Raw genomic sequence first — 502,525 nt, 5'->3', positions numbered from 1 at the left:
CACCTAAATATGAATCCTAAAAACAGTCATTTAGGGTTTTAGGGTTTTTTTCAATAATCATTTAGGGTTTTAAAAAAACTTTAAAAAAAAAACCTTTTTCTTTCTTTTTTAAATAGTTAATGCACAAAGTTACTTTAGTTTCAGGTGTACAGCATAGTGATTTGACAAGTTTATGCATTTTGCTGTGCTCACCACAAATTAGCAACCATTTAGGTTTGTTTTTTTTTTAAAAAAAAGCTCTTGCCCACCTCCCCCCAGCCCCTAGTAACCTCTCATCCACTTTCTGTCTCTGTAAATTTGCTTGTTTTAGGAACTTGATGTAAGTACTTCAATAATTGGAAGTACTTCTGTGTCTTGCTTATTTCTTTTAGCATAATGTTTTCAAGGTCCATCCATGTTGTAGCATGTATCAGACTGAATAATATTCTGTTGTATTGCTATACTACATTTTGTTTATCCATTCATCCGCTGATGGACATTCGGGATGTTTCCACTTTTTGGCTATTATGGAGAATGTGTAGACACTTAATTTTACCCTTTTTTTTTTTAACTTTATAAGAATGGAATTAGGCAACATTTTTTTTTCTTTTTTTTTTTTAAGATTTTGTTTATTTAGGGCAGCCCCTGTGGTCCAGCGGTTTGGCGCCACCTTCAGCCCGCGGTGTGATCCTAGAGTCCCGGGATCACACCGCGGGCTGAAGGCAGACACTCAACCGCTGAGCCACCCAGGCGTCCCTATGTCTGGCTTTTAAAGCATGCATTCATGTTATTCCATATACCATAGTTCATTCATTTTCATATAGAATTCCATCTTAGAAATATACCACAAGTATCCATTCTATCGTTATTGGATATTTGGCTTGCTTCCAATTTTAGACGATTTCAAATACTCTAAAAAATTTTTTTTAAATGCATGTATTCTGTTGTGTATACAGTACAGCTAGGAGTTGAATGCCTGGGTCATAGAGTCTCTTCAGCCTAACAAAATAAAGCCAAAGTGGTTGTACTAATTTTTACTTCTATCACTGGGGTTTGAGTGTTTTTGTTACATATCCTTACCAACTCTTCCAGTTGTCTGTTTAGCTATTCTGGTGAATTTGTATTGAGTTTAATTTGCATTTCCAGGGACATCTGGGTGGCTCAGTGGTTGAGCGTCTGCCTTCAGCCAAGGATGACTAAGGATGTGATCCCTGGGTCCTGGGATAGAGTCCGCATCCGGCTCCCTGCCTCTGCCTCTGTGTCTGCCTCTTTCTCTTCATCTCTCATGAATAAATAAAAGATTAAAATTTGCATTTCCATGTCTATAGATTAAGTTGAACACCTTTTTATATGTTGATTGGCCATTTGGGTATCTTCTGTGAGATGTCTCCTTGAATCTTTTGCATATTTTTCTACTAGACTTCTCCTTACTGATTTTTAGTTCTCTATTCCAGATAAGAACTCTTTGGTAGGGATGCCTGGGTGGCTCAGCGGTTGAGCATCTGCCTTCAGCCCAGGGCGTGATCCTGGAGACCCAGGATCGAATCCCACATCAGGCTCCCTGCATGGAGCCTGCTTCTCCCTCTGCCTATGTCTCTGTCTGCCTCTTTCTGTGTCTCTCATAAATAAATAAATAAAATCTTAAAAAAAAAAAAACAACAGAACTCTTTGGCAGATAATATATTAGAAATATATATATCTTACCCACTTTTTGGCTTGCCTGTTCATGCTCTTAACAGTATCTTTGATGAAAAGATGTTTTTTAGTTGAATGTCATTGTAATTATGTTTAGTGCTTTTTCTATTTTTTTAAAATTTTTATTTATTTATGATAGTCACACAGAGAGAGGGAGAGAGAGGCAGAGACACAGGCAGAGGGAGAAGCAGGCTCCATGCACCGGGAGCCCGACGTGGGATTCGATCCCGGGACTCCAGGATCGCGCCCTGGGCCAAAGGCAGGCGCCAAACCGCTGCACCACCCAGGGATCCCTTTTTCTATTTTTTTAAAGTAGGCTCCACACTGAGTCCTAGCTCAACTCAGGACTCGAACTCACGACTCTGAGATCAAGATCTGAGCTCTGAGATCAAGATCCAGAGTCAGATGCTTAACTGACTTAGCCACCCGAGCACCCCTCTATTTTTTTTAAAAATCTTCTCTCACCTTCATCCTATCTCACTTAAGACTAGTATTCACCTGATTACTCAGCCATTAGAAACGACAAATACAAAAAAAAAAGAAAAAAGAAAAAAGAAACGACAAATACCCACCATTTGCTTCGACGTGGATGGAACTGGAGGGTATTATGCTGAGTGAAATGAGTCAATCGGAGAAGGACAAACATTATATGGTCTTATTTATTTGGGGAATATAAAAAATAGTGAAAGGGAATAAAGGGGAAAGAAAAAATAAGTGGGAAATATTAGAAAGGGAGACGGAACATGGAAGACTCCTAACTCTGGGAAAAGAACTAGGGGTGGTGGAAGGGGAGGGGGGTGGGGGGTGGGGGTGACTGGGTGACAGGCACTGAGGGGGGCACTTGACGGGATGAACACTGGGTGTTATTCTATATGTTGACAAATTGAACACCAATAAAAAATAAATTTATTATTAAAAAAAAACTAGTATTCACCTGGAGTTGATTTTTATTTATACTAGGAGATAAGGATCATGATTCACATATCATTCCATTTAGAGATTCACTTTCCTAACACCATTTGTTGAGGAACTGTTTTTTCCCCCCTGCTCTACAGAGCCATATCTGTGATAAATCAAGTGTCATATTTGCAGGGGTTAATTCTGGACCCTCTGTTATATTACTTGTTCATCCTTGCACAATATTACACAGCCTGTAGCTTTGCTTTTTTTATTTTTAGGTAGGCTCCACACTGGAGCCTAACATGGTGGGGGGCTTGAACTCATGACCCTGAGATCAAGAGTCAGATGCTTAACCAACTCAGCCATCCCAGAGCCTCCACAGTCTGTAGCTTTTTTTTTTTTTTTTTTAAGACTATGTATTTACTTGAGACAGAGCACGCACAAGCAGGGCTTGATCCCAGGACACTGAGATCATGCATGACCTGGGCTGAAATCAGACACTTAACCCACTGAGCCACCCAGGCGCCCCCCAGTGTGTAGCTTTACAACAAATTTTGTTATCTAAGGCAAGTCCTCCCACTGAGTTCTTTTTCAAGAGTGTCCTGGCTATTGTGTAAATGATCAGTATTAAATGTTAGGAATAGCCTGTACAGGGGATCCCTGGGTGGCTCAGTGGTTTAGTGCCTGCCTTCAGCTTGTGGAGTGTGATCCTGGAGTCCCGGGATCGAGTCCTGTGTCGGGTTCCCCGCAGGGAGCCTGCTTCTCCCTCTGCCTCTCTCTCTCTGTGTCTCTCATGAATAAATAAATAAATAAATAATTTAAAAAAAGGAATAGCCTGTACAAATTATTTTATATAAATATTAAAAATAGAAAGCCCAGGGCACCTGGGTGTCTCAGTGGTTGAGCATCTGCCTTTGGCTCAGGTCATGATCCTGGAGTCATGGGATCGAGTTCTACATTAGGCTTCCCATAGGAAGCCTGCTTTTCCCTCTGCCTATGTCTGCCTCTCTGTGTCTCTCATGAATAAATAAATAAAATAAAATAATGATAAAAAAATAAAAATAGCGTAGGTTGTTGTCATCTTTTTCTGAATAGTTATTCCAGTGACTTTTTAATTTAGTAGCTGGTCATGCTGTCCAATAGAATAGCCACCAGTCACTGTGGTTATTGAGTACTTGACATGTGGCTGGTCTGAATTGCAATGTCTTGTAAGTGTAAAGAACACCAGATTTCAAAGACTCTGTATGAAAAAAGAGAATGCAAGGTATCTCAGATATCTTGTTAATAATTTTTGTGTTGGGGCAACTGGGTAGCTCAGTGGTTGAGCGTCTGCCTTTGGCTCAGGGCGTGATCCCAGAGTCCCGGGATCGAGTCCTACATCGGGCTTCCTGCATGGAGCCTGTTTCTCCCTCTGCCTATGTTTCTGCCTCTCTCTCTCTCTCTCTCTCTCTGTGTTTCTCATGAATAAATAAAGTTTTTTAAAAAATAATTTTTGTGTTGATTACATGTTGATATGATATTTTGGGTATATTGTGTTAAATGAAGTAGATTATTAAAATTCTTTTCACCTGTCTCATTTGACTTTTTTTTAAAAAAATTCCAGTGTATTTAACATACGGTGTTACATTAGTTTCAGGTGTACAATATAGTGATTCAACAACTCTATACATTACTCACTGCTTATCATGATAAGTATACTATTTTATCCATCCCCATACATCTTCCCTCTGGTAACCATCAGTTTGTCCTCTATAGTTAGTTAAGAGTCTGGTTTTTGGGGGTGCGCCTGGGTGGCTTAGTTTGTTAAGTGTCTCATTTGATTTCAGCTCAGGTCATGATGTCAGGGTCATGAGATTGAGCCCTGTGTTGGGCTTTGTGCTGAGCGCGGAGCCTGCTTAAGATTCTCGCTCTCTGGGTGACAGAACATGAGAGACTCCTAACTCTGGGAAACGAACAAGGGGTAGTGGAAGGGGAGGTGGGCGGAAGGATGGGGTGACTGGGTGACGGGCACTGAGGGGGGCATTTGACGGGATGAGCACTGGGTGTTATGCTATATGTTGGCAAATCGAACTCCAATTAAAAAATATACAAAAAAATAGAAATAGGGCAGCTCCGGTGGATTAGCGGTTTAGGGCCACCTTCGGCCCAGGGCCTGATCCTGGAGACCTGGGATCGAGTCCCATGTCGGGCTCCCTGCATGGAGCCTGCTTCTCCCTCTGCCTGTGTCTCTGCCCCTCTCTCTCTCTCTGTGTGTGTCATGAATAAATAAATAAAATATTTTAAATAAATAAATAAAATAAAAGGTGCTTAATATTAAAAAAAGATTCTCTCTCCTCCTGCCCCTACCCCCCCAAAATAATATTTTTTGAAAAAAGAGTCTGTTTTTTGGTTTGTTTCTTTTTTCTTTGTTTTGTTTCTTAAACTTTACATATGAGTGAAATTACATGGTGTTTGTCTTTCTCTGACTGATTTATTTCTTTAGCATTATACTCTATAGACCTATCCTTCTTGTTTTAAATGGCAAGATTTCATTCTGTTTTTATGTCAGGGTAAATAGTCCTCTGTGTGTGTGTGTATGTGTGTACATACACGTACATCTTTATTCATTCATCTGCTGATGGACACTTGGGCTACTTCCATAATGTGGTTGTTATAAATAATGCTGCAATACACATAGTAGTGGATATATCTTTTTGAATTAGTGTTTTTTCTTATTCTGTGGGTTTGTTTGACTTGTTTTAGTATGACTACAAAAAATTTGGAATTATGAATGTGGGTTATATTTGTGACTCACATGATACTGTATTTGTATTGGACAGTGTGGTAGGCTGAAGAATAGCCCTCAGAGATATCCAAGTCCTAATCTCTGAAACCTGTGTTACCTTTACATGGCAGAAGGGACTTTGCAGATGTGATTAAGGGTATGGACTTTGTTTTCTCTGTGTGTTTAAAGATTTTATTTATTCATAGAGACAGAGAGAGAGGCAGAGATACAGGCAGAGGGAGAAGCAGGCTTCCTGCAGGGAGCCTGATGTGGGACTCGAGGATCATGCCCTGAGCCAAAGGCAGCCGCTCAACCACTGAGCCACCTGGGCGTCCCAAGGGTATGGACTTTGAGACAAGATTATATTGGATTATCTGAATAGACACTAAATGTAAATCACAAAGGTCCTCATAAGAAGAAGGCAGGGCAGGGTGAGATATGTCAACCAAAGGGCAAATGTATTTGACTATAGAAGCTGAGATTGGAGCAATGTGAGCAGCTACCAGAAACTGGAAGAAACAAACAAAAGATTCTTCCCGGGAGCCTCCAGAAGGAACCAGGCCTGCTGACACCTCGGTTTTAGTTCTGTAAGATTTTGGCTTCCAGGCTTCCAGATTTCTGGCCTCAAACTATAACAAAATAAATTTCTATTGCTTTAAGCCACTAAAATTTTTAAAAAGATTTAATTTATTTATTTGAGAGAGAGAGAGAGAGAGTGCAAGTGGCAGAATGAGCAGAGGGAGAGAAACCTAAGCAGACTCCTTGCTGAGTGGAGCCCAATGCATCAGTCCTAGGCCCCTGAAATCGTGAATTGAGCCAAAATCATGAGTTGGACACTTAACTGAGTGAGCCACCCAGGCACCCCTTTTAGCCACTAAGTTTACAGTAATTTGTTACAGCAGCCATAGCAAGTGAATACAGATAGCATTGGTCTAAATTTTAAAAAACGTATATTTTAGGGCAGCCTGAATGGCTCAGCAGTTTAGTGCTGCACTCAGCCGAGGTTGTGATCCTGGTGACTGAGGATTGAGTCCCACATCAGGCTCCTGCATGAAGCCTGCTTCTACCTCTGCCTCTGTCTCTGCCTCTCTCTCTCTCTGTCTCTCATGAATAAATAAATAAAATCTTTTTTATTTTTATTTATTTATTCATGAGAGACACACAGAGAGAGAGGCAGAGACACAGGCAGAGGGAGAAGCAGGCTCCATGCAGGAGCTTGATGTGGGACTCGATCCCGGGTCCTCGGGATCATGCCCCGGGCTGAAGGCAGGCACCAAACCGCTGAGCCACCCAGGGATCCCAATAAAATCTTTTTTTAAAAAAGTATATTTTAAATTTATTTTAGAGCGATAGAGAGCATAATGGGGAGGGGTAAAGGAAGAGGGAAAGAGATTCTTAAGCAGACTCTGCACTAACCATCAAACCTGACCTGGGGCTCAATCTCACAACCTTGAGATCACGACTTGAGCTGAAACCAAGAGTCTAATGGTTAACCAACTGTGCCACCCAGGAACATCTCTAAATTTTAATTTAAATTGTAATTATATACACACCATCTACTCAAAAATTTCCAGGCTTTCATAGCACATTTCCAAAGGTATTAGGAAAAACTAATCTACCACTGTCAAAGATGTCAAGGATAACACATCATTCTGAGAGAGAGATCTGAGACCAGAATGTAGTTGTGTTTAGAGACAATTCTAGGGGCAACTGGGTGGTTCAGTCGGTTAAGCATCTGATTCTTGATTTCAGCTCAGGTTATGTTCTTAGGGTTATAAATCCAGCCCCAAATTGCACTCCACGCTGGGCATAGATTTTGCTTATGATTCTCTCTCTGCCCCTCCCCCTGTGCTTGCTCTCTCTCTCTGTCTCTCTCTCAAAAAAAGAGAGAGATAGTTCTACTGAAAAACAACATAGGTGTATATCCAGAAAAGAATACCAGAACTCTTACATCTCAATAAAAATGAAACAGTCCGGGATCCCTGGGTGGCGCAGAGGTTTAGCGCCTGCCTTGGCCCAGGGCGCGTTCCTGGAGACTCGGGATCGAATCCCACATCGGGCTCCCGGTGCTTGGAGCCTGCTTCTCCCTCTCCCTGTGTCTCTGCCTCTCTCTCTCTCACTGTGTGCCTATCATAAATAAATGAAAATTAAAAAAAAAAAAAGAAACAGTCCAATCAAGAAAATGGGCAAGAGGTTTAAATAGACACTTCACCTAAAAAGATATAAAAATTGCTAATAGGCATACGATGAGATACTCAATATCCTTAATGATAGGGACATACAAATCAAAACCACATGCAAACCTTGTCACACCCATCAAAGTGACTATAATCACAAAAACAGACAATAACAAATGTTGTCAAGGTGTGAAGAAATGGAAAGCCTTGGACATTGCTGGCAGGAATGAAAAATGATGGTTACTTTGGAAAACTGGCAGTTTTTTAAAAGGTTAACATGCATTTAGCATAGGACCTAGCAATTCTACTCTGGTATCTACCCAAGAGAAATAAAAACATATCCACATAAGGCCTTCCACACAAATGTTCTTAGCAACCGTATTCATAATAACCAAAATGGGAACCAAATTGAAAACATTGTAAATGCCCATTAACTGGAGAACAGATAGACAAATGTGGTATGTCCATACAATGAACTACAATTAAAAGGATAAAATACAGATACATGCCATGGTATGAATGAGCATCAAAGCCATTCTGCTCAATGAAAGAAGTCAAGAGACCGTATGTCATGATTCTGTGTATATAAAGTACACAGAAAAGGCAAAAGTCTCCCTTAATTCAATATGCCCCTAATTTATTTGTTTGTTTATTTATTTATGTATTTTATTCACGAGAGACACACAGAGGCAGAGACATAGGTAGAGAGAGAGAGGCAGGCTCCATGAAAGGAGCCTGATGTGGAACTCGATCTTGGGACTCTAGGATCACGCCCTGGGCCGAAGGCAGGCGCTTATCCACTGAGCCACACAAGCTTCCCAATATGCCCCTAATTTATATACAGAACAAATCAATAGCCTCATAAAAAACGAAGTTTACATTTATCTAGATTGGTAAGAAAATCATGAGTTAGAATTTCCTCCTTCTTGAAAACTTTGTTTTTAGCTACTAAAAGACCCTAAAATTTCCATTTCTGGGGCTACTAAAATGTACGTTGACAAAGCAGTTTATAAACTATGTTGAAGGACCATCAAAAACTGATGCAAAATGCCCCAGATTTGGCTTCCTGTCTCCTGTGTACCACTTCCTGTGTACCTCATTTTCAGTGTCTCTGTTCCCTAGTGGGTCTTCCTTCCCTCCTCCTTCCTTTCCTCTGACGTGGTCTTCACACACCATTCTTGGTTTTGTTTTGTTTTTTTCTTATTTAACTGTCTCTTTTACTTTTACTTCTTTTTTATTTTAAGACGTTTTATTTAATCCGAAGACTTATCTTTTCCTCTTTTTTTTTTTTTTTTTTTTTAAGATTTTACTTATTTACTCATGAGAGACACAGAGAGAAGCAGAGACACAGGCAGAGGGAGAAGCAGGCTCCATGCAGGGAGCCCAATGCGGCATCTATCCCAGGGGCCCCAGGATCACAACCTGAGCCAAAGGCAGACACGCAACCACTGAGCCACCCAGGCGTCTCCTTTCCTGTCTTTTTTGACTTCACTTCAACTTTTTCAAAGCAACCTTGCTCTCCCCCTCAGTGGAACATGCTTTCAATGGAATTGGCTTGTGAAGAACTACAAGGGAACTCATGCTTGGGCGTCCTGGGTTGGTTGTGAGAGGGGAAGGTACATCTTAGCTATAGAGTCTTTGGGATTTTCTAGGCACACAATCTCTGTAAATATCAACAGTTTTGTTTCTTCAAATTCCTTTGCCTTTCTTTCTTTCTTTCTTTCTTTCTTTCTTTCTTTCTTTCTTTCTTCTTTCTTTCTTTCTTTCTTTCTTTCTTTCTTTCTTTCTTTCTTCTTTCTTCAAATTCCTTTGCCTTTCTTTCTTTCTTTCTTTCTTTCTTTCTTTCTTTCTTTCTTTCTTTCTTTCTTTCTTTCTTTCTTTCTTTCTTTTTCTTTCTTTCTTTTTTTTTTTTTCTTTTTAGTAGGCTCCATGCCCAATGTGGGACTTGACTCAGGACTCTGAGATCAAGAATCACATGTTCTGCTGACTGAGCCATCCAGGTATCCCAATAATTTTGCCTTTTATTCCTTTTTCTTTTTGGCTACCCTGGACAGACTTCCAAGTAATGGGAGGCAGGAAGTAGAGATAGAGGGCATCCTGACCTTGTCTTGTTCCTGAGTATAGTAGGCAGCCTCCAAATGGACCTCAATGTAAACACCTCCTACTGGTATTCACACCCTAGCATAGTCCCCTTTCATATTGTTTGTGTGACCAATGGAGCATAATAGATGGAAGGGTACATCATTCCTGAGACTAGGACATAAAAGACATGGGGGGAATTTGCCTCTCTCACCCGGAAACTAGAGATTCTGTGGGAAGCCAGCTATGATCTTGTGAGGAGAGGTCAGGTCCACGTGGTGAGAAACTGAGGACTCTAGCCAACAAGTAAAGAACTGTGGCCTCCTGCTAACAGTCATGTGAGTGGCCTTGAAGGGATCCTCCGACCCCAGTCAAGTCTTCAGATGACTATAGCCCCAGTTCACTTTGGAACTGTGACCTCATGAGAGACCCCGAGCCAGAGCCACTCAGTTAAGCCACTTCCAAATTCCTAATGCACAGAATCCATAAGATAATATATATGTGTTGTTTTAATCCACTAAGTGTTGAGGTAATTAATCACACAGCAATAAATCACTGATCTCAAAGGAAAAGCTTTCAACATTTCACCATTAACATGATGTTTGCTACTGGTACCTTGTAGTATCCTTCATCATATTAACAAAGTCTCCTTCTAGCTCTAGTTCATAAGAGTTTTGTTTTGGTTTGTTTTAAGTAATCTCTACCCCCAACATGGGGCTTGGACTCACAACCCCGAGATACAGTCACGTGCTCTACCAATTGAGTCAGCCAGGTGCCCTCACTAAGAGTTTTGTATCATAAATATATGTCCGTTTTTTTATTAAATATTTTTCTTGCAACTATGGAGATGACCTATGATTTTTCTTGTTTGGTTTGTTGATATGGTGAATTCATTAACTGATTTTTAAAAAAATTAAACTGAGCTTGCATCAATAAAATAATAATAAACACAACCTGGGCATGACATTCTTTTTTACATATTCCTAAATTCAACTTCCTGGTATATTCTTTAGAATTTTTGCGTCACTGTTCATGAATGAATTGTCCCTGTAATTTTCCTTCCTCACAGTGTCTTGATCAGGTTTTGATATCAAGATTACATATTTTGTGGGTTTTATAAGGTAGCTGGTCGGGTGCAACCACAGAGGAGACAGAAAAGAGTAGAGGAGAAGAAAACCCAAAAACGCACAGGTCGTAGAGACAGGAGACACAAATCCATTTCTGCTAATGAAAAAAAAAAGAGAGAGAGAGAGAGAGAGAGAGAGAGAGAAAGAAAGAAAGAAAGAAAGAAAGAAAGAAAGAAAGAAAAAAGAAAGAAAGAAAGAAAGAAAGAAAGAAGAAAGAAAATTTAAAAAAGAAAGAAAAAGAAAAGGAAAGAAAAGAAACGAAACGAAAAGAAAAGGCTTTTACAGAGCGACATTGGAAAGACAGCAGGGTGGCCAGGAAGTAGAAGACAGTGGAATGTGGGAAGATTTAGGCCAGAGCCTTCATAGGGGTGTCTGGGGGAGAATGTGTAATAGGGCTGGTCCCTAGCTGCCTGGCACCTGGCCCTGGGATGATGAAGGCAGAGGAGTATTGCTTCCCAGGATGCAAGGGCCAGACAGAGGAGGGATGGCTCTGGATGATGCTCCCAACAGGGCACTTTGCCATCTCTTAAGAATGATCTCTTCCAAGCCAGGAAAGGTTCTTCTAGGCTATCAAAACATAGTAATATATAGAAAGTTTTAGGGACACCTGGGTGGCTCAGTGGTTGAGCATCTGCCTTTGGCTCAGGGCATGATTCCAGGGTCCTGGGATTGAGTCCCGCACTGGGCCTCCTGCACAGAGCCTGCTTCTCCCTCTGCCCATGTCTCTGCCTCTTTCTGTGTCTCTCATGAAAAAATAAATAAAATCTTTTTTAAAAATAAAGTTTTAGGGATCCCTGGGTGGCGCTGCGGTTTGGCGCCTGCCTTTGGCCCAGGGCACGATCCTGGAGACCCGGGATCGAATCCCACATCGGGCTCCCGGTGCATGGAGCCTGCTTCTCTCTCTGCCTGTGTGTCTGCCTCTCTCTCTCTCTCTGTCTGTGACTTAAATAAATAAATAATAAATAAAATATTAAAAAAAATTTTTTTTTTAAAAATAAAGTTTTAGGTTATTTACATTGATGTTTATCTAGTTGTATCCATCGGACAAGGTGAGCTTAAGGTCCTCCTACTCCTCCATCTTCCCTTTCTTCAAAAATTTTAAAAATATATATTTATACCACATTATACAAGGCTCAAAATGAGTTGGCTAAAGTAATTGCTTCTCTTCTCCAAAAGGATTTGTACAATATTGACTTATATCTTCCATAAATATTTGATAGGAGTTGCCAATGAAGTCATGTGGGCCTGGAACCCGCTTTGTAGGAAAATTTTATTTTATATTTATGATAGGCACACAGTGAGTGAGAGAGAGGCAGAGAGAGAAGCAGGCTCCATGCACCGGGAGCCCGACGTGGGATTCGATCCCGGGCCTCCAGGATTGCGCCCTGGGCCAAAGGCAGGCGCTAAACCACTGCGCCACCCAGGGATCCCCTGTAGGAAAATTTTAATTGGTGTTTCAATTCTTTTGAGTTATTGGTCTATTCAGAATTCCTGTTTCTTTTTGGGTATTTTATAAACTGTCCTTTCCTCCTTGGGAATTTATCCATTCTGTAAAAATTTTCCAATGCTTTAGCATAAAGTTCATAATATCCTGTTGGTTTTTTCTGAAGGTCTACCCAGACTATATAGTTATACCCTGTTTTTCATTCCTGCCTCCCATCTCTCTCTCTCTCTCTCCCTCTCTGTCCCCTATTTTATTTCACCAAAGTGTTATGTTTTATTAGTCTTCTCAAAGTGCCAGCTTGTTTTATTTTTATCCTATTGTGTGTATGTGTGCTTTCAATTATCTTTATTATTTCCTTATTTCTAATTTCAAGTTTAACTTGCTATTCTTTTTCTACTTTTTGATGCACGTTTAGTTTATTAATTTTTTAATTTTCTTCTTTCTGATTTAACTACATAAGGCTGTAAATTTCCATCAAGAGAATAGCTTGTATCCCACAACTTTTGATATGTAGTGTTTTTAAATTTATTTCAGACTCTGTACTTTCATTATAATTTCTTCCTTGATTCATGAATTATTTTAAAAATTTTTTCTTTTTTGATTCATGAACCATTTAGAAATCTATTGGGGGCGCCTGGGTGGCTCAGTTTGTTAACCATCTACCTTCAGGTCATGATCCTGGGGTCCTAGGTAGATATCTAGCTGGAGTTGGGCTCCTTGGGCTCCCTGCTCAGTGGGTAGTCTGCTTAACCCTCTCCCTATGCCCCACCCCTGCTTTTGCACCCTCGCATACTCTCTCTCTTTCAAATATATAAATACAATCTTTAAAAAGAAAAGAAGTAATAGGGACATCTGTGTGGCTCAGCAGTTGAGCACCTGCCTTTGGCCCAGGGGTGGAGTCCTGGAGTCCCGAGATCTAGTCCCACATCGGGCTCCTTGCATGGAGTCTGCTTCTCTCTCTGCCTGTGTCTCTGCTGCTCTCTGTGTGTGTCTCTCATGAATAAATAAATAAAATGTTTAAATAAATAAATATATATATTATATAGTTTTATTTCCAAACATCTAGGGTTTTCTAGCTATCCTTTTGTTTTTTATTTCTAGCATAATTGCATTGCAACTGAAGAATGTCTCTGAATGATTTTATCATTTAGGTTTGTTGAAACTAGTTTTATGGCTTAGTATATGGTTGATTATCATAAATAATAAACTCTACCCCCAACATGGAACTCAAAATGACCCTGAGATCAAGGGTTGCATGCCCTACTGAGCCAGCCAGGTACCCTTTCTTTTCTTTCTTTCTTTCTTTCTTTTCTTTCTTTCTTTCTTTCTTTCTTTCTTTCTTTCTTTCTTTCTTTCTTTCTTTTTCTTTCTTTCTTTCTTTCTTTTCTTTCTTTCTTTCTTTCTTTCTTTCTTTCTTTCTTTCTTTCTTTCTTTTGTATATTCTTTTTATAGGAGTTCAATTTGCCAACATATAGCATAACACCCAGTGCTCATCCCGTCAAGTGCCCCCCTCAGTGCCCGTCACCCAGTCACCCCCACCCCCTGCCCCACCTCCCTTTCCACCACCCCTTGTTCGTTTCCCAGAGTCAGAAGTCTCTCATGTTCTGTCACCCTCACTGATATTTAATAATATGGAATGCTTCATAAATTTGCGTGTCATCCTTGAGCAGGGGCCATGCCAGTCTTCTCTCTATCGTTCCAATTTTAGTATGTGTGCTGCCGAAGCGAGCACTCTTCACTTTCTTGATGGTATCCTTTGAACCACAAAAGCTTTCAATTTTCATATAGTCTAATTAATGTATTTTTCTTTAGTTGTTTATGCTTTTGGTTTCCTAGCTAGAAAACCATTGCCTAAAGGCAGACCCGGTGGCTCAGCGGTTTAGCGCCACTTTCAGTCCAGGGCGTGATCCTGGAGACCCGGGATCGAGTCCCACGTCGGGCTCCCTGCATGGAGCCTGTTTCTCCCTCTGCCTGTGTCTCTGCCTCTCTCTGTGTGTCTCTCATGAATAAATAAATTAAAAAAAAAAAAAAAAAAAACACTGCCTAACTTAAGGTCACAAAGATTTACTCCAATGTTTACTTTCTTCTAAGATTTTTCTATTTTAAGTGCTTACACTTAGGTCTTTGTCCCAATTTGAGTTAATATTTGTATATTATATGAGGTGGGGTCCACTTTCATTTACTTGTATGTGGATATACAATTGTCCTAGAACTGTTTGTTGAAAAAACTATTTTTCCCCTTTGAATTTTTGGCACTGGCGTTGAAAATCAATTGACCATAAATGTGAGGATTTATTCTGGCCTCTGAATTCTATTCCATTGACCTGTATATCTACCCTTATGCCCACACCACACTGTCTTGATTACTGTTGCTCTGTAGTAAGTTCTGAAATAGAGAAGTAGGAGTCCTTTGAATGTTATTGCTTTTAAAGGTAATTTGTCCATTTACTTTGAGTGTTTTTACTATTTTCTTCTTGCAGAAAATTGGTTTTCTGCAATTTTACGGACATATAAGTTTCTTTTTTATTTATCCTTCTTAGTATTTGTTAGATTCTTAAATGTATTATTTCTTGTGTTTCATCAGCTCTGGAAATCTTTGAACCATTTTTCCTTCAAATATTGCCTATGCCCAGTCTTTCCTTTCCTCAAGGACTCTTTCTAGACCTTTTCATTGTGACATCCATGTTTCTTACCCACTCCTCTGCATTTTCTTTCTTTTTACTCCATTATGCATTGTTCTGGTTATTTTCTTCTGACCTATTTTCCCTTCTACTATATCTAATCTGCTGGCAAAACTGTCTCTGTTCTTTTTTTTTTTTTTTTAAGATTTTTTAATTTATTTATTCATGTGAAACACACTGAGAGAGAGGCAGAGACACAGGCAGAGGGAGCCTGATGTGGGACTCGATTCCAGGACTCCAGGATCATGCCCTGGGCTGAAGGCAGGCGCTAAACCGCTGAGCCACCCAGGGATCCCCATCTCAGTTCTTAATTTTGGTTATTGTGTTTTAATTTCCAAATTTACATTTTCCCTGTTTAACATTTGCAATATCGTTTTTTAAAAATTTCTATTTCCTGGGATCCCTGGGTGGTGCAGTGGTTTAACGCCTGTCTTTGGCCCAGGGCGTGATCCTGGAGACCCGGGATCGAATCCCACGTCGGGCTCCCGGTGCATGGAGCCTGCTTCTCCCTCTGCCTATGTCTCTGCCTCTCTCTGTGTGTGTGTGACTATCATAAATAAATAAAAATTAAAAAAAAAAAAAAGAAATGTGAACTTTAAAAAAATAAATAAATAAATAAAAATAAAAATTTCTATTTCCAAGCCAAATTTTCCATTCTTGGCTTTTACTCCTTGAACATAACAAGCATAATTGTTTTGTGATCTATACTGATCATTTCAGTATCTGGAGGCCCTGTGAGTCTGTTTCTATTACATATTGTATCTACTGTTCTTATTCATGCTGTCCGATATCCTTGGGTTATCTTTGTGTACTGGACATTGTTTTAGAAAGTTATTTATAGAAATACCCTGGCGTTCAAGATAATATTGTCTTCCTCTAAAGAGAAGTTATCCTTTCCCAGTTCCTGAGGGCACTGCAAGTCAGAACCACTTGACTTTGAAATTTCCACCCTAGCCCCTGGAGGCTGCCAGAACTGCAGCTCAGCCTTTTCCAGAACAAAGCCCTAAGGCATGAGGAGGCTTCACTTGTCCACTTTCCCATCCTCTTCAGTAGCTCAGCATCTCAATTCAGCAATTCCTCAAATCGTGTTACCTCTTTGATTCTTTTAAGATGACTTTTGAAAGTTTTATTGGTATGAAGTTTTATTTATTCAGATTACCTAGGTGTCCATATACAGAATTGATAGACCCTTTGATTCTCATTTGAGGGATCCAGTAGGCAGCAATATATTCAGGAAAGGTAGGGTCCTCACTATGCTATGGGATCAGTCCTGATTGGTCTAAGTCAATCATGGTAACCCCTTCTCCTTATGCCTCGGGTGGGCATATGATCCACTTTCGGGAGAAAAAAAACACAAGAGAGAAACTCCTGGGAATTTCTGGATGAATTTTGTGCCCGTTTGAAAGAGAGCTGCTTGGAAACCAGAGCCTTTTTTCTTTTTTGTGCTTTGAAATGATGTTATGCAAGAAAGTCACACTTGAATCTATGGCAACCCTCTTATGACTGAGGGAAAAACCAAGAAAATTGTAGGAATATCAACTCATGGCTCTTGATAATCTTGTTGAGCCACCTAAAAGCCCTGAAACTCTTTGCTTCCAGGCTTCTTAAGGAAATAATAAACATCCTTATGGTTTCACTGTTGGTCAGATTTTCTGTTGTGTGCAGCCCAAAGCATTCCAAACTGACATATCATCCTTTGGGACTCTGCTGGAAATGCTGCTTCCTTCAGGGAGGCCTTCCTGAAACCTCCATATCAACATATTTGACAATATCTCTCCTTTCCCTTTAGTGTCTCTCATCAGATTTGTAATTATTTGCGGAATGATAGTCTTTCTCTCTGGGCTGTAAACTCCATGAGAACGGAAACCGTGGTAGGGTCCTCAAGCACAGCCCAGTGCCAGGCATGGTAGCCTCTAAATAAATAATTATCCAAATAAATAAACAAAATAAAGGGTCAAGAGCCCAAGTAGAGGGAAAAACTGGATAAAAGTCCTGGAGGATGTGAATTAAAATTTGTGCAATTGTGCTTCTAACACATGAAAACTTTTAAAGCTCAAAGAATCATTACAGAAGGGTTGGAGTGGCCATTGGGAGAATGGGTGTGAGTTTATCTGGTACAAGTAAAAGCTGTCAAGCAGTGTTAAAGACCCAGCTGGGATTAGACCCCATAAATGTGCATTGGCATAAATCAGCAGAATTATGAGATTTTCTCCAACAGTGTTCAACTGGCTAGATGTGTGGGAGATGTTGGGTAATTGAATTGATCCAAAGATGGGGACTCTCAGGCTGCTTTCTGTTCTGTTCACTAGTGAAGTATATAAAAGTAGCTATGGAATTTTATTTCTATTCTCTCAATAAAGTAAATCTCTTAGAATTCAAAGTCTTTTGACTTTTTGTTCTAGACTGGAGACTATCCCCGGCTGAAACATTCACCTAGAAGTCTTCCTCCATCACCCACTTGCCATGGGAAGGCTCGTGTGGGCATCTGTGAATTTCCTAAGGGGTGTGGGTGTATGTACACCTGCATGTTTTTCTGGGGAGGGTGTCCAGAAAGGCAAGAACCACTGACTTGGGGTTGGCTCCCAGCCACAGACCACTGTGTGGATCAGGGCTTGATGGACAAGTGGTCTTGGCTCTGCTTATTGACAAGAGGTGACGTGGCACAGTTCCTCACCTCAGAGGGCTGATACTAAGATTAAATGAGTTAATACATGCAAGTGCTTAGTACTATGCCTCACACTTAGCAAGAGCTGGTTTTTACAATAGCTAATTGTTAGTGATGCATCGGGACACACATCGTGGACAAAGATCTTGAATCAAGGAGCAGCGTCCGAGGGTGCGTGGTTGTTGCTGATCTTGTGCAAAGCAAACAACGTAAGCATTCTCTCCCCCTGGCAAGTTCCTTAACTGCCCTGTACTTCAATTATCTCACCTGTAATATGGAGACGATAATAGTAACTACCTCAAAGGACTGTTGTAGGGGTTCTATGCAGGCTCAGAGCAGTGACTCCAACTCAGTAAATGATGGTTTTAATTTTTTTTAAGATTTTTTTATTTATCCATGATAGACATAGAGAGAAAGAGAGAGAGAGAGACAGAGACACAGGAGGAGGGAGAAGCAGGCTCCATGCTGGGAGCCGGACGCGAGACTCAATCCCGGGACTCCAGGATCACGCCCTGGACCAAAGGCAGGTGCCAAACCACTGCCCAGCTACATACAGTCTCCTCATTTGGGGGAGAGAGGCCCTTTCCAGGTGATTCCCACAGCCTTCCCTCATGCCTCATGCTAAAACCTTCACGACTCACATAGCACCTTCACGTGTACCATGCATGTCTGCCCCCCAGCAGCTCGCCACAAAACAAGTGAGTGACTAACCTAAGGCCACTCCACCTGCCCCCTGCCTTATCATCTTCCCTCCCAAGAGTCTCCCCCCATCTCTCCCCAGGTCCCATCTATAGCAGTCCACTCCCGAAACCCCACACTGACCACAAAGCCTTCCCAGCTCAGAATACCCATGCCAGACCAATCCTGGGACGGGTGGACAGCTCAGTTCTTGGCCCGGCCTCCTCCTCTTCCTGCACCTCACAACCTTCCTTGAACAGCAAGGACCTTCACCAGAGAGCTGCTGAATGCAGGAAATCGAGCACGCAGGGATTCTACTACCCCAACATGTTCATACACTTGAAGGAAGGAAGGAGGAGTCACCGAAGGACTGATCTGCACTGTAAATTAAGAGACCTTGGCCAGACCAGATGGAAAACAGAACTCCAACCCACGCCCTGCAGAGACCTGCCCATGGAGCTGACTCTTTGTCAACAATACATCACTCAGGCAATCTGAAGGTCACATGTGTAAGACCACCTCTAGTAACAATTCGGAAAGCTAAACACTGACTTTCTGGAACAGTCTGCTCAAGATGGCCGGGACTGACAACTTCCACAAGTTTTGTGCCCACTGCAACTTCGTACCAACCAGAGAAAGTTAAATCCGCACTCCAACCAGTCCTACAGGATGCCCAGCTTCTAGTCACCTGCCTTACAGCTTCCCACACCAACAGCCTCCAGAGGAGGCGCATCCACACCCTTCCCTTTCTTTTTTCCTGCTGGAGGCAAAGCCTTCCCATTCCTCTGCCTGCCCTTGAGCCTCTTTTAAAACATCAGTGACCTCATGGCTGACTGACTCCCTTGCTGCAGCAAGCGTTGAATAAATAGCCTTTGCCTTTCTCCTTCGCTTGGTCTTCATTTAGTTCTACAAGGCCCAGGAATGGCAGCAGAGTGGGCAGCGAGGCTCCAAGCATCCTGTCAGTACCCTGGTTCCGCTGGGGATGGAGCTCTGAGCCCTCAGACGGTGGAGCTGCTGGCTGGTCCACTGGAAACGCTGATCAGACCTTTGGACTCAGCGGAGCCCGAGCTGGAGAAGCCAAATTGACTCAGATTAAATCCCCCAGGCATAAAATCACAAAGAGTTTTTGTTAGATGCTGATTGGGAAGGAGGAGCCCCAGAGGTCTGGGGAAAGGGTAGGACATCTGGGAATAGAGAAATGAGGGAGAGGCAGGAACTGTGCCTAGAACATTAGCCAGGGATTGCCTGGAGCTGCTTTGGTGGGATGGAAAAGTGAGTCCAGATTCTTATCTGACCTCCACCAAGATTCTTTCATTCAGTCCACAGACATTTATTAAGCGCCTAGGATGTGCCAGGCCCCCTTCTGGGTGCTAGAGATGGGGCAGACAAGGCTGCCGACTTCCCAGCGCTCACACCCTAGCGGGGGAGACTGTAACGCCAAAGAAGTTAAGATGTCAGAAGTGGTAAGTGCCCTGAGGACAATGGAAGGGGCTGGGGTGCCTTAGAAGGGGGTGCCAGGAGTGGGGCATGGCATTAGGAGGGGTGGCGGGGGAGGGCCTCTCAGAGGAAGGACAATGGGCCGATGCCAGAAGGAACCAGTGATGCAACTTGTAGGGCGAATAGTTTTCCAGGCAGAGGAGCAGCTGAAGCAAAGACCCTAAGGTGAGACCTGGGTTTGTTCAATGAGGATAGAAGTAAGGTCACTATGGCCAGAGCTGCCTGTGCAGAGAGTGATCCTTGGAGGATGACACCAGGAGGGAAGTTCAGGGATACTTGTTCAGGGCCTTCCAAGCCATTCTAAAGAGTTGAGATTCTGTTTTGTCCTCAATCTAATAGGAAGTTACTGAAAGACGGCACTGGCTGGCTGGCTGGCTTGCTGAAGCTACTTTGTGAAGGCCTTTGAAGCTCTCCTTTGTCGAAATCTTGACAAGATCCGGGCAGGTAGAGGATGTGTGTATGTGGGGAGACAGTGTTAAGGAGAGAAAATATGAATCAGACCCACTTGCTACAAGTAAAACCAGAATCCCTTGCTGAGTAGGACAAAAGGGGCCACAGAGTACATAAAAACCCCTGAAATCATACACTAATTTTGTGTGTGTACCCTATTTTAGGGAGGAACCCAGAGTTTTTCCAGACTCTAATAGGAATCTCTGCCACCAAACCAAACCAAAGCAAGCAAACAAACAAACAAACAAAAACCTCACAAAACCAGAAAAGGAGAATATTGACCTATATGCTTGTATATGCATGTGCCATCTCATGCACACGTTGGCCTGAGCAGGGGGAAGGATGGCAGGGCCGGACGGGACTTTTCACTGTGTACCATGTGCTTTACCTATTTTTAAAAGCCCACTTCAGGGATGCCTGGGTGGCTCAGCAGTTGAGCATCTGTCTTTGGCTCAGAGTGTGATCCCAGGGTTTTGGGATCGAGTCCCACATTGGGCTCTCTGCAGGGAGCCTGCCTCTCCCTCTGCCTATGCCTCTGCCTCTCTCTCGTCTTTCATGAACAAATAAATTAAATCTTAAAAAAAATTTTTTTAAAGCCCACTTCAGCATAAAGGACCTAAGGTGGAGAGGAATGGATGGGGTGGAGAAGAAGATGCCAGAGACTTGGTGTGGCCAGGGAAGGGCAGAGACACATATCTGCTGATCCTGACTTGACTGCCCGACCCCTAGCCTGTGCGCACATGCCTCACTGTAAAGCGAGTCCCAGAGAGGGCCACACCTCACCCTGCAGAGGGCTTGGCTGCCCAGCGAGCACCAGTTGCGCTGTTCTGGGAGAGTCACAAGAACAGATCCTCTGGAGATGCCCTTTGTTCAGGTCACTGAAGCCACTGTCCTCCTCTGCCCATGCCCCAGGATCTTCTGATCCCCACACCTTCATAGAGAGAAGCCCGGGCCTCCTGAGCATGCACTGAGCCCCTCAGGAGCTCTTGGCTCAGATCTGAACACATGTCCATTCCCAACGTCTTGGTTGGTCATTTTGCTTTGAGTAAAAGTTCCCCTGGCTCTGGCTGGTATCATGCCCAGTCCTTGCCAGACAGATGGAAGCTGAGATGGGGCTGTTTACTCAATTCTCTCCAACATCTCAGCTTGGATGTGCTTTGCCTCCCCACAAATAGGGCTGGCCCTGCCTTCAGGACCCACCTGTTCTCAGCAATCAGCCAGTGGGTGGGGACCAGCCTCCCTCGGGCATTCAGGTCCCTGGTAATCCAGGGCCACAAGGCAGGGAGCAGAGTCAGCTGCTGAGGACAGGTCCCTGGCAGGACACGGAGCAGGCGAGGGCCTCCTGGGCCACACTTGGGGATGGTACCAGGGTGGCTTTGTGCAGCTCAGTTAAATCACAGAGCTGCTCTCTCCTTCTGTGGAACAATTCAGACCTTTCAATACCTTCCTCCTGAGGCCTCTGGACTGGACAGGGGTACGGGCACAGTCATTTACACTTGCACGGCCTAACCAAATTTTACTGCCTCTTCTTCTAACTCTAGAATAAGTACATAATAACATCAACCAATATTTGTGGGGAGTTACTGCGGCCGGGCACTATACAGTTAAAGACTTTATGTGTATCACCTCCTTAAAAATCCCACAGAACCCTGAAGCGGTGGCATGGCCAAGTCCCCTGCACACACAGCTGATCAGTCAGGGAGCTGGGACGTGGGCCCAGGCAGTCTGGGAACACCGAGCGGGAACACGGTGCCTAAAGCCCCTGCTCCCAAGTGAAAACAAAATGATCTGTGGGAGGGCCCCACAGTCTCACACCAAATGGGATCCCATCCACAGCCCAGTCACCAGAGAACAAAGGCGCGGGTTCTTGACTGTTCCACCCGGAGCTCAGCGCAGTGTGGGGCACCTGCCCGCCTGGACCAAGGGTCCCGGCTCTCCCCCTGCCCTGCACGTCAGGACCTTGTGGCCCAGGGCAGCTCACGGCCTCCTGGGCCGAGTGTCCGGTAGAAGAAGAGGACAGCCTGTTATTCTCTGGCCCCCCCAGCTTGGAAAGGCTGCTCCTCACTTTGGCTAACAGCGTCCCTCATCCCCTCCGGCGGGTGCTCCCAGCTGGAGATTCGGGGCCAGGCTCTGAGCCTTCTCCCGGCCCCCAGCGCGGGGAAGGTGCGGGAAGGTGCGGGGAAGGCCCGGCCAGGCCAGGAGGCGGGAGGCCAGGGCTCTGCTGGGCGCCGCGCTTGGCGTCTCCTGCCTCAGGTTCCGCATCTGACACACATGGCAGGATGTCCGCGTGCACCGCCACTTGCTGAGGTTTGGGGGAAGATCCGATGAGATGATGAACCTGGAAACCCTGTGGAGACTGTGAGGCACAGGACGAGTTGGAGGACTTGGGGGTGCGGCGTGGCCCCCCTCCCCTGAGGGAGGCGGCAGGCGGGGCAGGGGAGGCCGCGGGTTTCCTCCTGGGCTCGCTGCTCCAGGCTTCGGAGGAGACGCCTCAGGGCGCTGCCCCCAAACCGGCTGCTGGGGTGGGTGTGATGGTGCACCCGCTGCGTCCCCGTCCCCGTCGCCGTCCCCGTCCCCGTCCCCGGGTGGGCCTGGACCGCGAGCTCCAGGTGACCGAGGCCGAGGCCCCTGCAGGTACGGGGCGCTGTGGACGGGACCGGCGGGCGGCCGAGGCCGCACCAAGGAGGGAGCGCTCGGCGGGAAGAGCAGCCATCCCCGGAGGAGAGCCCGGGAAATGCCCCGGGGCAGTGGCGCGGCCGTGACTGGGGTGGCCGCAGGAGCAGAGGGACCTCCTGCCCCAGCTCGCTGGCACCTCCCGGCTCTGGCCCACCGGCCCCTACGTGGTCTCCCCTCTTGTCCTGGGACACCTGCCGGCCTGCTGCCCCTCTGTGTCCCCCCAGTCCTTCAACTGCCCTTGGAGTTGCTCCCCCACCCCCGCAGGGTAAACGTTCCCCGCGGGGCTTGTGTCCCCATTTCTTCTGGCCTAATGTCTCTGTGGCCGCTTGTAAGCATTGTGCTGAAGCTCCGTCGTCCCTCGCATACACCACAGGCAAGAGGTGGCTCTCGGGGCCTCAGCGGGCTGCAGGGGCAGCCAGGAGGTCTGAGGCAGAGCCCCTGCCCCCACGTGAAGCTACTTATTGAAGAGTGAGGGCATGAAGCGCAGCTGCCTGCCGGGCATCCGTGAAGCCACCTGCGGCAGGGACCACCAGGGCCGAATGCAGCTGGAGGCTGGAGAGGTCATGTCCCACCAGCATGTGCTCCCTGGGAGAGGTGGCATTTGAGCTGACCCTGAAGAGTCGGGTGTGAGGAATGAGGAGAGGAGGCACGCCTGGAGGCTCTGAGCACAGCGTGACGACGCATCTGCATTGATCGCTGCCACCGTCATCCATGTAGGAGGTCAGGTGGTGGCCACAGAAAGGACGAGGGCACGTAACTGTGTGAAGGACAGGAAGTCTTTGGGGCTAAGAGCGCTGGATTTCACGTCTGTGACCTCACCTGAGACCTAACTCTGGGTTTGCCAGGAACTGCCACAATCTCTCCACCTGTAAAACAGAGGACTGGGCAAAATGCTTCTGAAGTTCCATGCTACTCTAGAGCAAGGAGAGAAAGGACTACAGATAGATGAATCTGGGAATTTTTTTTTTTTTTTTTTTTTTTTTTTTTATGATAGGCACACAGCGAGAGAGAGAGAGGCAGAGACACAGGCAGAGGGAGAAGCAGGCTCCATGCACCGGGAGCCCGACGTGGGATTCGATCCCGGGTCTCCAGGATCGCGCCCCGGGCCAAAGGGAGGCGCCAAACTGCTGCGCCACCCAGGGATCCCTGATTCTGGGATTTTGAAGAACAGTCCAGACAACAGGAGGTGAGAAGAGTTAAGAAGTCAGGAGGAGAGGAAGCAGATTTGAGAAGACTTCAGTTGTTTTGCGTGTGTGTTTTTTAATTTTTATTTATTTGAGATTGAGAGAGAGTGAGAGCACGAGGGGCAGAGGGAGAAGCAGGGAGTTCTGATACAGAACTGCCCTGCTTTTTATGACCCGGCCCATCTTCCCAGAGCATCTGTGCCCTCAGCTACTGCTGACCCCAGGCCAGCCCACTGAACCTCACCCTCTGGTCCGGGAACCCCCAGGGAACCAGGAGCCTGCCAAGCCGGGAAGGCTCGAGCCCAGGACCATGACCTGAGCCGGAGGCAGATGCTTAACCAACTGAGCCACCCAGGCACCCAAAGAAGACTGCAGTTGTAAGTAAACTGAGTGGACCTCCCCATGATGCTTCCTTCCACTGGGTTCCAGGTCACCATCACCAAAGGCTGACCTGGTCTGTCCTGCTGGCGCATCCACTGCATCCCTCCTCCAGGACTGTGACCATGGCTACAGCAAGGTCAGAGTAAGAAACAGGAACTGGCCTTTGCTGCACATTTGTCAGCTTCTCCCTCAGTGAATAAACCTCTCTCATCACCAACACACAGTTTGCTGGAAGAGGAGCCAGTGCTATGAGGGTGGGATCCCCTAAATCGACAGTTAAGTTTCCATCATCCCAGGGGACTGGAAGCCTGAAAAAGAAATTATTGAGAAATACACTGAAATGTGGTTCCTTCACACCTGGGTTCCTGCATCCATGTTAGTGCCTGGTTCACAGGCAAGCCCCCCAAAGAGTGGGTTAGACAAAGGGTGTCACACTTGGCTTCACACACAACCCCTATGGAGCTCAGGAACAAGATCGCAGAGGCTGGGGACCCGGCTCCAGTCATTTAATAATCTGTGCATGCTGGCAGGCTGTTGTCGGGTGCATTTAAGTGAGAGGCTCCCTAGCTTGGAGAGAACCGCCGTGGCCAGGGCTTTGGGCCAGGGAGGGGCATGGACGGAGATGGTCCTGGGAGACGAGGATTTGGCTCAGAGACTGAGCTGGGGCTCGGGGTGAGGTGGGTAGATGCTGCGAGTGCAGAGGGGAGAGGGGGCAGAGGGCCTTCCAGGCGAGGAGACACACAGGCCCTGGCTGAGGGGCTCAGTCTGTTTGGGGTGGGTGAAGCCGGAGGGGCAGGCTGGGGCCACAGGGCAAGGCTCTGGATGCCAAGCTCAGAGCCAGAAGAGATCCCGAAGCTGCCAAGGGCAGGAAAGGCTGTGAGCAGAGGAGGGAGACCCTCTCCAGCACCGTGCAGATGGGCCCTTGAAAAGGTGCCTGAATGAGCCACGGCCTGTGGTCAGAGGGCAAGCCTGCACTATCTCCTGCCTCGACTTGCCTTTCCTTCACGTCACGCCCCGACTCTTCTATTTCTGACTTCAAGTACTTGGTATGTATTAAATTCTTGCCTCTCCTTTGGCAGCCCTGCCTGCTTCTCTGGCCACAGTTTTGAGTTTGTACCCTTGTTCTTACCCTTTTATGTCTGCTTTCTTCGGCCTTCAGCACAATCTGTCAAGATTAATTTGACACCAAACTGGCTTTCTCTAGAAAGGCAGGGAAACCTCTAGGCATGAGAATAAGATCCATGTGGGGAGAATTACCATGGCCCCTTCCCTAAGGCAGTTAGTGTCCTCTGTGTTCAGGGACAGACAACCCATGGACCTTGAGGTGCAGGCAGCAGAAATAGTTGTTTAGATTCTGGCCCATAGAATCTGGCGCTTGGTGGGCCCTTCCCTGCTCTGCTCTGTAACTGTGAATTCCTCAAACCATGAATGGGACCCCCATCACTTCCAGAACCTGTTCTCTCTGTCTACCCTTGCTCTGCTGGGAAAATTCTTAATTTGCTTCTGGAATTAGGTGAGGGATTGGGAATTGGGTCCAATTTTATCCCATGGACCTTTACTCTCTCGTAGGAGACTCTCTGGGCTGGGAAGATGGGTTTCTGTCACCTTCCTTACTTGTGACAATGCACTATTTCCTGCTCTTCACTCACATCTGTAGTTAATCTTGAAATTGGTCACAGTACCATGTGTGGCCAGGACACTGAGTGCACTTCCAGAGACTCAAGAAGGAAATAATGGGTTGCTCTGTTTTCTCAGAATGCTTGGAGTCCTGAAGCCTTGTCCCCACCACCACTAGGCAGCACCTGCCCTGCTTTTTATGACCCGGCCCATCTTCCCAGAGCATCTGTGCCCTCAGCTACTGCTGACCCCAGGCCAGCCCACTGCACCTCACCCTCTGGTCCGGGAACCCCCAAGGAACCAGGAGCCTGCCAAGCCGGGAAGCTATCACAGAACTCAGTCCTGGTGGCGTAGCCGCTGCCAGATGTCTTAGCAAGGAAGACATCTCCTGCCCAGACAGCAGCCTAACTTTCTCCCTCAACTCCGGGTGCAGAGGCTGGGCCACGATCTCAACCTGCTGTGAAAACCTGAGAATGTGTACATGTGCGCTCTGTCGCTGGCAATCCTTGCTGAGTCCCACTGGGCTCTGAGGGTCCCCTGGGCAGAGAACTCCGGGCATCATGACGGGCCAGCTTGTACATCTTCACACAGTGCAGAGTCTCGATCTCTGTGGCACACCAGCTAAAAACCAATTTGAACAGCACCGTTAACCATAACACTGACTCACTTCTCTATGGGACTCTAAGCTTTCACATGCGTGCTATCATCTTTGTTTTTTTTTTTTTAAAGATTTTATTTGTTTATTTATTTACTTCAGAGAAAGATCACAAGCAAGAGGAGAGGCAGAGGGAGAGAAAGGGAGAAGTAGACTCCCTGCTGAGCAGGGAGCTCACCCCCAGGCTCCTGGGATCATGACCTGAGCCAAAGGAGATGCTTAACTGACTGAGCCACCCAAGCGTCCCTTGACTTTGGTTTTTATGATAAGCTATGAAGTAGATAAGCTGGGTACTGTTGTCAGTCCATTTTTAGAGATGACCAAGCTGAGTATGCCTGAGGCCACACCAGTCCCCAAATGACAGAACTGGAACTGGAGTCTGGAGCAGTGCCAGTTCTCCTGCACTTCATCCTTCGGGCCCCAGTGCAGTGTCACCAGCTCATAGCAGAGCGGCAGCACAGACCAGCGTGGGCTCCCTAGGCCCTGGTAGCTGCAATGTCCTGTGGATACTTTGAATGTTCTCTAAGATCCTAAAGACAGGGTTGAGTGGAAGCTTCTGTCAGAGGGACAGGCCCTGGCCAATCAGTCCCTATCCCTGGTCATAGGTACCATTTTATTAAATCTGTAAACTGGTCGTATTGAGACTATATCAGAGGGATGCTGTCTGAGAAATCTTCCAACCTAGCAGACAATGAATATCTGTAAACATCTTGGAAGCCTGTTCCAGAAGCTCTAGCTGATGGCCACGTCTCCTAAACACATATGAAAGAAGATATGCACATGAGCCCAAACCACTTCACACAGTTATAAAATACAGATGATGCTATAAACCTAATGACGGCCAAGGTTATGTCCAATCAATTCATTCAATTCCATTAACATTTACTGAGCACATCTTGTCTGCGGAATGCTGACGAACAGATAGACATGTGGCTCAGGGAAGTACTGAGGCAGGCTGTCACCAAGGACCCCAGGACCTGCCTGAGAGGCACTATATAGACTGAAGCATGGAAATCAAATTGAGAATTTGATTTGAATTCTGACCTTGGGAGTTTTCTGACCAAATTTAATGTCTCCAGAGCAGTGACTAGGAAACCAGAGCGTCCCATCCGTGTCTTGGTCCTCATTTACCAAACTACTCACATTCTGTTTCTGCATCATTTTATTACCCTAGAGCCAGCGGAGCCGTGCTAGGACAAGACTGCACCAAAAAGTACTGGAATGTGGCCAGAGCTGAGACAGTACTCCCTATCTCTCATTCGTGGGCTCATCCCACAAGCTTTTAATAAATGCCTACTATGTGCAAGGTGAGGTGGGAGATAACAAGGTAAACATGGTGCCCACACTGCAGGTTCCGTTCTCATAACTTGTGGGAAGTGAGCTAATGGGCCAAAGGCAAAGCCTGATGGTCAGAAGAATGGCATCAGTGAAAGAAAACAGCGTGAACCAATGTGACAGGACATTAGAAATCAACAGTTGGAGACCAGCCTGGTGTGTAGCGATTGGGAAAAGAGTGGCTCTTCTGGAACAAAGGAGTTGAGCAAACTGTGATTCTGAGAGGCAGAAAAGCCAACACCAGACTTTCTGAAAATGGTTGCTATGACCACAAACCAAAAGACAGTTTCGTGTGAGCTCCTGGGTCCCACCTGTAGGCATCAGCATTATCTGGAATAGGGACAATGTCTCACAGGAAACATTAGTTAAAAGTGCTACTTAATTTAACACAACACTCCCTTAATCTACTACCAGGGGGAAAAAAACGGTTAAGCCAACTCAGCCGAGTTTCTCAAAAATCTCACTTGCATACAACATATACAGATAGTAGCTCCTACCTGTGAGATTTGGGGGCAAAGTACTGCATTTCTGTGTCTTTGTTTCCAAATCTGTTAAGATGAGCACTGCGCACAGAGTACGCACTCTATACATGTGCGCTATCTCACTGTGTTAAACCACTGTGTTAAGGTCAAAGTCAGACGAATACTCAGCCTGTCCCCCTCTTTTTCTTTTATCTGTCTTATCTCTAGAGGTGCTTTAGGGTAAACATCTAATTATCCCATAATCTTTGAAAAATACCTCTTTTCATCATCGAGGCAGTGTCCACAGATTTAATATGGTACTTCCCAAGTTGCTGAGGCATAGGAAATTCTTTCCTTTGTATTTTCAGACCACCAAGTCATGGGAGGTGACAGCTATAGTAAATCTTGTGAGCTCTTCTTAGCGGAAAGGACTATTTCTGACCTTCAGTTCATGAAAGTTGCAAATGTCAGAGGCAGACCTTACCCTTCTCCCAGGCTCCCTCCCCCTCTTCTGTGTTCAGGGGCACCCTTCTGTTCTGCAGCTTGCCTCCTCCTAGATAAATGACTGTTAATGGGATGTCGTTCCCAGGGCACTGAAAGGTCCCGGCCCTAAAATATCTTGCTCTGGCCCTGTGGGCTGGTCATTTCATCACCTGCATTGTACTCTGAGGTCTCAGCAAAGGGGCTTCCTCTCCAAAACCAGATCTATAAATATGCCTCTGGGTTAGGGCTGTTTGTGGGCAACAGTCCCTAGATAAACTAGACATGTAGGCAGGGCAGATTAACCCATGATCTTCCCAAGATCTTTAGGAACACAGAACCATCACTGAGGATGTTTTAAGGAAGGGCACAAACTCGAGGTTTGTAGACAAATCTGATCAATAGTCATGTTTTGTGGAATGTATTTACTGTCCTAAGAATTTTTTTAAATGGCTTTTCAATATTTTCAAAACAGGGTATAACTTCTGAAAAACAAAAACAAAATATAGAAGCTCTAGCAACATTGTCCTGCATCCCCACAAAAATCACAGGAGTCTCTTGTGTCCCCAGCCTGCTCACCTATCTGCCCACAGGCCTCTGAGCTTGGGTGGAAAAGTTGGGAGACCAGGCCTGGACACCTAGGACTCATTTGTCTGTTCTGTAACATTCCAATCCAAATATGTATTTTAGGGCAGCCCCGGTGGTGCAGCGGTTTAGCGCCGCCTGCAGCCCAGGGCGTGATCCTGGAGACCCTGGATCGAGTCTCACGTCGGGCTCCCTGTATGATGCCTGCTTCTCCCTCTGCCTGTGTCTCTGCCTCTCCCCCCACCCCCCGCCTCTCCTCTCTGTGTATTCTCATGAATAAATAAATAAAAATCTTAAAAAAAAAAAAAAAGAATTGTTAGGAGGGGGGCGCCTAGGTGGCTCACTGGTTGAGTTATCTGCCTTCGGCTCAGGTCGTGATTCTGCGGTCCTGGGATCGAGTTCCACATCGGGATCCCTGATCAACAGGGAGCCTGCTTCTCCCTCTCCCTCTGCTCCTCCCCCTGTTTGTGTGCTTTCTCTGTCATGTTCTCTCTGAAATGAATTTATAAAATCTTTAAAAACAAAAGAATCATCAGGTAGGAGCGTCTGAAACCCTGTGATTTTGTGGAGTTGTAGGACAATGTTGCTAGAGTTGCTGCTGCTACTGCTGTTTCTTTACTTCTTTAAGAGAGAGTGTGAGTAAGAGAGAGAGAGAGCATGGGCGGGGGTGGAGCAGAGGGAGAGGGAGAGGCAGACTTCCTGCTGATCAGGGAGCCTGATGTGGGGTTCCACACCGGGACTCTAGGATCACAACCCCAGCCCAAGGCAGGCCCTCAAATGACTGAGCTCCCCAGGCTCTCCTAGAGCTTCTATTTTTATGTTTTTATTTTTCAAGAGAAGCTATTAACTATCTGGTTTTAAAATATTGACAAGTCAATAAAAAAAAAAAGACCACAAAGCTTGAAAATACTGTGCACTTGGGTAGCTCAGTCAGTCAATTAAGCCTCGGACTCTTGTTTTGGCTCAGGTCATGATCTCAGGATTGTGAGTTTGAGCCTGGAGTCCAGCTCTGCATTCAGCAAGGACTCTGCTTGAGTTTCTCTCTTCCTCTCCCTCTGGCCCTCCTGCTCTTGCTGTCTGTCTCTCAAATAAATAAATAAATCTTTAAAAAAAGAAAAAGAAAATAGTCAACCCAACAATCTGTCACTATGGTTCATGAGTAGATGGCAAATAAAAATCTTAAATAGTAGTAACCATTTATTATCTACTCTATGTCAGCCATGTTGTATAAATTATTTATTTATTAACGTAACTAAACATAGAGCTTCTGGGTGAAAACTCAAACAATACATAAGCGGACAGGGTAAAAAGCTAAAGCCTATTTTTTTTTTTTTTTTTTTTTTTTTTTTGCTCCCCAGTGTGACCACCCTGAGTCTGGGGTGCATTCCTCCAGATCTGGGTGGGCAGCCCTATCTCCCAGCCCATCAGACACGTCAGATTAGTTCCATTTTACAGACAAGGAAACTGCAGCACAGAAAGGTTGAAGTCTTCACCCAGGGTCACACAGCTGGCGCCTCCTGGAGCTAAGATGCACATCCAGATCCTCTGACTCCTAAGTCAGCGCATTTCTTCTGCTACACGCCCTATGTGTGTAACATTTTTTTTTTAAAGATTTTATTTATATATTCATGAGAGAGACACACACACAGAGAGAGACACAGAGAGAGAGGCAGAGACACAGGCAGAGGGAGAAGCGGGCTCCATGCAGGGAGCCCGACGCGGGACTGGATTCTGGGACCTGGGGTCACGCCCTGGGCGAAGGCAGACAGACGCCCAACCGCAGAGCCAGCGTCCCCGTGTGTAACGTTTTATGGATGGAGAAATCGAGGCTCGTCGAGGTCCCCGAGCCGTCACACCGCGCGGCCACAGCCCCACCCGGGGCAGGCCGGGCTGATCCGCCCGCACGAGGCTGCGCGGAGCGGCGGGGGGAAGCCTCCGCTCAGAGCCAGCGAGCAGGCCGGGCCCCCGCCCCGCGCCCCGCGCCCCCGCCCCCGCCCCCGCCCCAGCCCGGCCAGCGCTCGCGCCAGGGACCCGCGGGGCCCGCACGCCGGGTGGTCGCGGCCCGCGGCGGGGGCTGGGGGCCGCGGAGGGGCGCGGGGCGGGCGGGCGCCAGCAGGCAGGGGCGGGGCGGGGCGGGCGGGGGGCGGAGCCGCGGCCGGAGGCCGTGGTGTCCCGAGCGCGGCTCAGGGGCCGGAGTGGCCGTCGCGGAGCAAGGCTGCCTCCAGACAGCGCTCGGGCACAGAAGGGTTAAGGCCGCCGGGGCCGCGCGGAGCAGGTACAGACCCCCCTCCCCGAGACCCCGGCCGCCCGCCCTCCGGCCCGGTCAGAGCCCCCGCCGCGCCGCCCCCGCGTCCCGCGGTCGCCACCCCAGCCGCTGCTCCGGCCCCAGCTCTGTAGTCTCCGGAGATCTTCCAGTTCCGGGGGTCGAATTCCTGGGGAGGGGATTCCGATCCTGCGGAACTCTGGCCCCATCACCCGGTCGGAGAATCAGCCAAAATTCCTACTAAGTCGCGGGAGTGAAGTTGGAAAACATACCCAGGACCTCCCCGCACGCGCTGGCGCCTCCTGCCCTCCTCCTCCGGGAGGGTGCTCCTTCGAGGATGTGTGCCTCTGCCACCCCTTAAGTCTCGGGGTTGGGGCCAGGGACGCTGGGACCGGTGCCGGGGGTTGCCCTTGATCCAGCTCAGCCCGAAGACTAGAAAAGGAAAGACACCTGTTTGGATGGTCCTCCGGACCAGGGAATGGAGGGCACAGTGAGGACCAGGAAGTTCTGACCCAGGAGAGGGGCTCTCCTGGAACACGCTGTCCCACCCCTCCCCTGCAGCAGCAACCCGTTTCCCAGAAGTGGGTCCCTCTGGGGGTGAAGGGGTTAGCCCTGCCTGGGTCTCTCCTTGATCCTCACTGGCCAGTGTGGAGCTGTGGCCAGGAGGAGCCCAGGTTTGTCCAGACCAGTGTCTAGCCTGGTGCCGGGGTGACCACTTCTGACCTCTCCCTTCCTCACCCTGGGCAGTGAGACACCCCACATGAGGAACATGAAAAGGGGTGAGAAGCACAAATGTATGTCTGTCTCTGCAGTGGAGGGGGTGTCGGCCCCCTGCCCAGCTGTACAGGGGGTGGGGTAGGACTTTTCCAGAGAGGGAGCCAGGCCTGGCCAGGGCTCCAGGAGTTCACGTCACCCCCACCCCCCACCCCTCACTTCTCCAGGGAACTGCCAAAGCCAAACCCAGCTCAGGACGGGATTATGTGTACTGGGTAGACCCGCAGAGAGAGACAGCAAGATACAGAGCCGGGGTAGCAGAGAGAAGCAGAGACTGTCCAGAGGGAGTGGAGAGGGTAGCCAGCAGCAGACAGGGACAGATGGTGACCATCACCCCCATCTCTCCTCTTCAACCACAGGAACAGAGGCAGGCCAGAGCTAAAGGTTTGGGTGGACCGTTGGCTCTTCTCAGAGCCTCTACACCCCCATCAGGGTGGAGCAGCCATCAGCAACCCCTTCTCAACCTAAAGCCGCTGAGGTGACCCTGTGCACCCAGGCCCAACCTCTGCAAACCCTCCCACAGACTTCCAAGTCTTGGGGTCTCAGAGAGGAGACTGGGGCTGAGAGTGTCCTTACCGCCAAGTACATTCCTGCCCTTCCGTCTCATTCTCCTGCCCCCGAGCTGGCCCACCTCGGCATCAGCTCCTTGGATTCCTCTCCTGGGTGCCTTTCAGATCCAACAGAAACATTTTTTTTTTTTTCCTGGAAAGCAGAACCAAGAGCAGGTTGAGGAGTGAGGGTGGGAAGGGCTCAGAGTGAGCAGCAAGGGGCTGGAGAGCTTTGAGACCAGGGGTGGGTTCCATGCTCTACTTTGCTGATGATGAAAGGTAGGATGGACTTCCTTACTCCTCAGAATGATAGGCCTGTGGCTGGGGAGCAAGGGCAGCTCTAGCTGCATCTTTCCTTCCTGGGTACCCCCAGCCTGTCATCGTTGGGCCTGACATAAGCTCTCATTGCCAGTGCAGAGGGATGGGGAAAATCACCTGCTTCTCCAGAGATTAAATCATCAGCCCACTTAGTTTATCTCTTGGCTACAAAGTGTTTGAGTCCGGCAGAGATGCCTGAGTGTTCCAGAAGGAGCTTTGTTAAAAATGGGAGAAAGAGCTGGGTGGCAGGTAGGGAAAGGAACTCCCATGGGGCTTCTGGTCCACTCCTTGGAGTGGGTGTCCCACATGTTGTCACCCATGCCTCCCTCGGCCATCGGGGTCCTCTGGGAGGGAGGAGGGCAAACCAGATCAGAATCATCTTCAGGAAGAGCGTGTGCTGTGTGGCCCAAGCTGTCCTGTAAACAATCCCTAGTGGGGAGGAGGGAGGAGCTGAGGAGTTCCTGCAGGCTGACAGGAGGGGACTGAGCCACTGAGCCACGGTCTGGAGGCTGAGGTCAGCCCCCCACCTTCCAGCCTCAGCGGCCCAGGAAGGGCAGCATTCCTTCCTGCTCTCACCCTTAAGGTCAGAGGGGGTGGACCACTCCCCCCACACCCCTCCATCCTCTCTCAGAGATGCCCTTCTGAGTAGCCCTCCGTGCCAACCCCCTGGCTTTCTGGCGCCTGGAGAAGTGACCACATGGCTCCTGTCCCCACAGAGCGTGCCCTCTCAGCGCCCAGATGCGGGAGTAGTGTGTTTACTCCCGGTCCTCTGTCCCCTGCCCCGGGCATCCAGGGAGGAGCGATGGAGAAGTGGGCGGGCAGGTAAGTGTGGGGCTGCCAGCCGGAGGGCCACTCTGTCCCTGGAAGTGAGGGGACGGCCACTGCTGGGCAGGGCGGGGGCAAGTGATGGGCAACTTCTGCTTTCTGAGAAGCTGGCGCCGGGATGCTGGCTGCCCGCTGCGGGGCGGGGTGGGGGGTGTCACAACACCTCCTCTGGCTGGTTGGCAGGCCCCGGTTATGTCTGATGCTGCTTCTGTCCCTCCCGGAGCTCTGCCTGGAGCAGGAGGTAAGCCAGGGGCCAGAGGGTGTGATCCTTTCTTCCTCCCTGGCTCCCACCCCACTTCTCCAGGCCACGCAGCCGCCCTGCACGGCTTCAGATGAGCCGGGGCGCCTCTCACGTTCGCCCTCCCAGCCTCTCTTTCACCCTCCTGGCCACATCTCACCCCTGCTACTGAAAGTGACCTCAGTCCAGTAACGACTGCCCGACCTTCGGGTACTGGACCAGCCGTCCAAACAGTTCCCTCGAAAATCCTTCTCATTTTGTCTGGTCTTCTTGTCTACATAGATATCGTCTGGACGCTCTCTTCAGACACCCTCGGAGGAGGGTCAGGGGCCTGAGGGTGTCTGGGGTCCTTGGGACCCGTGGACCTCTTGCTCCCAGCCCTGTGGAGTCGGGGTGCAGCGCAGGAGCCGAACTTGTCAGCTCCCTACAGCTCAACTGCACCAGGGCCTACCCTTCCCACCCCGGCCCCCAAGACATCCTGAGGCTCTGCTCCCCAGGGGTCAGAGCCCCAGACCCCAGCCTTCCCGAGAAACCCTCCCCCTGTACAAGCCACAGCCTCGGGGAGCTGGTGGCCCACGCCGAGGCCCTGCTGCCCAATCAGGGAGAGCTGAGGCCGCCGAGATTCCAGGCGCTCGGAGGTGAGGGGCGGGGCCTCGGGGGGCGGAGCTCGGGAATGAAGGGCCTGGAGCCAAGGATGTGCGGCTGTGGCTTCCGGAGGCCCCTCTTTGGTGCTAGGAAGCCAGCCAGGGAGACAGGGTCAGAGGTGGCCAGAGCTGTGACCCCACATCTGCTATACCTTCTCAGGTCCCGGGTTCGAGACCCCATCAAGCCAGGAATGTTTGGTTATGGGAGAGTGCCCTTTGCTTTGCCGCTGCATCGGAATGGCCTGCACCCTCGGAGGCTGCCCCGATCTGAGCTCTCCCAGACCTCAGATCTTCCATCCCTGACTCCAAGAACAGAACCATCCTCTACAAACCACACAACTCAGACTCAGCTCCTTCCTAAGGAACTGTCTACCCGCCCCCCATCCTCCCTTGCAGAACCCCCAAACCCTGAAACTGCTCAGACAGAGGTGCCCTCCAGAACCAGGCCTGCCCCCACGCGGCCCCACTCCAGAGCCCAGGGCTCTGGCACAGAGCCCCCCTCATCCATTTCCTCCCTGGGAGAAAGTAGCTCCTTCCACGTGTCCCCTCAGCCAAGAATACCAAATGCCCAGGGTTGGGCCAGTCTCCGGGGGGCCGAGAGACACCCTAATCCCTTCCTTTCTGTCCCTCGGGGCAGAGGCCACCAGAGCCAGGAGCACTGGAGACCCGGGGGGAATCTTCACAGGCCCGTCATGGAGTCTGCTCCCCATTACCCAGATGGCTGGTTGCCTCTGCTGAGTGATGGTCCCCACTCCAGTTCCCTCTGGAGTCTTTTTGCTCCCAGTAGCCCTGTCCCAAGATGTTCTGGGGAGAGTGAGCAGCTGAGAGCCTGCAGCCAAGCGGTGAGTTCTTCCTCAGACCATCCCCTCCCCAGACTTGTAATTCTGCTTCCCTGACCCTGAGTCTGGGTCCTCAACTTGTCAGATCTGGACCTGAGGCAGAAGGGCCTTGGCATCTGACCTCCTCAGGGTAGGGGCCTTGAGCTCTTCCACAGACCTGACCTGCCCTTCCATATCCCCAAACCCAGCCCTGACCCACACCCCCATTTTCCTCCCCAGCTTTGACTCCTCTGTATCCCCCCACCTCAGCCCTGTCCCCCTGAGCAGCCAGACCCCCGGGCCCTGCAGTGTGCAGCCTTTGACTCCCAGGAGTTCATGGGCCAGCTGTACCAGTGGGAGCCCTTCACAGAAGGTGAGGTTTCCAGCCCCCCACCCCCTGCCCCGGGAAGCTGAACTGGCTTAAGGTTGGGGTAGATGGAAAGAGGGAGACACCAGCCCCTCTATTTCTCTTCTGTAGGCCTTTGTATTTCCCTTATGGGTAATGTTTTCTTTCTCATTTCTCAGGGTTGAGGTGAAGAGACAGCAGGGCCCGGAAAGGGGAATGGGTTTCAGACAGGGCTGATTGGTAGCTCGGTAGAGGGATCAGGCTGCCGAAGGGAGTGTCAAGAGGAGCCCTTTGTCTGGCTTCCTCTGGGAAGAAGTCCGTTGTCCCAGGAGGTGGGGTGGACATGACAGGAGAGGAGCATGCTCAGGGAGACCCTGCCTGGTGGTGACAGCAGGTGGGGGTACCCTGTGGGCCCTAGCCAGTGTTAGACCACTTGCTCCCAAGTTACCATCCACTTAATTTTAGGCCTGTGTTAACCTGATGCCAAGAAACCCCTTCATAAGCTCACATAATCATAGGTTTCAAGAATCTCTCCTCTCTCACAATTCTCAATCCCTTTGCTGATCTAAGTGACGTCAACTGACCTGAGTCAACTTTTGTGTGACCCTCGAAGCAACCTTTCAGAATATAGAATTGTCATATTCCCTTCATCCATAGAGACGTGGGCTACCTCCAGATGTCCTCTAGCTAATATGGGACCTTTGTCAGCTAACCTCCCACCAGGGCCCCCAGCTAACTACTCTCCCACCCTGTTTCTTAGTTCAGGGCTCCCAACGCTGTGAACTGAACTGCCGTCCACGTGGCTTCCGCTTCTATGTCCGTCACACGGAGAAGGTCCAAGATGGGACCCTGTGTCAGCCTGGAGCCCTAGACATCTGTGTGGCTGGACGTTGTCTGGTGAGAGAGGATGGAGTATGTATGTGTATGTGTGTATGGACACACATGCACATACACACGCACACATGCACGCACACAGTCTCCTTTGTCATCATCACAGAAACAAACCACTAGGCTGAGATTGCAAAAAGGAAGTTCTCAGGCAGCCCAGGTGGCTCAGCGGTTTAGTGTTGCCTTCAGCCTAGGGTGTGATCCTGGAGACCCGGGATCGAATCCCACGTCAGGCTCCCTGCATTGGAGCCTGCTTCTCCCTCTGCCTGTGTCTGTGTCTGTGTCTCTCTCTCTCTCTCTCTCCCTCTGTGTGTGTCTTACATGAATAAATAAATAAAATCTTTATAAAAAAAAGGGAAGTTCTCACCTGCCCAGGTGGAGGTGAGAGCAGAGCCAGTAAGTGGGTGGAAGGAAGGCCCCCCCCCCCCCCCGCCCCCGGCTCATTCATGCTTCCTCGTTGGGGTTGGTGGGCTGGTGGGCTGGCATAGAAACACCTTCCCACTTGGAGCATACAGATTAAGATGCAGGGAGAGCAGGTGTGTGTGTGTCAGGGGGTGGGTCTCAAGAGGGCCAGGCGGGATTGTGGTGGTACCTGGTTCAGGCAGTGCCTCTTCACTCTCCCTCAGAGCCCTGGTTGTGATGGGATCCTCGGCTCCGGCAGGCGTCCAGATGGCTGTGGGGTCTGTGGAGGTGATGATTCCACCTGCCGCCTAATCTCAGGGAACCTCACTGACCGGGGGGGCCCTCTGGGCTATCAGAAGATCCTGTTGATTCCTGCCGGCGCCTCCCAGCTCCGGATTGCCCAGCTCCAGCCCAGCTCCAACTACCTTGGTGAGCTCTCCAGATCCGAGTGTTGGGTGCCTATGCCATTCCTGGTCTCTTGGTTCAGCCCTCCACACCCCTTGGAGCCCAGCAAGTGGGCCAAGAGAATAGTCAGGGGCTCCTTCCCATGTGGCAGTGGTGTGGAAGCCAAGAGAGTGTGGGGTGCCCGGGGCTCGGCGTGGCTGACCTCTGTCCTGATCTCTGATCGGCAGCCCTTCGAGGCCCTGGGGGCCAGTCCATCATCAACGGAAACTGGGCTGTGGATCCCCCTGGGTCCTACACGGCCAGTGGGACTGTCTTCCTGTACAACCGTCCTTCTCGAGAGGAGGGCAAGGGGGAGAGTCTGTCAGCCCAAGGCCCCACGACCCAGCCTGTGGATGTCTACGTGAGCTTGGGGCCTGGGGAAGCTGGACAGCTGGCAGGGAGGGAGGGAGGGCCTTCCCTCTGGGGCACAGCTGTGGGTCACGAGATGGGGGAGAAGGCTAGCGGTGTGCCCTGGCCGCCCCCACCCCGGACAACTCCTCCCAACTCTCTCTCCAGGTGATCTTTCAGGAGGAAAACCCAGGCATTTTTTACCAGTACATCGTCTCTTTGCCTCCTGCAAACCCTGAGAGCACCACCCCAGAGCCCCCCAGCCCCCAGCTGCAGCCAGGTGAGGCTCTGCTCCCCTCACCTAGGGGGCGGGGAGGGACTGGAAGGGGAGCTGTGAGGCAGTGGGCTGTATCTGATCTGCCTGCGTGACTGACCACCCTACACAGAGATCCTGAGGGTGGAGCCCCCACCCATGTCAGTGCCCCGGCCGGCCCGGACCCCAGGCACCCTCCAGCGCCAGGTGCGGATCCCCCAGGTGCGCCCTCCTCCGCTGCCCAGGACACCCCTGGGGTCTCAGACTGGGTACTGGAAGCGAATGGGACACTCAGAGTGCTCGGCCTCTTGTGGAAAAGGTGAGACTTGGGATCCCTGGGTGGCGCAGCGGTTTGGCGCCTGCCTTTGGCCCAGGGCGCGATCCTGGAGACCCGGGATCGAATCCCACGTCGGGCTCCCGGTGCATGGAGTCTGCTTCTCCCTCTGCCTATGTCTCTGCCTCTCTCTCTCTCTCTGTGTGACTATCATAAATAAATGAAAAAAAAAAATTAAAAAAAAAAAAAAAAAGAAAAGGTGAAACTTGATGCACTAGGCCTGTATTCCTGGCACCTTTAGACTAAGACCCTGACAGGGCACTCCTGACCCCACACCCTGGATTGAGGATCCATACCTTGACTCTGTGTGAAGATGAATTCCAGTGTCTGGAGCTGCACGGACGCTGGGCTCTGGGCCATCCTGCCTCCCCTGGCTTCCCTGTCATCTCTTCAGGTGTTTGGCGCCCCATTTTCCTCTGCATTTCTCGTGAGTCAGGGGAGGAACTGGACGAACACAGCTGTGCCATGGGTGCCAGGCCCCCGACCCCCCTGGAGCCCTGCCATGGTCCCCCATGCCCGCCCTAGTGAGTATGACCCACAGGGAGGGCTGGGGTCCTAGGAGCACAACAGTTGTCCCCGGCAGACGCATTCACACCGCCTTAGCGTATTGCCCTGGACTCTGCACCCAACACACTAGGCCTCCTGGCTGCAGAGACCCAGTGTTTGATTGGAAAGGCTCACGCTCCCTGGACAGGAGGAGAACCCTGGCAGCCCGAGCCCCACAAGGGAAATTGGGCTCCAAGTGATGAAGACACCCGCCCTGCCCTGCAGGGTTTCCCTCCCCCAGGACTGTCATCCCTTGCCCCACCCATGGCAGCCCTGCACACCTGTGTTTTCTTTATCCATGTCTCTGCTTCTTTCTTGCCCTGTTACCCCACAGCTGGGAGGCTGGTGAGTGGACGTCCTGTAGCCGCTCCTGTGGCCCCGGCACCCAGCATCGCCAGCTGCGCTGCCGGCAAGAATTTGGTGGGGGTGGCTCCTCTGTGCCTCTAGAGCGCTGTGCACATCTCCCTCGGCCCAATGTCACCCAGACCTGTCAACTGCACCTCTGTGGCCACTGGGAAGTTCGCTCCCCCTGGAGCCAGGTGAGTGGGGCCCGGCAAGGGAGCTGCCAGGGTGGGAAGGACCCTAGGTGGACGGGTGCCAGTGAGCTAGAGCAGTGGTTTTCCTGATCCTTTTTAACTGGCAGAAGCTTTTTAATGACAAGACCTGAGCGTGTGAAACCCCAGCATATAAGTCAGATGAGACCCTGAACCGGGGATTGGGGGCCCAGAGCCACCTGTCGAGTCTGCCCCTCAGCCCATACAGCCCTATAGGTGCTGAGTTAGGGAAGAAGGCAGGTCCTGGTTGCAAGGCCCTGGAGCCCGAGGCTGGAGGCCCAGAGGCCCGGAGGCTGGGCTCTCACGAGCTCTCCTCCCCAGTGCTCAGTGCGGTGCGGGCGGGGCCAGAGGAGCCGGCAAGTTCGCTGCGTGGGAAACAACGGCCATGAAGTGAGCGAGACGGAGTGTGCGTCAGGCCCTCCGCGGCCCCCCAGCAGAGAGGCCTGTGACATGGGGCCCTGTACCACAGCTTGGTTCCACAGCGACTGGAGCTCCAAGGTGGGCCCCACAGCCCTTACCCGAGTCATGCATCCCTGGTGCCCACACCCAGGACCTTTCCAACACATTTTGGTCCACATTTACTGAACAAGCCCTGGTATGTGCTAGATGTTGCTGATGCTGGGATTCCGAGTTAAGTGAGAAGAACTCACGTTAGGGTCCCGGACTCCCATTACAGGTTCTTCTTACCTGGGTGGTACCCGGGGCACTCCCCAACTCAGGGGATCCAGGACGGGCCCCCCTCAACCCCTTTTCCTCCTCCCCTACCCATCACCTTCTCAACAGTGCTCAGCCAATTGTGGGACTGGAATCCAGCGACGGTCTGTGGTCTGCCTTGGGAGTGGGGAGACCCAGGGGCTGGGCCAGGAGGAAGCAGGGGCAGGGCCCAGCAAGCAGAGCTGTGCACCGGGAAGCCGTCCCCCAGACATGCGTGCCTGTAGCTTGGGACCCTGTGAGATGACGTGGTGCTGGTACACGGGGCCCTGGGCCGAGGTGAGCCAAGAGCTTGGAAGGGGGCTGGCAGGAGTGATCCCTGTTCTCCCTTCCCCTTGCACACCCTGCCCTTCCTCTGTATCAGTGCTCCTCAGAATGCGGTTCTGGCACGCAGCGTAGAGACATCATTTGTGTGTCCAAACTGGGAACTGAGTTCAACGTGACTTCCCCCAGCAACTGTTCCCACCTGCCCAGGCCCCCTGCCCTGCAGCCCTGTCAGGGGCAGGACTGCCAGGACCGATGGTTTTCTACTCCTTGGAGTCCGGTGAGTGCCTGACTCCCCTGTCTTGTTGAGCTTCTAAGGAAAGTTTGGAGGCTCCACTCCTGGTATCCCCATTGTGTCCCAGCATGAGGCCAGCTGCAGCTGGTTTATTATTGCCCCACTTCCTGTATACATGGAGGACAAGTGGGCCCTGTCAATGTGGGATTGCATAATGTTCCTGGTGAACCCCCCCCCCCAACTACTTTCAGAGAAGGAGGTGGCCTGAGGTTCAGGAGGAACCTGGGTCACAGCAGAGGTCTGATTTGATAGCGGGGTCTCCGCAGTGTTCTCGCTCCTGCCAGGGCGGTATTCAGACCAGGGAGGTCCAGTGCCTGACCGCCAACCAGACTGTCAGCATCCGATGCCCTCCTCACCTTCGGCCCTCCAGGAAACGACCTTGTAACAGCCAACCGTGCAACCAGCGCCCCGGTAAAGAGCCTTTTCCCCCCTAATCCCCAGTACAGTAGAGTTAACTGAAGTATGGGGGAGAGGAAGGAGAAAGCAGCAGCGAGAGTGGACAGTGCACCTCCAGAGGGAAGGGTCTGGGTGACACGCCCCCTGGCCTCCTCTGTCCCCAGATGATCAATGCAAGGACAGCTCTCCACATTGCCCCCTGGTGGTACAGGCCCGTCTCTGCGTCTATCCCTACTACACAGCCACCTGTTGCCGCTCTTGCGCCCAGGTCCTGGAGCGTTCTCCCTCAGAGCCTGCCTGAGATGGGTCCGAGAGACCCTCTCCTCATGGTTTCCTCATGCTACCCTCAGTCACCTGCCCATCAACCCATGCCATACCCTCTGGCTCTCATCAGGGATGTCCCCGAGTGTGGCTGAAGGTGGTAAGATGACTATCAGGATGTGTGGCTGGGTCTGTGTGTGGTGTGATGGTTATGTGTGCACATATGCCTCAAATGTGTATCGAGGGCCTGCATGGATCCATGTGCTCATACACATATATTACTTCTCAAAGAAAGAAGTTAAACATTAAGACTGAAGAGGAGTGGGGAGGAGACAATGCCTGTTTCCCTGAGACTTTTCTAGGCTAAGAGGAAAGCAAGTTTGCAGCTTCTTAGTAATCCAAACTGCCCAGCAACTGGCCTCCCCATCAACCTCAACTCTGTGCCCTAAACTTATGTTCAGACCTCACATCTTCTAAACTGTCCATCTGACCCTCTGGCCCCTTCTCCCCGTTCTTAGGCTATCCCTACCTCTCACAATCAGCTTGGGATGGGGGTCAGCCATTGCCAATCCTGCCTTACCCCAGGAAGAGACCACCTACCCAGAGCAGGGAACAGCTGGGCAGAGGATGGGGAAAAAAAAGGAAAATTAGAACAAGATACCCTAGCCCCTGTTCCAGCTCCCCACTTCCTAAAATGGTTCCCACCTCAGAACTAATTTATTTTTTATTAAAGATTATGACAAATGAGACACAGGCTCTTTATTGTCCTGATAGGTACCCAGTCGCCTGAGCACCTAAACAAGCAGTGTGAGGCCAGAATGAGGGGTGAGAGGGGGACGAGCACCTAGAGCTAGGGCGGAGAGAGTCTGGGCCAGACTGTGGGGGAGCCCCTGTCCGGGGAAGAGGACCCTGGCCGCCCGGAGGCCCTGCAGGTTGCTCATCGGCCACTAGAGGTCACCACTTCTCCCACTTTAAGTATGGAGTTGGGAGCTTGGTTCCGAGGCTTAGGAAAAACTGCACGGCCCATGGTGGCTTTCTCCACAGGCTGGGTCTTTCTATAAAGCCAGTTAGAATCTAGTAGCCCTGCTTTCAATCTAGTGAATAGCAGTTGGCTTTTCGGGGTCTTTTCTCCTGTCTATTTGGCCCTCCCTGTCTGCCTCCCTCCCCCACGCTTTCTGCTCTGACCCATTTCCCCATTGGGTTCTTGGTTTATTGCTTTCGCTAGGGTGGGGGAGAAAGGAAGTGATTCCGCCCCACCCCCTTCCCTCCGCGGAAACGGCTGGAAGGGGAGGAGCCTAGCCTGGCTCTAGGGGACTTAGGGACTTAGGGCGGAGTCGAGGGCGGAGCCAAGGCAGTACTGGATGTTCTGCCAAAGACGCATTCTTCAGAGATGTATCATCCTAGTCTCCCTTCCTTCCCTCTTGTCATCTCTCAAGGTAAATAGGTTACTGGAGGTGGTATGAGAGCGGGCAGCCTTTTTCATGACAAATCCTTTCCCTGACCCCTGCCGTTCTGACGTCTGAGTGCCAGGTCTCTGCTTCTAGAAGCCAGACATCTTGGGGGTTGCTGTGTGTAGGAGAGGAAGGGGTGACAGTGCAACAGAATCAGACTGATCCCCATTGGAGGCATCTCTCCCCTAACTCTGCACCTCCACAAGTCTGACCGTGTAAGACCATTAATAAAGGCCTGTGGAAACCGTTGAAGTCAGTGACTACCATTTCCTGAACTCACCAAGACCCTGTGAAGACCAGAGTTGTCTGAGAATAGAGGATTTCTACTCTAGCAGCTCCCTGGTGTGATGCTGTTGCCTTGGGACTTAGACTTTCTCTGGGTTGGTAGTGGCTGAGAAGGAAGACTTTGGGCAACATTTTGGGAGGAGAGTCGGTGAGGAAGGAGGCCAAGGGAGTGGAGGGGGAGGAAAACGAAACTGACTAGCAGAGGGGAAGGAGTGAGGAAAAGGGGTGCAAGGCAAGCCCAGTCGGTGTCAGACCTGGTCCTCTCTCTGGGGAACCTGTAAGGGGGTCAGAGATGCAGGGGCCAGGGAAGTGGAACCTGAGCCAGCCCAGTACATACAGAGGGCTGAAGGCGGAGTCCTAAGACTGAGGGAGGGGTGGCAGTGAATAGCTGGGCCCTCCCAGCGATTCCTGGAAACTGCTGCCTGGGCGGTGGCCCCAGCTCAGCTGACTTCTCCGAAGTTCCCCTCCCTCTTAGGGCCTCTCAGGGCTGTTGCTGGGCAGGTTTGGAGTTTGGCCTGAGCCTGAGAACCAATCACAGGTGGAGAATGCAGCCACAGCCCCTCTTAAGGTTCTCCCAGCTTCAGTACCTCCTGGCTCTTTGTGGCTGCCTCTGAGCTCCCTCACAGCTGCCAGCCTCTGACTTCTCAGGATATGGGCTTTCATTTGGGGGATTGCCCCCTTTCCCCTTTCATTTTAAAGCTAGGATTCAGTGCAGCCCCCAAGGATTCTTTCCTGTGGTCACTGAAGTCAATATGGGGTCAACGTGGATGCTTTCAGGAAGGGGAATTTGACCCCTGAGCAACCCCTTCCCCTGGTCCGTTAGAGGGGAATCGTGTGGCCAGACACCTCTCTGTTGACCTCTGAAACCCTTTAGAGGGACTCGAGAGAGAGAGGAAGCTGCAAGCCAAGGCCAGAGAGGGGCCCTGAGGTTTGGTGCACTAGGGGGAATTTAGGGAAGGACAGAGGAACTGGACCCCTGAGAATTGAGGTGGGGGTGGGGTGGTTATAGGAACAATCTTGATACGCACAAGAGAGCTCAAGCGTGCAGAAGCCATCCAGTGTCTTGCTGAGTGCTTCTTTACTGAGTGTTTGATGGGGGAAGGGGATTGTGGTTCCATATCATTGTACTTGGGGGTGCACTTGTGAGGTCTCAGTTTAGCTGGGTCAGAATTCCTCTCCCCTACCTCCCTTCCAGCTAACCCCCTCCCCGGGGTAATTACCCACCCCACTAAGCTACAGCCTTCAGACTAAATTTATCTCCTAGACTTCCCCCACCCACTGGGCCTCCCTGAAAGCAGGTGCTCAGGGCTGCAGGGGTGGGTCTGTGGAGATCCATCCTCTTCACTCAACCAGCTTCAACCTTCCTGCTAACTAGGAGTGAGGCAGAGCACAGGCCACCTTGCTGACCTAGGGCATGAATGTTCGGACATGAGGCTCCCTCTCTCAGGAGCCCTTGAGAGCAGAAATATGGTCGGAGGGTCTAGACAGTGGGAAGAGGGCAGGGGGATAGAGTGAGAACAACATGCAAGGAGCAGCTCCCCTCCAGGTTCTTTCCAACCAGATACTTTCATTTCTCACTCTTCCCCTCTGCCTAGTTTTACAAATTGAGACTTCATTTTCTTTTTATTGATTATTTAGAGACTTAACTTCAACATGCCCCAGTTCAGAGAGAACTGAATCAGGGAGACCTCCCCTCTCCTTGAACCACACAGAATCAGGCAAAACTAGAGATTGTAGTTTGGGTGTGGAGGTTCCCATGTTCCTACCCTCTCTTACCAACACCCCTCAAGTCCACCAACTCTGGTGCTGGGAGGCACCTGGGTGGGTGGGTGGGAAAGTTAGAGCAGAGGGGGTTTATTTGTCACAGGTTGGTGATGAAGAGGTGTTAGCTTTAAAGGGAGGGGGGCAGGGGCATCTTCCACAGGAAGTAGAAAGTCTGAGGAAAGTACCTAAGTCTGAGTCTATCAAGAGCAATAAACAGTTTGGTTAACCTCAAACTAGACAGCACAAGTTCTGAATCTGACTTTGGGTCCTTGACCTGGAAGACTGGGGAAACTAGAGGGTGTTTTGGGCCTGAAGTCTGAAGGTAGAATTTGAGGGAGGAATGTGCAAGACTAGGCCAAAATGAGGTTATGCATGAGCCATGGCAGTCAGATCCCAGGGAAGCAACCAGGCATATCAGCTGAAAGGGATGTGCAGAAGGTACCTCTGAGCATTTTCTCAGGTAGCACTAGAGAACTGTTGAGTGGTCTGGGAAAGAAAACCTCAGTAGTTAGAGGAGGGATCGGCTCAACTTCAGAAATATCCTAGGTTGGGGTTGGGATGTGCAATGCTAAGAGTATACTCTTCTTTGCCTTGCCTGAATCTCTTTGAGACACAGCTCTACAGGGGCACCTGGCTGGCTCAGTCTGGCTCATGTTTAGGGTTATGGGTTGGAGCCCCACATTGGGTATAGAGCTTACTTAAAAAAAAAAAAAAAATGACAGCTCTATAGAACTTTTTTTTTAAATTTTTTATTTATTTATGATAGTCACAGAGAGAGAGAGAGAGAGAGAGGCAGAGACATAGGCAGAGGGGAGAAGCAGGCTCCATGCACCGAGAGCCCGACGTGGGACTCGATCCCGGGTCTCCAGGATCGCGCCCTGGGCCAAAGGCAGGTGCCAAACCACTGCGCCACCCAGGGATCCCGCTCTATAGAACTTTGAATGAGGTGGAAAAGAAACCAGGAAAGATGGTAGGATTGCTCCTTAGAAGGAGCAGACCATGTCCCTGGAATCCCTAGGCTAGAAGGCATGGTGGCAAAGGCTCCATCATTGATGGCAGGGACAGAGTTGATCTGCCCTTGGCAGCACAGTACCCCTCCTTTCATCTTTCCCTCCTAACTCTACTACTGATTCCTGGTTGCTTGCTTCTTTTTATCACATAATGAGAATCTTTTTTGGCTCTAGTAAAGTGAGCAACCTTTTTCTCTAAAGGACCAAAGTGTCAATATTTTGGGTTTGCAAGCCGTAGAATCTGTTGTGACCAATCAACTGCTGTTGTAGCACAAAAGCAGCCAGAGACAACATGTACACAAATACGCATGGCTGTGTTCAAATCAAACTTATGACACTGATATTTTAATTTCACATAATCGTAACATGTCACAAAATATTTTTCCAACCATTTAAAAATGCAAAAATCATGGGATCCCTGGGTGGCGCAGCGGTTTGGCGCCTGCCTTTGGCCCAGGGCGCGATCCTGGAGACCCGGGATCGAGTCCCACGTCGGGCTCCCGGTGCAAGGAGCCTGCTTCTCCCTCGGCCTGTGTCTCTGCCTCTCTCTCTCTCTGTGTGTGACTATCATAAATAAATAAAAATTAAAAAAAAAATGCAAAAATCACACTTAGCTTGCTGGCCATATAGGCAGTAGGGCAGATTTGGCAGGCAGGTAGTTTACTGACCCCTGGGACCTTTTCCATCTGGCTGAACTTGCGCTCTGCCCAGCCATGGAGAATCCTGTTTGTGTCACCTCTGGCCTTCAAAATATAGCTGTAAAACCTTTTTAAGGTCCCATCTACTGATGTCTGCTTCCCAGTGGCTTCTAAGGAACTCAGTAACTTGGAAATGGCTAAGAATAAAGCCTTAAGGGATATTTCCTGAAATTCCTTGTTTTGTTTAGTGCTTTAGGGTAAAGCATTCATATATATTCTCTAAGTCATCACGATAATAAAATAGGGAAGAGGGCAGCTCTGGTGGCTCAGCGGTTTAGTGCCGTCTTCAGCCCAGGCCTGATCCTGGAGACTCGGGATCGAGTCCCACGTCGGGCTCCCTGTGTGGAGCCTGCTTCTCCCTCTGCCTGTGTCTCTGCCTCTCTGTGTCTCTCATGAATGAATAAATAAAATCTCAATAAAAAAAATAGGGAAGACAATTAAATCCATTTTATAAGGGAGAAAAAAAGGCCTGGGACCTAGGGTAGTCTTTTCACTCTTTAAATTCTACCTAATTCCTTTGTTCTGTTACTCAATTCATCCCTGACAAGGCACCCTTTATCAAAATACTCAGTAATTTGGGCCACTGTGATCCAGAACTTGGGTGGCTTTAAGTGTTTTTCTTGTTTTCAAATGCCTTTCATGACTTGCAAGCATTTTATGAAAAACCCTGTCTAAATTTTATTTTTCAACCCAGTTTCAGGGAATTAAAATAGTTTCAAATGTATTCAGCATTTTAGGTCCAAGGAAATAATATACATGGTCTGTGTTTAAGGTACACTGTCATGGGACCACACTTATGTATTACTACTTGAGTCAGTTTTTCCCCTAAGACAAACTTTATCACTCAAAGTTCTGTACTTAAAAGCAATGCAACTGCATTGCTTTTTAAAATAACCTATATCTGGGATGCCTGGGTAGCTCAGCGGTTGAGTGTCTGCCTTTGGCTCATGGCCTGATCCCTGGGTCCAGAATCTAGTCCCACATCAGGCTCCCTGCAGGGAGCCTGCTTTTCCCTCTGCCTGTGTCTCATGAATAAATAAATAAACGATTTAAAATAAAATAAAATAACCTATATCTAGGGTGCCTGGTTGGCTCTAATCAGTAGATTATTTGATTCCTGATTTTGGGATTGTAAATTTGAGCACCACGTTGGTATAGAGATTACTTAAAAATAATACCTTAAAAAAATAACCTATATCTGGGATTGCTTACCAAATACTTATTCTGTATTTGAAGTTGTTCTATCATTCAGTAGCACTGATACATCCTTCATGACTCATCATGGGGAAGGAAGATACAGAGACCTCTCTTCGGTTTCGGACCTGACCCCAACTACCAAACTTGGGGGAGGGGGAGGGGAAGCAGAGGGTGAGAAACCTTCCTTCCCATGATTACCAAGTTTCTCCAGAGCTGTTGTTCCTTAAAGCTGAAAACATGCCACCTCATTTCAAAACACACACACACACACACACACACACACACACACACACACAAAACCTCATTTCATTTCAACACAAAAGTTATTTCCCTCTTTGTTTCTCTGCTTTGCCTGATGAGGGATTTCTGAGAAATGAAATGTCACCTCCCACAACCTCAGTCTGCAGTTTTGTTTTTTGTTTTTCAAAATGAAGAGAGGGTTAGAGGAAAGGAGTATACTGCCATAAGCATAGTGCTAATTCAGAGCTTTACCACATAAGAGAAATGCCCTTCCCAAAGCCCTTCAGCCTGGGTGGGCCCACCTGGCCTTAGATCAGGGCTTTCAGGGTCTAAGGAAATAAACAAAGCATCCTCTCAGGAAATTTCCCTAAGCAGTGAAACCTACCAGCTGCTCTTTATAGCAGCCCAGCTGTCCTCCTCCCCACCATTCTCACCAAGGATAGGAAAGAGGTAGGATTTGCTCCAGGCAACCTTAGGGGTGGAAGTGGGAGCTGAGGATTTGCGGGGGGGTGGGGTGGGGGGGTGATGCACGAAAAATCTGGGCATAGACACTCAGGAATAAAATGTACACGAAGGCAAGGTTTCCCAGATAAAACCCCTACCTCCCCCTGAATTCTGGATACCCAAGAATCAGATAAGCCGAGTAGGGGAGACTGAAATGGGTAGCAAAAATTTCAAAATCAGCTCCTCCTACTAGAGAAGAAAATTAACTTTTTTTTAGGGGCACAGAACCGAAGGTGTTTCTTAATCAAAGTAAAGTGGAAAAGTTGTCAAATCCAGGATGAAACCCAACAGTTACACATTCTTTTCCTCATCTGCTTTCTTGGCTGGCTTTCCCAGCACACCTTGTCCCAGGCTGACTTGAATAAACACACACATGTGACCACATGAGGGCGGGAAGAAAACCAAGTGAGGGTGGTGAAATTCTGAATGGAATGCAGCCCCAGCTAGTTAGGGGGCCCAGGCTGAGACCTCTGGCACTGGCTGTGGATTGATACAGACAGAGAAGCCAAAACAATGAGCTCATGGGCAAGAATGCAGCCCGTGGGGGAAGTCTGGGCAGTCAGAGCAAACTGGTTTTTTAACCAGGATGGGAATAGCTGTAATCAAGTCTCCCACGGGAACAGGATTAGGGAAAATGGAGCCACCATTCAGTATCTTGGGGTCCAGTTAAATAACTTTAGGAGGCTGTAAGTCTGTGCTCCAGAGCACAAGAACTCTTGGGTCTGTATTCAAGAAGTTGGTTCCTTTTCCCTGGTTATGTGAACCTGAGTAGGTAGACCAGTAGATAGCTGATGAGATGTGTGAATGGTCTGCCTATTCTAGGTGAGGCTCTTAAACCCTTAGTCAAAGTGACTGGATCCGGGCAACCCAGATGGCTCTGCGGTCTAGCACTGCCTTCAGCCCAGGGTGTGATCCTGGAGACCCAGGATCGAGTCCCACATCAAGCTCCCTGCATGGAGCCTGCTTCTCCCTCTTCCTGTGTCTCTGCTTCTTTCTCTCATAAATAAATAAATAAAATCTTAAAAAAAAAAAAAAAGTGACTGGATCCAAAGCAGGTCCAGCTCCTACACCAAGATTCAGCGATGATTTATGATCCCAGAGATTGTGGTGTGGGTATTCGGGGCTGCCACTTTAATGTGATAGAGGAAACGGTCAATAGAGTCTGTCTTCTTTACTTCCTAAATAAACACGATCCACCCAGTTGTTTGTCATTTCAGACTTTCAAGACCAAAGACACATCTTTTTTCTTTCTCCCTCCACCAGTGTTTTTTACTATTTTTATGAGGCCCCAAATGGAAGAAACTGAAGAGATAGTACATTCAGTGTGGCTATGTATGGTGAAGGGGAAGGGAAGCCGGGAGGGAAGAAATGAAAAGAAAAAATACCTACATTTCTCCACCCTCACCCTATACTCCCGGAGGTTCCTTCCCAACTCCATTAATTTGTGCATGTTTGTTTTCTACTCATTTAGGTTCAACCTAAAATGTTTGAGGCCTTGACCACATCTGCTTCCAGAAGTGGTCACCCTGCTTTGTCCCACTCCTTATCTCTGGATATCGTTTATCATAGCATTTATGCAACATATTCTAATTATTTTTGTCCATGGTTATCACTACTAGATATTTTATAAGCTTTGACATCTTGCCACAACTGCTTTCTCATTCTATGGTTTTGTGATTCGTTCAACTCTTCAGCATGTATTGCCTGAGAACAAGAACGTTCTCTCATCTAATTCCACTATAATACACTCAAATTTAATGCTGATACAGTACCATTTAGCATATTGTCCATATTAAAATTTCCCCAATCGTGCACATGTCCCTTATAGCTCTTTTCATCTAGGATCCAAGGATCATTCTACAATTAGTTGTCATTTTTCTTTCCACTGTTTCCAATTTTTAAAAAAGTAGTCTCCATGCCCAATGTGAGGCTTGAACTCACAACCCTGATATTGAGTTGCATGCTCTACTGACTGAGCTAGCCAGGCACCCCAATTCCCTAGTCTTTTTTAACCAAGTTTCTTGAGGGGAAGAGTTATTCTCTTTAGAATTCCAGTGTCCAACACTGCATGGTAAATAGCAGGCAGTCCACAGCGATGTAATGAATAAATGAAGAGACTCAACAAACATCTGGCTGCCTTAGAGCTCATTAAATGTCACAGATCATCGCAGAGTTGAAAAGTTCTTAATAAACTAAGGTAATCCCTGAACAGGAAATAAGAACAGGCAAAGAATGCAGAAATCAGAGGGAGAAACGAGCCATGGAACTCGGATACCTGGAAGAGGTAAAATCTGTAGTGTTCTTGGCCCTGACAGATTTCCCACCAGTCAGGAACTATTATTCTATGCAGGTTAAGAAAGGAACAGCAAAAGGAAACCAAGTATAGTCGGAATAAAAGCCTGCCATATGCATTTTTTTTTTGTTTTGTTTTGTTTTTACCTTACAAGAATTATTAGTAAAGAACTCTGAATTCCCAGGGCACCTGGCTGGCTCAGTCGGAAGAACATGTGATTCTTGATCTCAGGGTTTAAAGTTTGAGCTTCACATAGGATGTTGAGATTACTATAATCTTTAAAGAAAAATTTACTTAAGTAATCTCTATACTCAACATGGGGCTCAAACTCATGACCCAGAGATCAAAGAACTACACTCTATGACTGAACCAGCCAGTTGCTCCTCCTTTTTAAAAACTAGGCTCTCTATGCGTGCTCAAGGTGGGGTTTAAACTCAAGACCCTGAGATCGAGAGTTGCATGTTTTCAACTGAACCAGGCGGGCGCCCCAAAAATAAAGTCTTAAAAAACAAAAACACAAAAACCCTACTGAATTCCCAGGTCTGTTCCATCTGCCTCCTGGCAGATTCCCAACCCTCATCTTTCCACATGCTTCACATAACTAAGATAACACTGTAACAACTCTGAACTAAAACAGGTCCAGTTCAAATTTCGAAAACCAGGAGCCTTTGAACAGTGTGGGAGGATCCAAGAAAGTTCTGTAATCACTAACAAGTGGGGCCAAAAAGAACTCAGGATAAATCAAGACAGCAGATAGTTTTGAACTCCAGTAATTAACGGCCCATGCTCTGAGCATTTGGCTGGAGCCATGCTACACACTAGTTGTACTAGTTATTTCACTTAAATTTTTGTAAAATTCAGCTGTCACAACTGCTATAAAATTTTCTGAAACAGTATGAAGCAAGAGTTGGCTCTAAAGTCACAAAACAGGAACTGAAAGACAAAAAGTCTGGTTGTGTCAAATTAAGGGAAGTGTTGATTACTTTGACTCCCTCAGTGACTCATGTTAACTAGTTACCATTTGAGCCAAGTTTTTAAGGTGTTAAACTAAGGAAAGGACAACAGAAACAGCTCCACATCACAACCTGTCAATGGGAGCAAGCAATGGCACTGCCCTGTACTCAACTAGGGCCAGCTTGGGTCCTACCCTACCCTACCTGCTTTGGAGTGCACTAGTATGTAACAGCTTTGTAATGATAGAAAGTTGCAGTCTTCTACTAGTTAAGCTCTAGAAAAAGAGGGCCTCCAAGCAGAAATGCACTTTTAAATGTATAAAAGCACAGAATTCCGTTTGTACAATTAGCATTTGGTGCTCAGGGCTTGAAACCAATATGCAAACTTCGTATTTGCACATTTCCATGGTGATTCAGCTCCCTTTCAAGGAAGCTGAAAATAAAGATAGGATAGGATTTCTAAAATTGATGGGTTTATTCTCATTTTGTTTCTGGAAGAAGGGGTAAGAAAGGAAACATTTAGTACCAAGAACCTTTACCAAAACTCTTTAACTGTGGATGTTAATTCTTCTAGCTCCTTCACCTAAGGCTGAGTTGGGGAGACAGAATAGCTGCAGTAATGAAACAGCACATGATAACTAAAAGAAAAGTCAGGATACGGATTATGACTATGTTAAATTGTACAGGAACTACTCCGAAATACAGCAATACATTTCAAAACCCAACAGCTCTAATTTGAATAAAGAAGGGGTTATTTGGAAGGGAACCATCCCTTGGTCTAAAGTAAATCGGCTTTACAGGGCTTTTACTTGTTAATTCACCTATATTTATTTGCTCAGCTGACTTCCCTAAAACGCTTGTCTAAGTGGGGGAAGGAAGACAGTCATTGATTAGAAAACACCCGTACCACACCTTGTATTTGAATAAAAGATTTATTATTTTCTTCTCAGGAAAAAACAGGAAGTTAGGGAAACATACTACATTTTACAGCCCACATTAATTTGTAGTTGGTCCTAACTCTTCCTGGCACAGCTGTCAACAGCATTAGCTGTCTAACCAGAACCAAGGTGTTTACCCCAAATAGAGTGTACATGGACACTAGAGGATTGCATGTTTTTCCCTGAGAGAAGCATAAGACAAGTTGCTGAGAGCCAGTTTCCAAGCAGCCCCTCCCTTTCCACTTTGGAGGACTTGCCTGAACTATGCAACTAGTCAGCACTTAGAACACGTGCCTCCTCTCCCTAGAAAACCACCCACCCTTCCCTAAAGCACTTGGGCTCCCTAAGCCCTGACAGCCCCGAACCAAAGTTTCAACTAAGACCCTCCTCTATAATTCAGCAGTCACACCTAGTAAATTGGGAATTGGGTTCCTTAAAACTCCAATTTACATCTATGCACTTATTTCCACAACTGGATATGGGGAAACAGACCTCTTAGTCACCTTTTCCAGATCTTAAGATTAATTAAAAACTACATAAAGTGCTTTTAGGTCCTTAGAGATAGACATAAATAAGTGGTTCATGATCAAGAACGATAAATACATAGGTAAAAATAGTTCTAGCTAGATGACCTTATGGCTCAAAGATAGGCAGGCAGGGCAGTCCTTCCCTATTACATTCTTAGTCATTTTATTCATGCCTATTTTCATCTAGAGTCCACAGATTAAAGGTCGTGTTCTGCAGATGAAGCTTTCAAATGACCCTAGGTTTACTATAGAAGCTGCCTTCAGTTTACCAGTAGCTTTTACATAACTCTTTGATGTTGAACAGAGCCCATCTTTCTGTAATTCTAAATGAGCATTTTCTAATGCAAATAAGTGGAGACAAAGTCACATAATTTGTTGTCCCACCTTTGAAAATTCCTAAAGGGACTTTTACAATATTCCCCCCAAATACAGGATAAAACAACAACTGAAAAGGTACCAATCCAAGGAAAAGGGACTCTTGCCACCACATGACTGTTATGGTCCTGGCACACACTATACTACCACTTCCCAAGAATAAAATTCATTAAGGATGAAAGTCTCTGGACAACTGGGCGGGGTGTGGTGGGGTGCGGTTTACTTAGGGTTCATAGTGCCAAAAACTAGAAGGTCTAGTAAGCGTTCAGGAATGGTGGGATAAGGATGTAGGAAATGATATAACTATCTGTAGATGGAGAACAAGCAGCAAATATTTCAAGGAAGGACAGAAAATAAAGTTAAGTCTAATAAAATATCAAGTCTGAAATCCAAAGAGATGCCAATACAAAAATCTGAAACAAAGTGTGGGAATCATTAACAAATGAAATAAGTATTTGTTTTATTGATATACTAGGCTTAGACCTGTGTTTAACAAGCAAGCCTAATAATAGCACCATGGTTAGACTATAAGCCTGCTTTTCCAAGCCATCATTTTACAATTTATTAAGCAAACAAGGGATCAAATGTCTCTCATCCACTGATGTGATCTTTTTATATACATACTGTTAGTAAGTCCCATTTGGAACAGCTGAAAATCTTCTAGCAAAAGTTTTGAAGATGAGCTCATAAACTCAATTTAAATTTCACCAGTTAAATTAGGTCAAATGGAAGGAACTCAAATGAGTAGCTGCCCAATCAGAGCCCATTATTTTTTTAAGTTATCAACCCACACACGCCCCCTGCCCCCAAACTTCAAACTTCACCTTGACTCAATTATTGTAAACCCACATGTAATGAAGTTAAAGGATGAATTTCCATTCATCAACTTCTCAATCCCAGGTTTAAAACAAAACAAAACACCCAAAACCACTAAAGAATACTTACCAATCAGATAGGAAAATTAAAAAGTCTGCATAGTTATGAATTGGAATTGTTCCACTACAACCAAGTTGCATACAATTACATCAATTGGTTCTGTATACAATCTAGAACTGACCAGGACAAAATTTAGAAAAGCTGTAAGAAATAGATTCCTAACTACAGAAGTTGTAAATTTCAAACGGGCATGAAAAAAAACTAATATATTTTGAGACTCTTCATCCCTTTACATTTCAAAGAAATAGACTTTCTGTAAAAATATACACAATTTTTACAGACAAATACATTTACAATTTGTTTTTGCCTTAAAAATTGAGGCTATTCCCACATTTGCAATTGTAATTATTGACCCTAAGTCAAGTATTGTTGGCCATTACTAGGCTAATAAACTAAACCACTCAAACCAAGCCAAAGTAGAACAGGTAAAAACGTCCTGAGCACTTGGACTTTCAAGAAGTATACTTGGGAAAGCTAATTACAGAGAAAAAGCTTTCCTTCACACTGTTGTACAGTACTGCGGCTTCTAGTCATAGTTCTATCACCTGTAGCTTAAATCCATTTCATACAGATCAATGCCATTGTTAGTGCTTCTCTTTTAACACTATATGGGAAGTTAATGAATTCAGTGGACATATTTAATGGACTCTATGACTAGCCTGGCTACTGGCCACTCTCCTGTTCTAGACAAGAAAATTAAGTCTCTTCAACCCTACCAACTTTACTAAATCTAAAAGTCCTCCTCCATGGCCTCCCCAAGTTTGCCTGTTGCTGAAACTGAGCTCTGCTTCTTTTAGACAGTGACTCTTCAAGGGGGACTACTTCTCCCATGTATTTATTCCTGTTAGCCATAATCCTCTTGCCACTTGCTTTTCTACGTTGCTAGAGTAGAACTCTCCGAGGTTACAGCCTGGACAGCTCAAAGTCCAACTTCATAAATACATTTGATTTCACAGCAGTCATATGTGGTTTTGGTGCCTGGGGTTGTTTAAAAGTTAATTATTGCACTTAAAAGGCTATCTTATTAGATATGCCAAACCAGCTCCTACTCCAGCAACACCTGCAAAAGCCAGCAGCACATTTCTGATGCCACCTTCTAGGTCCTCTACATGGAAGAACTCCACAAACCCATCCTAGAAAACAAAAAAGAAAAGCACATTTTCAAGTATGGGTTTCCAATGACTTAAAAACACTATCCATAAAGAAAAGATGAATTAAAACAACTAAGTTTCTTCCCAAACATAATGAACCAATTATTTACCCCAGGCTACAAAAGACATTCAATTAAGGGGGGGAGGGGTGGCACATCTCTCAGAAATGTAACTTACTAACATCCTCAAGTGATTCTTATTTTTTCATAATTTGAATCCAATGAAGCATCCAGCTGAATTACAATACCAAAAGCAAAAGACTCAACAACCAGTAAAACTGGGATTTTTTGATGCAACAATTCAAGACTATCATACCACACTATCTCTGTGAACCCACTACTTATATCAACTTTAGGCAAACAGGTCCTAAGTTAGTGCCTGAAACCCGAGTTGTGAATCATAGAAAGAGTTAAATAACCCCAGACTTTCCCTATATAATCCTTCATTCCATTTCCACTCGAAGACCCCCTTTCGACCTTAAAACAAACTTACCCAGCCTCTTTGTTTGACTAGCCAGTCTCGTTTCGTCCTTACGAGAACATCTGTGATGCTTTCTGCTAATGGTTCGATGCAGCTTTCTTGGTTTATACTCTTCAAGTGTTTGGCCACAAAGGCACCAAAGGAAATAAGAGTCACAATCCTGCCCCAGTTTGTTACTCCGTCACTGAAAACATGGACAATCACTCGAGACAACGATTTGACATCGTCTTCGTTTTTGATGTCCAGTTTCCGAAGCATGCCTGAGAGGAAGAAAAGCACGCAGGTTCTCACGACCTCCTTTGTCTAAACCAGGACATGACTTGTCTGCCCACCCACGGCGGGGGAAATCGCTCTCTGGGGTCTATACAACTCAGGACGACCCCGGTTGAAAACTGACATCCCACCCTTTCCGGGCTTTCAACAGAGCTGCCATTTCCAAAAGAATTAAGATGGGCGGAAACAATGACTAATGGCCAGAAAATTCTGGTTTCAGAAATAGATTGCGAAGTCGTTTCAACACGGACTTGTTTTCGGTTACCACCCACCTCTGCTGGGTGAGTCCGGGGCAGGTGAAGCAAGGCAGCGCAGCCGCCGCCACTCACCGCTTACCTTGGAAGGCTGTCTCGTGGTTGCGCTGTACCCCGTCCCCGACTCGCCGGAGGGTCTCTAACGCCTTCCGGCTGGCCGCCCGAGACCCGCCCAGTGGTTTCGCGTCCTTGGCGCCTGTGGCCTGTTCCCGAAGGTACCGAGAGATAATCTCCAGGGACTGCCGGTACAACTCATCTTCCTCCTCCTCCGCCGGGGGTGGCGTCGAGGGTAGCGAGCCGTCCATGCCGGGGCCACTGCTGGCCTCCCCCACCAACTCCAGCAGAGGCAGGACCGCCGGCCGCTTCCCCAAAGGTTCCGGCTCGTACCCGTCTAGCTCCTCTTCGGGCGACATGATGGCGTCGGCGGCCGGGCCTTCCATCTCTTCAGGCGGCGACGCGCGGCAGGGGGGCGCGAGCAGCAGCAGCCTCGGGGGGGTCGCGCTGACGTTGGGGCCCTCAGCGCCAATGGGTGAGGGCCGCGCGACCCTCCGGGCGTCCGGCGCCAGAGTGGTCGGGGGACTTGCGCCGGCGCTTCCGCCAATCACCGCACCGGCTTCCCCTCCCCCTCCCTCCCGTCTGGTCGTGGCCTCCTTCCCCGAAGCCAAAAGCCGCCCTCCCGAAGAGGAGGCGCCGCCGCTGCCGGCCCCCAGCCCGGCCCCCCCACAGTAGAGGTTGAGTCCGATTACTGCGTTTCTCTTGAGGCCGAACATCGCAAGCTCCTGCCGCCGCCGCCGCCGCCGCCTCCTGAGTGAGAAAAATGGGGATGGCCCCGACTCCTCAGTTGAAGGAAGCGGAAGTAAGGACTGTGAGAGGAGCTTCTATATCATGGTTTTAGGGCCAGTCCTACCCGGTGGCGTCAGCAAGTCTTTAAAAAAAAACAAAAAACAAAACCGTAGTCCCATAAAAGGGGAGAGGGGCGGAAGCTTCCGGAGGGTTGCGCACGGCACCTCACCGGCCGGTAGAGGTAGAGGCGGGGCTTCAGGGCGGGGCGGGGCCTTCCGGCGCTCGAGGGGAGCGCGGTCGGTTACGTAAGGGCGGCTCGGGCGCTTGGGCTGGTGGGCTTCCGCTCGTCGTCTATGCCGGAGCGCGCGTGCTCCTGGCTGTCTCGCTGCCTCCCAGATCCCTGGTTTGCGAGCCTCTGCTGTTGCTTTTGTGGCAGAGGCCTTTTTTTTCCGGTACCAAAGTCAACCCAATGAATTACTCAGAGATAGAAGAAAGGGGATGGGGAAGTAACAGCCTAGACGATAAGGGTACTTAAGAGGGCACGGTTGGAGACCTGCAGTTATTTTGCACAACCTATGTTCTCAGTCCAACAATGTTTGGAAATGAGGACTTTGCAAGAGCTGCCCTATGGGTCATTTATGTGTAAATTGTTTAAACAAATTGTTCTGCCCCTGGTAAATGTTATTCCCGCCTCCGGACTGGCTTTCTCTCATCCCCCTTCTCTACTTCACAGTCTGGATACTTAATGCAAGCCTTAGCCTGTTAGCATCTCTTCTAACCTTCTATTTTTGTATTGAGTATGAGGCACTCTTGACGCTAGGGGTAAAACCTCTTGAGGACAGGGATCCTGCTATGTGAGTTAACATTAATGGAAGCAGCCTCTTTTTGTTAAAAAGATCTGTCAAAATAGCTAAAATTCAAGAGCCAGGTGTTTGAGGGACATAAGCTGGAAAAGTGAGCAAGGTTCTTGTTCCCCAAAATATTACAGTTTAATAAGGAGATAAGGCTCCCATATACATAATTTTATGTATTTGGGCAAGACCTAGAACGATGGGCATTTATAATATGTGGCAGAGAGGATGGAGAAAATATCCTGTGATTGTAATGAGTAAGAAATGGTCTCTCTAAACCAGTGCAGCCACCCTGGAGAATAGTATGGAGGTGCCTTAAAAACTAAAAATAGAACTACCCTATAATCTGGCAATTCTAGGTATTTACCCAAAGGATATAAAAATACAGATTCAAAGGGGCATATGCACTCTGATGTTTATAGCTGCATATAACCAAACTATGGAGAGAGCCCATATGCCCATCAACTGATGAATGGATAAAGAAGATGTGGTATGTGTATGTATATACAATGGAATATTACTTAGCCATCAAAAATGAAATCTTGCCATTTGTAATGACTTGGATGGAGCTGCAATGTATTATTGCTAAGCAAAATAAGCCAGAGAAAGACAAATACCATATGATTTTACTCATGTGGAATTTAAGAAAGAAAACAGATAAAAGGAGAGAGGGAAACAAACCATGGAGCCTTTTTTTTTTTTTTTTTTTTTTTTTTTACCATGGAGCCTCTTAATGATAGAGAACAAATTGAGGATTGATGGAGGGAAGTGGGTGGGGGATGGGCTAGATGGGAGATGGGTATTAAAGATGCACTTGTGGGATCCCTGGGTGGCTCAGTGGTTTGGAGCCTGCCTTTGGCCCAGGGAGTGATCCTGGGGTCCTGGGATCGAGTCCCACATCGGGCTCCCTGGGTGGAGCCTGCTTCTCCCTCTGCCTCTCTCTCTCTCTGTGTCTCTCATGAATAAATAAATAAAATCTTAAAAAAAAAAAAAAAGATGCACTTGTGATGAGCACTGGGTGTTGTATGCAAGTGATGAATCACTGAATTCTCTGATACCAATATTGCACTGTATATTAATTAAATTTTTATTATTTATATATTTTATTTATTCATGAGAGAGAGAGGCAAAGACATAGGTAGAGGGAGAAGCAATCTCCCCACAAGGAGCCCCATGTCGATCATGCCCTGAGCTGAAGGCAGACGCTCAACCACTGAGCCACCCAGGTGTCCCTAACTAAAATTTTAAATAAAAAAAAAAATTTTTAAATAATGGTCTTTCTAATTTAAGAAACTTCTAATCTTGCACAGCACTAACCATTTGATTTTTTTTTAATTTTTATTTATGATAGTCACAGAGAGACAGGCAGAGACACAGGCAGAAGCAGGCTCCATGCACCGGGAGCCCGACGTGGGATTGGATCCCGGGTCTCCAGGATCGCGCCCTGGGTCAAAGGCAGGAGCCAAACCACTGCGCCACCCAGGGATCCCAGCACTAACCATTTGAGATGGAATATATGCTCTATAGGGGGCGTCAACAATTTTTTTAAATAAAGATTTTATTTATTCATGAGAGACACAGGCAGAGACATAGGCAGAGGGAGAAACAGGCTCCCTGTGGGGAGCCCGGTGCGGGACTTGATCCCAGGATCCCAGGATCACGCCCTGAGGTGAAGGGCCTACGCCAGCCCCTTGAGCCACCCAGGTGCCCCAACAATTTATTTTTGGAATTGAGAGGCTGGAAAAATCACTGGGCTAGGAGAGCTAGAGGACCTTATGGAAGAAGTAGCTTTTTTAGTGAGCTTTCTAGAATGCAATTTTTTTTTTCTTGAACGCAATTTTATCAGACAAGAGGAGAGAGATTGAAGAAACAGCAAGTACAAACACTTTTTAAGAGGCTGAAAAAGGAAATGCATTGCCAGAAATCTCATGTGCTCAGCATCCCTATTGCATTTCTTTGGTCAATTCACTCTCTTATGGTCCAAGATGACTATTGCATGACTTCTCTCGTCCCTAAACCTCCAGTGTTCCCTCCTGTCTTCCTCATTCTCAGCTGTTTAACTTACTTTACTGAGAAAATGGAAGCAATCAGAAGAGAAAAACTTCATTTCTCTCCACCAAATCTAGTATGACTCCTTATATTCCCATTCTTTTTGTGTGGTTAAACTAAATGAACCTTCCCTGCTACCTCAGATCAGCCTCTTGTGCATTGGATCTCACTTCTTTGCCTCGAGTATTTACAGTTATCCCTTTACATTTTTGTTTTTGTCTTTTAAGATTTTATTTATTTTTAGAGACAGTGCATGTGTGTGAGCAGGGAGAGGGGCAGAGGGAGAAGGAGAGAGAATCTGAAGCAGAGTTCACGCTGAGTACACAGTCCAACGCAGGGCTTGATTTCACTACCTTGAGATCATGACCTGAGCCAAAACCAAGACTGGACGCCTAACAGACTGAGCCATCCAGTTGGCGCCCCATCCCTTTATATTCTTGCATCAGTTTCTCTCTGTTGAATCATTCCCACCAGCATATAAACCTGATGTTCTCTCTCACATCCTCAAGAAGACTTCCCTAGAACCTAAATTCTTTGATTCTCTCCTTTATAGCAAACATCTTTAATCTCCTTACCAGCTTTCTCTCTTGAACCTATCCCAATCAAGCCTTCATTCTCACTATTCCACTGAAATAATTCTTGTCATGTCATCAATGATTTCCACATGGCCAAATTCTTGGGGTCAATTTGCAATCCTCATTTTATTTGACATCTCACATTATTTGATGTGGTTGATCATTCCCTTCTTGGAACTATTTATGTGCTTTTTAGGACACCACACTCTCCTGGTTTTCCTTTTTCCACCCTGGCTACTCTTCAGTTTTACTTGTCTCTTCCACTGGCTGTCCACTTGATGGGGACACTTACTGTGTTTCCCTTTGTAACCGTAGCGGTGCCTAGACATTCCATTGTTGAATGGATGAATCTGAATGTTTACTAATTTGGGATATATAAGGCTAGAAAAGTGGGACAGGGTGATATTATTGAGGGCTTTGAAAGCCAAAGTTTTGAACTTTGAACAAAGAAAAGTTTATCTTTTCTAGGCAGCTGGAATCCACTGAGCACTAGAGTACTGTGATATATGTTCTGATTTAGGTTCAATATTCTAATTGTGGGTTTTAGAATGGATTGAGGGAGAGGATTGGAAGCAGAAAAATTAGGAGGTACTACAATATGATAGGCAAGAATTACAGTGATCTGTGCTTAGGTGATGGTAGACTAATGGAAAGGATGACACATAGAGACACTGGAGGCAGAGTCTAATAGTGCTTAGTGACTAAGAGAATGACAGAACAGTGTGTGACATTATCATAATGTAGGCATCTATATTACACAATATGAACAGGTAGACCACATTCCAGACTCCTGTGGACTGCCCTCATGAACCACTAAACTCACCAGTAAGGGGAAGGGTCTGTTCAGTTTAGAGGCAAGGAGTCAGCATATCTTTAGGATATCTTGGAGGTCCTGTCCTCAGGGAATCTGAATTCACTTAGGACTTCTGATCCCGAGTATTGTTCAGTCAGAGTAACCTCTGAATTTGTGTACACACCCTATCAAGAATGGTTCCTGTTCTTTTTCTTTTTTTATTTAAGATTTATTTATTTATTCATGAGAGACATAGGCAGAGGGAGAAGCAGGCTCCCTGCAGGGAGTCTGATGTGGGACTGGATCCCAGGACCCCAGGATCATGACCTGAGCCAAAGGCACATGCTCAACTACTGAGCCACCCAGGCACCCCAAGAATGGTTCTTGTTCTTAGGATAACTATTTTGGCCACAGTCCTGACCCTCAAAAGAAAGGCATTGTTGACATCCTGACTGTGCCAATCTTTTTTTTTTAGGCATGTATTAAATCCTTTGAAACTTCCCCAATCTGTGAGCACATTTCCTCCTCAAAATGTGCCTTTGTTTCAGGGAATTCATTTACATCATTTCTTTTAAAATAGAAAAAAAAAAAAAAAAACAACTAGGTCTCAGCTTTGGAACTAAGATGTATTCTTTTGTTGTTGTTTGAGAGAGGGGGTATGAGTTGGGGATGAGGAGCAGAGGGAAAGAGAGAGATCTTAATAAATAAAATCTTTTTAAAAATGGGATACGTAGGTGACTCAGTCGAGTTTGGACTCTTTCAGCTAGGTCATGATCTCAGGATTATGGGGTGAAGCCCCACATGGGGCTCTGTGCTTGGCTCAGATTCTAGTACTCTCTTTCCTCTTCTTCTGCCCCTCCCCTCCCCCTGCTCTCTTTAAATTAAAAAAGATAAAAAAATTAAATCTTTAAAGATTTATTTATTTGAGGGAGATTTACTTATTAGGGGGGAGAGGGGCAGAGAGAGAGAGAAAGATCTTCAGCACTCTGCTGAGCATAGGGTTCCATGCGAGTCTGGAACCCACAACCCTGAGATCGTGACTGAGCTGAAATCAAGAGTCCAGTGCTCAACCGAGCCACTCAGGTGCCCTGGAACTAAGATGTTTTCCTTTTTTTTTTTAATATTTTATTTGTGTGTGTATTCATTCATTCATTCATTCATTCATTCATTCATTCATAAGAGACAACAGAGAGAGTGAGAGAGAGGCAGAGACACAGGCAGAGGGAGAAGCAGTTTCCATGCAGGGAGCCTGACATGGGACTCCATCCCGGGTCTCCAGGATCACGCCCTGGGCGGAAGGCAGCGCTAAACCGCTGAGCCACCCAGGCTGCTCTAAGATGTTTTCCAATAGCTTTGTTCTCCACTCTTTTGGGGCCTGAAATTTGGTGTACTTAATATTTCATGTTGCCTTTCCCCTTCTGTAATGAAAAAACTTGCTCCTTGCTCCTTATTGCCTCTCTTAATTATTCATCCCTTTTATTCCTCATCCTGGGAAAACAGTATTTTTTTTTTAAGACTTTATTTATTTGAGAGGGAAAGAGTAAGAGAGCACAAGCTGATGGGGAGGACGAGAGGGAGAAGCAGGCTCCCCACTGAACATGGAGCCCATTGAGGGGCTCCATCCCAGGATCTTGGGATCATGACTTGAGCTGAAGGCAGAGGGTTAACCAAGAGAACCCCCCAGGCATTACCTTGGGTTTCTGTTGTTGTTGTTGTCGTTGTTGCTGTTGTTTGGTTTGGTTTTTGTTTCATTTCATTAAAAAAAAATTTTTTTAGGTCCTGTATATAACTTGAATTTTGGGAGGCTCTCTACTCTGCTAATAGAAATTTCCAGAATTAGTGGAACACCTGTCTTCTTCCACTAAAGTAAAGCTGATCTTTTGCTTTTAAGCTCTATGTCCTCTTTATGCCATATTCTTTCCTTTTTTACACATTTCAAATTTTATTTACTTCAATAAATTAACAATGCCAAAACTGATTTCGTGAAGATATGAAAATTGAGATTTATATTATTAGGGAAAGAACTGCTAAGGAAGGACTGCTAAAATTAGGTACAAGAGCAGTTAATGTCCTATAGGGGAATAAATTATAACTTTGGGATTATCTTTTTTTTTAATTATTTATTTTCAGAGAGAGCATAAGCAGGAGGGGCAGAGAGAGAAGGAAAAATAATCTCAAGCAGACTCTGAGCTGAGCATGGAGCCTACTGCAGGGTTCAATCCCAGGACCCCGAGATCATGACCTGAGTCGAAACAGAGCTGGACACTCAACCAACTGCACCACCCAGATGCCCCTAGGGTTATCTTCTTTAGTAGACTAGAAAAAAAATCTTTGCACTGGGCAGCCCGGGTGGTTCAGTGGTTTAGCGCTGCCTAAAGGCCCAGGGCATGATCCTGGAGACCCAGGATCGAGTCCCATGTTGGGCTTCCAGCATAGAGCTTCTCCCTCTGCCTGTGTCTCTGCCTCTCTATGTGTGTCTCATGAGTAAATAAATAAAATCTTTAATAAAAAAACATGATTGCAATAATTACCCTCTAACTTTTGAAGGTTGTAAAATTTTTGGGTGCTAATCAAAATTATATTCTGCTAGATAAGTTGGTGACCCTCATGCGGATTTACTTAAAAATGCTCTAGCACGATATTAAAAGGTAACGTAGTCATTTTTTGTCCTTATTTCTAAGCTGTGCATAATTTTTCCTAAACAGTCACCCCATGACCATATTCTGTAATAGTTACTCTTGCTTATACACTAAAATGGTTTATCTCCTGTTTTTGTATCAAAATCATTAATTGAACTTCATGCATAGTTGACCATTTTCTACACTTCTTACTTCATATCATACTCTTTCGCACAGTGCCTCCAGCATCAGTATTTTCCTACCCTTCCATCACAACACTAATTGTTATCTTTGCCTACAGAATCATAATTTCAGACCCTAGTTCTCACAGGTGAAACTAGCATACAACTAGGGTTCTGTAGCCTCTCAGAAGATGTGACAAACATTGCTAGTTGTCTTATCCAGTGTCCATTCTTCTCCCTTTCTGACGAACCCAAAGTTGACATGGTGGTTCCATTTTGATTAGGAACTTTTCTTTCTTCTAATATGTTCTGGTATCCTCATAAGTGCTTTTTTTTTTACTTCATGGTCCAAGACTGCTAGCTTCATTTATGTTACCTGCATTCCAACCAGCAGGAAGGAGAAAAGAGAAGACAAAGGGTATCTAGCTTCCTTTAATGGCACTTCCCATAAGTTGCATACTATTTTTGCTATTATCATGTTAGCCAGAAATTAGTCATGGGAGGCTATGAAGTATAGTATTTGTTCTGAGTGTCTGTGTGCCCCGCTAAAAATTGGGGATTCTGTTATTACAGAAGAAAGGAAGCACAGTTAGCAGATTCTACTATTATGTGCAAAACTATGTGGAGAAAATTATAAAACTCTACTGAAATACATTTTAAAAACCCAAATAGAAAAAAATAAAAAATAAAAATAAAAACCCAAAGAGACATAAACCATGTTCACATGTAGATGGACTCATAACTGTGAAAATCAGTTCTCCTTCAAACTGATATACATATTGAATGCAGTTCCAAATAAGGAGTAGGGTAAGTTGATTCTGAAACTTATACAGAAGACCAAAGGACCAAGATTTGCCAAGACACTCTTGAAAGAAAAAAAAAAAAGAACAACAATAAGGGGAGTAGCCATGCTGGACATCATGACTTATAAGTCTATAGAGAAAAAAAGATGGGACACCTGGGTGGCTCCATGGTTGAACACCTGCCTTCAGCTCAGGGCATGATCATGGAGACCTGGGATCGAGTCCCTGCATGGAGCCTGCTTCTCCCTCTGCCTGTGTCTCTGCCTCTCTCTCTCTGTGTCTCTCATGAATAAATATTTTTAAAAAGAAAAAAAAAAGACAGTGGTATTAGCAGGGAAAGACCAGCAGATTAATATGACAGAATAGAGAGCCCACAGGTAGACTTATATGTATTATGGGAACTTGATGACAGAAGCAACATTGCAGGTCAGTAGGGAAAAGAAGGATTGCTCAATATATGGAGCTAGGATACTGGATATTTATATGGAAAACAATAAAGCTGGATCTCTGACTCATACCATATATTATATAAACAAATATTCAGGTGGATTGAAACTGAAAACATTATATATAGGAGAATATTTTATGAACTCTGTAGGAAAAGAGTTATTAAGCAATATAAAAAGCAGTAACTATAGAAGAAAAAATTCACAAATACAATGATATTAAAATAAAAACATATTTAGTGCCAAAAGACTTATGAGCAAAATATACAAGCACCCAGAGGAGGGTGCCATGGGGGGGAAGTGATTTTGAGGTAGGTTTTGAACTGTGTGTGAGTGTTCACTGGGAGTACATGGGGCAAAACCTTGTAAGCAGAGAAGAACCTAGGCAAAGGCACAGAGCCAAAACAGTGTGGTGTATTTAAAGAATTACCATAGTGAAATATAGAGTAGAGTGGGGCTGCATGACAACACAGCCTTACAAATCATACCAACCCAGCTCTGCCAATTACCATTTCAGTGACCTTGGGCAATTATTTGGTTTCTTTTTTGTTTATTTTATTTTTTTCAAGATTTATTTACTTTAGGGACGCCTAAGTGGCTCAGCAGTTTAGCATCTGCCTTTAGCTCAGGTTGTGATCCTGGAGTCCTGGGATTGAGTCCCACATTGGGCTCCCTGCATGGAGCCTGCTTCTCCCTCTGCCTACGTCTCTGACTCTCTGTGTCTCTCATGAATAAATAAATAAAATCTTTTTTTTTTTTTTTTAAATAAATAAAATCTTAAAAAAAAAAAAAAGATTTACTTTAGAGAGAGCACACGCACATGCACGAGTGAGGGGAGGGGCAGAGAGAGTTGGAGAGAATTTCAAGCAGTCTCCCTGCTAAGCACAGAACTCAGTGTGGAACTTGATCCTACGACCCTGAGATAATGACCTGAGCCAAAACCAAGAGTCAGACACTCAACCCAACTGAGCCAACCAGGCACCCCTAGTTTGTTTGTTTCCTTTTTTTTTTTTTTTTAAACAAATTGAAGTATAGTTGATTAGTTTCTGGTGTGCAACATAGTGATTTAACAATCATACATTACAAAATAATCACCATGGGATCCCTGGGTGGCGCAGCGGTTTGGCGCCTGCCTTTGGCCCAGGGCGCGATCCTGGAGACCCGGGATCGAATCCCACGTCGGGCTCCCGGTGCATGGAGCCTGCTTCTCCCTCTGCCTGTGTCTCTGCCTCTCTCTCTCTCTGTGTGACTATCATAAAAAAAAAAAAAAAAAAAAAATCACCATGATAAATGTAGTTACTATCACCACACAAAGTTATTATAGTACTATATTCTTTATGCTGTACTTTAAAAAAAAAAAGATTTTATTTATTTATTCACAAGAGACACACACACACACACACACACACACACACAGAGAGAGAGAGAGAGAGAGAGAGAAGCAGGCTCCATGCAGGGAGCCCGATGTGGGACTTGATCCCGGGTCTCCAGAATCAGGCCCTGGGCTGAAGGCGGTGCTAAACTGCTGAGCCACCCGGGCTGCCGTATGCTGTACTTTTTAACTCTGTGACTTATTTATTTCATAATTGGAAGTTTGCACTTCTTAATCCTCTTCATCTGTTTTGCCCATCTCCTACTCCCCTCCTCTCTGGCAACCTCCAATTTGTTCTTTATGAGTCTGTTTCTGTGTTTCATTTGTTTTTTAGATTCTACATAAAAGTGAAATCATGTGGTATTTCTTTTTCTTGGTCTGATTTTTTTCACTTAATACCTTCTAGGCCTATCCCTGTTGTCACAAATAACAAGGTTCATCTTTTTTTTATGGCTGAGTGATATTCCATTATGTACATAATACCACAATTTCTTTATTCATTCATCCATTGATGGACACTTAGGTTGTTTCCATATCTTAGCTATTGTAAATAATGCTGCAATGAACACAGGGGTACATATATCTTTTGAATTAGTGTTTTTGTTTTCTTCAGTAAGTACTCAGAAGTGACAGTACTGGGTTGTATGGCATTTCTACTTTTAATTTTTTTAAAGTTTTAATTTATTTATTTGAGAGAGTGAGTGACAGAGAGAGAGAGAGAGAGAGAGAGAGCAGAAGCAGGGGGAGAGGGAGAAGCAGACTCCCCACTGAGCAGGGAGCCTGATGCGGGGCTTAATCTCAGGACCCTGGGATCAGGACTGGAGCCGAAGGCAGATGCTTAACTGACTGAGGCACCTTTCTACTTTTAAATTTTTGAAGAACTTCTACAGAGTTTTTCATAGTGGTTGCACCATTTTACATTCCCTCCAACAGTGTACAAACGTTCCATTTTCTCCATACCCTCACCGACACTTATTTCATGTCTTTTTGTTAGTTTTAGAATTTATTATTTCCTGTCTTTGATATTAGTCCTTCTAACAGTTGTGAGGTGATATCTTATTGTATTTTTAACTTCCATTTCTCTTATGATTAATGACATTGAGCATCTTTTCATGTGCCCGTTGACCATCTGTATGTCTTCTTTGAAAGAATGCCTATTTAGGTCCTTTGCCCATTTTTAAATTGGATTATGTGGGGTTTTTTTTAGTATTGAGTTGAATGAGTTCTTTATAAATTTTGGTATTAACTCCTTATCAGATAGTTGCAAGTATCTTCTCCTGTTCAGTAGGTTGCATTCTCATTTTGTTGATGATTTCCTTCATTGTGCAAATGTTTTTTACTTTTCTAGCTGTTCATTTTTGCTTTTGTTTCTCTTGTCTGGGGAAAGATATCCAGAAAAATACTGCTAAGGCCAATGTCCCAAGAACTTACTATGTTTCTTTAGAGTTTGATGGTTTTAGGTCTTACATTTAGGTCTTTAGCCCATTAGAGTTTATTTTGTGTATGGTGTAAGAAAGCAGTCCAGTTTCATTCTGTTGCATGTAGCTGTCTGGTTTTCCCAACATCATTTATTGAAAAGAGTGCCTTTTCCCCATTGTATATTCATGCTTCCTTTGCTATAAATTTATTGACCATATTAATCACGTGCAGGTTTATTTCTGCGTTCCTTATTCTGTTCTTTTGATATCTGTGTCTATTTTTGTATCAGTTACCATACTGTTTTACTATATTTTGTAGTATAGTTTGAAGTCTGGGATTATGATACCTCCAGTTTTGTTCTTATCCAAGATTGCTTTGGCTATTTGGGGTCTTTTGTGGTTCCACACAAATTCTGGTATTTTTTGTTCTAGTTCTGTGAAAAATGCTGTTCTTATCTTTAAAAAAAATTAAAGCAATCTTTATAACCATTATAGGGCTTGAACTCATAAACCTGAGATCAATAGTCTTTTATGCTCCACTGACTGCCCCTAAAATGCTGTTGGTATTTTGTTAAGGATTGCGTGCAACTGCAGATTGCCTTGAGTAGTATGGACGTTTTAACAATATTAATTCTTCCTATTTATGAACATGGAATTCTTTCCATTTGTTTGTGTCGTCTTCAGTTTATTTCATCGGTATCTTATAGTTTTCAGAGTACAGGTCTTTTGCCTCTGAGGTTAAATTTATTCCTAGGTATTTTATTCTTTTTGATGCAATTGTACATGGAATTGTTTCCTTAATTTCTTTCTGCTAGTTTTTTTTTTTTTTAAGATTTTATTTATTTATATATTCATGAGAGACACAGAGAGGCAGAGACATAGGCAGAGGGTGAAGCAGGCTCCCTATGGGGAGCCTGATGCGGGACACAATCCCTGAGCCAAAGGCAGATGCTCAACTGCTGAGCCACCCAGGCGCCCCTCTGCTAGTTCATTAGTGTTTAGAAACACAACAAATTTCAGTATATTAACTTTGTATGCTGCAACTTAACTGGATTCATGTATTAGTTATAATGGATTTTTGTTAAGTCTTTAAGGTCTTCTCTATACAGTATCACATCATCTGCAAATAGTCATAATCTCTTTTCTTCCTTATCAGTTTGGATGCCTTTTCTTGTCTGATTGCTGCAGCTAGTACTTCCAGTACTATGTTGAATAAAAGTGGTGAGAGTGAACATCCTTGTCTTATTCCTGAACTTAGAGGAAAAGCTTTCAGCCTTTTACCATTGTGATGTTAGCTGTGGGTTTATCATATGTGAAGTTTATTATGTTGAGGTTTGTTTCCTCTAAACCATTTTGTTGAGAGTTTTTATTATGAATGGATGTTGAATTTTGTCAAATACTTTTTTCTGCATCTATATTGATGATCATGTGATTTTTATCCTTTGTTAATGTGGTGTATCATGTTGATTGATTTGTAGATATTGAACCATCCTTGAGTCCTTAGAATAAATCCCACTTGATTGTGAGGAAGTATCCCTTTAATTAATTTTTGAATTCAGTATGTTAATATTTTGTTGAAGATTTTTGCATCTCTGTTCATCAGGGATATTGGCCTGTAGTTTTCTTTTTTGTAGTGTCTTTGGTCTGGTATTAGAATAATGCAGGCCTCACAGAGTGAATTTGGAAACATTCCTTCCTCTTTTATTTTTTGGAATAGTATGAGGAGGGTAGGTATTAACTCTTTTTTATATTTTTGGTAGAATACACCTGTGAAGCCATCTGGTCTTGGACTTTTGTTTCTTGGGAATTTTTTGTATTATACATTCAATTTCTTTACTAGTAATTGGTCTGTTCAGATTTTCTATTTCTTGTTGAGTCCGTATTCAAAGGTGTATATTTCTAGGAATTTAGTTGTTTCTTTTAGGTTGTCTAATTTGTTGGTGTATAATTGTTCATATTAGTCACTTACAGTAGTCTGTGGTATCACTTATAACTTCTCTTTTATTTGAATCCTCTTTCTTTTTTCTTAATGAGTCTGACTAAAGGCTTACCAATTTTGTTTATCTTTTCAAAGAATTAGCTTAGTTTCATTGATCTTTTCTATTGTTTTCAAGTCTCTATGTTATTTATTTCTACTCTAATCTTTATTATTTCCTTCCTTCCTGGGAATTGGTACTTTCTCAAAAATGAACAAAGTGAGCCAGTCACTTTAAGGAAAACAAACAGTATTTGCTGCCAATGATAAAATTTGAGATTTCAGCAAAACCTTTAATTTTGGAAAACTTATATCTACTATAGTGAGCTTGACAGCTTCCCAGTACTTAAGGATTTGCTGATGGGATTGATTATGATTTTAATGAATGAGTTTTTTAAATTTTTTACTTACTTTTTTTTTTTTTTTTTTAGTAATTTATACACCTAGCAAGAGGCTTGAATTCATGACCCTGGGATCAAGAGTTGCAAGCTCCTCTGACTGAACCGGCCTGATGCCCCCTTAATGAACTTTTTAAAAAATTGGATAATGAAATGTGTCAACATTTGAAATATCTGCATGACTGAGTGAACCACTATTTTCCAAATTACTAAAATGCATGCTGTTTTAAAGTAATGCTTGGGTAAAAGATTCATTCAAATTGCAAGATAGACCAATGGGTTTTACCTAACAATACAGAAAGTTCACTGATATGGTTTCATTTTTTAAAAATATTTTATTTATTCATGAGAGACAGAGAGAAAGAGAGGCAGAGACACAGGTAGAGGGAGGAGCAGGCTCCACGCAGGGAGCCTGATGCAGGACTCGATCCCGGGACTTCAGGACCATGCCCTAGGCTGAAGGCAGGCACTAAACCGCTGAGCCACCCAGGGATCCCCACTGACATGGTTTCAAATACAACATTACAATTCACTTTGGAGAAACTACCACTATGTTTTGGTGTATTATCAAAGAAGAATATCCAAAATTATTTGGAAAGGGTATTAAAATTCCTCTTCCTTCTTCCAGTTACTTATCTGTATGAGGACATATTTCCTCCAAAGACTTCAGTCAAAATGTATCAGGGGTGCCTGGATGACTCAGTCAGTTAAGCATCTGCCTTTGGCTCAGGTCATGATCCCAGGATCCTGGGATCGAGCTCCACATCAGGCTCTCTGCTCTCCTCCTTGTGCTTGCACATGCTCTTTCTCTCCATCAAATCAAATCAAATCAAATCAAATCAAATCAATTTAAATCAAATTTGATTTAAATCAAATCTTTAAAAAATATCAAAACATTAAATGCATAGATAAGAAAATGATGTTTTTAATTAAATTAGATATTAAGAGATTTGCAAAAAATATAAAAAGATACTTTTCTTGAAAATATGTCATTTATATTAACCTAAAATTGGTTTATTATTATATTAGGTTTATTACTGTTTTTTTTTCTTTTTTTTTTAATTTTTATTTATTTATGATAGTCACACAGAGAGAGAGAGAGAAAGAGGCAGAGACACAGGCAGAGGGAGAAGCAGGCTCCATGCACCGGGAGCCCGATGTGGGATTCGATCCTGGGTCTCCAGGATCGCGCCCTGGGCCAAAGGCAGGCGCTAAACTGCTGCACCACCCAGGGATCCCTATTACTGTTGTTTTAAAGTGAGTTACTATTTTAGAGGCACCTGGCTGGCTCAGCCAGTACAGCATGCAACTCCTGATCTTGGGGTTGTAAGTTTGAGCACCACGCTGGGTATAGAGATTACTTAAAAATAAACAAATCTTTAAAAAAAATGAATTATTATTTATATTTATATTTATATTTATTTTTAAAGTTTTCCATTCTTAGTAATTTTTTTTTAATTTTTATTTATTTATGATAGTCACAGAGAGAGAGAGAGAGGCAGAGACACAGGCAGAGGGAGAAGCAGGCTCCATGCACCGGGAGCCTGACGTGGGATTCGATCCCGGGTCTCCAGGATCGCGCCCTGGGCCAAAGGCAGGCGCTAAACCACTGCGCCACCCAGGGATCCCCATTCTTAGTAATTTTTAAAAAATATTTTTATTTATTTATTCATGAGAGACATAAAGAGAGAGGCAGAGACACAGGCAGAGGGAGAAGCAGGCTCCATGCAGGGAGCCCGATGCAGGACTCGATCCTGGGTCTCCAGGATCCCACCCTGGGCTGAAGGTGGTGCTAAACTGTTAAGCCACCGGGGCTGCCTGAATTACTATTTTTATATGTTAAATTTCTAGATCTTAATTTTACCTTTTAAAATCTGTCATTTTTATAGTGTTTTATCCTTTAGTCATACTTATATTTCCTTTAAATATATTAAACATACCTATTTATATGCTGTATTACAATTCCAATATCCAAAGTCTCTGTTGCCTTGTGTTTTAGGATTTTTATTTGAGAATTCATAGTCAAAGAAACTTTGGGGAATTTTTGAAGTCTGGATTGAAGGTGCCTTTCTTCAGAGAGGATTTGTGTTTCTTTTCTTTCTTTTTTTCTAAAAAAGGTTTTAGTTATTGATTCATGACAGAGAGAGAGAGAGAGAGAGAGAGAGGCAGACACAGGCAGAGGGAGAAGCAAGCTCCACACAAAGAGCCCAATGTGGACTTGATCCTGGGACCCCGAGATCATGCCCTGAGCTGAAGGCAGACGCTCAACCGCTGAGCCACCCAGGCATTCCTCTTTTTTCTTTTCTTTTTTTTTTTTTTAAAGTAGCTCCATGCTGGATGTGGAGCCCAATGTGGGGCTTGAACTCACAACCTTGAGATCAAGCCTGAGCTGAGATTAAGAGTTGGACACTTACCTGACTGAGCTATCCAGGTCCCTGTGTTTGTTTCTTTCAAATGCCTGGGAATAGTATCCAACTTGTAAATTACTTTAAAATAAAATCTGAGCTTTAAGGATTTCTGTTAATTTGGGTAATGTGAATTTAGGCTATAAACCCCTGGGAGGACTAACTTGTGATTTCTAAGGGGAGATCTTTTCCCCTTTATTCTGAGCTATGACTGAGATCAGGACATTTCTTTTCCATCTCTCTTCTCAGGGTGGGTATTTTCTGTTTTACCTTTTCACTGAGAGTGAAGTCTGCAGAAGTCCTAGCCTCATTCAGGGGCCAATCCAACTGTTCTTTTTGTACAAGCCCTAGGCTTTGTCTGCTGTCCTTGAAAAATGATTAAGATGGAAGCTCTGTCTCTGGGGGTTAGCAGATGTCTGTAGAACAGCCACCAATTTCAGCCTTATGTTTTTGAATTAATGCTTTTACTTTTTATATTTGAGCTAGTGTTTTTAGGTGTTTTGTTATGGAATAGTTCTCAGGGTATCTGGTCTGTTATACTGCTAGAATGGAAGTCTGATTCTTTGTTGCATGTTGGTTCCCCCACACCCTCCTGCCTCCCCCACTACAAATTCCATGAGAGCAGAGGCTAGGTCCGTCTTGCCATAGCTATTTTCTTTTTAAAGATTTTATTTATTTACTCATGAGAGAGAGAGAGAGAGACAGAGAGAGAGAGAGAGAGAGAGAGGCAGAGACAGGGAGAAGCAGGCTCCATGCAGGGAGCCCGATGCGGGACTCGATCCCAGGTCTCCAGAATCATTTCCCGGGCCAAAGGTGGCGCTAAACCACTGGGTCACTGGGGCTGCCCCTTCATTGCTATTTTCTGTATGAAAGTGGAAAGAAAGTTAGGAGTTCCCTGAAAGGCAAGAGAGGAAAAAAATTCAGGTAAGGACAGAAAATAGGCCATTGTACTTAGCAATTAGGTCATTTTGAGAATAGATTTTGTAAATTTTTTAAAAAAGATTTTGTTTATTTGACAGAGAAAGTGAGAGGTGCATTCACAAGCAGGGGGAGTGGCAGGCAGAGGCAGAGGGAGAAGCAGGCTCCCACTGAACAAGGATCCTACGTGGGGCTTGATCCCAGGACTCTAGGATCATGACCTGAGCCAAAAGCAGACACCTAACTGACTGAGCCATCCAGGTGTCCCAGATTTTGTAAATTAATGAGGGCAAAAGCTGAATTTCACTGAGTTAAAGAGTAAATAGTAGTTAAACATTTATTTTTCAAGAAATTTTGGAGTGATGAGAAAGCAGAGGGTGGTTGGGTTGAAGAAAGAATTTTTTTTTAGAATGAGAGATTCAAACATTTGTAGGTTAGGGAGAATGATCTGGTATGAGAGAAATTATAAAGGAGAGAAGGGGGGCACCTGGGTAGCTTAGTCAGTTAAGCATCTGACTAGTGATTTTGGCTCAGATCATGATCTCAGCGCTGTGAAATTGAGCCTATGCTGAGCCCTGATGGGGCTCTGCACTCATTGGGGAGTCTGCTTGGGATTTCCTCCCTTTTCCTCGTCCCTCCCTGTCTCAAGTAAATTTATTTGAGAGCTCACACATGCATGAGCACAAGCATGAGGAAAGAAGAGGGAGAAGCAAATTTCCCACTAAGCAGGAACCTGATGCATAGGATCATGACCTGAGCTGGGGGCAGATGCTTAACTGACTGAGCCACCCAGGAGCCCCTAAATAAATAAATCTTTAAAAAGAGAGAGAAGAGAGAAGGGACAATTGATAGGCACAGTATTCCAGAAGATACAGATAGGAGGGCAAAATTAATGCCTCTATAAGGAGTTTCTCTACTTAACTAGGCAAGAAGATATAGATGAGGTGCCCCATTCCTTTTGAGGTGTAATACAAGGTAGTCTATAAAAGCCAGAGGCTAGGACTAGAGTGGGGTACTTGAGAACAGCTGTGGAAGATTCACAAGGAACCTAGCTTCCCATGCAGACTGCCAAGTTAAGGCTGGAAATCGCACATGAATACTAATTCTGACTCTCATAAATGCTATCCCAAAAAGTAGCAGGCAAACCACAAGTACAGAAAACCCACTTCTATCCCCAATACCTAGAACAACTCTTGGCACATCAATAGGCAGTTAATAAATTTATTGAATAAACAAACACAAAGATTAGATTAATTAGAACTGGGGTGTGGTGAGGTAGTTGGGACCAAAGAACAAAAGACAAAAGTAATTGAGGGTGTGTTAAAAGTGTTTTGAAATATATCATTGTCCATGGAGCCTAAGATGGACAGGGTAAGAAGTGAAAGCCACAAAGGATCTGACAGACCAGAACTGTAGTTAGTATAAACTAAGTGCTACAAAATTGAAGAATGAATGAAATTTTCTAAGATATTTTTAAAGGTTATATTTATTTGAGAGAGAGAGTGAGAGCACAGAGTAGAGAAGCAGAGGGAGAAGGAGAGGGAGAAGCAGACTCCCCACTGAGCAGGGAGCCTGACACAGGGCTTAATCCCAGGACCCTGGGATCATGACTCACACCAAAGGCATATGCTTAACTGACCACCCAGGAGCCCCCATTTTCTAAGTTTTTAGAAAATCTATAGGTTCTGAAATGGAATTAGTAGATCCTTAGAGAAGCCTGACCCAGATGACTGAAGTCTAGGAAAGGGGTTGTAAACCAAGTTTACTTGTTACTTTTGGCCTGGGACATAGAACTCAGACTAACATCTCTTATGTAAAGTCTGACAATGGGACCTGCAGGTGCAAGTTCCAACTGAACCAGGCTCCTGATTGTTATAGGGTGAGAAGGCAATGTGAGCACCATCTAGAATCCCATTAACTAATAATAGATTAATACCAAATTAGAGGTCTCTAGTACATTCCACCGGGCTCCCCCCCCGCCCCACCGGGCTCTTGACCTGGGGGCTATCCTTTTCAATATTTGTACAAATGGTTTAGTTAATATTGATGACAATTGCACCTGGCTCAGTTGGTAGAACATCAACTCCTGATACGATGTTCAACCCATCGAACTCATGGGGCTGAGTTTGAGCCCCATGTTGGGTGTGGAGATTACTTTAAAAATTAATTAATTTTAGAAATTTTAGAAAAAAGAACATTGATGACATCATATTTGTAGATAGCAAGAATATGGGAGGGATAATGAATACAATGTTGGAGAACAGAATCAGAATGCAAAGGGATCTTGGCAGGCTAGACCAAATCTAACAAAATTTAGTTTAAATAGGTTAAATGTAAAGTGTAGCACAAAGCTTGTGTGTGTGTGCGTGTGCACACATGCATGAATATGACATAGAAGATAGATATGGCATAATATGGGGACGCCTGGGTGGCTCAGTGGTTGAGCATCTGCCTTTGGCTCAGGTTGTGATCCTGGGGTCCTGGGATCGAGTTCTGCATCAGGCTCCTCATGGGGAGCCTGCTTCTCCCTCTGCCTGTATCTCTGCCTCTCTCTGTGTCTCTCATGAATAAATAAAATCTTAAAAAAAAAGATATGGCATAATATGTTTTGAAAATTACCTAGGAAACTGAATAGAAATATGGGCAAAGTAGAAGGCACCTGGGTGGCCACATCAATTAAGCTTCTGACTCTTGGTTTCGGCTCAGATGGTTATCTCAGGGTCATGGGATTGAGCCCCATGTTGGGTTTATGCTCAGTGCAGTCTACTTAAGACTCTCTCCCTCTCCCTTTGCCCACTCCCCCACCATGTGCTCACACTCTCTATTAAAATCTTAAAAAAAAAAAAAGAAAAAAAGAAAAGAAATATGGGCAAAGTAGGCAATTCAAGTAGAGGACATACAAATGGCATATACATACATAGACACTTATACCTATATATACATATATATGTGTGTATGTGTGTGCTATTATATGAGATAACTTTTATTCACCTTTCTTTTTGGCAAAAATTTAAGACTGCTAATACCAAGTGTTAGCAAAAGTATGGGAAAGTGTCCAAAGTATCCTCACAAGGTTAGTTGGTGGGAATATAAATCATTTTAGGGCTATTTTTAAGTATATATTAAAAATTTAAAAGTACATATTCTGTAACCTAGCAATTGAATCTTTTAATATTCCCCCAGAGAGACTCAGTTGGTTAAGCATCTGATTCTTGATCTCAGCTCAGGTCTCAATTGCATGGTTGTAAGGCCTGTGTTGGGCTCCATGCTGGGTGTGGAGCCTCTTTAAAAAAAAAAAATCAAGATACTTCTCTATAGCACTAAGAGTCATAAAGAATTCTCAATGAAACAATGAAACATTGTAATAACCAAAAAAAAAAAAAAAAAGGAAACAATCTTGTGTCCAACAACAGAATGTCTAAACTGATACATCCATACAATAGGATACTATATAGCAGTTATAAAAGGGAGATAGCTTTATAACCTACTGATGTGAAAAGTTCTCTGTAACATATTAAAACATAACCAGAAGAGAACTATGTATCTCTGGAGGGAAAGGACCAGGATTTGGGATACTGGTCAAAGAAAACTTTGAATTTGTATGTAGTGTTGTTTTTGTTTTTGTTTTTTTAATATTTTATTTATTTATTCTTTTTTTAAAATTTTGATTTATTTATGATAGTCACACAGGGAGAGAGAGAGAGAGGCAGAGACACAGGCAGAGGGAGAAGCAGGCTCCATGCACCAGGAGCCCGACGTGGGATTCGATCCCAGGTCTCCAGGATCGCGCCCTGGGCCAAAGGCAGGCGCCAAACCGCTGCACCACCCAGGAATCCCTGTTTATTTATTCATGAGAGACAGAGAGAGAGAGAGAGAGAGAGAGAGAGAGAGAGAGAGAGAGAGAGAGGCAGAGACACAGGCAGAGGGAGAAGCAGGCTCCATGCAGGGAGTCTGATGTGGGATTCGATCCCGGGGCTCCAGGATCATGCCCTGGGCTGAAGGCAGGCACTAAACCACTAAGCCACCCAGGGATCCCCGTCTGTAGTGTTTTTTTTTTTTTTTTTTTTTAATTTTTATTTATTTATGATAGTCACAGAGAGAGAGAGAGAGAGGCAGAGACACAGGCAGAGGGAGAAGCAGGCTCCATGCACCGGGAGCCCTACGTGGGATTCGATCCCGGGTCTCCAGGATCGCGCCCTGGGCCAAAGGCAGGCGCTAAACCGCTGCGCCACCCAGGGATCCCCTGTAGTGTTTTTGAATGAAGATTTTGATCCCTATTATTTACATGTTTTATAAAGTAAATGCATTCATGTTATTCATGAAGTCAAAACAAATTAAAATAACCCTACCTCACCCCATAATTATACCTGTAGGTTTTATGTAGTATCAGTTTTAATGAGTCAACGGTGTGGGGCGCCTGGTTGGCTCAGTTGGTTAGGTATCTGCCTTTGGCTCAGGTGGTGGTCTTGGGGTCCTGAAATCAAGCTCAGTATTGGTCTCCCTACTCAGAGGGGTCTGCTTGTCCCTCTGCCCCTCCCCCTGCTTGTGCTTTCTCTTTCTCTCTCTCAAATAAATAAATATAATCTTTTAAAAAAATGATTCAACAGTGTGATAGGGCAGGCAGTGAATCTAAGGATGCCTAAAGGCTCTTTTACAGTCCAAGTCCACAACCAAGCAAGTGATGGTTTAGTTCTCCTTGCCTCAGTCAGGCCACATCTGGACCAAACTTAGACAGGCACATTGACATATTTGAGCTATTCCAGAAAGCAGCAAGGGTCATGCCAGACATCAAGGAGAAATAACTGAGGGGAGAATGTTTAGACTAGTGAAATGAAATGTAGAGAGATGCAGAATATTTCATACTTGAATAAACTTAAAGGTATTTATTTATTTATTTATTTATTTATTTATTTATTTGAGAGGGAAGGAAAGAGCACCTGCATGCACATGCACACGAGTTGGGGGAGGAGCAGAGTGAGAGAATCTTTCAGCAGAGTCCCTGCTGAGCATGGAACCCACAGGGGCTTGATCTCCCGACCCATGAGATTATGACATGAGTTGAAACCAAGAGTCAGACGCTCAACCAACTGAGCCACCCAGGCACCTCTGTATTTGAATAGTTTTATGAGGGCAAAGATAGTAGTAATGAGGGTGAAGATAGTAGTAAATTTTAAGACACTGGAGTGTCTTTCAAGAAAAGACCGAATGATCAGTTGTCAGGGATACTGTGGAAGAAATTAATTCAGGAGGAATTTGTTGGAACTAGATGATAGTCAAGATTTCAACTATCAGGGCAGCCTGAGTGGCTCAGCAGTTTAGTGCAGCCTTCAGCCCGGGGCCTGATCCTGGAGACCCGGAATCGAGTCCCATGTAGGGCTCCCTGCATGGAGCCTGGTCCTCCCTTTTCCCATGTCTCTGTGTGTCTCTCATGAATAAATAAATAAAATCTTAGGAAAAAGAAAAAAAATTCAACTATAAGAGTCTATTTTAAATTCCCTTGGCCTTAGCCAGATTTGCCAAACCCCAAATCCCTAAAACTGTTTTCTTTTTAGTTGTCTTATTATAGATGTTAACTTTTCTTTCTTTTTTAAAAGATTCTATTTATTTATTCATGAGAGACACACACAGAGAGAGGCAGAGATACAGGTGAGGGAGAAGCAGGCTCCACGCAGGGAGCCCCATGTGGGACTTGATCCCAGGTCTCCAGGATCAGGCCCTGGGTTGAAGGTGGTGCCAAACCGCTGAGCCATCCGGGCTGCCCTTGTTTTGTCTTTTTAAGTAGGCTGCAATCCCAGCATGGAGACCAATATGGAGCTTGAACTCACAACTCTGAGATCAAGACCTGAGCTCAGATCAATAGTTAGGCGCTTAACTGACTGAGCCACTCAGGTGCCCCTTTAAGATTTTTTTTTTTTTTAAGATTTTATTTACTTATTCATGAGACACACACAGAGAGAGAGAGAGAGAGAGAGAGAATGAGAGAGAGGCAGAGGGAGAAGCAGGCTCCATGCAGGGAGCCCAATGCGGGACTCAATCCCCAGGACTCCAGGATCATGCCCTGGGCCAAACCCAGGCACTAAACTGCTGAGCGACCCAGGGAACTGCCCCCCCCTCCCTTTAAGATTCTATTTTTAAGTAATCTCTACACCAAATGTGATGCTTGAACTCACACGCTCTACTAACTGAGCTAATCAGGCATCCCAGGGGATGTTAACTTTTCAGAGGTACTTTGGCACACTACAAACTGGCAATAATTGTCTCAATTCCATGAGTGCCAATTAAATGTCTCAAAAAATACAAAGATGATTATAATTGTAATGCTTAACAAGTACTAACTGAAGGAATGTGATGAAAATTAAAAGTTTAATTTTGTCTCCCCCTGTCTCTGCAAAATTTATTTCAATGGGAGTAGTTTTCCTCTGACATGGATAAAGATTCCAGCATCCTTCCTACCCTTTCATCACCTTTAGGTAACAGCCTTGCAATCACTTTAAGCAAAAGACACTCTTGATTCAGAAATATATTAAGGAACATATCAGTCTTCATTATATATGAGACTATCTCCGCCCCACCGCTAGGGTCAAGGTGGCCTGCCTTTATGGAAGAGGGGTGGTTGGCTTCTCTCCTTTTGCTACATATCCTTCTTTACTTCCTGGATGCTGACACTGACACCTCCAGGAGTGGAGCAAAAGAGAGATGGTGAAATGTTTTCTATACCTGGCTGATGTTGAAGGCTGATGGTCTCATGCGCATTTGTATGGATCCATCAGAGGCTTCCCTGCTGGGCCTTTCCTTTTTTTTTTTTTTTAATTTTTATTTATTTATGATAGTCACAGAGAGAGAGAGAGGCAGAGACACAGGCAGAGGGAGAAGCAGGCTCCACGCACCGGGAGCCCGACGTGGGATTCGATCCCGGGTCTCCAGGATCGCGCCCTGGGCCAAAGGCAGGCGCTAAACCGCTGCGCCACCCAGGGATCCTTTTTTTTTTTTTTTTTTTTAATTTTTATTTATTTATGATAGTCACAGAGAGAGAGAGAGGCAGAGACACAGGCAGAGGGAGACCTGCTGGGCCTTTCCAATGGCAATGTCAGCTTTCCTGAAAGATGATGCACTGCATATCTATGGCCACCACATCCTCTCTCATCATTTTGTTTTCCAGAGGGTCTATTCTATGCAGAAACCTTTGTGAAGAATCCCATTATGCTTCCACAAAGTTCTCGAGTAGATTTAAACTGGCTCCATACCTGGTCCCCAAGATTAATGTGTATTTGATCTTTTGTCAGAAGGGAGTGCAGTTACTTCCAAGATGTAGCTATTTACTTGGTTATCTCAGGCATTGTTTTTAGCCAATCTTTGCTTTGAAATTCCTCTACCATGAGTCATACACAGTCCAATGCCCATCCTCTACCCAGAGACAAATATCAAATGCTTCAGTGGTCCCTCAAGGCCTCTCTTTCTAAGCTTGAGAAGATAGAAGTGGTCCTGACTGCTTCTCCTTGGGATCTGGTGCAGCTCACAACAGGACAGTAGCTATCTTCAAATAAATCTCTTTTGAAAACCCTGTGTATCCACTTTTTATAGGAATAGAATTTTATATCTATTATATCTTGGTACCTCAGCTGAAGCATCCAACTTAAAATCTTTATTTATTATTTATTTTTATTTTTATTATTTTTTAAACATTTTATTTATTTATTCATGAGAGACACAGAGAGAGAGAGGCAGAGACACAGGCAGAGGGAGAAGCAGGCTCCATGCAGGGAGCCTGATGTGGGACTTGATCCCGGGTCTCTGGGATCATGCCCTGGGCTGAAGGCAGCTGCTAAATGGCTGAGCCACCCGGGCTGCCCTAAAAAGCTGCCCTGTCAAGTCTTAAAAAAAAAAAAAAAAGACTTGAGAGACTGAGAGAGCAAGAGTGCAAGGGAGCATGAGTGGGGGGAGGGGCAAAAGGCAAGAACTTCAAGTACATCCCTCCACTGAGCATCCCAACATGGGGCTTGATCTCACAACCCAAGAGGATCATGACCTGAGCTGAAAGCAAGAGTTGGTTGTTTAACTGACTTAGCCACTCAGGCATCCCCCAATTTAAAATCCTACTAAGAGGCACTTGGCTGGCTCAGGTGGTAGAGCATGTGACACTTTCTAAAAAATTATTTATTTATTTATTTATTTATTTATTTATTTATTTATTTCCTTCCTTATTTACTTACACAGGGGAGAGGCAGTGGGAGAGGGAGAGAGAGACTCCCCAGCAGACTCCATGCTGAGTGAGGAGCATGATGCAGGGCTCGATCCCACAACCCTGAGATCATGATCTGAGCCAAAATTAAGAGTCGGATGCTTAACTGACTGAGGCACCCAGGTGCCCTGAGCATGTGACTCTTGATCTCAGGGTCATGAGTTCAAGCTCCACATTGGGCATGGAGCTTACTTAAAAAAAGAAAGAAAAAAGATAAGCACTTTAACTGTGTAAAAAAATATAGGGACCCCTGGCTAGCTCAGCTGGTGGAGTATGCAACACTTGATCTTACAGTTGTGATTTTGAGCCCCATATTGGATGTGGAGATTACTTAAAAATAAATTCTTATTTTTATTTTTTAAAGATTTTATTTGTTAGAGAGAGAGAGAGAGAATAAACAGAGGGAGAAGCAGTCTTCCTGGAAGAGCAGGGAGCCTGATGCAGGACTCAATCCCAGGTTGACCTGAGCCAAAGGCAGACACTAAACAGAGTAAAGCCACCCAGGTGTCCCAAAAATAAAATCTTAAAAAAAAAAATGTTATTAAATATAAAACATATTCTGCCTTATCAATCCTGCTTTACAGTCTTACCTGTTTCCTCCCTGCAGTCTGTGATTCAGTCATACTTCACAGGCCAGCTCACAGAATAGTCAGCAAGTTGTTCTGAGATGGTGTGGGCACGCTCCCATTTAGCAATTAAAAAAAAAAAAAAAAAAAAAAGAGGCTGACCCATGGCCTAGGGCTATAAAACAATTCCACTGCCCATGAGATGGAAAGTTCAGGACTCCCTCTGGCTCTAAGCCTAGTTCTCCCTGAGCGTTGAACACAGGGCATTGTGGTTTGATAGAGCAGCTATGGACTTTGGAGTCTGTCAATTACCAAGTACCTTGGATAAATTACCTTTTCTGAGCTTCTTAAAAGTTTTGTAAAATATAAAATAGTTTTTTAATTCAAAATTTGATTTTTAAATAAAAAATTTGATAATTAAATAAAAATTTTAAATAAAATTTTAAAATATTCTCCTTAGAAAAAACAAAACATGACAGATGATACTAAATTTCCTTTGATAACTACCCTACCTTCAATCCCACTCTTTAACCCCCCTCCCCAACCATCTCCCCAAGGTAACAATTCTCAGTTTAGTATTCATCTTTCTAGGCCTTTTTGAAACAAATCTTTTTGTTTATGTGTTTTGTTTTTGTTTTTGTTTTCTTAAAAGAGAGGAGGGTGAGAGTTCTGGAGGGAGAGAGGGGGAGGGAGAATCTTAAGCAGGCTCTACACCCAGTGTGAGCCCAACTGGGGCAGGGCTCGATCTCACAACCCTGAGATCATGACCTGAGCCATAAATCAAGAGTTGATTCTTAATTGAGTCACCCAGGTGCCCCTCAATCCAATTGATTTTACCTGTAAAAACAGGATAGTAATATTTATTCTGTGAGACAGAACAGTGGCAAAAATGCAAGTGCATAATGTTTTCTTCTATCTGTTTCCTCACTGTGTTGGAAGATGCTGAGACCTCCTGCAGGAACATAACTCTGCACTAAATTCAAGCTGAGGAAGAGAAATCTTACTTATTTACTGGGATGAAACTACCTGCCCCTCTACCTGGTATTAGAAAATATCAATTTTTGTTTTTTTCCCTACAAAATTCGACAGCATGCACAGAATCTACAGTAGGAACATGCCTCAGCTTGTTATACTGACAGAGCCAGCCTCCTCTTGGACCTGGGTCTACTGCAGGAGGGTAGCCCGAGCCAAAGCTCCAGAGAGCATTTTGCTTCCTTTTTGTTCTTCCATCTTAGCCAGGCAAAGATAAGTTAATGTCTCATATCTTCTCTTCTCGGTGGCTTTCATTTCAAATTGCAGAAAGGAAGAGATCATATGCCCAGATTTTTCCTCCAAAACAGCTTTTTTTTTTTTTTTTAAGATTTTATTTATTTATTCATGAGAGACCCAGAGAGTGAGAGGCAGAGACACAGGCAGAGGGAGAAGCCGGCTCCATGCAGGGAGCCTGATGTGGGACTCGTTCCTGGGATCACAGGATCAAGATCTGAGGGGAAGGCAGATGCTCAACTGCGGAGCATCTCGGGTGTCCCCCAAAATAGCTTTTGAACTGAATACAACAAAGACAAAAAACAAAGGAACCCTCCTCTTCCCACAATTCTGCTCTTCTACCACTCCACAGGACAAGGGGTATTCCCACAGTAGCTTTTTCCTACTATCAGGGAGGAAGCACAAGCTAAGATTTCCAAAGGTACTAGTGGCAGATTCCCAGGTACCCCAGAGTAGGATTTTATTTTAGCATAAGAACAAATTACATTTATTGACCATCTACTTTGCCAGTCACGATACAAGTTTCTTTTATCTAATTAATTCTAACAAAGCCATATACGTTTTGTATTGTAATTACCTTCTTATTACAGATGAAGGGACTGATGCTCAGAAAGGTTAATTACTGTTTTTCTTTGGGGGGGAGTGGGAGAAGAGGCAGAGGGAGAGAATCTTAAGCAGGCCCCATGCTCAGCGCAGAGCCTGATATGAGGCTTGATCATGACTCTGACATCACGCATGACCTGAGCTGAAATCAAGAGTCGGACATTTAACTGAGCCACCCAGGCACCCCCTAATACTTCTGTTCTTAAGTTGACTTCCTGATGCAAAGGAAATATTTAAGAACAACACTTTTCAACAGGAAGTGGTATCTGGAAGCAGGAATGAGAAGCATGGAGATTTGTGAAGAACAGAAGAGGTAGAATAGCAAATTAAGAAAAATGCATGTCCCGTCAAGAACTGCCATTTACCCCTACTGCTCGGCCTTGGGCCATGCTCTAGGGATGTGTGTAAACAAATCTCTATAGCAACCATCTGGTTTTTGTCTGTCTACGACAACACAGGCTTGCAGTGTCTAAATATGGGCACTGTGAGGATGAGTGTGGCTGGGGAGGCAAAGCTGGCCGCTGAGTCAAGAGAAAATTGTGCAGAAAAGGCAGATTCCTTTGGTATGCCCTCATCTACCTCTCCCAGCCCAATCCCAAGGTAGGAAAGGGCTTAAGGCCCTGATCTCTTCTTGATTCACAGCAGTCACAATTAAGAGCTAATCCCTGCATCTTATTTTAACCAAGTATGTAAATTCCTATGCAGTCAGGGGGATCCCCTTGGTGCAAGAAGGGGAGGGCAGAAACTTCTGCTTCCCATTTCACCCCAGGTGCCACTTTCGGGGCTGGTGAGGGTAGAAGTTGGAGGGTCCCATCTGTTGAAGGCATGGTAGCCCCAGAGGGAAAGGTGAGGAAGAGAAGCCAGGGACAGGGGTATAGGAGTAGGGATACTGCACTGCTAAGAGGATTAAATGGGACCACTACTGAGTTATATGAGTCCCTTCCTTAAGTCAGCACAGGGGTTCTCTTTTTTTTTTTTTTTTTTTTAATTTTATTTATTTATTCATGAGAGACAGAGAGGCAGGGACACAGGCAGAGGGAGAAGCAGGCTCCACGCGGGGACCTCGACGCGGGACTCAATCCTGGGTCTCCAGGATCATACCCTGGGCCAAAGGCGGCACTAAACGGCTGAGCCACCGGGGCTGCCCCCCCTTTTTAAAGATTTTATAGGGGTTCTCAACCAGAGGACCCTAGGGGACATGTGGCAATGTCTGGGGACTTTTTTGTTGCTCTGACTGAGCATCTAGTGGTTAGAGGACAGAGCTACTGTTAATATCCTAAAATACACAGGACAACCTCCACAACAAAGATATATCTGGTCCAAAATGTTCATAGTCCCAAGGTAGAGAAACCCTGAGTTAGAAGATGCTGGTTCTACATGAGCCCTCTCCTTGGTTCACTGCAGGACACCATCATATATTACTTGAAGGGGATACCATAGACGCCAGCTTGTTTGTTTGGGCCCTGAGTTCCTCTCAGACTTCCAACCTAAGTATTTAGTTTGCTTACTTCTAATAAAAGTAAATGAAAGCCAGAGTCCCAAATTTGCTGTGAAATCAGCTTCTAGGTAAGAGGGCCTCACGTGTAGCAAAAGCCACCTGATAGAGGCTGTGCAACTGGGCAAAAGGCACAATCTTTTGGCCTCAGTTTTAACATTTGTGAAATGAGTACCCTGAACACAATGACCTCTAATGTCTCTTTAGTTCTAAAACTTTGTATTTTTGAATATTTCTCATACATAGTTGTACCAGTTTTGGTCACTGGAAAAGGAAATGACTCAAATGCAAGGAGGGAAGTCTGAGGCTGACTCAGACTTTCCTAATAATAAAAGGCATTTCAGACAAGGACCTTAATGTTGAGCCAGGACTCCTGATCACTGAATGATGCCAGGACTTCCCTGTGTATATATGAGTAGATGGTCTTCTCATGGGGTGATTTCAGTAAGTTGCCTCTGCCAACTGCCCATGCCCCACCTCTGCCCCCTGCCAACAGGTCTGCTAACATAAGAGTTTTCTTTCTAGTTGGAAATATAAGTATTCTAGCATAAATAACAGTTTGATGTTACTAATTGGATTTGAGGCTGTAAGGTCGGTAGCTGGCACTAGATCAAGAATAGTGGTCGTTCATGGGTATGTAGTCCTAAGCAGTTAATATGACTACTTTGAGAAAAGTTCATATACTGTGTAAATTCTATTCAGTTTGAGCTTTCTCAACTAAATATTATAATAAAGATTTAATAACTAAGAGCTTGTATTTTCTATTAATCTCGAGTATCTACCTATAATAAGTCAAAACAAGGCTCAAAAAAGGTCCATGTAAATACACTAAGTGCCTCTGTCACCAAATTTCCATATATATCAAAACTTTTTTCTTACCTGAAGGGGCCACTTTACACACTGTGGTTATCAGTATTGAGTGCTCTCTTCCTGTCATTAGGAGATGTTTTGAAGATGTCTTGAAGAAAAGCTATCCTTGGTTGATAAGAGTATTTGGCTCTTACTTGGTCTTAGTCATGCAGCTCATGTAAAAGTTTTCCAAGAGAGGCCCAGCTTTGTCTGGGGAGTAACCTTCCAAAGTTGTTTTCTTGTTAGAGGTTTCATCTCTCTGCTTATCCACTATTGCTGCTGTTCAGAGACTGTTGAAACAGTCAACAGTCAACTCTTTGTAATTTTTTTCTGAATTTTCACAATGAACAATTCATTCCTTTAGCAAGTATTTAAGGAACACATACTTTGTGTGCCATTCTTGGTGGCAGGGAATATACCAGTAAGTTCTGGTAGTTCAATAAATATTTGCAAAATGAGTCAAGGACACTTTGCCAGTTGTTTGTGTTAGTCTAGCCTAATTTTCCTCTTTGTAATCAGTTTCAAACTACTGCTGTCTTCTCTTTTTGCCTTCGGATGCCTTCTTAAAGGTGGAATGCTTAACCTACCACTCAGGCAGGCTTAAGGAGACTGGGCTCCATCGGTCAGTACAAATACCAAACAACTTTTAAACCAAAGTTGGGAACTTTAAGGTTAATTCATTGCACAAGTGGTTCCCATTTCTCTATAATCTTTGGATTCTGCCTCAAATGCAGAACTCTCCCACTCACTTATACCTTCCTTCCTGGTCTGCTCATTTCCCTGATGCCTCACACAAAAACTTTTTAGAGAATTTCCCTCAACCCATTCATTCAAATTACACCTAAGTTTCCCCTAAGACACTGCTTTGTTTACAAGAGGGTTTTTTTTTCCCCTCTCCAATACCAGAAAGTGGGGAAACAGATACTTCTAGATCCCTAAAGTCATTTTCAGGGCATTATTCAGTCATTATTCTTCTAAGATATTTATATAATGAAGCAAAAAAATTAACTTTCTTCCAAGATATTTATATGCCATTCCTCCTGTTTTTGGAGTTTATTCCATCAGGCTACACTCTCCTTTATGTTCTTTGCTAGTCCTGGTCACTTCAATAACAGTTATGGTAGAGGCTTCATTTTCTCCCCAATCCTGCATAATTCTGGATTCATTCCAACAACTTGATTTCCTGATCCAAAATCCCACATCTGTAATTCGTTATTGTTGTTTTCTAAGCTAAATGCTTTAATCTTCATATATATATATATATATATATATATATATAAAATACAGTTGGGTTTAACAAGAGATAACAACAAAACCACAGATACATGAGCCACCTACCTTTGCAGCTGAATGTGGGAACTCCTTGTTCTTTAATACTCTAATGACCTTTACTTTTACTCAACTTCAGACATCCATTCCTACTACCCATGTTGTTACATAGAAGAGTTCCAGCTCTAAAATCATCAACTCTTTTTTTTTAAGACTTTATTCATTTATTCATGAGAGACACAGAGAGAGAGGGAGAGGCAGGCTCCATGCAGGGAGCCCGACGTGGGACTCAATCCCGGGTCTCCAGGATCAGGCCCTGGGCTGAAGGAGGCACTAAACCACTGAGCCACGTGGGCTGCCCCTAAAATCTTCAACTCTTAATGTCATTCTGACTACCAGGGCCGGAACTTCAGCTTAATCACTTTGACTTCTAAATCATTAGCTTTTTGACCTTATCAAGACTTCTCTTGACCAGAGTTGATCATACCTTCCTTAGCCTACCTTCTTACCCAGTCTGAATCAGGTGGATTTCTTGAACTCTCTCCCCAGCACCTTCCATTCCCTTTTTCCCTTGTGAGTCCATTCCATTTGTCTATAAATCATGATCCAGGATCTAAACAATAATGCATCTTCTCTGCTTTTGTACCTAGGCAGCTGTGTGTTGCTAGAGAAAGCAGCAGAAATGCATAGATTGGTATCTGCTGTGGTTCCAATGTGTTAGGCCCTCAACACTGTTCCCTAAATCTTTTACTTAGTATTTATTGTCAGCTCTCTCCCATTCACCTCCCTTTCATCCTCTCTTCTTCTAAACTGTGGCCATTCTTCTTAAGCCCCCTAACTCCCACCTCCCTCTCAACTAGCAACTTTACATCTCTACAAAGAACAATGAAGCTGTCAGATACGGACTCCCATCAATCACCACACCCAGTCACAAACAGCTGTGAGTTTATCCATTGTTATATCTTCACCTTGAGTCTCAAGCAGGATGCAGTATACATCTTCCTGCTTGTGACTGATTTCCTACTTAGCTGGCTTCCCACTAGACTAACCTCAGCACCTCTCCTAGCATAGTAGTCAGCAGATAATAAGTGCTTAATAAATGTTTGTTGAAGTGTTTAATTGACCACACCCACCTGAACTTATTTACATTCCTTCCTTACTCTTCAGAACCCTTTTTAGTTATTCTCTACTGAGCTTCAACTTTTACTTGTTCCTTTCACTCAGTCTATAAATATGCCTAAATCATTCCCATCCTAAAACAACAGAATCTTCCCATATTACTCAGTGTGATAGGCAAGATTCTACCTCTACCAATCCATTGACTCTGGTATCAAAATGGTTACTAACTGCCAAATCAAATGGACATCCTTTAGAACGATTTAAAAAAATTTTGAGGGGTAATTTTTATTAGTGTTTTTATTTTTATTTTTTTTAAATTTATTTATGATAGTCACAGAGAGAGAGAGAGAGAGAGAGAGAGGCAGAGACACAGGCAGAGGGAGAAGCAGGCTCCCTGCAGGGAGCCCGATGTGGGACTCGATCCCGGGTCTCCAGGATCGCGCCCTGGGCCAAAGGCAGGCGCTAAACCGCTGGGCCACCCAGGGATCCCTATTAGTGTTTTTAAAATGAAAATGACCTCTATCAAATATATGCTCATTTCTAAAGTCTCAAAAAGTACAGAAAGTGGACATACAGGTATACTCTAAATTATATTCTTGACAAACAGAGTTACCTACTATTGTAGCACATTTCTTTCTTGACATTTTTGGGCACTTTTTATTATAGAGGTGAAAGTTTAATTTTTTGCTTCATCAACCTCCAATAGCATTTTACATTATTCTTCCGATAAACTCTCACTGGGCACCACATCTTCCTGATTCTTCTCTTGTGTTGGGCCCTTTTCTTTATTCCCTTCACATGTTAGCTTTCATCAGGGTCAACCCTCCAGTCTTTCTGTTCTATATGCTTGCACTTCCATCATTTTACTAAGTATATCTTGAAATCCCAGAATCTACATTTCCTATTTCGATTTCTCCAACCTCTAGATTCATAAATCCAGTAATTTTCAGGTCATCTACTCTTGGATGTCCTAGAGACACCCCATATCATCCCTTCTGCAATACTGAAGAGATAAACTTGCCCTTCCAGTGGTCGTTTCTCTCTAGGTTATGGCATCATCCTTTACATTGTAATCCAGGCCAGAGACCTGGGAATTTTTTATTAGAGTCCTGTCTCTTCCCAAGTTGCATATCCCTCATCAAGTTCTATTGATTGTACTTCCCGTGTATCTCTTGAATTTGTCCACTCTTCCTAATCCTTACTGTCCTTATCTTCTGTAGTTCCTAATCATACTTAATTTAGAGTACTGTAGCAACACAATAGTCGGTCTTACTCATAACTAGCCCATGGTAACCGTTAACTAAGTGGAGTGTAGTACACAGTCCCCACTTAAGTGTTTCACTGCTACTTCAAATTTATTTTGCCACATATTGAATCATCTTTCTCTTCACAACAACCATTCCTTCTTAATGTTTCCATCCTGTTTGTTTTTTTTAAAGGTCTTATTTATTTATTCATGAGAGACAGAGAGAGACAGAGAGAGAGGCAGAGACACAGGCAGAGGGAGAAGCAGGCTCCATGCACCAGGAGCCTGACGTGGGACTCGATCCCAGGTCTCCAGGATCGCGCCCTGGGCCAAAGGCAGGCGCCAAACCGCTGCGCCACCCAGGGATCCTGGTACCACATCATTTCTATTTTACAAATAAGCAAAGAGAGTTTAGGAAACTTGTCCTGAGTTACCAAAATATATAAAAGTCAGAATTTAAAACCAGACAGCTTGATATTAGAACCAGTCCATCCCTAAATCCTTCACCTTTAATTTAAATCCCTTCTCCACACAATTTGGCAGTAGCCTCCAAAACACAAATCTGACCAGGTTTTCTCTTTGCCACCCTCTCTGCCTGCCTGGCATATCCCAGGCACCCAGGTCTGCCTACCTGCCATCTCCTCTGTAATCTGGCTCCCATCTGCCTTCTTGGCCTGGTACCAGCCATGCTCTAGGGCTCAATGCTGCTGCTCCAGAAGCACCACCCATTTCACACTCATATTTCTCTAAGTGTTGGTCTATCTACCAGAATGTTCCTTGTCACCCTATCCTTCTGGAGAAATCCTGTTCCTCCCTAGAACTCATTCCATGAAAGTATTCATGGTCACTCTTTCCCCATTCCTTTGCAGATACTGGAGTGACTCCTACCTCCACTCTCAGAAACTATGTGACTTGGGCAATTACTGTTTTAGTTTCCTCACTTGTATAATGGCAGCAGTAAGACTGTCTACTCAGAGAATTGCTGTGAGGTTCCAATGAGAGGATGGAAGTTAAGTACTTAGCACAGGACTAAGTACTCAAGACATTTAGCAATTATTTACTCACCCCTATTTCTCTATGTAGCTGGGCCTCTACTACCCAAGTTTAACACTACAGTATGGTTTCTTCACATGGAAAAAGAAATCATCCACATATCACTTATATTTTAGCACAGTGCCTGGCATATTTTGCCTGTCTTATTAAGTAATTGAACTGGAATATTTATTCTTTTTTTTTTTTATTCATTCTTTTTTTAAAAGATTTATTTTTAGAGAGAGAGGGCAGGGGCAGAGAGAGGGAGAGAACGTCTTAAGCTAGTCCATGCTGAGCATGGAGCCCAACGTGGGGCTCGATCTCACAATATGAGCCGAAGCCAAGAGTTGTAGGCTTAACTGACTGTGCCACCCAGGTGTCTCCCTCAAACTGGACTATTTAATTACTACCCATCTTTCAAGGCCAAGTTCAGTTTCCATTTCTACCACTAATATTTACCTAATGAATTGGATTTTCTCTTCTCAGAAATTCTTTTATTTAGTTTTTAAAACTTTTTAAAAAGATTTTATTTATTCAAGAGACACACACACAGAGGGAGAAGCAGAGACATAGGCAGAGGGAGAAGCAGGCTCCATGCAGGGAGCCTGATGCGGGACTAGATCCTGAGACTCTGGGATCATGCCCAGAGCTGAAGGAAGATGCTCAACCACTGAGCCACCCAGGCGTCCATTTATTTATTTATTTATTTATTTATTTATTTATTTATTTATTTATTTAATCTATTTTAGAGATTCTTTTCTTCTATTAAAGATTTACTTACTTGAGAGAGAAACCCAAGCTGACTCTGCTTGTTGAGCACGGAGCCTGACATGGGGCTCAATCTCATGACTCTGAGATCACAACCTGGGCTGAAACTAACAATTGGTTGCTAAACTAACTACACCACCCAGGCGCCCTTCAGAATTCTTTTACCACAGCTTGACTGATGATATGCGGTCTTGCATATGTAGAAATGTCGGCTCAATGAGGCAGACATCATCTCTTACATTGTCAATCTGCCCAACAATAGCTAATGTAAAGTGAGTGTTCAACAGCTACTTGTGAATGAACATATTCTTGCCCCAGCAAGAGAAGCCTCACCTTATCACTCATAAGTCCTCCATCTCTAAGAAAATTCAGCGAAGAATTCATCTCCTGGATCTCCTTCCCCTGACTTTGGGAATTCAGCTTATAACTATGTGAATATGCACTTATTTCTATGCCTGTTATGGTTTAGGCTTCCCTTTCCTTGTTCACCTCCCTCAAAGCCCGGTAGAGGGCACTACACCTGCGATGGCTGCTTGTGGGGGTATGGCTTGCTCGCTGCAGATATTCTCAGTGGCAACTCTCCGAGTTACTTTTCTTTTGCCAGCGTTTTCCATGCTCAGGCCACACCGGCTTAAAATAAATGCTGCTGGATAATAATAATGGTGACTTCATCCCTGCCACCCTGTATATCAGATGGCTGAGAGGCTTGTTAGCATAATCGTCACTCAACCATGTTGGAGGAGTGGAGGAACGCTTGTCTCTACTCTTTGGAATATGGGCAGGAATAGCTATTTGAAGCACTGCAGAGCAGTCTGTTCTGGTTGCCTGGCCCTACAGTGTGGGAGTGAGGGAGAATGCACGGTAAGGTTTTACACTAAAATAGAGATTGCCACAATCCTTTCTTGGCACCCCAGGATTCCTAAGACTACAGTTTAAAACGAAGGACCAGGGAAGCCAGGAATAATGGAAAAGTCATATAAAAGGCTAGCTACGGGGTGCCTGGGTGGCTCAGTCAGTTGAGTGTCCAACTCTTGATCTCAGCTCAGGTCTTAATCTCAGGGTCCTGAGTTCAAGCCTAGCATTGGGCTCCACGCTGGGCATGGAGTCTACTTAAAAAAAAGAAAAAGATACTATCTCAAGCTCTTTAGTGAGCTAACTCTGCCACCTTATAAGTAATTTATTTTCTATACTTCAACTTCTTTACCTGTATTAAAAATGAAACTGCACCAATTATCCCACTTCAGCTTCACTGATCTCACTCCTCAGCTGTAGCCACCTGGCAATCATACACTAGGGATGGAATTCTCAAAAACAAGTCACGGCATTAGTTGAAGGAGAATAGGGATGAGAAGACACACTAACTCCACTGCAGTAAACATTCTACTCATTTGTGTGTGTATAGCTTCTAGCTTTGAGTTTATAACTTCTGAAGTATGTGAATTTTTGCATATATTTTCTCCCACTAAGACAATAAACCCCACAAAGATAGGGAATGTCTTTAATGTATCTCCAAACCACAGCTCACTCCGTGTCTAGCATGCTGTCCAGAAAGGCCAATGGTGGGGTACCTGGGTGGCTCATAGATTGGGCGTCTGCCTTTGGTTCAAGTCATGATCCTGGGGTCCTGGGATCGAATCCTGCATCGGGCTCCCTGTAGGGAGCTTGCTTCTCCCTCTGCCTGTTTCTCAGCCTCTGTGTCTCTCATGACTAAATAAAATATTGAAAAAAAGAAAAAAATTAAAGGCCAATGGTTGAGAGGCATCACAATTCCCTGGCTAAAGCAGGAGAAAGCAAGTAACATCCTGAGTAGCTGAAAACTTGGAAAGAACAACATTCCTAGCCCAGTTTAGAAGTGCCCTTCCCTTCAGAACTTCCCCTAAGATGGAGAGTTCTCTGGAATATCTATGTCTACTGGACCTTGTTTATCTTCCTTGATGCAGACTCATTTGAGAAGCCAATTATATTTGGGAAAATATACTCTCTTCCCCAAAGCTGGGCAAATAGGCAAGTAGATTCAATCTACCACGTGTGAAGGTTGGTGTGTGGCAGCGAGAGACAGGAGTGAGTTTGTTTCTCCTTTGGGTGATGGTCTTTTCTATAATACATTCACAAGCAGTTTTAAACTTCTTGCACTGGCAGGATTCTAGCGAGGCTCGGGACATGGTGAGGAAAGAAGTCACTCTGCCTCCTGCTGGCCACGAGCAGAAAGGCTTGAGTTCTTTTTGGCTTATTACTAGAGGTCACATTTCTCTTTCACAAAACAAGAACTTGTGAAGGAATGGAAGACCAAAAGGGAAAAGAGGGGCTTCTCTTTTTTGCTTAGCCTGAACTGAGCTCTAGGTGTTCATAAACTATTTAGATCAAATTCTTCATTTTGTGAGCCAAAACCTGAGGTTGATACATCTTCTCCATTAGCTATAGAAACAAAACAATAGATAGGAGTCAGGAAAAGCCCTGATCTTTGTGCTGACATCTCTGTTCCCTCTCCCTGATTGATGGAAGCAGGGAGTCCAGTCACATCCCACATTAAGAGCCCCTGTTCCTTAGAACTCAGGGTCCCACACCAGCTTCTCCCCTGAATGGTGTCTTCAGTTTCATTTTCTTCCCTTTCCCCAAACCCCAATAAAACACACCAACTGCTTCAGAATATTTCTGGGTTGTGTTTTTTCGTGGGTCGTCTTCTTTTTTTTTTTATTTCAAATACTGAAAAAGTCCCTTGGGCTCTGTGGGGCTCCCCACGCTCATGGCCCCCTTTCCCCCACACTTACTGCCCTTCTCCCCACAGCAAATCTATTTCAAAGACAGCACTTTCTTCAATGAACAATTAACATTAATTGTGTTCTCAACTTGGCTCTGCAGAACCAGAAGAGCTGTTTGCATCTGTCATATTTAGATGGACAGTTTCTTTTATCTGATACCAGATCCCCAGCCACAAGCAAACAAGGTGTTTTTCTACAGAGCTGAATTAGAACTCCTCATCTGGAGTCTACTGCACTCCTCCCCCGCACACCCATCCTACACAGGCCAAATGGTTAGGAAGGATAGTCAGGAATGCCTTTATCAACTCCGAGCCCTATTTCGTACCCCCACAAATTTACCACCCCACCCTCTCAAAACACCACACCCATGCCAACCCCCACACCCCCTCCCACCCCCGCCAGGATTTCACTGAGATTTCTCCCAACAGTTATTTGGAAAAAAGATAAAACAAAAAAATGTTCAGGGTCTTGGTGCTCAGCCCAAGGGGCTCCATGCGCTGGGACACCGACGGGCAGGGGCTTCTGCCTCTCCAGCCCGCGCCCGAGCCACCTCCTGACCCCTGGCTGCAAAAACAGGGAGGGGGAGGAGCCAGCACAGGACCCAGGAGGGCAGCGTCTCAGGATCTGGCGGAGCCCCGGGCAACATCATTCAACTTGGCCACTGCGGACGAACACAGAAGAAGAAAAAGAAAACACTGTCAAGTAATAAGGGAAAAAACCCCGAAGTTCCATCCCAGTCCCAAGCCCATGACTCTTCCATACTTAACAATCATTAGGCTACCTGGCACAAGCCTAAGTCCAATCCACAGAGTTGGAGAGAGGAGAGAGAGAGGAAGAGAGGGGAGGGAAGAAGGGAGAGTAAAGGGAGAGACAGGGAGAGGAGGTGAAGGAGGAAAAAGGGAGAACGAGAGAGAGGGGGAAAGGTCAGGAGAGAGGGAGAGAGAATTTCAGGTTTTCTACTAACCACAAAACAAAGTGTTCTCCATCTTTCTGGAGATAACCATGAAAACAATACAGAAATTCTTTAGATAAGATCAAAGTAACTGGAGGCTTGCAGGGGCTTAAATGGCCTGGCTTAGCACAGGCTTGATTTCACAGGCATAGCCAAAGCCACTTGCAGCAGCAGAGACTGTTGGGCACACGGTGATGAGGTGGTGCAGCATGGGAGCCAGGGCCTGATAACACATGTTGTTCTGAGTGGATTTAATAATCTAATAATTTAAAAAGGGAGACTTGGATTTGGTTTTGGAAATGACCCTTCTTTGCCATGGAAGTATTTCATGCTCTGGAAACAGGTGGCAAATACAGAACGTGGCTTGTTTTTTTTTTAGCCTTGAAGATGACCAGGTAGAGAGTCAGCGAAACCAACAGTTTTCTGATTTCCCTATTTTTTCTATTTCTTCCTAAAATTCAGACTTGTGACCTCAGTCTTGAGTATTCAAATGACCAATAGAGAAAGCAGCTCAGACAGAAAAGAAAAAAGTACAAAATTTGAGAAGATCGGAGATGAAGAAAACGTACAAAATTATATATATATTTATATATATAATAACATGACATATCTATGTACAACATGGCTGGGACAGTTGAAGAAACTATACAAGGATGTTCAGCATTTTCCCCTTCCCACACGGACTTTAGACTAAGGAAGACAGCATGAGGAATGGAGCAAGAAACACAAAAATTATATACAGTTACAAGTGACAGTCAAGGAATCTGGGGGCAGGGAATCCAGGGATCCTGCTCTCTCCATTCCTTCCTCACCAACTCTCTCCTATCCAATCTGTTACTTTCAGTAACAGCCTGAAAGTGAATGGCCAGTCAGGAAAGAAGCATACACATCTACCATCCACCCCGCATGTGCATCAGCAAGTTCATGGTCATTCTCATCAGGTCAAATGTTTTGGCATATCAGAATTATGAGGTGAGAGGGCATGAGAGTATTACAGAATCTTGTCCTCTTTAACAGTTCTCACTCTGACCCTCTCTGTCCTAACTAGCAGTAGGACTCAGGCCAAGTTAAAGAGGCTGAGGGTGCTGGCCACCTGCACCCCTCTCCTCCACCTGCTCACAAATCTGCGTTGCTGCTTCTCATCTCACAGGGGCTGAGTTACTGAGCCCTAGGAAGGCAGAGATTTCTTTTTTTTCTTTTTTCTTTTTTTTTTAGCAGAGATTTCTTAATGTTCCTTTTCTCTCTCCCTGACCTGACTACCTTCCTCCACCAGCTTCTTCCAAGGTGAATTATCTACTAAGAACCTGCTGCTCTAGCCCTGCCCTAGTACCAAGGCAGAGGCTGGCTTCAGCTTGTCCCTTTTCTTCTGGTCTCCCTAACAATACACCTGACATCTGATTAATCTCAAATGTGGGACTCCACCACATATGCGTGACTGAACATGTGTTCTCAGGCCCGCAGCTTGGCGGCTAGAGCAGCTTTTTAGCAGCAACGGTCTGGACTGGAGGGCCAGGAGAGTGGGTGGGGGCAGAAGCAAGAAGCTTCTACAGAAGCTAGCTTCTTAGAACTTTTTCCTTGACCCTTAAGACCATGATATTTATGAGGCCCTCTTGCCTACATCTATAACCCTCAAATCTCAACTTCCTGTCTTCCCATGTCTTCTTCAAATGGTTCCCCTCTTGGGCTCACCCCTAGGCCTTCCTCACTTAGTTTTACAAAGAATAGCAGAGACTTTTTTCAGCTCGCAGTTATACGATTTTTAAATTTGAATTAATCTTATCTATATTCAACTCTTTTACAGATGAGAAAATAGAAATCCATAGAGGTTAAATGACTTGACCAAGGTAACACATCAGTTTTGCTGAGACGGAGTGCAACTAGAACCCAGATATCTTAACTCCAAACGCAATGCTCTTTCCACTACCCCATGATACTTGTAAAAGCAGCATGCTGGAAGAGAGAGAGAAGGTGCCCATTTCATGTAAATGATGTTCTCCAAACTTTACATTACTTAAGAGCCAGGGCAAACTGTCAGAGATGCTCACTGAGTAAGGGAGGTTAAGTGGGCATTACAGTTTTAGGCAAGCAAATCAGTTTTCCTTTTTGAGGATTTTCTAAACCTGCTATAATGGAAACACGAAGCAATAGCAGCCTAAGGAAAAACATTTAGAAGCACAGAAAACAGATCTCATTCCATCTACCTTTCCCAACTATGTCAAGTTAGCCTCTGGATGTAAAACTACCATACTATTCCCAAGGCTTAGCCTAACCAATTTTGGGATATTCTCTTCCAAAAGGAAAAATCACATCTCCCTGGTTTCTCATACAAAAGAAAAAAGAGCATTTGCAGCATTATCCAGTCCTATTCTCTTACTTCTGGGCCTCTACCTGGGCTACAGTGTGGGTATGGAAATCTCAATTTAATCAAAGAAATGAACTTGAACCCCTTTTCAACCCACATCATCTTCTCAGCAGCCCCCAGCAGAATCACAGTCATTTCTGGCTAGCAAGCTGAGAAGATCTAACTAGATGCTCATTCCATCCCTGCCTATGACATATAAAAGTCCTGTGGGTGAGGAAGGGGACAGAAGGGGGGCCCAGGTTACCCCGCAAGCTTGCTGGTGACGAGCGAGGACTTTCTCTGGGGCAGATCCTGTGGGGTGGGGATGTGGTCACCAGTCACCAGGTTCTTGTCTGGTCCTGCACTTGGCAGCTGCTTATTCTTCATCTTGGCTTTGGCCATGTTGTAGTCTCCTGAGTCAAAGTACTTTTGCTAAGAGACAAGAGGGATGTTTAAGTGAGTGAGGAACTCTGGTCTACCTAAAAGCAAGGAGACTCACATCCATTATAAAACCCTCAACAGTGCTTAGATCTTTCCAGTCTTCCTTGATTAACTTCATACACACATAGTTTAGCATTAATGACATGTACTTAGGTCTTCTCCCAAATGTGTTCTGACTTTTTCAGGTATATAAGCAGTTTCCTAGCTAAGGTTTAGATTTTAGAAGTTAAGAGATAGCCCCTACACCCTTTATACACCCATTAGTACATTATGGTTCAACCAAATTACTGACTGTTCATAAAGCCTTACTGAGGACCAATCAGTCAGTCTCCAGTGGGCTTGGTGCTGGGGAAACAAATGAGTAAGATACACAGAAGCATCAATCTGGGGCTATCCTAGCAAACAGCAGGAGAGCAACCTCAAGTCAAAACCTTAAAATTAAAAATGATTCCCTCAGACCATGAATAGAAACTGGGCTTTTTCCTGAGGATCATGTCCTCTTCCTCTGACTCCCACTGCTCCCACACATGTTCCATGGCTGTGACAGCCTGCCCACGCCTGCCTTGCCTACAGCAAGGTAAACTGCAAATCAGCATCACATCATCATCTGTGACTAAGACTCAGTAACTAGGATTTTCCACAGGAATCTGTTTTACTGTTCATTTCATCCACACCGGGGAATACACACCAGTTTAATGACATATATATATAATGCCTCAGTTAGCTTTAGGTACAAATGGGGACAGAGAAACCTGATCAGGAGCTAGATGGCTATGAAGGCAGACCTTCTGTAAGAAATCTATTCACTTCAAGTTGAAGAAATCTATAGAACAGATGGTGTGATCTTTTTTGAAATCATGCACCCCCAAAATTTAGCTCTAATCTTAAAAAATGCAAGTCTAAAACTCCCACCATCTAAACACAGAAATCCCTGGGGGAGTCAGCATTTCAGTTCCTAATGTCCTTCTTTCTCTCAATCCCCCAAAGCCCCCATATCCAAATGTCTCAACATTAAGCCTTAATATCCTGTAGGATACCGTATCAGGGATTTATAATCATTTGCCTTGCTTTTTACAAGTTTCTAATTCCTCTCTACAAACTGCCCAATAACAAAACCTCCAGATAAGTATTCAGGAGCAGCTCTACAGATCTCATTCCTAAAGCCCCCTTTGACTTCAAAGTAAGAAGATAAGAAATTTTGTCCCATACCCCTTTCTGGAGTCTCTTCATGAGGAAGTCGGAGCCTCCAGGCTTTTGTCCTAGGCTTGGATATTTGGCCTTTAGCTTTGCCTCCTCGGCTCTCTCAGGGAGAATACCTTCTTTCTCCTGTGTGTCCTGGAGGAAACAAATGGGCCAATTTAAATTAAAAACTGAGAAGGAACTGCTTCTAATATCTAAGAACTTTCATACTATCAACTTTTCCTGGAGATCCATGCCCTTGTGAACATACTGTCTATATTCTGCTCCTAAATAAAGCCAGACCTTTGTTCAAATCCTAACGCTCAAGATGACTGTATTGTGAGGAAAAACAGAACAAGCTGCTTCTCACACTACGCCCAAAGAACCACTTCAGTGACCTGGGAGATTGGGTTAAAGATAATACCTAAACAAAATACTTCAATCAAGGGCAAACCATAGGTCGTTCAGCACAGAAGGTAGGAAAGACAGAGAAAAGTGCTAACCAGGGCTTCTGGTTACCCAAGATGTGTAGGAAAGTTCCCTGGCTGTCCCTAACACACAGTACAAGTCAAACAGAAAATAAAAGGGGATAATTCTGAGATGCTCCCTCTTATCCAGAGTCTACAGTAGTCATCTGATAAGTATTTCTATGGAAGAGGCTAAAGCTATGTGGCTTTCTCCAAAAATCTCCACATTAGTAATGGAACAACATTGCTTTAACATTTCCATAAACATTAGGTAGGAAAGTGACAGATAAACAGAAATGAAAAGGACATTATTTTTAACCTCAGGAAAATTAAGATACAGGAGGCTTAACAGTATTTACCCACAGTTTTTGCCAAAAAGTCAACACCTTCTCTAGTGGGGCAAGTGATGGAAGTTTGGGGAACATGCCAAGAACCTGCAATTGGTTTGTTAGTAACCATTGTTACTATCTTCTTGCTTTTTGTGGGCCCCAATGCTCTTTGTTGACTTTTTAAAAGGACCTAACGCCAATCTGTGGCTCTTTTCAATGTATTTATATTCCCTTCCCTTGACAATCCAGCATGATTGTAACCAGGTGCCTTTTATGAACCCCCGAGCCCAGTACTAAATGTTGTAAGTCAAATACAAGCCCCAAGAAGAGGTTTACTTGGGGTGTTTTCATCACAGAATTGTTGAACTAAGTCCCATTGCCTTGGAAGTCGGGGTGGTGGTGGAAATAGGGTGATGTCTTTCTTGTCACGACTCTTTTGGTGTCTTTTCTAGATTTAGCCTCCATTATCCTGTATGGAACTCCAGTCCTCTTCAAGCCTATTCGTTCCTGACACACCGTGGGCAACCGACCATCCCCAACCGTCAAAATAGGTCTCTTGAGAAAGTTGCCGCCTTCAACTAGCCATGATAAAGACTTCTTACGCCCAGTGCTGGTCTTTTAAACGTCTTTCCCTACATCTTTCTGATGTAGGCCCCAGCCGGGTGGTTGGGTAGTTTACCTCCATTAACCAATAACACACATCGTTTTCCAGGTACCACCAGCCCCCGTTCATTCAACCCCGTCTTTCCAAACACCCGCCCCGCGCCCCGGCTTGGCCAATGATAGCGCGACCTCCATGAGGAGAGCGGTAGGCCGAATGGCCAATCAGAGAGAGTATGGCACTGACGGACAATGGGCCCAACTAATCAGCGCCAGAGCTGCAAGCGGTGTTGCGGCTCACCCGGCGTGATGCAAGCAGTGGCCAACCCCCGCAGAGCTTGAGACCATGGCGACCAATCCGCACTGGTGGGAGATCGTCTCCCGCCCCACCACAGTCGCCCCCGGCTCGCCCGCCCGCACCCCCTCCATTTCACCTGCTTCTCCTCGCCGGTCTCCTCCGCAGGGTTCTCCTCTTCTTGTTTCTGGGACATGGCGGGACCAGGGCTGTGGAGTGTGAGGGGCCCGGGAAATCGATCGGAGAAGGGAAGGGGGAGGGGAAACGGGGACAACCTGCTCTGCTTCTTCGGCTCCTGTCACTAGGGTTGCTCAGTCAAAATGGCGGCCCTTGCCTGTGACGTTGTGGCCGCCCCTTCTATGGGAGCCAATGGGAATGGGGTAGCTGGGGCAATGACGTAACGATCTGCCAATCGCCGCTGGGTAAAGGTGGGGTCTTTGGAGACGACAGGCAAGCTGGAACACCAATCTGGAAAGAGAGTGAGACCCAAGAACCAATTGGAAGCCCGTGTGTGGGGGGGTGAATCTTAGGGGGCGGTGCTGCTGGCTTTGGCATTTTTGCTGGTTTGGTGGGACCAGGCTTACTTCAGCTCTAGCACCAGGTGCCTGGGAGGCTCTGCTGAACTTCAAAACTGGAGAGCGAAAGGATGGAGACGATTTAGTTTGGCGCAGTATTAGCAGAAAATAATCAATCTCTAGGGATCCCTGGGTGGCTCAGCGGTTTAGCGCCTGCCTTTGGCCCAGAGCGCGATCCTGGAGTCTGGGGATCGAGTCCCTCCCGGCATGGAGCCTGCTTCTCTCTCTGCCTGTGTCTCTGCCACTCTCTCTCTATGTCTGTCATAAATAAACAAATAAATCTTTAAAAAAAGAAAGAAAATTCTCAATCTCCAGAAAATAATTTGGAGGTCAGAGTGCACCTTACGTTGGTAGTCAGTACTGTTGCGATGTACGTACTTGGCGAATGGAGCGGAAAGACTGAGGCCCCAAACCAAGGTGTCTTGCACAGATGGCTTTACGTTCCATGATTTAACTGCTCTGCACAGTTTTATAATACGTGTTCAGAGTCAGTCCATAGTAAGATCCTTGAAACGGAAAGCACGGTTCTAGGTATATGGTAAGCCTTGAGTAGATAGCACTAGTTAAGGTATCCCGAGTCACAGCTCAACATTTCTTGAGTGTTTGTGTGTAGATGGTAATGAATTTATTTTTTAGGGGTACATATAGAGTAAGACAGTCTCTGGCTTTAGAAGGCTTAGTTTAGAGGGCATGTGGGGAGGGTTTCGCAGTGTGCCAGGTGTAACCTAAATCCCCGAGATTATATAGACATGTCTTCCTGGAGTGTTAGTCCCCATTTTTATATTAAAAACAAACATAAGGGCAGCCCCAGTGGCGCAGCGGTTTAGCGCCGCCTTCAGCCCGGGTGTGATCCTGGAGACCCGGGATAGAGTCCCACGTCGGGCTCCCTGTGTGGAGCCCGCTTCTCCCTCTGCCTGTGTCTCTGCCTCTCTCTCTCTCTCTCTCTCTCTCTCTCTCTGTCTCTCTATCTCTATCTCTCTGTGTCTCTATGGATAAATAAATAAAATCTTAAAAAAATAAATAAATAAAAGCAAACAAAAAATAAAAATAAAAACAAACATTAGTTTAATACTAATAACGTTGCAAAATTCATATTAAAATTAAATTTTCCAGGCAGCTTCTTGTGACAGCCTTAGGGCTCTCTGATAATTTTTCTGTATAATTAGATGTACTTCTGAAAAAGTCTGAGAAGAACTTGTAATACACAGATTATTATATAAGGCAAAATCTAGTAAGCATTGAAATAAAAGTGTTAATAAAGTGCTGTGGAGGTGCAAAGGAAGACTAATTCAGTTTAGATTGAAAAAACAAACACGAGGGAGGTGATATTTGAAATATATTTTGTTTTAAGAGAATGAGTGGGGGGAGCAGAGAGAATATTAAAGCGGCTCCACTCCAGAGAGGGGCTTTAACCCGTGTCCCCCCGATCATGACCCAATCTGAAATCAAGAGCCAGACCCTTAACTGACTGAGCCACCCAATCATCCCTGAAATAAGTTTTAAAGAACTTAGCAGTTGGCTGCATAAAGATGAAGGAAGGAAGGGTATTCTAGGTGATGGGCTCAAAATGAAGGCCAGAAAGACAGAATTGAATGCAGATATGTAAGGCTTTGAATGCCAGGATAAGAAACTTGTGAATAATTTAGTAATTCATGAAAGACATTTAAGACTTTAAGGATAGGTAGTGGCAGTGAATAAGTAAATCTTAAAAAAAAAAGAAAAGAAAAAGATGGAACAAAAGCAATTGCATGTGGTTAAAGAATGTGGAGGTGGTGGGACGCCTGGGTGGTTCAGCAGTTGAATGTCTGCCTTTGGCTCAGGGCCTGATCTGGGATTCTCAGGATCAGGTACCCCATTGGGCTCCCTGCATGGAGCCTGCTTCTCCTCTCTCTGCCTCTGTCTCTGCCTCTCTTTCTGGGTCTCTCATGAATAAATAAATAAATAAATTTTTTTAAATAAAATCTTAAAAAAAAAAGTATGGAGGTGGTAACAATATTTAACAGTAAAGCAAAGAAGGGAATTAGGGCAATGAATTGAAGAGGAAGCAGCAGAGGATTTTTTTTTTTTTTTAAACAGGAAGGGTTCAAGCATATTTTCAGAAAGGACAAAGGGCTAATTGAGAGACACTAAAAATTTAATTATCCATTTTAAGGAGGAGATAATAAAAGAATTAAAGTCTCAGAGGAGATCATTAGATCAAGAGGGAGAGAGGCAGGCAGGTTGGAGGGGAAATATACAGAGAGAGTTTGAAGGAGCTAAACATTTAGGGAAGTCACATTGAATGGCCTTTTTGTTTCTTTTCTTTTTAAGATTGTATTTATTTTATTATTTATTTATTTATTTATTTATTTTTTAAATTTATGATAGTCACAGAGAGAGAGAGAGGGGCAGAGACACAGGCAGAGGGAGAAGCAGGCTCCATGTACCGGGAGCCCGACGTGGGATTCGATCCCGTGTCTCCAGGATCGCACCCTAGGCCAAAGGCAGGCGCTAAACCGCTGCGCCACCCAGGGATCCAAGATTGTATTTATTTATTCATGAGAGACACACAGAGAGAGGCAGAGATATAGGAAACCTGATGAGGGACTCGATCCCAGGACCTAGGGATCACACCCTGAGCCAAAGGCAAATAAATGCTCAACCACTGAGCCACCCAGGTGCCCTATTGGCTTTGCTTGTCTAAGGCCAATCTTTTGAAAATAAAAAAGGGTGGGATAGAGAATCTAGGAAAAAGAGGGGTAGAAATAGCACTATAGGAAATAACAATGATTCAAGGAATAGATCAGTAGGAAAGATCTGAGATTAGATAGGTATGAATTTGTAATAGTCCTAATCACCATGGCTTTGGTCAATAACTCTCGACTGCCTTGGAATGGAGAAAACAGACATCCTGTTAACAAGGGCAAACGACTAGAAAAGAAGGAATGGTGGAAGGACAATGAGGAAGTCTAGATTGGTTTGTTGAAAATTCTGGCCATGGCATCTAGGCTCTTTAGGAAAGACAGAATAGAAAGAAGATGAAGAATTGGTCATGACACAGATGAAACTCAGATTTAGTGGGAATGACAGAGAAAGGCAGAAAAGTAGGAGGTTGCAGTGAGAGGGGAGTTTTAAGGTCTATCTAGGAAGGTGGAGAAATTATAGGTTATGATGAGCTCCTATAGTTAAAATTGATGGCAGATATGGCATGGCTATAAAGTCACTGACTTTGATGTATTCAAGTAAATGTGGAATCACAAATGAAGTCTCAGAGCATAATGATAGGGAAGGAGGTTAGGATAGGGTAACTGTGACCCCTATTTTGGGAATGAGCTATAGGTCTCCAATATATGTATTTAAATATGTAAGGCACCACATTGTAATACCTACAATATTAGGTAAATGTGTACAACACTTACCAAATGACTTGCATTTGTAACTGTTTAAAAGATCATTCTGGCTGAACTGGTCAAGGAATGTTTCAGACCAGATAGAACCTAAACTGGGACAATAAAGATGATTAGGAAGGTTGGAGATTGGCAGGGGAGGGAGGAAAGGAAGACAATTTAGAGGACTACCTTATGTTATTAAAATTTAGAGGGTCACTGAAGAAAAGGGAGAGAGAAACTATAGCAAGAGTTACAACTTCCTAGAGGAAGAGATATCCTACTGATTCAATCTGTATTTTTGAAGAGCTCCCTAAAGACTGTCTACAGATAAGGTTGATCTGGGAACCTGTGTAAAAGCAGCAAAACATGAAGTTGTTTAGGTTGCTGAGGTCCTGAGGAGACTAGTAAATCATGCTAAAGTGTTGGGGTTTCATGAAGACAAAGGGGAACCTGATTTCAAGCAGAAAAGTTATCGTTAGACTTGAGATTTGAAAAGATTTAACTGAGGTAGCTGCATGGAGCGTAGACTTGAGGGAAAGGGGAGGCCAGCTGGACCTCAGACTGTGGTAGCCCAGACAAGACTTGAAGAGGCCTTATCAAAGACACAGGCCATGTGAATAGAGAGGAGCTGAAAAGACAAATGATGTAGGGAATAAAGATGAGGACAGAACCAAGGATGAATCCTAGGTTCCTGAGTAAAGTACCATTTACAGGAAAGCAAATCCAAAGAGAAGAGCAAATTGGAGGAAATAAAGAGAAACGGGGACCTGAACTTCCTACCTTTCAGGTTTTTTTTTCTTGCCTATGTCTGAATTTTTCAGGTCAGTACCTAAATCTGTTCAGAGTATGAGATGGGATATCTGGGAATAACACTGTAAAATTTGTCAGTGCTTTAGCTACATTTTACAGAAGAATGGACATTAAAAAAAAAAGTGAGACTGCAGAAATATCTGCATTTAAGACCTAGGCTATTAGCACCCTCTGATGGGCCAAATTGAGAACATCAGGAAGTTAAACAAGCTCTATCCTTTCCTTGCCTCCTTTACAAACTTACTCTTAGGGCAGCCCCAGTGGCTCAGCAGTTTAGCACCGCCTTCAGACCCAGGATCCAGTCCAGAGTCCCACGTTGGGCTCCCTGCATGGAGCCTGCTTCTCCCACTGCCTGTGTCTCTGCCTCTCTCTGTGTGTCTCTCATGAATAAATAAATAAAATCTTAAAAAAAAAAAAAAAAAAAAGAATGGGCCTGAAGCGTAGCCTAGGGAAAAGTAGCTAAGTGAGCAGAATAATAGTGTTAGAGATAATTTTCAAAAAAGGAAAATGATGGAATAAGGTGTTAAAGGAGAATCTGAAGAGAGACACATACATAGACAATTAAGAATGCTGAACTGAACTTACTAGCTAATAGAGGTAAAATTAGTATCTACAGCACATACAATGTTTAGGATGAGCATTTTCACAGGGTGGTAAGCAATTGTATCTCACAGGAAGAAATTCAGTTGTCTATGAATAAGAATCATTTGCATTGCCATCAGTTTTCTCAACTTAGAAATTGTAAAATAGTTCAAAGACACCAGAAGATTCTGAAGATTCCTCTAGACAATACCCAACAATGTCTTTGCTCATTTCAAAGTCTTTTATAATTTTTCCCATGAGAACAGAAAAGCCTCTCTTTTCATAAATACCTCACCTTGGCCTTCCATTGCCAAGTTCCATTGAACTTGCATTAAAGTGCAAATATATTGCCTGGAAGATACCAAATCAGCTATTATCAGTTGCCATTTTACACTTGGGTTAAGTAATCAGATAAAATTCAACTAACAGCTACAGTGTGAAATACTGGCCCAGGGAAGGCCTAGAGAAAATAACAGAAAAGGAAGAAAATGTACCTAGTGTTAGCTACTGATAGTGGCTTATTCTTTTTTGTAGTTTTTGTATTTAAAAGGGTATTCAGCCAAAAGGGGATAATTACAACCCAAATGAATGGATCACTAATGAAATTTAATGTGCTACCTAAGACTTGTGAGGGAGAGTTGAAGCAGAGGGCTTTCAACCTTTCAACCCTGTTAATGGAGGTGGGGTGGAGAAAGAGGCAAGCTTAAGAAGAGTATCGCAGTTGGGGTTCTTGGACAGCCAATCAGGTAGCAGATTCTCTTTCTTCAAACCTCAGTTTTCCCTCCCTTCTCATCTTCATTCCCCCTTCTCCTTTCCCTCCTCCCTTCTCTTCCTTTTTCATTTTAGATTGTCTGGACCTCTCCTTTCCAACTTCTTTTCCTCCACTAGGCTTTTTCCATTTATCTGAAAAACCTTTAAGATAAAAACAGTCAGTGTTGTTGGAAGTTACCCTCTGAGGTTAATAACTGAGAGGGAGTACAAGGAGGGTTTCTGTTTCTTGCCTTTTTTTTTTTTTAAGATTTTATTTATTTGTTTTTAAAAGATTTTATTTATTTATTTATTCTTGATAGACACAGAGAGAGGCAGAGACATAGGCAGAGGGAGAAGTAGGCTCCCTGCAGGAAGCCCGATGTGGGACTCCATCCCAGAACTCTTAGGATCACACCCTGAGCCAAAGGCAGATGCTCAACCACTGAGAGACCCAGGTGTCCCCAGGTTTCTGTTCCTTAATCTTGGTGCTGGTTACATGGGTGTGTTCAGTTTGTGAAAACTGAGCTGTACACTTACTACACGTGTACTTTCCTGTAAGTATATTTCAATAAAAGACTTTAAGCTAAAACAAAACAAACAAACAAATCCTCATTTAAGGTTTCACCTGTTTTAGGGAAGTGAGTGGATAGTAAAAGGGGGTATAGAGGAGTGTAGGAAATGATCTTCATATTTTTGCTCACAATCACCAGCCACTGTTCCCAAGGTCTCATTTGGCTTATTGACAAGGGGCAGTAGCAGTGGGAATGGAAAGGCACAGAACCATATCAGTTACCTTAAACATACAAACAAAAAGACGGAATAAATTATACACAGAACAAACTGGGAGAGGTTTGGGGGATGGGCAGAATAGATAAAAGAATTAAGAGGTACAAGCTTCCAGTTACAAAAAAGTCTCAGGGCAGAAAAGTACAGCATAGGGAATATAGTCAATATATTGTAATAACATTGTATGGTGACACATGGTGACCACATTTATGGTAGTGAGCACTGTGTAATGTATAGAATTGTTGAATCATTATGTTGTTCACCTGAAACTAATATACATTTATGTCAACTACACTTCAATTAAAAAGCCATGTTTTGTTTTGTTTTTTAAGATATTGTTTAGTGAGGGGGAGAGGAAGAGCGATCATGCACCAGGGGAGGGGCAGAGGGATAGAGTGAGGGAGAATAGCAGAACTCTGTGCTGAGCCTGGAGCCAGACTTGGGGCTCAACTTCAGGACCCCGAAACTATGACCTGAGCTGAAACCAAGAGTTGGATGCTCAACTGACTGAGCCACCCAGGCCCTCCCCAAATCATCTATTTTTAAAACATGTCTTGTATTGCTTTAAGCACTTTAAAAATAAGTATTGCTCAGTCTTCTATTTCTCTTATTTATTTGAGAGCACGAGCACCACTGGCAGAAAGAGCAAAGGGAGAAGCAGGGAGACCCTGTTGGGCTCCCTGCTCAGTGGGGAGCCTGCTTCTCCCTCTCCTCCCGGCTCATGCTGTCGCTCTCTCTCTCTCTCAAATAAATAAAATCTCAAAAACAAAACAAAAGAATACTTTTTAAGACAAAAACTGAGGAATTTTATGTGCAGCAGATATGCTTTGTTAGAAATAGTAAAAGAAGTTAGAAGCAAAATGATATGTCAGAAACTCAGTTTTATATAAAGAAAAGATCAGTGAAGGAATAAATGAAGATAAACAAAAATGGATAATTTGCTAATTTTAAAAAACTTTGTTTACAACTTGAATATATTCCCTTAGAATGGTATCTTTTAGAAATCTAAAGATATGTGAAAAACACACACATTTACACACAAATTCCAGCACATGACAAATTATTTTCTACATGCTGTTCCCCTGCCTTGAAACAGCCTCCGTTCTTCCTCGTCAACCTGAAGATTCTTCAAGACTGAGATTAAGTGGAGGCAGGAGAAAGCAGTGGTTAAAAGCATGTGTCACTTAAGCTCTGCATTGTGTCCTTAGGTAAGCCTTAATTACCTGAATTTTCTTTAAAATACCTTTATAGGATTTAGTGTTGTGAGAAATAAATAACATATAAAGCAGTATAGTACCTCACAAATGCTCAGTACAGGCACCTGGGTGGCTCAGTCAGTTGAGCATCTGCCTTTGGCTCAGGTTGTGATCCTAGAGTCCTGGGATGGAGTCTTGCTTCCAGCTCCCTGCTTAGCGGGGAGTCGGCTTCTCTCCCTCTACCCCTCTGCCCTGTTCATGCTCTCTCTTATGCTCATTCTCAATTTCTCCCTAATAAATCTTAAAAAGAAAAAAACAAACAAACAAATGCTCAGTTCACAAAAGCTGCTATAAATTAGCGTAACTCCTCTTCAACTGTCCTAATGGTCGCAGGAAGGTTACTTCCTTGTGTTTCCAAATATTAAGTTTACATTTCTATTAGAGCACTTATCAAAAAGTGTATTAGCCCTTTTAAATGTGAGCTCTTGGGAGTGAAATTGTGTTCTATATGACTTATTGTCAACACCTAGTAAGTGCCAGTTTTTGGCACTTGTAAGTACCAAATTTGAAAGTACTCAATATTTTTGGGATGAATGGATTACAAGCAATAAAACATCAAGCAGGGATGGGCAGCTCAGGTGGCTCAGTGGTTTAGGGCCACCTTCAGCTCAGGATGTGATCCTAGAGTCCTGGGATCGCGTCCCACCTCAGGCTCCCTGCATGGAGCCTGCTTCTCCCTCTGCTTGTGTCTGCCTCTCTTTCTCTGTATCTCATGAAAAAATAAAATCTAAAAAAACAACAACCAAACAAACATTAAACAGTGTTCTCAAAATTTAACATGCAAGCTTTTGGAGACTGTGTTTAAAATGCAGCTTCCTGAGCCCCTAGCCTACCAGAGACAGATTTACTAGGATCCTGCATTTTAGCAAGGTAACCTCCACCCCCAGGTGATTTTGGTGCAGTACTCTTTGCACCACATTTTGAAAAACACTATATAAAGGATGACTTAAAGCAAATAATGCTTTGCTTGAAATAAAATTGACAAGGAAATACAAATAATCCTAAGTAAATATATTTCTTATTGTCCTTTATGCTATAGACATTATAAAGAAGGGAAGAATAATAAGCCAATTACCGGCATAATTATCTTTCTGCAGATGCCACTTTTAGGCAATAGGTTTGAGCAATGGAAACTTGGGCAAGGCAGAGGGGGCCACTGTGACAGCCCCCCCCCCCCCATACAGACAGGCCATCAGGGGACACACCTCCAAATATCCACAGGCTTTAATTAACCAATGGCCTATTTACAACCAGGTATAGTTACCAAAAAAGAGAAGATTCCATTCAGCTCCATACTTCCTTACCTTCTTCCTTAAATATAGCTCCCAGAGTCTCTGTTTTGTTGTCCTGCCCACCATTCCCTTAAGGTGTATTGAGTAAACTTCGCTTTTGTTCTGCTTCAGGTGTTCACTCAATCGGGTTGCCTCACATTTGGGGGCCTGCACTTAATTGGGAGACACATTATACTTTTCACATGTTAAATCTGTTACCATTAGGTATGTTACCTGTGTTTTGAACTTAAAGACTTTCAACTCTTAGATAAGTTTAGGTGTCACTTGCAAGTAGATCTTAATAGGACAGAACATACTCCTTTTCTTCATGATAATCTTATAATTGGGTAAATTATTTTGATTGAGAATGAGAGACAATTCAGACTGCAATATTAGCTGCTTTTCAGGTTATTTTGATGTCCCCTTGCCCCCCAGCCTATATATGTTAGGATTCTATTTGTGTATTCCTAGTTTTCTACACAGGATGAAACAGGCTGATCTCCTGATGTAAAGGGGTAGTGTTACTGGCCTTGTGTGGAAAATTCTTATTTCCAGTTAAAATAATTGAAGTTGTAAAACCAGAGAACCAATAATTGATATTTATTATACAGAAATGTGAAGGCCATTATGCATATGCATTAAAGGAGAGGGTGTTTTGCAGTGAATACTATACAAACCGAGGACATCCACATTGAGAAACAATATAAAAATAAACACCGACCAAGAGTTGCAAGAAAGAACTCAACTTCTACCCCCTACTCCAATCAAACATACTTTCCACAGGAAAACCTGGTTTCAATTCATGCTGAATTGTTCAAATGGAAAGGAAAACTAAGTCAGGTAGAGACAACACGTGGACTGGTTTTTGTACTTTCAGAGAGTCAGAGTGAAACTCCACTCAGGCTCACATTTCGAATTCACTTCATACTAAAATTTATCTCTAGTCACGTAAGCAATACCTGGAGTGAAACTTAATTGAGTTCATTGAGTTGGGAAATTTTATGGGGCTAGACAGGTTTGGGGGTGGAGATGAAAGTTATAATCATTCATTTAATTACTGAAGATCTGTTATCAGGTCTGGGTTGTCTGTATTAGCCCTTTGACAGTCTGTTTTTCTGTAATGGTCAAGAAGCATGATCCATTAAAAAATGCTAGCATCATAAATGCTTGACCTTAGCACAATTTGGTGCCTGTCTTCTTTATATTCCCAAACACCAGACTTTATATTAGCATACTTTTGACACCAAATTGTCCTTCTAAATAGGTTTAGTCTTAATCTTCTCTTTGCACTCACTACTGAATTGAAAGAAATTGAAACTTTTTAGAGATTTGGGTAGATAGATGGCTGTGTTGAAAGATTAATGACTAGGAGAGTATCTGTGGCTTAAATATAGACAAAAATATTTCTAGAACCCTTAAATATAGACAGAATCTATAAATTTATGAAGGAAGTCAAAAATAGGGAACAAGAAGATCTGGACTCAGGATGCTATTCAGCAACTGAAATTTCTAACTCCCTCAATTCAATCAGAGAGGAGACATATAATCTGGAGGAATGAGGAGTCATGTGCTAATGGGTAGAAATTCTCATGCTACCTCCCTCTCTTATAAATTATAATGCTGACTGCATGAAGGATGTGGTTGAGAGATACATATTTCTCATTCAGATTTTTGTCCTAATGAATGAGGGAGTAGGATAATGCTAAGAGAGAGTATAGAATATATTTCTGATTTTAGAGCTGTGAGAGCCAGGTAATCAAATTTGCAATATTCTCATTAGGTTAGAAAAGGAAAAATGAAAAAATCATTAGTGGGACATACAGTTCCAGAGGCCATCTGCTCCAAAAATGAGTTTTGTTTCCACTGCCCCTTATTGAGAGACAGTTATTTCAATAACTGCATTACTTAGTAGAGTGTGAGAGACAAAGACTGTGAAAACATGTATTTAAGATAGAAAACAGGGGCCCCTGGCTGGCTCAATTGGGAGAGTACATGACTCTTAATTTCAGGGTCAGGAGTTCAAGTCCCACATTGGGTGTGGAGCCTACTTAAAACAAAAAAAGATACAAATTTTAAAAAATTTAATAAATGGTTTGCTCTATATCTCACTCACATTTTGTGACTGGAGAACTCCAAATCCCACTTAGATATTCCTGCTTATTCAAAAGCACACTGGATGGAAGTAAACCAAGAAATGAGAGAAAATTATTATGGTGTGTGTGTGGGTTCAAATAGTTTATTCACCTCTGTAGTGGAAAAACAAGGAGAAATAAAATCTGCTTACAATGGCCAAAATTTATGGAGAAGCCCTAAAGTTGCTTTCCCCAAATCACAAATCTGATTCAAGAGAAGGAAAAAAATGATGAAAAACATCTCATCACACAAAACTCAGTGTGGTGTCTCTGATAGTCATCAGCCAGCAGAGGAAAAAGGAGAAACCCACCCACTGGTTTTAGGATTTATTGAAGGCTGCCAGCACAGCCCAGATCATCTCTGTGGCACTGTGCTTTGTCCCCTCCACTTCAGGGTCCAGTTCTACTAGGTCCTTGGCTCGATTCATTGCCACATCATACTTGTCATCCGCCAGAGAGGAGAAGACATTCTCTAGTACATCAGAGGAGTGGGCTAGCACCAGGAGTGCTAGTGTTCGCTTGTCCATACGTTGAGGGTCATTTACCCACCGCTCTAGGACACTATCTTGAAGTTTTTTCACTAGTCGCTGTTTCTCTGTTGTATTGGTCACTGGATGAGTAGTCATGTCAAATAGGAGGAAATTCTGCTTCTCAGTGGTTAGAATACCCTTCTCTACTAGATTCTTTGCAATTCGCTCTCTTACATTTCTCAGCTGGTACTGTAATTTGAAGGGGTTCCAAGTCTCACCTTTGGGAAAAAAAAAACAGAAGACTTGAACAACACTATAAGCCAACTAGACCTAATAAGACATCTACAGAACATTCCACCCTCAAGTGCAAATGGGACATTCTCCAGGACAGACCACATTCTAGGCCATAAAAATCAGCCTTAATAAACTTAAAGGGGGGACTTTTGGGTGGCTCACTGGTTGTGTGTCTGCCTTCAGCTCAGGTCATGATCCCTGGTCCAGGGATTGAGTTCCACATCGGGCTCCCTGAGGGGAGCCTGCTTCTCCCTCTGCCTATGTCTCTGCCTCTCTCTCTGTGTCTCTCATGAATAAATAAATAAAATCTTAAAAAAAAAAAAAACTTAAAGGGACTGGAAACACACAAAATATGCTATCCAACCACAATAGAATTAAATTAGAAATTAACAGAAGGAAATTTGGGAAATCCAAAATATGTGGAAATTAAATAAAGAACCAATGAATCAAAGAAGAAATCACAGGGAAATTTTAAAAATATTTTGAGTTGAATGAAAATGAAAACACAACAGACCAAGACTTATGTGCTACAACTTAAAGCAGTGTCAAGAGAAAAATTTATGATCCCAAACGTTGTATTAGAAAAGGAGATGTCAAATCAATAACCTACCTTTCTATCTTAAGAAAATAGAAAAAGAAGAGCACGCTAAACATGAAGGAAGCAAAAGAAAATAATAAAGATTAGAGAGAAGATAAATAGAAACAATGAAAACAATAGAGGAAATCAATAAAATCAAAGTTGGTTCATTGAAAAGATCAACAAATTGACAAACTTAAACTGACCAAGAAAGAAAGAAGACTTAATTTACTAAAATTGGGAATGAAAGAGGAAACATCACCACTGACCTTACAGAAATAAAAAGGGCAGTATGACGACACTATAAATAACAGTATGCCAACAAATTAGATAACCTAGAAGAAATGCACAAATTCCTTGAAACACACAAATTACCTAAACTGACTCAAGAAGAAAGAGAAAATCTGAATAAATCTATAACAGCAAATAGATTGAATAAGTAATTTAAAACTCCTCACAAAAAAAGCATGGTTTAGAGGGGTTACTAGTAATAGTACCAAATGTTTAAAGAATGCTACTAATCCTTCACAAACTCTTTTAAAAAAACAGAAGAGGAGGGAGCACTTCCTTAGTTCATACAGTTAAGTATCAATCTGATACCAAAACCAGACAGACATCAGAAGAAGACTATAGACCAACATCCCTTATGAATATAAGTACAAAAATATTCAACAAAATACTACCCAAAAAAATCCAGCAACATATAATAAAGAGTATGTAACAAAATTAAGTAGGACTTATACCAGAAATGCAAGGTTGTTTTAATATCCAAAAATCTAGGGACTCCTGGATGGCTCAGTGGTTGAGCATCTGCCTTTGGCTCAGGGTGTGATCCCACGTTTCTGGGATGGAATCCTACACTGGGCTCCCCATGGGGAGCCTGCTTCTCCCTCTGCCTGTGTCTCTGCCTCTCTGTGTGTCTCTCATGAATAAAAACTCTTTTAAAAAATCCCAAAGTCTAATTATGTAACACATCATATCAATAGAATGAAAAGCAAAAACCAAATGATCATCTCAATCAACACAGAAAAAGTATCTGACAAAATCCAACATATTTACATGATAAAAACACTCAACAAACTAGGGATAGGTAGCAACTTCCTCAATCTGATAGAAGGTATTTACAAAAACCCCACAGGTAGCTTCATATTTAATGGTGAAAGAGTCAGCGATGTCCTACTAGGATCAGGAACAAGACAAAGATGCCATTTTCATCACTTCTATTTAGCACTGTACTGGAAGTTCTAGCCAGGGCAATTAGGCAAGGAAAAGAAATGAAAGCGGGGCAGCCCTGGTGGCGCAGCAGTTTAGCGCCACCTGCAGCCTGGGGTGTGATCCTGGGGACCCTGGGTCGAGTCCCACATCGGGCTCCCTGCATGGAGCCTGCTTCTCCCTCTGCCTGTTCCTCTGCCTCTCTCTCTCTGTGTGTCTCTATGAATAAATAAATAAATAAAATCTTAAAAGAAAAGAAAAGAAATGAAAGCATTCAGATCACACAGGAAGAAGTTAATCTATTTTTATTTCCAGATGACATGATCTCGTATACAGAAAAATCTAAGGAATCCACTTAAACTATTGCAACAAATAAATTCAGCAAAGTTGCAGGATATAAGATTAATATACAAAAATCATAGGAGTTTCTATACATTGGCAATAATCTGAAAAAATTTTTAAGTGACATTTATAATATCAAAGAGAGCAAAATACTTAGGAATATTTTTAACAAAAGTAGCATAAGACTTGTACACTGAAAGTTACAAAATATTGTTGAAAGAAATAAAGAATATCTATTTTTTTAAAAGATTTTATTTATTTATTAATGAGAGACACACAGGGAGAGAGAGAGAGAGAGGCAGAGACACAGGCAGAGGGAGAAGCAAGCTCCACGCAGGGAGCCCAATGTGGGACTCGATCCTGGGACTCCAGGATCATGTCCCACGGCCAAAGGCAGGCGCTAAACCACTGATCCACCCAAGGATCCCCAAGAATATCTAAATAAATGGAAAGATATTCCTTTTTTTTTTTTTAATATTTATTTATTCATGGGAGACACACAGAGAGAGAAGCAGGCTCCCAGCAGGGAGCCCAATGTGGGACTTGATCATGGACCCCAGGATCACACACAGAGCTGAAGGCAGATGCTTAACCGCTGAGCCACCCAGGCATCCCAAATGGAAGATATTCCATGTTCATGGATTGGAAAACTTCATATTATTAAGATAGCAATATTCCCCAAATTGATCTACGGATTCAGTACAATTCCTATTAAAATCCTACCTTGCTTTATTACAGAAATTGACAAGCTAATTCTATAATTCATATGGAAATGCAAACGACCAAGCATGGTCAAAAAAATCTTGAAAAAGAATAAAGTTGGAGGACTCACATTTCATGATTTCAAAACTACTACAAAACAACAATAATCAAAAAAACAAAACAAGCAAACAAAGCCTACAATAATCAAGAGAGTGTGGTATTGCATAAGGACAAACATATAGATCAAAAGAAGAGTCCAGAAATAAATTCATACATATATGGTGAAGTGATTTTTGACAATGGTACCAAGATAAATCATGGAGGACAGAACAGTGCTAGGACAACTGTATTTATATATTCATGCAAAAGACTGAAGTTGGAGCTCTACCCATACGATCTACAATTAACTCAAAATGGACAATAGACCTAAGTGAAATAGACAAGCTATAAATCTCTTAGAAGAAAATGCAGGAATAAATCTTCATGATGTTGGGTTAAGCAATCATTGCTTAGATATTACACAAGCAATAAAAGAAAAAGATTAATTGAAAAGTATTAAAATGGAAAACTTTATGCTTTTTTTTTTTTTTAAAGATTTTATTTGAGTGGTCAAGAGTGAGAGAGAGAGAGCAAGCATGAGCAGGGGGAGGAGCAGAGGGAGAGAAAGAAGCAGGCTCTCCTCTGAGGAGGAAGCCTGATGCTGGGCTTGATCTGGGAACTCTGGGATCATGACCTGAGCCTAAGGCAGACATGTAACCAACTGAGCCACTCGGTTGGTACCCTCAAACTGTATGCTTTAAAGAACACCATCAAGAAGTGAAAAGACAGGGCAGCCTGGGTGGCTCAGCAGTTTAGCACTGCCTTCAGTTCAGGGCCTGATCCTGGAGACCTGGGATCAAGTCCCATGTGGGGCTCCTTGCATGGAGTCTGCTTCTCCCTCTGCCTGTGTCTCTGCCTCTCTCTCTGTGTCTCTCATGAATAAATAAATAAAATCTTAAAAAAAAAAAAAAAAGAAGTGAAAAGACAGAATGGCAGGAAAATTTTGCAAATTCTGTATATGATAAAAGAGATTATATCTAGAATATATTTGAAAAGTACAACTCATAGTAAAAACGGTAAACCCAATTAAAAAATAGGTTAAGTATATGAATAGACATTTTTCCAAAGAAGATATACAAAGAGCCATAAATACATAAAGATGGTCAACATCATTATATATTAGAAAAATCCAAATAAAAATCACAACGATATACCACTACATACTCATTAGGATAGATAAAAGAGAATAACAAGTATTGATAAGAATGTGGAAGAATGAAACTCATACACTGGTGTGGAAATATAAAATGGTGTAGCCAACTTTGAAAAACTGGCCCCATCCCTGTCCTTAAGATGTTTAAAATCTAGTATGGATTAATAGTGGGGAGACAAAAATAATATATATATTTTAATATTTTATTTATTTATTCATGAGAGATACAGAGAGAGAGAGAGAGAGGCAGAGGCAGAGGGAGAAGCAGGCTCCATGCAGGGAGCCAGACGTGGGACCTGATCCCGGGACTCCAGGATCATGCCCTGGGCTGAAGGCAGACACCCAACCACTGAGCCACCCAGGCATCCCCAAAAATAATATTTGAAGCAGGCCCTAATGACAAACTCGAACTGGACATAGATGATAAGGTTCTTTAAAATGTTAATCATTGAGATATGACATCAGGGATGATGATAGAGTGGGAAGTGCCAGACATTCATCTCTTCACCTAGACAACAATTATACTAGAACCTAGAATCTTTTTTTTTTTTTTTAAATTAGGCCATGTACCCAGGGTGGTGCCCAACACAGGGCTTGCACTCATGACCCTGAAATCAGGACCTGAGCTGAGATCAAGAGTTGCACACCTAACTGAGTGACCCACCCAGAGCCTGTAGAATATATCTTTTTAATAACTATTTGGAACTCTGGAATCTATTTGAATGCTTGTAGGTTCCAGGCCAAGGCTTGACTGGCAAAGTGTGGTTCATACTAGCCTATTTTAGCCTTCAGCACAATAGTGGATATTTAGCCCCTAAAATCCCCTTTAAAAAAAAAAAAAGATTATTTATTTATTTATTAATGAGAGACAGAGAGAGAGAGAGAGAGAGAGAGAGAGGCAGAGACACAGGCAGAGGGAGAAGCAGGCTCCATGCAGGGAGCCCAATGCAGGACTCAATCCCGGGTCTCCGGGGTCACACCCTGGACTGAAGGCTAGCCCCTAAAATCCTAAACACAAAGACATATAATGTAAGAAATGAGGGACAAAATACTATAGATCATACAGCAAAGAAACAACAAAATGGCAGAAGTGTCTCCTTATGAGTAATTATTTTAATCTATCTATCTATTTAAAAAATATTCTATTATTTATTTGAGAGAGAGAGAGAACACAAGCAGGGGAAGCAGTAGAGGAGGAAGAAGTAGACTCCTTGTTCAGTAGAGAACCTGATTCAAGGCTTGATCCTGGGACTCTGGGATCACGACCTGAGCTGAAGGCAGATGCTTAACTGACTGAGCCACTCAGACATACCATGAGTAATTACTTTGAATGTAAATAGATTAAGCAACTCAGTCACAAGACAAAGGTTGACAGGATGGGTTAAAAAACATCATCTAACTATATGCTATCTACAAGAGACTCACTTTAGTCACATTAAAGACCAATAATCCTTATGAATATAGATGCAAAAATCTTTAATAAAATATTAGCAAAGTGAATCCAACAGCCTATTGAAAGGACTATTCACCATGGACAAGTAAAATTTATCCCAGGAAAGTAACATAAAAAAAAATCAAATGGACAAAGGATCTGAATAGACTTTCCAAAGAAGATATAAAGATGGTCAACAGATGCATGAAAAAATGCTCAACATCATTAATCAGCAAAGAAGTGCAAATCAAATCACAATGAAATGACAATTCACATCTGTTAGTGGCTGTTATAAAAAGACAAGAAAAAAACAAGTGTTTTTTTTTTAAATATTTTATTTATTTATTCATGATAGACAGAGAGAGAGAGAGAGAGAGAGAGAGGCAGAGACACAGGCGGAGGGAGAAGCAGGCTCCATGCAGGGAGCCCGACGTGGGACTCGATCCCGGGACTCCAGGATCGTGCCCTGGGCCAAAGGCAGGTGCTAAACCGCTGAGCCACCCAGGAATCCCCGAAAAAACGAGTGTTAAAGAGGATGTGGGAAAAAAAGAGAACATTTGTGCACTGTTAGTGAGAATGTAAATTGGTGCAGTCACTTCAGAAAACAGTATGGAAGTTCCTCAAAAGTTAAAAATAGAAGTATCATGTGATCCAGCAATTCCACTTCTGGATATTTATTCAAAGAAAATGAAAATACTAACTGGAAAAGATATATGCACTGTGATATTCACTGAAGCATGACATTACAATAGCCAAAACATAGAAGTAATTTAAGTGTTCATCAATGGATGAATGGATAAAGAAAGTGTATATATATATATATATATATATATATATATACACACACAGTGAAATATTATTTAGCCATAAAAAAGACATCTTGTCATTTACAACAACGTGGTTGAAACCTGAGGGCATTATACTAAGTGAAATAAGTGAGACAGAGAAAGACAAATATTTTATGATCTCACTTATATGTATAATCTAAAAAACAAAAACCTGAAAGGGGTGCCTGGCTGACTCAATCAGTGGAGCATATGACTCTTGATCTCAGGGTTTGAGTCCCACATTGAGTATACAGATCACTTACAAATAAAATCTTAAACAACAACCACCCCATAACAACAACAAAAAAGCTCATAGATACAGAGAACAGATATCATTGGTGGTTGCCAGAGGCAAGAGATGGGCGGTGGGGGGGTGGTGGTGGAAAAAAAAAAGGGTGAATATAGTCAAAAGGTACACACTTCCAGTTATAAAATAAGTAAGTCCTAGGAATGTAATTTTTTTTTTTTTTTTAAATTTATGATAGTCACAGAGAGAGAGAGAGGCAGAGACACAGGCAGAGGGAGAAGCAGGCTCCATGCACCGGGAGCCCGATGTGGGATTCGATCCCAGGTCTCCAGGATCGCGCCCTGGGCCAAAGGCAGGCACCAAACCGCTGCGCCACCCAGGGATCCCTGGAGCCTGTCTTTGGCCCAGGGCACAATCCTGGGGTCCCGGGTTCGAGTCCCGCATCGGGCTCCCTGCATGGAGCCTGCTTCTCCCTCTGCCTGTGTCTCTGCCTCTCTCTCTCTCTCTCTCATGAGTAAATAAATAAAATCTTAAAAAAAAAAACCTAACTAGTGATAGTCTAAACTGAAAGCCTTACTGAGGGATCCCTGGGTGGCGCAGCGGTTTGGCGCCTGCCTTTGGCCCAGGGCGTGATCCTGGAGATGCGGGATCGAATCCCACGTCGGGCTACCGGTGCATGGAGCCTGCTTCTCCCTCTGCCTGTGTCTCTGCCTCTCTCTCTCTCACTGTGTGCCTATCATAAATAAATAAAAATTAAAAAAAAAAAATGAAAGCCTTACTGATAACTTCAACAGTCAATTAACACATATTTTGTATGTTACATGTATTATATACTGTATTCTTATAATAAGCTAAAAAAATTAAATTTTAAGAAAATCATAAGGAAAATACATTTACATTGTTTTGTTTTGTATTGAAAAAAATCTATGTATATATGGGCCTGCATGGTTCAAAACCATGTTGTTCAAGGGTTAACTGTATAGAAAATCCCAAAGAATGCACAAAAATGCTACTAGAGCTAATAAACTAATTCAGCTAAAGTGCAGGGTACAAGGAAAACACACAAATATCAGCTGTTTCTACACACAAGTAATGAACAAAGGAAATTAAGAAAGTAGTTCCATTTATAATAGTGTCTAAACGAATTAAAAACTTAGGAATAAGTCTAACCAGAGGTGAAAGATATATATGCTGAAAACTACACAACATTGCTGAAAAACATTAAAGATGACAAAAATAATGTAAAGACATCCTATATTTAATGGGCAAAGGACTTGACACCGTCAAGTTATCAATACCACTCAAAGAGATCTACAGGTTCAACACAATCCCTAACAAAATTCCAGGAGTCTTTCCCACTGAAATGGAAAAGCTGATCCTCAAATTCACATGCAACTTCATGAGACCCAGGATAGCCAAAACAATCTTGAAAAAGAATAAAGTGGGCAGCCTGGGGGGCTCAGCGGTTTAGCGCTACCTTCAGCCCAGGGCCTGATCCTGGAGACCTGGGATCGAGTCCCATGTCGGGCTCCCTGCATGGGGCCTTCATCTCCCTCTGCCTGTGTCTCTCATGAATAAATAAATAAAATATTAAAAAAAAAAAAGAAAAAGAATAAAGTTGTGACACTTATACTTTCCAATATCAGAAATTATTACAAAGCTATAGTAAGTAAAACAGTATGGTATTGGCATAGGTCAAGCATAGATCAATGCAATAGAACAGATAGACCAGAAGTAAATCCTCACATCTATGATCAACTGATTTTCTTTTCTTTTTTTTTTTTTTTAAGATTTTATTTTTTTATTAATGAGACACACACACACACACACACACACACACACACACAGAGGCAGAGACACAGGCAGAGGGAGAAGCAGGCTTCACGCAGGAAGCCCAATGTGGGACTCGATCCCGGGACTCCAGGATCACGCCCTGTGGCCAAAGGCAGGCGCTAAACCGCTGAGCCACCCAGGGATCCCCGATCAACTTATTTTCAACAAGGCTGCTAAGATTATTCAATGGGGAAAGGTCGATCTTTTCATGGATATAAGACCAAAAGTGCAAGCAACAAAAGAAAAAATAGATAAATTCGATTTCATCCAAATTAAGAACTTTTGGTATCAAGGATTACCATCAAAAAGGTTGAGAAGACAACCTACAGAATGGGAGAAAATACTATAAATGATGGATCTGATTAATATTATATAATATTAATATATATTATATATTATATATGATAATAGGGATTTATATTCATAAAATACAAAATATTCCTAAAATTCAGCAACAATAACAACAGAACCCAATTTAAAAAATGGGCAAAGGACTTGAATAGACATTTTTCCAAAGAAGATATACATGGGATCCCTGGGTGTCGCAGCGGTTTGGCGCCTGCCTTTGGCCCAGGGCGCGATCCTGGAGACCCGGGATCGAGTCCCACATCAGGCTCCCAGTTCATGGAGCCTGCCTCTCCCTCTGCCTATGTCTCTGCCTCTCTCCCTTTCTCTCTCTGTGACTATCATAAATAAATAAAAAATTAAAAAAAAAAAAGGAAGATATACAAATGGCCAATACACCCATGAAAAGATGCATATCACTGGTATGGTAGGAAAATGCAAATCAAATTGAGATATTCCTTCATGTCTACTAAGGGAACTATAATTAAAAACCAAACCAAACCAACAAACAAAAAAATAGAACAAGTTTTGATGACAATGTGGAGAAACTGGAGCCCTTATGCATGGCTGGTGAGAATGTAAAAGGGTGCATCCTTTGTAGAAAATAATTTTGTGGTTTCTCAAAACGTAGAACTATTACATGACCCAGCAATTCTACTCTTATGTATATATCTAAAAGAGTAGAAAGCAGTGACTTGAATAGATATTTGTATATTAATGTTCATAGCAGCATTATCCACAATACCTAAAAGGTGGAAACAACCCAAGTGTCCATCAACAAATGAATTAAAACAAAGGTGGTGTATCTGAACAATGGATTATTCAGTGGCCATAAAAAGGAATGAGATTTTGATATATGCTACAACATGAACAGACCTTGAAAACATTATGCTTAGTGAAATAAGACAAATATAAAAGGATAAATATTGTATGATTCCACTTATATGAGTTACCTAGTGCAGGCAAATTCATAAAGACAACACATAGAAAAGAGGTTGTAGAGAATGGGGAGTGGGGAGTTAAGAAGGATGTTTGGGATGATGAGAAAGCTTTGGGTACAGAGAGAAGTGATTAGTTACATAACACCTTGAATACATTTAATGTCACTGAATTATACATTTATGAATGGTTAAAACAATAAAGATTATGTTATATGCATTTTACCACAATAAAAAAAGTTAACTATATGTCCCCCCAAATTAAAATATATCCATAGGGCAGCCGGGGTGGCTCAGAAGTTCAGCGCCACCTTCGGCCCAGGGAGTGATCCTGGAGACCCAGGATGGAGACCCACGTCGGGCTCCCTGAGTGGAGCCTGCTTCTCCCTCTGACTGTGTCTCTGCCTCTCTCTCTGTGTGTCTCTCATGAATAAATAAATAAAATCTTAAAAAAGAAAAAAGAAATCCATAAAAAACATGTCTGTGAATGTCCATAGTAGCATCATTCATAATAGCGAAAAAGTGGAAATAATCCAAATGTCTATCAACTGATGAATCAATATATAAATGTGGTATATCTATACAATGAAATATTAGTTAGTGATAAAAAGGAGTCAAGTAAAACTTGGGAAATTCTAATAAGATTGGTGGATTTTATCAATGTCAATATCCTATAGATCATAATATACCATAGTTTTGTAAAAGGTTATCACTGGGGAATTCTGAGCAGAGTATATAAAGGATCTCTCAGTATTACCCCTTACAACTGCATGTAAGTCTCCAAGTATCTCAGTACAAATTTCAATTAAAAAATTTGTCCCAGAAGGTGACATTGGCTGTGACCTCAAAGTGACCAGTGGAAGATTCTCCTAAAATTTTATGCCATAGGTCTACTTACTTATATTAAAGTTTTTGAGGGACGCCTGGGTGGCTCAGCGGTTGAGCATCTGCCTTTGGCCCAGGGCCTGATCCTGGGATCAGGGATCAAGTCCCACATCGGGCTTTCTGCATGGAGCCTGCTTCTCCCTCTGCTTATATCTCTTTCTCTCTCTCTCTTTCATGAATAAATAATAAAAATCTTAAAAAAAAAAATAAAGTTTTTGGACTTGCCCTTAAAAAAAAAGAGAATAAACAAACTATTGGTACATGCTAAAACATGGATGAACCTTAAACATGTTGTATCTTAGCCAGTCACAAAAAATTGTACATTTCCCTTATATGAAATATCTAGAATAAGCCAATCCACAGAGACAGAATGTAGAGTAGTGGCTGCCACAGCTGGGCAGGAGGCTTGGGAAAAACTGCTAATGAGTATGGGGTTTATTTTGGGGTGAAGAAAATGTTCTCAATTCAGTTTGTGAGGATGGTTGCACAATTGTGTGAATATACTAAAATCCATTTAATTGTGTACTTTCCATGGGTATGTGGTGTGTGAATTATGTATCAAAGAGATGTTTAAAAAATTTCTTGTGAGGATGCCTTGGGTGGCTCAGCAGTTGAGCATCTACCTTTGGCTTGGGTCATGATCCCGTGGTCCTGAGATCGAGTCCCACATTAGGCTCTGTGCATGGAGCCTGCTTCTCCCTCTGCCTATGTCTCTGCCTCTCTCTCTGTCTCTCATGAATAAATAAAATCTTTAAAAAAAATTTCTCATGAAAAATATCATTAGGGAGCTTATGCGTTGGAGTAGCAGAAATAAGATGAAGCTCTGGAAAACTTTGTGTATTGATTAACCATGCCTTTTCTGTCCCTCTTCAATATACTTAAACAGTGAAACATATACTTCTTACCCAGTAGCTTGAACTCTTCTACTCCTTTTCTTGAACTAGTAGGATAAAGATTACAAAGTGTGGGATTTTTTAACCATTTTACCTGTGAGTAGTTCTATCCATGTCTGGACGGTTTCTGTGGGTTCAGTTGCTTTGATGTGTTTGAGAGTTTCATCCAGTAAAACATCCCCTGTTGGGCTATCTGACTTTAGCAGTACCTTTAAGAGAAGAATCAAGGGGCCCTGGTTCATCCATTTAATTCAAATTAAGATCTTTCAGTATACCATATATACATTATTGGTTAAGTGTTGTAGGAAATGCAAAGCAACATACTACACTGTCCCTGTCCTCAAGAAGTTTAAAATCTAGATGGGGTAATTGTAGGGAGACAAAAATAACATTTGAAGTGGACCCTAGTGACAAACTGGATATAAATGGTCATGGAGAAAATATTCAATAATAACTTTGGGTCGGGAAACCAACTTGTGGAATGATTAATAAAAATAGCAAAGTCAGGAAAGGAAGCCAGTTTTGGGGAAAAGTTGATAAATTTGGTTTTAACTGATAAGGGATAGCCACATTGAAATGCCTAGTTAATAGTTAAGTATGTTCCTGGGGTTAGAAGAAGAAGACAGGCCTAGGATTTGATAGGTTAATATCATGGAAGTGATAGATGAAGCTATAAGGTAAATATCTCCAAAAGGATGGGAATTTATGCAAAAGGATACAAACTGAGACTTAGATGTTAAGGAATGGAGAAGGACAAGAGAGAGCACATAGCCAGAGAAGCAAGAAAATGTAATATAACAAAGGCCAAGAATGAAGAAAATTTCAAGTAGGAGGAGGTGGTCAAAAATGCCAAATGCCACATATAGGTTAAAAGAGAAAAATAAGGGCAGCCCTGGTGGCTCAGCGGTTCAGCGCCGCCTTCAGCCCAGGGTGTGATCCTGGAAACCCAGGATCGAGTCCCGCGTTGGGCTCCCTGCGTGGAGCTTACTTCTTCCTCTGCCTGTGTCTCTGCCTCTCTCTCTCTCTCTGTGCCTCTCATGAATAAATAAATAAAATCTTTTACAAAAAGAGAGAGAGAGAAATAAATTGAAGACAAAAGAGAAGGTGGTGATAGGGCACCTGGCTGGCTCAGTTGGCAGAGTATGTGACTTTTTTTTAAAAGATTTTATTTATGGGGCACCTGTGTGGCTCAGTGCTTGAGCCTTTGGTTCAGGCTGTGATCCCAGGGTCCTAGGATCAAGTCCCTCAAGGAGCCTGCTTCTCCTTCTGCCTATGTCTCTGCCTCTCTCTCTGTGTCTCTCATCAATTAAAAAAAAATTATTTATTTGATAGATAGCCCATATGCATGAGCTAGCACAAACAGGGAAATGGCAGAGAGATAGGGAGAAGCAGGCTCCCCACTGAGCAGGAAGCCTGATGTAGGGCTTGATCCCAGGACCCCAGGGTTATGACCTGAGCCAAGGGCAGACGCTAAACCAACTGAGCCACCCAGGTGCCCCAGAGAATGTGACTCTTGGTCTAAGGGTTGTGAGTTCAAGTACCACATTGGACATAGGGCCTGCTGGTGATACCTAAAAAAAATATAGTTTGGGTAGAGTTCTGAGTATGACAGTAAAGTTATAAGTGGAAAAAAATACATAGTAAAAAAAATGGAGACAGAGGTTATAGCTCGTATGGTGGAATGGACTTACTTTAAATGGAAGGAGAAATTTTTTTTTTTTAATTTTTATTTATTTATGATAGTCACACAGAGAGAGCAAGAGAGGCAGAGACACAGGCAGAGGGAGAAACAGGCTCCATGCACCGGGAGCCCGATGTGGAATTCGATCCCGGGTCTCCAGGATCGCGCCCTGGGCCAAAGGCAGGCGCTAAACCGCTGCGCCACCCAGGGATCCCGGAAGGAGAAATTTCTAATGGTTATCTGAGCATGACTAGTGTTAAAGACTGCACCTGACCTGTGTGTGGTTTGCCCCCTCCTATATAACATTCTATTTCATAATGTTTCAGTTACAGACATGGAGTAATAATCAACAGTATCCTAATAATGACTTTTCTGCTTAAAAAAGACAAAACCATAAACTTCTTACAACTCTTTAGATGATGGATACTTGAATTTCTCCCTCCCTCCGTTAAATCTGTTAGACAATAGGATGGCTGAGTGAGTGATAATCATCTTGTCTCACTATTCAGATCTTCCCATTCCTCCAGGGGCGCCTCGGTGGCTTAGTTGGTTAAGCATGCATATAGCTCAGGGTTATGAATTCAAGCCCCTCAGAAAAAAAAAACAAAACTTCCTACTCCTCCAAAATGGACCATTGGTATCTACCCTTTCATAAGTTAGGAGGATGTCCACAGAGGTGCTGTACCTTTCTGTCCAGTAGTCGCTTCTTACGCATGGTAGGGGGTTCCAGACAGATTCGACCCCGCATGGCCAATTCTATCAGGATGCCCCCTCGCAGGCCAGATGATATACAGTCATTCCAGAAAGATGTGTAACCCTAGAAAAGGAAAAAGAGAAAGAATGTTCTGAAAGGGTTATGGACTTGTAACAAGCACCTTAAGGACAGTTCACTTTGTTGCAATTCATGTCACATTACATGACCACAAAACAGAATAAGAGAACAGAATCTGGGATGCCTGGGAGGCTCAGTGGTTGAGCATCTGCCTTTGGCCCAGGGCGTGGTCCTTGGGCTCTGGGGTCCCGGAATCAAGTCCCACATCAAGCTCCCTGCATGGAGCCTCCTTCTCCCTCTGTCTGTGTCTCTGCCTCTCCCTCTCTCTCTCATGAATAAATAAATCTAAAAAAAAAAAAAAAAAAAAGAGAGAGAAAGAGAGAATAGAATCTTTCTCTTAATTGAAACCTCCCCAAATAAAGGTTCTCTGTCTAACTTCAAGCTCTCTGTGAATTCCCATAGTTCAGCTGTTAGTTGATAACTACTACGTCAAATTTTAATTTTTGAAAAGAATTTTGGCCTCTTGGAAATGTTTCCATTGACACCCTAAACTTCAGAGTAGAATATAATTAAGTAGAAAAATGTATAAACCATTTGAGCCTTTTACTCTCTCAAGACATGTTTTATTTGCAAGCTAATTTGATGGGTGGTGTGGTAGAAACCCAGCTCTGCCACTGACTAGTTAAGTGCCTTGGGTACGTTATTCAACCAGCTTCAAGTGCGATGTCCTCATCTGTAAAACAGGGACATTAACATCTATCTTTTTAAGTTTGCTGTGAGGAATAAATTAGATGTTATACATAAAAAAGCAGAAAGTAGAGTGGCTGGTATACAGTAGGCACTTAAATACTACTTTCTCTTCCTTAGGAGCTATAATAGAGGTACAAAGAGGAGGACTGTCTTAAGGAACCATTTTAAGGAGGACTGTCTTATGGAGGACTGTCTTAAGGAACCATTTTAAGGAACAAAAAATCTAACTGGAAATATCATGCAAATGTGAGGAATACAAATTTTAAACAAAGCCTCAATTGAAAAAGCAGCAGCAGACAGGCAAAAATGACGACTGGGAATTTGATTTAGATGCTAGTTTTTCAAACCATGTATCATTTTTGGGCTACTCAGAAGGTTTTATGGGACTTGAAGTGGGATTTCAAGAATAGGTTGAATTTAGCAGAGAAGGGAGGGTTTTCCAGATGAAGATGAAGGAAATCATCCAAACTCTACTATTTTTCAAAAGGGCATTCTAAGCAAAAGTATAAAGGAAAGAGACATTACATATGTTTAGAGATCTAACTCAAGGACATGAGATCAGGGATCCCTGGGTGGCGCAGCGGTTTGGCGCCTGCCTTTGGCCCAGGGCGCGATCCTGGAGACCCGGGATCGAATCCCACATCGGGCTCCCAGTGCATGGAGCCTGCTTCTCCCTCTGCCTGTGTCTCTGCGCCTCTCTCTCTCTGCGACTATCATAAATAAATAAAATTAAAAAAAAAAAAAAAAAAGGACATGAGATCAAATTGGTTGGGGCTGGGCTGTGGGAAGTCTTGATGCTCTTAACTTTTACTGAAAGGCAATATTCAGTCCTAAAGGTTCTGAGCAAGGAGTTATGATTAACACAAGAAGATCCATCAGAGTTATTAGAACTGTTCAACACTCTAGCCATCTTTGGGTAGCACTCCCTCTCAAGGGAGAGAAGCTGGGTGAGATGTTAGCAGGGAGGTTCTAGCATGGCTTTAAAGTCATTAAAGATCATTAAAGATCACCTTTAATGATCACTATTTAAAATTTTTTATTTTATTTACTTGTTTACTTACTGAATTTTAAACTTAAAACAACAACAACAAAACAACTCCATGCCCAATGTGGAGCTTGAACTCATGATCCCAAGATCAAGAGCCTCATGCTCTACCAACTGTGCCAGTCAGGTGCTCCATAAGTTACTATTAATAGCAGTAATGTCTAATGTTTATTGAATACTTATTATGTAGATTTGTGTTTAGTTTTTTTGCATGCACTATCTGATCACATCTTCACAACAATTTGATAAGGGGGGTACTACTGTGTATATATAATAATAATAATATTATTATATTATATTATATATAATTATATATAATATATATTATATTATATATTATATAATAATAATAATAACATTATTATTATTATTAAAGATTTATTTACTTGAGAGAGATAGAGAGCACCAGAAGAGGGTCAGAGGAAGCAGGAGACTCTGCTGGGCATGGAGCCAAATGCAGGGCTCTGGGATCATAACCAGAGACAAAGGCAGACCAGGCGCCCCTACTATCCACATTTTATTTTATTTTATTTTATTTTTTTTAAAGATTTTATTTATTTATTCATGATAGACACACAGAGAGAGAGGCAGAGACACAGGCAGAGGGAGAAGCAGGCTCCATGCACCGGGAGCCCGACGTGGGACTCGATCCCGGGTCTCCAGGATCGCGCCCTGGGTCAAAGGCAGGCGCTAAACCGCTGCGCCACCCAGGGATCCCCTATCCACATTTTAAAGATGAGGAAACTAAGGCTTATGGAGGTTCAGTGACACGACAGAGGTTATAAAGCTAAATAGTGGTAAAGACTTAATAATATTTTTTTATTTTATTTATTTTTTATTTATTTATTTTTATTTTTTATTGGTGTTCAATTTACTAACATACAGAATAACCCCCAGTGCCCGTCACCCATTCACTCCCACCCCCCGCCCTCCTCCCCTTCTACCACCCCTAGTTCGTTTCCCAGAGTTAGCAGTCTTTACGTTCTGTCTCCCTTTCTGATATTTCCCACACATTTCTTCTCCCTTCCCTTATATTCCCTTTCACTATTATTTATATTCCCCAAATGAATGAGAACATATAATGTTTGTCCTTCTCCGACTGACTTACTTCACTCAGCATAATACCCTCCAGTTCCATCCATGTTGAAGCAAATGGTGGGTATTTGTCATTTCTAATAGCTGAGTAATATTCCATTGTATACATAAACCACATCTTCTTTATCCATTAGTCTTTCGTTGGACACCGAGGCTCCTTCCACAGTTTGGCTATCGTGGCCATTGCTGCTATAAACATCGGGGTGCAGGTGTCCCGGCGTTTCACTGCATCTGTATCTTTGGGGTAAATCCCCAATAGTGCAATTGCTGGGTCGTAGGGCAGGTCTATTTTTAACTCTTTGAGGAACCTCCACACAGTTTTCCAGAGTGGCTGCACCAGTTCACATTCCCACCCACAGTGTAAGAGGGTTCCCTTTTCTCCGCATCCCCTCCAACATTTGTTGTTTCCTGCCTTGTTAATTTGCCCCATTCTCACCGGTGTGAGGTGGTATCTCATTGTGGTTTTGATTTGTATTTCCCTGATGGCAAGTGATGCAGAGCATTTTCTCATATGCATGTTGGCCATGTCTATGTCTTCCTCTGTGAGATTTCTCTTCATGTCTTTTGCCCATTTCATGATTGGATTGTTTGTTTCTTTGGTGTTGAGTTTAATAAGTTCTTTATAGATCTTGGAAACTAGCCCTTTATCTGATACGTCATTTGCAAATATCTTCTCCCATTCTGTAGGTTGTCGTTTAGTTTTGTTGACTGTTTTTTTTTTTTCTTTTTCTGTGCAGAAGCTTTTTATCTTGATGAAGTCCCAATAGTTCATTTTTGCTTTTGTTTCTTTTGCCTTCCTGGATGTATCTTGCAAGAAGTTACTGTGGCCGAGTTCAAAAAGGGTGTTGCCTGTGTTCTTCTCTAGGATTTTGATGGAATCTTGTCTCACATTTAGATCTTTCATCCATTTTGAGTTTATCTTTGTGTCTGGTGAAAGAGAGTGGTCTAGTTTCATTCTTAATAATATTTTTTAATTCCACTTTCCTTCTTTATTGATTTAGAAGTTATGTACTTTCTTTTCTTTTTTTTTTTTTAAATAAAGATTTTATTTATTTATTCATGAGACACAGAGAGAGGCAGAGACACAGATGAGGGAGAAGCAGGTTCCCTGTGGAGAGCCCAATGCGGGACTCGATCCCAGGAACCCAGGATCAGGACCTGAGCTGAAGGCTGACACTCAACCACTGAGCCACCCAGGCGTCCCTGTTCTCTCTTTTCTTTAGGAAAGTTATCCTCAAAATTTTAACATGCATGACAATTAAAAATTAATACAAAATCTAATTATTTAAAAAAGAATATTTAGGGATCCCTGGGTGGCGCAGCGGTTTAGCGCCTGCCTTTGGCCCAGGGCGCGATCCTGGAGACCCAGGATCGAATCCCACGTCGGGCTCCCAGTGCATGGAGCCTGCTTCTCCCTCTGCCTGTGTCTCTGCCTCTCTCTCTCTCTCTCTCTCTGTGACTATCATAAATAAATAAAAAATTAAAAAAAATTTTTAAAAAGAATATTTAACCACTCTTCTAGCTGACCAATATTTTATCTTTTTTTTTTTAACTCACATGTTAGACATTATTATTAGCATTATCATTATTTTACATAGGTAGTACTTGTTTAGATTTACTCAGATGCTTACCGATGTCTTTGCTCGCTATTCTTTCTTGCATCTTAGACCTCCTTTCTGGTACTATTTTCCTTTTTTCTAAAGTAGAATTTCCTTAAGTGAAAGTCTGTTGGAGGCAAACTATTTTATCTGAAATGTCTTTATTTCACCATTGTTTTTCAACTATAGTTTCTCTGGATGTAACATTCTAGGTTGATAGTTTTCTCGTATCACATTGAAGATATTAAGCCCTCTTCTCCTAGCTTCCACTGTTGCAGTGAGAAATGTATCATTCTTACTGATTGTGGTTTCTTGTAGGTGAATTGTCTTTTAATCTTCGGTCCTTTCACATCTGTCTCTTAGAGTTTTGCAGACTGTGTGTGAATTTATTCATCCTGTTTGGCATATGCTTCCTGTACTTATAGGTTCATTTCTTATTTTCAAAAATTCTCACTTCTTCTCTTTAGGAATTTTAGCTCTCCTCCATTTTATTTTTTCCTTCTGGGACGTCAATCTTACTTATTCTAACCTCCATGTCTTTTAACCTCTCTTTTGTATCTTCCATTTCTTTTGTCTCTAAATTGCTTTTTGAAGAGTTATTATTCATATCTGGCTTCCAATTTACTCTCTCCATCTGTATCTAATATGCTAAACTCTCCATGAGATTTTGATATCTTTTTTTTTTTTTGAGATTTTGATTTCAACTTTGATTTTTTTTTTCATTTCAAAAAGTTCTATGTAGTTATTTTTCACATTTGCTTGGTCATTTGTGATTTCTTTTCGCTGTTCATTTTGTGATTCTTTTTTTTTTAATGTCATATTTTATGTTGTCTGATCATTTTATTTTTTTAAAGATTTTGTTTATTTATTCATGAGAGACACAGAGAGAGAGGCAGAGACACAGACAGAGAGAGAAGCAGGCTCCCTGCGGGGAGCCTGATGTCGGACTCAATCCCAGGACCCCAGGATCACGACCTGGGCCAAAGGCAAATGCTCAATCACTGAGCCACCCAGGTGCCCCTGTCTGATCATTTTAATATCTGAGGTCTATGAATGACCTATTTGTGATTTCTGCTGAATCTTTCTCTGGATATTTGATTCTTTGTATGTTGGATATTTGATTAAGAAGTGGCCCATATTCAATTTTTTTGGGAATATGTGAGATCCTGAAGGCCTGAATTAAAGATGTCTTTTTTCAGAAAGGAGATCTGTATTTGCTTCTGCTGAGAGTCAGGCATGAGGGGATTGGGGGACTCCACACAACTGGGACCACATTCATTTTTAAAAAGATTTTATTTTTAAGTAATCTCTACACCCAAGGTGGGGCTCAAACTCACAACCCCAAGATCAAGAGTATCATGTTTCACTGACTGAGCCAGCTATGCATTCCCAACTGGAACCACATTTAAACCTAGCTTCCCCATTTTATCTTGACTCTGAGGTTTATTTGTGACTACCCAATTCCGGGATCTCAGGACTGATTTGGTAATTTGTCCCAGGGCAATCTGGTTTTCATGTTTGTTTATTGCTCACCTCTAGGATTTTAAGTTTGGTGTTTGTTTGGGGACCCTGAAGATTTCTTACTTTCCAAAGGCCCAATAGTACTTTAGAAATTAAGTTTATTCAAGATATAATATCTGCCCATGATCCTGCTAGAGACAGAGGTCTTCCAATACCAGCTTTCCCATTATAGCCAGGATGATCTTTATGCTCAAATCTAATGATATAATTCTCTTCCTCTCTACTTAAAAATCTTTCAAATGCTCCTCCCAGTCAAGTCCAAATTCCTTAGTGTAACACTCAAGCCAAGAGGCTGCTCACTGGTCTCACCTTGGCCTCTTTTCCCTAGAACACCATGCTCCAGGTTTCCAGAACTATTTTTTTGCAATCTCTAAACCCAACATAAGGCTCAGACTCACAACCCTAAGATCAAGGGCCGCATACTTCTTGGACTGAGGCAGATGAGCACCCTGAGAACTATGTTAAGTACTCTTAATATATCATTTTTGCTTACAGGCCTTTGTACACACTGTTCTGTCTAAAAGAACCAGTATCCTTCTTTCCCGAATTCCTCCTTGTTCTTAAGGATCCCTATACATGGGGATGACATCTTCCATATACCTTCTCTAACAACGTCTTTCCTTCTATTCCACTCTCTAGTTTAGGTTCCTCACCTGGGTGTGCCTATATATACTGTCCCCTTATCATTTATTTTTATCACGCTGTAATCAACTGTCCTCAGTTATAGTTAGACTATAAATTTCTTAAGGAGGGAATTTCTAATACATAGTATTTCTCAATAATGTTCCTTGACAGCATAAATTTATGACTGAAAGTAAGTAACATTAGCCTGGCAAAAGCTCAGTTTGAACCACGAATATCCTTAGACCTATCCATATTTCCTAAGGGCCTGACCTTAGATTCAAAGCTGGGATTAGTTCTATGTATGACCCACCTCATGGCTACTTCAAGAGAGTTGTATTTATAATTCCTCTTTAAGGAGGGAAAGGTCTTTTAAAAGATTAATCCCTTAAAAAAAAGATTTTATTTATTTATTCATGAGAGACCCAGAGAAAGAGGCAGAGACACAGGCAGAGGGAGAAGCAGGATCCATGTGGGGAGCCTGATGGGGGACTGGATCCTAGGACCTCAGGATCACGACCTGAGCCAAAGGCAAACACTCAACCACTGAGCCAGCCAGGTGCCCCAATCCTTGGTTTTACACAACTTAGCTGCCTAATTAAGGTTAAACTATAAATTTCTTCAGAATATATAATTTATTAGGCATAACTTGGTGATTTTATAAATCTCAACAGGTGTACAAACTCACCAGCCAATATTAAAGCAATTAGAGGAAACTAATTTGGTTGTTTTTTCATTTCTTCCTGATCATGTAACTTCTGTTACAGTAACAGTGATGTCAGATTGTCAATAGAACTGTAAATGAGAAGCACTGTAAATAAAGAAACAATGGATGGCAGGATGTAGAAACTATGTTTTTAAAATATCATTCCCATCATAGTATCTAATGTAAAACTCCCCAAATGAGTCTTTTAAAACTTTCTTTTTATTGAGTCATGCATCGTAATAGAAAAGAGTTTTAAAATATACATGAAGGGGTACCTGGGTGCCTCAGGGGTTGAACGCCTGCCTTTGGTTCAGGTCATCATCCCAGGGTCCTGGGATCGAGTCCCACATCGGGCTCCCCACAGGGAGCCTGCTTCTCCCTCTGCCTGTGTCTCTGCCTCTCTCTCTCTCCTCACTGGGTATTCTCATGAATAAATAAATAAAATCTTAAAAAAATAAATAAAAATACACAAGGAGCTTTAAAAAATAATTATAATTCTGATATCCATATTCCTTTAAATAAATATATCTAGCTGTATTTGTGAATTCTCAAACCATCTATAATAAAGATTCTCTGTTAAAGGGCCAATGCTTTAGTATGCAGGATGATCTAGCATATGCAAACTAAAGTTCACCATTTAGTCATTAAATTTAGTTAGTAATATAAGGCTATACATGTGAGGGAAACGAGAAGAGAAAAATTTTAGGATCTACTAAAATAAATGGAATTGCACATGGCCTCATGACCAAAAGAGATTCCTGAAGGTATGGCAGAATGAGATCTTTGAATAGTGAACTTTGTTTTGTCTTTATTTTTTATGTATTTATTATTTTTTAAATTTTATTTATTCATGACAGACAGAGAGAGGGGGGCGGGGCGCAGAGACACAGGCACAGGGAGAGGCAGAGAAGCAGGCTCCATGCTGGGACTTGATCCCAGGCCTCCAGGATCACACCCTGAGCTGAAGGTGGCGCCAAACCGCTGGGCCATTGGGGCTGCTCTTTATTTTATTTTTTTTTTTAACTTTTTAATTCTTTTTTTTTTTTTTTAAGATTTTATTTATTTATTCATGAGAGACACACACAGAGAGAGGCAGAGACACAGGCAGAGGGAGAAGCAGGCTCCATGCACCGGGAGCCCGATGTGGGACTCGATCCCGGGTCTCCAGGATCAGGCCCTGGGCCAAAGGCAGGTGCTAAACCACTGAGCCACCTAGGCTGCCCCAGTTTTGTCTTAATTAGAAATGTAATAAATAATTATTAGAAAAAAAAGAAAAGAAGGGAAAAAGATAATATAGAAATGTATAACTTACAAAGTGAAAGTTTATCTGGAGGGGTAACAGTCTAGTGTGTATTTTCTAGATTTTATATACACATTATATCTTTATTATATTTTTTACAGAAACAAGATCATATTGAGTGACAACTTTTCACTTGCCCATTATTTTGGCTATCTTCCCACATGAGTAAATACAGGTCTACCTCATTCATTATAATGGCTACACAGTATTGCACTTTAGATGTACTATAATTTATCTTTTCAAGACTTTGCTGGTGACATTTGCTTAAAATTTTTTGTCATTTCAAAAAAATGCTATGAAGAAATGTTCATTAGGTGTGTTTTTGTTGAATAAATTCCTAGAAAAATTTTGGGTTGAAGATTATACACACACAAAAACAACAACAACAACAACAAAAAAAACCAAACCAAACAAAACAAAAAAAAAAACAACAAAAAAAGATTATACACATTTACATTTTTAAAAAAAGATTGAGAGAAAGAGTGTACATACATGTGATGTGGGGAAGCGACAGAAGCAGAGGGAGAGAAAGTCCTAAGCAGATACCCTGCTGAATGAAGACCCTGACCGGGGGTTCCCTGAAATCACAACCTGAGCTGAAACCAAGGGTTGGATGCTTAACCTACTGTGCTTTCCAGGTGCCCCACATATTTACAATTTTTATAATGTCATTTTGTTGTTAGGGCAATGAGATTTCAATAAATTCAAATAGTCAACATTTTATGCTGAATTTCCTTCTAGTCATGTATTCTTTATGCAAACTTCCTTAAAGACATGCCTTAAAACAACTCTGAAGGTTATTGATTTTAAATCGCCTGCTCGGGGTAAAAAGAAAACAGAAAACAAAGAAACTTAAAACATCATTAAAAACTATGTTTACAAGGAATTTTTATTTTATTTATTTATTTTTATTTTATTTATTTATTTTTTTTTTACAAGGAATTTTTAAAAATAATGTTAGAAAATTCTTATGATGGGGGGGCACCTAGCTGGCTCAGTTGAAGCATGTGACTCTTAATCTCAGAAGTTTTAAATTTGAACCCCATGTTGGGTGTAGAGATTATTTAAAAATAAAATGATAAAAAGAAAAAAAAGAAAATTATGATGAAGTTTAATGAAAAACAGCCAAATACGTAATTGTGTATTGAAGATTATCACAATTATGTAAAATACTTTACTTTTAAAAATGGGGCTGCTTAAAAAAATGGTATTCTAGTTTTTCCAAGTTACCTACATGGAGAAATTATCATTTTATTAGGAAAAATCTCAGAAAAAAAAAAAAAAAAAGAATCTTTCCCTCTCTCCAAATCTGAAGATTCAACTTAAAACTGTTTCAGTTTCCATAAGAGAAGGAATCTTAGTATGTCTTCTTAAACCCTTTTCTAATATGCCCAATGTCTGAATAGTGATCTCTAGGGGATGCCGAGAATTACCAGAAAAAAAAATTATCAGAAAATTATACAAGCAAGACTAATTTTTTACCTCTAAAAAATTACTTTAAAAATAGTTTACTGTTTTTCTTTAAAGTCCTCTATTGAAATAATAGCTTTCAAGATTTGAACTAAATTCCTCTTTTATTTTTATTTTATTTTGTAAAATCTTTTTTTTTTTTTTTAATTTTTTATTTATTTGTGATAGTCACACAGAGAGAGAGAGGCAGAGACATAGGCAGAGGGAGAAGCAGGCTCCATGCACCGGGAGCCCGATGTGGGATTCGATCTTGGGTCTCCAGGATCGAGCCCTGGGCCAAAGGCAGGAGCTAAACCGCTGCGCCACCCAGGGTTCCCGTAAAATCTTTTTTTTTTTTTGTTTTAAGATTTTATTTATTTATTCATGAGAGACACAGAGAGAGGGAGAGAGAGAGAGAGGCAGAGCCACAGGCAGAGGGAGAAGCAGGCTCCATGCAGGGAGCCCGACGTGGGACTAGATCCCGGGTCTCCAAGATCATGCCCTGGACTGAAGGTGGCGCTAAACCGCTGAGCCACCCAGGCTGCCCTCAAATAACTTAAAATAGATTTAGAAACCCTTAAAGGCAATTATAGTATCAAATATCAGAAAAGCAAAACTAAGTAAATGCAGATTTATTTTGTTTTCAAACAGCTTTCTCCTTGATTAAATAGTATAGATATATTTTAGAATATTTGTAAAGAAAAAATCATAAGAAAATTAAAATGACTCATAAATTTCATCATATTTTGGGTATATATAAAACCAGATATTTCTTTATACATACAATACATATTTTTTCTCTCCTAACCACTAATTTTCCCATATGCTTCTTCTCCAACTTTAATTTTGGGGCTTTCCTTCAGAGAACAGCTTTGTGTGAATTATGAAACAACAGAATGTATATAAGTTTTCATAAAACACTGGGGAATAGAGGTAGAACAAACTGTGAGAGTGGTAATTTCACCATCTTTCATAACAGGAAGTTAATAAGATATTGTGTAAAATGGAATCATGTAGTTAAGAAAATATCATTTTTTTTCTTTTTAACATTTTTGGCTTAATGTTCCCAACATACACAAAGTAGAAAGATTATGAACCTCTATATATCCATCATTTGGCTTCCACAGCTACCAGGATAATCTTCTCTCTTCTATAACTCTCCCCACTCACCAGACTATTTCAGTGTAAATCCAAGTTATTGTAACATACCATCTATAAAATATTACCATACTCTCCCCAACGTACAAAGGTTTAAAAGAAGTGTTAATACTAATATCACACTTAAAAGTTCATAAGAATTCCTTCACTTTATCAAATATTCAATAGGCTTTCAAATTCTATCGATTGTTTAATATATAAATATGTATATATATATATATATATACGTATGTATTTTAATATTTATCTATTTATTTTGAGAGAGAGAGAGAGAGAGAGAGAATGCACTCCGGGGGTGGGGGTAAGGTTAGATGAGGAGGGAGAGAGAAACTCCGTGCAGAGCCTGAAGCAGGGCTGGATCTCATGACCCTGAGATCATGACCTGAGCTGAAATCAAGAGTCAGACACTCAAATGACTAAGCCACCCAGACATCCCGCTTTCCACTTATTTTATAGAGATAATACTGACTTCATAGTGCTATTATTAGAATGAAATAACATATATAAAATATTTAACTCAGAGTCTGAGAAGTATAAATACTCCATAAATAAAGAAAAATAAGAGAAATACTGTATGATCTCACATATATGTGGAATTAAAAACAAACCAGGGGTTGCCAGGGGTAGTGAGTGAGGTGGTGAGTGGGGGTCAAGAAGTGCAAACTTCTAGTTATAAAATAAATAAGTCTTGGAGATATAATGCTCAGCATGATGGCTATAGTTGATAATACTGTATCATAATTTGAAAGTTACTGAGAGTTCTCATCACAAGAAAAAAAAATTTGTAACTGTGTGGTAATGTAAGATGTTAACTAGACTTACCATGGTGATCATTTGTGTACAAGTATTAAATCATTATGTTGTGTACCTGAAACTAATGTTATATGTCAATTATATTTCAATTAAAAAAAGCCATATAGATGGGCATCCCTGGGTGGCTCACCAATTTAGTGCCTGCCTTCAGCCTAGGGCCTGATCCTGGAGTCCAGGGATCGAGTCCCATATCGGGCTCCCTGCATGGAGCCTGCTTCTACCTCTGCCTGTGTCTCTGCCCTCCCCTCCCCCCGTGTCTCTCATGAATAAATAAATAAAATCTTAAAAAAAAAAAAAAAAAAGAAAAGCCACATAGGAACACCTGGGTGGCTCAGCGGCTGGGCTCTTGCCTTCAGCTCAGGGTATGATCCTGGGTCCTGGGATGGAGTCCCGCATTGGATTCCCTGCGAAGAGCTTGCTTCCCCCTCTACCTATGTCTCTGCCTCTCTCTTTGTGTCTCTCATGAGTGAATACAATCTTAAAAAAAAAAAAAAAAAGTCATATAAATTTATAATTTAAAAATTTGGAAGTAAATGAATAAAGATAGAGGAATACAGGAGAAAGTGTAGGAGGGATATTAACTTTTATTTTTTTATAGCAAGAAGTCAGTGGATATTGTCCAAAATTGAAACATTTAGTTAGAAAAATGACCCTAACCTCTTAATAATCTTTCTTAAGCTTAGAAAGCAGTGTGTTAGGAGATATCTCTTATAATAAAGAAATGTCTGAAGTTAATAATTCCTTTAGTTTCACTTCATTTTCTTATGTTAAATTTAAGTAAAATTATATTATGTTTTACTTTTATTTTTTTATTTTTTTTAAAGATTTTACTTATTTATTCATAAGAGACACAGAGAGAGAGGCAGAAACATAGGCAGACAGAGAAGCAGGCTCCATAGAGTCAGCCTGATGTGGGACTCGATCCTGGAACTCCAGGATCACTCCCTGAGCTGAAGGCAGATGCTTAACTGCTGAGCCACCCAGGCGTCCCTATGTTTTACTTTTAAATAGCACAACCTAGGGGCACCTAGGTGGCTCAGTTGGTTAAGGTCCAACTCTTGATTTCAGTTCAGGTCATGATCTCAGGGTCCTGGGATCAAGCCCCAAGTCAGCTCTGCACTCAACATTGCAATCTGCTTGAGATTCTCTCTCTCTCTTTCTCTACCTGCCCCCCTGCTCTGTCTCTCTAAAAATAATACAAAATTTTAAATAACACAACTACAAAGATTTGTTCCATTTTGTTAAAAAGGTGGTAAGTGTAATGTTACTTGAATTTTATACAAAAGGGTAATTGAGGTTAAACTGAATAGTGCTTTTCTTCATCAATAAAATATTGTCCCACTACAGTTGAAAAAAGAGCTTAGGGGATCCCTGGATGGCACAGCAGTTTGGCGCCTGCCTTTGGCCCAGGGCGCAATCCTGGAGACCCGGGATCGAATCCCACATCGGGCTCCCTGCATGGAGCCCACTTCTCCCTCTGCCTGTGTCTCAGCCTCTCTCTCTCTCTCTGTGACTATCATGAATAAATAAATAAAATCTTAAAAAAAAAAAAAAAAAGAGCTTAATGAGTGGACCTTGTTTGGCTCCTGATTCAAACAAACTATTGTTTTAATTTAAATTCTACATTTCCTGGGGCACCTGGGTGGCTCAGTCGGTTGGATGTCTGTCTGCTTTCAGCTCAGGTCATGATCTCAGGGTCCTGGGATAGAGCCCTGCACTGGAGCTCCCTGCTCAGGTGGAGTCTGCTTCTCCTTTTCTCTCTCCCTCTGCCTCTTCCCCTAGCTCATGCTTGCGTGAGCGTGCTCTCTCTCTCTCTCTCTCAAATAAATAAATAAATAAATAAAATCTTAAAAAAAATTAAAACAAACTATAGGGATGGTAACAAAAGACAAATGTGTAGATTCTGGGAAGATGACAGAGCAGAAAGCACCAGAAATCTTTCTTTGTCTGATGTGACCAATTTTTGCGGGGGTAATTATGCATCTCTGTGCATATGCACAGAAAACAGTCTATAAGCATATACAAAGTATTTTAATAGCAATTATCTTTCAGTGGTGACATTACTGGTGATTTTTATTTCCCTCTTTAAACTTTATATAAAGAATTGAGGCATAATTTATATAGAGTGAAATGCACAGATGTTGTTTGTTTTGACAAATACATATATTCACATATCTCATTCTCCTATCACTAAGTTCTCTCATGTAGACATTTTTCTTAAGTTCTTAGTATAAACATATTTTGCTTTTAAAAAAAGATTATTTACTTATTTGGGGGGGAGGGAATAGACAGTGGGAACAGGAGAAGCAGGCTTACTGATGAGCAGAGAGCCCAATGTGGGGCTTGATCCTAAGACCCCAGGCTGAAGGCAGATGCTTATCTGACTGAGCCACCGAGCTGCCTCCATATTTTGCTTTTAAAATAATAAAAATAAAACCATTTTTAAAAATCTTAGACTTTTTTTAAAATAAAATCACTAATATCAAAAAAGGGTAAGTAAGCACAATCTACCAATGAACACATGGAGACCTGAAAACCGTTGATTCAGTACTTGTTTTGTGTGTCATTCCCACCTTAAACCTGGACAACTGTGAATAGATGAAGATAAACATAGAAAATAAAGAGTATTAAAAAAAAAAAATTAAGAAAGTAAAGAGTAACCTCCAAGGAATTTCCTCCTCTTCCATGTTTTTTTTTTTTCCTCTTTCATGTTCTTATAGCACTTTTTATACCTTTCTTAAAGCACTTACATATTGTATCTAGTAGTATGGTCTCTGTATACACATCTTTTCTCCCATATCAGATTCAAATGCTTCTTGAGGAAAGATAAACACATCTTTTTTTTTTTTTTTAAGATTTTATTTATTTATTCATGAGAGACACAGAGAGAGTGGCAGAGACATAGGCAGAAGGAAAAGCAGGCTCCCTGCAGGGAGCCCGATGCGGGACTCGATCCTGGGACCCTGGGGACCATGACCCAAGCCAGAGGCAGACACTCAACTATGAGCCACCCGGGCGCCCAAGATGAACACATCTTAATTACTTCTCTTATTCCTTATTTTACTCAGTGCCTTGGACAGAGCAAATGCTCAATAAATGTTGGCTGACTTGAACTGAAGGAAAAAATCACTTCATTATAATTTTAATGACACTTCCTGAGGGTGAACTGCACTCCAGGTGCATATAAGTAAATAACTATACCAAATTATCTCCCAAACCTTTCTATTTCCTCTCAAACCTTTCAAAATCATTGTTATGCAGTGAACTATGTCTCCTCCAAATCCATGTGTTGAAACCTTAACCCCCAATACCTCAGAATGTGACTGTATCTGGAGATGCTGCCATGATAGAGGTGATTAAGTTTAATAAAGCTGTTAAGGTAGGCCCAAATCCAATCTGACTGGTGTCCTTAGAGGAGAAGGAAATTTGGACACATGGACACTAGGGATGCATGCACAAAAGAAAAACCATGTAAGGACACAGTGAAAAGATGAGTAGAGAGGCCTCAGGAGAAACCAAATCTTGGACTTCAAGCATCCGGAATTGTGGAGAAAAAAATTTCTAGGGACTTCTGGCTGGCTCAGTGGCTCAGTGCCTTTGGCTTAGGGTGTGATCCTGGGGTTCCGGGATTGAGTCCTGCATCGGGCTTCCTGCATGGAGCCTGCTTCTCCCTCTGCCTATATGTCTCTGCCTCTCTCTCTTTCTGTGTCTCTCATGAATAAATAAATAAAATCTTTTAAATTTTTTTCTATTAAGTTACTCAGTCTGTGGTATTTGTTATGGCAGCCCTAACAAACTTAATACAATGTACTCCTGCTGAAAAACCTAGAAGAAACTTGTTGTAAACTTTAAAATTAAAGAAAAAAATACTACCTACTCATTTATATCTTTCTAGTGTAATAGTCTCTCCCTTCTATAAGGAAGATTTATGACATGGGTTGTAATCTATGGCTGGCACTGTGAACTGATAAGAAAAATATAATGCCTGTTTAATTATACACTGAACTTTCTGAAGATATGGTTATAACAAATCAATCAAATATTATTTACTACTTCTTTAAACATTTTTCATTTTGCAAAATGGGTTCTTTAAAATTCTTACTTGGATTTATTCTTATGACCAGACTATTTTGTTTGATGGAAGAAAAAAAGAAAAAAAATGTATAAGACTATCATATTTCTTCCTTAAATTGTGAGGTAATGGGATGAAATATAAAACAAAACCGTATTGTTCAGATTTGCTAAGTGGTACTTTCCCTTATTCTGCCATTATTGATGTCAACTGAGTATTGTTATAGGATCCCATGTTTAAGAGTGAGCTTTGCTAACAAAATAAACAAAAAACACAAAAACAGAATGAGCTTTGCTAGAGTATTAAACATTGAAATACGAAAGCCATGGATAACACTTGAAAAAATAACTTGTGCCAAATATTACTGCAGAATGTAATAATCTTTTATCTCACTAGGAGGTATAAGTTAAGCTCCATATGAAGCTATCCTAGGAGATGAAATTCTTGGGTTTCCCCTAAGCATTAACAATCCTGAATAATTAATTCCCTTTGTTTAGCAAGAAATATGGAAAAATATGTCATACATGCTTTCCAAGCATGTCCTTTTTATTTATGTTGTTCAATATGATGTTCAAGATTCATCGATGTTGCATAAATTAATTCAGTTCTTGCAATATAGAATTTCAGTTATGGGCAGCCTGGGTGGCTCAGGGGCTGAGCATCTGCCTTTGGCCCAGGGCGTGACCCTGGAGACCCGGGATCCAGTCCCACGTCGGGCTCCCTGCATGGAGCCTGCTTCTCCCTCTGCCTGTGTCTCTGCCTCTCTCTCTCTCTCTCTCTCTCTGTCTAATGAATAAATAAATAAAATCTTTAAAAAAAAAAAAAAGAATTTCAGTTATTTCACTATACTGAAATTCATTCATTCTACTGGTTAACAGACACTCCATTATATACAGTGCTGCTAAGAATATTCCTGTACTTATTAGTTCTTTCAGACAGTACCACCAGTCATACATATAGAAAAATGATAAATCAGACTGGATAAAACTTAAAAGTTATAAAATATGTTAATTCTTAACTTTTTCAAGCTACTAATGATCCTCCATCAGTTTTAATTCACTCATTATAATTTATTAACAACGGGAGATGGAAATACAAGCTTTTTTAAAGCTGGTAAAAAAATTTTTAGTGAACCAATCGATAAGCTTTAAAAAAAAATTATAAGAAGTCCGTATACAACTTGTCAATGAATGGCTATCAGTGGAGAAAATTATTCCTCTTCAAAAGTTGCTGAGTTCTAAAACATTTTATCAAAATCAAAAAATTAAGAGTCCCATTTGGGTCACTACCTGGTCTTTTAGTTTCCTCATTGCACAAAATGAACAATAAATCGCTCGTCAGTAGTTATTGCCATTGTGAAGAGGGCAAGTGTATCAGAAGGGCTTGTTTGTCAGGTTTTGTGATTTTATTAACATAGGCTGTTTTTAAAAAAAAAGAATGTTTGTTTTGTTTATTATATATATATATATATATATATCCCCAAATTTACTAAAGGTACAAAAGGAAATAAACTGGGAGACCAAAGTAGGACAGTAGCCACATCGGGCTCCCTGCATGGAGCCTGCTTCTTCTTCTACCTAATGTCTCTGCCTCTCTCTGTGTGTCTCTCATGAATAAATAAGTCTTTTTAAAAAATTAAAAATAAAAAATAAACTGGGAATGAATTCTGGGAGGTGAAACACATCTTTATTGAGAGCCTGCCTCTCTCCCTGTCCCCACAACCCCTAATTGCACACTATTCTCTTCCAAAATATCTGGCAGAGATATTAAGACAAAACCATTTACCTATATTTGCACCTTTGGCTGTAGCCACTGAACCTATAAATTTGATGTGAGCCATTCCATGTCTTTTCTGTACTCCTTCATTTTTTTGTGTTTGTATAGCTTAGTTTTCAAAACATTTTACACTTTCTCTTGCTTGATCCTACACAAGGCAAATATTGTCTTCTCTTTATGAAAGCAAAGTTAGATGGTTAATTGGCCAAAAAATGGTGGAATTTATGTTCAAACTGACCCTAAGGATGGTTTTAAAAAGGATCCCTGGGTGGCTCAGCAGTTTAGCGTCTGCCTTCAGCCCAGGGCATGATCCTGGAGTCCCGGGATTGAGTCCCACTTCGGGCTCCCTGCATGGAGCCTGCTTCTCCCTCTGCCTATGTCTCTGCCGCTCTCTCTGTGTCTCTCATGAATAAATAAATAAAATATTAAAAAAATAATTTCTATATATTATTTTCTACTCTATTATTTTCTATTTGTATTATTTTCTACTTTTTTTTTTAAAGATTTATTTGAGAGAGAGAGAGAGAGAGAGAGTGCACACACGCAAAAACAGGAGGAAAGGGAGAGAATCTCAAGCAGATTTCCTGCTGAGCACAAAGCCTGACATGGGGCCTAGGATCATGACCTGAGCCAAAGTCAGACACTTAACAAACTGAGCCATGCAGATGCCCCATGTGTTTTAAAATGGATGTAATTTTTAAAATTATAGTATTGGGTTCTAAACAAAGAATCTTATGGAAATCTTCAGCAAAAGTTAACTGGGACTTCGGGATGCAGTTTAACACTTAGAATTTGTTTCTGATTTGTCACAAACCTCAAGCCATGTGAAAACAAGAAATTATATACACATTAAAATATACTTACAAATATACATATTAAAACATACAAAGAACACAGAACAAATATCATTAAGTCCTTAATTTGGACACAAAAATGAAATGGGCTTTGCCGTTTTCATTAAGCTGATCCCCTTACTTTAAAGAGTCTATAACTGTATAGAAGAAACTGATTATGAGAGGAGATGGGTAGGAGGATGGGTGAAAATATGTCAAAGGGATTAAGAATACACTTATCTTTGTGATGCCTTGGTGGCTCAGTGGCTGAGCATCTGTCTTTGGCTCAGGGCGTAATCCTGGAGTCCTGGGATCGAGTCCTGCATCAGTCTCCCTACAGGGAGCCTGCTTTTCCCTCTGCCTATGTCTCTGCCTTTCTCTCTGTGTCTCTTATATATAAACAGGTAAGTAAAATCTTAAAAAAAAAAAAAAAGTACTCATGCTCCTGAACACTGAGTAATGGGTAGAACTGTTGAATCACTATTGTACACCTGAAACTAATATAATATTGTATGTTAACTATACTGGAATTAAAATAAAAATAAATATAGGAAAGAGTCTAAAAGTCTCTGCCTCGCACTCAAAATCTGTCATACTCTAGTCTGAATCTAATTTGCCAATTATTATTATTATTATTTTTTTATGATAGGCACAGAGAGAGAGAGAGAGAGAGAGAGAGGCAGAGACACAGGCAGAGGGAGAAGCAGGCTCCATGCACCGGGAGCCCGACGTGGGATCCTGGGTCTCCAGGATCGCGCCCTGGGCCAAAGGCAGGCACTAAACCGCTGCGCCACCCAGGGATCCCCTAATTTGCCAATTTTTGACTTTCATTGTTCTCCAAGAATACTACCTACTTCAGTCATAAGTGGTTACTTAAATTATCTCCCAAACTCATCAAGCTCATGATACTTTCAGGTTCCCTCAGCCAGAAATGTGTTTCCTTCACTCCATTTATGTTAATCTTACCCCTTCTTAAAGGTCAAGTTTATTTTTTATTTTTATAATATATCTTTTAAAGATTTTATTTATTTATCAGAGACACAGAGAGAGAGAGAGAGAGAGGAAGAGACACAGGCAAAGGGAGAAGCAGGCTCCATGCAGGGAGCCCGATGTGGGACTCGATCCTGGGTCTCCAGGATCACACCCCGGGGCTGAAGGTGGCGCTAAACCGCTAAACCAGGGCTGCCCAGGTCCAGTTTATTTTATTTCCTTCTGATCTTCCCCAGATTATTCCAACCCATGATGATCTCTCTCTTCCTTCCAACTCTCTTGGCTCTTACTGTTCCAACATGGAAAAACCTGCTGGATTTTTTCTGTTTTTTACCTCTTTAAAAATCTTTTGAACTGTGAAATATAATGTATACACAGAAGAGTGCATGAAAAAAGTGAAAAAAGCTCAATGATTTATCTCTAAGTGAATATACATGAAACTTCCCCAAGTACAGAAATAGAAAACTGTTAGTACCCAGAAAGCTCCCTCATGTTCTTTTCTAATCATTAATACCCTCCTCTTCTCTCATCTTCCTTACAAAAAGGTAACCACTATGCTAACAACTATGGTAATCCCTTTCGTGCTTTTCTTTATAGTTTTAATTACCTAAATATGCAACCCCAAACACTATAGTTAGTTTTTTAAAATTTTATTTACATATAATCATACAGTATGTCTTTTGTGTCTGGCTTCCTTTACTGAACATTACATGAGAATCATACATGTTTTATAACAATGCTCATTTTCATTCTGTATAGAAAAGATCTTTATATTCATTTAGATAACTGGGCAATTCATTTTTATCCCCTCCACAGTTGAACCTTTGGGTTACTTAACTTTTATTTTATTTTTATTTTTTTTAAGATAGATAGATAGATTTATTTATTCATTCATTCATTCATTCATTCGAGACACAGAGAAAGAGAGACAGAGAGAGAGAGAGGCAGAGACACACAGGCAGAGGGAGAAGCAGTCTCCATGCAGGGAGCCCAATGTGGAACTTGATCCAGGGTCTCCAGGATCACACCCTTGGCTGAATGCGAGGCGGTGCTAAACCGCTGAGCCAGCCAGGCTGCCCGGTTACTTAACTTTTAAAAAGTATGTATGCCTTGTCTCCCCAGCTGGAATGTAAGTTTTGTGAGGGCAAGGACTGTTTTTATACTATTTTATATTTACCTTAATATTTGCATAATGCTAAGCCCTACAATCACACTAAATAATGCCTAAATAAATCTATGAGTAGATTAGAAGGTGAAGAGGAAATAGTGCTGGAAGTCAATTAGTATTTATTTATTTATTTAAAATCTTTTTTTTCTTTTTTTTTTTAAGATTTTATTTATTTATTCATAGAGATGCAGAGAGAGAAAGAGAGGCAGAGACACAGGCAGAGGGAGAAGCAGGCTCCATGCAGAGAGCCTGATGTGGGACTTGATCCTGGAAACTCCAGGATCATACCCTGAGCTGAAGGCAGACCCTCAACTGCTGAGCCACCCAGGCATCCCGAGCTCCTTTAGTTTTTACTCCATTTCCTTGTATCTATATTAACCATGAACTATTATAAATTTAAAAACACACAGAGAAATCCAAAGTTAGATTCTCTACAAAACAGAAGCAAAAAATTCTAGTTATCTAGGGTCAGCAGGAAATTAATCATTTTCCTATTCAAAAGTAAAACAAACCAAATAGCTTTTTAGTTCTAATATGCTCTTCCATAGCCAGTGAATGTTTCCTAGGCACTGTGTAAACGTCTCAAAATGGTACTTATAGGACCTAATCTTCAGACGTACTCTGATATTCTCTTGGAGAGTCAGGTTTGCACTTTCATTTGTTTGATTTTCATTAAACTAGAGCTTCATCAACTTTCTCAGCAAACAGGAAAGTTAACTTGTGGGCAAGATTTTCTGATATATCTGTGTCTTGGCCAAATACGTAAGTGCATGTCTCAAATATTGGTTTTAACAATACACAGGCTATAAGAAGTCCTGTAAGTTTTGTTCAAATCAGTAATTTGATGTGACAAAAAACAGAGAAGGGAAAAATGGTAAAGAAAGTAAAATGCAAAGGCTAAGAAACAAAGGTAATCCCAAATTGAGGAATCAATGCAGAAAAGAACAGATGTTACTAGATATATGTAGCCAAATCATTCCTAGCTAAGGATAATTATCAAAGCCAAATTTAGTTTTTTTAAATGCAAAGTAACATTTTAATTTGTTAAGTTTTCAAAACTAAGGTCAATAATAAATGTACCTTTATTATTATCATATGTACTAAAAGACTTTCTTGGAAAAGAAGTAGATTGTATAAAATATTACAGTTATATTTCTTCATAACCTCTTCATGAGGGAAGAAAGTGAAACACAATAAAAAGTTAAATTGCAAATGAAGGATAATGTACTACTAGTAGAAAAGCCAGCCAACAAATATGTGGTTATACTGTAAGACTTGCTATCTCAAGACTAATTCTCTTATAATTAGTATAGAATTAGTATAATTCTTTCCATTAATAATGGAAAACTTAAGGGAAATCTGCAATTAATTTAAAAACATTTTTTCTAAAATTAAAATATTCCTTTATCAGTTATTTAATTTCTAAAGATCCACAGAATACGATTTAAAAAAAAAGTGATTTCTACGGTCTTTCAAGTTGAAATCTATCCACTGTTTATTTTTGTAAGACAGCTAATCATTTATGTTTCTTGTCTTGTCATTTAAAAGATTTTCCTCTTCACAGCTCAAGACAATTTCCACGTGTGGGTCCTCTTTGTTAGTTCAATAGGAGGCTATTTCACCATCAATCTCACTTGGGAAACTACAAGTATAAAAATTTTACACCTGTTATACTCTCTCTTGTATCTTCTAAAATTTTGAAGTATGTTGTAATTAAATTACACTTCAAGTAATTATACTTCTGGATTTTACACCCTCCAAGTATCAGCCACCCTTCCAAACTCTCCATTCCCCCAGATGGCTATAGCACAATCCTAAGGCCAACTTAGCATTAATGAAAATATCCTGTCAGATTACTTCCTAAAAACATTCCAATAGTCAAGAGTCTTTGGGAGAGCCTAGGAAACCCAACTGTGTTACCTCTTTATCTTTTAGTCCCAGGAGCAATACTTCTTCCATAAGGGTGAGGCGAATATCTTTAGAGTCACCAGAGTCTTCATTATCTGGACCCCTGTCTTCATTAGTGTCTTCTTCACATTCCACCTTCTTTTCAGAGCTCTTGCCTACTTCAGTACGACGGGCTCGGTGAGTTAAAGTGGTCATTCTCACCTGTTTCTGGAGGGGTGATAAAAAAAAAATCTGTATTTATGCTTATGTAAACAAAAACATACATATTCATAGAGACATACTAAAATGTATACAAATATGAAATATATATAAATTTAAATAGAGAAAGTAGTAATGACTAGAAAAATTAGGCAGGTAAAACAATGTTTTCCAAAGTACAAGAGCTTTAAGGTGCAGAAAGCATTGACAGAAAATCAAATCAGTAATTTTATTTTATTTATTTTATTTTTTAAGATTTTATTTATTTATTTCTGAGAATACACAGAGAGGAGAGAGAGAAGCAGAGACACAGGCAGAGGAAGAAGCAGGCACCATGCAAGGAGCCTGATGTGGGACTCGATCCTGGGTCTCCAGGATCAGGCCCTAGGCCAAAGGCAGTGCTAAACTGCTTGAGCCACCTGGGCTGCCCCAAATCAGTAATTTTAAAGACTAGTAGAAATGATTTTTTTTTTTTTTAAGATTTTATTTATTCATGAGAGACACACACAGAGAGAGGCAGAGACACAGGCAGGGGGAAAAGCAGGCTCCTTGCAGGGAGCTCAGACATGGGACTAGATCCCAGGTCTCCAGGATCAGGCCCTGGGCTGAAGGTGGTGCTAAACCGCTAAACCACCCGGGCTGCCCCCCCCCCCTTTTTTTTTTTTTAAGAAATGATCATCTTTTAAGGCTGCTGATTTTGTGTGCATAATCTATAATTCAGGGGTATAAATGCATCAGTTGTAACTCCTATTTCACAAAATGGACCCTTCCCAAGTAAAAAAATATGGGATAGCAAAAAATGGTGAGCATCCCCAAATGCATATAATTTATATGTAACCTCTATAAATATTCAATGGCACATCATAAAACATACACAGAGAAAGTAAAATATAAGAAAAACTAAATATATATATTCTCATATTTTCTTCCCATAGCATAAGAACTCATCTCATGCACTCCCTTTGGAAATCATAACTACAAAATAACTCTCAGAAGATCATGTGTAGTAACTCCATATAGCTAGAAAACTTTCATTTCTATCCCTAGCTAGCCATTTTGCAAATACACAAACAGCTGCCAACAAAAAATATCAGCAGAATGTTGAAAGATTAATGAGATTCTTTCTCAATTTCAAAAAAAAATCAAAGCACATGCCCTTTTATACCACATACTACAATGTTTTAAAAAATCTAGTCAAGAGAAACTGCACTGAATCATGTATGATAAAGTTTAAAGTTAGATACTTTAAATAAATCTAAATGTCAGTTTTTAAAATGGTATACAATATTTTTAATCAGTAATTATTTTTTAAAAGAGTATCTTTTTCAAGATCAAAAGAACGCATTCAAGAGTCTCTGTGACTGGATCCTATTCTAGCGATATTTCTCATTACATTACTCTCAATTATGTACTGTTAACCATTTCTCAACATATCCCATGCTGCCATTTCTGCTCCTTTGTACATGTCAGTGTTCTCTCCCCTTTCCCTTCCTTTTTATTCTACCCATCCTTCAAAGGCCTATTGAGGATCCACAAAAAGCCCTAAATGAATCTCCTTCTCCATTACCCATATGTCCCATGGCCAGAATTGGTCTCTCTCTCAGCTGTACTTTCACAGAACTTTATTAATACTTACATCCTTTAAAGTATTTATTATAGTCTTTCTTTTGGTATGGCTGTCTCTCAACTGTAAACTTCTTGAAGGTAGGGATACTGTCTTCTTGGGTTTTTATAGTCTCCATAGCAACTAGCACAATGTCTTTAACGTTGTAACTGCTCAATAAATATATACTGATTAAAACGAATACTCAGAAATGCATGTGAACATTTTAAAATAGAAATACAAATGAGGTGACTTACAAAAAAGATTCTCTGTACAAGGCTGTATTTCAAATATTGGTGGGAGGCGGGAAAAAAGAGTGAAGGAGAAAAACAAAACAAAACAAAACAAAACAAAACCATGAAACAAATGCTTAAGGGCACTATCTGGCACTGCGAACAGGGTTTACTTCCTAACCCAATCCAAGAAACTTTAATAAGTCTTCAGAAAAAAAGGGGGGGGGGCGCGGAATTTTGAGGAAAAAATACCCCTGGACATTTACTAGTTAAAAATCTTATTTGAAAAAAAAAAAAAAGACCAAAAAGTAACTAAATGAGAGCCTCCCTCTCCCCACGAAAAAAAAAAAATCTGTAGGCTTTTTTTGTACATTAGGAAATGTGTACCTTCCGTGGCTTACCTGACGTTACTCCTGGGTTACGGCCGGACACAGGTAGCGGCTTGCGCTCTATTTTAGGGGGGGACACCTGGTTCCCCCACGTCCCTCCCCCCTCCCCCCCCCTCGGCCTAGTAGGTAACAAACTTCTCAGCCACGCAGAGAGCACAAACTTCCTGATCCTTCGATGCAGAGAAGGAAGAACACATCAGCGATCTCAGGATCGCTAGGCAACCTACCTTGGTGTTTCTTCACTGGGCCAATCAGAAACCACCAAGGTTGAGATCAGCCAATCGGAACTTACAAGGGGAGGCTCTCCCCAGGCTATTGTGTTGCGATCCCGACAAACACCACCAAAAGGAGGCAGGTTTGGGTCAACCTGACAGCTGGTCAATCCAATGAAGTAACCTTGGTAGGAGAGCGGAAAGGGAGCTGTGCTCCACAACCCCATTAAACCAGCCAATCAAAGCGTTCACTGAGCTAGCTCAAGCTGCAGATCTACAAAGGATTTGTTGGTCAATCTCTGTAGCAGGTGTGTTAACTGTAGATGTATTCTAGGACAATCTGGTGAGATGTGCTACGATCCAAAGAAGCTAAGAATAAATAAACATTTTAAAATCGGTTGTTTTCGACAATTAGCTTGTCCTTAACTTTCTGTTCCAGATAAACCTGTTCTGAGTCCTTTTGTGGACGTTTATTTGGCTTACATTAAACAGGATAGGTATATTCCTACATCGCATACACACCAACCTTCTTTATTAGCGTTTGTTAATGGCAAACCTATGGATAATCAATGTTTTATAATATGGCTGCTGAAACTGCTAGAAGCAAACAGACCAAGTTTTAATTCTTCCTCTTTTAAGGCAAAGGAAATGTTCAAAGTTGAAACCAGGTCCCAGGTTTCTCACTAAAAGCACAATATCTTTCACACTTACCGCTCAAAGGTTCTGGGAAGTGTGCTCAACTCTTGCAAAGTATCATCTACCAAAAGATCTCAAAATTAGTACCTAAACATTTTCTGTTAATTAAAAATTCGAAGCCATGAGAGTCTAGATGTTGAACAATATTTTATTTATGTTGCAAAATGCCAGACCTTAAAAATCAGTCATTTTGTCTTGAAGTAAAAAAAAGTTACAAAAGATAAATAACCAGTTTTTAATGGTATGTTATATATTACCATGTTAATACACTCTATCAAAGTACTGAAGAACATTGTTTTAATGACCCAGGGACAGTTAAGTGTTACACTTTTAACATAAGTAAAAAGTAAATTCCTATCAAAATTTAATGATAAAATAAACATTATTTGTTTTTAAATTGGCTCTAGAGGGCCTTAGAAGTTTATATTTAAAGGAAGTATCCACCAAAATGGAAGATAGATCAATAGTGAGTAGATAATGAGAAAAATCAATTATTATGACATTTACTTTTGGTTTTATTCAAAAGGTCTCTTACATTGTCTCAGATAAGATTAAGAATCACAATATAAAACTCAGCTAAAAATTCATTTTAGTGTACTAACTGCTTAAGACTACATATAAATCTTCACAGGTAGGTCAAATACACGTTAAAATAGTAATACCGTGTCCTTTAGTTTAAATGTTGAGAACTTCAAAAACATACAGAAGAAAAAAATAATTTTTATATATGTTCCTTTGGTTCACTAAACTTTCTTCTTTTGGGCACTGACTCTTGACTAGAAGAATCAAAGTGATAAAGGACCTGTCAAAAGAAAACAACTATTAAGGATACTTTCCAATTTACATGTCTTTACTTTTAGATTATTTTCATGTCTCCGAGGTATGTTTTTGTTCATTTATTCCTTCCTTTTCCTTTTAAAATTATATGCAGTGTAACTATTTCCTACTAAGATAGGCTACAAGAGTTCTTTAAAAAGTAGGGTAAATTTTATTACAGATATAATTTGATGGCTGCTGAAAGTTTTATACTTGTAAAGTATACAAGGTCTTCATTGTTGTTGGAGAAGTCACAAACATAGATCTAACATTATGTCCTAAAATAGTAAAATATTTTGGAGGAGTAAGAGGGGAAAAAAAGATTTAAAAATGAGCTACAGGGATCCCTGGGTGGCTCAGTGGTTGAGTGTCTGCCTTTGGCTCAAGGCATGATCCCAGAGTCCTGGGACTGAGTTCCACATTGGGATCTCTGCATGGAGCCTGCTTCTCCTCCCTCTTCCTATGTCTCTGCCTCTCCGTCTCATGAATAAATAAATTCTTAAAAAAAAAATGAGCTGCATATAGAGAAACACTCTACCGTTGCACCATGTTAAAATTTAAATTGTTTTCTTCTTATATCCCTGGTACTTAGCAGTGCCTGATAGATATTAGCATTCAATGCACACTTTTAAATGTATGGGAGGACAAATTAAGAAAATTCCTAAAAGTATTCCCTGAGTTACTCAACTTTGATTTTTCTGAAAAAACTCACTAACGATACAAATGAAATATTTTTTTTAAAAGATTTTATTTATTTATCCATGAGAGACCCAGAGAGAGAGAGGCAGAGACACAGACAGAGGGAGAAGCAGGCTCCAGGCAGGGAGCCCGATGTGGGACTCGATCCTGGATCTCCAGGATCACACCCTGGGCTGAAGACAGATGCTTACCGCTAAGCCATCCGGGTATCCCAAAAATGAAATGATTTTGAAAAAAAATCAAAGCTTAATACATTGGGAAAAGTTAGACACTATATTAATGAAGTACCAGGTTATTTCATTCTCTTAAGATACGTGAATTGAAAATACTATTAAGTATATTTTTGAGATTACCCCTTCAACGTTTGATTTTTTTTTTAACGTTTGATTTTTTTAAAAGCAATCTTAGATATTCAGTTGTCTAAATTTTAGTCTAATAATACCAAAAAATTCTAGTTGAAAAATATAAATATTTATCTCAGAAATGACAAATACATGATCTCATTTGGTAAAATAAGGTCCCAAATACTAAACAACTGTTAAAAAATTTAGGTCAGGAAAATTTTTCTTTCTCCTAAGGTACTGAGAGGAGATGCTATATTTTAAGGGAACAAGTTGATTTGGTAACTTATTTTTATTTCACTTTTGTTCTCTAGGAAGCTCAGATCAAATCTGTGGCCCAATTTTAGCTCTACATATAAAATGGCCTAAATATTCTTTTCTAAAAAGATTTTATTTATTTATTCATGAGAGACAGAGAGAGAGAGAGAGAGAGAGAGAGGCAGAGACACAGGCAGAGGGAGAAGCAGGTTCCATGCAGGAAGCTTGACGCGGGACTCGACCCCCGGTCCCCAGGATCACGCCCTGGGCCAAAGGCAGCTCTAAACCACTGAGCCACCCGGGCTGCCCATGCCTAAATATTCTTATACTCATTTTCTCATTCTATTCATATTTTTCCAGACATACTGATTTTTATTTATTTTATAAATTCCTCCAGCTACTTCAAATCATTCATGAAAGCAGTAAATATTTACATGGAAAAAATTAATAAACATAGCATATCTTTATTTTAAAATCACCTTATTTTTTAGAATCAATTATATACAAATAAGATTTGGATAATAGTACTCTGAAGTAATATACAGGGATTCTATCTTATTTGTCATTTATAATTTAATTTAGAGGCACCTGGGTGGCTTTGTTGGTTAAGCATCTGACTCTTGATTTCCACTCAGATCATGATCTCAGGGTTATGAAATCAAGTCAGGCTCTGACTGGGTGTGGAGCATGCTTAAGATCGTCTCTCTCTCCCTTTGCTTCTGTCCCTCTTCCCCACTCTCCCTCTCTAAGAAAAATAAATTAAAAATAAACAGAAATAAAATTTAATCTACAATAATGATAGTCTGATATTTGTCATTTTATTCAACCTATATATTATCATAAGACTTACTGTTTTCCCAGATTCGAGTTGATTTCTCTTCCGATTTTCTTTAGAAGATTTTACTGGTTGATTTCCATTAGCCTCCACAAAGATGGAATAATTACTAATTGGTTATTTCTCAAAGAACAATAGCCACTTGATTTTTTAACTATAGGCAACTACATGCAGGTTTTTAAAAAAGCTTCTCTGAGATATAATTCAGATGCCATACAACTCATTTCTTTAAAACTGTACAATTCAATAATTTTAAGTATATTCACAGAGTTGTGCAACCATCATTGTAGTCAATTTTAGACACTTTTATCATTCCAAAAGAAACCTGTGGTTGATTTGTTCCTTCTTCCTTCTCTTCTTTTTAAAATTATACCTTGTATAACTTTCCTACTAAGATAGGATACCTGGGTTCTTTAAATATAGAATATAGATATCACTTCCCTATTCTCCCCTTCTTCTACTTAGCTCTAAGACCTTTTCTCTATAGAAATACCTATTCTGAACTTTCAATGAGTAGAATCATATCATATGTGGACTTTTGTGATTGGTTTCTTTCATTTAGCATATTTTCAAGGTTCATCCAGATTGAAGCATACATTGGTACTTCATTTCTTTTTATAGCTGAATAATATTCCATTGTATGGATATATCACATTTTGTTTCTCCATTTGTCTGTTAATGGATATTTAGGTTTTTCTACCTTTTGGCTATTGTAAATAATGCTATCTATGCAGTTTTTATTTTATTTTTTATTTTTATTTTTTTATAGCATTTTCTTTTTTTTTAAGATTTTATTTATTCATGATAGTCACACAGAGAGAGAGAGAGGCAGAGACACAGACAGAGGGAGAAGCAAGCTCCATGCAGGAAGTCCGACGTGGGACTTGATCCCAGGTCTCCAGGATCGCGCCCTGGGCCAAAGGCAGGCACTAAACCGCTGCGCCACCCAGGGATCCCTTTTATTTTTATTTTTTTAAAGATTTTCTTTCTTTTTTTTTTAAGATTTTATTTATTTATTCATGAGAGACACAGAGAGATAGAGAGGCAGAGACACAGGCAGAGGGAGAAGCAGGCTCCATGCCAGGAGCCCGACGTGGGACTCGATCCCCAGACTCCAGCATCATGCCCTGGGCCAAAGGCAGGTGCTAAACCGCTGAGCCACCCAGGGATCCCCCCATGCAGTTTTTAAAGTGATGATTGGATGATGACAAACTATTAGCTTTCGTATTACTATTCTCTAAAAGGAGATACTCATTTTCTGATGTTGAAAATGTACTTTTCAATGATAACTTTCTTAGTGTACATATACTATTAAATATTTTCATTTCTTGCCCTTTCCTAACAAGAATTCAGTCATGAGTCTCAAAATCAGTAGTATTTTGGCAAAGAGTTCATATCCAAAAACACGGGCAACTTCAGAAATGAATTTATGTACCCAAAGTATCTTAATGTCGTATTACAAGAAAATCTTGCCTAGTAATTTTTTCAAATTCTTGCTTTTCGAATAAATGAATAAAATCTTTTTTAAAAAAAGGAGGATCCCTGGGTAGCTCAACGGTTTGGCGCCTGCCTTTGGCCCAGGGCACGATCCTAGAGTCCCAGGATTGAGTCCCTGCGTCGGGCTCCCTGCATGGAGCCTGCTTCTCCCTCTGCCTGTGTCTCTGCCTCTCTTTCTATGTCTATCATGAATAAACAAATAAAATCTTAAAAAAAAATTCTTGTTTTTCTCCCTATATCCTAGTAAAGGATACCCATCCTAAGTAGAAGCTGCCTAGACGACCATTTTGCTGCTAGTTGTACTAATTTTTGAAATTCTTTTATCTCGCTTTCATCAGCATACTTGTTTGAATACTGCCTTCTGACAGTTCTAACTTCCAACTGAGAATGTGGAAAAAGGGATGCCTGGCTGGCTCATTTGGAAGAGCATGTGATTCTTGATCTTGGGGTCACGCGTTTGAGCCCCACACTGGGGACAGAGATTACTAAAAATAATAAAAATTTAAAAAAAGAATGTGGAAAAAGGGGCGCCTAAAATTAGCGCTATAATCAACTGTGTGCTGGTAAATGTTTAACAACTAGTTCTCTAGGAGTAACAAATGCTGAATTGAGGCATTTGCTGATTTCCATGCTGTGAATATTCTCATCATGTCCAAATTCAAGCTACCAACATGATGTCACTGAATGAGGAGTTGGGAAGAAATGCCACTGTTAGAGTATGCTATTTGTTTCCTAAATTTAGATGTAATATTTTACAGAATGGTTTTTCTTTACCTCTGAACCTTTGAGTAACTTAAAGGTCTAAAATAAAATACAAATTTCCGTTTAGAAAAAGTAGAAAACTAAAACAAAGCAGTGGGTCTTTTGCTTAAAAACATGAGATTTATTTTATGCAAAATATATACAAAACACTCATTTTTAATGTCTTACTAACAAGACAAACTATTTACAGGATAGAACATGAGATTATTTTGGAATTCTAGGAAATCTCCTTGGGAGTCTGGATGATAGTGTCATTTCTCAAAGTTGTTCCTGAATTCTCTTTTATGTACCTTCAAAAAAACTAACCATTCTTTTCTTCGTTCCATGTAGCCTGTTCAAACTCTTATCATAGCCCTGTATCACTGCTTGTTGACCTCCAATTACTAAACTTTTAGCTAAGAGCAGCAATAATGTGTTACTCATGTTATATCTCCAGCACCTAGTAAAGTATCTGACACATAACAGGTGCTTACTAAATATTGGTCCAATAAAGGAAGGATTAAGAACCGAAATAAACTCATATGTGGGAAAAAATTATAAGGTTAGAATGGAAAAAAAATCTAAAGATACACTTACCATTTTATTCTGAAAGATTTTTCCACTTCTTGTTTTGCTTTCAGATACATCAAGTTCAGATGTTTTACTGACTAACTGTTCAACCTAGAAAATAATAATACAAAATCATATAACATAATCAAAACTTTCCATAACATAATAATGAGGCTCCAAAATTCAATAACATAAAATCTAGAATCTTGTTATATTAATGAAAACCATTAATTGTGAATAGTTCTTACTGTCACAAAAAGTGCAAAGCTAAAGGTAGTGAAACTGACACTGTATGCAATTGATAATTCACTGAACTGAAAAATTCCCAAATGATCACCAGGCACTAGACCACTCTTTCAGAAAATCAGAACTTTTTTTTTTAAAGATTTTATTTATTCATGAGAGACAGAGACAGACAAAGACATAGGCAGAGGGGGAGCCTGATGTGGGACTCTATCCCAGGACCCCAGGATCATTCCTTGAGCCAAAGACAGATGCTCAACCACCCAGGTGACCCCAGAAGATAAGAACTTTAGCTTATTCCCACTGGAGAAATGGGATGTACAGAGGAAGGTGGACAATAATCAGTCCCATTATTTTCAAGTTCTTTTTATTTAAATGTTTCATCAAGATTTTACTATCTATGGGAAAAAAATTAATCATGTCTGCTCCAGGCAACAAAAACATATTATATTCTCCATTTGTTTTTTTTGGTTTTTTTTTTTGGTTTTTTTTAAGATTTTATTTATTTATTCATGATAGTCACAGAGAGAGAGAGGCAGAGACACAGGCAGAGGGAGAAGCAGGCTCCATGCACCGGGAGCCCAACGTGGGATTCGATCCCGGGTCTCCAGGATGGCGCCCTGGGCCAAAGGCAGGCGCCAAACCGCTGCACCACCCAGGGATCCCTATATTCTCCATTTGTAAATACAAAAGGTGATGGTTTAATTGCTGAAGATCCTATCTAACTCTGAAATTCTGAAATTTTATGAACAGTATTTATATTACTAAACAAACCCACAATGATATCGACTCAAAACTTTTCAACATATACTTCTCAAATTTTGTTAAAAAGCATTCTTAAGACCTAATATTTTTCTAAAAGACCTTGACTAAATAAGAAAAGCTGAAAAATAACTAAATAAGAATAGTTTTTTCAGAAAAAAAGTTAAAAGTGAGATCAATTATCAAATTTATACCTGAGAATGAGAAATTGAAAGATCTAGACTTTCTTTAGACCTCATAATTTCATCTTCCTCACAAACTAAACTTGGTTCTGTTTAAAGAAAAAAAAAAGAGTTAAAATGGTATAGAACTGAACTGGAAGTGAATTAATCTACATTTTCATTAACTTCTTACCTCCAAGTTCAGAAGATCCAAGGTTTCTTTTCTGCTCTTCCATTTTAGTTTCAACGTCAAAATCATCCTGTAATGATTACAGGATTACAATCCATGTAATCAACATAATTACATGAGGGAAAAAAAATGGACACATTTCAGAAAGAAATTAAAACAACTGGGTAGAATTATTTATGAACAAATGTGTTTTATGTGAAGGTTAAACATAACGCTACAACTAACTTACACTTTGCTAGAAATAAAGTCCTATAATTACTATGACAAGGTATCACATTTATCCAAAGTATAAACTACTACTTTACTTTGCAGGGATGCTTTAAGGACAAATATACAATTTTCTCAAAAATATATAATGGTTCTAAGAACCCTTAGTTCTTACTTTTTGAGGGCACTGAACTAGACATGTTCACACAACTAATGCTTCTATTATCTCTGAATTTTTTTTAAATTTAAAAAAATTTTTTTTTTTTTTATTTATGATAGTCACAGAGAGAGAGAGAGAGAGAGAGAGAGAGGCAGAGACACAGGCAGAGGGAGAAGCAGGCTCCATGCACTGGAAGCCCGACGTGGGATTCGATCCCGGGTCTCCAGGATCGCGCCCTGGGCCAAAGGCAGGCGCCAAACCGCTGGGCCAACCAGGGATCCCTCTGAATTTTTATAAAGATGTTAGCAAACACTCTGAATAAAAAGTGCCCCAACCCTCTTCAGGGAGTTAGTGAAGAGTAAGTTCAGTCACGACATGGCAGAAATAGAAACGAGTTTAACGTCTACTTTATAATTATTTTTCTCTTTGTGACATATGTCAAAGTGCTTTAAATATTTTAAAGAATGCTACATAAATCCCAGTCATACTTGTTTACAATCAATCACTGGGATTTAGGTTTTGAGAATACTATTTCTTTGACTAAATTGGTTGAAAACTGAATTTTCTATTTGTAAGGATGTGGCAGAACCTACATCAGAAGTCAGTCTCTGAAAAAAAAAAAAAAAAAAGAAGTCAGTCTCTATACATAAATACTGAGGTTGTAATTTAGAATAAAATAACAAGACAACAACAAAGATTAGATTAAAAATAATCATGTTAATGTGAAAGATTTCCTGGGAGTGAGGCAATAAAACAAGTCTTTTTTATATTTCTATTCGTCTATCCATTCAACCAATACTGAAAATGCACATGGTACACCTAAGTGTTAGGCACAGGAGGATTACAAAGATGCAAGACACTTTTCCTGCCTTCCAGGAGCTTCCAGGCTGCTTTGCAGGCCCCAGGAAGTTTAAGTAAAGGTTTAAATGAGCACCTAGTAGGCATATGGTAGAAAGGATTCCAACATTAGTTGGGGGATTGGAATAGTTCAATGGTTTTCAAATTATGCTCCAGACCAAAGGATTTATCCTCAGAGTCCACTATGAGGGTAGTTGAGGTGGTGAGTGGCCGGGCCTCCAGGACCATTCCCTACTTCACCTAAAATAGTTGTGTTTTTAAATTTCTGAGAATAATGTTTGCACCAACGTAAAAAGTCTTAAAATGGGGGGATCCCTGGGTGGCTCAGCAGTTTAGCGTCTGCCTTTGGCCCAGGGCGCGATCCTGGAGTCCTGGGATCGAGTCCCACGTCAGGCTCCCGGCATGGGCCTGCTTCTCCCTCCTCCTGTGTCTCTGCCTCTCTCTGTCTCTATGTCTATCATAAATAAATAAATCTTTAAAAAAAAAAGTCTTAAAATGAAAAGCCTATACTTTAAGGTCCCTACCAACCTTGAGTTTATGATTATAATACAGTATTTATGTAAATATTAATGAGAACTATTAGTCCTTAGAATTGGGTAAACATTTGTTATTTATACTTTATAACTGTTAAAATGTACTGACACTTATATAATGCTCCTGTTCATCTGCTACATCATCTTTGTCCATGAGAATTTTTTGAAGTGGTGTTTTTAATTGTTTTGGTGATAATATAGCTGAATCAATATTTTCCATTCGTTCTTTCTCAGTAGTCACTTTTACTTTGAAGGTGTGAAAAGGTGTTGGGACTTCTCCCACATTTAAGTACATAGGCTCCCCTTCAAATATCACTCCTTCACAATCACCATCCTTAAAACCTGGAGGCTGGTAATCTGGGGGTGTAACTGGAAAAAATAAGTATAAAACTGTACATAAACACTGAGGAATGAAATTGAAGAGAACATAGTAATATAATAATAATAATATATACAGATTGAAGACATTTCAAATAGTATAGAAAGGCAACCTTTGGGCAGCCCGTGTGGCTCAGTGGCTTAGCGCCGTCTTCAGCCCAGGGCCTGATCCTGGAGACCTGGGATTGAGTCCCACATGGGCTCCCTGCATGGAGCCTGCTTCTCCCTCTGCCTGTGTCTCTGCCTCTCTCTCTTGTGTCTCTCATGAATAAATAAATAAAATCTTAAAAAAAAAAAAAAGGGGGATCCCTGGGTGGCGCAGCGGTTTGGCGCCTGCCTTTGGCTCAGGGCGTAATCCTGGAGACCCGGGATCGAATCCCACATCGGGCTCCGGGTGCATAGAGCCTGCTTCTCCCTCTGCCTGTGTCTCTGCCTCTCTCTCTCTCTGTCTGACTATCATGAAAAAATAAACAAAATTAAAAAAAGAAAAAAAAAGGCAACCTTTTTTTCCTTCACTTGACTGGCTATAGGACCTTGAATAAATTATATATCATCCTTGATTTGGTTTTCTCATCTGTGAGAAATAATAGTACTTATAATAATATCTACTCCATTGGGTCATTGTGGGTATTAGACAAATTAAAGTTGCAAAATACTCAGACCAGAACTGGAACATTGTAAGTATTCAATAAATGTTAGTTGTTATTGATTTATGTTCTTCTAGAAGATATTACACATGTAAATATATATATTTCATATTACAAAACACAAATAAGATGATACTGTTTTATACCTAGCTGATTTAAAAAAAAAAGATTTTACGTATTTATTTTATTTATTTGAGAGAGCGAACATGTGCCTGCATGCATGCTGGGAGCAGGGAGCAGAGGGAGAGGGACAAGCAGGTTGGTGCTGAGTGTGGAGCCCAAAGTGGGGCTCCATCTCAGGACCCTGAGATCATGACTCTTGAGCCAAAATCAAGAGTTGAAGGCTTAACCAACTGAGCCACCCAGATGCCCTACCTACTTGGTTGTTTTTAACATTTTTTAAAATTTATTTTTAATATTCCTTGGATAAATTATCAGTACATCCTTTTTAACAGCTTGCATAGTTTCCTTATAAACCTATAACCTTCCGTGTTTGTGTTAAGTATACTCCCAAGATACTTTTTTAGCTATAAAATTTCTGGATTAACGAGAACGTGCATTTAAAATTTTACTGATAAACTGTTCTCTAAAAATGTTGCGCTTATATACATTCCCTCAAGATTTATAAAAGTGCCTGCTTTACCCCACACCCTTGCCAATAATTGGTTTGCAAGTTTTACTGCTCTGGTAAGTGAAAAGTAGCATCTCAACTGTTTCATTTCTTTCTTTCTTTCTTTCTTTTTTTTTTTTTAAAGTTTCTTTTTGGGATCCCTGGGTGGCGCAGCGGTTTGGCACCTGCCTTTGGCCCAGGGTGCGATCCCGGAGACCTGGGATCGAATCCCACATCGGGCTCCCGGTGCATGGAGCCTGCTTCTCCCTCTGCCTGTGTCTCTGCCTCTCTCTCTCTCTCTCTCTCTCTCTGTGACTATCATAAATAAATAAAAATAAAAAAATAAAGTTTCTTTTTTAAGATTTTATTTATTTATTTATTCATGAGACACAGGCAGAGGGAGAAGCAGGCCCCATGCAGGGAGCCTGACGGGGGACTCGATCCTGGGTCTCCAGGATCAGGCCCTGGGCTGAAGGCGGCGCTAAACCGCTGAGCCACCCGGGCTGCCCTGTTTCATTTCTTTAATTATGAGTGAGGTTGTACCTCACATGGATATGTTCACATCACTGGAAAAGTTTGTGTATGTCTGAAAGTCTATTTTTTCAAGTCTTTCTCAAATACTGACATTAAGTGAAAATTTTATATCAAAAAATACAACTGAGGTGCTTAAAATCATTTGGGATGGTAACCAATTGTTTCAATAATAAAACATATAGGTATAGATGTATTACAAAAAGTACCTTCATCATAGTAAAAAAGTTTCATGGTCAAACAAACATCATTAGGTAAAGGTCCCAGATTTTGCATTAGAATATAAATCTTGCGAATGAGGAGAATACTTGCTTTCTTGGTGTCAGCAGACGACATACTAGATTCACTGCTTTGGTTTTTACTAGAAGAGAATCACACATTAATTTCTTTTATGACACTCACGGCTTCTAATAACATAAATACCCATTTTACTATTTGAGATTTTTATTCCTATTATATCATTAAGTTTTTAAGTTGAAAGTTACCATAAAATGAGTTTTAATGTCACTATTATTAAAATTTAATATCACTAATAATATTATACTAATAATTTTATTTAAATTAATATGCATTTTATATAAGATCTTTAAAGGAAATGAGTGATGGACTTTAATTACATTTCTAATCACTCAAGCATACAATAGCTTTCCTATTCTTTGGCTCTGTTTCACAATTAAAATAATATATAACTAGCCATGTAATCTGGGTTTGCAAGCATAAGATAAAGGAATGGTGATGTTTAAAAAGTTTCAGAATTAATCCACAAGTTTAGGAATATAGTTTTAATATGAATAAGTGGTAATCTGTAGTGCAAAAAGAAAATGATAAAACAATACCTTATGAAGTCCATGACTGGTCCATTACTAGCGTACTTGAATTTAAACTGGTAACATTCTGAAATTGTCTTTAATAGAAAGCATTACAGTTACGTATCTGATATACAGTACCTGCAGCCAAGTAGCTAAAAACACCTTTTGTATGCCTCCTAATGTTGATTTAATAATTTTTTCTGCCATATTAATCCTTATTGGTCCATTGAATCCTTCAAGTCCCAATTGTAAATTGCCATGGTTTGAGTTTTGGGGCTTCAGTTTTGGAAATATATTTATCCTCCCACTGACTGCAATGTGTATCATATATACCAGAGGGAAGGAACTGCTTAGTAAGCAGTTAAGAGGGGCAGCATTATCTCTTACTTTAGCAGAATGGCTTAAGCACAGGGCTTAAATCCTTGCTATATGTAACCAGATGCAAGTTATTTAAGCCTGCTAGATTTTAGTTTCCCCAGCTAATAAAAGGGGCTGAAAATAGTACCTATCTTTTTTTTTCTTTAATTTTATTATTTATTCATGAGAATACACAGAGAGGAGACAGAGAGAGAGGCAGAGGGAGAGGCAGGCTCCATGCAGGGAGCCCAACGTGGGACTTGATCCAGGGTCTCCAGGGTCACACCCTGGGATGAAGGCTCAGGGCTAAACCGCTGAGCCACCTGGGCCACCTGAAAATAGTACCTATCTTATTGGTGGTTGTGAATATTTAACAAATAGGATAATTTATACAGAGCCCTTAATAAAGTGCCTGGAACACCAAACAATCAAAAAATATTAGTGAATCAACAAGGTTGCTCTTTGAAAAACAAATGTTCAACTATATAAAACATCTGAAACTAAATGAATATTTTCTAAACAATTACTTAGCTTCTGAACAATCAACTAATTCACAGCCTTTGCCCATGATATTTTGTCACCATGGACATATATATATATATATATATTTGTAAGATTTTATTTATTCATGAAAGACACAGAGAGAGAGAGAGAAGCAGAGACATAGACAGAGGGAGAAGCAGGCTCCATGCAAGGAGCCCGATGTGGGGCTCGATCCAGAGACTGATCTGAGTGCTAGATCCCAGGGCTTAATCCCGGGGCTCCAGGATCACCACCTGAGCCAAAGGCTTAACTGCTGAGCCACCTAGGCGTCCCATCCATGGACATATTTTAAGTGTTAACTGCAAGCATGAGTATCAAAGAGAAGACATATTGCCAGCCCTCTTGAAGCTTTTTTTATTGCTTTCTTTACATTTCAGTGCTCACACAGGAATGGGGATCAGCTCTCTTTAAAAAAAAATCTGCTTCTCCATGACTGAATGAAAAACTGTAAGTATAGTTATAATGGTTAAGTAGTAGAATAGTTAAGCACTAAGATCATGGACTAGCCTTCTTAGGTCCAAATTCTGGTTCTGCCACTGTGAACTTCGGCAAGAAACCTTCTATCTAGTTTCCTTATCTATAAAGTGGAGATGATAATGGTAGTTACCTTATGAAGGTTATGATAAATAAATGAGATAATGCACATAAAGCCTCAAAAAAGAGAGTCTAATAATAGTAGGTGCTCAAAAGGTTTTCCCCTTTTGTTTCTTGTTATTTTATTTCCCCTGTCACTTCTTGAATTCCTTCTTTAATTGTCAGCTAAACAGGCAGATGTGACTGGATTGGGATGAATATTCAAAGAATAAGTATTTTATTTTTGTCAAACTCAACCGGCTTCATAATTCTGTAAGAATATTATATAGAAGCAGAAGTGAGGAGATTTAGGTTATTTCTAATGGGTTTTGGTCCAGGATCAGTCACACAATCTCTCTGGTAGTAAATATATTAATCTGTTTAAAGGTAACAATACAAGCCTTGTCTTACCTCAGGAAAGTCTTTATGAGGTTCAAATGTGAAAATACATGTGAAAGTGAATACAATTAAAAGCATAAGATAAAGGAAAAAAGCATAAGATATTATTATAATTTTATGTTATTTTTAGTTATTAGAGATATTATGTTTCCTTACTAATTTAAGCACACCTACCTGAGGGTCTTCTGGATTGGTGTACACCTATTTAAAAATAATTTATAATTGAGTTATATAAGGCTAAGTATTCAAGGAGAACTAAATTGGATGTTTAAACTATTAAATAGATTCAGCAAAACAAAATACAAATGACCCCCCAAAATATTTTGTTACTTTTTTTCCACTGAATAATCTGTTTGAATAAAGTCACATAATCTAATTGCTGGTTTTAGTGTTATTTAAATAAGCAAGGTCAAATTTGACAGTCTTTTAAAAAGAACATACAATTTAAGAGCAAAGGTGGAAATTCTGATACTGGTTGAAATGTATTCTGATTTCTTACTGATAATGTGGAGACGTTTTTAACTTTTTAACTTCATGTGCATTCACTTCAGGCTAAACAATTTTATCAGAGTGAAATACAATGTTTCTGTTTTGCTTAAAAAAAAAAAAAAAAAGAACATACAATTTAAAAATACTTACAGCTAGAACAACCATCCTTAGCTGAAATATAACAAAGAACAAAAATCTTACTTTTACTCTATAAAATATTTTTTCATGATGGATTATAAGAATTCTTTGTCTTATTTCAACATTTATTCCTAATAAGAAATAATCTTGCAGGAAATATGTATATAAAGCATTACTTTGGAGATCCTTCTTTAATCTCCCAAATATCTATTTCTAGTTGACTTAACTACAGTTTGATATTCATGTCATTGGCTTAAGCAAATATAGGTATTTCTGCTAGTTACAAGGAAAATATATACTGTGAAATATCACATTAAACCTTACCAAAGTAAGAACTGATTTTGAAAAGAGTAAAGTGGAGATCAGGACTCTGCTCATTTAATAAAGGGAAGAGGCTTTGGAGACCATAGGAACAGACAATCAGAAAATTATCCGCTCAAGTAATCTGCCAAAAATCTAAGAGTCATCCTTGATTTGGATCTTTTCCTTACACTCTACAACCAACCCATCAACAAGTCCAATCAGTTCTACTGCCAAATATACCCTGAATCTTTTCATTTCTTTCCTTCTCTGCCATCCTTGTCTAAGCCTCAGTGATTTTTCACCAGTACTGTATTAATAGATTAAACACCATTCTCCTTGATTCCAATCTTATTCTCCTTCCACAGTATATTGTCTTAAAAGCTACAGTGATTTTTAAAAGCCAGAGTGATTTTTAATTTAAAATATAAATCAAATGATGTTATATTTCTACTTAAAACCTTCAAATGGCTTTTATTTGCACTTAAAATAGAATTCCAACTCCCTACCTTTTATTTGCACTTAAAATAGAATTCCGACTCCCTACCGTATTCAGAGTCCTGAATGCCCTGTTTATCTCCCCAGGCTCCTCTAGGCCACTCACCCTCCCCCACTGCTCACTGCATTCCATTCACATTTACACTGGCGTTCTTCTTGTTCCTTTAACTATAAACTTGAACTTTCTGTATTTGCTGTTCTGCTAGGAATATTCTCTCCCAAAGTCAATACCTGGCTGGTTTCTTCTCAATCAAGTCTCAGCTTAAATGTCACCTACTCAGAGAAGCTCTTCTGTCTATCCTATCTAAAGTTACCCCACCTCTCCATCTGCGACACACTTTCTCTCAATATTTTATTGGCATTTAACACAATTGGAAATTATCCGATTTACTTGTTTTATTGACCGCTTTCCCTCTATAGAAGAGACTCCTCTGTTTTGTCGACCACTGTTAGTTCGCCCAGCTCCTACCTAGAATATATAGGTCTAGTATATAGCAGGCACTCAGTATTTAACGAGTCTTAAATATTTGATGCCCTTAATAAAGGAGGTTAGTGACCAAGGATAAAATTTTATCTTTTTTACAATTTTGTTTAGAGCTTGACTTCCTTATATACGCTGATATAAACATAAGTAAATAAAAAGGCTTATAATCTTCAATAAACCCTTACTAATTGAAATTTCACTTATTCAGAATTTGTAACAATTTAACCCAGGCCACATGGAAGTTTATTTTTGAACTCTCACAAATAAATAATTTATTAAATTATTAGTCTAAACAAAATTGTAGAAGGCATTTGAAACTAATAAATGAACTATTTTTAAAGACTTTTAAAAAAATAAATAAGTAAATAAAGACTTTTTATTGGGCAGCCCCGGTGGCGCAGCGGTTTAGCGCCGCCTGAAGCCCAGGGTGTGATCCTGGAGATCCGGGATTGAGTTCCACATCAGGCTTCCTGCATGGAGCCTGCCTCTCTCTCGCTCTCTCTGAATAAATAAATAAATAAACCTTTACCAAAATAAATAAATAAAGACTTTTTATTAATTCACTAAGTTTTTGTAAGTTAATATGTGTTACTAAGACAAGTGTTAACAAAACTGGCTTGGCAAAATTTGTTAAGTATTAATTCTATTGGCTTTAAATGAGTTGAATATTAGTCTTTAAAATGTCCAAATGTTCAAACTTTTGAGTAATTTGAACTGGCCTATGCCCAAGTTAGATTAATGTTTTACTTTGTGAATTGCTGTTACATTTGTAGAGTACAAACTGTAGAAAAAAAGATAAGGAGATGTTGACTTACATATTTTTTTTGTAAAGCATCATAGCATCCTAGCATCCTAAAAAATAATGAAGGATTCATTTTTAGACTGAATGCATTTCCAGGAGAGAATTATTTTAAATAGTCTCTGTATTATCTCAATACCAAATAATATAGAATTATCTATTAAAATTCCTTGTTTTAAAGATTTTTTTTAAGTAATCTCTACACCCAATGTGGGGCTCAAACTTATAACTCTGAGATCAAGAGTCACATGTGTTACTGATTGAGCAAGCCAGGATCCCCAAAGCTCCCTTCTTATCAATCAGCTTAAAATAATAAAACAAAACAAATAATAGCAGAAATATAAAATGTTGATGGAGGATAGCTGGGGATAGAAGGTAAAATATCTGACAGCTACTCATGGGGAACATTATTAGGAAAATGAATTCTGTTCATATAGAACATAAAGGAAATTACTAATGCAAAAATCAAAAAAAAAAAAAATCCAAAGACCTGCAAAAATAGTATCTAGTGTTAAAGGGGCAATTACTAAAATTGGGTTATGCAATGAAAGGTATCCAAGGTACAAAAAAAATGTGATTTAAGAAAAAGATAATTTTATATCACTAGGTATTCTTTTACTTACCATTTCACTAACTGTGTAGATCCTGGACAGTTTTTATCTTCTCTCAGAATTTTGACACAAAGATCTAAACACCAAAATGATATCAATATAGAGTTGCTTAAGATAAGTAGACAACTAAAAATTTAAGTGAAGATTATTTTCTTCAGCTCTGTATTAGAGATATATTATTAAATGGCAATGAACTTCCAGATGATAAGTATTACTATAATTTATTTATTTATTTATTTATTAAAGATTTTATTTATTCCTGAGAGAGACAGAGAGAGAGAGGCAGAGACACAGGCAAAGGGAAAAACAGACTCCGTGTTTTGGATCCTGATGTGGGACTCGATCCCAGGACCCCAGGATCACACCCTGGGCCAAAGGCAGGCACCAAACCACTGAGCCACCCAGAGATCCCATATTACTATAATTTAAAAGAAGAAAGATTTTATAAAAACAAATAATCTTTTAATTCTTATTATAAAATGGCATCATAATGATTAAAACACATGTTGATGGGTACAAATTTTAATTTTGAAAAGTTACAGAATACTTAAAGTTAGATATAATGCTTTTACACCATCATCATCCATGAGTCTCAGAATATTGCATGAGCCCTTATTCCAATTAAACACTTGTAAGAGGCCAAAAAGAGAACTCGCTATCAGAGATAGAAACCTGCAAGAAAGCAACAATAATACAATGGAAAGGACTGAGATTTCTGTCTCAGATTCCTTATCTGAAAAATAGGGATAATATCTAACTCACAAGCCTGTGACATGAATTAACAAGATATAATACATAACATAGTGCTTAACATATTGCCCAGCATATAGTTAGTGCACAAAATTAGGTACATACTACATGCTGGGTAATGAATTATTACTGTAGTATAAATAGGCTGTATTATTTTTACTTCCTTAAAATAGCACAAGAACATATACTACCACTATATAAAGCTATAAACAACAGAATGCTGGGATGCCTGGGAGGCTCAGTGGTTGAGCATTTGCCTTTGGCTCAGGGCATGATCCCAGAGTCCCGGGATCGAGTCCAACATCGGGCTCTCTGCATGGAGCCTGCTTCTCCCTCTGCCTATGTCTCTGCCTCTCTCTCTGTGTCTCTCATGAATAAACAAAGAAAATCTTAAAAAACAAAAAACAAACAAAAAAAAACACACCAGAATGTTTTTACCTAGTTTGTCATTTTAAGAGTAATGTCAGGCGAAAAAAATAAAGAAAAATAAATAAAAATAAAAAAAAAAAGAGTAATGTCAGGCAAAATATACTTGAGAAGTTGAGGGAAAATTTTATGATCAAATGCTTCCAAAGGTATTAAATATACTTTATTTATATATTTATTATTTTTAAAAAATATTATTTATTTATTTATTCATGAGAGATACAGAGAGAGGCAGAGACACAGACAGAGGGAGAAGCACTCCTCACGGGGAGCCCGATGTGGGATTTGACCCCCGGACTGGGATCACACCCTGAGCCAAAGGCAGATGCCCAACCACTGAGCCACCCAGGCATCCCTTAAATATACTTTAAAAAAAGGTTTATTTATCTCTGTAAGAGACAGAGAACACTGTGGGGAGGAGCACTGGGAGAGGGAGAGAGAGACTCAAGCCAACTCTGATCATGGAGCCCCCACTCTGAGCTCAGTCTCATGACCCTGAGATCAGACATGAACTGAAACCAAGGTGCCCCTTGATTACACTTTAAAAAACCTTTTAGTCCACACAAAAATTTGTACATGAATGCGGCATTATTTATAACAGCCAAAGAAAATATGGGGCACCTGGGTGGCTCAGTGGGTTCAGCTATCCAACTCTTGATTTTGGATCAGATCATGATCTCAGGGTTGTGAGACAGCCCTACTGAACTCCACGCTCAGCACAGAGTCTGCCTAAGATTCTCTCCCTCTCCCTCTGCCCCTACCCCCTACTCATGGGTGCTTTCTCTCAAATAAAAAAAAAAATTAAGAAAAACATATGTAACAGGGGGCACCTGGGTGGCTCAATGATTGAGCATTTGCCTTTGGCTCAGGTTGTGATCCCAGGGTCCTGGGATCGAGTCACACATTGGGCTCCCCGCAGGGTGCCTGCTTCTCCCTCTGCCTATGTTTCTGCCTCTGTGTCTCTCATGAATGAATAAATAAAATCTTAAAAAAAAAAGAAAAAAATACGTAATAGCCAAAAAGTAGAAACAACTGAAACAAATCAACTGACGGATAGATTAAAGTGGTAATCTATATAAAGGAATGTTATTCAGCAATAAAAGAGAATGAAGTACTAACTCATGTTACCATATGGATAAATCTGAAAAACATTTTAAATGAGAGAAGCTGGTCACAAAGGACCACATATTGCATGATTTCACTTACATAAAACGTCCAGAATAGGCAAATCCACAAAGACAGAGAACAGATTGGTGGATGCCTAGGACTGGGGAGGTGGGGAAATGGAGAGTGACTTAGTGGGTGTGGAGTTTGCTTATGGTGATGAAATGTTCTAAAATTGACTGTGGGAATAGCTGTACACCAATTTGAACACACTAAAAATCATTCAACTGTGCACTTTAAATGTATGAATTGTCAAGTGTATTATATCTCAATAGTTATTATTTTAAAAAATCTCCAAGAAAAAAAATCAGTTTTAAAGTTAGCCCAAATAAAAATATGTTTAAAGATGGGCAGCCTGGATGATTCAGTGGTTTAGTGATGGATGCCTTCAGCCCAGGGTGTGATCCTGGAGACCCGGGATCCAGTCCCACGCCAGGCTCCTTGCAGGGAGCCTGCTTCTCCCTCTGCCTCTCATGTCTTCCATGAATAAATAAATAAAATCTTTAAAAAAGAATGCTTAAAGAAAGTGTTTTTTTAAATTAATTATTTATTTACTTTTATTTCTATTTTTTCATTTTTTTTAATTAAAAAAAATTTTTTTTGGTTTTTAAATAGGCTTCAACCTAGCACAGAACCCACATGGAGCTTGAATTCACAACCCTGACATTGAGACCTGAGCTGAAATCAATAGTCAGACATTTAACCAACTGAGCCACCCAGGCACCTCTAAAGAAAGTTTTTTTTTTTCCTCTAAAGAAAGTTTTAAAATAAACAGTAAATTTAAAAAATCGATGGGCCAGCGGTTGAGTGTCTGCCTTTGGCCCATCACATGATCCTGGGATCCGGGATCAAATCCCATGTCGGGCTCCTTGCAGGGAGCCTGCTTCTCCCTTGGTCTGTGTCTCTGCCTCTCTCTCTCTCTGTGTCTTTCATGATTAAATATATAAAATATTTTTAAAAAATCAAAAGAAACAAAACATAAACATTGTGTTACCATCTAGATATCTTGTTCCATAAGCACATTCTGGAAATATTCCTCTCAAATATGTGATGCAGGATACTGAAACTGCTAGGAGCCTCTTCACCAACACCAAAGACTGCTGCTCTGTTGATATCTTATTGGGAAACACCAAAGCACTCTAAATTCAAGGAAAATTAAAATGTTATTATTTAGATTTGTTAAAAATAACACTTTCTTGAACTTCAAATAGATCTAATTTTGCATAAGCATGATACTTTCCCAAAGAATTCCTAACCATAAAAAAAAAAAAAGAAAAATTCCTAACCATCGTGGTTAGTAATCCCCAGAAAGTCAGGGTAATTCCAGGGTTGCAGCCTAAAGGTAAAATGCAAAAAGTACTTAAGAATTGTGTTAGGGGATCCCTGGGTTGCTCAGCGGTTTAGCGCCTGCTTTTGGCCCAGGGCATGATCCTGGATTCCCAGGATCGAATCCCACATCAGGCTCCCTGCATGGAGCCTGCTTCTCCCTCTGTTGTGTCTCTGCCTCTCTCTCTCTCTGGGTCTCTCATGAGTGAATGTGTAAAATCTTAAAAGAAAAAAAAATTGTGTTAAAAATCCTCCTGCAGGTTGACTATCTGTGAGTGCATAATACATGATAGCTAACACTGCTTTTCTCATTAGTTACTGACTAGGTTTGACCCAGGTATCTATATCTATGCAAAAATGAGGATTTTATATTTGTGAGGCATGGACATTCATTTCCTAGGAATGGACTGCTGTAAATGATAATCTCATCAAAGCACCAGAAAAGCATTCATTAACACCTAATGTAAATTGAATATGAACCAGTTATTTAATGTGAATCATTAAATATTTAATACAATTCTCCCCTGACTCTATAAGTAGTTTAGTAAATATCTTCCTTTCTTAAAATACGGAGTTTCCTGATCTCATTAAATCCTCAAACAGCTGACTCTAGCTTTAGAACATAAAAAGTTGAGACTTCAGAAACAATAAAATTACATATTAAAAATATGGGGTGGCTCAGTGGTTGAACATCTGCCTTCAGCTCAGGGCATGATCCCAGAGTTCCGGATGGAGTCCCACATCAGGCTCCCTTCATGGAGCCTGCTTCTCCTCCCTCTGCCTATGTCTCTCCCTCTCTTTCTCTCTCTCTGTGCCTCTCATTAATAAATAAAATCTTGGGATCCCTGGGTGGCGCAGCGGTTTGGCGCCTGCCTTTGGCCCAGGGCGCGATCCCGGATATCCGGGATCGAATCCCATGTCGGGTTCCCGGTGCATGGAGCCTGCTTCTCCCTCTGCCTGTGTCTCTGCCTCCTCTCTCTCTCTCTGTGACTATCATAAATAAATAAAAATTTGAAAAAAAAAAAATAAATAAAATCTTTTTAAAAAACCCAACATATTAAAAGAATAAGAAATCATACCATGGAAGTTCTCTGCAATTGTGCAGTGGCCATCTTCCGATAAAGTCTTTTCTTTAATTCAACCTTGTGACACAAATATGAGCTTTAACTTCAGATCTTATTTTCAACCCTAATATTCTAGTTTACTACATGTAAGATCAAAAGAACTTCACATAAATAAATAAAAATAAATTTTATGTGAGTAATTTCATATTAATTAATAAATTACAGTATTCAAGCACTGACTACATTGCTACAGTTAGGTAGCTATTAGGTAATGAAAACTGCCCATGCCAAATTCTTAAAAATGATCTTAAAATTTTTGTTATAAATTTGCTGTTTCAAAATGACTGAACGAGGTAACGCTCCTGCACTGAACTTTAGCAGGCTCCAGATACAATAACACATTATCCTGCTCTGTGGGACCACCAAAAACGGGAACAGAAAATATCCCAGATTTTGGCCGATTCTGATGTCCCAATTATAACTGATCTTTTCACGTAAGTTTCCTTTTTTTTTTTTTTTTTTTTTCTTGGTGCCCAGTTTCACTTTTCTTAAATCAGAAAATTCAACTGGAAGACGGCACATTTGAAGCGATCCTGACAGAGCCTGGACTAGACGCCAGAGAGAACTTCGTCTGAAGAGCCTCCCGTGAAAAATAAGAAATAAAAATAACATTTCTCCCTGTACGTTCCACCCTTAAAACCTTTAGAAACTTAAAAGTAGTCTAGAGTTGATAGAAAAAGAGATTAAAAAGCAAAAAACAAAAAGAAATATGAGAGAAAACAAAGAAACGTATACATTACGTAACGTCTGAGGGCCAGCGAGAGCGACCTGAAAACCTGCCCCTCCCAGCATGCGCTCCGCGTAGCTTGACGCGCAGGCGCCTTCCCTCAACGGTCACCGCCGAGGCGCGACACCAGTCCTGTGACCTCCAGTTGCTTTCCCGCCTAAGCCGCGCGAGGCGCTCTGGGAATCCCACGGCTGAGGAGTGGTTCTCAGCCGGAGAGATGCCAGATTGCCGGCAGGCTGAGGTTAAGATGCTGCATATGCCAAGCCTTCTCGAAATACTGAATTTTCCCACACTGACTGAAGTATCCTCAACCACCCTTTAATAAATCCCGTTAAGGGGATCCCTGGGTGGCTCGGCGGTTTGGCGCCCGCCTTCGGCCCAGGATGCGATCCTGGAGTCCCGGGATCGAGTCCTGTGCTGGGCTTCTGGCGTGGAGCCTGCTTCTCCTTCTGCCTGTGTCTCTGCCTCTCTCTATGTGTATCATGAATGAATAAATAGAATCTTTAAAAAAATAAATAAATCTCGTTAATTTCTGATTGTTTTCTGACTTTCGATTTTGTTATTGGATCTGCCACACATGCATTGCTTCCCCACCTTAGTCGGCTGTGTCCAGGAAAGCAGGTGCTCTGGTGGTTTCCTTAGATATTTCTGCTCTGCTGACCGTGGGGACATTGGATGGCTTCCAAAGTAGTTAATGTTTTATTTAGAAACAATCATAAAACCAGAGCTGGTAGATAGTTGGAGACGATCGAAGAGTACAAGCTGTTTACAAATTATTATATATGCAAATAAATTGTTAGCAGTGTAAACATGGCATAATTATTCATTAACTTTGATATGTCTGCATCACCAGTTAGAAAACAGCCACCTCAGTGTAAAAAGATTTGCCCAGAGTCAATCAGGAGAGGAATGAAGTCTAGAACCTTGTTTCAATGAAAAATTGTGAAAATCCCCTGGTCTAGTGATTATTTTGCTTTGTGGTTCTCTCATGCTTAGAGTTTACAAAAGGTTTTCAAAAAATCACTATCTCATTCTTCTGTTACCCCTACTTTGCTTCTTCTAAGACTGTTGTGAGGAAGACACTAGTATTTCTCCTATTTCAGAGATGTGAAAACAGATTGAGGTAAACTTGGTTTCCTAAGACCACAACCAATTTCAGCCTCAGCAGAGGGGAAACCATGATGACACCACTTAATAATGACGCGTTAGATTTATGTTGTGCTTCATATTAAATTTACTTTTGAGTTATTGATGACTATAGAAAAAAACAAAAAATATGAAGAAGTAAATAGCTCATCTTGAATCACAGAATCAGAATAATGCTCTAGGGGATGAATAATTTCTCCTCTACTCTCTTAGGGTCTCTGCATGGTCCTATGAATTTAACTGACAGAAAACAGATTAACAGGATTAACAGGAGAAAACATACAAGTTTTGGGGCACCTGGGTTAAGCATTTCCCCTTGGCTCAGGTCATGATCCTGGGGTCCTGGAATGGAGCCCCACGTCAGGCTCCCTCTTCAGCAGGGAACCTACTTCTCTCTCCTGCCTGCATCTCCCCCTGCTTATACACACACACTCTCTCTCTGTCAAATAAATAAAGTCTTAAAATGAAAAAGAAAAGAGGGATCCCTGGGTGGCGCAGCGGTTTAGCGCCTGCCTTTGGTCCAGGGCGCGATCCTGGAGACCCGGGATCGAATCCCATGTCGGGCTCCCGGTGCATGGAGCCTACTTCTCCCTCTGCCTATGTCTCTGCCTCTCTCTCTCTTGCTCTCTCTGTGACTATCATAAATAAAAAGTAAAAAAAAAAGAAAATTAAAAAAAAAAAGAAAAGAAAGCATATGAGTTTTAATTATATCTTCTTTACATGAACCTGGCAATCTTCACAAGAAAAGTTAAGACCCAAAGAAGCAGAATTGAATGCTTATATACTGAGTTGGACAAAGAATACTGAATTGTGAAAACGTGAGTAGGCAAAGGGGTTTGGGCTGGGGCAGTTGAATGAATGAAGTGACTAGAAAGATAGGGGTTAGGTTAACAAGGTTGGTTTGTACAGATTTACCTTGGCCTCGACCTCATGCCCTTGGTGACAAGAATTTCTCTTTCCTTCTGATATAGGAGGATATCTTTCACATGGGAATTTTATCTCTTACTTTTAAGAAAAAGAAGGAGAATCAGAATGTCCTTCCTGCAGTTGCTATTTTTCAAGTGCTTCTGACTCAAAATAGTATGCTAGAGTAGCATATTTTTGGGTGCTATATTCTGAATTCCTTCAATACAATCAGTAACTACTTATTTGACCAACTATATCACTGACTATACTTTGAGGATAAGAGTAGAGAAATGGGTGGTGTTGACGCAAGACATCTAAAACATCAATTCTCATAATAATAAGTAGATAACTATCAAAAAGAGCAATACAGATATATTAGAAACCTGGAGGTAAATACTAAAAGAAACAGCTAAAAGGATTATCATTGATTTAAAAATATTACTGATTTAAAAAATAACTGATTAAGAGAATGGGATGTTAGGCTTTTACAGATATTATAAAACAACTTTCAGTTATGCATAGTATTAATCACATTTCTATTTTGAATGTGCCACTGAATTGTTTGGTAACAGCTACTAGGTACTTACTGTAGAAAACATAACATTTTTGCTGTACAAAAATTGATAAATTCTTGGTTATTTTTCACAAGTACTGCCCAAATATACATATCTATATCTATATCTATATCTATATCTATATCTATGTCTATCTATATACCATGGATCAATTTTTGTGCAATTTATCATTTGCTATTTGAAATTGTTGGGGAAGAAAATTTTTTCCTGAATCCTTTTCGATTTTGTACTTGGGGGCCTGCAATTTAAACAGACAGGTTAGCAAGAGGGAAAAACAAATTTGTGCATGTACATGTGCACAGGAGTTCACAGAGAAGTGTGACCCAAGAATGTGGTTAGATTTTGGAGTTTAGATGCCATCTTAATAGGGGGTGGGGAGGAGCAGAGGGTAACTTATGGGAGAACATATGACTTACAGGAGAAATGAATGGCCCTTAGGAGAATAGGAGGAATATATGATATGATAGTTTTATGACAATGTCTCTTTTGGTGATTTCTTATCCAGGTGCTGACTTGTGCTGATTCCTTGTCTTTGGTAATGAGTTAATCTTCCCCCATTGTGAAACTCCTTGGAAGGGGATTCAGGACAGTTGAATTTTTTTGGGAAGCTTTGCTTTTAGGTAAATAAAGGGAATGGGCAGCCTGGGTGGCTCAGGGGTTTAGCGTCACCTTCAGCCCAGGGTGTGATCCTGGAGACCCAGGATTCAGTCCCACATCAGGCTCCCTACATTGAGCCTGCTTCTCCCTCTGCCTGTGTCTCTGCCTCTCTCTCTCTCTCTCTCTCTGTGTGTCTCTCATGAATAAATAAATAAAATCTTAAATAAAGAAAAGAAAGAAAAGAAAAGAAAGGGAATGGAGAATTAATGGGTCGTCCTACAGCCATTAGTTTTCAAATTTCTTCAGCTCAAAATAATCTTTATACCACTGGGGCATAGTCTGGACCCCTTAAAAATTAATGATAAAAAAGTAACATAAATGTATGTTTAAGTTTCCTGTATATGCATAGTAAATTCTTGAGAGATATATAAGAAACTCATAACAGTGGTTACTTCTGAGGAGACGGTATCTGGGTCTTTAAGGAAAAGGAATGGGATAGACATTTTTCACTGTTTTCTATAGTCAATCTTCATTATTCACATTCTTCATAAAACTGAATTTGCCCAGTTACTAAAATTAAATTGTAAACTCCATATTAAAAAGCAATTCATAGAAACCACAGCAAAGTAAATCCATGGAATGGAGCTCTTCTACTGGACTACATGACATCCCCCAATATTATGCGGACATACTAGTGTACTGTGCATTAAGCCAGCACATATTCATGCAGAAAGAAAATGACAGCAGGTAACTATTAGAGCAGCCATTTATGTGAGCCCAAGTTGCAGTTCTGACAGACCAATTATGAAAAGTGACATATTTACAGGATGCCAATCTGTCAAATAAATGGAGACTAATTTTTTTTTAGAAAGCAATTCAATATGGTTCTTTTGAATTCATTTGCAGACATGTGCAAAGTGAGCAAAATTTTTGAGTCTTTCTACATACACATTCCCGAGGTTGAACAAGATGATGTGCTGCCTTCTTGTTTCATCTTTCATTGTAAACAAGTGTTCTTTTGGTGGTCTATTTAGTATCATGTTTTTGCATTGTTGTGCCTTTTTCTTGTGTGTGTGTGATTTTGCTGTTTTAAATGGATAGTACTCGGCAGCCCCGGTGGCGCAGCGGTTTAGCGCCGCCTGCAGCTCGGGGTTTGATCCTGGGGACACTGGATTGAGTCCCACATCAGGCTCCCTTTATGGAGCTTGCTTCTGCCTGTGCCTCTGCCTCTCTCTCTCTGTCTCTATGAATAAATAAATAAAACCATTTTAAGAAAATGGATAGTGCTGAAGTGCTATCTAGTGCTACTAAACATAAGAAAATTGTGGTGTTCCTTCTAGGGAAAATCACGGTATTATTTGCACATAATTACTGCAAATAATGAGAACTGGCTACTATATATACTGACAGGGTTCAGAACATACTATCCCAAAATACGGCATCTTGGCATGTTGAATATTTTAAGTTGAAGGAATTGGAGAAATAGCAGGTACAGGAAGGATTCTCTTATCTGTCCTGTTTCCCCTGAACTGGTTCATAGATACAGCAGGTGACAGGGCTCTGACCTCTTTCTTTTCCTCTGAAGCATGTCATAAGACCCTCATGTGAGAGGTGCTCTCCCTGTACCTAAAGGAAAGGAGCATCCTTATCTCCAAAGACAAAGAGATGCCAAGAGAAATCCAAATGAACAGGCCTTTGTAAGATTCCCATGGTTTGGTACCTTTAATTTATACATGGATTTTTGTTCTAACATATTTTTCCGAGATTTTCCATTTTTCACCAAATGTAGTATAAAAACAGTCACGTTTATTTCTTCTGGTCTCCATTTCCTTATGAAGGCTCCCTGTCATAGAAAACTTATGTTAAATAAATCTGAATGTTTTTCTATTTTTTTTTTAAAGAACAATCTATACTTTACTTATTCATGAGAGACACAGAGAGAGAGAGAGAGAGAGAAAGAGAGAGGGAGAGAAAGAGAGAGAGAGAGGCAGAGACATAGGTAGAGGGAGAAGCAGGCTCCATGCAAGGAGCCCGATGTGGGACTCAATCCAGGATCACACCCTGGGTCAAAGGCAGGTGCTAAACCACTGAGCCACCCAGGGATCCCCTTTTTTTCTATTGTTAATCTACCTTTTGTGGCTCCAGCTACAGGTTCTAGGAGGGTAGTAGGAAAAAGATTTTTTTTCCCTCCCCTATAATACTTTTTGATTTTTGAGCCATATGAATGTATTAGCTATACTAAAAAAATAAAATAAAATAATAAATAAATAAATAAATAAATAATCCCAGGAACTGATAGCTACCTGAATATTATAAAATTTTAACTTACTGTTTTATTAAAGCAATCTCATTCATTAATTATCTTTATCTCAAAAAAATTATCTTTATCTCAGTGAAGTAGAAAGGAAAAAGAACAAAATCCAGGTGAAAGTATAGATGTAAGATGTAGGAAAGAGAGAGGGAAGAAGGAAAGGAAATTTTTGAATAATATGTTCCTTTAAATTGTATTTTTTTTTTAAAGATTTTGTTTATTTATTCATGAGAGACAGAGAGAGAGAGAGACAAAGACATAGGCAGAGGGAGAAGCAGGCTCCCTGCAAGGAGCCCAATGTGGGACTCGATCCTGGATCCCAGGATCACTCTCTGAAACCAAAGGCAAACGCTCAACTGCTGAGCCCCACCCAGTCATCCCCCTCTTTAAATTTAATAGAAGTTTTAAAATAGTTTCTACAAGTGTTAGATTTCCGCTACTGTGAAAGAATTATTAGGACATAGTTTTACTTCTAAGTCTTATAATATGCTGGTCATTCATTTGCATCCATCCATTGCTTGTATTTTTTCTTTCAATAGTGACAAACTACTATAAGCAGGCAGTGTGTTATGTTCTAAGTACAAAGTGATAAGTAAACAAGTGATGATTTCTGCCCTCATTGAGCCTATCATCTAACAAAGGAGAGAGATGTTATACAAATAAGTATATAAATATATATAATTATAATTTGATATAAGGTTATGAAAGAAAAGCACTGGATTCAATGAGAGTCAAAGGTGAAGAAACAATTTACATGAGAAGATGGGTTATGGAAGGCCTCTCTAAGGAAATTACTTTTTTTTTTTTTTTAAGATTTTATTTATTATTTATGAGAGACACAGAGACACAGACAGAAGGAGAAGCAGGTTCCATGCCGGGGGCCAAAGCGGGACTTGATCCCAGGTCTCCAGGATCACACCCTAGACTGAAGGTGGCGCTAAACCGCTGAGCCACCCAGGCTGCCCAGGAAATGACATTTGAGTTACAGCCACAAGGATGAGTAGAAGTTATTGGAAGAGTGTGGTGGGAAAATATCCCGGGGAAAGAGAATAACATTTGTAAAGGCCTTAATAGAAGAAGTGCTTCAAAAAATGAAGGAAGGCCAGTATGGATTAGTGCATAGCAGATGACAAAAACTGACTCCAAATGAGATAGGTTGGGCCTCAACCTACATATTCTAGGATATGTAGAATTTAATAGCCAATGTTATGGAATTTGTGTTTTATTTCAGGTGTAATGGGAGCTGTTGAATGCTTTCAATTGAGAAATATATCAAGTTAATATTTGTAAATGATCACTTTGGCTGTTGGTTGGAGAATGAATTGATGGTTGGGGAGGGGGCAGGCATCAGCAAAGACACATTGATTCATCTTGAGTCATTTTTTTTCTTTTCTTTAAAGACTTATTTATTTATTTGAGAGAGAGAGAAAGAGAATGAGAGAGATCACAAGCAGTTGGCAGGGGCAGAGGGAGAGAAGCAGCCTCCCTGCTGAACTGGGAGCCTGACTCAGGACTCCATCATGGAATCATGATGAGAGCTGAAGGCAGACACTTAACCAACTGAGCCACCCAGTCGCCCTTTCTTTACCTTTATTATTATTTTTTAATATTTTACTCATTTATTCACGAAAGAGAGAGAGAGGCAGAGACACAGGCAGAAGGAGCAGCAGGCACCATGTAGGGAGCCCCATGCAGGACTCGATCCCAGGACCCCAGGATCATGCCCTGGGCAGGAGGCAGATGCTCAACCACTGAGCCACCCAGGCCATCCCCTTTCTTTACCTTTATTATCCAGTTAAAAGATTTGTCAACTTTTACTCTATAATGACTCACAGATTTGCTCCTTGTTTGTTTTTCTTTTTCTTTTTTCACAGCTGCTAAAGTTGTCCAGGTTTTTCTTTTTTTTTTTTTTGTCCGTGGTTTTATAGTTTTATATCATCTCACATACTTACTATCATATTTTCTAGCTGGTATCCTTTTTATTTTATCCAAATCATCCTCATATATTGTTCCAGAATGTTTGTTCTTTTATTTTTTGTTTTAAACTTTAAATCCATCCATCCATCCCTGGGTGGCGCAGCGGTTTAGCGCCTGCCTTTGGCCCAGGGCGCGATCCTGGAGTCCTGGGATCGAATCCCACGTCGGGCTCCTGGTGCATGGAGCTTCTCCCTCTGCCTGTGTCTCTGCCTCTCTCTTTCTCTATCATGAATAAATAAATAAAATCTTAAAAAAAATAAACTTTAAATTTTTTTAAAAAGCTGTTTATTTCTATAAGTTTGAAATTACTTATTTCCCTTTATGTTGCATATAGAATATATGTATATATAGAATAAAGATCTTCGTTAAATATTTCCTTACTCTTTTTTTAGTTGAAGGGTTCTTTACCAGGGATCCAGTGTCCATGGATAGAATTCAGAGAATTTCTTTTCTTTTTTTAAAGATTTTATTTATTTATTCATAGGGACATAGCTAGAGAGAGAGGCAGAGACACAGGCAGAGGGAGAAGCAGGCACCATGCAGAGAGCCCGACGTGGGACTCCATCCCAGGACTCCAGGATCATGCCCTGGGCTGCAGGCGGCGCTAAACCGCTGCGTCACCCGGGCTGCCCAATTCAGAGAATTTCTGTGGAAAAAATTACATCTTTATTTTCACTAGCCTCTAAATGAAAGTTACCATTTTCTTCAATTTGAAATATAGTCCATAAACAATAATATTAGCAATATTTGTAATTTTATCACCAAAAGAAAAGTCAGATATTTATATATATAACATCATAATTTCTGCAGACATCTTTCAAGTAATATTTACACTTGTCACTACTTCAAATTTAAGGTAGTGATTAATTCTTTTTTTTATTATTATTATTTTTTAGTTATTAATTCTTGTTAAAAGAAATGTATGTATTAGTGGCACAAATATATATTTTAATATTTTAATGACTGTATTTCAATAAAATTGGTTTCCTTTGTATTCCTATATATTTTATTTTATGTATTTAAAAACATTATTTTGAGAAGGTGTTTATAGGCCTCACCAGACTTATGAAAGTTAAGACCTACCCAAGTTTTTGTTCCATTTACAGTACTTGAAAAATTGTGTGCAAAATAAAAACTAAAGAATAATCAGTTAAATATTTTTTAATAAACACTTTCATTTTCCTTCTTATTTTTTTTGAAGTAAGCTCTATGCCCAATATGAAACTTGAACTCACAACCCTGAGACCAAAAATCTCATGCTCTATGGACTAAGTCAGTTCTTGACTAAGTTTCTTTTTAAAGATTGTATTTATTTATTCATGAGAGACACACACAGAGAGAGGCAGAGACACAGGCAGAGGGAGAAGCAGGCTCCATGCAGGGAGCCCAACGCAGGACTCCATTCTGGGAGTCCAGGATCAGGCCCTGGGCCAATGGCAGGCTCTAGACCACTGAGCCACCCAGGGATCCACTAAATATTTTTTAATTACAGTGTTTTTCTACACTTTTTAAAAAAAGATTTTATTTATTTATTTGAGAGAGAGCAAGAGAGCACAATTGCGGGGCGCGGAGGGGAGGTAAAGGGAGAGGGAGAAGCAGACTCCCTACTGAGCAAGGAGCTGGATGTGGGGCTTGATCTCAGGACCCCGGGATCATGACCTGAGCCGAAGGCAGACACTTAACCAACTGAGCCATGAGGCTCAGTTTCTCTACACTTTAGATGGTAGTTTTATATTATGTTCCTGTTTTTACAGTTAGCAATTCTTGCTCTTTAAAATGTTCTTTATGGGGGATCCCTGGGTGGCTCAGCGGTTTGGCACCTGCCTTTGGCCCGGGGTGCGATCCTGGAGTCCCGGGATCGAGTCCGGCGTTGGGCTCCCGGCATGGAGCTTGCTTCTCCCTCCTCCTGTGTCTCTGCCTCTCTCTCTCTCTATGTCTATCATAAATAAATAAATAAATCTTTTTTTAAAGATTTATTTACTTATCATAAATAAATAAATAAATCTTTTTTTTTTTTTTAAGATTTATTTACTTATTTATTTGTAATAGACATAGAGAGAGAGAGGCAGAGACACAGGAGGAGGGAGAAGCAGGCTCCATGCCCGGACTCCAGGATCGTGCCGCCGGCCAAAGGCAGGCGTCAAACCGCTGAGCCACCCAGGGATCCCCAATAAATAAATCTTTAAAAAAATGTTCTTTATGGGGGCCCCTGGGTGGCTCTGTTGGTTGAGCATCTAACTATTGGTTTCAGTTCAGGTCATGATCTGGGGATAGTGAGATTGAACCCCGCATGGAGCTCTGGGCTCAGTGGGGAGTCTACGTGAGGTTCTTTCCCTCTTCCTTTCCCTTCCCTTCTGCCTCTCCTCTAGCTCATGCACACACCCTCTCCATCTCTCTCTCAAATAAATAAATAAGTACATAAATATCTTTAAAAAATTATTTATGGAGAAGGAACCAAATATAGTGAAATTAGTTTAAGTTCATTTAAGATAAACTATATCATCTCACACATTTTTCATGTCATAGGCATGAACTTAATAAATTTTATTTATTTACTTTTTAGAAGTAGAAAGGCTGGACGGAGAGGAAAAGAGAGAATCTTACTTAAGCAGGCTCCAACCCAGCAAAGAGCCCATCTTGGGGTTCCATCTCACAACCCTGAGATTATGACCTGAACTGAAATCAAGAGTCAGTTATTTAACTGACTGAGTCACCCAGGTGCCCCCAAATATAAAGTTCTTACTGCATCTTCAGAATCTGTCTACTATTCTAGAGCAGTTGGAAGGAAGCTCAATCTGAGTTAGATTAAAAATATCAGTAATGGACTTTTTTTTTTTTTTTTTTAAGTAGGCTCTGCACCCAGCGTGAAGCCCAGTGCAGGGCCTCAACTCCCCAACCCTGAGATCAAGACCCGAGCTGAGGTCAAGAGTAGGACACTTAATTGACCGAGCCATCCAGGTGCTCCAGTAATGGACTATTTTAAATAAGATGCAGTTTGGTTATTTTGTTCAGGTTGGCTTAATTATTTGCCCCCAAAAGATTCTGGCCAAATTCCTGTGACTAGGTAAAAATAATTTGAATTAGTATTTTATGATCATTAAAATTATTCTTCTAAAGTTCTTGAAAACAGATTGTGTCTTAAGTATTTGTCTACCTTAAAAAAATTACTGAATCCTTTAATGTGCAACAATATAATCTGAGCCCTTAGGATATTAATAATCTAGTAGTGTCTTCATGAAAGTTGCCAGAGCCCTTCACCAGCATACTACAATTTACATCCTCATGATAGATTAAAATAGTTACCTAAGGATAAGAAAAGAATGGTATGTGGGTAATGATACAAAGTTGAAAAGAGATATTTATTGAGCGTTTATATGCCATCATATTACAAAAGGGAAAGGACATAAGGGAACTTAAAATGACAAAGCATGTAAAACAAGATGGTGACAAAACAAACATGACAGATTTCTTAGGTTGACCAATTCTCATACAGTTATATCTATAGCGCATTATTAACTTATGTAGCAAATATTTTCCAATATCTTCAAAGTTAAAAAAATAGAGAACCAAACTATATATTCTGTTAGTAGAGCAAATATACAATGGTCACGACACATTTATTTTTACTATTATAGCAGGTAAAATTAAATTAAGAGAAAGTGTTTCAATTTTTTGGACTTGTTATAAAATGAAGAGGTCTAGATTTCTGGGTAAGAGGGATAACTAGCAATCCCACAGTGATTTCCACTGTTTCTTGCCATCCGAATATATCCTTGGTCACCAAAGTTGAGGCCCCAGCTTTAGAAAAAGAAATAACACAAAATTACAAATGAATATAATCAAATCACATTATCAACTTTTTATCTCCTAGATTGTTTTTCTCCTAAAGTGATTATATATGAAAAGCTAAGCTACAAAACAAAATTAGAACAAAATAGTATAACAATTTCCCCAGGGCTTTTAGGCAATTTTCAAAGGATAGTTTGGAAGGCTTTAGTGCTATATTGATGAATAGACTTAATACCTAAGGAAAACAATATAAATTCCAACCCAAACCTTTAATCGTCCTACTTTGTAAATACACTTTCTGCAGGGAAAGGGTGTTATTGTTCTTTCCAAGGCCCCACCTCTAAATGTTTTTGCATAACAGGACCATAGGTTATTATTTTCTATCAAACTTAGATCCCCCCCTTTTTTTAAGATTTTAATTTATTTATTCATGAGAGACACAGATAGAGAGAGAGAGAGAGAGGCAGAGGGAGAAGCAGGCTCCATGCAGGGAGCCGGACGCAGGACTCGATCCCTGGTCTCCAGGCTCACGCCCTGGGCCGAAGGTGGCACTAAACTGCTGAGCTACCCAGGCTGCCCAAGGCTGTATTTTTTTAAAAAGGGGATGGACTCTACTTGAGTCCAATCAAATGTACTCAAACTTGGATAATAGCAAACATAGCCACCTCTACTTACTGAGTATTTAGTGTGCTAAACCACTGAGCCACCCGGGCTGCCCTTGTCTTTTAATACTCATTCAAATAACCTAGCTAAAAAGGCCTTTCCTGACTTCCCAGGTTAGGCCAAGTACTCTTCTGTGCTTCTACACTCTTAATGTTTATCACATTCTATTGCAATGTTCAGTACATGCAACTATCTGTTTTTCTGACTCTATAAGACTATGGGTAACTCAAAGGATGATAAAAAGGCTGTATTTTTCATTGCCAAATCTGCTTGGCACTCTGTCACTTGGTAAATACTCAGTATATGTTTGTTGAATCAAGGTATGAATAAAGATGCAAAAATGAATAAGAGACTATTCTACCTTTAAGAAGTTTATATTCTAGTGATGGAGCATATTTTACAGAAATAGCTAGAATTTATAAGGCATTTCTAAAGCTTAGAATTTAGAGAAACAATTCTGAGTAAATTAATGGAATATGGAGGAGATAGCATGTGAGATAGGTTTTAAGAATGAATAGAATTTTTAGTGAGGTTTTTTCATTCTAAAAGTAATGATACTTGTTAAAGATTTTTGAAAATACATAAAGGTAGAAAAAGATAATCATTATTAACATCTGGCATGAGTAAATATAATCTGAGTAAATATAATTCCTAATACATGGGCTTGATTGTGTAATAGTTTAATATTGTCCCTACTGTTAGACATTCTTGGTTGCTTACTGGTTTTCACTATCAAAGAAGAATGAATGAATACTACAATTTACATAAGTTGGGTATGAAGTTTCCCCATGTTTAGGATTATTTTCCTCATATAGATTCCAAGAAATGAGAAAAAATTGGACAAAGAATGTGAATAGTTAAAACGTTCTTGATTCATATTGCTTTCAAGAAGGATTGTAACAATTTATTCTTCCACTAGAATGCATGACAGTGCCCACTTCACCATTAACAATTGGGATTTTGGTAGGCAGCAATGGGCTTTAAGGGCATTTCAGGAAGATGAAACAGCACAAGTAAAGAAGTAGTAATAGCTAAATGCCTATAAGCTTAGGGAATGATGAGTAAGTAGTTCACTGTGGCCAGAGTGTAAATATGGAGGCATGAGAACATAGGGAAAGAAAAGTCTAGAGAGCTATGCTGGAAACTAGATGATGGAGAATCTTGAATGCCTGGCTGGGCATTTGGACTTCATTATGATGATAATGGTAAACTATTTAAAATTTTTGAAAATAGGTTTACATGATCTATATTTTAAAAATTTACTTCCATAGCTGGGTGACAGTGAAATCTGAATTGGAACAGGAATAGAAAGAAGTATAAAATATGGTTCAAAGGCCAAATGAATAAGGCTTGTGGATTGAGGGAGAAAAAAAAAGAGTCTAAGATGATACCAAGGCTTTGATAACATGAAGATGGTGATGAATTACTCAAAACAGGGAGTGATTTTTCCCTTGGGATTGTTCTAAAATACTTTTGAGGGGTGGAGGATGGAATGGGAGTTTACATGGAAGGAGAGAGGGAATTTGAATTAGACTTGTTGAGAGAGAGAGAGTGTGTGCGTGCATGTGCGTGTGTGTGTGTGTGTGTTGTGAGTCATAGGGTAGGCAGGTGGGAATTTTGGATTTTTTTTAAGATTTATTTATTTGAGAGAGAGATAGCATGCACACATAGTGGGGAGGGGCAAAGGGAGAGAATCTTCAAGCAGACTCCCACTGGGCATGGAGTTGGGGGTGCAGAGCTTGATCTTATGACCCATGAGACCACAACCTGAGCTGAAACCAAGAGTCAGTTGTTTAACTGACTGAGCCAACCCAGATGCTCTGGAAATTTGGATTTTTCGCTAAAGCTGTCAAGTTGGAAGTTGGACATGGAAGGTTGTTGCTTAGTAGAGAGGTTAGTTTTAGAGATTGTGAATTTGGTATCATTCACATAGTGGCAGTAGTTGAAACTCAAGTTGCAGATGAGTTTGTTTTAGTACAGCTGGAGCTGGAGCATAAGGGACAGGTGGAAGAAAATAAGAAATGAGGCTAAAACTAATATAGCAAAATGAGTCAGGATAGTGTTATGTCATAGATGCCAAAGAAATAAATACAGCAGAGAGTTTATAAAGAAGAGAAATTTTTCACATTTCTGTGCTATTACATATCCTTTTTGGGTGATTGGGCAATTTATTTTCCTCCTAACACGTGAGCAATTCCACTCATCTGAAAACTTAATGCAAGTAACTAGTGCCTTCTCTGTGAAACTTTTAGGCATTTAGGCATCTCTTCATCCACAGCCCCGTAGCCATTGAGAGACGTCTATCATTATATCATGATGGGTTGTATTTTATTGTTAAAATATATCTAATTCCCCACTGGACTGTCATGTGAGCTTCTTTGGAACAGGATGATTTCTCATTAATTTTTGTATCTCCAGGGCTTGGATAATGCCATCACATTGTAGATGCCTAGTAAATTCTCATCAACTGAATAAGTGCTGAAAATAGGTTTTGAATTTAAACATTAAAAGATATAAATGGTCTTCAAGAAGAGCGGTTTCAGTAGAGATGGGAAGTCAACAAGAAAACATATACAGGGAGCCCTGGTGGCTCAGTGGTTTAGTGCTGCCTTCAGCCCAGGGCCTGATCCTGGAGACCCAGGATCGAGTCCCACGTCAGGCTCCCTGCATGGAGCCTGCTTCTCCCTCTGCCTGTGTCTCTGCCTCTCTCTCCTTCTGTGTCTCTCATGAATAAATAAATAAAATCTTAAAAAAAAGAAAACATATACAAACAATATACTGTAGGAACCAGACAAGAGAAAAGATGTAAGTGAAAAAATAATGCTTCATATAAAAATGTTATCACTGGTCCAGGCCCAAGCTTATCAGTGCTGTGAATAGATTACAAGTGAACCAGGATGTTGTATCCCTCAACTACTTCCCAATAGGCCATACAAATACTACCATCTTTTTTGTGTGCCATATATTGTGCTAAGGATACAAAGACAATACAAATCTTTACCCAAAAGGGGCATACAGAATATTAGAGGGATAGATAGGTAAATATACATTTTAAATATAATGTATAAAATACTCCAGTATGCATAAGACATTTGGGGAGCATAGGAAAAAGACATTTTACTAGCCCAAGGATTTAAAGGGAAATTTCTGGTATGGAGAATGCCTTAGCTGGTTTTAAAGGAAAAGGAGGAATAAACCAAGTGAGGAAAAAGAATACTCCAGGCAAAGAGAACAGTATAACCAAGATATGAAGATATTAAAGGTAAAATGATATATATGGGAACTCTGTGTAGAGTTCAATTTAACTGGAAAGAAAAGTGTGAAATAAGTGCCAGCAATTGAGCCCGGCAGGGCAGGCAGGGACCACAACATAGATGACTTGTCTTCTCTACTAGGGAACATTAATTTTATATCAAATGGTACTCTGTAGAACAGGTATAAGCCCAGTTTGTCATATTTGAAACAAACCAGTTTGGAAGCAGTACAAAAGATGGGCTTAAGAGTAAAGGAGACCAGTTTGAAGGCTATAGGAATAGTTTGGGCAAGAGACATCTGTACCAAAGCAATAATGGAAGAAATGGAGAGGGGACAGAAGCAAGGACAGATACATGGAAAACTAGTTTGACTTGTTGCTTGATTAGATCTGGAGGGGCCTACAACAAATCCATAGTATCTAATTGAGTGACTTTGTTGTGTGTTATTGCCATTTAGTGATATAGGAAGTTCTGGGGAGGACAATAGGGTAGAGAGGGTTCTGAATTCTTTGGACATATTGAATTTGGAGAAACTAAGATGCATAGAAATGGATATGTCCAGATAAATAAGTCCAAATTTCAGGGCAGAGGATAGAGCTAGAGCTGAGATTTGAAAGCTATCAGCATATAGGTTATAGCTAAAATCCTAAGAATGGAGTGATAGTACCCAGGAAAAATGTAGGCTAAGAAGAATAATGAGCAGGGTGCCTGGGTAGCTCAGTTGGTTGTTTCTGCTTTCAGCTCATGTCATGATCCCAGGGTCCTGGGGTAGAGCCCTGCATTGGGCTGCCTGCTCAGCAGGGAGTCTGCTTTTCCCTCTCCCTCTGCCTCCCCACTCCCGCTCCCACGGGAGTTCTAAATGCTTAGAACTTTAAAATATTTTTGATAATATGATGCCTGCAAGATGATCTGCAGTTTTTTTTTTTAAGATTTTTTTATTTATTTACTCATGAGAGACACAGAGGCAGAGACACACCCAGTTCACGCCCATTTGTGCTCTCTGCTCTCTCTGAAATAAATAAATAAAATCTTAAGTAGAAGAAGAAGAAGGAAGAGGAGGAAGAAGAGGAGGGGATAAGGGGGAGGGGAGGAGGAGGAGTGTCCTGGGGAAAGGATGGAGCCCTGGAGGAAAGACCAATATTTAGGGGCTGAGCAAAGGAATAGATATTTATAAAGGAGACTGAGAAAGAATTATCAAATATTCTAGAAGATAAATCATGAAAACAAACTACTGAAGCCAGAATAGGAAGTGAAGAAATAGGGGCACTGAGTAATAAATTTAGAATGTCACTTTATAAGAAGCTATAAATGTTTATCATTGTCATTATCATGATCCTCATCATCATAATCTTAGGAATGTATTTTTTGAAGCTCCTTTGAATTCCTTATTTTAATTAAATATACATTAAAGTGCAAATATATTACCTGTTTTTCACAAGCCAGTAGTCTTTCCCATTAAGGTTACCATAGCCAACCACTAATACTCCATGATTCACATTCTGAGTACAGGATGGTTCATAGTAGACACCTGAGAATAAAATACAGGTGAAGAAAAAGAGTGAATGGTATGTGGCAATGAAGGACATTTGAAAATGCTATTGCTTTTAGTAGACTATTTTATATACATGGTAAGTTAAATTATAATTTTAGAAACATATACTCTCATTAAACTAGAGTTCATAATTCTTTGCCATCAATGCTGTATTTGTCAGTTTTCTTGCCAAGTTTGGTATCAGTTCAATCACAGCTCCCTTGGAAATCTTTGATAAACAGCTACTTTTATCTAATTTTTTAAGGATCTTATTTATTTATTTATTTATTTATTTATTTATTTATTTATTTAAGAGAGAGCGAGAGCTCTCAAGTGACCATGAGCAGTACGAGGGGCAGAGGGAGAGAGAGAATCTCAAGCAGACTCTGTGCTGAGCACGTACATCCTGACACAGGGCTAAGTCTCACTATTCTCAGATCATGACCTGAGCTGAAATCAAGAGTTGGACATTTAACCAATTGAGACACTCAGGAACCCCCTTTTTCTAATTATTTTTAACTTAGATCTCTATATAACAGAGTCAATATAATTGACTCTTCAATTACTGTATTTCTTTGTATATATTCCTAACTTGTTTATTCTCTATATTTTTATGCTTTCCTAGATGAAATGATCTTTAGGGTGAGATTTTTTTTTTAATCAGTATAGCCATTTATTTATTTATTTATTTATTTATTTATTTAAAGATTTTATTTATTCATTCATGAGAAACAGAGAGAGAGAGAGGCAGAGTCACAAGCAGAGGGAGAAGCAGGCTCCATGCAGGGAGCCCGATGCAGGACTTGATCCTGGGACTCCAGGATCAAGCCCTGGGCCCGAAGGCAGGCGCTAAACCACTGAGCCACCCAGGGATCCCCCATTTACTTTGTTTAACACAATGCTCTAACACTGGTGGGTGTTCTCCTTGTATACTGCAATACTATACCTACAGTGCACAGTGGCTACAGGAGTTAGGAGCCCAGGGTCTGGAGTCAAAGTAACATGGTTTCTAATCCTAGCTAGCTGATCACTTCCAGACTATATGACTTTAGGCAAATTAACTGTCTAAGACTTGTTCATCTGTAAATAAGGGTTATTATGAGGATTAAATAAGACAATGCAGAGAAAGAATTTATCATAGTACTTGGCATGTAGTAGTAGTAAGTTTTGATGAGTATTACTTTACTAATTAAAACCGGGTATTAAAATATATATGTGAAATGGAGGATTTTGTTTAACCTGAACACTCAGAGTTGAGGTGATGGGGAATGATAATATTCTTTCTTGTGATGCAGGGGCAGCATATAACAAAAGGATAATATATCAGAGTTTTTACCACTTCTGTACAGGAAGAAAGAATAGTGGCTCGCATCTATAGCCACAGACACAGGTCCTTTATTGGCCACAGCTTCTTTTAAGGCATCTTCACTGCCAAAGGGAAGTTCAGTATACTTTGAACATGTGGCAGCTCGCTTTTTTGAGTCATATCTGCACTTTCCATTCTGCAAAAAAAGGTATAAATCAGATAAAGAAGTATATTTCAACTTCCTTTATAAATCACCAACATCCTAAGTCTGGATTTCAAATATGTTTTCTTTCCTAATTTAGTTTTTCAAATGTCTAAGTTTCCTTCCTCCTTTTAAAGAAAGAAAAATAAAATCTTCCAAAACAGTTCAATGTTTCACCAGTAATAGAGGAAATACGTAACTATTATATTGTTTTAAATTGTGAACATCTTCATGCATGCATCATAAAGTCCCTCAGACTCTCAAGTGGATTATGGGTGTATACTATGTAAAGATCATAAACTCTATACTAGAACTTTAAAATCTTTTTAAAAAGATTTTATTTATTTATTCGTGAAAACCAGGCTCCCTGTGGGGAGCCTGATGTGGGATGAGATCCCAGGACCCCGGGATCACACCCTGAGCCAAAGGCAGACATTCAACCACTAAGCCACCCAGGTGCTCTTAGAACTTTAAAATATTTTTGATAATATAATGCCTGCAAGATGATCTGCAGTTTTTTTTTAAAGAATTTTTTTATTTATTTACTCATGAGAGACACAGAGGCAGAGACACAGAAGCAGGCTCCATGCAGGGAGCCCATCGTGGGACTCGATCCCTGGACTCCAGGTTCACGCCCTGGGCCAAAGGCAGGTGCTAAACTGCTGAGCCACCCAGGGATCCCCTGATGATCTGCTGTTTAAATGAAGGTTTATAAAGACCATGTAATCTGAAAAACATTTAGAGAGTATATTTTCATAGGAAAAGAGAGGTTATAGGGGTAGCCTGGGTGGCTCAGCGATTTAGCGCCACCTTCGGCCCAGGGTGTGATCCTGGGGACCCGGGATCGAGTTCTGTGTCAGGCTCCCTGCATGGAGCCTGCTTCTCCCTCTGCCTCTCTCTGTCTCTTTCTGTGTCTCTCATGAATAAATAAGTAAAATCTTAAAAAAAAAAAAAAAAAGGAAAAGAGGTTATAAATTCACTTTTGTTGTGCATCCTTTTAAATGCTTAATAAGAAAAAGAACTTGAAAGAAATAAACCAAAACAATGGTGGTTAAGGTAGGTTTTGGAGTGGTATTTTTTATCTTTTCTAAATTTTCTGTAATATGGATATATTAATTTAATAAAATATGTCATGAGCTTGTGAAGAGGAAGAAGACAGCATTATGTAGTTAGTGTTTTGGTAGAAGATTGATGTTGTCAATGATCTGAGAATAAGGTTGAGCATGGGAGGCCGTAGGAAAAACAAGTTAAAATGCCAGGTAGACAGAGAATTCTGAGGTTTATTGAAAATCCATTTCTTTAAGCATGAATTCTACTTGCTTAAAACCATTCTGTCTCTGATAAATTAAGACTATTGAATAAGGAAGAAAACTCTCAAAAATATAAGAATTCCTGATCAGGATTTTCATACACTGCTTCTCAAGCAATTGGCTTGGTTGTGAGTTTAGTTCAGCTAGTAAGGGATAGCATAAAGTCATAGATTAGCACAAAAAGTTTGTGACATACCATGGCTTTGTAGGGATAGGAAGCTTCTGAATCAATGCCGTTGTTATCAATAATATACTGGAAAGCAGTTGTCATGAAACCGCCATTGCAGCCTTTATTCCCATATTTTTCAGTTGAGCAATCTACCAAGTTCTGTGCACTCAGAGACACCAGCTTTCCTGTTTTTAGCTTCAGTTGTGCTTCCAGGGCCCCCACAGCGCTGAAAGCCCAACAAGCACCACAAGAACCCTAAAATAGAGACAAAGTCACAAAGGCAATCATAAAAAGTCAGTAAGGAAGACTTCTATAACACAAACTGGGCACCTCCCAACACATGTCAGCTCCTCCCCCATTACAATTTCTTCATTTCTTAGACATGGACATGAAGACTAAATACTTGATTGTTCTCTTCTCAGAACAAGGTCCAATATTGATAGAGATTTGCAAATGGCTGAGCTCAAAGCATAATTGCCGTGGTCAAATATATTAAGAAACAGTACTTACTAAAAAAAAAAAAAAAAAAAAAAAAAAAAAAAAGAAACAGTACTTACTGAGCATGTGCTAGATCCCAGCTATCTTTACCTATAAATGAGGTAGACTGTCATCTACAGTACAGTGATTTTGAGAGGAGCTAGGATGATTCTCTTGACCTAAAATACCCTTTCTCTTGTCAAATAAGGCCTGAAAATATAAGGTTAAATCTTTTCAAACATTTTTAGCTTCATAATTTTTTGATCAAAGATCTTTTACAGGGAAGCATAAACAAACAGAAAAACACAAAGCTGCTTTAGTTAAAAAAGGTCCAGAGCCCTATCATAATTGTTCTAATTCAGATCTTCCTTCATTCCACCTTGTTCTCTACCCAAAGGAAGCAAATTTAATTTGATTTTTTAAAAGATTTTATTTATTTATTTATTCATGAGAGACACAGAGAGGGGCAAAAACATAGGCAGAGGGAAAAGCAGGTTCCCTGCTGAGCAGGAAGCCTGATGCGGGACTCCATCCCAGGATCACGACCTGAGTTGAAGGCAGACGCCCAACCACTGAGCCACCCACGTGCCCCTGATTTTGTTTTCGGTTTAAGCAAAATCACCCATTAAAATGCAAGCATGCAGAGAAAGGAGCTCGTTAAGTTATTTATTTATTTATTTATTTATTTATTTATTTATTTATTTATGAGAGACATAGAGAGAGACACAGGCAGAGGGAGAAGCAGGCTCCATGCAGGGAGCCCAAGGTGGGACTCGATCCCAGGTCCCCAGGATCATGTGCTGGGCTGAAGGAGGTGCTAAACCGCCGAGCCACTCAGGCTGTCCCTTGTTAAATTATTTATAGTTAACACCTAAACATGCATTGGATCTTCCCAAACTTTCTTTTTTTTCCCCCAAACTTCCATTTTATTTTACTTTATCTTTTAAAGTAGGCTCTATGCCCAACATGGGGCTTGAATGCATGATTCTGATGTTGAGAGTTGCATGCTCCTACTGACTAAGCCAGCCAGGTGTCCCCAAGCTTTTATTTTATTTTATTTTATTTATTCATGAGAGACAGAGAGAGAGGCAGAAACACAGGCAGAGGGAGAAGCAGTCTCCATGCAGGGAACTTGACATGGGACTCGATCCCTGGTCTCCAGGATCACGCCCTAGGCTGAAGGCAGCGCTAAACCGCTGAGCCACTTGGGCTGCTCCCAAGTTTTTATTTTAGAGAAGCTCTAATAAGAAACCCAAAACTAATTACAAGAAAAATATCTAGGTAGAAAAGAATAAGATACTGGCAGTCCATTTACTTCTTAAATTTTACTTTCTTGGAGAGAAAATGAGTGAAAATATCAGTGAGGGTGACAAAACATGAGAGACACCTAACTCTGGGAAATGAACAAGGGGTAGTGGAAGGGGAAGTGGGCGGGGGGTTGGGGTGACTGGGTGATGGGTATTGAGGGTGGCACTTGGCCGGATGAGCACTGGGTGTTATGCTGTATGTTGGCAAATTGAACTCTAATAAAAAATTTTTACTTTCTTCATTGGTCACCAGCCAGGGGATACTGCTTAGAACACTTAGATTCCTCTCCCTTATCCTGACCTCTGAGGTGATGCATGTGTTTTGCCCTTAGTTATCTCTAACTAATTGAGGATTTTTGCTGCTTTTTTTTTTAATTTTTTTTATTTATTTATGATAGTCACACACAAAGAGAGAGAGAGAGAGAGAGAGAGGCAGAAACACAGGCAGAGGGAGAAGCAGGCTCCATGCACCGGGATCCCGACGTGGGATTTGATCCCGGGTCTCCAGGATCGCGCCCTGGGCCAAAGGCAGGCGCCAAACCGCTGCGCCACCCAGGGATCCCTTTTTTTTTTTAAGTAGGCTCTATACCCAGTGTAGAGCCCTACCTGGGTCTTGAACTCATGACTCTGAGATCAAGAGCTGAGCTGAGCTCAAGAGTCAGATGCTTAACCAACTAAGCCACCCAAGCACCCCTTAAAGCAAACTAACGGATATACAAAAACAGGAACAAATTTTTAAAAACTGTACTGTATTTCTTATTGTAACAATGCAAGCGTAGTCATGAGTTTACTTGACTGGTACAATTTATAGGCTACTCTCAGCTCTAGGTTTCTCCTCTCTTTCAACACTGAAATGGAGGAAGAAACCTCCTGATCGATACGCTCTCACACACAATACTGTTTCTCAAGCAATTGGCTTGGTGAAAGGTCCAGTGCAGTTGATGGATAGTATGAGCACTAAAAGTCTGCCTTAAAGAACTCTATTTGCTCAGTTCATAGTTTTATCTAATGTGGCTGTAACCATTGGTGTTCTATCAATTTAGATTTATATAAGTTTGGTAACTTACCCTAAAGGATTGTGAGTAATCTTTAGGCAATGTTTTCTAGAATTAATAAAAAACAAAAGAAATAGTAGCCTGTGAGTTTCAAATATTCCCCTAAAAAACATGTTAAGGAAAGTGGCCACAGTAGGACAAAACAAGGATTAAACGGTGGAAAATACATTAAAGTATGATATGTGGTCATTGTCCTCAGGAATTTGCAATTTATTTATTTTTCTTTAAAGATTTATTTATTTATTTATTTATTTATTTATTTATTTATTTATGAGAGAGAGAGAGAGAGAGGCAGAAGCAGGCTCCATGCCAGGGCAGGATCGTGCCCTGGGCCAAAGGCAGGCGCCAAACTGCTGAGGCACCGAGGGATCCCCAGGAATTTACAATTTAAAATTTAGTTGGGACAGGACGCCTCGGTGGCGCAGTGGTTGAGTGTCTGCCTTTGGCTCAGGGCGTGATCCCGAGGTACAGGGAACAAGTCCCCTATCGGGCTTCCTGCATGGAGCCTGCTTCTCCCTCTGCCTGTGCCTTTGCCTCTCTGTATCTCTCGTGAATAAATTTTTTTTAAAAATCTTAAATAAATAAATAAATAAAATTTAGTTGGGAAGACAAGAATAAGAAAAATCATTAGAAATAACATAAGGGGGTGTGGGGTGGGGGGGCAGCGCAGGTGGCTCAGCGGTTTAGCGCCGCCTTCAGCCCAGGGTGTGGTCCTGGAGTCCCGGGATCGAGTCCCATGTCGGGCTCCCTGCATGGAGCCTGCTTCTCCCTCTTCCTGTGTCTCTGCCTCTCTCTCTCTCTGTATGTCTCTCATGAATAAATAAATAAAATTAAAAAAAGAATAAAGAAAGAACATAAGGGAGATTCCACTGCCAAATTATGTAGCTAGACTAAGTATTGACAGAAAAGAAACTCTTCCTGGGGTACAGAAGCCTGGGATGACAATACTCACCTGGTATTTCACTTCAGTAACACAGCCCTTCTCTCTCCAGTCCACAGAATCAGGCAATTTCTGATTAGAGTTTGACCTATAAGTGACATTTCTCTGCCATTGGCTGGGAACTCTCAGGGAACCCATCAAAGATATCACTTCTTCACCAGTCTACAAGGTAAATATATTCACTTATGACCTTCTTTTCAATATTCTTTTTCTTTTTTTAAGATTTTATTTATTTATTTGAGAGAGAGAGAAAGAGAGAGACAGAGCATGGGCAGGAGAGAGGGGCACAAGGAGAGGGAGAAACAGACTTCCCTCTGAGCAGGGAGCCCAACGCCATCCCAGGACCCTGGGATCATGACCTGAGCGGAAGGCAGACACTTAACCAACTGAGCCACCCAGACACCCCTCTTTTCAGTATTCTAATAACTGTAACTTTTAATATATTTAACAACTGAGAAAATTAGTGGTAGTTGTGACCAACATGGGTACTGCTGTCTGATAGGGGAATTATCTGGATTTCTTTCACACTTTGTCTTAGCACCCAGTCAGGCATTGGGAAGAAGAAAATAGTAAAAACTAGAAGTTACAGGAAGGCAGATTTTTGGTTTAAAGCAAGGCCGAATTTTATAAAAGGGCTGTTTAAAAAGTGGACTGAACTGGTTTTCCTTTTGAGAAAGAATTACAAAAGAGATGCCTGCATTTAAATAGAAATTTAATCTACCTGGGGTGTTCTCTTCCAAGAGGCACTGTGATTCTTAATTTTGGTCTCAACAGTAAAGTTTTGTAGGGTAGAAAAAAATCTAAAAACTAATGGAGAGTATTTGTGATGTTAAATACCCACACTCCCTCATTAAGAAAGCAGGTGGAACCATACTGAATTATCACTTTAGAGGTACCTAAGTATGGTAACTTACTCTAAAAGATTGTGAGTAATATTTAGGCAATGCATTCTAGAATTAATAAAAAACAAAAAGCAATAGTAGCCGGTGAGTTTCAAATATTCCTCTAAAAAATTTATTAAGGAAGGTGGTCACAGTAGGACTAAACAAGAAATCTGCAAATTCTTCTGTCCTTAAATTCTACTGTTTTCTAACTTCGTACACACACACACACACACACACACACACACACACACACACACACACATTACTTTGCTGTTTACCTTCAGATTGCCTTTGGGGAAATGGAAATCATTCTTACCCATAGATGAAAGTAGGATTATTTGTAATTTACTTACCATGTCTCCCAGATGGTTCATGCCTAGATCATATGAATGCATTCCCATTGAGTGTTCCAGATTGTGAAGCATCACAAATTTTAGATTTTTTTCCCAGATGAGACGCCGTGCTACTTCCTCATTCTAAAATGTAAGGAAGAAGAACATAGTCACAGGCATATATGTTAAAGATATTGGAGGTTCAGTTCCAGACTACTGTGGTAAAGCAAATATCAGAATAAAGTTAATCAAATGAAGATTTTGGTTTCCCTGTGCATAGAAAAGTCATGTTTATACTATACTGTAGTTTATTAAGTGTGCAGTAGCATTATATTATATGAACTTTGAGATAAATTATAAAGGTAGGATACTAATCAAAAGTAATTTTCATTCATTCCAAGGGACTGGAGTCATTAAAAAGAGAGATAGTATTCATTTAACCAGATAATGGTGCTAACTGAACATCTAACTCTAGTTAACTTTGAAATTAGAGGCCTGTTTCTAAAGGGGACTGGATGAGGGTAAAATTCATCACTACTAAGAAAATGGGAAGCCTGGGTGGCTCAGCGGTTGAGCATCTGCCTTCAGCTCAGGGCGTGATCCCAGGATCCAGGATGGAATCCCTCATTGGGCTCCTGTGGGGAGCCTGCTTCTTCCTCTGCCAGTGTCTCTGCCTCTCTGTGTCTCTCAGGAATAAATAAATAAAATCTTTAAAATAAATAAATAAATAAAATCTTTATTTTTAAAAAAGTACATTTCTTTAAAAGATTTTTTTAAAAGATCCCAGATCCCGGATCCAGGTACCCTTCAGCCCTGAGCTGAAGGCAGATGTTCAACCACGGAGCTACCCAGGGGTCCCTAGAGATTTTATTTTTAAGCAATCTCTATACCCAATGTGAGGCTCAACCCTACAATCCCAAGATTTAGAATTACTTGCTCCACTGACTGAATCAGCCAGCTGGGCCTCAGAAGTAAATTTTTTAAGTAGGCACTATGCCCAACATGGGGCTTGAATTCAATGACCCTGACATTAATAGTTGTGATTAAGAGTCTACTGACTGAGCCTGCCAGGCATCCCCAAGCTTAGAAATATGATATAGTTATAGGACTTAGTTATTTGAAGCACGAGGGTTAAGATCTTAAAAACCAGTAAGTATGCATTGAGAGGCACCTAGGTGGCTCAGTGGTTGAGCGTCTGCCTTCTGCTCAGGGTCCTGGGATTGAGTTCTGCATCAGGCTCTCCACAAGGGAGCCTGCTTCTTCCTCTGCCTATGTCTCTGCCTCTCTCCTTCTGCCTATGTCTCTTCTCTCTCTCTCACAGAGAGAGAAATTTACTCTCATGAATAAATAAATAAAATCTTTAAAACAACAACAACCAATGAGTATGCATTGAAGTAAAAACAAAAGTACAAAGTGGGAATTGAAAGTAAAAAACATCTGGTAATGCTTCTATATGCCCAGGACTGAAATAAGGTCTTTTTGTCCTTGAATATGTACTTTATCCCCCTTGGCCTGGAATGTTCATTCGAGTTACGATTTTGTTTGCTCCCTGACTTCTATGAATTCTCAGCTCACACATCCAGAATTCAACCTTCAATGAGGGTGCTTCCTTAAGCATTCCATCATATATAGCGAATAATCTCTCTGAACCTCTCACAGCCGTTTCCCAGAGCCCGCCAGCTCTAGGTCTCACTAGACCCCCAATGTCTTGCTTTATTTTTCTCTACTGCTCTTATCACCACCTAACATACTATATATCTGCTTATTTATTTACTTAGTTTCTGTCTTGCCTGCTGAGATATGAGTTCCACAAAAACAGGAACTTTGTTTTTTTCTTGCTATATTCTCTGGTACCAAGAATAGAATCTGGCAAGAAATGAGTGTGTAAGCATTTATGGAAAACATTGCTCATAAGAATCTAAGTTTCAGGAGGAGAAAGCATAGAATACTTGAGTAAAAGCAAATTGCTCACTAACCTCTTCCTTGTATTGTTTGCTGTAGGTTTTCTTCCAGAGATTCCAGTGATGATCCAGAGTGGGATCTTTATGTACTTGTGCCACTGCATAGGAGCACAACGGAAGCAGCCCAACTAGCCATTTCCTTATGTTAAAGGAAAGGTAACATAAGAGGAATAGTTGTTAGCTGCACATATTATGCCCATATTTTTTCATTAAAATAAATAGCAACATAAAGTCTGTCAGAAGGACAATAGAAATCAGAATTATAGAGGAAACTTTCTGTGATTTATTGTCACAGGGAGTAACGGTAGATTTATGACTCTAATACCACTTCCAATACTTTGTAGCGCTTTAAAAAGTAATTTTCAGAAATTTCTTAATATCTAGTATATCAAACTTTCATCCAAGGTAGGGGGAATTGGGTAGGGGAGGGAGGCAGGGATTTTACAGGATTTGCCAACAAATCTAATCAAGGGAAATTGTCACACACACCCCTATCCATAAGAGGAAGGCAAACTGAAAAATCAGTTTATCTAAATAAGTTTTGAATACAGGGGCTCTTCTTAACTGGTCTATTTATATATCCACAACATTTAGAGGTAGTTGAAAGACAACTCCTATGTATCGTTTTCAAATCCTAGAATCATTTAATTTTTAAGTCATTTTTCCAATAACGAAAATACCCACTTCAAAGGAAGCACTTAAGTAAATTTTTGAAAACACCACTTCTATATTTAATACAAAAAGACTTTAACAGTAATTCAGTGACTACCTCCCTCAAACTGGATTCTATTTTCTGTTTTATTTTAAATTCAAAAGAGCTGGAATTTTAGCCATGTCATTCTTCAAATTATATTCCAAAGAAAGTTATGTTTCAGGCACAGGTTTAGATGTGTAAGCAGACATTAACTTTTCAAAAATAGATTCTTTTTAGTCAAAAAAAGAAGAGGCAAATTGAATGGCACAATATTTTAGTTTACTTCCTGAAACCAAAGATTTAAAGCCTGGCAAGCACAGCAAGCTAAAGACACAAACAGAGGGTTTAAAGATCAAACAGTAGAAAAAGAACAAACAGTACATACATGAAAGAACCTGCAGGTGCTCCCATACTAATAATGCCTGGTGGTGAATCCTCTCCAAAGATTTTAAGGCAGCAAAGAGACTTCAGTTAAATTGACTTTAAAAAGAAATCAGGCTTGTCACATGAGACATCCACAATGAGGAAGTGAACTTTCATTTCAGTTTCATTTAAAATTTAACTACATCAGCTATCTCTGGCCCTCACCCTTATGGTTTTGGAGACAAAGTGGGTACAGTAAGCCGTCAAAAAGAGCCCCCAGTGGAGCAGATCAGTAGAACAAACTCAGCAAAATAGGAGCAGTGCCAATTTACCCTTTAATCCCTCATCATTTTGATAATTCACTTTACCTCAAAACACCAATTTTCAGATGGAAACATTTATTTATGAGGAGATTAGGATTAAGCTCCTGAATCATCTAGCTTCCTCCAGAATTTCCTATGAAAACCTGTGACCATCCATCACTACTACTCTCTCATGCTCACTCAGCTATTCCTTGGTTCATCAATTCAAAATGTCTTTTTTTTTTTTTTTAAAGATTTTATTTATTCATGAGAAACACAGAAAGAGAGGCAGAGACATAGGCAGTGGGAAAAGCAGGCTCTCTGCAGGGAGCCTGATGCGGGACTCCTCCAGGGATCACACCCTGAGCTGAAGGCAGACACTCAACTGCTGAGCCACCCAGGCGTCCCCAAAATGTCTTTAGGGATAGTAATATGTATTAGGTTATTTATAGAAAGAAAAATATACCTAGGTACATCTAAGTGTTAGAATGGTTAGCTAAGTAGAGGCAGGGGTAAGATGAACTAGCATTTTATTTTTTTATTTTATTTTTATTTTTTTTAAAGATTTTTTATTTATTCATGATATACACAGAGAGAGAGAGAGAGGGAGAGAGAGGCAGAGGGAGAAGCAGGCTCCATGCAGGAAGCCCGACGTGGGACTCGATCCCAGGTCTCCAGGATCACACCTTGGGCCAAAGGCAGGCGCCAAACTGCTGAGCCACCCAGGGATCCCCTGAACTAGCATTTAAAAAATAATTTGCATATTCTTAATTACTAATGAGGTTGAACATCTTTTCACACATCATGGACCATTCGAGTTTTCTGTGAAATGCCTCATATGTTTTGTTCATTTTCCTATTGTATTGTTGCTTTTACTTAGTGTTTTGTAGTTTTATATATATATATATTCTGGCTACTAATCTTCAACAGTTTTATATCCTAAAAATATCTTCTCTCAGTCTTTCATAGATATCTAGCTTATATTGACTTTTTCTATATGAAATTTTACAATATTGATGTAGAAAAATTTATTCACTTTTACCTTTGATATATGTTTTTTTGGTCTTATTTAAGAAAATTTTTTTCATTCCAATGTAAAAAAGATACACTCATTTAATCCTCATAGTTTTAGAATATTATATTTTTCTTTTTTATGGTCGTTGCTTTTAGGTTTTTATTTCATTTGGAATTTAGTTTTTGTTTATGATATGAAGTAGGGAGCTTATTTATTTGTTTTCCCATTGTGATGGGAAACCTCTATCATATACCAAATTCCCATATATACAAAGGTGAGTTTCTGAGCTCACCAATTTGCTTTCTTTCTATTGCTCTTTCAATAACACACACTTTTAATTAAAAAGGTTTTTTTTTTTTTTAAGATTTTATTTATTCATGTGAGATACAGAGAGAGAGAAGAAGAGACACAGGCAGAGGGAGAAGCAGGCTCCATGCAGGGAGCCCGATGTGGGACTCGATCCCAGGACTCCAGGGTCAGGCCCTGGGCCAAAGGCAGGCGCTCAACCGCTGAGCCACCCAGGGATCCCCAATTAAAAAGGTTTGTAAATCTTTTGAAGTCTAGTAGGACAAGTTACCCCTGTAACTCTTATGTTTGTTTTCCTTTTTCAAAGTTGTCTTAGCATTTTGTGCATCGTAGCTTTTCCATGTGAAAATTTTAAATCAGTTTATCAAGTTTTCTGAAAAATTTTATCAGACTTTTTATTTGAATGGCTGAATTTGTATTTATATTGAATTGCAATATATATAGTTGCATTGCTGTATATGGAATTACATACATATAAATATATACATTTGGGGAGACTCAATGTCATATTGAGTCTTCTGTTAGTAGACATTTTCAGGTTTGTAGTCATTTAGCTTTAACATTTTTTTTACATATTTTAAACATATATGAAAGTAGAGATAATAGTGAAATGAGCCCCCATAAAACTATTATCTTGCTTCAAGTTATCCATACATGACCAATGTTGTTTTATTTACACTCGAATTACCCAGATTATTTTGAAGTAAATCCTAGAAATCAAATTATTCCCTGTATAAATATTCCACTGTGTATCTCTAAAAGATATTCTTAAATATAACTATAATACCATTATCACATCTGAAATAAATTAATCATAATTTCTTAATGCCATCAAACATGTTGTTGGAATTCACATTCTCCTTAATATATTTTTAATTCATTTTTTATGATGCCCAACCACTCAACTGCTGAGCCACCCAGGAGTTGGGATCTGGTTTCTTTTAATAGAAAGGATGTTTAAATACATAATCTAGGCACCAGGAATGTTACTGAATCAGATTGACCACTGTTTCTAAGCCTTTCAAAAGACAGAGCTAGGGAGTTTCATTGTATGTAATTTAAAAATATATTATAGGGGATCCCTGGGTGGCTCAGCGGTTTGGCGCCTGCCTTTGGCCCAGGGTGCGATCCTGGAGTCTGGGGATCGAGTCCTGCTTTGGAGTCCCACATCGGGCTCCCTGCAGGGAGCCTGCTTCTCTCTCTGCCTCTCTCTCTGTGTCTCTCATGAATAAATAAATAAAATCTTTTAAAAAATAAAAAATAAAAATACATTATATATCATACAATTATTATGTATATTATATATAATTATTATATAGATTAAATAAATCTCAAGATCACACTGATACTTCAAATTCAAATTCAAGGGTATGGAGTTTTTAACCTAACTTCACCAATCTTTCATCTGTACCTTTTTCAAACATGATGAAAATTTCAGTTCTCTAAAATATCAACATACTCATTTAATTTATCCCATAGTATTACATAACAATACCAAGCCACCACCAATAAGATTATTACTGAGAATTCAAAGATTTTAGAGGAGGGCAAATTTTGCCCCCGTTAGGACATATTCTGCTAAGAATGTAAATCAATCATTTTGTTTTAAGTCACCTGAAATAGTTCCCTGTATGGTTACACCACCACTGAAATAACCAGTAAAGTTCATTTGTTTCATTTTGCTTCTGATTTTTTTTTTTTTTTTTGAGAGAGAGAGAGAAAGGGAGAGAGTGCACATGCATGGGGGAGTGAGGAAAGGGACAGTGGGAGAGGGGGAGAGAGAATTTTAAACAGGCTCTGTGCCCAGTGCAGAACTCTATGTGGGGATCCATCTCATGACCCTGAGATCAAGACTGAGCTAAAATTAAGAGCCACCCAGGCACCCCTCATTTTACTTCTGATTTTTATAGGCTCTTTTCAAATTTATGTAATTTTGTTTTATAATTATATACAATATATAAATGGACCCAAACCCAGATCAGCAAAATGAGGTATATTCAAAGAAGTCTCACTTGCATTTCTGTTTTCTCTGTACTATTCCCTCCCTCCCTTGATAATAGGTAACCATTTAAACAATTTACAGTTTGTCTTTCCATTAAAAAAAAAGGAAATATGCAAATGTATTATTATCCCTCCTTTCTTATGTGAAAGATAATATGTTATACGTATTTTTCTCCACCTTTTTTTTCAACTTAACATTGTGCTGGAAGACTTTCAATACTTAGAAATAGGAAAAGAAATGATCAGGTGTCCTTTCAGTGGAGTCTGGGCATTGTATATTAGACCCTGAGGCAGGAGGCAGGAATATCTGATTCTGGGACCCCTGGGTGGTTCAGCAGTTGTTCTTTGGCTCAGGGAATGATCCTGGAGTCCCAGGATAGAGTCCCGTATCGGGCTCCCTGCATGGGACCTGCTTCTCCTTCTGCCTATGTCTTTGTCTATCTCTCTGTGTCTCTCATGAATAAATAAATAAAATCTTTAAAGTCTCCGAGGGCTTATAGTAGATGTTTTCTATGTTTTTTCAGCTTTTCCTATTTGTCTTCATTGGGAAGATTGGACTGAATTCCCTAGTTCACCATACTCAAAGGGCAAATCTCTGATTCACTATTTTATCACTCCTCCACCATCCAATAGAAATATAAGGCAAGCCACACTGTACTTTTAAATTTTCTGGTAGCCTTTTTAAAAAAATTTTTAGTAGCCTTTTTTAAAATAAAAAAATTCAAAAAAATAAAATAATACTGCCTTTCCATGGAGTCTTCTCTTTTTTTTCATCTTTTTCTTCTCTTTATTCTCATATTTTTTCAATATACTTTTATGACACTTACAAATTATACCACCCAGTTTGAACTTATTTTGTATTTTTATTACATAAGATAGTTTTATCTCCCCAGCTAACTGAAGAACACAGAATCCTATTTTACTCATCTTTGTTCTGTGGCTTAACAGATGTCAAGACATAATTAATAAATATTTGTTGGATTAATTTTTGTAATTACAATCTTCTGTATGTTTTATCTTCACTTTTGATTCATAACCCCTTGGCAGTGGTTTCTGAGGTTTTTCTTTCTTTCTTTCTTTTTTTTTCCTGAGGCTTTTAGCCTTAGGTTTCTCTGCTGCTTCTGTTCTCCTGGTATAGAAAAGTTGATTAAAAAATATAGTATTTAGGGACACCTGGGTGGCTCAGCAGTTGAGCATCTGCCTTCGACTCAGGGCATGATCCCAGGGTCTAGGATCAAGTCCCGTGTTGGGCTCCCCTGCATGGAGCCTACTTCTCTCTCTGCCTGTCTCTCTGCCTCTCTCTCTATGTCTCTCATGAACAAATAAATAAAATCTTAATATATATATATATATATATAGTATTTAGATACATTGAGGAAACATGTTATTACATAGTCTATCCCATGTATACTTAGTACATTTTATAAACATAAAATCATCCTGCAACATTCTACAGCTATAAATTAGGTTTTTGTATGGCAGTTTCCTTTGAAATGGGGCACCCTCGCTGCTGCAAATTTCCTTAACTACAGATTCTCTGCGACTTACAATTTTTCAACTTTATGATGGTGCAAAAGTGATATGAGTTCAGTAGAAACCTTACTTTGAATTTTACATTTTTATATTTTGATCTTTTCTTGGGCTAGTGATATATGCTATGATATGCCCTGGTGATGCTGGCCAGCAGCAGGGAGATGCAGCTCTGTGTTGGTCACACAGTCACGAGGGTAAGCAACGAATGTACTTATAACTATTCTCTACCCATACAACCATTCCATTTCTTGCTTTGAGTACAGTATTCATTAAATAGTCAACACTTTATTACATTAGATATTAGATTAGGTTACATTATTAAACACTTTATTATAAAATAGGCTTTGTGTTAGATGTTAGCCAGTAGGCTGATATGAGTGTTCTGAGCATGTTTAAAGTAGGCAAGGCTAAGCTATGGTGTTCAGTAGATTAGGCATATTAAATGCATTTTCAACTCCAACTCCAATATTTTCAAATTATGATGGATTTATGCAGATGTGACCCCATCATAAGTTGAGGAGGATCTGTAGAGAGATTAAAAACAAGCTGTAGTACATTTCTAAATATTATCTAGAAGTCATCTCCCTTCTATCACAGATGAAGAAATATCTCCTGAATGATCTGGGAAAGGGAAATGAAAGCAGAATAAGGAAGTTTAGGGTTTCTCCAGGTTTTAAAGTCACCATCTTTTAGCCTCACATATTCTCAAAGTTAGCTGCTTCGGGTTTCTCTGAGGAACTATCTTACTTAAAGAGAAGGGCTCTGAATTTTAGGTGATACGGATCTTAGTTTTATTCTCTGTTAACTTACCCAAGTGACTAACTTTGCCCTGGGAATTTAATAACATACATTATTTCCTTTTTTTTTTTTAAGATTTTATTTATTTATTCATGAGAGACACACAGAGAGAGAGAGAGACAGAGACACAGGCAGAGGGAGAAGCAGGCTCCCTACAGGGACCCTGACATGGGACTTGATCCCGGGTCTCCAGGATCACGCCCTGGGCTGAAGCCCAGCACTAAACCACAGAGCCACCCAGGCGTCCCAGACATTATTTCCATAGTTAAAATAGCTCACTTGGATCCCTGGGTGGCTCAGCGGTTTAGCACCTGCCTTTGGCCCAGGGCACGATCCTGGAGTCCCAGGATGGAGTCCCACATCAGGCTCCTGGCATGGAGCCTGCTTCTCCCTCTGCCTGTGTCTCTGCCTCTCTCTCTCTCTCTCTCTCTCTCTCTTTCTTTCTCTCTGTCTATCATGAATAAATAATCTTAAAAAAAATAAAAAATAAAATAAAATAAAATAGCTCACTTATTACTGACTCTTCTGCCCAAGAAATACACAAAGATGAGATGAAGAAAACCTTAATAGAGTATAGGAGACTAGAAAATCAATTACCTTTATGTTAAAATTGTTCAGGCTACACTTTGAGGAATGAAAACAGGGCTTCTACTCTTCTCCATTCGACAGACACCTGCATCTTCTGGGGCAGTGCCAGCTGCATCCATCCTGGAGACACAATGATGAAGTTCAGAGTAAGTGGATTTGGCTGTATTTGGCACCTGGTCATGGGGGCTGCTTTTGACTCTGGCAGAGTCGATATTGTTGCCATTAATGAACCCTTCATTGACCTCAACTACATGGTCTACATGTCCTGTTAAGACTCTACTCATAGCTAATTCAATAGCACAGTTAAGGCTGAGAATGGGAAACTCGTCATCAGTGGAAAGTCCATCTCCATCTTCCAGAAGCAAGACCCACCACCAACAAATGGGGTGATGCTGGTGCTGAGTATGTTGTAGCACCCACTGGGGTCTTCACCACCAAGGAGAAGGCTGGGGTTCACTTGGAGGGTGAGGCCAAGAGTGTCATCATCTCTGCCCCTCCTGCTAACGCCCCCATGTTTGTGATGGGTGTGAACCATGAGAGAATTATGACAACTCTCTCAAGATTGTCAGCAATGCCTCCTGCACTACCAACTGCTTGGTCTCAGTGGTCAAGGTCATCCATGACAATTGTAGAGGGACTCATGACAATTCATGCCATCACTGCTACCCAGAAAGCTGTGGATGCCCCCCTCTGGGAAGCTGTACCCTGATGGCCGAGGGGCTGCCCAAACATCATCCCTGCTTCTACTGGTGCTGCCAAAGCTATAGGCAAGGTCATCTCTGAGCTGAATGAGAAGTACACTATCATTGCCTTCCATGTTCCCACCCATGAAATGTCAGTCATGGATTTGACCTGCCTCCTGGAGAAAAGCTACCAGGGACTCCTGGGCGACTCAACGGTTGAGAGTCTGCCTTTGGCCTACGTCGTGATCTCAGGGTCCTGGGATCAAGTCCCATATTGGGCTCCCTGCAGGGAGCCTGTTTCTCCTTCTGCCTATGTCTCTGCCTCTCTCTGAGCATCTTATGAATAAATAAATAAAATCTTAAAAGCAAGCAAGCAAGCAAACTACCAAATACAATGACATCAAGAAGGTGATGAAGGAGCCATCAGAGGGCCCCCTCGAGGGCATTGTGGGCTACTACAATGAGGACCATGTTGTCTCCTGTGACTTTAACAGTGACATCCTCTCTTCCTCCTTTGATGCTGGGGCTGGCATTGCTTTCAATGACCACTTTGTCAAGCTCATTTCCTGGCATGGCAATGAATTTGGCTATAGCAACTGAATGTTTGACCTTATGGTCCATATGGCCTCCAAGGAGTAAGAGCTCCTGGACCACCTGCCCCAGTGAGAGCGAGAGAGAGAGGCCCTCAGCAGCCAAGGGAGGTCTTGACCCAATTCATCCCTCAATACACTGAGAATCTCCTGACCTCTACACAATTTCCATCCCAGACCCCCTGAGGAGCCCTACATTGTCATGTGCCATGGTCAGTAAAGTATGCTGTACCTAACCACTAAAAAAAAAAAAAAAAAGAAGAAGAAGAAAGAAAGAAAGAAAGAAAGAAAGAAAGAAAGAAAGAAAGAAAGAAAGGAAGAAAAGAAACAGAATTAGTGAATCATTGGGAAAAAAATAAAAATGTACTAAATTAAAAATATACACGAATTCTAACGCTTTCTGTACAGATTATCTGCTTGGTGCATTTTTCACTGGAAATATTTGATCCCAGTGGACATCTTCCATTATCCTGTGTGCTTCTTTGCTTCTTTCTGTCACCTGGTAATGTTTGCTCTAAGGAGGAAGGTCAATTTTACCAAGAGATAAAAAAAAATAATAATCTCTATGCCCAACGTAGGGCTCAAACCCACAACCCCTACATCAAGGGTCACTTGCTCCCTGATTAAGCCAGCCAGGTGCCCCGATTTTACCAAGAGATCAAAACAAGACAAAACTAAGGAGGGCTTGGGGTACAAAGAGAAGATCCTTCCTCCGAATGTATAATGGCTGTGACAGACACACTTAGTGTGTTAACAATCAATTGCAAAGTAAGTCACAATAAATTTGCTAGTAGTAAAAAAGTACCACAATTTGCAAGTGATATATTCAAGAATTAGAGCAGATTCAGGTTATCTCTGTAATAACATCACTTTGATATATGTGCATTTCAAAATGCCTTCTGGGAGAGGAAAGAGGAGAGTTTATAGATAGCTACCAGAGACTGATATTATTTTGTCATGAAAATGTCGTAAATGTGAACAGCATCTGTCTTCTCTGTAATGGTGAAGAAAAGTAGAAAATGCCTGAGCCAAAGGATGTCTGACAGTGTAAATTATTTATTTTTGTCAATTAGCTCCCATTTCCCCTTCTCATGGCTATAGAAGGGGATTTCAAGATGGGGACCATCCCCCAAAACACACACATTCCTGGACTTTAGAAGTAGTTTCACCCCTAGTTCCAGGGATAGGCATATGTCAATATTAGCCTTTGAAGCATGGCTTTGCATCTCTTTGGCAACAGTGACTGAAAAAAATTTTTTTTTGGCTGTGGTAACTAGTAGAAGGAATTGAACCTTTTATGGAAACTATACCGCCAAAGAAACCCCAAGCCTAACAGTCTGTTGCTTTTCAAGGCTCCCTGCTTGTACTACAGCTAAAGTTAAGTAGTCTCCAGAAAGGGCATTTTCCCTGTGCCCCCCTCTGTCATAGCTATGGAGAATGAGGACAGGCAAGATCATCTAGCAGGAAGAACAAGATGTTATGGTGGACAATAAGAAAGATCTTATATAAAATAGACCTGGAAGTTCCTGGTTGGCTGGCCAAGAAACTCACTCCACCACCAGGGAGAATCTTCCATATTCCTGCATAGCAAGATATATAATATACGCTGTAGAACAATGATAGCTGTGTGCTATTTTCCATCCATTCTTGCCTTTCTAGAGTTAGACTTTTCATTGTAGTTACCCTGTTTCTTCTTCTTCATCATTTTTTAGATATATTAGATAAGTTGTAGGTTGCCAGGCCTCAAGGGGCCATTTCCGAATTCATGAAGAAAACTGGGATCCCTGGGTGGCGCAGCGGTTTGGCGCCTGCCTTTGGCCCAGGGCACGATCCTGGAGACCCGGGATCGAATCCCACGTCGGGCTCTCGGTGCATGGAGCCTGCTTCTCCCTCTGCCTGTGTCTCTGCCTCTCTCTCTCTCCTCTCTGTGTATTCTCATGAATAAATAAATAAAATCTTAAAAAAAAAAAAAAAAAAAGAAAACTATATACAACAGCCAAAAATCCTGGTCTTATAGCTGAGCACAATAACCAGATAAAGCCCTGGATTTTTTTCACTGGGGAGGGAGCATTGGTAAGTAATCTTTTATATAGGCATGAACATTTAAAAGAAAATATTTTATTTATTTAAGTAACCTATACTCCCAATGTGGGAATCAAACCTATGACCCTGAGATCAAGAGTTGCATGCTTTTCTGACTGAGCCAGCTAGGCATTCCTATATATGAACATTTTTTTTAGCAACAACCATTTGCCCCTTATTTCTTTTCAGCAGAATTCTAATTTTGTTTAAGGAAATGCTCTTTATAGAGCCATGGCTGAAATGAAGTCAGAGAGGTAGCCTAGGATCACATCATACTTGTAGCCATTTAAGAATTTTGTATTATATTCCAAATTCACTAAAATATAAGCTCTGTGAGGTCATGGATTTTTGTCACTGTTGAATTCCCAGAACAGTGCCTAGCTTGTTAAATGAAAGTGTAATGGGAAGGCTTTGCAAGGGGAATGATGTGATCTGTTGTACAGAGAATAGACTATAGTGTGGGCTATAGTAGACCAATGCTGAATGGGAGTGTGGAGTTAATGGGGCTACCGCAGAAGCACAGGGAAGAAATGATGGGGACTTAAACTGGGAGGTCATGGTAGAGGTAAAGAAATGGCCATATTCACATATTTTGAAGACGGAGTTTCAGAATTTGCTAATATAGACCATAGGAGAAGTAGGAAGACAGGACTAACAACAAAACAGTGATTGAGCAATGTTCAAAATTACATGGCTGGATAATAAAGCTTTCAATAGTTACTAGAACATCTTTTTAAAAAAATTGTGATAAAATACACATAAAATCTACCTTTTTATTATTATTATTATTCATGAGAGACACAGAGAGAGAGAGAGAGGCAGAGACACAGGCAGTGAGAGCAGGCTCCATGCAGGGAGCCCGACATGGGACTCGATCCTGGGTCTCCAGGATCACACCCTGGGCTGAAGGCAGGCGCTAAACCACTGAGCCACCCAGGGATCCCTAAAATCTACCATTTTAATGATTTTTAAATATACAATTTAGTAGCATTAAGTACATTCACAGTGTTGTGTTACCATCATCACCGTCCATTTCTAGAACTAGAAAAGATAATTTTTTAGAGTTCTAGATTTACAGCAAAATTAAGCTGAAAATCAGTAATTCCAAAATATTCTTCTTAAAAAAGATTTTATTCATTTATTTGATAGAGAGACAGAGAGCACAAGCAGGAGGAGGGGCAGCAGAAGAGGGACAAGCAGACTCCCTGCTGAGTGAGGAGCTGACATGGGGCTTGATCCCAAGACCCCAAGATCATGACTTGAGACGATGTCAGACGCTTAACTGACTGAGCCACCCAGGGCCCCCAATAAATTCTTTGTCCCATAAATCCATGACCTCCCCTCCTTAGAACCCTTTCATCATTCCAAACAGAAATGTTGCATCCATTAAACAATAGCTACCTATTCTATCTCTTTCCTGGCCTCTCCAAATAGCTATAGCTTCTACTTTCTGTCTCTAAATTTGACTATTTTAAATGTTTCACATAAGTGGAATCATTAGTACTTTCTTTTTTACTTATCATATTTTCAGTATTCTTCCATGCCATAGTCTGTATCATTGTATCATGTACTACATACATGTTGTAGTGTGTAATATTTAATTCCTTTTTAAGGCTGATTAATATCCCATTGTACATATATACCTCATTTTCTTTTTTTTTTTAAGATTTTATTTATTTATTTATTCATGAGAGAGAGAGAGAGAGAGAGAGAGGAAACAGGCAGAGGGAGAAGCAGGCTCTGTGCAGGGAGCCTGACGTGGGACTCGATCCCAGGTCTCCAGGATCACACCCCGGGCTGAAGGCGGCGCTAAACCGCCGGGCCACTGGGGCTGCCCTATACCTCATTTTCTTTATCCATTCCTCTGTTGGAGACTTGAGTTGTTTCTGCTTTTTGGCTATTGTGAATAATGCTGTGAGGAACACTTGTGTACAAATATCTGTTTGAGTCCCTGATTTCATTTCTTTTGGTTATATATCTGGAATAGAATTGCTAGATCATATGGTAAATCTATGTTTAACTGAAGAATCATCAAACTGTTTACACAGCAGTTGCACCATTTTACATTTCCATCAGCAATGTTTCAAAGTTTCAATTCCTCCACATGCTTACCACACATTATTTTCTGTACTGTAATAGCCATCATGCATGTGAAGTGGCATCTCATGGTTTTGATTTGCACTTCCCTAATGACTAGTGATAGCATATTTTCATGTGTTTATTGATCATCTCTATATCTTCTTTGGAGAAATGTCTATTTAAGTCCTTTGCCCACTTATACATTGGGCTGTTTTGTTGTTGTTGAGCTGTAGTTGTTCTTTATATATTCTGGATATTCATATTTTATTAGATATTGATTTGCAGATATTTTCTCCCTTTCTGTGAGTTATCTTTCATCCTCTTTTTTTTTAAGATTTTATTTATTTATTCATGAGTGGCACAGAGACAGAGAGAGAGAGAGAGAGAGAGAGAGGCAGAGACACAGGCAGAGGGAGAAGCAAGCTCCATGCAGGGAGCCCGACGTGGGACTCGATCCCGGGTCTCCAGGATCAGGCCCTGGGCTGAAGGCAGGTGCCAAACCGCTGACCCACCCGGGCTGCCCATCTTTCATCCTCTTGAGAGTTTGATGTACTTCTTAATGTTGATGCAATCCATTTTTTTCTTTTGTTGCTTGTATTTGTGGTGTCATGTCTAAAAAGCCAAGACTTGTCCCTATATTTATTCCTAAGAGTTTAACAGTTTTAGCTCTTACATTTAGACTTTTAAACCACTTTGAATTAATTCTGTGTGTGGTGTGAGGTAGCATTCCAACTTTATTTGTTTCATGTGGTTATTCACTTGTCCCTGCACCATTTGTTGAAAAATCTATTCTTTCATCATCGAATTATCTTGGCACCCTATGGAAACTCAACTGAACATAAATTAGTTTATTTCTATATTATTAATTCTATTCCACTGATCTGTAACAGCCTCATGGCAGTAATACACTGTCTTGATTACTGTTGGTTTGTAGTAAGTTTTGAAATTGGGAAGCGTGAATCCTCCAACTTTTTTCTTTTTCAAAATTGTTTTAATTATTCTTTGTCCCTTGGATATCCATATGATGATTTTAGGGTCAGCTTGCTAATTTCCGAAAAGAAGCCAGCTGGAATTTTGATAGGGAATGTTTTGAATCTATAGATCAATTTAGGGAATACTGCTGTCTTAATGGTATTATCTTCCAATCCATGAACATGGGATGTCTTTCCATTTATTTAGGTCTTCTGAAATCTTTTCACCAGTGTTTTGTAGTTTTCAGAATATAGGTTTTGCACTTAGATTTGTTCCTAAGTATTTTATTCCTTTTGATGCCATTGTAAATGACATACTTTCTTGATTTCAATTTGTTTGTTCATTGCTACTGCATAGAAATAAAATTAAGTTCTGTATATTGATCTTGTACCTTGAAATTTTACTGAGCTCATTTATTAGTTTTAATAGTTTTTTTAGTTAATTCCTTAGACTTTTCTACTTTTACTAATTGTCAAGCCTTTAGGCTTAGGTTTCATGCAAAGTGAAGAACTAGGTTCTTGAAGTCCTTGGACAAACTTAGCTTACAAGTATTATGAAGCCTATCAATGACTCATAAAGGCTTTTCAAGAGCAGAAAAGCATGAACATTCAGCCAAAAGGATATGTACTGTAAAAGAATACAACTGCCAGGATCTCTGGAATATCTGTGCACTAAACATTTAATGGGTTGTAACTTGTAAGTTTTCATTTCCTTGTCACAACATCTATGAAGGATAGTAAGAAACAGGGTATACTGCAGTGGTTAAGAGTACTAGGACCCTAGATTCAGAAAGAGCAAGCAATCACCCAAATCTAGAGTATGAGACATTCTACTGGGGAAAAGGTCTGGCTTCTCCATGAAATCAATTATAAGAAAAAAAAAAAAAAGTGTGTTTGGGGGAGTGCTGGTAGGGATGCGACTGTTAAAGAATACAGTACACTTGGGATCCCTGGGTGGCACAGCAGTTTGGTGCCTGCCTTTGGCCCAGGGCGTGATCCTGGAGACCCAGGATCGAGTCCCACATCGGGCTCCCGGTGCATGGAGCCTGCTTCTCCCTCTGCCTGTGTCTCTGCCTCTCTCTCTCTCTCTCTCTCTCTGTGACTATCATAAATTAAAAAAAAAAAAAAAAGAAGAATACAGTACACTTAATAACAATCAAGTGCAATGTGTAAAACTGTCTAGATACTGATTTGAATAAACTAACAGTAAAAAGACACCCTTTAAACAACTGGAAAAATTTAAAGATGGACTGAAGAACAGATGACAGTAAGAAATAATTGTTAATTTTGTTGGACATGCTAATGACATGATGATTATATTTTTAAAAATCCTCAGAGATATATAATGACTATGAGTAAAATACCTGGAGTTTGCTTTTAAAAAATGGAAGAGTAAAAATAAATAAATAAATAAATAAATAAATAAATAAATAAATAAATAAATAAATAAAGAGTGACGGATGACAGAAGATTGGAAAATATTGATAATTGTTCAGGATGGATAATTGGTACTTGAGGCTTCGCTCTGCTACTCTTTCTTTTTGTAGATGTTTAAAATGTTCCATAACAAAGTTTTTTTTTTTTTCCAAAAAAGATTTTAGTGACAGAGAGAGAGAGAGAGTGAGCATGAGAAGGGGGAGAGGCAGAGGGAGAAGCAGACACCTGGTGGAGCAGGGAGTCCAATGGGGGGCTTGATCCCAGGACTCTGGTATTCATGACCTGAGCCAAAGACAGACACTTAACCGACTGAGCCACCCAGGCACCCCTCCATAATATAGAGTTAAAAATAATAATAAAATGTATAAGAGAAGACAGAAAAACAAAAGATCTGGGTTTGAGTCCTGGCTAGCCATTTACTAGCTAGCTTTCTTGCACAAGCTATTTGACATCTGTAAAATGCTAATAAAAAGGGTACTATGTGTGGGACGCCTGGGTGGCTCAGCAGTTTGGCGCCTGCTTTCAGCCCAGGGTGTGAGACTGGGGTTCCAGGATTGAGTCCTGCATCGGGCTTCCTGCATGGAGCCTGCTTCACCCTCTGCCTGTGGCTCTGCCTCTCTCTGTGTGTCTCTCATGAACAAATAAATAAAATCTTAAAAAACGGGGGGGAGGGGCACTATGTGTAAAGCATTTAACATGCATGAGCTGCCTAGTAAAGTTTAATAAATGTTAGTTAATATTGTTATTGTGAAATAAAAAATATGACAGATTTGTCTTTTTTTTTAAAGATTTTATTTATTCATGAGAGACACAAAGAGAGGCAGAGACATAAGCAGAGGGAAAAGCAGGATCCATGCAGGGAGCCTGATATGGGACTCAAATCCAGGACCCCAGGATCATGACCTGAGCCAAAAGCAGATGCTCAACTACTGAGCCACCCAGTGCCCCACGACAGATTTAATTGTATGATCACTTTCAAACTTTTTTGTGTTAAAATATCAATCATTAATTGCAGTCTTTTTTTAAACTGAGAATACTGGGAATATAAATTTTGATTTATTGTGGTTTAGTTAATCTTGGAATTTCACACATCTATAAAAATAATAACACTTCTAGGTCAGGATCTATCAACTCTAGCATCATTTTAGAAGTTTTTTCTAACGCAAACATACAAGTAAGAAATTAGAGGTAAAAATCAGAAAGAGATAAAATTTACCTTTGAGGATGATATACTTGTAGACTCAAAAAAATCCAACAAGAGAATCAACTGAAAAACGTGTAAACAAAAAGAATTTAGGGTTCCTGAGTACAAAAACTAACATAACAGAAATCAAGAGTTTTCAGGTATATATCTAATTAGAAATTATGTTGGAAAAGACTCCATTTAAACTGCAAAAATTTTTTTTAAAAACCTGCAAAAATAATAATAGTAAAAGGTAAACACCTCAGGTTGCAAAAAAGATTAGCAAGAAATCAGCAATATCTTTAAGGGCACAAAAGAGTACTTGAAAAAATATAAAGGTATCTCTTATTCTTAGATAGGAAGATTCACCAGTATAAAGAGTTCGGTTTTCCCTAATTCAGATATAAATTTAATGTGATCTAAATAAAAATACTAGCAGGATTTTTGACAAATTGACAAGCTGATTCTAAAGAGCACATGGAAAAAGTAAAAAGCAAGAATATTCAGGAATAATTCTAGAAAAGGCAGGTGATAAGGGGAAGACGAACTCATCAGATGTGAAAATATAGTATAAATGTATGATACTGGTCAAGTGTAGATATACATATTAATGTACCAGACTAGAAAATCTAGATATTAATTCAAATACATACAGGAACAGAGTAAATTTGTTGTCCATATATCTATACAAAAGGAAATTTTAAAGGATGTTCTTTAGGCAGAAGGAAAAAAATACCAGATCAAATTAATAGAACTGTGTAGGGTAGCCCCGGTGGCGCAGCGGTTTAGCGCCGCCTGTAACCCAGGGCGTGATCCTGGAGACCCTGGATCGAGTCCCATCCCTCTGCCTGTGTCTCTGCCTCTCTCTCTCTCTGCATCTCTATGAATAAATAAATAAATAATCTATATTAAAAAAAAAATAGAACTGTGTAGATTTGCCCAGTGGGGAATCAGACAGCTCTCAGGGTCATCTTTGGCACTTTCAGAGCTCAACAAAAACTATTTGCAGATTGCTGAAATTTCTCTCATGCCTACACATTTGAATATGCTATTCTTTGAGTCTGGAACGCCTTTCCCCACCTTCCCATCTGCCAAACTCAAAAAAGTTCAGGAGTTATTCTCCTGTGCAAGTATTCTTTCTTTGGGAAGAAGCAGAGTATGTACAGTTCTCCTAAATGTTCATTTTTCTCCAGTTTCTTACATCTCCATTTTGTTCTCCATCTGTTATTTGTTCTTTACAACACTGCCTGCCAGAGGAATGTTGCTAAAATAAGATCTGACCATGTCTGTCTCCTCAAAAAATATTTGATGCCTACTAAATGCCTATGAATCAATAAAATAAATTACAAACTTGAGACATCGAAGACATTCAGGGCCTTCCAGGATTTAACTCTAATCCACTTTGCTCACCTCAGTATAGATGCCTTTGCACCCTACTCTTGGGTTACACCAGCCCTCACCATTCCCTCAGCATTCTAGGCATCTCTGTTCACCCAAATTATTCTGCCTGATATGCCCTCCCTCCCTCTACCATATCCCCACACCCATCTTTTCTGCCCATTCAGATCTTTCCAAGCTCTGTTTTCAATGAAGCCTCACCTAAAACCCCATTAAGAATTAATGATTTAGGGCAGCCCCAGTAGCGCAGTGGTTTAGCGCCGCCTGCAGCCCAGGGTGTGATCCTGGAGACCCAGGATCGAGTCCCATGTCAGGCTTCCTGCAAGGAGCCTGCTTCTCCCTCTGCCTGTCTCTGCCTCTCTCTTGCTCTCTCTGAATAAATAAATAAATAAACCTTTAAAAAAGAAAAAAGAATTAATGATTTATTCCTGAGTTTGCATAATTAGTCTTTATTTCATTATAGGTGGTATATTAGTTGTTTATATGTCTTCACTAGTCTGTAACATTCTGGAAGTCAGAGCTATATTTTATTAATCTGTTTTACCCTCCTACCCTTAAATACACTGCTTATCACAGGATATTTTTTGTGTAGAATGAAATAAAATAGTACCTGATGCCTGATAAATATTGAATAAATGTGAACTCTTTCTAGTGGTGATAATAGGTTCTCAATAAACATTTTGTGAAAAATGGCAAAACTGGTTGCGCTTATTATTAGCCAGCCACGTTCTTTTAAAGTTAATACTGCTTGGAAGCCATTATAAAGAGTTTTAGTTTCCTTTCCTGATGACAGCAAATGTTTAGGTTGTAGAACCTCAGAAAGGGCCTTAAGATAATTTTCAAGACCCAGGTTTATGTGTCACTTAATCTGGCTCCCCTACAGATAGAATTAAATATTGAAGTCTCCTTATATCCATAGAATCCCTGAAATTTAGAAAACTCTTAGTACATGGTAAGCACTTTATAAATGTTGGTTGAAGAAATGAACAAATAAATGAATTAGGATAAACTGTTTATGTGAGTCTCTCCAAGCACTTAGGAAAACATCATATATAAGAAATGTATTTTTTTTTGTTTTTTGTTTTGCTTTAAAGTTTTATTTATTTAAGCAATCTCTACACCCAACGTGAGGCTCGAACTCACAACCCTAATCAAGAGTTGCAAACTCCTCCAACTAAGCCAGGCAGGCACCCCAAATATATGTTTTTTTTTTTCATCTTTCTGTCTCTAGCACCTAGCACAGTATCTGACACAAAATGAATGTTTACTAAATAGGTATTTATTAAATTAGAGACAAGAGATACTTAGTTTACTGTAAAAATGCAAAGAAGAAAACACATTTCTTGTATCACATGAACTTGTACCAAAGATTTATGAATAGATTTATTAATTGGGGTGGAAAAAATAGAAATTTCTATTTTCAGGATATAGAAGTGAACTTGGAGAGGTCAGGTCACCTTAGTCCTGTAGGTGGTTAAAGCTAACTAGTCACTGAGAATGAGAATCTGTCTGAAGATCTCTAGCCTCTGACTCTCCGCATAGCATCAGCCTCAGGACAACAGTCTGGTCAGGCTGTGGGCATATCTCTTAGCCTAAGAATGCATCCTGTTAGGGAAATTCCTACTGTGGGCACAGTGAAAAATAAAGGCCTTGGGTGGAGAGAAGGCAAATAGTAGGGGTGTTACTTGAAGCACAAACAGGGAAACTGAGTGGACAATCTCTATATTGCTACAACTGCTTCAGAAAAGGCACACTGACTCTCTCCCAAAGTACATCAGTATGCTGCTCCATCATGGAAGGAATGGAAAAGCAGGATGAGGTTGGCTGGCTGAAGTCACATCTTGGGGAAGCTGGCCAGGTTGGCAATGCCGCAAGCGTTGTTCTTATTCCGAGCCATGAGGATATAGCCTTTGTTTCCCCAGTTTTCTCCCCAGCTGTAGGACCAATGAAGGAAAATACTTAGTACCCTAAGTTTATTTATTCATTAAAACACTTACTGACTATTGTGCTAGGTACTGATGGTATAAAAAATGAATAAAACAGTTTTTACCTTTAAAGCATTTAAAGTAAAGGAAAGGAGAGAAGGCATAATGCTAGAGGCCTCAAGGACAGGGGAGACTGCGGTGATCAAGGAATCAAAAAAGGCTTAATGCAAGAGGCAGCATTTGAAGTGAGCCCAAAGACTAGATAGACCCATGCAAATGGGATGCCAGCAGAGGAGTATGAAATACTAAAGGCAGGAAAGCATGAGACATGTGTGAAGATTAGGTGACTGAAAAATAGCGTGTTTGACAGGGTACAGTAGGACATATGCCTGGAAAGGTATATTGAGATCAGGTTGAATTATCTTTACTGCCAGCCTAAAGAGTTCAATTCTGTGGTCCATTCTAGTGGAAGAGAGACTGAAAGTTTCAGATTGGGAATGTAATATGGTCCAACTTGTGTTTAAGGAAGAATAATCTTGAAATCATGAATCTAGAGCATAAGAAAGAAGTAAGAGAGGCTGAAACTGGTGATCTTGGTCTTACTGGGTAAACCCAAAAGGAGAGATGAAGCTACGAGAATGAATGAGACTGCTGAGGAAAGAAGTGGAGAGAATGGAAGACAATGGGGTGTGGGAGAGGAGATTGGTCTATGTATCTTCCTAAATAGTTTCCATGAGTTTTCTGTCCTTTTCCCTCAAACAGCAAATTCTCCAGTTACCCAATACATTTTGCTTAACACCATTACCCCACTCCTATTCCCATCTCTAGGGGTGTCCAGTGATCCTGACCCTGCTTAAGTGTGTCCCTTATTCCTCCCAGCTCTCCTAGATCATGTTCCACCTCTGGCACCTGACCAGGGAAGGACAGAGTAAGTACTTGGGGCTGGGAGTCGACAAAGGGAGAACATAGGACAGAAACTGTGGGAGGAGTACCTTTTTAGAAAGGTGTTTGGGTTCAGCCTTAGTTGGGACTGTGATCTACACATTCTATCCTGCCAGTCCTCTAGACAGCAGCACAACTTGCTTATAGCACTGTTCTGGCCTGTGAACTCCTCAGAGTCTAAGACTCCTGTCCACTGAAGGCATCAAGGACAGAGAGTTTAGTTAGTGCTGTTGCCAGGCTGGTATTGGCCGATGAGGAAAGGAAAAGTATAATTCTCATTAAGTTTACCCTCCAAAGTCACAAAAGGGGAGCCAAAGAACACTGTAGGTTTTATTTACTCCCAGTAATAGGGAAGGAAACACTAATTGTTGTTGTTGTCTTATCTACTTCCCAAAAAGTGTTTCTCTTCACAGACATCAAAATCTTTGGCCAATTTTTATATATGTTATCCTAAGTATATCTGGACGGGCAAAAAGTTGCACAACTGGATATAAATCTTTACATTGGTTCCCTACTGCTTACAAACAGACTGATGATGGAAAGCTTCCTAAGATATTGATCACATTATAGAAAAAAGAAATAAAAAACTATGTAATTCCAAACTTCCTGCTGGTTTCTTGGTGCTATTGTATGTTCTGGTTAGTTAGGTCTTTCTTAAGGGGCTGTGAGATCACCAAAGGCAAACATTCTGTTCTTTGCTATACAACTAAGTACCTTGCATGTGGGGCAGCTGCCCAACACATACTCTGAGTACTACTGTCTGGCCATGATATGTTAGAACTAATAGCCTCTGATTGGGAAGGGAGAACTAAAAAGTTTGAGACGACTTTCTCTTGAAGAGAGAGAAAGAAATATTGGGAAGTTGGAGTTGAAGTTGAGTGCTAATAGGGGGATTGAGTGCCAAACTTAGTATCCCCATCATTACCTGTTTTTAATTATCCAGTGCTTGTTTCCTTTCTGGATGCCATATCCCACTGCCAAAACTGCATGGTTCAGATTATCGCTATTACAGTTTTCATCGTAGTACACACCTAGGAAACAAACTCTCAAGGTGAAGCTTTCTGCAGTCCACGTGCCACCCTATAGAAACCTGCCCTGTCAGGAGGATCGGTGACAGAGATGCACTGCACTGTGGCAGCTGTTGTTCCCTTTCCCTTGGGCAGACTCAGTCTGAATGTGGAAACCCAAGTACGGCAAATGCTCAGTAGCCTTCGAGAAGCTGCAAAGCTCACATCATAAGAAATAGTTGATTGTGTTCTTTAGGAACAGCTCCTTACCTTTGCTGTAAAACTGGAAAGAGGTCAGGCTTGCATCAATGGCCACAGAGATGGGTCCCACTCGGGCCACTGCCCTCTTCAGGGCTTTCTCATTCCCCTCAGGGATCTCTCTGTACCCTCTGCACTTAGCTGCCTTGCCTGTTGGGTTGTACATACAGCTTTCATCCTGGAAAAAAGGAGGCTAAAACAGGATGAGGACAAAACAGCAGGCCAGGAACTAGTGAGTGAGAAACTCCACCAATACTTTGAGAGATGTTGGTGAACAGACAGACCTAGAGTCTTTAGAGAGGGTCTGTTCTCTCCTTACCATTTTAGACAATTATATATATATATTTTAAAGATTGCATTTATTTACTCACGAGAGACACAGAGAGAGAGAGAGAGTCAGAAGAAGCAGGCTCCATGCAGGGAACCTGATGCGGAACTCGATCCCGGGTCTCCAGGATCAGGCCCTGGGCTGAAGGCGGCACTAAACCGCTGAGCCACCCAGGCTGCCCCCATTTTAGACAATTATAAAAAAAGAAAATGAAAATTGGATACCTTGCACATATGCAAAAATAAGCTCTGGGTGGTTTTAAAACATAAATGTGAAAGGAAACATTGTAAAACTTGAGACAGAGAACATTTTTTATTCCCTTGGGGTAGAGAGAGATTTCTGGAACAAGGTGTTGTTTAAAAGCACAGATTATCTTCTGGTCATGTAGTAGGTGTAGGCCGTAGAGGGCTGGGTAGGGAGGAGGCTTGAGGTCTGGCTAGAGGGAAGACCTGGGCCCTATAGCCATATGACAGGGGATATGAGTTTTGGTTTGTGCTCTTGAAAGCACATAACATGACATTAAAACATATTAATAAAGAACTTAGCAATTTAGCATGTGAATTTCCAACATTATGGAGGTCTAGTTAACAATAATAGAATTCATTGGCAAGCCACAGTTATGAAGTCTAATGGCAAACCACATCAAGGTGGTGTAGTATTCTTTTTGGCAATTCATTTTCCTACAGACTACCCCTTCAAAACCCTAAAGTTGAATCTATCAGAACATATTACCTAACTATTAACAGTAATGGCAGCATTTGACTGGATTTTTTTTAAAGGCACAAATTACAAAGGAAAACAATAATTTTACTAGTCTGAAATTATGAACTTTCCTGAGTTGAAAGATATAAAAAGAATAAAAAGACATATGTTCACCTAATACATACAGTATTAGTATCCAGATATCTTTTTAAAATTCCTAAAATAGGGGATCCCTGGGTGGCTCAGTGGTTTGGCGCCTGCCCTTGGCCCAGGGCGCAATCCTGGAGTCCTGGGATCAAGTCCCACGTTGGGCTCCCGGCGTGGAGCCTGCTTCTCCCTCCTCCTGTGTCTCTGCCTCTTTCTCTCTCTCTTTGTGTCTATCATAAATAAAAATAAATAAATAAATCTTAAAAAAAATTCCTAAAAATAGTGAGAAGGAGAAAAACAACCTAATTAAAAATGTGCAAAAGATATAAACAGTCAATTCAGTCAATTCACTGAAGAAGAAATGCAGATGGCTAGATAAACATACCGATGAAGATGGGAATTCTTAAATACTTCAGGTGGGAATATAACTATCTCCAAACACTTTGGTAAACAATTTGTCATTATTTAAAAGTTGAAGATGCATGTACCATAAGGCTCTTCTGTTCCAAGGTATTATAGTCTACTAAAGAAAATTTTGCACATTTGCATAGAAGACGTGCTGGAAATGTTTATGACAGATGAACAGATACAGTAGATAAATCTTGGCACTGCTACATGATGAGTGGTATGAATTTGAGCATGCTATTTTATCTCCTTCAGTGTCAATTTCCTCACCTATAAGATAAAGATAAGCTTACCTTATCTTCTGTTATGAAGATTAAATGAGAAAATGAACTAAATACATGGCTTAGTACATAATAGCCATCATTCTTTTTTTTTTTTTTTTAAGATTTTATCTATTTGAGAGAGAGAATGAGTGAGAGAAAGAGGATGAGCAGGGGTAGGAGCAGAGGGACAAGCAGACCTCCCACTGAGCATGGAGCCTGACACAGGGCTCAATCCCAGGACCCCAAGATCATGACGTGAGCCAAAGTCAGATGGCTAACTGACTGGGCCACCCAGGTGCCCTGTAGCCATGATTCTTATTACTCAAACTTGCTATCCCTGCTTCAAAGGTTCCTGTTGCAAAGGCCCAATGCCATATTACCAAGCCCATGTATATAAAGGATCTTCTTCTTTTAGTTAAGAAAGTTCTCCTTCCTATTACTAAAGGAGGAAGTAGATTAATCTCTAAAGTTAAAACAAGTATGAAGCAACTTATTTTTTCTCTCATTTTGTGTATGTCTGCATGTTAGCTTACACAATTTGCATAAACATTCCCCAGACTCATGCTGAAATCATGCAAAATAAAGGCACATGATTCAGTAAATTAAAGTGGCTGGTTTGGGATCTGCAATGAGAGCGGAGGAGCTGAGTGGGAGGTTGCAGAGGCCTACTAAGATGTCTGTGGGGTCACCTGTACTCTGTTTTCTCCAGGGAAAGAGACAGATAGGGTTATGGTGGCCTAAGCCCCCCAAATCTCCCGGGCTGTGGGAATCTTCTTGGCCTCCTATGGTAAATTATCCTATCAAGAAGGCAGGATAAGGGGAATAGAAAACAACATTTTTGGAATTGTTTCCAGTACAAAATATCATGTTGGGGGAAGAGGAGCCATTTCTGAGCTGTATAACTGCACAGGGCAGTCTCACCTGTCCCACATATGGGTAGGCATCTTCAGAGTCAATGCCCCGGTTCTTCTGCACATACTGGAAGGCATTGGTCATGTAGCCTCCTCCACAGCCATCATTCTCAGAGACACAGTCCACCAGGTTCTGGGGACTCAGATTTAAGAGTTTGCCAGTTTTCTTCTTGAGTTGGCCCTCCAGGGCACCCACAGAGCTAAAAGCCCAACAGGAACCACACTGACCCTAATAGGCATAACAGAACAACTGTTAATCACTGCTGTTCACACTTTTTGTTCCTTTCCTCTAAACTGCCCGATGAAACACCCTTGTCCCCTTTTCTGTGAAATCTTCCTATTTCCCTTCATTTGCTAGGTTATATTGTTCTATTGTTATTGTTTGCATGGATAACTGTGCCATTATTATTACCATTATTATTATTATTAGTTATTATTACCATTATTACCATTAGCTGCTGTGAAGCAGAGTACTCACATTGCAACCTACAAGATATGTGACCTTGGGTAAGTTATTAAACCTCTCTGTGCCTTATCTGTAAATGTGGATAATAATGTACTCAATTATGGATTATGAAGATTTAAAAAGTTAATTCATGTAAAGGATTTATAAGTTTCTGACACATAACAATTTCTCAAAAAGTGCTATTACTGTTTGTTCAGCTAGATTATACATTTTTCTTTCTTTTCTGTTCCATTTTTTAGGACTGAGGTTTCTTGAGGACACAGATTATGTCTTAGTCATCCTGAATCTCCATTGCCTAGCACTATACTTGGTAGGTTTTTATTTTTATTTATTTTTATTTTTTTTAATTTTTATTTATTTATGATAGTCAGAGAGAGAGAGAGAGAGAGAGAGGGGCAGAGACACAGGCAGAGGGAGAAGCAGGCTCCATGCACCGGGAGCCTGATGTGGGATTCGATCCCGGGTCTCCAGGATCGCGCCCTGGGCCAAAGGCAGGTGCCAAACTGCTGCGCCACCCAGGGATCCCACTTGGTAGGTTTTTAAAAAGATGTGTTTGTTGAATGAATATTAAATCAGTTATTGATCTGGTTGATATAATCAGCTTTGTTACGGTGGAGGTAAAAGTGGCATTCTCCTGCTGGTACGAATGTTAAGATTGTAAAAAAATTTTGGAAATGGTTCTCTGTGTGGTTCCAATTTTAGGATTTATTTTGCATAAATATTTGCACATGTACATGAAAACATACAAACAAGGGTGCTTACAGCAATACTTGAAAAAAGAAAAAAACAAACAATATAAATGTACAAAAATAACAGAATAAGCTATATTCTCTTAGCATTGGGAGAGAGCCTTTAATTTCTTGCCCTATCTTTCTAGTTCCCTCCTACCTTAAGAACAAAGAAGTGGAAAGAGGTCATGCCAAGAGAAAGGAAAATACCTGGTTCTTGACAGGAGTAACATATCCTTTCTTTCGATAATCAACGGAGTCTGGGGCTCTGCTTTCCCAGTCTGGGATATAGAGAGTATCATTACTGCGGGAGTGAGAGGGGGGTACTTTGAGTCCAGTCATCTTCTGAACCACCTCTTCACTGGTCTGGGACAAAAAACAAAAAGGCAAGGCATAAGCAGAGAACTAAGGCAAACAGGGCAAGTAGGCCAGGAGCTGAGGTTCAACTCACCATGTCACCCAAGTGGTTCATGGCCAGTTCATATGTATGGACACCAAGAGAGGCTTCAAGATTATGGATAGAAATATGCTTCAAGTTTTTTTCCCAAATTAAACGCCGAGAGAGTTCATCCACCTAAACAGAGAATAGTCAGTACTGGTGGACTGTGTCCTGTGTACAAAGTTACATAAGTAACACTGTGGAGATTTTTAGAAAAAAAGATGAAACAATCATGCAGGGTTTATAGTCTAGTTGGAGAACTGGCCACAGTATTATTGAGAGCATACAGAAAGAAATACACAAATACAAAAATAGAATGCCAAGCTCTGGAGAGACGTATAGAAAATTGCTCATGGATGAATAACATTAATCTGAGAAGTCTTCCCCAAAGAGAAGTATGACAGTTATAAAGAAAAGGCTTGAACTTGAGGGAGGGTGAGTCAAAGAGTAGGAATGAAACTGCATGTTGAGTTAGAGAACCGGGGCAGGTTTGCTTGGCTGGACTGATTAAGGTATCGGGATTGAAGAAGGGAGTCTGGAAGCTAAAGGCTGGAGGTCTCAAGTTCCCCGACCATGCTCCCCACCCAGTCCCCAGGCACCTTGCTATTATACTGCTTCCTGTAGGTCTTCTTCCAAAGGTCCCATTGGGTGTCCAGTATCTCCTCAGGATATAGAGCAAAGCTTGCCATGGGCAGCAGCAGTAGAACCTCAAGCCCCCACATCCTGGGGAAGGAGATAATTAGGGGAGAGTCTCCTGTTTGCCAAAGGGTTCATAGACTGGCTTGGGATGAGGAAATAGCTGAAGTCTTATTCCCAAACAGGTGGTTCTTAACTTTTGGGAGTCATAGACTCCTTTGAGAAGCTAGTAAAATTTTGTAATCCATTACAGTTCCACTCACCTGAAAAATGCATGCACACACAATAGTTCTGGGGATTTCATGAACCCAAAGCACCCCTTCCTTGGGACCACAAGGCAAATTAAAACAAGGATTTATAAGGAAGGAATACAAAGAATTGAGCATGATTTGCATATAAAACAATGATAGGAAGGATCTGGGTTTGGATTGGGTGCTGATACATCTGGTTCTACGTATTTTGACCTAGGGAGATTCAACACACACAAATACACCCCACACTTGCACAGAAAACCAGAAATGGGGTAGAAAATGGACAATCAGAATGGAATCAGCACCTGTCTCCTGTGCAGACTTGGAAGTTGGAGGGGGGTAGGAGAATACAGGAGAGATCTCCAGCTAAGTTTTGTTCCCTGACCATTTCTTTAAGGTATTATTTACCCCCTTGCCCCAAATTCTGATACTTTCCCAGATCTCGCCAGAAGAGGATGGAGAAAAGTTGACAGTATTTCTTACTTTCTAATGTTTATGGTCTCCTTAGTATTATGCATCTCTTCCTCCCTTCTCTTCCTGCTCCCTCAGGCAGGAAACTGCCCCTAATCTCAACCAGATGATGTTGGCAGCAAAGTTTTTCTTTCTTTTCCTGACAACAAAAAACCTCTGTGACTGCCTCACAGGATGAAAAGCTTCAGAACCAAAGCTTGTTAGAAGAATGCAAGACAAAAACAGCAGTCTTCTATGATCATTAAATTCACGGCTTTTCAGTTTACTCTAGCTTCACTCATTTAAGGTGGCTTGCTTAATTCCATGTTCTCCATTTTAAGAACAATTTATAGTCTGAAGCAAGTCATACAGCTTGCATCATTTTTAAATTTACAGTCCTATTTTTGTGTAATCTTTGCAGACTGGCAAAACATTCAATAAGACATTTCATATCTGGAATGTTAAGGGCTTTGAGACAGAATAGAAAAGCACCTCTGGGCACCAGTCCTTCTCCCTGCTAGTAAATTAACCCTTTTGGTACCTTTGGCCAAAACAGAAAACCCTACCGGGGGAGGCCACTCTTTAAGGGAACCAAGGGATTCCCTGTATCTCTACTATATCTCTAGCTTTCACTAACAACTATGTATACAAACATATAAATCGTAGAAGGAATCCTAAAGATTTCCAGGCAAATTTTATTTGGCCAGGAAATGACCTGTTTTTACCCACACAACCTACAAATCTTAACTAGATGCCCAAGTCACGACATCCCTTATATCCCTAAAATGGAGAAAGGAAGAAATGAGAAGCTAAAAGATCTAGCAAGTAGAAAATGTTACCTGCTGACAGGATCTGTGCTCTGGGTTCCGTTTGCTGGGGAGTGTGGATAATGTGGGCGGATGACTAGGGGTACTGGATTTATTCCATCAGGATTGCGGAAGTCAGTTTCAGCTGTGGGCTGGAAATTTTGAATAGGAAAGGGAGGCGGGGAAAGAAATGCTGAGAGAAGCGGGGTTGGAGAGGGAAAGCAGCAGTGGATTTGCAATGCTTCTGTGTGTGTGTGTGTGTGTGTGTGTGTGTGGAGTGTGTGTGCCAGGATGGAGAGTTGCTAGGTATTTAGTTTCACATGACTGTCTTTGAGGGCAGTAAAAAAAAAAAAAAAAAAAAGACTTCAATACACATTGTTGTATTGGAGCTTACCTTCACTTTGATGGTTAACAGGACACAGTCCTGGTCTCCCCCATCCTTCTTTATTATATAGTATTTATTATATTGGGGATTACATCTTCTCCTGTCCTTTTCCTGTTATCAGCCATCTCTCCCAACTTTGAAACCTTAGTTTTCAAGTTTGTGTCTGACCCTCACAGCAAGGATGAGGGAATAAATACAAGACTAGAAAAGAGTATGTAGGAAGCCATGGGCTCTAAAATCACTAGTAGTTTATAAGCTTGTTGGCTAAAAGTTATCAATAGCTCTCCCAGCTTAATACAGTTTTGCTGAGGAAGGATATGCCCAAATGTCCAGATGAAACTTGTTCTAAAAGTAACCAAAAACAGCATTCCTAATTAATGACTTCACTTGAATCAATGCCATAAGCACTGACATGTGACTTCTTTGTTGCTCTAATTCTCAGATGGTGGGATGCCTGAACATTATCTGTTTCAATTATTAAAATCCCTGATCCAAGACCAGTCATGTGAGCTTCTCCAAATGATTCCGACAACATCTAGGCATGTGACAGATCATAAGAGTCTAGTTCAGTCCCTAAACCACATCCCCAAACTCCCATTTTCTTCCACAAATAGAGATGGGGGAAGAGGAAAAGACCGTCCTTATACACAGCGGCAGATTCAATTTCTAGCTGGACTGCACACATAAGACCTTCAAGAATATAGGTTTATGCCTGCCTGTAAATTTTAAGATTTCTTAATGAACCACATGGTCCTAGAAGGAAACCAAGTCCAGACCCAAACGGTTTAAATTTCCTCATTCATATATCCTTTTCATCCAGGAGAGCAGGGGATACTAGGGCAAGGAATCTGATGTGCTTTATCGGTCTCAAATCTCATTTCTGTCTGCTCTGGAGGACTTGGGCAATTCCCCAACCCCCGTCTCATGGTCAGATGTCCCTGCTGATTTTACTCAGAATGAGTCAGGATCAGGAGGACAACCAAGGAGTGCTGAGTGATCAGAGCCCTATGATTTCTGAATCCTGAAATTATAGACACACTGTGCCTTATGTTTGCATATCTGGTGTTCAAACTATGGACTATGGATTCAACTAGTTGTGGGTATTTGTTGTTTATGAGCTGGAAAGGAATAATAAAGCCGCAATCAAGACCACACAACACAACAAAGTTTACAAAAGGAAAAAATATTTTGTTTTAAAATCTTTGCTACATGTCATTATTTTTGCCACTGTAAAGCTCAGCATAGATGCCAGCAGTACAGAAACGGCCAACAAGAAAAAAACAAAACAATCAAAAATAAAACCCTGAAGGAAAAGCAGAAACAAAACCCCCAGAGCATCTTTTCCCTCCCTTCTCCTTCCCCAAAAGCCCTATAACTGTACAATATTATAGTCCTGATCACATTTAAAAACAGTCAATTATTAAAAAACAAGGATTCCATTGGAAACTCAACTTTTTGGTTTCTTAAATTGTGATATAAATATATATGTATATGGTATGTGTGCACATAGAATAAAAAAATAGTCTCCTTTTCAACTCCACTACCTGGCACCAGACTGGAGACAAAAGGGAGAGAAACCCAGTAATGATGCTCTCTCAGCCTCTCCTAAGGCCATCTGTGCTCCTCAGTCTCCAATGGCTATGTTTAATATGTCTTCTCCTTATTTCAGTCTTTCACTTAAGATACTGGCCTGAGCCAATCAAAAAGAAAGGGGGGGGGGGGCTGATAGACATGACTGTTACCTGAGGAAGGTAAAGAGTGAGAGTAGTAACCGGTATCTGCATTTATATGGCTATAGTTAACTCAGTGACCCTGTAAGGAATGGAGTCTAGGCTCCATCTATCACGTGGATTTATTCTCTTGCATCATAAAGAAAAATCCAATCTTATGATTGGAAGGAGCAAAAGGTGAGAACTATAGGTCCAGAAAAGACCTAAATCTCAATTTCTAACCAGACTGAATTGAGAATGGGATTAAAGAGGCTACTTTGCAAGAAGGTTTGGTATTTGGTTTGAACTCCAGCAGTGAAGATTTCACTGGGACTGCTAATCCAAGAAGTTGAGTTTCCATGCAGAAATAACCTCTACAGAACACACATCATATGTGATTCTGACAGAAAAATGCAGCAAGTATGGCCAAGTATGGGGTTTTTGAAAGGGGTTTATCTTCCCACCCTAAACATCTGTAATATTTGCAGATCTTCCATATAAGGTGAGAGCACCAAAAGTGGGACTGACCCAGCTTTATCACTAAATATGTTTGATAAGAAACCAACCACATCAACAGAAGACTATATATATCTGCTTACAGTTGCATACTGGCTGGGCATAGATGTAAGTGCAGCAAAGACATTTATTTAAATACTCTTTGGCTGCAATACTAAGTGGAAAATACATAGAAGATTTAACTCCTTAGGACTCTTTGAAGAATATACAGAAAAACAAAGATAAAATCTGGGACAAATTTTGCATAACTCCCTAATAGGGAGAAAGAAACAAACACAGAAACACACGTGTGGATATATATGTGTGTGTGCGCATGCGCACGCGCACACACACAAACACACACACACACACACACACACACTCTCTTTCTCCCTCTCCCTCTCTCAACTTCCTCGCTCACCAGGCAGCAGAAAGAGCTTATTATGCTTACTTCCTAAAGCCCTATACATACCTACCATGTTTCGTGGTCCTCAAATATGAGGACATTTCTCTTCTCCCCCACCTTATTCAGAATTTCTTTCCAAAAACAAGCCACAGTATTGAAGGCAAATAGTGGGTGTCATGTTCTCTAACCTGCCTCTTGACCCTAGCACAAATCATTTCTGCACAAATCAGAAAGACATAAGGAAAGGCATTCTTAACTTTACCCAGCCTCAGTTTTTCAAAGGATCCCTAAAGCCTTCAGGATTCACCCCATTTCTTCTATAAATGTTATCTCAGAGGCAGAAGGGCAAGAAAAGGCCAAAAGGAAGGGGGGTACACATTAGGGGTGAGGGAAGGGAAGGGAGAGGGACTTTTATTCTCTTTACAGAAAGATTTGCTTTTTAAAAACAAACGGTGATTTTTCTCCCCCACCCCTTATCCTCACCCCAAAAGTTCTATTCTGAAAAGGAGGGAAACATAGTTAGGTCAGGAAATTCTTCATTGTTGTAGCTGTTGCTCTGGTCTCCCAGCATGGACAGCATCTCCTAATAAGAGAAACAGAGCAAGTCTAGTCACACACCTTAATCCCTCACATTTAGCGAGCTTCTTCCTAGAATTCCCCTAAAGCATCACTCCTGACCCCACACAGTTTCTGTGGGGCTGAGCTCCCTAAGCCTTCCCTACTCCCAGAAACTCCCTGACTCCTTTAGATGACAACTTTGGTTCCTAGTCCCTTCTCTGGTTTCCTCCTACAGTTCCACATTTTTCCTCTTTTCTAGTCTTTTATATTTTTCAAAAAGAGAAAAATCTGCTTGCCACATTTCATATACTCCCCACGAACACATATGGAATTATCTCTTACCGTATTTGTTTTCTACCAAATCTGTTTTGCTTTCTTTCAACCTGTGTTTTAAACAAGCTCTTCTTTTGTCCTAAGATTATTCTATATGCTTTTTCAGTCCCCTCAGGACTTAGGTAAATGGGCTCTTATAGCTATAATCAGTATGTTTATACCCAAGCTACTGTACAGTGGGGATGTGGCCTCCTTGAATGGGCTAAAAGGATTCCCTTTAACATCTTCTCACGGTGCTTCACATCACTAAAGATGGTCTGGTTAAAGGCTGTTCCAGTTAATGACATTTATCCCTGTATGTGCCCACTCCGTCTTATCCCACATACTCCCAACACCTCAGGCCACATGCATATTTCCTTCTCTATCTCTGTCCTCTGACCCTTTCTCTACCAGTTTCTGATTTCTGAAGTCTGATTTTCAACCTCTCACCTGGAAGACCTCAGGCTGGCCAGGTTGCTGTGCTGATGGCTGTTGAACATGTTGCTCATTAGAACTCGACCGATGATGAGGCTGCTGGCCCTGCCACTGTGGCCAGACACCTACACCCTCTGCTGTCCGTGTCTGGAATTGTCCTGTAGTCTGTCCAGTCTCGGAAGCTAGAAATACAGTAAGGAACAACAACCAACTTTAAGCTAGTAACTCCACTGGAGAGGAGAAACTAGCACGTAGATACTTTCAGGGCAACCCAGGTGGCTCAGCGGTTTAGCGCCACCTTCAGCCCAGGGCCTGATCCTGGAGATCCGGTATCGAGTCCCATTTCAGGCTCCCTGCATGGAGCCTGCTTCTCTCTCTGCCTGTGTCTCTGCCTTTCTCTCTATCTCTCTCTCTCTGCGTCTCTCATGAATAAAGAAATAATATCTTTTTTTTTTTAAAAAAAAAAGATACTTTCTGCTCTTCTCTGTTAATCAATGCCTCCTCAATTCCAAAACCTGGCCCAAATTAATTTCTCTTCTTTGCATAGCCTTTCCAAAGAGTCCTTTGATCATTTAGACGAAATTTGCTTATCATTTAATATATAATACCTTATGCACTTTTTAAATACGCCTTTTTCTTTTTCTTTTTTTTCTTTCTTTTTTTTTAATACGCCTTTTTCATGTGGGTAAATTTTAAATCCCAGGGCAGCCCGAGTGGCTCAGCAGTTTAGCGCCGCTGATCCTGGAGACCTGGGATCGAGTCCCACATCGGGCTCCCTACATGGAGCCTGCTTCTCCCTCTGCCTGTGTCTCTGCCTCTCTCTTTCTCTCTGTGTCTCTCATGAATAAATAAATAAAATCTTTTTAAAAATTAATTAATTAATTGATTTTAAATTCCAAATGGACTGTCACTTTGCATTTCTCCACAATTAGGTCAGTGTACCCAGGACCCAAGCAAACTGTTTTAACTACTAAATCCTTTCTGTTTAGTGGTGTCACTTTCCTGTTACCCTCCTTTCTAATCTGAAACTCACCAAAGTTGGATCCACGACTGGTGAGATTAGGATAGGCAGCAGCACCAGGTGATGCAGTAGAAGCACCAGGAAGGGACATGGGGCTGAAGGAGGACGGAGTCTGAAAGCTGCCCACACCAAATTGGGAAGAACGAGTCTTGGCTGTAGCCTGAGCAGCCACCTGCTGAAAGAGAAAGGGACAGAGAACAACAAGTGGAACATTAACATTATTGGACATGCCATTCCTATGAGTCAACCATCTGTCAATCACTGGATTCTTCTGAGCCAAGCTCATCATTTATTTCTTACTATTTCTTCTAATTAATGCCAATCTCCTTCGACACTACCTTTAGGCAGGTATAACAAAGTGTAAAAGCAAAGAACTATGAGATTAATAAACTATATACATCTAGAGTCGTAAGAAATTTTTCCAGTTTTTATTTTCCTTTTATGCTTTTGAGATATATTGCATATAACAATTTTGGAGTGTGCTTTTTGGTTTGGGCTTCTTTATTTAAAATAATGGGACGCCTGGGTGGCTCAGTGGTTGAGCGTCTGCCTTTGGCTCAGGGAGCAATCCTGGAGTCCAGGGATCGAGTCCCACATCGGGCTCCCTGCGTGGAGCCTGCTTCTTCTTCTGGCTGTGTCTCTGCCTCTTTCTGTCTCTCAGGAATAAATAAAATCTTTTAAAAATAAACAAATAAAATATTACTGTGCAATATAAGCATATATTAATATATGAAAAAATATTAGCTTTAAACAGTACAAAATAGAAACTCAGAATTGACTCCAAAACAAATCAGTAAATCAAATCTGTTTAATGTGTTATAGGTGAGTAATTCTGAATAAATGCGACTACGTGAGAACCATACTCTGAGATTTGGGGATTATTTGTTTTTAATTATCTAGCTACTCCCAATAAAGAGAAAAACTGGAAGGTAGGGGGTGGGGGTTGAGAAGATATCTAGATAGATGACAATAGAAAAAAGCCCAACCAACCAAACAAAAACTAGTATACGGGGGACAGACAGAAGAGAAGCTTTAGATCCCTGGGTGGCGCAGCGGTTTGGCGCCTGCCTTTGGCCCAGGGCGCGATCCTGGAGACCCGGGATCGAATCCCACATCAGGCTCCCAGTGCATGGAGCCTGCTTCTCCCTCTGCCTATGTCTCTGCCTCTCTTTCTCTCTCTGTGACTATCATAAATAAATTTAAAAAAAAAATTAAAAAAAAAAAAAAAAAAAAGAAGAGAAGCTTTACCTGGGCAGAGAATCCTGGGCGGGTGCTAGGGGTCCAAGTGGGGGCTGCTCCCTGGGGGGCGTTGGAGTGGCGGGAAATCTGGGCCAACATCTGCCCTGCAGAAGCTGATGGCTGGACGATGGTTACAGGAGGGGCCAGACCACTATTTCTAGAGTGAACAAATAGTGCAGTACAAGATTAAAAGGATGGGTTTACCACAAAATCTAGGAATCACAGAACAATCTAGTGCTATTCCTAGGTCCCCCTGACTTCCCTGGGGTTAAGGAAAACTTGGTTAACAGAATTTGGAAAAAAATGAGAAAAACTGACAGTCACAGACCAATCAGGACACACAGAGATGGAACCTATAACATAGCAACAGGACAGATGCAAAGAAATAGGAGGAAGGAAAGCAGCTTGCCTCATCTTAAGTCTTACAAGTTCTACTGCTTTGTCTGAAATAATCAGAGAAAGCTAGGGAAGAATAAAACTTGGATTTAGCAACTGAATGCCTCAGTTGCCCTGTAAAGCAGCACATACATAAGGGGCTCACCTGAAATTCTCTGCCGGCCGGGGGGTAGGAGGGAATGTGTTGCCCTGTGAGAATAGCTGTTGGGTGGCAGGGACAGTGCTGGAGGAGATGCCTTTACTCTGATCTGTGGACCAAAAGGAGTGGGGGGAGGGCCAGTCAAGGGGCTGTAGTACATTAGTTCAGCAAGTTCCTATTTTCTCATGAGGTATTATGATTAAGTGGAAGGATGTTGGGCAACAGCAGGCACATCAATAAGTGATCTAAATGAAAATTTAAAAGGAGAATACGGAAGAAACATACCTGCATTAATGTTGGGGTAGATTTCTGAAAATCTTGGATCTCTATCCTGGGCAAACAGACCATCTGTCTTCTCGAGGGGCTTGCTGTGTTCTGGCCCTGTGGTTGTCACAGGCTGAACAGAAACCTGTATGTTACAATGATAAAAATACCATGAAAAGATTTAACACGACAATTCAACAACCATAACATTCACATAAAGATATACATACACTCTAAATGGCCCTGGGGGACATTTCTTAAGGAAATGCTCATAGTCCTCTTAAAAGATGACACACTTACCTGGGAATGATTGAAGCCAGCCAGTCCATCTCTTGCTGATACCACATCCAACTCTGTTTGCTGTTGCTGTTGCCTATATGTTAAAGACCAGTGAGGAGAGAAAGATTTTTTTAATGTGGGGGAAGGGCTTAAAATAAACAAATGGGATTGCAGATGCCTACTCCCCATGGTGAGTCACTGATGAATGGATGATTCTTCTATTGTTTCTCACCTGGATGCCAACTGCCCTGAGCTCATCTCCAGGGGTAAATTAGCTGTGGGACCTAGCTGTGGTCTCTGGATTGTGTTGGACAGTGTAGGCCTTGGTTCCTGGCTGGAGTTCCTGGGAAAATGAAGAGCAGACAGAACAGACGGGGAAAAAAGGATCTAGCACTATTTGTACAGAAAGCTGCATAGATTCACCTGTAGGTGAGGCAATAACTAATAAATTCTCCTTTGAAATCTAATCCTTTAAGTAACCTATGACTTAAAATTCAGCAAATATTTCATACCATGGACAATGAGGTACAAACAAAAACTATGTCCTGTGGTGTAAGAGTTTATCCAGTATAGGGTCTAACTCCTAGGGACTCAATACCTAGTTGGTATATATGTGTGTATCCATATCCTGGGGTTTTAAAAAGCATAAGTAAAAAAAAACTAACAGTACACACACAAACATTAACAAAGACTCTCTGCATAGTAAGAATTTGTTCCCTTCTCTTTATAGTTTTCCATATTTTTTTTTTTTTTTTTAAGATTTTGTCCATTTATTCATGAGAGACACAGAGAGAGAGGCAGAGACACAGGCAGAGAGAGAAGCAGGCTAGGATCCTCACAGGGAGCCGGATGTGCACTCGGATCCCAGGACACCGGGATCACGCCCCAAGTCAAAGGCAGATGCTCAACTGCTGAGCCACCCAGGCCTCCCTATAGTTTTCTACTTTCCAAATTTTCTGTAAAAAATATTTATTTAAAAAATTTTAAGAATTAAATTGTGGTGGAAAAATGGTACATAAAAATGTGAACATTATTTACAAAAACAAGTTCTAAAAGTACTTAAAATTTCAAAATTTAAACAAAATGGAAATACAAAACAATGGTTTTTCTGTAATATAAAGATGCAAAAACACTACACTGCCAATGACCATATACCTGAGTCCTAAATAAGTACAATTTCTAACTCAATTCACTCTGCTACACTAATTAGAAAAGAAACTTTAAAAGCCCTAAAAGTAGAAGGACACAGACTCAATGTTGTTACCAGGTTACTACTTATACTTGATAATCATTTCTAAGCAGATCTTCAAGAGATAGGCTCAGGGCTAATTCTATATATATAGATTAAATGGGAAAAAAATAATCTGACAATTGACTTCTACTGGAATGGGTATAATAAAAGCGACAGTAAAAATGTGAAGGAATTCGAACACTAATTACATTGCTGATGGTAGTGTAAAGGATGAAGCTTTGGGAAGAGTTTTGCAGTTCCTCAAAAGATTAAACACAGAGTTGCCATGTAACCCAGCAATTCCACTCCTAGGTATATACCCAAGAAAATAAAAACATATCCACATAAACACTGGTATATCAATGTCCATAGCTGTGTTCTAAATAGTCAAAAAGTAGAAATAACCCAATGTCCATCAATTAATGAATGGATAAACTAAATGTATCCCTGGACAAAGGAATATTATTTGGCAATAAAAAAAAGTACAAATAAATGCTACAACAGAGATAACCCTTAAAATATTATACTAAGCAAAAGAGGTTGGTTACAAGGACTCATATATTGTTATGATTCCATTCATATAAAATATCTAGAATAGACAAATTTAGAGAAACAGAAAATAGATTAGTTGTCACACAGGGCTTGGGGAGTGGGGAGGATGACTATTAATGAATACAGAATTTCTTTTGGGGGCAATGAGCATGTACTGAAATTAGATTGTGGTAATAGTTGTACAACCCTGTGACACACTAAAAAAATTATATACTTTAAATGGGTGCACTACCATGCAACCTATCACAAAATCAATAAAACTAGTTTTTACAAAGCTGAGAAGGAAAAGCCCAAACAGAAAGGAATCAAGGAACAGAACAGATATAGTTATGCTCAAAAGCAAAGAAAACTACAGTCCATAGGCCAAATTCAGTCCACTGCCTGTTTTTGTAAATAGAAGTTTGTTGGAACATAGCTATCTTTATTCATTTCATTTGTCTAGGACTCTTTTCATGTTATAATAGCAGAGTTGAGTAATTTCAATAGAGACCATATGCCCCCACAAAGCTAATATAATTACTACCTTGGCCTTTTACAGAAAGAGTTTGCAGATACCTGCTCTAGGGGAAAATTCTACCAGGATAAAGCAATGAACTGGTATATAAAACGATATCCTTTCTAGAAAGAGTTTAAGCATAAAATTGAAATACGAACCCTTCACATCTCAGAACTTACTATCTAAAGTACTGTTTGTTAAAAATCTTATTGTGTAGTAAACTGCCAAGATGAGGAACTTCAAACTAATGGTGTTTACCACTACAAAGGGCAGAAGAGTAGCAGACAGCTTGATGGCTAAGCAGACTTGGCCCCATGAGAAATCCCAACACTGGAAAAAGCCTTTATGGTACATACTTCACATTGGTGTTGGTACAGATGATATACTCAATTTCATCTGAATAAGGGTTCTGGAAAGTAAAGGAGCTGGTTCTCATCCAGAGCCATTCTCGGTTCTTAGACCGAAACCGGAACATGACAGACAGCACCTGGCCTTTTAACTTCACCACCTGAAAAAGTTTTCAAGTTATCAGTGAAACCCACAAAAAATTTTCTTTAGAATTTTTTTTCAATTCCCCATTTCTACCACCCTAAGATTCATGTGTTACAGTCCTTGAAGTACCAGTCTCTTTCAACGTTACTGACAAAACAACAGGGGGAGTGAAAGCTAAGTGCTAAATAACAAGAAGGTATATTTATAATTCTTCCTAGAGTCTCAAATAGCTATTTGATCACATACAGGAGTAACAATTTTTTCCAGAATAAAGACTGTTTCCCCACTTCGCTTGGGAAGTTCCTTAAAGATACGTTGATCTAGCTTTACAAGTCTAAAGTAGAAATTTGTACTTTGATATTGAAATAGCTTACATGTTGCTCCTCAATCCTAGGTCTTCCCCTAAGCCTGAGAATTTGTTTTCACAGCACCCATGTAGGTTTCTATAAATAAAACTAAGTTGGCTTTAGTCTTGTTTTGCTTTTGTTTTTTAAAAGAAAATCATCTTAGATTTTAGTGTCTAGTTTTATGAAATAGAAAATTATCTTGACCTTTCCTCCCTAACAAAAAAATAGTATGAGCAGCTATTATTTATTTTGTAGTTACTATATGTCAAGCACTGGACTATGTGCTTTTATTTTTTTTTCAGAACATCAACACTTAACATGATAAAGAAGTGAGATGTGAACATTTGAATTTTTTTTTAAAGATTTTATTTATTTCTTCATGAGAGGCACACAGAGAGAGGCAGAGACACAGGCAGAGGATGAAGCAGGCTCCATGCAGGAAGCCTGATGTGGGACTCCATCCTGGGACTCCAGGATCACACCCCAAGCCAAAGGCAGATGCTCAACTGCTGAGCCACCCAGGCCTCCCTGAATATTTGAATTTAAACAATAGTAATCATTCTTTAATTTTTGCATGTGCTCACTGTGTAATATATACAGAATTAATATAATTACATTGGTACACAACTATGTACTGGATTTGAAAACCTGCTTACTGAGGTATATATCTATTCTAATGAAGCATAAGTCCAGTGCTCCAAAATACCTACACTTTTTAAGAAAAAGCGGTAACACTTGTGTTTAAGCTGCTAATGGTGGAAATAACTGCTGACATTAAAGCTGACTGAGAAATAATTACAGCAGAAAATGGGACACACTTCACTTTGCAATAATAAAATGGCACATTTTATATATACATATACACACATACCTTTCACAAATCAAGTGTGAAATACAACACTGCAGTAACCATAACAGACAGAAAACAAGCTTTGTTGGATATAACTAAATTTATTACTGAGAAAGAAATATAAATCCAACTAGACTTAAGAAATATCAAAATCAGGAAATCAGCACCTAAAGGCTGGAGACCACACATTAAAAAGCACCCTTATCTAAGTACCCTAAAATCACAGTAGCAACTAATGTCAGAATAATAACCTTGAGATTATGTAGAGTGTTATAGGAGTCATTAAAGCTATTTTGGAATAAACATTTTCTGGAAGTGATAAAATGATGCTCTGTGACCCAAAGTTGTCAGAATTAGGACTTTCAAGGATTTAAAATATACTGTATAATCTCTTCTCACACTGCTGAAGGTCCATGTCATGTCCTTAGTTTTGAATGGATTCAAGAGAAGTCAGAATAGTTTTTCAGAAAAAAAAAAAAAAAAAAAAAATAGAATAGTTTTTCAGAATGGTTTTCCTGAATCCACACATATACAAAATGTGGTTCTTCTGTGAGGTACAGCTGAGCACATGGAATGGTAATGCTGAGGGTTCAGGTGACAGGCATTTTACTGCCATCATCTGATTTTCTCTAGAAGCTGGGCTATATGCTCTAAACATATTGTCTTATTTAATCTTCCTAACAACACTCTGAATTTAAGTACTGCTATTATATCTATTGAATATGTTAGAACACTACTGAGGCTCAAAGAGGGAAATTAGCCTAATATAAAAAATTGCTTCCTAAAGTCAAACCTGTACTGAAATTAAATTCACCAGATATTTTCTGAATCTAGTGCCTGAAAATAACAGTTTATCCTTGGCCTTTTGGCTAAGATCAAGTGTAGTCTCTGTTCATATCAGTTTAATATCTGATATGTCCTCTATCCAAGGACAATATAGTAAATGGATTTTTGGAGCAGGGAGATGGAATATAAGTTTGTTCTGTAAACTCCATGCATCAACCTTGTATTATAATACCTCCAGGAATAGTGCTCCCACCTCAGGGGGAATACTTAGATGTCTAAGGTCAACTTGTGCTACAGGGGGAATATATCATGTGGGACTGTATGCACTGGAATGTTTCTGCCTCCAACTAAGTGAGTGGGTGGCTTGTGTCCAGCCTCCTGGAGGGGGAAGTGTGTATTATATGCACCATGATCTTCTTACACTGTATGAGGAGCATAAATAGAAATATGATTATGCCAATGGTGGAAATGGTGTTTTTTCTTTTTTTCCTTTCTTTTCATTTCTGTCTTCAGTGATTTTGTCTCCTAAGATTTGCTTCCCTGTACTTAAGTTGACTATTTTTTTAGTGTCTTAAAGATTTATTTATTTATTTATCTATCTATCTATCCATCCATCCATCCATCCCTGGGTGGCGCAGCGGTTTAGCGCCTGCCTTTGGTCCAGGGCGCAATCCTGGAGACCTGGGATCGAGTCCCGCATCGGGCTCCCGGTGCATGGAGCCTGCTTCTCCCTCTGCCTGTGTCTCTGCCTCTCTCTCTCTCTCTTTCTGTGACTATCATAAATAAATAAAAATTTAAAAATAAATAAATTAAAAATTAAAAAAAAGAGTCAGCTTACAATTAGGGGTTAATTCTTGCTTTTGGCTTCCTGAGCAATGCCATGGAGGATCACAAGAACAAGCACCTTATGTAAATGGCAAAAAGGAAGCCAAGAAGAAAGTGGTTGATCCATTTTCTAAGAAAAACAGAGGTATGATGTGAAGGCATGAGCTATGTTCAATATAAGAAATATTGGGAAAAGAAAAGAAATATTGGAAAAACACTAGTCATAAGAACCTAACTAAGGAACTGAAATCATATCTGATGGCTTCATGGTCATATTTTTGAAGTGAGCCTTGCCATCTGCAGAATGATAAAGTTGCATTTAGAAAATTCAAGCTAATTACTGAGGTTGTTCAGGGCAAAAACTGCCTGAATTTCCATGGCACGGATCTTATCAATGACAAAATGTATTCCATGGTCAAAAAATGGCAGATGATTTAAAGCTCGTGTTGATGTTAAGACTACCAATGGTTATTTGTTTTTTCTATTTTATGTTGGTTTTAACAGAATTTTTAAAAAATACTTATTTATTTGAGAGACAGCATTTGCATATCATGTGGGGGAAGGGACAAGGTAAAGGGGGGAAGAGAGGAAGAGGGGGAAAGGGGAAGAGAAGGAGGGAGGGAGGGAGGGAAAATATCTCAAACAGACACCTGCTGAGCAAGGAACCCGACCTGGGGCTCAATCTCACAATCCTGAGATCATGACCTGAGCCAAAATCAAGAACTGGACACTTGACTAAGCCACCCAGGTGCCCCTATTTTGTGTTGGTTTTACTAAAAAATGCAACAATCAGATTCAGAAGACCTCTTATGCTTAGTACCAACAGGTCTGCCAAATTTGGAAAAACATGATGGAAATTATGACCTGAGAGGTGCAGACAAATGACTTAAAAATAGTCAATAAATCAATTTCAGACAGCATCAGAAAAGACATAGAAAAGGCTTGCCAATCTATTTGTCCACTATACAATGTCTGTTACAAAAGTAAAAATGCTCAAGAAGCCCAAGTTTGAATTGGAAAAACTCATGGACCTTCACAATGAAGGTATTAGTTCTGGAAAAGCACTGGTGATAAGACTGGTGCTAAAGTTGAACAAGCTGATTGATATGAGCCACCAGTTCAAGAATCTGTTTAAAATTTAGATACATAAAAAAAAATAAAATAAAATAAAATAAAATAAAATTTAGACACTTAATGGTGACAAATTGAAAAGTCTTATTTGTGAAGAGTTAACTCATTTATCTATAAAAGAACCATGAAATGAATATTTCTACCACAATCCACAGTTCAGTGAGGCCCAGAATATTTTAAGTACTTTAAGGAGTGAGTCTCTTAGAGGGGCACCTGGGTGGCTCAGCGGTTGAGCATCTGCCTTTGGCTCAGGTTGTGATCCCAGGATCCTAGGATGGAGTCCCACATCAGGATCCCCACGGAGAGCCTGCTCCTCTCTGCTATGTCCCTGCCTCTCTCTGTGTCTCTCATGAATAAATAAAATATTTTTAAAAGTTAAAAAAAAAAGTTTCTTAGATACAGTTAGCTAAATACAAGACAGTGAGTAGCCAAAGCCAAAGTACCTTGGACATAATCCATAGTCTCAAAATACTGGTCCTTTTCCATTCCTTAAAAATATAAGTTACGCACTAAAGAACATAAGATTATGATGCCTGTCATAGTACTCAAGCAGTGGTTAATAAATGTTTGAGGGATTAATATGATAACAGATATTAGATAAAAATATTATTCAAATCCAAACCAGGGAAAAAAGTTACCTGTTGGAAGCTATCTCTTAGAAGCTGCTGGTCTTCAGGATGACAGAATTCTACAATATTCTTTCCTAAGAGTTCCTAAAAGTGAAAAAGAAGAGTAAGATGGGCACTTTTATGATCATCTAAAATTCCTGGCCTATCAGCAAAGGACTTGGGATTTATTTATTTTATTTTTTTTAGGACTTGGATTTTATTTCTCCTGTCTTTAGCCTAGGATTATAATAAGTGTGGAGGGAAAAAAAAAAAAGACAAAGAATATGGAATCTGCCTGGCAAATGGCCTCTAAAACATTTTTCTTTTTCAGAACATTATATATTTATTTTAGCTGCATTTTAAAGATTTGAAGTCTAATGTACACATACAATTCACTCATTCTAAATCTACAATTGATGGCTTCTAACATATTTATATATAGTTGTGTAACCACCATTATCACCACAATCCAGTTTGAGAACACATCCACTGCTCCCAGTTTCCTTGTGCTTGTTTATAGTCAACACCTGCTCCCAACCTCCTAGCCAACTAGTAACCTGCTTTCTGCTTTAGTGTTGCCTTTCTAGAAACTTAATACAAATGGAATCATATAATATGTGGTCTTTTGTCTCTGACTTCTTACATGTAACTTAAGATTTCTGGAGCTCATCTATGTTGTTGTACATATCAATAGTGTATTTCTTTTTATTACTCAGTAGTATTCTCTAATGTGGATATATCAGAGCTGTGTATTCATTCACTAGTTAATGGACATTTTGAGTTTTTCCACTTTGGTGTTACTGTGAAAAATACAACTATCAACATTTGTATATAAATCTTTTTTTTTTGTATATAAATCTTTATATGAACATAGGTTTCATTTCTCTTGAGTAAATACTTAGAAGTGGAATTGCTAGCTTGTAGTAGGGTTAAGTATATGTTTCACTTTTTACAAACTATTTTTCCATTTTTCCAAAATGTTTTTCCAAAGTGGCTATATCATTTTACAGGTCTGCCAACAATGTATAATGGTTGCAATTTCTCCCCGTTCTTGCAATACTTTTTGATTATAGTGGACATATAGTGGTAGCTCACTATGCCCATTCTAGTGGACATACAGTGGTATCTCATTGTGGTTTTGATTTGTACTTTCCTACTGACTAATGATGAAGAGCGTCTTTTTTTTTTTTTTTTTTTTAAGATTTTAAGTAATCTCTATGTCCAACATTGGCTGGAACCTACAACCCCAAGATCAAGGGTCACAAGCTTCCACAACTGAGCCAGCCAGGTGCCCCATGATGAGAATCTTTTATATGCCATTCATGTTTCTTCTTTGGTGAAATGTCTATTCAAATCTTGTATCCTTTTTTACTGGCTGTTTACCTTAGTGAGTTTTAGGAGTTTTTTTATATGTTCTGGATACAAATCCTTTTTCAGATATATGATTTGCAATACTTTTTCCCAGTTTATGGATGGCCTTTTCACTTTTTTTTTTTTTTCACTTTTTTTTTTTTCCTTTTCACTTTCTTAATGGTGTCCTTTTAAGAGGACAAATTTTAATTCTGATGATCTCTAACTTATGGGTTTTTTTCTTTTGTGAAGCATGCTTTTAGTGTCATATAAGAAATCTTGGATTCAAAATCACAAAGATAATCTCCTGTGTTCTTCTAGAAGTTTTATGACTTTAGCTCTTAAACATTTAGGTTTTTGTCTATGGGGTAAGAGTCCACATCCTTTTCTGTGAAGGGGAATATCCAATTTTTCCATCACCACTTATTGGGAAGAATCTTTTCCCCATTGAACTGTCCTGACATCTTGATTGAAAATCAGCTGATCGTAAATGTGAAAAAAGACTATTCTGGCCTACTGATCTGTTTATCTATCTTTATACTGATATCATACTACCTTGATGACAACAGCTTCTTAAGTGGTGTTGAATCAGTGTAAATCTTCCAACTTTATGCTTTTTCAAGATCTTTTAACCAACTTCTTCAGAGCCACAGCCAGAAGTCCCTCTTGGGCATACAATTTTGAAAGTCTATATAATGATTTATTTCTCAAGTCTGGTATAGCTACTTGGTCTGCTGAATGAAAAATCTCAATAAAATAAAAATAACTGGTGCCAAACTTGCATATGTTGCGGGTTACTTTGTTCCTAACCTAAGTGATTACATAAATTACCTAATGATGGTCATACCATTATAACTAATTAAAATCAACACTTTTGCATCATTATCTGTATTAATATCAGTAACAAAAAATACACACATCTTCATGCCTGCTTATCCCACATGAGAACAACCATATTTTTCTAGATTGGATGAATAACATTGGTAGAAAGCTGAGAATAAATTTAGCTACAGATAGAATAGGATCATCACTTTTTCATATCTGGGCCTGATAAGCTTTGACTATTCTGGAATACATGACTGAATAACATGAACAAAGCCAAGGGAAAACAGGTTTAAGTATCAGTGGTGTAATAGGTCCAGCTCTTCACCTGTGGTTGGTAGCCAACAGTAGCCACACAGCGGTGATCCACAAAAGTGAAGATTCCCTCAATGTTGTGCCGAGAAATAAACTCTGTTGGCTGACAAACATTACTCATGTCTGTACAGTTGGGAGAACTAGTTACCTGAAAGTAAAGAGATAAAAACAAGATAAAATGAAATCATTTTTAACAGATGTATTTCTCATCTCCTCATGGTCATATACAAAGACATGAGGCTCCCAATTTTAGGAATTTCTGAGCTTTCACATCATATTCAGAGAGAAAAAAATGGCAATCACAATCAGAGACGGCATGAGACCTAGTTCCACCTCCACATATGTACTCTTTACCAACTTTGTGAAAAAAGATAAAAATTCATTCAACCCAAAACTCACCCACTTTCATTTAGCTAGGCTGTGTTCATTATTCAGATTGGAAAACTAGTCTCCATTAACCAAGAAACTTACCTAGTTTTATGACAAGAATAAAAATAATTGCACTTTTCCAGTCATGTAATGATAAAATTAAAAGATCTCTCTTCTCCTGTTAGTTAGGAATAAAAAATTCAGCACTGTAAAGCTCACAGTATGAAAGATGAGGGGAAAAGATATCCTTCCTTCTCTCAACCTTTTCAGCTTCTGCTAATCAACAGAAGCAAACTATGAATCCCATGTTCTTCCAAATATCTGAAGTTTTACAGAATTCTTCATTTGTATTCAGAGTAAAAGAAAAATAACATAAGTCCTGAAGGAGATTTCTTCTTATTGGAAAGGGATGATATAAGATTTCCAGGGCAGATGATGGAGTAGGAGGAGCCTAAGCTCACCTTGTCCCATAGAAACAACCAGATAACAGCCATATCAGTGTGAATAACCCAGAAAAGGACCCAAAGACTGGAAGAATGGTCTCTACACAGCCAATTGTAGAGAAGAGGCCATACTGAAGAGAGGAGGAAGATTAGAGACGCAGTCAGGAGCTAAATGGATCCACTAAACAGACCCATTGGACTATCTGCGGGAGGGAAGGGCTCTGTGGGCACTGAGAGGGGAAAAAAACAAACTCTGGCACCATGAAGCCCCCACAGGGAAGACAAATCCCAGTAACATTTGGCTCTGAAAACCAGAGGAGTCAAATTTCAAGAATTCTTACAAACAGCAGGGCTTAAAACCTGGAACACTAAAAATCAGCAGGCTCATGGGAAAGCTGAGAGGGCAAGAGGAAACTAAGTCCGTACAAGCCCATGGAGATAAAGCATAGAAGTAGCATTTTGAAAAACACCTGGGGTATATGGGAGAGAGATTTGTTTACTAATTTCAGAGTATGTGCTGGAGGGGCAGGGATCACTGGGAAACATCTCTAGGACTAAAGGAGCTGGCTGGTGCCATTTCCTTCCCCTGGACCCCCAGCACAAACACATGGACACCTGCAGGAGCCAGTGTGATACCAACACTTGCTACTTCACTTGCTAACAGCAAGCCCCACCCATGCATACACCAGTGGGCACAACCCCTCCAGCCAGACTCAACTCCAGGTCTTCTCCCATAGGAGACTCTTGCAAACCTTGCTAATACTGTGCACCCCCACTCCTGCATTCTCCTGCAGTTCACTGCTATTTACATCTGGCAAATGCCTGGTCTGATTCAATTTAAGCCCATGGTAGCCCAAGACTGGCCCACTAACAAAAAAAGGACCAAACTCTGCCCACAGCAGACAAAGAGTCATTGCAGATGACTTGACTAAAGGCAAAAGCTGCTCAGCCATAACAGCAGGGCACATGCAACATGCATAGGAGATGCCACCAGATTCTGGTGAACAGGGAACATTGTACTGCAGGCCACTACTGTCAAGAGCAGATGTAGCTGAATTTCCTAACACATAGAAACAGGGAGAGAGTTAGACAAAATGATGACACAGAGAAATACATTCCAAATGAAACAATAGGACAAATCACAGCAAGAGACCTAAACAAAAGAGAGATAAGTAATATGCCTGATAGAGAATTTAAAGTACACTGAACTTAAAAAAAGAATGGAGGACCTCAGTGAGACCCTTAACAAAGAGACAAGAAAACATTTAAAAAAAAAAAAAAAAAGCAGAGATGAAGAACCCAACTGAAACTAAAACTAAAAATACACTAGATGGAGGGATCCCTGGGTGGCGCAGCGGTTTAGCGCCTGCCTTTGGCCCAGGGCGTGATCCTGGAGACCCGGGATCGAATCCCATGTCGGGCTCCTGGTGCATGGAGCCTGCTTCTCCCTCTGCCTGTGTCTCTGCCTCTCTCTCTCTCTGTGTGACTATAATAAATAAATAAATAAATAAATAAATAAATAAATAAATACATACATACACTAGATGGAATAAATAGTAAACTAGAGAAAGCAGAAGAACAAATTAGCAGGAGGACAGAATAATGCGAAACAATCAAGCTTGCTTGAGAGCGAGGGAGAGAGACGAAAAAATAATAAAAATGAAAACAGATGTAGGGAACTTAGTGACACTAGCAAGCTTAAGAACATTCACATTATAGGGATCCCAAAAGAAGAAAAGAGAGAGGGAAAAGGGGGCAAAAAATTTATTTGAATAAATACTAGCTTCCTCCAAATCTGGGGAAGGAAATAGAAATCCAGATCTGGAAGGCACAAAGTGCCTCCAACAAAATCAAGCTAGGGGAGTCCACACCAAGACATACAGTAATTAAATTGGTAAAATGCAGAGATAAAAAGAGAATTTTAAAAGCAGCAAGGAAAAAGAAACAGTTACATACAAGGGAAAACCATAAAGTAATCAGGAGATTTTTCAGAAAAAACTAGAGGGAGTAACATATATTCAAAGTGCTGAAAACAAAGAAACAAACCAACAAACCTGTGGCCAAGAGTGCTCTCTCCAGCAAGACTATCATTCACAACAAAAGGACAGATAGTTTCCCAGACAAGCAAGAGTTAAAGAAATTCACGACCACAAAATCAATCCTACAAAAAATGTTAAAGGGGATTCTTTGAGATCATAAATAGGGGCAAGAAAAGCTGGAAACACAAAACCAGTATAATTAATTATGTTTATAAAAATCAGTTAAGGGAATCACAAAATAAAAACATGTAAAGTATGACACCAATATACCTAAAACGTGAAGGGAAGAGGAATAAAGAATGGATTCAAACATAAGTGACCATCAACTTAATGTAAACTTCTATACGCATAAGATGTTATTCACAAACCTAATGGTAACCATGAAATAAACCAGTAAAAGGTATGCAAAAAATAAGAAAGAATCCAAGCATGTCATTAAAGCCAACAAACATTAGAGGAGAGAGCAAGAGAAGGAACAAAGAACTACAAAACCATAAAGCCACTAACAAAATGGTGATACTTATCAACACTTTCAATGAAAATGGACTAAATACTTCAATCAAAAGATACAGGATAACAGAATGGATAAAAAACCAGACCCATCTATATGTTGCCTACTAGAGACTCCTTTCAGACTTAAAGACATATGCAGATTGAAAGTCAAGAGTTGGGGCAGTCCGGTGGCGCAGCGGTTTAGCGCCGCCTGCAGCCCAGGGTGTGATCCTGGAGACCCCGGATCGAGTCCCACGTCAGGCTCTCTGCGTGGAGCCTGCTTCTCCCTCTGCTTGTATCTCTGCCTCTCTCTCTCTCTCTGTGTCTCTATGAATAAATAAATAAAATCTTAAAAAAAAAAAAAAGAAAGTCAAGAGTTGGAAAACCATTTATCATGCAAATGGAAGTATAAAGAAAGCCAGGGTAGCAATATTCATATCACACAAAATAGACTTTAAAACAAAGACTATAACAAAAGACAAAGAAGAATACTATATAATCATAAAAGGAATGATCCAAAAAGAAGATATAACAACTATAAATATTTATGCACTCAACATGGCAATACCCAAATACATAAAGCAGCTAATAATAAATATGAAGGAAGTAATTGACAGTAAAACAATAATAGTAGGGGACTTTAACATCCTACTTACACCAATGGATAGATTATCCAAACAGAAAATCAACAAGGAAACAGTGGCTTTGAATGACACATTGGACCAGATGGATCTAACGAATATACTCAGAACATTCCACCCTAAAAACATCAGAATACACATTGTTTTTAAATCCTCGAAAAAAATAAATAAATAAAACAAATAAATAAATAAATAAATCCTCGAAAATAGAATAGGAAATAATTTCTTTGACAGTGGCCACAGCAACATTTTTCTATATATGACTCCAAAGGCAAGGGAAACAAAAGCAAAAACAAACTGTTGGGATTACATCAAAATAAAAAGTTTCTGCACAGCAAAGGAAACAATCAACAAAACTAAAAGACAACCTACAGAATGGGAGAAGATATCTGCAAGTAACATATCTAATAAAGAGTTAGTATCCAAAATATATAAAGAATTATACAACCCAACTAAAAAATGGGCAGAAGACATGAATAAATATTTCTCCAAAGAAGACATTATACAACCCAACACAAATGCTCCCTCTGCCTGTGTCTCTGCCTCTCTGTGTGTCTCTATGAATAAATAAATAAATAAAATCTTTTTTAAAAAAATAAAAAAAAAAAGATTCTCTTTTTCCATCTTCCTTTGCCCCTTCCCCTCACCTCTCTCCCTCTCTTAAAAAGAAAAAAAAATTGTGAAATCACTTATACACTTCATAAAATTGATGTTAATAAATTAATGTAATGCTATATATTAACCATACTGGAAATAAAATTAAAAAAATAAATGTATGGGACACTTGGGTGGCTCAGTGGTTGAGTGTCTGCCTTCAGCTTAGGGCATGATCCTGGAGTCTTGGGATCGAGTTCTACATCAGGCTCCCTGCATGGAGCCACTTCTCCCTCTGCGTATGTCTCTGCCTCTCTCTCATTCATAAATAAATAAATAAATAAATAAATAAATAAATCCTCATAAATAAATAAATAAATAAATAAAACCTTTTTAAAAATGTACAAAGAAAGCAAAAGAAAGAATGGAAAAAGGAAAATAGATGATGCAAATATGGAAAATTCATACTTGCCTGCAGTCTGCCAATGGCCACTAGGCAAAATTTGCTCCCCTGGCCAGCCTCTGGATCATCATCTGGGAGGGAGACACCTTCAAGAAGGTGAAGTTAAAAGGTTTAACAGGGACCTCAAACTCAATCACCTTCAATTCAGATAAAAATGATTTAAAACAGATGTATGTATGAAGTGACTAGATATAAAACAATAGAGTACTGAATGATAAGAATAAACAATTGCACAAAATTTACCATATTGCAGATACTGTTTTAAAAGTTTTTTAGGGACGCCTGGGTGGCTCAGCGGTTGGGTGCCTGCCTTCGGCCCAGGGTGTGATCCTGGAGACCCAGGATCGAGTCCCACATCAGGCTCCCTGCGTGGAGCCTGCTTCTCCCTCTGCCTGTGTTTCTGCCTCTCTCTGTGTATCTCTCATGAATAAATAAATAAAAATTAAAAAAAAATAAAAAATAAAATTATTTATTTAGAAAAGTATTTTTATATGTATTAATTCATATATTTTACTCATATGAATTGTAACAAACTGCAGAGTACAAGTCCCACTCAAAGTATTCTAAAAAACTATGCTGGCCAAACCAAATATATATGAAGACAGTCATTTATTCTATGACTATATCATAGGCAGAGAACAAATGTCTTGCCCAACTTGTGGTTTTAAAATATGCAAACAATCAAAAATGAAATTAAACAAACACCAATAGTTACTTATTTATGTCCTTTGGAAAAAAGGATAGCAAAGTTTCAATGTTACATGTGGAAAGGGAAAAAGACTGCATTTTCTCCCTAGTCTTTGCACATATATTGTCTTTTTATCAAGAAAAATATTATTTCTGTGAGAGCAATACAGAAGTATAAAAGACCATGTATACTACAAATGTATGGTTTTTACAGTATATAAGCTAAAAAGCTCAAATGTCACTACACTTAAAATTGGTTTTTCTTAATTACATTTAACTACCATTTACTGAATGCTTACTATATGTCAGACACTGGGCTAGGTGCTTTTATTACACTAAATCTAATCCTCAAAATAATTCCACATGGGATATATTATCTCCCAATTATAGATGAGAAAATTGAGGGGTTCTTTTTATAAAGGTCAAGCGTCTTACCCTAAGTTATACCATCAGTAAGTGAAAATGCCATAATCAAACCATTTTTCCAAATGCAAAGTTTAATCTCTTCCCGAAGGTGGTAACCTTTCCTCCCCCTTTTATCTTAGTTTCACTTTCCCTACAATCCCACTTCCCAATTATACCCATCCAGCAGGGAAGTAATAAAGTGGTAGGATCTGGAAATTCTGACAAACCAGTTTAAAAGGCTGATCCCCATACCCCAAACACCCTTCTCACAGTTTGTTTGACTTCAAGTTCTAATAAAGCTAAAGTGCTCATATCTTGATTTAAAGCCTTTAAAAAGAGTATCCCACTTATAAGTTACTACAATCAAGTCATTTCCCTCTTCTCCCTCAAAGTCTTGCTCTTGCTTTAGGAAGCTTTCCCAAATTAACTGCTTTCAACGCCAACTGTTTCTTTGCAAACAAGTATGAGAAAATAGGTATTCATTATATACTATTATGAATCTGAACATTTAAAAATTCCATTCTGTGACAGAGCCAACACTGAATCATTTTCAAGTCTGAGTAATCCATCTCCCCAGCTGCATATAAAAAAGGGGCAGGAGTCTGCTTTTTTTTTTCCTATTTTCTTATCATGGTTTATACCAAAGTACATTTTGCATACATGATACATGGTACATGATAAATGTTAGCTAACTTTCTCGGACTCTGTGACAAACCTGCTGCACCACAAGAGAAATCCAACTTTCCTACCTGCTGGGGGCCAGGCCTTGATGTAGCCTGTACAATGGACCACCACAAAGTGAGGTTCCCCATCCTTCACAGAGCCAAGTCCATTCCTAGAAGAAGTACATGTGTGAGGAGAAAACCCTACTCAATAGCATTTAAAAGGCAACGCTGGCTTAGTACCTTTAAGCTTAGGCTCTTGCATGTTTAGAAAACTGATCACTTTTTGACCTTTCTCCCCAAAAGTGAACACCATATTTCTGACCTTGCCAAAGTAAAGCAACAAAAAGATACTGCAGCAGGAACTAGTAGGGCAACTTATTTAAATAAGATGAGCAAAGCTGTAGAAGTTCAGAAAATATTGCCAGAAAATAAATAACTGGGAAGTGAAGCATGAATGTGAGGGCTGCTAAAGGAAGTACTACAGTAAGATAGTTGAAAAAAATGATGATCTCTACCAGTATGTAGCCATCTCTTTGGTTTTTCATTGTTTCGGATCTCACCTGCATCTGTTTCTCACAAAGCTCAATCTATTCATGGAGACTGGGTCCACGGAGCTATTGCCACATCTGTTTCAAAGAACGGAGATATTAAAAGCAATTAAACTGTGCCATTTAATAACTTTCCATCCATTAACAGCCAGGAAAAAAGGCTCTGGATACAACTAGACACAGAAGGAGAAAGAAGTCAGGCTTGATATTTCTAAAACTTATAACTGCCGAGAATCTGAAGTTCAAAATGTTCCATATATTCTTCAATTGCAGAAATTCTCTACATTGGGGTCAGTATACATTTTGTGTAAAGGACCAAATGGTAAATATTTCAGCTTTTGTGGATCGTACAATTTACTGCAACTAGGCCATCAGAGCATAAAAACAGCTATAGACAATATATAAACAAACGCACATGGTTATGTTCCTATAAGACTTTATTCACAGAGTTGTGGTTTGCACATTCCTGTTCTATACCACAACCCAATCTATTTGCTATGTTTCCTTATTATTTATCTTGCTCTTACCTATGTCTCTACACAGATCATGTTCACATATTGAGACATTCTCTCCCACCCTCTACTTTCCTCCTTTCATTTCTTTAAAATAATAGATTAAACTTACACAGAGTTTAATGCACTAGTCTAAGCATCTTTACACATATTATCTCACCCTTATAACAACTTTATGAGGTTGATATAATTCCCAATATTAGGAGAAATCATAACACAAAGTTGTTATGTAATCTGCTCAAGGTTTCAAAAGATAATGAGTGGCAAATCTAGCAGTCTAGGTTCAGAAGTTAGTCTAAACCACTAAGTCACATAATATTAAATTCTAAAACTCTCAGGAAACCTTTCTTAATATCCTACTCATCATTTCTAATAAGCATCCTCTCAGTACAATGTAGGTAATTTCCACTGTATAACCTGAACTTACTTTGTGACTTTAAGAGGTATCTTTTCAGGACGCCTGGGTGGCTCAGCAGTTGAGCATCTGCCTTTGGCTCAGAGCGTGATCCTGTGGTCTCCAGGATCAAGTCCCGCATCAGGTTCCCTGCAGGTAGCCTGCATCTCTCTCTGCCTATGTCTCTGCCTCTCTCTCCCTGTGTCTCTCATGAATAAGTAAATAATCTTAAAAAAAAAAAAGCTTTATTTAAAAAAACAAAAACCCTCTGCTCCTAATTTTTCTTATATCAATCCTCAACCTGACACTTACCTCATACGGCAAATAAATGATCTCCTTGAGCCCATACACATCCTCATGGAAGACTGCTGACCTTCCTTTTTCACTGTTCCAGTCTTCAGATCAAGGATACGCCCTGAAAAATGATGTGAAGAGCAGTCTGGAGTGTGTTCTTATATATGGTGAAAAGGAAGGGAGAGAGACACTAGAGGCAAAGACAAATAGTATCCTATTCTGTCCTCCAATCTCCATGCTTATAAAAGAACACACCAAGTAGGGGTTGGATTTTTTTCCAAGTCTAAAATATCTCAATTCCCATCAATGAATCTTATTCTTAAGTTCAAAGGCAGCACTGAAGATAACTCTGTGCAAGGAAAGAAGATGGAAGTGGAAAGTAGTGTTGGCAAGAAAGAGGCTAGGCTATATTCTTGGGTCCCACTTTCATGCACGTGCATGTACACATATGTGCACACATGCACACTGAGGGAATGTCACTGTTTAAAAACTAATAATTTGGGCAGCCCGGGTGGCTCAGCGGTTTAGTGCCTGCCTTCAGCCCAGAGCATGATCCTGGAGACCCGGGATCAAGTCCCACGTCAGGCTCCCTGCTTGAAGACTGCTTCTCCCTCTGCCTGTGTCTCTGCCTCTCTCTCTGTGTCTCTCATGAATAAAATCTTAAAAAAAAAAAAAAAAACTAGAAAAATGAAATTCATAAAAACCTAAAAGAAGGAAAAACTAAAACACAATTAAATTATAACAGACTTTCTTGTATTTAATTATCAGGTTTTTAAAATTTGATTGAGAGGGACAGAATGTGCATAAACATGTGTGTGTGAGAGGAGGGGGAGGGACAGAGGAGAGAGAGAATCTCAAGCAGACTCTGGCTCACCATAGAGCCAGACATGGGGCTCAATCCTACAACCCTGAGATCACAACGGGAATGGAAACCAAGAGTTGGGATGCTCAACTAACTAAGTCACCCAGGTGCCCCTTAATTACCAGTTTTGATCTGCTTTCACTTTAAATTTTTTTCTAGAGTTGCTTAAAGAGCAGATGTGTTTCCTTTTTTTTTTTTTTTTTAAGATTTTTATTTATTTATTCATAGGGACACAGCTAGAGAGAGAGGCAGAGACACAGGCAGAGGGAGAAGCAGGCACCATGCAGAGAGCCCGACGTGGGACTCAAGCCCAGGTCTCCAGGATCATGCCCTGGGCTGCAGGCGGCGCTAAACCGCTGCGCCACCGGGGCTGCCCGCAGATGTGTTTCCTATAGTGAGACACTTGCAAAAGGACTAAAGAGCATTAAAATAGGGGGAAGAAAGAAAACAAAAATAGAAATAAGACAAAAAAATAGTACAGATACAAACAATAAAAACAACTTATACACTGATAACCACTCTCCTCTAAAATAAAAATCTATTATCACAGAATCCAGTATAAAGCAAAGATATGCACAAACAGGCAGAAAAAATAGCAGGTACTCATATAAATGAGACAGAAACATGGATAACTTAATTCTTTTAAAATGGGAAAAAAAGTTCATTGTAGATTTGGTTTTTACTGTTTTATTTACACTAATAAACTTTTACATGTGTACGGTCACTAAAGAAACATTTTCTGGGATCCTGGGGTGGCTTAGCATTTTAGTGCCTGCCTTCAGCCCAGGGCGTGATCCCAGGGTTCCAGGATCGAGTCTCACATCGGGCTCCCTACATGGATGGAGTCTGCTTCTCCCTCTGCCTGTGTCTTTGCCTCTCTCTCTCTCTCTCTCTCTCTGTGTGTGTCTCTCTCATGAATAAATAAAATCTTTAAAAGGAAAAAGAAATATTTTCTAAGGATAAGCTACAAATTATCTGCATGTGGATAGAAAAAAATTATATTCATTATAGGAGAAAATTCTAGAAGGCGTGTCAGAGTCAATGAACAAACTGAAGAGCTAAAACACCTCTTCTGTTTCAGAAAAAAATAAAGGGCTTCCCATCCATTTTCCATCCATATAATTCATACCTGTCAGGGCATTTTCTGAGGTGGAAAGCTGCTCACGAAGTTTGTCCACGTCATCTGGATGCACCTGATCATAGAGCGTGCTACCAAACCATTCAGACTGTGGCTGGTTCAAAACAGGGGTCACTGAGTCAGAGACATAAACTACCCGGCCTGTCTCACATGAGACAATAAACAGAAAGCCATCTGCTGCCTCCAAGATCAAATGTTTGAGTTCCTGTCCAAGGAAGAGAAATAAAAGTTAAAACTGAACTTTTCAACGTCAAGTATTATTCATGAAAAGAAGACACTTCAGGCCTTATGCATCTCTCTCTCTCTCCATAAGCGTTTCTGGCTCCTGCCTGATCCACAGCCCCAGCTTTGTACTCTAAGTGTCATTGCCTTCATGACAGCTTTTTCTAATAGATATTTCTTCAATCTATGTCACTATCCACCTCCTCCTCTTTATCTCACTCAAGATGGGGAATAAAAAGGCTTACCATTAACAATAATTTAGTCCTTGATCTCACCCTCTCTGGTCTCTTTTTAGGATCTTGCTCTACAAATACTCTCATTTTCACTCTTTCCCCTCAGATCTATAAACATGATCAAGTTTTCTCAATTCTAAACAAACCTTTTCTCAATTTTGCCCAGCTCATCTCTTTTTCAGTGCCACGTTTTATTTAATGTTATCTTCAATGGCTCTATTCTCTTACCTTTCACTTATTTCTCAATCCCACTATAATTATCACTCTGAAGAATTATTGTTGTTTGCAGCAGATCACCAATGTCCTCCTAACTGCCAATTCAAGCCCCCTTTTCTGGGTCTTTATGATGTTAATCTCTCTCCAGAATCTGGTGATATCCATTCCATCCTTCTGTTTTTCTCTAGCTTCTAAGACACCATCTTCCAACTTTTACTCCCTTTCTAAATGTCCTTTCTCTGCTTTAGGCACTCTTTCTTCCCTTAGTTCAAGTACTAAGTATAGATATTTCCAAGGTTCTATCTCAGGTTCTCTTCTCTCTTTATACCATACTCTATCCCTGAGAGATTATATCCACTCCTCCCTGCTATGAAATGATCCCCAAGTCTACATCTCTAGACTGGTCTAAACTTTTTTTTTAGCTTTAAGCAGACCTAAATTCCAACTAACTTTTAAATATTTCCAATTAGATACTCTACCAGCAACTCAATTTCAACATTTCAAAACTAGTCATATTTCCCCCTCCAAAAATCCTCTGTGCTCTTCTAGCATTTCCTTTCTTAATTAACAGTACCACCTTCCTATCAGGCTAGAAGACTCAAAATCTAATTACTCTCTCTCATGCTCCAGTGATATTAGTTTTATCAATTCTATTTCCAATACTACATCACCATCCTAGTCATCTTACACCAAGACTAAAGAAATGGTCTTCCTGCTTTCATTCTCTTGAATCCAGCCTTAAAATGCTACTACACAGACTAATATATGTTTTTTAGAGGGGTGGAGGAGAACAGGAGGCACAGAGAGAGAGAGAGCATTTGCTGAAGTTATTCCCAGTATTTATGACACTAATCCCTTACCTCTCCATGTTTATCCATCTACAGGACTTTAATACTGTGCCTCTATGATACAACTAACTGTGTGTTTATATTGTGATTTATTTATTTACAGATCTATTGCCACTAATGACTATCTCTAATCTCTTTATTCTTTTCATAGCACAAAGTACCTGATTAGCCCACAAAAGGTGCATAACTGGAGTCTGTTCAATCAGTATCTCTACATAGATTGTTAGAATAAACTGATTAACCATTTCAATGTACATGTATATAAAATCCATGCTATGTGTGCTTTCATATAGATACCCCTGTTTAGAAAAAAAAATTTTTTTAAGATTTTATTTATTTATTCATGAGAGAGACACACAGAGAGAGAGAGGCAGAGACACAGGCAGAGAAAGAAGCAGGCTCCATGCAGGGAGCCCAACGTGGGACGCAATCCCAGGACTCCAGGATCACGCCCTGGGCCAAAGGTAGGCACCAAATCACTGAGCCACCCAGGGATCCCCTGGAAAATTATTATTACTTTCTTCCAAACCACATTCCTTCCTTCTAAGCCTCTGAATGAAAGGGTGACATTATAGGCCAATTTTTTCTTCCTTATATTTCCTATCTTCCAAATTTTTCTGCAATAGCCATGTGTTATTTTTAATAATCAAAACAGAACATGGCTTTCTTACTCTTAGAAGTCTTTGCTGATGACCATCCCTACTCAGACCTGATCATTCTATTCACTTTAGCCATCCTCCACTATATATTTATCTAGTCCCATATAAATTATTAATGTGTTTTAAAAAGGTTATTTCTCAGGGTGCCTGGATGGCTCAGTCAGTTGAGTGTCTGACACTTGATTTCAGTTCCGGTCACGATTTCATGGGTCAGGGGATCCAGCCCTACATCAAGCTCCACGCTCAGTGTACAGTCTGCTTGAGATTCTCTCCTTCTCCCTCTGGCCCTTGCCCAGGTCACATACACACTCTCTCTCTCTTAAATAAACAAACAAAAAATAAATAAAATCTTTAAAAAGAGGTTTTTCTTCCTTAAACACATTTTCCTCCCATTTTTCACTTATGTGTGTATCTAGCCATTCAAATATTCATATTCAGACTGATTTCCAAAAACTCACATATTCACATTCAGACTGACATCCCAAGCAGCTAGAAATGTTTTTGCCTTACCTATTTTTCTCATTACATGTAACAGAGCAAATCTCTAAGGAATGATGACTGCCTTGTTAGACTCCTTGTATCACTAAAACTGAAAGCTGCTTCAGGAATAAGAAATAGATTTCTTCCATCTTCTATAACCCTACAGCCAACGAAGAGAACTGGTTCCATGGACATGGTCATCTCTTCTTCCTACAATTCCACTCGTTTCATCATATAAGCTACATCCACGAGTGAAGTTTAAAATAGCTATAAGCTTGCAGTGCCCTAGGTTAAGTGTCTGCTCTGCCTTCAGCTCAGGTCATGATCCCAGGGTCCTGGAATCGAGCATCAGGGTCCCTGCTCAGCAGAGTGTCTGCTTCTCACTCTCCCTCTGCCCTCCCCCCACCTGCTAGTGCATGTTCTCACTCTCAAATAAAATCTTTAAAAAAAAATACCTATAGGCTTACCAAATAGTTTGCACAAGTCTTCTGTACTTCTCATTGTTCCAATGCTAATGAATATTATTATTATTATTTTTTTTTTTTTTTTTTGCTTGCTAATGAATATTATAGCCAGGAATTGAAACTACTTTCTCATGGTGGAAATTTTTCCTTAACAGGGTAGCCCAGGTGGCTCAGCAGGCAGCCTGGGTGGCTCAGCAGTTTAGTGCTGCCTTCAGCCCAGGGCATGATCCTGGAGACCCAGGAAGGAGTCCTGCGCCAGGCTCCCTGCATGGAGCCTGCTTCTCCCTCTGCCTGTATCTCTGCCTCTTTCTCTCTCTCTCTGTCTCTCTCTCATGAATAAATAAAATCTTTATAAATAAATAAATAAATAAATAAATAAATAAATAAATAAATAAATAAAATTTTCCCTAACAGCTGAATTCTTGTACTTTAAGTAATATACAGACTCAGCTCTTCTCTGACTTCCAATATAAGACATTAGTTAGAATTATGGTCATCTATCCCCAAAAGATCAAAACTTTCAACAGATTCTATCTCAGAGTTGTACATCTCAGACACCTGATCAGTGAGGAACGAAGGCTTGTAGGTGCCATCAGTGGATGTATTCCCAGTTCCTCGCAAAGACTTCATGTGAGAGACTGCCATGCGTAAGATGGTTAACTTGTCTGGTTTTCGAGCCAGGGCACTACAGGTGGGCACCATGTCTGACAGTTCTGTGATGTAGGCTGTCATCTTGTTCCGTCGTCGTCGTTCAATTTCACTATGATTTTCCCTGCATGGAGAGAGGAGGTGGTCACATCTGGCCGTTTGGGAGCAGGTAAAGTGATATAAATATGGAGTGAGCTGCTGAAGAAATAGTTTTTAGATTGAGGAGTGCTTAAGTCTCAGAAGGTAGAGTCAAGTTTGCCAATCTTCTCATGCAGAACAAGCATGGAATAGAAACTAACAAGGCAGACAGAGAATAAACAGTTACTAGCAATTCTATCTCCTGGAAACTTTCACTTCCTATATAGATTATCATTCCCCCAGAACAAAACAAAAAATGTTTTAAGAAATGATAATCTTAAAAGATGTTGATTTTATTCACTTTAGTTCCTCAGAGACAAACAATCTCAGCTTGGCTGACTCCATGGTTACTAATTCAACTTTTTAAAGGCTAAAACTAAAATGGCCAGTTTTTTCTAAAACAAGTATATTGCACAACAGCTGATAAAAGAATTGATAGCATAGATTCCTTTAGTCTCTAAAATGTTGCCTGTTCTCAGCTTCTCTCTTACTCTTAACTCTAGCAGGCAGAATGGAAGATTTTGAAATTTCATTTGTCTCATTAATGCACCAAGTCCTACCTTCTTTATCTGGATGTGGTGCCAGTGCATTGAGCTCAAAAGATTCTAAGACATCATCTATTAGAGATCCCTTTGGGTCACTAGTTGGAACCAAATGAATTGGAGGATAAAAGTGGAGTGAGGAGGAAAAGGCCTGAAAACAGACAATTTGGATCTCAACAGCATAAGTAGACCACTTCTCCAACACTGATTTCCTCAAAATCAAAACAGAATTTTATCATTGTTAAAAATAATAACCCAGTAGTTTTCAAGTAGGATTTCTGAAAAGCCCCATAGTTTCTCAGTGTCTTCAACCAGGATGCCTCAAAGAGAAAAAAACAATGTGCTGCTTTACTGCTTTGTCTTGAGCAGCTTTTGCTTTATCTTTTTTATTTACTTCCCTTACTATTTAAGGATCCTATCTGAATAAAAGTTCTTTGTCAAAACAAAAAGAAAAATGAAAACTGACCTAATATAAATCTTTTTAAGAGAAGAGCAAACTATAAGGTTAAGCAATAAGTGATTTTCCCAAAGGAAGAACTCATTCCCAATTAATGCAATGGTCTTCCCACCATATCATGCCAAATCAGCTTTTCGAAGAATTAAAGAGTTAGCAGGAAAGGACAACAAAATGGGCTTGTGGACCTGCTGAAAAAGGAAATGAGATGAGGGGGGAAAAGTAGTAAAACCAGGCATTGGTATCAATATCTCCTACTGAGTGGTCTCAAATCATAGAAGCCAGAAAACAGAAAAATCTGGGCATACCATTACAATATTACCATATCGTAATATTTCTACGTTATTGACAAAAGTCTCCAAAGAGAACTTTACAGCCTCCTTCCCAAATGGCAAAAAGGTCTCACTATATAGGTCCTATTTGTTAATTTGCCTGAGAAACAGAATATTCAACTTTCAAACTTAAAGCACCCATCTTCTTAGTATCTGATGGATTTCTGACACTGAAGTCCAAAAGGCTAATCTTTTCAAAAGCCACATCAAGGCTGCTAAAACTTTTCCAAGAAACCACAAAAGATTCAATCACCAAAGCAAGACGATACTACTATGACACAGTAATCTAGCCTGTGAGTCTAGAAAGGTGTGCTTTCTAGAGAGGTGTGGAATAAATGCTAAGGCCTAAATATTGAGAACTAATTGCAAACACAGAGATATTTATTAGCCTTCTGATAAAAGAGTATTTTCCTGTGAAAGCACCAACAGGCATCACTGCCCTGCTTCTAAAGCCTTTTATTTTGTAAAACAGTGCTGAGATAAAGAGGAAAAGAGAAAACTATAAAACTAATAGCAATTTCTTAAATTCCTTAGTAAAGTTCCCTCAACTCACCCACTTTCTGATGGGGGAGGCCAAAGTTCCTGTTACACACAAACTTCTAAAAAATCTTGTCCTCTCTTGCCACAGATAAGGAAAGACACAAAGAGAAAGGGGAAGAAAAGAGCAGAGTAAGAAAAAGGAAAAAGCAGCATCATCTGCTTCATCATGCTGAAAGATACTGTTTTCCTACCTGGCAAGTCTCTCTTTATCCGCAGAGCTCTGCTCATCATCCGACCTAAAAACAGAATTAATGAACTAAGCTAAAATTAAAATAAAAAGAAAGAAAAAAAAAAAGAAGATAGATGGATGGATAAATGGAAAGAAGGAGAGGGGAAAGGGAAGGAAAAAGGAAATAGAACAAAATAGATGCAGAGAAGGGAAAATTAAAATATACACAGGAACCTTGCCTATAATTCTATAAAGCCATTTACTAGGATAAAGAAAAAGTAATTTACAGGACAAAGGTGGACATAAAAGCAAGGCCAATATTCATTATAAATTAACATAGTCTGAACACAGAAAACACTTTGCCATCAATCTCTGTAGAGACCAACAAAATAGAGTTTGAACAAGAACCAAACAAGGGAATACCATTTTCACACACTTCTTCCAAAATAAAGTTATATTCACATATGCTATTTTTTTTTAAAGATTTATTTATTTACGGAGATCCCTGGGTGGCTCAGCGGTTTGGCGCCTGCCTTTGGTCCAGGGCGTGGTCCTGGAGTCCGGGATCAAGTCCCACATTGGGCTCCCTGCATGGAGCCTGCTTCTCCCTCTGCCTGTGTCTCTGCCTCTCTCTCTCTCTCTGTGTCTCTCATGAATAAATAAATAAAATCTTTAAAAAAAAAAAAAAAAAGATTTATTTATTTACGGGCAGCCCAGGTGGCTCAGTGGTTTAGCGCCACCTTCAGCCCAGGGCCTGATCCTGGAGACCCAGGATCAAGTCCCATGTCAGGTTCCCAGCATGGAGCCTGCTTCTCGCTCTGCCTGTGTCTCTGCCTCTGTGTGTGTGTGTGTGTCTCTTATGAATAAATAAATAAAATCTTAAAAAAAAAAGATTTATTTATCTACTTGAGAGAGGGGAAGGGCAGAAGGAAAGAGACAATCCTCAAGCAGACTCATCACTAAGCACAGAGCCTGATGCGGGGCTTGATCCCAGGACTCTGATATCACTACCTAAGTCAAAATCAAGAGTTGGCTGCTTCAAACTATGGAAGGAGCCACGATGTCCTTCAACAGATGAATGGATAAAGAAGATGTGGTATATATATACAATGGGTTATTACTCAGCCATCAGAAATGACAAATAACCATCATTTGCTTTGACGAGGATGGAACTAGAGGTTATTATGCTAAGTGAAATATGTTAATCAGAGGACAATCATCACATGGTTTCATTTATATGTGGAATATAAGAAATAGTGAAATGGATTATAAGGGAAATGAGGGCAACTGAGTGGGGAAAAATTAGAGGAAGACAAACGATGAGACTCCTAACTCTGGGAAACAAAGGGTTGTGGAAGGGGAGGTGGGTGGAGGATGGGGTAACTGGGTGACGGGCACTAAGGAGGGCATTTGATGGGATGAGCAGTGGGTGTTATACTGTATGTTTGGAAGTTGAATTTAAATTAAAAAAAATTTTTTTTAAAGCTGGCTGCTTAACAACTGAGCCACCCAGGCACCCCCACATATGCTATTCTACAATTTAAAAAAAAAAAATCAAAGAGTAAATCATAATAAGAATGTCGAACAAATGATCACAAATACAAATCTCTCTGTAACATGCAGACACACAGACATGCACTCACAGATAACCAAACAGGTTTCACTGGAGAAATTACATAAATAAAACTTAAGAATTAGGTTTTTGGCATATCCCCTATCACTGATTTGATAAAGTAGTAAATTTCTGTTTATTCACTCTCCCATAAATTAGTAGTAAAGCCCTGACACTGGTGGATCCCTATGCCAACTGCCCCTCCCCTAGAGGAGGCTCAAAGGATTCCCATTAAGTTTTTCAGGAAAACAGAAAACTATAAGGGTTGGTGGCAACTGAAGAAACATCAAGGTATTGGTAGACCAGTGTATCAGTAATCAGCTCCATTAAAAACAACATATATATATAAAGAAACCTCAAATAAAATGTCTAAGTATGATATATTAACACTATTTCATTATTAAAAGTGACACGTACAGGGGCACCTGAATGGCACAGCTGATTAAGTGCCCAACTCTTGGTTTTGGCTCAGGTCATGATTGCAGAATGGTGAGATGTAGCCCCCCCACAACAGGCTATGTGCTTGCTGTGGAGCCTGCTTGGGATTCTCTCTCCCTCCCTCTCTCTCTCTCTGTCCTTCCTTCCCATGCTCACTCACTCACTTGCCTGTTCTCGCTCTCATTCTAAAATAAAAAAAAAAATCTAAAAAAAAAAAAAAAACAAGTGACATGTACAATGATTTTATCAATACCTGGGAAAGTTTCTACTAAATGTTCCACAGGAAAAAAGAGACTCAAAATAATACAGTAACAATAAGAACAAAAATATGAAAACTTATGTATACTGATGAGAAACGCAAGAGAACGGTCTTACATTCAGTAGTTTAAACATGTTCAGTGGTTATTATGGTTCCTTAACAAACTACAAATCCTTTATTTCAAAGAATTGAGAAAATACATATATTTTCAGCTTTGAAGACCCTCTACTAAATTCCCAGGAGAATATGTGAGGTAAACTGGCAAATCATCTCTTACAGGAATAAGTTATTAAAAAGAAAGTTAAATATCTAAAATTCTTATTATTACTGCTCCTACAAGTAGAAATCCATAATCCCTTATCTACTCTTATCTCTGAATGAAATATGTAAATGTTTTAATATTTACATTAAGGAGGACAAATGAAGACTAAAATAATTCAGGTCATGTCTTCATAGCTTTTTGGAATTTAAATCAAGAGACTGGGAACCTTTATGACCAGTACTATTTGATGGCTTGACTTTCATTCTTTTTTTTAAGTTTATTTAGTTAAGCAATCTTTAAACCCAATGTGGGGCTTGAATTCAGGACCCTAAGATCAGGAGCTGCATACTCTAATATCTGAGCCAGCCAGGTGCCCATAATGCTTGACTTTCTAACACAGTTTGAAAAACTATTCCCCAAATATCTATAATTAACTTCTCATTTTAGAGATGGTTTATATCCTCAAGTATTTATAAGTACCTATTTCATTAAATAAATTCTGTGAAAATCTCTTAAATCACTCCTTTCCTTTTTTTTTTTTTTTTAAATGTTGGTTTATTTATTATTTATGATAGTCACAGAGAGAGGCAGAGACACAGGCAGAGGGAGAAGCAGGCTCCATGCACCGGGAGCCCGACGCGGGATTCGATCCTGGATCTCCAGGATCGCGCCCTGAGCCAAAGGCAGGCGCCAAACCGCTGCGCCACCCAGGGATCCCAAATCACTCCTTTCCTATTGCCATTGCCTCGACTCTAGCCCAAGCACTCATGATTTTATAGCTATATTAATTATTTCAACAGCCTCCCATCTACCTCCCTGACTACAGTGCTTCTCTTTAATCAATCTTCTACACAGCTACTAGAGAAAAATCCCACATACATTTTATTTATTAAAATCTCTTTTTCAAAGCCCATGATGGCATCTTATTGCTTCAGATATAAGCTACTGTGACTGGTATTTTTTTTTAATAAATTTTTATTTATTTATGATAGTCACACAGAGAGAGAGAGGCAGAGACACAGGCAGAGGGAGAAGCAGGCTCCATGCCGGGAGCCCGACATGGGATTCGATCCCGGGTCTCCAGGATCACGCCCTGGGCCAAAGGCAGGCGCCAAACCGCTGCGCCACCCAGGGATCCCTGTGACTGGTATTTCTTAGCCCTCCAACAGTGGTTCTCAAAGTATGGTCCCCAGATTAGCAACATTTGCAATAAATATAAGTACTCAGTTAAGCTCTGGATTTTTTATTATTCATTTTTCTGAGGTGGCTGCAAACTCAATTTTTAAAAAACAAACTAATTCACTGTTAAAATATAAAATTTAGAATCAACTTTCTAAAAACATATATTTGCTTTTTATTAAACATAACTCAATAGTTGAGAAGGATTTATATTTAATAAAAAAGCAAAGTATTTTTCATAATCTTAACAAAATTTAAATTTATTCCAATCAAAATTCAACTCCACAAAAATTGTTTCTGTTGCCATTTTTAAAAGAAAACTATTATCTGTACAGATTTTGTGAACCCATTTAATAATAAATGCAACCAAGAAATTCCTAACGTGTTCCTGTGGACACCTGCAAGTTCACCGTATAACTACCTATTATATACATAAAAACATTGTGTAAATTGTACCATCAGTTTGAAGCCATGTTACCTGACCATAAACAATAACTGTCATACGAAATTTTGCCAGCTTTCAGAATAAGAAGACTAGCCAGAGAAATTGACTACTAATGAGATCAAATTAAAAATCTATACACTTGAATTGCCTGGTCCCACAACATGGCCCAAGATGCTCTACTACATTACCTGGCAAATCGCTCCTTATCATTAGACATCTGATCATCATCACACCTGAAGAAGAAAGATAAGATTAGCCCAAAGCATTATACTTGTTATGTCTACTTCATCTGAAATAAAAACTAGAAAGGAGTAAAAGTATTCAATAGGGAAAAAAAAGCCAATGGAAAAGCATCACAAAGCAATAGAGATATTGCTATTATTTGTCTTCTGATGTTCTCCTTTAACCTTACTTATCAGATACTGCAAAACAAGATGATAATCTCCTAAAGGGCACAGCTAACTGCCCTGTCAGCACCACTCTGAGATTAGGGATAGTTTTGTTTTAATTATGGCAACAACAACAAAAAAAAAACATGGCACATAATATTTACCATCTTAACCATTTTTTTTTTTTTTTAAATTTATGATAGTCACACACACACAGAGAGAGAGAGGCAGAGGGAGAAGCAGGCTCCATGCACCAGGAGCCTGACGTGGGATTCGATCCTGGGTGTCCAGGATCGCGCCCTGGGCCAAAGGCAGACGCCAAACTGCTGCGCCACCCAGGGATCCCCATCTTAACCATTTTTAAGGATACAATTCAGTAGTGCTATACTTAACATTGTTGTGCAACTGATCTATAGAACTTTCTAATCTTGCAAAACTGAGACTCATTATATACACTAAACATCCTCTTCCCACCTGCTCCCAATCCAATTCCCAGCTCAAGTAACCATCTCTATACTTTGTCTCTAATTTTGACTACTTTAGATAGATAGATAGATAGATCTCATATAAGTGAGATCATACAGTCTTTTTGTGACTGGCCTATTTTACTTAGTCAAATGTCTTCAACATTCATCCATGTTGTAGCATATGCCAGGATTTCCTTCCTTTTTAAGGCTGAACAATATTCCATTGGACATATATGTCACATTTTCTTTATGTAGTCATCTGTCAATGGATATTAGGTTGCTTCCACCTCTTGGATATTGTGAAAATGGGGCAGTGCACTTGTGTGTGCAAATATCTAAGACCCTGCTTTCAATTATTTTGGATATTTATGACCAGGAGTGCAGCTGCTGAATCTACAATAATTCTATTTTTAGTTTTTTGAAGAATCTCCATACTGTTTTCCACAGTGGTTAAATTACAATTTACATTCCGGCCAATAGTGCAAAAGGGTTCCCTCTTTTCACATCCTTATCCAACTTATTTTCTGTTTCTTTGATGGTACCCATCATCATGGATGTCACATGGTATCTCACTGTAATTTCAATTTGCATTTCTCTAATGATTAGCGATGCTGAACATCTTTTCATATATTTGTTGGCCTTCTGCATATCTGCTCTTGAAAAATGTGTATTCAAGTCATTTGCCCATTTTTTTTTAAAGATTTTATTTATTTATTCACGAGAGACACAGAGAGAGGGGCAGAGACACAGCCAGAAGAAGAAGCAGGCTCCATGCAGAGAGCTCAATGTGGGACTCAATCCAGGGACTCTGGGATCACGCTCTGAGCCAAAGGCAGATGCTCAACCACTAAGCCACCCAGGCATCCCATTTGCCCATTTTTAATCAGGTTGTTTTGTTATGCTGAATTGCTGTAATTCTTCATATATTGTAGATATTAACCTCTTATCAGATACATGACTTACAAGTATTTTCTTCCATTACATGGGTTATCTTTTCACTGCTTTCTTTGGTGCACAGAAGTTTTTAAGAGACAGTTTTAGATTATTACTTAAACAATGTTCTTTATCTCTCTGATCAAGGAAATAATCCCTTCATCCCAACAACTTCTACTTGGGATCATATCTGCTAAATACAGAAAATACAGGATTTGTTGAGGAAGGAAAACCTAACTTAAAAAACACTATTCTCTGGCAGCCCAGGTGGCTCAGCGGTTTAGCGCCGTCTTCAGCCCAGGGTATGATCCTGGAGACCCGGGATTAAGTCCCACATCAGGCTCTCTGCATGGAGCCCGCTTCTCCTTCTGCCTGTGTCTCTGCCTCTCTCTCTCTGTCTCTCATGAATAAATAAATAAAATCTTAAAAAGAAAAAAAAGGGGATCCCTGGGTAGCTCAGCGGTTTAGCGCCTGCCTTTGGCCCGGGGTGCAATCCTGGAGTCCCGGGATCAGGTCCCGCGTTGGGCTCCCGGCATGGAGCCTGCTTCTCCCTCCTCCTGTGTCTCTGCCTCTTTCTCTCTCTGTCTATCATAAATAAATAAATAAATAAATAAATAAATAAATAAATAAATAAATAAATCTTTAAAAAAAAAGAAACACTATTCTCTGCATGATCTAAATTTTCCTCTTCTCACTGCCACAGGATAGAGCAAAGATCTACCAACTTTTGGAAGGAAGTGTTTTTGTATGGAGATAGGTTAAGTCTCATAAAATTTTCAGTTAAACCCGTTATTAAATTAATGGCAAAAGTTATACTGTTCCTTCACAGATGTAAATCCTCAACTAATCCAACCCTAATAGGACTCCAACAGTTAAGCATCTGCCTTTAGCTCAGGTCTAATCCTGGAGTCCCAGGATCGAGTCCCATATCAGGCTCCCTGCATGGAGCCTACTTTTCCCTCTGCCTATGTCTCTGCCTCTCTCTGTGTGTCTCTCATGAATAAATAAATAAAATCTTAAAAAAAAAAAAATCCAACCCCAAGAATATTCAGTGTTTGAGAATAACAGGAGAGCAGAAGAAAAATGGGCAAACATGAAGAAGTAACTGAATTCCACTTCAAATACAAAGAGTCTATTTCCAGGACACAAAATATGCTTTAAATCAGATGCTACTAACTCCTAGTGGAAACACGTAACCGGAACTGAAAAGAGAGCCTTATAATTTACATATTAACTTTGAATCTCAAGAATGAGTCTTCTAGATCCTTACTACTCAAAGTATAGTCAGTGGCTGGAAGCAGCAGCATCACCTAGGAATAAATCAGAGCATAGAACCTTGGGCCCTACCTCAGGCCTACTGAATTACATTTAATTTTTTTTTTAAGTAATCTCTAGGCCAAACATGGGGCTTGCATTCACAACCCCACACTCAAGAGTTGCATGCTCTACCAACTAAGCCAGCCCAGACCTACTGAATTAGAATCTTCACCTTCACAAGAAACCCCAGGTGATTCTGTATATGCACTAAAGTTTGAGAAGCAGTATTGTGGATACTAGTAACTCTGACATTGTACCTGGAGTTTCAAAGGCTTGATATTATTAAAAATGATTTTATAGGTGTCTGGAAAATATAACAAAATGACATTTTAACAAATCAATGAAAAGAGATAATAAATTACAACTTTCAAAAGTAGCATCCACACTGGGTGTTATATACAGTATGTTGGCAAGTTGAATTTAAATAAAATAAAAACAAAAAATTAAAATATAAAAATTAAAACAGCACAACAAAAAACAAAGAGTAGCATCCACCAAGGAAATTTAATGCTGACTTATACAATGCAAGTAAGACTTTCATTGTCCAGAGTGGAAAATTCCAATTGTTTAAAATAAATAAAGAAATTTAGTGATACCTCTCCCAGACATAATGACCCACTATGTAAAATGAATTGTGACAGTCTTTTTTTATGGTTGGGGAAAGGACAACTGAACCTTTCTGGATCTGCATATAGTTTGTGACTACTAGATTTTGTGGAAATCGAGACAATGACTCAGGACCTGAGCTAACTGAGAAATATAAATAAGACAAGTGGTTATCTCTATGACACTCAAATGCATAATACAGTTCTACCAATAGCATCTATCAGTTATAATCAGGAATTCTCCTTTGGAACAATTCCCAGAACTGTTTGAAAAAGTTGATCCTTCCCCCAAAATTGAAATATCCTCCCCTCTTCACACTTATTACTACTCAATAAGTCTCAAAAGTCCTCTTAGAGAATTATTTTCTCCAATGTTTTGCAACTATTCCTTTCTGGTAGCCAAGTTACAGTTGTTTTCAAGAATATCTGGTAGGATTCAGCAAATAGTTAGCAGCAAGAAATATAAGCCTAAATAAAAATTACTAAAATGGGGACACCTGGATGGCTCAACAGTTGAGCGTCTGCCTTCAGCTCAGGGCATGATCCCGGGGTCTGGGCTCCTTGTGTGAGCCTGCTTCTCCATCTGCACGTGTCTCTACCTTTCTCTCTGAATAAATAAAATCTTTTTAAAAAATTACTAAAATGAAAAAAATAGATGTCTCTGACAGAACTTAAGCATTATAAAACAAAACAATGGCAAGCAATTTACAGCATGCATATCCTCTATGCAAAAACAAAAACTGAGGATTATGAATGTATGTCCACACATATACATTTAAATATATTTATATATATACTGAATATTTCTGGAAGGATACTCAATAAACTGGAAACTGTAGTTGTCTAAGGGGAAAGGGTCTGAAATGAAATGAAGACATACTTGCACTACATGTAACTTTGTAATATTTAAAAATTTATAAAATATATTACCAGTTAAGATTTAGTTGTTAGGACAAATGAAATCTGGACACTCGTATAATAAAATAATGGCTTTTTTTTTTAATAGGGCTCCTTTATCGATTAAATATTTGTTATTCAACAAAGTAGACCCACCTAGGTAATATTTTCAACTTTGGAAAGAAAAAAAGGTAGGCTACAGTCAAGGTTATCTTCCTTTCTTTGACTCTTACTGCTTGTGCTCGCTTCGGCAGCACATATACTAAAATTGACTCTTACTGCTTTCCTTTTTTTTTTTTAATATTTTATTTATTTATTCATAGAGACAGAGAGAGAGAGAGAGAGAGAGAGGCAGAGACACAGGCAGAGGGAGAAGCAGGCATCATACAGAGAGCCTGACGTGGAACTCGATCCCAGGTCTCCATGATCACGCCCTGAGCAGCAGGCGGCGCTAAACCACTGCGGCACCGGGGCTGCCCTGCTTTCCTTATTTAAAAACAAAATCTTGGGATCCCTGGGTGGCGCAGCGGTTTAGCACCTGCCTTTGGCCCAGGGCGCGATCCTGGAGACCCAGGATCAAATCCCACATCGGGCTCCCGGTGCATGGAGCCTGCTTCTCCCTCTGCCTATGTCTCTGCCTCTATCTCTCTCTCTCTCTCTGTGTGACTATCATAAATAAAAATAAAAATTAAAAAAAAAAACAAATAATTGGTCTTCAGCAAGAATAAGTATTTCCCTTCTCTGAAAGAAGTCCTCCAACAATATACTGAAAAGTCCATCTTCAGTGCTCCAGAAGATTCATTATTTAAGGATACAAATTCTAATTCCTGCTCTGAAAGAATCAATGGGCATCAGAAAATATTAAAGGTACATTAATGCCCACCCCCCTCAATGAATTACACCTTGGCCTCCTAACACACTGACTCAGGACTTGAACATAAGATTTGCTTTCGCCAAAGGAACACCAGCAAATGTCAATACAAAGCAGAGGCTTGATAAGCACTTAGACTGAGACTTGCCCTTCACACTGTAGCCATTGGCATGTAAAGAAACTCAGTCTGACATTCTTAAAGATAAAAGACCACAAAGAAAACAGAATAACCATCCAGCCAATCCACAGCATTGTGAGAAATAATATATCATCGTTGTTTTTAAACCACACAGCAATAGAAAACTAAAACAGGGTCTTGGAAATTCTCTGCCCTCTCTTCACTGAGCTCCTTCCTCTGGATCCATTTAAAAAATGCTTGAAAATGTTATAAGGTATAACACAATAGGAAACTTTAGTTTTAGGATAAAGAACTTGCCTTAGGCCTAAGGACAAAAATATTACAAGTCAGAAAATAAAAGATCATGAACTAATCTTTAATATCAGAAATCTAAGAAAATTTTTAAAAATCTTACCTCAAAAATTTACTGTTCCCTTCTCCATCATCATCAAAATCCAACCTGGGTAAAACCAACAATAAATATTATAAGCCCACTGACAATACAGAAAATTAAGAAATTAACATTTCTCAACCCACAAGCTATCTGAACATCCACCCAAATGGAAGAAGGAAAAGAGGAATTAGACACAGAAATCAAAGCTATGTGATTTCCTCCTTGTACCCAACTAGGCAATCAAAAGAGTACCTACCTGCTGCTGCCTTATATTTTCCTAAATTGGCAGTCTCCGCTTTTGCCAAAGTTTTACACTAGAGTACAACCTCTATCAAAGGAACAGGAATCCACTCAAAAGTGAAAATAAAAAATTAATATGAATAACTCAGGTCTGGGACACCTGAATGGCTCAGCGGTTAAGTGTCTGCCTTCAGTCCAGGGCATGATGCTGGAGACCAGAGAGCAAGTCCTGCATCGGGCTCCCTGCATGGAGCCTGCTTCTCCCTCTGCCTGTGTCTCTGCCTCTTTCTCTCTGTGTCGCTCATGAATAAATAAATAAAATCTTAAAAAAACAATAATAATTCAGGTCCATCTTTCATTTCTATAGTCTAAGCTATGTTACTGGCTTTCTGAAACATTCCAAAACAGTGATGTTATATACAGAAGCAATTTAAGATCTCAGAAGGTTATTAATTAATGCTTTTTTTTCCATCCCACATCTAAGAAACATGTAATACATACTAGAGAGAGGAAAACAAGAGACTTGCCGTCAAGGGACCTTCTACCTAGACAAATACAAATATAAAACAAGAATAGAAAAGTGCCATGTGAGAAGCACAAGCAATATGCTATAAGACATTTAGTAAAAGCAACAGTGATGGGCAGCCCCAGTGGCTCAGCGATTTAGTGCTGCCTTCGGCCCAGGGTGTGATCCTGGAGACCCGGGATCGAGTCCCATGTCGGGCTCCCTGCATGGGGCCTGCTTCTCCCTCTGCCTCTCTCTCTGTGTCTGTCATGAATAAATAAAAAATCTTAAAAAAAAAAAAAAAAGCAACAGTGACTTTCATTTCAGGGATTAGGGAAGATTATAAGTAATAAGGTAGGCCTCAGAACAGCAGAAAAAGAAAACACAGTATTCTAAAACCTGTGGGATGCAGGTTATTATTATTAATCTCTATATTCTCTACTACCACCCTAACCCCACATTATGAGTCTCTAGATGACATATACAGTGTCAATCCTGAAAGTGTTCCTTCCTCTTCCTCCCTGTAGCCCCCTAATTACCTGTCAAAATCTACCCAATAACTCCATTTCTAAAAATCTACCTTAAGGAAATAACTCAAAAGAGATAAAAAAAAATTATGTACAAAGATGTTCACAGAACATTACATATACTAGCAAAAACTTCAAAATAACTTAAATTTCCCAAAAAGGAACTGAGTACATCCCTTTGTGTAACTTAAAAATCATATTTCTATAAAATAACAGTAATGAAAAAAGGTTACATACAATTAGGTGAAAAGACAAGGCTATATAAAACTATCTAATTATAGATTCCAACTACTAAAAGATCTACATATAAAGAATGAAGAAACTATACTAAAAAACTGATTGGAAATGACAGGGTAGTAGGATAATTTCTATTCTTTCTATTTTCCAATCTTTATTTAAAAGAATGTATATTGGGGATCCCTGGGTGGCGCAGCGGTTTGGCGCCTGCCTTTGGCCCAGGGCGTGATCCTGGAGACCTGGGATCGAATCCCACGTCGGGCTCCCGGTGCATGGAGCCTGCTTCTCCTTCTGCCTGTGCCTCTGCCTCTCTCTCTCTCTGTGTGACTATCATAAATAAATAAATAAAATTCTTTAAAAAAAAAAAAATGTATATTTCTTCTTTAATTGATTACCAATAATAGACATTCATTTCAGAAAATCTGAAAATAAAAACAAGTTTCCCATAATCTCATCATCTAGAAATCTGAGGAGTATCCTTTCAGTTTTTTCTAGGCACATGTTACATATTTCCTTCTGACAGAGTAGTATGTTACATAAACTGTAATGTCCCAACATACTGTGAATATTTTTCTCTACTGATACATGTTACCTCCAATAACTGTACAGTATTCCATTTCAAATATACTAAAATTTACTCAACTAATCCCCTAATTTTGATATTTATAGTGCTTCTAATTGTTTGCTATTATACATAACCATAACATTGTGTTTAAGAGAGTGAACTCTAAAACTAACCTCCCAAGGTTCATATCAAATATCTTCCACTTACTTAGATCCTTGAGTAAGTTGTTATTCAATGAGTTAATGTAAAACTCCTGGAGACATAGTAAGTCTTAATATGCTACTCATGTTACCACCTAACTCCAAGGATGACTTGCATTACTATTAGCAGGTGAAACTTAAAGACTAGCTATATTAGATTTAAAAAAAAAATTTTTTTTTTTTTGACGAGAAAGCAAGTGTGCATGTGCAAGTAGGGGGAAGGGACAGAGGGAGAGACAGCATCTTAAGCAGGCTCCAGGCCCAGCACAGAGCCCAATGCAGGGCTCCATCTCATAATCTGGAGATCACAACCCAAGATGAAACCAAGTCGGACACTCAACCAACTGAGCCATCCAGGTGCCCCTTAGCTAAACAACTTTTAAGGAAGTAAAAAGAGAAATTTAACACCAAAAAATACTATCCATTCTCCCAAGCCTCTTTTATTATTTTTTTTTCTTTTTTAAGATTCATTTATTTACTTGGGGCACAGTTGCTTAGGCATCCAACTCTTAGTTTCAGCTCAAGCCATGATCTTCATGGGTCCTGGGATAGAGCCCTGAATTAGGCTCTGAGATCACGGGGAAAAGATTAAAAAAATAAAAAAATAAAAATAAAGATTCTCTCCCTCTGTCCCTCCCCACACATGCATCCACTAACCCCCCTACCCCACTCCACCCCCCACAAATAAATAAATAAATCTTTTAAGAAAAGTTAGTCCTTAACTTACAAAGGAAAACCCATAAGACTAATGGAAATTTCTCAACAGAAACTTGGTAAGCCAGAAGAGAGTGGCATGAAATATTCAAAGTATAGAATGGGAAAATCTGCAGCCAAAAATACTCTATCCATCAAGGCCATCATTCAGAAGAGGAGAGATAAAGGCTTTCCCAAACAAAAACTAAGGGAGTTTGTGACCACTAAACCAGGCCTGCAAGAAATATTAAAGTGACTCTGAGTGCAAACAAGAAACCAAAGACAAGAAAAGATCAGAAAAAATCTCCAGAAACAACAGAACAAGTAATAAAATGGTTATAAATACCTATCTATCCATGATTACTTTGAATGAAAATGGCTCAAACACTCCAATCAAAAGATAAAGGGTGTGAGAATGGATAAAAAAAAACAAGATCTATATGCTGCCTACAAGAAACTCATTTTAGACCTAAAGATACCTACAGATTGAAAAGTGAGATGATGGAGAACATCATGCAAATAGATGTCAAAAGAAAGTTGGAATAGCAATACAAAGTAGACTTCTACATTCTTGTATTGTTTTAGTCCTGCTTCGGTATCTGAGTGGTACTGGCCTCATGAAATAAATAACTGATGGAATGGTCTCATGGAATAACTGTGAATGTGATCCGTTTCATTATCTGCAAGATTCTGATAAAAACTCATTATTATTATTTTTAAATTTTTGGTGGGGTTCACCAATGAAGCCTTCTGCCTGGAGTGTTTCTGTGCTGGGAGATTTTATTTTATTTTATTTTTGCATTTTAAAAATTGTATTTAAATTCAATTAATGTGGTTAAGCATCGCCAATTTTATTTATTTTTTTAATATTTTATTGGTTTATTCATGAGACACAGAGAGAGAAGGCAGAAACATAGGCAGAAGGAGAAGCAGGCTCCTCATAGGAAGCCCAATGTGGTACTTGATCCCGGAATTCCAGGATCACACCCTGAGCCAAAGGCAGAAGCTCAACCGCTGAGCCACCTAGGCGTCCCCAATTTTGTTTATGTTTTTAGAAAAACTTAATCATTACTTTCAATGTTATGTCATTGTTTATTCTGATCTCTAATTTATTTCTTTTTTTTTATCTTTTTTTTTTTAATTTTTATTTATTTATGATAGTCACAGAGAGAGAGAGAGAGAGGCAGAGACATAGGCAGAGGAAGAAGCAGGCTCCATGCACCGGGAGCCCAATGTGGGATTCGATCCCGGGTCTCCAGGATCGCGCCCTGGGCCAAAGGCAGGCGCCAAACCGCTGTGCCACTTAGGGATCCCTATCTTATTTATTTCTGATTTTTGTTATTCCTTCATTAAATTTTAGTTGTTCCTTCATTTTCTAGCCCTCTGTGGAATAATGTCACCTTATTTGAGTTTCTTAATATAAGCAATTACAGCATAAGTTTCACTCTAACATCTGTTTTCACTGCATCCCACAGGTTTTGGAGTACTGTGTTTTCTTTTTCTGCTGTTCTGAGGCATATTTTGATTTGCTGTTTGATTTCTTATTTGACCCACTGCTTGTGCAATGTGTTAATTTTTACATACTAAATATTTTAATTTACATTGCACATTTTCCAGCTTTATTGTTGATCTTTAGTTTTGTACCACTGTATTTGGAAAATACACTTGGTATGATTTTAGTCTTCTTACATTTGCAGTATTTGGTATACCTCTTTTTATGTGACTTCACCAGAGGATTCTTCTGTGTTTACTCAAAGGAAATGTGTATTCTATTTTACTTGGAGGGAAGGTTTTACATATATCTTTTAGAACCATGTATTCTGAAATCAATGCTTCATATACGAAACACTCTTATTGAAAAAAAGAGGGTACTCATTAAAAGTAAAGTACATCAGAGGGAAGGTGGGGAGGATGGGTGAACTAGGTGAAAGGGCACACTTGTCTAGATGAACACCTGAGTAATGATGTATAGAACTGCTGAATCAATATACTGTATACCTGAAACTAATAAAATACTGTGCATTAACTACATAGTAATTAAAGGAATAATCTTAATTAAAAAATATTTTTTTAAAAAACTTGCATATAAGAAACTTAGATAAAACATTAATTCTGAAAAAAAAAAAAAAAAAAAAAAAAAACATTAATTCTGTAAAAAGGAAAAAATTCCAGGGACTAAAGAGCAGTATCTGACAGCAGTGCAGTTAGTAACCAGTTGAAATGAGAGGGTTAGGCATAGCAAAGAGGATTCGGTTCGGCCACTAACTGAATGAGGCTGGTTTATAAGAGAGGCATATATGACACATGATACCCAAACTTACCCTGGACGCCGCTTAATAGCCCTGTGGACAATGGCTCCTCCACCTTGAATCCCAGCTGCAGGGTTTCCTGCGGCAATGGCTGGACCCAATGACGGTACATCTGATGTCATTTCTATGACAGAAAAATGGAAATATACATTTAATAAAGATAGTCCATCACCTGGGTAGCTCAGTAGTTAAGCATCTGCCTTTGGCTCAGGTTGTGATCCCAGGGTCCTGGAATCAAGTTCCACATCAGGTGGGGTACTTGCTTCTCCATCTGCCTATGTCTCTGCCTCTCTCAGGGTGCTTGCTTCTCCCTCTGCCTATGTCTCTGCCTCTCTGTCTCTCATGAATGAATAAATAAGATATTAAAAAAAATAGTCCTTCTTATCATCATCATCATTAAGTTAGCTAGTCAAGGTATGGATGAAATCCCAGTAGTTTGCTAGAAAACCCATATGCAGATTGCTCTTCTGGAATTCTTATACAAGTGAAAACATACATTCCCTATATTCAGTTCCCTCCAACTTCACAGAGTTAGGAAGAGGGAGTACTGTATTCTATTTGCAACTTCACTTTTAAAAGCTTATGATAGACACATATGCTAATCTAAAACAACACACACACACAATTGATTTATACATTTTATTCACCCAACAAACATATATAAATTAGATCCTTGGGATGCCTGGGTGGCTCAGCAGTTGAGCCTCTGCCTTAGGCTCAGGGCATGATCCCAGGGTCCAGGGGTCCCACATCAGGTCCCCCGCAGAGAGCCTGCTCCTCCCTCTGCCTGTGTGTCTACCTCTATGTGTCTCTCATAAATAACTAAATAAATTCTTAAAAAAAATTTAGATCCTTTTATTTATCTAGCATAAATAGAAAAGAACTCAAAATAACTGGAATTCTAACTCTACCTAGCAATAACAAAATAGCACTCTTCTTTCCTTCTCTAAAGTAGTGTCACTGAAAGCCAGCTAAAACAGGTTTAAGGTCCTATATCCCATAATACAAAAATATCCAAGCTTCAATTTTAAAAAAGAAAATCACTCATCATACCAAGAACCAAGAAGATCTCAAACTGAATAAAAATAATGATATGACATAAATGTTAAGATTATTGGACAAAGGTTTTAAAAATAGTCACTATAAAAATGCTTCAACAAAAAAAATGCTTCAACAATTTTTTTTTAAGATTTTATTTATTTATTCGTGAGAGACACACAGAGAGAGAGGCAGAGACACAGGCAGAGGGAGAAGCAGGCTCCATGCAGAGAACCCGACGTGGGACTCAATCCCGGGACCCCAGGATCACACCCTGGGTGGAAGGCAGGTGCTAAACCGCTGAGCCACCCAGGCGTCCCTACTTCAACAATTATTAGCACAGTTCAAACAAACTGAAAAGCAAAAAGAAAAAAAAAAAGTTTCTACAAAGAAACAATATAAAGAAGAATCAAATAGAAATTTTAGAACTGAAAAATAAATAAAAAGTTAAGTGGATTGATTCAACAGCAGGATGGAGAGAACAAAGAGAAGAATCAGTGAAATGGAAGGCAGAACACAAGAAATTACCCATTAAAATCCTGGGAGAAAGAAGAGAAAGAGAGAAAGAAGGGAAAGCTGAAAAATAATGTCTGAAAATGTCACAAATTTGGCAAGAGATGTAACCTGATTCAGGAAACTGAGTAAACCCCAAAAAAGATAAACCTAAAGAAATCCATTCCAACACATGTCACAATTAAACTTCTAAAAACTGGGATGCCTGGGTGACTCAGTGGTTGAGTTTCTGCCTTTGACTGGGAGGGTGATCCTGGGGTCCCAGAATCAAGCCCTACATGGGGCTCCCTGCAGGGAGTCTGCTTCTCCCTCTGCCTATGTCTCTGCCTCTCTGTGTCTCTCTCATGAATATATAAATGAAATCTTAAAAAAAAAAAAAAGAATACAGTTTGCAAAAATATGGGTAAAATTCAGAGCCTTTTCTTTTCCTCTGGAGTTTCCTAAATTATGTTTGGTGGTTGAAGCAAAAATACAACACTATCTGCATGGTTCTGGATGTTTATAGAGGAAATATTTAAAACAATTAAATTAACAAATGCAGATACCAAAAGGAGGTAAAATGTTAACACTTAAAGTGGTAAAATGACACCATTCATAGATTGTGATGTTATGATCTTTAATGCAATGCCCACTCCAGCAATTACCAGAAAAGCTATACACAAGAAGATATACCAGCAAACATTACAGATAAATCAAAATGCAATTCTTTTTAAGATTTTACTGTTATTTTGTTTAAACTTTATATATGGGCAGCCCCGGTAGCTTAGCAGTTTAGCACCACCTTTGGCCCGGGGCGTGATCCTAGAGGCCCAGGATCGAGTCCCACATCAGGCTCCCTGCGTGGGGCCTCCTTTTCCCTCTGCCTGTGTCTCTGCCTCTCTCTGTCTATAATAAATAAATAAATAAATATAGATAGATAGATAGATAGATAGATTAGATTAATATTTAAAAGCAGCCAACAGGCAAGACAGGAAGAGACAGTTCACCAAAGATATACAAATGGTAAAATAAGCATATAAAATGATAGTCAACATCATTAGCTAGTGAGGGAAATGCAAATTGAAGCCACACTGAAATGTACTACATACCTATCAGAATGGCTAACATAAAAACAAACAAAACAAAAACCAAAACCAATACCAAATGCTGGGAAGGATACAGAAAAAGTAGATCACTTATACATTGCTGGTAGATGTAATACAGAGCAGCCACTTCAGAAAATAGCTTGGAAGTTTTTTTTAAAAAAACTTGGGATGCAGGGATCCCTGGGTGGCTCAGTGGTTCAGCACCTGCCTTCAGCTCAGGGCATGATCCTGGCATCCCAGAATCGAGTCCCACATTGGGCTCCCTGCATGGAGCCTGCTTCTTCCTCTGCCTGTGTCTCAGCCTCTCTCTCTCTCTCTGTATCTCTCATGAATAAATAAATAAAATCTTAAAAAAAAAATTGGGATGATCGGATGGGTCAGTTAAGCACCTTACTTCAGCCCAGGTCATCCTGGGATCAAGACCCACGTCCTATTCTGTACTTAGAGGGGAGTCTGCTTCTCCCTCTCTGCTCTTCCCTCTCCCACTCATGCTCTCTAATAAATAAAATCTTTAAAATACCACAACTAAACATGTCACTAACATACAATCTAGCACTGCATTGATGGGTGTTTATCCCAAAAAATGAAGACATGTCAACACACAACCCTGTACACAAATTTTTACAGCACTTTTTCATTCATAATAGGCAAAAGCTGAAAAAAGAAAATCCAAATGTCCTTCAATAGGTGAACTGTGATATATACCCATTATCACTGAATATTACTCAGCAACAAAAGGAATAAAGTATTATTGCTAGATACAACAACTGGATGAATCTCCAGAGAATCACAAGGTGAAAAAAGCCAACTGCAAAAGGTTGTGTACTATATGATTCCATTTATAGAAACATTCTTGAGATGACAAAATTATAGAGATAGAGAACAGATTAGGAGCTGCCCTGACAGTGGGGGGAGGGTACAAGGAAAGCTGATATAGCTGTAAAGAGGCACCAGGAGGGGCTCTTTTGATGATAGAAATCGGTATCTTGACTGTAATAATGTAAATATTATGGTCATGATATTGTGTACTATAGTTTTGCAAGACACCAGCAGAGAGTGGGTTAAGGGAAGGGATCTCTGTATTACTTCTCATAATTGCAAATGAACCTAAAATTATCTCAAGGTAATAAGTTTAAAGTTTTAAAACATTTTTAAAGTCATATACTTCATCTTCCTTTTGAACTTTAAAATCTGTAAAGTTCTAATAACAATTCTTGAAATTAATTTAATGACATTAAATTTTAATGTTAAATTTGAAAGAGTAGCAATATGGCATTGCATTTCCTCATCCAGGAATATGGTACATCTTACATTTGTTCATATCTTTCCTAATGTCCTTTAATAAAATTTTATAATTCACATAAGTCTTACATACTTCTTGCTCTAATTATTTTAGGTATTTTATGCTCATTAATACTGTAAATGAAATCACTTTTCCATTTCAACTTCTAACTAGTTATTGCTAGAATAAAAGAAAACTACTGATTGCAGTATATTTATATTATACCCAAATAACTTTACTAATTTGTCTTATATAAAAGCAGTAGTTTATTGAATTTTCTTAGTATAAAATCAGTGCACCGATAGTACGACCTAATGGGTTGTTTTTTTTTTTTTTTAAGCCCTCACCGTGTGCCTCTCATTTATTTCCACAATGACCCAATGAAGTTGAAGAAGGGTTCAACAGTTGTCACCAGGGACACATGGGTGACTCAGTGGTTGAGCGTCTGCCTTTGGATCAGGGCATGATCCCCAGGTCCTGGGATCTAGTCCCACATCAGGCTCCTCTTGGGGAGCCTGCTTCTTCTCCCTCTGCCTAGGTCTCTGCCTCTCTCTGTATGTCTCTCATGAATAAATAAAATCTTAAAATAAAAAATTACCACCAAAGAGGTCCATGTCCTAAAAAAGGTTAAGCCACTTTCATCTAGAGAATCTCCAAAATGAACATGGATATCTCTGAGTTATCATTTTCACTAGACTTAATTTGGGGTTTTAATTCTATTGATTTAACAGATTTTTAAAAATCAGGAATGTACTTTTTAAAATCTGAAACAAATACTTTTGTAAAGCATTTAATACAATTATATTTTTCTTTTAATTTGTTAATAACGTGAATTACAAGTTTTCTCAGGTTGAAACATCTTTGAGTTCCTGAAATAACCTCGATAACTGCAATAGATTGAATAATATAAAGATGCATGTCCACATAGAACCTCAGAATGTCATCTTATTTCAAAATAGGGTCACTGAAGATTTAATTAGCTAAGACTGAGGTCATAATGGGTTAGAGAGGGTTATAAATCCAATGATTGGTCTGTTTTGTTTTTTCTTTTAAAATCTGAGAGAGAGAAAGAAAGAGTGAGAGCACAAGCACCTGCAGGCAAGGAGGAGGGAAAAAGGGAGAGGAAGAGAAAATCTCAAGTCTCAAGCAAACTAGCGCTCAGCACCTGATCTCAACTGAAATCAGGACTTGGGCAGAAATCAAGTCAGACACTCAACCCACTGTGCCACCCAGGGACCCCAACTGCTTTCTTCATGAGAGGAAGGAGAGACACACTGGATACAGAGACATGTCCAGGAACTAGAAAAGAGGGAGACATTTCTCCCTTAGAGCCTCCAGAAGGAACCAACGCTACCAACATCTTCACTTCAGATTCTGATCCTCCAGAAACGTGAAAAAATAAATGATTGTTGTTGTAAACCCCCTCATTTGTTAATTTGTCACAGCAGGCCTGGGAAACTAATACAATAATGATCTATACTCTTTTAATATACTTTGGATTTGAATCACTAATATTAGTTCCTCTCAAGTGGAAGAACTTAGGGTAGCGTAGTTAAGGAGTGCTTACTGCACTGAAATTAGGTACCTTCTACTAAAATCACAATTTGACCAAAATTACAGAAAAATAGTAAATATAACATATTTTTAGTCAGTCAACATAATCTCCCAGATTTAAAGAAAAGCTACTTTCCTGAAACAGAGGAAAAATAACACAAAACTAAGTCACTGAAAACACACAACTGAGGAAAACAGGGGTCATAATGGAAACATTCCAAGTTGGAAAGGGACATCTGGGTGGCTCAGTCAGTTAAGTATCTGACCAACTCTTGATTTCAGCTTAGGTCGTAATCTCAGGGGTCGTATGATCAAGCACAACATTGCTACAGTTCAGTGCTTAGGGTGGAGTCTGTTTAAGATGTTTGCTCTCCCTCTGCCCTTCCCCTGACTCGTGCTCTCCCTTTCTCTCTCAAGTAAATAAATAAATATATTTATAAAAAATTTTAACTAAATAATAAAATGTTCAAAAAGAAAGCTTGGGAACGGGATCCCTGGGTGGCACAGCGGTTTGGCGCCTGTCTTTGGCCCAGGGTGCAATCCTGGAGACCCGGGATCGAATCCCACATCGGGCTCCCGGTGCATGGAGCCTGCTTCTCCCTCTGCCTGTGTCTATGCCTCTCTCTCTCTCTCTCTGTGACTATCATAAATAAATAAATAAATAAAATTTTAAAAAAGAAAGCTTGGGAACAATAATTCATCATATGCTCAATGTCTAAAATATGAGCCACTTTGGATATGCTTTTAATGTTTTATTTATTAATCCTAAAATCTACATCCAAATTATATTTACAGTAAATTGCACCTAACCTAGGGGCACCTGGGTGGCTCAGTGGTTGAGCATCTGCCTTTGGCTCAGGTCATGATCCTGGGGTCCTAGGATCCAGTTCCAGATCAGGCTCCCCACACGGAGCTGCCTGTGTCTCTGCCTCTCTCTCTCTCTCTCATGAATAAATAAAATCTTAAAAAAAAAAAATATATATATATATATACACACACACACACATATATGTGATGAGAATAAATAAAAGAGAAATAAATCTGTGGAAAAGAAATAGAGCTAAAAGATACCCCTAAAATACAATAAACATGAGAAGTGAACCGATCTACAAATACTCAAATTAACTTGACATTAGTGTTCTTTAAAGAAAATACACAGATAGCCAACAAGCATATAAGAAGATGCTCCACTATCATTAATCATTAAAGAAATGCATATCAAAACAACAATGAGGACAGCCTAGGTGGCTCAGCGGTTTGGCACCACCTTCGGCCCAGGGCCTGATCCCGGAGCCTTTGGATGGAGTCCCGCGTCGGGCTCCCTGCATGGAGCCTGCTTCTCCCTCTGCCTGTGTCTCTGCCTCTCTGTCTCTCATAAATAAATAAATAAATAAATAAATAAACAAACAAACAAACAAACAAAATCTTAAAAAAAAAAAAACTACAATGAAATATCACCTCACCACCATCAGGATGTCCACCATGGAAAAAAATTTTTTAATTTTTTTTTTTAATTTTAAATGATAAAAAGTAAATGCATGCCAAGCTGGCTCAGTCAGTAGAGCATATAGGACTCCTGATCTCAGGGTTGTGAGCTCTGGTCCCACATTGGGCACCGAGCATAAAGACAAAATTTTTTAAATTAAAAAATAACAAGTATTGGGGCGCTTGGATGGTTTGGTCAGTTAAGTGTATGCCTTCAGCTCGGGTTACGGTCCCAGGGTCCTGGAATCAAGCCCCACATCGGGCTCCCTACTCAGTGAGGAGCCTGCTTCTCCCTCTCTTTCTCTGCCTCTTCCCTTTGCTCGTGCTCTCTCAAATAAAAATCTTTAAAAAAAAGGGGGGGGGGGAATCCCTGGGTGGCTCAGCGGTTTAGCGCCTGCCTTTGGCCCAGGGCGTGATCCTGGAGTCCTGGGATCAAGTACCACATCAGGCTCCCTGCATGGAGCCTGCTTCTCCCTCTGCCTGTGTCTCTGCCTCTCTCTCTCTCTCTCTCTCTCTCTGCATATTTCATGAATGAATGAATGAATGAATGAATGAATAAATAAATAAATAAATAAATAAATAAATAAATAAATAAATAAAATCTTAAAAAAAAAAAAAAAGCATTGGGGCACCTGGATGGCTTAGTCAGTCAAGCATCTGTTCCTGGCTCAGGTTACAATCCCAGGGGTCCTAGGATGGAGCCCTACTTCCAACTCCCTGCTCAGTGAGGAAGCCTGCTTCTCCTTCTCTCCCATCTCCTCCCACTTCATGCTTCTCTTGCTATCTCTCTCCATCTCAAATAAATAATCTTTAAAAAAAAAAAGTATTGGTGAGATATGGGGAAACTGGAACTCTTGTACACTATTGATAAGAATATAAAATGGTGCAGCGACTATGGAAAACAGTATGGAGAGTTGTAAAAAAAAAATTAGAAACAGAACTATTTTATGATCCAGCAATTACACTTCTGGCTAAACACTCAAAAGAATTGAAAGCAGAATCTCAAAGAGATACTTGGACAACATCCATGTTCATAGCAGCATTATTCATAATAGCCAAGAGGTGGAAACAACTCAAGTGTCCACTGACAACTGAATGGATTAAAAAAAAAAATGGAGCATATACATCCAATGGAATACTATTTTGGCCTTCTAAAAAAAGGGAATCCTGAGGCTGCCTGGATGACTCAGTTGGTTGAGCGTCTGCTTTCAGCTCAGGTCATGATCCCAGCCTGCTTCTCCCCTTCCTCCCTGCTCATGTTCTCTCTCACTCTCTCTCTCTCTCTCTCAAATAAATAAATTAAATCTTTAAAAAAATAGAATAAATTTTAAAAATAAAAGAATTCTGCAATAAGATACAATACAGGTGAATCTTGAAAATATTAGCTAAGTGAAATAAGCTAGTCACAAAAGGACAAATACTATACGACTCTACTTAAATGAGGTACCCAGAATAGTGAAATTCATTGAGACAGTATAGAATGGTGGCAGGGGCTGGAGGGATTTGGAGAATGGGGAGTCATTGTTCATTGAGTATAAAGTTTCAGTTTTGCAAGATCAAAAAAATTCTAGAGGTGGATGGTGGCAATGGCTGCAAAACAATGTGAATATACTAAGGCTACTGAACTGTATACTTAAAAATGTTAAAATGGGGGTCCTTGGGTAGTCAGTTAAGCGTCTGCCTTCAGCTCAGGTCATGATCCCATGGTGCTAGGATCAAGTCCCGCATCCAGATCCCTGCTCCGTGAGGAGCGTGCTTCTCTCTCTCTACCTGCTGCTCCCCCGCTCGTGCTCACTCACTCTCTATCAAATAAATAAAATCTTCAAAACAAAATGTTAAAATGGCAAATTTTATGTTATGTGTATTTGGTCACAATAAAAACCCTATTAAAATATCAGAAAAATTTTGATATGAATCTGTATCATTGAAACAGAAAGTTATCCACCACGTATGATTATGGAAAAATAGGCTACAGAAAAAATATATATATTGTAAAGATATATAATTTTTTTAAGATTTTATTTATTTATTCATAAGACACACACACACACACACACACACACAGAGGCAGGCAGAGATATAGGCAGAGGGAGAAGCAGGATCCATGCAGGGAGTCCAACATGGAACTCGATCCTGGGACCCCAGGATCACGCCCTAAGCCAAAGGCAGACGCTCAACCACTGAGCCACCCAGGCGTCCCTAAAGATATATAATCTATTCCTTCTTTAAGACTTTGAGAGTGTGTGAGGGAGAGAGAGCAAAAGGGGGAGGGGCAAAGGAAGAGAGAGAAGTAGGCTCTCCACTGAACAGGGAGCACAATGTGGAACCTGATCCCAGGACTCTGGGATCATAACCTGGGACAAAGGCAGATGCTTAACTTACTGAGCCACCCAAGCACCCCAGTATTTGCCTTTTTAAAGTTTATATGCAAAACAAAAGCCTGGAAGAATTCATTTAGTATTTTTTGCATACCTACTATATGCTGGGCACTGTGGCAGATCCTAGAGATAATGCAGTAAGTAGAAAAGCCAAAGATCCTAACCTTTACAAACTTTACATGCTAGTGGGAGAGAGAAAAGTCAACAAGAAAAATAATAAAAATATAAATTGGGATGACGATATGAAAGTGACATTTTATAGGTAAAAAAATGGATAAACATCAAATTTCAAAATCAAATTTTATACAGTCCAAACTAATAATATGTTATACAGTGATAAATGTGGAGAAAAATAAACTAGGGGAAGTCAAATCACAAGGCTATAATGGTTAGGGGCGCTTGGGTGGTTCAGTCGGTTAAGTGGTTAAGCATCTGACTCCTGATTTCATCTAACATCATGACCTCAGGGTTCTGAGATCAAGACCTGCATTGGGCTCCATACTCAGCATTGAGTCAGCTTGAAACTCTCTCTCCTCCTCCTAAAAAAAAAAAAAAAAAAAAGTATACAAAAGTTGAAGGATAGGAGGATGGCAATATTAGACAGTGAGGAAAGACATCATTGTAAAAGGAGACGAACAGGAGACAGGAGATAAAAGAAGATAAAGAAATAAAAGCATGCAGATATCTGGGAGAAATGCATTCTAGACAGAGTGTAAAGATCCAGAGGTGAGAACATGTTTATTAAGTTTTACAAATAGTGTGGATGACATCATGGCTAGAATGGAGTGAGCAAATGTTATACAATAAACTAACAGTGGTTATCTCTGGGATGGCATTTAGAGACTTCTACATTTGATTTTCTGTATATCCTTATTTTCTTGTCTTTTACACATTAGGTACATATCACTTCTATAACTGGGAAATGCATGATCCCAATTTTTTAAAAAAATGTGTGTCAGGGTGGCACACATTGAAAATTTGAGAGAACACAGCTTAAACTTTAAAATTAGATAAATCTGGATTCCAATCCCAGGGTTACCGCTTACCACCTGTATGTATGACTTACTCTGTCTGAGTTTATCTGTAAAATGTAGGTAAATAATAGCATCAACCTTTCCAGAAGATTATATTAGATACTACATGTGAAAAGTATTTACCATAGCACCTGACACACTGTAAATACTCCTTAAATAGTAACTTTATAAAAATATATCAAACACCAAAATGTTAACTGATTTTGCTATTAATTTTTTCATTATAAAAGTAATATATTAAAATATGGATATATAAAAAACCAAATGTAAAAGTCTCTAATGTAAAAGTGGCTCAGTGGTTTAGCGCCGCCTTTGGCCGGGGGTGTGATCCTAGAGATCTGGGATCAAGTCCCACGTCAGGTTCCCTGCATGGAGCCTGTTTCTCCCTCTGCCTGTGTCTCTGCCTCTCTCTCTCCATATGTGTCTGTCATGAATAAATAAATAAAAAATCTAAAAAAAAAAAAAAAAGCCTCTAAAAATATTCAACAATACTGAAGCAAACAATCAAAAGTAAAATCCTCTACACATATACTCCATCCCCACCTTCCCCTACAGGTAACTGTTATTAACATTTTGATATGAATCTTTTACAGATCTTTTTCCATACACCATATATAACAGGTTTTTTGATAATTTTTACATAAGAAAGGGAGAGATCAAATTACATTTACTCTGTTTTTTTCCTTATAACAATCTATTTGGAAGGTGTATCATATCCATCAATACAAAGTGAGCACCCTCTTTAATAGTTATATAGTACTTCACAGTACAAATGTATATATTTATGACATTCTATCACTATCATAATTAATGTTTCAATGAACACCATCTTTATGTATCTTTATGTGTATCTTTATGCATAATGCTAGTATTCCTACACTAATAAATTTCTGAAAATGATCCCCTGGATATAAGGGAACATATTTAAAACTTTGCCCAATACATTCTAAGAAAGCTATACCAATTGAGAGCCTCACTAATCATATCAAATTATCCATACGTCCACCAGCACTGAGTTCTGGCAATCCTTCAAATTGTTGCTAATTTCCTAGGTATAAAATGATTATCATTGGTTTATTTATCTGTAAGTAGTAAGATTGAATATATTTTTTATGTATTGCTAATACTTTTTCAATTTTGCCCTATAAAATTTAAATAGTGATTAAATGTAACTTTCCTAAGATAAAGCAGAATCTCCCATTAAAAATAAAGTTCACACTTTCAGTAACAGGTTCATATAGGATCTATGAGTTAGAGGAATTTGGAGAAAAAAAGATGATTCTGAGATGGTTTAAATTAAGATGTGGCACAGTCTGTAGCACAGAGAATGTGCTCAATAAGAAGGAAAAAGTAAAGGAAACAAGGCAGGCAGCCAGCCAGCCAGTTATAAAAAGGTAAGTGAAGCTGGGCCTCAAAAAAGGTAAAGGACAGGAAAAAGACATTCCACACAAAGGACATAAACAAATCCTAAAAGAAGGTATGAAAATAACTGTGAAGAGCTGTCAGGTCTATATGGAGCAGAGAGTCTGTATCTGAGAGAAAAAAATGTCAAGTGTCACCCAATAGTGAGAAGGCCTTGAATGACAAAATGAAATCTTAAGACTGGATTCAACAAGCAACTGAAAGACAAAATAGACCTTTAAGTCAGAATAACAAGAAGAAAACATAAATTAAAAGATTAATCTGGGGACCCTGGGTGGCTCAGCGGTTAAACCCCTGCCTTCCGGCCAGGGCATAATTCTGGAGTCCCGGGATCGAGTCCCACATCAGGCTTCCTGCATGGAGCCTACTTCTCCCTCTGCCTGTGTCTCTGCCCGTCTCTCTCTCTCTCTCTCTCTCTCTGTGTCTCTCATGAATAAATAAAATCTTAAAAAAACAAAGATTAATCTGACAGATTTAAAATTTCAATAGAAGCAGGGAGATGAATCAGACTCACCAAAAATGAGGTGATAAAGGCATAATGTAACAGTAGGATGAAAAGGTAAAAGAACCTCCAAACTTTTAAACTGTGCAACTTCTGAAAAAAATAATGGGGTAAATACCTACATCTACTTTTACTCTCCTCCCCCAAAAAAATATATATAAAGGAGAAAAACAATTTTATACAAGACTAAAATCCGGGATCCCTGGGTGGCACAGCGCTTTGGCGCCTGCCTTTGGCCCAGGGCGCGATCCTGGAGACCCGGGATCGAATCCCACATCAGGCTCCCGGTGCATGGAGCCTGCTTCTCCCTCTGCCTATATCTCTGCCTCTCTCTCTCTCTCTCTCTGTGACTATCATAAATAAATTTAAAAAAAAAAATTTTTTTTAAAACTTAAAAAAAAAAAAGACTAAAATCCATGGATAGAGAAAATAGAAGAAGAGAGTAACAAATTTTTGGAAACTAAGACCATTACATTACCCTGATAGATCCACAAGAACTGAATCCTAAGCAAGGGGAAAAGCAGAAAATCACTCCAATTTACATGTCAGAATCTCCCAAAGTCTTAGGAGTTAGTGATTCCAGGTACGGGGTGGGGTGGGGGGGGGGGAGAGATATGTGTGAATGAAAGCTAAAATAAAAGGATTGATTCAACCACTGTGTAAGCAGCAGGTGGATTTCCAGATACTTTCCCTGTTCTTTCTAGCAGGGAAACTGCCTTACTGCCCCCTGTCAAAATACTGCTTTATTCTCTGGAGAGTATAAACCTTCATTTCTATCTATTTGCCCTGATCTGAGAAACACCAGGCAAAGCTGAAAATGAGGCTACTATACTGAAAACAAGGAAACTAACAGCAACCTATGCAAAATGGATGCTTCACTCTTCCCTTGTTATGCTGCCCCTCCTATATTCCATGTTTTCTCTTTCTTGTTTACTGGTAAAACACATCCTCTACTAACTTCTCAAGAAAGAGTCTAAGAAAAAAAAAAGAGTCTAAGAGAGACCCTTGGATATAGAGAAATATATTTCTTATATTTCTCTGATAGTTTGCCTACATATATAATTCTAAGTTGGAAATTATTTTCCCTATGAATTCTGAAGGCATTGCTCCATTGGCTCCTACTTTCCAGTGTGACCAGTGAGAAGCAAGATCAATTTGATTACAGATTCTTCTGAACTGACCAATTTTTTTCTCTGTAGCTTATAGGATATTCTTTGTATCTGATGCTGAAATCTCATGATATTTTGCCTTGATATAGGTGTGTTTTCTTTCTTTTATTTTTAAGTTCCTTTATTCTTTTTCTTTTTTCTTAATTTATTTATGATAGTCACACAGAGAGAGAGAGAGGCAGAGACACAGGCAGAGGGAGAAGCAGGCTCCATGCACCGGGAGCCCGACATGGGACTTGATCCCGGGTCTCCAGGATCGCGCCCTGGGTCAAAGGCAGGCGCCAAACCGCTGCGCCACCCAGGGATCCCTAGGTGTGTTTTCATTCACTGGTCTCTCCCCTTTACTTTGAAGATTCAGGTCTTCTACTTCACAAACATTTCATTCAAACAGAAATAAAATTTAGTTAAAAGAGATTAAAAATTGTTGTTATTGGGGAGAAGAAACTGAGAGAAGGGAGTAGAGGACTGCAATTTTTGTAGGAAATCATGTAAAACTAAATATATGCATGTGTAATTTTGATTAAAATAACTGTATATATGTTTAAGTGTATCTTTTCAATATATACTTTTACATAATTAAAACATTTTATGTGTAAACACATAAGTGTATATATTTAAATATACATTTTGAGGGGGAAAAGAAAAGATGTGATAACCAACCAGATAAATACACGGAAGAATCTAAATACTTCTAGTTGCTTAGCCTGGGGAACTGGAAAAACTGTGATAGTCATGAAAGATACAGAAAACTTAGGAAAGGCAGTAGATTTGAAGGAAATACTGGTGAGCATATATATAAACAGTATGTTAAAGATTATTCAAATAGAAATATGTTTTAAATACATGAAAATATAGGAAAGAAGCTATGTGAGAAGATAGGGATGAGAATTTTAGAGAATCTTTTTTCTGAGAATCTTTAATACATGTAAGATAAAGGAATGGGATATAGTAGTTAGCAAACAAATATTAGGGGTAGAAAAGCAAGTAGGTGGGCAAATAGGTAGAAATGAAGGAAGCTGATTGCTTATTAATTAGATTTTTTTAATTTTTTACTTATTTATGATAATCACACACACAGAGAGAGAGAGGCAGAGAGAGAAGCAGGCTCCATGCACCGGGAGCCCAACGTGGGATTCGATCCCGGGTCTCCAGGATCGCGCCCTGGGCCAAAGGCAGGCGCCAAACCGCTGCGCCACCCAGGGATCCCTAATTAGATTTTAAGTATAATGAACAAGAAAAAGAAAAATGAGAGCAACCCAGGTGGCTCAGCGGTTTAGCACCACCTTCAGCCTGGAGCATGATCCTGGAGACCCAGGATCGAGTTCCACGTTGGGCTACCTGCATGGAGCCTGCTTCTCCCTCTGCCTTGTGTCTCTGCCTCTCTGTGTGTCTCGCAAATAAATAAATAAAATCTTTAAAAAAAAAAAAAAAAGAAGAAGAAGAAGAAGAAAAAATGAGCAGGCAAAAAGAGGCAAAGAAGGAATAGTCAGTTAAAAAAAAATTTTAAAGCACAGAGGCATCTCTAAGAGGCTCATCAAAAAGGCATAATTATGGGGTATGAAGAACTAGGAGACAAATTCCAGGAAGAAGCCTAAAAGTTATTTAAAGAGCTAGAAAACAGGGGTGCCTGACTGGCTCAGTCAGGGGTGTATGCGACTCTTGATCCTGGGGTTTGAGTTTGAGCCTCACATTGGGTGTACAGATTACTTAAAGCCTTTAAAAAATAAAATAAAGAGCTGAAAAACAACTATGGGTAAAAAACATAAGTTACAGAAAACATTTTAGAAACTGCAACACTCTTCCAGTTCCTTTTTCAGCACCTTGCCCTCACCTCTCCATCCAAGCTATTGTGCCCTCCTGGGCTGCCTGGATGTGGTATTCCACCTTCTTCATCTACACAGAAAGACTGTATCTCACCCTCCTTCCTCTCCTCAAAAGATATCTATCATCATCATCATACTATCTTTCAGTAAGAAGTGACTCTACGTCACTATGCAAAAATTTTATAAATTAATGATTAAGAATATTGCCTATGGGGGCACCTGAATGGCTCAGTCGGTCAAGTGTCCAACTCCTGATTTCAGCTCAGGTTATGATCTCAGGGTCATGAGATCCAATCTAAGGATGGGCTCAGTGCAGAGTCTGCTTAAGATTCTCTCTCCCTATCTGCCTCTCCCCCTACATGTGCACATGTGCACACTCTCTCTAAAATAAAGAAAAGGGGACTCTCAGTGGCTCGGTTGGTTAAACGTTCAACTATCAATTTCAGCTCAGTTTATGATCTCAGCGTCCTGAGATCAAGCCCTGTGTCAGGTTCCACCCTAGGCATGGAGCCTGCTTGACATTTTCTCTCTCCTTCTCCCTCTGCCCTTCCCTCACTCTCTCTCTAAAAAAATAAAAATAGGGGCAGCCCGGGTGGCTCAGCGGTTGAGCACCTGCCTTCGGCCCAGGGCGTGACCCTGGAGACCCGGGTTCGAGTCCCCCGTCAGGCTCCCTGCATGGAGCCTGCTTCTCCCTCTGCCTGTGTCTCTGCCTCTCTCTCGGTCTCTCTCATGAATAAATAAATAAAATCTTTAAAAATAAATAAATTACATATAAAATAAAAATAAATTTAAAATTAATAATGTTGACTGTATAGACAGGTGGCAAATAATCAAATTGTCTCTACTCCCTACTAGCCCTGAGATTTCAGACAAACTATTCACTCAGTGCCTTAGTTTCCTCATTTATAAAACATACTTAATACATACTTCATAGCATATTATAAAAATTAAATTAGATAATATATATGAGGATTAAATAAAATCATCTCTCTACAATAGCTGCCATATAATCATAAATAAATGCTAGCTATTATAAACTAATTCATGTTAACAGCTTAATTAGTATTACCCTTTCAGAGGAATTTTCATGTTAACAGTACATAAAGATATGAACCCCCAATATTCATTTATTCAACCAAATCTTAATGAACTCTAATCCCTTATCCTTGGCCCCATGTGAACAGCGGGGTGCTGTAGTGAAAAAGGAAGATAAAGATCCTACTCTCATGAAACTGACATTTTAATTACATTGTTAAAGTCATACACTTAGTCTTATCTATTAAACTACAGTAAAGGAGAAAATACAAAATGAAAAAATGATGAAGAGGGGTGCCTAGCTGACTCCTTCTCTCAGGGTTGTAAGTTTGAGCCCAATGTTGGGTACAGAGATTACTTAAAAATAAAACCTTTTTAAAAAAGGGGGGGTACCTGGGTGGTTCAGTTAGTTAAGTATCTGCCTTTGGCTCATGTAATGATTCCTGGGTCCTAAGATCAAGCCCCACATTAGGCTCCCTGCCTAGCGGGGACCTGCCTCTCCCTCTCCTCCCTGCTCTCTCTCACTATCTCTGTCTCTCTCTTTCTCAGATAAATAAACAAAATCCTAAAAAAAAAAAAAAAAAAGAAAACTTTAAAAAAAACAGATGAAGAGATGTAAAAGTTTAGAGAATTAATGTGAAAAGTGAGAAACGGTTTCTAACACACAGAACAGCCAACAAAATAGGAAAGTGCCAACTGGCATAAGTAGAAACTTAATAAATATCTAGTCATTCTTAAAAATAGATGGCTCTAAAAGCAGGGCCCATCACTAGGGTGGATGATGGGCCCAGATACACTCCTGTGAGCTCAAGCCTTGTATTAAAGGCCTTAAATGTATTCTTTTACTGTTACACCTAAATGAAATCAGCTAGGGGTGTCTGCTGGGCTCAATTGGTAGAGTATGTGACTCTTGATCTGGGGGTTGTGAGTTTGAGTCCAACACTGGGTTCAGATTACTTAAAAATGGTATCTTAAAAAAAACAATTAAATATATACATACATTATATCAGCTTTATACCCCCTACATAGTACAGTACAACCAGGGAATTAAAACCTTTAAAATAAATATAGTGAGGTGCCTGGGTGGCTCAGTCAGCTAAGCATCCGACTCTTGATCTCAGCTCACGTCTTGATCTCAGGGTTCTAAGTTCAAGGCCCACACTGAGATCAAGCCCCATTTAACAAACAAACACACAAACAAACAAATAATATTTGAGTGAATAACTTGAAGGAGGAAAAAAAGGATGGTTCCAAAAACTGTTTCCACAAAGTTCAAATTTTACCAGTTTTGGAATGAAATAATCACGTCATGGCCTAAGTAAAATCAAGGAAAAAAGTTTGTCTCCTGACTGTTACAATATATTTTTGAAGATCAACCACCACTTGGCACTATGTTACTACCAATAACCTACTGTTACTTCCTTAGAAGAAATTCTTCTATCACAAAGAACCACAAAAGACTTTCATAAAACATCCAGGAAACAGGGCAGCCCCAGTGGCGCAGCGGTTTAGCGCCTCCTGGAGACCCGTGATCGAGTCCCACGTCGGGCTCCCTGCATGAAGCCTGCTTCTCCCTCTGCCTGTGTCTCTGCCTCTCTCTCTCTCTCTTTCTCTCTGTGTCTCTATGAATAAAATAAAATAAAAAATAAAATAAAATAAAACATCCAGGAAACAACATATTATTCTCATCTGTTAGTGGAGTACTTGAGTAGAGAGGTGGAACTATTATGCAAAAAAATAAGATTAGAGAGTACTATTTCACAAAAATAAGAAAACTAGAGTTCCCATAATGCATAAGTATCTACTTCTTAATTTCTAAGAAAACAGAGAAGATTCAGATTAGCACCACAAATCTAACACACAGATTTGCACAGATCAACGTTCTTTTTCAAAATGTTAATTGTATTTCAATTACTGAGTTAGTAAATTATATTTAATATACCTTTTAAAAAATATTTTATTTACCTGAGAGAGAGAGAGAAAGAGCATGAGCAGGGGGAAGGGCAAAGGGAGAGGGAGAAGCAAGACCCTGACATGGAAGAAAAAAAAAAAAAAAAAGACCCTGACATGGGGCTCAATCTCAGGATCCTGAGATCATGACCTGAGCTGAAGTCAGTCATTCAACCAAGCCACCCAGGCAACCCTCAATATACTTTTCAAAAATGTTTTTGCAATAAAGCATCTTGATATCTTAATTTTACACCACATAAATTCCTATTTTTCCCATAACTAAAAAGAGTAAAGGTAACAAATAAGAATATTGTTGTTAACTAATGCTTTCCAAACTATAATTTACATAGGTGAATATTATGTGAAAAGAAAAAAATTTCCTAAATATCAGCTTCACAAACCTAAACAGTGTCCCTTTACCTTCTGCCACATTTTCTAGCCACAATAAGTGGTACTTATTAGCACAAAAAGAGGTGAGATAAGAATACCAGAATCAAGGGAGGACATACCTATACTCCTACAAATTCATTCTTATTTCTGCTTTGAATATGGAGTTGGAAGTCAAATACCTAATCTCTTCCCAATCCATGCCTTAGCCAATGCATTACAAATCATGCATGTAATCTAAAAAGTATTCCTCAAAACTGTTAGTGTTTCATAACAAAAAAGACAGCCTAATACTTCATGGACCACTTACCCACCCACTATTATTTGCCAATGGTAAGAAGAATTAGTGAAAAATAACAGAACATGGGGATTATCAATTTATGCAGAGAAAAGGCCATTATCACATTAGACTTATTATTTCAATGTAACTCTTAACATATCAGGGAATCTTAACCAGCAAAAAGATAAAGTAGAAAAAACTCAAAGAAATAAGTATGATGTCTCTAGTCCCTAAAATGGATCTAAGGAAATGTTTGACCATGAAACAAAGAATTCTGACCTGAAAACCATTTACCTTCCTTTTTTTTTTTAGATTTATTTATTTCAGAGAAAGAGCACGTGCTCAGATGCGGGGAGCCATAGAGAGAGGGAGAATCTCAAGCAGACTCTCCCCTGAGGTCAGAGCCTGCTCAGGGTTTGATCCCAGGACCCTGAGATTATGACCGGAGCAAGAGTCTGAGACAACCAACTGCACCATTCAGATGCTCCAAAAATATTTACTTTTTTTAAAGATTTTTTTAAAATTTATTCATGAGAGACACACAGAAAGAGACAGGCAGAGACACAGGCAGAGGGAGAAGCAGGCTCCATGCAGGGAGCCCAATGCGGAACTCGATCTCGGGACTCCAGGATCACGGCCTGGGCTGAAGGCAGGGGCGAAACCACCAAGCCACCTAGGGATCCCTTATTTACTTCTTTTCACTGAGCGCAATACATTTCCATCCTGTGTCCCTTTATTTGTAGTCCACATTTCCCAAAACTCAACAAGGCTATTAAAGACCACAATACACCTATGATTGCTTCCTTTTGAATATAGAGGAGCAAAAGAAGAAATGATGGAAGAAAATACATTTTCTAATTACCAGGTGTTGAATGTTGTTGTATCAATAATTTGGAAGAGAAGTGAGAATTTTCAACATCAAAAAGGAAATCTAAAAATTGCAGAAGCAGGCTGTCATAGAATAAAATCATATGCTTCACTAGCAAGGATTGTACACAAATAAATACCATTTTCTGCTTCAGATTTAAGCTGATATGAATCAGCTAATGAAATGTGGTCAAGAAGCTGACATTCTGGTCACTGTTGTTGAAAAAAAATAAAATGAAATAAAGCAGCCCCACCCACACTGCTGAAAAAAAGCTTCCGACATATGCACTAAACTTGTTTACCCAGGCCACATCTTAACAAGAGAAAAGCTTTGCAACTTGACTAGGATTATGTAACTATTTTGCAATGTGTTATCAGTTTAAAACCCTATTTATTTACTCCTTAGTTTTAACACATGGGTTACTTTACTACAAGGCCAGGTTTGCCATAATAATAGCATCTTTCCAATTTTATTCCATCATCAGCACTTCTTCCAATAGAGTTTTAGCCATTAATTTCATCTACTTTTCCTCTAAAAAAAATTAAAATATTTTACAATATGATATTGATATGTGACAAATTAACTTCTTTAAATAGCTCTGTTCCCAGAAACATGGTAGTAAAGACAGTAAACTTCATAGTGATTTAACTGCTATACCAAAACCTGGGTACCACAAAATAATAATCAGTTGAGATACACGGAAAAAAGTCAACTTCAGTTTCAACCCTTTCACTGTGAATCCCTTTCACCGCAGTATTTTCAAGTAATTCACCCCGAACTTCTGGCTTCTTTTTTAAGGTTATCAAAGATAGAGATTTCCGGAAAAGAATTTTTATTTCACAAGAGAATGGCCAAGGTCTGCAAGGTAAACCAGGATCCCTAAAACGAAATACTTCCAAGGAAGAAATAACTGTAACATAGTGGAACGATCTGGGACTGGGAATTTGGAGACCTGATCTGTCTAGACCTGCAGCAATACACCCCACTCCATCGCTTAAACATGACTGCCTAGATTTTTTTTAATATTCTCGCTCCCCCTTTTGAAGAGATGCTCACTGAAAAATGACATGGAACCGAATTTTTCTTAAAGAATGGGAACTGCTTGGGCACCTGGGTGGCTCAGTGGTTGAGCGTCTGTCTTTAGCTCAGGTCGTGATCCCGGTGTCCTGGGACGGAGTTCCACATAGGGTTCCCCGCGGGGAGCCTGGTACTCCCTCTGTTTGTGTCTCTGCCTCTCTCTCGGTGTCTCTCACGAATAAATAGAATCTTAAAAAAAAAAAAAAAAAAGAACGGGAACTGCCTCCATCTACACCCAACAAGATTTAAAGTTCAGGTTCTGAATGCTAGCTGTTGGCAACATCTGCCCTGAGCACCAAACATTACTCAAACTTTTGTCCTCAGCAGCTGAAGACACTGGGAGGCACTTAATACAAAAACGCCAGTTTCAAAGGATAGCCGCGGGGGGGGGGGGGGGGGATGTTAAGCCTAGAGAAACTGGGTATATATCCAGACATTTTTAAATTTAAATTAAAAATGTAAACGTCTAAACGTTTGGAAGTTCAACACCTCAGCTAAACAGCAATGCGGTCCAGTGTTGATAAATCTAAATCACTTTTAAAGTAAAAGGAGACAATTTTCCCAGTTATTGTGCATCAAGCAGCTCAAGTGGGCAGAGCTCAAGGACCACATCACACAGCAGAATGCCGCCAGGACAGTGGAGGCAGGCCAAGCCCAACCAAGGGAACCGCTCCGACAGAACTCGCCCCAACGAACTCCCTCCCTCCACCTCTGGTCTCCCCCAGATCCCTAGGGCCGGCCCCTCCCCCCGCCATTCCCCTCCCCCACCCGTCGGCCACCTCCGCTAGTCTTAGCGCCCTCAGCCCCAACTACCGCCGCTCAGCCCTGGGTCTCCTCAGCAGCCAACCCCTTCAGCCCCTCCTCCTTTTAGAGGCGCCCCAGTCCTCCGTCTACTTACCGGGGTTAGCAGCAGCCGCCGCCATGGCCGTAGATGCCAATGCCGTCGCGCCACCCCCCGAGTGGGAGGAGCCGCCGCCACCGAACCGGGGGGGAGGGGGAGGGGAGAGCCACTCCCCAGACGCGGCTCCCTACAGCCGCCACCGCTACCGCGGAATCAAAGATGGCGGCTGCGGTAACACACACCCCGCCCCGACAGGCCCCAGCCTCCGGAGGACGGACCCCGCCCAAAGAGTGGATGGAGTCATTCCCTCAGAGCCCGCCTCCTCGGGGCAACTGACCAATGAGAATGCAAAAGGCAGGGCTGGCCAATGTGCCCGCCAGTCCATTGGAGGAGGGCGGGCAAAAAAGAAGTCCAGCTGTCTCTCTCTAATCCCGCCTCCTGTGCGTCAGAGGTCAGTGATCGAGTGACGTAGGCGAAAAACATTTTTACTCAAAAGCTTAGCTAGGTGGTAGATTGTTTTTTTAAGTTCTTATTTACTTATAGACACAGAGAGAGGCAGAGACTGAGGGAGAAGCAGGCTCCATGCAGGGAGCCGGACGCGGGACTCGATCCTGGGCCGCCAGGATCACACCCCAGGCTGCAGGCAGCGCCAAACCGCTGCGCCACCGGGGCTGCCCTAGGTGGTGGATTTTCCTGGCTGAAAACTGTGCAGACGATTTGTTTCGTAAACCCTCTTTAGTGGCTCTAATGCTTAAACTTTACACAGTGATTTGTAATCCTTTCTAGAATTTTTTTCCTCCATTAAGGACCTTTGTCCCTGGTGAAAAAAAAGACTCAATAATTTTTGAGTGCCTGGTATGGAACTGGTCGTGTAAAACAATCTGGGCGCTTAAGGTCTGGTGAGAGAGGTACCGACAGCCAAAACAAAAGGCGTTGTATAAAGAAGGTATTCTGATTAAGAGTGGGATGACTTCCATTGGTCAATGATAGGGACATAATGATGGGTTTTTGTAGGGAAGTAATAAGATGAGGACTGAACAGATTTTTTTAATAATAGGAAGCACTAAGCATTCGTGCCAGACACTATCCAAACTGCTCTGTGTGTTTACTCATTTAGTTCTCACAACACTGTGATGTAGATTGTATTATTAATTCCATCTTGCAGATAGGGAAAGAGAAGCAAAGAGATTAAGCAAGTGATAACCAGCTAGTAAGTAATGATGTGCAAGGCAAACTGAAGAAGTCTGACTCTAGGAACATATTTTAGCACTACAATATACTACCACCTTACTTATCTTTCACCTATTGTTTAATATCAATTTAATTCGAATTTTAACAAATTTCATTATGCTATTGAGTATATCTGCATTCTTATAGATTACATATGTAATACAAGATTACATTGATCCATTTCTCTCCTTATCAGTAGTTTATCTCCGCTGAGGTATTTTAACATAATTTGTATATTATTATTTACATTGTTAAAATTATTTTTTCTTTGTTATTTTATTGTGTTGTATTTCCAATTCATCAAAAGAGAAAAAGCATCCACTCTAAAGAAGTACATTGACACATAAGAAGTAATGATGAAAAAACTAACAAGTACAGAATTTCAATTCAAAATTATGAAAAAAAAATTATGTAGTAAAGGTAGCTATTAAACAAGACTGCAGTTTAGATATGGACTCGAGTTTTGTGCCTTTACATGTGATAAGTTCACCCAAGCAGCGATGAATAAATAAAAATGTAAATACAAAGTATAATCATGAATACCTATGGGGCTCTTGAGTAGCTCAGCCAGTTTAGCGTCTGCTTTCAACGCAGATCATGATCCTGGGAATCTTGTGATCAAGCCCTGAGTCGGCTCAGCCTGCTTCTCCTTCTCCTTCTGCCTTTCCCCCTACTCAGGCGCACTCGCTCTCTCTCTCTCTCTCTCCCTCGCTCTATCTCAAATAAATAAAATCTTTTTTTAAAAAAAACCACAACTATGATTATCTAAAAATTGGATTTTATTGGACCAACAATCCTTTTGTCCATTGCCCACTACAAGTATTGTCAAACCCTGACTCCAAAAGCCATCAAAACTTACAAGTCATTTTTGAACCAATTACAATAACCTCATTACGTTATAAAATGTATTTTTCCAGAATGAATGCAAAATAATGTTTTCCATTATGAAATGGATGAGTTTGTGGATAAAAAAGATCAAGTTACATCCCTGGTTAAAAAATGGCAAAAGTCATTTTGTTTCAGTGATACAACTAGCTACAAAGTTAACAAGTGTTTTGCTTGGAGAAAGTATAACAAGCCATTAGCAAAAATCCATGATCAAACACCACAAAGAATCCTGGGATATAACATGAAAAGGCAATATTAGCCTTGAATTTGCCGACAGTGGACACCATGATGTACATAATATGAATCACTTCACAGCATATATGTAGTACATAAGGAAAAATGCCCAGAAACTTGTTATTTGGTTTATCATTCAAAATTGAAGTTACACTAATTCTAAGACATATATGCACCTCTATGTTTACTACAGCATTATTTATAACAGCCAAGGTATGGAAGCAACTCAAGTGTCCATCAATAGATAAATAAAGATATGGTATACAATGGAATATTACAAAAAAAATTGAAATCTTGCCATTTGCAAAAACGTGAGTGGATCTAGGAGGTAAAATGCTAAATGGAATAAGTCAGTTAAAGACAAATACCATATAATTTCACTCGTATGTGGAATTTAAGAAACAAATGAGCAAAGAAAAAAAGAGACAAACAAAAACACTCTTAAAATGTACAGAACAAACTGATGGTTGCCAGAGGGGAAGGTTATTGAGAGGGTGGGGGGGAAATGAGTGAAATAGGTGAAGGGGATTAAAAGTATAACTTACTGTGATGATCACTGACTAATGTATAGAATTGTTGAATCAGGGTGCCTGGGTGGCTCAGTCAGTTGAGTATCAGCTCAGGTCATAATCCCAGGGTCCTGGGATGGAGCCCCCATTTGGGCTCCCTGATCAGCAGAGCCTCTGGTTCTCCCTCTACCCCTACTCCTGCTCTCTCTCTCTCTCTCTCTCTCTCACTCTTGCTCTCTCTCAAATAAATAAATTTTTTAAATCTTAAAAAAGAATTGTTGAATCACTATATTGTACACCTGAAATAACATTGTATGTTAATTATACTAGAATTAAAAAATAAATAAAAATTTGTTTAAAAACAAAATAAAAATCACACATATACTTTACACATTCCTATAGTTTGATATATATCATAATAAAGACAAGAAAAAAAGAACTTTTGGAAGGATACATGGAAAACCGTTACCTATACTTAGTTCTGAGGCAACAAATTGGAATCTAAATGGAAGAAACACTTACTTTCCACTAAAATTTTTTTGTAATATTTCAAAGGTAAAAAGTTTATATGTAGGTTGGGAGAACGCTAAGAGAAATAATAAAAATATTGACACAGTAAAAAAGAAAAATAATTGAAGTCACAGAAGAATATTTTCATTTAGAAAATTTTTCTTTTTCTTTATGATAGTCACGGGGAGGGGGGGCAGAGGGAGAAGCAGGCTCCACGCACCTGGAGCCCGACGCGGGACTCGATCCCAGATCTCCAGGATCGCGCCCTGGGCCAAAGGCAGGCACCAAACCGCTGCGCCACCCAGGGATCCCTAGAAAATTTTTCATTTAAAAAATAATTATTTGGGGATTCCTGGGTGGCGCAGCGATTTGGCACCTGCCTTTGGCCGAGGGTGCGATCCTGGAGTCCCGGGATCGAGTCCCGCGTCGGGCTCTCAGCATGGAGCCTGCTTCTCTCTCCTCCTGTGTCTCTGCCTCTCTCTCTCTCTGTGTGTCTATCATAAATAAATCTTTTTTTTTTTTTAAATAAATCTTAAAAAAAAAAAAAATAGGGATCCCTGGGTGGCGCAGCGGTTTGGCGCCTGCCTTTGGCCTAGGGCGCGATCCTGGAGACTCGGGATCGAATCCCACGTCGGGCTCCCGGTGCGTGGAGCCTGCTTCTCCCTCTGCCTGTGTCTCTGCCTCTCTCTCTCTCTCTCTCTCTCTCTCTGACTATCATAAATAAAATTAAAAAAAATAAAAAATAAAAAATGTTTAAAATAATAATAATAATTTGATGATGTCTGAGAAAGTGAAAAAATTATCTTGAGATCAGCACTGAAGGAGTTGTAGCTTTAGGTGTACAAAAGCCATTATTCCTACAATAAACAAAATGTAGTCCATTTTCTGATTTATTTATTTATTTATTTATTTATTTATTTATTTATTTATTTTTAAAGATCTTATTTAGTTATTCTTGAGACACAGAGAGGCAGAAACACAGGCAGAAGGAGAAGCAGGCTCCGTGCAGGGAGCCGGATGCGGGATTTGGGACCCCAGGATTACCACCCAGCCCAGCCGAAGGCAGAAGCTCAACCCCTGAACCACCCAGGCGTCCCTCTATTTTCTGTTTTATTCAGAGAACAGTTGGTAGCCAAAGAGTTTTCCTCCTGATTCTGATAAAGCATAGAACAAATTAGTACGAACTGTAAAAATAGTAAAATAGCAGCCAGTAAGCATAATCTTTGAGAAGAAATAGGTAAATTTAGAAGACTGCTTTTTCTGCAGTGAAGTAAGGAGACAAGTAATGGAGAAGATGCTCTCACAAGTTTTTTAATAAGGGCTGGAGTAAAAGATCAATTTTCTACTATATAGATAATACCAACAAAAAATATTTTTTCAAGCACTGTTTTCATTATTTTTATTAATTTGAATTGATTACTTCAAGTTCTAAATGACATGATTTTTTGGTTTCCAAATAGTTATCTAATTAGATGGTTTGAACATTTAATTTTTCTTCATTTGCAATCCAAAATAGTTACCTGAAGAAAAAAAAAAAAAGTTACAAAAAAAAAAAAAAAGTTACCTGAAGTTTGCTATCTCTATTTGTGTGCGTTTATTTTTAGTGTTTATTGATTTTCTATGCTCTTGGGCACAATTTTCTGGAAGAGTTCATACTGTCATGATACAGATCAAAAGAGAACTTCTCTTTTGTGGTGCCAATTCTGATAAATGCCATGATTTTTAATCTTGGGAACAAAGTATCAAAGTATCAGGATTTTGTAAGAAAACCAGATTGTTATGCAAATGCCTTGATTGCCAAGAGCTTATTATTTCCCAATACATGATTAATTTTATTTCTTCATCAGAGAAAAAAATGAATGACACATTATTGAATATATTTTAAACCACATCAAAGCTGAATGGGGGAAAAATGCTTTCCGAAGTGAGTGTAACCAATACAATTAAATGCAACTTTGTTCTCTCCCAACTTGAAACATTCAATTTCGAAGTCGCTGTGTGTCCTTCTGTAGGATCTAGAAAACTACTGAAAGCTGCCTTCAATTAAAAATTATCTGCTATACTAGATACACGTTAGATCCAACTATTCAGAATGATCTGGTAGCCATAACTCATTGCAGTACCCGACAAACCTGCTGTGAATTCAGATTTTCTAATTTTAGTAGAAATGAAAATTAAGAAGTTGATGAAGAAATGATTTATTGTGGGGGGCTTGGGTGGCTCAGTAGATTGAGTGTCTTCCTTTGGCTCAGGTCATGATCCCAGGGTCCTCAGATCTAGCCCGGTCTCATTGGGTTCCTTGATGAGTGGGGAGTCTGCTTCTCCTTCTCCCTTCCCCTTCCGGCTCCCCCTTGCTTCTGTTCTGTCTGTCTCAAATAAATACAATCTTTAAAAAAAACAATAAGAAATGACCTATTGTACAGTTCCAGCTTAGCAATAGTAAAGTTACTATTTTTACCATTAATTTTTAAACTATTACAAGTTGTTTCCTTACCATAATCATGATGGTAAGGCAGTTTTTTAAATTATTTAAAATGGTGGTCTGCAAATGCACCAGTTTTATTGTCTCCAGATAGAGTTGCCAGATTTAGGAAATAAAAATACAGGTTGGCCAGTGAATTTAAATTTCAGATAAAAAATAAAAAATAAAAAATAAAAATAAAAATAAATAAAATAAATTTCAGATAAACAACAAGTGATTTTGTTAGTATAAGTATGTTCGAAATATTGCATAAGAAATATTTATATTTTTTTTTAATTTTTTTTTTAATTTATTTTTATTTTATGATAGTCACAGAGAGAGAGAGAGAGGCAGAGACACAGGCAGAGGGAGAAGCAGGCTCCATGCACCGGGAGCCCGATGTGGGGATTCGATCCCGGGTCTCCAGGATCGCGCCCTGGGCCAAAGGCAGGCGCCAAACCGCTGCGCCACCCAGGGATCCCAATATTTATATTTTTAAAAATCATCTTTTCTCTGGAAGCCCTACTTCTGGATGTTAAATTTTTTTTTTTTTTTTTTTTGATGTTAAAATTTTAAGGAAGAGTGATCCAGGTTATGGGGCGAGTGGTTTACTAGAAGAGAAAATCCACTTAGGTAAATAGCTACTGCACAAATCCAGGGGAGCAATTACAAAGATCAGACATAGGTCAATGAAACCGAACAGATAATGATTGCCATAAAAATTGTTGTGACAAAATAACAAGGTTTGCAGTGAAATTGTTGGATATGGAGTGAAAAGAAGTTGGGATGTCAAAGAAGGCTTTTGGATGATATCAACAGAAACTGGTGCTAACTGGAAGTTCAGGTTTGGTTGAAATTTGTTTGTTGGATTGGTTGGTGGGACACCCAGGTAAAAATGCTTATTAAACACATGAAATCATAGGGCTACTGCCCCAAAGAGAGGTTGGGATCTAGACCTAAACTTACGCAACAACTGCAAGAGACTGTGGTTGCAGAAAATGATAGTAACATAGTTAAAAGATACAAGCAAAAGGACACAAAGAATGCTTCAGGAAATGCCTGTTTCAGGAGTCTGAGGAATGTCAACTATTCAAGATGGAGACAGAGGTCAATTAGATGAGACTGATGTTCCAGAAAGCTAACTCTGATCTGGATTACACTCAGTACAAGCTGGAATATGAAATGAAGACTAATTTTTTTTAATATGTATTAGCTCACGAAGGTTCTTTTTTTTTTTAATTTTTATTTATTTATGATAGTCACAGAGAGAGAGAAAGAGGCAGAGACACAGGCAGAGGGAGAAGCAGGCTCCATGCACCAGGAGCCGGACGTGGGATTCGATCCTGGATCTCCAGGATCGCGCCCTGGGCCAAAGGCAGGCGCTAAACCGCTGCGCCACCCAGGGATCCCGAAATGAAGACTAATTATCCTGATTTAGCAGGCAAGAAAAATCCAGTTACACTCTTAAAGGAATTGTTAGCAATAAAGTCTCAATATAAAACTTTGCATCCATGCTTTAAACCAATTACTGCTAAGCAGAAAGAGACTAAGAACTATGTTTGTGCTACTGTCCTTAAGAATATGACCATTAATACGAAAACTGCAAAAGCAAACAGACCTGGAGTTGTCACCATGGACTAAAGAAGAGAAAACTGCAGAAGAGCAATTAAAATCTCACAGGTCAGACTTATGAAGAAATGGACTTGCAAAAGATAACTCTCATGGAGATTAGATCCATTCCAGAAAAAATTAGGAAAGTGCCTTGTTAGCACTTGATGACTAAAGGTGGGAGTATGGCAAAGAAGAAGGAGATTTGGCTTTACTGACTAGATAATTGATGTCTTTCACAAGAAAAGAGAACATAAGAAGAGCAGATATTAATTAATAAAGTTCAGCCAAATGGATGTAATGGGAATAAAAGGATTTTTTTTATTTTTTATTTTTAAGATTTTATTCATCCATTCATGAGAGACACAGAGAGAGCGAGAAAGGCAGAGGCACAGGCAGAGGGAGAAGCAGGCTCCATGCAGGGAGCCCGACATGGGACTCGATCCCAGGACTCCAGGACTCCAGGACTCCAGGACCACGCCCTGGGCCAAAGGCAGGCGCCAAACCCGCTGAGCCACTCAGGGATCCCTAAAAGGATTTTAAAAATATATGCACACACACTTAGTCTTATAATTTCAGACAAGGAAGTTGGGTTGTTGGTTTGTTTGTTTTTTAAGCCTGATGTGAGACTCCATCCCAGGACTCCAGGATCATGCTCTGAGCTGAAGGCAGACTCTTAACCACTGAGCCACCCAGACATCCTGGCAAGGAAGTTTCTTTTTTTTTTTTAAGATTTTATTTATTCATTCATAGAGACACACACAGAGAGAGAGAGAGAAAAAGAGGCAGAGACACAGGCAGAGGGAGAAGCAGGCTCCACGCAGGTACCCCGACGTGGGACTCGATCCAGGGGTCTCCAGGATCACACCCCAGGCTGCAGGCGGCACTAAACTGCTGCGCCAACAGGGCTGCCCCGGCAAGGAAGTTTCTTAACACTATTTTGCATCTGTTTTTGTATAATTAGTATAATATAGATGTCATGGCCCATTGTAAAAGAATAGTTATGTACACTATCAAAGTGAATGAACATGCTTTGGAAATTAAAAGATAGAAAGAAAAAAGAAAAAGAGAGATAAATTCCAGTTTCAAATGACAGAAGGAAGAGGTAATCTGGAAAGAGCAGAGCAATGGAAGCCAAAGGAGTTTCAAGATAAAAGAGTTTGGGTAACAGCATCACATGTACAGAGATGAGGAGCAAATCTAAGGTGAGTAGATGGAGTGGAAACCATAGTAAAAGGGAGTGAGAAGTGCATAGAAAGTGAGTAAATATAGGAAGATAGCATACAACAGTTTTTCAAGAAATATGGCAGTGAAGGGAATGTAATCAAATGGTACCTGGGATGGGGGATAGGATGGGGTGGGAATAGAAAAATATGTCTACAGACTGAGCTTGTGAAAAGGGGCAAATTAAAGACAAAATATATATGCCCAAGAAAACAAGTGAGACTGGTCCTGGGGGAGACAAAGAGATAGGTTAGGGCTGCGTGTAGAAGTATTACTCTCAGAAAAACCAAGGCACCTTTCTAGAAAAAATGTGTAGACATTTTGGAGTGGAAAAAAAGAAGTTGACAACTCCTGTTCAGTGGCTTTGATTCTCAATGAATAATAAGTCAAACTCCTGCTGAGAATAAGAATAAGAGGTAAAAGTGATGTTGGTTCTAGCTATAGAGCTGTGGGTAACTTGGGGAAGTGTATAACTAAAAATGTGTAACAAATAAGATTGTCTAGGGATCTCTGGGTGGCGCAGGGGTTTAGCGCCTGCCTTTGGCCCAGGGCGTGATCCTGGAGACCCGGGATCGAATTCCACGTCGGGCTCCCGGTGCATGGAGCCTGCTTCTCCCTCTGCCTGTGTCTCTGCCTCTCTCTCTCTCTCTGTCACTGTGTGCCTATCATAAAAAAAAAATAAAAAAAATTCAAAAAGATTGTCTAATGCTCTGAGACCCCTAAGTAAGAGGGCATAAACATTCATGAAACTACAGAGCATTGTTATTTCTTTCTCTGCCAACATTCAGAAGTTAGAGGAAAGGAAATAGAGGAATTTACCCAGAATTAGATAACTGATTGACAAATTAGATCAGTATCTTGGGAATGGAAGATTCTAGAGATGCAGAAGAGAGGATGAGACTGGTTAGGAAAACAAGAGAAGCTAGAAAGTGGTTAATAGGCTGAGAAGAGAGGTTGAATTCTGGAAACTGATGTTGATAGAGAGCTATTTCAAAAGTGAGGAAGTGGGAGTGGCAAAGGATAGGAACTAAGAACGTGTATCACAAAAATTATAAGTAAAAATAAATTGTTGGGGCCCCTGGGTGGCTCAGTTGGCTGTCTGCCTTCAGCTCAGGTCATGAAACCAGGGTCCTTGGAGGGAGCCCTGCATTGGGCTCCTTGTTTGGCAGGGAACCTGCTTCTCCCTCTCCTACCCAATAGTCCTTTCTCTCACTATCTCTCTCTCTTTCAAATAAATAAATAAAATATTTTAAAATGTTTTTAAATAATAAAATTAAAATAAAAATATGTAGTTAATATATCTGTGTGTATGGGTGTATACATGTGTGTATATACATATTTATATACATAATTTCAAATCAATAATAAGAGATGAATAGCCCAATGAAAGAAGGGAAAGGAAAGGTACAATAAATCTGAAAAAGATATACGGACAGTAGAAGCTTAAATACCATAGTAGTTAGGGAAATGCAAGCTTTTAAAAACTTTTGGCTGGACAAATATTTCAAAGATTAAAAGAACCAATGTAGCATTATGAAAAAACAGGCATTTTTGTACCTATTTTGCACATTGCAATAAACTTTTTAGTGTGTAATTTGGCAATACCTACTAAAATTCTGATTATATCCTACAACCCAATGTTTATATTTTTAATATTTTGAGGAATATATTTCACAAAAACATTTCCACAGGTGCTCAGAGAAATATGTGCAAGGATATCCATTGCAATGTTGGTTCACTAATAAATGTGAAACAACACAAATGCCCTCATTTCTTCCACACAATTTGCGATTGTATGGTCAGGGGCAAGAGAAATTTAGAAACTAAAAATATTTTTAAATTGCTACATTTCATATTATTTGGGAAAATCAAAATGAGAACTGGGATCATACCATATTCTCTATTCTGTCCCCAGCATCTAGCACAGTGGTTGACACACAACAGGCATGCAGTAAAATTTATTAAATATAGAACTTTTTCAGGAGAGTTACTTTTTTAAAGTAATTTACTTTTTAAAGTAATAAAAATTTGAAAATGTAACTAGTATTCAAAAAGAATTTTCTAGTACATCGTATGTGCATGGTATAGTATGAGCCACCTAATTCCTCATCTTGGAGCCCTGGAGTATGTCCCTCCAGAAATATTCTGTAAATTTATAGAGCATATATACATACAGACAGAAAAGGGTGCACATGTGCTCGGACACACACATGTCCTATAGAAGTCTTTTTTTTAATAAACCACATGAAACCTTAGAGGAAATTGTAGTAAATTTTGCATTTAAGGCATATGTGAGTACTGATAATACCTAATACTAAGTGAAATAGTTTTGACTTCTTTTTTTAAAGATTTTATTTATCTATTTATGAGAGATACAGAGGCAGAATCATAGGCAGAGGAGAGAAGCAGGCTCCATGCAGGGAGCCCGATGTGGGACTCCAATCCTGAATCCCAGGATCACGCCATGAGCCCAAGGCAGACGCTCAACCGCTGAGCCACCCAGGCATCCCAGTTTTGACTTTTCTGATTCAAATGTTCTAAGTAAATTATTTTTGAGGAAAGGGAATTTTGAGCTTCACCGATCTTGTTGACAAATAGTTCTTAAATTTGAGCAGACATGACAGTCACCTTGAGGAGCTGGTTAAAGTGCAGATACAGATACCTCCAAAGTTTCTGATTCATTAAGGCAGGAATACAGAACCAAAAATTAGCATTTCTAACAATTTCCCAGGGGATGCCAGCAATCCAGAGAACTATCACATAGACCAAAAAGCTGGCTCCGGACTCATCTTCTACCACTCATGTGATATACTGACAAGGTATTACTTGAGCAGTTAACCTTGACCACCCCTAGCCTGGCAGAGCTGTGGAAATATTCTTCTACTGACCTGGGCTCCAATTTAATCTAGTGGGATCATTTTCTCATTCTCTATGGGAGTGTCTGAAATGTGATCCTGTTTTAGTTGAACTATTCATGAAGCTTCTGAGTGCAGCGTGGGAGTAGGGAAGGGAAAGAGTGACCAACCACTTGCCTTTTTGTAAGAGGGGGTTGATAAAAATGGGGGAGGCTGTCAAGAGATGTGCTAGAGGAGGAGAAGACTGCCCCACCAACAGCCAGTCTCGGATATCTCTCTCTTAAAAGGTAAATAACTGTCCGTGGTGTTTGTTGTTCTGGTGAAGTTTTTATGGGAATAATTCCAGCAATCCTTCTGAGTTTCATAGCACTTCTCTACAAAGTTGGGAAATACTTAGGGAAATGACTGAAGGGAAATAAAGAACTTTTGTTTTCCTTAGAGCTTTTCTGGAAAAGTGAAACTTTAAGGAAGAGGCACAGTGTTGTTTTGAGGCAAACTTGGGGGAGCCTCTGTCGATCCTATTGCCTAGAGGATGTCTTTGATTTCAGGAATTAGAGGAAGAGAGCTTCCTTTTTCTATTTCCTCACCATCACCTCTCCTGTTAGAGTGAACTTCTGGCTGGGAGAGAAAAACAGGATCTTTTTTAGGTGTTTTTTTATTTATCTTTAAGAAGCTTGGGCAACAAATGGGGGAAATGAAGTGATCTGGGAAGGCAACACGGGAAAGGAAGAGGGGATTGATCTTTCTGGGAAGTGTCTAGTGAAAGGAAACTCCCACTGTCGATTTACAATTGCAGGAGCTTGGCGCAGTGGTAGTATCATAGCCAATGAGGTTTATCTGAGGCGCAATTATTGATGATTTATAATTGCTGTTAGTCTGTTACCCTATTTTAGCAGTACAAGATTTTACACAAGCCACTCGATTCATGCCCCACTTCCCTTTCCCGACTTTAGTCCGGAGCAGACCTGCTGTTTATTTCAAACAAAACAGAAACCTGAAGAACCACTAAAAAAAAATTCTAGAATGGATCTTCACTTTGGAAAACAGATTTCGGATTTACCATGGTATCTGTCACTTGACTGTCAGAAAAGTGATTTTGCCGAAGGGGTCTGAGAAGAAAGAAAACTGAATATACAAGGCTCCAATAATTTGTTTTTTTTTCCATTCTCAAAAACTTCTTACTGAATTTTGTATTCAAAATCTTGCATTCTTTTTCTTAAAGAGAGACCTCCAACTTATATGAACTTCAGGATGTATAAAACCTAGAATGTGGGACGCTTGGGTGGCTCAGCGGTTGAGCATCTGCCTTTGGCCCAGGGCATGATCCTAGAGTCAAGTCCCACATCCGGCTCCCTGCATGGAGCCTGCTTCTCCCTCTGCCTGTGTCTCTGCCTCTCTCTCTCTCTCTCATGAATAAATAAAATCTTAAAAAAAAAAAAAAAAAGACCTAGAATGTGACCCCTGCCTATGAAAATAAGAGCCAAGAACATGCATGACCTATTTGGAACCAAAATAACATCAACTTTTTTTTCTCTTTTTTAACTTTTCCAATAGGAATTCAATTTACTTTCTGAGATGGAGAGAGGAAAGATATCAGCCTAACAGTAGAAAAATTAGCTTGGTAGAATTTGGCAGCCATGAGTGAGAAGTTTGAATAAGTAAACTAGAGACCTTAGATTCAAAGTTCAGAAATTCAGTTTGGTTTTTTTTTTCAAAGATTTTATTTATCCATTTGACAGAGAGAGAGAGAGAGAGCGCGAGAGCGAGCATGCGTGAGCACAAGCAGAGTGGGCAGCAGAGGCAGAGGGAGAAGCAGGCTCTCTGATGAGCAGGGAGCCAAACATGGGGCTCAATCCCAGGACCCTGGGATTATGACCTGAGCCCAAGGCAAATGCTTAACTGACTGAGCCACCCAGGTGCCCCCAGAAATTCAGATTTAATTAAATAGGGAGAAGAATCATATATGACTTGATGTTTTCCAATTTCCAGATACTGAAGGCTTTCCGTCTCTCTGCAGCATTTGAGGCTGTTGGCCACCCTTCTTCCTTGAAATTCTCTCATCTGTTCAATTTCGTGACTCCACACTCTTCAGATTTTCCTACTTATAACTATTCCAACTGTGGTTTCTTGATCTCTTTCCTTTGACATAAAAGCGAGCATTCCATTGTTTCAAATTCGCCTTTGGTCATCTCATCCACTTCTATGATTTCAACTTCCCGGCACTTGGGTGACTCAACTCTAAAGATCTTGCTTTTCTTTACTCAGTCCCACATTTCTGCTTCCTGAACATATCACACTAGTACCTTTAAATTCAACCTACTCCAAACTGAATTCATCATAGTCCCTTAAAATAGCTGCTAATTCCTAAAATAAATAATTCTATGAATGGTAACATTTTTCTTTTATCCATCCAAAGTCAAACCCCAGAGTTTATCACTTCCTTTTAATGAGTCCATTATATGTCCATTTAATTTATAAATCATGTCAAATCCTCTTTCATATCCATTCCTTCCTTTTTGTTACTATATCATCACAGTTTACACTTCTGTTGCCTCTCATTGAGACTGCTACAACGCCTTCTAATTGTTTTCCACCCTATGGTATCTATTTCCTGTCTCCAATATCTTTTACACACTGTTGCCAGTTATCTTCCTAAAATATGGCTTTGATGATTTACCTTCCCTCATCAAACATGATTTGAGTATGCTTAACATGCCAGGCACTGACATAGATATTAATTCATTTATGTAGGTATACTAAACACGTACAATGTGCCAGCCCTGTCCTAGACACTGAAGCTATGCCACTAATGGGACACAGACCTAATGCTTACAGCTTACATTTCAGTTAGAGTCAGCAGTATGCACAGTAAGATATAGCTGCTGCTCTCATTTATCTGTTCAAAATCCTTCAGTGGTTCCCCAAGTCTGGAAGAATTAAATTCAAATTCTTTATGCAGATTTTCAAGGCTCATTATGATTTTTTTTTCTTCCAAGTTTTTATTTTAAATTACAGTTAGTTAAACCAATGGAACGATTTATGAATTTGTGTGTTATCTTTGTGCTGGAGCCATACTAATCTTCTCTATATCATTCCAATTTTAGCACAAGGTTCATCATGATCTTATCTCAAGCAATAGAAGGTACCTAGATGAATAATCTTGAGTTTGTGTGGGTTTTCTATTCTGTATTGGGCACTGTGATTTTTTTATTTTATTTTATTTATTCATGAGAGACAGAGAGAGGCAGGGACATAGGCAGAGGGAGAAGCAGGGTCCCTGTAGGGAGCCTAATGGTGGGACACGATCCCAGGATCCCAGGATCATGACCTAATCCAAAGGCAGATGCTTAATCACTGAGCCATCCAGGTCCTCCTGGGCACCATGTTTTAAAGGGGATATAGACACACTGGATCTTTTCAGTGGAAAAAGACTAGAGTGATAGACTATATCCTCTGAGAAATTATTAAATTATAAAATGATTAAGGAAATCAGTCAACAAGTACTTGATAGCTATCTTCAAAACCTGAAAATCTTGTGTATGCAAAAGATATGTGCTACTCTATATGGTTCTAAGTTAAAAGTAGAGCAGTGCTAAAGAAATGGATTAGCCCCAATGTGAAGAACTACTTTTATTATTGCGACATTATTTACAATAGCCAAGATATGGAAGCAATCCAAGTGTTGCATGGATAAAAAGGAGGTTGTGTATACAACATATGGTTAAATATTACTCAGGCAGAAAAAATAATGAGAGCTTGCCATTTGTGACAACATGGATAAAAGTAGAGGATATTATGCTGAGGGAAATAAGTCAGAGAAAGACAAATACCATATGATTTCACTTATATTTGGGATCTAAAAAATGAAACAAACAAAAAGCAGAAACAGATCCATAAATACAAAGATTAAAAAGGTGGTTGCCAGAGGGGAGGGTGGAGAGGGGATGGGCAAAATGAGTGAAGGGGAGTGGGAGGTCCAGGCTTCCAGTTATGGAATGAATAAGTCATGGGGATGAAGGGCACAGCACGGGGAATATAGTCAATGGTATTATAATAATGTATGGTGACAGATGGCAGCTGCACTTGTAGTGAACATAGCATACATACAGAATTGTTGAATAACTACACTGTATACCTGAAACTAATATAACATTGTGTGTCAGCTATATTTCAATTAAAAAAAGAAAGAAAAAATAAGTACTTTTAGAAAATGGGCCACCTTGGAAGATAGTCATTTCTGGCCCCTGAAGGCCCCCAATGAACTCACTCAAGTAGTTAAAGCAGGGACTTCCCAGGAATGATTAGAAGGTTGGTGCCATAAGATGACTACAAGTCATCCAACTATGAAATTCTATGATTTTATAACTTTCACTTTTATGCAATGTGAGCTCTACCATAAGGAATTAAGCAGAGAGACACAGAGGGAGAGAGAGAGAGAGAGAGAGAGAGAGAGGCAGAGACACAGGCAGAGGGAAAAGCAGGCTCCATGCAGGGAGCCTGATGTGGGACTCAATCCTGGGTCCCCAGGATCACGCCCTGGGCTGAAGGCAGGCACTAAACCGCTGAGCCACCCAGGCTGCCCCCAGCCACCACTTTTAGAAAAATTTCTATGACTAATATACCCCACCTGAGTTTGTTCATCAGATGAGGGTCATACTCTACACCCATGAGAAGCAGAGTGTTCCTTCTGACATTGGTTTCCACATTAACAAACATTTCTTACTGAGTGCAAGCACTAAAGTAATCTATGCTGTGAGAAGTTTAAAATATCAAAACATTTAGATTTTTGACCTCTAGAAGCTATTGGGAAGCAAGAATTCTTGTCCCCTTCAAGGTCCTTCTAGCTGGACTAAGAATCAAATTGACACGAGACTGATTAACAGGAGAAAAATCAAATTTAATAGGTGTACATACAGGGACTCCCTATAGACATGGAAATTCCAAAGACAGGCAAGATGAGATATATATGTCATTCTGAACTACAGAGAAGGGAGTAGGGGGCTGGGATTTCAGAGGAAAGGAATGCACTTCAGAGGGTGATAAAAAAGAGCGGATGTTTGGCAATTAGATGATTGCCATACCATACAGATGGGTCACTCAGACAAAATTTATCTCCCTTAATAACCCTTATTTTGGGAAACACCCCCAGATTTAGAATTTTTTGTGTGGTTAAGAGAGAGACAAAAGCTGTTCTTGAGGCTTCAGGGTCTCAAATGCCTTCAGTTCTGAATGATGCATATGCCAAAGTGACACATGGGTGCTGGGGGGAGAGGATTGCTGTCCTGAATCCCTTCGAAGCTCCTATGAATGAGAGAATATTGGGTTAGTTGTTGCCTCATGCGTCCTCCACATTCCTGCCAGTCTGGTATTTCTAACACAAATATCTAACAGTATAATTTCCATGTTTAAAAGCTTTCCAGGGATCCCTGGGTGGCGCAGCGGTTTGGCGCCTGCCTTTGGCCCAGGGCGCGATCCTGGAGACCCAGGATCGAATCCCACATCGGGCTTCTGGTGCATGGAGCCTGCTTCTCCCTCTGCCTATGTCTCTGCCTCTCTCTCTTTCTCTCTCTGTGACTATCATAAGTAAATAAAAATTAAAAAAAAAATTTAAAAAAATAAAAAAATAAAAGCTTTCCAAGGGCAGCCCCGGTGGCGGAGCGGTTTAGCGCCCCCTGCAGCCCGGGGTGTGATCCTGGAGACCAGGGATCAAGTCCCACGTCAGGCTCCCTGAATGGAACCTGCTTCTCCCTCTGCCTGTGACTCTGTCTCTGTCTCTCTGTCTCTCTCTCTGAATAAATAAAAAAGTAAACTTAAAAAAAATAAATAAATAAATAAAACTTTCCACAAAAATAAAAATAAAAGCTTTGCGGGTGGCTCAGTGGTTTAGCGCTGCCTTCGACCCAGGGTGTGATCCTGGAGACCTGGGATCAAGTCCCGCGTCGGGATCCCTGCATGGAGCCTGCTTCTTGTTCTGCCTGTGTCTCTGCCTCTCTCTCTCTCTGTGTCTCTCATGAATAAATAAATAAAATCTTTAAAAATAAATAAATAAAATAAAAATAAAAATAAAAGCTTTCCAATGGCTCCCCATTGATTGCAAAGTTGAGTCCAGAGTCTTTAATGTGCCATAGAATGCCCCTAATGAACTGGCCTAGGCTATGGCTCCTGCCTATTCTTCAATAGGAGAATGCATCCCAAATACTTAAATGAGCACTTACTGTTTCTCAAACATACTCTACTGTCCTCCCTGAAGCGTTCATGTTTGTACTTGTGATATCTTCTCTTGTCCAGCTTCTCCTCTTTCCCACCTTGATCTGTCTGGTAAACACTCATTCTCAGGCCTCAGTTCAGTTCATGTATTTGCCTTTTCAGTAAAACCTGCCTTGAGTCTTCCCTGTGGGTCCCTTTCCACTTTTATCAGCAGATTGCTATGGGATTATTTGTTTTCATTCAGGAAGTATATTTTTTATTTTTCTCTGCAACTTTTTTTTTAAAGATTTTATTTATTTATTCACAAGAGACACACAGAGAGAGGCAGAGACACAGGCAAAGGGAGAAGCAGGCTCCATGCAGGGATCCCAATGTGGGACTCGATCTCAGAACTCTGGGATCAGACCCTGAGCCAAAGGCAGATGCTCAACCACTGAGTCACCCAGGTGTCCCTAACATAATGTTATTAAGAAAACACATGCATACATATATGAACCAATAAGCTTGTTTTATCCTCTTTTGTCTAGGAATATGACAAACCTGAAGATATACCTGAAGAGGTAGCTACAGCTAAACAAGGGTAAAGAGCTGTGTGTTCCCATGGATGATTCAAGCCTGTCAAGCAGTGTTGACGTAGACAAAGCCTTCGCCATTGCCTTTGTTGTTCTTCTGTTTCTCTTCCTAATTGTGATGATTTTTCGGTGTGCCAAGTTGGTGAAGAATCCTTACAAGGCCAGCTCTGCAACCACAGAACCATCTCTGAGCTGAACTATGAAAAAGCCTGATACACTCCCCCTCACAGGAGGCTTGAAATCTTCTATACAGATATTTATGACCCAGACTTTATATTATTTCATCATTCTTTGTGTTAGCTTTCTCACTCTTGCATTCCACAATAGGCACATAAGGGTGGGTTGAAAATAATTAAAAGGATGAAACACAAGCCAGTTTACATTGTTCCTATTCAGGGAAATGGTTTCAAAATGGGACTGAGACAGGTTGAACTCATTGATTAAAATAAGGCCATGGGTTTCAATTCTTCAGTATCAAATATCCTTAAGATAGTTGGATATAACTGTATGATATAATTTAATATAATGAAGCTTGGTAAGGACCATTTAAAACTAGTACTCCTAGAGGCAGTCTTAGCAGATTCCTTTAGTTGTGCAAATACAAGGCCAGCAGGAACCAACTGTCCTATGATAAGAGTCTAACAGGACTTTAAAAAATAATAATATATATTTTTAAATTTATTCATTTATTTGAGACAAAGAGAGAGAGAGCAGGGTGGGAGGGAGCAGAGGGGGAGGGAGAAAGAATCTCAAGCAGACTCAATGCTGAGCACAGAGCCCTACTCTGGGTTTGGGGCCCACAAGGGACTCAATCCAAAAACCCTGAGATCATGATCACAGCCAAAACCAAGAGTCAGAGGCCCAACCAACTGAGCCACCCAGGCTCCCCTAACAGGACCTTTGTAGTGTATGGGTTTTGTAAAATCTGCTACTCTTCTCAAGTAGGCCAAGATCTGCGGTAGAGGAGGAGTAATTTGCCTTTAATGAATACCTTAATCTTTCTTACCCCACATTTCCTAATCTATAAAATAACATCTAGTAGATTGAAAAGGGGCCCTCCAGGGGATCCCTGGGTGGTTCAGCGGTTTAGTGTCTGCCTTTGGTCCAGGGTGCGATCCTGGAGTCCCACGTCAGGCTCCCGGCATTGGCCTGCTTCTCCCTCCTCCTGTGTCTCTGCCTCTCTCTCTCTCTCTCTCTATGTCTATCATAAATAAATAAATCTTAAAAAAGAAAAGAAAAGAAAAGAAAAGAAAAGAAAAGAAAGGGGCCCTCCAAAAGATATGTCCATGTCCTCACCCTTGAAACCTAAGAACATGACCTTATTTGGTAAAAGGATCTTTGCAGATATAATTAAGGATCTCAAGATAAACTCATCTGGGATTATCTGGGTGAGCCCTAAGTCCAATGACAAATGTCTTTTATTAAAGACAGTAGAGAAGGGACGCCCGGGTGGCTCAGTGGTTGAGCATCTACCTTTGGCTCAGGGCGTGATCCCTGAGTCCTGGGATGGGGTCCCATATCGGGCTTCCTGCATGGAACCTGTTTCTCCCTCTGCATGTGTCTCTGCCTCTCTCTCTGTGTCTCTCATAAATAAATAAATACAATCTTAAAAAAAAAAAGACAGTAGAGAAGATACAGAGAGACAGAGGCAAAGGCCATGTGAGGACAGAGGAAGAGATTGGAGTCATGCAACCACAAACTAAAGGACCTTTGACTAGAACCACCAGAAGCTGGAAGAGGCAAGGAAAGATTCTCCTCAAAGCTGTTGGGAATACAGCTCTGCCAATACCTTGACTTTAGATTGGTAGCCTCTAGAAGTGTGAGAAAATAATTTCTGTTGTTTTCAGCTAACGAGTCTGTGGTAATTCATTACGGTAATCACGGGAAACTCATGTATTCACACACAGTGATGATGGTGGTGGTTGTCATCATCATCCCAGGGATCTTTTAAAAGGAAAGAGAAGGAAATAATAATCTGTACTCTCCAAAACCTGAAGTTAGGGGAATTTGGTAGAGTAGACTATGGCCAACCAGCAGGAAAGCCTATGAGAGAATTCACTAGAAGGAAAGAGGGCATCTTGGCCACTGACCAAGGCCCACCACTGAAGAGGATGGAGTCTAGCACAGTAAGTGATAAAGACAGTGATTGTAAAAGCTCTCAGGCTCAGCCATGCTGGCCAAATATCCTGGGCAACAGTATGAGGATGTGAATCAAGAGAACCATAACCTTGGAATCTAAATATGGGGCATCACGTGTGCTTGTGCAGGAACTTGGACCAGTGTGCAGCCATTACATAAGACACATATTCATGGACCAGGCTGAATGAGGTTTTTGGGTTTTTTTTTTTTTTTTAAGATTTTATTTATTTATTCATGAGAGACACAAAGGAGAGGCAGACACATAGGCAGAGGGAGAAGCAGGCTCCCTGTGGGGAGCCCGATGTGGAACTTGATCCAGGATCCTGGGATCTCGACCTGAGCCAAAGGCAGACACTCAATCACTGAGCCACCCAGGCATCCCTGAACCAGGCTTTAACAGCAGTATGGAAACATAATGGTATGGAGACATAAACCTATCCATGCACTGTTAGCAGAGACTTGATAATTATTTCTGTTTCTGACTCCTGCAAACAGGACTGCCTTGGCTGGAGTAAGTCCCCAGGGTTATTTGAAAACAGAGGCAGGGGAACCAAAGCTTTGCAATGGGGTACTAGACCTTACCTTCACTAGAACAGAGGGTGCTATATTGGTTAAAGTAAGGCAAGAAAGAGAGAAAGAAAGTTTATTTGTACTGTTTTGATAAAAAAAAAAAAATTCAGGACAAGGGGAAGGTCAAGGTAAAATGAAAGCAGATGAAGATTGATGTAAGTACTGGAAAGCTACCATGTATTCCCTCCAGGAACTGAGATAGTCACCTTTCCCTCACCCCTTAAAATAAAATGCAAGTATACATATGATTAATGAGAATATCAATAGGCAGCCACTAGAGAGTCACAGGTTTGACTGTTAACCTGAGTTTCTACAGTAACTTAAGAAAAAAAATGCATTAGTCAGAAGAAGTGGATTATCTGTGGAAGACCAAAAAATGGAGGACCTACCCAAGGCAAACCCACAGGGCCAATGTGAAATGCTGTTCAGGGGGGAAGGCAGTTTAGCCATGGGTCAGTAGAATATTTCCAGTCCCAATAGCTAGATGATCCCTGGTGTGTAGATTCAGGGAGTTGCAACCCACATACCTTGGGTTTCTCTGTTTTGATTTGGTTTGATTTTTTGGGAGGGAGAGGTCTGTCCGGTTTTATTGCTCATATTATCTCTGTTAATCTGATGCCCTTAAACATTCCTTTCACTCACCTTAAACTGGCAGCTTACAAATCCAATTGGTTTGGGAAATCTTATTGGCCAGATGCTTTCCAGTGTTTAAAATCTACAAAGTGGGATGCCTGAGTAGCTCAGCGGTTGAGCGTCTGCCTTTGGCTCAGGTCCTGATCCCAGAATCCGGGATGGAGTCCCACATCGGGCTCCTTGTGGGGAGCCTGCTTCTCCCTCTGCCTCTCTCTGTGTCTCTTATGGATAAATAAAATATTTTTTTAAAAAATAAAAAAAAATAAAATCTACAAAGTGTGTGTGTGTGTTGGGATCTATATGTGGTTTTTTGAGTCAACATTTAAAATTATTATTACAAAAGGAGTAAATGTACACAGTAAAAAAATTTTCAAACATTACTGAGGGTAAAAATGCAGAAAATTCCTAGATACTGTCATGTTTCCCAATCCTTCTATCTGGAGGTAACTGCTGTTAAGGTAGTTTGTTTTTATATTGTAGAAGTGTGTATTTTTCCAAGCATGTTCCTTTTCATTTAATTTTTAATGTAATAATTTTGAATAAACTATTCACTTTCATGTTTCAAAATTCAAAAGCTATAAAATAGTGTACCATGAAAACCCTTACTCCCATTCACATCTGCTACCTTCCAATTGCCCTCTTCTCAATCAATATTAATCTGTGTTCTTCCAGTGATCTTTTATGTATATGAAATTAAAAAATGTTTAAAAATGTATTATTTATACAAATAAAAGTGTGCTATATATACTGTGTTCTATACCTGTTCTTCTCATTTAATAACATTTTTTAAAAGATTTTATTTATTTATTGACACACAGAGAGAGAGGCAGAGACACAGGCAGAGGGAGAGGGAGAAGCAGGCTTCACGCAGGGAGCCAGATGTGGGACTCGATCCGATGTGGGACTGCAGCCTGGGGTGTGATCCCGGGTCTCCAAGATCACACCCCAATCTGCAGGCGGCGCCAAACCGCTGCGCCACCGGGGCTGCCCTTAATAACATTACTTAAAGATTACTCTCTACCAATGTTTTTTTTCAAAAACATAGTTGAAGAGTATTCTGTTTGGGTGTGCCATAATTTGTTTAACCAACACCTGCTGATGGAAATTTGTATTGTTTCTAAATATTTTGCTATTTCATGCAATGTTGCAGAAGACAATTTAGCTCTTACCTCATATCAAAGGTATGCATATTGAAATACATGCATTTCAAAGATAGGGAGTTTAATTCCTAGAAGTTGAATTGCTCATTTAAAAAGTATTACAGGGATCCCTGGGTGGCGCAGCAGTTTGGCGCCTGCCTTTAGCCCAGGGAGACCCAGGATCGAGTCCCATGTTGGGCTCCCGGTGCATGGAGCCTGCTTAAAAATAAAAAGTATTACAGAGGATTCCTGGGTGGCTCAGCGGTTTAGATCCTGCCTTAGGCCCAGGGCATGATCCTGGAGCCTCGGATTTGAGTCCTGCATCAGACTCCCTTATGGAGCCTGCTTCTCCCTCTGCCTGTGTCTCTGCCTCTCTCTCTGTAATAAAAAGATTTTATTTATTCATCAGAGACAGAGAGAGAGAGAGACAGAGATACAGGCAGAGGGAGAAGCAGGCTCCATGGAGAGAGCCCGACGTGGGACCAGATCCCAGGTCTCCAAGATCACACTCCGGGCCAAAGGTGGTGCTAAACTGGGGAGCCACCCAGGCTGCCCTGGTTTATACCTTTTAAATGAATTTAGGTGCGGTTAGTATAAAGACAGCTGAACAAATTAAAGTAATGATGAAATAACGTGGTAGTCAATTCTGCTGGTTCATCAAATACACACAGTTCTTTCTCTTTCCAGATATGAGACATGACTGTTCTTCCTGGCCCCCTTGTGATTGGGTAGGGCCTTATGACTCAGTCAGACCAATGAATTGTAAATGCAATAGTCCTGAATCACTGTAACTGCCAATGTGAGGCCCACTAGAGATCTCTCTTCCTCTGGTCTGACTTACTCATCAGCCTGGGCTCCTGAGCAGTTATCCTAGCAGAGCTCCAAAGTCAACTTACTAGATATGATTATGTAGCATTAAGCAAGAAATACATGGTTTTTGTTTTAAGCTTTTGAAATTGTTTGTTTCTACAACACAGCTTAGTCTATCCTGATGCAGATACTATTTTAAGACCTATAGAATTCTTTTTTTTTTTAAGATTTTATTTATTTATCCATGAGAGACACAGAGAGAGAGAGAGGCAGAGTCACAGGCAGAGTCACAGGCAGAGGGAGAAGCAGGCTCCATGCAGGGAGCCTGATGCAGGACTTGATCCCGGGACTCCAGGATCATGCCCTGGGCTGAAGGCAGGTGCTAAACCACGGAGTCACCCAGGGATCCCCTAAGACCTATAAAATTCTTAAAAATTAAATAGTCAACATCCAATCTTAATGAGGGTGTGGGGAAACATATGTTCAAAGATTTGCTAGTGGGAATAAGAATGGTTTCAACATTTTTGAATAGTAATTTGAGAGTAGATTCTATTAAAATGAAAAAAAAGTGTATATCTATTTTTATACTCAGATTCCATTTTGGGGAATCTCTGCTATAGAAATGAAAGTACTACTTCAAAATGTACTGTAATCTACTGTAATGTAAATGGAATATCTAGATGTAGTAAGAAGAAGGTGGGGCCACTGTAATGTAACGTAAATGATGTTAATGTTTATCATTTTATTATTTGTAGTAGCTAAAAACTGAGAACATCTTTCTAAAAATTATTTTGCCACACTATGAAGTATTGTGCAATTGTCAAAAAGATGAATGGTATAGTTTTTACTGACTTCAAGGGATGTCCGTATGTGAAACCAAAACAAAACAAAATCCATATTCAGGGTTGCCTGGCTGGCTCAGCTGGCAGAGGGTTGTGAGTTCAAGCCCCACCCTGGGTGTAAAGATTACTTAAAAATAAAATCTTAAAAAAAAAAAAAAATCCACATTCACGACTGTATACATACAAGCCTAGAAAACTAATTTATTTGACCTCAAAGCAGCAGGAACAATAAGTAATGGAAGGAGGAGAGGATATTGTCACATTTTTCTTTTCAGATTTTGAGACAGAGAGGAACAGAGGGAGAGAGACAAGCCAACTCTGTGAACACAAAGCCCTACTCGGTGCTCCAGCCCAGGACCCTAGATCACAACGTGAGCTGAAATCAACAGTTAACCCACTGAGCCACCACGTACCCCGCCTTCTTCTTACTACATCTAGATATTCCTCCATTTTTTACAATTTGTACCACTTGTGTAATAACCGGGTGAAAAAAAAATCTAAATGTAAGTGTTCGCCAACTGAGTCTTTACAAAATAAACTTAATACTACTGCCATTAGCTGGGGTTGGGGGAAGAGACACAAGACACAATATTCTCCAGGCCGGCGCCTACTTCACCCGGCCAGTTGCCTCCCACGTGTGCCGGGAAGGCTCTGCTTTGACGCATGCGTGCTTGCGGGAGTTTGCCGGGCCTTGGAGGGGCGCTCGGAGGCTTTGGGTTTGACCCCGTCAGGCCACCGTCGCGGCCACCGGAACGGCACCTGAGGTTTGCTTCCGGGCGTCTCTTTTGCTTCCCTTTCCCTCCCTTCCTCACGCTTATTCCCCTCCCCCTGCTCCCCTTCCTTACGGTTTGGTTCTCCCCCTTCGAGGCCGACCCCTGTGTCTCCAGTCTGGGGTCCGCTTGGTGAAAAAGAACCGTTGTAGCTGGAAGCAGGGAGGTGTGGGAAATACTGTTAACTGAGGTATTTGGAGGCTAGGGGCCTGTCTGGAACGTTTTGTTTGTGGGAGGAGGTTGGGCGTGGGTGGGAAGGAAGTCTTCCCCGAGAGGCGAGCGGGGGCGGGGTTGAGCTGGGTTTGCGGGTGGGTGGGACGCAGCCCCGAAAAGGGTAGCGCGGAGGTGGGGCGGTTTGCGGGCCAAGGGAAAATGGAGGCGATGAGAACTGGTCCTGGGGTCGCACGGCGTTCTGGCATCAGTTTTGCTTCAACCGTTTGTTCAAAAGAGCAGTTAACACCAATGCATGGGTTGTTTGAATTGTAGTTTTAAGGTAGCTACATTTTATTCCCAGATTGCTTTAATTTCCCTTTACTTTTGGGAGACCGTTTTGCTTTTGTGTGCATAAGTGTTAATATGACTTCATAAAGTAAATTTCCACTTGGAAGCAAAGTAATGTAAAGCGAACAAGGATATAAAGAGGAAACGAGTTAGTAATAGACTAACCGCTCCTTTTTTTTTTTTTTTTTTTAAGATTTTATTTATTCATAGACACCGAGAGAGAGGGGCAGAGACACGGACAGAGGGAGAAGCAGGCTCCACGCATGGAGCCCATGTGGGACTCGATCCCGGGTCTCCAGGATCACACCCCAGGCTGCAGGCGGCACCAAACCGCTGCGCCACCGGGGCTGCCCTAACCGCTCCTTTCTAGGTAGAAACGGGTGTTCAAATTGGCATCGCATGCAAACAAAGATTGACCCCTTTAGTCAATTAAGGAACACAGGTCACAGAAATACTTTCCTCAGCAAATTGATTCTCTTCTGTTTCCTAAAAACATTATTTTCGGTAGCTCCTTGTTGCATAATATATGTTCTCCATACCCTCAAACTTTTAAATCTTTAGGCCCAGTAGTCTGTAGGATATGATAAGAATGCTATAAAATCTGGGACGCCTGGGTGCCTCAGCGATTGAGTATCTGCCCCCAGCTCAGGGCGTGATCCCGAGGTCTGGGGATGGAGTCCCGCTTCAGGCAACTTTTGAAGCCCCTGCATCTCCCTCTGTCTCTGTCTCTGTCTTTCTCTTTCTCTCTCTCTCCTGTCTCTCGTGAGTAAATAAAATCTTTAAATAATAAAAAAAGAATGCTATAAAATTTTAGCATCAAATCCAGGAGAATGGAGAGAGAGAACACAATCAAACCTAACTGTATTTGGATAACAAGTTGTAGTGTAGGAGTGAGTTTTATTAGGATATTGAAATTTAACGGTTATAATAACTCCTAAGATAATTTTAGTCTTCCTTTCTGTGTAAAGGGCAACAGCATGTCCTCCCTCCCTGGGTGCATTGGTTTGGATGCAGCTACAGCTGCAGTGGAGTCTGAAGAGATTGCAGAGCTGCAACAAGCAGTGGTCGAGGAGCTGGGTATCTCAATGGAGGAACTTCGGCAGTTCATTGATGAAGAACTAGAAAAGATGGACTGTGTACAGCAGCGTAAGAAACAACTAGCAGAATTGGAAACATGGGTAATACAGAAGGAATCTGAGGTGGCCCATGTGGACCAGCTCTTTGATGATGCATCCAGGTGAGGACTAAATGGGAAATAGGAAATCTACCCCTTGGCAGACATTCTAGAGGTATAATTGTTCATGACATTGTGCCAAGCACTTTATGCTTTACAAGGTACAAATGTATAGAACCCTCCTCTTCCTCATAGGTTAGGGCCAAAATCTGACCTCTCAACCACCCACATAGAGAATATTCATCTATCAGAAGCTAATGTATGGTCAACAGTAGGGGAGTACGGGTCTCGAGTCCCTTCATCTTCTTTCTCCTCTGCTCTGCTTCCAAACAATTACTTTGTTTTCTTAGTAGATACTACACTTGATCTTAGCCAAAAGGCCAAGAAGCGATGTTTTCTTAGTAGAATGTTCTAGGGAGTGAGGATTGTAAAGCTTTGCTGTCTTATGTAACTGGTGCGTGAGCCCTGTATCTACTCCTAAATCCCCAGAAGATTTGTGTCAGGTACTTAGTTGTGAATTAGAACACATTTTCAAATAACAAGATAAATGACAAGATGATTGAAAGGACTGTATTCAGAGCTTATTGTGGATTTTTGAGAATCTAGTCTGGAAACCACTAGTTAAATGTTTTTCTGTGGGTAAAGCTTTTTTAATTCTAATGGACAGGTAGCTCAGTTGCTTAAGCATCCAACTCTTGACTTCTGCTCAGGTCTGGATCTCAGGAGGTGAGTTCAAGCCCTGCATTGGTTGGGGAGCCTACTTAAAAAATAAAAAGAAATAAAAATGAATTCTAAATGGAGACACTTTGGAATATGGCCTGTTTAAATTGAGGTCACTGTACTTAAATATATATAAATTCTGATGGCTTTTATACCTATTTCTGCTGGCTTTGACCTTTTCTACATGTTTTCCAATATTAGGGCGGTGACTAACTGTGAGTCTCTGGTGAAGGACTTTTACTCCAAACTGGGACTACAATACCGGGACAGTAGCTCTGAGGATGAAACTTCCCGGCCTACAGAAATAATAGAGATTCCTGATGAAGATGATGATGTCCTCAGTATTGATTCAGGTAAGAGATAAGGCTCCAGGTAGGAAGTCTCAGGATTGAAATTTAAACACAGGAAGTAAAAAAAAAAAAAAAAAAAAAAAAAAATTAAACACAGGAAGTTAAGCAGATAAAAGAAAGGAGAGACCATTGTCACTGACTCCATATTCCAAACCATTGGACTTGTCTGTTACCAAAAGAAATAGAACATTATTAGTCTCATAGATGTCCCCTGTGTGCTACTTCCTGATTGCATGACCTTCCTTTCCCGGTTCTGTCTGTTACCAAAAGAAATAGAACATTATTAGTCTCATAGATGTCCCCCGTGTGCTACTTCCTGATTGCATGACCTTCCTTTCCCAATTCTGAATTCCCTTTACTTTGTAGGGAGCATTAGCACGTATGTATATATAGATTTCAAAATGGTAGATTGTTTAGTTTTGTCTATTTTTGAGGTATAATTTACATACTATAAAAATCACCCACATTAAGTGTATAGTTTGAGTTTTAGTAAATTAATACAGTGGTGCAGTCTTCACAGTCTGGTTTTAGAATACTTGGAATTACCCTCATACCTGTTTGCCTACCTTCTCTATTTTCACCCCTAAGTAACCACTGATCTGCTTGCTTCCTTTTTGCCTTTTTTAGAAATTTCATATAAGTAGAATCACAATTTGTTGGCTTTGTGTCTGGTTTCTGTTGGTTAGCATAATGTTTTTGAGATTAATTTATGTTACTGCATGTATTCATAATTTGCTCCCATTTTTTTGCTGATTAATACTCAGTTTTATAGATATACCACATGTTTTTATCCATTTTAAAATTGATGAATATTTTTGGTTGTTTCCAGTTAGGGAGGCTATTAGGAATAATGCTGCTATGTATATTTATGTATAAATCTTTATATAGTCGTTATGTTTCATGTCTCTGGGTATTCCACCTAGGAATAGAATTACTAAGTCTTAGGGTAGATGTATGTTTGAATTTTTAGGAAACTGCCTTAGTGTTTTCAAAGGGGGCTAGCTATATCATTTTACATTCCCACTAGCAAAGTATGGGATTCCAGTTTCTTTACGCCTTTGACAATGCTTAATATTGTCAGACTTTTAGCCATTCTAGTGTGTATATGGTGCTATCAAATTGTAATTTGCATTTTCCTAAGGAAATTGAGCACCTTTTCACATACTTACCTGCCATTTATGTATGTTCTTTGGGGAAACATCATTCAAATCTGTAGTCTTTTTTTTTTTTTTTTGAAATTGAGTTGTCTTTTTATTGTTGATTTGGAGAACTTAGGCTTTAGGTATAATTCATTTATCAGATATATTTTGTTTTATTTTATTTTAAGATTTAATTTATTTATGCGTGAGAGATAGAGAGAGAGAGAGAGAGAGAGAGAGAGAGAGAGAGAAGCAGAGACATAGGCAGAGGGAGATCCAGGATCACACCCCAAGCCAAAGCAGACACTCAGTTGCTGAGCCACCCAGGCATCCTATATCAGATATATTTTATATACACTTTTTCTCAGATGTGGTCTTTTAATTTTCCTAATAATGTCTTTTAAGAGTAAAACTTCTCAAGGTGAGGGTTGAAGGTGGTTTGTTTATTTTGCTGATAGCTATCCAGTTTTTCTCCCACCATTTGTTGAAGACTATCCCTTTAGTACCCTGGTCAAAAATCAACTGGCCACGTATATGAGGGTTTATTTGCAGATGCTATTTTGTCACATTGATCTTAATATCTGTCTTTATACCAGCACCAAACTGCTTTTATTACTGTGAACTTCTGGTATGTTTTAAAAATCACTTCATGAAAGTGCTCCAGATTTATTTGCATTTCATATAACTTCAAAATAAATTTTTGGGGGATCCCTGGGTGGCGCAGCGGTTTGGCGCCTGCCTTTGGCCTAGGGCGCGATCCTGGAGACCCAGGATCGATTCCCACGTCGGGCTCCCAGTGCATGGAGCCTGCTTCTCTCTGCCTGTGTCTCTGCCTCTCTTTCTTTCTCTGTGACTATCATAAATAAATACAAATTTAAAAAAAATATTAAAAAAAAATAAATTTTTGGATCAGCCTGTCAGTTTCTTTTTTTTTTTTTTTTTTTTAATTTTTATTTATTTATGATAGTCACAGAGAGAGAGAGAGAGAGAGGCAGAGACAGAGGCAGAGGGAGAAGCAGGCTCCATGCACCGGGAGCCCGATGTGGGATTTGATCCCGGGTCTCCAGGATCGTGCCCTGGGCCAAAGGCAGGCGCCAAACCGCTGCGCCACCCAGAGATCCCAGCTTGTCAGTTTCTATCAAAAACATTTTTTAGGGGCAGCCTGGGTGGCTCAGCAGTTTAGTGCTGCCTTCAGCCCAGGGCCTGATCCTGGAGACCCAGGATCGAGTCCCACGGCGGGCTCCCTGCATGGAGCCTGCTTCTCCCTCTACCTGTGTTTCTGCCTCTCTGTCTCTCTCTCTCTCTCTCTGTGTGTGTGTCTCTCATGAATGGATAAATAAAATCTTAAAAAAAAAAATTTTTTTTTTAAACCTGCTAGGATTTTTAATAGGAACTATATTGACTGTAAAGGTGAATTTAGGGAGCATTATCTTTTAAACAAACACTCAGTTTCCTAATGCATGAATATGGTACATCTCATAAGTGTTTTATTTTTAATGCTAATGTGAATGAAATTATTTATTTAATTTCATTTTAGGATTGTTTCTTGCTAGGATATGAAAATTTAGTTGATTTTTGTGTATTAATCTTATAGCCTGTGACCTTATTAAGCTCACTTATTCTAGAATTTTTTTTGTGGATCCCTTGGGATTTTCTAATATTACTTAATGCCAAATAAAATCAATTTTACTTCTTCCTTTCTAATCTAGATGTCTTTTCTTTCTTTTTCTTGCCTTATTGTTCTCTAGAATCTTCATACGATGTTGAATAAGTTTTGAGAGCAGATACTTTTTCTTTTTTTAAGATTTGTTTCTTTCTTCATGAGATACACAAAAAGAGGCAAGAGGCATAGACAGGGAGAAAAGCAAGGCTCCTCAAAGGGAGCTCAATGCGGAACTCGATCCTAGAACCCCAGGATCACACCCTGAGCCAAAGGCAGATATGCTCTACCACTGAGCCACCCAGGTGTCCCCAGACATCTTTTCCTTGCTCCTGAGCTTTAAACATTAATTGTAATGTGAGCTGTAGGGTTTTTGTAGATAGTCTTTGTTGGGTTGAAGGAAGTTGCTTCTACTCCTTGTTTGCTGAGAGCCAATCATGGCTTGATTGGATTTTAGATTTTGTCAGTTACTTTTTCTGTATCATCTGTAGATAATCATATAGGTTTTGTCCTTTTTCTTATTAATAAGGAGTATTCCAATAATGATTTTTCAGATACTAAACCAGCTTTGCATTCCTAGAATAACCCCCAACCCCACCCTTGCCACTTTGTCTTAGTGTATAATCCGTTTTATATGTTTCTGTATTAGATTTGCTAATTTAAAAAAAAAATTTTTAAAGATTTATTTATTTATTCGTGAGAGATACAGACAGAGAGAGAGGCAGAGACACAGGCAGAGGGGGAAGCAGGCTCCCTGCAGGGAACCAGATACAGGCTTGATCCCAAATCCCAGGATCAGGACCTGAGGGAAAGGCAGGTGCCCAACCGCTGAGCCGCCCAGGCATCCCAATTAATATTTTGTTAAGAATTGTTGCACCTATGTTCATGAGGGCTGCTGGATTATCATTTTATTGTGATATGTCCTTTTGGCTTTAGTATTAGGGTATTAATGGGCCTTATAAAGATAAGTTGGGAAATGTTCCCTCCTCTGAGTTCATATGAAATATTTTTGTTTTAAGACTTTATTTATTTGAGAGAGAGAGAAAGCAAGAGACAGAGCATAAGCTGAGGGAGAAAGCAGACTCCCTACTGAGCAGGGAGCTGGATGTGGGGCTCCATCCCAGAAGCCTAGAATCATGACCTGAGCCGAAGGCAGACACATAACCAGCTGACCCAGGTGCTGCTGAAATAGTATTATTTCTTCCTTAAATGTTTGATAAATTCAGCAGTGAGACAGTCTTCATTTGGACATTTTTTTTTTTTTGGACTTTTTTTGTGGATTTTTTTTTAATAAGCTTTTTAGTTTGGAATAGTTTTATATTTTTGTATAAATTGCAAAGTTAATACAGAGTTCTTGCATACTTTTCGCTAGTTTCTTCTAATGTTAGTATTTTATGTTACCATGGTATATTGGTCAAAACTAAGAAGCAAACATGGGTCAGCCCTGGTGGCTCAGCAGTTTAGTGCTGCCTTCGGCCCAGGGTGTGGTTCTCTCTCTCTCTCTCTCTCGCTCTCTCTCTCGGTCTCTCATGAATAAATAAATAAAATCTTTAAAAAAAAATAAACAAAAAAATAATAATAATAAGCAAACATGAGTGTGTTATTTTTACCTCAATTCTAGACTTTTGATTTCTGGGTTTTTTCCAATATAGGATGCCACACTGAATTTATTGTGGGAAGGTTTTTAATTACTAATTACTTTTCTTTATCTGATATGTCCCCCCTCCCTTTTTTTTTTTTTTTTTTAAGAGAAAGAGAGAGAGGCAGAGGCACAGGCAGAGGGAGAAGCAGGCTCCATGCAGGGAGCCCAATGTTGGACTCAATCCCCGGTCTCCAGAATCACGCCCTGGGCTGGAGGTGGCGCTAAACAGCTGAGCCACCCAGGCTGCCCCCCCTCCTCCCTTTTTTTAAAGATTTTGTTTATTTATTCATAGAGACACTCACACAGAGAGAGGCAGAGACAAAGGCAGAGGGAGAAACGGGCCCCATACGGGAAGCCAGACGTGGGACTTGAATTCTCTCTATATTTCCCTAGTTGAAATTAATTGAATTTGGACCTGTAGATTCCAGTTTTTCATCAAATTTAGAAGTGTTTCAGTATTTCATTCAGTGTTTCAGTATTTCATTTTTTATTTTTTTATTTTTATTTTTTATTTTTTTTAGTATTTCATTTTTTAAACTATATTTTTTCAATGTATTTTTTTTTAAGATTTTAAGTAATCCCTACACCCAACATCAAGTCAAACTTAAGACCCCAAGATCAAGTTGCATGTTCTACCAACTGAGCCATCCAGGTGCCCTAGTCCTTATTTCTTCATATTTTATCTGGCCCCTTCTTTTTCGCCTTGCCTTCTGAGATCCCCATTACGTATATGGTAGAACACCTCACATTGTCCCATAAATCTTTGAAGCTCTGTTCATTTTTCTTTAGTCTTCTCTTTGTGCTTTGGACAGGACAATTTCTCTGTACAAGTATCTACATTCTAGTTTACTTATTCTCCTCTCTTATTTTAAACTTGCTTTTTTAGTTTTTGTAATTTGAATTCCGGAATTTCCATTTGCTTCTTTTTATCGTCAACTCTTTTGTTTACTGAGTATTAGCATATTAGCATATAGCATTTTAAGTATTTGAACGTAATTTATTTTAGCTCTTAGAGCATATTTATACTTGGAAACCTAAGTCCATGCAGCAAGTCTGTTTCTTTTTTTTTTTTTAAAGATTTTATTTTATTTATGTATTCGAGAGAGAGAGAGAGGCAGAGACACAGGCAGAGGGAGAAGCAGGCTCCATGCACCAGGAGCCTGATGTGGGATTCGATCCCGGGTCTCCAGGATCGTGCCTTGGGCCAAAGGCAGGCGCCAAACCACTGCGCCACCCAGGGATCCCAAAGACCCTCTTATAAAAGGACACATAGTAAAACACAGATTTCCCTCAGACTCCTTCTAGTTACTCTCCTCAGAAGAAACCAGTATTATCCATTTCTTTTGCAGCCAAGGATACCTTGTAAATGTACATATGTACTCTTTCCCTTCTCCATCCTTTTACATATAATCAACATGTGGTTTTACGTTGCTTTTTATCAAATATCTAGGAAAAGTATTCCCTCTCAGCAGCTATAAATCTGATTTTTTCCCCAATTTTTTTTATTGTGGTAAAACACACATAACACAAAATATACCACCTTAACCATTATTAAGTGTACAATTCAGAAGCATTAAGTACATTGATAACATTGTGCAACCATCAACTTTACTGAAAAATGTTAGGTACTGAAATTTTATTTTTGTGTAGAAGAATTTAACAGTATGAAATAGCTATCCCTAAATTGATCTTTTTTTAATATTGTCAATAGTTTTTTTTGGGGGGGGGGGGGGGCGGGAGAGGGGAACATGACAAGTTGATTCTCAAATATACATATACACATACATATATATATATATGTAAATATGACAAGTAAAAAGAACCAGGATGTCCACAAAGAAAAAAATAAAGTGAGATGCTAGAGTTAACAGATATGGAAACTTACAAAGCGCAGTTACACACAATATAGAATTGACATAAGAAAAAACGACAGATCAATGAAACAGAATAGAAAGTCCCAAAATAAACCCACAAATATATGGAAATACTTTGACAAGTAGACCATATATATCAGTAAGAAGGGACTCATTTCGGGATCCCTGGGTGGCGCAGCGGTTTGGCGCCTGCCTTTGGCCCAGAGCGCGATCCTGGAGACCCAAGATCGAATCCCACGTCAGGCTCCCGGTGCATGGAGCCTGCTTCTCCCTCTGCCTATGTCTCTGCCTCTCTCTCTCTCTCTCTCTCTCTCTCTCTGTGACTATCATAAATAAATAAAAATAAAAAATAAAAAAAATAAAGTTTAGAGTTTGGTTCAGGTCATGGTTGTTTGAGCCCTGCATCAGGCTCCATGTTGGGAGTGGAGCTTAAGATTCTCTCTCCCTCTGCCTGTCCTCCATCAAAAAAGAAAAAGAAAACAGCAACTCTAAAATTCAGACTTGCTGTATTACCTAAAATGTCCAGCTTTCAACAAAAAATGATGAAACAGGAAAAGTGAGACCTATGCTCAGGGAACAAACCCTGGTAATAAAAACAGACTTGCTGAGCAGCCTGGGTGGCTCAGCAGTTTAGCGCTGCCTTCAGCTCAGGTCGTGATCCTGGAGTCCTGGATCGAGTCCCGTGTTGGGCTCCCTGCATGGAGCCTGCTTCTTCTTCTGCTTCTCCCTCTGCCTGTGTCTCTGCCTCTCTCTCTCTCTCTCTGTCTCTCTGTGTGACTATCATAAATAAATAAAAATTTAGGGATCCCTGGGTGGCGCAGCGGTTTGGTGCCTGCCTTTGGCCCAGGGCGCGATCCTGGAGACCCGGGATCGGATCCCACGTCGGGCTCCCGGTGCATGGAGCCTGCTTCTCCCTCTGCCTGTGTCTCTGCCTCTCTCTCTCTCTCTCTCTCTCTCTCTGTGACTATCATGAATAAATAAATAAAATCTTTAAAATAAATAAATAAATAAATAAATAAATAAATAAAAATTTAACAAAATAAAAAAATATATAAGAGGGTCCTTTTTGGGGTCATGTAAATTTTTTGGAATTGGGTATTAGCAATAATTGTACAATTTTGTTAATATACTACAAACCACTGAATTAAACATTTCTAAAAGGATAAATTTTATGTGAATTATTTCTGAATTGAAAAAAAATTTTTTAAGATGTATCCATTTATTTTAGAGAATTAGTGCAAGCAGGAGGGGCAGAGGGAGAGAGAATCCCAAGCATATTCCATGCTAAGTGCAAAACCCAACATGAGGCTTGATCTCACAACCCTGAGATCACGATATGAGCCAAAACCAAGAGTCGGACACCCAACCAACTCTGCCACCCAGGCACCCCTGAATTTTAAAAAGCATTTTAGATGAAATTTAAAACTCATTTCCTTGGTTGGACTAGCCACATTTCATGTGCTTAGTAGCCAGATATTAACAGGTTGAATAGTGCAGATATAGAACAAATCTGTCACAGCAGGAAGTTCTACTAGACAGCACTACTCAAGAGTAAACATTTTTGCTTCATTCATTGACTACATCTGATTTTTCAAATCATTCTAATAGGGCACCTGAGTGGCTCACAGTCAGTTGAGTGTCTGCCTTTGGCTTAAGTCATGATCCCAGAATCCTAGGATCAAGTCCTGCATCAGGCTCCCTCCTCAGTGGGGAGTCTGCTTCTGTCTCTCAAGTAAATAAATAATCATTCAAATAATTCATAAGCAAATTGTTATAAAAATTTGAAGCAGCATGTGGGTGGGTGGGTCAGCCAGTTAAGTGTCTACATTCCAGTTGAGTTATGATCCCAGGGTCCTAGGATCGAGCCCCACATCTGGCTACTTGCTCAGCTGGGAGTCTGCTGCTCCCCTTACCTGTGCACTCACTCTCTTACTCGCTCTCTCTCAAATATATATTTTTAAAAATGTAAATATACAGTACACCTGGGTGGCTCAGTCAGTGAAGTGTCTGCCTTTTGCTCAGGTCATGATCCCAGAGTCCTGGGATTGAGTCCTGCATCAGGCACCCTGCTCAGAGGGGAGCCTGATTCTCCCTCTCCCACTCCCCCTGCTTGTGTGTGCTCTCTGTCAAATAAATAAAATCTTCAGAAAAGTGTAAAAATTCTGTAGACCACCACCTGTCACAGTACTTTATCCTCAGGTAAGCACTGTCACCTATTTGTTGTCACCTGTCTTTCTGGACCATTTAGTACTTTTGTATATATAGCTATATATGGTTTTCAGTTGTAATTAGTAATAGTTCCGTGATAACGTTTTCAGTAGCTATAACGTTTGCATGTAGTTATAATACATGCAAATAAAATGCCTTAATGAAAAAAAAGTAGCTTAATTATTGATTTCTTGGAAATTCTTACGTGTAAGTTTCTTATACTCATTTAGAGCTTTTCTCATCCATAGGTGATGCTGGGAGCAGAACTCCCAAAGACCAGAAGGTGAGTTGGGACGGGGAAGGTAAAGATGACAGGTAAGAATAAGAAGATGGGAGAAACTTCTGGCCTGACCGTTCTGTCAGTTCAGACATCAACATAATCACGCACTCTATAATCAGCCCTGTGGGCTCTAGTCCTCTTACAGCTGTTCTAAGGATGCAGCAGAGGTTACATAGATGCATGCCCTGAGTGATGTATGAATGTAGAATTTGGCAGTGACCAGCTAGGTGAGGTTAATCAAGAGAATTTACCTAAAGCTGATTTCTGAACCAGATTTCTAAGGAAGGGCAGTTTTCTGGGACACCTGAGTGGCTCAGTGGTTGAGCATCTGCCTTGGGCTTGGGGCGTGATCTTGGAGTCCCAGGATCAAGTACCACATCGGGCTCTCCCCACAGGAAGCCTGCTTCTCCCTCTGCCTCTGCCTCTGCCTTTCTGTGTCTCTCATAAATGAATAAATAAAATCTTAAAAAAAATAAGGAAGGGCAGTTTTGCCTGATAAAATAACCATAACTTCTCAACCATAACCCATTCTATTTTGTTTTTTGAAAGACAAGTTCTTATTCTCAAGTCTAACGTGCTATTTTATTTTATTAAAAAAAAATTTTTTTAACATTTTATGTATCCATTCATGAGAGACAGAGAGAGAGAGAGACACAGGCAGAGGGAGAAGCAGGCTCCATGCAGGGAGCCCGATGTGGGACTCGAACCTGGGACTCCAGGATCACGCCCTGGGCCGAAGACAGGCACCAAACCGCTGAGCCACCCAGGTGATCCCCTAACATGGTATTTAAAAACTTGTTTCCCTCATCACCTTCCTTACAGCTCCGTGAAGCTATGGCTGCCTTAAGAAAGTCAGCTCAGGATGTCCAGAAGTTCATGGATGCTGTCAACAAGAAGAGCAGTTCCCAGGATCTACATAAAGGTTAGGGTCAGGAGGTACCTCGCTCGGTATAGGTGGTGGGAATGGGGGAGTGAATTCCTACAGAGATTTCATGGGTAACTGGCTTTGTTTTAGCGTCTCAGAATCCTCATCCACCTCCATTGGGTCCTTTAAATACAGGTTTTCCTTGTCTGCTTACGTCTTTTGTCTGCTGATTTTCAAATGTGTAGTGGCTTTATTATTTTTTTTTTAATTTTTATTTATTTATGATAGTCATACAAAGAGAGAGAGAGGCAGAGACATAGGCAGAGGGAGAAGCAGGCTCCATGCACCGGGAGCCCGACATGGGATTCGATCCCGGGTCTCCAGGATCACGCCCTGGGCCAAAGGCAGGCGCCAAACCGCTGCGCCACCCAGGGATCCCTGTAGTGGCTTTAAATACATTTTTAGGGGGCAGCCCTGGTGGCGCAGCGGTTTAGCACTGCCTGCAGCCCCGGGTGTGATCCTGGTGACCCAGGATTGAGTCCCACGTCAGGCTTCCTGCATGGAGCCTGCTTCTCCCTCTGCCTGTGTCTCTGCCTCTCTCTTCGCTCTCTGAATGAATAAATAAATCTTTAAAAAAAAATAGATAGATAGATACATACATACATACATACATTTTTAGGGACGCGAGGGTGGCTCAGCGGTTAAGCGTCTGCCTTCGGTTCAGGGCATGATCCAGGAGTCCCGGGATCAAGTCCCCGTCAGGCTTCCTGCATGGAGCCTGCTTCTCCCTCTGCCTATGTCTCTGCCTCTCTCTGTGTGTGTCTCTCATGAATAAATAAATAAATAAAATCTTAAATAAATAAAATACATTTTTAGCTTTGTGCTCATGATTACTTCTAGATGGAGATTAGGGGGATCCCTGGGTGGCACAGCGGTTTAGTGCCTGCCTTTGGCCCAGGGCGCGATCCTGGAGACCCGGGATCGAATCCCACGTCGGGCTCCCGGTGCATGGAGCCTGCTTCTCCCTCTGCCTGTGTCTCTGCCTCTCTCTCTCTCTCTCACTGTGTGCCTATCATAAATAAATAAAAAATTAAAAAAAAAATAATAGATGGAGATTAGAAGAGAGCAACTCAAACTCTTACACAGAGGTCTGAGGGAAGCTTTGTCAAATCAAGCTGTTAATAAATCCTCTACTGGAAAATGTTTTATAAGTGCTACTTAGCATTTAATGAGTATAATTAATATTGTTAATAAGGAGTTGAGAACACTTGGTTAAAGTGAGTGTTCTTAAATTACATGTGAATTTCAATTATGCAGGTTTTTCCTGTTAGCATAAATAGCTAAGTCAGCTCTGTTTTTTTGTTTCTGCCCAGGAGAGCAGCGAAAGTGACTAAGAATCAATGAATATCCCCTTTCCCCAGTTACCATATTGTACCTTCTTTACGTTTCTATTTACTATCCCCAATCTATGCCATATCTTTTTAGAATTTTTTTCCTTTCTTCTGTAGGAACCTTGAGTCAGATGTCTGGAGAACTGAGCAAAGATGGTGACCTGATAGTCAGCATGCGCATCCTGGGCAAGAAGAGAACAAAGACATGGCACAAAGGCACTCTTATTGCCATCCAGACGGTTGGTATGTTCAGGCTAGAAGAGCTAATGAAAGGCAACCTACAGGTCTCCATTGCTGATCGATCATTTCTTTTTCCCATAGCTTTGCCTTTTATCTCTCATGTAGCAGTCAGGATTTACACAGAAGCTGATGGTTTTAAAATTTTTTGTGTATCTTTTCCTTTTACTCAGGACCAGGAAAGAAGTACAAGGTGAAATTCGACAATAAAGGAAAGAGTCTACTGTCGGGGAACCATATTGCCTATGATTACCACCCTCCTGCTGACAAGCTGTTTGTGGGCAGTCGAGTGGTGGCCAAATACAAGGATGGGAATCAGGTCTGGCTCTATGCTGGCATTGTAGCTGAGACACCAAACGTCAAAAACAAGCTCAGGTACCTGGACAGAGGATTGTAAAAAGAGTGAAGGCCAGCAGCAAATCATCTGCTGTATTCAAATAGATCTCACAAATAGCCTTTGTGTTTAGTCCCCAGTGACTAGAAACACTTGCTCGTTCTTTATGAAAGGAGTTGGATGGGTGATTCTTCCTCCTTTTTCTCTTTTTTTTCCTCAAGAAGAAACTTGGAGGAAACTAAGGAGAGTCCTCAAGATTGTTTAATGGTTAGGGGAATAGAAAGAAAGAGACTAAATGTTTCTAGCAAAATAGTCTGATAGATGAACAAGATTAAATAGCTTTGGAAAAGTGGAAGTAAATTGGTTAGATTGAGAGAGAATTCCTAACTCTTAGAAGGAATAATAATGGGAAGGAAGTAGTAGACTAGAACATTTTCCTAGGAGTGTGTCCTATTTGTGATCAAGATTGGAAGCTATGATAATTTCTGTAGGTCATGTTAAATATCATAACCCCGATCTTTCTTTCATTACTCTTTACTTACAGGTTTCTCATTTTCTTTGATGATGGCTATGCTTCCTATGTCACACAGTCTGAGCTATATCCCATTTGCCGGCCATGTGAGTGTCCTTCCTTTCTGAGTTTTATCCATTTTCTCGTCTATCTTGTATTTTTTCTTAAGATAATCAATTGGAAAGCCCTGGTGCTTCCATCTCAAGGAGCATAAGTTTGATTAGTGTTCTTTGGGAGATACAGGTCTACTTGCTTTTCTCTAGTTCTGGGTCTTTCTAGTGAGAGTAGAACACGAGGAGATCATGACTGACCCTGGGTGGAATCTCATATTACAGCTGTGTTTTGATTTCATTATTGAGTGATTTAGGCTTCAGAAGATGTTACTTTTTTCCTAGTTTTATCCTTCATCTAACATTTGTATAAATCTGTAGTCTACATAGTGCTTTCTGCAGAAGCTGAGTTAGATGGAAGTTTCATAGTGTCTTCTATACTTCTGTCTCTGGCTTACTCCTACAAAACAGGGTTTGTTTGTTTGTTTGTTTTTTAATTTATTTATTTATTATAGTCAGAGAGAGAGAGAGAGAGAGAGAGGCAGAGACACAGGCAGAGGGAGAAGCAGGCTCCATGCACCGGGAGCCCAATGTGGGATTCGATCTCGGGTCTCCAGGATCGCGCCCTGGGCCAAAGGCAGGCGCTAATCCGCTGCACCACCCAGGGATCCCCAAAACAGTTGTTTTTAATTATGAAAGAGTTGACTAACACTGCTCCCTTTCCATATAACATGGCAGTAAATGTGTTCAGGGTCCCTTAGAAGTAGCCTGATAGAGAATGAGAAAGGACAATTTTTTTTTTTTATCAACTTCATGATACCACTTGATCTCTTTTTTTTTTTATCTTTTTATTTATCTCTAGACTTCTATCAAGTTAGCAAGAATTTCCACTTGAATATTCCTAAACAAAATATGCATTTTAATGAAATTAGTGACTCACTTATATTTGCTTATTGCTTAGTTAGTACTTACTTGATCCATGTGTGCATTTACACAATAGGTTCAGTACTTTTAGGAAGTCTTGGTTTTGCTTCCCTTGAGGTTATGTTTTCTTCATTTATTTTTTCTCTCCCTCCCAACTTAAAAAATGCCCAATGTCTCCTTCCAACCATTTATTTTTTCCTATTAAGACATGCCCAGCGGTGACTGGCTGGCAAAGTTGATAGAGCATGCAACTCTTTTTTTTCTTTTCTTTTCTTTTCTTTTCTTTTCTTTTCTTTTCTTTTCTTTTCTTTTCTTTTTTTTTTTTTTAGCATGTAACTCTTGATCTCAGGGTCGTGAGTTCATTTTTTTTTTTTTTTAAGATTTATTTATTTATTTTTATTTATGATAGACACTGAGAGAGAGAGAAAGAGGCAGAGACACAGGAGGAGGGAGAAGCAGGCTCCATGCCGGGAGCCCGACGTGGGACTCGAACCCGGGACTCCAGGATCGCGCCCCGGGCCAAAGGCAGGCGCCAAACCGCTGAGCCACCCAGGGATCCCAGGGGTCGTGAGTTCAGGCCTCACATTGGGCATAGAGATTACTTAAGGAAAGAGAGAGAGAGAGAGAAGAAAAAAAGAAAAAAGAAAAGAAAAGAAAAGAAAGAAAGAAATGAAAAGAGAAGAGAAGAAAGAAAAGAAAAGAAAAAAGAAAGAAAAGAAGGAGGGCAGCCCAGGTGGCTCAACAGTTTAGCGCCGCCTTCAGCCCAGGGAATGATCCTGGAGACCCGGGATTGAGTCCCATGTCAGGCTCCCTGCATGGAGCCTGCTTCTCTCTCTGCCTCTCTCTCTCTAATGAATAAATAAATAAAATCTTTTAAAAAAAGGAAAAGAAAAGAAAGGAAAGAGAAAAAGAAAAAAAAAGACAAAGACCTGCTCTACTAGGCAGCCCCGGTGGCTCAGCGGTTTAGTGCTGCCTGCAGCTCAGGGTGTGATCCTGGAGACCCAGAATCGAGTCCCACATCAGGCTCCCTGCAGGGAGCCTGCTTCTCTCTCTCCTCTCTGTGTATTCTCATGAATAAATAAATAAAATCTTAAAAAAAAAAAAAAAAAGACCTGCTCTACTTGCCCTCTCTCAGCCTTCCTTCCTTCCTTCCGACAGTGAAAAAGACTTGGGAGGACATAGAAGACATCTCCTGCCGGGACTTCATAGAGGAGTATATCACAGCTTACCCCAACCGCCCCATGGTACTGCTAAAGAGTGGCCAGCTTATCAAGACTGAGTGGGAAGGCACATGGTGGAAGTCCCGGGTCGAGGAGGTGGACGGCAGCCTAGTCAGGATCCTCTTCCTGGTACTCTTCTTCCCCAGAGTTTTAGAGGCAAGGGTCAGGGTGGGATAGGGGAATGTAAGAGGCAGTAATGAGGATGATTTTGTAGTCTTCCATAATTTTCCTCATTCTTATCCTATATATTTTGACTGTTCTGGGTCAGATTTTACTTTGTCCTTTTATTTCTCTGTGATAGTTATTGAAAATTAATTCCCTGGGCAGCCTGGGTGGCTCAGTGGTTTAATGCTGCCTTCAGTCCAGGGCCTGATCCTGGAAACCTGGGATTGAGTCCCACATTGGGCTTTCTGCATGGAGCCTGCTTCTCCTTCTGCCTGTGTTTCTGACACACACACACACACACACACACACACACTCTCTCTCTCTCTCTCTCTCTCTGTCTCATGAATAAATAAATAATCTTAAAAAAAAAAAAAAAGAAAGAAAGAAAATTAATTCCCTGGAGCGCCTGGGTGGCTCAGTCAGTTAAGCATCTGCCTTCAGCTCAGGTCATGATCTCAAAATCCCAGGATGGAGCCCCATACCTGGCTCCCTGCTCAGCTGCTGCTTCTCCCTCTGCCCCAACCCCTCTCCCCCATGCCCAAACTTTGTGCTCATGCGTGCTCACACTCTCTCTCTCTCAAATAAATAAAATCTTTATTGAAAAAGGAAAGAAAGTCCCTGAATTTAATTATGATGCTAATTTGCATGTTGGTTTGTTTTTCTCTAAGAATATCTACGTTGCGTAGGCACAGAGAAGGCAGTTCCATTTGTCCAGGGTCAGGGTTTTGGTAGCATAGTGAGACAGAAAGGAGGCATCAGAGAATTAGAGTATTCTTTTTTCTTTTTTTTTTTCTTTTTCTTTTCTTTTTTTTTTAAGATTTTTTTTTTTTTTTTTTTTTTTTTTTAATTTATGATAGTCACAGAGAGACAGAGAGAGAGAGAGAGAGGCAGAGACACAGGCAGAGGGAGAAGCAGGCTCCATGCACCGGGAGCCAGATGTGGGATTCGATCCCGGGTCGCCAGGATCGCGCCCTGGGCCAAAGGCAGGCGCCAAACCGCTGCGCCACCCAGGGATCCCTAAAGATTTTATTCATTCATGAGAGACAGAGAGAGAGAAGCAGAGACACAGGCAGAGGGAGAAGCAGGCTACCCACAAGGAGCCCAATGAGGGACTTGATCCTGGACCCCGAGATCACATCCCGAGCTGAAGGCAGATGCACAACCGCTGAGCCACCCAGGCAACCCTGTTTTTCTTTTTCATATTCCTGATGGCTGTCATGAAGCCTAATAAATTTATTGAATAGCTAGGGAATTTGGGATTCAGGGAGATTTCATTCAAGGAGACATATGGAAGCATGTTCTCCACAGATGGCAGGATAGATTCTAGCCTTTAATTCATTTACCTCCATCCTTCCTCCCTCCCAATCCCCTAGGATGACAAAAGATGTGAATGGATCTATCGAGGCTCTACACGGCTGGAGCCCATGTTCAGCATGAAGACATCCTCAGCCTCTGCATTGGAGAAGAAGCATGGGGGACAGCTCAGGACACGTCCAAATATGGGTATGTCCTAAAGGACACCAAAGGGAAGGAAAGAAATGAATAGCAAAGGAGAGTATATACAATGTACAGTATGTATATGTAATAGCTATCCTTTGTTTACCAGGATGATACTAGTGACTCATTAGAAATAGGACGTGTGCACTGAGTTGTTTTCAGTAGTGGTGATGATTTGTGGTGCTACCTTCACATGCGTGGCTCTGATTCACTCTAAATGATTCCATACAAATCTGAAACCACTAGCTTAGGTTAGGGGGACAGATGTAGTAGTTACCTCTGTTATCCACATGAGGATTATCTGCTTTCTATGTTATTCATGGTCAATTATTTTAAGACCCAAACTGCTTTTGTTTTCATATGTCCCTGGCATACTTTCTGGTTGATTTTTCCTGATAACATTAGTTGATCAAAGAATGCATTTTTTAAATTTTTCACCAAAAAATAAATAAAATATTTCACCAAAGTATAACATAATTACTCATATAAGCTGTGCTTGAGGCAGGAAAATAAAGTCTTACTGAGTCAAAGCCAGTCTATGCCAGTATTTTCACTCATTGGTGTAAATAATGAGAACTGACAGTCTTAACACTTACTCAGAATGTTTCCATTGCTGCTTTTTTACATTGTGTAAATTGAGGATCAAATGTGCCTGAATATACGTGGCACAGCTCATCATCTTCAGTGGTCAATTTCCTTTTAACTATAGGTGCTGTCAGGAGCAAAGGTCCTGTGGTCCAATACACCCAAGATCTGGCCAGTACTGGGACCCAGTTCAAGCCAGTGGAGCCCCCACAGCCTACAGCTCCTCCTGCCCCCCCCATCCCACCTGCCCCACCTGTACCCCCTCTGTCCCCACAGGCAGGTGACAATGAGTGAGTGATATTCTTTCTTATTTGCTAGTTTCTTTCATACTACATTTTCTGTATCTTTTACTGTATGAATGTCTAATCTCTTAGCAGCTTGGAAAGTCAGCTTGCCCAATCTCGGAAGCAGGTAGCCAAAAAGAGCACATCCTTCCGACCAGGATCTGTGGGCTCTGGTCATTCCTCCCCTACCTCTCCTGCACTCAGTGAAAATGTCCCTGCTGGGAAACCTGGGAGCAACCAGACATACAGGTAAGAAACTCTCAGGCTCTCTGTGGGGAGGTGGCAACATGGACTAACTGATCACTGTATGGGGACATTCCTTGGTTCCAACGGGCTTAGTAGTTAAGGTTATGATGATGAGGATGTTGGGCTTGAAAGCTTTTTTTCTTCTTTTTTAAGATTTATTTATTTATTTATTTATTTGAGAGAGCATGTGCACGTCCAAATGTGGGGAGGGGCAGAGAGATCTCAAGCAGACTCTTCTGAATGCAGAACTGGACATGGAACTCGATCTCATGACCCAGATCTTGTGACCTAAGCTAAAATCAAGAGTCAGACTCTAGCTGACCGAGCCACCCAGGCGACCCAAAAGGAAAGCTTTAACCTGGGAATTTTCCAAGAAACAGCATAAAAATAATTGAATTAGAAACTCGGTGCCTTAGAAATATGGAATCACTAGAAAGTCATTTATTAAAACTTGTCACTGTGATGCCTGGGTGGCTCAGCAGTTGAGCATCTGCCTTTGGCTCAGGGCGTGATCCTGGAGTCCCGGGATTGAGTCCTGCGTCAGGCTCTCTTCATGGAGCCTCCTTCTCCTCCCTCTGCCTATGTCTCTGCCTCTCTCTCTCTGTGTCTCTCATTAATAGATAAATAAAATCTTTAAAACTTGTCACTGAATATGGTATCCATCATTGGTACAATGGAAAGAGATCACTACTGCCTCTTTTTCCTTGAATCACAGGAGTTAGTGAAGACATCTGTAGGACACCTAAAAGGGGAAAAAGCATCAGTAGAAAACTGGACTCCACTTCCATAATTCACAGGCCAAAAAAATGTCAGGAAAAAGTTTACTGTTGCTGTGGAGATATTTTCAGTCTTTGAAGAGTAACCAGGGCCTTTCATTGTCCAGGTTTGGTAAAGCAAGGGAAAACATGACTTCTTTCTGTCATCTGTAGCTTCCCGAACACAGCTGTTTGAAAGATAAGTGGATTGGGCAGCCCAGGTGGCTCAGCGGTTTAGTGCCGCCTTCGGCCCAGGGCCTGATCCTGGAGACCTGAGATTGAGTCCTGCGTCAGGCTCCCTGCATGGATCCTGCTTCTCCCTTTGCCTGTGTCTCTGCCTATCTCTCTCTCTCTCTCTCTCTCTCTCTCTCTCATAAATAAATAAATAGGGGATCCCTGGGTAGCTCAGTGGTTTCGCGCCTGCCTTTGGCCCAGGGCGCGATCCTGGAGTCCCGGGATCGAGTCCCGCATCGGGCTCCCGGCATGGAGCCTGCTTCTCCCTCTGCCTGTGTCTCTGCCAATCTCTCTCTCTATGTCTATCATAAATAAATAAATAAAAATAAATCTTTAAAAAAAACTTAAATAAAAAATAAATAAATAAATGAAATATTTTTTTAGAAAGAACGAAAGAAAAAGTGGGTTAGCCAGCTGCAAGGATCCTTACATGGCACAGAGGGCCTATTTCCTCTTACCTGATTTCCTGCATGTCCTTTGCAGATCACCTTTAGGCTCAACAGCCTCTGCTTCAGCAGCGCCGCCAGCACCTCCAGCACCCCCAGCTTTCCATGGCATGCTGGAGCGGGCCCCAGCAGAGCCCTCCTACCGTGCCCCCATGGAGAAGCTCTTCTACTTACCTCATGTGTGCAGCTACACATGTCTGTCTCGAGTCAGGCCTATGAGAAGTGCACAGTACCGGGGCAAGAATCCTCTGTTGGTCCCACTACTCTATGACTTCCGGCGAATGACGGCCCGCCGCCGAGTTAACCGCAAGATGGGCTTTCATGTTATCTATAAGACACCCTGTGGCCTCTGCCTTCGGACAATGCAGGAGATCGAACGCTATCTTTTTGAGACTGGCTGTGACTTCCTCTTCCTGGAGATGTTCTGTTTGGATCCATATGTTCTAGTGGACCGAAAGTTTCAACCCTATAAACCATTTTACTATATTTTGGACATCACCTATGGGAAGGAAGATGTTCCCCTATCCTGTGTTAATGAAATTGACACAACCCCCCCACCCCAGGTGGCCTACAGTAAGGAACGAATCCCTGGCAAGGGTGTTTTCATTAACACAGGCCCAGAATTTCTGGTTGGTTGTGACTGCAAGGATGGGTGCCGAGACAAGTGAGTTGGTAGGGTAGTTGCTGGCCCTGCCTCCAACTTTGTTATCCTTGCCTTTACTTTCTACCACTTCTTTTGCCTTAGATCTCCATTAATTTCCTATTTACATCATTCCTCAGCTGGAGCTCCTGCCAGAAGACCTCCATGAAAGCTATGAGCGAGGCTTGGGTCTGATGTGGCCCCCACTGCATGACTCTGGGGACTTGTGCCCTGTGTTTGTTTCTCGGATTCTCCTTTTCCTTTGTGTCCCTCCATCATGCTTATAGTTGCCACTTCATTTCATTCTGTCACTCTGTCACGTTCTTACCGTCTTTTCCTTTCTCGTTTACATGTATGACAGAAGAGAAATTTCACTGTCTTCTCCCTTATCCTTCTGTAGTACTTCTTGCCTCTAAATGTCTCACAGCTCTAGCCATCATATCCTCTTTTTTTTTATTCAGGTCCAAATGTGCCTGTCATCAGCTAACTATCCAGGCCACAGCCTGCACCCCAGGTGGCCAGATCAACCCTAACTCTGGATACCAGTACAAGAGACTAGAAGAGTGTCTACCCACAGGGTAAGTAGGGGAAGGCAAAGCACCTCAGAGATGGAGTTCTAAAAATTGGAACCAAAAATAGAGTAACTGAAACCAGGTAAACCAGGTATTTTATCAATTAAATCTTACATACTGAATTTTTTTTTTTTTTAAATATTCATTTATTCATGAGAGAGAGAGAGAGAGAGGCAGAGACACAGGCAGAGGGAGGAGCAGGTTCCATGCTGGGAGCCTGACGTGGGACTCGATCCCGGGGCTCCAGGATTGCGCCCTGGGCCAAAGGCAGGCGCTAAACCGCTGAGCCACCCAGGGATCACCCCCCCCTTTTTTTTAATATTTATTTATTCATGATAGAGGCAGAGACACAGGCAGAGAGACATACTGAATTTCTTTTTTTTTTTTTTTTTTTTAATTTATTTATGATAGAGAGAGAGGCAGAGAGGCAGAGACACAGGCAGAGGGAGAAGCAGGCTCCATGCACCGGGAGCCCGACGTGGGATTTGATCCCGGGTCTCCAGGATCGCGCCCTGGGCCAAAGGCAGGCGCCAAACCGCTGCGCCACCCAGGGATCCCGACATACTGAATTTCTAGTACATGTTTCTTCCTTGGGCTTTCCTTTAAATGAAGACTTCTAATGATTGAATAGGACCTAGCAATTGCAATTGTGTCATAGTTATATGTATATTCTAACAGACTGTGGTTATGCTGGCAAGGGAGACGTGTTCATAGAAAAGTATGCAGGGACTTGGTTATATAGGACTTTGTAAATGATAATAAAAATTAGAACCAAAAAAAAAAAAAATTAGAACCAAATTGTGGTATGATAGAAAGCTGTTAGAGAATTTTAAGCAGGCAAATTATGCCAGCTGCCTTTTGAAGGTTACCATGGCTTCTTGGTGGAGACTGGGTCTTAGAGCAGCAAAGGTAAAACTGAGAGGTCCACTTAGAATAATTATGGGAATATAGGCGAGAGGTTGTGCTTGCTGGGGCTTATACTAGAATGCTCACGGAGAGTGGAGCTGAAAGAGGGTAGAGTTGGGATTTGTTTGGCGGTAGAGCTACAGAACTTGATAGATGGACTGGCATGGGAGAGAAGCAGCGGAATCAAGTTCAAGTTCTCTAAACTTTATACTTCAGCAACAAAGTGGGCATTGGTACATTTTACTGAGATGGAAGACTAGAGGAGAAGCAGGTCTGGGTGGAATTCAGCTTCTGTTCGGGCCATGTTACTTACGTTTGAGGTGCCTCCTAGGCACTCCAAGGAGAAATGTCAAGAAGGCAATGAGATTTCTGGAGAGAAGTATAAGAGCTGGACATAAGAAATTAGGAATTCTGAACACAGAAGTGGTATTTAAAGCCTGGATGAGTTCACCTAGAGAGAATATTGATAATAGAAAAAATTAAGGGGGCACAGGAGTAAGTACTGGGCTCTCCAACTAGAGACTGAACAGAGGTGAAGCCAGCATATAAATTTGAGAAAGGCAGGTCAGGAAAAGAGGAAGACAATGCAAGAGTTGGATATAAAACTTGGTAAAATGGTTATATATGAACATAGTAACTAACAAACCTGGTGCTCAAGATACATAATTAGAAGAGAGGAGAAAAACATGAATGAATACTTCAGAAATTTTCCCATAATCGAAGAGTCTGTTTGCCTTTTTTTCTTTTTTTAGAGATTTTATTTATTTACTCCTGAGAAACACAGAGAGAGAGAGAGAGAGAGAGAGGCAGAGACACAGGCAGAGGGAGAAGCAGGCTCCATGCAGGGTGCCCCATGTGGGATTTGATCCTGGGTCTCCAGGATCATGACCTAGACCAAAGGCAAACGCCCAACTGCTGAGCCACCGAGGCGTGCCTGAAGAGTCTGTTTTCAAATAGAAAATGATAGTCATGTCCTGCATAATGGGTGAAAATATATTATCCCCACTAAAATATTAAAAAATAAAATGTAATCATGTCCACAGAACACTGAAGACACAAAATTAAAAACCCTAAAAGCTTCTAAAGAAGAGAAATAGACCACAAAAATACTCAGATACCTTCTGCCTTTGCAAAATGACTTTGGAAGCTAGATGGAAATTAAAGACTCAGTTCAGAATTCTAAGGGAAATTATTTCTAACTTGGCATTCTAAACCCCAGACTATGAATTTTAAGTGTTAAAATAAACTAAAGACATTTTTTAGACATGAAATACCTCAAAATTGTCCCATTAGTCCCCTTCTCAGAAAGTTAACTGGAATTGTTTGCCAGAATGAGGGGAAAAGTCAAGAGCGGGGAAGGCATACGAATCCAGGAAATAGCGGCTCCAACTCAAAAAACGATTGAGGGGGAACCCCACAGATGGTGGGGTGAAGGGGGCTTCTAGGCTAACAGCTATGCACCAGACAGAACAGCCAGTGTGAGAGCAGGGCAAATCTGGCTGCAAGAGAAGCTCTGGGAGAATGGGTTTAGTAGAAAACCTGATGTGTCTGAGGATCTTCACAGGCGATCCAGGCCACCAGAGAAATCAGGAGATGAATTTGTGCTGAATGCAAATTGAAAACTAAGCAAAGGAAAAGACCATTACTAGGTTTAATTGCATCACTGTATCATTTATGTTTTAATTCTTAAAAAAAAAAAAACTTGAGTCTCATAACAATATTTAGATTTGCTAATGCTCGGGGATGCCTCGGTGGCTCAGAGGCTGACCGGTTGAGCATCTGCCTTAGGCTCAGGGTGTGATTCTGGGATCTGGGATGGAGTCCCACATCATGCTCCTTGCAGGGAACCCGCTTCTCCCTCTACCTGTGTCTCTGCCTCTCTCTCTCTCTGTGCCCCCCATGAATATATAAATAAAATCTTTAAAAAATTTTTGCTAATGCTATATCTTTTTTTATGTTTGGAATATTTCATTATAATATTTTCAAATAACCACAAATGATGTCATTTCCTTGCCTAAAACTCTAATAGCTTCCCACTGCATTTTGGATTTCATTCTGACTCTTAATCTTGGGTCACAAGACACTGTACTGTCTGGCCCCTTCCTATCTCTCTCCCTCCAAAGCTGTTCTAATCACACTGATATTCTTCAGTTTCTGCATCCAGTTTGCCCAGTATTTGCCAGCCTACCTCAAGGGCCTTTGTATAGACTGTGCGCTCTGCTTGGCATCTGTCCAGTGTTCTTTGCATGGGTATCTTCTTTAACCTTGAGCTCTCAGCTTTAATCTCACTTCCTTAAAGAGACCTTTCCTGGCTACTCTAAAACTGGATCAGTTTACCTCCCTTAATGCTCTCATTGAGCACCCTATTTGTGTTCTTTATAACAACCTCCATTTATGTGTTGACTTGCTTTTGTTTTATCTTTTCCATTAGCATGTAAGCTCCATGAGGATGGGAAAGTGTCTGTCTTGTCACCACGGTACCACCAGCAGCTAAGTGACCCAGTACCTGGCACATAGTAACCACTCAAACAAATTTTGTTGAGTGAATGAATGATGCTCAGTGTGGCTACTCTGAAAGTTTATAAGGTGGTGACTAGAACTAACTTCAAATTCTGACGTCATCCATTCTAAGCTGATCTTGTTTTATTAGCTGTAAAAAGAACTGAACACGAATACTTTTTATTCTCACTGAGGTCTTAAGTTGTTAACAAAGTTGTTTCTTGATATGGTGCTAGTTAAGTTTTAGGGTTTGTTTTTTTTTTTTGTCTTTTTTTTTTTTAAGACTTTATTTATTTATTCATGAGAGACACAGAGACTGGCAGAGATATATGCAGAGGGAGAAGCAGGCTCCCTCTGGGGAGCCCAATGCGGGATTCGTTCCCAGAACCCTAGGATTACGACCTGAGCCAAAGACAGAGGCTCAACCACTGAGCCACCCACGTGCCCCAGCTAGTTAAGTTTTGTGTTCAGTTCGTGAAAATTCATTGAGCTGTAGACATGTTATATGTACTTTCCTCTGTATATTATGCTTCCATTGTTTTATTTTTTAAGTAATCTCTAGACTCAATGTAGGGCTCAAACTCATGAACACTGTGATTGAGTTGCATACTCTACCAACTGAGCCAGCCAGATTTTAAAGTTAAAAACTTTCCTAGTTTTTTATTTTAATTTTTTTTATTTTTTATTTTTTTAAAGATTTTATTTATTTATTCATGAGTATACACAGAGAGGAGAGAGAGAGAGAGAGGCAGAGACACAGGCAGAGGGAGAAGCAGGCTTCACGCAGGGAGCCCGATGTGGGACTCGATCCAGGGTCTCCAGGATCACACCCCGGGCTGCAGGCGGCGCTAAACCGCTGAGCCACCGGGGCTGCCCTTTCCTAGTTTTTTAAAGTTAAAAATACATCCTTATAAGGCTGCTCTGAGGATAGAATAGAGAATGTATATAAAGCATATTGGCATAATGCCAAATGCAATGTATACATTCAGTGAATAGAAGCTGCTCTTACCACCTTTGTCCAAAAGGATAGGACTCATGTCATCAGCTCTCTAATTGTACTTGTCATCTTTCCAAAAGTAGATGTCTCCCTTAAATCTCAATATTAGGCACCATAAGAAGTGAAATCCTGGGACGCCTGGATGGCTCAGCGATTGAACATCTGCCTTCGGCTCAGGGCCGGATTCCCGGGTTCGAGTCCCACATCGGGCTTCTTGCATGGAGCCTGCTTCTCCCTCTGCCTGTGTTTCTGCCTCTCTCTCTCTCCCTCTCATGAATAAATAAATAAAATCTTAAAAAAAAAAAAAAAAGTGAAATCCCAATACTGAGCAAAGTAGATGGAGCAGAAAAATTGATACCTGAAAAGATGATAGTTTTCTCAGTATAACTATATGCTAGATCTTTCTGACTTTGGTAGTTTTTTTTTTTTTTAATTTTTATTTATTTATGATAGTCACACAGAGGGAGAGAGAGAGAGCCAGAGACACAGGCAGAGGGAGAAGCAGGCTCCATGCACCCGGAGCCTGACGTGGGATTCGATCCCGGGTCTCCAGGATTGCACCCTGGCCAAAGGCAGGCGCCAAACCGCTGCGCCACCCAGGCATCCCCCTGATAGTTTGTTTTTTAAATGGTTAAGCTGTGCAGTTCCTTAAACTTGATAGAATATGAGCTTTCTGAGAGGAAAGATTATGACTTTTTCCATTATAGAGTTTCCATTGTGTAGCACAGCTCTTGGTGGTTAGTAAATGGGTTTTTGGTTTTTTTGGGTTTTTTTAAGATTTATTTATTTAATCATGAGAACAGAGAGAGAGAGGCAGAGACACAGGCAGAGGGAGAAGCAGGCTCCATGCAGGGAACCCAATGTGGGACTCGATCCCGGGTCTCCAGGATCACGCTCTGGGCTGAAGGCAGCGCTAAACCGCTGAGCCACCCAGGCTGCCTGTTAGTAAATGTTTTCACAGAATAAATTTAAGTCTGCTTTACCAGAAGAATCTCATGAACTTTTATTCCAATTCCTCTTTAGTCTCTTTCAGTATCTATCATATTGGCTTCTGCTTTTCTCACATATCTTTATTTTATGATACATCTACTTATTTTAGTGGCTCTTGCTTTTCTCCAGGTGTTAGGCATTCTGGTATTCACTGTTACTAACTGGTGCTATAAATACCTGTATAAATCGCTTTTCCCGGGGTGCCTGGGTGGTTCAGCAGTTGAGCATCTGCCTTCACCTCAGGGCATGATCCTGGATTTCCAGGATCAAGTCCCACATTGGGCTCCCTGGATGGAGCCTGCTTCTCCCTCTGCCTGTGTGTCTGCCTCTCTCTTTCTGTGTCTCTCATGAATAAATAAAATCTTTAATAAATAAATAACTTTTCCCCCTTCTGAATTCCTTTCCTGGGCTGTTCCCAAGAATCAAAGAGCATAGATAGTTCAGTAAATTAATTTAGATCATTACCTAATAAATGTTGATACCTTAAGAATTATAACAGTTCTGTGGACTGAATGGATACTCTAGTGATCATGTTATGATTGATTTGCCATTCCTCTCAGAGTTTATGAGTGTAACAAACGCTGCAAATGTGACCCAAACATGTGCACAAACCGGTTGGTGCAGCATGGACTCCAGGTTCGACTACAGCTATTCAAGACACAGAACAAGGGCTGGGGAATCCGCTGCTTGGATGACATTGCCAAAGGCTCCTTTGTCTGTATTTATGCAGGTTGGTAATGAAATCATAAGAGTTGTCTCTGGGGTTAGGACATGGTGGGGAATTCAATCAGTTGAACACACATAAGAAGAAAATGCTTGACATGTGAGTATGGGAGTAAGAGGCCAGGATTTTTCTTCTATAAAGAATAGGACAAATGATGTGGCTGTCTTTGTGGACCAGGAAGGGGACACACAGCCATAAGGACAAGAAGGAAAAAGGATGAATGTGGACGTGAGAATTTTTCAGACACAGGACATGAGAGCAGAGTCCAGTGTATCATTTTCTCCCACATCATTCCACCCAGAGACTTTTAGCATAGCTCAGGGCATCCTTTTGGTAAACCAAGTAGAGGTTGCAGAAGGGCAAGATTGAAAACTAGAGCAAAGCTGCCTGTTCTCTCATAGTTAAGATACAGAGAAGGGAGTATCATCAGAGTAAAGGGAGAACCTATAACGGAGGTGTTTTGACTTGTGTGCTGGCGGGTTCGGTATTGGTGGAAGGATCTCTATACTTTCTACAAGATCCTTGTGGAAGGATCTCTATACTTTCTACAAGATCCTTATAACCATGGAAGGCCTTTAATTTTCTTCATTCCCAGGCAAGATCCTGACAGATGACTTTGCAGACAAGGAGGGCCTGGAGATGGGTGATGAGTACTTTGCCAATCTGGACCATATCGAGAGTGTGGAGAACTTCAAGGAAGGATATGAGAGTGATGCCCCCTGTTCTTCTGACAGCAGCGGGGTGGACTTGAAGGACCAGGAGGATGGCAATAGTGGTACAGAGGATCCTGAAGAGTCTAACGATGACAGCTCCGATGATAACTTCTGTAAAGATGAAGACTTCAGCACCAGCTCTGTGTGGCGCAGCTATGCTACCCGGCGGCAGACCCGGGGTCAAAAGGAGAATGGACTGTCTGAGATAGCTTCCAAGGATTCCCGCCCCCCAGACCTTGGCCCCCCACATATTCCTATCCCTCCAGTAATCCCCGTAGGTGGCTGCAATCCACCTTCCTCTGAAGAGACACCCAAGAACAAGGTGGCCTCATGGTTGAGCTGCAATAGTGTCAGTGAAGGTGGCTTTGCTGACTCTGATAGCCGTTCATCCTTCAAGACTAGTGAAGGTGGGGAAGGCCGGGCTGGGGGAGGCAGAGGGGAAGCTGAGAAGGCCTCCACTTCAGGGCTGGGCTTCAAGGAGGAGGGAGACATCAAGCAGGCCAAGAAAGAGGTAAGTGGCGGCTTTTGTGTAACTTTGGTGTAGTAACTTAATGTAGCTCACTCTCATTCTTCACATGTAGATTATTTACTGGATGAATATTTCTGTGGGAAACTGGATTAACCCCCTCCCCCCAGCACATTCCTAGTGCTTCAAGGAACCAAATTATTTTAAAATCAACCTGGGATGGGATCCCTGGGTGGTGCAGCGGTTTGGCGCCTGCCTTTGGCCCAGGGCGCGATCCTGGAGACCCGGGATCAAATCCCACGTCGGGCTCCCAGTGCATGGAGCCTGCTTCTCTCTCTGCCTCTCTCTCTCTCCTCTATCATAAATAAATAAATTTAATAAATAAATAAATTAATTAATTAAAAAAAATCAACCTGGGAAAGAAGTATCTGGCTCATTCCAAAGAAAAAGATTTATAAGTAGTTTTTTAAAGTGTTATTTCAAGCTACCTACAGCATTTCTGTCTTGTTATAGTTAAAAACCAAGAATTGAGGGGCACCTGGGTGGCTCAGTCAGTTAAGCATCCAACTTTTGATTTCAGTTCAGGTGATATTGTGAGATTGAGCCCTACATCAGGCTCAAGTCTGATTGAGATTCTCACTCCCTCTGTCCCCTCCCTCTCACTTGCACTACCTCTGTGTCTCTGTCGCTCAAATAAATAAATCCTTAAGGAAAAAAGAAAAAACTGATTCTAGATGTATTTTTGATGATACTGAAACTGGGTATTATAGGTGGCAAACTGTGTCTCCTGTCCCTGTCATCAGCAAGAGTTTGAAACCCCCTATCAGGAGGTATCCTGATGAGAACATGATTGTACTGTTGAGCTGCAGAGCAGTCTCTTTAGATAGTCTACTTCTCACTAGCTGATGTCTTTGGAGGTCATTTTAGATGAAATCTGATTGTTGGATTTGTTACCCAGGATGGCTGAAAACATTATAACCTTTCACTTGTTTTTTTTCAGGATCCCGATGACCGAAGCAAGATGTCAGTGTAAGAGCCTCTCTTTCTGACTTGTTTCCAAATCTGCCTTGTTTCAAGCCTATAAAAGAAGCCTAAGTAAGAAACAGCCCATAATCTGACCCCCTCATTCTTTCCCCTCCCATTAGACTTACTGAAAGCTCTCGAAATTATGGTTACAATCCTTCCCCCATGAAGCTCGAAGGACTCCGCCGCCCACCTAGTAAGACTAGTATGCATCAGAGCCGACGACTCATGGCCTCTGCTCAATCCAACACTGATGTAAGTGACCTTCTTCCGCAAGCTGCACCTCATCCAACCTTGGGTTGGACTCAGAGTCTGAGGAGTATTTGCCTCACTTCGTCAGGGCCTTAATGATAACTCCCAATATGTCCCTTGTTTATTTGGCTGGGACTTCCTGCTTCATTTTCCTTTAGCCAGCATTCTAATCTTTCTCTTGCTGTAGTCTTAGCCTCTTCTGTCTTACCATAAAAAGAGCAAGAACGTGAATGGGTCCTCTCCATTTACTCTTCTTTCTTCTCACCCTTCTGTTTCCCAGGATGTCCTAACATTGTCCAGCAGCACAGAAAGTGAGGGGGAAAGTGGGACCAGCCGGAAACCCACCACTGGTCAGACTTCAGCCACAGCAGTGGATAGCGATGATATCCAGACCATCTCCTCTGGCTCAGAAGCAGATGACTTTGAGGACAAGAAGAACATGTCTGGTAGTCTCGAAGAATGTTGGGGATAGTAGGAAGGAATGGTAGGAAGATTGGGATAGAGGCTTTTTTCAGGAAGCTAAAGAAGTAGGGGGAAAATACTCAGATCTTAAGAGCTAACACATGTCTGGGACCGTTCTCTCACTCCCAGCTCAACTGTTAACGTTCAATACATCCCCTTCCTCTCCTTTCCCCTTCCCTACTCTTTTTCCTCAGTTCCTTTACCCAACAGATCTAATCCTGCTTGAAAAAACTGCCAGTTAGGATCTTTGCTTTCAGGGTCACAGTATTCCTGCAGTGCAATGAGTGGAATGGAAATAGGGGTAGTATCTCCATTCATGAGGTGGGTTGGGGCCTAACCCTGTTCTCCTTCCTGTCCAGGTCCAACAAAGCGCCAGGTGGCAGTAAAATCAACCCGAGGGTTTGCTCTTAAGTCAACGCATGGGATTGCCATTAAATCAACCAACATGGCCTCTGTGGAAAAGGGGGAGAGTGCACCTGTTCGTAAGAACACACGCCAGTTCTATGATGGGGAGGAGTCTTGTTATATCATTGATGCCAAGCTCGAAGGCAACCTGGGCCGCTACCTCAATGTGAGACCTCTCTCCCCAGATGCTGGATTATCCCACTGTCCTCAAATTTCTAGTTCTTTTAGCACAACTATATAAACCCACCTTGTTAGAAATTCTTGATCTCAAGAATCTTAAAGAGGTAGTTTTCTTTCAGAACTTCTCCACTATGATGGGTAGGATCAAATGGCATTGTTTTTTGTCCAACTCATGCTCACCCCACAAAGCCAGGTTCTGTTTTCTCCATTCTTATGGGTTCTGTCCTTAAACCCACAGCACAGCTGCAGCCCCAACCTGTTTGTCCAGAATGTCTTCGTGGACACTCATGATCTTCGCTTTCCCTGGGTGGCGTTCTTTGCCAGCAAGTAAGAGGGGGTTGGGGAGGGAGATGGTTGGGTAAAAGCAGCGGCCTGAGTCAAGGAGGGGCAAGCCCTCCCCACTTGCTCCAGCTCTACATCCACCTGGAAATGTGCTGCCTTACCACCCTCATCCCTATATTCCTGTCCAGGAGGATCCGGGCTGGGACCGAGCTCACTTGGGACTACAACTACGAGGTGGGCAGCGTGGAAGGCAAGGAGCTGCTCTGCTGCTGTGGGGCCATCGAATGCAGAGGGCGTCTTCTTTAGAGGACAGCCTTCTTCTGAACTTTCTGAACCCTTCCTGAACCATCCTTTTCTCAGGAACTGGGTCTTCCTGACTGTTCAACTCTGACGCCCACATCTCCAATCTAGCTCTTCCCCCAGCTCCTAGTAGGTAGAAATGGGAGCTCTGGATCAGGAGATACCTTCCAGTGTGGTGCTAGCAGGCAAGTTCCCTCCTGCACCTCCTAAAGCTCTGGGGGTGGGGGTGACCATGCCGACCTGGGCCTGATGTCCCTCAGTGCTCCTCCTGGTACTCCCCTCCCAGCTGACGTTTGTTCAAGTGTTCATGCTTCTGACAGACTTTATTCCTGGAAGGAGGACTTGTCTTTACTATCCTTGATTTGTATGGTTTCTCGAATGTCTTTTAACAAGATGTTAAAACTAAGACTGTGATTTGATTTATCTTCCTCAGCCCCCATACATCCATTTATGGGTTTCCCCCCCTCCTTACCAAGGGGCAGCTGTCATTAACCTCATATCTTCTGTACCCTTGCTTTTTCTTACTTGCCATACGAAATTTTAAAAAGAAAACGTTGCATAACCACGAGGAAGACTACCTTAGTTTATTTAGTTGATCTCCCTTCTCAATTCCTACTAGTCTCAGACACTTACTGCCATGTTTTACTTAATCTTTAATATATTTTAATTAAAAAAAAAAAAAACCATTAACAGTACATTTTGGTCTGAAGTGGTCCCTCTGCTAAAATGCCAGGTGCTAGCTGTAATTCTGGCTTTAAAACCAAAACAACGAATGTTTAATAAATAAAAATTAGAACTAGTTGCCTTTCTATTCCAAACCAGCTAGCCTAGGGGATGAGGCCAGAGGAAGGAGGCAGTAAGGTCTTGGACCTGTGACAACAGAGCGCTGGCAGAGCAGTGACACGCAGACCATCCGAGCAGTCCCAGTATGCTCCCCGCCTTTTTGGCAGAGGTAGGGTAAGGGTCATATGTGCCCTCCTACACTCATTTGTGTCTTAAGAAGGAAAAAAAGCTCAGCTTTGGTTTCTGGCCCAAGTTAGGGAGCCTAGAAAGGTAAGCCTTGGTCCATCTTTGGCAGAATGAGGCCCACAGATGGGACAGTAAGGCACGACCCTGGCGGTCAGGGAGTCTGAGGCAAACAGCTAGGCCAAATTCTGAAGAATAAGGAATGTGAGTTGTATCTGCCACCCCCAGAGCTGAGGAAGGGCCTCAAAAGCAATAGAAAGGACAGCTTAGAAACTACAGAGAGGAAAGTAAGTCCATTTCCCCTCTAACAAAAGATATACCAGCCTCCCCTCTACCTGGGGAGAAGCTGGTTAGAGTTTGGTTAAAGGCAACTGGGTGACAAGCAGAGGGTTGGGACATAGAAGAGCAACTCTCTCCCTGCTTTCTCCCTTCTCCCCAGGGCTTAAAGTGGTCCACTGGGGAGAATGGGCTAGTTCCTTGGCTTTATGCATTAATCTGGGGGCAGCAGGGACAATGGTTCAGTCATTCTTACGATGGTTGTTACTAAGAACAGGGTGGCCATTGGCTAAGGGCCGGCTCTTTGCTCCTCCCACAGCTCCAGCCTCTTCCCCCTCCGAGCTCTCGGTTTCTTCCCGGTCGCTGCGTTCATCTTCTACCAGCTGTGAAAAGGGAGAAGATGGGGTTACATGCTGTCTTCAAACCCTTAAGGGATGCTTTTCTCAGCAGGCTCGTCCTGCTGCACCTGGGGCCCCACAGTTTCTTAGCAGAATACAGATCTGGGAGGGAGTTTGGGCTGTTTCTAGAGTTGGGCTGTTACTAGAGTTCTAGTAGTGGGGCCTACAGAGCACTCACCTTTCCAGTTATGAACTTGTGGGCCATGCGCAGAATGAGGTAGGCCCAGAAGATATGCAGCAGCTGTAGCACTCCCATCATGGAATTGAAGAAGTAGTAGCCAAAGAAGGCAGGGTAGAGTTCCAGGGGGTATACGATGGTGCAGTGCAAGATCCTACAACAAGAAAGGAGAAAGTTGTAGGCACAGGAGGCGGTTGGGATGAGGACAGGTAAATGAGGTAGGGAGAGGCAAGATTCCTGATTCCTTGAGGACAGTAGTCTGGCCTCCTACTCACCAGAAGGGCAGGATGACCAGTCGGGTGATGATGAAGACAATGGCAAAGACGATGAAGATGTTGTTGCAGGTGTTCTTCCATCCCGCATAGTTAAACATCTTGGCTGACTGCATAGATAGCCCCCGTTCATCATCACAGGCTCCTAACTCTCCCGTATACACTCATATATACACTGGTTCTGTGCCCCGGCTTCCTTGGTCCCGGGAATGTCAACCCCTCCCACCCCCAAAAAGGGAGAGGGACAGGAAAACCTGCACTGAAGTCTCTAGATTTTAGGAAGTACCCAGGAAGCCTGACCTCTAGTAGGTAGTCGGAAGAGTCATGCAAAGCCATGATCAGAGTCCCTGCTCGGATGTAATTGGCAAACCAAGAGAAGCTGATGAGGATGATCGTAGCCACGTGGTGGATGATCTGTTCCTTGAAATCCTGCAGAAAAGATGCAGGCTCCAGGAAACATTTTCCTCTTCCAGCCCCACTCTATTTCTACTTCCAACCACCCTTCCACTTAGTTCCCCTTAATCCACAGCTCTGTCTAAATACCCAGATATCAAAGGGGAGGCTCTCCATCCCAGGGCTTTATTTTGGCTCCTAGGCTTAATGGCACAGCTTCCTGACCCACCTTGCGCTTGACATCAGAAGCAATGCTGAAGAGCAGGGACCAGTAGAAAGAAAGTTCAATCATGTAGTACCAATACTGGGAAGGGATGGTACTCTGGGAAAGAGGAGAGAAAGAGAAAAGTAAAGAGACCCAAGGGTCTCACCTGACCAAACCCAGCCCTTCTAGCCCAAGATTATTTAGCACCGTAACTCCAGTGCCTTATGCCATGTGTTCCAGAGATCATCTCTTCACAAGGGTATGTCCTAGTCCTGTCCTACCTTGATTCTCTTAATCACCCCAAGTAAGGAGTCAGGACCCCATCATACCTGTATGGGATATCCCTCCCAAACCTTCTTCATGTCATAGAACCAGGGTTTCTGCAGAGAGACGATGGTGAGAGGTCAAAAGAGGAAGGACTCAAATTCTGTGGCTTCAACACCACATTGACGGAAAATCTCCCACCTCCCAGGAACCCCCACTCACGTCCACAATGACGGCCATCCCGGCAATGAAAGCAATCAGGTAAAAGGTGAATCTCCAGCTGGAAGAGGAAGCAGGAAGAATTAGGAGAGTGGCACAGCGCTCTAACCACTCCCAAGTGCCCCCAGTGATACTCCACTGATAACCCAAATCAGCTCACCTAGGTAACCCTTCTCCCTGCATACAGCCATGACCCACCACCCAGCAAGGTGCACCAGACATTCCTCTCCCAGCTTCTCTTGCCCCAGCCTCCCCTACCTGGCTTCTCGGAATTTCTTGAGGAGACTGGGCCGGTCCTGGTTGCGACGACGGCGGAACCAGCGCTCTACCTGGCGGCCAGAGAGCCCACTCTGCCGTGACAAGAGCTCTACCTCTGCCTGGGTGAAGAAGCCCATTATGTTCAGCTTTGGAACTTGACAACACCCCCATCCTCCCGGCATCTCCCAGCAAGAACCTAGGTCAGCACCACTGCCCTCTCCTCACCCACCACGGCTGGCATCACAACCTGCCCCCTCCCCAACAGCACTCGGTAACTCCCAGAGCAGGGCCAGCGGCTCACACCTGTTTGGGCTGTTTGCCACTGGTCAGGTAGAAATGCTCCAAGGTGGGGTTGGGTGGTGCCCGCAGCCGAGTTTTCTCCTTTACATTCAGTAGGGCAGCCAGTGGTGTAGCCACATAACTGAGGAAGGGATAGAAGTGAGAAGCGTCTATGTCTTTTAAAACACCTCAGTCTCTTGGTAGCCCCTAAGCTGAGATGAGGAAAGGCTACAGGCTCCCGCAACTTTCTCCTGGGTCTCAATTTCCCGGCAACCCCCTCTTTGGCCTCCTTGGCCTGCCCAAAGCTGACAAAGCTGCCTGTGTTCACTAGTGACCAGGCAGGGTGGAGAGGGAGAACAAATAACCATTGAAGGAGAGGGCCTGGGGGTGCTGAGCCCTCTGGAAGACAATGCTGTGTTCAGTGGGGGGCACGCAGTAGGAAGGCATCTGGGTCGCCAGAAGAGCAGGGTCCAGGACCAATTAAACAGCGAGAGACAAACTTCAAGTGCAAGGAACTGTGGCTGGCAGCCAGGGAAGGCATGGGAGTAGGTCGGTATGCTTACAGCTCAAAGAAGTATCGAACAATGAGGAAGAGCAGGGCCAGCGGTAGTGTGATATAGAGGTCTGAGGCTTTGGCGTAGACACGTCCATCCCGGTCTTCCAGATCAGCCCAAGTTAAGTTCACAGGCAGCCACAGCCGTTCCCACCAGAAGTAGTCATACAAGGTCTGGAACATCCTGAGTGAGGAGGGGGAAGGTAGAGGGCATCACAGGGGGCAGCTATGGGGGCAGAGGGAGATGAAAGTTTCCACGGTGTAACAAAGGAGCAGGGGACAGAGACTCAAGCCCTGCAGGCTGGTCCTGGACAAATCTGTTTCCTCATATGTAATATGGTGGCTTTCCAGTCTTAACATTTACTGTTGACTGCAACTGAAGGTGACGCTGATGACCCCCCGGGAGCCCCAGTTCTCTAGAACTAAGAACCAAAGGATATCCCTGTCATTTTGTTACCCCAGCATGAAAGATAGACTGGGTCTGGCTCCAGAAGTTATAAACAACAATCTGAGTAAAGTGGGAGGCACTCTCTCTCCTCTACCCCTCCCCAGCTGCCCCTTCCATCCCTCAAGCCAACCCACAGCTGGAAGCAGCTTCTTTCCTAGGAAGCCCAAAAACAGACTTCAGGGCTAAGGCAAACCCTACCTTCTCCTTCCCTATAACCCATCTGGGCAGCAGATCCCTAGGGAAAGTTAAGAGGCCAGAGTAAAGCAAAATTTGTCCTCGAATTTAGCATTCTTTAGGGACATATCAGTGAACATCAAACTTACACATGAGACTAACACCCCATGCCCAGCCATCCAGTCCCTGTACACAAGGCAGAAGAACTATCTGAAGCCTCTTTTCAGAAACAAAGGCAAGGCTGCAAAGAATTAGGGATTGGGGGGCAAACAATGGAGACAGAAGACTAATACATCTGATGGAACTAGGAGCTATTTCTTATTAAGGCTCATCCAGAAAATAACTACTCTGCAGGGGAACACCCATCACAAATCAGCTCAGGGAAAAGTTGTTGCTTCTCCTCACCCCCACCCCCACCCCGCTTCCCTCTTTCCTTCCCCTGGAAGAGAAAGGATCTGCAGGGAGATAGTGACCAACCACTGACCACCTGGATACTGGAATGAGGGAGGGTACAGACCTCCTTTGAGGTATCTTCTGGAGCCATTATCTGTGGCTCCTGTGGGACAGCAACTGCTGGGAGCGAAGAGAAGCAGCAAGGTGGTCCTACGGAGTCAGTGATGCCAGTACAAACAGAATACCTGGCAGTCCTGGGACTCAACAATGAACCGTCAGCAGGATGACAGGGGCAGTAGTTTCTGGGCTTGCTAGCCCTCAAACTTTCATGAGGGAGGAGAGGTGGGGGTATTCAGACTGGCCTTGAAACTAAAAGCTGGGCAGCCCCGGTGGTGCAGCGGTTTGGCGCCGCCTGCAGCCCAGGGCGAGATCCTGGAGACCCTGGATCGAGTCCCACGTCAGGCTCCCTGCATGGAGCCTGCTTCTCCCTCTGCCTGTGTCTCTGCCTCTCTGCCTCTCTCTCTCTCTCTCTCTCTCTGCATCTCTATGAATAAATAAATAAAATTAAAAAAATCTTTAAAAAAAAAAAAAAAAGAAACTAAAAGCTGACACAGAAGGAAGGTGGTCTCCTCCCATCCAGAGGGAAGAGAGTGGGAAGATTGTTCTCCAGTGTGACCTGAAGGCCAATTGGTACCACTGGGTGAAGGCTGATCAGATCTCAACTGAGCTGGGCAGGTCCTCCAGCCTGCTCTTCCCACAACTCCGCCCACACCCACCACAGAAGCACTTGCGAAATCCCTCTCAGCCTGTCACGGGTCAGTATTCCAGCTCAAGGACTTTACCCTCTTGTCCCCACTCCTGGTCACTGCTCTCAGATGAAGCCGGAGGTCAACACTGACAATCAAGGAGCTTCAGCCCCACCTTCCCCCAATAACACACACACACACACACACACACTCTCTCTCTCTCTCTCTCTCTCTCCTCTCTCAGCTCCTGAGGTGCACTGCCCCTTCCCCATTGACCTTAGCCAGAATAAATATTTAATTAGTTAAAGAGATGGAAGCCTTTTAAACTGAACAAAATTAAACATAATTCTCCACAGTGGAACTTTTCCCATATAACCGTGTGCACAATACACTTTTTTCATAGAGAAAATTTAGTAAGAAGGAAAAGGCAGAATGCCTTGTGCTACAACACCTCTGGCTCCTCCCCACCTTTTTAGCTTAGCTAGATTGGAGGTGGGGAAATCTACCTGCTGTGTCCCCTGACTTCTATTCTATGTCTCTTGGAGCCCACCTTGTCCTCCACTGAAAACTAAAGCCAAAGGTACAGACAGGCCTGGATTATTGGGCCCCATTCCCACCCCAGTCAGTGGAAACTGGCAAGAAGTTTCCCTGTCAGGGATATTTTGAGGAAGATTCAGAGGGCTGGCTGGGGTCCCAGAGGGTGTGAGTGGGGCCCCTCTCCCTGACTCCTGTGGCCCAGGAATAAGTCTTCCACCAGTCTACACCTACAAAGGTGAGGAGCTGGGGAAGTTAGCAGAAGAATCAGAGCAGTCATGGGCAAGCACCAGGACAGTGCAACTATCTCAACCCCTTCCCATCCCAAGCAGGGAGAGCCAGGAACACAGTGTGTCCAGAGCTCAGAAATGCAGATTAATGGGCGTTCTCATCCACCTGGGTTGCAGGCTTTCTGTAACCACAGCCCTCCCTTGCTGCCTAGTACTTCCATTAGCAGAGCAGAGCTACCCCTTCCCTGCCCACCCTTTCCCACCCCCAGGGCCCAGCCCAGCAAGGGAGAGGCACCAGATTCAGCAAGGTCAGGACTTCTGACTCAACACAGGGCAGGGTGGGGAGGACAACAGGGGCTCCTGGAAGCCTCACTTACACATCCCCACAGAACCAACAAGTCTGCTCTGAGGCAGCCCTGGTGGCTTCCTGGCACCAGTACACTGAGCCAAGTACGGGATTCCATCAACAAAAGGCTGGTGCAAAAAAAACGGGATGTGTACTCGGCACAGGGAGACAACCCTGCTTTTCTGGCCAGTTGGTCCCTCAGGGTAGATATTTGATTTTCTGATGGAGAAATTACACCTACAGGGCAGCCCGGGTGGCTAAGCGGTTTAGCGCCGCCTTCAGCCCAGGGCCCAGTCCTGGTTCCCTGGGAACCAGGGATCGAGTCCCATGTCCAGCTCCTGCGTGGAGCCTGCTTCTCCCTCTGCCTGTGTGTGTGTCTCATGAATAAAATAAAAAAGAAAACCCTTAAAAAAAAAAAGAAATCACACCTACAGATACTCTTCCACTCACAGAATTTGCTCCCCTCCACACATGAAGAGACAACAGAATGTATGTGTCTCTGTGTCTGTCTCTCTCATACACACACACCTGCTTCAGAGACACAGATGCCACTCTCTCAGGCACAGGCTGGAGAGGGGCCAGCAGAGCAGAGATTTCATGGGCATTGGATTACCAGGAACTTGAATAGGGCTCTGCCCAGCTCCCACCATCTGCCCCATCCCCTACTCACCCCTCCCAAATCGTCAGAGATGGATGAGAAAGGGCAGAGGGTCCCCAAGGGAGTGTATAAACCCAGAATGCTGAGAGGGCAGGAGTTTGAGTCCGTGAAGAAGGGATCTCAGACTCAATGTGAAAACAGTACCATGGGCTCTCAGAACTTGAAGAAATAATTGAGGAAAACAGGATCAATAGAGGAGGAGAAACTGACAAACACCGGGTCTCAAAGGCTCCCAGAGGCCACTGAAGCCTGAGGGAGGATCCAAGTAGTCTTGTTGCAAACTTTCCTTTAGCAACAGCGCATCAGGAACTAGAAGGCAACTAGGATGAAGCCAACAGGAGGTGTGTCATTGCTTCAGGCTGCAGTACAGGTCCTCAAATTTAGCTTGTCTGGGCTGCCCCACTGGAGGCCCCAACACACCCAAATACTGCATGTGACCACAGCCTGCAGGGGCGGGGAGAGGCCGGCAGGTTAAAGAGGCAGAGGTGGGGAGCAGGGCTGAACAGTACAGTAAAGGAACAGGGGGAAGGTGGGACCCCCTCCCCAACTTGTGGGCCCAGGCGGTAACAGTGGAGAGATGAGGCCCTCCCTACCAGGGGAAAAAAGCTGGCTAGAGGCCCCAGTGAAGGGGGTGAGCTTGGGGTACCAAGGGAGACAAGGAACTCTCCTTAGAACAGTCTTTGCAGATCAGTTTATGATTAGGGCCAGGCTGAGGGGCAGGCTGTGGATGAGTCCTTAACCCTCGGCACCGTCACAAGCAGTCAGCTACCGTCACTTAGAGCCGGTCACCTGGACTTTGGTATGGGGCAGCGACCCCTCCAACGAGGTGGGAGCGCCTGCCTGCTGGAGGCCTTCCCAGACTCATCCCGCTATGAAGAGAGGCTCACTGCGCCCCTCAGGATCCTAAGACCCCCGCCAGGACCGCGTCTAACAACTTCGGGAACTAAGCCCAGGTTTCCAGCCAGGAGCCTGGCTTGGGCAGACAGAGAAACCCCCCACGCTCGGGCCAAATATTAGTGCCGCACACCTGCAATTAGCCTACTTGCCAGAGAACCTCCGGGCCAGTGATTAACAAGCCGTGGCCCAGAAAACCCGTTTCACCAGCGGCTCCCCCCCCAGCCCCACACACCCGATAACGGTATAGGACCTCTGCCCTGAGGGGCCGGGGCCGGGCTCACAGCCTCCTTCCTGCTTCCCGTGCAGCACATGGACGCTGCCCTCCGTCCCGCAGTGGGCACCGCGCGCTCCCAGGCCGGCGGCAGGACCCCCACCCCCACCCCTCCACGCGCCGCGGCCGCGGGGCCGACGCAGGCCGCCCCCCCCCCTCGCGCCGGGGACCTCCTCCCGCCCGGGCCCCCGCGCCGGCCCCCCCGCTGCCCCTACCTGTTGCCGGGAGGGCTCGCTGCTCGGGCTCCGGGCGGCCTGCCCTCGGGCGCTGGGGCCCCCCCCCGCCCCCCCGCAGGCCCGCGGCCCGGAGCGCGACCCGCACTGCCCCCGCCCGCCCCGCGGCGCCCCCGCTCCCCCGCCCGCCCCCCGCCCCTCACAGCCGGGCCTCTCCGCCGAGCCCAGCTCTCCCAGCGGCCCCAGCTGCTCCCAACTTTTCCGTGGCCGCTCCCCGCCCCACCCCTGCGTCCCGCCCGCGGCTCCCGAGCGGGGGTCGCGACTCACTCGGCGGCGGCGGCGCGGGGCTGGCGGGGCTGGCGGGGCTGGCGGGCCGGGGCCGCTGCTCCGTGTCTCCTGGCGTCCGCGCTCCGGGCCCCTCCAGACTGGCTCGGCCCGCTCCCTCCTCCCCCTTCCGCCCGCCCGCTCCCGCCCTCCTTCCTCCTCCGCCCGCCGAGCCCAGCCGAGCCGCGGCCGAGCCCAGCCCGGAGAGCAAGGCCGCGAGCGGCCAGGGAACCGGGAGACTGGGCGTGGGCTGCGGCCCGCGACGGCAGCGGAGGGGGAGAGCGGAGGGGAGGGCGCCCCCGGGTCCCCCGCCCCGCCCCCCCCGCCGCGGCCGCCCGAGCAGCCCCGAGGACGGGAGGCGCCTGCCCTCGGGGACAGACCCTGCAGGCGCCCGGGGATCCCGGCCGGGGAGCGGCCGCGCGCCCCCCCGCCCCCCCCCCGCCCGCGCCCCCCCCCCCCGCCCGCGGTCGGCCCCCTCTGCCCCCAGGCCCCCGCCCGACCTGTTGCCACACTTCCCGCCTCTGGCCCCAACGCGCAGCGGACGGAGAAGCCTGGGGGAGCCGCTTTCCAGTGCTGGCGGCCCCCGCAGCGGCCCCGGGGATTCCGCGGCTCCTCCCCGCGGAGCCTGGGCCCCCCAAGTCACCCCAACACCCCCACCATAAAACCCACTTTCTCCATCCGAGCCCCCGGAGCAGCACACGCCCCCCACGGTACTAGATACTCCTAAAGAGCCAACCTCCAGCTTTTGTTTTGTAAAGTGTATCTGAGTTTGCAATCCACACTCTTTTTCCCTCTTCTGATTCATATTTTCACAATGTCTTTCTCTTCGTCTGGTAAAATTGATGCTTCAGGGAGATGGGATATGTTTATCCTAGAAAACTGACCTGGACTCCTAGCATGGACAGAACATGGCTGGGAGGTGTCTGAAGGTTTGTTTAGAAAGCAAGCTAGAGCATACTCCACATAGAGGTCACCTCGTTTCTTTTTTTTTAATATATATTTTTTTTAATTTTTATTTATTTATGATAGTCACAGAGAGAGAGAGAGAGGCAGAGACACAGGCAGAGGGAGAAGCAGGCTCCATGCACCGGGAGCCCGACGTGGGATTCGATCCCGGGTCTCCAGGATCGCGCCCTGGGCCAAAGGCAGGCGCCAAACCGCTGCGCCACCCAGGGATCCCGGTCACCTCGTTTCTTACCTTGATGAAATGCTGGCATTTTTATACTGTCACAAATAGAACCTCTGACAGTAGCTTCTTTCATGGTTTATCTAGTCTAGTTCAGGTGTTTTGACAGCGCTCAAGAGGGAGACTGACTTCCCACTTATTCCATGGAGATGTTGGCCCTCACCTAAGATCTTTCTAGAGGGTAGAGAGGCAGAAGCTGACTGATTTCCAAGCTATTTGTTCATTTGCTCTCTGCAGCAGGACCCACAGCCCATTTCCTACCACTGAAAAACTGACAATTATTGGCCCAACCCCTTGCCCATCTGCCACCAAACCAGCCCCTGGGGGAACTGTGCAGCCTTTTTTAGTGGGACCTGCTTCATTTGACTTTTGCCCCAGGCTGAATTCCTCCCTGAAGAGCACTGCTTACATCTTTTTACCTCTCTATAACCCTCTCGCTCCACATTCCAATCCAAAGTTCCCTCTACCTTTCTAAAGAATCCTCCCCCCCCCCAAAAAAAAGAATCCTCCCCAGATTTCTCTCTGCTACACACCCACACACCCCTTTGCCAGCAGGGTTCAGTGTCTCCTCTTTGGGCTCCAGCTAATCTTTGGGCCCCTCTCTAACTCCTCACATCTCTCTCCTTTAGCTTCTGAACCCTTTTCTCAAGCAGTTTTCCTAGATGCCAAGTTTCTCTAAGGTCCCCACAAGACTTTTTGAAATGATTCTTCAGAGGACTGAAGACCGTTTAACTTTTTTAAGATAGCAGCGGGCAGGGGAAGGCTGGGGGCAGAAGTTGGATAAGTCAAGGCCTGAGAAATAAAGATAAGAGGGTGTACCCCTCCTCCAGGAGACAAAAAGAGAAGGTGACTGAGAAGGGGAAGTGGCCTCAAGCAGCATTAGAATGATGCTACCAGTTCTGTAAACATACTTAGGACAGAAGCAGGCACCTGTACCACACACAACACTCCCCACCTCAGCTGGACCAGGAGATTTTGATCACCACCTTTCTGACCCTTCCGGCAGGGCCCCAGGCAGGCATGGCCACACCCACTGTGCCCCAAGCTGCTTGCCTTGCTGTGACTCACTTCCTCTGAATGGGCTGCTGAGGTGGCCCGAGGCAGACAGAGAACACCACCAGGCCTTCAGACTGGGATTTAAGTATCAGGACAGGCTTCTAGGACGGGAAAAGGCATGGACCCCAGCTGAGGAAAGTCAGCCTGACCCAAGTCAGGTTGGCTCCTGCAACACAGAAGCTTATTTGGGTAAAGGAGGAGAGCATGGCTACTATTGTGAACAGAGGAATTTGGGTGCCAGGAGTTCAGGAGAGAAAAAGTTTGATAACAAGACAAAAATAACCAGGAGGAGTTTCTATGTGTTCTGAAATCATGCAATCCAGAGATTTCACAGAAAAATAATATGGAGTCTGGAGTTGAACGAGTATTTACGAGTCAACAGCTAGGCTCTCCATATTACTGCTTGTCCCCTATGTATTCCACTAAGACCCCCAAATCAGCCATGCTCTCATCTAAGAGATGAAGAAAACACAGAAGAAGTTAGATCTGGTTCCAACACATGGCCCTGGGGAAGTCACTCCGTGTCCTGAGTCAGTGACAAGAGGGTCGTAGACCTCATCTCCAAGAACCCCTCCAACTCTGAAATTCTAAAATTTAGAGCTTGGGCGTGAAAGGTGATTAGTAAGCCTGAAAACAACCTCAGCCTGGCCCTGGAGTTGAACAAAACAAAACACCAGGACAAAAGGAATGAGATTCCACCAAGTTTCAGTGGAGCAGCTGTAAATACATCTCACATGCTCTCTCCTGACGCTCCTGGGCCATAAGGATTACTCTTCTGCCTTGTGGCTGCAGTTGTCTACATCCTTCAAATGCAGGGTTCAGCCTGGCTGATCTGGTGGTGGGAGGGCGGAGGGGTGCCTCAAATAGGTGTCTACTTGAGGCTCTTCTTCTGACCCTGCCTGCCCACCAAGTCCACCCAGGAATCTGATGTCTTCCAGAGACAGCAATTTCCAACCAGTGGGCAAAGAGAGCCCCTGGAGGTCTGCGGGTGGAGCCAGGGCCTTACAGACCTCAAGTGGCCACTAGAGGGCTCTCCGCGCTCTGTGGCTTCTAATGCCCTCCTGTGGCCAGATTGAAGATTCGCAACATAGAAGTTGCAGAAAGAGCCAAGACCAGACTCCATAGGGAGACAAGTTAACAATAACAGTTATCATTATAAAATAACATGATGTCAATATTTATTGTTATATATGAGTTAACATTTTGACATGTGTACCTACTAGTCTGTGCAGAGCGTTTTTCTCAAGTGCTCTACATGTATTGCTTTATTTCTCACCATAGCTTGCTTTTTTGTTTTTTTTAATATATATATATAGAGAGAGAGAGAGAGAGAAAGAGAGAGAGACAGGCAGAGGAAGAAGCAGGCTCCATGCAGGGAGCCCGACATGGGACTCGATCCCAGGACTCCAGGGTTACACCCTGGGCTTGAAGGCAGGCACTAACCTGCTGAGCCACCCAGGGATCCCTCACCATAGCTTGTAATATAAACACTATTATTATCTCTATTTTGAAGATGAGGAAACTGGGCACAGAAAGGTTGAAGTAATTGCCAAGGTCACAGAGCAGACCAGAATTCCAAGTCTAAGAAGTCTGACTCCAGAACTTTGTTTTTTTTTTCTTTTTAAGATTTTATTTATTTATTTATTTATTTATTTATTTACTTACTTACTTATAGGCAGAGGGAGAAATGGCCTCCCTGCAGGGAACCTGATGTGGAACTCGATCCCAGGATCCCAGGATCATGACCTAAGCCAAAGGCAGATACTCAACCCCTGAGTCACCTAGGTGCCACAGAACCTTTGCTTTTAATCACCATGCTGAAACTGAGCCCCATTTTCCAGGTTGCTATGTAAATTATGGATGCTCGATGAAATCACAATTTCAGATGAACAACAAATTATTTGTTAGCATAGATATATTCCATGAAATGGTTGGGTCATACTTAATACCAACAAATCATTTGTCATTTACCTGAACTTCTAATTTAACTAGGTATCCTGTATCTTTATTTTTTAAATTGGCAGCCTTATTTTCAAGGCATTTTTCTCTGCCAAATGCAGAGAAAATCCCCCATATGAATTAGGTAACATATGTTACCTAATTCAGCTATTCCAGGATGGCTATTCTTGGGGGTCCAGGAGGACCCCTCCACACACATCAGCCTCTCCCAATAGTCCCCCTTTTTTTTCAGGTAAAGAAAAAGACATAGAAATCTGAAATGAGGGATCCCTGGGTGGCGCAGCGGTTTGGCGCCTGCCTTTGGCCCAGGGCGTGATCCTGGAGACCCGGGATCGAATCCCACATCGGGCTCCCGGTGCATGGAGCCTGCTTCTCCCTCTGCCTGTGTCTCTGCCTCTCTCTCTCTCTCTGTATCTGTCATAAATAAATAAAATATTTAAAAAAAAAAAAAAAGAAATCTGAAATGAAAAAAAAAGAAAAGAAAAGAAAAGAAATCTGAAATGACTAACTGAGGTTACAGAAGAGAACAAGTGGCAGGGCTGGGGCTTAAACCCATGTTCTCACAGCAAAAATTGGTGGATGCTTTCCACTTGAACAGGAGACAAAGTGAGAAGCAGTGATTGCCACCAATGAAATCTCCCTCTGTGCATTCTTAGGCCTAGTCTGCCCTGTGGAAGAGGGGCAGGTCAGTCCTCAGGGACGTAAGAACACCAGGGAGGGCCTTGCTTGGCAAGGAGAGTGGCAAAGGGGTGGAAAGCGCTCTGGAGCTTCTGTGCCCAGGCCCTACCTGAACTCTCGAGGGGAGCAGGAAAGAGACAGCTCCTAGATCCCAGCGAGCTGGCTGGGAGGCTCAAGTGACTGCCTGCTCAGGGGCTCCTGGGGCTCCTCAGGGCTGTTCACCTGTTGCTCTGTGCACTGACAGCCCCAACCCCAGCTGCTAACATTGCCTTGCTACAGCTACAACAACCCTGGCAGCCAAAAGGCACCAGATGGAATCTAGACACAGGAACCCTTTCCTGTGGGAGGGTTCCCATTTCCCTTTGCCTTTTGGGAGCGTGATGCTCCTGTCCACGGGGAACACCCTTTGCATTTTTCTCTCTTCCTCTGCTTATCTGCTCTTACCCTTAAATGCCTGTGCTCTTTCTTCCCCCACAGATCTAAACAGTCCCCCCTGCCCTTCCCACCAAGGCTGGCTGGCTCTGATAAGGTAGTAGCAGTCAGGTAGTTTGGGGGTTAGGACCCCCTCTGGGGTGTGGGCTGGGGTGCCCTGCTGGTATGTGCCCCAACAGGTTTTTCTCTATCAGCCTCTAAATCAGCCTGGAGCCTGTCTGACCTGTCCCCCCAGGGAGCTGGAGCCAAAGGCAGAGCCAGGTCAGAAGCTGGACTTAAAGACTGGGTTTCTATGGTCCCAACCTGGCCCCAGAAGGAAAGCACCACACAAAGCCTCTTGTGTCCAGTTGGGCTGCTGGAAGCTGAGCAGAATTCTCCCAGTGGGCTGGCTTCTGGAGGGAAAGATGCTTGAGAGGGAGGAGCTTGCCTTTGGGACCAGGTACAGCCCGGTCCTCTCCCACATTTGGGAGGGGCCAGAGCCCGAGGCGACAGCTGGGCTGGCTTCTAGAGAGGTCATCTGACTGGCTGCCCGGCCTGGGCTGCACACGCGCTCTCTCCTCTAGCAGACCACACAGAAGCTGGTGCCGACACAGGCAGCTGCCAGGCTATGACGACTGCCATCTCGCCCCTGGCACCTCTGGGTAAGCACTGGACCTGGGCCCTCTGGGGGAAGGGAGGGGAAAAAATCTTGTTGATCCCTTGGGAGAGGGAGAAAGTTTTCTTTTTCTAATGTGAGTGCTTGCTGCCTTGTCTAGGCACCCATGTACCCAAAGGAACACACACATCAGCCCCACTGACCTGAAGATCACTGCCAGAGACTCCAAAGGTGAAAGGTGAGCAGCAGGTAGGCAGCCAGATGGGCAGGGGGCAGGGGCTTCCTCCTGGGCTGGGGCTGAAGGTAGGGAGGTGTTTTAGGAGTTGTTCTTTCCCACTCCATATACTTTATCCTGCTACCCTGCCTCACTTCCCCTGCACCGCTGCAGAAACACCTCACCAGGCCCCCAGAAGGAAGGGATGTGTAATCTCAGAGGGGGGTCATCCACTGGAGACCAAAGTTTGGGAGCCTAAGGACCCACTTTGGAGTCAGAGAGGGTTTGTTTGATGCTATTTCTAGCAGCATTCCCCCTTTTTTTTATTTTTAACATTTTATTTATTTATCTGAGAGAGAGAGAGAGAGAGAGAGAGCTTGCACACATGTACAAGCTGGTGAGAGGGGCAGAGAGAGAGGGAGAGGAAGAAGCAGGCTCCCCACTGAGTAGGGAGCCCGATGCAGGGCTCGATCCCAGGACCCTGGGATCATGACCTGAGCTAAAGGCAAACAGTTAATCGACTGAGCCACCCAGGTATCCCTCTAGCAGCATTCTTAATCAATCCTTGCTTCCTGAAGAGGGGGTAAGAGGTGGGGAAGATGGGGGCCCCCCCATTGCCCCTCCATTTGGACTCCCAAACTTGCCAAGCAGGTTGATGTTCTTTTTTTTCTGCAATGTGGTGAAGGAACAGGAAGGACATGGGAGGTGGGCCCTAGGGGTCTGGGGATCATAAAAGAGGCCCAGAGGGTCAGGAAGTTCTTGTCAGGTGGCTTCTGTTTCCTTCCTCGGGAGAGCTAGCCATACCATGTCTGTGACCAGCGGGAAGACCAGACCATCCCTGACCCAGGAGATCCTCAGCCACCTGGGCCTTGCCAACAAGGTAGGGGCTGTGGTTGCTGGGATCGTTGTTACTACATCAGCTCTCGGGCTGTGAGAGGATGAGGGATGGGAATAGGAGAGCAGGCCCTGAGACCATGTCAAGGGCCATGCTGGGGCACTGGGACAAGATCTGTGCGGATCTGAGATGCTCCTCCAGCCCCCTACCCCTCACCCTCTTACAGACTGCAGCCTGGGGAACCCTGGGCACCCTCAGGACATTCTTGAGCTTCAGCGTGGACAAGGATGTGCAAAGGCTGCTGAGGGCCATTGCAGGCCAAGGTGAGCCCCTTTCCCTCTGCACGGGGGAATACATCCTTTAGAAACCAGTCTGCAGACTAGGAAGGACCTCGGAAGGAGGAAGTGACGTTGTTCAATAAATGTTTGTGGAATGCCTTAATTCTCGTATATCAAGTACCATGGGAGGTATGTCATTCCCATTCTTAGGACACCCTTGTGAGGTAAGTCTTATTTCTATTTTACAGGTGAGGGAACAGGCTTGGTGAGATAAAGAGGCTGGTTCAATGTCACACAGCTCATAATGGCAGGGCTGGGATTCTAATCTAAGTCCATGATCACCAAGCCATTTCTCCCTCCACCTTCTTCTGATTTTGGGTCAGGTTCACATGTCATTTTGAATCTATTTGCATCTTCTTATTTTTATTTTTATTTATATATATATTTTTTGGAGGGGGGAGAAAGTGTGTTGTGAGTGGTAGGGGGAGGGGCAGAAGGAGAGGAAGAGAATCTTAAGCAGATTCCCTTCTGAGCCTGGAGCCCAGTGTGGGGCTTGATCCCACAACCCTAAGATCATGATCTGAGCTGAAATCAAGAGTTGGATGCTTAACCGACTGAGCCATCCAGGCACCCCTGCATCTTCTTTTGAGGCTGAATGGAAGTGGGGAGGGCACTTGGGTGACTCCCAACTTGGGTTGAGCATCTCCCTTTGGCTTAGATCATGATCCCAGGGTCCTGGGATCGAGTCCCGTGTTGGGCTCCCTGCAGGGAGCCTGCTTCTCCCTCTGCCTGTGTGTCTGCCTCTCTCTGTGTCTCTCATGAATAAATAAATAAGATCTTTGAAGGAAAAAAAAAAAAAAAAAAAGGAAGTGAGGGTGTTGTAGTCCCTACCCTGTCCTGCACAGCTCTTTCCTGGATCTTTTCCTCTCTTCCCCTGGAGGCTTCAAGTCCAATGAGGCAGGGGGATCCCTGCCCCTAAAGACTCTCTTGGGTCTTGGCGAGCTGATAGCCCAACCCTCATCTGGGTTCAGGTGTGGACTGCAGTGCCATCATGGGCGTGTTGACCAACAGGACCAGAGAGCAAAGGCAGCTCATCTGTCGAGCCTTCCAGGAGCGCACCCAGCAGGTGAGGCCACTGACTTACCAGAGCCCCCTCCCTGGAAGACTTGGACAGCCATAGCAGCTGAGAGAGGGACAGCTGGTGCTTCTGGCCTTAGAAAGACACCAGCCAAATATCCCCAAACCTCCCCACGCATCTGGGGCCCTCTGTATCATGCCTCTTCTCTGCCATGGGGGTCATCTGTTGTAGGACCTGCTGAAGTCCCTGCAGGCAGCACTCTCTGGCAACCTTGAGAGGATTGTGATAGCTTTGCTGCAGTCTGCAGCCCAGTTCGATGCCCAGGAATTGAGGACAGCCCTGAAGGTACCAGGAGAGAAGGCTCGCTGGGTGTCTAGGAAGTAAGAACCACTGAGGGGAGGAGGGAGTTGACTGACTTGCCTTTGCCCACCCCAGAGGAATCGATTTGGCAGAGGCCCTCTTTAAACAGCCCATATGGACCCCTAGAAGGACAGGTGGTGGCCTCTGCTCTCTGCCATTCTAATGACATGCCTCAGCGTCAGAGTGACCTCCCCGCATCTTGTAGAACTCAGGTCCTGCTGAGGATGTGGCCCTGGAAATTCTTGCCACCCGAAGTGCACCCCACCTGCAGGAGTGCCTGACGGTCTACAAACAGAGTAAGAGCGGAAGGAGAGGGGAGAGGGGATGGCAGGGCAGTCCCCCCTCTCTGGCACTCCCTACAGGCAAGCATCCAGCAATATTCCTTCTGAGTCTCTCCGCCCACCCACCCTTGCCAATTCTGTCTCCCCAGGGCAAGAGCCAGATATGATCATTAAAGAAAGAGAAGCAGGGTTCCTGGGTGGCTCAGTCGGTTAAATATCTGCCTTCAGTTCAGGTCATGATTTTGGGGTCCTAGGATCAAGCCCCACATCTGGCTCCCTGCTCAGTAGGAGTCTGCTTCTCTCACCCCTCTAAATCTCCCCCCAACTCATGCTCTCTCCCTCAAATAAATAAAATCTTTAAAAAAAAAAAAAAAGAAAGGAAGGAAGGAAGGAAGGAAGGAAGGAAGGAAGGAAGGAAGGAAGGAAAGAGAAGCAACAATTAGCCATCTTAGTCTGGGGCTTCAGGGCAGATTCCAAGGTAATGACAATGTTGTGACAGTCCCAAGGGAACCCATGTCATCTTCCCAGCCCCTTCCAGATTCTGCCTTCATACCACATCCCAGACTAAATGGAGCCTTGCTACAGCCAGGGGGGGAAAGGTGGGGACCTAGTTTCTCTAAGTCATGGGTATTACCCCTCAGGCTCCTGTGTGGCTGCCACATCCCTCACCCACTGATTGCTAACTGGCCTTTTCTCATCCTCAACTGGTGTCCATTCTTGGCCTGCCTTAATCCCTCTCCTACTTCTCACTTCTTGCTTCTGCTTTTCTTTTCCCTCTCTTCTTTCACCTCTTCACATCCTTCCACCTCACTTCTCCTTGGCTCCAGAAAGGGGGCCAGGCCCTAGCCATCTGGCTTCATAATGTGGGTTTTCATACCCCCCTTGACTGCCTGTCTACCCCTGGAATAACAGATGCCCCCTTCTCCTAGCAGGTTGGCACCCCGTGATGCATGGGTTACTCACAGCTTAGGGATGTTTTCAGGGTGGCCACGATGGTGCTTCTGCCTTACATCTTGGGAACCAGCAGCCATCCAAGCCACCCCAAGCAGGAGATGGCAGTGTAGGCAAGGCACAGTGTGTTGGGCATTGAACAGGGAATGTCTACACTGGGAAAAACTGAGAGGATTCAGAGAGGTCCTGACCCCACCCCAGATTTCCAGGTAGAGGCTGAGGAAGACATCAAATCTGAGACCAGTGACATCTTGCAGGAACTGCTCTTGGCCCTGGCCAAGGTGAGGAGGACTGGCCTGCAGGGGAGGGGCTGGGGGAGAGTGGAGAGCATTGCTCTGGTATGATTAGCAAGAGAAGTCTTTGAGGGGAGACCAGGTTTGGGTTGGTTGTCCTGGGGATAAAAAGCTACCCTCAGAGTCTTAAGAGAGTTTCTCCTAGGGGGTCCGTGACAGATACTCTGGAATCATTGACTATAACCTGGTGGAACAAGATGTCCAGGTGAGCAGGAGCGAGGAGTTTGCACAGCCATGCATGTAAGACATCCCCCTCTACCATATCATAGGCCAGTGACATATGTATCCACTTGTCCTGCAAACCTCTCCTTGCCTCATTGACATGTGAGGACATGAAGTGTCAAGTAGTGACCATCTGAAGCCTATCACTCTTTAAGCCTCTGATTCCTGAACTAGCAGGAAAGAAGCTTGTCAATGGACAGATTCTCCTCATGGACATTTCAGTGGGGGCACCCTCCTCAGAACTTCACTTGGAGATTATTTAATTCCTTGATTCCCGCAAATTGGGGAATTGAGCTATGAGGGCAGAACCCTTCCCTTAGCCCCATTCCTTTTTTATTTGTTTGTTTTAGCCATAAATAAAAGCAACTACTTTATAGGTTCAATTAAGCTTTTCCCTGCTGAATCCCATTTCCATCATCATGATGATGGATTTGGGGAACATTGCAACCATGGCTCCCCTGCCCCCAACCAATGATCCTGGTTTACTCCTCCTTCCCAGGCACTAAAACAGGCTGAAGCACCCAGCACAGAGGGCACGTGGGTCCTCATCTTCACCCAGCGAAATCTTGAACACCTCATCCGAGGTACACACGAAACTTCTTGTCTTCCTAGCTTACTCTAATAATGTTTTGGCTGAGGAAGATGGGGAGGGCTCCTCCTTCTCTGTGATAATCCACCCCTGTTCCCATTTATCTTTCTAACTACATCCCACACACAATACAAGTGTTTGATCAGTACCAGCGGTGTACCGGGCATGAGCTAGAGAAGACCGTCCAGAACCGTTTCCACGGAGATGCCCAGGCAGCTCTGCTCAGCCTAGGTAGGGCTGGCTCAGAATATGTGGGTTAAGCTCTCACCTGGCATGGGAGCTGTCTCTTCATCTCTCCCTCTTTGCTTCCAGCCTCAGTGATCAAGAACACACCACTGTATTTTGCTGATAAACTTCATCAAGCCCTCCAGGTGAGAGGGATGCCTCTTTTCCCTCCCTTTGGAACAAAAACTGGGGAGTGGGGGTGGGGGTGGGGGGGTGGCATCTTCTGGGCAAGAGAGGAAGTTTCACACTGTTGCTGATGTAACTATCTGATCTCATATTTACTTTGTAAACATAGCAGCTCTCTTCTCCTAGGTTGACAAACTGCCTTGTCAAGAATAGAGGAGTGAGCTGGCGTTAAAGCTAAATTAGTTGACTCAAAAGGGCACGAAAACTAAAATTTTGGCCTAAGTGATATATAGGTGGCCAAATATAGGTATGAATTTGCTCTCTAAGACAGCACCTTGTCCAATTTCAGTTGTTGCCAGAATAATGATGGTGATAATGCAAGAGTAATGACAAGAGCCAGCATTTCTTGCTCATTGTTCTCCAGAGCCTATGATGAGCTCATTACACACATTTCAATTAATATTCACAGCCACACTCCATCCCTGTTTTATAGATGAAAAAACTGAGGTACAGAAAAGTTAAGTTCTTTGCCCAAGTTCATACAGCTAATGAACCATTTAGGCTTCCTATAAAACACGTATGGCTAATATAACATTGTATGTTATTTATACTGGAATTTAAAAATAATTAAAAATCACATATACCTAATGGTCTTCCAGGACATTTCACTGCATGTGTCAACTCCTGGTCTATAATATAGGTATTGGTCTGAACTACAAACTATACCATAAGAGTTCTTAGCACTCAGGACCACCTTTCTCCACAATGGTCAGACTTTGCTATTCACACTTAAATTGGTGATTCCACAAACAGAATCCAGTCATTCTGCTCATTGAGCTAGGTCTCCTATTAGTACAACTGTCCCTAAAACCTATAAATTAAAAACTCACCCAAATTTTTAAGAAGATAAAATTAGTTATCATTTTGGCAGATGGCATAGCTTCTTGTGTACTAAGAAACCATCATGCCTTGTTGGCGGGTATTCAGAAGACAGTACATATATGCACTTGTTTCATCACCAGTGGAGATTTCAATTTTGACAGTAAATTTTCTAAATTCCTGTCATAAACAAACTTGTATTGAAGCAATAAATGATTATAATGTATAAATTTTGTTTTTTTTTTAAAGATTTTATTTATTTATTCATGAGAGACACACAGAGAGAGAGGCAGAGACACAGGCAGAGGGAGAAGCAGGCTCCATGCAGGGAGCCTGATGTGGGACTAGATCCCGGGTCTCCAGGATCACGCCCTGGGCTGAAGGCGGCGCTAAACTGCTGAGCCACCCGGGCTGCCCACCAAACTTGTTTTAAAAAGGAAAAACTTCTGTCTTATTCTCTTGTGAGAAATATTTGAAAACATAGATTGTGACATATTTATTCAGAAAAGTGACATTCAGTGAAGGCTGATTCAGGAAAATTTGGACCAATCTGAACCATAGAATGAATGCGTATTAAAAGATCCTAGGGGGATCCCTGGGTGGCGCAGCGGTTTGGCGCCTGCCTTTGGCCCAGGGCACCATCCTGGAGACCCCGGATCGAATCCCACGTTGGGCTCCCGGTGCATGGAGCCTGCTTCTCCCTCTGCCTGTGTCTCTGCCTCTCTCTCTCTCTGTGTGTGACTATCATAAATAAATAAAAATTAAAAAAAATAAAAGATCCTAGGGAAGTATGAGTTGGCCAAGTACATTCTCAAGTAACAAGGTAAGAATTATGTTTAATGTAGGTTTGGTAGAAAGGGTGCTTGTGCACCAATGGGAATATTCAGTTAATGAGTGCCTTGCCCCAGTTCTACAACTTTGGAGTAGTAAGAGTTGGAAGACAGGAAGAATAGATACTGCAGAGCAATCAGCAGTTTTTACCACAATACAAGATTGATGATACATGAAATTGAAGATAAAGTAGCCAACAGGCACACTGACAATGAGGTCCAAATGAAATATGGCATCCTGTTGTTACTTCCTCATTTTCTTTTCTTTTTTTTCCATGGGAACTTATGATCTGTGTGGATGCCATAAAGGTGGGTATCAGGCAATTGTGGGAAGTCTCATGAGTCAAGTGCCAGGAAACTACTGGGAAAGAAGCTATTAGGAAATTGTGATAGCACCGGTGCACAGCCCATAACATAAATAGGAGTTTTGCAACCAAAGTTTTTATTTAGAAATCTCTCCTGATAACACATTTATTATAATCAGTTGTAACTAATGACTTCATACAATCAATTATGATTCATGATTTATAATTATAATTCACGTATTGTACCTTTATTTTTGAAACTGAACCCTCCACTACCTTCTTTAACCAAAAGGCAGGAGGCTTGGTGCGACAAGTGATGCTGAACCCCAGGAATCCAAACAGGAGAAACTGATGTATATAGATGGGGATGTGAGGTGGCCCTGGTAGGTCAGGCTCAGACCCTCCTGAGCGTCTGCTCACATGACCCTCCTGCCTATCAGGAAGTCACATGACCCTCCTGCCTATTAGAGCCCCAACAACTCATTTTGGGGATAGGCTGGTATATCCTCTTTGGACACTCACTACCCTGGAAGTTAAAAACTTCCTGGCTTTCATGCTGGAACTCTTTATGGGCAGCAAGTCTTTCCCATCTTTTTTTGAGTAACTGCCTTGGGAGCTGCCCACCACTGAGATCTTGAGGAATGAGGCTCTAAGCTAGTGACATGGCCAGAAAGAGAACTACCCCAGCCACTCCCACAGAGACTGATCTTTCCTGCTGCATACCTTCCATGAGGGTGGACAAAGATAAACTTTGCTCTTAGATAATGTACTCTTCTCTTTTCCCTGAACTCACACCTCACTTCCCCTTTCTATTTTTTTTTTTTTTGAAGATTTTATTTATTTAGTCATGAGAGACACAGAGAGAGAGAGAGGCAGAGACACAGGCAGAGTGACAAACAGGCTCCTCGCAGGGAGCCCAATGCGGGACTCGATCCGGGACTGCAGGATCACACCCTGAGCCAAAGGCAGACGCTCAGCTGCTGAGCCACCCAGGCGTCCCGCGCTTCCCCTTTCTAGAGTAATTTACCATCCTGTCCAGTCTCTACTCTGTGAGAATCTTGCCACCACCCTCCCCCCATTCTGTTTCTCCATCTTCCAGGACATCAAACCCAATTACCAAGTCCTGATGCGCATCCTTATCTCTCGAAGTGAGACTGACCTTCTAAGCATCCGAGCTGAGTTCAAAAAGAAATTTGGCAAGTCCCTCTACTCTTCTCTCCAGGTGAGACTTAGCTACTTCTTAACCTGGAGCCCCAGAGCTTCACCTCTCCCCTCCACTCTGCCCTCCCTGCACACCACCAAACATGTTCATGCTCTGGAGAACTCATGAGTTTTTGGTTAATTTAGTACACAGCTCTTGACATCAGACAGTTCTGGACCAGCACAAGGGAGGAAACAATACTTGGGCCATGGTGTCAGTGGGGTCTAACATTGGACTCTCCTGTCTGCAGGATGCAGTGAAAGGGGACTGCCGGTCAGCCCTACTAGCCCTATGCAGAGGTGAAGACATTTGAGGCCTCCCTGGAACACCATGACATTCAAGGATCTGAGATCCCCATGTGTGGCCAAGCATATACCAGCTGGGCCTCCAAATAGGATAACGCTTCATTGAGTATCACATGCTCCAGCTTCTTGTTGAGAGTAGAATTTGAAGTTTCTTTTGAATCCCTTAATTTCCTCATCTCAAAGTGATGCCTGCACCTGCGTCCCCAATCTCTGTCTTGGGTATAGGCAGCGCTTGGATGGTTTCTGCCCTACTCATCCTTCCCATACCCTGGCCAGACCATCTCACTGATTCTTGAATTCTTTTGGCAAACTTCACTGTTGTTTGTGTTCCCTGATTGAAGTTTGGGTGGAGCAGGACATGGGCTGGGAGGAGGCCTTAAAGTTGGAGGTGCCTTTGATGTGCGCTTGGATATTCAACAGGCTCTAGTGCTGCAACAAGCCCCTCACCTTGAAGTCCAACTCCCCCACCCCCGCCATTATTCTCTCTTCCCCAGGAAATTTCCGGGCAAAGTAAGTGAGAAACAGGAGCCCTATGAGGTCAGAAATAGAGGTAGCAAAGGGGGCCTGGATGGCTCAGTTGGTTAAGTGTCTGCCTTTGGCTCAGGTCATGATCCCAGGGTCCTGGGATGGAGTCCTGAGTCACGTTCCTGGTGGGAATCTGCCTCTCCCTCTATCTCCCCTCCTGCTCATGATCTCTCTCTCAAATAAATAAATACAACCCCCAAATTGCATCTTCCAAAGCAGGGACTTGGGGGTGGGGAGGAGCAGGCTTTGGTTCCCCCTGCTGGCCCTATTAGAAATGACAAGCAAAGCAACCCTCAGGGCCTCTATAACCTCCCCCATCTTTTTGCATTCCTTATTTGGGTCAAATACTTAACCCCACTGTTGCAGGGGAATGCAAACAACAGATCTCAAGAAAGAAGTTTTATTTCCAAACCCCTAGGAAAGCATTACAAATAATGGATATAGAAACCCATATCAAACCCTGAAACAATCGGGAGACAGGCCAGCAGGATCACCAATGACCCAGCCAGTCAGGGGTAGAAGCAGGGAAGATGCATTCTAGACAGGGACCTCACCCTGGAGCCTGAGTCTGTATATTAGTGTGACTGTACTGGGGAACAGGAGCTGGGAACTAGAAATCCTCACCCCATCAACCCCAATGTTGCCCTGGATGACCGGGAGGCAGAGAAGGTGGCAGCACATGAGGGCAGGATATTACTGAGTCTGACCTTGGCATTTACTGCCCGCTCTGATCCCCAACAGTCTATAAATGCGTTACCCTGCATATCTCAGGGCTTGAGCTGGGGGAGAAAGCAGAAGAGCTGTCACCTCTGAAAGAAGAGGCAGGGCAGCCCCAGCATCGGGCCAAGCTACAGGAGGACACAATCTGACTCTTGTTTCGGCCTCTGACGACGCTCCCCGACTGGACGTCCAGATGCGGCTCCTCTCCCCTGTATGGGATTTAACAATGGGTCACGCATCAGCCTAGAAGAGCAAAACGACAGAGATTCTAGATGGATGTAGGGCAGGATCAGGAGGGGAGTTGGGGAGAGAAAGGTAAAACGGGACCCACAGGAGAGGGACACTTTGAAGAGACGAGTTAGGAATCACAAGGCCAAGTGTGTGGACAGGGAGGAGCAAGGTGGAGCTCTGGGCCCCTCGGACCACCCCAGCCAGCAGCCCTCACCTGTGGTGAGGCCCGCACTGGTGCAGGCTGGACTGCTTGTTGCTGCTGGTACTCCTCTTGCTGAAGCCGCTGGGCCAGCTCCAAGTCACTGAGACCCAACGTGCCCTGTGGCTGTTGCTGGAGGGACAAGGCAATCAGGTAGTCCTAGAGAGAGGCAGGACAGAGCAAAAGTAGTGAGGTCACTGGGGCCTGGGGGCTATCCAGGCTGGCTTTAGGTTTCCAACCCATTTTTCTTCTTCAAATTCTCCAGTTTCTCCTCCAGGGCAAAACACATAGCCAAGTACATTATCTGTGGTGACATACTCCAAGTACCAAGGTGGTCTGAAGGTGACAGTTAAGGGGCACAGGTGTCATGTGTCACGATGTCTAGATGATGAAATGTGCATGCCACTTGCTTATGGTGAAGAGCTCATTAGAGGATGGGCTCTCTGCCCCCTTCCCACTGGCCCCACACACCTGGTCTACCTGCCGCAGCTCTTTGGGGGAGCCACTGCCCCCTCCTGCTCCGGGCCCTTTGCCCAGGGAATGGCTCAGGTGGAAGTCAGAGTCGCAGAAGCAGCTGTCACCATCCACATTGTGCAGGCTCTCCCACACCACTTGCTCTTCCTGCAGAAATCCCTGGTCAGTGACCAGTAGGTACAAGTGACTCTGCAGAGAGGAGGACAAAGTTTGTTGGTGGGGTAGGTGACGCAGAGGCACTTTACTGCCAGAGATCAGCTGAAATGCAGAGACCATTGCAATCGCCTATGGCGCTGCCTGGACCATGTCAGTGTGAGCACACACATCTTTTATGGCTGTGGGGAGAAGGAAGGGATGTCTGAGTGTATGCTCAGCTGGGTGTGAACATGGCAGTCCCTGTGGTCAAGTGGGAGTCCTTGGGGTGGGGGTCCCACACAAGATGCTGCTTCATACCCTACTTCCTGTGGTTCTCTGGGTTCATCTGATGGCTACCAGAATAAATCCTTTGAGAGTCAAAGACCTTTCCCTCATCCATTTAATTCCATTCCCTTGCTGGGAGAGGATTTTACTTTCCTGTCCCATTGAGGGCAAGCCTATTCCTTAAGGCTTGCTCTGGCCAGTGAGAAAGTAGCCAGACTGACACATGTCATCTCTAGGCAGAAGCATTAAAAGCTAGTGCATGGGGTACCTCTCTCTCTTTTCCCTTCCAGATTCCAGATTAAGGCTGTTTCGTCAGCCTGGGTCCCAGAGAGAAGACGATGCAGGACAGAATAGCAGCTAATCCACAATGGCCAGCCAGCATGAGAAATAAACCACAGGGATTTTAGGGGCCATTTGCTACCTGAGGTTAATCTAACTTATCCTGCCTGACACACTGACCCAGAAGAAAAAACCACAAATGATAGCACATCCCACGTCCCACCCCTGCATCTCTAAAATCTCATTACCTTGTGCTTAGTCATAGTGCTGAAGTGGTTGTTTCGGAAAAAGACACTAAGTTCACCCTCCTTGGCAGCTGCTGTTAGCTCGCACAGTCCATGGTAGGTCAGCTGTGCTGCAGTGGTCTCCAGGAACTGCTCTGCGATCAGGCCTGCCGGGAGGGCACAAAATTGGGGGATGAGGGGCTTAGCTTCAATACAAAGTCCACGTTAGGAAGAAGGATCCTCCAGATCCTTTGTCCCTGTCAAAAGCCCTAAGGAGGAGGATCCCACCTTGTGAAATCTCTTGAAGCCTGGCTGCATTCATTTATCCAACAAATCATTACTGAGTGGCCGCCCTGCACCAGGCACCGCTCTAGGTACTGAATGCAATGGTCAATCCCCCTGACTCTCCCTCGTGGGGTTCACACTCTAGTGGGATGTGGTGTGGGGGAGACAGACAATAAACAACAAACTGAAGTGGCCATCACTCCCTCCACATAAGATCTACAGAAAAGAAAGCAGGGATATTACCTTCTGTCACCAGGTTGGTGTCACTAGAGTGCTTGCAGGTGATGATCTTCTCCACCAGCTGGTTGTAACTCAGTTTCCCAACTGCACTCACAGCCTCAGGGCTCTGCATGGGCAGTGGGATGGGGTAGTAGCCAAATAATTGAGATCTTTTGGGAAAGGAAATGAAACAAGCCCACAGCATTGCAACCCTATAACCAAAGGTTATTGGGACGCCTGGGTGGTTCAGCGGTTGAGCGTCTGCCTTTGGCTCAGGGCGTGATCCCACTGTTCCGGGATCGAGTCCCACACTGGGCTCCCTGCATGGAGCCTGCTTATCCCTCTGCCTGCGTCTGCCTCTCTCTGTGTGTCTCTCACGAATAAACAAGTAAAATTAAACAACAAACAAAGGTTCTTGAAATTTTCCGGGTCTAAAGAACTGACCTATTTGTATAGGGTTTGCTTGTATTTGAATGTTACCCCTCCCCCCCAAAAAAAGGTTAAAATTCAAGGAATTCTGCACCAGGTCCAGCCTCTAAAGCCTATTCCCTTCCCAAGCCAATCTAATCCCTAACTCCCTAAACCCATCCCACAAAATTTGGCTTCTCTGTCAGTTTGAGCTGGGTAAGAGTCTCATTTGGGCGCCCCCCCCCCCCCTCACCTGTGGATCAACAAGCCAGCCATGGTACAGAGGTATGCCAAGGAGGTCAAAGATACTGCACTCAGGAGTATACTCAAAATCAGAGACCCCTGTGAATCGCACATTGACATCCAGCCCCGTGGCCAGCTTAGGCAACACTGTCATCGCGTCGTCCACATTCTAGGTTTAGAAAAGAAAATGATGACTGTATCACACCACCATGTTATACACCTTCAATTCACACAATGTTAGATGTCAGTTATATTCCAATAAAGCTAGGGGATAAAAAGGAGAAAACGATGGCTATTCTAGCCTCCCCTACCCCCTGACTCCTAGCTCCAGAAATAAAAAAATTAATCTCATTGCTTTTCTTCCCTCATTCTCTTACAGGCCATTCCATTCCTCTCTTGCCTCAACCCTTCTTTATCTTATATAAAGGAACATATTTTCTAGGACAGAGATATACTAGAAAGAAATCATAGTTCAAGGAACCTTCTTGAGAAGAAGGGCTTCTCTTCATAGCTTAGGTGTCCCGATACAAGCCTGCAAACTCCTGTATCCCCAGACGTTTGCCTCACCTGCTGAAAATTAAGCTGAAGTCCCTCTGACTTCTCCTGAGGCCTGATGGACAGGAGGCAGTCTCCTACAAGACAGAACCCCTTCATCAGCTCACCCCAACTGTCCCACAGCTGCTTCCTCTTCTTCTGGAGAATGGTTATGGAACACAGATTTTTACAGCTGTAAGGAGCCTTAAAATCTAATCCAGACCTTTCAATTCTTAGAGAAAGAAACAGACTCATGAAGGTGAAAGGCCCACCCAAGGTCACACTAAAAGCTCAGAGCAGAAGTAGGGTTTCAATCCCAGACTCCTGACACCTTGATCTTTGCTTTTCATTCCCCAGCCTTGCAGAGAAGCCCTGTAGACCTTCATCCTCCCTGCCACATCAGAGCCCCAAATGCGCAGTTGCCCAATATTCTGTATTTCTAGCTGAGTGGAAAGTGTAAGCTCTTGAACCTTCTGTGTAATTCCTCTCCAAGGTTTAGTCACTCACCAAGATGGGCCATGAGCTCATCTGATGTAATCACTTCCTTCTGGGGGGGCAGCTTCACCTGGAGGCAGAAAGGGTGGCCAAGGCCATGTGTATATTCAGAGAGCACTGAAGGAGAAAAACATAGAAGGACAGGGGGGAAGGGGAGGGCGTGGTGGGAAAGCGGGCTTGCAACTAGAGTGAGGGAATGAATGTGAAGAACTGTAAGGCATTCCCATTTGCCAGACAGTAGAAGATACAAGAGTAGGACAGAGAATTGTTTTGTTTTGTCTTGTTTTCATGAATAGCTTATCTCACTTGTTCAAGCTGGAGATATACAGAGAATAATCTGGAAAGTTTTGCCTGGTCTGAGAACAGCAGGATCATCAAGGAGATGGGTCAGGGAAGAGGACTCGCCCTAGCAATTTCTGAGCTCCCATCCAAACTCTCTTACCTTCCACTGAAGAAAGAGGATGTTCATGATGGCAAGGAGAGGACAAGGGCCATTAGTGCTCTGGGTGATGATGGGTGTCCGTTCTCCCTTCCAGGGGATCCACTTTACACAGTAGAAATCTAGCTCAGGCTGTCGGGCCCTAGGGGGCAGGGGAAGCTCCTGCCTGGAGCATGCTCCCACTGTCTCTACTTCAGGCTGTGTCCCGTGGGCTGGCCCCAGTTGCCCTGAACTAGCATCAGGTGGAGGGGACTCAAGGTGATCCTGGCCCTCGGCCAGCAGCAAAGCGTGGCCTACTGGCTCCTGTTCTCCAGCTGCCCCATCTCCAGTATCCTTGTCCTGGGGGTGCTCATCCGGTTGTGACAGGACCTCACGGTTTTCAGGGCTGACTGCTTCTGTAATCCTGCCCTCACCAGCGGCTGAATGCTCAGGTTGATGGTGTTCCATGGTCAGAATAGGTCAACTGAAGGGCACCAAAAGACTTTCCTGTCCTCAGGGAGTTACCTAATCTAGGCTTGGTATGTAAAAAAGAGACCAATCAAATAAGAAGAAAGTCATTGGGCTGGAAAGCAAATAGATCCAGAAAAGTCTTGTCAAAGGACTATAGTATGGAAGGCTAGATAATGTCTATCTAGTCACTCCTGGCTACAGGGTGTATGTCTTTCTCAGTTGGGTAAACAGAAGGGCCCCAGCCTGAGCTCTTCACCTCTAAGTTGCTGTGACCACATGGAACCAATGAGGGTACAGGGCTTTCAGGTTGAAAGGCAGGATTCTGATGGGATTGAAGTCATTGGAAGGAGTCAGCTTCCCTGAAACGATAAGATCAAGAAATGGAAAAAAGTTGGAGAGAAAGGGAAAGTAAAAGGAGAAAGAAAGGAAAAAGACAGAGCAAGAGATGTTAAAACTGTACAGCTGACCCCTGAACAACAGGGGTTTGAATTGGGCAGGTCCACTATCCGCGGACTTTTTTCAGTAAATATATGAACGGTAATGTAAATGTATTTTCCTTATGATTTTCTTTTTTTGTTGCTGAAGTATAGCTGATACACGATTTACATTAGTTTCAGCTGTATTCTTTAGGATTTTAAAATATTATTTATTTATTTATTCATAAGAGACACACAGAGAGGCAGAGACACAGGCAGAGGGAGAAGCAGGCTCCCTCCAAGGAGCCTGATATGGGACTTGATCCCAGGGGTCCCGGGATTATGCCCTGAGCCAAAGGCAGATGCTCAATTACTGAGCCACCCAGGTGCCCCCTTATAGTTTTCCTACTAACATTTCCTTTTCTTTAGCTTACCTTATTGTAAGAATGTAGTATATAATACATATAGCATAAAAATATGTGTCAACTGACTGTTGTTTATGTTTTTGGTAAGGCTTCCAGTCAACAGTAGGCTATTAGTTCAGTTTTTAGGGAGTCAAAAGTTATACATGGATTTTCAACTGTATGAATGGTCAGTGTCCCTAACCCCTGTGTTGTCCAAGGGTCAGCTGTATTCATGGTTATTAATACAGTGATCTGTAGCTCACCCTGTAATAGGCGTCAGGTTGGTAACCCCCACCATAGCCAGGATGGTGATAATTCCTCTGCCCCATACCAAACCCCACCACCCTGGCTGTTCACAGATCCTCCAGAGCACACACAAGTATCCTTGGGGTTACCTTTTCTCCTCTTCACCCCAAGGGAAAAAAGATTTAACAGTCACAGAGTGTTTGGGGTGAAGAGCGGAGGTAGAGCTGGATAGTTTCATGCCCCAAAAGAGGAAACACCAGTGAGAAAGAAGCCTTTTTCCTCAAAGGACTCTATTAAACTTTACACAATCCTGAACCACAGCAAAAAGGTTTTGGAGGGGCTTCCTGTGGGCCAGAGAGGGGAAATGTAGGCCAGGGGGGACTTGAATCAGACTGGTTCTGGCAAGTAACTTCAGATTAGGGTACAAAGCCTGCTCCCCCGCAAATTCTGACAGTTAACTCTTGACAGCAGGAATTGAGGTATCAACTTCTCTTCAGTTCCCCTCTGCTCCCTTAAATTACCTAAACCCAGAGATTGCCCTCTTGCCCACTCTTTATATAGATGTGAAAATGCTGATTATTGATTTATACAAGAAATACTCCCTTGTGGGGTGCCTTGGTGGCTCAGTTGGTTGGGCTGCCAACTCTTGATTTTGGCTCAGGTCATAATCTCAGGGTTGTGAGATCAGGCTCTTGTGTGTCAGGCTCCATGCTCAGTGGGGAATCTGCTTGGGGATTCTTTCTCTCCCTCTCCCTCTGCCCCTTCCCTCCACCGAGTTCTCTCTCTTTCTCAAATAAATAAGAAAATCTTTAAAAAAGAAGAAAAAGAAATACTCCCTTGTGATGAGCACTGGGTGGTGTATGGAAGTGTTGAATCACTATACTGTACACCTGAAACTAATATAACACTGTACATTACACTGGAATTAAAATAAAAACTTAAAAAAAAAAAAAAAGAAATACTCCCTCTACATTCATCTACCTACTCTGCGTATGTTCTTTCTATTCCCACCCAGGTCATGTAAACCCTAGACCTGTTTAACCTGCTCTCTATCAGCACTAAGCATCGAGTCCAACATAGACATTTAATTAAGGCCGTAGATAGCAAACAATAAAAAGCCATAAACGCTGTCCCCTGGAAAACATCTACCTTCAACTTCTTAGTTCTGCTGTCCCCTTTACTTGGGGTCAGAAATCCTGTCTTCTCTCCTGCTCCCTCCTACTTTGACACTATGCTTCCTTCCTGTAAAGTGGCAGGAATTCAGGGCTAGGTTAAGGCCTGGGAGATGAAGTTGAGAGACAGAAAAGTTATCAGCAGAAGCCTAGTCACCCAAATTGATCCTCCTCCTGATTCAAACATAATTCATGATAGCTGCCTCTCATTTACATGTTAATTTAGAATCAGACTAGCAAAAATTGCCTGCACACTTTACACTTTGCTTTCCCTCTCTCTCATCTCCTTTTTTCCTCTCCTCCCCAACGACAGTGTGGCTGAGCCTTGGAAACAGAGGCCAGAGCTTGGGAAAGTTAAAAGAGCTTGGAGAAAAGCAGCGTGCGTTTCTTATCTTTTCCGTCCAGTGCTAGAAATTATCAATAATTAAGTGGGAGTTGGGCAGCTAGCTGGCGAGGGGGATGAGCCGAAAGAGACCCGGAGCTGGGTCTTGGAGAAACTGGGCAAAGCTAACTGGGCTAAGTCTTAAGAGGGGCAGGAGACGGAATGGAGGATTTCTACTCTACAAAGTGCCCTCCCCGTGGGTGGGCACCAGTATGTCAGCATAGGAAAGGATGAGGGGGGAGGGCACTACAACAAATCAGGATTTTGTTCTTTTCCTCTTCTTTTCTCAAGTCCCATGCGTTCTTCCTGCTGGAATTATCCTCTGGTGGTGGGTGAGATAGTTAAAATAGCCCTGGCCCCTCCCTTGCACCGGCAGTAAATAGCCAAAAGTTGGAAGAAGCATATAAAATGGGTAGGTAGCTTCACTAAGACACACGCACCCCCAGGTACTTTTGCACTTGTAATCTTCTCAGTCTGACCCAAATCTTCATTCTGGTTTAAAATTTTGCCCCTCCCCCCAAAAAATAAAATAAAAATTTGCCCCCAAGTAAGTCAACCATGCCCTCCCATGCCCTGCCTATTAACTTGCAAGCGAGAGGGGGAAGTTTTCATTAAAAGAAGTAAATGAAGGCACCAAGCCCACCCCTTTTACATCTTCCTCCTGCCTTAGCTCCTCTCAAAATCCAAACTTGTAGAGACCAAAAGTGGAGAGGGACAGTCCGCGTCATCTCCCCAGAGCTGCAGAGGAAAAAGAGAACTGGGGGGAGGGGGCGGGGGAGGTAAAGGAAATGGTTAGAAGAAAGTTTTTACCTTAAAGAAGTGGGTGCTGTTCCAGGACTGAGAGGAGGGTCCGGAAGGGCTATTCAGTCAGGAAGGTGGCTACAATGAGGGGCGCTACGGCTACCGCAGCCCCAGCTGCCTTCCAGCTGTCAAGGCCAGAGCTTACACAGGTCTACACAGGTTTACAAGCAGCTGTCCTGGCGTGGTCGTGGCCACTTCCGGGCTCACATCCACGACTGGGGTCACCAGAGAAGGGTGGAGGCAGGCAGGAGTGCAGCCCAGGTGCTCCCAGGTCGCTCGGAGCGTCTTCAGGATTCCTGAGTGGCTGAGTCTAGGGCGTGCGCTCCAGGCCCTGACTCCGAGCTAATTTTCAAAGGAAGTTTGTGGTTTTTCTTTTTTCTTTCTTTCTCTCTCTCTCTCTCTTTCTCTCTCTCTCTTTTTTTTCCCATGGGACAAAGAAAAATTAGTCAAGGACAAGCTCCCTGGAGAAGGAGGGACTTGCCCAGCACTGGAGATTTTCTATCAGGGCTTTCTGACCTGGTCAGCAGCTTGGTGATTAGCAGTGAGGGAGAGAGAAACAAGGAGAGAAAAACAACAGACCCTTTCTCTTCCCTCCGCCTGCCTCTGAAAGGAACGGAGCGCTTGTGCCTCTCTGGTGAGAAGAGGGAAGAGCAAGTGCCCTTGCGGAGCGTGGGGAGGAGCAGGGCTGGACAGCAGCAGCTGGTTGGATTTGAGCTTTCTCCGTGGATATGGCAGGCCTTTGGTCTGGACCCACAGAAGCAGTGCCAAAGAGCACGATATTTGCATATTTATTCATTTAAAGTAAAAAGAAATTCTGCTATTTTCTAAGCCTTTATGTATCTTTTTTTTTTTCCCCTTAGAAATGGACCTGGTTGGGCTGTGCCCCTGGAGGTCCTCTACACGACTCCCCAGACTCTGGGAAGACAAGGAGAGAACTAGCCGAGCAAGCAGGAGATCTAATACCCCTGGGCTCTGGTCCTCTGTCCCAACACAGGCCTCACCTCCTTTCAACTTCTGGGGTGGGCGTGGGGAGGGGAGAGCAGGAAAAGCTGGCAGTAAGAAATCCAGGGAGGGTCGGTAAGGGAGGGGCATTTGATGATCAGTTCACGTATTGGCAGCACCCTACACCACCATGGGGCTGGAAGGTGGCAGTTAGGGGAGGCTGGAACCCAGCTCCACATTCTGAAGGGCCCTCCTCCCTTGACTTACAAGGCTACTGCAGGATGAAACTTCAAGCAGCTCTGAAGGCTGAAAGGGCAGTTTGAGCAATTAGGGAGGCAGGGAGCAAAAACCCCAGGTTACAACCGTCCATGAGGAGGCATTTGCCAAGGCTGTAGACAGACGGGCTACTGGGCGGTAAAGTAGCAGCAGGAGTCGGCAAGAGGCCGTAGGTATTAGGTGAAGAAGAGGGGTCGAAGGTGATTCTAATGTTTTTATAACACGGACAGCAGAAAATTGGCGGCAGTGGGTCCGTTTGGTAAAGGGGAGAATTCGAGAAAGGCAGGCTAAGCTGTTTTTGCCTTGTGTAATTTAAGATGCCAGCCAGATGCTCGATGTAATCTATGGAAAGATGCTATACTTAGCCCGACTCGAGAGATGCCACCAACGCAGGTTACTGTGACACATATACATTTCTCTGTCAAATGAGTAATCTCGGAAAATTATTCTCTCCTCGATTCTTACAGCCATTTCGGAGCTGCCGGACTACGTTTCCCAGGACGCCCTCCGCCACGCCCCACTGCGCGCCTCCCGGGTCCCGTGAGTCTCCGGGCGCAGAGCTCCGCCCCCGCCGTCGGGGGCGGGGCGACGTCCGATTCCAGGAGCCCCGGATTACGCACTTCCTCCGGGGGCTGGGGAAATGAGTCGCGGTGTGGCGGGTTCGAGTCCCGCCTCCTGACTTTCGCCCCGAGCCCCTGAGTCCCGAGCGGGGCGCGTCCGCCGGGTAACCTCTCCACGGCCAGGGGCGGTGGCACACCTGGGACTTCACCATGGAGGACTACCTGCAGGGTTGTCGAGCCGCTCTGCAGGTAACGAATCCCGGGCTGTGGCTGTAAGGAATGGAGCATGAGGTCCAGGAGGAGCGAAGATGTGGGATCCGGGGAGCCCGGATGGTGTGTGGGGAGCGGGCTTGGGACCACATCGGGTTGGGGCCAGAGGACCGAGGAAGGAGAACCTAGCCTTGGGGAGTGCTGCTCAGTCTCCCGGCTTTTGGCCCCCGTCTTTGGGGTCTCCCCAAGGGCTGGGAGGAGGACCTGCATCCCAGCCTCTGCTCGCTGTTGCCCGGCTCCGTTCCGTGGAGCGGTGAAGGGCTGTGCCGTCGCCAGTCGTGCCCCCCTTCCTCTTTCCGCCCACTCGCGGGGGCCTCCGCGGCCGGCAGGCCTCCAGGTGAGTCCCGGGGTACTAGGGAGCCTGTGCCCACGGATTAAGCCTCAGAAGAGCTGTTTCTGTCTGGCGGGCCGAGCTCATTCTAGATGAGAGAATCGTGGTTTGACTTTAAATCTGTTTTTAAGCTAAACGTGCTCAGTGCCTCAGGCAGATCTGTTGTTGACCAAAAACTTGCATTCCTTTGCCTCCAGTTTTCTTCTGTGGCCTTAACTCACATAAATTACATAAGAAACCCCCCCGCCTGGGAGGGCTAAACAAAGTGTGTTTGGAATCAAAGCTATAAGCTTGACTCCTGAATGCTTTGTGGCTTATTTTTGGTACTCTGAGCTGGTTGGAATCTCCCAGCTGAGTTGACCAGCCGTCAGGCCGCATCAGGCTGCTGTTCCCAGTTAGCAGCTAAGAGCTGACCAGAGAGAGGCTCCAGGAGGTCACCTGGCTCCCCTACTTCAAGTTACACTGCCCATATGGAGACCTAGACAGATGGCTGACAGGTGCTTTCTTTGAAGTGTCTTAAACTCTTCACATTCCCCTGGCGGATAGATTTTGGTCTTTGACAAAATCCTAGAAATCACCTGTTTCCTACTGCCCACTCCGCTGCTGGCGTAAATGACTGTCCTCACCTGAAGTATAGGGACAAAAGACAAGTTTAATACTAATTGCACTAGATTTTTCCTTTTGGGAAAGTTGATTTAATGCATAGGGCGATTTGGAAGCAATTCATTTGGTTACATCTGATTTCCACCACATGGAGCTCATTGGAGGACTAAGGTAGAATCTTTATGGCACTCCAAGTGCTAAGCAGGTGAAATGTTTGCCCCCACAGTAACGCAAACTACAGGCCTCCTTTCCACCATTTGGATGGAAACCTCACCAAATAGCCTTTTATTGCATGCATCTATCCTTCAACATCTATGCTTTAGAATTCCCCCGGGTTAACTATCTTCTACAGCAATATGGAGCTGAAGAATACTGGGTTTTTCCAGTATTGCTGGAATCCTGACCTTTTTTTGCCTGCTTCATCCCCAAGGAGCAAGATCTAGGTCTTTGTTTTTCCGAACTTGTGAAGGTGAGGTTGTATCTTAGAGTTATTATTACACAACTTGGCCAGGGCTGGAAGAAATGAAAAAATCGGACTCACAGAATGTTAGTGGAGGAACTGGTGGCAGGACACACAGGTGGTCGCCAATAATTTAAATAGGTTTTATTATTATTATTATTATTATTATTATTATTATTTTAAAGATGTATTTCAGAGACAGAGAGAGACAGAGACATAGGCAGAGAGAGAAGCAGGCTCCATGCAAGGAGCCCGATGTGGGACTCATCCGGGATCCCAGGATCACGCCTCGAGCCAAAGGCAGACAGACGCTTTACCGCTGAGCCACCCAGGTGTCCCTAGATAGCTTTTAATTATAGAATAGTAAATGCATACAGTGAAAAAATTTAAATACAAGAGAGATGTGAAATGAAAAAGAACAAGATCTTTTTTTCTACTCCCCATCCAGTTCCCCAGAGGCCTCACTGTTGTTTTTTGGTAAAGAAAGACATGATTTAGCCAGAGATTCTATTTAAAGTTTGGGTGTTTCCGTTAGGTTAACTCTTTGGGAAATGTGAATGCTTGACTTTTACATGGGAGAAAGACAGCTTATAACCCACCAACTGTCCTGTTGATAGCATATTTTTTCTCTGGCATCTGATACCAGAGAAATTTTTTACAGCCTCTGCCATAACGATAGTAGGATGTTCCATTTAAAAGAAATCCTGTTTAACTAAATGTCCTATTCATGGTAACTCATCTTTTAATTCTAGTAGGGAAAAACCTTTGCTTCAGGGTGGAGCTGCAATCTAGTGTAGTATTCATCCAGCGGCCTTCGGATAATCTGTTGTCTGCACTGCTCAACACATAAGGCAGGAATCGGAAGGCAGGAATCAGGAGTGGCTGCTGTCCTTCAGACATTACAGTCCTTTCGTCAGTATCTGTACCATTGTGCTGGGAGAACTCTGTCTCTGGCTCCCTGTCTATTTCTCTCTCTCTCTCTTTTTTTTTTTTTTTTTCTTAAGATTTTATCCATCCATTCATGAGAGACACAGAGACACACACACACACAGGCAGAGGGAGAAGCAGGCTCTGCTCAGGGAGCCCAGCGTGGGACTCGATCCCAGGTCTCCAGGATAGGGCCCCGGGCCGAAGGAGGCACCAAACTGCTGAGCCACCCGGGCTGCCCCCTCTCTTTTTTTTTTCCCTCCCTTATTAACTATTTTGTAGAGTAGGCCACTAGACTGTATTCAGCTTCAGAAGGAAAGTGGGTGCCTTTTCCAGCCTTAGAGCCCATCCTCACTCCCCGCATTGAGGCCAGAAAGAACATCAGAATACAGTCATTGTGACTTGTGGGTTTGGGTGTTTTATTTGTTAGGAAGAAAAGTTTGTATTTACATGGGGCTTTCAGATTGTATTTCTTGCATTGGCAGCTCAGGTTTCCTCATGTTCTAAGTATAGCTATATCTGCCCTCAGCTCTTCCTCTCATGGTCAGAAAAGTGAGGCTGTTTGGCTTGTGCTGTCAGCTGGTAGAGGATAGGGTAGAGATGGGGTGTTAAGAGTTACATATGTTTTTCCTTTTTTAAAAAAAAATTTATTTATTCATGAGAGACACACAGAGAGAGGCAGAGACACAGGCAGAGGGAGAAGCAGGCTCCCTGCAGGGAGCCCGATGTGGGACTCCATCCCGGGACTCCAGGATCACTCCCTGAGCTGAAGGCAGATGCTTAACCGCTGAGCCACCCAGGTGTCCCAGTATTATCATTTTTAAAACAAAAGATGAATCTTAGGCCCAAATCCCATAACAAAGTAAGAAGCAGAACCTGGATTCAACCCTATTCTGTGGTCTCTTCAAATAGCAGTTCTGGTGCTTTCTTTCCTTTTTTTTTTTTTTAAATATTTTATTTATTTATTCATGACAGACACAGAGAGAGAGGCAAAGATACAGGCAGAGGGAGAAGCAGGCTCCATGCAGGGAGCCTGACGTAAGGGACCCATCCCTCTCGGGTCTCCAGGACCACGCCCTGGGCCGAAAGCGTCGCTAAACCACTGAGCCTCCCGGGCTGCCCAGTTCTGGTGCTTTCTGATAGAGAAGAACAAACACGGTGAAGGGCAAAGCTGAGAATACACACAACATATCTTGTGGGTGGTAAATAGAAGGGACAGGCTGGGGCGGCATTGGGCCCTGAAAGGGAAGGTACCGCCACCACAGCCCCTGCTCAGTCCAGTTCCAAGAAAAGCTAAAAGCCCTGGAGGATTCCTTTTGTATTCATTCCTCTGGCTACTATCTTGGCTTTTTTGCTTAGCCTTCTCTCTGTGCTGGGGATCTGACCGTTCCTGTTCCAACTGGAGTGGCACTCATGTGAGTGAGTTTGGGAAAGTTTCTTCAAGGGCCCAGGACCTGGTCTGTCCCGCTTGCTCTGCCTTTTCTCCTTTCCTTGTACCTTTTTACCTCCAGAGTCAGAACCATATGGCCGCTCGTGTTTATTACACAGTTCCCTTTCTGGGCAACACGCTGCCCCCCATACTGCTTCAGTGAGCACATTATCTCTGTAGCCACTTACTTCAGATGCTTTGTTGTCACTTTGGTCCAGAGTCATCTGGGCAGTTCTTGATGTCCAGGAAACAGGGGGACCTTCTCTGGTATCAGGAGGAGGAATTGTAAGTTAAAGGAGTTACTATAGGACTAAATTCTCATATTATGTGGAAAAAGATTTTATTTTATTTTTTTAAAGATTTTATTTATTTATTCATAGAGACACAGAGAGAGAGAGGCAGAGACACAGGCAGAGGGAGAAGCAGGCTCCATGCAGAGAGCCCGACGTGGGACTCATCCAGGGTCTCCAGGATCACGCCCCGGGCTGCAGGCGGCGCTAAACCGCTGCGCCACTGGGGCTGCCCAAAAGATTTTAATATTAAAAAGAATCTCCCCTCTCCCATACTGCTCATTACTAGTGGGTCTGGGCAGCCACCCTTGTGAGGTAGGCTTAGAGAAATGGGTGCAGAATTTCCCCCAGAGATCATTTCTGCACAACCTCGATGGGTAGTAACCTCTGCTTTTTGTACTTCTGAGGAGTTAGGAGTAGGAGAAGCGTGAAAAGATGGTTTAAAAATAAAAACCTGGAATGTATGGCTGGCTCAGTTGGAAGAGCACCTGACTCTTGATCTCTGAATTGTTTGTTTGATCCCCATGTTGGGTGTAGAGATTACTAAAATAAATAAAACTTAAAAAAAAAAAAAAACCTGTCTATTTCCTGGAGAGGGTAATTTAAGCCACCTGAAGTCTTCTAAAATTGTACCTTTTTGGGGGAGAGAGGGGAGTGGGTAACAGCCAAACAGGCAAGATGATTCTGTGTTTGCCTAGATTCCCTTTCCTCCTATCATTACATTACTTAATAACTGTTGCTTGCTGTACTTTGCTTCTTTGGACCCCTTTCTACTTTTCGAAACTCTTGCATCTAGCAAATCTTCCTTGATATTGAAGAAGTCAGGGTGTTTGGATTTTCACCTCCCTATAATCCAGTAGTTCTCAGCTGGCAGTGATTTTGCCCCCCAAGAATATTTGGCACATCTGGAAACATTGATTGTTACGACTGAGGGTGATACTGGCATCTAGTGGTTAGAGTCCAGGCATACTGCCAAACATCCTCCCATGCACAGCCCCCACAACAAAGAATGATCCAGTCCAAAATGCCAGTAGTACAGAAATTAGTAAACTCTGCTATAACTGGTATGTCTGATTTTGTCTCTTATTCCTTCCTCTGTTACAGGCAGCCTGAGATAGTAGCTCAAAAGTAAACCGGTAAGAAAGAAAGAATTCTGCCCTAAGCTGAGCCACGGACTTTATGGTCTCATTGCATCTGGCAGGATGCTCATTCCTACAATGAAATAATAATTCTTGGGATGCCTGGGTGGCTCAGTGGTTAAGCGTCTGCCTTCATCTCAGGGCATGATCCTAGAGTCCCGGATCGAGTCCCACATCGGGCTCCCTGCATGGAGCCTGCTTCTCTCCCTGCCTATGTCTCTGCCTTTCTCTGTGTCTCTCATGAATAAATAAATAAAAATCTTTAAAAAAAAAAAAAGTTTTTTTAAAAAAAGAGATAATAATTCTTTTTTTAATATTTTATTTATTTATTCATGAGAGAAAGAGAGAGGCAGAGATACGCAGAGGGACAAGCAGGCTCCATGCAGGGAGCCCGATGTGGGACTCGATCCCAGGTCTCCAGGATCACACCCGGGGCTGCAGGTGGCACTAAACCACTGCGCCCCCCGGGGCTGCCCTGAAATAATCATTCTTAAAATACCTATCTCTTTGGGTTGTTTTGGAGATTAAGTGGTATTTCAGGGGTGCCTGGGTGGCTCAGTCGGCTCAGTGACTGCCTTCAGCTCAGGTCATGATCCTCAGGGTACTGGGATCAAGCCCCACATTGGGTTCCTTGCTCAGCAGGGAGTCTCTTTCTCCCTCTGCCCTTCTCCCTGCTCCTGCTCCCTTTCACTCTCAAATAAATAAAATCATTTTTTTATAGTTTAATATATTTTAATAGCAAACTTACAGGAACAGCACAGAAGACAGACAACATTAAAAATATGTACTTGCGGGATCCCTAGGTGGCGCAGCGGTTTGGCGCCTGCCTTCGGCCTAGGGCGCGACCCTGGAGACCCGGGATCGAATCCCACATCGGGCTCCCAGTGCATGGAGCCTGCTTCTCCCTCTGCCTGTGTCTCTGCCTCTCTCTCTCTCTCTCTCTGTGACTATCATAAATAAATAAAAATTAAAAAAAAAAGTGTACTTGCATGTAGGACAACTCAGAAAAGTATAGTGAGGGCAGCCCTGGTGGCGCAGCGGTTTAGCGCCACCTGCAGCCCGGGGTTTGATCCCGGAGACCCAGGATCAAGTCCCACATTGGGCTCCCTGTATGGAGCCTGCTTCTCCCTCTCTGCCTGTGTCTCTGCCTCTCTCTCTCTCTCTCTGTCTCTCATGAATAAATAAATAAAATCTTAAAAAAAAAAAAAAGTATAGTGAATGGATGGAATCTACTGTACGATAAAAATGCTACAAACACCATTTAGTTTGCCATCAATAAATTTACTTGTTAATAAATAAAATCTTTAATAAAATAAAAGTTCCAGGGCACCTGGCTGTCTGAGTCAGTGGAGCATGCAATTTTTGATCTCAGGCTCGTGAATTCGAGCCCCACATTTGATGTAGAGATTACTTTAAAAATAATAATGAATTATAAAACTAAGCTATAAAAATAAAAGTTCCAGCAGCAGCAACTGTTCTTGTTTTAATCTGAACCTGCTGGGGAGAGTGTCCAAGCCTGGGTAGTAAGAGTTGGTTATATTTGGTTATTATTGAGGCTCCTCTGGGCTGGAGGAGTTTTCATGGACTGGATAACTGGATCATGGACTAAATTTTATTTTTACCTTTTTTTTTTTTTAAGATTTTATTTATTCATGAGAGACATACAGAGAGAGGCAGGCAGAGACATAGGCAGAGGGAGAAGGAGGCTCCATGCAGGGAGCCTGATGTGGGACTTGATCCTGGGACCATGGGATCATGCCCTGAGCCAAAGGCAGATGCTCAACTGCTGAGCCACCCAGGTGTCCCCCCCACACACACACCCTTTTTTTTTTTTTTAAGATTATTTATTTACTCAGAGACACACAGAGAGAGGCAGAGACCTAGCAGAGGGAGAAGCGGGCTCCCTGTGAGGAGCCCAACGTGGGACTTGATCCCAGGATCCTGGGATCACGACCTGAAGCGAAGGCAGATGCTCAACTGCTGAGCCACCAGGTGCCCCTTTACCTTTATTTTCAAGAGCTCTTCACCTCTCATGATTTAGAAGTATAAGGATGCTTTTCCCTATTTTGAAAACAGGGGAGCAAATAACCCCAAGAAACAGGTTGATCTGGTTTGAATATGTCAGCTACCCAGCTGCTCTATCTTTGATTTCTTGTGTGCCCAAAAAAGCATAAGAAGTGAGAGAATTATTTACTGCATTTCTTTTTTTTTTTAATAAAGATTTTATTTATTTATTTGAGAGAGAGAGAATGAGTATAGGGGAGGAGAGGTGAGAGGTAGGGAGAGAAACAGGCTTCCTGTTGAGTGGGGAACCCAACACAGGGCTGATCCCAGGACCCTGAGATCATGACTTGAGCCGAAGACAGGTGCCCTGGGCCACGTAGGCACCCCTGCTGCTGTTTTATTTTAAGTTAACAATCAAGGAGACAGGTACTTTCTACTTACTGGATATGTGTGGAATGCTTAAACTTAGCTGAACACAGGGGGCCTTTCAGCTAATATCCTCACCTGTGAAATGAGTACCCATAAAATTATGTGACCTGCCTCCCCTGTGAAGATCAGTGAGAACGTGTGTGAAGCCCTGTTCAAGTATAAGGTAAACGGAAATAGATAAAGATGCCTTTGCTAGTGTCCCATTCTCCTTCACCAGGAGTCCCGGCCGCTGCATGTTGTGCTGGGAAATGAAGCCTGTGACTTGGACTCCATGGTGTCAGCGCTTGCCTTGGCTTTTTACCTAGCAAAGGTGAGTACTTAGCAGCAGAGTCCCTAGAATGAAAAGATCTGGGTCCAAGACCCAGCTCTGCTACTTGACACTATTTAGTCTTGGGTCAGTTAAATTCCTTAACTTTGCTGAGTGTCAGGTCACCATCTATAGAATCAGAAATGATACTATTTTGCAATGTTGCTGGGGGGATGAAATGAGTAGAAGTATTTTGAAGAATTTTTAAAAATATATGTTATTTATTTATTCATGAGAGACACAGAGAGAAGCAGAGACATAGGCAGAGGGAGAAGCAGGCTCCATGTAGGGAGCCCGATGTGTGACTCCATCCTGGGTCCAGGATCACGCCCTGGGCCAAAGGCAGACGTTCTACCGCTGAGCAACCCAGGCATCCCTATTTTGAAGAATTGAAGTCATAAAGCAATTCAAACAGTTTATTATTGAGTTCTTCTTGGGTACCAGCGATCTCATGCCCAGGTCAGCTCTTGAAGATGGATAATCCTTTCTCTGCTCATGGAAAAGAGCTAGGTCTTTTCCATGAGTTATCTTGTTGTCCTTGGTGTTATTCTAAGGTGAGAGGGCAAGAGATGTCCTTTTATTTTTTACCAATTGGGTAGTTGTGGCATTGAAAAAGGCAGCGACTTACCCAAGATCATATCTCCTTTGGTCCCAATAATCTTGTTACTTTTCCTATTTATTCCAAAACATTGGCCTGTGTTCTTTTCACTTTCCTTATCCAGACAACAGAGGCTGAGGAAGTCTTTGTGCCAGTTTTAAATATAAATCGTTCTGAGCTACCTCTACGAGGTGACAATGTCTTCTTCCTTCAGAAGATTCACATTCCAGAGTCCCTCTTGATTTTCCGGGATGAGATTGACCTCCACGCCTTGCACCAGGCTGGCCAACTCACCCTTATCCTTGTTGACCATCATGTCTTACCCAAGTAAGTAAAAGGAAGTTGAGCTGATACTTATCATGTGCTGTATTGAGCTCTGATGAGTAAGAAATAAAGAGAGGAAGAAAGAATTTCTGCTCTTGGGGATCTCACAAGCTAATTGTAATTGCTGGGTCATATGAGATACAGAAAATACTGTCAGTTCTCCAATTATGCAACTAACAAAAAGAAAGAGAAACATGGAAAGGTTAAACTAAAGGAAAACTCAGAAATCATTTAAATCTGCTTTTGGTATCATTATTTCATGGCAGACTTATTGGAATAGAAGCCTTTGAATAATTGTTGTAACTCTATTTTTGATTTTTAAAGGCAAAATTATTTCCTACGTAAGGCAGTATCTCATTAGTGTCATTGTGTTGAATGTTAGGTGTGTGATAACCAACACTCTAGAGGACAAGAGGTGCATAAAGGTTGGAGTAGTTAAATATACTTGAGGGGAGTGGAGGGTGTGAGGAAAGGTCTCCTGAGAGAGTTGACCCTTGATCTCACTCTTGAGTGTTGGCTCCTGGAGTGGGGAGGCAAGGTAGTTAGTTAGGAAGAGCATCTGGGCAGAGAGCAGAATTAATATAAGCAAAGTTAGGCAAGCATGAAATAACATGGTGAGTTGGGAGACCTGGAATTTGTTTTGCATGGCTGGAGCATAAAATGTGACAGAGAAGTAGGACATAGGAAGTGGTGAGACTAGAGAGGGAGTCAGATCCTGGAGACGCTATAGGCCCTGCCAAGGAGACTAGACTAAATTGTTAGGGTAGTGGGCAACTATTGTGAGTTCTGTTTATTCTGGATCCTAACAATCAAATTTACATTTTCAGATGATCATTCAGCCACTTTGTGAAGGACAGCTTAGGGAAACTGAGAGTATATCTTTGGTTAGGAAACTGTTGGAATAATCCAGGTGAGAGATACTGAGGGCCTAGAATAAGGCAGTAGCAGAGGATTGGAAAGGTGGGGTTGGGTAGGGATTAAGATAGAAGCCATAGGATCTGGTGAACTGCATGGAATTTGGGCATTAAGTGGATTGAGATGACAGGAGAGATGTAGATGTTGAATGCCAAAGGTGTCAAATCAGAAAAGCAATTCCAAAGGACATCAAAGACGTGGGAAGATACTTGTAGCTGATACTTCACCAAGTTCACTTATATACTATTTGATGACTTCAGTTACAACATGAAAGAAAAGAATTGAGAACAGTGAGGCAGAAGTAGAAGTAACCAAAGTTTTGAGTGTTTGCCTAAAATGTGCATTTTCCTTAACGGGTGAGGTAGAGCTTTGGTTAGACCCAGCTGGAGTGCCCCTGCCTATCATTCTTTCTCTTTTCCCCACACAGAAGTGACACAGCCCTAGAGGAGGCAGTAGCAGAGGTGCTAGACCATCGGCCCATTGAGCAGAAACACTGCCCTCCCTGCCATGTTTCAGTTGAGCTGGTGGGGTCCTGTGCTACCCTGGTGACTGAGAGAATCCTGGAGGGGGCACCAGAGATCTTGGACAGGCAAATTGCAGCTCTTCTGCATGGTGAGGCTGGCTTTCAGGGTGGCTTTCAGATAGGGAGAGTGGAACTTCAGTCTAGACTCTTCCGGCTTGATCATACCCACTCAAAGCTATCCAGTCCATTTCAAAGGCTGAGTCCTTTCAGGGGACAATTAAGCATTAAAAGGCTGTGGAAAAAGCAAAAAGGACGCACAGGTCGACCGACCTAGAAGCTGCCTACTGTAGCTTTATATAATAGAAAGAGAACTAGCCACAGAAGCAGAAGATTCTAATACCATTCCTGTATATAAGATACTTATATGATCTTGAACAAATTTCTTAACCTTTCTCACTTTCATTTTCTCCATTTGTTAAAAAGAGAGAGAGAGAATGAGAGAGTTGGACTAGAGTATCTCTTCCAATTTCTAAGTTTTTTTTTTTTTTTTTTTCAATTTCTAAGTTTCTTTAATGGAATTTGGCCTAAGGAAGGGAGGTCATCTCTCTCTGATTGGTTTCAAGATCTCTGAGGATTGGGGTGCTCAGGCACCCCTTTCTGCCTTTTCCCATTTTCCTGCCTACATTTTAATTTGGATTTGGGAGGTCTTACTCAAGGCATAGTCCCAGTTTCTTGTTTTGTTTTCAGTTTGTTTGCCACATAAGTCTTCTCTGTATTATGTCCATCTGGTTTGAGGGTTATGTGTGTCCTAGTGGTTGCAAATGGAGGGCTGTAGGATTTGAGTTCTATCTCTCGTCTCCATAGGAACAATCATCCTGGACTGTGTCAACATGGACCTGAAAGTTGGAAAGGCAACCCCCAAAGACAACAAATATGTGGAGAAACTGGAGGCCCTTTTCCCAGATCTGCCTAAGAGAAATGACATCTTTGACTCTCTACAAAAGGCAAAGTTTGATATATCAGGTATGAGATGGTAAACTGACTTCTCTCCCTTTCACTTGTTCATTGTATCTTTTTTTTTTTTTTTTTTGAGAGAGAGAGAGAGAGAGCCCACATACAGGGTGGGTGGGACACAGAGGGAGAGAGAAAGAGAGACACTCCTAAGCAGACTCCATGCTCAGCATGGAGGCCAACACATACCTGAGCTCACAACCCTGAGATTAAGACCTGAGCCAGAATCAAGAGTCAATTGCTTAACCAGCTGAGCCACCCAGGCACCCCAATTTTTCGTTGTATCCTTGAACACCATTGAAACAATTTCAGGGGCCCCTGGATGGCTCAGTCAGTTAAGCGCCTGCCTTTGGCTCAGGTCATGATCCCAAGGTCCTGGGATTGAGCCCTGTGTCAGGTTCCCCTTTCAGTAGGGAGTCTGCTTCTCCCTCTCCCTCTGCATAATGATTTAAGCTTTATAGCAGAGAGAACCAAGGTAGTGTGTGAGTCTGATCATGAAATAATCAATCATTTACTAGATTGTTCTATCCTGGCTGTTGGGTAGGAAGAGGAGAAATATATTAAGAGTGTCAGGTTTCTGCTAATCAGAAAGTATAGGTATATAAGTAAAATCTGCTGAGGGAATGCTAATTATCTGAGTAGGATCTAGTTGATTATTTAGGGAAGCAGAAGAAACATTAAGGGTGAATATACAAATGATAAAAGAGGAGAACAAAAAAAAAAAAACTTCCATCAATTTTTACCTAGATACCACTTGTTGACATTAAAAAAAAAGGAAAGAAAAGTACCATATGTCCTTGTAGAAAGTTAAAACTCTGCACAAAGGGAAGTGGCAAAAGCGTCTCTTCTTCAGTCTTCCCTCCAAGGTCCCTTGCTCTAGAGGCAACTGTTGTAACTCCAGTATTTAAAAGAATTTTTTATTATGTAATTACACTCTCCGTATCTCCCCTCTCAAAGAGAGGACGTGTTTTTCCTCATTCTTGACCTGTATTGGTGTCCTCACCTTCCTGGTCTGGGGATCCTGGGCTCTCTTGTTTGATCCCTGGTCTCACATCCATTGTCTAGGACTGACCACTGAGCAGATGCTGAGAAAGGACCAGAAGACCATCTCCACACATGGCACCAAGGTGGCCATTAGTGCAATATATATGGATTTGGAGGTAAGAACAAAGCATAGGTGTAGGTGGGAAGAGAAAGGCTTCGGTTATGTGTGTAACCTTGCCCCTCACTCTTGGCTCCCCTCCATAATCTATCTTGTACCTGTGTACCTTTTGTCATGTCTGCTGTCATTCCCACAGTCTATGATCTCTCACTGCACAACCGCGAGAGCCTGCATACTGTTTTTCCCTGCCTCTGCTTTTGTACCCCTACAAACCATTCTTCCCACAGGAGCTAGAGAGATCTCTTTATAAAGATGTAAGTCCGAAAAAATACAAAACGAAAAAGCAAAACAGATGTAAGTCAATCACAGCAAACCCCTCCCTCTGCTACCTTTCCATTGTAGACCTAATAGAATCTACAGGCCATACTGTGGATTATAGGGCCCTCCTTGATCTGACCCTCATCTGTCTCTCTCTCTGACCTCATCTCCTAGCCCTGCTTCTGCACTCACAGTGCTGCAGCCACACTAATTTTCTTTCTGTTCATTGGAACCATTAAGCTCATTCCCACCTCAGGGCCTTTGCACTGGCTTTTCCCTTTGCAGAGCTGGCTCTTCTTATCAATCACTCAGGTCTTAATTCAGATGTTTCCTCTTTTAAGAGGTCTTTCCTGACCATTGTAACTAACATAATATCCTCTGTGCTCAAAAATCCCTAAAAATTTTTGAATTTTGTTCAGAGCACCAACTGGATTGAAGTAATCAGTTCCATGGATTCCTTTTTGATTGTCTTTTTTTTTTTTTTTAAGATTTTATTTATTTATTCATGAGAGACAGAGAAAGAGAAGCAGAGACATAGGCAGAGGGAGAAGCAAGCTCCATACTGGGAGCCTGATGTGGGACTCTATCCCAGAACCCCGGGATCACACCCTGAGCTGAAGGCAGACACTCAACCACTGAGCCACTCAGGCATCCCTCCTTGTTTATTGTCTATATTCCTCTGCTAGTTTATCAGCTCCACCAGAGGTGGAACACCCTGTTTCTTTTGTTTCTGCTCTATCTCCAGCACCTTTGATAGTGCCTGGCACATAGTGGGTCCTCAGTAAATTCTGTTGAATGGGTGACTGAATATAGCTTTGATGATGGTATTTTACTACCTGGTTCCATGTCGTGCTCATTTAAATCATTCAACAACCTGGTTTGCACACAGTCTCTCATAGTCTGTACAGCTTCTTACTAAATACTATGTAAAAATACTAAATAATTTCAATAAAACAAAAGAGCTCAGTCTCTTCCCCTGCTGCCTAGTGTGGAAAACAAGCCCAAGAATAGGTTTGGGATGCCTGAGTGGCTTAATGGTTGAGCGTCTGCCTTTGGCTCAGGTTGTGATCCCGGGGTCCCAGAAGCATTGGGCTCCCTGCTCAGTGGGGTCTACTTCTCCCTCTGCCTCTGTCTCTGCCTCTCTTTCTGTTTCTCATGAATAAATAAATATAACCTTAAAACAAAAACAAAGAACACACAAGATTTGCCAAGTAGCATAAATGGACACAGTACAAATCGACACAGAAATGCCAAGGGTAAAGAAAAGCCCTGATCTGAAATTGCTGGTGGTATTATTCAATGGAGAAATACTGCCTGGAGGGTATTATGCTGAGTGAAGTAAGTCAGTCGGAGAAGGACAAACATTATATGTTCTCATTCATTTGGGAATATAAATAATAGTGAAAGGGAATATAAGGGAAGGGAGAAGAAATGTGTGGGAAATATCAGAAAGGGAGACAGAACGTAAAGACTGCTAACTCTGGGAAACGAACTAGGGGTGGTAGAAGGGGAGGAGGGCGGGGGGTGGGAGTGAATGGGTGACGGGCACTGGGGGTTATTCTGTATGTTAGTAAATTGAACACCAATAAAAAATAAATTAAAAAAAAATTTATAAAAAAAAAAAAGAGAGAAATACTGCATGAGACTTTGGAGAAGAGTAGAGGTTGACAAAAATAAATAAAGAGCCCGTGTCTGTTGTTATTTGTGTGCCCCATTGCTCTGTTTTAGAATAAAAATACCTCCAGGGCAAAGACCTTGCTTTCCTGACAGCAAGAGCAGGAAAGCCTTGTACATGCCAGGCATATTACATACATGATCATGCTTTCATTTTTAAAACAATCACTTTTGGTGAAGGTTTAGTCCTTATTTTACAAATGAGGAAACTCAAGTCTGAGGAGCTTAATATAACTCCTTAATCATAGCTAATAGGTCACAGAGTTGATTTTCAAACCGATTCTGTCTGAACCCAAGACCAATTTCTCCCTTCTACCTCCAGCCTCCCAGCACCATAGACAACACAGAGTAAGTGTGAGGTACTTTTTTTGGGAGTACAAGCCCCAAGTTAACATGGAAAGAAACCCTTTGTAAGCATGTTTTGTTGCTGGTGACAAGGAGGGTCCAGCTGTAGCCCTTATCACTGCCATTTCTTTTTCAGGCTTTTCTGCAGAGGTCTGGCCTCACTGCAGATCTCCATGCTTTCTGCCAGGCTCACAACTGTGACGTCCTGGTCACCATGACTATCTTTTTCAACACTCAAAATGAGCCAGTGCGGCAGCTGGCTATTTTCTGTCCCCATGCAGCGCTCCGAATGACGGTGAGTCTGTCCCTTCTCCAGCCCGAGGCCCCTACAGAGCTTTGCTTATAAGCGCCATTCTGTGCTGTAAAGTTCTGTCCTTGGAGGCCACCCAGATTGCTCTGTCCGTTGAGTGGATGACTCTTGATTTACGCTCAGGTCATGATTTCATAGGCTGTGGGGTCGAGCCCCTCATTGGTCTTAGCACTCACCTGGGGGTCTGCTTAGGATTCTCTCCCCCGGCCCCTCCCCGCCGAACACCAGCACACACATGTACGCACTCTTTCTCTCTCTGTCTCAAAAAATAAATAAATAAATAAATCTTAAAAAAAAAAAAAAAAAAAGACCTGTGCTTGGTTCTTGTATGTACACTGAAGTCCCTTGAACCACTTCCAGAATCTTCCCTCCTTGCTTTTCCACATTTTCTCTATATGTGAGTATCCTTAATTGTACTGCTGTTGGGCAGCCCGGGTGGCTCAGCGGTTTAGTGCCTGCCTTCGGCCTGTGGGGTGATCCTGGAGATCCGGGATCGAGTCCCACGTCAGGCTCCCTGCATGGATCCTGTTTCTCCCTCTGCCTGTGTCTCTGCCTCTGTGTGTGTGTGTGTGTTTTTCTTTTTTTTTTTTTAAGATTAAAAAAAAATTTTATTCATAATAGACATAGAGAGAGGCAGATAAATAGGCAGAAGGAGAAGCAGGCTCCATGCAGGGAGCCTGATGTGGCCCTTGATTCCGGGTCTCCAGGATCACACCCTGGGCCAAAGGCAGATGCTAAACTGCTGAGCCACCCAGGGATCCCCTCTCTCTGTGTCTTTCATGAATGGATGAATAAAATCTTTAAAAAAAAAAATTGTACTGCTGTTGAGAAAGAGAGATTTCAAAGAGAATTAGAAACACAGTTCCTGTTTAGAAGGAACTTGAAATCAGATTAAAAGGCAGTGTTATAGGGGCACCTGGGTGGCTCAGTGGTTGAGTGTCTGCCTCTGGCTCAGGTCATGATCCTGTGGTGCTGGGATCAAGTCAGGCTCCCTGCAGGGAGTCTGCTTCTCCCTCTGCCTATGTCTCTGCCTCTTTCTGTGTGTCTCTCATGGATAAATAAATAAAATCTTTAAAAAATAATAATAATAAAAGGCAGTGTGATAAATCTAGAGTTAAAACATGTTTCTTGGTTTAATCATTAATTCCTCATCCCTGAAAATCAGTTTCTTTCATTTCACCCTATTGCCTTAAAAATGGGAAACACAAGAGAAGCCTTTTCTACTACTTAATCATGCAGGGATGAATTACTGTATCTACCACTAACTCTGTAGAGAAGGGATCTAAGAGCAAGTTTGTTTTCTTTCCTGAACCATTAGGCCACTTTTCCCACTTCTTCCCCTTTCTTTTCCTCTGTTGGTTACTGATTAGCCCAGGGAAGAATTTATTTTTATTTTTATTTTTTTAGAAGTTTTTTTTTTTAATTTTTATTTATTTATGATAGTCACAGAGAGAGAGAGATAGAGAGAGAGGCAGAGACACAGGCAGAGGGAGAAGCAGCCTCCATGCACCGGGAGCCCGACGTGGGATTCGATCCCGGGTCTCCAGGATCGCGCCCTGGGCCAAAGGCAGGCGCCAAACTGCTGCGCCACCCAGAGATCCCCGGGGAAGAATTTAAAAGTGGCTTAACACAGTCCAGAAATGTTTGGGGTTTCTTGGACTGTGTGAGGACTGCTAAAGTCTGCATATAGCCAGATTATCTTTTGCATCCATAGAAGATATGTCATCCTTTCTTCTCTTCAGGAAGCAGATGTAATTTTATTCAGTAGAAGGTGCTAGTGTGGCACTGTGGAAAGAACTACAGTTTTAAAAAGCAGATGGACATGGTTTCTGTTCCAGATTTGCCACTTATCTGCTCTTTGAGCTCAAGCAAGTCAGTTGACTTCTGAGTCTGTACGTGGCATAACACCACCCACTGATTAGTCTGATATGATCATTAAACATAATATTGGGGGTGTCCTGGATGGCTTAGTTGGTTAAGCGTCTGCCTTTGGCTCAGGTCATGATCCCAGGATCCTGGGATTAAGCCCTACATCGGGCTCTGCTCAGTGGGGAGCCTGCTTCTCCCTCTCCCTCTGCCTGCCATTCCCCTTGCTTGTATTCTCTCTCTTTCTGTCAAATATATAAAATATTTTTTAAAAATAATATCATGTGTAAAGCACATTGCTGGGCACAGAGCATTTGCCAGCATTTGCTGGCTCTTACTAATCATGTCATAAAGGAAAGGGTGCTCTGGCCATAGAAGTGCTTCTCCCCACCTTCTCCCTCCCACACCAGCTCTGGGCTGTTCTCTGAAGCTGTACAGGTGGCCAAAGTCTTCCCCCCTCACAGGCTGCCTCTGTCCTGGGAAATGGGAATCCTCTTTTCACAGTGTGCCCTGCCATCTCCTCTTCCTCCCTCCTATGTTAGAAATTATGTATAGAAGAGTCTTTAGAATACTGGCTTTGGGGACGCCTGGGTGGCTCAGCAGTTGAGTATCTGCCTTCAGCTCAGGGCATGATCCTGGGCTCTGGGATCAAGTCCCACATTGGGCTTCCTGTGGGAAGCCTGCTTCTTCCTCTGCCTGTGTCTCTGCCTCTCTCTTTCTCTCTCTCTCTCTCTCTCTCTCTCTCTCTCTTTCTGTCTCTCATGAATAAATAAATACACTTTAAAAAAAAAAATACTGGGTTTGGTGGCAGACCTGGGTTCAAGTGTCAGTTTTGCTTCATTCAAACTATGACCTTAGGCAAGCTATTCATCCATCCACCTAAGCCTCTGTTTCCCTACCTGTAAATGAGGGTAATACTAATACCAATCTTATAAGGCAGTTGTGATGATTAAATGAGATAATACTTGTGAATGGGCAGACTCGGCACCGCACCTGGCATACCTTCCACCCCCATTTTGATCTGTTCATTCTTTCTGCATCGGTCTTGTCCCTGACCTCAGTCTAGATGCTTGTCCCATTCTAGCTAAGGACAGAGTTCAAGTTTTTAAGCACTTGAAAACAACATTAGGTCAGGAGCTGAGGAGGTCCTGAGTTGTGGTTCATACTCTCCCATCATCTACTTGATTTTGTTCAAGATAATCTCTTCAGGCTTGGGTTTGCTTCAATAAAATGAAAATATGATCTCAAATGTTTCTTCTGTTTCCAGCTGCTATATGTATTAGCTAATGTGCCTTTTTTGGAAGCAATAAGATTGAATTCTGGATGATTTAATTTAAAAAATGTTTCTCGGGACGCCTGGATAGCTTAGTGGCTGAGCGTCTGCTTTTGGCTCAGGTCATGATCCTACGATCTTGGGATCAAGTCCCACATCAGGCTCCCCACAGGGAGCCTGCTTCTCCCTCTGCCTATGTCTCTGCCGCTCTCTTTCTCTCATGAATAAGTAAATAAAATCTTTATAAATAAATAAATGTATGTGTATGTATATATGTTTCTTTGTAAAAGAAGCCTCTAACTTAGAAACCACAGCTGTTTGCTTCCCCACCTTATGTACCGTCTCCCCATCTTGTCTCCTCTTTAGATCTGTGGAGTTCTGGAACGCTCCCACTCTCCGTCCCTGAAGCTGACCCCTGCCCCAAGCACCCACCCTCACCTCCAAGCCTATCTTCAGGGCAACACCCAGGTCTCTCGGAAGAAACTTCTGCCTCTGCTCCAGGAGGCCCTGTCAGCATATTTTGACTCCATGAAGATCCCTTCAGGGCAGCCTGAGACAGAGGGTGTGAGTAGGGAGCAGGCAGACAAGGAATTGGACAGGGCAGGTAACTCCCTGGTACCTGGACTGAGTCAAGATGAGGAGGAGCCTCCACTGCCCCCCACGCCCATGAACAGCTTGGTGGATGAGTGCCCTCTGGATCAGGGGCTGCCTAAACTCTCAGCTGAAGTCATCTTTGAGAAGTGCAGTCAGATCTCTTTATCACAGTCGACTGCTGCCTCCCTGTCCAAGAAGTGACTGCTGGGAGGGGACGGGATGGTGAGAGAGGTTGCTCGAACCACTTGAAATGCATGTTTTGAGATGTACCGGCAGTCCCATCTTCATTGCTCTAGGATCTGGTGTACTGTGTTCATGTACTGGGGAGAAGAAAGAAGCGAAAGAAAACAGCTGCTTCAGGGATGGCTTCCTGCCTTTCCCCCAGATCTCTACCAATCAGACAAATTGTATTATTTAATTTAATTCTTCAAATCTGCACTGACTCTCCTTTGTTTCATTTACCAGGGGTACAATGTGATACCACAGAGTTCCAGCAGAGCAGCACAAAAAGGTGTACCCCAGAAGTGCCCTCAATAAGGGTCTGTAACGGAACCAGCATTTCGCATGGAACCAAATATTCATTGTGTCCATGTGTTCATTTATGCTCATATTGATTCAGGTATTTATTGAATACCTACTTTTAGCTAGATAGAAAATAAAAGTGTGCTTTGCAAACTCCTATTTCAGTTTTCAGACTTCTGCAGAATCTAGCTCCATGATTCCTCTTTCTGACCCCAGTTAGGTGATAGTATCCAAAGCTGAGATGGTTACATTTGTATTCTGGGCTTATGACTCTTTTAAGATCCTTGCGGAGCAGTCAGAAGCCATTATCTTCTGTCTGGTCAGCTGACCTGGCTCTCAGTTTCTTTGGATTTCTCTGTCCCAGAAAGACCCAGAAGACTCCTTGGTTCTAACAAACAAATTTTCCTTTGTTTATTAAGGAAAATTTTATTGAGTGCTACATGCTATTACTGAATGAGAACCAAGTTATAAAGAAGAATAAGATAGTCCTACCCTCAGGGAGTTCCCTGTTTAATAAGACACAGAGAGAGAGAGAGAGAGAGAGGCAGAGACACCGGCAGAGGGAGAAGCAGGCTCCGTGCAGGGAACCCGATGTGGGACTCAATCCTGGGACTGCAGTATCACGCTCTGGGCGGAAGGCAGGTGCCAAACCGCTGAGCCACCCAAGGATCCCTCCACTGCTCTTTTCCTAAATATTCCCTGTGTAAGTTCTTCTTTAGAATTTGCCCCATAGGGTGCCTGGGTGGCTCAGTTGGTTAAGCAAACAGTGAGCAACAACTCTTCTCAGCAGACAGCAGAACTGCAGTGAGAGCCCTGGCTCTGTGCCCTGCCTTGCGGCCTGTCAATTTCTTGTCCATCCTGTTCTCTTCTTGCTCACGTTGAAAGGAAACATGGAGTTCTGATACCAACTGCCATGAACTGTGTGTCTCTTGGTAAGACACTTCATTTCTCTAGGCCTCATTCACCCCATCTGTAAAACTAAGGATCTGGACTAGATATTCTCTAGTATTCTGTGATCTGCCTCCTGTCACCATCACTTCTCTCCTTGCTTCTCTCTTTGTTTCTGTTCTCCCTGGGAATGCTCAGGGTGACTGAATTGTCTGTATTTATATGTGATTGTACCAAGGGACTCAGCCTCACGTAGCATGTACAGGGGTATGATGCCTACCATAGTGATCCGGCAGAGAGTTCCCCCACTACTTGTTCTGCATGTGTAGACTCCCTTTTCCCTTCAGACTTCCCTTTTCCCCCTTTTCCTACCCCACAGCCCAAATCCATGTAAGTTGCTAGTGGTTCCACTGAACAGTAGGGCATGTGAGACAGTTTTGGCATGATGTCTTCAGTATGAGGGGGACGGTGTGACTTCACTTTGAGGGGATGATGTCTGTAGCCATTGGAAGGTAAAAATAGTGGTGTGATTACTGAACCAAAGGAATTTGTTTTGTAACTTGGGTACTTTATTTTGCATTTTGTTAAAGTATTAAATACATTTTTTTTCCCTGTTTGGGGTCTTATTGTCTCTTTTTACAACTATAATCAGGCCTTTCCCTCTGATAATGGTTTCAGCTTCCTCAAGATTCATCTCCCTTCTTCCTGCTGTATAGAATGTCTCCCTTCATTAACTCTTTTTGAGAATGAAGAGCAACAGTCTTCCATCTCTCCTCATCCTTGGCCTTTCATTTGTTTCCTCTTCCAGAACCCTCTTACTAACTGCGTTCCTAGTCTTGCTAATGCTTGAAAACATAGTCTTAAAACCAAAATGTTTTTTTACCATTGCCTTTTTTTTTTTTTTTTTTTTTTAAGCAGCTTCCAGGGACACCTGGGTGGCTCAGTGGTTGAGCATCTGACTTCTGCTCAGGGCATGAACCCGGGGACCTGGGATCAAGTCCCACATCAGGCTCCCTGCAAGGAGCCTGCTTCTCCCTTTTCCTATGTCTCTGCTTCTCTCTCTCTCTCTGTCTCTCATGAATAAATAAATACAATCTTTAAAAAAAAATTTTAATCAGCAGCTTCCGGGAGGTTATAAAGAGTCTGGAAGGGAAAACAAATTGCCTTCCTCGATTCCCCCAAAACCAGCCACTTTAAAAAATGTCCTCTCCTCTCTAAAACCGCCCCCACATAGGCAGGGTTTTTGTTTTGGGCAAACCTCCTCCTAGGGAAGGGAAGGGAAGGGAGGTGGTAAAACCTGTTTGGAGGTAAGGTTACCTCCCTTCCACACCTCCCACCTCTTTGGAGGCAAGAGCAACAACAGTGAGACACAGAAAAAGGATACAGAAGTGCTTAGGAGCTGGGACACCAGCTCCCGGAGAGCTGCAAGTGTTTAAGGGAGCCAGGAAGACCTGTGAAGATGGGAACCACACAAGAGGCAGGAGAGAAGACATTAGATCTTGGGTGAGTAAGATCTGGCTTATTTGGTTGGAAACAAGCAATGAATAGTCTTGAGGGACTTTCTTACCATCCAGCTCTGACCAGGGCAAATCTTGACTTCCTGGAAGAGACATGACTATGAAAGAATGAATTTGCAGAGAAGGGTTAGGGTGGCTTTAGGTAGGAAAAGGGGACCTGGGGATTTCAGTAAAATTCCCTATTGTTTTTATTTTTTAAAAAATATATTTTATTTATTTATTCATGAGAATACACAGAGAGGAGAGAGAGAGAGGCAGAGACACAGGCAGAGGGAGAAGCAGGCTCCATGCAGGGAGCCTGACTACTCAATCCAGGGTCTCCAGGATCACACCCTGGGCTGCAGGCAGCGCTAAACCGCTGAGCCACCGGGGCTGCCTTCCCTATTGTTTTTAAAGGAAGTTTCTCTATTTTGTGTCTGATAAAGTTGTGCCTACTGTTTTCTAACACCCACTCCCCAGAATGGCCCTCAGGAAAGCTGACCCAGAAAGGAATTTAGGTACCCTTCCCGACAAATCCCTCTTCCTCCTTACCTTCTTCCCCCACCCCTCCACCTCTGCCATGGATTCCCCTGACCACTCCCAGTGTGGTGGAGGAAAGGCAGGCCTGACAAGGTGCCATCTTCCCCAACTTTGCCTGGTGATAGCTGGGCAGGTCTGTCAGGTTCCAGCCAATGTAACGTGGAATAGCTCTACTCACTCCGTGTAGGTGGAGCAACACCATAGACACAAATAGGATTAGCCTTACATTCCATCTTTCCTCTGCTCCTAAACCCCACAGTAGGGTTCATCTGCCTTCAGGAAGTGGTGGATGTGGTAGAAGTATCAGGAGACAAGAGACCTGACGTCTTTTTCAGGCCTGTGCTCTGCCCTATACCTTAATTATCATCCATTACAGTGTCTCTCCTATCTGTGATCCAGTCCCTTTAAGACTGCCCCATTTGTCTCCTGATCATTCTGCCCCCCACCCCCTGCCCTGGGACTCTTAGGGCCATGGAGGATGCTGAAGCCCGGAAGCCAGCAGGATCCCTGAGACTTGGGGAACTGGAGCTGAGGGAGGAGTGGCAGGATGAAGACTTCCCCAGGTGAGGATTGTGAGGGATACTCATGAATGGAGGGCAGGGGTGATAAATTAGGACTTGAAGGAAGGAGGGGGGAAAAGAAGACCGAGTCCATAAGATAAAATTGTAGTGGGGAGGGGCGCCTGGGTGGCTCAGTCAGTTAAGTGCCTGACTCTTTTCTTGGTTTTGGCTCAGGTCACGATCTCAGGGTCTTGGAATGGAGAGCTGCCTTGGGTTCTGGTCAGCAGGGAGTCTGCCTCCCCTCTCCCCCTCTCTCTTCCTCTGCCCCCTGCCTCCACCTACCCTACTGCTCCCCCCCACACACACATACTCCTGCACTCTTTCTCTCTCTCGAATAAGTAAATCTTAAAAAAAAAAAAAAAAAAAACACATGACAGGGCAAGAGGATTGATAAATTGATACCTGGCTTAATGCATTTAACCTGCATTTCTGTCTCCCTTGTAATCTTTCCCCTCTAGATTTCTTCCTGAAGAAGCAGATCCCTCTGAAGATCCTGACAATCCTGAGAGAGATTCACAGGCAGGTAGGTAAATTAGAATCTAGGCCTCAAGTTTTTTATTATAAGCCAGTGAAGGGCTGTGCCACCCTCACCCCTTTTTGGTTCCACTGCTCTTTTTTTTTTTTTTTTTTTAAGATTTTATTTATTTATTCATGAGAGACACAGAGAGAGAGAGAGAGAGAGAGGCAGAGACACCGGCAGAGGGAGAAGCAGGCTCCGTGCAGGGAACCCGATGTGGGACTCAATCCTGGGACTGCAGTATCACGCTCTGGGCGGAAGGCAGGTGCCAAACCGCTGAGCCACCCAAGGATCCCTCCACTGCTCTTTTCCTAAATATTCCCTGTGTAAGTTCTTCTTTAGAATTTGCCCCATAGGGTGCCTGGGTGGCTCAGTTGGTTAAGTGTCTGCCTTCTGCTCAGGTCATGATGCTGGGGTCCTGGGATCGAGCCCCACATTGGGCTCTCTACTCAGCAAGGAGCCTGCTTCTCCCTCTCCCTCTCTGTCCTTCCCCCCTACTCGTTCTCTCTCTCTATCTCAAGTAGGTAAATAAAATATTTTTTAATTAAAAAAATAATAATTCGCCCCATAGAGGTGCCTGGGTGGCTCAGTTGGTTAATCATCCACCTTCAGCTCAGGTCGTGATCCCAGGGTCCTGGGATCAAGTCCAGCATCGGGGGTCCCCGCTCAGCAGGAAGTCTGCTTCTCCCCTTCCCTCTCCCCCTCCCTCTCTTTCTCCCTTAGTTTCTCTCTCTCTTAAATAAATAAATAAAATTTAAAAAATTGATCCTATATCATCACTACCATTTGCAGGTATTCCAACCTCCCCTGCCAACACACTCATACTTTTTCTATTCTTTTCTCCTCTCTCCCAACTCCAGGTACTCCCAGCACTTTAGCCCTGTGTGGCCCACGCCCCATGCGTAAACGTCTTTCTGCCCCAGAGTTGAGACTGAATCTGACTAAGGGGACTGGAGGCGATGGAACTTGTCCCACTCACTCAGTACCTTCCTCTCCTGATGGCAGTTCTGACCTGGAGGTGGACGAATTGGAGACACCTTCAGATTCGGAGCAGCTGGACAGTGGACATGAATTTGAATGGGAAGGTGGGAAAGAAACCTGAGGCCTGAGCTGGTAAAAGCAGAAGCTAGATTTAAAGTAGCTCTGGGTGGATTTAAGGAGACTAAAGTTAGAAACGAGGTGGGGTCCAAGTCGTAAAGTTAGCAAAATTAATTTCCTCAGAATGGAAAGGTAGAGCCTGTAGGTCCAACGTGAGAGTAGTCAATAGAGGGGTGGGGAGGTGCCAAAAACAAACAAATTTTCCTTTGTTTATTAAGGAAAATTTTATTGAGTGCTACATGCTATTACTGAATGAGAACCAAGTTATAAAGAAGAATAAGATAGTCCTACCCTCAGGGAGTTCCCTGTTTAATAAGAAATTAACACATATACAAATAAGTATGGTTAAAGATGACGGTCTACATATGTATAGGGTATGGTCAGCAGTGATAAGGACAAGGTCAGTTCCTGCTGAGAGGTGTTAGGAAACACTTTACAGAGCTGATCAGAATCAGAGGTGATTCTGAGCTGGTCTTTATCAGGTAGCTGGGGAGGCATCATAGGTAGAAGAAACAACTTGGGTAGGAACATGGCATGTTGAAGTATCATGATACTTCTGACACCAAATGTATGGGTTTTACCCACACCAACCAATTCTCCACTTCTCCAGACATCAACAGGGTATCCTACAGTTCATCTGTGACATTTGACTGGACATAGTACAGACCCCACAAGTTAAGGGTTCACTCACAAGATTTCCCTCAACTTCAGACACTAGTCACATGTCCAAGTTGTCATCTAAGCTTCTGAATCAGAGTGCTATGTTAAGTTTGCAGGAGTCAAATTGTGGAGGTCCTTGCTACCCTACTGAGGAGTTCAGAGTTTATCCTGTAGCCAGTGAGACGTCACTGAATAATGTTTTTTTTTTTAAGATTTTATTTATTTATTCATGAGAGACATAGAGAGAAAGAGAGAGGCAGAGACACAGGCAGAGGGAGAAGCAGGCTCCCCTCAGGGAGCCCGATGTGTGACTTGATCCCGGGACTCTAGGATCACGCCCCAAGCCTAAGGTAGGCTCTAAACCGCTGAGCCACCCAGGGATCCCTGAATAATGGTTTTAATCAAGGAGTAACATGATCAGATTTAATGGCTCTAAAGAGGTTGGAAACAACCTAAAGGTCCGTCAGTTGAATGTTAATTCTAATATGGTACGTCCATGCAATGGAATACTAAATATTAAGCACACTTTCTTTTTAAGTTTTTTTTTTTTTTTAAAGATTTTATTTATTCATGAGAGACACAGAGAGAGAGGCAGAGACATAGGCAGAGGGAGAAGCAGGCTCCCCTCAGGGCGCCTAATGTGGTACTCCATCCCATGACCTCGATCATGACCTGAGTGATAGGCAGACACTCAACCACTGAGCCAGCCAGGTGCCCCAAGATTTTATTTTTTAAGTAATCCCTACATCCAACAGGGGGCTCACGACCCCAAGATCAAAGATCAGAATTGCATGTTCCACCAACTGAGCCAGCCAGGTGCCCCTAGAAAACCATTTTTTAAGATGAGGCAACTGTTTCCATTGCTATGGAAGGATCATGCAAAATTAGCAGGTATAGTATTACCATTTGAGTAAGAAAGGGTAGAAAACAAAGCTTGCTCTAGCTGTGGGGTAGAAGGTGGAATGGAGTAAACAGACTAGAGGCAGGGAAGCCAGCTAGGAGGCTAGAATGAAGTCCAGGTTAGAAATACTAAGAACCTGAATCAGGACAGTAGTAGTAGAAAGAATGATAAGACAATATAATGGCAATAGATAGAAGAAGATCTGGGGTCCAGTTGGCTTGAGGCATGACAGAGAAGAAAATTTTGGATGACACCAGTTTTCTTTCTCAGCCAGCTAGATGGATGGACTCATTCATCAAGAAAGGAAATATGAGAAGTACCTGGTGGGGTTCAGTCAGTTAAGTGGCTGCCTTTGGCTCAGGTGGTGATCTCAGGGTCCTGGGATGTAGCCCTGCCTTGGACTCCCCTGCTTGCTGCTCCCCTCTGCCTGCCACACCCCTTGATTGTGCTCTCTCTCCTTGGCAAATAAATAAAATCTTAAAAAAAAAAAAAAAAAAAAAAAGGAAGAAAGAAAACGAAAGAAAGGAAGGAAATATAGGAGAGATGAAGAAAAGAATGAGTTTGAGTTACAATAGTGTCTGGTGGCTTGGAGATGACAGAAAGACACAACTAGAGATGTCCACTCTAAGCATTTAGGGACATGGGTCTGGGGTCAGGAGAGACATCTAAGTTAGAGGAGCAAATCTGGAATCATCACCTTACTGGTGGTTATTGAAGACCTGGGAACAAATGAGCTCACCCAAGGAAAAGCATGGAAAGAAAGAAAGAATCCAGAAGAAAACTAATACTAGCCAGGGCCATAGACCTACCATAGTGCAGGGTTACCTCAAGGCCAGTATCTAGTGAAAAAGTGAGGATGTTGAGTTCCAGGAAAGGGAAACTAGCAAGGCACTGGATTACTTGGACAAACTAGGGCTGGAGTCCTGGAAAAAAACTAAGGAATGAGACGTTAGAGTACTCAACTCCCAGACCCCGACAAAGTTAGAAAATCCTGAAGGTGTGTACTGTGCTTTATTGATCATCTTCCATTCCTCTCCTTCAGATGACCTACCCCGGGCAGAGGGCCTGGGGGCCAGTGAGGCAGTGGAAAGGCTGGGCCGGGCTTGTATGCGGGATGTGGCTGGAGAAGATGGACGTCACTGGAGGGTGTTCCGAACAGGACAGAGGGAGCAGCGAGTGGACATGACTGTCATTGAACACTATAAGAAAGTCCTCTCTCATGGAGGTAATGGCTAGCATAACAGTGGGGTAACAACTGTGACTTCTAAAATAAAATGTAAAAATAAATAAATCAATAAATAAAATGCAAAAGCTGGAAACTCCGTTCCCAGGTTCAAAATCCTTTCTGTAACTTCCAGAGACCCTGAGAGTCCCTCAGCCCAAACAAATGTACCGTCTGTCATATATAGTTGCTGCCTGAATGAATTTTCCCCTTGTCCTCCAGGTTACCATGGTGAGGGCCTCAATGCTGTCATCGTCTTTGCTTCCTGTTACCTCCCCAGCAGCAGCATCCCCAACTATACCTATGTCATGGAGCACCTTTTCAGGTGAGGTGGCAGCCCTGAAAGACTCCAACAGGGATGTTAGGGAGGGAAAAGTGAAAAAGGCCCCTCCTGCACCATCAGCAGCTGACTGCAGAGTCTACAGTAATGTCCCTCTCGTTCCCCACAACCCCAAGCATGTACCTTCCTTGACAGCTCTGTCTCCTCCAGGTATATGGTGGGAACTCTGGAGCTTCTGGTAGCTGAAAATTACCTGCTCGTGCACTTGAGTGGAGGCACAAGTAGGGCCCAGGTCCCGCCTCTGGGCTGGATGCGCCAGTGTTACCACACTCTGGACCGGCGGTGAGCTGCAAGAACAGCAGGGTTGCAGCTCCCTCTGCACCTTCTCTTTCCCTCTTTCTGTTCTTTCCTCTTCCCTTTAGTCCCTTCCTCTTTCTCTGGTCCCTCTACCACCCTTTCCAGGCCTCTCATGTCTTCTGTACTCTCAGAGTCAGGGGAATCTGGTTTCAGATCTTGCCTCAATCATTTACCTCCTGTATCATTTAGCTTGGACAAGTCACTGAACATTGCTGGGACTCTGTTTCCTTCTCTGCAAACTGGCAACAATAATCCCTTTGCCACTGGGCATGTGTGAAAATCCAGTAAATTGGTGTGGCCTATTGCCTGTCACATAGAAGAAGGTCCTCCTTCCTTTTCCCACCTCTCACGATTTAGCTTACCTCCTAAGCAGCCATGGTCTGCTTCGCTTTGCCTTCATCCCTGACCCATATGGCTTTGTGTTCTGCAATGTTCCTTCTCCCCTTTTCTTTCCCACTTATTCCTTTTGCTCACTTTTCTTCCTCATTCTTTTTTGTTTTTCCTCACTGGTCTTCCTCCATGTGGAGTTTTATCCATTGTCCCAGTCATGGGAGGCCTGAGAAAGGGGGAATAGCCAAGAACTTATATGGGAGTAGGGTACAGGAGGGAGATGGTGCAAAGGGATTCTGACAAGGGAGTTGCCTGAAAATGAGGAGCATGAAAGGCTAAACATGATGGGTGGAGCTCAGATTACAAGCCAAGGAGTGGGGACTAGACCAACTGGCAGAGAAATCTAGAAACTTGGAGAAGTGAAGGAAGTTAAAGCACAGACAATAGCTTCACCTAATCTTCTGACATGAAGATGGAAAAAGAAAAAAAAAGATGGAAGAAGAAAAGAATGATATCATTCCTATTCTTCAGGCTCCGGAAAAACCTGCGTGCCCTGGTGGTTGTCCACGCCACGTGGTATGTGAAGGCATTCCTGGCACTGCTTCGGCCCTTCATCAGGTACCAGCTCTGGGGACAAGGACCTCCCTTTCCCCATTTTCAAAATCAAGATTAAGCAGCTCTGGCCTCACCGTGGCTCTTTCTAGCCGTAACCATGCTCTACTTGTCACGTTTCCCTTCATAAGGATCTCCAGGAACCCTCTTCCCAGTACAACACACAACTTGGTTTATCCTCTCTTTTCAGTTCCAAGTTTACACGAAAGATCCGTTTTCTGAACAGCCTGGGAGAGCTGGCCCAACTCATCTCCTTGGATCAGGTTCACATCCCTGAAGCTGTCAGACAGTGAGTCCCGAGACTAAGTTTGGGGTGGGATGTATAAAGCCAGTTCCCACTTTCTTAATGCTTTGGGAGAGATGCAGAGGAACTCAAAGATAGAGGCCCTGCTTCCAGATGCTTTGATGTATCTGGGAAAACTACACCCACCCAGAGAAGTTAAGGCCTGTATCCAACAAGAACAAATGAAAAAATTATAAGTGCTGAGGCATCAGAGAATAAAGGAATATTCACAGCACAGAATTTAGAGATTGAGATGAGCCATGGAAATCCAGAAGGGCAGTAAAGAGGAGAAAGTACTCAGTGGGGTGGTACTAGGGGACAAAGAAGCCTGATCGCCACCAGCTCAAGCACCCAATCTTCTGCCTCTTAACAGTTCTCTGCCTTCTCTCCCCAAATCAGTGAGTAAAACCCAGGTCCTGCTCCTGTGCCACTTTTTTATCGTTCTCTCCTAGGCTGGACCGGGTTTCCATGGCTCAGGAGGGACATAGCAGGCCTTAGAACGAAGCAAAAGAAACTGATCTGCCTGCACCCTAACCCTGAAACATCTGGGCTCTTCCCTAAAGTAAAGCATCCTCCACCCCAGTACCACGGGACCTTCACATCTCACTGGGGTTTCATTCCTCTCATGACCTTTCCTTCAAAGCAGGACTCCAAAGGTCCAGAAGGTGACCTGCAGGCTGACCAGCATCTCAGCTGTAGGGGCACATGTAGTGGCATCTTGTGTGGGAGAGGGCCAGGCTATGGCTCTCAGTCCTGCTTCAGCCTCAGCCCCTTGGCCCAGATACCTGCATCTCTGAGTGTCATTGTCCTCCCCTGTGAATGAAGGTGCCCAGACCCTCTTGCCCTGGGGCACTCTACCAGTCTGAAACTCCGCCAGAGGGGAGGGGAGGGCAGGGCTCGACCGACCGCAGCCAGCCTGCCGGCTGGGAACCAAGACTCACTCCCTAAATCTTGGAAGAGCTGCCCTTTCCTTCTCTGTCACGTCTGCTGGCGTGAACCTGGGAAGGGATGCTTTTCAAACTTGTCCTTTTGTCCTCTTTAGCAAATTCAGATCTATAGCGGTTAATAAACTGCCCTGCTCCGAGGAGACGCACTGTTCGCCCAGGGGCTCGGTGCTGTGGCCGCAGTGGCTCCCGGGCTGGAGAGCTGGGCCCTGGGGCGGCTCCGCCAGGGCCTGGGGGAGGGGAGGGGAGGGGAGGGGAGGGGCGTGGCGCGCGCGGGACTCCCTCCCCCTCCGCGGGCCGCGGTTCAAACGCCCCGCCCGGGTCGAGAGCGGCCCGAGGAAGCGGAGTAGGAGCCCGGCCTCCCTCACTGGCCTCCGTCTCGGCGGCACACCGCCCGGCCCCATGGTCAAGCCCGTGGTCCCCGCCGCCGGCGCGTTTCTCTGGGTCCTGCTGCTGAGTCTGGGGCCCCGGGCGGCGGGGGCCCAGGGCTTGACCTCCACCGAGACGCAGCGGGTCCGCTTCGGGGTCCCCATGTCCCGCAACTACCGGACCACCCTCCGGAGCGGCGGGCCCAAGAGGATGAAAGTAACAATGGAGGATGAGGACGATGTCGGGGCCAGTGTCGACCGCCTGGCCGGCCCTGCCGCCGCGGAGCTCCTGGCCTCCACAGTGGCCACGGGCGTCAGCAAGTCGATAGTGTCGTCGTCGGAGGAGGATGAGTCTTTGGAAGAGGGGGTTGTGATTAACGCCAGAAGGAGTAACATCACCGGAAAAGCTTTCAGCAGGACTACGAGGATGCCCAGCTCCAGGTTTAAAGCAAACACCCAGGAGCCTGAGATCAGGCTGTCTACAGACGTGCCGGCCAACACCTGGCAGCCCACTGGGGACGTGGCTCACCCCGACAGTACCATGAGCCGGTGGTCCACGGCGGGGTCCACCCCAAACCGCTGGATACCGGCCTCGCACACGGCCATGCCGCCTCCCGAGGACGTGCGCCTGGTCCTGATGCCCTGGGGCCCGTGGCACTGCCACTGCAGGTCAGGTACCATGAGTCGGACCCGGGCGGGGAAGCTGCACGGCCTTTCAGGGCGCCTTCGAGTTGGGGCGCTGAGCCAGCTCCGCACGGAGCACCGGCCTTGTACCTACCAGAAATGTCCCTGCAATCGGCTTCGGGAGGAGTGCCCTCTGGACTCGGATCTCTGCTCTGACAGCGGCTGCACCTCTCAGACCACCACCACCACCACCACCACCAGCACCACCACCACCAGCACCACCACCACTTCCCTGCCCCCCCTCAGCTCTAGGATCAGACCCACCCCCTTCCTTTTCTTTGGCCCCAGCCCCAGCCCCAGCCCCAGCCCCAGTCCAGCCCTTGCTTTTTGGAGACGAGTCAGGATCGGGCTGGAGGATATTTGGAACAGTCTGTCTTCAGTGTTCACAGAGATGCAACCAGTAAGTGTTTGGTGATAGCCAGGATCTGTGTTGATGAAAAGTCCTGATATCCAAAATCCTGTTACTAAACCAGCCAGTGTGTTGCATCAAGTATTGTATGCTCACTTGATTCATAATATACTGGTTATTCACATTGTTAGCCATTGATTCCACTTATTTCTTAAGCAACGACTGGTTGATTAATGGGCAACAACTATTATTAATCACGAGAGGATTATTGGCCAAATTGTGATTACAGATGTAACAATTCTTGATGCAGATAATAGGAAGGTATTAATAGTTCTCAGCTTATTAATGCAGTTTAATAGTAAGAGCCAATGTTTGAGGTGCACTTTACCTGGATCAATCCTCACAATGCTGTGAGGCACTCTCTCCACTTTACAGATGAAGGAATAGGGTTTAAAAAGCCAGTAAATGCCAGTCACGACAGGATTGTTTGACACTAATGTCGATGCCCCTAACCACCACTATCCCAAAGAGCTCCTGGGGTTATTTCCAGCAACTTAAGAATCTTCTCCAGGAAGGATAGTCCTCTGCTTTACCAAATGAACTACCAAAAGTTCTGATTGATTTGATAAAATACTCTCAATTGACAGGGTTTCAGGACCTTTGGGGGGGGAGGGAAGGACAATAAAATAGTATACGTGGTCATTTTGCCAGTTTTTGTCTTTCTCCTTGGGTATCCAGTACCATTATTTCAATATGAAAAAGCAGCAGGAATAGGGGGCAGTAGTGTTGAGGGAATGTGCGCTTCTGGGGAGAGGGAAATGAAGCAAGGAAGGGAAAAGAATATAGATGTAGTTATAATATTTCCCCTTTTTCTCTATTTTTGTTTCCTTACCCAGATAGAGAGAAACCGCAGGTAATGGCCACTTCATCCACAAGAGAAGGTGCCAGCATCTCAACCTTTCCACCCCTTTCAATCCCAGCACCCACTGGATATTTTTAGTACAGAAAAACAAAACTAGAAAAAATTGTTTGGTCTTGCGTCTTTTTACAGAGGTATCTGAGGGTGGAGATCAGAAATCTTTTGAACCTTAAAACTGGGGACGCCTGGGTGGCTCAGCGGTTGAGGGCCTGCCTTTGACTCAGGGCATAATCCTGGAGTCCCAGGATGGAGTCCCACATCAGGCTTCCTGCATGGAGCCTGCTTCTCCCTCTGCCTATGTCTCTGCCTCTCTCTGTGTCTCTCATGAAAAAAAAAAAAAAAAAAAAAGAATGAACCTTAAAACTGAACTGTGTGGCAACATTGGGCCTGATCCCTTCCTTTATCCCCCAGCATATTTTATCCACCCCCAGGATAAAATATAAGATAAAATGTTGATGTTACTCCTCTTCCTCATTTCCAAAGTTGTTTCTAAACAAGTGATTATTTAAAGACTTGATGGGACACCTGGGTGGCTCAGTGACTGAACGTCTGCCTTTGGCTCAGGTTGTGATCCCTGGATCCTGGGATGGAGTCCTGGTTTGGGCTCCCTGCAGGGAACCTGCTTCTCTCTCTGCCTATGTGTCTGCCTCTCTCTGTGTGTCTCTCATGAATAAATAAAATCTTAAAAAGAAAAAAAAAAAAAAGACTTGAAAAATCTCAGATGACTGTCAAGAGGAGGGAACAGGAAGAACAAGTTGAGCCCTTGGAAGATTATGGAGGCCTTCATAATACTTGGCCTTCTCTCTTTGCAAAGGTCGATGTCAGCACAAAATTCTATGTCGGCTACCTTCTAGGAGTTACCTTGATCAACCATATTTATTTTTTAAAAGATTTTATTTATTTAAGAGAGAGAGAGCATGAGCAGGGAGGAGGGGCAGAGCGAGAGGGAGAAGCAGACTCCCCACTGAGCAGGGAGCCCAATGTGGGGCTGATCCCAGGACCCTGGGATCATGACCTGAGCTGAAGGCAGACACTTAACTAAGCCACCCAGGCACCCCATCAACCATATTTATCCTTTGACTCAACACATGCCCGTATTGATTACTCTGCGGCTATTTTGTTTAAACTTTTTTTTTATTTGAAAAATGTATTTAAAAGTCCAACACATTTTTAATATAAATTATGACTCTCAAACCCATTTCCATCACTCTCAAATATTGTTAAAGTGATGGTAGCATACATGTTAGAAAAGGTAGCTAAAGGCAAGAGAACACCAAAGGCTGTGTCCAAAGAAAAGGCATTAGAATAAGGTGGAAGATCAGGGTGACCAGACAATCCTCGAGTCCTCCTGTCTTTCTACCCTATCCTGTTAACCCTTCAGATTGAATATAACCCTTAGGCTATTAAGCTACTTTAGGACAACAAAATGAGCTACTTTCAGAACAACTAGCTAGATTAGAACAGAGTAAACTGGGAATGTATGACCGACCTTAGACCCTGAAAAGTGGTGGCAGCAAATATACTGAAGTTGGAATGAAATTAGAACCTGTCACTATAGGTGGGGCAAACTGGATGGATGGTGGACTCAGCAGAGTGGATCCTAGTTCCCACCTTCCTGACCCCATCGCCATCAAACAGGCTGTTTATCTTGTTACTGAGCTAATGAGAGACACCCCCCACCCCATACCCATCTCCAAGCAGGCAGGAGCTCACCAGTCTTGTTCTGCCTTTCTAACCACCGTGCAAGGAAGGGGCCAGAAGAAAAAACCCCTGAGAAAACAAACTGCCTAAAGACCCTGCTCCTGCATTATTTTCCCACCTAAAGCAGACTCTTTGGCCTGGTGGGGAGTGGGACCTGGTCTTCAGACAAAACTCCCTGAGTCTTATTTGTGTCTGGTAGAGTTTAAAGTTTGCAGACGATAATCCTGGGTGTCTGTGGCTCTACTGCTTTTTCTCCCTTTCTCAATCTCACCATACTCTGTTCACACCTACACACTGCAGGAACCCCTCCTCTAAACAAGAATGGAGAAGCATCATACACATTCATCAGAGACATGAACCCATGCAAGCACAAGAAACACACTGAATAAAGAACTGTTCTAGAGATATGTGTAGCCCTACTGAGCCTACTTTGCAAGAGGACCTGGTTCATCTATGGCTCAGGCTTAGGATGAATAATGGGACGGCAGTAGAGTGGGGAAAACGCTTTAGAGAAAAATACCTTGACTCTAGAGAAGTGGCTCTCAACTGGCAGTGATTTTGCCTCCTAGGAGACACTTGGTAATATCTGGGGACATTTTTGGTTGTCATAACTATGGTTGGCCAGATACACTACTGAACATCCTATAATACATAGGACAGTCCCCCTCCATTACAAAGAATTATTTAACTCAAATGTCATATGTGCCCAGGTTGAGAATCCTTTCTCTAAAGGTGCCCCTGCTCCCATGCTGTGAGGATCTTAAGATCCCTAAACTCAGAGATTGTTTCAACCTGTCACCCCTCTGATCCTCAATGGTTAGGAAGTCCACTCTGAGTCTAGTTTTGGAGTATTCTGGGTTTCTCTCCAGATCCCTCTTCCTCCTCACCTGGACCAGCAGGGAGATTGGCAGAGGGTGGCCAGGTCTCCAAGACTTAAACGGGATACTATCAGGTTAAGATCCACTTCTTACTTTTAGCTCTTAATCAATGGGAAACAATAAGGTTTGTAATGGGGATGGGATTAAGGGTAGAGGTAGAAGAAGAAGGGGGTAATTTAGAGGCCAAATAGAGAAAGAGCTGGTAGTGGCAAAGATATTGAAGGACTGTGAGCTTAAGGTCTGAGATCTAAAGACAAAGAGTAGACTAGGCAGTGGTCAACCTCCTACCCCCTGCTTGACGTCTGCTTCAGTTCATCCCAGGAGGAAAAAGGAGAAGGCCAGGGAGGTAAGGAGCTTCTCAGCAAAGCCGGCTTCAGCTTTGGTAACCTCACCCACCTACCCTATTTAAGGAGTTCCAGGTTAAGAGTTTAAAAACAGATGGCACCTAGACCGTCATTCAGGAGAAGGGAATGCATCCCAGGTTCCCAGAAAACTCCTATCTCAGATCTGAGAGTGTCCAGGGTTTCAGCTGAGCTCCTCTGGCCAACCAGTAGTCACTTGGTCAGTCCTGCTGCCTTGACCCCATCTCCAGGAGGGGCTACAGCCAGAGGGAATAGAGGGAGTCCAGCCCCCAAGCCTTCTGAGGCACTAACAGGCAGATAGGGAAAAGAAGAGCCTTGGGGTCACGGTTTCAGGAGAGGCAGCATCTCTTTTGGGCTGGACATGTGGTGGAGGCTTCAGACAGCAGAACCTGATCAAAAAAGAAATTGAAGAAGGAAGATAAGCCTCAAGGAAAACTGAGGTGGCGGGGAGGAGGCCTAGTGCAGCCTCCACTATTTCCAGTGTGCTTTTTTCTCGATTTCTGTCTGCACCTCCCTGTCTCTCTGCCTTTCTGGATCCTAAATTCTTGACTCCTCCATTCTAATTTCTTCTTCCTCCTCTCACCTCTCATTCTTGCAGAGGATCAGGGTTCTGAGGCAGGGCATTAGGATGTGTTGACAGGGGCAGGAGGTATTGAACAGGCTTCTCTAATCACTTACCATTTCAGTTGGAGCTACAATCCCCTAGAATTGCTCCATGGCCTGTCTCGGTTTCCCTTGGATCTCATCTGCTCCTGAACTGCACCTGTCTGTGAAAAAGCACGTGTGAGACCCTAGTCCTAAGTCTTGATACTGTACAGTAAGCAATCTCCCTTATGCCCTCTGTGGAAGAAGCTGACCCCAACTCCCTGGCAAGAAAATCAATCTGAGAAAGCTAAAACCAACAGCCATTCTTCCAAGAGAAGTCTCAATGTCTGCCTTCATACTGACTCTCATGAGGATGAAATAAAATGGGTCTTTTATCTCTCACAAAGGACTCTCTCATATTTATCTGAGTTTCACAATTGGTGAAGAGACTCCTTCACTATGTCCAGACCCACTTCCCTTACTTTCAGAGCAGAAAAGAGTATTAGACATTATTTAAGACAGGGGTGCTCAGCCTTTCAACTGCCTCAACACACCAAGCCACAATATGAATTACTATGGCACTGGATAGCAGTTCTTAATTAATAAAAGGGTTCTAGTTGTTGGAAAAAGCCCTCCAAAGAATTCTTGAGTCATATATATCCCCTATCCCAATGAAGAACAATCTGCTAATTGTAAAAACGAGGGAGTCTAGGCCAGAGACCTGAAATGCCAGGTCTCTGGTTTGTGCAGCTGGTGAGCATGACTAGAATCCTAGCTTTTTACTTCCCCATCAAGTATTTATCATGTCCCCTGCTTAAACTTCAAAAGGAGGGAAAGGTTCTAGGCCACAATCCCATATCAATCTCTCCCCATTCCCTTGTTACCATGGCAAGTCCATCTCCGGCACCCATCTCCCCCGAGCCAATGTGAGTCAGATGGACAAAATTCATTGGTTCCCCAATCATGGTCCGGTCAATTCGTCTCCGTTTCTTCTTCTGTTTAGAGAAGACAGAGGAGTTAGGCCTGAAGTGCCCTCATCCACACACAGAAGAAGGGAAGAGAGTCTTGAAAACCACTAGGGGGAACTCCTGGGTGGCTCAGCAATTGAGCTTCTGCCTTCAGCTCAGGGCTGAGGCATGATCCCAGGATCCGGGATCGAGTCCCGCATCAGGCTCCTTGCAGGGAGCCTGCTTCTCCCTCTGCCTCTGTCTCTGCCTCTGTATCTCTCATTAAAAAAAAAAAAAAGAAAAGAAAACCACTAGGAGAAGAGCTAAAGGCCCAAATGGACAAGGGTACCTGGCATTACTACTGGGCAATCACTGGGGTCTGAAAGGCAGGTCTGGAGCAACATAACACAGAGAGGACATAGGGAGGGTGGTGACGGCAGGGGCCTGCAGAGTAAATGCTAGACAAAGAAAGGATATATCAAAGTCACCTCTGGCTGATGAGGAAACAATGGGAGAAAGTGACAGGTATTAAACTTCACCTACAACCTCTGCCCAGCTCAGAATGGACAGAAACAGGAAGTGCTAGCTAGGACTATTCACTTCCTCCAACACACAGTCCCCCTGGATTCCATGTGCACACCTGCCCGGCCAGAGAGACTGTCCTGATAGGGAAGCAAGTAGTGGGCTTCCTAAACACCAGATCGCAGGTGGTGTGTGTGCCTCACAGGATACGGTAACTGACTTCTGTGTATGCTGGGGTGGGGCTCAGGGTCGAGGACTCACCGGCTGGGGTTTCTCTACCACACAGCAACCCAGTTTGTGCCAAAATTCACTCATGTTCCCCGATGGTTCCAGTTTCACTCCTCTGCTTGAGGCCCCAGAGGGCTTTCACTCTGGTGCCTTAACTCCTCACTCCTCAGCCCCTGGAGTGTAACAACAGCTGGACGGGCCTAGAGATGGTGGGGTCCCAGGTACCCTGGGCTGGGCAGTGAAGGTCAGTCAGCGTCTCAGCCCCTGAGGGACAAGCAGGGCCACAGCAGGGAAGCAGGCAGGCACCAGGGTTATGTCTTCTTCAGACCCAGAACCTAGATGAGTGGAAAGTAAAGAGAGGAGAAGGCAAGTGAGAAATCCCATCTCTCCCATCACCCCCTCCTTGAGAAGCCTCCCGAGGAGCCCAGATCATCCAGTTCTCCCTCCAAGGCCCTAGTTCTGCACCCAGCACTAATCTCCCCAAACATAAGGACCTCACGGTTGGACTCCCAGAGAAAGGGCAGCAAGGGGTAGAGGAGCAGGAGCTGCTGGAACCAAGGGAGAGGAAGGGGACCCAAGCATTTAGGATGAGGATGGGAGGGGCTAAAGGGCAGTGGCAAAAATGAGCACAGCCTGGGGGTGCTATGGGCCCTACCTCCCTTCTCCCTGGGGTTAGGGCCAAAGGGGAGGGGCCGTTAGGTGACTTTGAAGAGGAAATGGTGGTTTTTCGTTTTCATAAACAGGGCCTCCACCCTTGTCCCTCCCTTTTCCTTACCTTACCCTGAACATCTTGATTTTCTTTAAAACCAAGAGAGACCTTGACTGGCCAGGTTGTAGGTGGCTACCTGCCACAGGATGAGCCTCCAGGAAGACTTTCCTACATTGAGAAATTTCTTCCCTCTCTATTCCCTGCCCTTGCTCCTCCTCATTTCCCTCAACTGAGATCCAACCTCTTCTAGAAGCTATTTATCAGTTCCTTTATTACTCAACCTTGAGATCCTTCCTGAAGGCTGTACAGAGTCTGTTTATCTGTGATCCTGTATCACTGCACTCCTGTGTGTGCACTCAGGAGGCATGACCCTCTTTCTGTGTGTGTGTCTTATACAGATCATCTGTGCATAGGCCATAGGCACACGTACCAGGTATCTTCTATCCCACGAGGAATCTTCCTCTGGCCTCCCCACCCTCTTCACCTTCCTCTGGCCTCCTTACCCTCTTCATGAGTCCTGTTGTGCCACCCCATAGGGCCCAGGCCTCCCCCCCCCATCTCTCCCCTCCCCTCATGCTGTGACCTGTGCTCTCCTCCCTCCTCACTACTTTCATCCCCAAGCTTCATCAGCCAACCAGACACAAGGAACTTTCCAATAGCGTTCTCGTGTCCAAGGAAGAACGTGGGCCCCTTTTCCTCACTGCCTGCCGGCCAGAGTAGAACACATCTACGTTTCCTTCGTGCTCACTGCACTTCCCCAGTCCTATGGTACAGGCAACCTCCCAGATTCCAAACAGGGCCATTTCATGAATATGACACTCTATGAATAGGAATCTCCCTCCCTTCCAGGCCTGGAACCCCCATGCTCTATCACATTGAGATACAGCTTGGGGAAGCCTGGGTGGCTCAGTGATTGAGTGTCTGCCTTTGGCTCAGGTCGTGATCCTGGGATCAGGATCCTGGGATCGAGTCCTGCATCGGGCTCCCCGCTGTGAGCCTACTTCTCCCTCTGCCTATGTCTCTGCCTCTCTGTCATGAATAAATAAATAAAATCTTTTAAAAAAAGAGAAAAAAAGCTTGTAGGGGAGAGAAGGACCCAGGAGAAGCCTGGGCTTTCTCTTACTTCCCTTCCCACCACCGGAGGGGAGGAGTAACGAGTTAGGGCGGAAGTCTGAACACAGCTGTCCAGAGAGCGGAGCTGTGGTCATTGGGGAAGTCAGTCAGTCAGTCACACAGTTTGTCGGTTTGTCGCAATGGTGGTGGTGGTGGCGGCGGGTGCTAAGGGTTGCAGGCCAGGGACTGAAGAAAACAATGAAGAATCAGAGGAAACCCCCAATACCACCAGAGAGACTGTAGGGAGAGTGGACTCTCCTCCAACACACGCCCTGAGCGAAGCTGAGTGGACAGAAGTAGAGGGTGGGAGGGGAGAGAAGGGAGGAGAGGGGAGAGGAGAGGCAGGGAAAGGGCAGTGGAAGGAACAAGGACGTTTCTGTTCCCTTTCCAGGGACCTGGCCTGAGCTGGGTGGAGGGACAGCGTATGTGGGACTTGCACGAGAGGGCCAAGGATGATGAGGAGTGACCAGGAAATTCCATTCCCTAGGACACAGAACATAAGAGTCTGAAACTTGGCAGTGGGGTCAGCATGTGGAGAAGACTGGGCAGGGCGAACGTGTAGGTGATGAGGGGATGGGTCAGAAAAGGAAGTAAGAGCAATGGGCTGCTCTTTAAAATAGCTAGAGAAGAGTGGGTTGAGGAAAAATGAAGTCCTGGTGAGCCCAAGAGAAAGGGGCGCCCAAATCCACTGCCCACTATTTCGAGCTCCCCATCCCACCCCTCACCCTCCAGGGAAGGGGAAGGGGCTGGGAGAACCAGGGGGAGGAGGAGACCAGGATTAGATGGTGTAAGGCCATATCCTGACAGGCAAGTCGCACTGAGCCAGAGTCCCAAATAGGAAGAGGGAGAGCTAGGAGACACCAAGGTCACACTGGGGCCGAGGAGCTTCCAAGCCACTGCGCAGTGAGCAGTAGGAGGGATAAGAGAAAGGTTCCAGAGAAGAAGGATGTACAGAGGTGGTTCCCAGGTCCTGTTCTAGCCTGAAACCGGTTTTCCCGGTCCCCGCTGCCTTCAGCCCGAAGGCCTCTAACCTGCTGCCCGACAAGCCTTCACAAGAAGCAGCTGGAGAAAGAGAAAGAGAAAGGGAAACTGAAGGAATGGAGTGGGCAATTCTGGCTGTAACCCCGGGGCTGCAGCTGGTCCCTGTGGAGACCTCCAAACGCCCAGGGCCGCTGAGGCCATCAGAGGAGTGGGGGGACACGCACTTCTCAGTCAAGTGACGGGCACGGCCCCAGGGAAGGACTTGGGGCGCGGGGAGGCTTCCGAGGAAGCAGAGCCAGGCCCCCAGCTCCGTCCCGGCAGAATCAGCCCTACAGGCCCCGTTTCTGCCCACTCCCTAACTCTATCCAGCAACCCCCTGCTCCTCCCAACGCCTGGCTGGGGCTGGCATCTCGCCGCGGAGCTTTCGGACTCCGCCACAGTCTCCCGCGGCTGCTTCGGGCTCGGACTGCCCCCTTCCAGGACCTTCCAGCTGGGCTCCACTCTGTCCGGCACGCGCCGCCGCCGACGTCAATGAGTCTCGGGGTACCTCCCCCACCCCGTCCCGGACCCCCAGGCCCTGCCGCCCTCCACTCTGCAGCGGCCTCGGCGCGCGCACCGCGTGAGCAGTGGGGTGGGGGGAGGCTGCTGCCAGGGAACGCACCGCTCTCCCCCCGGCCCAGCATCGCCCCGGCCCCGGCCTCCCTCCTCCCCCACCCCAGCATCCGGTGCGTCTCCGCCCCGCCCGGCAGGCGGGGTGCGCGGCCCGGGGACCCGCGGCGCGGTCTCACCTGCCGGGGCTCCAGCGTCGAGGCGCGCGGCTGCAGCGGGGGCGGGGGGGCTCCCGCTCCGGGCCCGCCGCCGTGGGCTTCCCGGGCTGGCTCCGCGGCGCGGCGGGGGAGCCGAGGGCGGGCCGGCAGAGGTGGGGCTGGCTCTCGGCGGAAACGGCGGCGACGCGATTACGAAACCCGTCCGGCCCGGAGGCGGGCGCACCGCTCCCGCCTGACTGCTGGGGCGCTGCACCGCGCTGGGGCCTGGGAGGGGGCCTGGGAGGGGGCCTGGGAGGGGGCCCGGGCGCCCCGCCGCGCGAACCCGGGGCACGCAGCCCGGGAGAGGCTCTCCCGGCCCCCTCGCACGTCCCCTTAGCGCGCCGGGCACGGCTGGGCGACACTTACGTGGAGCCCCACGTCCCCCGGACCCAGCCGAGTCTAGGGAGTGGCACTCCCCAACACTCGCACACACGCGCACCCCACCCCCCAGTCCTCGCAGAGGCACCCCCCAAACACACACACGGGCACGCACACCCTTCCCAGTCCTCCGACGCTGGACCCGAAGTGGCATGGGCTGGTTCATCCAGGCGCAATAGTAGGGATGGGAGGGAGGGATGGAAGATTTTTCTGATTCTCAAAAATACACTTCGTAACTTGAAATCCTTAAATTGGGTAATAAAGGGGCACTCCTCTATATGTTATCGAGAGTTAGGCTTTTTAATCCGTAAGTCTAAAATTAGGGGACAAATAACTGCTCACTCATTGCACCCCAGTCAGCATGGGGGTGCTGTAAGAGCTCGGGAATAATTGTGCCGACCAATAAGCCTACGGAGATGCTTTAATCCTGTCTCCCTCCCTAAAGTGTTCTGGAACCTATCATTTGAATTAGCCGAGTCAGGCAAGGAGGGGGCGGGGAGTCCTTCCGCCCTTCTTAGGAGGGGCTGCATTGCAGGGGGAGACTGAGCAGATAGACTCAGCCACCGGAGAGGGAGAGAGAGTGAGAAGACAAAGCCGTCAAAACCCCAACAGCTTTCTTTTTCTCCAGCCCCGAGCAGACGCCGGAGCCCCCGAGGTACTCCTTCCATCTTTGGAACACACTAATAATTCACTGATAACAGGTAAACTAAATTGAGGGAAGGAGAGCAAGGGGGTGCCAAGAGAGAGAAGAGCATCTGCCTCCGGTTAGCTTGAAGACCCCAAATTAGGATGAGGGTGGGGGACAGTGCAAGAGAAGGGGCACTATGAACAATGAGTAATTTTTGGTCATCTTTTTATCTCTTTGCTAAGATCTCCATCCTTGCCTTTTAATCCACAGACATTAATTTCTAACAATTTACATGGAGCTATCATTTCTCAGCATTTATCTCATTTCAAGTATCTATTTTCCTATAATTTGTCTTATGTGCTTTATGATCTTCAGTCCTTATCTATATCTTCTTTTTTAAGCTATAATTGGTTTTACCTGTTTTTTGATGAAATCTCTAGTTCTCATGTATTGCTCCAGCCTGTACTTACCTATATAAATATTTTTTAATCTGTAGTGTTCCATTGATGTGTCTACCTTCACCCCAAACTGATTTGCCTCCATAGGAAGGAATTGGGGGGAAGGATGAGATAATATTGAAAGCAATCCTGACCTTTAAGTCTCCTGCTCCCTATCTCAAACCTTTGCTCCAAAGAAAGAGGCAGCTTGAGGTAGGAAGGTGGGAGCCTCTGTTGGAGAATTGCCTGATCCCATATTGAAATCAGTACAGCCCACAAAAGCTACATATGGTGGCAGATTCTGGAAAAGGAATGCTTATTTGCAGCTCCGTGGGAATAGATGGGGCAAGGACATGGCTAATAGGAAAATCCAAGACCAGAATGAGGCAAATATGAGATGCCAGAGAGCTTCCATCCCCTCCAACCACCATCCCTGGTCCTCCCCCCCCACCCCCACCCCCAGGTGGCAGCATGACACAGCAAGGCCCTGTTGGGCAGGCCTTGGGTTCTTGTGGAGGGTCTAGACAAAGGGAATTTGGGTGTGTCTGTGTGGCTTAAGGACAGTGTGTCTTTTTATACTACATATTTGCTAATCATGTATCTCTAGGAATAGATGGTTATATTTAGAAATTACCTTTAAAAAAAAAAAAAAGAAATTACCTTTGACTAAAATATCTGGGTAATTTAAAATGAAGGACAGAAGTATTTCTTGAGCGTATATTGTGGTCTAAGCCCTTTAAGATGTAAAGAAAGATAAGGTATGGGTGGGGAAATTTGGAGAAGAGAAGACGACTTGGGAATTAAATCCATACTATATTAAATTTTGCTAATGAATGTAATACAATGTAGATGGTATTTGAGTTTCAATTTTCTGTATACTGACTTGATTTTAAATGCCATACATGCTTGTATGAGTGTCTTTCTAGAATGAGTGCATCTAGAATGTCTCTGAGTTAATGGCATAGCTAGAGATTTTATTTAGGCCTTTTGAGTTAATATTTCATAAAATTTCCTTTAGCTTTTTTTTTTTAAGATTTTTTATTTATTCATTCATGAGAGACACAAAGAGAGAGAGGCAGAGACACAGGCAGAGGGAGAAGCAGGCTCCATGCACCGGGAGCCCGACGTGGGACTCGATCCTGGGTCTCCAGGATCACACCCTGGGCCAAGGGCAGGCGCCAAACCGCTGCGCCACCCAGGAATCCCTTCATTAGCATTTTTAATTGCAAGATACACTCTGCCAGACACTCGGAGATTGTTTAAACAATTTTTATACATACTCTGGTTTATTTTATTTTTTAAAAAGATTTTATTTATTTAATCATGAGAGATACAGAGAAAAAGAGAAACACAATGCAGGCAGGAGTAGCAGGCTCCATACCACTTAGCCACCCAGGGATCCCCATACTCTGATTTAAAGAAAAGGAGTCAATTTGTCAAAGAGCTTTTTCCCTGTCTCAGATTCTAGCTTGCTCTCTACTGCCTTTTGCATTTTCATCATTCAGATGAGAATCACGGAACAATCAACACTTACTTAATCCACATAGTATCTGTTCTTCAGGAACTAAAAGAATTACAAGTTTTGAGGATATTGGTATATAAAACTGTGGGAATTATCTATGTACAGCACATCAAAAAAGACCAGATTGGGAAACAGTCCTGGATCCAACTGGCTAGAAGGCTTCAGAAGTCATTAGATAATTTCTAACATGTTTTCTTTTTTTTTCTAACATGTTTTCATTCTTTCTTTTTGAATATACTGTTATAACACAGAATATATGTTATTTATTCATTTTTTAAGTAATCTCTACATCCAACATGAGACTCAAACTCACAATCCAAGATCAAGAATCACACACTTCATCGACTGAGCCAGCTAGGCACCCCAAATGTGTTTTCTAGCTTTAAAATCCTATGGTTTGTTTGCTTTGTATATTGTTCTATTTTGTAAAGAACCTATTATGTGCCCAGTATTATACTAAGCTTGCTCTGAGGGGTACTGGTAAGGGAGGGGATATAAAAGAAGCCAGCAAGGTAGACAAATAACTGGTAATGTTGGGAAAATAAGGAAAGAAAGAAAAAGAAAGAATCCCTGTGGTGAGTCATTAGTCTGTAACACTGACAGTTCCTAAGATATGCATCTTGGGATCCCCTAGTCCCAGACTGAAGCTGGAGCTGGTAGGCTGAGAGGTACAACCATTTTGTGTAGCTCTCTTTCTGAACACGTCTCTGCAAATTACTGTGGAGATGATCAGAGCTGAGTATCATAGGATCATGACCTCACCTTTCTAACATGCTCCCCCACCCTGTTCCAGTCCCCACATAACCCTCCTTCTAAGCAGCTCTTGGCTGAGTAATGCTCAGTTCCCAGGGTTTATTGTGGGGCCTGAATCTCAGAAGAAAAAGAGCAACTGACAACTGGCTTTTAACATTAAATAACATCCTAGTCTGTCCACTGTCCAATCCTAAAGGCCCTACACTCACACATAAGTATGCTCTCGATTAAGGCTTTCTTTTTTGGCTTTCGTTGAGACAATTCACGTTATCTGGGGTTATAGAGTTTCTGTAGTACAGCAGTTATTATGTTCGCTTAACACATTTTATGGAGGCAGTTGGGAACCTATTTAAGGCCACTATTTAGGAGCCTCGAGGCCTGGTAAGAGCCAATGGAGTCTGCTAGGAGAAGGCCTTTTAAAGTGGTGTTCTATTTTTGGAGGCAATGGAATGTTCCTTCCATTTCTTTGGGAATATTTAAACTAATGCTTTTGCCCCTTCCCTTGGCTAGTAACCAGCAGGGTGCAGGAGGTATAATAGTCATATAACATCAGGGTGTGGGTGGGATGAGCAGAAAAGGTGATAGGAATACTCATTAAGCATGGAAAAGTATCTAATTCTGTCAAGGGACTTTCTCCTTCCAATCTAAACTCTTACTGTCCATACCTGGAATTTCCAATCCATTTGCTCTCAGGTATAATCTAGCATTGGGATCAGAGAAAAAAGTCTTGTTATAGGAAGGCATAGGAAAGTCCTTTGAGCCACCTGGGTTTTATTTTGGAAAGGTACGCTAGAGAGAAATACAGGCTGTTAAGGCCTATCTGTGGGCTAATAGATGGGGGTGACAAGGTATGGGTTATATTAAATAGTGAGAGAAAATTAACCAGCAGCCTCAAATGTCTTTTGTGTGCAAAGCCCAGCACTTGTGAAGAAGGTAGAAAGTAGACTGGTTTTTACCTTTAGGGAAACTGTTTCTCGAAGGAGAAAGACTATCCCTACACAAGACATATAACTGGGATCCCTGGGTGGCGCAGCGGTTTGGCGCCTGCCTTTGGCCCAGGGCGCGATCCTGGAGACCCGGGATCGAATCCCACATCAGGCTCCTGGTGCATGGAGCCTGCTTCTCCCTCTGCCTGTGTCTCTGCCTCTCTCTCTCTCTGTGACTATCATAAATAAATAGAAGAAAAAAAAAAAAAAAAAAAAAAAACAAGACATATAACCGTGATCTGTAGCCCCAAACTGATAGAGTCAGGTAAAACTCAACAGGGGGTTGGCAGAAATGCTGGAAGATATAGGGTGGAGTGAGTTGTGTAAGTTGAAGGAAGTCCTCCTGGGAAAGGTGAGTTTGTAGTAGGATTTAGAAGGCAGGGAGGAAAACTGAAACCAGAAATGTCATGGAAGCTCTTTTTAGAGGTACCTATTAAATCAAAGTCAGGAAAACATCGATTATTTACCAACATAATAAGTTCAGGGGAAAGATTCCTCTAAGGACTTGAATTCTTCTAGGGACTCCTCTAGTAGTCTTGAAACTTGGGTAGTATTTTAAGATGGAGAGTAGAGGTATGCTTGGGTGGCTTAGTGATTGAGTGTCTGCCTTCAGCTCAGGTTGTGACCCCAGGGTCCTGCATTTGGCTCCCTGCAAGGAGCCTGCTTTTCCCTCTAGGTCTCTCTGTGTCTCTCATGATTAAATAAATAAAATCTTTAAAAAAAAAAAAAAAAAGATGGGAGTAGAGAGGAGCTTCCAGGTTGGTGAAAACACATGGAGAGGAGGGGAGAGTGGTATACCCGGAGAGGGCATGGAAGCTCTGCACCCTTTCCCTACACGTAGCCTTGTGCATCTCTTCCATCTGCTGTTCCTGAGTTATATTCTTTTATAATAAACTGGTGATATAGTAAGCTTAAAAAAAAAAAAAAGATGGAGAGTAGGGAAAGTTAAGCAAGACAAGAATAAGCATAACTAGCAGAGAATGTGCTACTGCTAGGAAGGATGGGGCCAAATTCTAGAAAGCCTTGAAAACCAGACCCAAGATTGACTTGAAGCAGTAGGCAGTGAATTAAGTCATCCCAAGATGGGGAGAAGATTAGAAATGGTAGAAGACAGTAATAAAGGAAGGGTTCCCAAAGCTTGTCCTAGGGAATTTGGATCATGTACAGTGGCAAATGAGGATGCAAATGGTTTTTTGTTTTCTTAAGATTATATTTTTTCATGAGAGACACAGAGAGAGGCAGAGACATAGGCAGAGGGAGAAGCAGGCTCCCTTCCAGGAGCCCAGTGCAGGACTGGATCCCCAGACCTCAGGATCACGCCCTGAGCTGCAGGCAGATGCTCAACCACCGAGCCACCCAGGCATCCCAGGATGTTAAGGTTTTAAGTAAGGAAAGGCCATGGGTCATAAAGAGACTCCAGTAGCATGAAGATTAACAAATGGTTTCTTTCTAGGAAGTTATGAGGGACCCTGTGAGTAGCCAGTACAGCTCCTTTCTTTTCTGGAGGATGCCCATTCCAGAACTGGATCTGTCGGAGCTGGAAGGTCTGGGTCTGTCAGATACATCCATCTACAAGATCAAAGACAGCAGCACTGGCAAAATGACCGGGCAAGCAACTGGAGTAGAACAGGAGAAGAATTCCGAAGGCGATGCCCTCCTTGAATACAGCACCTTCAACTTCTGGAGAGCTCCTATTGCCAGCATCCACTCCTTTGAACTGGACTTGCTTTAAGCCCAAGACTTCTCTCCCACCACCTTGCCCTCACTGCCTTCCCTTTCAAGCCCCTTCCTTTCCACCCTTTTCTCCTATTAATCTTGCTCTTTCCTCTCCATTGTGTTGAGGTGGTGCTGATGAATCTGCCAGAGTTGTGTTGTATTTATTTATTTATTTATGTATTTATTTATCTTACTGGTTTCTCTCAAGAGCCCTTAAGCCACAAAGGAAAGGGTTCAAGGAATGGAGTATTGATTGGATCACAGGGATCTCCCCCCCCCCCCAATGATAATTCAGAAAACAGGCCTGGTGGAGGCACCAGAGAGTAGCACAGTAGTACAAAATGGAGGATTTTTTTTTTTTTTTTTTTTTTTACTTCATTTTAAACAGCTTTAGAAATTGCTCAAACTTAATTTCCTGCTCTGGATCAGTAAACACAAATCTTTCATCCAGGGTTGATGAAGAAACCTTACAAGTTTTCATTTGAGATTATCGGATTTCTAAAAGGCTATGCTATGTCTTTTGCTATTTGATCCTACTCCTTGTAATACACTTTCTCTCAGAGAAACTGGGGGTAGTTAAAAAAGTATAAAACAAGAGGAAATAATACATCATGGAAAAACGAAAATAGGGGACAGCATTGAATCATTTTAGAAATAAGTACATTCTCAAAAGGTTGTACCTTCTTCAAGCCTACTCACTTTGTAATTTTGCCCATAACTCAAAACTCTTGAGGAAAATGACTCCAAGTTCACTTCTTAAGACACGATCTTTCTGACTACGATAACTTGTTAGGTTTTGATTCCGTTTCTAAAAGGCAGAGTTTGGTCTTTAGTATTATAGTCTTGCCCAGCATCTGCAATGTATGATACTGATCAATGAGCCTCAGGCACAATACTTCAGCTTTGAGACCATGAAACAATCACATAATGACCTTACACCTTGTCCCCTCATTCCAAAATTATTGCCGCTGATTTGTGCTGCCATCCACTCATTTCTTTAATAAAGGCATTCAATCCCAGGACTGGGTTCTAGTTTTCTCTCTCTTCAAAAAGAAGATATCTCTGAAATTAGCCTTGCTTTTTCCCTTACACTTCTATATTATACCTTTCAATAAAGGAACAATTCTTTTTGTAGCTTTTATATATTAAAAATGATGAACTGCAAGTTGGATAGGTATAAAAAAAAAGGTAAAATCAACTTAAAATTATAATTTAGGGGACGCCTGGGTGGCTCAGCGGTGGGGCGCCTGCCTTCAGCTCAGGTCGTGATCCTGGAACCCGGGATCGAGAGTCCGCATCGGGCTTCCTGCAGGGGGGCCTGCTCACTCCTCCCTCTGCCTGTCTCTGCCTCTTTCTGTGTACACACTCTCATGAATAAATAAGTAAAATCTTTGAAAAGAAAAAAAAAAAGATCTATTTATTCATGAGATACACAGACAGAGAGAGAGAGAGAGGCAGAGACACAGGCAGAGGGAGTGAGCATCCTCCCCGGAGGAAGCCCGATGTGGGACGGGATCCCGGGTTTCCAGGGTCACGCCCTCGGCCGACGTCAGCACTACACCGCTGAGCCACCCAGACTGCCCATGAACGAATAAACCTTTAAAAAAAATTATAATTTAAGAAGAAAGCTGCAACCAACCACTTTTCTACTTGACCACTGGCTACATACTGAGGTAATAATCCTAGATGTCTCAGAAGGCACCTGTGGCACCAAGTATGCTCTTCATTATCTCAGTCTAGGTGCCTAAGAAACGAAAATAATTCACCCAAATATGTTATCTGGTTATTTACAACTCGTCTCATTAAAAAACAACAACAAAAAAGAATAATAAAACAATCCAACTATTTGAACTTTCAAATAGAGAACGTGAACAGTAATTAGATAAGATGTTGACTCAAAAAGGGAAACCATAAGTATCAAAATGGATCGAAAACGGTCAGAATGCCGTAGATACTTTAGAGGCGACCCGAGCAAATTCAGAAAAGGAGAACCTCCGTGGCCTTTGAAAGCCCACCATAAACGACAGAAGCCAAAACCGAATAGAGTGGAGCCGTGACTTGCCCTTTCCTTGTGTTCACTTATTTAAGGGCTTCTTTCCCATTTTTCACTGCCCTTAGGCGACTGGTGGGTGAAGATGGGAGCTATTTGGTGTGTAAGGTGTGTGAGAGGATCTGCAAATTCAGGTTGTGTCCCCTTCCGAGCCTCTCCACAGAAACGGCTCCATCACCCGGTTCACTATGAGCAGACAGCCCGGTCCCGGGGGCCTTACATTCAAGCTGTAAATTGGAAATACCACCGTCAGGACACCGGAGTTCAATCCGCACGCAAAGCCGGGAACGTCCCAACCGCTGCACCCGAGGTAAAGACAGGGAAACAAAGTTTTGCCGTCAACCTTCAGATTGGTCCCGGGACAGGATACCAAACAGACCGATGCCCCGCGCAGGTTCCGACAGCTCCTCCGCACTTTCCGGGCTCTTGGCGCCAAAAGAACCCAGCGCTTCCGTCCCCTGCCGGGACTACACGGCACGTAAGACGCGCCATCAACAATCCTCCGCCCCGTCAAATAGTCCCGTTTGGATGATCTCAGATATACACTTTTCCACGTCAAAAAGCCTTCAGTGGAAACAAAATGAGACTCAGAGATGCATCGCTTTTCTGCTCCGATGTAAATGTGGGCTTTTCTCGTCAATTTCTCCTCACAGATCCCTCCGCCAGAAATTGTATTCTCTGAGCCTTCACTTCCGGGTCCGCCATTTTGTTGCCTCCATTTCTCCACGAGGGGGGGTTCAAGGCCCCCAAAATATGTATATATGAAAAGGCCAAAAAGTAACCGTCAGTGACAGGGAGTCTTAACTAGAGAAGGAAACGGGACCAAACTGGCGGGCTCGGTGAAAGCGCGGCCGGCAGCGTCCCGGACGAGGAGGTGAGGAGGAAGAAGATGTGCGGACTCTGGGGGGCGTCGGGGCCGGGAGGGAGACTGCCGTGATACTTGCACAGCGTCCCGGCGCAGCCCCGGACTTCTGGGTGCAGACGGAGCGGCGCCCTTCACCGGAGCGAGGGCGGCTCGAGGAGGGGACGAAGAGGAAGGGGATGCTGCCGGGAGGAAGGGGAGGGGACTGGGAGGAGGTGAAGGAGGGGGTGGGTGTAAGACCTGGGGCTGGGGAGCTGGACCCGGGGCCGCGAGGGCCGCAGGGGTGACCGCTAGGGGGCAGCCCCCCTGGGCTGAGGCCCTGGCTCCTGGCCCCCCACCGACTCTTCTTCGAGAAAGACCACGTTGTTGTTTGCATTGGAGGAGAAATCGGGGACTCCCAGTTCTCTGACCTCAGTAATAGCCAGAGATTTTGATTGAGCTCATAATCTGGGCAAAAGAGCAGCGCGAGCCCGCCCCCCGGTGCTGCACAGTTGTTTGCACAGCTGGCGGCCGGTGGAGACGTGTGCAATAGAAACCGAGGAGAGGTCGGATCTTCGTTCCACGTCTCCTCTTTAGCGTTTTTCTGTTCTCACAGAGTCCCTTGAGCAGCAGAGATTATCCGTTCCTCTCCGTCTTCCCAGGTCTTCTTTCTGTCTTAAGCATCTGTGGAAAAGGACATTCTGTGGCTTACCCTCCAACAATTTAACAACATTTTTGGTCGTCTGGGACCATATTTCCGTCGTGACCCATCCGGCCCAATGGAGATGTTCTTAAACATCTATTTCATACCATCTGGTAACAGTGAAAGAACTGCCTCACCCAAATTATTATATTAACAAATGTAATTACTCTGTGATAATAGAGTACTTTGTTGTCAAGAGCTCAAACAATTCATCAAGTATTAAAACACTTATTCAGAGTTCTTGTATGTTTGTTTGGGAGAGGGAGTGGGTAGGTACTTTATTCATCTCCAAAATCCTTAGAGATAAGTTAGATAAGATTTTTTCTTTAGTTCGTATATAGAGGAAGTAGAGGTACATCTATGTTTTCAAATAATCTGGGGAGAGGGGGGTTGAGTTGGTTAAACATCTGCCTTCTGCTGAGGCCATGAATGATCCCAGGTCCTGGGTCCTGCGCCCTGCTCAGCGGGGATCCTGCTTCTCCCTCTCCCTCTGCCTGCTCTTCTGCCTACGTATGCGTTCTCTCTGTCAAATAATAAATAAAATCTTTTTTTTAAAGATTTTATTTATTCATGAGAGACACACAGAGAGAGAGAGAGGCAGAGACACAGGCAGAGGGAGAAGCAGGCTCCATGCAGGGAGCCTGACGTGGGACTCGATCCGGGGACTCCAGGGTCACGCCCTGGGCTGAAGGCTGACGCTCAACTGCTGAGCCACCCAGGTGTCCCATAAACAAAATATTTAAAAAATAATAATCAGGGAGCTTGAAAGTGCCTGGACTGTCCTCCTGACTCTGGCTACATCTCTTGTCTGGTGGGTATTGTCAGTCTTGAGGTAGGATATGGGAGAATGGCACATAGTCCGCGCCCCCCCCCCCGCCCCCCATTGCTGTTATTTTAAAGATACATTTTACTTTTATTTTGGATAGATGCTTCAGATTAACTAGAAAAAGTGAAGGATAAGGGAGAAAAGGACCTTGAACACACTTCTAGGAGACCTTTTTTATATCAGGTGATGAATATAACACCTTACTTACATTCTAATCCCAAAGTTTATCTTTGTATAGTAAGAAATAAGGCTTTTCATGGCCTGTTTAAAGAATGGGATGACAAGTATGGGTCAGTTGCCATTTAGTGGTACTGATACATGGGCTCACAAATATGATTAAAGAAAAGTGGGGGCACCTGGGTAGCTCAGTGGATTGAGCATTGGACTCCATTTTGGTTTGGGTCATGATCTTGGGGTTGTGGGATGGAGCCCTGTGTCAGGCTCTGCACTCAGCACTGGGTCTCCTCTCCCTCCCCCTTTCCCTCTGCCCTGCCCGCCCCCACAAAAGGTCTCCATTCCTCTCCTCAAATAAAGAAAATCTTAGGGGCTGCCCAGGTGGTGCAGCGGTTTAGCACCGCCTGCAGCCCAGGGCGTGATCCTGGAGACCGTGGATCGAGTCCCAGGTCAGGCAATATAATTTTTTTTTTTTTTGCCTCCTCCGGCCCCGGCAGCCCCGCGCGCGCCCGCGCCGCCTCCGCGCTCTCAATATAATTAAATCACAAGGTGGCTAAATGATTTGCCTAAGCCAATGATTCTAAAATTTTCTTGTTTCAGAACTTGTATATATATATATATATTTTTTTTTTTTACGATAGTCACACACACGGAGAGAGAGAGAGAGAGGGGCAGAGACACAGGCAGAGGGAGAAGCAGGCTCCATGCACGGGGAGCCCGACGTGGGATTCGATCCCAGGTCTCCAGGATCGCGCCCTGGGCCAAAGGCAGGCACTAAACCGCTGCGCCACCCAGGGATCCCCAGAACTTGTATATATTCTTAAAAACTGCGTGCCTTGGTGGCTGAGTAGTTGAGTGTTTGCCTTCCACTCAGGTGGTAATCCCAGGGTGCAGGGATCCAGTCCTGTATTGGTCTCCCTGCAGAGAGCCTGTTTCTCCCTCAGCCTGTGTCTCTGTCTCTCTGTGTCTCTCATGAGTAAATAAGTAAAATATTAAAAAAAAAAATTCTTAAAAATTATTGAGGACTCCAGTGTGTTACATCTATTGGGATTAAATGTTTTAGAAGTTAGTTTTTAAATGTTCATTAATTAGAGCAGCCCGGGTGGCTCAGCGGTTTGGCGCCTGCCTTCGGCCCAGGGTGTGATCCTGGAGACCCAGGATTGAGTCCCATGTCAGGCTCCCTGCGTGGAGCCTGCTTCTCCCTCTGCCTGTGTCTCTGCCTCTTTCTCTCTCTGTGTCTCTCTCATGAATAAATAAAGAAAATCTTTTAAAAAAATTAAAAATAAATGTTCATTAATTAAAATACGATAGTAAATCCTGTACAAGTTAACATAAATAACACATTTTTATGAAAAAATATGTCTTCCAAGTTAATAATGAAAGGAATGGAATGGCATTGTTCTTTATTTTTGCAAATCTCTCTAACTTCTGGCTTAATAGAAAACAGTTGCATCCTCATAATTACTATTGCACATAATCTCTTGCTATAGGTACTTGGAGAAAGGAGGAGTATTTATTTATTTATTTTTTACATTTTTTAAAAACTTAAATTCAATTTGCCAGCATAGAGTATAACACCCAGTGCTCATCCCATCAATTGCCCTCCTCATTGCCCATCACCCAGTTACCCCATCCCCACCCATTTCCCCTTCTGCAACCCTTTGTTTGTTTCCCAGAGTTAGGAATCTCTTAATTTTTCCCACTGAGTTCCCCTCCTGTCCCTTATAATCCTTTTCACTATTTCTTATATTCCACGTATGAGTGAAACCATGTGATGATTGTACTTCTCCAAGTGATTATTTCACTCAGCATAATACCCTCCAGTTCTATCCAAGGAGGAATATTTTAATAGCTTTTTCAGGTAATCATGGGTGTTCTTTGATGCTCCACAAAAACTGGAGAAAGTGGCAGTTTTTTCTTTGTAAGATTTTATTTATTCGTGAGAGACACATACAGAGAGAGAGGCAGAGACACAGGCAGAGGGAGAAGCAGGCTCCATGCAGGGAGCCTGAGGTGGGACTCGATCCCAGGACTCCAGGATCACACCCTGGGCTGAAGGTGGCGCTGAGCCACCCAGGCTGCCCTTATTATACAATATTTAAAAATCACATTTATTAGTATCACCACTAATTTCATCAGAAAAGTTTGTGGGGGGATGCTTGGTAGCTCAATGGTTGAGCATCTGCCTTTGGCTCAGGTTGTGATCCCAGGATCCTGGGATTGAGTACCACATTGGGCTTCTCAAAGGGAGCCTGCTTCTGCCTCTCCCTGTGTCTCTGCCTCTCTCTGTGTATCTCTCATGAATAAATAAATATAATCTTAAAAAAAAAAGTCCCACATCAGGCTCTCTGCATGATGCCTGCTTCTCCCTCTGCCTGTGTCTCTGCCTCTCTCTCTGTCTCTATGAATAAATAAATAAAATCTTAAAAAAAAAAAGTCTGTAGGAAACTATCAACTCATAGTGGTGGATTTAAGTTTCTCAAAATTCTAATTTTGCATAAAAGCTCAAATCATAATAATTAGTAAATACTGTCAGTTGTTTTCCTTGAAGTGGCAGGCTCTCTTTGTTCATTTTTGAAAAAATGTCTGCTATATACATGAGTCTGAATATCCTTGGTATGTCTATTCATCATTTTTTGTTGTGACATAATATTTCTACGCATTGTTGTTTCAAAGGGATGAAATGCTGTTTTACTGATTTCTTAAGCTAGAGAGGTGGCAATATGTTGAACAGATTTCCAAAGTATTTTTCTGAATATTGAATATTAGGGAACTATTATTTAGGGCCTGAAACATTCCGAAATATTTGATTGTGTTAGCTGAGATAGAAAGGAAGCACCCTACTGGATAATCAGCTTGAGAAGTATCTTACATATATTTAAATACTAGAATAGAGGTTTTCTAAAAACATTTTACAGGCAACTTTCCTTGTGTGATAGCTTCCTGAAAACTTCTGTTCCTATGCATAAAGATGTCTTTGGTGGACTTGGGGAAGAGGTTGCTAGAAGCAGCAAGAAAAGGGCAAGATGATGAAGTGAGAACATTGATGGCAAATGGTGCCCCATTCACAACAGATTGGGTAAGCTCTTTTAATTATTCCCAATGTGTGCTGTTACCAATTTTTTCCTTTTGTTTCCCCCCAAAGATTTTATATTTAAATAATCTCTACACCCAATGTGGGGCTTGAACTCACAACCCTGAGATCAGGAATTGCACATTCTACTGACTAAATAATGAGGCATGCCCCCAACCTTTTTCTTAAAGGCTCGATAGACTCTTGATTTTGCTTTATTCCCTTTCTGCCTCATTACCCATACAAGAGTTTTATTTTCTTTGTTTCATCTGAATATGTAGTAGTCTTCTAGTTTTTTCCAAATTGCAAGAGTCTCCTATGGATATATAGGTAGTAATTGTAAGGTATTATATACTTGTGATTTTCTATAATGCTTTTTAGAGTGTTTTCTGAAGGTATAATTCTCCCTGGAGTGTACTTTTAGGTTATAGGTTTCTGTAATTGGCTAGAAATTAATCAAAATCAGTATAATAAGAGTGCATTTCTAAACTAATAAACTACTTGTTTCCTTTTCTCTAAAGTGTCCTGGTTAATCAGATATAGTCTAGGCATTGTGTTTCCTTTTTTACCACTGTTAAAAAACATTAAGAGGAGAGTCACCTGGGTGGCTCAGTGGTTGAGCATCTGCCTTCAGCTCAGGTCATGATCCTGGGGTCCCAGGATCCAGTCCTGTATCAGGCTTCTTACAAGGAGCCTGCTTCTCCCTCCGCCTGTGTCTGCCTTTCTCTGTGTGTCTCTCATGAATAAATAAAATCTTAAAAAAAAAAAAAAAAAAAAAAAAAACCTTAAGAGGAAGGTGTAAATTCACAAGCCTAGGCAGCCAGCTTGAAGAGATAGATTTTATAAGTGTTGCCTAACTTAATTATTTTTATTTATTTTTTTTAATTATTTTTATTTTTTAAAGTAATCTCTGCACCACAGACTGGGTAAACTCTTTTGTTTACTCCCAACATGTGCTGTTGGCAACCTCTTCCTTTTTTTTTTTCCCCAAAGATTTTATTTTTAAGTAATCTGTATACCAATATGAGGCTCAAACTCACAATCCTGAGATCAGGAGTCACATGCTTTACTGACTGAGCCAGCCAGGCACTCCACCATTGCCTAATTTTAACAATTCAATGAGCCAATGTCTTCTATCCCGGGGTGATTAATTCATAACTCAAGAGGCCAGCAGGTTCTTAGCACTTCACGAAAAGGAAGAAAAGGAAACCTATGAGATTAGCATTTCTATTAATAGACTTGAAAAGAGCAATGTGAATTAAATCTAGTCAGACAGAGAGGCTGAACATATATGAAACGCAAAGAATAAACAACAGAAGCTTAAAATAAAGAACCTAACACAAAGAAAGGAATAGATCTCTGGCCAAAGTGGCTAAAGATAGCTAACTCTTAACAGAATTTACTTTGAGATGATACAGACTTATTGTTGTTGTCATGTATTGCTAAAATTTTATTGCCTCTTCATCTCATCAGTCTTTTTGCTTTGCTTTACTATGGCAGCAGACTTCTAGTCCAGCCAATTAAATTTGCACACCAAATCTCGGTAATTTTCTAATCTCGGCCTTTTCCTAAGAATTTTTTTTTTTAAGATTTTATTTATTTATTCAGAGAGACACAGAGAATGAGAGGCAGAGACACAGGCAGAGGGAGAAGCAGGCTCCATGCAGAGAGCCCAACGTAGGACTCGATCCAGGGTCTCCAGGATCACGCCCTGGGCTGCAGGCGGCGCTAAACGGCTGCGCCACCCGGGCTGCCCCTAAGAATTATTTTGAACCTGCTTATCCTCTTCCTTTACCCCAATACAGAATGTTCTTGTTTATTCATTTTTTTTTTTTACCTTTTTCTAAGCTTAGCTTAACATCATATCCTTTAGAGAATCTTGCCTGATAAATCCATCTGACTTAAATCCATTATAAGCACTAATTTAATTGGTGGTATATTTATTTACCTGTTAGTATGTTAATTTCTTAATTAATATTGTTTACTCCTATTGCACAATCAATTCTCACTCTTGTTCATTTGTGTCCCTCCAGTAGTGATTTAGGACTCTGCACACAGTTGATATTCAATGAGTATTATTTTCCCACAGCTTGGAACATCACCCCTCCACCTTGCAGCTCAGTATGGTCATTATTCCACAGCAGAAGTGCTCCTTCGAGCAGGCGTTAGCAGGGATGCCCGGACCAAAGTGGACAGGACCCCTTTGCACATGGCTGCAGCTGATGGACACGCGCACATCGTGGAACTGCTTGTTAGGGTAATAGTGGCAGATCTATATTGTAAAAGAGACACCCACCTCACTGTTTTCTTACGTAAACAGGTCGCAGGAAACTAGACTGTGAAAGATTAAGTTTAGGATAGTTCACAGTATAGACTTGTGTGTCTTTCAAGAGCATGGCAATGAGGATTTTGTTTCTAATCTTTTACAGGCTAAGCAGACTTTATTGATTTTTCTTCATTCCCTTCCTGCAGGTGTTCTCTGTACTTATGTCTATTTTTGTAGGAACTCAGCTCCCTTAATAAATGCAACAAAAATCTGTTCTTTTCCCCTTTCTTTCCGATCTGTTATAATTTTCTAGTTGTCCTCAGAAGACCTACTAATTGAAGAGATTATGTCTATCATCATTCAGGAGAATTTGAAGAATGTTTTTCCCTTTGATATTTCTATGTGATATAAATTTGAATATGTGTAATATTTATGGAAATTCTCTTTATTTGGGTGATGGGATCTTGCACCTCTGCTACCATAACCAGTGCCTATTTGAAAAAAATTATTGTTCTGTGACAGAATGGTGCAGATGTCAATGCCAAGGACATGCTGAAGATGACAGCTTTACATTGGGCTACAGAGCACCACCATCGAGATGTTGTAGAGCTACTTATCAAATATGGAGCTGATGTCCATGCTTTCAGCAAGTTTGATAAATCTGCTTTTGACATAGCCCTGGAGAAAAAGAATGCTGAGATTCTGGTCATCCTTCAGGTCTGGTTCTTTTTATACCCCCAGAGTATATTTTAATTGAAGTAAAGAATTTTTTTTATAGGAGCTGAATCAAAATGGAATTTTCTCTATCATACCAAGATAGTACGTGATATGTCTTAATATTGTGACTCAGTGTCATCGGTATCTTTAAAAAAAAAAAAAAAAAAAAGCATTGTATCAAGCCTGAATTATTCATGGTGATTGGAGAATAGCGTTGTGGCCAGTACAAAAATAAAATTTATTTGGCTTTAGAATGTTTTTTTACTCTATGAAAATTTCCTTCCTTCCTTCCTTCCTTCCTTCCTTCCTTCCTTCCTTCCTTCCTTCCTTCCTTCCTTCCTTCTTTCCTTCCTTCCTTCCTTCCTTCCTCCCTCCCTCCCTCCCTCCCTCCCTCCCTCTTTCTTTCTTTCTTTCTTTCTTTCTTTCTTTCTTTCTTTCTTTCTTTCTTTCTTTCTTTCTTTCTTTCTTTCTTTCTTTCTGATTTTATTTACTTATTTATTTGACAGAGAGCATGTTGGGGAAAGGCAGAGGGGGAAGGAGAGGGACAAGTAGGGCTTGATCCCATGACCCCAAGATCATGACCTGAGCTGAGATCTAAGAGTTTGATCCTCAACTGACTGAGCTACTCAGGTGCCTTGAAAATTTCCCTTTCTTTAAAAAAAAAAAAAAAAAAATTTCCCTTTCTAATTGAGCTTGACTTGGGACAATATGAAAAAGTCTCTTTGGGGTACCTGACTGGCTCACTTGGTAGAGTGTACAGTTCTTGATCCTGGGGTTGTGGGTCCAAGCCCCATGTTGGGTGTAGGGATTGCTTAAATTAATAAATTTTTTAAGAAGTCTCTTTATGTTTTCTGAATATACATCAATTCATATGAGTCAGTACATAAGTCTAGTGTAAATCTAATGCATATTGAGTCATAAGGAAGCCATCTTAAAAAGTAGCTGTGATGATTTTACCCATTAATTTCTTAATTAATTCTCTGCCTCTCTCTCTCAGTCTGTGTCTCACATGAATAAATAAATATATTTTAAAAGATTTTGTTTAGTAATTTGAAGGAGAGAGAGAGACTGTGTGCATGAGTTGGGGAGGGGCAGAGGCAGAGGGAGAAGCAGACTCCCCACTGAGCAGGGAGCCCTGCACCTGGAGCTTGATCCCAGGACCCTGAGATTATGACCCGAGCCTAAGGCAGACACTTAATTAGTGAGCCACCCAGGCACCCCTAAATTTTTATTTATTTGAGAGAGAGAGAGAGCAAGAGAGAGCACAAGCAGGGAGAAATGGCAGAGGGAGAGGGAGAAGGAGGCTTCCGCTCAGCAAGGATCAGTTCCAGGACTCTGGGATCATGACCTGAGCCGAAGGCAGAGGCTTAACTGATGGAGCCACCTAGGTGCCCCTGAACTGAGTTCTTTTTTTTTTTTTTTTTTTTTTTTTTTTTAATTTTTATTTATTTATGATAGTCACACACACAGAGAGAGAGGCAGAGACATAGGCAGAGGGAGAAGCAGGCTCCATGCATCGGGAGCCCGATGTGGGATTCGATCCCGGGTCTCCAGGATCGCGCCCTGGGCCAAAAGCAGGCGCTAAACCGCTGTGCCACCCAGGGATCCCTTTTTTTTTTTTTTTTGAACTGAGTTCTGAAGGAGAAGTAAGAAAATGATATTCTAGGCTAGAAAAAGAGCAAATCACTGACATAGAAGTGTGAAAGGAGTGTAATGTTCAGGAAAGAGTAAGTTCTGTGAGTAGAGATTGAGCAAAGGAAGTAGAGTTTGGGAGTGGCAGGAGCTAAGGTTTAAGGGTTAGGCTGGGTTTTGAATGTAGGAGTATTGCATGGCATGCAATGGAGTTGGGACTGTTTGGTGGGCAATGAGGATCCGGTAGAAGCTTTTTTTTTTCTTTTAAGATTTTATTTATTCATGAGAATATTTTATTTATTATTCATGTATCAGGTAATATTCTGATACACAGAGAAAGAGGCAGAGACATAGGCAGAGGGAGAAGCAGGCTCCATGCAGGGGAGCCTGACGCGGGACTCGATCCTGGTACGCGGGGATCATGCCCTGAGCTGAAGGCAAATGCTCAACCACTGAGCTACGCAGGTGTCCCAGTAGAAGCTTTTATTTTTTGTTATTATTATTTTTTTAAACAGAGGTACTTTTTTTTAAATTTTTTAATTTATTTATGATAGTCACACAGAGAGAGAGAGAGAGAGAAGCAGAGACATAGGCAGAGGGAGAAGCAGGCTCCATGCACTGGGAGCCCGACGTGGGACTTGATTCCGGGTCTCCAGGATTGCGCCCTGGGCCAAAGGCAGGCACCAAACCACTGCGCCACCCAGGGATCCCCAGTAGAAGCTTTTATTTATTTATTTTTTAAAGATTTTATTTATTTATTCACGAGAGACACAGACAGAGAGAGAGAGAGGTAGAGACACAGGCAGAGGGAGAAGCAGGCTCCATGCAGGGAGCCTGATGTGGGACTTGATCCCAGGACTCCAGGATCACACCCTGTGCCAAAGGCAGGCACTAAACCGCTGAGCCACCAGGGATTCCCCCCAGTAGAAGCTTTTAAATAGAAGATTGAGATGATTCGTTTTTTGTTTTGTTTTGTTTTGTTTTGTTTTGTTTTTAAGTAGGCTTCTGGCCCAACATGGGGCTTGAACTCATGATCTTGAGATTAAGAGTCGTATGCTGTACTGACTGAGCTAGCCAGATGCCCCAATTTTTTATTTCTTTATTTTTTTAGATTTTATTTATTTATTCATGAGAGACAAAGAGAGACAGAGACACAGGCAGAGAAAGAAGTAGACTCCCAGTGAGGAGCCCAATGAGGGGCTTGATCCTAGGACCCTGGAATCACAACCTGAGCCAAAGGCAGACACTCAACTGCTGAGCCCTACCCCCTGCCCCCTTTTTAAAGATGATTGTTTGGACTGTGGTACAGACTGGGAAGAAAAGACACTTAATGCCAAATAGCCATATGGTGACTTTCATTAGGCCAGGCAAGACCCAGTGAGGGCTTGAATTAAGGAAATAATAGTGGAAGATAGAAGGAAAGGCAGATTCAGGAAGAATTTAACAGTAACCAGAGAATGGGTATTCTCTTTCAACTGAAGCTCTTAGTCAAAGAGATAATTATATATAAAAAATAGGTAGCTATTTCTGCTGCATTTTCAGGGGTTTGTTTGTTTATTTCTTTTTTCTTGACAGATGGTTCTGTATAGACTGGTCCTCTTCAATTTTCAATTCTTATTTAGAGCACTTAGTAATTGGAATTCTTAAGTAGATATCATGTTTGTAGAAAACTGCTTCTGAACGCTATAAAATAAAAGATAAGCATCTTTGTACCTAAATTGTACAGTTATCCCCGGAAGCAGAAATGTAACATATGGAACTAGACTTTAAAATCTGGCAGTCGGGCAGCCCCGGTGGCGCAGCGGTTTGGCGCCGCCTGCAGCCTGGGGTGTGATCCTGGAGACCCGGGATGGAGTCCCACGTCGGGTTCCCTGCATGGAGCCTGCTTCTCCCATTGCCGGTGTCTCTGCCTCTCTCTCTTTGTGTCTATGAATAAATAAATAAAATCTTTTAAAAAATAAATAAATAAATAAATAAATAAAATAAAATCTGGCACTCATTTATTTGCATGTTATATATTCTCTTAGGAATTTCTTCAGTAGCAAAATGGAACAAGTAATTGGAAAAACTCTGGAGAATATTGTTCTCTGTAGATTTGCTGCAGGGATCTCCTACTAGCACATTGACTTCTACATAATTGATCATAGAATATTAGTGCTAAAAATTACTTTTTAGACCACTCTCTTCATTTTCCAAATAAGAACAAGTTCCAGACAAGTTAAGTGAATTGCCTAGAAGTTTTGCAAACAATAATGCTTTTTTTCTGTAAATTAGAAATAACCCTGGGAAAGCATCTTAACATCTTTGTTGCCCTGATCTAGAAAAACAAACAAAACAAGAAAAACAGTAACCTTAATGAGAACTCTGAGTTCCCTGGGACACCATGTGCCACAACTAGTTCTGCTCGACAGAGCATTGGGGTGAGGGTGGCTGTTCAGTAACTGTTTAAGGCTAACAAGTTCTGATTTTGAAATATTCTACCCTGTTTTGCAGGAAGCGATGCGGAATCAGGTGAATGCTAATCCCGAGAGAGCCAACCCTGTGACTGTGACTGCCCCATTCATCTTCACATCTGGAGAAGTTGTCAACCTTGCTAGCCTTGTTTCTTCAGCCAACACCAAAACAACCTCAGGTAGTATTCTGATAACGTGGCATTTATTTTAGGCTTAAAATGAACAGGACCCCAGTTTTTCCTGTGAGATGAATGGATCTGTCTGATACCCACTCATTCATTAAAATATTCTCCACAGAAAATTTATAATAGATTTTAAAGCTAATGCATTTATTCTTACTGAGGGAAAGGGGGAATCATACATAGGGATTATACATGAGTGTTTACAATGTTAAAAGTAAAATATTTTACAGATTAATCTGTGGAAGGGTTTTATGTGACCACAAAATAAAAACATAAGGGTGCTTCAATATAGTACCACTTAGGAAAATAGTTAAATATTCATAGTTTAAAACAGTGACAGATAAACCAGAATAAATGTAAATGGGTTTTGGAGTGCTGATATAAAAGAGGTACATGTGATTATTTGAATAGAGTATAAGAACTTTGATTTGTTCATGGGAATATGAGTAACAAAATAGAGAAAAAAGCACATTTTGAGATCTGTATATTTTTAACAAAAACATCTATCTAAAAAGGAGCAAATTGAGCTATTTTATGTTTATTTTTTTAAAGATTTTATTTATTTATTCATGAAAGACAGAGAGAGAGAGAGAGAGAGAGGCAGAGACACAAGCAGAGGGAGAAGCAGGCTCCATGCAGGGAGCCCGACGTGGGACTAGATCCCGGGTCTCCAGGATCAGGTCCTGGACTGCAGGTGGCGTTAAACCGCTGGGCCACCCGGGCTGCCCCCCCCCCCCCCTTTTTTTAAATTGAGTTTTTTTTTTTTTTTTTAATTGAGCTATTTTCAACATTTCTTTACAAATATTTGTTTTACGTTGAGGGAATTTGTGTCCTCAAATAAATTTTCCAACTGACTCGGTTTCTTTTTGTTTCTGACTTTCAGTTAAAAATAAGACACTGTATTCCTAGTTAAGTTTGTATAACATCAAAGAAAGATCTTGAATGAGCTGTTATTATTGAAGGGCAGTGTGGTAAAATAGAAAGAGCATATACAGGGCAGCCCGGGTGGCTCAGTGGTTTAGTGCCGCCTTGGGCCCAGGGCCTGATTCTGGAGACCCGGGATCGAGTCCCACGTTGGGCTCCTTGCATGGAGACTGCTTCTCCCTCTGCCTGTGTCTCTGCCTCTCTCTCTCTCTCTCTCTCCTCTCTGTGTATTCTCATGAATAAATAAAATCTTAAAAAAAAGAGAAAGAGCATATACACAATATACATATTACATTCATAACTGCATTCAAATACTGATTTATTAATTGACTACATACTTGACCTTGGGAAAACTTTTACTTCTCTAAGCCTTCTTATCTACAAAACTGGGCTATAATAATACATACTTTATGAGGTTTTGAGACTTTGCATTTCCATTTTATAGCAGGACTTCCATAATAATAATAAAAAAATTTTAAAAGGACTTCCAGGGATCCCTGGGTGGCGCAGCGGTTTGGCGCCTGCCTTTGGCCCAGGGCGCGATCCTGGAGACCCGGGATCGAATCCCACATCGGGCTCCCAGTGCATGGAGCCTGCTTCTCCCTCTGCCTGTGTCTCTGCCTCTCTCTCTCTCTCTGTGACTATCATAAATAAAAAAAAAAAAAAAAAAGGACTTCCATAATAGCTAGTATTAAATGAAAATATAACTTCTCAGGGATCCCTGGGTGGCGCAGTGGTTTAGCGCCTGCCTTTGGCCCAGGGCGCGATCCTGGAGACCCGGGATCGAGTCCCACGTCAGGCTCCCGGTGCATGGAACCTGCTTCTCCCTCTGCCTGTGTCTCTGCCTCTCTCTCTCTCTCTGTGACTATCATAAATAAATAAAAATTAAAAAAAAAAAAAAGAAAATATAACTTCTCAAAGAAAGTTTATTTTGTTATGCCCTCAAGGGGGCAGTAGTGATCTTCATTTTATAGGCCATCAACTTTTTTTTTTTTTTTTAAGCTTTTTTTAAATCTACTTATTCATGAGAGGCACAGAAAGAGAGGCAGAGACACACAGGCAGAGGAAGGAGAAGCAGGCTCCATGCAAGGAGCCCAATCTCGGGAATCCAGTTCATTCCCTGAGCCAAAGGCAGACGCTCAACCACTGAGCCACACAGGTGTCCCGGTCATCAACTATCATTTAAAATCACTGTTCTTTGCTTTCAGCTTGATTCAAAGTTTAGCTTAAATATACATATATGTGTAATCAGAACATCCACAGCCTTTTGGATTTGTTGTGGTTCAGGCCACAATAATTAAAACAAGTGCCTTTATAATCCAAAAATCCTTAGAAGCCAGTAAAGTTATATGTTCACAAGCATATAAAAGAGCTAGTGTTGGTAATCTAATTATTGAAATTCTTCAGACCCTGATCTGAAATGATAAGCAAAGTTGAAGATATTTAGGATACAGCTTCTTCTTCTTTTTTTTTTTTAAGATTTTATTTATTTATTCATGATAGATAGAGAGAGGCAGAGACACAGGCAGAACTCGGAACTCGATCCCAGGACTCCAGGATCGCACCCTGGGCCAAAGGCAGGCGCCAAACCACTGAGCCACCCAGGGATCCCCAGGATACAGCTTCTTAGTCTTGGTTCCCATGGGTTTATGTGATGTGTCGTGTCGCTTTTAGTAAACTTGTTGTTTCTCTCTTCTGTATATTGACAAATAAATTAAGATTGCTAAACTATCACATAATAGAGCTGATTTCTCCAGTGTTGTCTTTCACATGAAGCCATTCTACCTACCTCTTACCCCTTCATGGAGAGATCATCAGTGCAAATAAAAGAAAGGAGAAAAGTTCTAAGACAAATTCAGGTTGTATTTTTCTTTTTTTTTTTTAGGTTGTATTTTTCAACTAGGTTAAAGGATTTTCTTTTCCTGAATATGGGTGGATGGCTTCTTGTTTCCCATCATCCAGTAATCTTTTTTTCTTAGAGTGTGTGTGTGTGTGTGTGTGTGCACACGTCCGTGCAAGTACATTCGCCAGGGCGGGAAGAGAGGGGGCAGAGGGAGAGGGAGTGAGAGAATCCCAAGCAGGCTCCATGCCAAGTGCAGAGCCAAATGTAGGACTTGATCTCATCACTCTGAGATCATGACCTGAGCCAAAAAAAAATTTTTTTAAGATTTTATTTATTCATGAGAGACACACAGAGGCAGAGACATAGGCAGAGAGAGAAGCAGGCTCCCCACAGGGAGCCCACTATGGGATTTGATCCCAGGACCCCAGGATCACAACCTGAGCCAAAGGCAGATGCTCAACCACTGAGCCATGCAGGCTCCCCAACCTGAGCCAAAATTAATTGTCAGATGTATTACCGACTGAGCAACCCAGGCGCCCCCTCTCCCTCTTTCCCATAATCCAATAATGTTTTTAAGAATTAACTGAAAGTATCCTAGGGTTTTCATTTTCATGGATTTTTAAGAAAAGATTTTATCTATTTATTTGACAAAAAGAAAGCACAAGCAGGGGGAGTGGCAGGCAGAGGGAGAGGGAGAAGCAGGCTCTTCTCTGAGCAAGGAGCCTGATGAGGGGCTCAGTCCCAGGACTCTGGGATCCTGACCTGAGCTAAAGGCAGATGCTTAACCAACTGAGCCATCCAGATGCCACTTGAGAGATATTTTTGATAACAAAATTCATGTTATAAAATTTGCTTTCAGTTTTCCATTTGTGACTAAAGATATCACTGATCATCAGTGCTACCATCAAACTGTAGTGGTTCAGAAAGGCAGACTAAATTAAACATAAATCAGTGCATAAAAGAGTTATGGAGATGAATTTCCTATTTCTGTAGGATCATAGGATGCACTCCAAAGTCTACAAAGTAACATAAATAGCTTTGTGTTATTTCATAAAGAGTACAGGCTTTGGAATCTAATGAATTACATTATAATCTGGGCTCTGACATTTACTACCTGTGTGACCTGGACAAGTTACTTACTTTTTCTGAATCTAGTTTTTACCAACTCACTGAGATTGCCTAGCCTACTATAGCACACTCCCCTAAATCCTGGTATGAAGACTCTATCTAATCCACATTTTAAGTAGGTAGCAAGAGTCATCATTGATAATGCCATTTCAAAACAACAGCATCCATGCACATTTTACTTTATTTGGTGCTGGGTCTTATATTGAGGAAAAGGAAGCAATACTGTTTAACAATAAAGTACCTAATTTTTTCCTAGAATTCTCCAGGATTAGTCTAAAAGAGGTAATTTATATCAGCTCTTTCCAGTTTCAACTGTGTATGTCAGAATATTAAACCCAATTTTTCATAAATGTTTTTTCTTCATTTTGCTTTTTTTTCTAAGATTTTATTTATTTATTCATGAGAGACACCGAGAGAGAGAGAGAGAGAGAGAGAGAGAGAGGCAGAGACACAGGCAGAGAGAGAAGCAGGCTCCATGCAGGGAGCCTGATGTGGGACTTGATCCCGGGACTCCAGGATCACACCCTGGGCAAAAGGCAGGCGCTAAACCACTGAGGCACCCAGGGATCCCCTTCATTTTGCTGTTAAAGGGAAGTTGGATGACACATTATGTCTGAAGCAAAGGGAGAACACCCTTAGCTGGGTATCATGTCCGAAAAAGTATACAATGCTTTGTCAAGAAGCAGTTTTTTTTTTTTTAATTTATTTATTTATGATAGTCACACACAGAGAGAGAGAGAGAGGCAGAGACATAGGCAGAGGGAGAAGCAGGCTCCAAGCACCGGGAGCCCGACGTGGGATTCGATCCCGGGTCTCCAGGATCGCGCCCTGGGCCAAAGGCAGGCGCTAAACCGCTGCGCCACCCAGGGATCCCAAGAAGCAGTTTTACTCAGCTATTCTGCTTTAGCTGAGTAATCTAACTGATGTTTGGCTTACTTGAACTTTAATTAAACAGCCTATGTGTGTGTGTGTGTGTGTGTGTGTGTGTGTGTGTGTGTGTGTGTTAACTGTGGTAAAATAATAACAACCTTGTTTGGGGTGCCTGAGTGGCTCAGTGGTTGAGTGTCTGTCTTCGGCTCAGGATCTGGGATCGAGTCCCACATTGGGCTCCTGTAGGGAGCCTGCTTCTCCCTCTGCCTATGTCTCTGCCTGTCTGTATGTCTCTCATGAATTAAAAAATAAAAATCTTTTTTTTTTTTAAAAAAAAAGAATAAAACAGGGTTATCATTACTATCTCCACCCTAATCCCCTACTGCCACTGTCATCATCCAGAAGCTTTGATGAAAATAATTTGTAGCTGGGGTACCTGGCAGGTTCAGACAGTAGAGTATGCAACTCTTGATCTCAGGTTAGTGAGTTCACACTCCACACTGGGTGTAGAGATTACTAAAAAAAATAATAAACTTTTTTTTAACATTTATTTATTTATTTATTTATTTATTTATTTATTTATTTATTTGAAACACAGAGAGGACAGAGAGAGGCAGAGACACAGGTAGAGGGAGAAGTGGGCTCCACACAGGGAGCACAAGGTGGGACTCGATCCTGGGTCTCCAGGATCACACCTCAGGCTGCAGGCGGTGCTAAACCGCTGCGCCACGGGGACTGCCCCAAATATAAAAATCTTAAAAATGAAATCTTTTTTTTTTTTAATTTTTTATTCATGATAGTCACACAGAGAGAGAGAGAGAGAGAGAGAGGCAGAGACACAGGCGGAGGGAGAAGCAGGCTCCATGCACCGGGAGCCCGACGTGGGATTCGATCCCGGGTCTCCAGGATCGCGCCCCCGGCCAAAGGCAGGCGCCAAACCGCTGCGCCACCCAGGGATCCCTTAAAAATGAAATCTTAAAAAAAATTAAGGGGCATCTAGGCAAAGCTTCTGGCTTTGGCTCAAGCTGTGATCTCATGGATCATGGGATCGAGCCCCACATTAGGGTCAGGGTAGAATCAGCTTGAGATTCTCTTTCTTCCTCTGCCCCTTCCTCAACTTATGTGCATACCTTCTCTCTCTCTCAAATAAATAAATCTTAATTTTTTTTTTTTTTTTTAATTAAGAGGGGTGCCTGGCTGGCTCTGTTGGTGGAGTGTGCAACTCTTCATCTTAGAGTTGTGAGTTTGAGCCCCACATTGGGTGTAGAGCTTACTTAAAAAAATAATATCTTAAAAAAAATTAAGAGTACATTTAAAAATAAGATAGGTGTATCAATCAGAGTACAGTCAGGAGGCAAAACTACATGGAGATATGTGTAATTTTATTATAATATGTAATATATATAATTTCTATATATTTCTAAACTTACGTGTACGATTTGCGAAGAATTATTAGTAATAGTGTATTAACCACTAAGAGGTGAAGAGAACAGGATGCCTGGGTGGCTTAGTGGTTGAGCAGCTGCCTTCAGCTCAGGGCGTGATCCTGGAGTCTTGGGATCAAGTCCTGCATCGGGTCCCTGCATGAAGCCTGCTTCTCCTTCTGCCTGTGTCTCTGCCTTTCTCTATGTCTCTCATGAATAAATAAATAAAATCTAAAAAAAAAAAAGAGGTGAGGGATCCCTGGGTGGCGCAGCGGTTTGGCGCCTGCCTTTGGCCCAGGGCGCGATCCTGGAGACCCGGGATCGAGTCCCACGTCGGGCTCCCGGTGCATGGAGCCTGCTTCTCCCTCTGCCTGTGTCTCTGCCTCTCTCTCTCTGTAACTATCATAAATAAATAAAAATTAAAAAAAAAAAAAAAAAAAAAAAGAGGTGAAGAGAACCATAAAGAATACGAGAATAACCAATATAAGGAGCAGCCACTATTCTGTATGACAAAACTTAATTTCATGCTTACTATCAAGAAATATTGATAGGGTCTAGCTTTAGTATGACAAGGCAAGGCAAAGAAGGCTGGATTTGGAGTTGAAAGGCAATAAATTCACAACTGGCACAAAAGTATCTTTGAAATTACAATGAAAGACATAGAGAAATAAAATTCATTTTATAAAAGTTTTATGCAAAACTGTTGAGTAATACTTTTGATTCATAAAGTTAGGCATGCCTGTTGCCAGATCTAATGCACTTTCCTCCTGGAACTTAGCTGTAAGAATAGCACACAGATATAAGAAGAAAAGGTTATTATTTTTTATTTATTTATTTTATTTATTTTTTTTATTTATTTATGATAGTCACACACAGAGAGAGAGAGAGAGAGAGAGAGAGGCAGAGACACAGGCAGAGGGAGAAGCAGGCTCCATGCACCGGGAGCCCGATGTGGGATTCGATCCCGGGTCTCCAGGATCGCGCCCTGGGCCAAAGGCAGGCGCTAAACCGCTGCGCCACCCAGGGATCCCAGGTTATTATTTTTTAAAAATTTTATTTATTTTCATGAGAAACAGAGAGAGAGAGACAGAGACACAGGCAGAGGGAGAAGCAGGCTCCTCACAGGGAGCCCGATGTGGGACTAGATCCTGGGTCTCCAGGATCATGCCCTGGGCTGAAGTCAGCGACCAAACCGCTGAGCCACCTGGGCTGCCCAGAAGAAAAGGTTATAAACAAAGTTTTTTAAAAAGCACATCATGACATAACTACAGTAGGTAATTTTTTTTTTAGCATGAATCAGTTGTACTACTCTTTGATATTCAATAAATGAAATATCCAGTCTTTAACCATCCTTACACTAAAGGTTATTCCTTCTTGCCTGTCTAGGTAAGAAGACTGTTGGATAGATGCAGTATGGTTAAGTAAAGAACCAGCAGGGTCAAAGAAAAAAAAAAAAAAAAAAAAAAGAACCAGCAGGCTCTCTTCCCTCAGCATCATGTAGTTTAGGTTAAGGCATGCTGTGTGTGCTTACTGCCTGCTGCCAGGGATAGCTCTGTACAGCCAGCCTAGGGAGTAGGCGGCACTTGTGGTCTGTTGGCTCCTAATGCTCAGCACTATCAGTGCTTAAAAAAAAAAAAAAAAAGAGCAAATGTGGGGAATATAGTGGCCCTATACCAACCATATTACCTTAATCCATTTTAAAGGAGAAACTTTCTAAACCTTCCAGGAGTGTTAACACTATGATCATTGGTTTATACCAGTCTGTATTGGAGAGCAAGAGGAAGGACAATCAGAATGAAAAGCTGAGGTTTTTTTTTTTTCTTTTTTTAAAGCTGAGGTTTTTGATTTGATAAAAGCCAGTTTCATTTTTTTTTTCTTTAAAGATTTTACTTACTTATTCATGAGAGACACAGAGAGAGAGAGAGAAGCAGAGACACAGGCAGAGGGAGAAGCAGGCTCCATGCAGGGAGCCCGATGCAGGACCCGATCCCGAGTCTCCAGGATCCGGCCCTGGGCCGAAGGTGGCGCCAAACCACCAAGCCACCCAGGCTGCCCTAAAAGCCAGTTTCAGTTCACCTCTATTTATTCTCTCCACCAGACCTCATTTGCCTTTTTTACCAAAATAGGTGACCCCCATGCCTCCTCAGCACACTTGTCAAATCCTACCATCTCAGTACTTGGCCACCCTTGCAGCTCTTGCTGAGGCATCAGTCCCCCTGTCCAACTCCCACAGAGCTACAGTTAGGTAAGGGACAGCTGCTGAGTGAACTGCCGTTTCTTTTATTTTTACATTTCCAGCAGATTTAATTTGCATGAAATATGAAAGAATTATGGTTAACTAGAGACATCTAGGAAAAAGGAATGTAGAGTCATTGAGCATCAGAAAGAAAAATCACTAAGCAACATAATCAGATGGCTGAATAATATTAGAGAACGACTGAGTTATTTGTTGTATTTTTGCAGTTTCAAGTTTGTTTTTCCCTGACTCCAGTTGCTTCAGATTGAAATGTTTAGTCTTCTGTTAGCAATTATTTGGGAAATACTCTGTTTTGTTTTGACTGATGCTATCATAGAGTGATTCAAAATAGTAGCTTAGATATGTTGTATTTAAAGCATCTGGGTCACCTGGGTAGCTCACTAGTTGAGCATCTGCCTTTGGCTCGGGTCCTGATCATGGGGTCCTGGGATCAAGTCCCACATTGGGCTCCCTGTGGGGAGCCTGCTTCTCCCTCTGCCTCTGTCTCTGCCTCTCTCTGTATCTCTTATGAATAAATAAATAAATAAACTATATTTTTAAAAAGCATCAAAATATGTAGGAAACTGATACTTCTTCTGTGTGCTTCAGGGTTATTTGCTTTTATTTTCACTAGAGATGATATTTTGGCATTTCCAATGGAGTTGGACTGATATATGCTGTATAGTGGCCTTCTGATATTCAGAACAAAAAAGTTTCAAGTCACTTAGCCAGAGCTGGTAGCCTGTGGGGAGAAGGCTTAGGGTTTCATGTAAGTGGGGGCAAATAGTCATGGGTAGGGCTAAATAGTCATCTAGGAATCTTTCTGGAGCAGTCTGCTCCATCATAAATGAAAGCAGATTGTTCTGCTTTCTTTCTGCCATTGACATTTGGGCGGTGAGAGCATTCCTCCAATCCTATTTTCCAACTGGCAGCGATCATAAAGATCTTTATTCAGACATGTATGAGTGAGCAGCATGGCAGAGGGAAAAAAGCAATGTCCTAAACTCATGCTTCTTATTTTGATTTGCTTTTTTTAAAAAAATATTTTATTTATTTATGAGAGACACAGAGAGACAGAGGGGCAGAGGGAGAAGCAGGCTCCATGCAGGGAACCCGACATGGGACTTGATCCTGGGACTCCAGGATTATGCCCTGGGCTGAAGGCAGACGCTAAACCGCTGAGCCACCCAGGGATCCCCCTTGATTTGCTTTTTGATTTTGGATAAATTACTTAACTTCCCCAGGTCTCAATCTCCTCATCTTTAGCTGAGGTTGGATGGTTGGATCAGATTATCTCTTGAGGTCTTTTCAGCTATAACATTTAACTGTTGTTTTTAATAGATGCAAATGCTCTATTTCCATTAAACCACCTGAATGTGTCTCTTGGTGGATAGTCCATACCCCACTTAGTGCAAAGTTCTTTCTACCTGTGACTCTTTATTTTTTTAATTAATTTTTTAAAAGATTTTATTCATTTATTTGACACATAGGTAGAGAGCCAAAGAGCACAAGCAGGGGGAACAGCAGAAGGAGTGGGAGAGGCAGTCTCACTGCTGAGCCGGGAGCCCAATGTGGGACTTGATCCCAGGACACCAAGATCATGATCTGAGCCAAAGGCAGATGCTTAACAGACTGAGCCACCCAGGCACTCCTACCTGTGACTCTTTAGATAGAAAAATTCTGAAGTGGAATAGTAGGAATCCTTTTGCCTAATAATTATTGGGGGTATTGACTAACCAAACTGAAAATCTTTTTTAAAGTTTTATTTATTTAAGTAATCTCTGCACCCAATATGGGGCTTGAACTCACCACCCCAAGATCAGGAGTCATATGCTCTTCTGACTGAGCTAGCCAGGCACCCTCTCTCCCCTTTTAATTACCAAACTGAAAATCTTTTTTTTTTTTTTAAGATTTTATTTATTTATTCATTAGAGACACAGAGAGAGAGAGAGAGACAGAGACAAGAGACATAGACAGAGGGAGAAGCAGGCTCCTCAGAAGGAGCCTGATGTGGGACTCAATCCCAGACCTGGGATCACACCCTGAGCTTAAGGCAGATGCTCAACCACTGAGCCACCCAGGCATTCCATCCAAACTGAAAATCTTGATTCAACATAATATATATGAAATTCTTAGAAAGATACTGGCTACATTGTAAGTAGTCAGTGTTAGTTGCGATTAATATTATTGTTTATCTGTCACATAAAAGAAAGAAACCACCTACCATTTGTGTTTGTCAGACTTCATCAATGACTGCTTGACACGTTATTTTGTTAATTCACTGTAAATACTTCTATTTTCTTATAGAAATAGATCTACTCTGTAATTATTTTTCTAAGCTTCATAGATTTGTTTGGACTTTCAAGATGCTTTTTGAAAAAGGAATTCCAAGATCAAACATGCTGGGGAAACTCAGCATATCTTATCCTCTATTGGAGAATCATAGGGCTCATTAGCCTATTGGAGTTTCTGATACTTCTTACAAAGTAAACAAAAAATTTAAGCATAAACTGGCATTTTGAAAAAAAAATAAATAAATAAACTGGCATTTTGAAAGTGCATTTGTGCATAGAACCTATCCTTAGTGAAAGCTATTAATAACTCATGAAGACATTTTAGAAAATACTATTCTATTGCATTCACTATTTTCTTTTCTCAACTGACTTAGCATTGTTCACAAGAACTTGCTTTAGAAACTTAAACCTAACTTCTTTTTCCTAGTTTTCCTATCACTGATATTAGCAATTTCAAGGAGGCTGAAATTGTTGTACTCTTATTTTTAAAAAAGCTGAAATTTCAAATTCATTTTTGTCATCTCTAGCTAATTCAGAGGAAATCATAGAGGGAAATTCTGTTGACTCATCAATCCAGCAAGTTGTGGGGAGCGGAGGCCAAAGGGTCATCACTATAGTAACTGATGGAGTCCCTCTGGGTAATATCCAAACTGCAATCCCTACTGGAAGCATTGGCCAGCCATTTATTGTAACTATGCAAGATGGACAGCAAGGTGAGTTATCCCATTCAACAAAGTGTTTATGGAAAGATATTTTAGACATTCCACATTCCTCTAAAAATGAGGCATTAATTTTTAAATAGTGGGACTAGAAGAGTGCCAGATTCCAGGTTGGCTCCAAGAAAGAAAGAGAGAAACTAGGCCAACAAAGCCTAATTTCCCTAACACATATAAGATTTGTGAGTAAAGGCCAAAAGTCTGGTAGGAAAAAGAGGAAACAATATGAACCAGTAGTTCACAGAAAACACTGATGGGTCTTAAAAATATGGAAATATGTTCAACTTACTTCATATATAGCAAGAAAAATGCAAATCAGTACTGCACTGAGATACCATTATAACACTGTGTTGTCAAGGTATGAGGAAATAGGCACTCTTACAATAAATTACTGGCTGGCTCAGTCATTAAAGCATGTGATTCTTTTTTTTTTTTTTAAGATTTTATTTATTTATTCATAAACACAGAGAGAGAGGCAGAGACACAGGCAGAGGGAGAAGCAGGCTCCATGCAGGGAGCCTGATGTGGGACTCAATCCCTGGTCTCCAGGATCATACCCCAGGCTGCAGGCAGCACCAAACCGCTGCGCCACCGGGGCTGCCCAAAGCATGTGATTCTTGATCTCAGAGTTGTAAGTTCTAGCTCCATGTTGGGTGTATACTTAAAAATAAAATCTAAAAAAAAAAAAAAGAAAAAAAAATCACTGCTGAGAGTGTAAATTAATGTATTCTCTAAATTATCTATTATCTATCAATATATGTATTTTTTAAGATTTTATTAATTTGAGAGAGAGAGCACACAAGCAGGGGGGCAGGGCAGAGGGAGAAGCAGACTCCCTGCTGAGCAGGAAGCCCGACAGGATCCCACCCCACCCTACCGGACCTAACCGGCAGGGCTCAGTCCCAGGACCTTGAGATCCTGACCTGAGCCAAAGGCAGACATTTAACCAATTGAGCCACCTAGCTGCTCCCAGTATCTATCAAAGTTCTAAAGAACTAAAAAATTCTAAGAATTTATATTCACACACAGAAATGAAATATATACAAAGCTATTCGTTACAGCATTATTTGTAATTATCCAAGATTAAAAAGAACCTAAGTAGGTGGTAGCTATACTTGTGGTGAACATAGTGTATAGACAAGTTGAGTCACTGTGTTGTACCTGAAACTAATGTAACATTGTAGATCAACTATACTCCAATAAAAAATACAAAATAAAAAGAACCTAAGTATATGTCACATGGGAACTAGATAAAGAAATTATAGTACACGCATACGTTAGAAAACTATGCAGTTATTGAAAACAATGAGGAAATGGCTTATATACTAGCATGGTCTTCATCCCCCAAACCATAATAAGTGAGTAACACACACTTAACAAGAGAGTAAGACACAGGACAGTGTGTAGAATATGCTACATTTATATATTCATTTTTATTTTATTTTATTTTATTTTATTTTATTTTATTTTATTTTATTTTATTTTAATTTTTTATTTATTTATGATAATCACACAGAGAGAGAGGCAGAGACACAGGGAGAGGGAGAAGCAGGTTCCATGCACCAGGAGCCCAACATGGGATTCGATCCTGGGTCTCCAGGATCACGCCCTAGGCCAAAGGCAGGCGCTAAACCGCTGCGCCACCCAGGGATCCCTCATTTATATTTTAAAGGGGGGAAATATATGTATATTTGCTAATATGTTCATAGACTTAAACCATCTCTGAAGGAACATTCAAGAATAACATTGATAATATTCTTTGCCTCCTGAGAGGGTACCTCAGTAGCTGGGGATGGATAGGAGGCTTTTCACTATATGTGCTTTTATAATTTAATTTTTGAGCCATATGAATTCAAGAAATACATCAGTAAATTTTGTTTTTAAAAAGAAACTAATCATTAAAACTTTATTCCTTAAAAATATTGGAGTTTGGGAGCACCTGGGTGGCTCAGTTGGTTAAATGTCTGACTCTGGATTTTGGCTTAGGTCATGATCTCGGGGTGGTGAGATCGAGCCCTGCCTTAGGCTTCACGCTGGACATGGAGCCTGTTTAAGATTCCCTCTCTCCCTCTCCCTCTGCCGCTCCCCCTAACTCCACTTGTACTCTCTCTCTCTCTCTAAAAAAAATCTATTGGAGTTTGAAAAGAGGAGGGTTGGTTTACTACATTTAGTCACCAAAATGTTGACTTTATTTATTCATGAGAGACACAGAGAGAGAGAGGCAGAGATACAGGCAGAGTCCCATGCAGGGAACCCAACATGGGACTCGATCCCAGGACCTCAGGATCATGCCCTGGGCCGAAGGCAGGCACTAAACTGCTGAGCTACCCAGGGATCCCCTCACTCTCTTCTCTGTCTTTGAAAAAAAAAAAAAAAAAAAAGTTCGATCCTAAGGATCCCTTGTGCTCCTTTTTTTTTTCCCTCAAAGATTTTATTCATTTATCCATGAGAGACACACACACACACAGAGAGGCAGAGGAGAAAGGCAGAGGGAGAAGCAAGTTCCCTACAGGGAGCCCGATTTGGGACTCAATCCCCATCCTGGGTCTCCAGGATCATGTCCTGGACCAAAGGTGGCACTAAACCGCTAAGCCACCCGGGCTGCCCCCTTGTGCTCCTTTTATATCCACAGCTACCTCCCTTCCCACCTCATTCCTAACCTTTGGCAATCACTAATTTGTTTTCTACCTCTGTACTTTTGTCATTTCAAGAATATTATAAATGGGAGGCACGGTCACCTTTGCCGGGGGTGGGGAAGGAAGGGTTTGGCCCTGCCAACCGCGGTGCGATGTGGTTCGAGATTCTGCCCGGGATCGGCGTCATGGCCGTGTGCTTGGTCATCCCCGGCATAGCCACGGCGCACATCCACAGGTTCACTAACGGGGGCAAGGAAAAAAGGGTTGCCTATTATCCATATCAGTGGAGTTTGATGCAAAGAGATAGGCGAGTCTCTGGAGTTAATCCTTACTATGTGTCAAAGGGTTTGGAGAATATCGATTAAGGAAGCATTTTCCTGATTGATGAAAAATACCTCGGTTATGGTTCATCTACCCCTTCTAGAAGGTTATGCAGTGTATTAATGTAGTACATAATAAAAACAAAAAGTAAAAAAAAAAAATAATATTATAAATGGAATCATGTAATATGGAATCTTGGGAGATTTGCTTTTTTTCTCTCGGCATAATTCCCTTAAAATCTATCCAAGTTACTGTTTGTATCAATAGTTCATTCCTTTTTATTGCTGAATAGTATCCATGATGTGGATTACCATATTTTGTTTAACCATTCATTGAAGGACATTTAAGTTGTTTCTAGTTTTTGGTTATCAATGAACAAAGCTGTTATGACCAATAGTGTACATGTTTTATGGGAACATAAATTTTCAGTTCTCTGGGATAAATGCCCAGAGGTGCAGTTGCTGGGTTGCATGCTAAGTACATGTTTAGTTTTGTAAGAAACTGCCAAATTGGGCAGCCCCGGTGGCACAGCGGTTTAGCGCCGCCTGCAGCCCGGGGTGTGATCCTGGAGACCCGGGATCGAGTCCCATATCCGGCTTCCTGCATGGAGCCTGCTTCTCCCTCTGCCTGTGTCTCTGCCTCTCTCCTCGCTCTCTCTGAATGAATTAATAAATAAATCTTTTTAAAAAAACTGCCAAATTATTTCCTAGTGATTGTACCATTTTTCATTCCCACCAGCAATTTATGAATTATCCAGTTTCTCCATATCCTGTTATCATCTGGTGTTAGCACTTTTAAAATATTAGTTATTCTGATAGGTAGGTGTTGACCTTTTTTTCACTTATCTATGGAAGAGAAATAAATTGGAATATAGTGACTAGAAAACTGCCTTCATGTGAAGTTTCTTTAAAATCTTATGTAAAAAAAAAAAAAAAAGAAAGAAAAAAAAATTAAAAAAAAATTAAAAAAAATAAATAAAATCTTATGTAAAGACATCAGGCCTTCATTAGACAAGTTATATTAGAAGAATTGTAAGCTTATTGGCCATAGCTTTTAACCCAGAGTTAGATTTTTTTCATTTTAAAGAGAGAGAGTGCATGCATGTGTGCAAGTGGGGGTAGGCCCAGGGAGAAAGAGAAATTTAAGCATCCTCCACACTCAGCTTGGAGCCCAGTGCAGGGACCCTGATATCATGACCTCAGCTGAAATCAAAGTTGGACGCTTAACTGACTGAACTACTGTGCCTGTAGAGTTACACATCTTTATATAAGAGCCTCAGACCTGGGTGTTAACTGTATGGCTTCCAAATCTGCCTCTCTAATCTTTTCTGTTTCTCTCTGTAGGGCCATGCTTTACCTTTTGATTCTAAAATCCAAAGAAGGATCCCTGGGTGGCTCAGTGGTTTAGTGCCTGCCTTTGGCCCAGGGTGTGATCCTGGAGTCCCGGGATCGAGTCCCACGTCGGGCTCCCGGCATGGAGCCTGCTTCTCCCTCCTCCTGTGTCTCTGCCTCTCTTTCTATCATAAATAAATAAATCTTAAAAAAAAAAAATCCAAAGAAATATGAATAGTAAGATTTCAACTAATATATTTCAGTTTATTTCTTAATTTAAAGCAGTCAGGGGTGCCTGGCTGGCTTAGTCTGTGGAGCTTGAGACTCTTGATCTCAGGGTGTAAGTTTGAAGTTCCACAATGGGTATAGAGATTACATAAAAATAAAATATTTTAAAAAATAATAAAGCAAGCAAAACCTCTTTGTTTGACTATGTGTCCTTTGGCTTGTAGTTCTCACTGTACCTGCTGGTCAGGTTGCAGAGGAAACTGTAATTGAAGAAGAGGAAGAAGCAGAGAAGTTGCCTCTGACTAAGAAACCAAGGATAGACGAGATGACAAACAGTGTGGAGGAGAACAAGGTGATGTTTTTAGCAGTGGTAGAGAAAAGAGAAAGGAAAGACTCAGAAGCCAAAATTTTTAAGGCCTGAACCTTTCTCTACATTTTTGTCTACTCTCTGGATAATCTGGGATCAGGAATTCTTACCTGGTGATGACATGGTTTACTTTTACAGGAGGGCGCTGAAAGAGAGCTACTACAACAGCAGCTCCAGGAAGCCAATCGAAGAGCTCAGGAATACCGACACCAGCTCCTAAAGAAAGAGCAGGAGGCAGAACAGTACCGCCTCAAGCTAGAGGCCATGGCCCGACAACAGCCCAATGGAGTTGATTTCACCATGGTTGAAGAGGTGGCAGAAGTAGATGCTGTAGTAGTTACAGAGGGGGAGATGGAAGAGAGAGACATGGCAGTAACTGGGGCAGGAGGGACCATAGAGCCTCATCCTGCAGTTTCCTTGGAAACTGTTTCATCTTAATGTGCCAGGGCCACAACCTGTACTGTGTCCATCTTTTTCTCTTTTTAAAAGAAAATAGAGAGGACAGACATTGTATAAAAATTAAGAATGTCCTTAAGAATAAAACTATAGCTGGGTACAGTGCTTGGGCTCAGGAAGGCTTGCTATGCAACTGGAAAATTCAAAGCCAAATTTAGGGAACACTTCTTTTGAGGGACCAAAAGAATAAGGACCAAATTTCTCAGCTCACATCATTGCTTTAAGCTTAGAAGTAAAAGAATGCTGGAAATTGTGGGTTGATTGTTTTTTAAATAACTGACTTTGTATCAGAAGATTTAGATAACATTCCTAGTATGGACACACACAGAGCCTTTAATAATTGTACCATCAAGTGACCTTAAAATTTGTCTTAGGTTTACGATGTATACCTGATAGAAAAGAAAACTGGGAGGTGGATTAGAAGCAAGATTTTGGGAAGAGAAAGAAATATATTCTGCTTCCAAAGGAGCAGGCATTCCCCTCTATCCTGAATTAATTTCACTGAAAAGAAATTGGTAATTGCCTAATTCTGCATCCATTATGTGTCTATAAATCAGATGCCAGTTTAAGAAAATGAAGTGGAATATTTAAAAACTGGAAAGGGAAGAAAACTTGTTTGTGGGAGAAGTGTATGTAAATCCAAAATCCTCCAGGCTGTGCTTCCACAATGCTGGAAAGTGGCCAGAAAGAGGATTGTGGGGTTATATAACAATCTGGTCTTGAGATACAAACTTTGTTCTGGCTGGATTTTATAAAATTGCAATCAGGAGGGTAGTCTTTGCTAGAACAACTTGCTTCCAAACATTTATTTATATAATATCAAGCTTTAATATCAACTTTTTAATTTCATAAAATTTTTGTTGAGTTTTCTAAGTGTGCCTTTCTGTGGAGCTTATATGGTATCCTCCTAATTGCAAAAGAAGTCGGGAAAGAGGTGAGTGCTGATAGTGTTGGTGGAGTTTTGTTTCCATTTGGCTTGGGATGAGGAAATTGTTCTTTTTCCTCAAGGTCTGACTTTGTGCAGAGCTTTTGTGCTTTATGGGTGCCCAGTGTGTGTTGGCAAAGGAAATAAAAAACTAGCAGTGCCATAAAGTAAGGAACCAAAAATTTTGACTCGATAACTCCATCTGCCTGACTCCCTTCTCTATCACTATGCCTGCTCCCTTTGCTTAGACACTTTTTTTTTTTTAATTTATGATAGTCACAGAGAGAGAGAGAAAGAGAGAGAGAGAGGGAGGCAGAGACACAGGCAGAGGGAGAAGCAGGCTCCATGCACCGGGAGCCTGATGTGGGATTCAATCCCGGGTCTCCAGGACTGCGCCCTGGGCCAAAGGCAGGCGCTAAACCGCTGCGCCACCCAGGGATCCCTGCTTAGACACTTTTGGAAAGTGTTTCATTGCTGGGTTTTCTTTGTGCACCAGTTTGGAGTTTTTTCAAAAGAAAGAGGATATGGATAGAGAGAGAGGTTGTGGAGAGGTTACATTACAGAAGTTACTGTCTTTGAAATCGGACCCCCATCATTCTAGACCTGCTTGCTAGCTTTATTGTAAATTAGAAGAAACCAGAGGGATGTGCCAAGTAAACATTTGAATGGCTGTTTAGAATACAGTTTTTTTAATTAGCGATCATGGGGAAAACATACATTTTTAATTTGGAATAAAACTTGACAGTTAACATGGTTCTATTTACCTTGATTAGTGAGGTAATTTGCTGTGTTTTTCCAGAGGTGCAGAACCACTTGGGGCTCAAAATAGACTGAAAATATAACTCACCAAACCAAGTTTGACAAACAGAATTGGCTATTAGAGGCTTATAGGCAAAAATACCAGTTTTGAAATTAATTTTGGCTACTGGCCACCTTTACTAGGTTTCCTCCAGACTTGAGAGATTACTCTTGGTTTTGGGGGATGACGAAATAGCAAGAGAGAAGCCTACGTAAGGGCAGGGTGAAATTGTGCCATCTGCTGTCAAATTGTCCTTTTTCTGCTTGCGATGTTTTTCTTTTTTCTGAGTCCCTTTGTGAACCAGGTGCTAACAATAAGCTGCTATTGTGTGCCATTTCAGAGCCTTGGCTTAACTATTAGAGATAGAGGGACCAGGTGTCATTTTAGATATGTTGGTTTCTTTGTGTATATATTGACTTTAATTCCTCGCCCCCCCCCCCCTTTCCTGTTAAGGGAGTGGAAGTTAACTCTTCAGAGGATATCCAGCCCCAGCTACCGAACTCTCTGGGGTGACTTCTGACTGGGGTCAGGAGTTGCCATCCAGCGCTCCCTCCTGAGCATACAGAGTTCCTACTGTTTTGGGGAACTGTTCAGAAATTCTTATTATTCTCTTTCTGTAGGAGGTTATCATTCTCACCTAGAAAAATCTCTAATAGGGTGGCACAGGGGTTTGGCGCCTCTTGCAGCCTGGGGTGTGGTCCTGGAGGCCCAGGATTGAGTCCCACGTGGGGCTTCCTGTATGGAGCCTGCTTCTCCCTCTGCCTGTGTCTCTGCCTCTCTCTGTGTGTCTCTATGAATAAAGAAAATCTTTAAAAAAAAAAGAAAAGAAAAAAGAAAAATCTCTAATAATTCTATTTTTTTAAAAGATTTTATTTATTTATTCATGAGAGAGAGAGAGAGAGAGAGAGAGAGGCAGAGAGAAGCAGGCTCCATGCAGGGAGCCCTATGCGGAACTCAATCCCGGGACTCCAGGATCACGCCCTGCCCCGAAGACAAGCGCCAAACCACTGAGCCACCCAGGGATCCCCCTCAAGTTATTTTTTTTTTTAAGATTTTATTTATTCATTCACGAGACACACACACACACACACACACACAGAGGTAGAGACACAGACAGAGGGAGAAGCAGGCTCCATGTAGGGAGCCCGACGTGGGACTTGATTCCAGGTCTCCAGGATCACACCCAAGGCCAGAGGCAGCACTAAACCACTGAGCCACCTGGGCTGCCCATTCAAGTTATTTTTGATGATGGGGTCCTCTGAGATAGGGAGTTGGAATAAGGAAAGAGAAAAGAGAAACATCTGAAAAGGGAAGAGTAGCAAAAAGGTATTTGTTGTTATTTACTTGAAGTAGATCCTTTAGCATCCTGGGTAGGGAAATGGGATTTCATCTCCAGTTGTATTGCCATGGAGAGAATGGTAGGTCAGGATCCCTTGAAGTAGTTAAACATTAAATGAATTAATGGCAATACCATTTTATGATTTGCATCTTTCAGGATCAGCAATGAAAGTTGGGGAAAGGGGATCCCTGGATGGCTCAGCGGTTTAGCGCCTGCCTTCGGCCCAGGGCGTGATCCTGGAGACCCGGGATCGAGTCCCACATCGGGCTCCCAGTGTGGGGCCTGCTTCCCCCTCTGCCTGTGTCTCTGCCTCTCTCTCTCTCTGTGTGTCTCATGGATAAATAAATAAAACTTAAAAAAAAAAAAAAAAAAGAAAGTTGGGAAAATGTTGCTAGATCTTCTACGTTGATGGATCCCAATTGGCTTATTAACAAGATTGGATTACAGAGAATCAAACAACAGACGGGTGGTTCAGAGTTGGCACTTAAGCAGGAGAAACTTGGAACCTAGGATGATCGCTTACTTTAAAGCTGTTTTAACAATATTAGTATTAATTTATGAATTTTAGACTCTATATTTGGTCTTAAGCCTTACCCCCCAAAAAATAGGATGTCTTAATATTCTGTTCTTGTTCCTAGCTTCAGGGAAATTACTTATAAATATACAAATGTACATTCCCTTCCTATCACTACCTCTGTGGGATTTTTTAATTGTAATGCCAGAGTTGAGGTTTCTTAATGGAAATATGGGAGAACTTGACTTTAAGTTTTCTATGTTCTGAACTCAGTGCCTTAAAAGATGTTCTTTTCTCTATCAGATCCATGTGTATTTTTTTTTGTCGTTGCCTTTTCCCCTTCTTCAGCCTTACCATTGCATTATCAAAATGTTTGTGTCTGCTCAGTAATGTTAGAAATCCATGGCATCCAAAATTTCTTTCTTTATATTGATGTAAAAGAAATGAATTTATCAGAGGGCTCTACAGTTGAAGTTAAGTGCTCTGTGAGCAGGGCATTTTGAGTACCCATTTGCTGGGTGTACGTTGTTGTGTACATTTATAAATACATATGGATTTTCCCACTTTTCTCTTTGTTTGAGGTTCAGCTCTAAAGTACCTGGTATAACCTGGAAATATTTTTTAAGATTTTATTTATTTATTCATGAGAGACACAGAGAGAGAGAGAGAGAGAGAGAGAGGCAGAGACACAGGGAGAGGGAGAAGCAGGCTCCATGCAGGGAGCCTGATGTGGGACTTGATCCGGGGTCTCCAGGATCACGCCCCTGGGCTGAAGGCGGCGGTGCTAAACCACTGAGCCACCCGGGCTGCCCCATAACCTGGAAATATCTTCATTAAACACATTAGAGAGGGTTTCTGTGGCTTCACTAAACGGGCTGAGGAAGAAAAAGTTTTACTTTGGCCCTTCTCTGAGAGGTGTGCTCTAACCGATGTAATAAGAAACCTGAGGAGTGAAGCCCCTGAGAGAACCAGGATCCGGCTTTACAGAGATTCGTTTAGCATATGGTGTGATGACACCATGTAAGTTAAACAGTTCAGAGAAGTGTCAGGGGTAATGATGGAGCTGCCCATCCACAGAGCATTTCCACTCCTGTGGCAGCTGTTTTGACTGGCACTTGTAAAATCTCTTACACCTCCAAACAGAAAAGAGACCGTAGATAAAGGGTCATGGTACAAGGGGCAGGTATTCTGTATATCTATTTTCCCAGCTTAGAAATCTCATCCTTTTGAGAAATGATCATTTTGAGAAAGCTTATGTGGCTCTCTCCTAACAAACATCATTATGGACTTCCAGAGCTAGAAGATTTCAGGCATATAGTGAACTCTTCCAGAAGTTGAATATTGAGTAGAAATTGGTTTTTATCCAAATTTATTGGAGAATGGTCTTCTTGTGCAGACATCTTTGTATGGCTAGAAAAGGAGCTTTAGAATGGAATATATGTCAAGACCACCTGTATGCTGTTCTGGGCATATCATATCTGTTCTTATATCTCTCCATTTTATGTGATGAATTGGTACTCTGTTTCTTATGCCAATGTGTTTATTAAGAGATCAGGAGTAAGAAGGATATGAATTTGAATTAAGTAGCTTTGAGCCTCTGGTGGTACACTGCCTTTTGGGGGTAGGGAGTTACATTCCTAGAATCTACAGTAGCAATTTGGCTGTTTAATGGCAGGAACTTGTGATTCCTTATCTCTCTCCCCCTGCTTTCCCCTCTAAACTACTTCTGCGACCCCATTTGTTCTTACCTCATTGAGTCTTTCCTAGGCACTAGCACTTAATTAGTAGGTCATTTCTAATCTATGGGCCTTGTCTTTCCACTTGCCACTCCCCTCCTTCCCTATTACATATTTTCTGTTTATGCTGAAGTGGTTTGTTTCTCAGAATTAGTCTAGGTCATACTCTATATCCTGTGCTTCCTAGTTGGTTTCAGGCATCTTGCTTTACCAACAATAACGATAACTCCTTTCTCTCTGGCTTTGTCCTGTGGCCTGTCTTCCTGCCAAGGCCATTTATGTTGGTGGAGGAGAGAAAGAGGGTGGGTGGGTACCTAGATTCTTCTCAAAATGTTGTCAGTTTTTCAGGTTTTCTGACAGCTTTATGTACAGTATGTTTTAGGAAAACTTAAATATACTTTTCTTATTTAGGATTTTAATAGGGTTTGATTTTGATGAGGAAGGGTGTGTGTGGGGGGGGTGATCATTTATGTGTATATACACTTATACAGATCTATATTATATATACAATTTTTGTACTATCATTTAAAATAAAGATGTTTCTTAATAAAATGTCAAAGTCTTACCATCTCAGGGTGTCACTGAAATTTTTTACATCTCCTGGGCAAAAATTGTATCTAGTCCCTGATCACAGATAAATGTCAAGAGGAAGTTTTCTCTGTCTAGCTGAGCTAATGAGGGTGGAGCAGGGGGAGGAAACATGTGTATGGGGGAGTATTCTTTCCCCTGTTGTGGTCTTTTCTCTCTCATTCACACCCTCTGCATTTTCCTTATCTAGCTACTCCTCAGCTGGTATTCATAATAGGCAGAGCAAGTGGAGGTAAGGACTGAAGTGAGAATGGAGAGAGTTTTTGACTGGCTTGTTAGATTTACATCTTCCTCCGTTCTGTCAGCCCCCACTCCCTCCCCTAAAAGCAAACAACCAGGAGAAGAGCCCAGTAGCTGAAGGAAATGATTCTGTGCCTTGTGTGGGAGTAAAATCAATGCTATGATATGGATTGGGGGGGAAGGAAGGGGACATCAGGTTCAGGGAGGCTCGGGAATAGATTTGCTCCCTGGTTTCTCAGCTTTTCTTAGTTAATAAGGTGCTTGTTGCTATCTCAGTCCAATGTGGCATACATTTATTAAGTAAATATGAGTAGCAGTCTGGTTGTAGCACAAACCCCATTGATATCCAGGGCTGAAAAGACCCATTTGGCTGACTAGATGAAGCCCCCACCCAGGGCATAGTGTTCTCAAAAGATGCTCCTTTGGCAATAAGGATGCCTTTCTTAAATAAAGGAGGGTAATACCAAAGTCAAAAACATATAAGCATTTGTGTTCAAAAACTAGAATCTGCAAGTCAGTATTTAGGAAATTGAATACTTACCATGTACTAAGCTGTGTACAGATAATTGCTTTTTGGTAAATACATATAGTCAAAAAGCCCAGTGTACATATTAATTATAAGGTACATCTGCCAGAGTACCTCATGAATGTGTATACAGTCTTTGCATAGTCTGCTGAGAGAAAGAGAGCAGGCAAAGAAAAGAAGAGCAAGGACTTGAGGAGGCTTGAGGAATAACTAAAAATCTTACTGTATTAAGATCCTAGTGAGACAATCAGGAATGTGGGAAAGTTGGGAGATAGGAACCAAGAGTTCTCTGAAGGGTAATCTTTTTTAAAAAAAATATTTATTTGATGGAGAGAGAGCACAAGCAGGGAGCAGCAAAGGGAGAGGGAGAAGCAGGCTCCCTCCTGAGCAGGGAGCCCAATGTGGGCCTCAATGAGGGTCATCCAAGGCCCCAGAATCATGAGCTGAGCCAAAGGCAGTGCTTAACTGACTGAGCCATCCAGGCCCCCCTGAAAGATAATATTCTTTTTTTTTTTTTTAAGATTTTATTTATTCATGAGAGACACAGAGAGAGAGAGAGAGGCAGAGACACAGGCAGAGGGAGAAGCAGGCTCCAGGCAGGAAGCCCGGTGCAGGACTCGATGCTGGGTCTCCAGGATCAGGCCCTGGGCTGAAGGTGGCGCTAAACCACTGAGCCACCCAGACTGCCCGAAAGCTAATATTATTAAAGGATGGGAAAGAAACATGAATTAGGGCAACTTTCCTAAGATTGCCTCTGTGAAAATGAGCCCTTTACTCCGAGATCTGTAGGTAGAAAATGCAAGAGAAGGTTGAAGTGGGAGCAATTTAGTGATAACCACACACCTGTGTAGAGATTGTGTAAGGTATCTGATAGATAACAGAGTAAGTTTCTTAAGGCTATAAGGGACATCTTTAAGAAAATGAAAGTAGGTAACTGGGAAATTAATAGTAATGTCCAGTAAGCAATTTAAATACGTGTTTAAAATTTTTTAAGAAAAAAGACTCTAAAGGACCCCTGAGCAAGGTGTGGGGCTGCACTCTTACTTCCATAACCAGTCCTAAAGTTTAAGAAAGTTCTTACTATAAAGGAAAGTGATGTTTAAGAGGCCAATATTATAAATAATCATAGTAGGTTCTATGTGTTAAGAGTTTTTTTGTTTTGTTTTGTTTTTTAAAGTAAGCTCTTCACCCGGGTAGGCCGGGTGGCTCAGCAGTTTAGTGCCACCTTCCACCCATCCCGGAGACCCGGGATCGAGTCCCACATCGGGTTCCCTGCATGGAGCCTGCTTCTCCCTCTGCCTGTGTCTCTGCCTCTCTCTCTCTCTCTCTGTTCCTCTCTCATGAATAAATAAAATTTAAAAAAAAGGTAAGCTCTTCACCCAATCTGGGACTTGAACTCATGACCTGAGATCAAGTCACAGGCTCTACTGATTGAGCCAGCCAGGTGCCCTATATGCATTAAAGTGTTGTTACATGTCTGGCACTGAGCTAGGCATTTCACATATACACAAACATACCTATCTTGCAAAGTATGTATTATCTTCAGACTATAAATTTAAAAAAAAAAAGGTTGTGAAGTCCCTCAGGTTTAAAAAAAATGTTCTTTCTAAAACTACAGTTTCTACATAGTTATTGGTGTTTTTTCTACTGTAGTTTGTCCTTTAATCAGAATATGACCTTACTTGATTTTGGGCAGATAGTTAAGAAACTGGGGTGACGTAACTTCAAGCAGCTTTTTTTTTTTATAAACTGCTCAGTTTTGCTCCAAAACTAATACAGGAGACATCTCTACAAAGTTGCAGGCCAGCAATACTTAAGCAAGGAGAGTCAAGATAAACTCTCTTGCAGAGAATGGATGCAGTCTTCAGCTCTAGGTATGCTGGATAGCTTCTGTCTTTCCTTCCAGATTATTCTCTCCTCCCTCTATGTCTTTTTCTCTCTCCTGGGAGCTAACCTGCATGAATTTCATCAATGGGCTCCCTGCACTTTGGCTTCCACTTAGATTCAGCCAATAGGGAGCTCTGGCAGACACTGGAGGGAGAGAAAAAAACAAATCACTATATGGATTTCCCAGGTACCATTTTTTGGAGTCCCCAGGGCCTACCTATATTCTTCTTTAATTTTTAAAAAAGATTTTATTTATTCATTAGGGACAGAGAGAGGCAGATACATAAGCAGAGGGAGAAGTAGGCTCCATGCATGGAGCTGATGTGGGACTTGATCCAGGGACTTCAGGATCATGCTCTGAGTGGAGGGAGACACTTAACCAATGAGCCACCCAGGCGTCCCCTATCTGTATCCTTTGATTGAAAGTCACCTCCTCTCAACACAGCCTCTCCTTCCAGTTCTAAATAACCACTATCTCCCTTTGTCTTTTCCGGCCCTAAGGCTCTTACTATCCTCCAGTTACTGACCTATCCTTTGCCTACGCTTTTTAAAATCACCCCTTCATTATTTTGACCATGTTGTCTATTTCCTATTGGGACCCTAATACATGTGATAAAGGTAGGCAATCTTTTGGATTCATAGCCTGTTTTATCCATGTACTTCAAACTTACTCTCATATATGTAACCTTAAATTCTTACGAGTCAACATATCTGAAGGTTAACTGCTGGGTTAAGTAGCAGAAAGTGACTCATACCTGTGTGGTTCCCAAGTGTGGGTTAGAGGCATCAAGGAGACATAAATCTGAGAGACAATAATAGCTCAGGCCCCTGTGACTTAGCTCCCAAAGAACCCAGGATGCTAAACAGCTTTTCAAGCTTTGTGACTGTGGAACCTTCTGTGTTTCAGATCCCCAAAGTCTTATATAAGCTGATGGACTCTGCCTACTGGGGCCCTGGTTTCTCCATAACCTCCCAGGATGCCTCTGAAAAATCAGCTTAGAAATCCCTCAGGGTGATGACTTTATCCTCTTGTTGGCACATGCTGGTTTTTCTGAGACAAAGTTTGAACTAATATCCTAATTTAGAAAAAAAGAGTATCAACGGTATCCTTAAGTATTTAAGTATCCTGAAATTAAGGGGTCATGTTTATCTCTCTGTTGTCAGTGATAGTAATTTCTTTGAGTTCATTTCCTTAGTTTGTTATTCACTACTCTCTGTCAGGATGAGGTATTTCATGAATATTAATAAATTTCATACTTTGTAGTAGTCTACTTATTTTGGGCAAATAACCTTTTCCCACAAAGCACTTAATTTAAACCTGTGTATATATACATGTTGCTTTATAACCTCCTATTGGCACATATCCAGGCTTTACAAAAGAATTTGAGAGGATCCCTGGGTGGCGCAGCAGTTTAGCGCTTGCCTTTGGCCCAGGGCGCGATCCTGGAGACCTGGGATCAAATCCCACGTCGGGCTCCCCGTGCATGGAGCCTGCTTCTCCCTCTGCCTGTGTCTCTGCCTCTCTCTCTCTCTCTCTCTCTGTGACTATCATAAATTAAAAAAAAAAATAGAATTTGAGAGAGGTTAATGGAATTTGTCAAGGTCACACACAAAACTATTAAGTGGCAGAGTCCAAGAACTGTTGCTCACACTGCAACATAACTTTCACTGGACCTGCCAAGATTCTGAGAGTCCAGCTTAGGTCCTTTTGGCTAGAGAAGTCCCCATACTTTGTAAATGAACAACTTTCCTGATTAAAATGAAGCCGGGACTTTTAAACCTGTAAATTGTTGTTGCCTGCATAGAGTCACAGGATTAACTTTTCTTCTGAGTCTGTATTTAAACCTAAAGATCAGGGAGACCTGGGCGGCTCAGTGGTTGATTGTCTGCTTTTGACTCAGGTCATGATCCCCCAGGGTCCTGGGAGCAGGTCCCGCATTGGGCTCCCTGCAGGGAGCCTGCTTCTCCCTCTGCCTGTGTCTCATGAATAAATAAAATCTTAAATAAATAAACCTAAAGATCATTTACCCCTTTGTTGTGACCACCTCAAGAACTGAAGTATTTGTGAGACTTGTCCCTCAGAAGGCTGAGAAAGGTTGCAGCCCTAACATTTTTCTTTGTCCTGGCTTTCACACCTCAGTTTGAAGAGGATAATGAAGTCAAGTGATTGGAAAGTTGCTCCACTCCTTTCTTGCTCTCCTTCATCATCTAGGAAACTAGCAATGGTTTTTAAAGTATTTTTTTAAATTTTTATTTATTTATGATAGTCACAGAGAGAGAGAGAGGCAGAGACACAGGCAGAGGGAGCAGCAGGCTCCATGCACCGGGAGCCCAACGTGGGATTCGATCCCAGGTCTCCAGGATCGCGCCCTGGGCCAAAGGCAGGCGCTAAACCGCTGCGCCACCCAGGGATCCCTAGCAATGGTTTTTAAAGCATCTTGGGTAAAAAAAAATAAAAATAAAAAAAATAAAGCATCTTGGTATAAGTAAGACATCCAAAGAGCGGAAAACTGAGACCTAAACGACCTCTCCCATCTGGGGAAACAAGCTCCAGGCAGAGGGAGACTGGGGAACAAATCTGGCAGAACAAGGTGTGAGGAAAGTTTAGAGGGCGATTTGAAAAAAATCTTGGTAAAATCTGCAAATGCAGATTGTAAGAATACAAAAGATTGCTTAGTAGAAGATCGCAGAGGTAGGAGTCTAAGGTTTGGAGGAATCGACATCTCACAAGGTACCATGCTTTCTCCTTTAAGAGCATTTCTACATACATTTTAATTACTTGAGCCTCTCAAACCACCCTGTTTTTCAGATGAGGAAACTGAGGCTTAGGGCAAAGTTCTGAGTGGTCAGGATTACAGGTACTAAAGGGCAGAGCTAGAAACAAATCTCGGTTCCTCACCAAATTGTTCTCGACCGGCCGTTTCCAGGCCGAGGCAGTTCGGCGGCGATCCGGGAAGGGGCCGCCAAGGCTTCCTTCGCTGCAGGGCTCGGGCCGGCCTGCAGGCGGCGCCAGCGGGACGGCGGCCGCGGGTTCCAGCTGAGCCGACACTCTCCGGCCCCGCACCGGAGGAAACCCGGACTTACAAACCCGCAAAAGCCGGCCACTGCCTGCGCGAGGCTTTAAGTGTCCTTAAGCCCGAGGTAGTGGACGAGGCGGCTAGTTGTGCCCCCCTCCCCATTGGTCCTTGGGATAACAGGTTTCTTCGGCTTCGGCCAGCCGCGGCCGGAGGAACGACGGACGGACCCCCCGGGCCGAGCCTCCCGGCGCCGCGCTGGAGCGCAGCCCGACCGAGGGGAGAGGTCGCGCATGCGCACGAGGCAACACGCGCCGCCCCGCCTCGGGGTTCTGCGAGGGGAGCTAACTGCGCCCTCTGGCGCTGCCGCGGGAGCCCCTACCTCGGGTGGGGCCGAGTCCTCTGCAGCCCCCCTACCATGCGACCCCCACTCTCCAGATTCTTTAGGACAAGATTTCCCGTTGTGAAACTTAAGTCACTCGCGCTGCAGCTTAATTTTATTTCTCAAAGAACGCCCTCCCCCCACCCCCATGGAACAGGCTACGAAAACGTCCTCGGTGCAGAACGTGCTCCAGCGCCCTCCCCACCGCTGCGGTGGTGCCGTGGGTCTCCGGGGCCCCGGCTCATCTCCACACACCATTTCTTTGTTTGCCTCCTTCAGGAAACCTTTCCTGAGGAACCCCGGGAGGACCGCGGCCGTCCGCAGTCCTGGGGGCCGGCCCCCTCCACTCCGGGACAGTAGGCACGGCTCGGGGCACAGCTGCAGCGGAGGCCGAGGCTCCTACACAGTAGGAGGAGGCATGTCTCGGGAGGCCCGAGCACTCGACGCAGCGCGCGGCCCCGGCCCCGGCCCCGGCCCCGGCCCCGCTCGCCTGTCCGTCCGCCCTGCGGCCCGCCCGCGGCCCGGTCTGCGCAGGGAGCCCAGGGAGGCGAGTTAAGGCAGCTCGGCTGAGGGAGAGGGGAGTGGGAGGGCGCCAGTTCCCCCCGAAAGGCTGGCTCGCTGGAGGGGCGGGCTTCTCACCTCCCACTCCTCTCTCGAGGACAGGGGGAAAGACAGTCAATAAATAACCCCGAGGCGGGCCGGCTGGAGTGTGGGACACGGAGGGGCACGCCCCCGTCCCCTGGGGGCTCGGGCCTCACGCGCCGGCCCCGCTCAGAGGTGGAGACGGCTGCCGCTGGGCACGGCCTGCGGGGGGGCGGCCGCGGCCGGGGCAGGCTTCGGGGGCGGCGGGGGCTTCTCCACGTCCACCCTCTTCAGCGCGCGGCCCCGGTAGCCCTCCGGCCGGCCCAGATACAGGAGATGTCGCCCGGGGCCCCCGCAGTACCTGGAGGGCCCCCCCGAGGGGACCCGGGTGAGCAGGGCCGGCGGGGAGCGGTGCGTGGGGAAGGGCATCCTCCGGCCGCTCCCGACCCCCAGGCGCGGCGCCGGGGCGGACAGCGCGGGCCGGGCGGAGGGGGCGGCGCACTGGCCTTCGGGGGGCACGTCCAGCCTCAGCGGCGGCCCGCACTCCCGCGGGAGGAGGCTGGAGCCCGCAAACAGGACCGGGGCGGGGGCGGGGGCGGACGGGAGCGGCCGCGAGGCCAAGGCCGCCGTGGCCGGGGGCTCGGCCGCCTTCCTGGGCGGCTGCGGCCCGTGCAGATAGCGCAGCAGTTCCTCCAGCGTGGTGACTTCCACGGCCTGGCCGGGACAGCCGGGCGGCGGCGGCCTCACCAGCACGCGCGGCGCGGGGCCGCCCCCCGCGTTCCCGCCCCGCGCGCGGCCCGGGGCCTCTTTGGCATTGTTCCCGTTCTGGTTCCACTCCCAGGGGCTCCCGGCGTGGCGCAGGCGCTTGACCGGCAGCTCCGGCGTGGACTCGGGCGTGGGCAGGCAGGCCAGCTCCGGCGGGGCCACGCCGTCAGGGGGAGGCAGGAAGGTGGTGTAGAGCTGCGGTGTCTGCGCCCCGTCCCCGTCCTTGGACGGCGGCGGCTCTGCGCCCGCACCGTGCAGCCGCGCCAAGCTGCGAAGGGAGAGGGGGCGCGGGAGCCCCGGAGTCTCCACGTCCTTGCTCCGATGTCTGTGGGCTCGGCGGCAAGCGCAGGAGACCAGGAGGCCAGAGACCGAGGCGCCCAGGGCGAAGGCTGCAGCAGCACAGGCCAGGAGGAGTGGGATGGGGACGGAGAGGGAGGCTGAGGCTGGGGGGAGGTCCCGGCGCACGCCTGCTGACCGAGAGGGAGGAGGGAGGCTCAGCCCAGGTAGGTGGGCCTGGGAGGGCGAGTTTTCACCTCGCTCCTGCTGCCGCTCAGCTTCACTCCAACACGGGCTGACTGGCCGACCGTCCTCAGCATGACCTCCCCTGACCCCCTCAATGCACACAGGCCATCACACTAGACCTCACACGGGCTAGAGCTCGGGCCTGGGGAGTCCTGGTCCCAGCGCAGGCCCCTGTAGCCATGCCAAGAGCGAGTGCCAAACTCTGCCCATGCAGAAGGAGGTAAGTCTGAGATGCCCAGCTCTGGGGAGGGGAGGCTCCAAACGCGCATTAGTGAGCACCAAACGCTGTCAGTGAGGGGCTTAGAATTCTTCAAGAATCAGCAGCCCCACACATCACTCCTGTCCCTCCCAGCCAGCCCCCTTACCCTGAGTGTGAGCTCCAAGAGTGGAAGACTGGGGCCGGGGGTGGGCATCACTTGGGGGGCTGGGGGTCTCAGGGGAAGGGCCAGGACCCAGAAGCACTGGTGACAGAGACCAGGTCAGAGCCATTGAGGCTTCTGTTTTCCACCTCTGACACCTGATCGGTGGGTCCTCCCCACCCCTGCTTTGAAACCGAAAGTTCTGGAACTTCAGCCTTTACTCTCCTCTGGGCATGGGGAAGGCTCACCATGCAGGACATTCTTTCATGTATTTTTTTTAAAAAACACTATTTATTAAGCACCCTAATGTGTGCCCAGCACCAAGCTCTATGCTGGGTATCTGGAGGATGCTAACCCTGTTCTGAGACTCGGTGTGTGGGGTGCTGGTCCGCTGCGCTGGAGCACAGGCTGGGTGAGTGTGGGCCGAGCAAGGGAAGATGATGCGGGGATAGGCAGACTCACCATAAGCAGAATCCCCTGTGCCAGAGTGACTCCCCGTAGCTCCATCTATGAAGAAGCGAGACTGAGGGTGAAGATGGGGGCAGGGGGAGCTTCACGGAGAACCGAAGTGGGCAACTGTGCCACAGGGCACAGAATCCCATGCCTCGGATGGAAGCTGCCAGCCATCAGAGCCATGTGCAACTGTGGCCACGGCGGCCTCTGCCCTTTCTGTTTACCTTCACAGTCACTGTGTTCCAGGGATTCCTGGGTCCCAGCTGGATCCATATAATTCCTAGGAGGGAAACGGAGGTGGCTTAGTGCAGTTACACATCTTGCCCCCAGCCCCCACCCTGGCCCTCAGCCTCCTCTCCTAATGATGCGGACAGAACTTTCTCCTCGGCAGATCTGGGGGCCCCTCACTCACCCACCAGGTCCCCTGATATCCACACAGCCTCTGGAGCTATGCCATCCACAGTAGGGGTCCTGAGAAGCCAGACAGCTCCTGGGGAAACGGAGTCACCTGAGGCTCTCCATTCACATCACACCCCTGCCCACTCCCCTCCTCTCCCCCTGGCCTCCATGAGGTCCTGAGCCCATTCCCACCCTACCTAGCCCATTCCGCTTCTAGTCCCCAGGTACTGTCGGCTTGCAGGATGCTCCCTCCAACTGCCCTGGCATTTCCTGGCCACCCCCACCCCAAGGAACCTCCCCCAAGGGAAGGTCTGCCCTCAAGCCCCCTCACCTCCGACAGGCCCCATGCTGGGCACAGCGACTGAGAGGGAGGTAGATAATGCAGCCAGAAAAAGCCACAAAGAGCCTGTGACCTTCGGTGTCCAGCTCCAACCCTATGACTCGCCGGGCCGTTTGGGCTGCCCGCTTCCCATTGCACCTGGGGTGAGGTCAGAAGGAATCAGAGATGGAGCAGGTAAGGCTATTTTCTCCCTGGGCCAGTTAAAGAACAGAAGGCTGGCAGGCGCACCAGCACGGAACATAACTCCTAGGGCTGCCCCACCACACTATCTAGCTTCTTGCCAAACCACTCTACCCTACGGTTTCTGCCATGCAGAAGCCAATGCTGGGAGTTCCCACCCCATCCCCACATCCCCCTGACTCCTCACTCCCCCTTCCTGTTCTGCCAGACCAAGGCCTCACCTGGATGGGCTGTATGCATTGATCTCTTCCAACAGGACTGGCTCGCGTCCCCCAGTGGGCCCCCCTGGGGGCAGCACCTTCAGCACTGTCCCATCATTGGAGCCCAGGAACAGGACGGTGGTGTTACTGTAGGGGCCGGCCCTACCGTCCACGGCTAGCTGGGTCAGTAGGGCCCTGGAGGGATAGGCCTCTGTCAGGGCGACCTGACTGGGGGAGCTTGAGCATTTCAAGGACAGCCCCATGGATGGAGGCCGCTCCTGGATCCTTCCCCCTTCTTTCCCTCCACTTTCCTGGCTTCTTCCTCCCACCAATACAATTTATCTTGTGAGGTCAAAGAAGGAGAGTGGCTGGGGCATCGGGGTTGGGCAGTAGTTGTTTTTTTAGCAGCATACCTGCTGGTGAGGGTGAGCAGAGGCTGATGGGTAGCAGGTGGCACAGCGGGGTCCAGCAGTGGGTGAGCCTTGATGAAGGTTAGAACGTCATCAGGGAGGTCTCGAGAAGAGGGGAACAAGGCAGCCACACCTACTCCTGCACAGGATCCTGGCCTGGTAGGTGGTGAGAAGGGGCAGCATTAGGACAGAGAGCCAGGGCCTCCGTTAGGCTCTGTGCCCCCGCTGACTGCTCTCAAACATGATTGGTAACCTCTGCTCTCCCCTTCACACAGACATTCATACAGCTACTTCCCCTTTCTTTGCAGCTCTCCAGTCCCACGCCAACCCACTGAGCCCGCTCCCCATAATCCCATAGACCCTCTCTATAGTCTTGTATGGGAACACTGCTTGCTGCTGCCCCTCCCTAAACCGCCCCCATCCTAGGTACCTGGGGGAGGGAACCCTGTCCTCAGACACAGGTGTCCAGGCCCCATCCAGACTCCTTTGCTCCTTGAACTTGCCCTCAAATCCACGCTCAATATCATCCAGGTAGAAGGCACAGACTGCAGAGCCAGGGATGCTGAAGGAGCCAGAAAAAGATGCAGGCTAGGTGTTGGAAGGAATAGCACAGCTCCTCCCAGGTGAGACGCAGCAGCTACCCTTCTGCACCACATTAGGGGGTGGGGCCTGAGAGGGTGAGGCAGCCCCTGGGGGCCAGGCTGGGAGGAAAGAGAGCAGAACAGCAAACCGGCTTTGATGGCTTTGATCAGAGTCTCCCCTCACTGTAGGGGCATCGGTAGCCTTTGAGAGGGAAGCTGGGAAGCTGGTGGCATAAGGGACAGAGTGGCCCACATCCATTAGTCTGGTACTAACCTATTGGTCTGGGTAGTGAAGACCCCAAAGAGAGCAGGGTGGCCATAAAAGTCCACAGGCCCAGTTAAGGCCTGTAAGACATCAAAATAGAAGGTAGAGTCCCCAGGGACAGAGCAGTTGAGCCTCAGCTTCAGGAAGGATGTCCAGTGGCGGTCCAAGGCCCGAGGCGAGCCACCCATGTCCCGCTTACACACACGGGCCACTCGGGAGAACTGCACCTGAGGAAGGAGAGCAGAGACTGAGAACAGTGAGGGCCCAGGCTGGGGTGGGGCTGGGGGTGGGAATCTGGAGTGCTGGAGCCCCAAGAGACAAATGTTAGGGGTACTGCAAAAGAAGGGCATGGTGTGTGGTAGAGGAGACTGGGTCAGGGACAAGGGACACAGCAGGATGTGGGGGTAAAGAGTTGGAGGCTCCTCAAGTTGGGCTCAGAGTCCAGGGGATTGCTTGGTGATTAGGGCCAGGAGCTCTCCTCTGACTCTGTCTGCTCAGGATCCAGCAGAACCCTCTAGCTACCCACCTGTGGTGCCCACCTCCTTACCCTTCCCAGCCGGGCATCTTCGACAGAGACCTCTCGGAAGAAAAAGTAGACATGGTCTCCGTGCTCCAAGGCATGGACAAAGTATGGCTCTAAGAGGGGAGAGACTGGGAATGGTATGCTCAGAAACTCCTGGCCCCACGCCCCATACAGCCTCTTGACTACTTACACACACACACACACACACACACACACACACACACACACACACACACACACGGTACCACCCCCCTGCCTGCTGGCTTCCTGCTACAGGCCTCCCCCTGCACCTCCTCCCCAAGAGCAGCCTCCCTCCCCCAGGCCCGCCCTGACCTCTGAGCCACTTGGAGTCGTACTTGGCAGAACGGAGTGCGGGCTGAGGCCCAAGGCTTCTGTAAACCACAGCATCACTGGCCTGGAAATCCGAGGCTGTGGCCGAGTAAAGGCTGCCCTCTGGAGGGGTGGGTAGGGTGGGGTCAGGGGAGGGCCCAAGGGTCTGGCTCTTCTTGGGCCTCCTTTACCCCTACCTCACTCAGCCTGGCCCTGCCCCCTACCTCAGCCCTCAATGGGCAAAGACCAGATGGGGAGAAAGGCTAGGGCGGGAGCCCCCTCCAGCTGTGGGCCCGCTTCTCACATGCATAGCCTGGGTGCACACCTGCAAAGACGGCCACATTGGACTGGGTGGCATCAAAGGGGCATCGAGCCTGTCCACTCAGCTCTTCACCCTCCTGCTGCAGAGACGTTATCTGGAGGCAGAGGGAGCAGGTCCTTGGAACCCTTGGGGTCTTGGAATCTGGCCCGGCAACCTACTCCTTCATATCCCCTTGCCTCTTCCCCTCACCCCCTCCATATCCCTGCCCTCAGCACTCTGGGTCATGCCCCCCATGCGGGCTTCTCTTCCCACCGCCGCCCCAACCCGCCACTGCCCGCCCCTGCCTACCCCATAGCTGCGGCACACAGGGCTGAACGAGTTGGTGCCACAGGCAAGAAGCGTCCGTGAGTCCCAAGGAACCAGAACACGGATGTAGTTGTAGCACTCGTCCTGGACGATGCAGAACCCTAGGTCAGCGCCCTGAGTCCCTGGAAACGAGGCTACCTCCCTCGAGCCAGTCAGAGCAACGTGGGGTCAAGTCCCAATTGCACTAGTCACTGCCCTGCCGCTTTGGGCAGGCCCAGAGGCCTGGCGGAGCCTAACTCTTATGTGACGATTGCCCACTCCCTCTCATGCACATTGCCCCAGTGGCCTAAGATTGGAGCGGGTGGGAGTGGGCACGGTGAGGACCCCACAGCCAGAGCCTGGGCTGGGGAGCTCTCCTCCTGCTGCTTACGGTCAGCTTCCCCCGCACGGCGCAATTCTCCATGTCCTGACTCCGCCATGTCAGGTACTGAAAGGAGAAGCAGAAGAGGAACGTCGTGAGGCAACCAGAATGCCCCCTCATGTTGTGGCCCCTTTGGGATTCTTCCTCCCACCCATCTGACCCCCACCAGACCCTTCCCAGCCTTATCTCCGAGCCTGCACCTCCCCCCTACACGCCCCTCACCTTGTTGGGCACCAGCCCCTCCCCTTCTTCCTGGGCTTGAAGATCGAAGGAGAAAACGTGATCCCTGAAGGGACAGGTGAGGAAGGATCAGGGCCAGGCCCAGGCACTGCACCTGAGCTCCTCAGTGCCCATCCCACTCAGGTTCAACAGCTCAGAGATGAACCCTGCAGGCCTCCTGCCTTCTCTCCTCCCCCTCACTCCATGCCTGGACATTTGTGCTCAGGTCCAAGCTGAGGTCCAACTGTACTATGGCTTGTATACTTGCATGTGTCCCCTGCAGGATGCCGCAGTGGCCATGCAGGTCCCATGTCTGCCCAGGAACATGCATGTTGGCCCCACAGCTGTGCTATGATCAATTTACCGGGCGGCCACTAGCAGGGTCCGGTTCAAGGTCAGGAATCTCTGAAAGTCCAGCCCGAGTTCTGCAACCACGGCATCATCCTCCAGGCCCCGGAACCAGGATGATGGGGAAGTGCCTGGAACACAAAAAGCTGGGTGCTGAGGGCCAGCCACACACCACACACTCCCTCAATATCCTTTCCGACCAGATGAAACCCAGCCATGGTCATCGTGAAGGAGTGAGAGGGGGCATGAAGTATCAGTAAGATGATGATACAACTATTCATAAAATAACGCTTGCTGACTCGGAGGCCTTCACTGCCACCAACCACTATGTGAGCACTTTAGAGGCACTGCCTCATTGAATACAACTGGAGGAGGAAAGTAGTAATATTGGCCCCATTTTACAGATGAGGAGCGGTGGCTTCAAGCCACTAAGGAATTTGCATGGTTCCTTTAGCTTGGGAGTGGCAGGCACCAGGATTCAGACCCAGACTGTCTGACTCCAGAGCTGAACATGGTCCCTTCCTGGAAGGGCTGCAGGGCAAGGGCTCCCCTTCAGTTCCCACAGTGAACGCTGTCCCGTCTGGAGCACTGACTGCGGTTCTCCCAGCCCTCTCTTTATGCCCTCCTCTGACCAGCTCCAGCATCTGCCCCCCTGACTATGGAAACCATAATCGTCGGCACTCACAGGGAGCTCAGAGTTCAGGGGTAGGTGCTATTTGTATGGTGCTCACAAGGCATCTGGCGCACGTTAGAATGACTCTAAATCCTACATAAATAACAGGAATCTGCAAGTAGATAAAGTTTTTTTCTCGGAAGAAAGTGGGTTTACAGTTTCCCTCACAGTGGGATCTGGGCTTAGCTGTGGTGCAAATGGCGGGGAGGGAGGGAGGAAGTGTTGGGAGCCACCGAAGCAGCCCCAAGCCTTCACTGTGTAACCAATAATAATAGCAAACACACAGCAAACACATACTGTGTGCCAGACAGTGTTCTCGGCACTTTCGTGTGTGACCTCACTCTGTCCCCTAAATAACTCTACTGAAGCAGAGTACTATTTGTTGTCTCCATTTTGCAGATGAGGAAACTGAGGCAAAGAAAGGTAAAAGGACTCAGTGGAGGTTATGCAGCCACCGAGCAGCTTGGCAGCACTCAAACCAGCATATATGTGGTCTGGCTGGGCCTGTGTTCTTAACCACCGGGTGACTGCACTGAGGTGCTGCCTCAGAGTGGAGGCCCAGTGGTGAAGAGGCTCTACCTGTCAGCAAAGGCTCCCCTCTGCCAGGTGCCCCCCCTCCCAGCACCTCACCTCCTCCCCCGAAGGAGCCTGGAGTCTGAGCTCACACAATGGGCAGCCAGGCACTCACCTTGCAGGTCAGAGGTCAGCAGAGGGAGGGGGTCCTGGGGAAAGGCAGTCTGGGTGTGAGGAAGTAAGAGCACCAGCAGCAGGAGCAACCAGGGCATGAAGCAGGGGGCCCAGGGCATCCTGTGCGGGGCAGCTCAGGCCCCAGGGGGTGCCCCTTCACCCATATGCCAGCCCTGAAAGGAGACAGAGGAAAGTGTAGAAGGGGCCCAATCCCTTCACCCTTGGCAGTGGAAGGCTGCTCCCCTGACCTAGCTCTAGAAGACCCTATGGGCTGGGGGAGACAATCCTTTCTCCGGCACCGCCTGGTCCAAGCCAGCTGTCACTGTCACTCAGGGCCTTTCTCCAACTGGCCCAAACTGGCTGGTGTGAGGCTTGCAGGCATGACCCCAGGTAAGGACAGGACACACCCGCTCCCCTTCCAGCCTTCTCACTCAGCCTCTCCTGACTGGGCCTGGGACATTCAGTAGGTGACACCTCCTGGCCCCCCTCTTGCTAACCCCTTCTCAGTTATAATTAGACACTAAAGCCTTAAAATTATAAATAGTGACTCCTTGGCACTGGGAGGAGGAAGAGGGCACCACGTCTGCCTTCCCCTCCCTCACAGACCCCTGCGGCACCCTGGGAGCCATGCAGGCGCAGTGCCCAGGCAAAGGCAGCTGCGAGGAAGCCATCACCCCCTCTAGGGCCGAGGAAGAACAGAGTATGTGGAGGGCAGCCTAGGAGTCGTAGTCTTAGTCTAAGTTCTTGCTTCAAGGGACCTTCCCATCGCTAGGGAGAAGTTGGGTCCTGAGGGGAGTTGGGGGGGGGGGTGCCTTAGCCAAAAATGAATCTGCATCAAAGCCAGATCAGAGGCTAAATTTAGCTCTGGCTGCAGCTGTCTGCCCAACCACTGCGCCCCCTCCCAGCCTCTCTAGCCCCCTGTGCCCTCCCCGGCTCCTAAGAAGCCCATGCATGTACTGGACGAGAAAGAGCAGAACTGCCCTCTGTGAGGAGCTGGGACTGGGCTTGGCTCTACTGGTGAGGAGAGATGGCTGAACACGTATGTCCCTCTTTCCCTTTCTTCCCTCTTCGGGCTGCCTCAGAATGGAAATATAAATAATTCAATGACAGGCAGGCAACGGTAGCCCAAAGTCCAGGAAAAGATGGATATGGTAGAAGGGACGTGAGCCAGCCTGCTTTCCCACCAATCAGCACTGCAGCCCACCCCAGCTGACCCTGGGTGGCACCCTGGTGGGGAGTGTACTCCAGCCTCCTGCCCTCCCTCCCCTCAGACTGAAGTGAGGGGCTGAGGAACTCCTGAGATTGGGCCATAAGGGGGAGAATCCCTTCTTCCTGTGAACAGACAGCTCTCCTTCACCAGTCCTTAGTTGCTCATGCTGCCATGTCCCCTAAAGAGGTGACCCTGGGCTTCCAGGCCCAGCCCATTCCATCTCCACTCTTATGGCCAGGAGCCAAGTGTACCCCACCCCCAATCCAGCGTCACTGGTGGGGAAGCTGACGTCAGATGGGGTCCCCAGAGAGCTGGAGGAGGGGAAGGGGTAGGAACACCTAATGATGACCCCATCCCCAGGGGCCGAGCAGTCAGCTAACTAACGACCCCCTGGTGCTGAAAGGCCAGGCCTCCCTAACCACCCCCCCACCATATTTCCGGATGCTGTTGCTCCCAGGGGAAGAGAAAGGGACACAGCCTGTCTCCTATCCTCCCCCTCCAAGTTGCCCTGGGCAACTGGTTATCTTCACCCAGGAAACAACTTTGGTCTCTGGCAAGTGGGGAGAACAGCCAGACCCTCTTCCTGTTTCCAGGTCATGCCAGCTCCCATCTCCTGCCCTCAGGAGCTGCTGCCCTTTCCTTACCTGGGGTGGTGACTCCTGGGGGAGGGGTTGAGGAAACTAGGAGACCTCTGACCTGATGGAAGAAGGGACAGGAGGGAAGAGGCTTAGTTACACCTCTTTACCACATCCCTTAAAAGTAACTGAAAATTCAGGAGAAGGTAAGGGACATGCTACCCTGGAAGAGGGAGTGTATGTGTGGTGGTGGGGAGGGGGGGGGTTGACATCGAGGTTGATTACAAATGTGCTGGCCGCTTCATGCCTGAAGATGTGAGGGCAGGGTTTGGGGCTGGCCCCTAGCCAGAAACTCCTGGAATGGCAGGACCAGTCTTGGGGGAAAGATTGACCCTGAGAGTCCATGGGGCATGATGACCACTCCCACATCAAAACCCTCAGAATCCAGCAGTCTTCTTAGCAAAAGCGCCCTAGCTAGGGACAATAGAGGCTAATTTGCATCTCATTTACATGCTCTTCATTTCTAGGCAAAATGCTCTGATAGCCAGCACCCCCAGCCCCTTCCTCCTTCCCAGAGAGCAGGTCCTGCCTCCTTCCCACCCAATGTCGCTGCACCCCACCCCCAATTTACACTGGATTAGTCCAGCCTCTGAAAACACTTGGTTGGCCTTTGCATTGGTCCCCTAGACTTAAGTATGATAGATCTTTAGGAGGGCTTCCCATATCTGTTTTTAGAGGAACAGCATCTAAGCAATCCCCATCCCACCCAGGACCTGGGGAAAGGCTCCCTCTCCTGGGACCAATCCCAGCTACAGAATACCCCCTATCTGAAGCAAATGGGGGAGGCCTGGCCGGCTTTCTCCCCCTCCCAGGTCCTCCCTTTGCTGGGAGAGGAAACAGCCCTTCTCACTCCTCCTGGCCCTTGCAGCCACCTCTGGGGAGTGGCCAGGGTCATAACCAGAGTCTAGGGGGTGCTGGGGAAGGGATGGAGAAGGGGAGACTGGGCTAGGGACAATAGCAGGAAGCTCTCAGGCTGGTTGCCCGCCCAAGTCCACCTTCCTCTGGGGGAGCAGAGGAGAGGTGAGGGGGTGGGCAGAACACGGAGAATCCTCGAGGAACAGGCTTAAGGCACATTCCCTCTCCAAGACATTTCTCCCACCCTCTCAGCGCCTGCCTCCTAACCTGCCCTCCCTCCCACCCAACCCCCAACGAGGATAATCCAGGTGTCTAGACCCTGGCATAAGGTGGGCCCAGGGCCAGAGCTCGACGTGTCTCCCCTTCACTGGATCTGGGGCTCCGAGAGGGGCGGGTAGCAGAGTCTGGGCCGGGACCGGGTCCCAGAGCCACGTTAGCGGGAGGAGGGGCTGGAGGGGCCTGCAGGCGCAGACAGAGTGGGGGTGGGAACGGGGGCTGGGGAGCGGAGGCGGGTCTCCGAGGCCAGTGAAACAGGGCCAGAGGCTGGGAACCGACGACGGCAGGCCTGGGGCCAGTGCTGAGCGGGTCCGTGGGCTCAAGGTGCAGTCGCCTGCTAGGCTCTCCTCCTTCCGAGACCTCGGTTTAACAAAGCCTCGGGGCGAGTAGGGTGAAGGAAGGAGAAGGTTATGGGGACTGTTGCTTCGGGGAGGTGAGGGGCGCTTTCCCCGACTCTCCGCCGGGGCCAACCCCCTGAGATGTGCTCAGACTCCTGCTTGCACAAGGACAGAGGTGCAGCCGTCACACCAAAGTCCGGAACGACGCGTTCCCCTTCCCGACCCTGCAGGGACATCGAGAAGGTCCAGTTCTCCGCGGGTCTCAGAGCCTTAGTTTCCCTCTGGGGAGTCAAGGGATCAGGTTTTCCACCCTCTGTACAATGCGCGCCTCAAATAATCGCCTTTCGCGCTCCCCAATCCGGAGGACACGACTCGGAGAAACCCGCTGGGAAGAGGCGCCCGGACCGTGCGCCCAACAGTGCACTGACGGGGCTCGGCTACGGTCCCCTCCTCCCTCCGTGCACCCCAACTCCGCTGACCCTCTCCGCCAGGCAGGCACACAGCGCGCTGGCACCCTCCCGGGTCCCTCTCGCACTTCGGAAGGTTGTCCCCGTCTGCGGCACCCCGGGTCCTCATCGCCTCCCTGCAACCCCATCCCTGCTCCGGGGTACTTGCTCCGAGATCCGGGTCAGCGAGACCAAGAACGCAGCGGGCGGGCAACGGCCCCGCACCGCGCCGAGTTCGCAATCCGTGATTGGGGCTCTGGCGGGATGTGACGAGCGTCCGATTGGGATGGAGCTTGGATCCGACCTCCCGGGCGCAGTCGGGTCGCACGAGCCCAGGGTCCAAGTCGCAGCCCCCACTCCCGCCGCGGCTCCGCGCAGGAAAACAATGCGACCGCCCGGGGCTCTGGGCCCGGCCCCAGCCGCCCCGCCCGCCTCCCGGCCGGCCCCGCCTCTGACCCGCCTCCGGGTCGCCGCAGCCAATCCGGCTCTCGGATGCCGGCTGGACACTGCCCTCCCAACACCTCTCCAGCAATAGTCCTTCCCGGGGGCGGGGCGTCGGGAGCACCGCCCACCGAGAGGGCCAAGCCGGGAGGCTGAGCCTGAGACCCAAGCCAGGCGCGAGATGGAGAGACCCGCGGACCGTCGCCGAGACTCGGGCAGAGGGGATCACATGCTTTACAATGGAGAGGCCCTGGGGAGAACTCTCACAAGAGAGGGAGGAAGAGAAGCTGGAAGGAGAAGCAGACGGGAAACCCGGGGACCGCGGCCGGGCTGGGCTGTCAGAGCCTCGCGACTCTCCCTCCTTTCTCCCCAGTGGCTTTGGCTA

General features: G+C 42.6%; 20 protein-coding genes, 4 long non-coding RNA genes, 3 other non-coding genes and 3 pseudogenes across 100 annotated transcripts; 15 read left to right on the top strand and 15 right to left on the bottom strand.

Moving 5' to 3' along the window:
* Positions 1 to 13,790: 13,790 nt before the first annotated feature.
* Positions 13,791 to 13,897, bottom strand: LOC140602053 (U6 spliceosomal RNA). The gene has a single exon (XR_012005092.1). It is a non-coding gene; the product is annotated as a U6 spliceosomal RNA (small nuclear RNA).
* Positions 13,898 to 19,368: 5,471 nt separating this feature from the next.
* Positions 19,369 to 24,075, top strand: LOC140600961 (uncharacterized). The gene is made up of 3 exons (XR_012004049.1): positions 19,369 to 19,652; positions 20,026 to 20,130; positions 23,807 to 24,075. It is a non-coding gene; the product is annotated as an uncharacterized lncRNA (long non-coding RNA).
* Positions 24,076 to 31,654: 7,579 nt separating this feature from the next.
* Positions 31,655 to 42,727, top strand: ADAMTSL4 (ADAMTS like 4). Of its 2 annotated transcripts, none has more exons than XM_072769326.1 (18): positions 31,655 to 31,785; positions 34,130 to 34,235; positions 34,422 to 34,479; positions 34,759 to 35,114; positions 35,281 to 35,962; positions 36,209 to 36,311; positions 37,045 to 37,181; positions 37,799 to 38,003; positions 38,207 to 38,379; positions 38,535 to 38,646; positions 38,753 to 38,938; positions 39,348 to 39,477; positions 39,834 to 40,038; positions 40,375 to 40,551; positions 40,837 to 41,043; positions 41,129 to 41,308; positions 41,590 to 41,734; positions 41,884 to 42,727. In XM_072769326.1, the coding sequence occupies exons 2-18, from the start codon at positions 34,216 to 34,218 to the stop codon at positions 42,018 to 42,020; spliced, it is 3,213 nt and encodes a 1,070-aa protein (XP_072625427.1). In that variant the 5' UTR covers positions 31,655 to 31,785; positions 34,130 to 34,215; the 3' UTR covers positions 42,021 to 42,727. The 2 variants fall into 2 exon arrangements, with proteins under 2 accessions (XP_072625427.1, XP_072625428.1); XM_072769327.1 differs by lacking the exon at positions 31,655 to 31,785 and adding an exon at positions 33,871 to 33,996.
* A 10,561-nt stretch (positions 42,728 to 53,288) lies between these two features.
* On the bottom strand, positions 53,289 to 58,346 carry MCL1 (MCL1 apoptosis regulator, BCL2 family member). 2 transcript variants are annotated; one of them, XM_072769328.1, is made up of 3 exons: positions 57,392 to 58,317; positions 56,795 to 57,042; positions 53,289 to 56,284 (listed from the first exon to the last, which is right to left on the bottom strand). In XM_072769328.1, exons 1-3 carry the CDS (start codon positions 58,077 to 58,079, stop codon positions 56,168 to 56,170), a joined length of 1,053 nt encoding a protein of 350 aa, XP_072625429.1. In that variant the 5' UTR covers positions 58,080 to 58,317; the 3' UTR covers positions 53,289 to 56,167. The 2 variants fall into 2 exon arrangements, with proteins under 2 accessions (XP_072625429.1, XP_072625430.1); XM_072769329.1 differs by lacking the exon at positions 56,795 to 57,042 and having other exon boundaries at positions 57,392 to 58,346.
* A 37,650-nt stretch (positions 58,347 to 95,996) lies between these two features.
* Positions 95,997 to 103,052, bottom strand: ENSA (endosulfine alpha). Of its 3 annotated transcripts, none has more exons than XM_072769330.1 (4): positions 102,850 to 103,052; positions 101,050 to 101,175; positions 99,665 to 99,831; positions 95,997 to 96,767 (listed from the first exon to the last, which is right to left on the bottom strand). In XM_072769330.1, exons 1-4 carry the CDS (start codon positions 102,904 to 102,906, stop codon positions 96,752 to 96,754), a joined length of 366 nt encoding a protein of 121 aa, XP_072625431.1. In that variant the 5' UTR covers positions 102,907 to 103,052; the 3' UTR covers positions 95,997 to 96,751. The 3 variants fall into 3 exon arrangements, with proteins under 3 accessions (XP_072625431.1, XP_072625432.1, XP_072625433.1); XM_072769331.1 differs by lacking the exon at positions 102,850 to 103,052 and adding an exon at positions 102,495 to 102,595; XM_072769332.1 differs by lacking the exon at positions 102,850 to 103,052 and adding an exon at positions 102,152 to 102,181.
* An 11,274-nt stretch (positions 103,053 to 114,326) lies between these two features.
* Positions 114,327 to 154,400, bottom strand: GOLPH3L (golgi phosphoprotein 3 like). 4 transcript variants are annotated; one of them, XM_072769285.1, is made up of 6 exons: positions 154,181 to 154,358; positions 153,580 to 153,716; positions 151,758 to 151,952; positions 128,856 to 128,987; positions 126,584 to 126,698; positions 114,327 to 114,988 (listed from the first exon to the last, which is right to left on the bottom strand). In XM_072769285.1, the coding sequence occupies exons 3-6, from the start codon at positions 151,938 to 151,940 to the stop codon at positions 114,561 to 114,563; spliced, it is 858 nt and encodes a 285-aa protein (XP_072625386.1). In that variant the 5' UTR covers positions 151,941 to 151,952; positions 153,580 to 153,716; positions 154,181 to 154,358; the 3' UTR covers positions 114,327 to 114,560. The 4 variants fall into 4 exon arrangements, with proteins under 4 accessions (XP_072625386.1, XP_072625384.1, XP_072625385.1 ...); XM_072769283.1 differs by having other exon boundaries at positions 114,327 to 115,012; positions 154,181 to 154,357; XM_072769284.1 differs by lacking the exon at positions 153,580 to 153,716 and having other exon boundaries at positions 154,181 to 154,400.
* On the top strand, positions 154,288 to 195,855 carry LOC140600947 (uncharacterized). Of its 3 annotated transcripts, none has more exons than XR_012004041.1 (5): positions 154,288 to 154,688; positions 168,200 to 168,269; positions 179,520 to 179,594; positions 180,763 to 180,877; positions 185,627 to 185,914. It is a non-coding gene; the product is annotated as an uncharacterized lncRNA (long non-coding RNA). The 3 variants fall into 3 exon arrangements; XR_012004042.1 differs by lacking the exon at positions 185,627 to 185,914 and adding an exon at positions 195,675 to 195,855 and having other exon boundaries at positions 154,289 to 154,688; positions 179,525 to 179,594; XR_012004040.1 differs by lacking the exon at positions 185,627 to 185,914 and adding an exon at positions 195,675 to 195,855 and having other exon boundaries at positions 154,289 to 154,688.
* On the bottom strand, positions 155,205 to 177,738 carry HORMAD1 (HORMA domain containing 1). 4 transcript variants are annotated; one of them, XR_012004039.1, is made up of 15 exons: positions 177,639 to 177,729; positions 176,859 to 176,921; positions 175,448 to 175,592; positions 172,126 to 172,189; positions 171,519 to 171,555; positions 169,434 to 169,454; positions 168,969 to 168,995; positions 166,950 to 167,017; positions 166,323 to 166,474; positions 164,057 to 164,316; positions 162,193 to 162,259; positions 162,033 to 162,109; positions 160,861 to 160,944; positions 157,779 to 157,935; positions 155,205 to 155,878 (listed from the first exon to the last, which is right to left on the bottom strand). XR_012004039.1 is itself a non-coding variant. In XM_072769274.1 (15 exons), the coding sequence occupies exons 2-15, from the start codon at positions 176,889 to 176,891 to the stop codon at positions 155,798 to 155,800; spliced, it is 1,188 nt and encodes a 395-aa protein (XP_072625375.1). In that variant the 5' UTR covers positions 176,892 to 176,921; positions 177,644 to 177,738; the 3' UTR covers positions 155,205 to 155,797. The 4 variants fall into 4 exon arrangements, 3 of the variants coding, with proteins under 3 accessions (XP_072625375.1, XP_072625373.1, XP_072625374.1); XM_072769274.1 differs by lacking the exon at positions 157,779 to 157,935 and adding an exon at positions 158,041 to 158,112 and having other exon boundaries at positions 177,644 to 177,738; XM_072769272.1 differs by lacking the exon at positions 157,779 to 157,935 and adding an exon at positions 158,041 to 158,112 and having other exon boundaries at positions 177,639 to 177,728.
* Positions 188,483 to 205,625, bottom strand: CTSS (cathepsin S). Of its 2 annotated transcripts, XM_072769278.1 has the most exons (8): positions 205,402 to 205,625; positions 204,338 to 204,461; positions 202,383 to 202,505; positions 201,158 to 201,307; positions 197,394 to 197,621; positions 195,716 to 195,881; positions 194,274 to 194,376; positions 188,483 to 188,940 (listed from the first exon to the last, which is right to left on the bottom strand). In XM_072769278.1, the coding sequence occupies exons 1-8, from the start codon at positions 205,425 to 205,427 to the stop codon at positions 188,841 to 188,843; spliced, it is 1,020 nt and encodes a 339-aa protein (XP_072625379.1). In that variant the 5' UTR covers positions 205,428 to 205,625; the 3' UTR covers positions 188,483 to 188,840. The 2 variants fall into 2 exon arrangements, with proteins under 2 accessions (XP_072625379.1, XP_072625380.1); XM_072769279.1 differs by lacking the exon at positions 201,158 to 201,307 and having other exon boundaries at positions 205,402 to 205,560.
* LOC140600949 (uncharacterized) lies at positions 204,341 to 231,758 on the top strand. Of its 2 annotated transcripts, XR_012004045.1 has the most exons (5): positions 204,341 to 204,478; positions 210,650 to 210,730; positions 225,099 to 225,198; positions 229,939 to 230,009; positions 230,577 to 231,758. It is a non-coding gene; the product is annotated as an uncharacterized lncRNA (long non-coding RNA). The 2 variants fall into 2 exon arrangements; XR_012004044.1 differs by lacking the exon at positions 210,650 to 210,730 and having other exon boundaries at positions 204,342 to 204,478.
* On the bottom strand, positions 223,603 to 233,177 carry CTSK (cathepsin K). 2 transcript variants are annotated; one of them, XM_072769280.1, is made up of 8 exons: positions 233,043 to 233,177; positions 231,466 to 231,589; positions 230,879 to 231,001; positions 230,638 to 230,793; positions 229,244 to 229,462; positions 226,490 to 226,670; positions 226,138 to 226,243; positions 223,603 to 224,279 (listed from the first exon to the last, which is right to left on the bottom strand). In XM_072769280.1, exons 2-8 carry the CDS (start codon positions 231,586 to 231,588, stop codon positions 224,180 to 224,182), a joined length of 1,008 nt encoding a protein of 335 aa, XP_072625381.1. In that variant the 5' UTR covers position 231,589; positions 233,043 to 233,177; the 3' UTR covers positions 223,603 to 224,179. The 2 variants fall into 2 exon arrangements, with proteins under 2 accessions (XP_072625381.1, XP_072625382.1); XM_072769281.1 differs by having other exon boundaries at positions 226,490 to 226,655.
* Positions 233,178 to 234,561: 1,384 nt separating this feature from the next.
* Positions 234,562 to 304,397, bottom strand: ARNT (aryl hydrocarbon receptor nuclear translocator). 8 transcript variants are annotated; one of them, XM_072769266.1, is made up of 23 exons: positions 304,186 to 304,370; positions 303,321 to 303,476; positions 282,418 to 282,529; positions 277,151 to 277,195; positions 271,327 to 271,371; positions 266,966 to 267,010; positions 264,679 to 264,892; positions 260,990 to 261,203; positions 259,017 to 259,119; positions 257,811 to 257,876; positions 257,335 to 257,420; positions 255,503 to 255,579; positions 250,466 to 250,600; positions 247,996 to 248,070; positions 243,283 to 243,434; positions 240,880 to 240,990; positions 240,669 to 240,741; positions 240,390 to 240,513; positions 240,111 to 240,213; positions 239,579 to 239,726; positions 238,343 to 238,505; positions 237,325 to 237,491; positions 234,562 to 236,587 (listed from the first exon to the last, which is right to left on the bottom strand). In XM_072769266.1, the coding sequence occupies exons 3-23, from the start codon at positions 282,525 to 282,527 to the stop codon at positions 236,498 to 236,500; spliced, it is 2,346 nt and encodes a 781-aa protein (XP_072625367.1). In that variant the 5' UTR covers positions 282,528 to 282,529; positions 303,321 to 303,476; positions 304,186 to 304,370; the 3' UTR covers positions 234,562 to 236,497. The 8 variants fall into 8 exon arrangements, with proteins under 8 accessions (XP_072625367.1, XP_072625364.1, XP_072625366.1 ...); XM_072769263.1 differs by lacking the exon at positions 303,321 to 303,476 and having other exon boundaries at positions 304,186 to 304,397; XM_072769265.1 differs by lacking the exon at positions 303,321 to 303,476 and having other exon boundaries at positions 238,343 to 238,502; positions 304,186 to 304,397.
* On the top strand, positions 245,465 to 245,655 carry LOC140602029 (U2 spliceosomal RNA). Its single transcript, XR_012005082.1, has one exon. It is a non-coding gene; the product is annotated as a U2 spliceosomal RNA (small nuclear RNA).
* CTXND2 (cortexin domain containing 2) lies at positions 304,327 to 322,797 on the top strand. 4 transcript variants are annotated; one of them, XM_072769288.1, is made up of 2 exons: positions 304,327 to 304,579; positions 322,382 to 322,797. In XM_072769288.1, exon 2 carries the CDS (start codon positions 322,455 to 322,457, stop codon positions 322,620 to 322,622), a length of 168 nt encoding a protein of 55 aa, XP_072625389.1. In that variant the 5' UTR covers positions 304,327 to 304,579; positions 322,382 to 322,454; the 3' UTR covers positions 322,623 to 322,797. The 4 variants fall into 4 exon arrangements, with proteins under 4 accessions (XP_072625389.1, XP_072625390.1, XP_072625391.1 ...); XM_072769289.1 differs by lacking the exon at positions 304,327 to 304,579 and adding an exon at positions 310,698 to 310,804; XM_072769290.1 differs by lacking the exon at positions 304,327 to 304,579 and adding an exon at positions 312,359 to 312,773.
* On the top strand, positions 310,860 to 312,027 carry LOC140600945 (SKA complex subunit 2-like; annotated as a pseudogene).
* On the bottom strand, positions 318,669 to 318,771 carry LOC140602064 (U6 spliceosomal RNA). The gene has a single exon (XR_012005102.1). It is a non-coding gene; the product is annotated as a U6 spliceosomal RNA (small nuclear RNA).
* On the bottom strand, positions 320,524 to 329,632 carry LOC140600948 (uncharacterized). Its single transcript, XR_012004043.1, has 3 exons — positions 329,405 to 329,632; positions 322,407 to 322,593; positions 320,524 to 320,948 (listed from the first exon to the last, which is right to left on the bottom strand). It is a non-coding gene; the product is annotated as an uncharacterized lncRNA (long non-coding RNA).
* Positions 329,210 to 362,438, top strand: SETDB1 (SET domain bifurcated histone lysine methyltransferase 1). 6 transcript variants are annotated; one of them, XM_072769260.1, is made up of 22 exons: positions 329,210 to 329,323; positions 330,799 to 331,067; positions 331,926 to 332,077; positions 340,846 to 340,880; positions 341,700 to 341,799; positions 343,251 to 343,376; positions 343,544 to 343,745; positions 344,249 to 344,322; positions 346,348 to 346,538; positions 347,948 to 348,077; positions 348,781 to 348,946; positions 349,031 to 349,189; positions 350,659 to 351,285; positions 351,723 to 351,839; positions 357,786 to 357,955; positions 358,545 to 359,173; positions 360,129 to 360,157; positions 360,274 to 360,406; positions 360,684 to 360,849; positions 361,225 to 361,436; positions 361,689 to 361,777; positions 361,921 to 362,438. In XM_072769260.1, exons 2-22 carry the CDS (start codon positions 330,808 to 330,810, stop codon positions 362,036 to 362,038), a joined length of 3,885 nt encoding a protein of 1,294 aa, XP_072625361.1. In that variant the 5' UTR covers positions 329,210 to 329,323; positions 330,799 to 330,807; the 3' UTR covers positions 362,039 to 362,438. The 6 variants fall into 6 exon arrangements, with proteins under 6 accessions (XP_072625361.1, XP_072625362.1, XP_072625360.1 ...); XM_072769261.1 differs by having other exon boundaries at positions 329,300 to 329,519; positions 349,034 to 349,189; XM_072769259.1 differs by having other exon boundaries at positions 329,300 to 329,519.
* Positions 331,239 to 331,396, bottom strand: LOC140602033 (U2 spliceosomal RNA; annotated as a pseudogene).
* Positions 362,439 to 362,591: 153 nt separating the features above from the next.
* CERS2 (ceramide synthase 2) lies at positions 362,592 to 371,642 on the bottom strand. Of its 2 annotated transcripts, none has more exons than XM_072769275.1 (11): positions 371,491 to 371,642; positions 366,304 to 366,477; positions 365,765 to 365,882; positions 365,462 to 365,580; positions 365,207 to 365,264; positions 365,050 to 365,100; positions 364,745 to 364,837; positions 364,423 to 364,551; positions 364,126 to 364,232; positions 363,851 to 364,004; positions 362,592 to 363,657 (listed from the first exon to the last, which is right to left on the bottom strand). In XM_072769275.1, the coding sequence occupies exons 2-11, from the start codon at positions 366,474 to 366,476 to the stop codon at positions 363,517 to 363,519; spliced, it is 1,143 nt and encodes a 380-aa protein (XP_072625376.1). In that variant the 5' UTR covers position 366,477; positions 371,491 to 371,642; the 3' UTR covers positions 362,592 to 363,516. The 2 variants fall into 2 exon arrangements, with proteins under 2 accessions (XP_072625376.1, XP_072625377.1); XM_072769276.1 differs by lacking the exon at positions 371,491 to 371,642 and adding an exon at positions 371,206 to 371,288.
* A 5,631-nt stretch (positions 371,643 to 377,273) lies between these two features.
* Positions 377,274 to 390,351, top strand: ANXA9 (annexin A9). Of its 13 annotated transcripts, none has more exons than XR_012004038.1 (14): positions 377,277 to 377,439; positions 377,554 to 377,642; positions 378,400 to 378,487; positions 378,669 to 378,765; positions 379,752 to 379,846; positions 380,030 to 380,143; positions 380,364 to 380,454; positions 381,592 to 381,671; positions 381,829 to 381,888; positions 382,405 to 382,489; positions 382,630 to 382,725; positions 382,807 to 382,865; positions 383,032 to 386,081; positions 389,225 to 390,351. XR_012004038.1 is itself a non-coding variant. In XM_072769238.1 (14 exons), the coding sequence occupies exons 3-14, from the start codon at positions 378,413 to 378,415 to the stop codon at positions 389,234 to 389,236; spliced, it is 987 nt and encodes a 328-aa protein (XP_072625339.1). In that variant the 5' UTR covers positions 377,278 to 377,439; positions 377,554 to 377,642; positions 378,402 to 378,412; the 3' UTR covers positions 389,237 to 390,351. The 13 variants fall into 13 exon arrangements, 12 of the variants coding, with proteins under 12 accessions (XP_072625336.1, XP_072625340.1, XP_072625335.1 ...); XM_072769238.1 differs by having other exon boundaries at positions 377,278 to 377,439; positions 378,402 to 378,487; positions 385,959 to 386,081; XM_072769237.1 differs by having other exon boundaries at positions 377,280 to 377,439; positions 378,406 to 378,487; positions 385,959 to 386,081; positions 386,311 to 390,351.
* MINDY1 (MINDY lysine 48 deubiquitinase 1) lies at positions 387,277 to 397,594 on the bottom strand. Of its 5 annotated transcripts, XM_072769216.1 has the most exons (11): positions 395,941 to 397,592; positions 392,767 to 392,869; positions 392,064 to 392,574; positions 391,634 to 391,691; positions 391,160 to 391,224; positions 390,603 to 390,761; positions 389,966 to 390,068; positions 389,462 to 389,604; positions 388,512 to 388,703; positions 388,056 to 388,199; positions 387,277 to 387,819 (listed from the first exon to the last, which is right to left on the bottom strand). In XM_072769216.1, the coding sequence occupies exons 3-11, from the start codon at positions 392,505 to 392,507 to the stop codon at positions 387,739 to 387,741; spliced, it is 1,389 nt and encodes a 462-aa protein (XP_072625317.1). In that variant the 5' UTR covers positions 392,508 to 392,574; positions 392,767 to 392,869; positions 395,941 to 397,592; the 3' UTR covers positions 387,277 to 387,738. The 5 variants fall into 5 exon arrangements, with proteins under 5 accessions (XP_072625317.1, XP_072625318.1, XP_072625316.1 ...); XM_072769217.1 differs by having other exon boundaries at positions 387,277 to 387,853; positions 392,064 to 392,869; positions 395,941 to 397,594; XM_072769215.1 differs by having other exon boundaries at positions 392,064 to 392,869.
* Positions 397,595 to 397,704: 110 nt separating this feature from the next.
* On the top strand, positions 397,705 to 418,715 carry PRUNE1 (prune exopolyphosphatase 1). 7 transcript variants are annotated; one of them, XM_072769211.1, is made up of 9 exons: positions 397,707 to 397,958; positions 403,124 to 403,155; positions 405,809 to 405,901; positions 406,621 to 406,823; positions 408,163 to 408,347; positions 409,063 to 409,221; positions 410,275 to 410,369; positions 412,785 to 412,943; positions 416,464 to 418,715. In XM_072769211.1, the coding sequence occupies exons 3-9, from the start codon at positions 405,863 to 405,865 to the stop codon at positions 416,890 to 416,892; spliced, it is 1,269 nt and encodes a 422-aa protein (XP_072625312.1). In that variant the 5' UTR covers positions 397,707 to 397,958; positions 403,124 to 403,155; positions 405,809 to 405,862; the 3' UTR covers positions 416,893 to 418,715. The 7 variants fall into 7 exon arrangements, with proteins under 7 accessions (XP_072625314.1, XP_072625315.1, XP_072625312.1 ...); XM_072769208.1 differs by lacking the exon at positions 403,124 to 403,155 and having other exon boundaries at positions 397,707 to 398,316; XM_072769210.1 differs by lacking the exon at positions 403,124 to 403,155 and having other exon boundaries at positions 397,708 to 397,958.
* A 142-nt stretch (positions 418,716 to 418,857) lies between these two features.
* On the top strand, positions 418,858 to 428,044 carry BNIPL (BCL2 interacting protein like). Its single transcript, XM_072769247.1, is given in 11 exon segments — positions 418,858 to 419,604; positions 420,605 to 420,700; positions 421,156 to 421,220; positions 422,075 to 422,299; positions 424,916 to 425,098; positions 425,318 to 425,420; positions 425,586 to 425,717; positions 426,594 to 426,680; positions 426,865 to 426,963; positions 427,410 to 427,417; positions 427,420 to 428,044. Coding segments are annotated over 11 exon segments (1,068 nt in total). The 5' UTR covers positions 418,858 to 419,560; the 3' UTR covers positions 427,446 to 428,044.
* A 136-nt stretch (positions 428,045 to 428,180) lies between these two features.
* C12H1orf56 (chromosome 12 C1orf56 homolog) lies at positions 428,181 to 430,353 on the top strand. Its single transcript, XM_072769246.1, has 2 exons — positions 428,181 to 429,353; positions 430,199 to 430,353. The coding sequence occupies exons 1-2, from the start codon at positions 428,304 to 428,306 to the stop codon at positions 430,217 to 430,219; spliced, it is 1,071 nt and encodes a 356-aa protein (XP_072625347.1). The 5' UTR covers positions 428,181 to 428,303; the 3' UTR covers positions 430,220 to 430,353.
* A 983-nt stretch (positions 430,354 to 431,336) lies between these two features.
* Positions 431,337 to 439,190, bottom strand: CDC42SE1 (CDC42 small effector 1). The gene is made up of 5 exons (XM_072769255.1): positions 439,036 to 439,190; positions 435,478 to 435,779; positions 434,632 to 434,742; positions 433,841 to 433,929; positions 431,337 to 433,551 (listed from the first exon to the last, which is right to left on the bottom strand). Exons 2-4 carry the CDS (start codon positions 435,529 to 435,531, stop codon positions 433,855 to 433,857), a joined length of 240 nt encoding a protein of 79 aa, XP_072625356.1. The 5' UTR covers positions 435,532 to 435,779; positions 439,036 to 439,190; the 3' UTR covers positions 431,337 to 433,551; positions 433,841 to 433,854.
* Positions 435,262 to 446,492, top strand: MLLT11 (MLLT11 transcription factor 7 cofactor). 6 transcript variants are annotated; one of them, XM_072769253.1, is made up of 3 exons: positions 435,262 to 435,427; positions 440,060 to 440,132; positions 445,215 to 446,492. In XM_072769253.1, exon 3 carries the CDS (start codon positions 445,217 to 445,219, stop codon positions 445,487 to 445,489), a length of 273 nt encoding a protein of 90 aa, XP_072625354.1. In that variant the 5' UTR covers positions 435,262 to 435,427; positions 440,060 to 440,132; positions 445,215 to 445,216; the 3' UTR covers positions 445,490 to 446,492. The 6 variants fall into 6 exon arrangements, with proteins under 6 accessions (XP_072625354.1, XP_072625353.1, XP_072625349.1 ...); XM_072769248.1 differs by having other exon boundaries at positions 435,263 to 435,427; positions 445,211 to 446,492; XM_072769250.1 differs by lacking the exon at positions 435,262 to 435,427 and adding an exon at positions 439,252 to 439,609 and having other exon boundaries at positions 445,211 to 446,492.
* A 1,678-nt stretch (positions 446,493 to 448,170) lies between these two features.
* On the top strand, positions 448,171 to 483,045 carry GABPB2 (GA binding protein transcription factor subunit beta 2). Of its 11 annotated transcripts, none has more exons than XM_072769227.1 (9): positions 448,171 to 448,397; positions 449,994 to 450,076; positions 453,007 to 453,146; positions 455,230 to 455,397; positions 455,929 to 456,123; positions 460,249 to 460,387; positions 471,637 to 471,822; positions 476,566 to 476,693; positions 476,847 to 483,045. In XM_072769227.1, exons 3-9 carry the CDS (start codon positions 453,039 to 453,041, stop codon positions 477,144 to 477,146), a joined length of 1,224 nt encoding a protein of 407 aa, XP_072625328.1. In that variant the 5' UTR covers positions 448,171 to 448,397; positions 449,994 to 450,076; positions 453,007 to 453,038; the 3' UTR covers positions 477,147 to 483,045. The 11 variants fall into 11 exon arrangements, with proteins under 11 accessions (XP_072625328.1, XP_072625330.1, XP_072625323.1 ...); XM_072769229.1 differs by lacking the exon at positions 449,994 to 450,076 and adding an exon at positions 449,027 to 449,180 and having other exon boundaries at positions 453,039 to 453,146; XM_072769222.1 differs by lacking the exon at positions 449,994 to 450,076 and adding an exon at positions 449,027 to 449,180.
* Positions 472,249 to 501,957, bottom strand: SEMA6C (semaphorin 6C). 6 transcript variants are annotated; one of them, XR_012004034.1, is made up of 20 exons: positions 501,869 to 501,957; positions 499,794 to 499,845; positions 497,941 to 498,112; positions 496,596 to 496,710; positions 496,235 to 496,298; positions 496,022 to 496,078; positions 495,634 to 495,735; positions 495,349 to 495,439; positions 495,027 to 495,146; positions 494,718 to 494,806; positions 494,180 to 494,397; positions 493,755 to 493,886; positions 493,328 to 493,480; positions 492,936 to 493,109; positions 492,526 to 492,672; positions 492,208 to 492,285; positions 492,020 to 492,075; positions 491,805 to 491,849; positions 488,618 to 490,928; positions 472,249 to 472,499 (listed from the first exon to the last, which is right to left on the bottom strand). XR_012004034.1 is itself a non-coding variant. In XM_072769207.1 (20 exons), exons 3-20 carry the CDS (start codon positions 498,056 to 498,058, stop codon positions 489,886 to 489,888), a joined length of 2,898 nt encoding a protein of 965 aa, XP_072625308.1. In that variant the 5' UTR covers positions 498,059 to 498,112; positions 499,794 to 499,845; positions 501,869 to 501,957; the 3' UTR covers positions 488,451 to 489,885. The 6 variants fall into 6 exon arrangements, 2 of the variants coding, with proteins under 2 accessions (XP_072625308.1, XP_072625307.1); XR_012004035.1 differs by having other exon boundaries at positions 488,618 to 490,850; XM_072769207.1 differs by lacking the exon at positions 472,249 to 472,499 and adding an exon at positions 491,349 to 491,444 and having other exon boundaries at positions 488,451 to 490,928.
* LOC140600937 (NADH dehydrogenase [ubiquinone] 1 alpha subcomplex subunit 1 pseudogene) lies at positions 474,539 to 474,943 on the top strand (annotated as a pseudogene).
* Positions 501,958 to 502,525: the final 568 nt, after the last annotated feature.

Source organism: Canis lupus, chromosome 12 (genome assembly GCF_048164855.1).
Source record: "Canis lupus baileyi chromosome 12, mCanLup2.hap1, whole genome shotgun sequence".
In the NCBI taxonomy this organism is placed as follows: Eukaryota; Metazoa; Chordata; class Mammalia; order Carnivora; family Canidae; genus Canis; species Canis lupus.
The sequence above is the reverse complement of the archived record's forward strand: the minus strand, read 5'-3'. Positions and strand labels throughout refer to the sequence as shown.

What these genes read in the sequence shown, in the direction of transcription:
- ADAMTSL4 (XM_072769326.1), top strand. Translation starts at nt 34,216, where the DNA reads ATGGAGAAGTGGGCGGGCAG. An exon ending in CCCAGCCTGTGGATGTCTAC is followed by an intron (nt 38,380 to 38,534) that starts GTGAGCTTGGGG and finishes CTCTCTCTCCAG; the next exon opens with GTGATCTTTCAGGAGGAAAA. An exon ending in CTCGGCCTCTTGTGGAAAAG is followed by an intron (nt 38,939 to 39,347) that starts GTGAGACTTGGG and finishes TCATCTCTTCAG; the next exon opens with GTGTTTGGCGCCCCATTTTC.
- MCL1 (XM_072769328.1), bottom strand. Translation starts at nt 58,079, where the DNA reads ATGTTCGGCCTCAAGAGAAACGCAGTAATCGGACTCAACCTCTACTGT. An exon ending in CCACGAGACAGCCTTCCAAG is followed by an intron (nt 57,043 to 57,391) that starts GTAAGCGGTGAG and finishes TCTTCCTCTCAG; the next exon opens with GCATGCTTCGGAAACTGGAC. An exon ending in TAGTCAAACAAAGAGGCTGG is followed by an intron (nt 56,285 to 56,794) that starts GTAAGTTTGTTT and finishes TTTGTTTTCTAG; the next exon opens with GATGGGTTTGTGGAGTTCTT.
- ENSA (XM_072769330.1), bottom strand. Translation starts at nt 102,906, where the DNA reads ATGTCCCAGAAACAAGAAGAGGAGAACCCTGCGGAGGAGACCGGCGAG. An exon ending in AGACCGGCGAGGAGAAGCAG is followed by an intron (nt 101,176 to 102,849) that starts GTGAAATGGAGG and finishes TGTTTCCTCCAG; the next exon opens with GACACACAGGAGAAAGAAGG. An exon ending in TGAAGAGACTCCAGAAAGGG is followed by an intron (nt 99,832 to 101,049) that starts GTATGGGACAAA and finishes CTTGTCTCTTAG; the next exon opens with CAAAAGTACTTTGACTCAGG.
- GOLPH3L (XM_072769282.1), bottom strand. Translation starts at nt 151,940, where the DNA reads ATGACCACTTTAACTCACCGAGCCCGTCGTACTGAAGTAGGCAAGAGC. An exon ending in TGGGACTAAAAGATAAAGAG is followed by an intron (nt 128,988 to 151,757) that starts GTAACACAGTTG and finishes TTCCTTTTCTAG; the next exon opens with GGTTACACATCTTTCTGGAA. An exon ending in AGCGACTACTGGACAGAAAG is followed by an intron (nt 126,699 to 128,855) that starts GTACAGCACCTC and finishes CTTCTCTTAAAG; the next exon opens with GTACTGCTAAAGTCAGATAG.
- HORMAD1 (XM_072769272.1), bottom strand. Translation starts at nt 177,695, where the DNA reads ATGCTGGGAGGGGCAGGTTTTCAGGTCGCTCTCGCTGGCCCTCAGACG. An exon ending in GCCCTCAGACGTTACGTAAT is followed by an intron (nt 176,922 to 177,638) that starts GTATACGTTTCT and finishes TTGTGTCACAAG; the next exon opens with GTTGAATTAAAGAAAAGACT. An exon ending in TAAGGATGGTTGTTCTAGCT is followed by an intron (nt 168,996 to 169,433) that starts GTAAGTATTTTT and finishes ATTTTTAAATAG; the next exon opens with GTGTACACCAATCCAGAAGA.
- CTSS (XM_072769278.1), bottom strand. Translation starts at nt 205,427, where the DNA reads ATGGGAGCACCTGCAGGTTCTTTCAT. An exon ending in GCAAACAATACAAGGAAGAG is followed by an intron (nt 202,506 to 204,337) that starts GTTAGTGAGCAA and finishes CTTACATTTTAG; the next exon opens with AATGAGGAAGTAGCACGGCG. An exon ending in TTACTGAAGTGAAATACCAG is followed by an intron (nt 197,622 to 201,157) that starts GTGAGTATTGTC and finishes TCTCTATTTTAG; the next exon opens with GGTTCTTGTGGTGCTTGTTG.
- CTSK (XM_072769280.1), bottom strand. Translation starts at nt 231,588, where the DNA reads ATGTGGGGGCTTGAGGTTCTACTGCTGCTGCCCATGGCAAGCTTTGCT. An exon ending in CCTACCCATATGTGGGACAG is followed by an intron (nt 226,671 to 229,243) that starts GTGAGACTGCCC and finishes ATCCTGTTTTAG; the next exon opens with CCTCCTTTTTTCCAGGATGA. An exon ending in CACTGGATAATTAAAAACAG is followed by an intron (nt 224,280 to 226,137) that starts GTAATGATGGGG and finishes TTGGTCCTACAG; the next exon opens with CTGGGGAGAAAACTGGGGAA.
- ARNT (XM_072769263.1), bottom strand. Translation starts at nt 304,210, where the DNA reads ATGGCGGCGGCTGCTGCTAACCCCG. An exon ending in TCATTTATTTGCCGTATGAG is followed by an intron (nt 257,877 to 259,016) that starts GTAAGTGTCAGG and finishes TCTTTGAAACAG; the next exon opens with ATGTGGCAATAGCTCCGTGG. An exon ending in CAGTCGTGGATCCAACTTTG is followed by an intron (nt 237,492 to 238,342) that starts GTGAGTTTCAGA and finishes CTGTATTTCTAG; the next exon opens with CTTCCGAGACTGGACAGACT.
- CTXND2 (XM_072769288.1), top strand. Translation starts at nt 322,455, where the DNA reads ATGGATGATTCAAGCCTGTCAAGCAGTGTTGACGTAGACAAAGCCTTC.
- SETDB1 (XM_072769256.1), top strand. Translation starts at nt 329,796, where the DNA reads ATGGGTTGTTTGAATTGTAGTTTTAAG. An exon ending in TTCCCAGGATCTACATAAAG is followed by an intron (nt 341,800 to 343,250) that starts GTTAGGGTCAGG and finishes TTTCTTCTGTAG; the next exon opens with GAACCTTGAGTCAGATGTCT. An exon ending in AACGTCAAAAACAAGCTCAG is followed by an intron (nt 343,746 to 344,248) that starts GTACCTGGACAG and finishes CTTTACTTACAG; the next exon opens with GTTTCTCATTTTCTTTGATG.
- CERS2 (XM_072769275.1), bottom strand. Translation starts at nt 366,476, where the DNA reads ATGTTCCAGACCTTGTATGACTACTTCTGGTGGGAACGGCTGTGGCTG. An exon ending in GTGGCAAACAGCCCAAACAG is followed by an intron (nt 365,581 to 365,764) that starts GTGTGAGCCGCT and finishes TTCTTCACCCAG; the next exon opens with GCAGAGGTAGAGCTCTTGTC. An exon ending in ACAAGTTCATAACTGGAAAG is followed by an intron (nt 363,658 to 363,850) that starts GTGAGTGCTCTG and finishes CCCTTTTCACAG; the next exon opens with CTGGTAGAAGATGAACGCAG.
- ANXA9 (XM_072769235.1), top strand. Translation starts at nt 378,413, where the DNA reads ATGTCTGTGACCAGCGGGAAGACCAGACCATCCCTGACCCAGGAGATC. An exon ending in TCTTGAACACCTCATCCGAG is followed by an intron (nt 382,490 to 382,629) that starts GTACACACGAAA and finishes ACACAATACAAG; the next exon opens with TGTTTGATCAGTACCAGCGG. An exon ending in GGCAGCTCTGCTCAGCCTAG is followed by an intron (nt 382,726 to 382,806) that starts GTAGGGCTGGCT and finishes CTTTGCTTCCAG; the next exon opens with CCTCAGTGATCAAGAACACA.
- MINDY1 (XM_072769215.1), bottom strand. Translation starts at nt 392,507, where the DNA reads ATGGAACACCATCAACCTGAGCATTCAGCCGCTGGTGAGGGCAGGATT. An exon ending in TGAGCTCATGGCCCATCTTG is followed by an intron (nt 391,225 to 391,633) that starts GTGAGTGACTAA and finishes TCTGTCTTGTAG; the next exon opens with GAGACTGCCTCCTGTCCATC. An exon ending in AGCTGCGGCAGGTAGACCAG is followed by an intron (nt 388,200 to 388,511) that starts GTGTGTGGGGCC and finishes GCCTCTCTCTAG; the next exon opens with GACTACCTGATTGCCTTGTC.
- PRUNE1 (XM_072769208.1), top strand. Translation starts at nt 397,996, where the DNA reads ATGAGGTCCAGGAGGAGCGAAGATGTGGGATCCGGGGAGCCCGGATGG. An exon ending in CGCGGCCGGCAGGCCTCCAG is followed by an intron (nt 398,317 to 405,808) that starts GTGAGTCCCGGG and finishes CTCCTTCACCAG; the next exon opens with GAGTCCCGGCCGCTGCATGT. An exon ending in GACCATCATGTCTTACCCAA is followed by an intron (nt 406,824 to 408,162) that starts GTAAGTAAAAGG and finishes TTCCCCACACAG; the next exon opens with AAGTGACACAGCCCTAGAGG.
- C12H1orf56 (XM_072769246.1), top strand. Translation starts at nt 428,304, where the DNA reads ATGGTCAAGCCCGTGGTCCCCGCCGCCGGCGCGTTTCTCTGGGTCCTG. An exon ending in TGTTCACAGAGATGCAACCA is followed by an intron (nt 429,354 to 430,198) that starts GTAAGTGTTTGG and finishes TTCCTTACCCAG; the next exon opens with ATAGAGAGAAACCGCAGGTA.
- CDC42SE1 (XM_072769255.1), bottom strand. Translation starts at nt 435,531, where the DNA reads ATGAGTGAATTTTGGCACAAACTGGGTTGCTGTGTGGTAGAGAAACCC. An exon ending in TGGTAGAGAAACCCCAGCCG is followed by an intron (nt 434,743 to 435,477) that starts GTGAGTCCTCGA and finishes TTCTCTAAACAG; the next exon opens with AAGAAGAAACGGAGACGAAT. An exon ending in CCGGAGATGGACTTGCCATG is followed by an intron (nt 433,930 to 434,631) that starts GTAACAAGGGAA and finishes GCTTTTTCACAG; the next exon opens with ACAGGTGCAGTTCAGGAGCA.
- MLLT11 (XM_072769252.1), top strand. Translation starts at nt 445,217, where the DNA reads ATGAGGGACCCTGTGAGTAGCCAGTACAGCTCCTTTCTTTTCTGGAGG.
- GABPB2 (XM_072769231.1), top strand. Translation starts at nt 453,039, where the DNA reads ATGTCTTTGGTGGACTTGGGGAAGAGGTTGCTAGAAGCAGCAAGAAAA. An exon ending in AGATTCTGGTCATCCTTCAG is followed by an intron (nt 456,124 to 460,248) that starts GTCTGGTTCTTT and finishes CCTGTTTTGCAG; the next exon opens with GAAGCGATGCGGAATCAGGT. An exon ending in CAACACCAAAACAACCTCAG is followed by an intron (nt 460,388 to 471,636) that starts GTAGTATTCTGA and finishes TGTCATCTCTAG; the next exon opens with CTAATTCAGAGGAAATCATA.
- SEMA6C (XM_072769207.1), bottom strand. Translation starts at nt 498,058, where the DNA reads ATGCCCTGGGCCCCCTGCTTCATGCCCTGGTTGCTCCTGCTGCTGGTG. An exon ending in CTGCTCACCCTCACCAGCAG is followed by an intron (nt 493,110 to 493,327) that starts GTATGCTGCTAA and finishes CTATCCCTCCAG; the next exon opens with GGCCCTACTGACCCAGCTAG. An exon ending in GGAACACAGTGACTGTGAAG is followed by an intron (nt 491,850 to 492,019) that starts GTAAACAGAAAG and finishes GCTTCTTCATAG; the next exon opens with ATGGAGCTACGGGGAGTCAC.